General features: G+C 46.3%; 1 protein-coding gene across 5 annotated transcripts; it reads right to left on the bottom strand.

The window, feature by feature from the left end:
• Positions 1-55,885: 55,885 nt before the first annotated feature.
• LOC138503504 (embryonic protein UVS.2-like) lies at positions 55,886-331,053 on the bottom strand. Of its 5 annotated transcripts, XM_069623285.1 has the most exons (23): positions 330,847-331,053; positions 330,433-330,460; positions 293,373-293,426; positions 275,994-276,047; positions 261,948-262,001; positions 247,910-247,963; positions 246,666-246,719; positions 240,670-240,810; positions 239,356-239,470; positions 231,843-232,021; positions 228,442-228,526; positions 227,272-227,399; positions 208,709-208,824; positions 188,664-188,889; positions 183,871-183,989; positions 182,735-182,954; positions 177,798-177,916; positions 177,364-177,589; positions 162,317-162,432; positions 113,767-113,989; positions 96,987-97,105; positions 96,462-96,684; positions 55,886-57,526 (listed from the first exon to the last, which is right to left on the bottom strand). In XM_069623285.1, the coding sequence occupies exons 1-23, from the start codon at positions 330,913-330,915 to the stop codon at positions 57,513-57,515; spliced, it is 2,736 nt and encodes a 911-aa protein (XP_069479386.1). In that variant the 5' UTR covers positions 330,916-331,053; the 3' UTR covers positions 55,886-57,512. The 5 variants fall into 5 exon arrangements, with proteins under 5 accessions (XP_069479386.1, XP_069479389.1, XP_069479387.1 ...); XM_069623288.1 differs by lacking the exon at positions 293,373-293,426; XM_069623286.1 differs by lacking the exon at positions 261,948-262,001 and having other exon boundaries at positions 330,847-331,052.
• Between the last annotated feature and the right edge of the window lie 245,663 nt (positions 331,054-576,716).

Genomic DNA, 576,716 nt, shown 5'->3' on the forward strand with positions numbered 1-576,716 from the left:
CCCACTCATGCCACCTGGTCTTTATATATGCAGATATGAAGCTGGATCTCCAGTCAGAAATATCTTCTTTAGGTAATTCTACAGAAGATATTATGCCTACAAGGGCCTTTGCCTCCACATGGCCTTTGATGTTCCTCAAAGGTACAGCCTCTTGGTAACAGGTGCCATGATCTACTGCTACCAAGATGTACCGGTTCTCTCAGGAGATTTGGGGAATCAAAGAACCCACAATGTCAATACCTTTTCTATCAAAAGGCCTCACAATCACTGGCAGTGGTATTAAGGGGGGACTTTGTTGTTCTGATTGCTGGCTGCTTTGCAGATGTGGCAGGACTTAACAAATTCTCTTATTTTTACTCCCATCTGGGGCTATTAAAAATGGGCAGACAGCCTGTTGTCATGATTCTTCTGACTTCTACCACGCAGACATTTCCACCACCCCAATGACAGTGTCCTAGACCCTCCCACATTAGGAGCTGTGGTATGAATAGGGGTAGAGAAAAGCATTTACTTGTCACTACGCATCAGAGGAGAGAGTAAGCAACAAACCCCTGAAGTGGACTTCATCATCTACACAGGACTGATTTACTAATGTCACATATATTTTATTGATGGTCAACCACTCAAACCTTCAACTAACCCTTTTCTTATCAAAACATGCAGCATATACAGTATGACAACATACAGTACTTCATATAGATGCCCCACACTTATTAAATATGATCAAATACTTCTGACTTGATTCTCAGCAATCAATACTTAATAAAAACTCACTCTGCATAGTGTAATTATTTTTATTATGAGAAGCATTTTTTGTTATGAGAAATACGTCATAAAGAAATATTTCTAATATTATTGTAACTACACATAACACACTCAATATGCAAAACATTATAGATGAATATGCGGCTATCATTGTCTTGCCTTTAGGTCTACTCAAGACCATTCAACCATCTCCGAAGCATAATAGCCCTTTCAAAGGTAAATGACTATCTCATTAAGTCTCACTAGGCAACCTCATCAAATGAACTGCTTTCTCAATACCAATCAACAAAATGCTAAATAATGCATTAAAAGATGTATTGTCCATTAGAATTGGTCATGGTGAAAATAACAACAAATTATGAATAGAATATGTTCATAGGTGGTGAGCTGATTGCCATAGGTAGGAGTGCTTCTCTATGCAGCTCAGTCAAAAATAGTAGTTATTCTCAAAAATCAATAAGAAAAGTCATTTGAGTTTCAAAAATCCAAACATTCAATTTCAGATGCTTCAAAAACAAAACAGGAAAAAGAATGGATGATCCCTCTCCCCTCTTTATAAGCTTGCATGGAGAGAATGGCTCCAGCCTTCTTCTGGGTCCTCCAGCCTTATCTGCCTCCAGCCTTTCTTCGTCTAGCGTCCGGCTCCACCAACACATCTCTGACTCTGCCCCCACTAGAAGGCAGCTTTTTATAGCAATGGAGCATAGTTTACCTAGGCCTGGATGCAAATACTCCCCAACAGCACTATGCCAACAGCAAGAGGCTTCGAAGCAAAATTCTGATGGGTCGATGACAATGGCATGAAGCCAAATTATCTTCTACAACTCAATGCCAATGGCATCAAGCTGAATAATCTCTAAACCCCATCAGTCAACAATCTCCCTCATGTCTGGCATAGTCTGGAAGCAGCCCTGCAGTCCATTTTAGTCTTTCAGAACTTCTTTATAGTTAACAGGAACAATCAGAACTATTTGCATAGACGAAAGGAACAATTGGAACACATCCCAGACCACTGGAGTACAGCCCAGAAGCATTGTTATTGTTGTGCACCTATTTGTTCCAAAACAATAGATTAGTCTGGCTCACAGCCCAGGCCTTCAAACTAAATGAGAAACTCTTCATAATTGTTAATATATGCTAACTGCACCATGTACATGCCAGTATGTCTAACAACTGCATGGCTTGGGATATCGCTGAATCCCAGGAATGGCCAAAAAACATGTCACTGTCACCTGTCTTGGTAATTCTGAAATAAACCTCAAAATAAATGTCATGAGCCATGTCCATTAGGAATCTCCTGTGACATTGGTGGACATCCTACTGCCGGCTGGCCCCTGCCTCAAAATCCTTGCACATACTGTGCAGGAGACAATTCTCCCAGTAAACCTGGAATGTTCCAGTGTCTTCAGTGGGCCTGTTTCTCTGCTTGTCATGCAGATATGCCAGAGTTAGGCAGTTGAGCTGTGCTTGGCAAATGTCAGCCTGAGTGGGACCAACAGCTAAGGACAAGTCACCTGGTTCTGGTAGGCCCTTGAGGTCTGATCCCACTGTGTCCTCCACCCGTGTTGTAGTTTCATGCCTGTACGGAACCCTGGATAAATGAGTCGGGTGCCTCTGCAGTAGGCACTTCAATGGCCACTGGGCCTTTTCCATCAGGAGCAGGTGCTTCTGTGGACTCGGGATCATGATTAGGTAGTACCACAGTGCTGGTTTTTCATCACCATCATCAGCTGAGAGCACCCCACGGCCCATGATTGTGCAGGGGGCTAGCTGTGTTGCTTCCTTGGCTCTAGCTCTCACAATTGTGGCAATTATTTTTTTCATCAGGCTTGTCATTTCCTTAAGAATAAGTCCACCAGAATTGTGTCATTGAGAGCAACTCGGAGCTGAGAGGTTTTACCACTCTAACTGAACTCCATGATAGCCAGTGGGCACTTGGTAAGGTCATCAAACCTCCTAACTAGCTTGGGATGGCCATGTAGAATCTGGTTCTCTCGCACCCACCATTGTCAGACAGTGGAGATACTTGCAGCAGTACCACGATGTGCTCAGGCTCTGTTTCCAATTATGAACACATGGTCCAAGAATATCTCTAAATTAGCAGGGACTGGGGCCTCTGCTGGAGATCCAGTACCTATCCCACTCAGAGACACTAGTCTACATTTGGCCAGCCCCTGGTCTAGTGGGAATTAATCATCTAAGATGCCCACACTCGCAAACTTCTCTTCCTCCACCTCCATGAGGGAATCACTAATGACAGTCAGCTTGCATCTACGCTTGGAGACAGGATCTCCCTTTCTATGCCTCTGACCTCCACACATAAGGCAGCCCTGCCGGGATGTGAATGTGGATGCCCTAGTGCTAGGGGTGCACTCACTCTACCTTTCTGTGGGAGCAGAAGATGTAGATGACTGGAATGTACCCTCATATTGTTGTGGCACTTTCTTCGCAGGAGGGGTGGTCTTTTGTCTTGCCCCTCATTTGGTTTACTTTCATCCTTCCCTTTGTCATCTGGTTTGGATGTAGTGGCCAAAGCCTTTTCTGGACACAAGTAAGAACGTATCCATTAGCTGCCTTTGCCTAATGTTATAGGCTTGTCCATATAACGCTGGTGTAACTCCATATTACAATGTTTAAGGATACACTCATGTGCAATCAAATGAAACATGCCCTCAAAGGTGACAACTTTGTTACCTGTAACCCATCCACTCAGATATTTCAGAGCTTGATGCGTAAACTCCTCAAAGGTTTAACTTTCCTTTTTGGTGAGTTCTTTAATGCTCTTGATTGTTCTGGGGTCTTGCAGAGTCTCCTGAGAATGGCGACCTTCATCTTGGAATAGATTAACCTCTTCAAAAGAGCCAAACAAATAATATCAGTTCCAACCATTGGTAGACGGCTCTTAAGGGCTGCACCCAACAACTCCTCTTCCACCTTCTGGAGACGGAAAGCTAGCTTCAGCTTTTCAAACCAGTCAAAAATATATCTCCCCTCTTTATAAGGATTGACCAAGTCCTTTGGGGGTGGTGTCTTGGCTTCCTGGGGGGCCAGCACTGGACGCACTTCCCTCCTCACTGGAAGCTTTGCTGTCTTCCTTCTGGACCACAAGCTCCATCTTGCACAGCATAACACAATATCTGTGCTTCTGTTTTGCTAGAGCTTCTGCAGCCTTCTGCTTCCACTCTGCTAAAGTGGCAGCTTCCCTTTGCTTTCTCTCAGGCGCGGCTACCCTCCTTTCGTCCCTGAGTTACTTCCTATCAGTGATGTCATCCCCAGTGAGACTCACCTGGGATGTGACAGAAACTTGGGACCTTGCTGAAGTGCAGGATCTAACAGATGCTTGGGACTTGCGTGATGCCTGGGACCCTTGGATAACCACTACCCGCCGTCTAGGAGGAAGGCTGGGAAGTGCTATTGCTATAAGTATCACTCTACTAAGCTAATTCTATGCTCCCCAGATGCATGGGCAATCGGGATAGGGGATACAGCACACTTCTGCAGCTCTGGAAACCCTCCACACCACTAGCTTGCTCAAAATCTGTGAGGCATTTTAACAGTGTGGCTTTCTTAACTTTACTGCCATCAAGGAGTCCTATATCTGGACAGATTTTGCGCAAGAGGCTTGCTTTCAAATTCTGCACAGCACACATGTTGAGTTTCATTGTAGCAAAAATGCTTTTGTAGTAAACCTTACATTAACTGCACATTTTTATTTTGGCTAAGGGGAAGTCACAGTTTGTCACAAATCAAAACAGCTGCCACCATTGTGAAGAAATGAATTATGCTCTGCAGTAGTAGAGGGGCGAGTAGCAGTGAAACCACTTACTCAGCCCTCACACCTCTACAAACTAACAGTGAGATCAATCATAAAGATAAAACAAACAGAGTTAAGAGCTATACCTCCTTTGCCTTTTGAGGTAACGTGGGCCGAAGGAAGGCTATATGGGCTCCTGGAACTTAAACAATTATAAACATTTTCTTCTTAAACATTATCCTCAAAAACTGTTTTTGGGTTCAGTCTATTAAAGCAACCTTAGTTAATAACTTAAACATTGTCTATAGTCAATCAAACTGTGAAACCTCTTAAATATTTTCTTTTTTTTACAAAACTCACTTAAATGAACCAAAGCATGTTGCATTAGTCATTCATCCCATTTTGCAGTACTGAGCCCAACTTATCTATCCCAAAGTCCTCACATTGTTGCAAGAGACAAGGTACATATGCACAATGGTGATCTGGCCTAATCACTTCTAGGAGCTGGAACTTCATTTGAGAAATTTGGTGTCTGTGTTCCACGAAATGATGTACCACTGATGATATCATGTGTTGAGCGTGTAGATTTGAACGATGTTCGTTTCAGCGAATATTGTCTTTTCTGGGTGTACCCACATAATATTTGCCACATGGGCAACCAATATTAAAAACAATGCTAGTCGAATTACACTTGGCATAATCTCGTTGTTTGATTTGTTTGTCCTGAAATGTTGTCAGACCCTACATTGTTCCATCCCCTTACAATGAAATTCCTTCAGGGGAGTTTCGGGTGGAGCTGGTAGTATCTACTCTGAGGGCTCAGTGGACAGTCCATTAAGGTCTTTAGAGACTCCTTGGGCTAAGACACCCAGGTTCTGGTAACTAAATTACTGAGGTTTTTTTGTTTTCGAAACACGGGGAGTACCCAGGAATTCTTCAGAAGGGCTTGCCCGAGATGCTAAGGGAATTGCAAGCCCCCACCCTTTCAGCTCAGTTTATTAGTTGAAACATCTGACGGGAGAACTTTATTCTTGGTTGCAATTACTTGCGTGTAGGCTTCGGTACATTGGTGAATGGTTATTTTCAGCACCTTTTCGTTGAGGCACTTGAATTCTCATGTGTGACCCAACGCTCGGAAGGTGTGACAGGCAGGGAACACATGAGGAAATATTGCAAGTACGTGCTGGTTTGGAATATGTGACAAGGTCGCAGGTGTGTTTGCCAGCGAGAAACTCCACTGAGTTGAAGGTCTCGTGCTGTGGCGTTCATTTAGTCCTGGGAGTTAATCGCGGCACCTGCATTGCTCGTGAGGGGCTGTCGTTTTGTTAATTGGATGCATAGCTCTCAACTCATACGCGTTTGGCAGGTGTCACTCGTCCTGCAATCATTCGATTCTCCCACAAATCTCGCTCTACGCCCATTCACTTCAATGGGCTTTCAACCTCCCAAAATGAAATCGTATGAATAAAAATAAAAATCAGGTGTTTTCGCCTTCTTTGGAGACACACAAGGTTGGGAGCTATGTCAATGTTAGGATGGGAGGCTTCATATTATGCATTATCTTCTTTATTTGCTCGCCAAGCAACAAACAAAAATAACCTTTAAACCGCTTTTTGTGTAACATTTACAGTCCAGTTGGAGACATCTGCATTAGAAACTCTTTAAGGAGCTAGCGTTATGACCACCCAGAACAGCCAATCACAGAAAGACCCAGCACATAAAAGGGCCTACGAACACACCTTCTTCCTTCCTTCTTCGTTTGCTGCCTGTCAAAGCAGATGAGTACTGGCACATTTTGGTTCCTCATCACTTCGTGTGCGTTTTTGTGCTTTGGTAATTTAAGTTACTTTTATCCTTGAATATACAGTTTATTTTTCTGTCTTACTGCCCCCAGAGGGATGCAGAAGCGCCCTGGCACGTGCCTTTCCTTTGAATTTGAAGCAGGTGACCTCAGTTCAATCCCCGCACCTGGTCAACATTTATTTAACAAGCGTGAGCCTCCAGCTAAGTGAAGGTTTATGTTTGGTAGCGCAACAAATGAACGAGGCCAGTCCTCCTAGTGCTTTAGTCAGCAAGGTTCTGCTTTATACAACGCGTGCCGTTTCTGGTGAACCCTTCATGGGTTGAAAAAAACCGCTGCCCCCGCACTGAAATGGCATCTGGCTGTTTTTGTGTTTTGTTTTACCTCTGTTAAGCAGATGGTAATGTATGTTTATACTCCTTCTAAACGCATTTTGGAACTGCTTTATAGGCATAGAATGTATTTATTTGGTCATGAAATTAGGTTTATTTTTGTTATATCCTCACACCTGTAAAAGGGTGGGGGGATCGAAAGGATGACACCGAAGCAACATTATCTCTAACTGCCTTCTTTTCGCCCTCTCACGTCACTTCCTTTGTCCCCCCTTTCCCAATCTCCTCCCTCTTATCAGATGTTGTCCCTGCAAGAACACATCTTCCCCCCTCTTAAATGTTCAGTTCTATATCTCTTCTATAGGTCGGCGAATCACTCTTCCAGATCATACCTTTAGACCCTGTACATTCAGGGTTCCACTGGGATCCTCTTCCTCACCACCCAGCCTTTCTCCTCTGCTCTCAAGGTTTTTGGCTCGCGCTCTGCTTCACTCTTTACTTCCCCTTACCTTTTCAAAGGGTGAAAGTGTGATGCATTCCTTGTCACTTCTTTGTCCTCTAGTGCTACCGTCACCATGGACTCCTTCTATCCCACCACCTTGGCAGGGTCAGTCAGGTATCGGGGATCTATCTTTCTTATCTGTCTTTGCTGTACCAGCACCTCATCTCGGATCTCAATGTTTTTGAGGGTTGCCCCTCTTTGCTGACCTGTATATGTTTTGCCACCACCTTCTTCTGGTGATCCTTCTGCCTTATTTCATCATCACTCACATTTGTGGGTCTGATGCAACTTGGTAGCCTTGCTTTGAGAGGTCTTGCCATCATGAATTAAGCAATGTTTCTCTTGTTGATTTGTGTGGTGTCCTCCTGTATTGTCTCTGTACTTTGCAGTGAGCTTGTTGCAACATTACATTATCAACTTTCACCTCTTGGTCTGTCCTCTTAATTGTCCCCTTGAACCTCTCTGCCATTGCATTCGCTTGTGGCCACAGCGGCGTGATCATATGAGGTTGAAACCCCAGGTGTACTGCCAGCCTCGCAAACTCATGTCCCTGAAATGGGGACCCATTGTCTGACTTGATGATTACCGGGGTGCCCCACTCACTGAGCAACTCATCCATGGTTTGGGCTGTCAACTTAAATTTCGTAGATGACACCACTCTTGTGATGGGGAATCTGGAGTACTCATCGTTGAATTGCATGACATACAAGGCCTCTTGTGTCGGCCTGTAGAAATCAACTGCTACAGTGCGGCACATGCTGTCTGATAGGTCTCTTATTGCTAACAGCACTGGTGTATTTTGACCTTGTTGTCACCTGACAGGCTCTGCAACGTTAGATCATTGACTGCACCATTTCAGCAATGCCAGGGATCCAAAGGTGATGTCTTAGCAAACTCTCTGTGTTGACTATACCCCTATGGCCCTCATGTGCCATTTCAATGACTGCTTTGCTCGGTGCCACTGGGATGACCAACCGTGTGCCTTTCAGGAGTATTCAGACTGCAGACACACGTATCTCTGTGTAAGCTGCCACTAATTTTTTCAGATCTGCTCCATGAACCCCCTATAGTTGACAACTCTGTTGCTCATATCCTCTCCACTTGCCGTCCTTCATGAACAAAATTACTGCTTGTATGGTGGGTTCATTCCTGGATTCTATAGAGCCATCCTTCACCGACACAGCAGGCAGTAGGGCTTATTCCACTAGATGGCTGACGTACGCCTCCCCCACCCTGCCATTTTATGACATGGTATGGCTAATCAGGTTCCTGGAGATGTAACCCACAGGGTCGAGGTCTTTCCCCAGCCACTGTATGATGTCATAGTTGTACTCTTGGAGCCTTGTGCCCCACCATTCTATTTGAGGGGCATGCGTGTTCTGGGATTGCCAAACAGCGACATAATGCCTCATGGTCGGCGACAAGCCTAAATCTTTTGCCTATAAGGGAATGGTGAACATGCTCAAATTGAGTATTTGTATCTATTCAGCCCTTCATGAGTTGAAAAAGTAGTGATTTGCCTGGAAAATGGGTGGAAAGGGAGCTGGTGATACCCCTGATTGAGGTCTAGTTTGGTGAACATTTCCACACTTTTGAGCCAGATGATCATGTCTCTGATATTTTGGCCTCAATGACGTTTGCATTCAATGGCTGTGTTTGCACGTCGACAGAGTGTGATGTGCCACCCTCCTTGTTTACCACTACTACTGGTGAAGCCCACGGTGTGAGTCCCGTCACCCTTTTGATGATGTCATCTACTAGGAGGCGTCCTAATTCTTCTGACACCATGTGTTGTTAGTGAAATCCAACCGGCCTACGGTGTTGGCACTGGCCGTACGGCCTCATTGATATGTAGAATAATTGGAGGACCTTTGAGGAGTCCCAGAGTTGTCAGCAGTTTTGGGAACAACTTTTGGATAGTATCATTCGACAGTCCCTCAGGACATGTCAGTGTTGGCTGATGCTCTTCCATGTGGCATGTAATTTTGATGAGTCCTAGTCGTTTGACCATTTTGAAACACAGAAGGCACCTGCTGAGCCCAGGTGTTCGGGGGATATGGAATACCATATGGAGTTCCATATTTCCATGGTGAAGCACATGAGAGGATTGGCGCATGCATGGCAGTGGCTTTTGGGCGCCCCATTGAATGATGTGGGCAGTGGACGGAGTTAGGCTTTGCCCCACATTGAAGAGACAGAATTGTTGTTCATTGATAATATTAACAGTAGCTCCTGTGCCAATCACAAATTGAATATCTTTTACTAGCATCCATAGTGTTATTTTCGGGGAGGTTGTGAGGAATTCGACCATCTGCACGGGGTGAGTGCACTCGCCTGGGCTTTTTGATAAATGAAAATGAAAGATGGGAGATCAACCACCAAGGACTGTGTGGGCCATTCCTCATACAGTCCATGTTCTACCCACACAAAACGCATAGTCACATGTACTCTGGGAAGACACAGCCTACAGGTGCTGTCTTCCCCTGTCATATTCAGCTGGAATGTGACAGCCCCGGGTACATCCAAGCATCTCAAGGAGGGGGAAGGCACACCTTCCTCAAGCATGGGCAAATTAATTTAAATTTCAAAGGCTCCATGGATATCCTTTCCTTTTGCTGGAATAGGCAACGGGAAAGGCGGGGCTAACACCCCTTTGGTATGCAATGTGTCAACTTGAAGCTAATTCCCACCCCTCTGTATGAAAGACAGTGAAATGCATGTCTGGGTCCAATATTTACGGTAGGCAAACACCTGCAGAGCTGACCCCTTTCAGAGGGGAGATGGATGTGGTTTGGGGGCGACAGGAAGTCTACTCCCAGCACAAACTTCAAGGGAAACCTGCACTTTAATCAAGAGTCACAGAGGTGTCAGTTAGCCAGAGAGACACTTTGATCTACAACAGACAGGGAGATGGGTGGGACTTAGTTATATGTTGTCACCCCCTTTTCTGTCCTGTTGCAGAGCACTCTGGTCCTGACTTCATGCAGAACAGAAGATTTCTGTGGGGACGCAGGATTGGTTCATTAAGGTAGGCTTAGCCTGCACCAATCCCTGGGGCCCATTTGGCTTTAACAGAGGGCTGAACCCCTCACTTAGTGGATCATATGAAGACTTCGAAAAGAGTACAAAGAAGTATTTGGACCTGACCTGAAGGTACAGTCTACCTTACATCATCTGCCAGTAAAGGAAGGCCAGGAGTTCCAAGAGGGAAGCAATATCCCTCCCCTAAACATTTCCCAGGGAACAGAGGGAGATACTGGACTCAGAGGACCCATCCAGCAGCTCCAGAACCGCACCCAGCCAGCACACAGCGTGCCCTGCTAGGTTCTGCCAGCAACCTTCCTAGGTGGGAAGTGCCAGAGAGTCTCTGGACAAAGGACACGGTTGTTGTCTGCAATCACTCTCCTGAGCTTTGGGGTGTCTGCCTTGAAAGGACAAAAGCCCTGTGAAGGAGATAGGAGGAGTGCCACACAAGCATCATCCACCATCAATCTTTTAAGGACATTTTTGAGACAGTCGAGTCGTCGAACTGCATCTGGATGCACCGCTGACTGTTGTCACGCCACAGTCACAAGAGCCATCCGAGCAGCCTCGACCAGCATTCCAGATCCACCAACCAGCACAGAGACAGCGATTCTTTGCCCCAAGCCGGGCGCCGGACAGCCTGCAGGCTTCCGTCCAGCCTTGCTTGCCAAACTGCCTGCCGCCTGGTACCAGCAGCTGTCTTCTACCATTAACTCTGTCTCAAGGTCTGCAAAGTTCTCTGGAACCACTTTGATTCTGTTGCGCACCAATAACTTCTTCAGTACCAGGTACATTTTGGTTCTGCTCCTCTGGTCCTTCTCCAAAGGCCCCTAGAGACAGTGATCAACCTTTGCCCCCTTGGTGCTGGACCCGAATAACCTTGAACTGTAAGACTGATTACTTTACCAACTACCCTCCTCTTATTATCCAGAGTGCACCCCTTTCCTTTGTGAAACTGTCCTCTGTGTTCCTTTACAGGGTGGGTCATAACTGTAGTGTGCTAGAACTGTCTGTTGTAGTAATAATTAAGTAGATATGTGTATATAACCTTGACTGGACAGTCCCGTTTCTCATTGGGTAATAATTGTGTTTACGCTGTGTTGCAACTAACCAATGATCCATGAACTTGCTGTTCCATCCACCTTACCAACATTGGACAAGGATGTCTTATAATTCACTTGTATTCCAATCTGTTCAGATCCCTTCTTGTTTACCAGAGGTGTGGGGTTGATTGATGGTTTAGAAACTGATATTCATCCCTGGACCACTGGTGCACTGGAAGTTGATTTGTCACATTGGTGGCAAGCGATCAGAGTAGTTGAGCCTTGCGCACAGCTTAGTCACCCAACGATAAAAGTACTGTTGCAAGCAACGTTTAGTCACTGCTAGGTAAGAGTAATAGTCATGGAGCTTCACATGGAGACTATAAAAGGCATGACCAAGGATGTCTTGCATGTCTTATGGCAAGAGAGGGGTCTTCCCATAGCACTAAGGTTAATAAACCTGAGTTGCTGACCAGCCTCCAAGCTTGGGTAGAAGTGAGTGCGGTTGGGGAGAAGACCCCATGGGTCAGGCTATGCCCCATGTACCCGAACAGACAAGACCTTCCGGAGGGGGAAAATGACAAGGACGACTGCATGAGCACTGCCTCTCAACAATCATCCTGACTGGGGGCAAGTGTGCTTTCTCTACACTCGAGAGTGTCAGTGAGGACACGGGTTAGTGCGGCATCCTGCAGGTCCCAGGCCTCAGCACAGTCTCTAATTGGCCCAGTTATTATTCTGGCTGTAAATGAGGTAGTGCCTAGGAAGCTCCTGCTCGAGGAGAGGAGACAAGTGCTAGTGGAACAGAAACAGCAGGACAAGGCCACCATAGAGATGCGCAAGCTGGCGCTTGAAGAGCAGAAAGATGCCAACAGGTCTGCCTCTAGCAAGAACAGAAGTAGTGGCTCAAATCAGAGTGCCCGGGATAAGCCCCGACAGCACATCCGAAAGGATTTAGTACAGACTTGTGAGGTGGGGAAGGATATGTTCGACTGGTTTGAAGTGCTCAAGCTGGCATTCCAGCTGCAGGCAGTGGATGAGGTATTGTGGGGTGCAGCCCTGATGAGTCGCTTACCGACACCAGGGACTGATGCAATTCTTCAGTTAACTCCTGAGGACAGGTCTGTTTATGAGAGCATGAAGGCATCCCTCCCCAGGAAGTTCTGTAAAACCCCAGAACAGTATCCCAAGAGCTTCAGAGTGCTTGGATAGAAAAGTGGGCAGACATTTGAAGCATTCACACTCTTGTTGAATTTTCTGAGCGGGTGCGTGACAGGTAACAAAGTTGACACATTAAAAGGAATGTCCAATTTGATTGCGGGTGAGCATGTATTGAAAAATTGTGAGGTTGACCTACATCAGCATCTTGTGGACAAGACTATCACAAACCCTAGGGAGCTTGTAAAGGCTCCCGACAGGTTTGTGAGTACTCGAATCCAGAAAAAGGCTCAGGCCAGAACACCCAAACCGGAAGCGAAATCGACAGACAAAAAAGTAAACATGGGTGGGAAGAAAAAATGTCTGGCCCAATCCAGGTCCCCAAAAGAACAAAGGGAAACCCCCATACTCTAGTTCAGCTGTGCACACCAAAAAGAAGAGCGCAGGCGCCCCTAACACTGGGACACCTGCATTCTCACCACGCAAAGGTTATTTTGTGTGTAAAGAGCTGGGCCATAGGAAAGGGGATCCTGTTTGCAAGGGTTTACCCAAGCAAGCCATAGTGAATGTTGGACTCCTGGAGGAGGCCATCATTAGTGTGGGCCTCTCAGAGGGGGATTTCCCGCTATACCAGGGAGTGGCCGAATGTGGATTGGTTACACTGAGTGGGAACGTTACCGGATCTCCAGAAGGGACCCCAGTTCCCAATAATATTCAACTCTATCTAGAGTACATGTACATCAATGGACACCAAACTCCTGCGGTCCGAGACACTGCGGATAGCGTCACCTCTGTCACCCGGCAGTGGGTACAGCCAGTTCAATATATTGATGGGCCTGAGTTGTGCATAAGTGGATTTGATGGTAAACGTAAGTGCCCCTTGGCGATAGCAGAGTTCAGCAGATGAGCTGTAATGACCCAGCGCTGTGAAGCAGTGAAAGACTCCATCCCTGTCCCATGTTTGTTGGGTAATGAACTTCCTGATCTCAAAATAGTTGCAGCGGCTACACAATCCAGGGCCAAAGAGAACGCCAGACTGAATGCTCTGAAAGCCATAGGGCCTTCAGTGCTTCCAGAGGGCTTGTTGGAAGGACCGGCATTGATGAAGTCCCTAGTACAGTTCCTCCCACTACTGAGTTGCCTACTTCTGCGGGAGAGGGGCTAGTAGCCACGGAGAACCCTAGTTTGGTAGCACGGGACCCAATGACTTCAGAGTTGCCTGGCGCAGTGCAAGAACCTGAGGTGGAGGACCACGTGGGTGCAGATTTGAACGGTCTACCCAAGCTGGATGAGTTCGCATCAGCTGGGGGCCCAGATCAGACTGACTTCTACACGGCACAGAAAGAGTGTCGCACACTGGCAGGTCCATGGTAACAGGCGGAAAAACAGGCTGTAGGCGAGGCCCCTGGACTGTTCAAAGTGTACTGGGAGGATGGACTCCTGCACAGTGAGCAAAAGATACTGAGGGCGAGGACACCAGAAGGTTGGTGGTTCCCCAATGCCACAGAAAAGTCCTATTGGATTCGGCTCACTAAAATCCTTTAGCGGGTCACTTGGGAGTGACTAAGACATCGGACCGGTTGTCTGTGCACTTTTACTGGCCGCAGTTTGGCATAAAAGTTAAGGAATTTGTCCGGTGCTGCCTGACTTGTCAAGCTTCTGGCAAATCAGGAGGTGCCACAAAGGCCCCCTTAATTCCACTACCCATGGTTGGGCAGCCTTTAGAGAGACAAGGCGTGGATATTGTGGATCCTTTGTATCCTCAAACCAGCTCAGGGAACCGATATATGTTAGTGGTGGTGGATCACACCACAAGATACTCTGAGGCTGTCCCTCTGAGGAGCATCAAAGCCCCTGTGGTTGCAAAGTCTCTGAATGGGATATTCTTCCGTGTTGGATGCCCAAAGAAAGTTGTTTCTAACAAGGGATCAATCTTCATATCGGCGTATATGAAAGCTATGTGGCAAGAGTGTGGACTCACCTGCCGGTTCTCTGCCTTCTTCCATCCACAAACCAATGGGCTTGTTGAGTGGTCAATAAGACCCTGAAAGGCATAATAATTGGCTTGGAAGAGCACCTGAGGAGAAAATGGTATATTCTCCTGCCATGCCTACAGTTCGCATTCAGGGAGGTGTCACAGAAAGGAGTATGGTTTAGCCCCTTTGAACTTCTGTTTGGACACATTGTACGAGGTCCCCTCAGTCTAGTGAAGGAGGATGGGAAAGCAAACCCTCATCCCCGTCACGAGATGTGGTGGACTATGTACTCGGCCTTCGGTTTAGAGTGGCAAAGTACATGGAACAGTCAACAAAGAAGCTAAAAGCCAATCAGAAGCTGATGAGGCACTGGCACGACCAGAAGGCCACAGTGACAGTCTATTCTCCAGACCAGTGGGTGTGGATCATGGAGCCTGCCAAACCCAGTGCCCTTCAGAACAAGTGGACTGGGCCTTACTGTGTGCTGGAAAATGTCAGTGAAGTGAATTATCTAAGTGACATGAAAGGACCTAAACAGATGTGCACGGGCAGGGTCTTTCACGTCAACTGACTAAAACCCCATTATAACCCGGGATGACTTGGTCATAGCGTTAGTGGCTGACAGAGAGACTGAGGAGGAGACTGATCACCTCCCAGTCCTCCTGCACACTGAAGTCACAGATGGGTGAGTTGAAGGTGTAAACCTTGCAGCAGACCTGTCAGAAGAGCAACTGACCGACTGTCGCTGGTTACTGGGACAGTTTGCTGGTCTGTTTTTTCTGACTCCTGGTCATGCAGACTGGTGCACCCGTAATGTGGACACTAGAGACAGTAAGCCAGTGAAACGTAGAATTCACTGGATGTCCGATAAGGTCAGGGACACCATTAAGGAGGAAGTTTCCAAAATGTTGTTTCCAAGATGTTGTCCCTAGGAGTGATGGAGCCATCCCACAGCCCCTGGGCTGGCCAGTGGTTGGAAGACTGAAGTTCGCTTTTGTGTGGACTAAAGGGGGCTCAATTCTATCACGAAGACAGATGCTCACCCCCTTCCTCGGGCAAATGAGCTCATTGACATGCTTGGCGCTGCCAAGTACATGAGTACTTTTGACCTCACAGCAGGGTATTGGCAGGTTGGTTTGACAGTTTGAGCGAAAGGGAGGTCAGCATTCTCAACACTGGTACGACATTATTAGCACACTGTGATGCCCTTTGGATTGAAGAATGCCCCAGCCACGTTTCAGAGGATGGTTAGCCAGGTTTTGTCTGGACTGTAAAAATTCAGGGTCATCTATTTAGACGACATTGCTATGTTCAGCCAAACTAGGAGGATTCTGTATCTCACCTGAAACAAGTGTTTCAGGCACTGCAGAATGCAGCCTGACTATCAATACCACGGAGTGGCAGATAGTGCAGGGTACAGTGACTTACCAAGGACACCTGGTTGGTGGAGGTAAGAAACAACCTCTCAAAGTGAAGGTACATGCTGTGAAGGATTGGGACATACCCACCACGCAGACGCAGTTGATTGCCTTTCCAGGTCTCACCGGGTATTACCAGTCATTCATCAGAGGGAATGGGATCATTGTCATGCTCCTGAAAGATGTAACATCCAAAAAGATGCCAAAGACGGTAACTTGGACCCCTGCCTGTCAAACCTCATTTCAGGATTTAAAGGATGGATTGTGCAGCACCCCAGTTCTGAAAGTGCCAGACTATGGTCAGGAGTTCATTATCCAGATGGACACCTGTGATTTTGGGATTGGAGCAGTGTTAGCGCAGCTGAACTCTGACGGGGTAGAGCAACCTTTTGTCTACATTAGCAGGTGGTTGACAAAAAGGGAAAGGAACTGGGCTGTTTTAGAAAAAGAGGCATATGTGGTTGTGTGGGCCATAAAGAAGCTGAAACCCTACATCTTTGAGTCTCACTTTACGATCCAAATGGACCACAGGGCTCTGAGATGGTTAATGGCCATACAAGGGGAGAACACTAAGCCTTTGCGGTGGGCCATATCCCCACAGGGATTATATATGGACACCAAGCACATGCCGGCCTCCAAGCATGGAAATGCAGATGGCCTAAGCCAGTACTTTCACCTTGAGGTTGAACCTGACCCTCCGGACAAAGGACAAAGGCAAAGGATAAGGCCATTGCCTGCAATCACTCTCCTGATCTTTGGAGCCTTGAAACGACACAAGCCATGTGAAGAAGCTTGGAGGAATGCCACATAAGCATCATCCAGTGTCCATCTTTTAAGGACATTTTTGAGACAGTTGAGTCCTCGAACCGCATCCAGCTGCCCTGCTGACTGTTGTCATGGCACTGTCACAAGAGCCGCCCATGCCGCATTGACCAGCATTCTAGATCTGCCAACGAGTGCAAATACAATGATTCTTGGCCCCAAGCCACTGCGCCGGCCAGCCTGCAGACAGCCATCTAGCCTCGCTTACCGAACTGCCTACCGACTGGTACCTGCATTTGTCTCCCACCACTAACTCTGTCTCAAGGGCTGCAAAGCACCTTGGAACCACCTCAACACTGTCGAGCACCAAGAACCTCTTCAGTACCAGGTACATTGGGGTTTTGCCCTCCTGGTACTTCTCCGAAGGCCCATAGAGACAGTCATGACCCTTTGCCCCCTTGCTGCTGGAACCAAATAACCTTGAACTGTTAGAATGATTAATTTACCAACTACCCTTCTGTCAGTCTCCAGAGTGCACCCCTTTCCTTTGTGAAACTGTCTGTCCTCTGTGTTCGTTTACAGGGCGGGTCATAATTGTAGTATGCTAGAACTGTCTATTGTAGTAATAATAAAATAAATATTTGTATACAACCTTGACTGGACAGTCCTATTAATCATTGGGTAATAATTGTATTTTCGCTGTGCTGCAACTAACCAACGATCCACGACCTTGCAGAGATAAGCCTGCCGTTCCGTCCACGTTACCAAAATTGGACAAGGAGGTCTTACAATTCACTTTTTATTTTTTTTAATTGTTGCATTGTTAGTTTACATAAAACCTTATACAACATTTTGCACTCAATACAAATATACAATTCATTTTTATAAAACAGCATATAAGATTAAGAAGAAATGTCATCACAATCACAAGCATTATCATAACATTTTCCTAAAATATCTCTCCCAGCCCTTAATTAATAATGTAATAGTATTCCATTTCTTTTCCATTTTCTGTCCCTTCCTGTTATTCCTCTGTAGAGACCTTACATATAAAGTTCCTTTTTTCCAATTCCTCCATTATATTTTGAAGCAATACATTTAATGCAAGAATTAAAGAAATATTTACACCCCACATACAACGGCTCCAAAACAGATGGATAGACATTTCAAGATCCCTGTTAAATCTGTCTTTAATCCCCACAGGGATTATATATGGACACCAAGCACATGCCGGCCTCCAAGCATGGAAATGCAGATGGCCTAAGCCAGTACTTTCACCTTGAGGTTGAACCTGACCCTCCGGACAAAGGACAAAGGCAAAGGATAAGGCCATTGCCTGCAATCACTCTCCTGATCTTTGGAGCCTTGAAACGACACAAGCCATGTGAAGAAGCTTGGAGGAATGCCACATAAGCATCATCCAGTGTCCATCTTTTAAGGACATTTTTGAGACAGTTGAGTCCTCGAACCGCATCCAGCTGCCCTGCTGACTGTTGTCATGGCACTGTCACAAGAGCCGCCCATGCCGCATTGACCAGCATTCTAGATCTGCCAACGAGTGCAAATACAATGATTCTTGGCCCCAAGCCACTGCGCCGGCCAGCCTGCAGACAGCCATCTAGCCTCGCTTACCGAACTGCCTACCGACTGGTACCTGCATTTGTCTCCCACCACTAACTCTGTCTCAAGGGCTGCAAAGCACCTTGGAACCACCTCAACACTGTCGAGCACCAAGAACCTCTTCAGTACCAGGTACATTGGGGTTTTGCCCTCCTGGTACTTCTCCGAAGGCCCATAGAGACAGTCATGACCCTTTGCCCCCTTGCTGCTGGAACCAAATAACCTTGAACTGTTAGAATGATTAATTTACCAACTACCCTTCTGTCAGTCTCCAGAGTGCACCCCTTTCCTTTGTGAAACTGTCTGTCCTCTGTGTTCGTTTACAGGGCGGGTCATAATTGTAGTATGCTAGAACTGTCTATTGTAGTAATAATAAAATAAATATTTGTATACAACCTTGACTGGACAGTCCTATTAATCATTGGGTAATAATTGTATTTTCGCTGTGCTGCAACTAACCAACGATCCACGACCTTGCAGAGATAAGCCTGCCGTTCCGTCCACGTTACCAAAATTGGACAAGGAGGTCTTACAATTCACTTTTTATTTTTTTTAATTGTTGCATTGTTAGTTTACATAAAACCTTATACAACATTTTGCACTCAATACAAATATACAATTCATTTTTATAAAACAGCATATAAGATTAAGAAGAAATGTCATCACAATCACAAGCATTATCATAACATTTTCCTAAAATATCTCTCCCAGCCCTTAATTAATAATGTAATAGTATTCCATTTCTTTTCCATTTTCTGTCCCTTCCTGTTATTCCTCTGTAGAGACCTTACATATAAAGTTCCTTTTTTCCAATTCCTCCATTATATTTTGAAGCAATACATTTAATGCAAGAATTAAAGAAATATTTACACCCCACATACAACGGCTCCAAAACAGATGGATAGACATTTCAAGATCCCTGTTAAATCTGTCTTTAAGATAGAGCGCTTGTTTAGACTCAAAGTGGGTACAAGTTAAGACCAGGTGCTTAAGTGTTTCTAGCATGTCCGTTCCTCCACAGAAGCGACATGTGAAGCTGATTTGATCTTGATTAGGCACCTCTTCTTTATGTCCCCAGTGCCGAATCCTTTCTAAAGTCGCCATCTGATTGAGTCTAAAACGCATAAATGTTAATCTTGCCCTATAACAAGGGAATCTTTGTATATAAAGGGGAATACATTCCCTTGCATGTCCAAAGTTAGCAAACTCCTTATAGGAGGAGTAAGACTCTATGCCATTTACTGTGTCCACCCAATCTGCCTTAAATGGAAGTCTCTTGACTAATCCCGGTCGTTGTACCAGGTCTTCTAAACAAAGACCTAGGGTATCTAATAGAAGATTCATTTTATCACAGAATCCTCTAATAGATTTTACCGACCTGGATTTGATGACCTTATTTAGCAACTCATATAGGGTGGATCATTCATCTTTCTAAACAAAGATAATTGTCTCCACAGGAATCTTGCTTTCAGAGAGATAAGACATAACTCATTACGGATAATGGCGTTGGGGACTGCCATGGATAGGCCCAATACTTCTTTCCACATTTTCCCCTGAACCACATTCAGGTATGAGCTCATATCATGGGTACAAATGTCCAGACCATACAAAAGAACCGGCTCACATTTCGCAAGATAAAAGCGTCTGATCGGTAAGAGCGAAAATGTACATACCCTAACCTTCAAAAATTTCATTTGAATCTTTAGTTTAGACGCTTTTTCTACTAGGCTCAGTTTCCACATCTTGAGGCTAGATTTATTAGTAAAGTTATAGCCTAAATATGTTATTTTTTTATTTTTTATTTTTTTTATTTTATTGTTGTTTTGGTCATGAAAATTAATCAGACCTTTCAACATATTTATAGAAAAAAGCATTAAAAGGAGAAAAAGAATAGAAAACAGATTATTCTCATAAAAGTTGAATTATACATATAATAACTCCATTTCAATTATATATACATTCATTCAATTAATCTACAAGAAAGATTTATGTCCAGCAATATGAATCACCGTAGTATCACTGTCAACTTCTACATTATTGCCATGGACCTTAATTTTTAAATGATTCAAATAATTCACAACTGCATATCTCATGGACCTAAATTCCCATTAAACATTTTTGACCATAGTTCTTCAGTACATAACCATTGTTCAGCTTCAAACAGTGGCTTAAAATAAAAAATTTGCAAAGGCAAAAAAATGGACACTCCACCATAAGATGTTTCAAAGTCTCAAGCATTTGATTACAAAATCGACATGTATTATCATTTTCAGAGATTTTTCCCCATTTATACATTATTTCCTTAGTAGGCCATATGTTTAGTCTGAACCTCATAAAATCCTGACGATGACTCGAATTGGGAGATTGCTGTAAGTATTTTTCAACCTGTCCATAAACTTTATGTACAAACAGATTTCCATTGAATTTCTGTAGATTCATACATGCTGCTCTTGTCTTTATCCAATCCGATTGCCATAATTTGATTTTAGCCTTGTTTGGGTTTTGTATCAACAAAGATTCAGGTATGTCTGCACCTTTTAAACATTTTCTTGCAAACGCACACCAAGATTTTGCAAATGTTTCATTAGATGTTAGTAGATAATTGGATAGAATTAAGAGTAAGCCATTATTGTTTTCTCTCAGAATACATTTTCTATACAATGTACATATTTTCCATTTGTAAATTGCAAATACTGAGATGAGACCCAACTTGTGCCTAATTACCAGCATGGATTCAGACAATGGAAGTAGTAAAGACTTTTTCCAGTATTGATTTTCGTATTTCACCCAATAGGTATAATTTCGACATTTTTTCGATTCAGAACCATACAGGATAGTTGGAATGTACTTCTGTTTATAATATACAATTAGTGGTTCAATGGAGAATTTGCAATATTTGGCTCGAATAAGTCTCATTTGGGATAAAGCTGTATTCTGTTTCAGGTGAAGATAATCTTCATATGGCTTATTCAATTTGCAATTATTCACACATATTCCCAGATAGATATAAGAGTGAACTACTTGCAAATTGGTATTTTGCAATCTCCACTGATTGCATTTTTGTCTTTTTTTTAAATCAAATTGCAATACTTGTTTTTTTTTTAGATTAATGCTAATACAATTTTTAATGGCATACACATCCAATGCAGTCAGCATGTTCCGCAATCCAATTGGAGTTTTTGATATGAGAACCATATCATCTGCATAAAGAAGCCAATTAATTGCTGACCCTTTTAATTTAATTGCATCTGTTATGAGTTTATGAAAGCCAGGGCCAATGTCAGGAATGTTTAAGACCACGTGTGGTTTCAATCGGGTCTGTTAAATGTCCATCATTACTCAACCGAATTTGGATAGAAGTATTAGAATGAAATTCCGGAATCCATTTTAGAATGTGCCAGGGGCAAGCCAAATCAGTTAGTTTTTTTAAAAGGAGTTTCCTAGGGACCAGGTCAAACGCTGCTCTAAAATCAACAAAAGCCATGTATGTAGGTTTTTTAGTTTGTCTGCTCTGAGCAATAATCACATTCAGAGCAGTTAAATTGATCGCCGTACCCAGCCCTGGAATAAAACCCGTCTGAAACGGGTCACGATGATTTGATTTATTAAGCCAATTATTAAATTAATTTAGAATCAAACGTGCAAAGACCTTTCCCGGACAATCCAGGAGAGCGATAGGTCTATAAGATGTTGGATTGGCACGGTCCCCTTTCTTGAAAATCGGAAGAATCACAGATGTTTTCCAAGATTGAGGAAGTTTCCCAGATCTCATAATTTCAGAAAAAATGATACATAATATCTCTGCCCATAGAACTGAATTCTGCTTGATTAATGCATTATGAAGCCAATCCGGGCCAGAGGCGCGAGAGGTACTTAATTTAGCTATACAGTGAATGATGTCATCTAGATCAAAATTAAACATATGATCGGCAACAATACCATTCCAATCAAGGCTCAGATCTGGAAAAGGGGTGCGGTAGATGTTATCAAAGTGAATTATCCAATCGCGCTCCAAAACGGGATTAATCTGAACAGATGACTGATATTTGCAACATGCAGAATTCAAAAGCGCCCAGATGCCCCCTGATGATTTGGCAAGGATCTGTTTCAGCATGGCTTCACCAACACTCTGATATTGTAAGGCATGCCGAACCAAAAGCCATCTTTTGTATGTATACTTTAGCTGTTTTATCTGATCATAATTATCACTCAAATTCGTGGGATGCCTAGACAACATGTTTATATATTCCGTCTTAAATCACGCTTTTTACCTCCAAGTCAAAACAGTGAAGGTGATTAAGGCAACTACCAAGAGCTTTCATACCTCCAGAAGAAAACATTTGCATTGCATGTATATAGCAAGGGCTGTCAGAGAGATTGGCTCCCCCGTGGCGGCTATCACTCAAAATTTGCTTCTAACAGAGTAGTTTAGCCCTCGACCATTTTATACGATTACCCGCATTATTTACAATTAAGTTTGTTGAATGATAATTTACAGGTCTCGGTTGAGACAGGGGCCAATGACAGGTCAAAGTTACTTGACTGTGGTCACTCATTACTGTAGATTTTACATTAAAAGATAAAATCTTTGAGAAATAGTGGCTATTGACATAAATGTAGTCCAACGTGGAATGAAAGCCCTCGCTATGCCATGTACATCTAGGGGGAACATATCCCTGAATTGCCCCATTCAACATCACATAATCTCTGTTAACCATTAGCTTAATCCAGCGATGTTCGTCCATAGTTCTAGAAGACACAGATTCAGACAATAAATGTAGATTCAGGTCACCCATAATGAAGGAGTCCACAATAGTTTTGTCCAGTAAAAGCTGATCCAATATACCATTGAATTGATCAAAAAAGTAATCTGAGGTTAGATGTTTCTTACCCCAATAAACATTTTCAATGGCACAGCAAGTTACACCTCTTCGTATTTTTATAATTTGAAAACATGGCAATGGAGATTTATGGCAAACCACATCGAAATTTGTATCCTTGCGGAATGCCATCATTAGGCCTACCATTGGCCTCCCTATATAAGCTACGATGGCAGGAACTAAGTATATATCATAGGCATCCCATACTGGGGTAGTACGCAGTCACGTCTCCTGGAGGACTATAATATCATACTGTAGAAGATCTCTACTTTCGGTGTTAATAAGGTGTTTGAAGTCCCTAGTGTTCCAGGAGATGAGGCTGATAGAGGTAACTACCCGGGATTGTTACGAACTACCACCATAATTATGGTGCATCCAAGCATCGTTGCTGTTTGAACCAACATTTGAAAGTAAGCCATTTTTGTCCCCAAAAACTCTAGATTGAGATACCCTTGATTTTTCCACCAATTGTTCTGGCTCTTGCGCATCTTGACTTAAAATAAAGCCCAGATTGTAAAAAGCAGTATGCGCTAGCCATAATGTATTGATTATTACCCCAGATTGAATATACAATCTCACCTCAGATAAATCAGGTGGGTTAACAAATTCCACTAAGTCAATGTCCGTGGAGGTTAGATCTTCTAAGGCCGTTATTCCGGCACAGATGTTGAGCACAATAGCACGATTCATATAATATCTGGCAAAGGGGTGACCACGACATTTAATCAACAATCGATGATGCCTTTTATATTGTGTATGGCTCTTGATGGTGGAGGGAAAGGAACTAGGTTCCCTGTTTTGTGTTAGGATTGACCTACCTTCAGATTTTTGAAGAGCAGGTCTAGTAGAATTCATTGATGCCAAGGCGTCGTTATCACCACTAGGCAGCCCCGGTCCTTTCAAAAGCGAATTGACTTTCGGATTGGTGGTTTGGAGCATCTGACTGACTTCGTTGGATGTCTCTTTCTTAGAGAGCAACATCAACTGTTTATTTTTTCGTTCTCCTTGTTGTAATTTATAAAGGAGGCACGAATCTCATCACGTAACTCTTGTAGCATGCAGTCTTTAGATGTCACCGAACCTTCAACTATATGAAGACTCTGAGCACGCAAGTTACATTGCAATGGCTCAATTGCAGCCATGACCATAGGTATTGTTTGATTGACTGGGACCATTTGTACTTGTAGATATTTCATTAGGTTTGAGGCTAGAATACAGTCTAACGACTTTGACATAGGAACAGATTTTGCTAGCGATGTTGATGCTGCTGTCACTACTAGGTCATCAAGAGGTTGATATACTAAAGATGCCTTATTTTGAGACTGAGATTAATGATTTGAAGATAAACGCCTTTTTTTCTTTGCTGCTGTAAGTAGTCTGGTTGCTTTCTTTTTGGCATTAGACCTCTTGTTCACTTCACTAGAAAGATGATTTACAGTGATAGGGTCAGACTGACCTGGAACACCAAAAGAGGCTACTTTAATTTTAGTAAACAGCTGGGCTAAAGTTGTTACCGGATCTTTCTTAGGTGGTTCTTTGGTCATAGAAGAAGCCTCCATCGAACACACTTGTGGAACTACAGCAGCACCGTCATCAACAACAAGGTTAGAACAGGTAAATGATTTGGGCACATCTGAAGCAGGCTGAATAGAGATAACCTTATCAGATAAACAAGTCTGAGTCCCTTGACTAAAAGCATTAGTCAAGAGTTTAGGTTGTTGATAAAACTTTGTACTAATCTCATGCATGATGTTCGCATGGGATTGCTGAGTAATTTCAATCTGATTTTTTATTTTGTCGTCCAGCATCTCATATAACTTGGCCAAGGAAAGAAGCGCCATATTCATTGCTGCAAGCGTGTTATTAAGAGCCGGCGCTTCAGGAAAGAAAAATCTATTGTTATTAAATGTCGCCTGGGGGTCCCGAATGAAATATGGATGATTATCCATGGGTGCCTGAAATTGTGTATGCCTAGGTGTAGGTGCTACAAAAGAGAGGGACCTATTGGACATATTGGGTGAAGATTTGTCAAAAAGAACGGGCGATTTATACAGCTCTTGCTTATCTTGATCCTTGTGTTTGTGCTGTTGAGCAGAGGGGCCTTCACTAATTGGCAAACTCTGCCCCCTAGTTCCATCATTGAGGTGTATCAAATCGCCTGAGTTGGAGCAAATGTATTGTACCTCAGCGGCAATATGTTCATGATCACTTGATGAGTTCATGAACTCAATTGCTTTATCATCAATTTCACCCATCAATGTCAATTTGTCATGGGCCATTCTTAGCAAATGCTGAGCCTGAACTGAACATAAGGGCAGATTTCCAGGCTCTATGCCGTTTAAGCCTGACAGTAAGTCAATCGTGGCTTCAGGTATTTGAGTTATGCATATATCGCCTGATCCACAAGCTAAAGCAATAGAGGCATCAGCTATTTCTTTATTAAGAATGGTTGCTGGTGTTTTGTGCTGCTCTGGTGGGTTCCCCTTCACCCGAGCTTCTTGTGTCTGAGCGGCAACTGACAGAGAGCACAATAATTTTAAATCAGGCACACTGGTTGTATCCTTAATAGGACCATTTTTCATGTTGGAGCCGTCTACTTTACAAAAATTACGAATGTCAACATTTAAAGAAATAGAGCGTTGTTTTTTCTTTTCAAGATTCTCTTTAACTCTCTTTGCTAAGAATACCTTTCGAGATTCCAAAGGAGAAACATTATATAAATCAGCATTCATTTTTGGCGTACCAGCTATTAAAGACATACTGGATTTAGACATAATATGCAGTACTGCTTTATCAAAATGAAGAGAATAAGAGTCAGGTTATCAGTAATCAGACTAGAATGCCACCACTGAAGCGTTGATGAAGTAAATAACACTTTTACCTCTAGGCTTACCCGTGTACATCAACAGCAAGGGGCACGCTAAGAAGATTATTTTGCAGAGCACACCCCACTCCCCGTTCACCGTTAACAGTGTACTTAAATGTACTTCGATGTGCGCTCGCAGGTGCGCTGCACACTGGGTAAAAGTACACGATGGGAGGAGGGCCAGGGGGCGGGAATTACCCACACACCAATCAGTATGGCTCTACAAAAAGAAAAAGAGAAGGGAGTGTCAGTTTAAACACACTAGAGTCAAATATGCAAATTTCAATTAAAAAGACTACAGCTACGGAGTACACGATGGGAGGAGGGCCAGGGGGAGGGAATTACCCACACACCAATCAGTATGGCTCTACAAAAAGAAAAAGAGAAGGGAGTGTCAGTTTAAACACACGAGAGTCAAATATGCAAATTTCAATTAAAAAGACTACAGCTACGGAGTGCACGATGGGAGGAGGGCCAAGGGGCGGGAATTACCCACACACCAATCAGTATGGCTCTACAAAAAGAAAAAGAGAAGGGAGTGTCAGTTTAAACACACGAGAGTCAAATATGCAAATTTCAATTAAAAAGACTACAGCTACGGAGTAAGACATAAATAAGGCACACGTGGCCGTAATTAAAAAATGTCTGTGATGAGGAGGGTGCCGTAATGAGGAGTTAGTCACAATGAAAGAGTCTCCAGTTCAAAGTTTCCTAGGTCAGGAAAACACCGGTGCAGCACTTAATGACGTCCTCCTTCAGTGTAGCAGTCCTCTGCTTATTGCAGGTTCACGAGAAAACACACAGAAGTCCTCGCGCGGCGAAAATGCACAACGCGGTAAAGCAGCTCGAACACACTGTCCCCAGTGAATAGTGTACTTAAATGTACTTCGATGTGTGATGTTATAGCCTGGACCTGTTCCACCAAATCATCTCCCATCACCCATCTTCCAAATATATGATTTGCTAGTTCTTTTCTTAGTGACCACAATCGTTCGGGATTTAGAAGCATTAGGGAAGAGATTGTTCACCATTGCATATTGAAAGAAAATATCCATCTTTCTACGTAGGCCACGTGGAGTGCGGTCAAATAAAATAAAATCATCAGCAAAGGCCATCCAGTCAATAGTCAAACTCCCCAACCTAACCGGGGAAATGGAAGGACCCTGCCACATGTCCTCCACATCGCTAATGTATAGGTTGAAGAGCGTGGGTGCAAGTGAACAGCCCTGCTTGACCCCAACCTTAGTGTCAAAGGCATCGGAAAGCAAGCCTTCTTGAGTCAAGCGGACCCTGACCGAGGTGTTCGTGTGCAACAGAGCCAAGAGTTGGACAATCTTTCTCTGAAATTTAATTGCTAACATTTTAGTCCACAATCATGCTCTTACAATTCACTTGTATTACAATCGGTTCAGATCCCTTCTGGTGTACTAGATGTTTGGGGTTGATTGATGGTTTAAAAACTGATATTCACTGGCCACCAGGGTGTGCAAGGATGAGCAGCTCCTCCATGTGTGCTCCGTTCAGCAGCCCCGGAAGGCGGCTTGAGCCCTGTTAGGCAGAATCATATGCAGTACCCTTTGGGAACACTACACACAATTAAGATTACAAGTGTCAGTACAAATTCACCTTTGGTACAAGCCTGTACTACACAGTAATGAGCAGCCAGACTTATCTCAAGAGTAAATTGAGCCGTACAACAGGTTACACAAAAGATTAGAAATTACAGTGATTCAAACAAACAATCAAGGTTTCTTGGTAAAATAATATACATTTATTTACACAATCATTTGGAAAACATTCCACTAGCAAAAGCAGCTCAATATCACAATATGATACACTACAATACACAACCAATCAGTTTCTGAACATGTTCAGCTCCCCTGAAGTGGGAGCAAAATGGCACTTCAGTTACTTTAAAAAGTAGTAAAAAGACAAGGTTATAAGAATCAACAGCACAAATACTTTCATAGGCAGGGAAAAGGGGTGTCAGTTCACTACAACCAGCAATTCAATTCAATAGGCCTGTGCCAAAGTCATTGGTTCAGAGTCTTGTATAGGATAGCACAGTTCTGGTAGTAATCTTTGCCACAGATCTTAGAAGAATTTGGTCAGACAAAAGTTAGATGTTGGTTTAGGGGAGGACAAGCCTTCAAAGTCGGGAAAGTTTCACAAACCAGAGTTCTGCAACACGCTTGCACAGTACCTTGTAAGTGAAGAAAAGCTGTTGCTGAGGCAGTTGTTCCTGGCAGTTCCTGCAGATCTTGCTGTTCCTGAGCTTCAGTCGTGGGAACAAGAAGGATGACATCGGGAGGTTCCTGCACTGCTCAGGGAAGAGCCACAATCTTGGCAAAACTTCGGTTTAAGGTGCGAGTGTCTTAAAGACCACAAACTGGTATCCTTCCCACTGGCTATCTGGTTTTCCACAGCACTCTGCAGAAAAATCGACCAGTATGGGGATGGTGTCCAGGCGGCTTATGGGTTGGTTCTTCCCACCAAACTCAAGGGAAGAAGTTAAACTAGAAGGGCTTTTCTGTTGATGGAGTTTCAGGCAATTCGGATCTGCAGCAGGGCTTCACCAGTGGAGCAGGAGTTGCAGCAGTCATCTTCCTTCAGCTCTCCTTCCATTCTTTCGTTCCTATGGTCGACTCTGCTTTCCAAGTCCCAGAGGTCTGTTTTTAAACAGTTTTCCCCCATTCATTCCAGCCCGTCTGTCACTCACCCAGTAGGGTGGCTGTCCTTGGCGGACAGCCAGCCGGCCAATCATGCCAGAGTGCATTCAGGTCTCCTTGGAGACTAAGCACAGGGAGTTTTGGGCACCTCCCTCACATCCTTCCTGTCCACCCCAGACACTCAGGCACCAGATGAGGGCTTCAGCACTGAAGCCCACCAAAGGCCAATGAACAAAGGGTCCAAACCTGGTTTGGCACGCAGAGACAAACACAAGAAGGACCTTTCCAAAACGAAATGGCTAAAAAAGTTGACCGGAGTCTGTTTTTACAGATAGGTCTGGGGCGCCATATTGGAAAACATGGCTGACCTGATTTTTATCTACCGGTGTTCACGGTTGGGAAAAGAGGGCTGGGCCCAGTGACATCTGCATCCTGCGAGTACAATAGCCCCTCCTTCCAGACAGTGGGCAGCCTGGTGCACATCAGGGGCTCCTGCCTGTGCGGATCCCCTACTCATACGAGGCTAGAACCATCGAGGGTGGAGCGCCCTGGGGCCGTCCCATAATTGACTGATGTAAAACCTTGGACCCTCTAATATCTAACTGCCAGCTTTGCGGGACAACTGCCCATCTCACTGGACCCCCTCCGTTTGGCCACACCGACCAGGAAGGAACGAGCAGACCCCAGATGAAGGCACCCTGGCGAGGGGAGGTATATTAAAGGACACAAGACAACAAGCAGGTTTTTGCCCTCCGAGATTGCGCCTGCTCCCCCCCTGACTCATGAGGCTGCTCTCCACCCTGCAGCGAACAAGAACATTACGAGCTGAGGTTATTTCACGAGCCGGGAAAGTCAAAACACATGCTAATCTCACAGAGCTAAATTGAAAGTGAGGCAAAAGGTGCCTGTGAATCCCTGCATAAAGAGCACAACAGCAGAGGATGTGCTTACAGGAAACTACACGATGTGGCGATGAGTTGTTTCATCCAGCAACATAAGAGGTACCCACTGTGACATCCCTAAGTATCATATACCGGGCTCCTCATAAATAGAAAGAGGGGCCCCTGTGATGCATGAAGAAGTGGGATTGAACCCAGAAGGGAAAAAGGGAGGTTATCCTAAGATTGCCTTCTGACGAATTGAATGCTTCCAGCGAAAGAACACTAGAAGGACAGGCCTCTGCATAGCAAGCCTCATAGGACTAAGACCTCCTGGAGGGCAGAACACTTCCCATGCAACACTGACTGCTGTGCATCACCCTGGAGAAGGTTGGGCCCCCGATCCGGGCCGTGTGCCCTCTTCTCCAGCTGAAGGGACGGCACAAACCCCTTCACCGATGCAGGGTCCACAAGAAGGTAGTAATACAGGGGTATACTCGAATGAAAGAGCAGTTGCCGCGACTGTATGGACATCAGGGAGAGACTGGCCCCATACAGGTTCTCCCCACAAGACACCCACGTGGCCAACTCCCCTGGACTCCAGAATGTCGACTCAGGGAACAGAGGCAGCTGCAACCAAGGTGGATTTGGCAGATCTCCTGAACGAGATGAAAAGCATGAGAGCCAACATAGGAGGGAAAATCGACAAAATAACACAAAGAATAGATAAAATGGAGGAGAGACTCGAAGAGGTTGAGCACAATCAATCCGCATTGAGCACCCTGGAAAACCCAAATGGACCAGAGAATAGCAGACAGTGAGGCGTGAGAAGAGGAGTTCTGGCTGAAAATGGATGACCTGGAAAACCATGAGCAACAACATATGCATCTTCGGCATTCCAGAACGGGAAGAGGAGACCGACATCGACCTGAAAAGAATGCTACACACACTCATGGAGCACCTGTTCAAAGATGACCCCATTGCTGAGCCCAAAATAGACCGCATACATAGAGCGGAGGGGCTGCAGCTGGACCAAAGACAGTGTTGGCTCAGTTCCATAACTATGCGGACAAAGGCAGGGTCCTCGAGAAGGCCAAACACAACCAACAGATCACCCTGGACACGGCCAGGCTATCGATATATCAGGACCTGTCAGCACTGATGTTAGCCATGAGAAGAAAGTGCGGCCCACTCACCAGAAGGCTGAAGGAGAGGGGCATACGCTATCGTTGGAGATACCCCTTCCTGCTAACATTTGAATGGGAGGGGAGTGTGATCAGGCTCAAATCTGAAAGAGACATTCAGGGCTGTACGACCGACCGACGAGAAGAAGCGAGTCGGGAGGGAAAAGGGGCAGAAGATAGGGAATGGCGGATCAAAGGCCTGAGATGGAGGCGAATACATGGATCCAGAAAATTCAGGAGAATGAACGCTCCTCGGACATGGAACATTGAAATCTATAACGGCATGGACACCCAGACCATATGGATGCACATGCACAGATTGGAGTACGTGAAACACTGCATGTTCTTGAAGAAAAACTATGCGACACGCGAGGAAACCAAGATGTCAAAGTGCACGCTCCTCGAGCGAGAGACGATTGACAATGGACACTTGTGCCTCGTTAGATGCCCTTCAGAGATTGGGTCTTGGAGGAGGGAAGTGAGAGCGCTTCCGATCGGAAAATCTGGACGCGGAGATGTATGTGGACGGTGAGACATTTTTATAGCTGAGTGAATTGTTGGGAGATTGAAGTTGGGGGTAGGTGTAACTAGGGGCTCAAGGTTATGAGGTATATCATGGGGGTGCAAGAAGGGCGGACTCCTCTGGTGGTCCGAGATCTACCGGGCACAGATAACCAGGTGGGATCAGATGCTGATAGGGAAGGGAGGGGGGGCCTGAAGGAGGAGGGGGGTTTTGGAACACACCTTCTTAATACTAGCGGGTGCGCAGCGAGAACCATTGAACATGATAACAGCATGAGCGCAAGGTCTGAAGGGTATCGGAATCATATAAAGAATGGCGACAATATCAGAGCTCTTGGGTGATAGGCCTCTGAGGGTGAGGACACTCAACGTATAGCGCTGGTCTGCAGGGAGTTCAAGAGGGCTCAATTGGATGTGCTTTTTCTGCAAGAGACCAAATATATGTGAGGAGAAGAGCTTTGGGGCATGCACCCCTAGCCCTCTGAGGAAAGCGGGAGTGGGAATATTGGTGAGAAAGGGATTAAAGCTGTTTGTAGCAGCAGTGATTAGACATTGGTACTGTCATCTACGTTTTGCAGCAGCACTTCTGGGGAATGCCGACCAGTGCTTAAAGTGGGCCGGGGCCTGCCGGGGCCGGGCCCCGGCAGTCTCCAAAATGTGGGACTGAGCCTGGGCCCTGCCGGGGCCCCGTCCTACCACAACACTGGTGGGAAGCATTATCCCGTCGCGGCCGCAGCCGCGACGGGATGATGCGCCTGCAATGAAGTCAGGCAATCTGACAGAAGTGGCAGCCAGCCACAGCGACGCTGTGACTAGCTGCCACATCCGTCAGTCATAGTAACTGCATCTGGTGACCCCTCGCGAGAGAGGTCACCAGAGGCGGTTACTGTCCCTTTGTTTCCCCAGGTCGCTGAGGCGTCTTTAACCCTCGGCGAACCTGGGGATTCCTCGACATATTTCGAGGTTTATAAAAGATGGCTTTGAAAGTACACATTTCAAGCCATCTTTTATAAAGCTTTGCCGACGGACAATTTTGTCCGTAGTCAAAGCTTTATAAAAGATGGCTTGAATTGTGTACTTTCAAAGCCATCTTTTATAAACCTGAAATGTTTAAAAAAGATGGCCTGAAATATAGGCAAACCGTAGGGTATGCACACAAATATATATAAATGTTATATATTTGTGTGCGTACCTTACTATGGTGTGTGAACTATGCAAGCCATCTTTTATAAACAGAGAGATATGTTACATATTTCCATGTTTAGAAAAGATGGCTTGCATAGTACACAGATCATAGTAAGGTACGCACACAAATATATAACATGTATATATATTTGTGTGTATACCCGACGATTTGCGTACTTTTTAGGCCACGCCCCTCCCGCAAGCCACGCCCACACACAGGGCCCCCCTCGATTTCTTACCCCACTTAAAGCCCTGATGCCGACCGACCGATTTGAGGCCTTAGGGTGTAGCTTTGTTAATGGCTGTGCTCTGAGAAGGTACCCAGAAGACCTGCTTGCTACCCAATTTCCTGGCATGACAACTAATGCCATGGGAAGTGAAGATCGTGACTGACTTAAAATCGACACCTTGTAGCATTCTGTGCCAAGAGAGAGAAAGAGAGTTAAAGATGTTCAGAAAAAGGAGAAATCGTTTTGTGGGCTGTTTTGTAATCTGCAGCGAGAAGAGAATCCATTTGGAAGCCTTACCTTGTGAACCAGAACCAGACACAAGTTTGGGCCTGAGGAAAAGAGAGAAATGAGAATTAGCAGGAAGACGCGCTCTGAAAGCATGTGAATTCCTGGTGCTAACCACATTTGAAAAGCAGTGAAGCTTTGCCTCTTGTGAGAGAGAGAGATCATTGATCTGACACTATTGTGCTTTGAAATCTGCACTTGCATCCAACGTTGGCTGGTCCCTCATGAGAAGAGCAGGGACTAGCATGGCATGAACTGGAATACTGGCAACAACTGGCAACAGCATGAGCTGGCAAGGACGGAGTGAATTTGAATCTGGAGTTTAGCCTATGTGAAGAGCCTATGTGAAATTGCATGGTCTAGGGAGCATTATGTGTGTCATACTCTCTTAGAGTGTTCCCCTGAAAATGCATGTGTGTGCGTGCAAATTTATATGTTTTCATATATTGTTAAAAGACGGTAGAATATGTTTATTTTCTTGTTTTACCTCAGTCTGAGCCCTATTCTGGAATTGACGGCTGCTTGCAGCCTTGGAAATTTTAACATTTCCTGTTAAGTTTTATTTGAATTCCATTTACAGAAGCAATGGCTCAGGTGTGGACCTGCAACAAATCTACCTGGGGGTGGAGGAGGTGAATCACTATGCCCCCCCTGCTCTTATATCTCAGGTTCTTTGTGCACTGTGTTACTCCTAGATTACTCCTATGGACACACTAACATAAGACACAAAGAAAACACATGAATCGATTCAACAATAGAAACACTTTTATTCATACATAGCAATGCATGATGCAAATGCTACTATAATGAAAATCTCGAATTTGCACCTTTTATGCTTTTGGTGCAAATCTGCCAGTAATGAAATAACTATAAGCCTTATAGGCTTCTAATGCAAACAATCTAACAGCAACTCAATTCCAAACCATACTTCACACTCTCTCTCAAACACTGGGCCCCATTACAAGGTATGCCGGTAAGGGAAAAATGATGCCGGTATGTAAATACCGGCATCATTTAACATTCCGTAGCATTCTGACCCACAAACCCGGTATTAACGGCACTGTTATTTACTGTGTCGCAAATAGCAGCATAGGCGCGTACACGTGCCTCTTCAGGCAGGAAATATCGGCATGACGGTAATAGGTGCCAATTACAACCCACGCAAACATGCAAATACCGGCATCGCAAACCCGGTAATAACGGGCTGCATGATGCCGGCAAAACAGGCATCGCGGACCACCTGCAAACAGCAACCAAGATACAAGGCAGCTGCCACAGGTGCACACAATCCCCACAGGTGGAGTCAAAGGAGGCTGTGCCAGTATGAACTGAGCACAGCCACACACCACAACCCCCCCCCACAGGTGTAGGCAATGTAGAGTGGCCCAGTACAAAAGGAGCACACCTACACACCACACCCCTTCCTACACCAAAATGCTACCACTAGCATTTGCAATCATGGCGCAGGAGGACATGCCTATACTGCTACAACTACAGCAACAACAACAACAACTACAGCAGCAAGAACAGGCAGCACAGAGGAGACACAGGAGGAGAAGGAGGGTGAGACAGGCCCAGCAATTACCACCAGCACAGCCACCAGCGCCTCGTAGGCAGCCACCAATCCCTCGCACCAGACCCAGCCCATTCAACCTAACGCCTGAGCAGATCCACACCATGTACCGGTTGGACCGTGACACCATCACCACCATAGTGGACATGATACAGAACGACATTGCCAGACACATACAAATACGCACTTCCATCCCCCCACTACTAAAGGTGGTGTCTGTGCTACACTTCCTGGCCACAGGCACCTACCAACACACAGTGGGCCAGCTGCATGGCATTTCACAACCACTATTCCCACGCATGCTGAACCAAGTGCTGGATGCCCTCCTGAAGCACACAAGCACCCACATATCCCTACCACGGACTGCCCAGGAGATAGCCGAAACCAAAGTAAGCTTCCATGCACTGGCAGGCATGCCCAATTGTGTTGGTGCCATCGATTGCACCCATGTGGAATTGGTAGTCCCCCATGCCATAGAGACGGTGTACCGCAATCGCAAGTAATACCACTCCATCAATGTGCAAATGGTATGTGACACCAGCAAGATCATCACCAATTGCTGTGCCCGATTTCCTGGATCCACACATGATGCCATGGTACTGCGCAACTCCACGCTACCCCGTCACATGGAGCGACATGCTGGACCACGTTCCTGGCTGCTCGGTGAGTTGCACAACAGGCCCATGGCCATGCTGTGGGGTACTCATGTGTGCGGATGCAGAAGGGGGGGGCTACTGCACCCGGGTGGGAAAGGGGGGGTTAATAGTACACCTGGGTGGCAATAGCCAGTGAGTGGAGAATGAATGCAGAGCTAAACACTCCTCACCTGACCCAGCCAAACGGAAAATGACACATCACTGGGCCACATATCACAAATAATGCATATGGATGACAACAAGTAAGAGGCAGAACCGGGGCACCATGGTGATGGCAAGAAATGCATGACTGAATAGGATGGCAACTGTGGCAATGTGGCTAGTGTGACCATGCATAGTGAAGAGTATACAGCATGAATTGGAGGCTAAACATTGTCGCACTGCCACAGCACATCTGCCTCAGCATGCATGATTACACCCTGCATCATCTATTCAACCCCATCCAGTGTTCCGCACCTCTTTACAGTATACATTCCATATAGGTGACTATTTGGTACACATACAGGGACATGTGCATGCCCACGCCAAATAGCTGCTGCCATGACCGTGCTCCCTAAAGGTGGCAGTTCAGAGTGACACACACCTATTTGTATCTGCTTGCAGGTGATGGAGGATATCCCTTGAGGCCGTGGCTACTTACCCCTGTGCGGAACCCGCAGAACAGCCATGAAGAGGAGTAGAATCATGTGCACACTCGTACCCGTGTTGTGATTGAGCAGACATTTGGCCTGTTGAAGGCGCGGTTCCGCTGCCTAAGCAGGTCTGGTGGGGCACTCCTATATAGGCCTGAGAAGGTGGCAAAGATCACCATGGCCTGTGTCATGCTGCACAACATGTGCGTCCGAAGGAATGTACCACTGCCACCTGACATTGACATGCATGGGCCGGGTGAGGATGAAGGGGATGGAGGCGAAGGAGCCCCCCTGCCAGTACGTGATGCACGGGACGGCCATGCTGTACGCCAAGCACTAATTGATGAATACTTTTGAAACACAGGGACGATGAATGACTTGTGTCAGTCGGACACTGGGCCAATGTGAACATGCACAAAGGGAATGTTGGTAGTTGGGCACTGAACACCGTAACACATTAAATGGATGAACACGAAAAATAACAATGTCCAGCCATGGATTTTTCTCATCACAACTTATGTATTATTTGTAACAGCAAAACTGTGCCCACTCCCCCCTCCCAGAACCCCCAACAAACTCCCTCACCCACCCTACATACCCCAGTGAATAGGCCAGCAAACTCCCTCACCCACCCCACAGATCCCAAATGTCCCCATGTGTGCAACAAACAGTGTTGCCTTCACCATTGTAGTTCCTCACATTTTGTCATTTCCCATAATGTCATTTCTTTGCGACTTTTAGGTCTGGGGGTGCAATGGCCAAGCGCCGTGCGCTCCTGCACGTTAAGCGCACAGGGCTTGATTGCACTGAGGTGGAAGGGGTTGACGTGGTGGAGGTGTCTATTGTCAGTCCCCTGGCTGGGCCATGATGTGGCTGCTGCACTTGCGTGATGTTCGCAAGAAGGGCCTGGGTCAATGACCCCATGCACTCCCTGAATGCACACGTGGACCCCTCCACGGCAGCTGTATTGGCAGCAATGACCGTGGCTATGGCCTTCATGGCCTCATCACCAGCGACGACCTGTTGTTGCATTATCTGGAGCATTTCTTCTTGGGGGGGCCTCTACCCTTGCCAGACGGACCTCGAAGGGGGTTTCAGCTGCAGGTGTACTGGTGGCTGGCGGGGTGTTGGAAGGCAGGGTGATGGAAGGCAGGGTGGTGGCTGGCGGGGTGGTGGAAGGCACCTGTGTGGGGTCCTCGACCTGGGCACTGTCCTCCTCGAAGATGCCAATGTCCGAATCTCCAAGTCGGAGTCATGCAGACATGGGTCATCCTGGCTCTCAGTCTCCGCAGGTGGGGGGGTGCTGTCAATGGGCGTTGGGCTGGGCGTTCCGGATATTACCTCTGCCTCTTCAGCCACCTCTGTGGACAAGACATCCGTGGTGGCCGGCGGAACAGCTACCACTGTCGCAGCAGGTGCCCCCTGCAGGGTTGATGCCTTGTGTGGCTGCAGGCAATTTCTTGGACGAGGGGGTGGCGGTGGCCCTGGTCCCCTTGCGTGCACTGGATGTGCTTGCACCCCTGTCCTGTGTTCCACCTTCCTCATCAGTGCCTGGGAGATAGAAGAGATGCAGGTCATCAGCGATGTTGCCAAATGGCAGCTGTGATGTTTTGCGGTGTGATATTTTCATACATTCAGGCACAATTTAATTTCTGTTGTGTGGCATTTGGTGTACTGAGGGGACATGTTGGCAATCATTGCATGGCTGGTGGCATTGGATTGTTTTGGTGTCTGTAGGGGGGGCATGGGCATGGTTGGGTCATGTTGCACCTCTGTTGGGAGTGGAATTTTCACTCATCATGCGTGTGGTGCAGGGGGTGGCACTCATTATTCTATTGATATGTTGATGTCGCCTTGGGACATGCATTGGCGTGCCTAATCTGACTTCAACATCACTTGTGTCACATCATGTTTTGTTATACGTGCATGTGATGGTTCACTCACCTTCCTCTGTTGTAGTTGCTGCGCCAAACTCCTGGTCTCCTATCCCCTCTATGGATTTCGGGTCAATAAATCTACTTGCGGTCTCCTCCCATGCGGTGAGCTTTACAGGGGAGTGTGTGCCACCGCCTGTCGCCATTGCGGCCCTCCGGTTCTCCGCCTGGATCTTCCGGACCCGGAGGCGGAGGTCGTCCCAGCGCTTTTGGCAATCCCGTACACTCCTTGGGGTGCTCCCCACTGCCGACACCCTCGTAGCAACCTCCTGCCACACCTCTTTTTTCGGGTTTGGGCCGCGTGCTTAAGGTCTGTGCTTCTGATGATGTCAGCATGCTGTTCGAGGGTGTTTGCCAGCTTTGTCAGTTCAGCATCATAAAAACGCTGCTTCCTCTTCCTTTGGGTGCTTTTTCTGGTGGCCTTCGACATCCTGATTGAGTTGTGGCACTCAACAACACGGGTGTAGTGGTGGTTATGGAGGATGGCAATGGATTGTGTTTTTAAAGATGGCCGGCGGCCCATTTCCCGTTTTTGCGCGATGACGTTATTTCCAGATCCGTTTTTTACGTACATGGTGATACCGTGCCGGTATCACCGTACCGGTATTCAGGTGTTGGTATGAAGCGGTAACGCTATGGGCGGGCCGCGCGATGCCGGTATAAGGGGGTTGGTGGCACTTTACTGGCATGGCGGGATTGCCACTACCGGCATTGGGGAATGCGCATGCTCGCGCACTCATAATCACCCGCTGTTAGCGGGTTCATACGTGCACGGACACGCTCATTCCGGCATGCCGGAAATGGACCCGCTATTACCGGGCAACTCGTAATGAGGCCCCCTGTCTGATTACCCCATCTATCATGTCAGCCAAAGCTCTGTTTGAGAGTCTGTTCTAATTCCCCATGCACGTGTCTTATTCAGCAATACTCCCCTTTTCTCTGTTTTGCTCTGTCTCTCCTCTCCTGCTAACTCTGCAACCAGCCAGTCAGTCAGGGCCAGGCCTCTCTCTGCCAAATCCCTGCCAGATCAATCTCACCAGCTCAGCTCAGAATGTTTCCCCATCTGCATATCAGCCAAAACCGCTTCCGAAGTACATCCAATCACTCCCAAATGCCTTTCCAAGTCATCTCTCGATCTCTCAGAGTGTCAGTGTGCCATCTCCAACTCCAGCTAGCATCTCAAACTACCAACTCCCTCTCTCCTCAGAGAGCAGACCAGCAGAGAGCAGCAACTCAAATCTCAGAGAACAGCTCTATCCAAAACTCCATCTCCAACAACTAGAAACTCCCAAAAGCCTCACCTCTCATTATACTGGTCAAAGACGTACACATATTCATGGTTACATTCGTTCTCTAAGCTAAAATGCCTCTCTTTCTATCCGTCAGCATTTCTAAATGTGAGCAGTGCCTAAATGACTGTGATGCATGTCTTGTACTTTTCAATCACGGCATGTTCTGGTCATTGTGACATTTTCTACATATCTATGCAATATCTATCTTGTGTCTGCGGTCCATCTTACCATCTACTCATATTTCTCCATTCAAATCCCTCTCTCCTCATGCATGTCTCTGTCTACACAAGCTCTTCTCTCTCCATGGCGCTGCCTGCCCACCTTCTCTCTGTCTGCGAAGCACAACCCAGGCTGATAAACCCTCCTTCTCCGTGTCTCTACTAAGGGAAAGGTGACCTCTTATCAACCAAACTGTTTACACATTCGAATCTTTCACAGTGTACCATAACAACTTCTCCGTGGAACGAACAACTTCTGTGTGTGTCTCAATGGAATGGCTTCATGCTTTCTCTATTCTCAAATGTAGTGCCTAAAACATTAATTCATACCAGACACTATACTAAAGCTCAATGCATATTCTAAGTGCACACTCAATGCGTGTCTCTCTACATGCATACATAATACATAACAACATATCTCTACAAATATAACATGTGTCTCTACATGGCACTTCAAATATAACAGGCCTCATTCTATAGCAAATTGCAAATGCATACAAAGTGGCAGAATAATGTGGATAGTCTAATGTCACTACTTCATGTCACTACTAATCAGAATGTATAATGGATAACTGAACAGGATGCAATGATGGATAGCTAATCCCTAAATGTGTAATGATTCTCTAACAATGGGCAATGATTCTGTAATAATGGGTAATGATTCCATAATAATGGGTAATGATTCTATAATGATAACAAACCAGGCTTCTCCATACTATCAGGTTTCACACAGGGGGCTGCTTGCAACACTCTAATACATTTGAATATTTGCTTCACGCAAAGGGAAGGGAGAAGCTCCTTTCACTTGCAGAACACTGTTTTCTCTCTCTGCTCGGGCAAGGTTTATCTGTGCAACAAGGGATAATGACACCATTTCTTAAAAAGGAGGACCTCCTTCTATTTGCTGCTCACAAATGCTATTACTGGAGGGGCAGATGTCTCCTATTATGGTGTCAGAGGCGATATAGTAGTTAGGCATAGCCCAGGTCCAATACTCTGCTCAATCGTTTTTCTCTTGGAAATGTATATACTTCATATGCCTGGTAAAGATAGTTTTTTCCAATGGGGATTTGCCATTATAAAGTTCTTCCATTAATGTGCTTGTGGTTGGCTACAGAGAATGTGTCTGAGTATTAATACATTTCCTTTCCTACCCTTGACCACTCTCCTCTTATCCTGCTAGGGTTACAACCTGTGTTTACCTGTTGACTTCCCATTGGCTATGCTAGAAGTTGGGTTACTGAGGAGCTGTTCGTTTCCCATGAGTATGTGAATGTTGACAAATATCCCTTTGACCTCATAACGTTTTTAGTTTGTGCTATTAGGTGTCGCTTGTGACACCTATAAGCCAAAACTATTGCATTAAAGTACATTTAGGGAGAAATGGCAAGTGTGGAGGAACAGAGCTTGTAGGTGTATGGTTATTTGCCTACCCAATGACTGCCCAAGGCATGCTAATCCCTATGGGTATTCCCACCGAGTTCTTGCCCATCGCCGCTCAAAACAACTCCTCCTGGGAACTCAATGAGCTCAGTTTACAAACCTTACCATTACATTTTGTGCTCAAAGTGCCCACCAAAGTTTCTTCAAAGGAGTCTTCTGAGAGTAAATGTCTTAATTCGAGTTGTAAACCTGCTGCTGGTGTAATAACAATGTCTTAACCAGGTCTGCCCACAGCCACTCGATTTGTAAGCACTCTGAAGACCTGTTAACAATAAGAATTGGTAAAGCCAACAGATTTAGCTTGTGAATAAATATTAGACCTTTGCCAGGTGCTGCTATTAGATGCCCAGATATTTGCACCATTTTGCACCCGCTACCATCAGTGACCAGTTATTACCACTACGGCTGTGCCTGGCTAGTGCCATACCCATGCCTACAAAAGAGTCCAGATTATTGGCATTTGCAATTATTTTTTTCTTTTTACAAACAACGTTTACAGACCCATGTCCAGGACTATTTGGCTTTTACTTGTCATTGTTTGCCCGTGGTCTCTTTCCCATGCGGTAATGCTTCCACTGCACTAGTAACAGGTGCTTTATATATTGGGGTCAGGTTAATAATATCCACGGTGTAACCAGCCACTCAGATGTTGTCCTGGACCTTTTGGAATCCCTTCATGTTTAATTTTACAGATGCTATACCAGTTTACCAATACTCTTAGTGGCATTACTAACCCAATATTTTTTAAAGAACACAAACTACTAATAGTGAGTGTAAATGGAAAGCTTTACAAACAATACTCTTGTCCCTTTAATTCTTTCTAGGAGAGAAGTGCGTATGTGCTTTTTCCTTCAAATAGAGTAATGCATGTCCTCAGTGTGCAGGTAACAACTACAAGGAATGTCACCAACGGGGCCTAGTTGTCCAGTAGGAGTATTTAATTAATTTGTTCAAATAGTTCCCAGGAAGGATGTTGGCGGATGATTTGCCTTTGTTTTTCCTCTGAGAGGGGTTCTCTTACAGCCTGATTTTCCCTTGGCTCTGTTGTTGCCAAACATAAACAAATGTAGTTTTTCGCTATGCTCTCTTGGACAATGGTGAAGAGATGCATGCTGGAAAAAGAATAGTTTGTGGCCCCCTTTTGTAGTTTGGTCCTCAGTAGCAATCCAAAGGGCATAAGGCGTGTCAAAACCCATGGGTTTTTACTAATACACTTCACTCTCCTCAACCCGTCATTCCTCTCTATTCCCCTTCCTTTTAGATTGTTATTGAACAGAGGGTTTATAATCCGATAATGCATCTTGTCAAGATGGGCAGAAGAACATGAATGTTTTAGATATTACATTTGTGGTGTTTAGTTGTCTGATGTTGATGTTAACTTGGTTTCAAGCATGTCCTTTTAGTAGGCCACAATACACACTCCTCATGTGGCAGGTCAAAGTATTTTCCTATGTTTTAAACGTACATAAAATGAAGCCTCCGGTCTTGACACAGAATGGCTAATCCCCTTCACTATCGCGAGTGGCGGTTTAGATTCAGTTAACTACAAAGAGGTGAGTATTTTTTATCAATCACTCACTCCCTCCCAACCGCCTACTCATTCCATTAGGGATTGCTCCTGGGGAAGACGTGGTAATGTTATGATGGCTTCGAAGTCAAGAGCCTTGACAAAGTTGTGTTGAGGTTCTTTCTTCAGGGCTTCACATTTTCAAGTGAGCACGGCTGAGCTCATTTCAAAGTGTGTAAGTGTGGTCGAATTCCCTCCACCCCAGTGCTGTTCCTCTCCCAGATATCAGACATCATGTTTCCCTGTTCCTTACATTGCAAGGCTGGCAAATCCTCAGCATTTCTCAAAATGATTCTGTGGACTTTCCACCAGTGTGCCCTGATTCTGGGGTGTACCACACTAATGTCTGGCAGAGGGACTCCCTGGATCCTCTTGTTAATTTGCATATTTAAGTAACTTTGGGTCTCACCCTAAGTTACTAGGGGAATCCAGACGTGCACTCCTTGCTCATTATTCTTAGAGAGGCACAGCTCCACCCTACTGATGAGGTCTAACCAGACAAACACGTGTCTGTGGTTGCTGTTGGTACTCTTGTTCAGAGGAGAATTACCCAGCATTTCGGTGCTGCAATGCCCTAGGGCAGGATACAGACAGATATGTTTGGGATATTTCTTCTCTGTGAAAGATAGTGAGCTAAAGTCTCTGGGTAAGTCTCTTGTAACCAGGACTAATGTCTGGCAGAAGAACTCCCAGGACCCCCCTTGTTAATTTGCATATTTAAGTAACTTTGGGTCTCACCCTGAGTTACTAGGGGAATCCAGACGTGGGCCCCTTGCTCACTATTCTTAGAGAGGTACAGCTCCACCCTACTGAAGAGGTCCAACCAGACTGAAACACGTGTCTGGGGTTGTCATTGGTACTCTTGTTCAGAGGAGAATTGCCTAGCATTTTGGAGCTGGACTGCCCCAGGGCAGGACAAAGACTGAGATGTTTGGGATATTTGTTCTCTGTGAACGATAGTGAGCTAAAGACCCTGGGTAAGTCTCTCATAACCAGGACTAATGTCTGGCAGAGGGGCTCCCAGGACCCCCCTTTATATTTTGCATATTTAAGTTACTTCGGGTCTCACCCTAAATTACTAGGAAATCCAGACGTGGACCCCTTTCTCACTATTCTTAGAGAGGCACAGCTCCACCCTACTGAGGAGGTCCAACCACACCGAAACAGGTGTCTGGGGTTGCTGTTGGTACTCTTGTTCAGAGGAGAGTTGCCTAGCATTTCGTTGCTGGACTGCCCCAGGGCAGTACAAAGACTGATATGTTTGGGATATTTCTTCTCTGTGAAAGATCGTGAGCTAAAGACTCTGGGTAAGTCTCTTGTAACCAGGACTAATGTTTGGCAGACAGACTCCCAGTACCCCCCTTGTTAATTTGCATATTGAAGTAACTTTGGGTCTCACCCTGAGTTACTAGGGGAATCCAGACATGCACCCCTTGCTCACTATTCTTAGAGAGGCACAGCTACACCCTACTGATGAGGTTCAACCAGACTGAACCACTTGTCTGGGGTTGCTGTTCGTGCTCTTGTTCAGAGGAGAATAGCCTAGCATTTTGGTGCTGGACTGCCCCAGGGCTGGACAAAGACTGATATGTTTGCGATATTTCTTCTCTGTGAAAGATAGTGAGGTAAAGATTCTAGGTAAGTCTCTCATAACCAGGACTAATGGCTGTCATGAACCATGGACATAGCCCCTTCTGGTCTTCCTGGTCCTGGTCCAGACGGAGAGTGTGCTCCTTGATACTTCCAACATGGCCGTGCCCAGTGCAGTGTTCCGTACTAGCCTGTACGTCGGACACGGCACGTTCTATAAATGGGCCACACCCCCGTGCCTCCGCGCGTCTCAACGCTATCTCTAGGTAGTGTCTCGACGTGTGTGTGCTGCTCGGCGTTACCCTTCCAAGTTCCTGGCCAACTCCCTTATTCTTTCTTCCCTTTTCCCCTGTTTCCAGTATCTCTTACCTTTCTTCGATCCTCTTCCTGGACGTCCTGGAATACGCGACTTCCTGGAACTTTGAACATTCGCGCTGGAGTCAGACTCGACTCATGCGCACTTATACAAGTCCCGGTCCAGCCGGGAGAAGGAGTCCTCCGCGGAACGCCACAAGAAGAGAACTCAGGTGAGCCGGGGGGAAACCTTTGACAATGTCTGGCAGAGGGACTCCCAGGATCCCCCTTGTTAATTTGCATATTTAAGTAATTTTGGGTCTCACCCTAAGTTACTAGGGGAATCCAGACGTGGACCCCTTTCTCACTATTCTTAGCAAGGCACAGTTCCACCCTACTGATGAGGTCCAACCAGACGAAACATGTGTCTGGGGTTGCTGTTGGTGCTCTTGTTCAGAGGAGAATTGCCAGCATTTCGGTTCTGGACTGCCCCAGGGCAGGACAAAGACTGATATGTTTGGGAAATTTCTTCTCTGTGAAAGATAGTGAGCTAAATACTCTGGGTAAGTCTCTCGTAACAAGGACTAATGTCTGGCAGAGGGACTCCCAGGACCCTCATTGTTAATTTTCATATTTAAGTACTAGGGGAATCAAGACGTCAACCCCTTGCTCACTATTCTTAGAGAGGTACAGGTCTGCCCTACTGATGAGTTCCAACCAGCCAAAACATGTGTCTGAGGTTGCTGTTGGTAGTCTTGTTCAGAGGAGAATCGTCTAGCATTTCGTTGATGGACTGCCCCGGGCAGGACAAAGACTGATATGTTTGGGATATTTCTTCTCTGTGAAAGATAGTGAGCTAAAGACTCTGGGTAAGTCTCTCGTAACCAGGACTAATGTCTGGCAGAGGAACTCCCAGGGCCCCTCTTGTTAATTTTCATATTCAAGTAGCTTTGGGTCTCACCCTAAGTTACTAGGGGAATCCAGACGTGGATCCCTTGCTCACTATTCGTAGAGAGGCACAGCTCCACCCTACCAATGAGGTCCAACCAGACCAAAACATATGTCTGGTGTTCCTGTTGGTACTCTTGTTCAGAGGAGAATTGCCTAGCATTTCGGTGCTGGACTGCCTCAGGGCAGGACAAAGACTGATATGTTTGGGATATTTCTTCTCTGTGAAAGATAGTGAGCTAAAGACTCTGTGTAAGTCTCTCATAATCAGGACTGATGTCTGGCAGAGGGACTCCATGGACCCCCCTTATTAATTCACTTATGCATAAGAAACCCCACAGTACTAATGTACACTCACTTGTGTGAGGCTAAGACAATATAATTGCTTGTATCCTTTGAACCTCCCATTCACTTATCTTGTTTTTTCTTGTTTTCAGGTAACAGCAGATGAGATGGATCCAAGTCGTTGGGGACACTTCGAGGAATTCTTACAGGAGATTGTGATTTTTGTCCACCTGATCCCATTTTAATGGGAAGTTCAAGTTGTTTTCGAGCGCCACAGAACAGGAAGAAGGACTGTTTGTAGGACCTTTTATGTGCTGGGCCTTTCTGCGATTGGCTGTTCTGGAGGGTCATGACCCTAGCTCCTTATGGAGCTTCCATTGCAGATTTCTCCTAGCAGAATGTAAATACTGCTTGACAAGTAAATAATGAAGATAATGCATAATACTAACCTCTGTATCTTTATTAGAATCTAAACCCCCACTCATGATAGTGAGGGTGATTAGCCATTTGTTCTTACCTCTCTAGAGACATCGTTCAAATGGGGTAATATATATGTTTTAAACTTTTCCATGTGTTACGTAGTGTCATGAACAGAGGGTACACTTTGCAAATTGGGGGGGGAGCGGTTGTTCCTTTACTTTTTTTAAATTAAGTTTCACTGTTCCTATATTTTTATTTTAAAAAGAAACCATTCTGGAATGGATTAGTTTAAAAAATAAATTGTAGGAAGAAGTTGAAACTTGCACTTTCAGTTCACTGCAATGAACGTTCCCTTAAATAGCAGGCGCATGTGTTTGGGAGTTTGTATTGTGCGTGTGAGTGGGTATGAAAATGTGTTTTGTGGAGAGTGGGGGGAGGCGATTAGGAAAATAGTTCCTCTACTTCTTTTCTTACACTTCAACAACTGCCGATAACGTACGTGAGCAAGATTAGTCGTTCAGAATAACCATCATATTGTTTACCTACATCATACAAGACACTGAAGCGGTACTTCCACATTAGATTCAGAAGCAGGGGATTCGCCCACCAATTGAAAGCATTTTATGCTAAGGGGACTTCCAGGCTAGATACCCTATATATATGCTGCCAGCCCCTACACATAGGCTTGCTGTGGTTGCAGTTGCTGAGATCCTGCAAGGGGTACAGGGGGTGTGAGCTATCTGCTGCCCCTGAAATACTCTTTAAAATGCAATGGGTGATAGCTTGACTGAATAGTGTGGAATTCTGGTCTTTGGTCCTTTGATGCTGTATTTTGTGCTTTCAATTGAATATGGTCATTTATGGAAATGCATATGATTGCTTCATTGATTTAATTTGGATTAGAATATGTTTGAATGCCTATACATTGTATTGCTTTTTAGAGACTTGAGCATTGTGATTTTCCTTTAGAAATGTGATGACACTTTATACAATATTGCTCTAGTGAATTTAGTGTGATTTTGACTTTAGCAGAGTTGTAACTTTTCCTTGAGAGAAAGGCTAAGACTGGACAGCATTTGTTTTCGAAATGTGAATTATGCCCCACACTGGGAGGCTGGACAGGGCTTTTGGTATTGGAAACGTGAATGAAGCCCCATGAAGAGGGTATTGATATTAATTGGTGTGGTTAATGAAAGGTGACTTGTTACTTGCCAAAAAGATGAGTTTGACCATTATGTTGAACAATTAGCGAGATTACTTGAGGATTCATGAATGTAATTATACACTTGTTTTACACATCAGTGGTCATTCTTAACTCTGAGATGTATTGCTACAGTGAAATACTTATAAACAGAACTGCGTTTAGTGTTGCATTTATTGGCTCTCTCCGAAGTCTATCTGTTTGGCATCTCTCTATCTCTATGTGTGCATTAGAGAGCGGCACTAGAATTGATGTGGAACGGTTTCAGAACCCGTGAGTAAGCTATCAGGTTTGAGGGTTGTAAGTAAATGACTGACAGTGAGTTGGGATGGGAAAAATCATTTGAGACCTGAATACTCTAAATATAATCATTGTACCAAGAGCACTAAATCAGCTTTGTACTCGTCCTATGTGATCAGTCCAGTTGCTGATAGCTTCGTTCATTGATTTAGAAGAAAACAAGACTTTTCTATGAGCTGGGCTCAGAGAAATGGCAGAGTTTTTACTGGCCAGGTGTGATTGTTAAATATGACACGTGACACGTCTGGTCAGCACCAGGAGCTGGAGCTCCGTCCATGACTCAGTATGGCCTTACCCGACAGTGCTAGAAAAATCTTTGGAGAGGCAACTAAATTAATAGCATATATCTGTGCGATAGCAATGCACTGCGCTTTAGGTCCATGCAGTTTGTTTCCCTTGTATAGTGATACATGAGCTTTCCATAAAAGCATTGAAACTGGCAGAAAACTTGTCATGTAAAAAGCTGCTTAGCTGGCGAGCCCAGTATGTGTAGGAATGCAATGCACTACGAATAGTTCCAAAGCTGCTGTAATATTATTTTAGAATGTAATCCTCCTTTTACTATTACGTGTATCCAAAAAGCAGATATCACTTTGCACTGCCCTCTGCTCTGAACCTGTGTGTAAATGTACCCAGGAAAATAATAAAGCTGTCGTATTTACAAGATTTTCATGCGTAAAAAGACCTGTTACCCACCTTATCTGGAGGCCTGGGTGGACAGGCACCTGGTGCAGGCCTGGAATGGGGTCAAATAGGTGATTGCTTTGAAAATGGTGTCGACTCCTCGCGTGAATTTTGTTCTGAGTATGATCCCTTTAGATATTGAAAAGCATTTTTGGCGTGAGTTAGATAGCCTCATGCAGGAATTTTTGTGGGATAATAAACCTCCTCGCCTGAAGATTAGCAAATTGCAATTGCCTTTGTCTAAGGGTGGTCTGGGGGTCCCTAATTTTAAGGCATACCATCTGGCGTTTATGTCGCGGAATATTTTTGATTTTCTAAAATCGGAACATGAGGACTGGATGTGTGCAGAGTCTAGCCATGTCGGCCCTTTGTCGCCTAGGGCCATTTTGACCAGTAAGCCATCGCGAACAAGCGTGGAAGGCCTGCTAACTAGGAGTTTACGGAACTCTTGGGCGGCCTTGTGTGAGTGTCTGGGTTTCAATGCTTTGAGAGATCCGAGTGCTTCAATTTGGATGAATCCATGTATTACGCTTGAAGGGAAAACTTTGTTCTGGCAGGATTGGTATCTAGCCGGGGTGCATTGGATTAGTGATTTGTTCAATGGTTTACGTTGGATGACGGCTAGGGAATTTCGGTTGAAGTTTGAAATTCCTACTTTTTGTTTGTCGGACTATCGGAAGATCAGGAGGGCGGTGGGGGAGGTGGACTTGGAAAAGAGAATCAACATAGACATGCTTGGATGGATACCTGGAGTGAGTGGATGTGGCCTGGTTAGTTATGTCTATAGACTGGTTGTGTCGAACTATCGGGCTAATGATGCTTTGAGATTGGATTGGAATCGGAGAATTGGTAAGGATATTACTGAGGAGGATTGGACAAGTATTTGTGAGAATGTGAAATTGTGTTCTTTGAATCTTGCTGATAGGTCGCGTCAAATACAGATTTTGAATAGAACATACTGGACACCTGAGAGAATGATGAAAAGAGGGATGAGTGACAGCTCGGAATGTTGGGCGTGTTCACATGAGGAGGGCACCTTGGAGCATATGTTGTGGGGATGTTCGAGGGTGAGAGGTTTGTGGTTCGAGTTTGATCAGATCTGTGAAAAGATTTTGGAGGAGACGGTTCATATGGATTTTAAGACAATTGTACTAGGCTGTGGGGATTTATTGGACGACCTGACTACTTCCCAGAAGAAATGGATCTTTCGTGGGGCAATGGTGGGGAAGAAACTAATTTTGAGACATTGGAAAACGTCTAACCCTATTACTATTGAGGAATGGATTTCAGAAATGCATTCTCTAGCGGATATGGAGAGAGTGTTATATCAGAGAGAGAAGAAAACTACATTATTTAACAAGATTTGGGGTAAATTTCTGCTATTATATTAGACCAGTTCATTGAATGTTTTGTGACTCCTGGGGGGGAGGGGGTTTTTCAGCGGTATATAGTTTTGTTTGCTTTGTTGTCATTACTTTATGATGTAATTTTGTGTACATATTATTTCTATGTTGTAGTATTCTTGAAAATAAATAATTAAAAAAAAAAAAATAGGTGATTGAGCATCTGACACATGTGGAGTAGATCTGGAAAGGAATGGGTGCCTGGGTGATGGAGTGACATTGGAGGACATGTCGCTCCAAGCTTACCCTAAGGTACACCCTGGCATAGCAGGGTAAGTTTTTTTTATGGGGCTGGTCTGGACAGACTGATTCACACCAGTGATGTGCTTGCATAACAGGCTAGTCGGAGAGTGCTGGTGGATGGTGCGGGCTGGAGATGGGACCATGCTTGCCATCTTGGGCAGCTGACCCGGTAGGTCTGGGGGAGCAGTCCATGGGGGAGTGGGGCAATGGAGTGGCACCATGGGCCAAGTCATGCTGGACTAACTCCGGAGTACACCCTGGTGAGCAGGAACAGGGATGTTTTGGTGTTTGGTCTGGCACACCAGTGGTTGATGTCCACCAGGGAGGTTGCAATATGGTGTGGTGCAGTGGGCTCCGGGGGGCATGCCGATGGTTGGTGTGGGCTGGGAAGGTGACCAGGCCAGTGTTCCTTGGCAACTGACCTTGTAGTTGTACTGGAGCGCACCATGTTGGGGGATTGGGACTGGGCGTCATGAGTAGCATCATGGGTTATGTCACGCAGGATAACCCCCAAGGCAATCCCACAGAAGAGGTTTGCTGGTGCTGTTTGGAGCTTTCTTTGGCACAACAGTGTTTGGTGTGGGCCAGAGAGGTCATCATGAGGGCTGTCATCCTTTGGGCTTCTAGTTGCATGTCGGTGGTTGGTTCGAGCAGGTGATATGGCCTCTCTGGCAGCTGACTTGGTAGGTGCGTGGGAGCAGTCCATGGGTGGGTGGGGACCGGGCGATTGAGTGGCATCATGGGCCAAGTCATGCAGGACCCCCTTGTGCCTCCCAGAGTACACCTGGATGAGCAGGTACAGGATGTTTGGTCAGTCACACCATTGGTTGGTGTGGGCCAGTAGGTCGTCATAAGGCTTGGAGCGGTGGGCTCCTTCTTTCATAGAGGTGGTTGGTGCAGGCTGGTGAGGAGTCCATAACGGTGCTCTTTGGCAACTGTATATGGTAGGTATAGTAGAGCACACTATTGGGGGGGCTGTGCCTGCATGATAAGAATAGCATCAGGAAAATTTCCCTAGTTACAGACGAGAGAACTCAAAATGTTGTATCTCTGAGCATTGCTGCTATTCACAAATATTTGCCTTTTATGTTAAATTCTTCAACAGTGCTTCATAAGAATCCTCAGTAAGGCTCTTGTTTATTTTTGTGTAGGCTGTGGCGAGGAATGGTGGGTAAAACTATAGGCTGTATTATGTCCCCTTGTATTTCACTTCCTATGTCATGATTACAAGCAGGGCCTTGATAAGGTTTTACCCCCTACTTGGAATCAAATGATTTTTGATGGAGTAAAAAAGTTATTATCTTTACCAATAGGAATACTTTATGCTTGTTAAAAGATGTTCGTTCTCCTTAAAATTCCTATTGAGATCAAGCAGTAATATTATTAGAGTTCCTTCCTATGCCACTGCTCTGCTGGTCACTGATTCAGAAATATCAATGGAAAATTGTGGATAGAAACGGGTGGTGTTCTTATATGTTCATTGTTTCTCATATTTTTTGGGTACATGTTCCTATTTTATGGAGCACACATGGTTGGCGTGTATGCCTCTTAGCTGAAAGGCCGGTTTTGAGTTAGTGTTGTCATAGCTCTGTTCGCAGGACAATGTAATGTGGATATTAAGTAGAGACATGGAAATTCTGACCATCACATTCTTTCGTGCAGTCATTCTGATGCAATTATCATGCTTACACACATTAAGAGGCATGTTCTCCAGGCCTTGAATTACTTCATTAAAGTGGCAGTTTTCTGACATACTCCTTTTAGTTGCCATTATTCCATACGCAAATATTGCATCCTGTCAGAATTTGTTGCCAGCCACATCATTTATGATAAATGATATTTGACTACCCACAACTAAACCTTTTGTTTATACTAAGCATGCAATGCTTCTTTGAAAATACAGGTATTTTTCTCTGCACAGAAGTGCTTGTGCTAGATACTGTGGTAGATCTTGGCGTCTTGGATTGGTTGACGAGTTCTCTTTATAATCACATATCTTTTGTAGCCTTTATCTTTCGAAAAAGTGCTGTAGGAAGCACCATTTACACTGATTTGTAAATAATTTCATTGGTTGGGAAAAGAGAAGTTGCCTACCAAACTATTTTGGGGATGATAGCTCACTAAATATGCATGCTCACAAAGTGGCTAACTTTGTTAGTCAGTTGTGCACTTAGATTTTTTTTTAGAGGGAACATAAGTAAGTGTGAGGTGGAGTAGTTGAGGACTGTGATGAAAAAGAGTGAGGTGGAACTAATGGGGACTGAAGTGGAAGAGTGAGGAGGGTGTGGTGGGAGACTGTGATGAAGGAAAGTCAGGTGGGAGAAGTGGGGAATTGTGATAAAGAAGAGTGAGTGCGGGTAATGGGGTTTGTGACAAGGAATAATAAGGTGAGAGTAATGTGGGATTGTGTTGCGGAAGAGTGAAGTGGGGGGAGTGGGGGACTGTGATGAGGAAGAGTGTGTTGGGAGAAATGAGAAACTGTGATGAGGAAGAGTGAGGTGGGAGTAGTGGGCAACTGTGACCACAAAGAGTGATGTGGGAGTAGTGGAGGTCTGTGATCATGGATGAGTGAGCAGGGGTTAATGGGGGCTATGAACAGGAACAGTGAGGAGGGGTAGTGAGGGACTATGACAAGGATGGGTGAGGTGGAAGTAATGGGGACTGAAGTGGAAGAGTGAGGAGGGTGTGGTGGGAGACTCTGATGAGGAAAAGTCACGTGGCAGTAGTGGTGAATTGTGATTAAAAAAACAGTGAGTGCGGGTAATGGGGTCTGTGAGGAGGAAGAGTAAGGTGAGAGCAGTGAGGGACTGTGTTGAGGAAGAGTGAGGTGGGAGAAGAGAGGAAATATGATGAGGAGGGGTGTGGTGGGTTATTTGGGGACTGTGATTAGGATGAGTGGAGTGGGAGTAAGTGGGGGTTGTGATGAGGAAGAATGAGCTGGGAATAATGGGGGACTATGATGAAGATGTGTGAGGTAGGAGCAATGGGAGACTGTGGCAAGGAAGACTGTGATGGCGATAGGGTGGTGCTGTGACCAGGCAGAATAAGATGGGAGTAGTGGGGGACTGTGATGAGGAAGAGTGATGTGGGGTTTGTGGGAATTGTGATGCGAAAGAGTGATGTGGGCTAGTGGGGGACTATGCCAAGGAAGCATCAGGTAGGGTTAGTGGGAGGCTGTGATGAAGAAGAGTGATGTGGGAATAGTGGGGTACTGTGATGAGAAAGAGAGAGGTGGGTTTGTGGGTGGCTGTGACAAGGAAGAGTGAGGTGGGGGACTGTGATGCAGAAGAGTGAGGTGGGGATAGTGGGGTATTTTTTTGAGTAAATGTGAATTGTTTAGTTGGGTACTGTGACAATGAAGGAGGTGTGAGCAGTGGTAGAGTGTGATGAGCAAGAGTCAGGTGGGGGAGTGGGAGACTGACATTGAAAAGTGAATTGGTGGTGGTAGTAGGTGACTGTGATGAGAGAGTGAGGTGGTAGTAATTATGGGCTGTGGCTAGGAAGTGTGAGTTGGGAATAGTGGGGGATGTAATGAGGAAGAATGGGTTGGGAGAAATGAGGAACTGTGATGAGGAAGAGTGATGTGAGAGTAGTGGGGGTTTGTGATCATGGAAGAGTGAGGAGGGGTTAATGGGGGCTATGAACAGGAACAGTGAGGAGGGGTAGTGAGGAACTGTGAAGGTGAAGAGTGAGATGGGGTAATGAGGGACTGTGATGAGCAAACATGAGGTGGGGTTAGTGGGAGAGTGTGACAAGGAAGAGTGAGGTGGGGAACAGTGACAAGGATGTGTGAGGTGGGGATAGTGGCAGATTGTGACGAGGAAGAGTGATGTGTGGGCAGTGGGAGACTGTAATGAAGAAGAATGAGGTTGGGGTAGTTAGGTACTTGATTGTGACAAGTAAGATGAAGGTGTGGGTAGTGTAGGCCTATGAAAAGGAAGAGTGAGGGGGGGTCAATAAGGGACTTTGAGGTGGATGAGTGATGTGTTGTAGTGGGGGACTGTGATGTGGAAGAATTAGGTGGTGGTAGTGGGGGTACAGTGATGAGGAAGAGTGAGGTGGGGTAATGGGGGACTGTGATGAGGAAGAGTAAGGTGGGAGTAGTTGGAGACTGTCACAAGGAAAAGTGAGGTCTGGGTAGTGGGGGACTGTCACAAGGAAGAGTGAGCTGGGGCTGTGTGGGACTGTCATGAGAAAATCTCAGGTGCAATAGAAGGACTCTGATGAGGATGAATCAGAAGGGGTTTGTGGGGACTGTGATGAGGAAGAGTATGGTGGGTATAGTGGGAAATTGTCATGAGGAAGAGTGAATTCTAGGTTTATGGGGACTGTTGTGTAAAACGGGGGTTGTGACAGTGGTAGCGTGTGACATGGAAGAGTCTGGTTGGATAATCTGCGACTGCGAAGAATAATATGGAGATTGTGGAAGACTGTGATGAGGAAGCGTGTTATGCAAATAGTGAAGGATTGTGACTTGAATAGTGAGGTGGGGTAGTGTGGGATTTGGATGAGAGAGTTATGTGGGGGTAGTAATGGACTGTAAGGAGGATGAGGGAAATGGGGGTTAAGGTCAGATTATCATTAGGTATCAGGGCAAGGAAATGGAAGGTGGGGGAACAGGTAAGATTACCATTGTGTACAGGAACGAGGAAGAGGGATGGGGCGGTAAAAGTAAGATTACTATTGGGTACTGGCACAAGGAAGATGGATGTAGAGAAAAAGGTGAGATTACTATTGGTTACTTTGATGAGGATGAGGGATGTGGGGGTATAGTTAAGAATACTATTGAGTAATGGGATGGGTAAGAGGGATGTAGTAGTTAGGGTAAGATTACTAATTAGGTATCTTGATGAGGAAGAGCGATGTATGGGCTAAGGTAGGATTGCTAGATAGTTACTGTGACAAAGAAGAGGGATGTTGGGAATGTAATAATGTTGCCTAATGACGTATGGTGAAGATCGAGATCTTCAATTTTAAATCACATGACAAGCTTATCCAATCCAAACAAAGTCTAATGTAAACCTACATCGGCACCACTCATGTTTCAGTTTTGCACTTTTATTAAATTTAATTAGGCTTATTAAAGTTTTTAAGTCCCCCAAACACTAATAGCCCTCTAATACCCCCTCCAATACATTTTAGGTTAATTTAAGAAGTGATTCCTGTAATATATTTTATATTAAAAACAGATTGCTTCCTAAATTAACTTAAAATACTCCTCGTCCCTTAACTAGCAATTCCTGTGTATTGCTACATCTGAATATATCCGTTTTGAAGTATTTACTGTTTCTTTTTGCCACTCGATTTTCAGATCTCAATCTCAGCAGAACACTAGAGCAAAGAAAAAGAAACAACACTATCCCCAAGCCTAAACCTTCACAAATCATCTATTTTCGTATCCTGTGCTTATGCTCCCCAGCCTCAAAACTGCCCTACTTACACCCCTTATATCATTATAGGGCAGTTAACGAATTTCAAACTGCATAATGACAGAATTTCAGAAATGAAAAGCCTTGGCACCAGCAATGCATCGTGGGAGATAAAGATAACTTTTTGGGTACAGGGGCACCCTGTTCTATGCCAATTTAAAAACAGTACTGGGCGACTTTATGGCAAAATAACAGAGGGTACCTCTGAGTGCTTTGTGCCCAACTTGTTTCTTATTTGGCACAAATCCATCCAGCGTTTTTGGGTTTGGGCTGTGCATTAGAGCATAGAGTGGACATTTTCCTTATGGGAAAAAGAATGGAAAAGTGAAAAACACCATTATTTGGCCATTTAAATCTTTTGAAACTTTACACAGATTTGCACAAACATTTGCCTGGACTGCAAATCTTGTTTGTAAAATGTTGTGCTGGTCGGTTCAATGGGCCAAAAGTTATTAGATGTAGAATGGATGAAAGGCTCCACCTTAATTATAGGGTGACTAGAATCACCTTTTAATATGGTGTGTGTGTGTGTGTGTGTGTGTGTTTGTTGCGTGTGTTTATCAATTGCTTTAGAAATGTTTACTTTACAATGCTTAGAGCTTACAGGCCTAATATAGTGTTTATTGTACTTCTGTGTTGCTTGACATATGTAAGCGCTGTATGTGTGCACTATTATACTACTCTCATATCTTCTAACGTCTGCTTTACTGCTCAGTCCACATTTACCTTGATATCGTTTGTCTAGACCTAAGTGTCAATTACGCTGTTCATTGACTAGTGTGGCCACTATGAACCTTCGATAGAGCTGGTTCTGAAAATGTATCTAAACAGCCACTGTTATCAGCTTCAATGTTCTAAAATTATTCCCAGTATTAACACCGTACCCTTCTTCTGGTAGAATTTGCAAAAACATTCAAAGTGCTTTAAGTAAATTTTATTTTTTAGTAAAAGGTTTATTACAAAATGCAGTAAACGTGCACAGGACAAAAATAAAATAAATGTGGGTCTAGTTTACCCTTATAAATACATATAGTACAATCACTAGGCATTTCATCACTCTCCATTAGCGCGTGCGCGCACACACACACAGAGACACACACGCACACATGCGATTACCTGTTAAAACTGCATGTTAACGTGTAGATGAACTCTTACTGCCTATGGGCCTCATTCCGAGTACGGCGCTAACCAATGGCGCTATTAACGCCTTGGTTGACGCCGTACCCGGACCGGCAGCGCCTTGGTGGTTGGCGGAATTACCGCCCCATTCCAAGGTTGGCGGGGCGGTAATTCCCCAATCCCCATTTACCCTTCCCCATTCCCATTCTTGCCCCATAGGGCATAATGGGAGTGGGGAAGGCGTCAATTACGCCACCGTAAATTACGGTGGCGTAATTAACATCAAGGTCCCTTAGCACCATGGTATTTAACGCCTGCTAAAAGCAGGTGTTAAAAGCACCATGGCGCTAAGGGAACTCGGAGTATGGCGGTAAGGGATTACCGCCACCGCTCTCGTTAGCGGTGGCCGCTATCCCTTACCGCCATACTCGGAATGAGGCCCTATGTGTTTACTTTATAATGACTGATATCTTAATTCTCACTGTGGTAGCATGCATCATTTCTAAATTAATCCATGATATGGGGGTCACAATTGACCAGCTGTAAGATTTCCTTTAACATTTTCATTGTAATTTGGGCCTTGTAGCATTCCTATACATCAAGTGAAACAATTTGGAAACACTACAAGATTGCAATGCTTTACAAAGGGAAACTTTGGGCCTCATTACCAGTATGCAGGTAGCCATGCCCTTAATAAGGGCATGGCTGTCTCCATACCGGGTTCCAGTACCAGGTTCTGTGAATGAGGAATTACCGGGTCATTCCGACCTTGGAGGTCCCGGCAATTCCCCATGCATAAAACCATTCCCCATTCCCATTTGAGCCCCCATAGGGCTCAATGGGAATGGGGATGGATCTAATAACTGGCCCTATAATAACAGGCACGTTATTAGCTCCTTGGTTTTACCAGATGTCTGTTCCGCGTCCCGCTAGGGGACCTCGCAATCAGGCATCCCGTAATGAGCGGTGCCGGTCCTGTATCAGCACCCTTCATTACGGGAGCGCCTGCCTCGTAATGTGACCCTTTGTAATTAGATCATCAAATCCCTGGTTTATGAAATCCTATGTTCTTCAGGTTGTAACTTCCTTTTGATACCTTAAGTGACAGAATTTAAGTATATGTACCAGGAGCGTAGTATGAAATGCTCTCCTGAACAGGATTTGACAGTAACCTAGAAAGTCATATCCATGACCTGTACGCAGCACAGAGATAGATAAGTAATACTGTCATCTTTAAGTACTACAGCATGGAGCTGGGCAAGGTCATTTCTCATAACATCCATTTTAAATGTAAAATGTAGGAGTCTTCACGTTAAGTCCATTCCTGAATGATATACTGAGTCCTCCAGAGTCAGTGTTTCTTGGAATCATTGCACATTTTTTCACATGTGGGATTTCATGTCTGTTTTCATTCATTGTGGCTCATATCAGGATGCTAACACTGAAAAAAGTCAAAATAGAATAATTAAGAAGACAAATTGTAACAGTACATTTTCATAAAATAATGTATACTTTACTTAACGAGAACAAAGGTAGGATTTCTTGGGTTTATTAAACTCATTGACAGTTAGAACGCACATGTTATGTAATGCTATTGTGATTCATACCACGCACCGATGCCATTTTCTTGGTCACCAGGTGCTTTGGCGGATTTGAAAAGCAAGTGGGTTGGTAGGGGGTAGTGGGAATGAGAGGGAAAGCGCTAGAGAGCTTTCTGATGTGTGCTGTTGGTAGCTTCAGTTTGTGTGGTTTGTTCAGTGTTTGAGGGTGAGCATGCAGACTATTAGAGAGATTTTAGTAGGGTTAGTGGTCAATTGTCTGAGTCATTTTCTGCAGGTTAGGTTGATCCATCGAGTTAAAATCATTCTACAGTGATTTGCAGAAGTTTGCTTTTTTCTTATCTTTCGATGGCCCTGTTTCGGCAATTAGTTTTTCGTTGTTTCGCTGTTTCTGTTATGCTGGGTTGGCGGTTTCCTTCAATATTTCCCATTTAGCTTGGTGAGTTAAACAACCTTGTTTTTAACAATTTATTAAACTATCACATAATGAAGATGATCTCTATGCAGCATTTTAGATTGTGGTACAACTTTAAAGCAGACATGGTAAACAATAACTTTATTGCAGACATGCTGTTTGGTGAATCAGGGGCAGAATAGGTGGATTATTTCTGCTATGTGTACTATTAAAGCAGGTCAGACAAAACCTCAAATCAAAATGAGTGAAGAAGCAAGCATTTTGACCACTCTAGCACATCCCTTAACTTCTCCCTAAACTACGTACTGTGGCAGATTCTCAAAACCTTTTGGTGCAAATGAGATGTGTAATCACTGCTCATCATTTGCACCAAAAAAGATGCTCCTCCAGCCTCATGGACATTTGAAAGTGCAGAGGGAAACGGCTGACGATCAGAGACAGGAGTGTGACCCGACAGATAGAGTGGTGGACAGCCTGAGGAAAGCAGCCGTCTAAACTCCAGACAAGGCGGCAAGGGCATCCCATGTAAAGAACACACTATACAGAGTTGTGGTTTTCCCCTTGTGAAAAGGAAGAAGACTGATTCCAAAAGAAGTGCCACACGTCATAAGCAAATGAAGATATAAAACAGAAATTCGCCAAACTACTAAAGAACGCCTCCCAGTGATCCTAGTGATTTCCATCTGTTTGAGAGTCATGCAACTCCACTATTAGAGGGCCTTGGAAATTGAATTTTAAAATCAGAAGGACCCCAAAAAGAAGACACACTATAAGAAGGCAGCTAATTAAAGCTTTTCCATTGTGAAGGTTGGACCCTAAAGAAAAGCTTGATGGAATCCTATAGAAAGCGGTTTCCCACAGAAGATATAGGGGCCAATTCATAGAATTCGGCGCACAAGTGGCGCACGCGGCTGGCGCACAGTGTGCGCGTGCGGTAGTCTGCGCCAGCCGCGTGCGCCGAAACACATTCAGGCGCACATCGTATTCATGGATTCCAACATCCACAACCAGCCGTGGCGCAGAGTGGCGCAGCGACCCTGCAGCAGCGTCAGTTACGCCCCCAAGAACGCCCCTCGCGCAGGGAAAAGCCATCAAAATCCCCAATCCAGCGCAAAGGGCAGCAGCAAACGCAGAGCGGGGAGCGTGTATTTCAGGGGTGTGCGGGTGTCCCCACACGCGATAGGCCTGGGTACGTGTATGACAGGGGTGCGCGAGAAAATCTACACGCGATTGGCCTGGGTACGTGGATTTCTGGGGTGCGCGAGAAATTCTACACGCGATTGGCCTGGGTACGTGGATTACAGGGGTGCGCGAGAAATTCTACACGCGATTGGCCTGGGTACGTGTATTACAGGGGTGCGCGAGAAAATCTACACGCGATTGGCCTGGGTACGTGGATTTCAGGGGTGCGCGAGAAAATCTACACGCGATTGGCCTGGGTACGTGTAGTACAGGGGTGCGCGAGAAAATCTACACGTGATTGGCCTGGGTACGTGGATTTCAGGGGTGCGCGAGAAATTCTACACGCGATTGGCCTGGGTACGTGTATTACAGGGGTGCGCGAGAAAATCTACACGCGATTGGGCTGGGTATGTGGATTTCAGGGTGCGCGAGAAATTCTACACGCGATTGGCCTGGGTACGTGGATTTCAGGGGTGCGTGAGAAAATCTACACGCGATTGGGCTGGGTACGTGGATTTCAGGGGTGCGCGAGAAATTCTACACGCGATTGGCCTGGGTACGTGGATTTCAGGGGTGCGCGAGAAAATCTACACGCGATTGGGATGGGTACGTGGATTTCAGGGGTGCGCAAGAAATTCTACACGCGATTGGCCTGGGTACGTGGATTTCAGGGGTGCGCGAGAAAATCTACACGCGATTGGCCTGGGTACGTGTATTACAGGGGTGCGCGAGAAATCCTACATGCGATTGGGCCTGTGCGAGTGGGGCAGTGTATTACGTGGGTGTGCGGGAAGTTGAAGAGGTGAATTGCCAGTGTGGATCCTCCCAGGTCTCCCCTCTACCCCCTCCACGACCTCTGCAGGCAGCCCACACCACAGGGGACTACCCTGCACCCCTGGTCATGTCCCACAGGCAGCCCATCCACCATGGGCATGCCCCCCAGCCAAGCCACATGTCCTCTTGCACCCCCACCCCCCAGCACCGTGGGGCACCTGCCAGCAGGCCCCAACCATGTCCCACTCATGTCCCCTTGCACCCCCACCCCCCAGTCACCAGGGGCAGCCTCCACCAGGCCCCCACCCATGTCTCCCACCACCCCCACCCCTCCAGTCACCAGGGGCAGCCTCCACCAGGCCCCCACCCATGTCTCCCACCACCCCCGCCCCTCCAGTCACCAGGGGCAGCCTCCACCAGGCCCCCACCCATGTCTCCAACCACCCCCACCCCTCCAGTCACCAGGGGCAGCCTCCACAAGGCCCCCACCCATGTCTCCCACCACCCCCACCCCCCAGTCACCAGGGGCAGCCTCCACAAGGCCCCCACCCATGTCTCACACCACCCCCACCCCCCAGTCACCAGGGGCAGCCTCCACCAGGCCCCCACCCATGTCTCACACCACCCCCACCCCTCCAGTCACCAGGGGCAGCCTCCACCAGGCCCCCACCCATGTCTCCCACCACCCCCACCCCTCCAGTCACCAGGGGCAGCCTCCACAAGGCCCCCACCCATGTCTCCCACCACCCCCACCACCCAGTCACCAGGGGCAGCCTCCACAAGGCCCCCACCCATGTCTCACACCACCCCCACCCCTCCAGTCACCAGGGGCAGCCTCCACCAGGCCCCCACCCATGTCTCCCACCACCCCCACCCCTCCAGTCACCAGGGGCAGCCTCCACCAGGCCCCCACCCATGTCTCCCACCACCCCCCACCCCTCCAGTCACCAGGGGCAGCCTCCACCAGGCCCCCACCCATGTCTCCCACCACCCCCACCCCTCCAGTCACCAGGGGCAGCCTCCACAAGGCCCCCACCCATGTCTCCCACCACCCCCACCACCCAGTCACCAGGGGCAGCCTCCACAAGGCCCCCACCCATGTCTCCCACCACCCAGTCACCAGGGGCAGCCTCCACAAGGCCCCCACCCATGTCTCACACCACCCCCACCCCTCCAGTCACCAGGGGCAGTCTCCACCAGGCCCCCACCCATGTCTCCCACCACCCCCACCCCTCCAGTCACCAGGGGCAGCCTCCACCAGGCCCCCAACCATGTCTCCCACCACCCCCACCCCCCAGCAGGCCCCCACTCATGTCCCCTTGCACCCCCACCCCCCAGCACTGTGGGGCACCTGCCAGCAGGCCCCCAACCATGTCCCACTCATGTCCCCTTGCACCCCCACCCCCCAGCACTGTGGGGCACCTGCCAGCAGGCCCCCAACCATGTCCCCTTGCACCCACACCCCCCAGCAGGCCCCCACTCATGTCCCCCTGCACCCCCACCCCCCAGCACTGTGGGGCACCTGCCAGCAGGCCCCCAACCATGTCCCACTCATGTCCCCTTGCACCCCCACCCCCCAGCACTGTGGGGCACCTGCCAGCAGGCCCCCAACCATGTCCCCTTGCACCCCCACCCCCCAGCAGGCCCCCACTCATGTCCCCCTGCACCCCCACCCCCCAGCACTGTGGGGCACCTGCCAGCAGGCCCCCAACCATGTCCCCTTGCACCCCCACCCCCCAGCAGGCCCCCACTCATGTCCCCCTGCACCCCCACCCCCCAGCACTGTGGGGCACCTGCCAGCATGCCCCCAACCATGTCTCCCACCACCCCCACCCCTCCAGTCACCAGGGGCAGCCTCCACAAGGCCCCCACCCATGTCTCCCACCACCCCCGCCCCCCAGTCACCAGGGGCAGCCTCCACAAGGCCCCCACCCATGTCTCACACCACCCCCACCCCCCAGTCACCAGGGGCAGCCCCACAAGGCCCCCACCCATGTCTCACACCACCCCCACCCCTCCAGTCACCAGGGGCAGCCTCCACCAGGCCCCCACCCATGTCTCCCACCACCCCCACCCCTCCAGTCACCAGGGGCAGCCTCCACCAGGCCCCCACCCATGTCTCCCACCACCCCCACCCCCCAGCAGGCCCCCACTCATGTCCCCTTGCACCCCCACCCCCCAGCAGGCCCCCACTCATGTCCCCTTGCACCCCCACCCCCCAGCAGGCCCCCACTCATGTCCCCCTGCACCCCCACCCCCAGCACTGTGGGGCACCTGCCACCAGGCCCCCAACCATGTCTCCCACCCCCCCACCCCCCAGCAGGCCCCCACTAATGTCCCCTTGCACCCCCACCCCCCTGCAGGCCTCCACTCTTGTCCCCCTGACCCCAGGTCCTGACGAAACGCAATCATGGCAGTAATGGGCAGCATACCCAGCACAAACACCCAGCCAAGGATTGCATCCACCCACATAGTAGATGCAATTACATGATACAACCCCAATGGCAAGTATGTAAATGAACACATGTCCGTCACACACACATACACAATGGGTGCAAGTGAATGTCAAAACCCATATCATGACATGCATGAAACCAATGAGAAAATACCACAAATGTAAGTAATAAATATATGTATTAAAGATGAAAATGAAGTAAAGAAATAAAACACACAACAATGGGGATGACAAAACAAATGGTCCATGTCCGAGAACTAATAGAAAAAATCAAAAAACAAAGGAATCCAAAAACTAATGTAGTCCAAAGCAAAATAATGGGGGGAAAAAATAAGGAAAAACCATTGCCTCATGGTGAACACAAATATAAATCCAACAAATGTTTTCCAAACATCAAACTATGTACAAGAATAACCCAGGGTCCATGAGCCGAACACCATAAATGAAACCTACTACTACTAACTAATAAAAAATATATATACAGAAAAGTGGCCATTGTCCGAGCGGTCCAAAAAAAACTTAAAAAATAAAGGAAACCTAACACTAACTAAAGAACTATATACAATGGCAGCGGGCAAGTCCTGCGGCTCACTCTGTGATGTTGCTGGCCAGGGCTTCATCGAACTCCATGTCGATGTCCCGGAGGCGGGACTCTGTCCTGGCCCCGAGGTCTCGCAGGGACAACCCCGTGTCCACCTCAAACTCCCTGCGAGCTTCCTCGAGGCACTCAGCCCGCCTCAACGCCCGACGCATGGAGAACTCCGCCCTGACCATGGTGAGCCGCTCCTCTTCCGCCCGCTGCCGCTCCGCACCTATCCGCTGGACCAACTACTCCCACACGGAAGACACTGCCATCCCAGGGTTCTCCTGCCCTCCGGCCGATGCCTGCCCCTCTGATCTTGATGGCCCCGAGCCATGATGCCTCCCACGTCGAGCCTGCTGCTGCCTCCGACGCCACTGCCTCTGCCAGCACGACGGCATCCAGGCTGATGGAATCCACCGATGCCGTCGTGCACGTGCCCTGCCAGATGATGCCGGCACATCCTCCATCTGCAGGGGGACAGTTGCTGGTGTGTCCACCCCAGCTGGACCTTCGACTCCCGACTGTGGCAGGAATGGGGTCCCCACCGAGCTGGCTGCGTTGGTCGGGGCAGGTCCACAGGGGGCCCTGGTGGCATCTGGGCCGGAAGACGGCATGGAGCACGACTGGCGCATAGCCTCCACAGAGGAGGAGAGGGTCGCCAGAAGGCCACACACATGTAGGAAACCCCCGACCATGGCGGCTCCCAAATGGTTCACGTACGCACGGTGCTCTTCGTGATGATGTGCATGCTCCTCCCGGGAAGCATGCACCTCATCACGAATGCCAGCCGTGCGCAACGCGACACCAATCAGGACCCTCTCCACACGGCCAGGGGTCCCCTCGTCCGCAGGTAGAGGAGTGTCAGATGACATGGACATCTCCCCTACCTGCGGACGGGCCTGGGATGGGGCATCCCTGCTGGTGCATGGTGGTGCAGTCACAGTGTCAGGGACAGTGACATGCACAGGCACCTCCACGGCGACCTGTGCTGCCTCCTGCCCCTGGCCCTGGACTGCACCACTTGCACGAGCGGGGTTGCCCCCACCAGGCCCCATGTGTGGCTCAGTAGCGGCCTCCTCCCCCTCTGTGGAAACCACCAACCTGGATGTCTCCACGCCGTCTTCCGCCGGTGCAAGCCCCTGTGGGGGCTCACCCACCCCTTCCGCTGCAGCCGTGGCGGCATCCCCGCCGCTCTGCTCCACAGCGCCTTCTCCGCCCTCTTCTTCACTTGCCACTGTGTAGAGGGAGACATAGAACACAAGCATCAGGGTACTGTACAATGGTCCCCTAGACAGGAAGCAACAGCAGATGAGTGGCACTGTCATACATCACTTCCATCATGTCCCTCCACAACACATGGGTCAGTGCAGGCAAAACACATACAGTAACAGGCATGGCGCATGCCATGGACATTGGCATACATGACCAAGGGACTCATGATTCATGCAATGTTGGTTTTAAACTCACATGCATCATGGGTCTTGCCATCACATGCACACACCTCACCGTAGTTCCATCCATCTGGCCTCGTACACCACAGACGCAGTGGATACAAGGATGACTAGGCTGCATCAGTGAATCTGAACATTGTCACAAACATGTGTCATGCATCCATGGCAGTTACAAGTCACAGACACGCAGGTCAGACACACACACATGGACACCATACGTGTACATGGGACCAGCACCCATCCCTCACAACCAGGTATCAGACAACCAGCACACTGCAACATGCCCTGTCTCACACAGTAATGCTTGGCCGCTTACCGGCCAACTCCAGATGGGTCTGCCTCCAAAGGATCTGGGCGTGGAGCGCTGGGTCTACGCGTTCCAGGACCCTCATCTGGATGTCACTCAGGCGTGCCCGGCCCCCCTCCGCGAGGCGCCGGGCCTTATTGAGGGTCCTGGACCTCAAGTCCTCCCAGCGCTTCTTGATGTGCTTGATGTCGCGGGTTGCCACCCCCTCCGCGTTGATGGCAACCACTACATCGTCCCAGATCCTCTCCCGTCCTTCCTTGTTGGCGCGTGGTCTTCCGAAGAGGGCATCATAATGCCCCAGGACATGCTCCACCAGGACACCAACTTCCTTCTCACTGAAGCTGGTGGCCCTCTGCCTCTCTGGCTGGGGGTCGCCACTGGTCTCAGATGGTGCTTGCCCCGACATGGCGACCCCCGAGGCAGGCGTGGGTGGGCAACTGGGTCCTGGGGCTGGGCTGTGGAGCGATGGTATCCCAGTCGGGAGTCTACTGTTCCAGCAGGGGTGGACACAGCAACTGGACCCCTGCAGATGGCTGATGTGCAGGCACCAAATGGCAGGGCACGGTGGCAGCAGGCAGGCAGGCAGGCAGGCAGCAGCAGATGGCACGTGGGAGGCTGCTCAGGGCACTGGGGGGCAGTGATTCGGCCTTCTGGGCAGGAGCGTGGTCTTCCGTGTGTATTCGCGTGGCCAGCTTGATACGGAGTGATTTGGCACGTGAAAAATCTGCACGTCAGCGTGTAATTCGAGGAAAGGCCCTTAGCGCGTAAGCGCGTCTGCACGCATACGCATTTTCATTGGACCAAAGGCCCTCAGCGCGTGAGCGCGTCTGTGACGTGTCGTGCGAGGGTGTATCCCTCATTGCACGTGATGACAGAACACACGTGGATTTCAACCAATCGCGTGTGAAAGTTCACGGCACCCCGGAACACACGTACCCAGGCCAATCGCGTGTAGATTTTCTCGCGCACCCCTGAAATCCACGTACCCAGACCAATCGCGTGTAGCATTTCTCGCGTACCCCTGTAATACACGTACCCAGGCCAATCGCGTGTAGATTTTCTCGCGCACCCCTGTAATACACGTACCCAGGCCAATCGCGTGTGGAACTACCCGCGCACCCGGAAACACACGTACCCAGGCCAATCGCGTGTACGCTCGCTCCCCTCCGATCACACGCGATGACACCCGAATACGGGAAACACGTGCACGGCAAAAGACGTGCACAGGCGTCAACGAGTCCGCCCACACGGAGCGCGGACAGCATAAAAGTGCGCGCAAACAACAAACGCATATATAAAGCGACGATGAATGCCCCATTTGTTGCTGCACTGATCGTGGGACACCGCAGGAGGAGGAGAATAGCCAGGGCACGCATTTTTGCACCATGGACAAGCCTTTTTGGGATGCCTGACGACCAGGTCTACGGCAGGTATAGGTTTCCACCCCATATCATCCTAGACCTGGTCAGGGAGTGGGAAGATGACCTCACATCCCCCACCCTTTGCTCCCAAGCATTGAGCCCCTTGGAGAAGATGCTCAATGTCTTGCATTTTTTGGCCACTGGGTCGTTTCAGCGGACCACTGCCATAGTGGGGGGGGTCTCACAGGCCACGCAGTCACGCTGCCTACACCAGGTACTGGCAATCATGACAGCGCGCCCCTCAGTCCGCAGGCACATATACATGCCCAGAACACCCGCAGAAAGGCAGGCGGTTGTCCTGGATTTTTTCAGGGTGGCACACTTCCCCAAAGTGCTCGGTGCCATAGATTGCACCCATGTGGCCCTACGTCCACCTAGGGCCACTGAGCACATCTACCGAAACCGCAAGCACTGGCATTCCATCAATGTACAGGTGGTATGCGATGCAAAGGGAATCATCACCTCTGTCTATGCAAACTACCCTGGCTCCACCCATGACAGTTTCATATACAGAATGTCCGCCCTGAGCCGGGCCCTGGAAGCTGGGCAGCATGGCGACACATGGCTCCTAGGTCAGTACAAATGCCCTTGCACATGCTTGCAAGTCACACACAGACAAACATCCCAACCCTAATAATCTCAATTATTATTGCCTCCCCAGGGGACAGTGCCTACCCTCTGAGCAACCACATGATGACGCCAATCCGGAACCCCACCACACCACCCCAGGTAAGATACAACGCCGCCCATATTGCAACCAGGGGCATAGTGGAGCGCACATTCGGAGTGCTCAAGTCACGTTTCCGCTCCCTTGACCGCTCTGGTGGGCAACTACTCTATGCACCACCAGTAGTGTGCAGGATCATTGTGGCAGCATGTGTCCTGCACAATGTTGCAACACGGCAGGGTGTCCCGGTGGACATGGTGGTGCCCCCACATCCCCAACCACAGGCACAGGCGCTGCCCATGGGAGGGGACAGGGCACGTGGCGAGGAAGCCCGGACCCAGCTTGTGGCCACATTTTTCACCTAAACTCCCACCCCTGCGGAGTGCACACAGGCCTGGCACATACCAGGTGACAATCGATGATGACAAAGTGACAGTCAACTGTCACAACCCTACCACCCTGAGATAGTTGCCATGGAAGTGCCAAAATGGTCTGCATCCCTAGCTACTTAAACACAAGCTATCCTGTGCAACCAAAATGCACACATATGACATGTGACATGACATGGGCCATACACAAGTATTCCAAGGTGCAATGAGGCAGGGGGGGGGGAATAAGGGAACACAGAGAACGGTACTACTAGGCCAGGTGTCATTGAGATTGTGCAAGTGCAGGGGTAGGGGGAAGGGAAAAGGGGAAGGGTGGGGGGCAGTCCAGTACAGGGGAAGTAGGCCAAAAGAATAATACATAGGTCGCCTGGTGGCAACTGCAAAGGTAAGTGCAGACAAGTGCTGGGAAGGGAGGGCTGTAGGGATAGAGAGACAGTACTGCAGTGCAGGGGTTGCCAGGGTGGCAGTGCAAGTGGACAGTGGCTGGGCCAGGGACCGAGGTTGGTGAGAGTGTCCCAGTAGCAGCTCCTGTGCAGTTCCAGTGAAGAATTCTGCAAGGGAGAGGCAGAGAGTAAGCAGAAGCAAAGAGGAAGGTCTTGAGGTGCTTCCAGAACTGGAGATGGTTCCCCTCAAGTTCAAGTCAGGCAGGAAGTCTGTTCCAGGGGGAGGGCCCTGCTGCGGAGAGAAACCTACCCCCAGCTAGTTGCTCTGAGAAGCGGATGACCTGGACATGCAAGGTGTGCATCACACACACCTGCAAAACAGGCCATGGCCATCACTGTCATGTCAGTCAAACCCTCCCAAACATCAACATGACATGGCAAGCAATACCCATACACTGACGCAGTAACAATAAGGTACACATTGCCATGTCCTAAATGTACAGTGGCATCGGACAATGATGCCTGACCCGGAATCAGATGAAATGACAGACCAACAAAATGTCCCACCCAAAATAAGTCGTTTCCAAATGCATTGCAACAGTCGTAGACGTAACATCACAATGAATGCCTGTCTATATGCACATTATGCATTGCAAAATCAACACTGCAGCTCATGTGTGCAGTGTCCCACTCCTGCATCACACTGCTCAGCGCACAGCACAGTGAACAGCCATTGCGTGTGATGCACACCCTGAGCATCACATCTAAGTGACAGACTACATCAAACATCAAATTTGGCATGTACTGGAACCATAATCGGTCACAGAACATGTGCTGCCGGGACACAGTGGGCACCAGAAGGCAAACAGTGTACACGTGGATATGCAAGGGTGGGAGTACATGGAGTGCATCCGAGTGCAAGTGTGTGGTTCTGCAGGGACATGCACTCCACATATGCATGTGCACTCAAGTGACCATTAGTGTTCCCTACACATCACATGTGAACATCCACCATGTGTACACCCCAGCATGTCAAACCACAACTATCCCCTCGCACCTGAAAGGAAAACACAACACATGAACAGGCACTGATCAGCAGAACACAACATGTACATAGGACAACAACATTACAATGTCAGAGTTCCCATCACACTGCAGGGCAATGCAACTATCAACAACAACCCCCCCCCCCCACGCAAATGACCATGACCCACTGAACAACTGCACCTGGGTCATGGAGCCTCCAACCCTCATTTCCACCTGGCCACAGGATCACCTTTACCCTTCGTGTCCATCTCCCACCTTGTGTGTAAAAAGATGCCTGAACCCTCAGTATCCACACTCATTTCCAAAATCACAAAATCCAAGGCATGAAAACGAACCCAAACACCCTCCAGTAGATGGCTTGACGTAGCAGTACCTCACAAACGCCAAGTACTACCACAATGATGCAACAACCAAGGTAGCACAGCAGAACAATGTCACGACAGGATGTGAGACATGTGTGGTACATGACATAGGATGATGCACCATGAATGGATGTGTACTGTCACAGGTCCCCTGTACAGGCGCGGGAGTCTCATGAAACAACCACCCACACCATGTCCCGGGTGCCTGCAAGGTCAAACTCACACAGGCCCCTGAGATCATGGTGGGGAATGAGGTTCAGGGATATGCAGTCGGGACAGGTGTAGACACACTGGATGACTGGAATGAGTGGCAGGTGAGGGGAGGAGGAATGACACATGAAACTAGGGAATGCACGAAAATGTACAACCTGCATGAACACATACACAATCCAAACAAACTTGGACATCATTGTCATGGCCTTCTGTAGTCCAGGCTCAGGAGTGGTACGAACCAACCACCCCCTCTAGGGTTTTGGCGCCTGCAAGTTCGGGGCTTACACAGGCATCCGCAACCCCAGTGGGGAAAGAGGGTCAGGGAACGTTGCTTGGATAGGCACGGGAAGCAGGAACACCGGGTAGAGGGTACAGGTTTCATAATTGCATAGGATCACGGGTGATTAGGGAAAAAAACATACCAAATAGGACCACACATACATCCATGCATCAGTACACTCCCCAGCAAGCCTATGCAGGGCAGTTTGTAAGGAAAACAACAAGACACTTAGCTCTGGTTTTGAGTGCTGGCCTCCTGCCTGCGCACTCTCAGGGCCGGTTACAGGAGCACTCCAATGCTGCAAAGAGAGACACAGTCAACAACCTGTATGTGCCAATTACACGAAAACACAACACAAAACATGCCCCATAGCAACAAACTACTCTACAAACAGACAATCAGTGCTCGATGCTTCGTACCCATATATAACATCACCCCTGTGACGGGTCATACACAGTCAATGCAGTAAGTCAGGCGCTGGTGGGTGCGTGGCAAATGGAACACCAATGCGTCACAATTCACACAACATGCAATGTTCCCTGGGTAAGCAGACAGACCCATATGGCAAGCCATGACTACAGAGCAAGTTGCGTACCACCATGACCAAAACAAAGTTGGCAGTGCATTTATCATGAAGTACGTGGAATAGACATGCACTGCACCCAAGTATGTCCCTTGCTGTATGTCCCTGTGAGCTGCCCCTTTCCATGTCTCGGAAGGCTACATGGTTGATACAAGTGCCTCAATGAACCTTGGTGTACCGCAGGGTATGTGCCACTGCCCCTGCATGTGTCCCAGACAACCCTACTATCAACAGCCATCAGTCCACAAACACATCTGAGCTGCATTGTGTGCTTCAACACCAATATTCGTCTAAGCTCACCCTCAGTGCTGTGACTAAGCCTGCATGTGCAACTCGCCTGGTGCAAGCTTTGCTGTGTCGTGGCCCCCCTGTGATGCTCACCTTGCCTGGAGTTCCTTGGAACATGTCAGCAGTTCTAGGATGTGGGTCTGCAATCACTGTGGCTCTGCTCGTGCACACATGTGCATGTGGGCACCAACAAACGGGTCAGGAATTCCGTCGTCCAATGGGCCATGTCTGCTGGCAAAGGTGCTCTGGTGCCTCATCAAATGATTAATGCATCAAAGTGATCTGTGTGTGTCTCATCAGGCATCTCATTACTTGACCATGTCAGAGAGTCACATCACAAATCACACCATCAGTCCGTCTTTGACTTCCAAAGTGTGGAACACTATCTACAGCATGAATTGCAACAGGCACGTGTACAGGAAAGAAATGAGACATAATACACAATGCATAGCAATCAATGTCCACATTAATCATGACACACCCCATCTAGCAAAAGCTGAACAGTGGACAATTACACCTAAATCATACCCACTAGGGGTGTCAACACAAGTCACAAAGCACCAGACATGCCACAGATATGACAGTCCAAAGCCCTTGTGTAAAATTCTGTAACACCGAACCATCCTTGCGAGCCCATGGATAAGGGAGGCAGGAGTGGCATATGTGAGTCAAGGAACCCAAGCAGCAAACACATACACAAGACAACCATGAAGGGCCCAGCTGGAACAGACAGTGGATGCCTTCAAAAACCACAAGGCACCGCACTGTCACATGAAAGCACAATAGACTACAAATTTTAAACTAACTCAACTATTAACTAATTACACTAACTATGGAAAACCTACATTACCTATTTAAACTAACTATCAAACAGAAACTTAACTAACTAAACTAAATGAAAAATCAAAAATGGCCACATACGACCCGGGGGGGAGGGGAGGCACCCAGGAGGGGGGAGGTACAGGGTGCTGCTCAACATCCACATGCGATGATGCTGAGCCAAAAAAAAATACCTCCATGGGCTCAACGCCTGCACAGCACGACCTATGTGGGAGATAGATGGTCGTCCGAGTCTGGCTCATCCCGGAAAGGAGGACGTGGCACAGTAGCCTGGCCACGCCTAGCCGCAGCTTGCCCCTCGTCGGCAGCAAGTCTGCCGGACAGGTGAGCCTGGTTCTGTGTGGCGATGTTACATAGGTCTGCATGCAGAACCTCACGTGATACACGTGCTTCCTCTTGCAAGGTAGCACGTGTAACACGGAGTTCCTCCTGCAAGGCCTGGCTGGACAACCGCTGCACCTCCCGGCAAGCCTGTAGCTCAGCCGAGATGGTGCGCTCAAGCTGTGCAAACCTCTCCTCTGCCTGCTGCCTCTGGGACATCATAAGGACACCCAGAGTAGATCTGAGGGAGGCATACTCCTCCCTCAGGGCATCCATGTGCGCCTCTGCGTGAGCAGCAATTGCTTGACGCAGAGACGACATTTCAGCCTGGCGTGCCCTGTCTGAGGCCGCCATGCCCAGCCTGAGCGAGCGGGCCGTGGACCGTGCCGCCTGCTGCTGGAGAAGCACCTGCCTAGCAGGGGGGAGCACAGATCGGGCCACACGCTCCATGCTGTCAGCGATGTTCTCCATTGCTGCCCCCTGCCGTTCGGAATTGGCAGTCATGTCTTGCTCCCACTCAGTATACAGCGGTTGCGCGCGGCAACCGCGTTGCCGGGCTTGACCCCTGCGGGACCCAAGGACCGGAGGTCCTCGCTGTGTTGGCACCGCCTGCGGCTGCACGACTACATGCCCCCGTCGACGTGATGTCCCAGGCACATCAGTGACTGGTGTGGAGGGTGACCCTGCGTCCCGATCCACCACGGGCGGAGGAACCAAGACTGTCTGATCCCTCAGTGCAGGTGTCGCAGACAGAGGAGTGTCCACATCAGAATCACTCACCCCTGACACATGGACTTGATGCTCATCCAACTCAACATGGACGTCAGAGTCGTCATCAAGGCTGGACTCATAGGCAGCCAGAGACAGGATGGACTGCAGCACTTGGGGGTTTTCGTGGCCTACCACCCCACGACCCCCACTAGTGCCGGGTTGATGTGGTCTTACCAACCCTGTGTCTGGCATGACAACACCATCCTCTGCATCCATTGCGTCATCACCTGAAAAATAGAGAGGAAAAGGTCACTACACATGTCAGAAGCACACAACACACACACACCGACAGCAAAGGCATCCGGCAGACATGTGACACACAACATATGACCTGGCATGCATGCTGGGTCTACTTTGAATAGCTACTGTGATCAGACCTGTTGAAAGGTGGCAGTTTGCATGGAAGTGGGTCTATGCAGTGCTGAAAATGTGTACGCCACTCACTACCTACATATACAAGCACTCCATGGTGTGTGCCAGGAAATGTGAAGGCAGTGCAATGTCAAATTCAGACATCACGTGCATTGTGTATTCAATGTGTACCATGTCTAGCAGCCAAGCACCCCTCCACCCCAGTACCAAAGCAGGGATGCCTAGCATGGTATCAAAAGGCTGCCCATACACCTGTGTATTGACAAGCAGTGTTGACTGGCATCAACAGCTTAATTTGATTCAAATTACAACACTGCAAATGATGCTGGGACAGTGGGCAGGACACATGATGGAAGATCCGGAGGCCAGCCACGTGTGAAGAAGACACGACAAGAGTTGGACAGAGTCATTGGCCATTGAACAGGCTGAGGCCTGTGAGCCACACAGATTGTCAGAGCCTAAACATGTGTGCAACGCAGGACTGAGCCACAGTTGACATGGGGAGGCCGATAATATGGCAGGCAATGTATGTAACCAAGGACTTGTATTACAGTGATCATCCAGTCAAGGACACATAGGGGCATGTGTGCAATGCACATGGAGCATGAATGGGCACTCATGTCCCTGCGGGACATCTGACCCATGCACAGTACAAGTGGGATACCCTGCATCGAGTACTAAGGCTGTACCACACGGCATATGTCTGGCAGTTTCTAAGCTGGAAGTTAGCATCTACACAGGACACATGAACAAGAAACTACACATTGGCAAGAATGTAGCAGACCAGTGCAAAGGTGGAACTGGGGTGCAGAGTGGCGGAGGAGGGGCAAGGGAGCATGCCCACATGGAGTCCCGCATGCAGGCAGAGGAGACATGCATGACGGTAGCATTGCATTACTTACACATCAGAACCATGTACACGTCACATGTAGCAGCAATCATGCACAACACATCCCACAAGTGAAACACACACGTCCTCAACAACTACGCATCAACACTCACTGGACTGGGCATCAAAGTCCAGCATCTCTCCCACACTTTCGACCAATTCTGGTGGTATGAACTCCGCAACGAGAGCCTCATGCGGAGTGAGTTCTTCCTCCTCTGGTGCAGGCCCACCGCCAGTCACCAGAGTCAAGTTGTAATTTGAGGCACGCTTAGCCTTAGTGCTGAGCTTGATGTCATTCCAGCGCTTTTTGCACTCCTGCGCCGTGCGCACCTCATGGCCGAATGAACTGACATGTTCCGCAACATGCTTCCAGTGGGTGTCACGTTGGGCAGCCGTAGTCTGACTATTGGCACCCACTAGCATGTCACGGCTGTGTCCCCGCACGTAGTCCACGAGGAAGTCCAGTTCCTGCTTACAGAAAGGCTTCTTCCTCGACGTGCAGGAGGTCGTGGCTGTGTGTGGGGTCCCAGCCTGTGCTGCAGGTGCAACCTTCCTCCTCTTGGACTGTGGCGCAGACCCTGGCTGGCTAATGCCGCCCTGACCAGTATGGCCAGTGGGTTCGGTGGATTGAGCCGAGGGAGTGGCAGGTGGAGGGATGACCAAAGGCCTGACTTGTGTCAGTGGCAGCTGGGTGCCCACTAATGGACCCTGCGCAGCAACATCAGCTGTGGCAGGGTCATTGACCGCAACGGTCCTGGTTGGCAGACTCACAACCGGGGTGCTGTTGGGTGCATCTGCCCCTGCACTTGCCAACACCCGGCTGTTCGGGGCAGCAGATGACATGACTGCCCCAGGGACACGTGTCTTGGTCTGAGCAGCCCGGCGTGCCCCTATGGTTTCCCCCCTGGCCTGTTGGAGATCTACCAAGGGCTCTTCAAGTGCCAACGCAGCCTGCGCTGGCAGACCCTGAGCCTGGGTGGCGGTGTCCACAGCTGCACCTGCAGCTACCGCTACCCTTGGGCCCGTGGCAGTCGATGGAACGGACTGCCGGGTCATACGGGTGCCAGTGCCAGATGCAGGAGCTGCATCCCCCGGAACCACAGGGGGTGGTGGCATGGCTGCACCAACACATGGCACAACATTGTGCTCAAGTGGCGCACCCCTGCCTCTTCCCCCTCTGTGGCTGCCCTGGACACCCTGGAGTCCCCCTACTCCCTGGTCACCACGGCCACGTCCCCGACCACGCCTACCATGAGGAGTACGCCCAGCTGAGGCGCCCCTCACCTTTGGTGGCCTCCCAACCATGGCACAGATGTAATAGTGCTGGCACAGATGGAGTGGTGCCAATGGGAGGTGTACAGCACAATTGACCTGGGCAATTGGGGTGAAGGGGGTGGGAAGCAAGATGTTAACAGCCCCCCTGCACCTGCAAGGCTGTATGTGACCCCGGTGATGTGGTGACGGGTCACGCAACGCTCAGGCACCCCAAGACTGCAGTAAAACCGTGCACGCAACCCTGCAGCCTACGTGCGTGGATTTAACCTCCCGCAGTACGCGGTGGCACCCAGTAACACGAATAACGCGTACGCGTGGGACACGCAGGCTACGATGACATCGAAAATGGGTGCAATACACAGGGGCACCCGCAGTGGGAAAAGGAGCGTTTGCGACTCACCGTCTGACTAGCGCGATGCAGAAAAACACGCGTAGCCAATACCCCCGCCAAAAGAAGAGATACGTCCTTGAGAGCTGTGAAGTAGATGGCGCGCGAAACAACTGAAAGCAGCAACACACGTCGGTCTCCACGGAAGGCACGTACAGCGAACTGCTGGGCCCGCTCACCTTTAACCCGTGCTGAGGGAAACGCACGCGCGCGTCACGTCACATGCGGACGTGCAGTTTTTCACACGCGATTACGCGCATTACACGCGGACGTGCAGTTTTTCACGCGCGATTACGCGCATTACACACGGACGTGCAGTTTTCCACACGCGATTAGCCTGGGTACGTGTGTTTCCGGGTGCGCGGGTAGTTCCACACGCGATTGGCCTGGGTACGTGTATTACAGGGGTGCGCGAGAAAATCTACATGCGATTGGCCTGGGTACGTGTGTTCCGGGGTGCCGTGAACTTTCACACGCGATTGGTTGAAATCCACGTGTGTTCTGTCATCACGTGCAATGAGGGATACACCCTCGCACGACAAGTCACAGACGCGCTCACGCGCTGAGGGCCTTTGGTCCAATGAAAATGCGTATGCGTGCAGACGCGCTTACGCGCTAAGGGCCTTTCCTCGAATTACACGCTGACGTGCAGATTTTTCACGTGCCAAATCACTCCGTATCAAGCTGGCCACGCGAATACACACGGAAGACCACGCTCCTGCCCAGAAGGCCGAATCACTGCCCCCCAGTGCCCCGAGCAGCCTCCCACGTGCCATCTGCTGCTGCCTGCTTGCCTGCCTGCCTGCCTGCTGCCACCGTGCCCTGCCATTTGGTGCCTGCACATCAGCCATCTGCAGGGGTCCAGTTGTTGTGTCCACCCCTGCTGGAACAGTAGACTCCCGACTGGGATACCATCGCTCCACAGCCCAGCCCCAGGACCCAGTTGCCCACCCACGCCTGCCTCGGGGGTCGCCATGTCGGGGCAAGCACCATCTGAGACCAGTGGCGACCCCCAGCCAGAGAGGCAGAGGGCCACCAGCTTCAGTGAGAAGGAAGTTGGTGTCCTGGTGGAGCATGTCCTGGGGCATTATGATGCCCTCTTCGGAAGACCACGCGCCAACAAGGAAGGACGGGAGAGGATCTGGGACGATGTAGTGGTTGCCATCAACGCGGAGGGGGTGGCAACCCGCGACATCAAGCACATCAAGAAGCGCTGGGAGGACTTGAGGTCCAGGACCCTCAATAAGGCCCGGCGCCTCGCGGAGGGGGGCCGGGCACGCCTGAGTGACAACCAGATGAGGGTCCTGGAACGCGTAGACCCAGCGCTCCACGCCCAGATCCTTCAGAGGCAGACCCATCTGGAGTTGGCCGGTAAGTGGCCAAGCATTACTGTGTGAGACAGGGCATGTTGCAGTGTGCTGGTTGTCTGATACCTGCCTGTATGTGTACATAGGCCATGTACGTATGTGTGTGTGCAGGGACATCATGGTCAGGCATGTGAGTACAGTGATGTGTGAACCACATGGTTGGTGCATGTGTTCTATTGCAACATGGGGGGCTCTGTGCGGAATGGACACATGGAAGCATGGCAGTCTCTGTTCCTGGACATGGGTGGGGGTGAGGGATGGGTGCTGGTCCCATGTACACGTATGGTGTCCATGTGTGTGTGTCTGACCTGCGTGTCTGTGACTTGTAACTGCCATGGATGCATGACACATGTCTGTGACAATGTTCAGATTGACTGATGCAGCCTAGTCATCCTTGTATCCACTGCGTCTGTGGTGTACGAGGCCAGATGGATGGAACTACGGTGAGGTGTGTGCATGTGATGGCAAGACCCATGATGCATGTGAGTTTAAAACCAACATTGCATGAATCATGAGTCCCTTGGTCATGTATGCCAATGTCCATGGCATGCGCCATGCCTGTTACTGTATGTGTTTTGCCTGCACTGACCCATGTGTTGTGGTGGGACATGATGGAAGTGATGTATGACAGTGCCACTCATCTGCTGTTGCTTCCTGTCTAGGGGACCATTGTACTGTACCCTGATGCTTGTGTTCTATGTCTCCCTCTACACAGTGGCAAGTGAAGAAGAGGGCGGAGAAGGCGCTGTGGAGCAGAGCGGCGGGGATGCCGCCACGGCTGCAGCGGAAGGGGTGGGTGAGCCCCCACAGGGGCTTGCACCGGCAGAAGACGGCGTGGAGACATCCAGGTTGGTGGTTTCCACAGAGGGGGAGGAGGCCGCTACTGAGCCACACATGGGGCCTGGTGGGGGCAACCCCGCTGGTGCAAGTGGTGCAGTCCAGGGCCAGGGGCAGGAGGCAGCACAGGTCGCCGTGGAGGTGCCTGTGCATGTCACTGTCCCTGACACTGTGACTGCACCACCATGCACCAGCAGGGATGCCCCATCCCAGGCCCGTCCGCAGGTAGGGGAGATGTCCATGTCATCTGACACTCCTCTACCTGCGGACGAGGGGACCCCTGGCCGTGTGGAGAGGGTCCTGATTGGTGTCGCGTTGCGCACGGCTGGCATTCGTGATGAGGTGCATGCTTCCCGGGAGGAGCATGCACATCATCACGAAGAGCACCGTGCGTACGTGAACCATTTGGGAGCCGCCATGGTCAGGGGTTTCCTACATGTGTGTGGCCTTCTGGCGACCCTCTCCTCCTCTGTGGAGGCTATGCGCCAGTCGTGCTCCATGCCGTCTTCCGGCCCAGATGCCACCAGTGCCCCCTGTGGACCTGCCCCGACCAACGCAGCCAGCTCGGTGGGGACCCCATCCCTGCCACAGTCGGGAGTCGAAGGTCCAGCAGGGGTGGACACACCAGCAACTGTCCCCCTGCAGATGGAGGATGTGCCGGCATCATCTGGCAGGGCACGTGCACGACGGCATCGGTGGATTCCATCAGCCTGGATGCCGTCGTGCTGGCAGAGGCAGTGGCGTCGGAGGCAGCAGCAGGCTCGACGTGGGAGGCATCATGGCTCGGGGCCATCAAGATCAGAGGGGCAGGCATCGGCCGGAGGGCAGGAGAACCCTGGGATGGCAGTGTCTTCCGTGTGGGAGCAGTTGGTCCAGCGGATAGGTGCGGAGCGGCAGCGGGCGGAAGAGGAGCGGCTCACCATGGTCAGGGTGGAGTTCTCCATGCGTCGGGCGTTGAGGCGGGCTGAGTGCCTCGAGGAAGCTCGCAGGGAGTTTGAGGTGGACACGGGGTTGTCCCTGCGAGACCTCGGGGCCAGGACAGAGTCCCGCCTCCGGGACATCGACATGGAGTTCGATGATGCCCTGGCCGGCAACATGACAGAGTGAGCCGCAGGACTTGCCCGCTGCAATTGTATATAGTTTTTTAGTTAGTTAGTGTTAGGTTTCCTTTATTTTTTAAGTTTTTTTTGGACCGCTCGGACAATGGCCACTTTTCTGTATATATATTTTTTATTAGTTAGTAGTAGTAGGTTTCATTTATGGTGTTGGGCTCATGGACCCTGGGATATTCTTGTACATAGTTTGATGTTTGGAAAACATTTGTTGGATTTATATTTGTGTTCACCATGAGGCAATGGTTTTTCCTTATTTTTTCCCCCCATTATTTTGCTTTGGACTACATTAGTTTTTGGATTCCTTTGTTTTTTGATTTTTTCTATTAGTTCTCGGACATGGACCATTTGTTTTGTCATCCCCATTGTTGTGTGTTTTATTTCTTTACTTCATTTTCATCTTTAATATTATATATTATTATATATTATATATTATTATATATATTATATTATTATATATTATATATTAAATATATCTTAATAATTATGGTCGCCAACGGACCACTTTAACTGTGTTGCGCCCTATGGTCGCTAACGGACCACTTGAACTGTGTTGTGCCTTATGGTCGCTAACGGACCACTTTAACTGTGTTGTGCCCTATGGTCGCCAACGGACCACTCGAACTGTGTTGTGCCTTATGGTCGCCAACGGACCACTTTAACTGTGTTGTGCCCTATGGTCGCCAACGGACCACTTTAACTGTGTTGTGCCCTATGGTCGCCAACGGACCACTTGAACTGTGCTGCGCCTTATGGTCGCTAACGGACCACTTGAACTGTGTTGTGCCTTATGGTCGCTAACGGACCACTTTAACTGTGTTGTGCCCTATGGTCGCTAACGGACCACCTTGATTGTGTTGTGCCCCATCATCATTAACAGACCATGCACTCTAGCCCACACTGCGCTTCGTGAATATCACGCCCTCTACCACTAGGCGTAGCCCCAGCTTCAACCAGCCACCTGCACTATACTTTTTGTGCCACCCTAGCCAGACATCTCAACCAAACAAGGAAAGTAAAGTGCATCTGCGGACCACACTAACTACCATGTGTAGAAATTTGACCTCCTCGACCCTCCTAGCTACAATCATGACCTTTGCTACCCTCAGCTCTCGCCCCCCCATTGATAGAAACCTGAGACTCAGGGCAAGGCTACCTTGCATTTACGAACCTAAAAGAAACAGTACGAACAATACTGCTAGATTTCCATCTTTACAGACACACATGGATAAGCAAACTCTAGCTACGACACCTTTAATTCCAACCCTAACTCCTACTCACCCCTACCAAAAGATACGCCAGAGTCAAAATAAGCACACAAAAAGACTCGCAAGTCATCCCATTCCCAACAACACCCTAACTCTTACTGGATCCCTTATCAATGCCAGATCCATGGTAGCACATGCAATTGAAATTGCTGACATACTGAACAACAGTAGCATTGACTTCCTTGCCGTAACAGAAACCTGGCTCCATGAGGCAGCAGGACCCTCACTGATGTTAGCCATACCTGACAACTACCAGATCCACAGAGTAGACAGACCTAATGCTAAAGGCGGTGGCCTAGCAATCATCGCAAAAACCACCTTGCCTATCTGACTCACCACCTCACACCCCTGCGCTTCCTGCGAAGTACTTTCAGCAAAAATGCAACTCTCCAATAACCGCACGCTAGCCATTCACCTGATCTACAGGCCCCCAGGTCCCCTGGGAACCTTTGAAGATGACCTTACTACCCTCATAGCGAACAATACCCAAAAACACTCGCAAATGTTGCTGATGGGTGACTTCAACATCGGCTTCAATGAATCAGGCAATAAAAATGCCCTTTCTATAACAGCTATCCTAAACGACCAAGGCCTTACCCAAAAAATTCTCTCCCCTACACTTGCTAAAGGCAGAACCCTTGACTGGGTCTCAGAACTCAACTGTAACATAGTCATCACCTCCATCACCCCTCAACTATGGACCGACCACTTTCTAATAAATTTCACTGCCACACTTGACCTCCCCAGTCCCAAGACTATCAAAATGATACCACCACTCCCCACCAGAAATAAAAAAGATACTACTACAGAAAAACTTATCCCCCTCCTCCTCCCCACTATTAACGGTCTGAAGGACAACACTGACCCAGATACACTAGTAGACACCTTTAACAAAGCTATGTCTCACGCACTAGACACCATTGCACCTGCAAAATTACGCAAAGCTAAGCAAGAAGCCCACCTCAACGCCTGGTTCACCCCCCACCTTAAGGACCTTAGAAAGCAGAAACGAAAACTCCAAACCATCTGGCGTAATTCGCCCACTAACAACAACAAAGCCAAGTTAACCCAAGCTACAAAACACTACAAGTCTGAAATCATCAACACCAAAAGAAATGTATTCAATGACAGAATTACCAATGCCAAATCGAATACCAAGGAACTATTTGCCATCCTCCGGGAAATGGAATCCCCTATCCAACCATCTGACACGGTCCCAAAGGACAAGATATGGTGCACTAATATACAGAATGCCCTATCTAACAAAATCTCCACCCTTCAACTTAAAATAACGAACAAAAAAGACGCCCTCTCTCTCACTGATCAACAACTGCCTCCAGTAACTGAACCTACCACTATCCCCCCTTTTAGCTTTAAACCGATCTCCATCATCGACACTGAAAAGGCCATCCTCTCACTGAAGCCCTCTAACTGTAAGGGCGACAGCTGCCCAGCTCAAATAATAAAGGACGCTGCCAGAGACTTAGCCCCTTTCATCTCAAAGCTCATTAACTCATCCTTCAAATCTAACACAGTGCCAGCCAACCTAAAAGAATCCTGGGTCCTCCCCCTTCTCAAAAAACAAACCCTCGATCCTTCTATCCCGACTAACTATAGGCCCATTACCACAGTGCCCTTCCTACTAAAAATTATCGACAGAGTAGCCTATCTCCAAATTCAAGAGTACCTAGAAGCTTATCATCTACTAGGCTCGCGCCAATCGGGCTTCCGCCCGCTCCATGGCACGGAAACTGCCCTGATAGACCTCAAAACCAAAATTGAGGAATTTAAGGATAATGGGAAAACAGCGCTGCTACTCTTACTGGACTTGTCAGCAGCTTTTGATTTGGTGGACCATGCAGTCTTATGCAACCACCTCAAGCTGGCTGCCAACTTCACAGGAGACGCTATAGCTTGGGTCCAATCCTTTCTAGCCAACCGGACTATGAGAGTGTTCTCCTCCACTACCTGTGCTGACCCCATCCAAATCACATGTGGAGTCCCACAGGGTTCCTGTGTCTCACCCACTATGTACAATATCTTCACCAAGCCATTGTTCGACAAGTTGGACAGTCTGGGCGTCACCTACACTAATTACGCAGATGACACCCAGATCCTCATACCCCTTTCGGGCAACTACGAAGTGGACCTGGCTCTGGTGAACAAAATTTACATCCTCATTCAAGCATGGATGGCCACACATGGCCTCTGCCTGAACGACGATAAAACTGAAATCCTGCTCCTCGGTTCAGACCACAAACTATCCAAACTCACCCCGGACTACACCTCATTTAACATTGATAACAATACTATCAAGGTTATGCGCGAGGTCAAAACGTTGGGTTTTTACCTTGACTCAGCCCTCACCCTCAAAAAGCAAGTGAACTCCCTCGCCTCCTCAACCACCTACACGTGTAAACTCATCCGTGCCGCCAGACCCTTCCTGTCCAGTGCCAGCTGCCTCACCTTGGCCAATGCCCTTGTCATGTCTAGACTCGACTATTGCAACACCTTATACTCAGGTGCCAACAAGTCGGTCACTGACAAACTCCAGAGATTGCAAAATAACGCTCTTAGAGCAGCTCTGAACATCCCACGCAGAGACCATATCTCCAAACATCGGATTGAAGCCCATTGGCTAAAGATAAAGGACAGAATCCTTCTTAAAACTATCTCCCTCACCTCTAAATGCCTCAACAATCAAGCACCCCCCTACCTAGCGGAAAGAATGAACTGGAGACCCTCCAACCGACTGACGAGATCTGCCAATTCCTTCCTACTGGAAGTCCCCAGATTCAAACTTACCACAGCGGGCGGCGCAAGTTTCCCAGTTAGAGATGCACAATCATGGAACACACTCCCACCCGACTTTAGATGCCCTTTACCCTACACAAGATTCAGATCCTACGCTCTCAAATGGCTGCACAACAACGACATGCAACGTCCCTCACCCTAGTGGTAACGGCACAACCTGTTATAATGCTGCTCTCTTTGCGTTTAAACTTGATATTCTATATGCATTGTATCACCTACTGTAACCAACCACTGTTCTTCTGTAACAGCCTGTGTCAGGCTTTGTAACTAAGTTTCGAGCCCTCTTGTACTGCTGCGCCCAGATGCCCACGGGCTCGGAGCGCATTACCAAATAAATAAACAAACAAACAAACAAATACATATATTTATTACTTACATTTGTGGTATTTTCTCATTGGTTTCATGCCTGTCATGATATGGGTTTTGACATTCACTTGCACCCATTGTGTATGTGTGTGTGACGGACATGTGTTCATTTACATACTTGCCATTGGGGTTGTATCATGTAATTGCATCTACTATGTGGGTGGATGCAATCCTTGGCTGGGTGTTTGTGCTGGGTATGCTGCCCATTACTGCCATGATTGCGTTTCGTCAGGACCTGGGGGCAGGGGGACATGAGTGGGGGCCTGCAGGGTGGTGGGGGTGCAAGGGGACATGAGTGGGGGCCTGCTGGGGGGTGGGGGGGTGGGAGACATGGTTGGGGGCCTGGTGGAGGCTGCCCCTGGTGACTGGAGGGGTGGGGGTGGTGTGAGACATGGGTGGGGGCCTGGTGGAGGCTGCCCCTGGTGACTGGGTGGTGGGGGTGGTGGGAGACATGGGTGGGGGCCTTGTGGAGGCTGCCCCTGGTGACTGGGTGGTGGGGGTGGTGGGAGACATGGGTGGGGGCCTTGTGGAGGCTGCCCCCGGTGACTGGAGGGGTGGGGGTGGTGGGAGACATGGGTGGGGGCCTGGTGGAGGCTGCCCCTGGTGACTGGAGGGGTGGGGGTGGTGGGAGACATGGGTGGGGGCCTTGTGGAGGCTGCCCCTGGTGACTGGAGGGGTGGGGGTGGTGGGAGACATGGGTGGGGGCCTGGTGGAGGCTGCCCCTGGTGACTGGAGGGGTGGCGGTGGTGGGAGACATGGGTGGGGGCCTGGTGGAGGCTGCCCCTGGTGACTGGAGGGGTGGGGGTGGTGGGAGACATGGGTGGGGGCCTGGTGGAGGCTGCCCCTGGTGACTGGAGGGGTGGGGGTGGTGGGAGACATGGGTGGGGGCCTGGTGGAGGCTGCCCCTGGTGACTGGAGGGGTGGGGGTGGTGGGAGACATGGGTGGGGGCCTTGTGGAGGCTGCCCCTGGTGACTGGGTGGTGGGGGTGGTGTGAGACATGGGTGGGGGCCTTGTGGAGGCTGCCCCTGGTGACTGGAGGGGTGGGGGTGCAAGGGGACATGAGTGGGACATGGTTGGGGGCCTGCTGGCAGGTGCCGCACAGTGCTGGGGGGTGGGGGTGCAAGGGGACATGAGTGGGGGCCTGCTGGGGGGTGGGGGTGGTGGGAGACATGGTTGGGGGCCTGGTGGAGGCTGCCCCTGGTGACTGGAGGGGTGGGGTGGTGGGAGACATGGTTGGGGGCCTGGTGGAGGCTTCCCCTGGTGACTGGGTGGTGGGGGTGGTGGGAGACATGGGTGGGGGCCTTGTGGAGGCTGCCACTGGTGACTGGAGGGGTGGGGGTGGTGGGAGACATGGGTGGGGGCCTGGTGGAGGCTGCCCCTGGTGACTGGAGGGGTGGGGGTGGTGTGAGACATGGGTGGGGGCCTTGTGGAGGCTGCCCCTGGTGACTGGGGGGTGGGGGTAGTGGGAGACATGGGTGGGGGCCTTGTGGAGGCTGCCCCTGGTGACTGGAGGGGTGGGGGTGGTGGGAGACATGGGTGGGGGCCTGGTGGAGGCTGCCCCTGGTGACTGGGGGTGGGGGTGCAAGGGGACATGAGTGGGGGCCTGCTGGGGGGTGGGGGTGGTGGGAGACATGGTTGGGGGCCTGGTGGAGGCTGCCCCTGGTGACTGGGTGGTGGGGGTGGTGGGAGACATGGGTGGGGGCCTGGTGGAGGCTGCCCCTGGTGACTGGAGGGGTGGGGGTGGTGTGAGACATGGGTGGGGGCCTTGTGGAGGCTGCCCCTGGTGACTGGAGGGGTGGGGGTGGTGGGAGACATGGTTGGGGGCCTGGTGGAGGCTGCCCCTGGTGATTGGGTGGTGGGGGTGGTGGGAGACATGGGTGGGGGCCTGGTGGAGGCTGCCCCTGGTGACTGGAGGGGTGGGGGTGGTGTGAGACATGGGTGGGGGCCTTGTGGAGGCTGCCCCTGGTGACTGGAGGGGTGGGGGTGGTGGGAGACATGGTTGGGGGCCTGCTGGGGGGTGGGGGTGCAAGGGGACATGGTTGGGGGCCTGCTGGGGGGTGGGGGTGCAAGGGGGCATGGTTGGGGGCCTGCTGGCAGGTGCCCCACAGTGCTGGGGGGTGGGGGTGCAGGGGGACATGAGTGGGGGCCTGCTGGGGGGTGGGGGTGCAAGGGGACATGGTTGGGGGCCTGCTGGCAGGTGCCCCACAGTGCTGGGGGGTGGGGGTGCAAGGGGACATGAGTGGGACATGGTTGGGGGCCTGCTGGCAGGTGCCCCACAGTGCTGGGGGGTGGTGGTGCAAGGGGACATGAGTGGGGGCCTGCTGGGGGGTGGGGGTGCAAGGGGACATGAGTGGGACATGGTTGGGGGCCTGCTGGCAGGTGCCCCACAGTGCTGGGGGGTGGGGGTGCAAGGGGACATGAGTGGGGGCCTGCTTGGGGGTGGGGGTGCAAGGGGACATGAGTGGGGGCCTGCTGGGGGGTGGGGTGGTGGGAGACATGGTTGGGGGCCTGGTGGAGGCTGCCCCTGGTGACTGGAGGGGTGGGGGTGGTGGGAGACATGGGTGGGGGCCTGGTGGAGGCTGCCCCTGGTGACTGGAGGGGTGGGGGTGGTGGGAGACATGGTTGGGGGCCTGCTGGCAGGTGTCCCACAGTGCTGGGGGGTGGGGGTGCAGGGGGACATGAGTGGGGGCCTGCTGGGGGGTGGGGGTGCAAGGGGACATGGTTGGGGGCCTGCTGGCAGGTGCCCCACAGTGCTGGGGGGTGGGGGTGCAGGGGGACATGAGTGGGGGCCTGGTGGAGGCTGCCCCTTGTGACTGGAGGGGTGGGGGTGGTGGGAGACATGGGTGGGGGCCTGGTGGAGGCTGCCCCTGGTGACTGGGGGGTGGGGATGCAAGGGGACATGAGTGGGACATGGTTGGGGGCCTGCTGGCAGGTGCCCCACGGTGCTGGGGGGTGGGGGTGCAAGGGGACATGTGGCTTGGCTGGGGGGCATGCCCATGGTGGATGGGCTGCCTGCGGGACATGACCAGGGGTGCAGGGTAGTCCCCTGTGGTGTGGGCTGCCTGCAGAGGTCGTGGAGGGGGTAGAGGGGAGACCTGGGAGGACCCACACTGGCAATTCACCTCTTCAACTTCCCGCACACCCACGTAATACACTGCCCCACCCGCACAGGCCCAATCGCGTGTAGGATTTCTCGCGCACCCCTGTAATACACGTACCCAGGCCAATCGCGTGTAGATTTTCTCGCGCACCCCTGAAATCCACGTACCCAGGCCAATCGCGTGTAGCATTTCTCGCGCACCCCTGAAATCCACGTACCCAGGCCAATCGCGTGTAGATTTTCTCGTGCATCCCTGTAATACACGTACCCAGGCCAATCGCGTGTAGATTTTCTCGCGCACCCCTGAAATCCACGTACCCAGGCCAATCGCGTGTAGATTTTCTCGCGCACCCCTGAAATCCACGTACCCAGGCCAATCGCGTGTAGATTTTCTCGCGCACCCCTGTAATACACGTACCCAGGCCAATCGCGTATTAAACTTCCCGCGCGCCACTTTTTTGATGCGCTGGGACTCTACCGCCTGCCTTCGTGTGGCGGCCGTGTTTCAGCTTGTGCGTGTCTTTGGCTGTGCGTGGTTTTGCCCTATTCGATTCCATGAATACGTGTGGTTCGAGTGCGTGTGGGCGTTCCGTCTGCTTCCCTGCAGTACATCCCCAGTTACGCCCTTATTTTCGCGTGTTGTTCCCCATTCCGCGCGTTACGCCCCATGTCCCGCCCACTTTCTGGTGTGTGCGCTGAGGTTGTGCGCTTTCACTGTGCGCGTCGCGCACGCCTTTCGCGATGTTGCAGTGACGTGTGCGCCATGCACGGGTTTGGCGCACATCCCGAGGAAGATACGCGCAGGGACTTCCATGAATCGCACGCGTGCGCGTGCGCCTCTTTTTTTCCGCTTGCGCCTGCTTGCGCCGGCTTGCGCGTAGATTTTCGGCGCACGTTTGTTCCATGAATCGGCCCCTAAGTCTATAAGAAGACTATTATGATTGTACATTTAATTGAATGTTGTTTAAATTTTTACCCCTGAAGAATTTCCTTGTGATTAGTGTGGAAGTGTGGAAGGAATGAAACATGTCGGGTATGGTTTGAATGTGGTATGAAAGTAAGCATGGGTTTTATGAAGATGAAGTGAAAGGTTTTTACGGACTAAGCTGCTTGGCTCTATGATAGAGGTAAGCACCTTGAAGATCCAGGTTAAGAAATGAATTCTGTGAAATGTTAAATGGTCAAAAGATACATGAGATTAAATGTACACAGCGATATTGTTTCGCAATGTTGTAGATTTTGTGATTTTTTATAACACTTGAACAACTCTCCATAAAAATGGAGCTATGAAAAAAAGAAAAAAAGATAAAAAGCTTTTTTACTTGTTGAAATATGAAAAATAAATAACTATTTTTGATAAAATGTGGTGCAGTTTATGAGAATTTAATGGTGACTAATCTCATATAGTAGGGTTAAACTTTTCTATGGACTTGGGGAAGCAAGGGACCAAGTGAACATTGTGTATTGTTTAAAAGTTCTTGTTTTTTAGAGGGCTGTTCACTATTGGTCGTAGAAAATATTACCTCTAGTCTCTCTGAGTTGATTGTGCATTTGAAGGTGCGCATCATAGATGCTAAATCATAGATGCACACATTCAAATGCCCTAATGTATCCCCATTGCACATTTTAAAGCTCATCCAGTATCCTGAAAAGAGTTTCACTTTAAAATGCCTGGAAAATAGGACATCCTCCTGCGTCTGTTTGGAACATGCTTTGGGATGAACATTGTATGACATGATCAATCCTAACCTTGTTATGCATTTTCTAAGTGGCACAGTAGCGGGGTGAGCCCCTGCTGTCGCACTTTCATTTCCATCCCGTAAGCAGGGACAAAAATGCTTTTATTTTTTGTTTCAGTATCAAATCAGCCCCCACTCCCAATACCTGCCTATAATCACTCTCTCCATCCACCAAGAGTACTGCATTACTGCATAAAATGCAAATCCCAATTCTGGTGCAATCCTGTTGTAAAGCGCTTAGATGCTCTTGATCTAGGTTCACGCTATAAGCAGAAAAAATAAAAAAATATTTGCGCTGCTGCACAGCCCCCAAGCAATACACAGTTCACCATTATGAATAAGGTTATCTGCACATTTGTACAATGCTATGCATATAGGGGCCGATTCTCAAAAATAAATCAATTGAAAAAAGCACAGATGATGCACTTTTTACATTTGCATTCATTTTTGAGAATCAGCCCAGATATATATATATATATATTTCTCTAAGGCTTCATTTGCATACACATAGGCTGCCACATACAGACATCTTCATCGTAAGACCCAACACATCCTCTTCTAAAATTCTGCAAAGCTCCCAAAACCATACAAGAAGCTAGACGAGACCCCAATGGAGAGACAAATGACACAGCCATGTTATTCTCCCACCCAAATGCCAGTCTGCCTGAAAGAGTATACACATTTTATGGTTACAAAGATTATATTGTTTGGGTGAGTATTCTGGAAATGAAATGAGCACCAAGACCATAGTGCATTATATAAATAGTGGTTAAAGCGTATTGCAGACATATTTGTCAAATATAAAAATCTAGGGTCATTCTTATGTTGCCACAATGCTCATTGACTTTATGCAAAGTAGTCAGGATGTAACATTGATTCTGTTTGTTCCCTTCTCCTTTCCAATAGGGATATTCTCTAAAATTAAAAGTGAATTGTACTAGACTGTCCATCTTGGAATTATTGCCTTCTATCAGAAAATAATGTATATGTTTATCCTGGGATTTGCTAATGTGCTTTGCACACCAAGACAAGTGTAATGTTCTTAATATGACTACAATAAATACTGGAAGTGATCATTAGAAATTAACAATGTAATGTTTGAAAAAGTGCCAGTACACCATGTGACTGCAATCATCATTTTTATTAAAGCTTCATTTGCAGAGAATACACATCATTGTCTCCCAAAAGCTTTTGAAACGGTCATGCCTTTATTAAAATCATTGGACCTTTCCTAGAACGAGTGCCAAGGCATGTTCGTTTAATTCTAACAATAGTATATCAGCACTCTCCCTCTTTAAAGATCTCTGTGTTTTTCTTTATTAATTTGTTTATGACTCAACGAGTCTTTAAGAAAGCATAAAAATATCTACAAAACACAATATAAGTCAGTAAGAACAACATTTCAAACGTATCAAATTATAAACTACTTTTCTCTCAAATTGACAACTTTACACTTAACAAAATCTACCTTTTAATCCTCAACCCTTTTCCATTTTTATGGCTACAGATATTAGGCAATGATTTCACAGATTTTCAGACACACGTACCACCGCAGATATTAGTGCAGCATTAGAGCCCGATACCAATCTGTCCCAAAAAAATTCAGAGACAAGATTTTATTCATATCGCACAAACCTCCTGAAGAGTACTAGACGTGGGTTCCATGTCCCTTCACAATCCATCTGCAGGTCCCAGAGTGTTTGTTTTGCTGGGTTAGTGCAGACTATATAGAGCTGCTTTGCTCTATCTCCTTGTTTTCTCTTTTCCAGCACTTCTCCACAGTATACCAGGCTTAACCTTATTCTTAAGAAATCATTGCGTATTGAGCTCTCAGGAGATTTCATGAGATAACTAGAAAGGCAACCTAGTTTTTTCTCACCCTGTAAAAAGGGATTTGTGGGAGAGACCATTCTTACTTTCTCAACTGTTTCTATCCAATCAATGGATTCAAGCTTCTTCTTAATTTTTAAAGGGTTGCAAATGAGGGTGTCTATATCGAGGTCAATTTTAGAGAGGTATTCTCTGACCTTACTCTCTAATGATGCCAATATTGTGGATCTAGAATTTGACATATGACACCTAATGTCCCCGTAGAGAGTAGTCTTTTTTCCAGTAATGATCTCCCGATATAAGGTGATTAACCTCCAATTTGCCATACATCCCAGTGATTTTAGGCACAGTTCAAATCTAAGGCTCACACTGGGTGTGCAGGAAGGGAGACCTAGTACCCTCTTCCATAGCCTACCCTCGAATACACCCCAGTTAGTAAACCAAAGCCGGGGTCTAGCCTCCAGCCCATAAAGAATTAATGGAACTATTTTTGCCAAATAGTATCTGATCGACAGAGAGATAGAGAACTTGCAGAACTTGTGGTCCAGTTTGAGCATTTGTGCTGTGCCCTGCGCTATTTTCACTCTGAGCTTGGCCTCAACTTTGTATAGGACCATACTGAACAAGAGATTGATCCCGACACGGGTTTACATCCCAAATCATCCTTTATACCCACAGATAGACAAATAGCTGATGATCTACGCACGTTTGAGAAATGTGTGCTGAAAGACATCAGAAAACTAAAAAGGACCAAACATACAACCCAGCATAACCTAACCTCAGGTGAGAGACGAGCTCTGAAAGACCTATCTAACAATAGGGACATGATAATCAAACCGGCCGACAAGGGGGGTGGCATTGTCCTCATGACAAGTGACCAATATACTGACATGATCATGACTTTACTGAATGACAGAACCAGTTATCAAACACTCAAGAAGGACCCTTCTACAGATATGAAAACAGCAATTTCTGAAATGGTCTCCTACACTCGGGACAGAGATTGGATTACAGATAAAGAATCCAATTTCCTGACCACTTCTTTGAACCGCACACCTTGCCTGTACGCCCTCCCCAAAATTCACAAAAACGTACACAATCCTCCCATGGTCTCAGGGTGCGGCTCTATTTTGGAACCATTAGGACAATTCATCGATTATTTTCTCAAACCTTTAAGCAGCAAAACTAGATCATATCTCAGAGACACCATGCACACTATCCAGGTTTTTGAAAATTTGCCATTTAACAGTTCCCAACAGATCTTGGTAACGATGGACATCAAGGCACTATATACCTCCATACCACAAGACAGAGCCATAGATTGTGCATATGAACATCTCATTCGTGAATATGCCCAACCAGGATCCTACCGAGTCAATCCTGAATTCATTATTGAACTGCTGACTTTTGCCCTCAACAAAAACATTTTCACTTTTGACAATCAGTTCTTTCTTCAAATCAAAGGTACAGCTATGGGGGCCACTTTTGCTCCTAGTTTAGCTATTCTATTCATGGCCTCATTTGAGGACCAATACATCTACAACCAGATTAACCAATGGGAGGCCAATATCTCCCATTGGCATCGATATATAGACAACATCATCTTCATTTGGACAGGAGATAGCACATCCCTTCAAGGTTTCTTAACATGGCTCAACTCGTGTGATAACAACATTCAATTCACAATGGAGCATAGCACAATGTTGACACACTTTCTGGATCTTGAGATCTCATGCCTGTCAAACAAACTTGCTTGTAATCTCTTCAGAAAACCCACTGATCGCAATACCCTTCTGCACTATCAGAGTGATCACCCCTAACGCATAAAACAAAACCTTCCCTACGGTCAATTTTTGAGGATCCGACGGAACTGCACCCACCTTGAGGATTTTTATGCCAATGCAGACGCACTTGGTACCAGATTACGCTCACGCGGTTACCCTACAAGATTGGTGAACACCGCTTCCAAAAGAGCCAGATTCACTAACAGAGACTCTTTGTTAACACTGAGGCCAGAATCAGTCACACACAACAAGGAAAGACTCACCTGTGTGGTCACACATGGTCCAAACACCTTTAATCTCAAAAAAGTTATAAAAAAATACTGGGCAATAGTGAGATTGCAACTAATTGATGAACCCATACCTAGGTTCACCTTCAAGAGAGCAAAAAACATTAGGGAACACTTGGTTCATTCCCCTTTCTCCAAACCTTCACCGCGCACCGGTCTTTGGGATTTACGCAAAACCACAGGTCACTACCCCTGTGGTTCTTGCTCAGTTTGCAGATTTACAAAGAAGATCCTTACATTCAAGTTTGGCAACCAACAATGGACTTTGAACAACTTATCCAATTGCAAAAGCAATCAAGTTATTTACTGCATCGAATGCCCATGCGGCCTTCGTTACGTAGGACAGACCATGCACAAAATCGGTACTCGCATTTCGGAGCACTGCTCCCGAATTCGATGCAAAAATCTTACTTCCCCATTGGTCGCACACTACCTGGCCAACCACCACACCCCAGATGACATCCTGTGGTGGGTCCTGGACAGAATTCACACGGGTCAGAATATACCAATCAGACTCTCAGAGTTGGAAAGAAGATGGATCTACAGACTTGACTCACTGGAACACGGTCTCAATGAACAAACCCCCTTTTGAAGACCACCGAACCTATAGTGACCTCTTCCTCCACTCCCGCAGGAAACATGCATGATCTGGCTTTTTTCAGCCCTGGACCCTCCCTGACACTACCTCAGGGTCCTGCTTCCACTTCTGACGCATTTAGTCACATCTTCCATTTCTCCCCCACTGCAGGGGCCCCCACCCCTTAAACCCCAGCCATGACAGGACCTCACAGATCCCGTCTCCCCGGTATCCCTATGGCCCATAGGGAGTCAGTCACCACTGCATTTTTTATCATGCAGCTGATCTTTAGCAGTGTTTCACTTTCCAGGGGCATACCTGATCTCCTTTAGGCATACATCACAAGCGACACCAACACCTCTCTATGTGGTATCTCAGCCGATCCGACTTGAATTAGATCCCAGATCTATTTCCGCACGAAGTGTGCGTGAGGATGACGGGCTATCACTCGCCCTCAGGGCGCTGGCAACCTTTCTAGTCACGAACGAAGCACGGGTCCGTTACTCCCCGCCCCCTTCTTGCCACCATTGGTTGGCCCCAACCCATACCCACCTGCCAATCACCCTCTTGGGCGGGTCCTTATTGGGCCCCACGTGAGCCAAACTTTTGGCTCCGCCGCTCCACCAACCCACACCGCCATTGGCTAACACCAGCGCACACCCACCTGCCAATCATCTTGAAGGCAGTTCCCGATTGGGTGTAGCGCGAGCTTCCATTACGTCTTAGAGGCACACTTCCTACGGTTGCTAAGACAACCAGTCCTCTTCGGTACACCGTTGCCATAGCCCGCATTTCATACGGCAGCCGCCAGAAGAGCAAGACACCTCGCGGCTTTCATCCACACCTCTTGGCCACGTCCTACGAGCGTCGCCACTCATCAATTCAGGCAAGTCTTTCTGCAAAACCCCCAAACCCCCCCCTCTGTTTGCATCTTTCCATTTTACCCACTAATACATGGTGAGGACACTTCTCAACAGAATCAGTTCTCCTAACGTGCACCTAACACCAGATGTCTGTAGGGGCTCATAGCTATTAACTTTGCTCCTCCTTTTTCCTCATGTCAGCCACCTACGCGGCACCGTGCTCGGGGACAATTACCGCTACAAATACTTACCGACTACAGGGTCCATCCACAAGTACATTGACGTGGACCTAGACGTCTCCAGCCACGGATCAATTGGCGGTCCTCGTTCTTTCCTCTCTTCACTTCCTCCTGAGAAGACACTGCCCAGGTAATTTCCTTTCTTGACCAGATCGTGCCCAGCATTTTCCTTGGATTCCCCTGGTCCCAACAAACGGTTTTCCATTCATTGCTGGTTACTCCCCTCCCTCAGGTTCGAACTGCTCTGTCCAGTGTTGATGACCTATGGACCATTAAGAAATTCATATGGACCTTCCCATTTCCCTGCTTCAGCGACAAGCACCTGCTCTCTCAGCCTTCCACGGCTCCCATCCATTCTAGATAAGTTTATCATTACCCCTCTAGCCTGTCCTGCCTCACCCGCTTGGACCTTGGCTTTCTGACCGGCGGGCAGCAGCTAGTGACCCTTGCATTACTCTTCCAAAGGGGACCCAATGCCACAATCTGTTCTCTCTGCCCCCTGTTTGGGGGGAGATTCATCGGAACTTTTCCCGAGACTTCCCTCTCCACATAGGGGCTTGTTTGTATGTGGCTATGAGATACACCTCAGACTCGACTAGGATCGAAGTCTGTCTCCTTGACTAAATCCCTACTTTTGCATGCCAAGTAATTCTGTATAGATCCACCTCCATGTTTGATTTATTTTACGTTTTTATCTATTCTGGTGACTCATCCCCCCTTTTTTCTTTTTTCCATTTTCTTTTTCCTCTCTCCGCTTTTCACCTACGCAGGGTCCTGCTAATTATCGCCCTGATGAAGGCGGAATACATTCTCTTCGCATGAAAAGTACCTATTTACCAATTCTGTTCCACCGAAACGCTTTCTTATATCAGAGGGGAAACAAGGTCCTTCACAGCAACATTTGTGGATCACCAGGACCATCTTGCTCATGTGGCATTTTCCACTGATGGGATCATGTCACCTATGTAAAGCAACCACATTTCATGTTGCTTATCTATTCCCCCTGTAGCGTTGGCAGACCCTATCCCGACAATATCATCCTCAGCTTTGGGAATTGATTCTAATCACTGTAGAATACTGCTTATTTGCTCTATTTCTTATTATTTTGAATAGAGGTACAGTTGTACTCATCACTCTGTGTTTTTGCTTTCTGATTTAATCTAAGCATCCCAGTGATAAATAACTGTTTTTTTCAATATTGAAAATTGTGTTTCTATTTTGTTTGTGTATTCTTTTTTGATGTACTAATTCTCAAATTTTTCTGATTGTTTGAAAGTTTCAATACTCAATTTACTAATGGAAGATCTACATTTATGTTTTTGATTGTATATGTCCTTCCAAGTTGGATTTTATTATATGTACCATTTTTTGATATAAAGGTTTAACATCAATCTTTCTGAATATCTGTTCATTATCAAGGAGTGTTTCAGTACACATATTTGCATGCAAAATTGATATCCATTTAGGTTATGGGGGTCTAGACCGAGTGAACACTTCTAATTCATTTATACTTCACACTGGCTAACCCCAAGCATACCAGTACCCTTGTTTTGCTGAGATTCTCAACTTTGTATAGGGCAGGGGAGGCATGGATGTTATAGCCCAGATATTTGACCATCTCTACCCTTTGTATCCTTTGGCCATCTAAATCCCAGTTTGAATATTTGACCTTTTTTTTGAGGGGGCTTGAAAACCATGATGTTTGATTTAGCAGGATTTATAGGAAGCCTATTAGTTCCCGCGTACTCACTCAGCCTGGTTAACAAACGCTGGAGCCCAATTGGTATTCTATGTAGCAGTACCATATTGTCTGCATAGGCCAGCCAGAAGATTTTCCTTCCATTCAACATAGGGCTGGCCAATGCAGGCGATTACAACGATATGCCTATGTCTGCTAGGAAGAGAATGAAGAATAGTGGGGCCCCTAAACACCCTTGTCTTACCCCCCTTTCTACCTCAATGGTATCTGAGAGGTGCCCCAACTCATCTGTGTTTTTTTTGTAACTGTGCTTCTTTCAGGAATGGCTGAGGTGGCTCTACCAAACACGCACCTGACAACGCAATCGTCATCCACATCGAGGCAGAGGTATAGGTATAGGCAGAGCGAGACAGAAAGGGGGTGGCAGCTAGAAAAAGAGAATGAAGCGAGTGAGAGACAGAGAGAGATAGATTGTGAGATTGAAGTCATAGAGAGTGAGAGAGAGTAGAGAGAGAGAGAGAGAGAGAGAGAGAGAGAGAGAGAGAGAGAGAGAGAGAGAGCATTATCTCAGCTCATGATACCTGGGAACAGCTAGTAGACTGATATTTCTTTTGCAATCCATTACTATTAGTCAAAAAGCTGATTAGAAATGTAAGTTGGTCCTGCTATTGTGCTTAGAGGGATATATTGTATTGCAAAATGTCACACTTCATCCCTATGACTGTCTCCAAACAGATTGAAGCAGTGACGGGGTTCACACTATAGTGTAGAGAATCTGAGCCTCATCACCTTCCATTATCTTAAAATTACATAGGTCCTTCTAGCAAGGAGACAAACATCCATCTCCTGTAAACTACAAGACCTTGGTCATTGCATTATATTTTTCATTGTGAAAGACTATCTCCCTCCTTTTTTCTGAGCTCTAAAATCTGTTTTGAAAAAATGTGGTGTGTCTGGATGGGTCTCCTTTATTTGCAGGATATACACACAACCAGTGATGTATCAGGCTATAAGGAGTTTTGGCAAAGAGTGGTTTGGAGGATGTAGAGTTTGACAATAATCCACCGTACACATTAAGAAGGCCTCTTGAAGCAGGGAGGACCCCATAAGGAAGAGCCATCAAGAGGTGGACTGTGTGAGGGGGCTTTTTCCTTTTTACAATCTCACATCAGACTGATTACAATCTGTAAATAGTGTTGTGTGCACAATGTTTGCTACTATAGCTCACTCATGCCTTTCAATGATGTTTTCAGGGTGAGTGGTGTGAACAATGCTTACCGAATGAGTACTGGGCCATGAAGCCAGACAATGAAACGTTCAAATCGCTGTGGAACTGGATCATCAAGGTGCTCCCAGTGGATGTAAATGCAGCTATCTGGGTAGCTCCACAAAATTTCCCAATCAGGGGGGCGATGGACGATCCTCCATTGTATATCATCAAGTAGTCGTAGATACACATTGGATGGCCCTCCAGGTTGAAAGAAGTCATAGTGAAGTAAATCTGCAGAAGACCAGAAAATGATTACTTTTGGCCTCACCATTATATACTTTTGTGACTTTCAAGTGATTTTTCAAAATACATTTCTGCGAGTGTGTGCATAAATTGACAAAGCATGCTCAGATCTTGGAATTACTTTGCAATTAGCTTGGAATGCCCATCCAGATGTAGTCCATAATTGAAAGAGCGAAAACTAAATAATTGAAGCCGGAACTTGGAAAGTCATGCTTGTGAAAAACGGTGGTCTGAGGAGCCATAATCAGTGACTGGTGCGGTCTTGAGCCATCAGAACAGTTTATTCTTACCTTGTATCTGACCGGGGCTATGATCATCCAGGTACAGTCTGTAGAGGCGGGGTAATTGCCAGGAAAGCCTGGTGATGTCAGAGTGCCACTGGTACTGGTGAGTGTGGCACCACAAAGCACTAAAACACAAAAGAAAAACCTGTCAGTAGGTGAATATGGTGTGACCATTTAGCATCCTCATTAATTTTGCAGCATTTATTTTTAAAATTGTGTACATAGTTTATTACAAACATTACACAAAAAAGAAAACATAACATTTGAATCATTTACATCCCATATAACAATACAATATTCTACAATAAAATACATTTGACTCTAAAATCCTGATTTCATTTGGCACAACGTTTTGCGCCAATGTTATTGATGGAAGGACATACCTCTCTATTCCCTTATCCAGTGCCCAAAAAATTCCACTGCCTTTTAATCTATACATGAAGAGCATCACCGGTATTATGAGGTTTTTCTCTATGATTTACAATGTTTAGCCCCAGTACATTAAAATGAGATGTTAATGATTGTCCCTCTGATCACACTCATCCCCATATAACACAATCTTCTAAGCCCACAGCTTACAAATGCAGAGTGAAAACCCACTTCCCCCCTTTACCTCATCAATTCTGAATACCTGAAACTGAAGGGAGTCTGGGTGAGTGGGCAGTACATTGAAAGACAGTTGCCCTTATCATTCTGTTGCAATGAATGTCATTACATCCCTCTCACCCCCCTCCTCTCAGTCATTCAGTCCAAAAACATTTACTAGTAGGTGAAAGGTTGCCCATGTAACTATCCTTATTGAGTCGCAAACATGTCTTAGTGGACGGGCAAAGCCTACCCCTGTAAGTATCCTTGTTCAATCCCCAAGCCTTTTACTGGCAGATTAAAGCCTGTCACATATTCATCCTTATTCATTCTTAAAGCATTTTCCTAGCAGGTACAAGCATGCCTATGTAATATCTTTATAGAATCCCAAAGCCTTTTACTAACGGTTAAAGAAATCCATGTACTTATTCCAATTTAATCTCAAAGTGTTCAACTGGCAGGAGAAAGTTTGCTCCTCGGCCAAACCGAACTAATCACAATTCCTTTTCCTATAAATGCAATCCTATCTCTTATTTATTTTTTTACTGCATTTATATAGGCTTTTATAGAAAGCATTTCACAGACTAAAGGAACAGTACAACAATAGAGAATAGTCACAAAACTGAGTTACCAAAAGAGTTCCAAAACATTATTCAGGGAAAAAGAGGTGAAGGAGATGTATTTTTATACATGTTTTGTAGTGTGAGAGATTAGAACAAGAGCTGATGTCCAAAGGTAAAGAATTCCACAGATTGGGAGCAAGCAGTTGAAAAGAATGAAAGCGGGAAGCAGCACAAGGAGGATGGGCAACAGAAATAAGGAACCTAGATGCACAGCGAAGATTACGTGGTGAATGGTAAAGTGAAATCAAAGCTCACAGATAAGAGTAAGTACATGAATAGATTTAAAGACCAGACTGAGAAAATGAAATTCAGAGTACTGCTGAACCGGTAGACACTTAAGGTGAGCCAAAAATTCACAAATGTGGGAAGACTGGGGAAGAATAAAAATAATCCGAACCTCAGAGTGAAGAAGCAAGCGCAATTTGCAAAAGCAGATTTTGTGAGACCAACATAAAGTGAACAACAATAGTACAATGGGTCAAAGCAAAGGTTTGAAGCAGCGTTTTTGCAGAAGAAAAGGGACACATTTTCTTAATGTTAAATAAATGAAAATGACAAGAGCGATCGGAAAGAGAAGGATCAAATAAGACACCAAGATTACATACCTGAGACGATAAGGGAAGAGACAGAGGAAGAAATAATATCGCCAGAGGCAGAGAGATTTTAGAAGAGAGAAAACATAAGATTTCAGTTTTCTTTGAATTTAAACAAAGAAAATGTGAAGACATCCAGGAAGAAATGGCCGCAAGACAGAAAGACAGGTGAGAGTGGATAGTCATTAAATTAAGGAGAAGACAAGGAAATCTGGATATCGTCAACATGAAAAGTGCACTGGAAAACCGAAGTCAGTGATAAGAGAAAACAGTCATGCGATATTAAAGCGTGAATAAGACAGGGTACCAAACGGAACCTTCAGGAACACCATGAGAGAGAGAGAGAAAGAGGGAGAGAGAGAGAGAGAGGGAGGAAAAGTAAGAGGTTACACCCATCTAGAAAACAGAAAAAGAATGATTTGCACGATCGGAGGAAAACCATTTTAGAAAAAAATCAGCAACCAAAGGGAAGAAAGAGTTGATAGTAAAGTAGACTGATCCACAGTGTCAAATGTGCCACTGAAGTCAATCAGAATCAGAATGGAAGAGAGTTTACAGTGATGAGCATAAATAATGTAATCAGATACAGAAAGAATAGCAGTTTCAGTAGAATACTGAAAACAGAATGCAGATTGAGTAGAAGGAAGAAGATTAGGTAATGGAAAGGCATCATGAAGCACGACCCAGACAAAAGATTCAAGGTTCAAACAAGACACTGTTATTACTTGAATGTCAGGATGGAGTAAGTCATAACTGTCCCTATGATAGGGTGGGATTTACCTACCTAAAGAAACTAAGTATAGCCTGAGTCAGTAAGTTCAGCTTAAAAGTCTGTGTCGAAAACCTATACTTGCCCTCACAACTAAAGCTAAGCAATGTGTAGGGATGTCAGCAACAAAAGAAACAGTGTTCCAAATAAAGTTGTGAGCTTCCTCCAGCTCTGGGTTTACTTTTTAGCTCCTCTTTCCCAAGTTCAAAGCCGTTCCAAATAACCCTGGGGTTTCTAAGTGTCTCGTTGTTCCCTTCCCCAAAAAGACAACACAGTTCCGAAAAGGCCTCAGGGTTCCATTCCCTAAGGCAATAGCAAAACTCACATAGTCTTGGGTGTTTCCCTTACCAAGACGTCAGCTCTTCCACCTTGCAAACCCACAATCTGTTTGTCTCCTGATTCTCAAAACCAGTTCCAGGTCAACCTTTTTAATCCTGCAGGCTCTTCAATAGTTAATAAAGATTGCTATATTTCACATCTTCAGAAATCTAATTCACAAGTGGAGATTCTTTTTGTTTACTTCCTTGGCTTTTCCAGACAAGGTATTTGCAGTCTAGGTGTAGTTATCGGACCAAACTCTCCACCCATTACAGGTCATGCAACCAATAACATTAGGTTTTCTTGCCCACACAGGTTTCTTTCTCACTGCACCTGTGCTTTGGTTCACAGGCTCTGGATTCTCATTGCCAGTCTCTTGGCTTTGCCACAGTGTGTTATTCCACACAACTCACAATCTTTGTAAGTGCACATCATTCATTCTTTGTCTTTAAATGTTCATTACAAACATTTCACACATGCTTTCATTTCATGCGTAGGCTTATCAAAGTTTTCCGTTAGTTTGGTATTCAATAATGCTTGTAAATCTTTCCTTTAGTTCACCATCAAATACACACAAATTTCAGTTCATCTGGCGTTACCATATGCCCAGTTGTAGCCCTAGGAGTGCCCCAGTATGAGTGTTCCCTTCAATTCACTCACCTGTCCTTGGCTGCCCTTCTGGACATCCTCTCTTGTCTTGTTTCTGAGGTTCTTCGGCTCCTTGCACAATTCTCTGGAGTGCTGCGAGCAGCGCTCGCCTCTTGAGAACCTCACTGGTGGTTGCCGGTAGCTCCGCTCTTCACCCGCAGATGCTACCGGTGGCCTGAAGCACCTGGAAGTCTTCCGTGCCCCACAGCTCCGGATGTGGGCACAAGGCAGTGGAGACTCTGGCATTTCTGCACCTCTCACGTCCTGGTCATGCCCGGCCTCACAGTCTCTCTTCTGCAATCACTGGCTCCCTTGCCTCCAGGCACTACTCTCCTCAGAAGCCCCCTTCTGGGCAGGAATTGTCCCTTCCCAGGCCCCTCTCTCCCAGCCCGGCATCTCTCCTGCTGACTTCCCCTTCCTTACTGGTGGATCCACCTTGTATGCACCTGTGACCTGTTAACAGGTTGCAGGTGCAAGCCCTCAAGTTCAAGTTCAATTGCCTGACTACAATTACTGGTGTTTTCTGGACATGCTTGACCCTCACAATAGTTTCCAGGCATCCTCCTCATCCCAGTACCAGAGTGGTGTAACTGAATGTTAGTGTGTACCACTCCTAGTCGCCTCTTCCTCGTCCCAGTACTAGAGTTGTATGACTGAGGGGAAATAAGAGGGAATGGCTGTCAATAACCTATGAAGGTAGGGAGAGCATAGGGTTTATTATTACAAGGGAAGGGGGGTACCATGCCTCACCAAAATACATCCTATCCCCAGTACTCCACCCAGGTGACCCTTCCTCTCATCTAAACCCCTAGGCTCAGGATCCAAGAGTGATGGCCTTCCCCTGGCCACCTGAGAAGAGGATCCAAGTGGATCAGGTATGCAGATGCCCTCAGGATTCTCACATAACCTTCCCCTTTGCGGGATGGACTGGGAGGTTTCACATGGAAACTGGGAGAGAAAATCCATGTTACCTTGCTCTTGACCCTTCTGTTGTTCCGCTGTGAAGCAATAGGGTTGAAGGTCCAAGAACAACAGCATAACCCGTGGATTGGATTATTTTCTCTGACTAATCCACACTAATCAGAATTTGTCTGTGATTAGTCAAAATCTATGACCCAAGATGTAGTATTTGAGATTTATCATCACCCATTTAATTACCAGTGCCTCAAGTTCGATCACTGAGTAGTTCTTCTCCCTGGCAAACAACTTCTGACTGATGTGCAATATAGGGTGCACCAGTCCATCATGGTTTTGCGATAAGTCAGCCCCCAGTTTCATTAAGGAAGTGTCAGTTTTTAGGATGAACTCCTTAGAGAAGTCTGCTACTTTTAAAATGGGGCTCTGGCATAGGGCTTGTTTTAAAGTGGTGTAACAAATATCATCTGTCTCATCTCATCTGATCTTTTGAGGCTCAGCATTTTTCATTTTGTCTGTTAATCGAGAGGTTTTGCTTGAAAAGTTTGGAAGGAACCGACAGTAGTAGCCGATTAATCCCAGAAAGTCTCTCAGGACTTTTTTGGTTTTGTTTGTGTCGGGGTATTGAGGACAGCTCTAACCTTTTCCTGTTGTGGTTGAACAGTACCATTACCCACAAAAAACCCTTAAATATTAAACTGCCGATTGAGCCAGTTTGCATTTTCTGGGGCTTGGGGTTAGCCCTGCTTTTCTTAACCCTCTCATGACTGTGTAAAGGTGATGCAGATGATCTTCCCATGTTTGACTGTGTATCACAATATCATCTATATAACTTCAGCAAATGTTCAAGTAAGGATGTAAAATGTTATCTATCAATCTCTGAAATGTTGCAGGAGCTCCATGCCGATCAAATGACAATACTTTAAACAGAAACAATCCTATGGGAGTAGCAAACACAGTTTTTTCTTTGTCAGGTCAATACAGTGGCATCAGCCAATAGCCTTTGAGCCTTTGTTCACATCTATTGTTGACAGGTAGACAGCATTACCCAACCAGTGAATAAGATTGTCAATGCATGGCATTGGGTAGGCGTCAAAGGCAGAGATGGCATTTACCTTTTTAAAGTCAATTCAAAACCATCTTCAATCAGGTTTTGCCACTAACATGATAGAGGAGGACCAAGGACTATTATACAGTTCAATTATATTGGCCACAAGCATTTGCTTAACTTCCTGGATAATGGTATCTTTTCGGGACTCGGTTGTTAGTAAGGTTTTAAATGTACCACTTTGCCTTCCAGAGTGCGTATGTGATGGTAAATATCCTACAGTTTTCCAAGCGCTTCTTTAAACACATCAGTGAACTGTCTTATACGATCTTGCTTCTGGTTAGTACTAAGATCAGGGGAAATAAAGTCAATATTATCCAAATCCTCTGGTAACAGACAAGATAATTACATGGCATTGAACTCTGACAGGTTTTCCCTTCACTCCTTTGAAAGGTTTATATGATAGACCTGTGTTTTTAGGTGACGATCACGCTGGGAATTGTATAGTTACACAGTCCCATTTGTTCCAACACCTCATATGGTCCATGCCACTTAAATATAAGTTTGTACTCAGATGTGGGCAATACCACTAATACTTTCTGACTTATGGAAAAAGATCTCAGAGACTTTTCTGTCATAAGAGGTTTTCTGTTGTTCTTGTGCTTTGGCCATATGGGTTTGTGCCAAAGATCTAACAGCCGACCAGTGTTCATTAAGCCTAGTTGCAGTTTGGGAGACTGGTATTGAGGCTTCTTCTCTCTCCTTCCAAGTTTCCCTCAACATATCCAGTACATCCTGGAGTTCCCCCCCCCCATAGAGTAATTCAAATGGAGAGAATCCTGTGGAGGCCTCAGGGTGTTTTCTAACTTCAAATAAAGCCCAGAGAATCATTTGATTCTAATTTCTGGCATCTTGTTCCACCCATTTTCGCAGGATGGTTTTCAGTGTCTTATTAAATCTTTCTACAAGGTCACCTGTGTGTGGATGATAAACTGATGTTTGGAGTGTGATAATATGCAACAGTTTTTTAACCCCCCCATGAGTTTGCTCATAAAAATGCAGCCTTGGTCGGTCAATATTTTGGAGGGACTTTTCCTTTTTAATGGATACTGTAGCAGCCAGATCCTGTATAAAAGAAGGAGGGTCCCATTATCCAACAAAAAATTGGACATGCAAGTCTTTTCGGGGGACCATCTAAGCGGTTCTTCTAGCAAATGAATGACCACTGACAATAGGGACGCAACATATTGTAGTGTCATAATTGTATTAAAAAGACACACCTATTAATATATTAGGAAGAGATTTGTTAAACAAATTGAATGCCACAACTTAATTTTCATAGAAAGGGATGGTATGCACCACACCTTGGATGTACCAGCCAGGGAGGCAGTGTTGATAGAAGCTTACTATGCACACAGAACTTTGAGAGGGATACCCACGCACACAGAGATGTTCTTCCATGGAGTGCAAGTACTGCTAGGATGGGTCCCAGGAAAACAGGGAAAGGTCTTGGGACTGTCAAATGAATTTGTATTCAGAACATGGTGCCCCTCAACCATCACACCAGGCACACACACACATACACATACTGCTATACCTAGAGGAAGTAGTAGTGAGAAAAGATATGGTTATACTGGTTGCTACAGATGACAATAACATGGCGTGGTGATCAATACTATGCATCGATCCTATACTAACACTGACAGGAGTAACAGCCACAGATTTGTTTGCTACAAAAGATGAAGAGAAGGTGGAGATAGTGTTTCAGTTGAGCATGCCCTGTCCAGTACAGATAAAGGAAAGAGCAGTGCCCCAGATGACACAATTGGTGAAATAAGAGACATAAAACACACAGGAGGATTTTCCAAAGAATTTATGGACCAAAGGACCCCATGAGGTGGGAATATTTAAGGGGGCAGCAGGAGCAGTGCACGTTAAGATAAAGGAGGGAGAACTGCTGCAGTGAGTGTAGAAATACCCCCTTTTACGAGAAGCAGATGAGGCACTGCAGCCCTTATGGCAGAAAGGTATCATACAGGAATCTACAGCACCATACAATATGGCGATCTCTCAGAAGGACAGGTGGTAAATATATTTTCAGATTCTGCGTACGTAACATCTCCAGTACATTGATGACTAGCAAGATGGGAAAGGATATTGATATTTTATTTGTATTTCGCTCATACACAAGTGTTTCAGAGCGCGACGAGGCAACAGAGCGGAACAAGGGAGAACAAAAACAATGATCTTACTAGGCCCAGTGACATTGAGAATGCGCAAGTGCAGGGGAGAGGGAAGGGGGAAAGTGCAGGGGTGAGAAGTGGAAAGTGCTGAGCAAAGGATTGAAAAAGAAATGGTAGTGCAGCCAGCAAGTGGCAAGTGTTAGGTTTAAGGCACAGACTGATAAGTGCAGAACAAGGGTGAGACTGTAGGGTTACAGATACAGACCCAAGTGCAAGGGTTGCCAGGAGGCAGTGCCGGTGCGTGGCAGGGTGGGAAAGTACCTGGGCCCAAAATCAGAGGGTAACCAGGAGCATGATGCTGAAGCAGAACAGATCAGCAGGGAAGAGGAGGAGAGAAGGCAGAAGCAAAGAGGGAGGTCTTGAAGTGCTTCCGGAATCGGAGATGGTTCTCCTCAAGTTTCAGAGTGGAAGGGAGTTTGTTCTAGAGGGAAGTCCCAGCCAAAGACAGAGATCTACCCCCAGCTTGTTTCTTTGAGAATGACTGACCCTGAGGGAGTTGGAGGTGGAGGAGTGAAGAGCTCAAGAGGGAAGGTATTTACGGAGGGAGGGTTGAAGGTATTTTAGACCCAGGCCCCAGAAAGCCTTGTGGACAATGGAAAGGGTCTTGAATTGAATCCTTGTAGCCACTGGGAGCCAATGAAGAGATTTCAGGGCTGGAGAGATACAATCCCAGGGCTTGAGGCCAAAGATAAGTCTCGCAGTCAGTTCTGGATGAGTTGCAAAGGGTGAAGAGCAGAAGCAGGTAGATTTAGAAAGAGGCTGTCGCAATAATCCAACCTAGAGAGAACGAGGGCTTGAGAGACAGTGAACTTCTGGGGGAAGGAGAGGGAAGGCAGAATACCTCTGAGGAGGTGCAGTTGGAAGATTGACTTTTTAGAGACATCAGAGATGTGGGCAGAAAAACAAAGCGTGGAGTCAAAGATGACCCCAAGGTTCTTAGCCTCGCAGGTGGGGGTAGGAGGAGGGTGAAGGGAGGCCAGCCAGAGAGTGACAGGAGAGGAGGGTGAAGGTGTGCCAATGAGGAGGTTCTCTGCCTTGCTGGTATTAAGGCAGAGATCATTAAACACACCACTCCTGAATAGCAGACAGGCAATCAGAGATGATAGAAGGAGAAGAGGTGGCCGAGGGAAGCCTCAAAATGAGTTGAGTGTCATCCGCATAGCAGTGAAAATTAGAGCAGAGAGCATTAATGTGAAAGGCGTGAGTTGCCAGGTATTGGTTGAAGAATCAGGGTGAGAGGTTAGAACCCTAGGGAACACTGCAGGTAGAGAGGGAGATAGAGTAAAGGACAGACCCAAGTTAGACCTGGGAGGGTCAATCAGAGAGGAAAGAAGTCAGCCAGGCCAGATCCTGATCAGTGATACCCAGGTTGTCACAGAGACGGTTGAGCAGGATGGTATGGTTGACTGTGTCGAAAGGCAGAATAGAGATCGAGTAGGATAAGGACAGAAGGGATGTTAGAGTCAAGGTAGGAGAGCAGGTCTTCATGGATGTTCATCAGAACAGGTTCCATGCTTCTGGCAGATATAAAGCCAGACAGATGGTCGAGGGTTCAGGATAAGTGATGGCACTAGGTACAACATTCAGCATTTCTGAGTAAATTATTAGAAATGCTACCACACCCAGTAGAATTGGCAATAATAAAGTGTATGACCCATACTGGGGGGGAAATATTTTATTTTATTTCATTGGGCAATGAAAGGGCAGACAGAGCAGCAAAAGAAGCAGCATATTTGCCAGAAGGAACACATGTGCTGTTCTCTGGGGAGAAGAAAGAAATACCACTAATAGCATTGATGAAAACAACTAAAGAACCAAATGCACCACCAGATGGCTTCAATGCAACTCCAATAGTGCAGACTAATAGAATTACAGGGAGAAGCACTGAATGATGAGAAAGAGCTTTTGAAGAAAAGGTGGTGCTGTCTGTCTCCAACAGATTTGATTTGGCGGCAAGACAGCACCGGCAAGGTTGTAATGCCAAGAAAGCTGTTGAATGTGGCTCTGGAACAGCTTCACTACCCTGCCCGCATATCCAAAGAGCATGTGGCCAGAGGGATAAGCGAGGATTGGTTTTTGCCAAATTTACATGAATGTGTGTCTGAATTTGTGAAAAATTGTATAATTTGTTAAAAAAAAAATTTCTTGTCACACTTTAAGAGTGATACCAGGAACATTACTGTGGCTGGAAAGGCACTTCCGGCACTTCCATATCAACTATATCGATATGCAAGATAGATGTACCTCTTATAGACACATGCTTACTGTAGTATGTCCGTTTTCACGTTGACTTGAGGCTGGTCCCTGTGCCCGTAATGACTCCTGATCAGTGGCAACATTTTTAGTGAGAGAAGTATATCCGAGGTGGGGGATCCCAGACGAAATTTGCTCCGACAATGATCAGCATTTTGCAAATGATTTGATTGAGGAAATAAGTTCCCTTCTGGGAATATGGCACAATCTACTTGTACCATTAACTGCCCACAGGCCAATGGTAGGACTGAGAGAATGAATGGCTTTCTTAAAGAGTGCTTTGCTAAGCTAGTAAATTGTTACTGGTCAGAGAATGCATGCGCCTATTTCACTGGCACGTACAATTTCTGATGCTAACTCTTCTCACATCTTAGGGGAGGAGTTTCATATGTACCTCACAGAACTTACAAGATTGCTTGCCTATATATCCGAACAGACAAATTCAAGAGTATGGATAGAGCAAGCAGGTGAAATAAACAGTAGCGAGCAGGCAAGGGAATTACCGCAAGCAGCACTTCTCTATCCAGGAGAGAAGATTTGTTTATAAAAAAAATACATCAGAAAGTGGAAAGAAGAACATTTTACTGGTCCACATACATTGATATACTCAACACCAAGGTTGAAGGTCGCTGAGGATGGGTTCATCTCACAAATGTGTGCAGGGACAAGAGCACTAGCTCCCCCGGAGAAGAGGGGCAGAGCGCAACATGATGGGGAGCATACACTAGCTCTCATTAACTTTTTCCTCAGTAACGTATAAGTCTTCCAGATTTCCCCAAGGTTTAAATACCTTCTCTTGGATAAACTACTGTTTCCAAGAGCAGTAAAGTGAAATTGACTTTACTTACCTTTGTAACTTTCAAGACCCAGCACATATTATCTTACAATAGGGTGCTGGAGTGGTTACTTAGTATCCCCTTTGTCTAGTTTCTCATGTAACAATTTTATGTTACCCTTTCCTCACAGAATAGTTGGTGGCAGTGGTTTATTTTTTACTACCATTATGGGATTTTACTGCGGGCTGCGTTCGCAGTCACGGTAAAGCACCCATGGGAGCCATTTCTGTCAAAATGGCCCGGTCTTCTTTTTTTTCCATTGCCTTGTGGATTGGTCCTTCTTGAGATTTACTCTGCACGTCAAACCAGTTTTGGTCCCTTTGTTCATTTTGTCTTTGGTGGGATTCACGAGTGAAACCCGCCTCTGGCTCCAGGGTGTCTGGCAGGGGCAGGAAGCGAGGGAGGTGCTCGAAACTCCATGTGCTTAGTCTCCTAGGAGACAGGAATGTACTCTTAGGTGATTGGCTGACTTGCTCTCCGGTAAGGACAGCCACCCTGCTGGGTGACTGACAGCTACGCTGGAATGAATGGAAGCAAGCTGCATAAAATGCAAGTTTTTATTGGCTTTGAAGGCAGAGTCGACCACTGGATGAAGGAATCTGAAGAAGAACTCGAAGAAGACACCTGTTGCAACTCCTGGACTGTTGGTTTGCCCGGTGAAGCCCTGCTGCTGTGCTGAAACTCCAAATTCGTATCGACAGAGAATCTCCTGCAGGGATGACGTCTCCCTTTGAGTTGGTGGGATCAATCAACTCCAAAGAAAGCCACCTGGACATCCTCTCAACGCTAGTCGAGTATCCACTGCAGTCACTGCTGGAACAGGATCGCCATGGAGAGGAACACCAGTTCGTGTGCATTGCTTTTAAGTTGGCCAAGAGCTCCAGGAAGATCCTCCGGACTCCTAGGAAGCAGGACTGGCCGAGACTGAGCCCCCTCAACAGAGTGTTGGACGCAAGAAGCAAGGAAAGCCCATCTCAACAGCCAGGAACCGCAGTGGTGCTATTTGCAGTAGATGCAAGGAGCTGAAACAACAGCCACTTGTTTGAAGATAGCCTGTTGCGAGCAGCGACCATCCCATTGTAGTGCAGGAGTCCCCAGGCATCCTCCCTCTTGTCCCCAAGACAAAGGTCCAGGAACAACGAGACCTCTAGAGCTGCACAGGAACAGAAGTCATCTGCTGCACTTATTCTTTAACCTAAAGGTACTGTACAGTCAAAGAGAACTTACCTCTTGTTGTGTAACCACTTGTCCTCATTGGAGACTTGCTTGGTTGCATTTGTATAGTTGCTGCCAGCTTCTTTACCTCATAAGCCTAATCAGTGTGTGGCCCTACTTTGATTTTCTTCTATCCTACAAGACTTTTAAAACATTGTGAAAGACTTTCTACTTACCTGCAAGAAGTGCTTCAGTTCACCTAACTTTTGCTAACTTAACATTGGCTGGCCTGCCTCCCTGAATGACTTTTTTCTCCTCTGTTTAAGTATTTTCTGCCTTCCTCCCAGGAAAGGGTTCACTAACTTTGCATTAGGGGGTTATTGAAAGTACTTACCTGATTGAGAATAACTGTGTGGATATTTGCTTTATTCTAACCCCTCTTTTCTTTGACACTTCCCCTGAGAGCATTCTAAATACAAACAGTGATATATTAATGTCAACAGCACCCTAGCTATTGAAGTCACCTATGGGCGTAGGTAGTGCTTGTATGCCATTCCGAATGGGTATTTGCTGATTTAGAAAGTTAAGAGTGTGTATCTGTGAAGTGTATTTGTGTGGTGTTTTACAGTGTTCCCTTCTGAAGATGGCTTTCATTAACTGACTAGTAAATAAATTAATAATTGTTTTATTAAGAAACCCTGTGCGTAAGTGTTTACTTGAATACTTGTCACTGTGAATCTCTGTCTAACTCCCCTACAGCTCACATTAACCCCTCTTGAGATAAGCCTGGCTACTCGTCCACACTACCAACCTGTGTAATACAGACTTATACCAAAGGTTAGATTGCTATTGCCAGGAGGTCAGGATTGTTGTAGTGCACCCAAAGGGTACTGCAAACAGAAAAAGTGGTGCAGCAAATCAAGGAGCAAACAATGCAAGGAGTGCTAAACAGAAAAAGGAGAGCAAATACCTATTGATCTGAGAAAAGTATAGAAAATCTAGCAGCAATTCCTGCTGAGTTTCAACTATTTTTCAAGGAAGCCACTTTTTTCATTTCTTTACTGCTTCCAGGTGTGCAAACTGCAGCTAATGCCAAGTGGCTACAACTCACCAGGTACGAGTTACACCAGTCTGGCCAATTCAACAGCAAATGGCCTAAACACAGTAAAGGAAGAGCTGAGGGCACTACATTTGTTGACACTCTAGAATAGGTACATGTTGGACCTTCTCACTTCCATAGAGGGAGGAGTTTGTGCCAAGATAGGGAGCAGCTGTTGTACCATAAGGTTCGATGGAGAGGCATCAAATGGAACATTGGGTGCAGCCATCAATGAAATACAGATACTCCATGAGAAGATGACAAACAAAGCTAATGGAGTGCAATCGAACAATTGGCTGGACACCCTTTTAGCATGGGTGCCTGCTTGGCTCTCAGAAGTATTTCAAGTTACTGTCCTCACATTGGTCCTCTTGCTTGTCACCTTCTGCATTGGAAAAACTATTTTGAGACTCTGTAACAAAGGGACAGGACAATTTATGTTGCCCCTGAATGTTGACAGGGTAAATGATAAAAATAAGCCCAATAACAAACTAAGGGTGTAAAATGTATGATGAAGTTGACTGGGTTACAATACCACCAGGAGATATAGAGAATTATGATGCCTATTGGATTTCATGTGGCAAATACCTCCCCTCTCGAGCTCTTCGCTCCTCTACCTCCAACTCACTCAGGGTCAGTCGTTTTTCTAAGAAACAAGCCGGGGGTAGATCTCTGTCTTCGGCTGGGGCCTCCCTCTGGAACAGCCTCCCTGCCACTCTAAAACTTGAGGAGAACCATCTCCGGTTCCGGAAGCACCTCAAGACCCTCCTTTTTTCTTCTGCCTTCGCTCCCCCTCTCCTCTGCTGATCTGTTCTCTCTTGGCACTGTGCACCTTTCCACCCTCTGTCTTTTGGGCCCAGGCACCTGCTCATCCCGTCAATCTCCCGCACTGCCTCCGGGCCACCCCTTGCACTGCGGTCTGTATCTGTACCTATACAGCCCCCCTTTTTCTTCCTGCACTTATCGGACCTACCCTGTCTGCTGCCTTAAACCTACCACTTGCAAATTGCTGGCTGCATTACCACTGTTTGTCGCCTTTATTATTTATTTATTGTTATTCATCTGTTTCTCCGCTGCTTCGCACTTTCCACCTCTCCCCCCTTCCATGCACTTTTCCTCTCCCCCTTCTCTCATGCACTTGCACGTTCTCAATGTCACTGGGCCTAGTAAGATTGCTGTTTGTTCTCCCCTGTTCCCCTCCCTTGCCTTGTCGCGATCTGAAACACTTGTGTACGAGCGCGATAGAAATAAAATATCAATCAATCAAAAAGGATGGGTAGGGGCGTGTACTGATAGAGGGATCATTGGAAGACTAGGAAGAAGATGGAGGTGACATGAGTAGACTAAAAAGAATATGGATCCCTAAAAAGAAAGCAGCAGAGTGGGGACTGGGAGAAGGAAAAGAGTTAGTTATTGATGGATCAATACAATGGCAGAATAATGTGGTAAAAATGCAAGTTTAGTGTGGTATAAAGTCACAAACATATCAGCTGTGGGATTAGCCCACTAAGATGGGAGAGGGCTTCATTGATAGCCACACGGTTCTATGTACTAGTCTGGAAAATGCTTTAAATAAGCCTCAGAGCATGCTTTTCACTAGAAACAAATTCACATTATAATAACTTGTTTAGTAGCCTGAGAGGCTGGCAACACATTGCAAATTATACATTACCAGGATCATAGGGTAAGAAATTAAAAGCCTTTGATCATTTCAACTTCAAGAAGCGAAGCTCATGGGTGCTGCAGAAAGGCAGCAAATGCACTACCATTTTATAATTTGGCATATTATTTATGAAACTGGTTTGCTGATGGTTTTAAAATGTCCCATGGCAGTTTCAAATTGCCCCTTTGCACATGTGTATCTGCAAAGAGGTTTGAAGAGTTCCTAAAATGCAACATTGAAATGGTAACTTGTCAATGGCTCACAGCTCCTCCAGTGTCATGATCAATTGTATTCCCATGAGAAATGGATGGAAATGACCGGCAGCAGATGAATGAAGATCCGCTGGTCATCTCAAATGTCTCAATGTTTGCTACTAAGATGTGGGAATTAGCGGTTTTGACGTCACAGAAGTGGTCGAGGGTGGTGTGGCAAGGTTTGCAGGACCCAATCATTTCAGGATAATGTATGTCCCACTATAGGGGAATGACGTAGCTCTACCAACTAGCCTCACATGAAGGACTAACCAAATGTTTCAATGTGGTTTGATGCTAATTAGTTTGTATGATTATACAAGCTCTTTTCTTAGGGGCGTATCTTTGACAGCACCGTTCATGCAGTTCTGTTCTGCATTCTGTGTGAATTTTGCTTTCCCAGCTGTGCCTGGGCCCAGAATAAATTATGTTACTACTTGCTTGGTGTACACTCCTTTTTGGATTACTTTTGTAATTTGTATTGGTGAGTTCTGAGGCAATCTGCAGTACACTTTTGTCACTGAAGAAAAAAATATGGAATGATCTACCCCTACCATACATTAAAGGTCACAGAACTCCAAGGCGTCTTGCAATATCCTTCATATGTATGTTGGGAGATATTCTATTTCTTATAATACATGACCACACACTGTCATTCCATTTAACACCTTGTCTCTTGCTTAATATAATGTAAGAGATTTTCTATTTGTTGATATAATCAATATAGAATCTGTTTGGATTTAAAAAAGCAAAAATGCAGCTCCTAATGTGCTGCAGAAAAATAGTTCAAGCAGTTTAATAAAGGAAGTGACAAAATGTTAATTTTGTGCTTTAAATTAAGTAATAACATGAAGTTTCTTGTTCACATGAGTAAAACTACAACAGTCCTTAAATTAAACATTCTACCATAAACAGTTCTTTGTCAATTACTGGCTGACATGTGTCACAGAAAATTGCTCATTCAGCAAGGAATGTGAAAAAGCTTTTCAAGGCTTTAATAATGTGCTTCATATATGTGCTGGCATTCTCTCTGCTGGCTCAAGAAGGAGGCATGGTGACATCAAAACGAAGCGTGATAATTGATTACAGAGCAATTGTGATGTCATTTTCTTATTTCAGGTCAGTTGTGATGTCACAACTAGCCTGTAACAAGAACATTATTTGTAGGTTTGTATACAGATATTGCAGGCTGCCATGAATTATGAAATAAATACTTCTTACTCTTTTCATTCAATCCCAGAGATTTTCACACAAAAGAGGAGATAGTGCGACCACACCCACTTTACCCAAACACCTTCACTGAGATGTGGCAAGGTCTCCTTCTCACTCTTAACAGTTAATCCTAGTAGTTTTCACTGGCAGGTGGCAATAATGTATCCTGCCCTCACCAATCAATCTCAGGGACTATCACTTAGTTTTCAATTTCAGTGCTTGTTATTCAATGTTTTAGAATGTTTTCTCTCATCCTTCTCCACGTTGTACAGAATTTAAATGTTTTCTCAATGTCATGGTCTTTACTAAATCTATGCCTAAAACAACAGGCAGCAAATATGGGTTAAATATCTATGCCTAAAACAACAGGTAGCAAATATGGGTTAAATAGAAACAAAAGCTTAAAAGTGAAAGCAATACTCTTAGGTATTTTCAATAATTATGCATAGTACTTCTCTGCTGAGGAATCATGGGGTATGAGATATAGAAAGTACAATCCTAAAAGATAAACATTAACACTGTGAAGCTCCATGGGTGGAATGGCATGGGTGGCACCGAAGAGGGTTCAGACGTACCTGTGCTGTAGCGAGGACTGAAGCCGAGGGGAAGGATTGGCCCTCTGTTGTTGAACTGCACCAGCATTGAATTCCCAGAAGACACCACTGAGGGGAGCTGTCCAGAGGCACAGGTCATGTCCAATAAAACGGGTGAAAATGTGCTGCTCCCATCATACACTTTGATGGACTCGGAGATACACGTTAAGGTGGACAGGACACCAACACTGAAATCTAGGAGTACCTGTAAGAGGCAAATAACAAGTTGCATCTCAGTGAACTCAAACATCTGAAATGTAAGACTTAGAATTTACATAACCTTGCTTCGGCACACTTCACGAAATTCAGAGGCCGATTCATGGAATAATTAGCGCGGCGCAAGTGGGCAAAAACGTGCGAATCGCAGTGGAATAGCGAAAATCGCAGTGCAAGTGCGAAAATCGCACGAAAAGCAGCGCACATCGATTCATGGAAGGCCGTGCGCGAGAAAACCCGCGGATGTGCGATAAAAAAGTGCGCGGCGCACGTTGACGCACAGGCCATCTAACAGCGTGCGCCAGGTCACAGCGAAAATCGCACAGGCCACAGCGAAAATCGCACATAGCGCGGCGCACGCAACAAAAGTAGGCGGAACACGGGCGTAACACTCGGAATGGGGAACAACTTGCCAAAACGTGGGCGTCACGGGGGAAGTACAGGGCACAAGTGCGCGGAACGCCCACACGCTCGCCTACAACACGTATTCATGGAATAGAATAGGGCAAAAAAGCGCACGGTCAAACCAGCGCACAGGCACTAACACGACCGCCACAAGAAAGCAGGCGGTAGCGTCTCTGCGGCTGTAAGAAATGTGCGCCAAAAGGTGCGCCAACAAATAGCACCTATATACTGCCATGATGAATGTCCTATACTGTGGCCCTCCAGGACAAATGACGTGCAAAGGGTGTGGGATGTATTTACCCATGCATCCGAGCCCTACCTCAAAACTGTGCAGTACTGACATGAAAACATCATGATGGCCAGAGCTTCCCAGAAAATGCACAGGGAAATGCATGAAGAATAGGCTGCCACCCATTTTTGCCGATGTTATGGGCACAGAAGGACACTGCCTAAAACCCCCATTGGACTACCCACCCAGTAGTCTGAAACCATTGGGAATGGCAATGCTGATTGCCAAAAGCAAACCCATAACTGTTGGGAATTCATTTTCTTAAATCCCAAAAAGGGGTGCAGTACCAGTACTCACCACTATCCAAAAGCCGGCGTTTTAAAACAACTCCAGATTTTACTTTTTTGTAGAAAACTGAATAAATGAACCCAAAACATGCCAAAGAAAGACATTTTAAGAGGTGGATCCAATGTAAAGTTATATTCTGAAGTGACTTGAAGGTTTATAACAAGACTGGCTGAGCTGTGGATTTCAGCAGTTTAAGTAAATTTGGACTGAAAGACACTAAAAATCTAAGTGTTTAAATTGACTGAGTGACCTACTTTGAGTGTCACATAGGTTGCAATTGTTTAAATGTCATAGTTTTAAACTTAGAATCAGCATTTTAGCTGCATATGTAAACATTGTCTTGACTTAAACTGGGTAACAAAAAGTGACATTTTATCTGAAACCTGGCTTAAGGAACTGAATTCTGCCTGGCAACTACCCCCCATCAGGAGTGAAACTTGAGTCACAGCTGTGTTCCCAGGCCTATCTGCCTTTTGCTGGCCACACTAAGGATATGCCATCTCTCTGATAATTGAATTAAGGGGAGCCCCACAGAATACAGGAGCTCTGAACAAAGCCCTCTCCTGACTCAGGCAGATGGTTTATTGCAGATGTCGTAAAAGTAGCTTCCTCCTGAAGCAAAGGGGAGGAGCACTGCCTGTGAGAGCAAGCTGGCTTGGCAGAACTGGAAAAACCAGAAATTCAACCTTGTGCTGGGGGAAAACCACACCCCTTTGGGGCCAGAACATAACTCTAAAAAGATGAATAACTCGTAGTACGGACTTGTGAAAATTCTTTAAATGACACCATAATTCTTGTGATTTTTCTGCCCACATTTTAAGAGGTTTTTAGAACCGGTGGCATGTTCAGGGGGGTTTTAGCGGAAAAGAGGATATTACTCAAAATGTGTGCATGTGAAAAATCTGACACTTCATCAACTAATGTCCATACTCCTTGCGCACATGTGTGTAAATTTGGGGTAATGTCCGGTATTGCAAACCAGTTAAAAAGTGCAAAATATTGCCATTTCTGAATGCAAGCTCCCAGGAAGAGCAGAGTTTGGACAGGGTATACCTCCTGTGATATGTGATGGGTGCGTGTAATTTTAAAACAATATGTACCTCTGCAAATATGTATTTGGTTCAAATCTAGATTTGTGTGTAAGTTGACAGGAGGAGTGGACTTTCTGCAGGCTGTAAAATGACATCACTCTGACACAACTTAGCTCCCCCAATCAGGGGAGAAATGAAAGCTTGGCCAATGATAAGTGGAGAGGGGCTGGCTAGTGATGCTGCTCACACACACCCATTTTGAAAACACATAAAAGCAGACAGACAGGACAGATAGGGACCTCCAAATCCATTTGCAGCTGGAAGCTCTGTCGGAAAATCCATACTTTACCTCCATCAACCTTCAGAGAGCAGACATAGAGACTTCAAATCTATCAAATATCCAGAACCAGAGAGAGCTGACCCAGATCACTGTGAAGTGCAGAGACCAGAGTCCAGTTTAAAACCTGACCAGATCCATGGCGAGGCCCATTTAACTCAAGAATATAGTGTGAGTACCTAGAAAACTGTGCAGAACCAATCTCTTAGTTAAAATAATATAATCCAAGCTATTTTAATCTAAGTAGAACTGCCTCCTAACTGTCACCTGTCATTTGTAAAGCTGTCACTTGTCATTTTCTAGTTGCAAGCTGCACTTGTCTTTTTTAACTTTAAAATTTCAAATCTGAAAAACGACCTTCACAAAATCGCTCATATCTCCGCCACCGTTTGTCAGTAACTTTCATCTGGAAGCTGAGATCCTAGGCTGTCTTAGGACCCCAAAACGATAGTGATAGTCCTTGTAGTTCCTCTGTAATCGCGCTCGGCGCATTCGCAAATTTAGCCGCGATTTGACATTTTACCGCGATTTGCAAATTTCTTCACGTGTAAAAATCTGCTGCTGCTTGCCTTTCAGTTGCCAAAAATTCGTTTAACCTGCTAGTTACTCCTAGGTCCTTGCTAAAGTGAGCCTGGACTAATATTAACTTGATTTCACTCACCCTGAACCTCCTAGAGGGAATTAAAAGCATTTTAGTATATTTTTCTCTTCATTTCCAGCACATTTAAAAGCATTTGGGCCTGTGTTTTCAACTTCTGTAGTCTAAGCTGCTGGGGTGAACTGAATCACATTTGATTGCATATCTGAGAACTGTGTGCCTTCCTTCCATTTCCTTGCATTGCATAAGGGGGGGGGGTGAATTGTCCAAGAAAGTGATTACATTGTTTTGTTGAAATCATATTGAGTATTTTCTGTACTGCATTTCATTCCACATTGCATCCATTTGAAACCATAAAAGTATTGTTGCTATCTTATCCATTTCATATCAACTCCTTAGTGATTATCAAGAAGTGTGCTAGTGCCAGATTCTCCGTTGTTAATCTTTATCATACCAGATTAAGTGTGATATCCAATTATTAATTTATTATAAAGCGTGATATAATATATATTGTTTAAGTTATCAAATAAACCTTTAAACTTGCAAAACAGAACTACTTCTTGGCTCAGTGGGGTCAGGGGGATTCCAAGGGAGGGGTGTTATATAGGGGTAGTCATCCAGAACGCATGAACTGGACATAAAGATATATCAATAAGGGTTTTCATTCAGTATTCTAGACTAGGCGTTGACTTGGCTGTAGTGCTGAATTGAATCCTCTTACAAATTGGGGGCTCGTGCCGGACGTTTGGGTTAGATCTACCATTTGTGCAGATTAATACAGCGTGCCAGCTGACCAGATACACATATCCGGTCGGATCACCACGCTGTGTTACGCTGTAAAGCACTCCTCATAGGAACACTCTAAGAAAAAGGTCTGTTTTGCAAAAATAAAATACTAATTTCTGTAAGTCAGGACAGAGACCAATCTCTAGAATGACGACCTTAGTAGACATGAAAATAGCCAGAGAGCACCTCTTACATGAACTATTTGTGAGAGGTGAATGGACTGAACAGGGCCAGGATGCCTGGTTGCAGGCCATCACGCGACAGGTCACTGAAACTGGGTCAGACCTATGGAGAGATCAGGGTCCATTACATGTGGCCCTGAGTGAACTATATATGGCTCCTAAAGCCAAAGATGAACACAATAAGATTGCCAGGGTAGCGGCATATTTATATTTACATATGGGAGCCATGCAGGACAAATGTGCTGAAGGCCAAGATCTGGCGAGTAGGCAACTGCTGGCATTACAGAAGGCCCAATCTGAGCTGGACTCTTCTGAGCAGAGGCTGCTCAGGAGCCAGGAGTCAGAAAATGATAGTAGGCAATATATCATTAAAATAAAAGAGGATATGGGCATCCTACAACAGGAAAAGACAGACCAGGATACCAGATTTCTGGCCCTGCAGAAGGAGCACCAAGACAGTTTGGACTCCTTACTGCAGAACCAGAAAAAGTTGGAGCAACAGATCAATTTCAACCGGGCATGCGCGGAGCAGGTAGTCACCCTGCAAAGCCAGTTAGATAGAGAGAAAGAGGAGAGAAATAAACTGATTCTGAAAGACCTGGATACCCAGGCCGAGTTTGATGAGGAGCGCCAAAAAGCTGGTGCCTTTCAACGACAGAGGGACGACCTGGCAGCACAGATGCAGGATCTCAGTCAGGAAAGAGACACTTTAGGCCAGGAAGTCTGCCACTTAAAAAAGGAAATTGAAGAAAATCACCTGGCCCTCCAGGGGCTGGGTGACCTCCAAAAAGAAAACCAGAACTTGGTAGAGCACACCAGAAGGGTGGAAGATGCTCTGGCAAGAAAGGAGCAGGCCAGTAGGGATGGGACTCAGGAGGTAAACCTCCTGCAGCAAAGACTGGCCCAGTGCTCCAGGACCAATCAGGAAACGCAGAGAGAGAATGAGGCTCTCTGCCAGCACAATGATAGGCTCCAACAACAGGTAGCGATGCAGGAGAGACTGATAGAGTCTAGTAAGGCCTTAACTGAGGAACTGAAGGCGCAGGCTCTTGCATTGCAACAGGGAGCAGGGGCGGATAGAGATGAGGTTCGCTGGGAAAGAGAAACTCCTGAGCATAACCCCAGGAGCCCTAGTACCAGAGGCCTTTATCTCTCTCAGTCCCTGGACTCTGCCACCCCCATGTCCCCTGGCGCACATGAGCACAGGGCCACAGGGATGGCAGATTACTATCCAGCTAAAAGTATGGGGCTCATAGGCCAGTACCACTCAGGAATGGAGGGGTGGGCATCCGGGTATGGGCACCCAAGTACAGTACAGTTCAGTGGGGAACCCCAGGAGAGTAGGCCCCTTAAGGGCATCCTGAAAACCTCTGCCCAGTTAGGTCAGTGGGGGGGGTACCCAGCAAATCCTGGCAGCAAGGAGGGATCTGAGGACTCCTCTGAGCACCACAGGAAACAGGAGACCAGGTCCTCACATTCTGCCAGCCATTCCCAGGCTCGCAGAATCCGGGAAAACCTGGAAGATCTGACGGGAACCTCTGGGAGCAGTGCCTCTGAGTCAGAGGATGGATGGACCAGGGTTACCCGAACCAAAAAGGCCAATAAGGCAAAAAGGGCCTTGCTTAAGGACCCCTTAAAGCAGATTAAGGCGATCAGGAGCGTCATCACGCCTTACCATAAGAACGCTAAGTATTCTGTTTGGGAGCACTTAGAGTTGTTTGAGCAAATGATGGAGACTTTCCATTTGAAGGACAGCCAAAGCTGTATTCAATATGTAAAGTGGACCTTCTCCCCGGAATACTCCAGTTTCTTTGCGGGGCTGGAGGACCAAAATCATTTAAGATGGTCCACCTATAAGGCGGCCATCTTGAAATATTTTTCCATTCATAGAAATCCTCAAGAGGCTCGCAAGGCAGCCTACAATTTGCAATGTGGGGAGGATCAGGCCCCACAAGAATTTGTGCAAGAACTGAAACGTGCTTTTGCGCAGACCACCAGAAGGGTGCGCACAGACAGTAGAGAATTCATCAATACATTTTTTCATGCCTTGCCCAAATATATAATGACCCAGCTTGTGAGGGATTTTCACGAGAAAAGATCTTTAGACTGGGTCATTGAACAGGCTACCCGGATCTATGAGGTGCAGAAACCGGTAGATAGCAAAAGTAATGCCCAGAAAAACCCCAAAGCCAACAGCACCCCTGCTGCTGCCAAGGTGGCAGAGGTAAAGGTCACCCCCGCTTTGGATTTGGAGATGGGGGGTCCTAAAAACCTACCTGCACTTAATAATGCTAGGCCCAGGAGGCCCTTGGGTCAGTCACAGACAGGGAGCCAGTGAGGCAGCCCCACAAATGGGGTCCCTCGCTCTCCTGATTATCTAAGTCCCCGTTACAAGGGAAATCGACCCATCCTGGGTTATGTGTGGACTCCTCCAGCCCAAGGGGGGGGATCCAGCCAAGCACCTAACCCAGGGAACTTCCCTCCCAACTTCCCACAGGAGGGCAGAAATTCTCCAAATCCTGGGCAGAACTTTTTCCCCAGGTATCCACCCAATTTCCAACCCCAAAATCATCCATCCTTCTTTCCCCAATTCCCTGAGCCCAGACAACCTAATCCGGGAGAGGGGAGGCCAAGGGTGGAGGGGTACCCAAATCTTCCCAACCCGGGGTATTACCAGAGGAGGGACAGCTACCCTTCCCGGGATCAGCCCAGGGGAGAAAACAGGGCCCCGTATCAGCCTGAGCGGGTTTCCCAGTTAGAGCGCCAGGTTCAAAACATGGCGCGGGATCTGGGTCACATACTGAGGGCTCAGCAGAACCCTCAGATCGGCATGCCGGCGCAGAACGCACCCAACTCTGGACCTGGTGCCCCAGAACAATGACGGGGGCAGCACCCCGATAACTCACCGGTTCCCAGGGAGGAGGCACAAAGGGAAGGGGGGTGTAAAGCCTTGGAGGAAGCTTCCTTCCTCACTTGTAAACAGCCCCTGGAAACCCAGGAACCGGAAACAAAATCTCTTGCCCCTGAAAGTCTGCCTCCTAAGGAGCAGAGGGGGGGTAGGAGAAACAAAAGACCCAAACAGACTCAGTTTGAGGAGGAGGTACAGGTCTTCCAATTTGAGGGAGAGGGATCCTCAGAGGACCCTGGGAAAAGGATCTTCCCCTTCAGAGAGGGGGGAACTCCTCCCAAAGAAAAATGGGTCCCTAGGGATGCAAATCCAGACTGGGGAGATGTGGAGACTGAGCTACCGCCGCCCACCATCTCATCCCAGAACCAACAGCAAGAAAATCCCCTGGTTCAAACCCATCCTGGTGACTGCCTCCAAAAAGGGGGGGGGGGGCGGCCCGGAACCGGAGCCAGGGGAACCCACAATGGCTCTGATCTCCAGTTGCCAACTTTTTCTTTCAGATTCCCAAGGCTCTCCACAGAATTCTGCCCAAATCTCTTCCCTAGCGATGTCCAAAACCAGAAAGTTAGCCCACCAGTTGTCCAAAAATGTGCATTATCTGTGCCCCCTTGAGGAGAAGGAGGGAAGATACTATGCCCCGGTACAAGTACAGGGGCAGGGTACAATTTCAGCGCTGGTGGACACGGGATCTCAAGCTACCCTTCTGTCCAGAAGGGCCTTTGATGAACTGAATGCAGGAAGGGGAGGGAATTACCAAATTCCTCTCACCTCACTTCCTGGACAACTCCAGAACTTTGACGGGAAGGAAGTTCCTGTAGAGGGGACGACAGACTTGGACATTAAAATTGGGCGACACAAGTTGAAACACCCGGTCATAATAGTGACCCCAGAGGGCACCCCTTGTTTACTAGGGAATGACCTCCTGAGAAGGTTGTCACCCCTAATAGATTGTGTAAACAAGGTCCTCTGGACCCAGACTAGCCGACCAATAAAATTAAAACAGAGTGTCAACCATGTTAGTTTAAACGGCACCTGCCACATGGTTGAACAAAAATCTGACCAAGTAGAATTCCACTTCCAGAATAGCCAAATTCCAGACGTGACAGTAATAGCAGTAGGACAAAAGACTGGTGATGGAGGGTCCTCTCTATTTCTGAAAATCAACCTTCCTTCCAGTCTAAAGTGGTACTCCACGCTGGAAGGAAACACTCTGAGATTCTATACTAATCCACAATCAGATATTACCACTCCTATAGTCCAGAAAGATGTGAAATCAGCTCAGAGCCTGGCTGATATTCAGCAAATTGGAGAGCAGTTGTTCATCCCTGTTCAGTTAAATGATGGGAAGGACTCTGTTCTCGCTCGAGTGTGTGTGAACAACGGTAAGAGCTTCATCAGCGAAGCCATGTTTCGCCAACTCCCAAAAGATCCAGCCATTCCCACATTCAAACTGATAGACAAATGGGAAATGGACCTGGAAGCACCCAATTCCAAACATCTCCTGCCAAGCAGGTGTATGCTCAAAATCTCCATTGGCAACAAGAGCATAGTCCATAATTGTTGGGTCGTGCGAGATGTCCCTGCCGCCTTTTACTTAGGCAGTGACATTCTCAATCGCTTTGCCATTAGTTTGGACCTAATAAACTTCAGAGCTTGGTCTCGATTAGCGGATAATCCCATGGGCTTTGATGATCCAGAAAAAGCATTTAGGTCAGCTCAATTGCTACCTTATGCAGTTGAAATTCAGGTTAAAGAGGAAGTCACCATCCCAGAAAGGACCCGACAATTCTCCCTGGAAGTGAAAGTTAAAAGGGGACAAGAGTTGAAAAACCCTGATGCTTACATACATCTAAACGCTTCTCTCCAACAGCAAGGGTTGGGGGTAAACCCAACTCCATTAGTCAACATAGAACATGACACCATTCTAATAGAGGTGGATAACAGCGACTTAAAGAGTAGCCGCAGGCACCATTATTGGAATGGCGGTTGATGACCGACATTTTTCCATCGACTTAGTAAATGAACTGTTAGGACCAATCCCCAAGGATTGTTTTGACAGTGACAGTGAGGACAATACAACACCAGACAGGATTTTTACCCGGCATGGGGGGAACTTCCTGGTGTACACTTCCTGCCCCTATGGTAAGGAAGATGTGACTTGTGACTTCAGGAGGGATGAGGTGATTTTCCAGGTCCATGAGGGCTGCCTTTCCCACCTGAAGCCTCCAGTCCAAATCAGCACTCTGACCAGGGACTTCTCCACCCAGCTGGAGGAGGCCGCTGAAATAGCCAAACCAGAAGTCTTTACAGGCTTCAGGCAGATGGTGGAAGAGAGAGTCAACCTAGCTGACGCCTGTGTGACTCTGGAACAGAAGCAAAAGTTGAAACAAGTTTTCTTGGATTTCCAAGATCTCTTTGCGGTAGACTCATATGACTGTGGTCACACTGACATCCACACAACAACAATCCCCACGGACCCTGGCATGACTCCTGTGTTTGTGAAGCAATATCGCTTGCCTCTCACATCAATGGAGTCCCTTACTGAAATAATTAAGAACCTTGAGTCCCGGGGAATAATCCGTCCAGTCCACAGCACCTTCAATAATCCGGTGCTGGGAATATTGAAGCCAAACGGCCAGTGGAGACTCTGCGCCGACCTCAGGGAGCTCAACAAACGGGTCCATACTTCCCGATGGCCTCTGCCCTACATTGACCAAGGGCTGGTCCAGATCCAGGGGTCACAGGTATTCACTGCAATAGACCTGACCAATGGATACTGGACCGTGCCTGTCAGTAGGGAGGACCAATACAAACTGGCTTTTACCTTTGGGGGCCAGCAGTACACATGGACCCGGACTCCCTTCGGATACCTTAACTCCGGTAATGAGTTCAATATTTTCCTACATAAGGCCATGCCCGACCTGGGTGCGAGGGGTAACCTGGCTTATGTAGATGATGTCCTCATCAAAAGTTCATCTGTGGAGGAACACATAGCGGAGATCCGTTATGTTCTGACCCAGTTGAGGGCCGCCGGAGCAAAACTTTCCTTTCAGAAAGCACAGTGGTGTAGAACCCGTGTTAATTTCTTGGGGCATGAGATTACTCCTCAGGGTCTCTGTCCCCAGGAAAAGAAAGTGGAAGCCCTCCAAAAACTGAAAGACCCCACAACTCTGCGGGAACTAAGGAGCCTCCTTGGACTGACTAATTACAGCAGAAAGTTCATTGAGGGCTACGCAGAGATCACCAGACCCCTGATTCATCTCTTGAAGGGGGGGGTCAAGTGGGAATGGGGTCCAGAACAAGCCGAGGCAGTAAAACAACTCAAAAGAAGCCTCTCACAAGCGCCTTGCCTAGCTTACCCTGTCAGAAACAAGGAGTTCTTCCTGGAGACGGGGTTCTCTAATATGTGCTTGACGGCAGTATTATACCAAAAGCATGACAAGGTCAATAAAGTAATCTCCTATGCGAGCAAAACTTTATCCTCTGTGGAGGAAAAATTCAACGATTGTGAGAAGGCACTCCTGGCAACGGTGTGGGCATTGGAGAATTACTGCCCGTTTATCCAGGGGGAACACATCATAGTGGAGACTCCACACCAGCCTCTGCAATATCTCCAAAGTGATAGAATCCGGGCCGGAAATGTGAGTAATTCCAGAATTACTTCCTGGATTCTGTCAATGCAAGGCTTTCCTGTGGAGGTCAGATATGGCCAAAACAAGAAGAGTCCCCTCGCGCAAGGTCTGGCTGACTTGCATGATTGTGCCAGAGAAAACTGTCTCGAGGACGAAAGTCTAAAAATAAAGGACAACATGGAGGCATACCTTAATTCCCCCCACAAAGTCTTTGAAGAAGACAAGTGTGAGGGAATGCCCACTGTGTATGTGGATGGATGCTCTTACCATGTTGACAACAACGGGGAGAAAGAACTGGTGGCTGGCGTAGGGAATGCATGGGTGAATGAGTCCCCAGAACCCTCCGCTGGATACAAAATTGGTCCCCGAAGTAGTCAGGTGGCAGAATTGATGGCTGTGCATCAGGCCATCCTCACTGCTGTCCAGCATCAACTCCACGAACTGGTCATAATCACAGATTCGGATTATGTATGGAACGGGTTCGTGGAGCACCTGGTTAATTGGAAAACCAGAGGCATGTTATGTGCTAACAACAAACCCTTGAAACATGGGAAGTTGATCCAAAACATTGATAATCTGGTCACCTCGAATGAGATGACCATCTATTGGAAAGAGATCAAGGGTCATTCCAAAGTAGAGGGACCAGACAAAACTGGAAACGACTTAGCTGATCAGCTGGCCAAAACCGGGGCCATCCAAGGGGATCTAATTGAGATTGAGTCCCTGTTGGGGGAAATCCAGGTCACTGCTATCACTAGGTCCCAGACAAATGCTCACAACGATCTTTCAATTGCACAATGGAGTAAGGAGACCCCTGATGCTGATTTGATTACAGCTCAGAAGGGGGATCCAGTTATTGGTAAGTTTTACCAACACCTTGAGGACCCTGAGAACTTTCCCCTGACGGATACCGATTACATTGGGAAAGAGGACCTAAGAGTGTTGATGAAATGTCCAAAAATGTTCCGGATCCAAGACGGTTTGCTGGTAAGGAAATCCAAAGCTGGCCATGACCAGTGGGTGGTTCCTACCTCATTCCGAAGCCTGATGTTAAGTCACGCCCATGATGCGGCCACCGCCGGTCATAGGGGGTTTCACACAACACTGGAAATCTTAAGAGAGGTTGCATACTGGCCACACATGGGGCAGGAACTCGACCAATACTTGAAGGGGTGTCTTGTGTGTGCACAATTTCAGCCATCATCCCTCACGCACCGTGCGCCTCTCCAAAAGCGGGGGATGACACTGCCATGGTCAGATTTACAAATTGACTTTGTAGGCCCTGTGATTCGCTTGTCTAGGGGGAATAATTACATGTTGACCGTCACATGCTTGTTTACCAAGTGGGTGGAATGTCTCCCAGCCACAAATTGCAAGGCAGAAACCGCAGCTGCCCTGATGATTAACCACATCTTTTCCCGTTTTGGTCTACCTCAAAGGATTGAGTCAGACAGGGGTAGCCACTTCACCAGTGAAGTAATGACAAAGATGTGGGAGATACTGGGGGTCAGAAGGAAGTTGCATATTGCTTATAGACCAGCTTCTTCTGGGGCAGTAGAGAGATATAACCGGACAATTGTGAGCATATTAAAGAAGTTTGTGGCAGATTCTGGGCCAAGTTGGGATATCCGATTACCTCTGGTCCTAATGGCCATCAGATCTACCCCTTCATCTGCAACCAGAATGTCACCATTTGAATACCACATCTAGTCTCTAAAATATTGTGATTTGCATGAAACTGTCTCGTAGTTATACTGTTTTTTTTTCAAAATAAGAATGTAATGTTTCGTTATGATGAAATGCATATGCTGCCCCACTATCTCAACAGTGGTGGAAATGTCCATGAATAGGTATTGCCGCTCTTCCTTTGTCGTCCTAGGAGAAAGAAAACCTGGAGACGGGACAAGGAGGATGATCCGGAGACTGGGAGGATGACGCAAGGGGGCCCAGTGTACCGCCCAATATTCCCATCAGGACCGGCGAGGAGAACCGATCGATCCGACCGGATGGAGGAAAAGATGCTGAACTGTGCCATCTATTGGAAGAAGATGAGGAAACATCCCAGGTCTTGCGAGACCCATTCGTGAAATAGAATGGCCATCGCAAGAGGGGGGCTTGTGGGATGTATTTACCCATGCATCCGAGCCCTACCTCAAAACTGTGCAGTACTGACATGAAAACATCATGATGGCCAGAGCTTCCCAGAAAATGCACAGGGAAATGCATGAAGAATAGGCTGCCACCCATTTTTGCCGATGTTATGGGCACAGAAGGACACTGCCTAAAACCCCCATTGGACTACCCACCCAGTAGTCTGAAACCATTGGGAATGGCAATGCTGATTGCCAAAAGCAAACCCATAACTGTTGGGAATTCATTTTCTTAAATCCCAAAAAGGGGTGCAGTACCAGTACTCACCACTATCCAAAAGCCGGCGTTTTAAAACAACACCAGATTTTACTTTTTTGTAGAAAACTGAATAAATGAACCCAAAACATGCCAAAGAAAGACATTTTAAGAGGTGGATCCAATGTAAAGTTATATTCTGAAGTGACTTGAAGGTTTATAACAAGACTGGCTGAGCTGTGGATTTCAGCAGTTTAAGTAAATTTGGACTGAAAGACACTAAAAATCTAAGTGTTTAAATTGACTGAGTGACCTACTTTGAGTGTCACATAGGTTGCAATTGTTTAAATGTCATAGTTTTAAACTTAGAATCAGCATTTTAGCTGCATATGTAAACATTGTCTTGACTTAAACTGGGTAACAAAAAGTGACATTTTATCTGAAACCTGGCTTAAGGAACTGAATTCTGCCTGGCAACTACCCCCCATCAGGAGTGAAACTTGAGTCACAGCTGTGTTCCCAGGCCTATCTGCCTTTTGCTGGCCACACTAAGGATATGCCATCTCTCTGATAATTGAATTAAGGGGAGCCCCACAGAATACAGGAGCTCTGAACAAAGCCCTCTCCTGACTCAGGCAGATGGTTTATTGCAGATGTCGTAAAAGTAGCTTCCTCCTGAAGCAAAGGGGAGGAGCACTGCCTGTGAGAGCAAGCTGGCTTGGCAGATCTGGAAAAACCAGAAATTCAACCTTGTGCTGGGGGAAAACCACACCCCTTTGGGGCCAGAACATAACTCTAAAAAGATGAATAACTCGTAGTACGGACTTGTGAAAATTATTTAAATGACACCATAATTCTTGTGATTTTTCTGCCCACATTTTAAGAGGTTTTTAGAACCGGTGGCATGTTCAGGGGGGTTTTAGCGGAAAAGAGGATATTACTCAAAATGTGTGTATGTGAAAAATCTGACACTTCATCAACTAATGTCCATACTCCTTGCGCACATGTGTGTAAATTTGGGGTAATGTCCGGTATTGCAAACCAGTTAAAAAGTGCAAAATATTGCCATTTCTGAATGCAAGCTCCCAGGAAGAGCAGAGTTTGGACAGGGTATACCTCCTGTGATATGTGATGGGTGCGTGTAATTTTAAAACAATATGTACCTCTGCAAATATGTATTTGGTTCAAATCTAGATTTGTGTGTAAGTTGACAGGAGGAGTGGACTTTCTGCAGGCTGTAAAATGACATCACTCTGACACAACTTAGCTCCCCCAATCAGGGGAGAAATGAAAGCTTGGCCAATGATAAGTGGAGAGGGGCTGGCTAGTGATGCTGCTCACACACACCCATTTTGAAAACACATAAAAGCGCAGACAGACAGGACAGATAGGGACCTCCAAATCCATTTGCAGCTGGAAACTCTGCCGGAAAATCCATACTTTACCTCCATCAACCTTCAGAGAGCAGACATAGAGACTTCAAATCTATCAAATATCCAGAACCAGAGAGAGCTGACCCAGATCACTGTGAAGTGCAGAGACCAGAGTCCAGTTTAAAACCTGACCAGATCCATGGCGAGGCCCATTTAACTCAAGAATATAGTGTGAGTACCTAGAAAACTGTGCAGAACCAATCTCTTAGTTAAAATAATATAATCCAAGCTATTTTAATCTAAGTAGAACTGCCTCCTAACTGTCACCTGTCATTTGTAAAGCTGTCACTTGTCATTTTCTAGTTGCAAGCTGCACTTGTCTTTTTTAACTTTAAAATTTCAAATCTGAAAAACGACCTTCACAAAATCGCTCATATCTCCGCCACCGTTTGTCTTAGAGACTTGCAGTAACTTTCATCTGGAAGCTGAGATCCTAGGCTGTTTTAGGACCCCAAAACGATAGTGATAGTCCTTGTAGTTCCTCTGTAATCGCGCTCGGCGCATTCGCAAATTTAGCCGCGATTTGACATTTTACCGCGATTTGCAAATTTCTTCACGTGTAAAAATCTGCTGCTGCTTGCCTTTCAGTTGCCAAAAATTCGTTTAACCTGCTAGTTACTCCTAGGTCCTTGCTAAAGTGAGCCTGGACTAATATTAACTTGATTTCACTCACCCTGAACCTCCTAGAGGGAATTAAAAGCATTTTAGTATATTTTTCTCTTCATTTCCAGCACATTTAAAAGCATTTGGGCCTGTGTTTTCAACTTCTGTAGTCTAAGCTGCTGGGGTGAACTGAATCACATTTGATTGCATATCTGAGAACTGTGTGCCTTCCTTCCATTTCCTTGCATTGCATAAGGGGGGGGGGTGAATTGTCCAAGAAAGTGATTACATTGTTTTGTTGAAATCATATTGAGTATTTTCTGTACTGCATTTCATTCCACATTGCATCCATTTGAAACCATAAAAGTATTGTTGCTATCTTATCCATTTCATATCAACTCCTTAGTGATTATCAAGAAGTGTGCTAGTGCCAGATTCTCCGTTGTTAATCTTTATCATACCAGATTAAGTGTGATATCCAATTATTAATTTATTATAAAGCGTGATATAATATATATTGTTTAAGTTATCAAATAAACCTTTAAACTTGCAAAACAGAACTACTTCTTGGCTCAGTGGGGTCAGGGGGATTCCAAGGGAGGGGTGTTATATAGGGGTAGTCATCCAGAACGCATGAACTAGACATAAAGATATATCAATAAGGGTTTTCATTCAGTATTCTAGACTAGGCGTTGACTTGGCTGTAGTGCTGAATTGAATCCTCTTACAAGGGGTACCCACAAACACGGACACCCTGACAAAATAATACGTGTGCGTGCATACCGGGGTGCGCGGGAAGTCTCACACGCGATTTATCCGGGTACGTGTATTTCAGGGGTGCGCGGGAAGTTCCACACGCGATTTCAGCAAGGTATGTGTATTTCAGGGGTGCGCGGGAAGTTCCACACGCGATTTCATCAGGGTACGTGTATTTCAGGGGTGCGCAGGAAGTTCCACACGCGATTGGCCCAGTGCGAGCAGGGTACGTGTATTTCAGGGGTGCGCGGGAAGTTCCACACGCGATTGGCCCAGTGCGAGCAGGGTACGTGTATTTCAGGGGTGCGCGGGAAGTTCCACACGCGATTGGCCCAGTGCGAGCAGGGTACGTGTATTTCAGGGGTGCGCGGGAAGTTCCACACGCGATTGGCCCAGTGCGAGCAGGGTACGTGTATTTCAGGGGTGCGCGGGAATTCCCACACGCGATTTCAGCAAGGTATGTGTATTTCAGGGGTGCGCGGGAAGTTCCACACACGATTACAGCAGGGTATGTGATTTTCAGGGGTTCTGGGGAGTACCACACGTGAATTGGCCGTGTGGGCCCTCCCAGGTGTACGCTCCACAACCTCCACGGACCCTGCAGGCAGCCCACACCACGGGGGACTACCCTGCACCCATGCTCATGTCCCGCAGGCAGCCCATCCACCATGGGCATGCCCCCCAGCCAACCCACATGTCACCTTGCACTACTGATCAATAATGCATGTCTCCCACCACCCCCACCCCCCAGCCACCAGGGGCAGCCCCCACCAGGCCCCCACCCATGTCTCCCACCACCCCCACCCCCCTGCCACCATGGGCAGCCTCCACCAGGCCCCCACTCATGTCTCCTACCACCCCCACCCCCCAGCCACCAGGGTCACCCTCCACCAGGCCCCCACTCATGTCTCCCACCACCCCCACCCCCCAGCAGTGCAGGGGCAGCCTCCACCAGGCCCCCACTCATGTCTCCCACCACCCCCACCCCCCAGCCACCAGGGTCACCCTCCACCAGGCCCCCACTCATGTCTCCCACCACCCCCACCCCCCAGCAGTGCAGTGGCAGCCTCCACCAGGCCCCCACTCATGTCTCCTACCACCCCCACCCCCCAGCAGTGCAGGGGCAGCCTCCAGCAGGCCCCCACTCATGTCTCCCACCCCCCCCCACCCCCCAGCAGTGCAGGGGCAGCCTCCACCAGGCCCCCACTCATGTCTCCCACCACCCCCACCCCCCAGCAGTGCAGGGGCAGAATCCACCAGACCCCCACTCATGTCTCCCACCACCCCCACCCCCCAGCAGTGCAGGGGCAGCCTCCACCAGGCCCCCACTCATGTCTCCCACCACCCCCACCCCCCAGCAGTGCAGGGGCAGCCTCCACCAGGCCCCCACTCATGTCTCCCACCACCCCCACCCCCCAGCCACCAGGGGCAGCCTCCAGCAGGCCCCCACTCATGTCCCCCTGCACCCCCACCCCCCAGCATCCAGGGGCAGCCTCCACCAGGCCCCCACTCATGTCTCCCACCACCCCCACCCCCCTGCCACCATGGGCAGACCCCACCAGGCCCCCACTCATGTCTCTAACCAGCCCACCCCCCTGCCACCATGGGCAGCCCCCATCAGGCCCCCACTCATGTCTCCCACCACCCCCACCCCCCAGCCACCAGGGTCACCCTCCACCAGGCCCCCACTAATGTCTCCCACCACCCCCACCCCCCAGCAGTGCAGGGGCAGCCCCCACCAGGCCCCCACTCATGTCTCCCACCACCCCCCAGGGTCACCCTCCACCAGGCCCCCACTCATGTCTCCCACCACCCCCACCCCCCAGCAGTGCAGGGGCAGCCTCAACCAGGCCCCCACTCATGTCTCCCACCACCCCCACCCCCCAGCCACCAGGGTCACCCTCCACCAGGCCCCCACTCATGTCTCCCACCACCCCCACCCCCCAGCAGTGCAGGGGCAGCCTCCAGCAGGCCCCCACTCATGTCCCCCTGCACCCCCACCCCCCAGCATCCAGGGTCACCCTCCACCAGGCCCCCACTCATGTCTCCCACCACCCCCACCCCCCAGCAGTGCAGGGGCAGCCTCCACCAGGCCCCCACTCATGTCTCCCACCACCCCCACCCCCCAGCAGTGCAGGGGCAGCCTCCAGCAGGCCCCCACTCATGTCTCCCACCCCCCCCACCCCCCAGCAGTGCAGGGGCAGCCTCCACCAGGCCCCCACTCATGTCTCCCACCACCCCACCCCCCAGCAGTGCAGGGGCAGAATCCACCAGGCCCCCACTCATGTCTCCCACCACCCCCACCCCCCAGCAGTGCAGGGGCAGCCTCCACCAGGCCCCCACTCATGTCTCCCACCACCCCCACCCCCCAGCAGTGCAGGGGCAGCCTCCACCAGGCCCCCACTCATGTCTCCCACCACCCCCACCCCCCAGCCACCAGGGGCAGCCTCCAGCAGGCCCCCACTCATGTCCCCCTGCACCCCCACCCCCCAGCATCCAGGGGCAGCCTCCACCAGGCCCCCACTCATGTCTCCCACCACCCCCACCCCCCTGCCACCATGGGCAGCCCCCACCAGGCCCCCACTCATGTCTCTCACCAGCCCACCCCCCTGCCACCATGGGCAGCCCCCATCAGGCCCCCACTCATGTCTCCCACCACCCCCACCCCCCAGCCACCAGGGTCACCCTCCACCAGGCCCCCACTAATGTCTCCCACCACCCCCACCCCCCAGCAGTGCAGGGGCAGCCCCCACCAGGCCCCCACTCATGTCTCCCACCACCCCCCAGGGTCACCCTCCACCAGGCCCCCACTCATGTCTCCCACCACCCCCCCACCCCCCAGCAGTGCAGGGGCAGCCTCCACCAGGCCCCCACTCATGTCTCCCACCACCCCCACCCCCCAGCCACCAGGGTCACCCTCCACCAGGCCCCCACTCATGTCTCCCACCACCCCCACCCCCCAGCAGTGCAGGGGCAGCCTCCAGCAGGCCCCCACTCATGTCCCCCTGCACCCCCACCCCCCAGCATCCAGGGTCACCCTCCACCAGGCCCCCACTCATGTCTCCCACCACCCCCACCCCCCAGCAGTGCAGGGGCAGCCTCCACCAGGCCCCCACTCATGTCTCCCACCACCCCCACCCCCCAGCCACCAGGGTCACCCTCCACCAGGCCCCCACTCATGTCTCCCACCACCCCCACCCCCCAGCAGTGCAGGGGCAGCCTCCACCAGGCCCCCACTCATGTCTCCCACCACCCCCACCCCCCAGCAGTGCAGGGGCAGCCTCCACCAGGCCCCCACTCATGTCTCCCACCACCCCCACCCCCCAGCAGTGCAGGGGCAGCCTCCACCAGGCCCCCACTCATGTCTCCCACCACCCCCACCCCCCAGCAGTGCAGGGGCAGCCTCAACCAGGCCCCCACTCATGTCTCCCACCACCCCCACCCCAAGCAGTGCAGGGGCAGCCTCCACCAGGCCCCCACTCATGTCTCCCATCACCCCCACCCCCCAGCCACCAGGGGCAGCCTCCAGCAGGCCCCCACTCATGTCCCCCTGCACCCCCACCCCCCAGCATCCAGGGGCAGCCTCCACCAGGCCCCCACTCATGTCTCCCACCACCCCACCCCCCTGCCACCATGGGCAGCCCCCACCAGGCCCCCACTCATGTCTCCCACCACCCCCACCCCCCTGCCACCATGGGCAGCCCCCATCAGGCCCCCACTCATGTCTCCCACCACCCCCACCCCCCAGCCACCAGAGTCACCCTCCACCAGGCCCCCACTAATGTCTCCCACTACCCCCACCCCCCAGCAGTGCAGGGGCAGCCCCCACCAGGCCCCCACTCATGTCTCCCACCACCCCCCAGCCACCAGGGTCACCCTCCACCAGGCCCCCACTCATGTCTCCCAGCACACCCACCCCCCAGCAGTGCAGGGGCAGCCTCCACCAGGCCCCCACTCATGTCTCCCACCACCCCCACCCCCCAGCCACCAGGGTCACACTCCACCAGGCCCCCACTCATGTCTCCCACCACCCCCACCCCCCAGCAGTGCAGGGGCAGCCTCCACCAGGCCCCCACTCATGTCCCCCTGCACCCCCACCCCCCAGCATCCAGGGTCACCCTCCACCAGGCCCCCACTCATGTCTCCCACCACCCCCACCTCCCAGCCACCAGGGGCAGCCTCCACAGCCAAAAAGCCCTACCAAGTAACCCATTCACCCACATGGAAAAGGAAATCACATGTTACACCCCCAATGTTAATGAAGCTAATGAACCCATGTCCGTCACACACAATGGTTGCAATTGAATGGGAAAACACCCAACATGACATGCATGAAACCAATGAGATGATACCACACATTGAAGTATGGAAACCAAAATTGTATTTAAACAAATAAAGAATGCCAAAGAAAGGAAACAAACTACAATGGGGATGAAAAAAAAAAAGCTGCATGTCTGTATAAAAAAAAATAAAATGCAAATCAGAATCCAAACAAATGTCGTCCAAAGTCAAATGTAAAAAAATCTCCATGCAACAAATAACTATGTAAGAAACTACCAAGGGTCCATGAGCCCAACTGAACAAAGGAAACCTACTAATAAACCTACCAAAAAATCAACTATATACAAAAAGTGGAGCAGTGTCCGTCGACTCCAAATCATAATAAGAAAGAAAGGAAACCTAAAACTAAAGAACTATATACAAAGGCGGCGGGCAAGTCCAGCGGCTCACTCCGTGCTGTCCCGGGCCAGGGCATCATCGAACTCCTGTTCGATGTCCCGGAGGCGGTCCAGTTCCATGGCCCTGAGGGTCCGCAGGGACGACGCCGTGTCCTCCTTCAACCCCCTGCGGATTGCCTCGAGGCACTCGGCCCGCCTCAGGGCCCTCCGCATGGAGTTCTCCGCCCTGACCATTGTGAGCCGCGCCTCTTCCGCCCGCCGCCGCTCCGCACCTATGGCGTGGCCCAACCGCTGCCACACGGAAGACACTCTCTATCCTGGGTCCCCCTGCCCTCCGGCTGATGCCTGCCCCTCCGATGTCGAAAGCCCTTAGCCTTCATGTCTCCCACCATGTTGCTGCTGCTGCTGCTCTGCCTCTGCCCGTGCACTGCCTCCTGCTGCCTGCACATCCTCCGCCGGCTGGGGTGCAGTTGTTGATGTGGCCACCCCTGCTGGACCTCCGACTCCCGACTGTGGCAGGGATGCCTCCTCCACCAGCCTGGCCGCACCGTCAGAGGCAGCTCCACAGGGCACCCAGGTGACTGATGGGTGGGAAGATGGCACAGAGGACGACTGGCGCGTAGGGGGTCAGTTGAGGAGGGGGTCGGAGCAAGCCCCATCAGACGGAGGAATCCGGCCTGGGTGACCTGTCCCAGCAGGGTGACGTGGTCAACGAGCCATTCGAGATGACGTGCAGTCTCTCCATGAAAAGACTGCAGGTCACCTCGCATGGCCCGTTGACGCAACGCCACACCAGCCAGGACAGGCTCAACCCGGACTTGGATGGCCACGTCCGCAGGCAGAGGAAGGCCAGTTGACGTCAGCTCATCCCCTGCCTGAAAACCGGTCTGGACGTAGGCATCCCTGCTGGTGCAAGATGATGCAGGGACAGGATCGGGGACAGGATTGCACACAGGCACCTCCGCGGCGGCCTGTGCTGCCTCCTGTCCCTGGTCCTGCACTGCACCACTAGCACCAGTGGGATCCCCACCTCCAGACCCCGTCTCTGGTGCTTGCACGGCCTCCTCCTCCACCAAACCCCCCACCAACCTGGATGACTCTGTGCCATCTTCCCCTGTTGGGCCCTGTGGGGTCCCAGCTGCCCCTTCTGCTGCCGAGGAGTCCAACTGCAACCTCCGCCTCTTGGACCTCCCCCCGGCAGCTGCGGCCTGGGACGCGGCACCGGACTCCTCACTCCCCGACGAGATGACCACACGGGAGGGGAGCCAGGCCTTGCGTCTCCGGCTGGCGGTCGGATCCCCGCCGCTGTGCTCCACAGCACCTTCTCCGCCCTCTTCATCAGTTGACGCTGCAGACAGGGAGAAACAAAACACAGGCATCAGGGCACTGTACAATGGACACATACACACATGACAGTTGCACATGAGTGGCATTGTCAAACCTCAGACATGGCATCACAATCCCCAACACACATGTCATTGCAACTCGCACACATGAGCCATACCACAGCCATATCGCAACTGCCACCACCATCCCTACACATACAACAGCATCAGCAGCCAAAGGGGAGCCAGACATCATATGCAACACAGGAAGTGCACCACACATGTACACACACCACCACACTTGCATGCATGTCTACACCTCTGCCAAGTGTCGCACTGTTCAGACAGGCATCCATGTCACATCTGCCAATCAGGCTTCCACATACCGCTGTCACATGCATCCATGTTGCATCACTGTTGCACCCTTGTCAAATACACACACATGCACATGTACACAGTGCACATACATGCAGCCGAAAAAAACATACATGCCTGACATCACGGACATGTCTACTTACATACACATTCATCCAAACATGTGTGCACGCACAACTGCATTTGCAATGCAAGCCCACACACACAAGCACCATCCATGTCTCACACATTACAGCCCTCACATGTGTCAGCCCCACGGCCCTGTACACCCCCACCCATACTCAACCCGATACAAACAGATGTGCAACCTGCACAATACCGAATAATCACCACACGCACTGCTCACAATCAGGATGCATGTACACTCACCGCTCGACTCCAGACGGGTCTGCTTCTCTAGGACCTGGACGTGGAGCGCTGGGGATATGCGTTCCAGGACCCCCATCTGTTCTTCCGACAAGTGGCCCCGGCGCCCCTTGGCATCCGCTGCCTTCAAGAGGCGCCGGGCCTTGTTCAGGGTCCTGGACCTGAAGTCCTCCCAGCGCTTCCTGACATGTTGTAAGTCCCGGACTGCCACCCCCTCCGCGTTGATGGCAGTCACGATGTCAGTCCAGATCCGAGTCCGTCCTTCCTTGTCGGCGCGTGAACTTCCGAAGAGGGCATCATACTGCCCCAGGACTTGCTCCACCAGGACACCAACTTCGGTGGCACTGAAGCTGGTGCCCCTCTGCCTCTCTGGCCGGGGGTTGTCAGTGGTCACAGATGGTGTTTGCCCCGACATGACAACCCCAGAGGCAGGAGTGGGTGGGCAACTGGGTCCTGGGGCTGGGCTGTGGAGCGATGGAATTCCAGTCGGGAGTCTTCGGTTCCAGCAGGGGTGGTCACAGCAACAGCACCCCTGGCTGATGTGCAGGCAGCAAATGGCAGTGCACGTGGGCAGCAGGCAGTCAGGCAGCTGCAGATGGCAGGTGGGAGCGTGCTCGGGGCTCTGGGGGGCAGTAGTTCGGCCTTCTGGGCAGGAGCGTGGTCTTCCGTGTGCTTACGCGTGGCCAGCTTGGTACGGAGTGATTTGGCACGTGAAAATCCTGCACGTCAGCGTGAAAATCGAGGAAAGGGCCTTAGCGCGTAAGCGCGTCAGCACGCATACGCGAATCTATTGGACTAAAGGCCCTCAGCGCGTAAGCGCGTCTGTGACGTGACCCGCACGGGTGTTTCCCACACAGCACGTGATGACAGAGCACACGTGGAAAGACTGCACGTCAGAGTGTCATCGCGTGTAATTGGACAGCAGGTCAGAGTCTCATCGCGTGTCATTGGACAGCTCGTCAGTGTGTCATCGCGTGTAATAGGACAAAAGTGCGCGTACACGCGATTGGCCTATGTACGTGTATATCAGGGGTGCGCGGACACTTACACACGCAAGTACGTCAGGGCACCTGTATCCCGGGGTGCGCGGAAATTTCCACACGCTATTGGACTGGGTACTGGATTTCAGGGGTGCGCGGGACACACGCTCGCCTACAACACGCGCAACGCATTGATTTGCGCGCTAACAAAATAACTAGCTCAGACCCAGGATGAACATACCGTTCCTAGCAGCAGTGGGCGTGGCCTACCAAAGGAGGAGGAGGAGGTTAGTCAGGGCCAGAATATTCCCACCCAGAACCAGCCTTTTCGGGATACCTGATGACCAGGTGCATGGGAGGTACAGGTTTCCACCACACATCATACTGGACCTGGTGAGTGAGTGGGAGGATGACCTCACATCACCCACCCTGTGCTCCCAAGCACTCAGCCCCCTGGAGAAGGTCCTCAATGTACTGCACTTCTTAGCCACTGGATCATTTCAGCGGACAAGTGCCATTGTGGGTGGTGTATCACCCAGTCACGCTGCCTACACCAGGTCTTGAACATCATCACTGCACGCCCATCAGTCCGCAGGCACATATACCTGACCAGAACCCCTGCAGAAAGGCATGCTGCCGCCCTGGATTTTTACGCTGTGGCACGATTCCCCAAAGTGCTAGGTGCCATCGACTGCACCCATGTGGCTCTACGTCCCCCCAGGGCATCTGAGCATATCTATAGGAACCGCAAGCACTGGCATTCCATCAATGTGCAGGTAGTATGTAATGCCAAGGGAATCATCACCTCAGTATATGCCAACTATCCCGGGTCAACCCACGACAGCTTCATTTACCGAATGTCCACCCTAAGCCGGGACCTAGAAGCTGGGCGGCATGGCGATACATGGCTGCTTGGTGAGTATGAATGCCACTGCACATGCATGCATGTCAGATACTGAGCAAGGTCACAACCCCACCAATGATACCAATCACCACCTCCACAGGGGACAGTGCCTACCCTCTCAGCCCCCACATGATGACGCCAATTCGGAACCCCACCACGCCACCCCAGGTAAGATATAACGCAGCCCACATTACAACCCGGGGCATAGTGGAGCGCACATTCGGAGTGCTGAAGTCACGCTTTCGCTCCCTTGACCGTTCTGGCGGGCAGCTGTTGTACGCTCCCCCAGTAGTGTGCAGGATCATAGTGGCAGCATGTGTCCTGCACAACGTTGCAACACGCCGGGGCCAGGCCGTGGACATGGTGGTGGCACCACATCCCCAACCACATGCACAGCCGCTGCGCATGGGAGGGGAAAGGGCACGGGGGGAGGCAACCCGTACACAGCTAGTGGCTAATTACTTCACATAGAAATCACACCCCTGTGGAGTGCACACTGCCCTGGCACATTCCATCTGACAATCAATGATGACTCAACCTGACACTGATCCTGAATGTCTGGAGAATGAACCGTCAAAACCATATCAGCCTGAGATTGTTCACCTGGAAGTGTCACAATGTGTGCATCCCTACCCACACAGACACCACCAATGCAGTTTTGTGAAGTTACACATTCAAGCAGCTAAAATGAATACCCACTTGCAAAATGCAACAAGAGGACAGTGCCATGTCAGCCAACCCAACCCCAGCACCGCCACACGACACACCGTGCCATGTCATGCTATTTGCAGGTAAACAAAGTAATCCCCACAACATGACACTAGTGTCACAATGTACAGTGTCCCTATTAGAAACTTGCAACACCTGAAATGCTCACAGTAATGCCGGACCAACAACAAACTTGAGCACGTACTACCATTAACATGACATCACAAATGTAAAATATTAGTAGTCTCACCACCTGGAAATGCCTGCACTCCCACCACTACCAACTGTGCAGTGTTGGCACCATGTAGAGTTGTAGGTGCACTGCTGCCAACATGTACCCCATCTCCAGACTAGAGGTCCTTGTGTAGACATGAGGAAGGGACCTGCAAATTGGGAGGTAGACACAGAAGATGAGTTACACATCAATGCAACATGCAGTGTACAACACAACAGCAATATGCACTAGGAATGTATACACAGTATTGACTACAGACTGCCCACACAGCTCATGGGAGTCCAACGTCACTGTGTAATTCACTGTCACTTGGGCACACCCTTTGCAAGCCCATGGAAACGGGAAGCAGGAGGGGTGTGTGTGACTCAAACCCAAGCATCTGAACCAAATACAATACAAGCCTGCATGTGCCCAGCCACAATGCAGCGTATGCAAACACAGGAACCACGGAAGCCAACAAATCGTCCCAAAAAAATTGGGAATAAAATAAATAAAAATAAAAATAAAAATAAAAATAAATCAAAAATGGCCATTGATGGGCTCGGGGGGGGGGTTGGGGAGGCCACCCAGGAGGTCCGAGGACAGGATGCACACCAGAACCCACCTGCGTGGATCCTGGGAAAATAAAACACCTCCATGGGCTCATGGCCCACACGGCTACCCTATTGTGGGAGTATCACTGCTGTCGCTATTATCACCCTGTGCAGCTGCATCCGGAGGTGGTTGCACTATGGGAGGCAGCCCACGCAAGGCCCTAGTCTGCTCCTCCATGGCTGCAAGCATGCGGGTGTGGTAGGTCTGGTTCTGGAGGATGAGTGTGCGGAGGTCCACATGCAACAACTCACGGGATGCCCGGACCTCCGCCCTCGTTGCCTGCATCTCAGCTGAGAGCGTACGGGTGAGACGCTCCAGCTGCTGTTCTGTCCTTTGGTGCGTTGAAGCCTCAAGCTCAACAAGAGTCGTCCTGAGGTGAAGGAGCTCCTGCCTCAGGGCTTCCCTGTGGCCCTGGGACTCAATGGAGATGGCCTCCTGCAGAGTCGCCAGTGCCGCCCGCCTGTCCCTGTTGGACCCCAACATGTCCTCCCTGTGTGACTGGCAGATGGAGTCGGTTGCCTGCTCTAGTCGCTCCATCAGCCTTTCAGGGGGGACAATGGAAGTGGCCACCCTATCCATGGCCTGAGCCATCATCTCGGATGATGCTGCCTGTTGGGTTGCCATACCGTAAATGGATTGCTCCCATGCGGTATTGCCAGGTGGCGTACGGCCACCACGTCGGCGGGCACCACACCTGTCTGGGGCAAGGCGAACTGCGCCTTGCTGTGCCGGCACTGCCTGAGGTTGCAGGACTGCATTCCCCCTCTGATCTGCTGGCCCAGGAACAGGATCAGATGTCGCGGAGTGTGACCCTGCATCCGTAACCACCAAAGGCGTAGCTGCCAACACTGACATCCCCATTGAGGGTTCTGACCCTGGTGCAGGTGGGTGGGACAGAACAGAATCCCTCCCTGGAACACTCACCTGCGACGGCACGTAGGTCTCATCCGAATCAACACCTGAGTACAGCTCGGGGAGGTGCAGCCAGAGACACCCCTTGAGAGCACGACCTGCAGCACTTGTGGGTTCTCACCCACCACCACACCACGTCCCTCACTGGTGGTTGGTCGGCCCTCGGACCCCTCCTGGGTCTGCACCATCTCCACAACCCCAGCAGTATCAGGTGCGTCTTCCCCTGCAAAGACATAAAAACAAAGAAATGGAAACAGGCATTAGCACCATGGCACACAATGAGGGCTGAGAAGCAAGAGAACCAATACTTGTTTGACACATGTCCCACATGACTAAAACCCTCCCAATCATGCACCCTCACTTCGTATGAAGGGCAGGCAAATGGCACACACTGATGACACTAAGATGGAAGATGAACACATTTTCTGCATGCTGCCTGGCAGTGGCATCACACATTGGCCTGTGATTGCCAGGTGAAACACACATGCCATCACACAGATGGCATGTACCATTGCTATTGAGTGAAGATGTAGAGGAGGGCAGCACCTATTCATTCAGTCCAGTTCCCGCATGTAATAGCTTTTCTAATTCAAACAGGTCAGATTCTTCACCTGGAGCTGCCAGTCCGAAATGGTCCAATTGCACAGGGACATGTTTGAACAAATGATATCCAGGTAACAAAGTCACTCCACTTTACCATAGCCATGTCAGACATGTGACTAGAGGACTGCGACATGCCTAGTAAAAGCGGTGGAATGCAAACAATCTGACTAAATGAACAGTGAAAAATTAAGCAACAATGTTGTGGCAAGGTGACACTTCAAGGGCAACTGGCGTGCAGTTGGGCTAGATGCCTACTGTTGGCAGGAGGGATACTGCTCTGGCCAAATGCAGCTGCGCAGGATGTATTGCATGAAGCACATGGCTGACCCATACGACTCAGGCGCACACACTCTCACCTGGCACACAAACAGAAGCCCTCACACACACCATGCACATGGATGACACACACATGCATGTGCACTCACCGGACAATGCCTCGTAATCAGCCAAATCTCCCACGCCTTGGATCTGTTCCTCCGTGACGTAGGTCCCAGCGACTGACTCATGTGGAGTGAGTTCCATGTCTTCTACTGGAGACCCACCTCCAGTCACTAGAGTTGCGGCATGACTTGAGGCCAGCCTTCTCTTTGCCCTGCGCTTTAGGTCATTCCAGCGCTTATAGCAATCATTGGCTGTGCGCCTCACGATTCCAAGGGCACTTACGATGTCCGCAACGGTCTGCCAGTGTGCCTGGCGTTGTGCAGGTGTGGTCTTGGATCCTGCAACAATGACCATCTCGTTGTCATGTGCGGACACATACTCGACAAGTGCATTCAGTTCGTCATCCGTGAAGCTGGGCTTCCTGGACGGGCCGGACTGTGTAGCCGTGTCTGGGGCATCAGCCTGTGCCGGACGAGCACTCTTCCTCTTCCGCTTGGAAGGTGGTGGTGGTCCTGAGTGTCCTGCGCCGCTCTGGACACTAGGGGCAGGAGCCCTGGTGGACTCTGTATCAGGAGTGTGGGATTGCACACTCAGCATGGGAGTTGGTGCAGGCATTGGCTCTAGTGTGATGGTGTCAGGGGGAATGTCAGCAGCATGGACTAGGACCGACACTGTCCGGGCTGGGTGTGTGAGTGCTGGGGTGGATGGAGCCGCAGCTGCCCCTGCAGCCTCTCCGCCCTGCCTACTTGGTGCAGCAGATGACCTTGCTGCCCCAGATGCACGTGGCATGGTGACATCAATGTGCACCAGCGCACGTGTCATAGGCCTGCTGACCTGGAAGTCAGCCATGGAGTCAGCCAGGTCTGGTGCCACAATGGGCTGGTCCAACAAGGGCTGAGCATGGATGGTGTCAGCCACATCAGCCTCAACGGGAGGGGGGGGGGGATTATGGGTGCCCTTGACTGGTCCTCCACACATGGGGGGACAGGCTCACCCTGCAAGTAACGACCACGTCCCCTACCGGATCCACCACGGCCACCACTTGTGGCTCTTCCACCTTTGCCTCCCTTACGGAATCCTCGCCTCTCAGCCATGGCACTGATGTTAATGTGCGTATGGGAGTGGCTGTAAACTATTTTCCTGGGCAATTGGGGGTCAAAGGGGTAGGGTACCAGATGGTAATTGTACCCTAGTGCTCTAGCAAGGCTGAATGTAACCCCTGGGGAAAGATGACGGGTCACGCTACGCACAGGAGCCCCAAAAGAGGGAGATGACGTGCACGCAACCCCTCCTAGACCACGTGTGCAGAAAGAAAAACCTGCACTACGCTGTGGCACCCAGTAACACAAGAATGAACGTATGCGTGTCACACGCAGCCTAGAATGACCTATGAAGGGGTAGGCTACACATGGGGCAAGCACAGATGTTAGATACGTGCGTGACTCACCGTCTGCCAGGTAAAAGAGCGTGAAAAAGGAGCGCGTTTGGTTGGAAACACCCCCGCCAAAAGAAGATTTGTACGCTGTCTGAGGAGACAGGACAACAGTAGAAGGGAACACTGTTTGAGGGAACAGGCCCAGGTAAACCAGTAAAAGAGAAAAAAAAGAAAAAGCTGTCAGAGGTAACAGGGAATACGAACTTGAAACGCCGTGAAGTAAATCGCGTGTGAAACGACAAGAAGTACAGAATTCACCCACTCGCTCTCCACGAAAAGCACGTACAAGGAAATGGTGTTCTACGCGTACCTTTTATACAGGCCCACACGTCCAGCGTCACTTACGCGGCGTGTACGCGCTAGGGCCATTTCCACCAATTACACGCTTTGTCACTTCTGCGTGTAGGGCCATTTCCACCAATTACACGCTTTGTCACTTCTGCGTGTAGGGCCATTTCCACCAATTACACGCTTTGTCACTTCTGCGTGTAGGGCCATTTCCACCAATCACACGCGTTGACACTCTGACGTGCAGTCTTTCCACGTGTGCTCTGTCATCACGTGCTGTGTGGGAAACACCCGTGCGGGTCACGTCACAGACGCGCTTACGCGCTGAGGGCCTTTGGTCCAATAGATTCGCGTATGCGTGCTGACGCGCTTACGCGCTAAGGCCCTTTCCTCGATTTTCACGCTGACGTGCAGGATTTTCACGTGCCAAATCACTCCGTACCAAGCTGGCCACACGTAAGCACACGGAAGACCACGCTCCTGCCCAGAAGGCCGAACTACTGCCCCCCAGAGCCCCGAGCACGCTCCCACCTGCCATCTGCTGCTGCCTGACTGCCTGCTGCCCACGTGCACTGCCATTTGCTGCCTGCACATCAGCCAGGGGTGCTGTTGCTGTGACCACCCCTGCTGGAACCGAAGACTCCCGACTGGAATTCCATCGCTCCACAGCCCAGCCCCAGGACCCAGTTGCCCACCCACTCCTGCCTCTGGGGTTGTCATGTCGGGGCAAACACCATCTGTGACCACTGACAACCCCCGGCCAGAGAGGCAGAGGGGCACCAGCTTCAGTGCCACCGAAGTTGGTGTCCTGGTGGAGCAAGTCCTGGGGCAGTATGATGCCCTCTTCGGAAGTTCACGCGCCGACAAGGAAGGACGGACTCGGATCTGGACTGACATCGTGACTGCCATCAACACGGAGGGGGTGGCAGTCCGGGACTTACAACATGTCAGGAAGCGCTGGGAGGACTTCAGGTCCAGGACCCAGAACAAGACCCGGCGCCTCTTGAAGGCAGCGGATGCCAAGGGGCGCCGGGGCCACTTGTCGGAAGAACAGATGGGGGTCCTGGAACGCATATCCCCAGCGCTCCACGTCCAGGTCCTAGAGAAGCAGACCAGTCTGGAGTCGAGCGGTGAGTGTACATGCATCCTGATTGTGAGCAGTGCGTGTGGTGATTATTCGGTATTGTGCAGGTTGCACATCTGTTTGTATGGGGTCGAGTATGGGTGGGGGTGTACAGGGCCGTGGGGCTGACACATGCGAGGGCTGTAATGTGTGAGACATGGATGGTGCTTGTGTGTGTGGGCTTGCATGGCTAATGCAGTTGTGCGTGCACACATGTTTGGATGTATGTGTATGTAAGTAGACATGTCCGTGATGTCAGGCATGTATGTTTTTTTCGGCTGCATGTATGTGCACTGTGTACATGTGCATGTGTGTGTATTTGACAAGGGTGCTACAGTGATGCAACATGGATGCATGTGACAGCGGTATGTGGAAGCCTGATTGGCAGATGTGACATGGATGCCCGTCTGAACAGTGCGACACTTGGCAGAGGTGTAGACATGCATGCAAGTGTGGTGGTGTGTGTACATGTGTGGTGCACTTCCTGAGTTGCATGTGATGTCTGGCTCCCCTTTGGCTGCTGATGCTGTTGTATGTGTAGGGATGGTGGTGGCAGTTGCGATATGGCTGTGGTATGGCTCATGTGTGCGAGTTGCAATGACATGTGTGTTGGGGATTGTGATGCCATGTCTGAGGTTTGACAATGCCACTCATGTGCAACTGTCATGTGTGTATGTGTCCATTGTACAGTGCCCTGATGCCTGTGTTTTGTTTCTCCCTGTCTGCAGCGTCAACTGATGAAGAGGGCGGAGAAGGTGCTGTGGAGCACAGCGGCGGGGATCCGACCGCCAGCCGGAGACGCAAGGCCCGGCTCCCCTCCCGTGTGGTCATCTCGTCGGGGAGTGAGGAGTCCGGTGCCGCGTCCCAGTGCGCAGCTGCCGGGGGGAGGTCCAAGAGGCGGAGGTTGCAGTTGGACTCCTCGGCAGCAGAAGGGGCAGCTGGGACCCCACAGGGTCCAACAGGGGAAGATGGCACAGAGTCATCCAGGTTGGTGGGGGGTTTGGTGGAGCAGGAGGCCGTGCAAGCACCAGAGACGGGGTCTGGAGGTGGGGATCCCACTGGTGCTAGTGGTGCAGTGCAGGACCAGGGACAGGAGGCAGCACAGGCCGCCGCGGAGGTGCCTGTGTGCAATCCTGTCCCCGATCCTGTCCCTGCATCATCTTGCACCAGCAGGGATGCCTACGTCCAGACCCGTTTTCAGGCAGGGGATGAGCTGACGTCAACTGGCCTTCCTCTGCCTGCGGACGTGGCCATCCAGGTCCGGGTTGAGCCTGTCCTGGCTGGTGTGGCGTTGCGTCAACGGGCCATGCGAGGTGACCTGCAGTCTTTTCATGGAGAGACTGCACGTCATCTCGAATGGCTCGTTGACCACGTCAGCCTGCTGGGACAGGTCACCCAGGCCGGATTCCGCTGTCTGATGGGGCTTGCTCCGACCCCCTCCTCAACTGGACCCCCTACGCGCCAGTCGTCCTCTGTGCCATCTTCCCACCCATCAGTCACCTGGGTGCCCTGTGGAGCTCCCTCTGACGGTTCGGCCAGGCTGGTGGAGGAGGCATCCCTGCCACAGTCGGGAGTCGGAGGTCCAGCAGGGGTGGCCACATCAACAACTGCACCCCAGCCGGCGGAGGATGTGCAGGCAGCAGGAGGCAGTGCACGGGCAGAGGCAGAGCAGCAGCAGCAGCAACATGGTGGGAGAGATGAAGGCTCGGGGCTTTCGAAATCGGAGGGGCAGGCATCGGCCGGAGGGCAGGGGGACCCAGGACAGAGAGTGTCTTCCGTGTGGCAGCGGTTGGGCCACGCCATAGGTGCGGAGCGGCGGCGGGCCGAAGAGGCGCGGCTCACAATGGTCAGGGCGGAGAACTCCATGCGGAGGGCCCTGAGGCGGGCCGAGTGCCTCGAGGCAATCCGCAGGGGGTTGGAGGAGGACACGACGTCGTCCCTGCGGACCCTCGGGGCCATGGAACTGGACCGCCTCCAGGACATCGAACAGGAGTTCGATGATGCCCTGGCCCGGGACAGCACGGAGTGAGCCGCTGGACTTGCCCGCCGCCTTTGTATATAGTTCTTTAGTTTTAGGTTTCCTTTCTTTCTTATTATGATTTGGAGTCGACGGACACTGCTCCACTTTTTGTATATAGTTGAATTTTTAGGTAGGTTTTTTAGTAGGTTTCCTTTGTTCAGTTGGGCTCATGGACCCTTGGTATTTTTTCACATAGTTATTTATTGCATGACGATTTTTTTACATTTGACTTTGGACACATTTTTTTTGAATTCTGATTTGCAGTTTTGTGTTTTTATACGGACATGCAGCTTTTTTTTCTCATTCACATTGTAGTTTGTTTTCTTTCTTTAGCATTCTTTATTTTTTTCAATACAATTTTGTTTCCATACTTCACTGTGTGGTATCATCTCATTGGTTTTATGCATGTCATGTTGGGTGTTTTCCCATTCAATTGCAACCATTGTGTGTGACGGACATGGGTTCATTAGCTTCATGAACATTGGGGGTGTAACATGTGATTTCCATTTCCATGTGGGTGAATGGGTTACTTGGTAGGGCTTTTTGGCTGTGGAGGCTGACCATTACGCACATGATTGGGGATTGTGAGGACCTGGTGGGGGCTGCCCCTGCACTGCTGGGGGGTGGGGGTGCAGGGGGACATGAGTGGGGGCCTGGTGGAGGGTGGCCATGGTGGCAGGGGGTGGGGGTGGTGGGAGACATGAGTGGGGGCCTGGTGGGGGCTGCCCATGGTGGCAGGGGGGTGGGGGTGGTGGGAGACATGAGTGGGGGCCTGGTGGAGGCTGCCCCTGCACTGCTGGAGGGTGGGGGTGGTGGGAGACATGAGTGGGGGCCTGGTGGAGGGTGACCCTGGATGCTGGGGGTGGGGGTGCAGGGGGACATGAGTGGGGGCCTGCTGGAGGCTGCCCCTGGATGCTGGGGGGTGGGGGTGCAGGGGGACATGAGTGGGGGCCAGCTGGAGGCTGCCCCTGGTGGCTGGGGGGTGGGGGTGGTGGGAGACATGAGTGGGGGCCTGGTGGAGGGTGACCCTGGATGCTGGGGGGTGGTGGGAGACATGAGTGGGGGCCTGGTGGAGGGTGACCCTGGATGCTGGGGGGTGGGGGTGCAGGGGGACATGAGTGGGGGCCTGGTGGAGGCTGCCCCTGCACTGCTGGGGGGTGGGGGTGGTGGGAGACATGAGTGGGGGCCTGGTGGAGGCTGCCCCTGCACTGCTGGGGGGTGGGGGTGGTGGGAGACATGAGTGGGGGCCTGGTGGAGGGTGACCCAGCACTGCTGGGGGGTGGGGGTGGTGGGAGACATGAGTGGGGGCCTGGTGGAGGGTGACCCTGCACTGCTGGGGGGTGGGGGTGGTGGGAGACATGAGTGGGGGCCTGGTGGAGGGTGACCCTGGATGCTGGGGGGTGGGGGTGCAGGGGGACATGAGTGGGGGCCTGGTGGAGGGTGGCCATGGTGGCAGGGGGGTGGGGGTGGTGGGAGACATGAGTGGGGGCCTGGTGGAGGCTGCCCCTGCACTGCTGGGGGGTGGGGGTGGTGGGAGACATGAGTGGGGGCCTGGTGGAGGCTGCCCCTGCACTGCTGGGGGGTGGGGGTGGTGGGAGACATGAGTGGGGGCCTGGTGGAGGGTGACCCTGGATGCTGGGGGGTGGGGGTGCAGGGGGACATGAGTGGGGGCCTGCTGGAGGCTGCCCCTGGTGGCTGGGGGGTGGGGGTGGTGGGAGACATGAGTGGGGGCCTGGTGGAGGGTGACCCTGGATGCTGGGGGGTGGGGGTGGTGGGAGACATGAGTGGGGGCCTGGTGGAGGGTGATCCTGGATGCTGGGGGGTGGGGGTGCAGGGGGACATGAGTGGGGGCCTGGTGGAGGCTGCCCCTGCACTGCTGGGGGTGGGGGTGGTGGGAGACATGAGTGGGGGCCTGGTGGAGGCTGCCCCTGCACTGCTGGGGGGTGGGGGTGGTGGGAGACATGAGTGGGGGCCTGGTGGAGGGTGACCCTGCACTGCTGGGGGGTGGGGGTGGTGGGAGACATGAGTGGGGGCCTGGTGGAGGGTGACCCTGGATGCTGGGGGGTGGGGGTGCAGGGGGACATGAGTGGGGGCCTGGTGGAGGGTGGCCATGGTGGCAGGGGGGTGGGGGTGGTGGGAGACATGAGTGGGGGCCTGGTGGAGGCTGCCCCTGCACTGCTGGGGGGTGGGGGTGGTGGGAGACATGAGTGGGGGCCTGGTGGAGGCTGCCCCTGCACTGCTGGGGGGTGGGGGTGGTGGGAGACATGAGTGGGGGCCTGGTGGAGGGTGACCCTGGATGCTGGGGGTTGGGGGTGCAGGGGGACATGAGTGGGGGCCTGCTGGAGGCTGCCCCTGGTGGCTGGGGGGTGGGGGTGGTGGGAGACATGAGTGGGGGCCTGGTGGAGGGTGACCCTGGATGCTGGGGGGTGGGGGTGGTGGGAGACATGAGTGGGGGCCTGGTGGAGGGTGATCCTGGATGCTGGGGGGTGGGGGTGCAGGGGGACATGAGTGGGGGCCTGGTGGAGGCTGCCCCTGCACTGCTGGGGGTGGGGGTGGTGGGAGACATGAGTGGGGGCCTGGTGGAGGCTGCCCCTGCACTGCTGGGGGGTGGGGGTGGTGGGAGACATGAGTGGGGGCCTGGTGGAGGGTGACCCTGCACTGCTGGGGGGTGGGGGTGGTGGGAGACATGAGTGGGGGCCTGGTGGAGGGTGACCCTGGATGCTGGGGGGTGGGGGTGCAGGGGGACATGAGTGGGGGCCTGGTGGAGGGTGGCCATGGTGGCAGGGGGGTGGGGGTGGTGGGAGACATGAGTGGGGGCCTGGTGGAGGCTGCCCCTGCACTGCTGGGGGGTGGGGGTGGTGGGAGACATGAGTGGGGGCCTGGTGGAGGCTGCCCCTGCACTGCTGGGGGGTGGGGGTGGTGGGAGACATGAGTGGGGGCCTGGTGGAGGGTGACCCTGGATGCTGGGGGGTGGGGGTGCAGGGGGACATGAGTGGGGGCCTGCTGGAGGCTGCCCCTGGTGGCTGGGGGGTGGGGGTGGTGGGAGACATGAGTGGGGGCCTGGTGGAAGGTGACCCTGGATGCTGGGGGGTGGGGGTGGTGGGAGACATGAGTGGGGGCCTGGTGGAGGGTGACCCTGGATGCTGGGGGGTGGGGGTGCAGGGGGAAATGAGTGGGGGCCTGGTGGAGGGTGGCCATGGTGGCAGGGGGGTGGGGGTGGTGGGAGACATGAGTGGGGGCCTGGTGGGGGCTGCCCATGGTGGCAGGGGGGTGTGGGTGGTGGGAGACATGAGTGGGGGCCTGGTGGAGGGTGGCCATGGTGGCAGGGGGGTGGGGGTGGTGGGAGACATGAGTGGGGGCCTGGTGGAGGCTGCCCCTGCACTGCTGGGGGATGGGGGTGGTGGGAGACATGAGTGGGGGCCTGGTGGAGGGTGGCCATGGTGGCAGGGGGGTGGGGTGGTGGGAGACATGAGTGAGGGCCTGCTGGAGGCTGCCCCTGGTGGCTGGGGGGTGGGGGTGGTGGGAGACATGAGTGGGGGCCTGGTGGAGGGTGGCCATGGTGGCAGGGGGGTGGGGGTGGTGGGAGACATGAGTGGGGGCCTGCTGGAAGCTGCCCCTGGTGGCTGGGGGGTGGGGGTGGTGGGAGACATGAGTGGGGGCCTGGTGGAGGGTGACCCTGGATGCTGGGGGGTGGGGGTGCAGGGGGACATGAGTGGGGGCCTGCTGGAGGCTGCCCCTGGTGGCTGGGGGGTGGGGGTGGTGGGAGACATGAGTGGGGGCCTGGTGGAAGGTGACCCTGGATGCTGGGGGGTGGGGGTGGTGGGAGACATGAGTGGGGGCCTGGTGGAGGGTGACCCTGGATGCTGGGGGGTGGGGGTGCAGGGGGACATGAGTGGGGGCCTGGTGGAGGGTGGCCATGGTGGCAGGGGGGTGGGGGTGGTGGGAGACATGAGTGGGTGCCTGGTGGGGGCTGCCCATGGTGGCAGGGGGGTGGGGGTGGTGGGAGACATGAGTGGGGGCCTGGTGGAGGGTGGCCATGGTGGCAGGGGGGTGGGGGTGGTGGGAGACATGAGTGGGGGCCTGCTGGAGGCTGCCCCTGGTGGCTGGGGGGTGGGGGTGGTGGGAGACATGAGTGGGGGCCTGGTGGAGGGTGGCCATGGTGGCAGGGGGGTGGGGGTGGTGGGAGACATGAGTGGGGGCCTGTTGGAGGCTGCCCCTGGTGGCTGGGGGTGGGGGTGGTGGGACACATGAGTGGGGGCCTGATGGAGGGTGGCCATGGTGGCAGGGGGGTGGGGGTGGTGGGAGACATGAGTGGGGGCCTGCTGGAGGCTGCCCCTGCACTGCTGGGGTTTGGGGGTGGTGGGAGACATGAGTGGGGGACTGGTGGAGGCTGCCCCTGCACTGCTGGGGGGTGGGGGTGGTGGGAGACATGAGTGGGGGCCTGCTGGAGGCTGCCCCTGCACTGCTGGGGGGTGGGGGTGGTGGGAGACATGAGTGGGGGCCTGGTGGAGGCTGCCCCTGCACTGCTGGGGGGTGGGGGTGGTGGGAGACATGTGTGGGGGCCTGGTGGAAGGTGACCCTGGATGCTGGGGGGTGGGGGTGCAGGGGGACATGAGTGGGGGCCTGCTGGAGGCTGCCCCTGGTGGCTGGGGGGTGGGGGTGGTGGGAGATATGAGTGGGGGCCTGGTGGAGGGTGACCCTGGATGCTGGGGGGTGGGGGTGGTGGGAGACATGAGTGGGGGCCTGGTGGAGGGTGACCCTGGATGCTGGGGGGTGGGGGTGCAGGGGGACATGAGTGGGGGCCTGGTGGAGGGTGGCCATGGTGGCAGGGGGGTGGGGGTGGTGGGAGACATGAGTGGGGGCTTGGTGGGGGCTGCCCATGGTGGCAGGGGGGTGGGGGTGGTGGGAGACATGAGTGGGGGCCTGGTGGAGGGTGGCCATGGTGGCAGGGGGATGGGGGTGGTGGGAGACATGAGTGGGGGCCTGGTGGAGGCTTCCCCTGCACTGCTGGGGGGTGGGGGTAGTGGGAGACATGAGTGGGGGCCTGGTGGAGGGTGACCCTGGATGCTGGGGGGTGGGGGTGCAGGGGGACATGAGTGGGGGCCTGCTGGAGGCTGCCCCTGGTGGCTGGGGGGTGGGGGTGGTGGGAGACATGCATTGTTGATCAGTAGTGCAAGGTGACATGTGGGTTGGCTGGGGGGCATGCCCATGGTGGATAGGCTGCCTACGGGACATGAGCAGGGGTGCAGGGTAGTCCCCCGTGGTGTGGGCTGCCTGCAGGGGCCGTGGAGGTTGTGGAGCGTACACCTGGGAGGACCCACACGGCCAATTCACGTGTAGTACTCCCCAGAACCCCTGAAATACACATTCCCTGATGAAATCGCGTGTGCAACTTCCCGCGCACCCCTGAAATACACGTACCCTGCTCGCACTGGGACAATCGCGTGTGGAACTTCCCGCGCACCCCTGAAATACACGTACCCTGCTCGCACTGGGACTATCGCGTGTGGAACTTCCCGCGCACCCTGAAATACACGTACCCTGCTTGCACTGGGCCAATCGCATGTGGGACTTCCCGCGCACCCCTGAAATACACGTACCCTGATGAAATTGCGTGTGGAACTTCCCGCGCACCCCTGAGATACGCGTACCCTGCTCGCACGGGCCCAATCGCGTGTGGAAATTCCCGCGCACCCCTGAAATACACATACCCTGATGAAATCGCGTGTGGAACTTCCCGCGCACCCATGGAATACACGTACCCTGCTCGCACTGGCCCATTCGGGTGTGTGACTTCCCGCGCACCCCTGAAATACACGTACCCTGATGGAATCGCGTGTGGAACTTCCCCCGCACCCATGTAATACACGTAACCTGCTCGCACGGGGCCAGTCGCGTGTGGAACTTCCCACGCACCCCTGCAATGCACGTTCCCCGATTGGCGTTTGCTGTTTGCCAGCCCGGTGAACTGGTCCAGGGTTAGCGCAGCCCTTTGCGATGATTTAGCGATTTTGATGGCTTTTCCTTGCGCGAGGGCGTTCTTGGGGGCGTTACTGGCGCTGCTGCAGGGTCGCTGCGATTCTCTGCGCCACGGCTGGGTTGGAAGCCTAAAATCCATGAATACGCTGTGCGCGGAAATCGGTTTTATCGCACGTGCCTGGCGCAGTCAATCGCACGCGGACACTCTGCGCCAACCGCTTGCGACACTTTTCTGCGAGATTCTATGAATTACCCTGTCAATGTATATCTTCACAGCATTTAATTTGCAGATAAATTCCTTTAGGAAGTTGTTTTTGTGACACAAACAAAGGAATGCACTGTGCCACTGTCTTCAATTGAGTATGAAATGATGTGAACATTCACAAATGTCTTCTGAATGTGCACATCACAGATGCACGCATTCCGATTAATCCAGTCTATTGGAATGCATACAACCCATGTGGTATAAGGGGACGTTTCTATGATTCACAAACAGACTGCACTTTAAAATGCATAACAATAGAAAGCATTTGGAAGAGGCACAGAGGGGATGCTTGATGCAAAGCACTCTTTTTTTTACCCTTCTCTGCACTCGTTTTTAACCAGGGGGGCAGCCGAAAGAATCACTGCTGTCCAGCTAGCAGTTGTATCTCTAAAACAGGATAAGAAACAATGTTTTCTTTGTTTGATATTTCATGATCCTAGACCCTCTAAAAGCATGCCTCTAATTGTGTAAAGTGCTTGAAACACCCATGTGGGTGTCTCAGACCCTTTAATACATTAAAGTCGGGCACCTTTGATCAGTGCTGGAGCAAAGTGCCCAAGAAAAATGGTGGTCACCTTTTTGCATACAGTGACCTGCTCATTTCTCACAACAAACCAAACCACTCATTGTGAATAGTGTTAGCCATAGCTAGCAAATGTAGAATCAAATGTGTCTGATTAGGAACCATCAACTACCCTCCCTTTGCGTTGCTCACAATATTGTGCCAAGAAGATTATAGGTAATTTCAGATTTTTTTCTACATTGGTGAAGGCGGTAGAAGACATTGGGACTTGTTCCAAGTTTGGCAGTATTTCAGTGGTAAATCTGACAAAATACCGCTGTACAGAATTACTGTCACTGCGACTTGTTCCCAGAGTGTAAGTCCCCATTTCTGGAGTCTATAGGACTCCATGGAGATTTTGGCCGAATTTCTGATGGCAGTACTTTCCTGGTTTTTGCTATTTTTGGTGGTTCGGTGGAGGATTTACCTCCAGCATTTTGCAGGAGGAAAAACTTCCACCTAACCACCAAAGTTGTTGAACGGAGATCTGGTAATGCAGTGGTAACAGGATTGCTGCTGCATTACCACTGTTTTTTCCTGCACCCCCATACTCGTAATGAGGTCCAAGGAGTGGCAGTGTGGGCGACAAAAATATCTTTTGTGTACCCAAACTTGGGCCTGATTTACAAAGCGTTTTTTCAGTGCGATGTTCCCATTGAAAAACGCTTTTGTAATCAGTCCCCATATGACATACATGTGTATAAGTAAACATCTACATTTGTGCCTAAAGTGAAAGTCCAGCCCTATAGATGCATGTTTTGGGAAGATTTCAAAATACACAAAACATTGGGTGCTTCACAGCTACTGGTATAATTTACTGCAGGCATTTCTGGCTTCAGTTTAATTCAAATGAATTGCTGCAATAAAGTTTGCCAGCAAATTTGATTCGTTGCAGATGCAACCCATTGAAAAGTTGGAGTAAGAAAGAAAACATTGGTCTTGGTGCAAATTGATAACACAGTCATGAAACTTTGTAGTTTTACAAAGTAGGGATCAGGAATTAAGCATATATGTAGTAAATCTGTAAGTAAATCAATCTGATATTACTTTTTCGCAACAGTTTACTATGGGCCTCATTACACGGATGGCGGTGAACCATGGCGCTATTAGAGCCATGGTCATGCCGGTAAAATACCGGCACCGCCTGGGTGGAAAGGGGAATTACCACCCTATTCCAAGGTTGGCGGGGCGGTAATTCCCCCTTCCACCATTGCCCTTCCCCATTCCCATTGTTTCCCCATAGGGCTCTATGGGAATGGGGAAGGCGCTAATTGCGGTCCCGTAATTAGCTCCCTGGTCCATTTGCGGGTTGGTTTTTACCGCCTGCAAAAAGCAGGCGTCAAATTCCCCAACCCGCAAAGGGACCTCGTAGTAAGTCGGTAAGGATTTACCGGTAAAATACTGGTACCGGTAAACCCTTACCGCCATCCGTGTAATGAGGCCCTATGTCTTTAACAATGATTACAGTTGGTCTCTATTTCATAATCAGTTTATAAAAAATATTTTCAATGAATAATTCTTAATTGTAGACATAATAGCCTAAAAACACTGGAACGGTCTGCTTGCTGCGTTTTCACGCAAAGGGCTGTGCACCGGCATCCATGCTTCACAAAGGGATGGGCTCAGAGATGCAGCAGGCCATCCGGCTGTTCTTCATAGAGCATGTTCTACCCCAGAGTAGGTCAGCTGAAGGGGAAAGCGGATGATGGCTGAGTCTCCACTGAAAATGATGAACCTGGAGATCGTCCCCTAGTACCGTGTGCTCACCAATGGATCAACCAGATCCCTTAAACAATATTTTAAGAATTGTTCCTGGTATTGCATTAAGAGAATTATTTGTGAACATTTAGTCAAAAAGAATAAATCCCACATAATACCCATGATGATTCAATCATTTAATTCAAAAGCACAGCAAGGACACAGATTGAAAACACAGCCTACCAGTGCATTTCTGACAATGTCCATCATCAGGGCTGAATCTGTGTCAGCATGCACCATGCTTATGAATCATCAAATATGTAATATGGTGAGATACCTGTATCACCAGTGAATACTACTGAAGTACTCTCAACTGGTTAAGTCGGGCAAACAGCTCAAATGGCATCCGGTTTGGCCGTCTGGTTGGTTCCCAAACCACATTAAATGAAGGATGGCAATGGCATCCTCCATTTCTTTGTGAGCTTCTATCTTCACAAATAATTCTCTTAATTCAATACCAAAAATAATTCTTAAAATATTGTTCAGAGGGTCTGTTTGACCCAACAGAACTTGGGGGGTGGGGGGATCCCAGGGTTCATCATATTCTGATAGGTTCATGTCCTGGTGCCGAGGGCGTTTTCACTGCAGTTTGTTGAGTATGGTGCCCAACCAGTCTCTTAATATATGCGTTGCAACTGACACATTGTTTTTGCATTGCTGCACCTGAAACAGGGGGGAAAGTGTCAATGTGCATTTGCAAGCATGGCTCATTCCAAGTCCCTCACTGAAAATACACTCACTGAACATGCATGAAGGTGTCTAGCTGATGGTGCCTGGCACATGCAACCAACCTCTCCCACTGCACGCAAGTGCCTTCTGGGAATCAGGAGAATTGCATGCAGGGAATTGCAACTGTACAATGCAAATGTTGCTTTGTACCTCACCAAATCGATGCCAAATGTGTTTTGTGAATTGGCCCCATTGAGCTCAATGTTCAATTGAGGAAAATGTTCTGTGAACCTGCCCTCTCTCCCGCTCCCTGGTAAACCAGAAACGAAAAGGTCACCTTCTGAAAACATCTAAAATGTAAAAATGTAAAATTATGTAGAGATTTATAATTAGCTGAAAATATGCCAAGCTTCAGCACTATTAAGTGCATTGTGGTGTCATATGTTAGGCACAAACCTCTTATCCGCTGTCTAACCTCATTTTTATGAATATTCAAATTTGTTGCTTGAAACCATATTCCCGTCCTGACGTGAGCAATTTTTTCTTCAGCATACAATCATCAATTAACAGAGTAAGCACAAGTCAACCTATTTATCATCACATACGGATATATTTGACACCACAGAAAGGCTTAATGAGCACAACCTGCACCTAACCTATCCCCTACATATTCATCATTCAGAATACACTCTATAGGTCATGCCACTCTCCTTTATTGGAAATTCCCATTCCCTTCCCTTCCCATTGTTCCCCTGCTCTCTTATCCAGCTATCTCCCTCCTAGACCTTGACACATTGTCTCCGCCCTCAGTCCTCGTTTTCATTCTCTCTATTTATTGAAGCATATTGACTCTCTTCAGTTTTATTGATGCTGTCTTTATCACTATTCACTTACTTCAGCCCATTGTATGGGCCTGATCCCAACTATATTAGTGTTAGCGCCCATCGGTCTGGCAGTATTAGATCACGGGTTGGGCGCTAACTGTTAATCCCCATCCCCCATTGGGTCTATAGGAATGAAATGGGGAATTTTTAAGGAGATTTACCGCATGGTAATACCGCTGGCAGGAATTGCACCGGAAATGGGCATTTCTATGGCAAATTTACACCCAGCTCAGAGCTGGGGTAAATAAGCCAGACTCGTGATAGGGCCAGCCCTTAAATACGGCGTTAATAACATTACCTCCACATTTAAGGGCTACCGCCCAACTCGCGATGAGGCTCTATGTCTCTTATCTTGTACCTCCCTTTTAATTTTGGAGCCGCTTGTGTGCTATGCTTATTTCACATTATGATGGACCTTGAGGTTGTAAATGTTGTCTATATTATGTACCTTCATTTCTGCAATGTATCCTAATTGTGTACACCTGTATTGTTTGTCCTTCATTAATTACAGCACCGTGAGGGGGGGGGGAGTGAAGCGGGTGCAGAATTGGCAGGTGCTTCGCCCATATCTGAGGTAGGGCCCTGAGCTCTTCTCCCACTCACTCTGCAATCTGCAGAATTCCATGTGAAAGCGCCCCCTCGATCGCGCACGAATATTCTGCCTGCAACATTAAGCAATCAGCTGTTTCAAAGCCCGCAATCGTGTGTAATCACCTTGCCGTGTGTGTGATTACAGCATTCTACTACGATCCGCGGCCACCATTCCAAGATGGCCGACCGATTCTAATGGACCTGCCTACTTCCTGGAACAGGCACATCCGAGCCTGAGACCTGCCTATTGGCCCATCCACCTTAATAAGCAGCCTATCGGCAAGCCGGGAGGCATAGCCGGCCACAGCACCAAGGCCTGCACTAAGGTCTCTGACCTGTCCCTACCTGTCCACTTCATAAGGTACATTTTTCTGAGAAATGCTGTGTGCACCACGACCGGCCCTGCCCCATCATGCACACTGCACTATTCCTGCACACTAAGTCGCGATTGTAATCGTTGAGGGAATTGCCCCGTGTCTATCGCCACGTACCTGGCGCCTATGCTAATTTCATCATATGCTCATGCTACCTTGATCCATATGCTTGCATTACTTAGGCGTAGTACCCATGAATGTCTTTCTCTTTCAACCTGCCTGCATTGAAAACGAATTTAGCTAGCTTTGAGAAGGTTCTAGCGATAAGCTTTTTTGGCAGACTGTACCAAATTCGAATCTAGATGGTTGCACTACATAGGCCTAGTACCCATGAATGTCTTTCTCTTTCAACCTGCCTGCATTGAAAACGAATTTAGCTAGCTTTGAGAAGGTTCTAGCGATAAGCTTTTTTGACAGACTGTACCAAATTCGAATCTAGATGGTTGCACTACTTAGGCCTAGTACCCATGAATGTCTTTCTCTTTCAACCTGCCTGCATTGAAACGAATTTAGCCAGCTTTGAGAATGTTCTAGCGATAAGCTTTTTTGCAAGAGTGTACCAAATTCGAATCTAGAGGGTTGTATTTTGCAAATGTATACTAGCCTGTTACTGCACCATACTAGCTAAAATGATTTCAGCCTACTTCTTGCACTGCTTTAACAAAATGAAACCTGCCTATCTGTGCATGCCACTTGTACACCAGAAGTAGTTACTTGTTAGAGCACTAGTATAACTTAATCTGTCCACCCTGTTAAAAACATAGACTAAGCTGTACACGTATATGCCGAATCGCCTGTAACTGACCATGGTGCTTACATGCATGAACCCAGCCAACAGCATTTAGCACCCCCTTAGCTTCATGACCCAACTAACATTGCCTCTCAACTATGCCCGCCTGGCTCATCCTCATCATGTTCCCCTTCTGTGTCATGCCCAACTTCACGCCATGCAGTAGAAACCGCTACATCCTGCTCAGTAATGGTCTAGCCAAGCTCGGCTGCCCTAGACACAACCCCATCCCCTGCCCCACACCCTTCCTGCCCACCTTGCCTCCATTCTCCCACAGTGCCCCTTCATACCACACCGCTAAAATTAGCGTCACTTCAGACAACCTTCCACCCAACCCCCTTGACCTTACTAAAGATGTCTACACCGACATCAACCAGAACTCCCCCAAAGTACCAGAACATCGCCTCACAGCCAACCCTAACCTCACCACCCACAACAAAAAACTAGGCTGCAGACTTCACACTCTACCCAGCAAAGCACCTACAATTCCTATGACTAAAGCCACCAACAAGAACACCAATGTGAATACCTTGTCACTAAAAGGAGCCTTACTTAATGTCAGATCCCTTGTTGCTCACCCCACCGAAATTGCCGACATCATCCGCTCAGCAGATCTTGACTTCCTTGCCACCACAAAAACATGGCTTCATGCTCAGCAGGTCCTTATCTAACTCTTGTGGTTCCTGACAATGACTCCATCCTCAGGGCCGACAGACCTAATGCTCGTGGAGGAAGTGTAGCTTTCATTTTCAAATCCTCGCTTGACATTAGATCTGTTACCTCCCTTCCACTAAAATCAAGCGAGCACCTTTCCATTATAATACAAACCACCCCTAAGAATACTATCACCCTGGAACTAATATACAGACCCCCAGGTCCCAAAGGTACCTTCGAGGAAGACATTACCTCCCTCATAGTAGAGAAATCCAAACCTCTTTCACAAAATATTATTCTAGGCGACTTTAACCTGGGATATAATGATCCTCACGACATTCCTGCATCCTCCCTTGCTAACGCCCTCTCTGAACACAACTACACTCAACTTAACACTCTACCTACCCATCAGAAAGGCAGAACTATAGACTGGCTCACTGCCCACAACTGCAACATCATCTGCAAAGACCCCCAACCTTTTGTATGGACTGACCATCTCCTCTTATCATTTGACATTAGCATTAACAACCCGAACCACAAACAGTGCCCCCCTGCACCAGCATGTCTGACCAGAAAAAAGTGTAACATTACCGCGGAGCCCTCACTCCACTGGTTCTCCCCCATCCTAAATACGATCCCCGACACTTCGGACCTTAACTTACAAGTAGACACCTACAATGACGCCATGACCAAAGCCATTGACGCCGTTGCCCACTAAAATTATGTATAGGTAAACCCAGAGCCCATCTTAACTTCTGGTACACACCTGAACTCAAAATACTCAGAAATAAGAAAACCAAGATGGAAACCCTATGGAAAACGACTCCATCAGTGGAAAATAAAATCAATCTTACAAATGCCTCCTCCCTTTATAAAAAATAAATAATCTGCACTAAGAAGGAAGCCTACAATGTAAGAATAAATAATGCAGGCTCCAGTGCTAAAGAACTCTTTACCATCCTGAAGGAGTTAGAAAACCCTAACCCACCGACGGACATGCCCGTGAAAGACCAACCATGGTGCACGAGCATCCAAGAAGCCCTTGCTAATAAAATCACTGGCCTGCAAACGAAAACTGAGAACAAAAGACTACAACTATCCAGTAGTAACTCCCCTAACCCTAGCTTACCCACTACCCCTAACACCAACCCCGGCTTCACATTCAAAAAGGTCACTATACCAGAAGTACAAAAAATCATAACTTCCCTCAAACCGTCAAACTGCAAATGTTATCAAAGATGCAGCAAGAGACCTCTCCCCATTCATCTACAAGCTAATAAATCTATCATTCTCCACCAACTCAGTACCCAACAATTTGAAACAATCATGGGTCCTCCCTCTTCTAAAAACAGCCCCTTGACCCAGCCATTCCTACTAATTACAGGCCTATCACCACTGTTCCCTTCCTGCTAAAAATCCTTGACAGAGTTGCTTACCTGCAAATTCAGGATTACTTAGAGTCCAACCAATTACTAGGATTGTGTCAATCTGGCTTTCGACCTCAACATGGAACAGAAACCGCCCTTGTTGACCTCAAAAGTCAGATTGATGACATTAAAGATAAGGGTAAGGCTGCCATTCTACTTCTCCTAGACCTCTCAGCAGCCTTCGACCTGGTCGACCATAAAATACTCTGTAACCACCTCTCCTCTGCTGCCCATTTCTCCTCCTCTGCTGTCACGTGGATACAGTCCTTCTTGGCCAACAGAACCATGAGGGTTTTTTCCTCCGTGGCAGCAGCAGACCCCATCCCCATCACCTGCGGTCTCCCACAAGGCTCATGTGTTTCCCCCACTCTATACAATATCTTTACAAAGCCTCTCTTTGACAAACTGGACCGTCTGGGTGTCACCTACACAAACTACGCGGATGACACCCAGATACTCATCACCATCTCTGGCAACTACAATGCTGATGTCACTAGGATCAACTAAATCTTCTCCGTCATTCAGGCTTGGATGGCCACACATGGCCTCTGCCTGAATGACGAGAAGACTGAACTGCTCCTTGTTGGATCACCTAATAACCTACAAAAACTGAGCCCCGACTACTCCAACATCATCATCGATGGCAACACTATCACTGTCGCTAAAAATGTGAAAACCCTCGGCTTTTATCTCGATGCCAATATTAATCTCACCAAACAAGTCAACTCGACCGCCTCAGCTACCGCTTACACAGGGAAATTAATTAGAGCCTGCAGACCCTTTCTATCCACTAATAGCTGCCTCACGCTAGCTAGAGCTCTCATACAATCTAAGCTAGACTATTGCAACAGCCTCTACCTAGGTGCCAAGGTTCTCCAAAACAATGAGCTACGAGCTGCACTAAACATTCCTAGGCGGGAGCATATATCCACCACCAGAATCACATGCATATGGCTCTCCATTCAACAAAAAATCGATTTAAAAACTCTCTGCCTCACTTACAAAGCCCTCAACCACTTAGCCACTCCCTACCTTACTAACAAATTCACCATGAAACCGGCCTGCCCTTGAACATCAAATCGTCCAAATCCTTCCAGTTATTCAGGAAACTTGTCATTGGGTGGCTACTGACAAAAAAATCAACCTTAAGCTAGACCTAGCTACAATCTGTATATATTGTACATGCCTCACCTATGCCATTACTGTAAGCACTAACTACGACTGTCTGTATACACTGTACATAACATTGCTAATGTACTACTGCAAATTACTATGTACTGTGCCTTGTAACCTGTCCTAAGCGCCCTTTTACTCCCGGGTCCGGAGCGCTATATAAATAAAATAAACAAACAAACAAACAAACTGAAATGCTTGTGAGGAAGGTGTGTGCTATACAAAAGCCAAAAATATGTTCTCTACGAATAATAAATGCAAAGTCAATTAACAGTCTAACGGGAAGACCAAGCAAAGATGTTCTGCCACACAGAGCAATACAGCAATATAGCGATGGCTAGACTTAGGGGAAACTGATTTTCAGACCCACCACAGTATTTGGAAGGGCAGACATGTAAAGATTGAAAAGCAGTGAGACAATGTGGCTCAAAAACCTATTTATTCACTCTTCAGTACGGATAAATGTTGCACTGCCTATGTTTGCCCAATCCTTTGCAACGTTCTCAATTCAATAGATACATCAGAGAAATTGCAATAATTTTAAAACAAAATCATAATTCAGTTTGAGTAGTCACAAATCTGCTAGCCCTTCCTTGAGGAATCTTTGTCAGACACTAAGATTCGATCACAGCGCCAGAGTTATTCTGGATGGAGGAGTGGCTGCTCACCTTATTTGATGGCACTCGGATCATCCAGAGTGAGCCATTGTTGTTCGGGTACAAAATTCGGTAGTTGGCTGGGAAAATGTATCCAGTGGCATCAGAAAGTGTAATCCAGGGAACGGCTGAAAGGGAAAATGTATACTTTTGAGATTGGGAATGCAATGGAGAGGCACAAGGGGTGCAGGCCTTCATCAACCTGGTTCTGCTCAATGGCCCAGATCACTTTGCCAGTTTAGGTTCAGAAGTAGCTGTCTCTGTAATTTCCGTCTCAAATGGAGTGAGATAAGGAGTGATTAAGTGAGTAAACAAGGGAATGGAAAAAGAGAGACATAACGTGATGAGAGAGAGATAAAAGTGAGCCAAAGAAGAAGGCTGATTAGACTTATAGTACCATCAACTTCAATGCACTTTGGTTTGGTCCTAAGCGTATGCCCAATCAATTGATCTGTCTACATGTAATAACTGATTCCTATTGCACAGTAATAATAATGGGTTAAATAACCCACATAAAAGAATACAATTGAAGAGATCTGGGTAATCCCTGAAAATGTGACTCCTGTGAGCAGGATCTTTCTTGGAGAATGGTGAGGGTTTTCTTTCGATAGGAAGTAATGTGAAATTAATTTCTACAACTTTTCAATAACAATGCTAATTGTATTGAACTTGAACATATCTTCACTCCTATTCTGATTTGAAGGCTCCGTTTGCAATGACATTTAAACAATTGGGGTTTGTTTTAATGGTATAAAGCTAGTAAGAAGTGTGAAAAATGTTGAAAATGCTAAACCGCCCCTGCGTGCCCGATGAATATTTTCAAGTAATTACGGGGATGGCCTTCAACCCTGTACCTCATTCTTAACCATATGCACCCCAAAACATCCTCATCCTCTGGAACACCCCAGCCACTGCTCCACATCGCCAGAAGCACTGTGGTCATGCCCCCCCCCCATTCTGTTACTCCGAATCTCGTGCTTGGGGCCAGGTGTCAAGCATGCCATGTCTATGATAAAACTCAAAGGTTTCTTATAATAGCACGTACAAGTAGTGATAGCAATATCAAATATGTGTTTCTATTTCTAGTGAAGTAGATTTGCATGCGCTGAAAATACAAAAACACATTTCTAGTGCCAGTGCAGGTGTCCCTGTTCACACACTAAATGGGAGAAGTGTTTTCTATGTTCTGGTATTATTAAATGTTTGTTTGTGGAAAAAGAAAACACAAGGCCCTCGGTAGGATGTCATCAAGCTCTCTTCCTCAGGTCCTCTGTCTGCTTGAGCATTCAAACCATATCACCTGTAATGTTTCACATTTTCAGAAGTTTGAATAATTAGTTAACAGAAGGCTAGACATGTGTAACAGGGTTTCCAACTTTTAAAGAGGAACTTTTTAACATTTGTATTGTTTGCTTAAGGACAAAAACTTGTTTGCCTGCACATATCCAAAAGACAACTTTCAATATTAGTGATATTAGTAATTGTGAGAATGTTTTGGTTTGGCGATTCTCTAAACTAAGATTTCTTCATGGTGGAAATTACAACCCATATTTTGTATGACATTTGAATGAAGCCTATATATAAAGCTTTAGGCAATGAGCCACAACGCCTAAAACGATGCCAAATATGAATAATAGATTTTAAAATAAAACTCTAGGTGTCTGTGAAAAATCAACTTTCAGTGCACCAGAAGTCTAGGGATGAATAATGGTTTCTAAACATCAATCCGCCCCACACCTCTAGTAAATCAGAAGGGATCCGAAAACATTGGAACACAAGTGAATTATAAACCTCCTTGTCCAATTTTTGGTAACGTGGACGGAACCGCAGGCTTATCTCTGAAAGGTTTTAGATCATTGGTTTGTTGCAAAACAGCGAAAATACAAATATTTCCCAATGATAAAAAAGAACTGTCCAGTCAAGTTTGTATTAAAAATATCTACTTTATTATTATTACAACAGATAGTTATAGCAAACTACAAATTATAACCCACACTGTAGAGGAACACAGAGGACAGAAGTTTCATGAAGGAAAGGGATGCACATTGGAAACTGACAGGAGGATAGTCGGTAAGGTAATCAGTCTTACTGTTCAAGGTTATTTGGTTTCAGCAGCAAGGGGCAGAGGGTTGTAACTGTGTCTAGGGAACTTCAGATGTACCTGGTGCTTAAGAGGTGCTTGATTCCCGACATCGGCAAAGCGGCTCCAGGGTACCTGGCAGCTTCTGAGACAGAGTTCGAGGCGGGAGACAGCTGCGGGGATCAGGCGGCAGGCAGTTCAGCAAGCGAGGCTGGATGGATGGACGGCTTCGGGCTGTCCTACACAGTGGCTTGGGGCAAAGAATTGTTGTCTCTGTACTGGTTTGCAGATCAGGACTGCTGGTTGAGTTGTCTCGGATGGCTCTGGTTACTGCAGCATTACAACAGTCAGCGGGGCAGCCAGTTGTAGTTTGAAGACTTTACTGTCTCAAAACTGTCCTTAAAAGGCAGACACTGGTTGATGATTGTGTGGCACTCCGAGCTTCTTCACAGGGCTCCTGTTGTCCTTTCAAGATGGACAGCCAAAAGCTTAGGAGACTGTTTGCAGGCAATGGCCTTGTCCTTAGTTCAGATACTCTCCGGCACTTCCCACCTAGGATGCTTTCTGTTAGAACCTAGCAGAGTATGTTACGTCCTGGCTGGGTACGGTATTGGAACTTGTGGAACTTCCTTCACTGGCAATAGATGTAAGGTACACTGTACCTTCAGCCCAGGTCCAAATGAGTCCTTCTTAATACCTTTGAAGTCATTGGATAATCTGGTATGAGAGGGGTTCAGCCCTCTTTTAAAGTCAAATGGGCCCTAGTGATTGGTGCAAGATAAGCCTACCTTAATGAACCAAAACTGGGTCCCCACCAACAATCTTCTGTTATGCCTGAGGTCAGGACCAGAGTGCTCTGCAACAGGAGAGGTAAGTGGGGACAACATATACCTAAATCCCACCCATCTTCCTGTCTTTTGTGGATCAAAGTGTCTCTCTGGTTAACCCTCTGTGACTCTTAATTAAAACACAGGTCTCCCTTTAAGTTTGTGACAAGAGCAGACTTCCTGTCTCTCTCAAATCACATATGTCTCCCCTCTGAAAGGGGTCCACTCTGCAGGGGTCCCTACGGTAACTGATGGACCCAGACATGTCATTCAATGCCTTTCATACAGAGGGGTGGGAACTAGTTTCAAGATGATACATTGCACACCAAAGGGGTGTTAGCCCCGCTTTCCTGTTGTTTGTCTGGCAACCAAGCCCCTTCCAGGCTTGCCTCAGTTATCTCTCATTAGCATGCACTGCCACCAGCCAAACTAAACCATACGAAAGCTGAACCATGGAGCCTTTGATATTTTAATTAGACTGCCCATGGCCGGAGGAAGGTGTGCCTTCCCCCTTCATGAGATACTTTGATGTACCCATGGCTGTCACATTCCATCTGACCATGACATGGGAGGATGGTGCCTATAGGCTGTGTCCTCCCAGATTACACATGACTATGCATTTTGTGCGGTGAGCGAAATATATGTGTGCGTAATGGCCTTACACATTTTCAGAGGTTGATCTCCCACCAATCATTTTCATTATCAAAAAAACTAAAAAAAAAGCTGAGGCAAGCACACACTCCCAGTGTGGATGGTCAAATTCCTCACAGCAACCCAGTACTTGCGCTGATGTGAGAACATTGACAGTAAGCTGGAAACCCACCATTAGCGATAAACAGACCAGTGAACAGCATCAGTCAAAAAATATAGACTTCTCTCTTAGCAAATAGAGATTATTATTGACCTCCTCTCAACCAATCAGAATGCTCAGAATGCAGTCAATAGCTACTTGTAGTGGCTGTATTCTGACTTTAAAAGGAGGCAGGGAACAACAGCGACATTTTCCCGGGAAGACTTCTTTCCTTTCTAAGAGGAGGTTTTACTTTACTGTAATATCCTATTTGACACACTAACGAGAAGGCTAAAAACATGTTAACATGTTTTCACTTTCTAATAGAGAAACTGTATACTTTGAATCCTAATGCATGCCCATGTTAAACTCACTCCAGTTTAACCAAGTTTGCAATTAAAATGCTTAACTTTTCAAGACAACCTTGTGTTAAGAAGGATTTCTGAACTCTGTCCAGGAGGGGCAGAGGTTCAGAAAGCCAACCTAGTTTCTTGGAACAGGGTAACCTCTGGACAAGCCAGACCAATCAGGGTAGCTATGGCAGGCGGTCAAGACTAAGGTCCTCATTACGACCCAGGCGGTAAGTTACCGCCTGGGCCGTGACTTTACCACCATGGCGTAAACTATGTTTACGCCATGGTGGTTGGCGGACTTACCGCCCCATTCCGACCTTGGCGGGGCGGTAAGTCCCCAATACCCATTTACCCTTCCCCATTCCCATTTCTGCCCCATAGGGCATAATGGGAGTGGGGAAGGCGTTAATTACGCCACCGTAAATTACGGTGGCGTAATTAACTCCATGGTCCCTTAGCGCCATGGATTTTAACACCTGCTAAAAGCAGGTGTTAAATCCGCCATGGCGCTAAGGGACCTCGTACTCAGGCGGTAAGGGTCGGCGCTGTTTACGGCGCCGTAAACCCCTTACCGCCTGGGTCGTAATGAGGCCCTAAGTCTCAGGAAGGGTAAGGGTGACTGAAGGACCTCAATGAGCACACAGAGCAAGGATACTTACAAATTACTCCAGACAGGTGTTATATTAAAAATATAGACACATTTATTACAAGGCCTTTGTAACATAGACCATAGCTAAGAATCACAGTAACACTAAGTAAACAAATACATCACACTCAATACAATGTATATACAAGACCAGTGGGGTCTAAAAGGGTGACTGCACGAAATATGTTGACAATTTAGATGGTAAGGAAACAGGCGTTGCAGTTAAACTTTAGGCCCAGTTCAACATCAGTTATTCACCTAACTAAGAGGCAGTCCACACCCTAAGAAGAGGGGAGCCTTGTGCTCAATAGTAAATGTATGCAAACGCACGCGGTTGTTCCAATGGGCAAAGCAGGGTCTCTTCAAAGGGTCTCTAGCAGATCGGGAAGGTGGATGAGGCGATGAAGAATAGGTTCTCACTATTGAAGAGGGACCTCCACTTGAAGGCAGAGGCAGTTCGAGAGTTCGGGATGGAGTTGCCATTGTGTAATAGCTGTGGACAGGAGAGGGGCCCGCAGGGGCCACTCATGAGTAAAAATGGGCTCATGTGCTAGGGTCCACCGGTTGGGGTATTGATTACTCACTGGTCCCTGATGCAAGGAGACCCAAACTTCAGCAGGTTAGTCCAATTCAGTTGCAGGTTCGAATGCGGCAAAAAGGACGTCTCAGCACCTTTTAGTTCCTGAGATCCAGCGATGATTTCCAAATGGGACAGGGGCGATTTTTCCACTCTGGGTGGATGAATCATCCCAGTTTCACTGCAGCAGGCTTCAGTGGCAAGAGGGTCACAAACGCAGCAGACTTGCAAAGGACATCGCTGCAGCAGGGCAACACGGTAACTGCGTTTACTCCGGTCCAGGCACACTCATCTCACTTCAGACCTGGGAAGGCCAAGTATACAAAATTTGGTGTGAGGGTGCCGTGGAAACAGAGCTAGCAGTATACCAAGTTTCTAGGGACTCCTAAAAACGACGTCAGAAACAGAGCAAAGGTCCTGCATAAGCTGGCCAGCCCATTGGTTGGCCCACGGACACTACCGAGAAAGCTTACTTGCAGGTTTTGGTGAAGGTGCCGAGAATAGTTGGTCCAACTATTCCAATCGGTCGAAGCATCTTTGCAGACCTTCTAGGATGACCAGATGCAGAGGGGTCCCACAGGACGACAGCGGGCTCAGGGTGCCAAACCTTCCAGCGGGTCACCAGCTGTTCCTCGACTCAGCTTCGTAGTTGCAGGATACTTGGATCCTATCCTTTGTTCGGTGAGAACTCAGGAGATCGACCTGGTAGTGGTGTTTCCAGCCTCCTCTTATCCAAAGTTTCCTTCACGCCAAAATGGAGAGGACCCAATGGGAGATCTGCTCACAAACACTCACTCCATACGTGCACCAATCACAGACCACAGTGGTCTCAAGCATTCAGGACACTCCAGACTCTCTGGTACCCAGGATGTGTATTGGGACCAGACATCCCAGCCCACATCCTGAAGGCACACACACAAGGCACGCAGAAGCCCACAAAATTGGGATTCGCTGGAAAATGCATGACCAAATAAGGACTGGCCCGGATTGACTCGACCTGGGGAAGGTGAAGGGGCAAAATGGCCAAAGTACAGGAAAAAGAACCTCGTGGCATGGCCATTTTGGAGCCACGCCACCTATTTGTGCCAAACGCGGTTAACACTATTAACATGGCAGGAAAGGGTTAAAAAATAATGTGATACAATAGCTGCCACCAGTCCTGTCCATGACATATCTGTGCAGTTCATAAAAGGTCCAGCAAGAGTATCTAGGGCCTTTGGAAATGACTATTGACCCATGTGTGCTGTATGGTTTGTTTGTTTGTTTGTTTGTTTGTTTGTTTTATTCACTTATAATGCGCACCAGACCCGAAGGTAACCGGGCGCAGCAGTACAGAAAATGCAAAGCTTAGGTTGCAGGGTGGGTTCATGGGATACATACACTGTACAAATACAAAATACAAATATAGAATGCAAAATATCACGGTAAAGCAGCAATTGCGGTTTACATGCAGAATAAATACAAAATATGATCAAGACAGTCTATGTACAGGTACTGTGTGGGCGAAAGCTCAACGGTCAGGTGGGCAAAGTGGGTGGGACCATAAGATCATGATGAAATGTATGTTCTAGGGTGGGGTGAAGGATAAGTGGGTGCCAGTAGGCTATTCATTGGCAGTCCTTAGCAGATTGATGTAGTTATTTCTGAATTTAGGGAAGGGCTGTGCCTCGCGTAGAGGATTAGGCAATGAGTTCCATAATTGAGCTGCTTGCACCGGGAAGCTACTACCCCCCGCCTTAGATAACCTGAATCTCGGAATGATGAGGCTGTTGGCATTTGCAGTTCTGGCAGGGCGCGAGTGATGTCTTATTGTGAGTTTATTGCGGAGATAGCTTGGTGCTGCATTGTTCAGGGCTTTATGAACTAGGGATGCAACTTTAAGGTGGATTTTGTTTTGGGAGGACAACCAGTTGTTTTGACGACTGATGTTTGAAATATGTGATCTTTTAGGTACACCAAGGGCGGCTCGTAGGGCATTGTTTTGAAGAATTTGCAGTCGGTGGATAATGGATTTATTTGCTCCAATGTAGAGGGCATTACAATAATCAAGCCTCGAAAGGATTAATGGTAATGGTAATGGTAAGATACATTGCACACTTGTTATATGTTGCACAAAAGCTGCAACATGAGAAAAGGACTAAGGGAAACAAAGTCTCCCAGTACTGACTGTCTTAAGGGCATGTCAGTTTCCCCATAAAAGAAAAAAAGAAAAAGTGAGCGAAAGCCCAGAGGAGTGCAGCTGAAGGCTGTGCTTCTCTAGCAAAGTCAGTCAATGGTGTCTAAACAGCAACAAAAAGTTTGGGGGTTGACACATGGAGGGAAAATTACATACACATGTGAAATCTTTCCCAAGACACTTGCCCCGCCCAGACTAAGGACAGGGGGAACTAATCCATCCCTGGATGACTTTCTTGTTCAGGTCGGTTAAACATTTTGGACAACCCATCAGCATTGCTATGTTGGACACCTGGCCTATGCTCAATAGTGAAGTTAAAGCCCTGCAGACTTATGGACCACCTAAGCAACTTTGGATTATCTACCTTCATGTTCATTAGCCACTTTTAGAGCTTATGGTCAGTTTGCACAGTGAAGTGGGTCCCATACAGGTAGGGCCTCAGCTTCCTTAGGGCCCACACCACAGAGAAACATTCTTTCTCTACTGTGGACCATCTGAGCTCTCTGTCATTAAGCTGGCGACTAATAAAGCCAATAGGGTGTTCCTTACCCTTCTCCTCTACTTGTGATGGTCCCACTCCTATCCCAGTGTCAGAGGCATCTCTCTGCACAATGAAAGGTCTCTAGTAATCAGAGGCCCTGAGAACAGGGGCCTGGCACAAGGAGTCTTTTAAGCCATTGAAGGCCTTCTCACACTCTTCAGACCTAGTTACCTTCTTGGGTTTCTTTGGAGTAGTGAGAGCAGTCAGAGGGGCAGCTATGGTACCATAGACTTCCATGAAATTTCTGTAGTACCCAGTGAGTCCCAAAAAGGATCAAACTTGGGTCTATGTAGTGGGGGTAGGCCAGTCGTGTACTGCTTGTACTTTAATGGGTAGAGGCTGTATCCTCCCTCCAACTACCTCATGTCCAAGGTAGACCACTGATCCTTGTCCAATCTGGCACTTACTGGCCTTTATGGTCAAGTGGGCTTTCTTAAGAGCCTGTAACACAATCCCAAGGTGTTTCACATGGTCTTCCCAGGTGGCACTGAAAACTGCTATATCATCCAGATATGCAAGACAGAATTCATCCAACCCATTCAACACATGCTTCACAAGCTCTGGAAAGTGGCAGGGGCATTCTTCAACCCAAAAGGCATTACCCTGAACTGGTAAAGACCTTCTGGTGTTGAGAAAGCTGTCTTCTCTTTGGCTGCTCTGCAAGGGCTATTTGCCAATAGCCTGCAGTGAGGTCAAAAGTGCTGAGGTACTTGGAGGCACCCAAAGTATCCACCAGCTCATCTGTTGTAGTCAAGGGGTGTGCACCTGTCTTGGTGACAGCATTCAAAGCCCTGTAATCCACACAGAACTCAGTTTAGAAGTACCTGCCTTTGGAACCAAAACCGCTGTGCTGGACCAAGGACTACTGGAGGGTTCAATCAACCCAAGATCCAACATTTTGCTGACCTCTGTCTTCATGTAAGACCTTACTTTGTCTGACATTCTGTATCCCCTACATTTGGTAGGTACACTGTCTCCTGTGTCAATGTTATGTTTGCACCAAGGTGTCAAACCAGGGGACTGTCAAAACAAGGGGGAACACTGTCTAGCAAAGTTTTCACCTCAGCCTGTTGATTAGAAGTCAGGTGAGGGCCACATGGACCCCCTCAATGGAGCTGTCTGAAGGACTGCTTTGGAACAGGTCAGGAAGAGGTTCAGACTCCTCTACTTCAACATCTGAAGCCAACAGTAGTGCTGCGATTTCAACTCTTAGGATGAAAGCCTTCAGCCTATTTACATGGAACACTTTTGGACCCTGACCAGCCCTTCCAACGTCCACTAAATAATTGACCTCACCCAGTGACTCTACCACTGTGTAAAGGCCTGACCACTTGTCCTTCAAAGCTCTAGGCCTTATAGGATTCATGATCAGGACTTGCTGACCAGGGCTGAAATTGATGAGGGAAGCCTTCTGGTCATACCAGTGTTTCATCAGAGCTTGCCCTGCCTTCAACTTTTCTCTAGCCAGACCCATCAGGAGTACCATCCTTTTTCTGAGCCCTAGCACATAGTCCACTTCATTGGTAGTTATGGGGGGAGTGGGCATCTCCCATTCTTCCTTGACTATGGCTAAGGGTCCCCTTACAGGGTGACCAAACAGAAGTTCAAAGGGGCTGAAGCCAACACCCTATTGTGGTACCTCTCTGTAGGCAAACAGTAAGCATGGTAACAGAAGATCCCATTTTCTTCTTTGGGGTTCTTACAGAGCCCCAATCATGCTCTTCAAGGTCATGTTAAACAGTTCAACTAGGCCATTGGTTTATGGGTGATATTCAGAGGAAACCTTATATGTGGCCCCACATTCCTTCCACATGGCCTGCATATACTTGGACATAAAGTTGCTGCCTCTGTCAGACACAACTTCTTTAGGGAAGCCAATCCTAGTAAATAGGCCAGGCAAAGCTTTTGCAACTGACTTGGCAGTCACAGTTTTCAATGGGATGTCCTCTGGATACCTGGTGGCATGGTCGACCAGCACCAGGATAAACCTATTGTCTGAGGATGTTTGGCGGTCAAGGGGACCAACAATGTCAGTCCCTACCTTCTCAAATGGTACCCCCACAACTGGGAGTAGTACCAATGGAGCTTGGATTGTTGAGCCACTCTTACCAGATAACTGGCAGGAGACACAACTCATGCAGTGACTTTCTACTTGCAATCCCATCTTGGGCCAGTAGAAGTGCATGGATAGCCTTTGCTTGGTTCTCTTGATTCTAGGGTGACCAGCAAGGGTCACTTCATATGCCAGCTGCAGGAGGAAGGGATTTACAGCCAGGGGAACCACCAACCTCCTATGGTCTCCTTCTGTAGACTCTGTAGGCTCACTATACAGGAGCCCACCTTCCCAATAAATCCTGTGCTTCCCAGGAGGTTCACCCGCAAGCTGGGAGCATGCCTGTCTCCTTAGGCCTTCCAGAGATGGGTACTCATGTTGGCCCTTACTAAATTCTTCCCTATAAGGACCACCTTCTACTAACAAGTCATTTAGTTCAGGATGGTCATGTGGGTCAATTATTTCAGGTATCACCACCTCCTCGTCGGGTCCTGGTGTTTGACCAACTACCTCCACCTCAGTGGTAGGTGAGTAGGAGGGATGTTTTCTTTCCTCTTTTGGATTTTCTTACTCCTTTAGCCTTGGGTTTCCCCTTTGGCTGGGGCATGGCATTGGTTTTGGCCAGTGCTGGCCTTGTTTGAGACCTTGTGCATGGTCTTTCAGCTGTATCTCCCACAAGCCCTAAAGCCCTAAGAGCATTTCCCAGCAAGACCTTTCCTGGGACATTCCTCTGTATGCTCACTGGAATTCTGACTGTTGTACCATTGATAGTAAGAGTAACAGGTATTACTGGGAACATGAGAGGTGGGCCATCAGGCATCTTAGTGGGGGCCAGAGGAGCTCTGGGAACTTCCTCTGCGTCTACCAAGGTAGAATCCACTACAGTGCGACTGCAACCACTATCCCTAAGAGCTGGAGTATATATTCCATTGATCAGTACAATGTCTTTAAATTAGTGCTTGGTATTATCTGGAATCCTAGCGTAAGCCTCTGAGACTTTAGGCTCCCAGGAACCCAGGGAAACTAAACCTACCCCAGCTTCTATCCCACTGGGGAAGGAGTCTGAGGAGTAGGATGCCCCTGTAATCTCTTCCTCCTCGTAGGAGGAGAATGCCAGATTAGCAGAGTGGACCCCCAAGGTTTCGACCTTACATCTGGGATCCCGCTTCACATAGTCAGTTGCTCCACAAGCAAAACAAGATCCACTGGGACTGTTTACCTAGGGAAGCTTACTATAACCAGAGTTCTGTTTTGGAGGCTGACCCCCACTACCCTTTTCAGTTCTCTTGTGTCTTACCCTTATTGTTTCTTTTGTGGCCTTTATCGGAGGAAGCTTTATCAGTTTCTCCACCCTCCTCATCTTTGGACTTTTTCCCCTCCTCCTGCTTACCAACGTCTTGTCCTTATGGGACACTCTATGTGACACCCACAAGTCTGCTGCTATAGCAGGTTTCTTAGGATCTATCTCCTTTGAATCTGCCAAGTGCTGCTTAAGCTCAGGGGAAGAAGATGCACAAATGTGTTCAAGCATGAAAAGACATAACATGTCTTCAAAATTAGAGACCTTATAACCTTCAACCAAGCCAGTCAAGTTCTTTGAGGATTCAGTTACATAAGATACCCAAGTACCACCTTCTTTATTTTTGTACTCTCTGAATCTTTTTAAGTATTGGGCAGGAGTCTTTCCAAACTTTAAGATAAGAGTTTGCTTAAACATTGCAAAATCTGCTCTCTCAGCTTTTGACATTTCCATAATGGCACTACAGCCAGAATGGGGCAGTCTGCTAAGTAACCCTGCAATTTTATCAGCATTGTCAACTTGTTGAACTTCACATGCATACTCAAATGTATTCAGCCAGTTCATAATGTCATTCTTTTCCTCATAAACACTGAGCAGATCCTTAGAAAACCTGGGATGAGAGGAGACCCCAGACCCATGTCCAGGACCCTTGGATCCATTGGCAACCTGGAGCTTGGCGAGTTCCAACTGGTGATCCCTATCTTTCAGTTTTTCTGCCTGCTCTATTCTCACTTTGGTCATGTTACATTCAAGCTCCTTCTGCCTAAACAGCAGTTCTTTCTTCTTGAATTCAAGCATGACCTCACCTTCAGTACTGGCAGAGGAAACACTAGACATTACATCCTCCAAATCCTCATGGGTCCCATGAACAAGTGCAGTGACAGAACTGTCAGTTCTGCCAGTGGGAGCAGACCCACCTCCTTATGTACTGTCCACAGGAGCTATGGCAATAAGCTGAGCTTCTTGCCAGTCCATGATTCTTTGGATCATTTCCATTGTTGTGCCTTGAGCAGAGACACATCTCTCAGCACATATCTTTCTCAATGTTTCAGATTTAGAAGCATTTAAAGTTAACAAGGTACTTGTTTCCATACTGTTTGATAGGACTGTGGCCTTTTTCAGTTATACTACAATTCACTATGTGTCCTGGTAGGAATAACTTGAAATGCCTTCACTAGTATGCAACACTGGATACCTTCAGTCCTATCCCACCGCTGTACACCAATTTGTTAAGAAGGATTTCTGAACTCTGTCCAGGAGGGGCAGAGGTTCAGAAGGCCAACCTAGTTTCTTGGAACAGGGTAACCTCTGGACAAGCCAGACCAATCAGGGTAGCTATGGCAGACGGTCAAGACTAAGTCTCAGGAGGGTGAGGGTGACTGAAGGACCTCAATGAGCTCACAGAGCAAGGACACTTACACATTACTCCAGACAGGTGTTATATTAAGGCCTTAGTAACATAGACCATAGCAAAGAATCACAGTAACACTAATTAAACCAATACGTCACACTCAATACAATATATATAGGGGGGATCTAAAAGGGTGACTGCACGAAATATGTTAACATATTGTTAACGACGGCGGAGACAGAGCAAAAGTCCTGCATAAGCTGGTCAGCCCACTGGTTGCCCCAGGGAACCTTCCGAGAAAGCTTACTTACAGGTTTTGGTGAAGGTGCCGAGCATAGTTGGTCCCACTATTCCAATGGGTCGAAGCATCTTTGCAGACCTTCTAGGTCGACCAGATGCAGAGGGGTCCCACGGGATGACAGCGGGCTCGGGTGCCAAACCTTCCAGCGGGTCACCAGCAGTTCCTCGACTCCACTTTGTAGTTGCAGGATACTTGGATCCTATCCTTTGTTCAGTGAGAACTCAGGAGATCGACCTGGTAGTGGTGTTTCCAGCCTCCTCTTATCCAAAGTTCCCCTTGTACCAAAACGGAGAGGACCCAATGGGAGAACTGCTCACAAACACTCACTCCATACGTGGACCAATCACAGACCACGGTGGTCTCAGGCATTCAGGACACTCTAGACTCTCTGGCACCCAGGATGTGTATTGAGACCAGACATCCCAGCCCACATCCTGGAGGCACACATATAAGGCATGCAGAAGGCCGCAAAAGCATTGGGATTCGCGGGAAAATGCATGACCAAATAAGGACTGGCCTGGATCGACTCGACCTGGGGAAGGTGAAGGGGCAAAATGGCCAAAGTACAGGACAAAGAACCTTGTGGCATGGCCATTTTGGAGCCTGGCCACCTATTTGTGCCAAATGCGGTTAACGCATTTAACATGGTAGGAAAGGGTTCAAAAATAATGCCAAACGATAGCTACCACGAGTCCTGTCCATGACACATCTGCACAGTTTATAAAAAGTCCACCGAGAGTATCTAGGGCCTTTGGAAATGACTATAGACCCAAGTGTGCTGTATGGTAAGATACATTGCACACTTGTTACATGTTGCACAAAAGTTGCAACATTAGAAAAGGACTAAGGTAAACAAAGTCTCCCAGTACTGACTGTCTTAAGGGCATGTCAGTTTCCCCATAAAAAGTGAGCGAATGCCCAGAGGAGTGCAGCTGAAGGCTGTGCTTCTCTGGCAAAGTCAGTCAATGGTGTCTAAACAGCAGCAAAAAGTTTGGGGGTTGACACATGGAGGGAAAATTACATACACATGTGACATCTTTCCTAACACCTTGTTATATAAACATTGTAAAATTAAACACTTTTCATTTACTAACTCTGTCTCTCTATTTAATATACTACTATTAAATGTGCATGTTTTACTTCACCGAACCTCCAATACAATATCGATTGGGATAATGATCCTTCCCCAACAAATTATTTTCAAATCAGGGGACTCAAAATAGTAAAATATGCTGCATTTCAAGACAATCAATTTGTAAATTAAATCCATGGCACAAGGTCTTGTCACTCAAGTCAAGTAGAGGGACAATATTAATGTAATGTAATCAGAAAAGGAGTCCTAATATAGCCTGGTAGTATTTATTTAACGTTGTGTGTAATGTTGAGTTACTAAACAAACTAAATACTCCAATAAACCCAAAGATCAAAGTGTGAGGCCTACATCCATTCATATACAAAGAAAAAGGAACATTAAAAACAATCATCAGCATGCGTTTACATATTGGGCCTCATCACGAGTTCGGCGGTAACTAATAGCCCTACCGCCAAACCCCCCGGCGCTATTAGCGCCTGATCACGGGTTTGGCAGAAGGGTTATTGCCCATTCCCCATTGGGCCCATTCGGGAATTCCTCATTCCCCATTGGGCCCAATGGGGAAAATTTGCGCTTTTACCACCGGCAGATTTCCCGCTGCCAGTTATCACGCCGAAAATCAGCAATTTTACCGCAGATTTCCACCCAGCTCAGAGCTGGGGGGAAATCCGCCAGAGCCATGATCTGGCAGACCCTTAAATGCGGCGGTAATAGCACTACCACCGAATTTAAGGTTTACCGCCAGACTCGTGATAAGGCCCATTATTTCCTCTGTGAAAATAGGAAGTAGCTAGAATTTTTTTATTTAATAAAGTTTGCACTTTTTAAATTGCTCTTTGTGCAGAGAGATCATTAATAACGGAATGGATAAGTTAAGGATCATATCATTTGCTAAATAGTTACTTTAAAAGGCACACTTCTTACAAGAGGTGAATCTATAGAATGAAATAATGAACGAGAAATATAATTACCGTTGCCATAAGAAGCCTGGAAACCATTTCCTGCAACAAATGAATTGGCGACAAACTCCACCAGCATCTGATTGGATGAGGATGTTATTGCAAGGGGGATGATTTGTCCACAAGTTTTATCCATAAGGACGGGGGCAGTCTGACTGCTTCCATCATAAACCTTGACATAATTTCTGGTGCATCCTGCTGAGGCCTGGATATTAAAGATATTGAACCACAGTGAAACCTGAAAGAGAAGAGTGCATAGAGAGCTTAGTTTCCAAATACAACTCTTTCCCATCATGCGTTTACAATTGTTTTTATAATGAATAAGTATATAGAACATTTTCTTCAATGTCTCAAAATGGGCTTTCCAATAGGGAGTACACTCATGCATTAAAGTGAGTAAGCAACCATTGTGCCCACATAAATAAACTTGTCACCACCATGGTCACCTTGTTATTAGCTGGAAGTTGAATTTGCCAGAGGGAGGGTGCGTTGTTGTCATACGGGGTCGGGTAGCTGGGAGTGGCAATGCTCCCTGTCAGGCTATTCAGTAGGATCGGAAAACGAACTGTAAGGTAATGAAGAACACAATTATACGGGGTGTCACATCATTTGCGACATTGGAGCAGTGAGAAGATTAAATAACCCTGCACAGACATGAGCAAAACAGAGATTTGTAACAAACCACTGAGCATTACATGTGCCAGTTCCAAGAGATGTGAGAAGGAACAATGAATTACGTCTGCAAGTTTCAAGAGAAAGATAAAGGAACAATTCCTTACACCAGTTGCTGGTACCCAAAGGATCTGACAGAACTCTAAATAGTACAGCATCTTGCAGTCCCAACAGATGTGTAAAGGCACATTGACCTACCTAGCATCTAACAGGTCCAAGACCTATGAGAGACCAAGAACGTTCATTATTTAAAGTGCTTTGTTAGGTCTCAGGTGCTTCAACAAGGCTGGGACAAAGAATGATTGAATATTGTGGTGGGGGTCCATGTGCTGTAACCTTATCTCCTGTCTGGAAAGTCTGATGTCTGTGAGTTGTGAAAAGAGAGGTGTGGTGTAATAAGTGTGTGGTGTGTGGATGTGAGGAAAAAGGGAAGGGGAACTGGGAGTGAAGGCAGTATGGGAGGGTGGGGAAATCAGTACTACTTGATCGGTTTTTAGGAAACAAAAGATTATTGAGTGCATAACTAGACGTAACCATGAGTAGCCTTACCCAACTCAAATACATGTGTATCATGCTTCTACGGTCATAGGAAAAGATAGTGGGTCACTGACATGATTTGAGGGATGTATGAGCCTTGGAACGAAGAAGATGAATAATAATCAAGGGTTGGGTCATATGTATACACATTTAGGCACAAAATATAAGCGGAAATAGTTGAAGAATAGGCTGAGCATTTTCGAGTTTTGAAGGATCGTTGAGGATTTGGTTAATGTCCCTGATGACCCTTAAGGAAGAGAAAATGTAATTCCAACACCCTGTGTCACCACCTCATTTTATGTTAGCCTGCATTTAAACCAATCCCGACTATGTGCTCCTTGCAGCACTGCAACAGGGAGCCTCCGCCATGTATGAAAACATCCCAGAGGGCCCATCACTGAATATAACGTGCGCCCCATTAGTGATGGAGACAGAGTACAGGGTGTTGAGGGAATTAGAAAGAGCGCTTCGAAGGACAGAGGCAGAGCTTGTGTGAGTAATGTTGAAACAGGGACGGAGGCGAGGAATGCCAATAGGTACCGATAAATGGAGAGCAGGTGATATTTTATTTCGGATTGATAGTAGAGTGGTTGAGGATGTACACGTCCAAGTGAGGGATGATGGGCACAAAGATGAAGGGCATAGAGGAGGTTACTGTGTGCTGACTGTTTAGACTATGAGTCCATTAGAACAGACACAGAAGTGGGAGCAGCAGAGGGAGAGGAATCGACAACAGAGGAGGAGCAGGGGGGAGAGATGCCACCTTGGGTGACACCAAGAATAGAGAGTTTATGATGTCCAAGACTTTGCATGCGTCCAGGATTTATGGCGGTGGCGAAAGGGGAGAAATGGGGGAGAACGTTAGACATGGATAAAAACAATTTTGTGATGCTGTACGAAGACCCTGCCAAATAGTGCAACAATGATGGTGTTGATAAGAACGGTTAGAGTTCCTCCTATCAAAAAACAAATGTATACCCAGACTGATAAATGGGATGGGGTTGTAAAACCAAGAATGGCGAAAGTAGAGCAGGATTTCACACCACCAGGGACCTTTACCTTCCCTCTACCTGACCCTGAGAATTATGTGGAGCACTAGGTTGACTTAGCAGGAAATGGGAGGTGTTGTTTAATGATGGGCTCTCCGGATAAATATGCTTGAGGATAGGGGAGTTTATGCCATTTGTGTAGGGCACTAAGACTGCAAGTGTAAACTGTGGATGATTTTTAAAAAAAACGTACTGCTAGAAAACACTGTGGGGCACTAATACAATATTTTTCCATGGCTGTAAAACACAAGCATCCATGCTGGTGAAGACTCAGACTTAGAGGCTCACATGGAATTTCTTTTTTACAGTAAGCAAGTCATTATCAGTCTAGCAAATATAACATTGCCAGCTGAATATATGTAGGCAATGAGAGTGATAATGGGGGTCATTACGAGTTTGGAAGTAGCCATGGTGCTATTAGCACCATGGCTGCCTCCAAACCCAGGTCTGGTCTGACTGAATGGAGACTTACCAGGTCATTCCGACCTTGGAGGACCCGGTAAGTCCCCATTCAGTAAACCATTACCCATTCCCATTTGAGCCCCCATAGGGCTCAATGGGAATAGGGAGGGCGCTAATAACGGGCCCGCAAATTGCGGGCCCGTTATTAGCTCCAAGGTCCCTTAACGGAAACCGCAGGAAACGGCTGGTCAGACCAGCCGTTCCTGCTGGGACCCTTTAAGGGACCTCGGAATAGGGTGGTAAGGATTTACCGGCACCGGCATCCTTACCGGTGCCCGTAAACCCTTACCGCCCAACTCGGAATGATCCCCAATATATTTGTTTGAAATTACCTTACAGGCAATAGACTGCTCTTGGAATGCTGCAGTGAAGTGAAATGCATGCAGTAATTTGATAAGAAGTACCTCTCTCAATACATTTATTTATGTGTAGCTAAAAAAGTTGTATACTCCATTAGACAGACATATTGAGTCTGTGCACTGTCATGTCGATAGAATACATCTGTGTGGAGAGAGAAAACCCATTGAAAACTATATTCAGCTGTGCAAAACACTAGGTGAGGAAGCACATTCTATTTTTGCCATTGATGGTTTTCAAATAAATGATCAACATATTAATTATGATTTACATTCATTTGGAGAGACCTAATATTAATCTTTCGATTCTGTCTGGTCTATAGATCCTTGAAGCACAGGAAGCCATATGTGTCAGACAAACAAAATGACATTTGTCCTGATGGAGGCCGTGGGAGTGAGACCACTCTACTAATTCATGAGGCCAAAACACATCTTTGTCAACATAGTTTGATAATAACAGTGTCAATATTCATACACTGCACAACGAGCCAAGTGATAAGGCGTAGAAAATTAAGTCAATCCTTTGATCAGTAGGAAGGGTTACAGTCATGGATGAGGAAAATGTTCAATAAGCGATATGTACAATGGTAAGCACTTTAGTCCTGTGTCTATGTCAATGTTAAATATCTGTACTGTATATTGACCTGTTTAATGATTAAAAGGTTCTTGAAATGTGAATTGAATGAAATAAAAGATGAGTTTTGTACTCAGACAAGTACAGTGGTTCCAGGTCTCTCCAAAATCACCCTGATCAATTTGCTATTGTATGGATGATAAAATGGCCATCATATGACCAACCAGATTTCTATCTAAACCCTAAGGTACACACCTATTCTTTTTGCTTTATCTTCCCTTTGTACTAGCAATTATCAAGCCGTAGACATTTTATTTCACTAACTGTCTGCAAAATGCAGTTGCTCAAGCAAGGTTTATTAATATTATTTCCAGACTGTTTGCTTTTGTGTTTGAGTGTACCATTTCTTTTAAATGATGCATTCATCTTTAGGTGGTTCTTTACAGAGTAGAGTTTAATACAGTTAATGTGCAGTGTAGGTCAGTAGGCATCCAATCCAATAGTATTATATCGTCAGCATAAGAAACCGTTTGTATCAGATGATCATAAAATTTGAGGGGGAATGTGACCTGCATATGTGTGCAGTGGCACAAAGACTGTACCTTTTGTTATCCAGCCGAATCGTGATAGGTGTGCTGCGGTGGAGATTACTAAAACATTTCAAGAAGTTTTTGGGAATAAAGAAATGCTGTAGTTTAATCAGGAGACTGTGTCAGAAGGTCAGGAAAATTCAATGACTGCAACAACATATAAAGACAAGGAGCTCTTACTGCAAGGCATTTAATGTCAATAAACTATGCGTCATGGATCATGCTTTTCTTCAGCCTATCTGGGCATCTGTTAGTATATCATTTGATTTAATGCATTGATTCATTCTTCATAGTAGGATTTTGCAAAATACTTTTCCCAAGTTGTCTAGTAAAGCTATGTATCGATATGACACAGGGTCATCTCTATTTCCTTTTGTAAGATCAGAACACCCTCTTTCCATGACGCCGGTATATATCCTGTACTCAACCTTTTGATAAATACGGAATCTGTATAATCAGCCCAAATACATTGTCACTGAATTCTACTTTCAACCATCATGAAATGTCCCAAAACATCAAAAGGTTTTAACTAGCACACGATTTGAGACCTACCTTCCTAGCATATGATGTGTTCCTTGCAATGGCATTGTCCTAACTATATGTCAAGTGATAGTGTCAAGCCGCAGACAAGCCAGAGACTCCACTGAGCCATGTAAAAGGCTATTCACCTCAATTTGACTGTCAGAACTATGCAGCCCCAAATTCCTCTGTGCCCAGAGCACTATCATCATTTTCCACCTGTCGTCCAGTGACTCTCCACCAATTGCCCAAGCCTTATATTGTGCCCAGACCTTCCATGGTGAGTTTGTTATAGCTGGCACTGTCCCTTCAATTGCAGACACACCAGTGGATGGGGGATTCTTCATATACCTTGCTTGTCAGCAGCCCAAATTAGAGATTTATTATAAAAATGTAATTGCTTGTGATGTTTAATGAATAAACAGAATCTCTCTTTAGAATATATATATATATATATATATATATATATATATATATATATATATATATATATTTATACAGTTAAGTTCCATTTAGTCATAGAATTGTACTGTATATACTGCGCATGGGCCCAATCCATATATACATACACAGAAACAGCCATAGAGCTAGCTATATGTTCTATATCATTATGAATATACTTACAGAATGAGTATGTCACTAGGAAGCCAGTGTTCTCCCTGGGGTAAGGACTGATAAACACAAGACGTAGCATGTTTCCATAAGAGATCAGGGTCCCGGTAAACTGCCTACAGTATTTTCCCAAAAGACTTGAATCTGGTTTTGCATCATCGTAGATGCTGAGAGAGTCATCCATACAATTCAACTGTGGTGTAAATCTAAGGGTAACCATATTCAGTGCTATCTGTGTGGGAAAAAAGAACATAGACAGGTTGGTCAGAATGTTTAACCCTAAAACAAGTTGTGTGAAGGTTGTTCAAATAGTTTAAATAAAACACATTTTGCGTACGAGGTATACATTATTTAAATACACCAAAAAACAAATTCTTCTATTGAAAGTGTGCTCTTACACTAGGCCACGCTAGTGGAAGATGTGCACTGTACCAAGGGCAATTAGCACAACATTTGCTGGGGTACACCCAAGTCATCAGGTTGCTGAAGGGGACACGCCACATGGGGCAGATAACAGCCCAAGCTGCAAAATGATGGTCAAATGATAATGAGGAGCTGCTTTAAACACTAAAATCAGAAAAGGGGGCTTTCTTGGGAGTGTCCACGGAAGGATTCACCAGGAATTCTATATCTACCTTTAAACACAGACCTAACATAGCTCAAGGCGTATTTTAAGGTCATTCTGAGAGGAGGATGCTTTCCAGTGGTAGGCCGGAAAAAACTGAAGAAATTCCTTTTTATAATTTTCATTGCCTTTCTAGTAACTATTGGTTTGTACAAGTGATGCTAGCAAGTTATGCATAGTTTCTTCTGCACCACCTTTCTTGCAAAGATAGAAAGAGGTTGTCAGAAACTACTTATGTGCAACATCTAAATTACAATCTAAATGAAAACCTGTCACAAATTACAAAGTGTCAATGGGTGATCATACTGAAGAAGTGCTTATACTATTAACATAGACAGACAAAAAGATAACAATGAGGGCTACATATGTCACTTGCTGCAAATGTGTTACCACAATTAAAACAACCAGTAATCACAAACACAGCCGGTTGTGGAAAAGGTAAGTGAAGACAGCCAACAAAGTATGATATGGGGTGATAGGAAGCTAACATGGATACATTTGTTCTGCTGTAATGCATCCTAACCTTGAATCCTGCAGGTGCTAGAATGTTCCAAGTGCAGTCAGTTAACATGGGATAATCAAAGGGATAGTTTGGTGAAGTCAAAGTTCCACTTGTTCCGTCAAAGTTTCCTCCACAATTTCCTAGACAAAAAAGAAAGAACAAAGGTAATGTCTTCACAACCACCAAACTTGAGGCCATCAGTGATTCCTTCAGCACCAGCAAATCCACGAATTCCCCCAACCCCAACAACACTGTCACATCTCACCCCTCTCTTAATGTTGATAATGTCTATTCCTACCACACCCATTTTAGCTGTCTACCACTGGCCATGCTTTCAGCCTGCCCACAACACACCTTTTATTGTAACAACCAGCACCACCACAAAAATAAAAACACAAACTATGTTTTTGTTTCCTCACATACAAAGATGCTTATCCCACTGAGAACTATTCAAAACAACATACTAGTCTGAATGCATTACGTTTAGTTTTGTATTATTATTTTGAATCTAAGCTCTGTCAAGATGATTGACCATCAGGATAACATGCACACTTCTATTTTGACCCTTAAAACTATCAGGACAATGACGGTTGGTTCTGTAAACACTTAAGAAATCTGTTGATTCTGTCAGATACAGCATACATTCAAAGATTTTACAATGAATTGACTCCATTTCACAAATATTTGGCAGCTGCTCTGGCCAGGTGAAAACCAAGCAATACATTGCAAGTCCACAAATGGGCACACAGTATCAGTCATTTTGCTTGTGATTCAGAAGCAAACATGCAAAGCATCCAGGTGCAAGCAAACCAAAAGCAAATGCAATGTGTACTTTGTTAGTTCGAAAGGGATCATTATCAGTTGGGATAATGACCCTTTCCCAACGTATGGCCCAAGGCGAATATATGGCTATATATTAGTACGCCTGTTCGGGTAGTCTGTAAGGATATCCAGGTTAGTACTGTTTATGAGCTTAGTCTTGTCACATTAAAGAAACCTTTTCCACACTAACAGCTCAGAGACTGTTGTCGTCAATAGCGCTAACTTCTCAATTAGGGGTCGAGGGAGGTTATGAAATGAAAGTCAACTGTTTATGAATGGGAATGGAGTACAGAGGTTCTCCCCATTACAACGATTTTAAACTACAATGAGGGTAAGGAAAAGTGAAGGGAGTGAATGGACACATTTCTACCACCAATCTTTAAATTAAAAAAAGAAGGAAGGTGGATGAAGGAGCCTGTAGGTTGACATTGTAGTTGGGCCACTCAACGTGGTTGACATTAGGGCAAAACTATAGATTCTCTAGGAGGTCGATTGTGGTCAATCACAGTTTGTGCATTCTCATGTCAAAAGATGGACACGTGGACATGAGTAGAATATGAGGTCTTATGCCCTGTGTATTACTTATTTGCTTATTCTTGCATGCTAGTCAAGGTTCTGTTGACAGTGACTCACTTCGACTGTCTTCCGTGTGCTTGCTATGGTGCCTTTCTGTGTTGTCCCATCATCAGCCTGGCCAAAGTCACATTAATAAGCAGTTAACAATGTACAGATGCATCTGGAGACTTGATACATCCATGTGGTGTGCATAGGTCCAAGCTGTATATTGCTGCTATACTTTCGGTTACCCAAAGAAACAGAAACAGAAAATGTTTCATTGAGTCTGCCCCAACCTCACTTGGGTTATTTCTAAATGACTGAATGCATCATCACTTTTTCTGATGCACAAGATAATTAATATAGCATTATAGACGGAGGAAAGCAGGGAAGTTAACTATCTCAAGCAATATGGACCCTTTCTAATGCCTTTAAGGCTATTCACAAATGGCGCTAAAAGGTTTTGCAATTGTGGTGCTCAAGTAAATACATGGGTGTAACAGCGAGTTAAGTAAATAGAAAAATGCTTTGGTGAATTAAATGGCTTGTTTTACTAATAAAATAACAAGTTCTGGAATTAAGTTGAAATAATGGATGACACCTTTTTCATTGCTGTTACTGCTGATTCATGTTTTGTATCTATGTTCTTCTTCCCCTTCTTCTTCTGAGGATAATATGAAGAGAAATCATTTATTTTGTTTCCTATCATGTTTAGTTTATCAGGATGCTTGCAATGAAATTAATTATCAGTAGTTATTGCGACTGGATTCCAAGCATTCTGATTGGCTCTGAGGAGGCCAATAATGGCATTCTTGTGATAATTCGTGTGATAATTCAATCAGTGACATTCTCATGCATAGCATAACTTTATACATTTATTTGCAAATTGTAAACTAACCAGTTTAAATTATTCTTATTTTGGGATGCATGTGATATTATATCACTATTAGCACCATGGCTGCCTCCAAACCGGGCTCCATTACCGGGTTCCTGCAATGAGGACTTACCGAGTCATTCCGACATGGAAGGACTCGGTAATTCCTCCATGCAGAAACCATTCCCCATTCCCATTTGAGCCACCATAGGGCTCAATGTCAATGAGGAGGGAGGTAATAACGGGCACTTTACAACTGGCCCGTTATTACCTAACTCTTCCATTCGTGGGACCCGCAAAGGATGCCTGGTTTTACGAGGCATCCTTACAGGGTCCCGCAAAGGGAACCTTGTAATCAGCGCTCCCGTAATGAAGGGTGCCGGTCCCGTACCGGCACCCTTCATTACGGGAGCGCCACCCTTGTAATTAGGCACTATCAGTCACAAGAAGCAGATGCTAAAAGGATGCAATTAAACAATGGGTTGTACATGTCCTAATCTGAAGTTGCTTGTACAAACAAATGGCAAACTTCCATGTTTGTTAATGAGAATTAAAATTGAACAGGTACATACAGGGTTTGAGATAAGCTGAAAAATATTTTTTTTCTGGGAAAAGCTGTTGTTCTGTTCTCTTTGGTCAAGGGCAATTGCTTCCATTTTCTCAGATGAATGCAAGACTATATTTACCCAGCTGACAAAGTTATATTGGCTTCAATCTGACAGCAACTAAGAGGACGTTCAGTGGAATGATTAACTGAATGACACCAATTTGTTAGGATTGGATTGGCTAACAGGGAAACACTGGTGGAACAAATTACCTGAATGGGAGGCCCTAATCCTTTATACTTCTTTTGAAACCAGCTGTCTCAGAGGGCAAAGCTCCACTTTTCAGAAGAGGGCGGAGTCTACATAACTTCAGATCTGAGGGGGCCTAAATTGGTAAATGACCAATTTTCCAAATTCTCATTTGTAATGCTTACTTCAATAATTGGGAGGCAAATCTAAATTTCAAAGTTGAATGCTATGGAAATAAGAAGCAAACAGCATTCAGAGGTAGTGAGTCTATTGCTTGACCAAAGAAATCTGCTTTTTTAGTTTGCTCATTTTTTTGATCGAATTTTAGCACCAAAATGTAGATGGTGGGTTGAGGTAAGGCAATATTGGTGGGGTTAGGGGTAGGAAGTGGTTATGGGGGCATGGTATAACGGGTCTCATCCTTCATTCTTCATTAAAATATTCGAGCAAAGAAATGAGCAAGAAAATGTAAGCAGTTTCTTTTCAAGCAATAGCCATGCCTTGATCAGATGCCTGCACCCTGAGCCAGTAAACTGCTAATGTTGGTAAAACCTTGCACTTTGTACATTTTTCCAAATTCTGATTTTTTTTGTGATTGTTTCAACTTATTGGGGCTCAATTAAGCAATTTTTACCCATTTTTGAAACATACAACTTTCTTTTCCATGGTTAGAACAGAAAGACGCATAGTAGAATCTTTGTTAGGTAAGCTTTTCAACTTTCCCTGTGCTAGTGAATCACTGAGTTTAGCATGGTACACATATTGGCACATCATCCCAAGATAGCCTGTGCTGCCCCTCATAGTTCTTTAGCCAGGATAAGTGGCTCCATCAAAGCAAAGAGGAACCATACGAGGAATACTTGCAGAGTGTTTTAACCATTTCCACTTAATGTGTTATTCAGGGAATTGTCTGTAAATGTCAACTGTTCCCTGGCCTGCCACTCCACAGCATCACAATTGTAAGTATGATTTTGGTTTTACTGTGTCACAAAGGCTACACGCACATTGTTGATGAGTTGTAGATAGTTTTAACATTGTAGAGGTAAATAGAATAGTTGGATGCTGGATATTTACTCAAATACTGTATTGCTAATATTAGCAAATGCATATTGTTTGGCAATACCATTGTTAATGCCTATATATTATCTCTAAAGAGAATATATGCATAGATGCTAATCAAGAGAGTGAGAGCATCCTTTCTTAATGTGTTTCTATTCATAAATGTAAAATACACTCTATTGCCAGTTTAAATACATGTTGGTTTAGAGATAACACTTTGTAGGGAAACAATTGATAGCATCTACTATTTATCATACACGCAATAAGCACTGGTCATAGATACTCTAGAGGTAGATTCACAACAATTTTGCTGTCCAATAGTAAGTTAGGAACTCAGGTGTAATAGGTCCTCTTTCACTAAGCACACAGAACCAACTTTCCTTCGATCCATGCTTTAGCTACAGCAGTATTCTCTGCCCCAAAATGTGGGCAGCCCCATGTGGGCATTTAAAATGCCTTTCAGGTGGAGGCTAGGCCCTGGCTTGGGGGATATGATGGAAATCATGACAATGATATGGAGATGTTGGGTAGGGGTGGGGGTTGACGTCAAGTTATAGAATGGAAAAGACTTCTCTTCTGTGATTCCAGATTAACAATATGTGCACAAAGGAGCTCCCTTTCCTGGGTGTCTACTTCTAAGCATATAAGTGACAATATTATTTTGGAGGAAATTTGCCAAAATGACACATAAGGAGATACACTAGTCCCACCTGAATTGTATTTTGCATTAAATCTGTTTGATGTGCTTGGGTTACTGTAGACAAACTCTACCAGCATGGTACTATCACTGGCCAACAGTGAGATGCCAAGGCCCTGCCCACAGGTCCTGTCCAATATGATAGGTGAACTCCTGCTGTTGCCATCAAAAACTCTCAGGTAATTGGACTGACAGCTTGTGGAGGACTGGATGTTATAATCATTGATCCACAGGAAAACCTAAATGGAAGAATAGGAAACATGTCATTTCTATTTTGCCTGTTTTAGAACATTGCATTTTAATTTGGATATTTGTAAATTCACATTAATATTGCACAAATTGTCTACAAGAAATACACAAATCAGAATACAATGCCTACAAATTGGTTTCCTTTCTAATCAGAGAGCTCATACAATGTTGATCTGTGTTTTAGAAAGGCTTGGACACAACCTAAAGTACATGTAGGTAGACATTTACATAGGCAAACTCACAGTTACCAGTAGGGGCACTGGAGGTATACATTTTTGGAGTTGTCTCTTAAAACTTGTTTTAAAAATGGATAGCGACGACTCCAGCAGCCTTTAGATAAATTAGATTTTGGATCCAAATATAACCTTGACAAAATATGCTATAAGAAAGAATTGGTGACCCAGGGAAACATGAATCTCACCCTGAAACTATGAAAACCCAAATAAATGTATGCCAAGCCGCGCCATGAGAATTCTAATTTTCAGGCAGGATGCAGTGTTCTCTTGTTATAAAATCTGCTTTACCCTACTGCCCTGTCCTTATAATCTCTTCCCTGCTTTGCTTAACGTGCTGTTAATAAGTCCAAACTATATATTGATGCTACACTTTCCACTACTCAAAAAGAATGTTGGAAAGTGGGACAACCTTTACGGAAGAGTAAGTGTAAAAGCGAAGGACATGTTACAACTCGTGGGTGCCCATTTTTTCCTGTATTTTCTGTGTCATTTGTATGGGGTGCAAGCCACAATAGCCCCGTCTACATCCCTCCACCCCTTCCCCAAGCCCTAAAATTAAAAAGAATATACTCATTCCCTGCACTCCCCCGAATATTATTGCATGAATAAATGCAGCAAAACAGTAGCGATGAGTTGGCCCCTCTGAGTTGGATCTGTACAGAAGAAGAGTGCATACTAGTTGGAAAGGCAAGAGATAGCAAAAACTTCTTTCATCAATTCCCCTCATGAAGATATCTTTCTGCAGGAACCTGGAGAAGCCGGCTTGGAACAAATGTTCCCCCAAGAAATGAGAGTGGTGTGTGTTCTATGCAACTGTATAAGCCATTCTAACTAGGGGTAGGCCAAGCTGCAGGACTTCACTTTTGCACACTTTGCAAACTGAAGTCTCATAGTTTCGAGACTGAACCCTACAATCTGTATAGGAGATCCATGTAACTCACTGTTAATCAAACGATGCATAGATGTAAGCACACCCATGATAAACCAGATTAACAGCCTTTTTCGGTCATCTACTATCCCAGACACTTTAAAAGAGGTATGAGTAACCCCTCTCCTTAAAAAGCATTTATGAATCCCAAAACTTTACAGAACTACAGAGCTATCTTAAGTGTCCTTTTTATATTGAAACTGTTGAATGGGCTGCCAAAATTCAACTTCGAGATTACTTGGAAAACGACATGAGACCTGGAGACAGGCAGTCAAGTTTCAGGCCAAATTGATGAACTGAAATGGCCTTAATGGTTGTTAAAGATAGTCTTCAAAGATATCCGATAAAAGACATACAGGCATCTTTATGCTTATGGATCTCGCAGCCACGTTTGACATTTTAGAGCATACAATCGCCCATTATTAGAGTCCACATTGATATGGTTTACATCCTTCATGTCTGATCAAACATGTAGAGTAACGCTAAACGACTGTTCCTCGGACCCAGAGGTGCAGAGGTGTCTCGCCATTGCTTTTTAATATCTACAGCAAGTTGTTTCACAATCTCTTGACTGACCGTGCTTTCAAATTAGGTCAATGATATTGAGATCGTTTTTAAGCAATCAGGTTCATATGACAATACCATTAATTTATTCAGGAGATATTCCGAGACAGTTGAGATAGCTTATTGGCTAGGTCTGAACCAATCAAAAACACACATGTTGTTCACTCTATCCTCTTATGCATTATTTAATAGGCTTCCCAGGTAAATAGTCCTACAAGAATCTGGATGTACAGTTCAGGTTCTTGGTCAGGCAAAGGCTTTAGGTGTAATTTTGGACTATTCACTTTCTTTAGCTTTTGATATAAGGTGTCTATCAAGCTCTGTACATTACCATCTAATTAACTTGTGACAGATTAGGCCCCTGATCTCTGAAGACAGTTGTGCTATCCTAGCTAGAGCCATAAAAGGCGCAGAATTGGACTACTGCACCAGTCTATATGCAGCTTTGTCAAAGCAGTCGACCAGCCAGCTAGAGATTCTTCAAAATGCTGTTGCCCGTGTTGTTACAAACACCAACAAGAGGGCACACATGGCCCCTGTTTTGAGGACGTTACATCAGTGCCCGATCCAAGCCATGGTCAAGTTCAAACTTCCATTCCTCATTGTCTTCCAAGGCTGCGAAGGCAGGTATTTCTTCCGATGGATTGGATTTTATTTACAAAGCGCAACGTTTGCCCAGCATCTTGGTGCTCCCTGTAGGACAGTGAAAGAAAAAAGCCTTAAAGAGGAGCATTTTAAGAGATTGGCAAAATGTGCGGTGAACAGGGGTGGCTCTAAGCGAGAGACCGAGAGAGTTCCAGAGAGTTGCAGCAACCACTGAAAAGGGCTGTACCTGACCGGAGGGACAGTCAGCAGACAGGCATTAGCTGACCGCAAAGCTCGGCTTGGGATGTAAGGCAAGAATGTATCACTGAGATATTGTTCCCCCTGGTCATGGAAGGGCCAGTGGACCAAACAGAGTGCCTTGAACTGAATACGTTTAGTCACTGGTAGTCATTGAAGTTTGCGAAGGACAGGGGAAATATGCCAGCCCTGTGGAGTAGAAGTCGCCAGCCGAGCTGCAGAGTTCTGAATAACTTGCAAGCAATGGAGTACATACGTAGGCTGGCCTAAATACAGTGCATTACAATAGTCCAACGACGATGAGACCAATGCCGAGATATCAGAGGCAAGCAGGTGAACCGGAATGAAGAGAGTGACCAGTTGCAACAGCCTAAGCTGGAAATGGCGCCGCTGACAGAGCTCACCTGCGGCTCCATGGACAGGTTGATGTGAGTTTAACCCCCAGGTCCTTAACTGTGGAGACTGACTGAGGAAAAGGGCCCAGGGAGGCCAGCCGGAAAGCAGGTGTCCAGATAGAAGCAACTGCAGGGGGGCCCACCACTAAGACCTCAGTCTTATCTCTGTTCAGTTTAAGCCAATTATCAAGCATCCACTCCCCCACGGCCTACAGACAGGCACGAAATCTGGCAGCTGAACCACAATGTGTATGTTGTCAGCATATGAATAGCAGAGGAAGCCGTGGGAGACTATCAACTTGGTCAGAGGCTGAACATAGGTATTAAATATTGAGATGGCAATCCCTTCAGGAATACCACAAGTGAGAGCCATAGTCGTAGAAAAGAAAGGAGGAAGAGAGAGGATCTGGTGACGATCAGCAAGAAAAGAGTAGAACCAGGCCGGAACAGTGCCCGAGAGACCAGCCCCAGCCAGCCGACCCAGCAGGACATTGTGATCGATGGTATCAAAGGCGGCTGATAGGTTCAACAGGATCAGAGCACTGATTTTGCCCTGGTCATGAGTCAGCATGTGGGATGTTTTTATCCACGCATCCAAGCCCTACCTCAAAACTGTGCAGTACTGACATGGAAAACATCATGATGGCCAGAGCTTCCCAGAAAATGCACAGGGAAATGCATGAAGAATATGCTGCCACTCATTTTTGCCGATGTTATGGGCACAGAAGGACACTGCCTAAAACCACCATTGGACTACCCACACAGTAGTCTGAAACCATTGGGAATGGCAATGCTGATTGCCAAAAGCAAACCCATAACTGTTGGGAATTCATTTTCTTAAATCCCAAAAAGGGGTGCAGTACCAGTACTCACCACTATCCAAAAGCCGGCGTTTTAAAACAACACCAGATTTTACTTTTTTGTAGAAAACTGAATAAATGAACCCAAAACATGCCAAAGAAAGACTTACTGAGAGGTGGATACAATGTAAAGTTATATTCTGAAGTGACTGAAAGACACTAAAAATCTAAATGTTTAAATTGACTGAGTGACCTACTTTTGAGTGTCACAGGGGTTTCAATTGTTTAAATGTCATAGTTTTAAACTTAGAATCAGCATTCTAGCTGCATATGTAAAAATGTTTAGTTTTATTTGAATGCAGAAAACTGGGGAACAGAAATGACATGTAGCTAAAAACTGGCTTAAAGAGATTCCAATTTTGCCTGGCAACTACCCCCCATCAGGAGTGAAACTTGAGTCACAGCTGTGTTCGCAGGCCTATCTGCCTTTTGCTGGCCACACTAAGGATATGCCATCTCTCTGATAATTGAATTAAGGGGAGCCCCCACGGAATACAGGAGCTCTGAACACAGCCCTGTCCTGACTCAGGCAAATGTTTTATTGGCGGGAGTCGTAAATGGAGATTACTCCTGGAAGGACAGGGGAGGGGCACTGCCTGTGAGAGCAAGCTGGCTTGGCAGAACTGGAAAAAACAGAAATTCAACCTTGTGCTGGGGGGAAACCACACCCCTTTGGGGGCCAGAACATAACTCTAAAAAAGATGAATAACTCATAGTACGGACTTGTGAAAATTATTTAAATGACACCATAATTCTTGTGATTTTTCTGCCCACATTTTAAGACGTGTTAGGACCCGGTGGTATGTTCAGGGGGGTTTTAGCGGAAAAGAGGATATTACTCAAAATGTGTGCATGTGAAAAATCTGACACTTCATCAACTAATGTCCATACTCCTTGCGCACATGTGTGTAAATTTGGGTTAATGTCTGAAATTGCAAAATCAGTTAAAAAGTGCAAATATTGCCATTTCTGAATGCAAGCCCCCAGGAAGAGCAGATTTGGACAAGGGTATACCTCCTGTGATATGTGAAGGGCGCATGTAATTTTAAACAAATGTGTACCTGTGCAAATATGTTTTTTGAGAAAATATAGATTGTGTGTAATTTGACAGGGGTGGGTTCTCTGTACCATAAACAGACCTCATCAGGATGACACGTCATTTCATTCCCCCAATCAAGTGGAAGCGGATGAAGTGGCCAATGACAAGGGGAGAGGGGTAGGGCCTAGGAAGCTAGCCTCTCCACCCATTTTCAAAACACATAAAAGCAGACAGACAGGACAGATAGGGACCTTCAAATCCATTTGCAGCTGGAAGCTCTGCCGGGAAAATCCATACTTTACCTCCCTCAACCTTCAGAGAGCAGACATAGAGACTTCAAATCTATCAAATTTCCAGAACCAGAGAGAGAGCAGAGCTGACCCAGATCACTGTTAGCAGAACCAGAGACCCAGACCAGACCAGCAGAGCAGAGCTGACCCAGATCACCGTGGAGTGAAGAAAACCTGACCAGATCCGTGGCGAGGCCCATTCTAATTCAAGAATATATTGTGAGTACATAGCAGAACTGTGCAGAACCAATCTCTTAGTTAAAATAATATAATTCAATCTATTTTAATCTAAGTAGAACTGCCTCCTAACTGTCACCTGTCATTTGTAAAGCTGTCACCTGTCATTTTCTAGTTGCAAGCTGCACTTGTCTTTTTGAACTTTAAAAGTCCTTGTAGTTCCTCTGTAATCGCGCCCGGCGCACTCAGACAAATCTGCCGCGATTTGACATTTTGCCGCGATTTGCAAATTTCTCAACATGTGAAAACAGCAGTTTTCTTGCTTTCATTTGCCAAAAATTAGTTTAACCTACCAATTACGCCTAGATCCTTGCTAAAGTGAGCCTGAACTCATCCCAAGTATATTTCACTCACCTTGAACTCCTAGAGGGAATTAAAAGCATTTTAGTATATTTTTCACTTCATTGCCAGCACATATAAAAGCATTTTGGGCCTGTGTTTAAAACTCCGATCTGTAATCTAAGCTTGCTGGGGTGAACTGAATTACAGTTGATTGCATTTCTGAGAACTGTGTGCTTTCCTTCCATTTCCTTGCATTGCATAAAGGGGGGAGGGGATTGCCAGAGAAAAGTGATTACATTGTTTTGTTGAAATCATATTGAGTATTTTCTGTACTGCATTTCATTCCACATTGCATCCATTTGAAACCATAAAAGTATTGTTGCTATCTTATCCATCCTATAACCACTCATCATTGATTATAAAGAAGTGTGCTAGTGCCAGACTATCCATTATTGATTACATATCAGATTAAGTGTGATATCCAATTATTAATTTATTATAAAGTGTGATATATATCTATATTGTTTAAATTCTCAAATAAACCTTTTAACTTGCAAAACAGAACTACTTCTTGGCTCAGTGGGGTCAGGGTTATTCAAAAAGAGGGGTGTTATATAGGGGTAGTCATCCAGAACGCATGAACTGGACATAAAGATATATCAATAAGGGTTTCCATTCAGTATCCCAGAATAGGCATTGACTTAGCTGTAGTGTTGAATTGACAAATTGGGGGCTCGCGCCGGACGTTTGGATTAGATCTATCACTTGTGCAGATTAATACAGCGTGCCAGCTGACCAGATACACATATCCGGTCGGAGCACACGCTGTGTTACGCTGTAAAGCACTCCTCAAAGGAACGCTCTAAGAAAAAGGTCTGTTTTGCAAAAATAAAATACTAATTTCTGTAAGTCAGGACAGAGACCAATCTCTAGAATGACGACCTTAGTAGACATGAAAATAGCCAGAGAGCACTTCTTACATAAGTTATTTGTGAGAGGTGAGTGGACTCACCAGGACCAGACGGTCTGGTTGCAAGCAATCGCACCCCAGATCACGGAAACAGGGTCAGATATATGGAGAGATCAGGGTCCCTTACATGTGGCCCTGAGTGAACTATATTTGGCCCCGAAGGCTAAGGATGAACAAGACAAGATGGTTAGGATAGCGGCATACCTGTACCTATATATATGAGACATGCAGGATAAATGTACTGAAAGCCAAGATCTGGCGAATAAGCGACAGATGGCGTTAGAGAAGGTCCAATCTGACCTGGTCTCTTCTGAGCAGAGGCTGCAGGGGAGCCAGGAGTCAGAAAATGAGAGTAGACAGCACATCATTAAAATAAAGAGGGATATGGACATCCTGCAACAGGAAAAGGCTGACCAGGATACCAGATTTCTGGCCTTGCAGAAGGAGTACCAAGAAGGTTTGGACTCCCTACTGCAGAGCCAGAAAAAGCTGGAGCAACAGTTAGACTTCAATAGGGCATGTGCTGAGCAGGTAGTCACCCTGCAAAGCCACCTAGATAGGGAGAAGGCAGAGAGCAATAAACTGATTTTGAAAGACCTGGATACCCAGGCAGAATTTGACCAGGAGCCCAGAAAGCTGGTGCCTTCCAAAGGCAAAGGGACGACCTGGCGGCACAGATGCAGGCTCTTAGTCAGGAAAGGGATACCTTAGGCCAGGAAGTCTGCCACTTAAAAAGGAAATTGGAAGAAAATCACCTGGCCCACCAGGGACTGGGTGACCTCCAAAAAGAACACCAGGACTTGCTAGAGCACACCAGGAGGGTGGAGGAGGCTCTGGCAAGACAGGAGCAGGCCAATAGGGACACAGCTCAGGAGGTAACCCTCCTGCAGCAAAGACTGGCCCAGTGCTCAAGGACCAATCAGGAAACGCAGAGAGAGAATGAGGCTCTCTGCCAGCACAATGATAGGCTCCAACAACAGGTAGCGATGCAGGAGAGACTGATAGAGTCTATTAAGGCCTTAACTGAGGAACTGAAGGCGCAGGCTCTTGCATTGCAACAGGGAGCAGGGGCGGATAGAGATGAGGTTCGCTGGGAAAGAGAAACTCCTGAGCATAACCCCAGGAGCCCTAGTACCAGAGGCCTTTATTTCTCTCAGTCCCTGGACTCTGCCACCCCCATGTCCCCTGGCGCACATGAGCACAGGGCCACAGGGATGGCAGATTACTATCCAGCCAGAAGCATGGGGCTCATAGGCCAGTACCACCCAGGAATGGAGGGGCGGGCAGCCGGGTATGGGCACCCAAGCACGGTGCAATTTGATGGGGAACCCCAGGTGAGTAGGCCCATTAAGGGCATCCTGAAAACCTCTGCCCAGTTAGGTCAGTGGGGGGGGTACCCATCAAATCCTGGCAGCAAGGAGGGATCTGAAGACTCCTCTGAGCGGTACAGGACACAGGAGACCAGGTCCCCACATTCTGCCAGCCATTCCCAGGCTCGCAGAATCCGGGAAAACCTGGAAGAACAGACGGGAACCTCTGGGAGCAGTGCCTCTGAGTCAGAAGATGAATGGACCAGGGTTACCCGGACCAAAAGGGCCAATAAGACAAAAAGGGCCTTGCTTAAGGACCCCTTAAAGCAGATTAAGGCAATCAGGAGCTTCATCACGCCGTATCATAAGAATGCCAAGTATTCTGTTTGGGAGCACTTAGAGTTGTTTGAGCAAATGATGGAGACTTTCCATTTGAAGGACAGCCAAAGCTGTATCCAATATGTAAAGTGGACATTCTCCCCAGAGTACTCCAGTTTCTTTGCAGGGCTGGAGGACCAAAATCATTCCAGGTGGTCCACCTATAGGGCGGCCATATTAAAACATTTTTCTGTTCATAGAAATCCTCAAGAGGCTCGCAAGGCAGCCTACAATTTACAATGTGGGGAGGATCAGGCCCCACAAGAATTTGTGCAGGAGTTAAAGCGTGCTTTTGCACAGACCACAAGAAGGGTGCGCACGGATAGCAGAGAATTTATTAATACGTTTTTCCATGCCTTGCCCAAATACATAATGACCCAGCTCGTGAGGGATTTTCACGAGAAAAGATCTTTAGACTGGGTCATTGAACAGGCGACCCGGATCTATGAGGTGTAGAAGCCAATAGAAAAGAAAAATAATGCGCCCAAAAACCCCAAAGTCAACAACACCCCTGCTGCTGCCAAGGTGGCAGAGGTAAAGGTCACCCCCGTTTTAGAGTTGGAGATGGGGGGGCCTAAAAACCTACCTGCACCTAATAATGCTAGGCCCAGAAGGTCCTCGGGCCAGTCACAGACAGGGAGCCAGGGAGGTAGTCCCACAAATGGGGTCCCTCGCTCTCCTGACTATGTAAGTCCCCGTTACAAGGGTAATCGACCCATCCTGGGTTATGTGTGGACTCCTCCAGCCCAAGGGGGGGGATCCAGCCAAGCACCTAACCCAGGGAACTTCCCTCCCAACTTCTCACAGGAGGGCAGAAATTCTCCAAATCCTGGGCAGAACTTTTTCCCCAGGTATCCACCCAATTTCCAGCCCCAAAATCCTCCACCCTTCTTTCCCCAATTCCCTGAGCCCAGACAACCGAATCCGGGAGAGGGGAGGCCAAGGGCGGAGGGGTATCCAAATCTTCCCAACCAGGGGTACTACCAAAGAAGGGATAGCTACCCTTCCCGGGATCAGCCCAGGGGAGAAAACAGGGCCCCGTATCAGCCTGAGCGGGTTTCCTAGTTAGAGCGCCAGGTTCAAAACATGGCGCGGGATCTGGGTCACATACTGAGGGCTCAGCAGAACCCTCAGATCGGAATGCCGGCGCAGAACGCACCCAACTCTGGACCTGGTGCTCCAGAACAATGACGGGGGCAGCACCCCGATAACTCACCGGTTCCCAGGGAGGAGGCACAAAGGGAAGGGGGGTGTAAAGCCTTGGAGGAAGCTTCCTTCCTCACTTGTAAACAGCCCCTGGAAACCCAGGAACCGGAAACAAAATCTCTTGCCCCTGAAAGCCTGCCTCCTAAGGAGCAGAGGGGGGGAAGGAGAAACAAAAGACCCAAACAGACTCAGTTTGAGGAGGAGGTACAGATCTTCCAATTTGAGGGAGAGGGATCCTCAGAGGATCCTGGGAAAAGGATCTTCTCCTTCAGAGAGGGGGGAACTCCTCCCAAAGATAAATGGGTATCAAGGGATGCAAATCCAGACTGGGGAGAGGTGGAGACTGAGCTACCGCCGCCCACCATCTCATCCCAGAACCAACAGCAAGAAAATCCCCTGGTTCAAACCCATCCTGGTGACTGCCTCCAAAAAGGGGGGGGCGGCCCAGGACCAGAGCCAGGGGAACCCACAATGGCTCTGATCTCCAGTTGCCAAATTTTTCTTTCAGATTCCCAAGGCTCTCCACAGAATTCTGCCCAAATTTCTTCTCTTGCAATGTCCAAAACCAGAAAATTAGCCCACCAGTTGTCCAAAAATGTACATTATCTGTGCCCCCTTGAGGGGAAGGAGGGAAGATATTATGCCCCGGTACAAGTACAGGGGCAGGGTACAATTTTGGCACTGGTGGACACTGGATCTCAAGCTACCCTTCTGTCCAGAAGGGCCTTTGACGAACTGAATGCAGGAAGGGGAGAGAATTACCAAATTCCTCTCACCTCACTTCCTGGACAACTGCAGAACTTTGACGGGAAGGAAATTCCCGTCGAGGGGACGGCAGACTTGGACATTAAAATTGGGCGACACAAGTTGAAACACCCAGTCATAGTTGTGACTCCAGAGGGCACCCCTTGTTTACTGGGGAATGACCTCCTGAGGAGCTTGTCACCCTTAATAGATTGCGTAAACAAGGTCCTCTGGACCCAGACTAGCCGACCAATAAAATTAAAACAGAGTGTCAACCATGTTAGTTTAAACGGCACCTGCCACATGGTTGAACAAAAACCTGACCAAGTAGAATTTCACTTCCAGAATAGCCAAATTCCAGACGTGACAGTAATAGCAGTAGGACAACAGACTGGTGATGGAGGGTCCTCTCTATTTCTGAAAATCAACCTTCCTTCCAGTCTAAAGTGGTACTCCACGCTGGAAGGAAACACTCTGAAATTCTTTACAAATCCACAATCAGATATTACCACTCCTATAGTCCAGAAAGATGTGAAATCAGCTCAGAGCCTGGCTGATATTCAGCAAATTGGAGAGCAGTTGTTCATCCCTGTCCAGTTAAATGATGGGAAGGACTCTGTTCTCGCTCGAGTGTGTGTGAACAACGGTAAGAGCTTCATCAGCGAAGCCATGTTCCGCCAACTCCCGAAAGATCCAGCCATTCCCACCTTCAAACTGATAGGCAAATGGGAAATGGATCTGGAAGCACCTAATTCCAAACATCTCCTGCCAAGCAGGTATATGCTCAAAATCTCCATTGGCAACAAGAGCATAGTCCACAATTGTTGGGTCGTGCGAGACGTCCCTGCCGCCTTTTACTTAGGCAGTGACATTCTCAATCGCTTCGCCATTAGTTTGGACCTAATAAACTTCAAAGCTTGGTCCCGATTAGCGCATAATCCCATGGGCTTTGATGATCCAGAAAGAGCATTTAGGTAAGCTCAATTGCTACCTTATGCAGTTGAAATTCAGATCAAAGAGGAAGTCACCATCCCAGAAAGGACCCGACAATTATCCCTGGAAGTGAAAGCTAAAAGAGGACAATAATTGCAAAACCCTGATGCTTATATACATCTAAACGCTTCTCTCCAAAAGCAAGGGTTGGGGGTAAACCCAACTCCATTAGTCAACATAGAACATGACACCATTCCAATAGAGGTGGATAACAGCGACTTAAAGAGTATTACTCTAGCCGCAGGCACCATTATTGAAATGGCGGTTGATGACCGACATTTTTCCATAGATTTAGGTAATGAACTGTTAGGGCCAATCCCCAAGGACTGCTTTGACAGTGACAGTGATGACAATACAACACCAGACAGGATTTTTACCCGGCATGGGGGGAACTTCCTGGTGTACACTTCCTGCCCCTATGGTAAGGAAGATGTGAGTTGTGACTTCAGGAGGGATGAGGTGATTTTCCAGGTCCATGAGGGCTGCCTGTCCCACCTGAAGCCTCCAGTCCAAATCAGCACTCTGACCAGGGACTTCTCCACCCAGCTGGAGGAGGCCGCTGAAATAGCCAAACCAGAAGTCTTTCCAGGCTTCAGGCAGATGGTGGAAGAGAGAGTCAACCTAGCTGACGCCTGTGTGACTCTGGAACAGAAGCAAAAGTTGAAACAAGTTTTCTTGGATTTCCAAGATCTCTTTGCGGTAGACTCATATGACTGTGGTCGCACTGACATCCACACAACAACAATCCCCACGGACCCTGGCATGACTCCTGTGTTTGTGAAGCAATATCGCTTGCCTCTCGCATCAATGGAGTCCCTTACTGAAATAATTAAGAACCTTGAGTCCCGGGGAATAATCCGTCCAGTTCACAGCACCTTCAATAATCCGGTGCTGGGAATATTGAAGCCAAACGGCCAGTGGAGATTCTGCGCCGACCTCAGGGAGCTCAACAAACGGGTCCATACTTCCCGATGGCCTCTGCCCTACATTGACCAAGGGCTGGCCCAGATCCAGGGGTCACAGGTATTCACTGCAATAGACCTGACCAATGGATACTGGACCGTGCCTGTCAGCAGGGAGGACCAATACAAACTGGCTTTTACCTTTGGGGGCCAGCAGTACACATGGACCCGGACTCCCTTTGGATACCTTAACTCCGGTAATGAGTTCAACATTTTCCTACATAAGGCCATGCCCGACCTGGGTGCGAGGGGTAACCTGGCTTATGTAGATGATGTCCTCATCAAAAGCTCAACTGTGGAGGAACACATAGCGGAGATCCGTTATGTTCTGACACAGTTGAGGGCCGCCGGAGCAAAACTTTCCTTTCAGAAAGCACAGTGGTGTAGAACCCGTGTTAATTTCTTGGGGCATGAGATTACTCCGCAGGGTCTCTGTCCCCAGGAAAAGAAAGTGGAAGCACTTCAGAAACTGAAAGACCCCACAACTCTGCGGGAACTAAGGAGCCTCCTTGGACTGACTAATTACAGCAGAAAGTTCATTGAGGGCTACGCAGAGATCACCAGACCCCTGATTCATCTCCTGAAGGAGGGGGTCAAGTGGGAATGGGGTCCAGAACAATCCGAGGCAGTAAGACAACTCAAAAGAAGCCTCTCACAAGCGCCTTGCCTAGCTTACCCTGTCAGAAACAAGGAGTTTCGCGCCTTGAAACACCTGTGTATAGGCGCGTTACAAATACCATATCATATCATATCATATCAGTTCTTCCTGGAGACAGGGTTCTCTAATACGTGCTTGACGGCAGTATTATACCAAAAGCATGACAAGGTCAATAAAGTAATCTCCTATGCGAGCAAAACTTTATCCTCTGTGGAGGAAAAATTCAACGATTGTGAGAAGGCACTCCTGGCAACGGTGTGGGCATTGAAGAATTACCGCCCGTTTATCCAGGGGGAACACATCATAGTGGAGACTCCACACCAGCCTCTGCAATATCTCCAAAGTGACAGAATCCGGGCCGGAAATGTGAGTAATTCCCGAATTACTTCCTGGATTCTGTCAATGCAAGGCTTTCCTGTGGAGGTCAGATATGGCCAAAACAAGAAGAGTCCCCTCGCGCAAGGTCTGGCTGACTTGCATGATTGTGCCAGAGAAAACTGTCTCGAGGACGAAAGTCTGAAAATCAAGGACAACACGGAGGCATACCTTAATTCCTCACACAAAGTCTTTGAAGAAGACAAGTGTGAGGGAATGCCCACTGTGTATGTGGATGGATGCTCTTACCATGTTGGCAACGACGGGGAGAAAGAACTGGTGGCCGGCGTAGGGAATGCATGGGTGAATGAGTCCCCAGAACCCTCCGCTGGATACAAAATTGGTCCCCGAAGTAGTCAGGTGGCAGAATTGATAGCTGTGCATCAGGCCATCCTCACTGCTGTCCAGCATCAACTCCACGAACTGGTCATAATCACAGATTCGGATTATGTACGGAACGGGTTCGTGGAGCACCTGGTTAATTGGAAAACCAGAGGCATGTGATGTGCTAACAACAAACCCTTGAAACATGGGAAGTTGATCCAAAACATTGATGATCTGGTCACCTCGAAAGGAATGACCATCTATTGGAAGAAGATCAAGGGTCATTCCAAAATAGAGGGACCAGACAAAACTGGAAATGACTTAGCTGATCAGCTGGCCAAAACCGGGGCCATCCAAGGGGATCTAAATGAGATTGAGTCCCTGTTGGGGGAAATCCAAGTCCCTGCTATCACTAGGTCCCAGACAAATGCTCACAACGACCTTTCAATTGCACAATGGAGTAAGGAGACCCCTGATGCTGATTTGATTACCGCTCAGAAGGGGGATCCAATAATTGGTAAGTTTTACCAACACCTTGAGGACCCTGAGAACTTTCCCTTGACGGATACCGATTATATTGGGAAAGAGGACCTAAGAGTGTTGATGAAATGTCCAAAAATGTTCCGAATCCAAGACGGTTTGCTGGTAAGGAAATCCAAAGCTGGCCACGATCAGTGGGTGGTTCCTACCTCATTCCGAAGCCTGATGTTAAGTCACGCCCATGATGCGGCCACCACCGGTCATAGGGGGTTTCACACAACACTGGAAATCTTAAGAGAGGTTGCATACTGGCCACACATGGGGCAGGACCTCGACCAATACTTGAAGGGGTGTCTTGTGTGTGCACAATTTCAGCCATCATCCCTCACGCACCGTGCGCCTCTCCAAAAGAGGGGGATGACACTGCCATGGTCAGATTTACAAATCGACTTTGTAGGCCCTGTGATTCGCTCTGCTAGGGGGAATAAGTACATGTTGACTGTGACATGCTTGTTTACCAAGTGGGTGGAATGTCTCCCAGCCCCAAATTGCAAGGCAGAAACTGCAGCTGCCCTGATGATTAACCACATCTTTTCCCGTTTTGGTCTACCTCAAAGGATTGAGTCAGACAGAGGTAGCCACTTCACCAGTAAAGTAATGACAAAGATGTGGGAGATACTGGGGGTCAAAAGGAAGTTGCATATTGCTTACCGGCCAGCTTCTTCTGGGGCAGTAGAGAGATATAACCGAACCATTGTGAGCATATTAAAAAAGTTTGTGGCAGATTCTGGGCCAAGTTGGGATATCCGATTACCTCTGGTCCTAATGGCGATCAGATCTACCCCTTCATCTGCAACCAAAATCTCACCATTCGAGTTGATGACTGGACGCAAGATGGTGCTTCCTCAGCATTTGCTCTACAGGACCCAAGAGCAGACACTGATAAATGCCTCCACTACTCATGAGTATGTGGAGAATTTAAGGAAACACCTCCAACATGCTTTTGCTTACGCTCAGCGGAATCTAGAAAGATCGGCTGATAGCATGAAGACCCACTATGACCTAAAGACTTCCAGGAAGGAATATCAGGTGGGGGACCGGGTCTATCTATACAACTTCCAAAGAAACCAGGCAAAACAGCGGAAATTCTTGCCTACATGGAAGGGACCCTTTGAGATCATCGACAAGATCTCCCATGTGGCCTACAAAATCCACATCCCCAAAGGTCATTTGGCAGAGGGGGAAGACAAGTGGGTCCACATTAACCAGTTGAAATGTTGCCATCCCAGGCACACTCTGCAACAACTGGAGGAATCCTCTGGAATCCTAGCGGGTACTGTCTCAGACTAATTCAGTTCCAACCATAAAACATACCACATCTAGTCTCTAAAATATTGTGATTTGCATGAAACTGTCTCTTAGTTATACTGTTTTTTTTTTCAAAATAAGAATGTAATGTTTCGTTATGATGAAATGCATATGCTGCCCCACTATCTCAACAGTGGTGGAAAAATGTCTATGAATAGGTATTGCCGCTCTTCCTTTGTCGTCCTAGGAGAAAGAAAACCTGGGGACGGGCCAAGGAGGACGATCCGGAGACCGGGAGCAGAGACGCAACAGGCCCGGGGTACCGCCCAATCTTCCCATCAGGACCGGCGAGGAGAACCGATCATTCCGACCGGATGGAGAAAAAGATGCTGAACTGTGCCATCTATTGGAAGAAGATGAGGAAACATCCGAGGTCTTGCGAGTCCCATTAGTGAAATAGAATGGCCATCGCAAGAGGGGGGCTTGTGGGATGTTTTTATCCACGCATCCAAGCCCTACCTCAAAACTGTGCAGTACTGACATGGAAAACATCATGATGGCCAGAGCTTCCCAGAAAATGCACAGGGAAATGCATGAAGAATAGGCTGCCACTCATTTTTGCCGATGTTATGGGCACAGAAGGACACTGCCTAAAACCACCATTGGACTACCCACACAGTAGTCTGAAACCATTGGGAATGGCAATGCTGATTGCCAAAAGCAACCTAGAACTGTGGGGAATTCATTTTCTTAAATCCCAAAAAGGGGTGCAGTACCAGTACTCACCACTATCCAAAAGCCGGCGTTTTAAAACAACACCAGACATTTGTGTAAAACTGAATAAATGAACCCAAAGCAGGCCAAAGAAAGACTTACTAAGAGGTGGATACAATTTAAAGTTATATTCTGAAGTGACTTGAAGGTTTATAACAAGACTGGCTGAGCTCTGCAGGTCTGCAGCGGCTTAAACTGAAACTGGATTTAAAATTACCAAAAATCGAAATGTGTAAATAAACTGAGGGACAGACTTGTGACTGCCACATAGTTTGTCACTGTTAAAATGTCATAGTTTTTAACTTAGAATCAGCATTCCAGCTGCATGTGTAAAAATTGTTAGTTTTATTTGAATGCAGAAAACTGGGTAACTAAAAGTGACATTAGCTGGGGCCTGGCTTAAGGAACTGGATTCTGCCCGACAACTTCCCCCCAATTGGAGTGAAACTGGATCCACAGCAGTTCTCAGGCCTGGCTGCATTCTGAGGGGAGGTTACCCCTCTCTGATTGAATTACCAAGGGACTGCTAGAGACTAAACAAAGGACCCAGGCAGAGGGTTTATTGGGGGGAGGCCATAAATGGCTTCCTCTTGAACAATGGGCCTTCCAGGGCCCAGGCAGATGGTTTATTGGGGGGACCGTAAAATAGCTTCCTCTTGGCAGAAGCTGGGAGGGGCAGGGTCTCTGAGCTTGGCAGAAACTGGATAAACTGGTTTTTACACCATGTGACCTGAAAAGACACACCCCTGTTGGCCAGAATATGATTCTAAGAAAGATGTATAACTCACAGTGCGGACTTGTCAAAATTATTTAAATGATACCATAATTCTTGTGAATTTTCTGTGCACGTTTTAAGACGCGTTGGGAATTTGTGTGATGTTCTGGGGCAAAACCCCGCTATTTATGGATACTACAGACTCTGTGTTTAAGCTAGAGACATGGGAATTTACTGGAGTATGTAAGGACAGGCCGTGTATATGTGTATAATTTTTAATGAAGAACCTAGGTTGCATAACCCACTAAAATCGAAAATAAGTTGCCATTTTTGAATGCAAGCCCTCAGGAAGAGCAGAGTTTGAACAGAGTATACCTCATGTGATAGGTAATATGTACATGCAATGACAAACCACTATGTATTTGAGAAATGTGTATTTTGATCAAATATAGATTTGTGTGCAATTTGACTGGGGAGTGTCCTTTCTGCAAGCCATTAAATGACATCATTCTGACACACAATCCTGCTCTCCAGTGAGAACGCAAAGAATTCTCCAACCTATCAGAACTCTGAAGGGGTTGGGCCTAGAAAGCTAGCCTCTCCACCCACTTTCAAAACACATAAAAAGAGACTGCTGGGACAGGTAGTATATATATATATATATTGTTTACATTCGCAAATAAACCGTTTAAACTTGCAAAACAGAACTACTTCTTGGCTCAGTGGGGTCAGGGGGGTTCCAAGAGAGGGGTGTTATATAGGGGTAGTCATCCAGAACTCATGAACTGGACATAAAGATATATCAATAAGGGTTTCCATTCAGTATCCCAGACTAGGCATTGACTTAGCTGTAGTGCTGGATTGAATCCTCTTACAATGCCTCAGCTGTAAATATGCTGCAAGATCAAGGAAAGCATCCACAAATAGGGGTTGCCGAGCCAGGGGGCCAGTAAACCACCAATAAGTGGACACAGAGTTTCGATGGGAGGGAGAGACGTACCAGCATAGCTTCCATGTTGGCATGGTGACTAATAGTAAGAAAGGAGCCACTATAGCAGAACTTAAAAATAATGGCTTTGCCCACCCCCTTTCGGGGAAGCCAGTCTACATGCAGTATACTGTACTCAGGCGGCAGTAAATGCACAAGGACCGAGCCTGATGTATCATCAAGCCACGTCTCAGTGACGCACGCAAAGTCAGGGGGAAATCATCAACCGACTCATAGCAATGCGTACATTGTGCCACCAAGGAATGAGCGTTCAGTAATAGACGTCCCCCACATAAGGGAACCTTACTCGCGTAGTAAATCCAGTGGAAAGCACAGTAGATGAAAGTGCTAGTTTCAGCAGTTGGCTTTACGTGAAGACTAACAGTGTTGGTGACCCAGACCACGTCCATGGAAAGGAGCCCCCTGAGCCGACCATGGCCCGTACAGGCACAGACAGGCTTAACTTTGGCGTGACTTTGGTGTACATGTTGCGAGCCCGCTGCTCCTGCCCACTGCGTTTCCGGTCAACCCACTGTTTACATGTACACATGTTAGCGCAGAGGCCAATCCCCCAGGAGCCAGGTAGCAGCCACTGAAGAGAAACTGCTGCCTGGTGTGTGCAGGCAAGAAATGAATGAAAGACTGACCGCCGGAACGAGCCCTGGGGTGAAGTGAAGGGCAGGCAATCTTTCCCTGTAGTCACGGCATACAAGGAAAACAAAAATGTCATTCAAATAAGCAAGTTGAAAAAAATAACATTGCTTAAATGTAAAATGTTGCTAAAGTGAAAATAAAAGGCGTCCAGTCAAGTGCCACGGTCAAAGACCATTAAAGGAACCAAGCAAACAGTTTAACTAAAGAAGAAAAGGAAAACGGATAGCAGATGCGCTAACTATCCACAATATCAGGAGCACCTCAGTGCCAACGCTAAGCATACAACATTGAGCAGAGGCGAACAAACACTGTACCTTCAGGGAGAAAGCCATGTGTGGAACATTAAGGGATTAGCTTTCACCATGCATTAAAAGGCCTTAAACACTCCCGTTTCTCCTCTTTGCACCATTGATCATGCAATAATAATTTGATTCATACCTCTGGTATTATATGGTCAATTGTGCATCTTAAATTCAGCTCATCTGTACGTTCTGTGCCCACCTTGGTACCCTTCAGAGTTCCTAATTCTGCTCTTACAAGCCATATATTGTTTGAAATAAAAATAGCAGTGATTCCAGCTGGGGTGAATGAGACCTCAACAGCAAGAAATTGTTCTGAGTGACCCCAACATGTATGAGTTAGATGTGGGATCCTCACAGCCACCAGCCACTTAAACAACATGCGCCAAATTACAGAGTTTTTTCACTGGTGCAATTGCAAAGTTGCACGGTATTAGCATTAGGTCAAAGTTTGACTTATTTCTAAAAAACAGTGGAACATATTAGTAAACCATTGCACCATGACACGTGCAGTTTGGCATGTTATTAATATCAGGTCAAAAATTGCCCTAGTACAAAAAATATATATTTTTGATGCATTTTTGCACCAGGGTAATATTTGTCCTAGTGCTAGTACCGTTCTGTATTATCGCTTGGGTACATATTACGCGGGTGCAAAAATGCTGTGAAAATGTATCGTTTTTGCAGGAAAAAGGTTTCTGTAATTTGCCAACTCGTGCGTTTTATGAGGCTTGTTCGCCCTTTTTACATTATCCCTTCCAACCTCTTTAAGAAATATTAGAAGTTATTATTTCACTGTTTACATTTGCAGCTATGAATGAATCAATGAAAAGGCTTGTTTTGTGTAAAACTTTATATAGAATTGCATTGGTACATACGTTTGTTTCATTCAGGTTCTGTCTCATTGCTAAGCACGGTCATGCTAGTAAAATGTGAGAGGAGGACTTCTTTCCACACACAGGCAATACAACTCAATACATTCATTAATGTGTTTTACCTGACCAGCCGTGATGCGGATTAACCAAAGGCAGCTGCCGCCAGTCGCAGGTAACACTGTCCTTGAGTTGACAGTGATAGTTCCACTCGGCTCATTGAGCAAAGTTCTGCAGAGATCTGTAAGAAAAAATGATTGCATTGAGTAGAACTTCCAAGGAATGCATCTACTCTTCCGGAAGCGCATGGGGGATTTCCGTGTGTCTCTGGTAGTAAAGAGCAGGTCTTTAAATAAAGAAGAACGACATAAGGGGACACATCTGAACTGGAACTAGTGAGCATTTATGCTTGGAAAGAACACTTTCATGGGAGAGGGTTTGTATCATTGCTAAAGATATTTGACACTTTGTCAAAGATTATGCAATAACTATGTGAATGTGTGATGTTTGAAGGCATGTACTGCAGAATATCAAAAGTGTAGCTATTTCCACCCGACAAACCAATTTATTTCAATGCTAGAGACCTTCTGTCAGAAGGTGATGAATCCACAATACAAGACAAGGAATGGCAATGACCCCATATTATTTAATACAAAGTCTATTTATCCAGATTTGTATTCTGTCAATTTGGTAATTTGGGATATCATTTACAGTTAATGGTGAAATACTGGTAAGAATTTAAATATTAGCAATTAATTCCAAAAACAGAGAAGTTATAGTTAACCTGCTGGCAACTTATGAAAATAATGCTTCCATTGGCTGACCTCAATCTTTGGTTACAACAAAAATAACAAACCTGATCAGGAATTCTTATCTAACAAGTTAAACAGAGCCTTCATCCAATGACAGGAGAACAACAACTCACAAGGGAAGTCACTCCCTAAACATTGTCTAGACAATGAATGCCACTATAGATCTACCAATCACACCCTTTTTATTTTTCTCATATCATATGCTGATCTCCTCAAAACAGATACCCCTCTTCCACATGACCACAATCTTTCCAAGCAGTTTCCTTATGTGGTTGTTACAGGAAGCTATTTCACCCCCCACTTGACAATATCCTTACTCCCAAACAAATTATTTTGGAAAGAGTTATGAAAATCCCTCCACCAGAAATGCCTACAAACCTAACCTAAAAAAAAAAAAAAAAAAACTTGAATAGCAAAGACTCAAACTAGCCCTACGCGTCATGGAAATGGGAAGGACATTAGAAAGCAAATGTCAACGCTAGATCATTGCCCACCAGCAGATTCCTTTCGTTTTCCCAAAGCATGCTTGTGCCTTCAAACCGACCTTTGACCTTGCACATGCAATGCATGTGGTTCATTTTCCTTTACCACATGCTCATTTGGCCTACTTGTTCTGTGATTCATGATGCTTCTAGGCCGTTTCAAAGAATTTCAAGTGGGAATGATCACAAGCTTCCATTAAATCAAAAATCTATTTGTAGGAATAGTGCACATTTAAAAAAAGGAAGCCTACAAGGCCATGCATACCAGGATTTTTCAGATGATTCCGGATATACTTGCATGGCCTGGAGCTCTGGTTCTGCTTTTCCCATGGAAAATACAATAGTACAAAACGTAGAATGCAAAGAAAAAAAAACCTACTCTATGGTGCTCTCTGTCTCTCCTATCTTTTCTATATGCTTCTCTATCGACTATTATGCTCTCTTCACTAAATCTGGTAGGACCAAGTTTGAAAGGATATACTGGTCTTGAACTCAAGCCTCTCTATCGCTGAAACCTATACCAGTGCTTCCTCCAGGCAAACCCTCACCAACATCCTCTTTGTCATTCCCTCGCCAGACCTTTGGACTCAACATATGGTCTCTGTGCTTTCTCCTTTCTCTTCTTCTCCCATTAAAGGTGGCACGCCGTGGGAGGCTCTCCTGGCCTCCTTCCATTCCTCTAAGGTCATCATTAATGTTTACTTGAATGGTACCATCTTGGTCCAAGGCCCTCAGGCCAACCTTCTCCTCTTTGATAGAAGCTTCCTGTGCCTCATCAATTTCCTTTCTTCTCCTGCTGTTCCCTCTCTTCCCTCCATGGCTTTCTTGCCTCCTCCTGCTGTCTCCTCCCAGGCTACTTTGCCCTCTCCTCCTTCCTCCTCCTCTCCCTCAGGCTTCTTCTATACCTCTGCAGGGTGTACCTCTGATGTGTACCCCTCCTTTGAAGTCTTTCAAGGACGGCAACCGTCTCCATATTGCCACTCTTGCTCAGCTGTCAAACACTCCTCTGATATCTGCCGCCTCCTCGAAGAACTTGACCTCAATGTTCTCTGTCTCACCGAGACATGGTTCACTGCCAGCTCTGTCACAAGCTTTGACACTCTCCTCCCTGATGGCTACAAGATCCTCTGCGTGCCCAGACCCAACCATTCCGGAAGGGGTATAGCCCTGATCTTCCCTGAGTGGATTCCTGCCTCTGTCATTCCTATGCAGGCCTACTCCTCTTTTGAATGCCTCGTCTGCAGGCTCTCTCTCTCGCCTAGCCATTCCCTTACTGTGGCTACCATCTATCAGTCACCTGGTCAAATCTCCTCCTTCCTCTCTGAGTGGGCAGACCTCTCCTCTTCCCTCCTGGCCTTGACCACTCAACTCCTCCTTCTTTGAGTCTTTAACATCCACCTCAATGCCTCCTGTTCTTCCTCTGGACTCGTTCACGACCTCTACAACTTTCTCACTCTGGATGTTATGATCTCTGCAGACCTTCGCCTTTCTGTCCCTCTCACCACTCCTCTCTCCTGTAGTGATTATTTTCTCCTTTCCTCCCAGCTCACTCTCACCACCCCTCAGGCCAAGCCAACTCCAGTACTTCCACCTACCTTCTCAGTTATCCGACCCATGAAGTGTTTGTCAGATGAGGAATTCGCCAACAATTTCTCATCCTCCCCTCTGCCCCCCTTCGGCTGACTCACACCCTGACACAGCCCCTTCTCTTCTCAATTTAGCTGTATCTGATACTCTTGATGGTCTTGCCCCTGTCATGAGGATCTGCTTGAAGCCGTACGAATCAGACCACGTCACCCTTAAACGTGAGTGCAGGGTGGCTGAAAACAAAAATGCCGTGCTTCCTGTACATCTTCTGACAAACTGGCTTGCCGCCTGTTTCAAAGGTAATACCGGCTCTCTGTCCGCACCAAGAAGAGAGCCCTCATCCAAGCCCGCATCTCTGAGGCATCCAACAACTCGGCCGAACTCTTTCAAATCTGCAAGGAGCTGGCCAATCCTGCTGCAATCTATACCTCTCCTGTCCCCTCCCAGGCCCTCTGCATGGCCCTGGCTTCTCATTTCATCTGAAAAACTCATGACATCCTGTGCTCTCTCTCTTCCTCTCCTCCTCCTCCCTCTACTCCCCGCTCTTCCTCTGGCCCTTCTGTGGTGACCTCCCCTCCCTCCTTCTCTGCCTTTCCCCTGTTCTCCCCAGACAAGGTTTCTAGACATGTCCGATCTATGAAAGTCTCATCAAAACATGTTCTCCCCTGTTCCTCTAAAACCATCAAGGAACACATTGACACCCTGCTCTTGCTTTGGCTGACTTCTGCAACCACTCCTTCAACACTGGAGTCTTCCCTTCCCCCTGAAGCACTCCCTTGTGAACCCTCTTCTTAAGAAACCCTCAGCCGACCCCTCCTGCCCGGCTAACTACCATCTAATCTCTATCACTCCTTTCCTCGGCAAACTCCTGGAAAAGCTGCCCATCTCCCAGCTTAATCTGCACACTAAATCAGTTGGTTGTCTCCATGACCATCAGTCTGGCTTCAGAGCTGCCAGAAGCACGGAAACTGCTCTCCTGTACATCTGTGAAGACCTGCTCTCCAACCTTGATTCCAATACCCCCTGTGTCCTCATCTTACTTGATCACTCTTCTGCCATTGATACCGTCAACCATGCCATCCTTCTCAGTCATCTCCATGATAACCTGGGTATCACCGATCAAGCCATGGCTTGGCTGACCTCTTTCCTCTCCGATCGACCCTCCGAGGTCCAACTTGGGACCTTCCTTTCCTCTATCTCTCGCTCTACCTGTCGTGTTCCCCAAGGGTCTAACCTCTCTCCCTGGCTGTTCAACCAATGCCTGCCACTTCTTGACCACCAAATTTCCACTCACTGCCCCAACTTTCGGTGCTATGCGGATGACAGTCAGCTCATTTTCAGGCTCCCTTCTGCCATCTCCTCTCCTTCTCTCATCTCTGACGGTCTGTCTGCTATCCAGGAGTGGTGTGCCGTCAACAATCTCTGCCTTAATGCCAGTAAGACAGAGATTCTCCTTATCGGCACATCTGCTCCCTCCTTTCCTGTCGCTCTCTGGCCTTCCTCTCTTGGCCCTCTTCCTGCTCCCATGTGTGAAGCTAAAAACCTCAGGGTCACTTTGACTTCACACTCTCTTTCTCTCCTTATATCTATGGCATCTCTAAGAAGTCACACTACCAGCTGCACCTGCTCAGGGTTATTCTTCCTTTCCTCTCCTTCGCCCAGAAGCTCACTGTCTCCAGAGCTCTGCTTCTACTTTCTGCCCTCTGCAACTCATCCAGAACAGGACTGCGAGACTTGTCCTTGGCCTCAAACCCAGGGATCGTATGTCTCCAGGACTGAAATCTCTTCACTGGCTCCCAGTGGCTGTGAGGATTAAGTTCAAAACCCATGCATTGTCCAAGAGGCCTTCTGGGGCCTCAATACCTTCAACTCTGTTCCTAAATATCTTACATCTCGAGCCATCGCTCATCCGCCTCCAACTCCCTCAGGGTCAGTCGCTTCTCCAAGCAATGAGTTTGTGGTAGATCTCTTTCTTCAACTGGGGCCTCCCTCTGGAACAGCCTTCCTGCCTGCCTGAAACTTGAATCATCTCCGGTTCCGGAAGCACCTCAAGACCTTCTGCTTTCACTCCTCTCCCCTGCTGAACTCCTGACTGAAACTGCACTGGTCACATGGTTACCCCCTGATCTCGGGCCCAGGTCCCCTCCCCCACCAGCTGCACTGCCTCCCTGGCATCACCTGCACTTGGGTGCTGTTTCCGTATACCTACAGTCCCCTACCAGATTTTGACACTTGATGTATGCACTTACCCCTGCACTTGCCACAAGCTGGCCACACATTTCACCTATTCTTATTTATTAAATGTATTTTACTGTTGATCCTAAGTATTGCATTTCCCCGTCCCCCTTTACCCCTCTCACTTTTCCCTTTCCCCTTCCCCTGCACTTGCGCAATCTCAATGTCACCTAGTAAGATTGTTGTCTTTGTATTCTCTCTGTTCCCCCTCCCTTGCCGCATCTCGCCTTGAAACACGTGTGTGTATAGGCACGTTACTAATGCCATATCATATCATAACAGTTTGGGCTTTTGTGTAGGCACAGATAAGGCAGAGTTGTATTAACTGGCCATTGATGATAGCAGGTGCAAAATGGTGCGAGTACCTGCACATGTAATAGCAGTGCCTGGCAAATACCAACACTGTTGGCTTTACCAATGCTGGTTTTTAACAGGATTTCAGTGAAGGACACACACAGTGCTTATAAATCGAGTGGCTGAAGGTAGACCTGGTTAAGGCATTTTTATTACATCCGTAGTGTATTCACAGCTCCAGTTAAGTCATTAACTCTCAGAAAACTGCTTCGAAAAAACACTGGCAGGCACTTTGAGTGCAATGTTTGTTCATAAGGCTTGATTAAAACGAGCTCAAGAGTTCCCACGCGGAGGTGTTTTGGGCAGAAACTGGGTGGGAATGGCCATAGGGATTTTCATGGCCATGGCCAGTCAATGGATGGGCAAATACCCAAACAACATCTACAAGTTTTGTTCCCCTCCTCATATGCCAGTTATCTCTATATGTACTGTAGTGTAATACTTTGGGTGTAAAAGTATCAAAAGAGCCTCATAATAACCAAAATGAAAATAGGTACCTTCACCCGAGCCAGCAGTGGTTTAAGTGGGTGGGAAATACATGGTAAAACTAAGTTGTTTTAACTACAGAGAGCGGCAGATATATTTAACAAAGTGCTGCACTCGTTTCACATTGTGGAGGGTGTTTCGCGCTAGACATAGATGGAGACCTGGCGCTGTGGAGGGGCAGCGGCAGGAACATTCTTCTATAGAACTTGTAGACTTGAACTAATGACCATATCAAAAACAAAATGAAATGAAAAGAAAACGTTATCAACATTGAGGCAGCCCCAATAGACAGCCTTGTTGAGCTGCCACCTCATAATTATTACTTGCACAAATAGACAAATCAGAGTCACATTTTCACAAACTATCTACGGAACCACATACGTACAATTAGTCTTGCGCACTCAGATGTTTATGTTTCTTTCAATTATAAAACACACTGAAGAACCAACTGCGTCTAAGTAGCACCAAAGTAAAGAACGTGCAAAAAACAAAAAAAATACCTCTTTGTTCTTTATGAAGAGTTAGGATTTGAGTTAATCGACTGGTTACTAGGGGTAAAGCATTCTAAAGCCCAGGGGAAACAACTGAAACTCTCTGACCCTCCTAGTTTGGCACAGCTCCTCTTGGAATTCACAAGATCCACCACCAATCTTGCATGATCTTCCTCTGGAGGAAGCCATGGGTGCAGCGACACTGGCACAACCTAATGGATGCGCAAATAATAGCGCCTCTCATCAACAGCACTGTATACAAATCGAGTTGTTATTCCTCGGCAACTGCAGTGCCACTTTTTGAACGCCTCGCTGGGAGATGCTGCAACACAGCACACACAGGGTGTGAAAGGACAATATTTGCCTGCTCAAGCCACCAACATAAAGTGTAGGCATGGGAATGGCCCTTGCCAGTCACAGCCCCAGTGGTGTTAGCTGACCATTGTTGGGAGCAGGTGCAAAATAGTGAGAGTACCTGTACATCTAATAACAGTGCCTGGCAAAGGATTAAAACGAATGCCACAGCAAAAGAATGCTGGCTTTGCCAATGCTTGCTTTAAAATGGACTTCAGTGGCTGAAAGCAGGCCTGGTTGACATGTTTATTACAACAGTAGCTTTAGATCTCCAATTAAGTAATTAACTCTCAGAAGACTGATTTGAAAAAACATTGGCAGGCACTTCAAATGCAAAGTTTGATGGTAAGGCTTGAATAAAGCAAGTTCAAAGAGTTCCCACGAGGATGTGTTTTGGGGAGGCAGAGGCATGAATGGGTGGGAATGGCCACAGGAATTAGGAAAGCCGTGGGCAACCAATTTGTGGGCACATAACCAAACAACACCTACAGACTCTGTGTCCCTCCTCATATGCCATTCCTCCCTTTCTGTATTCCAATGCAGTAGTTTTGTCTTATGCACCTAATATTCCTAATAGTCCAAACTAACAACAATGGACAACCACATCCTAATTGACTGGGAAACATTGGATGCATGCAAGGTTGCTACAAGGCCCAACCCAAACAAACAATGCAAAGTACGTAAAAACTATATCAAACAAGTGGAAACTGTTTAACAACCTGACTGATGTATTTATAAAGTGTAAAGAAATTGTGTTTAGGGGGCTCTGTGAATTTCTTCCAATATTCTCATGCATTACCGGGGGTCAACTCCAAGTGGATAGTATGAAGGGGTGGGTTTTTCTCGATAAACATTTAACAACATAGGTTATTTGGTTGTAAGGTTTCTGATAAGAGAGAAAGTACCTGTATTGTGTGGCTAACACACCCTACCTTGCAACAATATTATAGGTATAGCATTCGTATTGCTTCAAATTCTGTTCCATGGGATCTCTTTCCACACAAGAAACACATTTCTATCTCGCATCAGAAATATTCAGGCATGGCAAAAACAAGAACAGAGGGACAATACATGCAAATCATGTACAACAAGAATGGTTCATTGAAACATCACTTGCTCTAATCCTCCAAACACACATTAAAACAACGTATTCTTTTTTACAGCATCCCTCCTGAATCTTATGAAAATGCAAGTCAGGTTTCACACGGACCTTACACAACAAACACAGAAAGGCTGGTCATGTAAGGAGAAAGACTCATTTCAAATCAAGACTTCATGAATCTTACCCAAAATGACATGCTGGTGCTAACGAAAACAAATACCCTAGAGTGACGCCAAGGAAAGCCAATACAAAAAGCCTAACACATGTCATGGGGCAATCCAGGAGTGAGGTGACGAAGGGGATATTCAACAGTTAGCGTTTACTACACTCTCAATAGCGCAAGATTATGATATGAGTGGCTGCTTTCATGAAACGATTCTCCAGGGTAAATATCAGAGATGAATGAATGATCACTATTGATCATAGACTTGACCTCAAAAGAAATGACAGAATGCCAAAACATAATAGTCAGGATTATATGGTCAATCATGGTACCATCACGTAAACCGTTGTATGTGGCTTTGCCTAGTATATCTGGTGGCACTCTGCCACTACATTACATGGAGGCCATTTTCACATTGTACTTTGTGCATATATGGGCCTAGTTTATCCTTTCTAGGATCGCTTAGGATAGGTGTAGTGATGCCATATGCTACCTATTTGGTCGTCAAGTAGTTATTTTTTAGGGCCCTTCACTAGTTTTAGGTTGAAGTCACGCCCCATTATATGCAGCGGAGTGTTCCTGTGGTAAAGTACAAAACAAGCTCAATAGATTGAATGTAAGCCAAGAAACGCCCCCTTTCCTTGTAATTTGGAGCCCAATAAAAATTGATTAACCACAGTGATGGAAAGTTGGTATGATGTTTGACTTCAATGTGGAGATACTCTGTATTACTATGCACTTTGGTTTGAAGACAGATAGGGATATCATGCATCACAACCCTGCAGCATTTCTGCCATGTCAGCTGGGGATTGCTGAGCTGGCAAATGAAAAAACGACATCTCTGGTGAAGATGGCTGTGGACCAGGTTTCTCGCATTAAAATTATGTGAATAGAGTCGACTGAGTTGAGAATATCAGCTTCACACATTTTGTTGTTAAAACCAGTCACGTTCCAAGAGACATTTCTAGTTTTGTCTTGGCCATAATTTGATGTTACCAAGTGTTGCACGTCATAGACCATGAGCCTCATTAGATGTTTGGCGGTAGCCTTGCCAGTAAAACCAGCAGGCTTTGCCAAACTTCTGGAAATGTCTGGCGCCTGCGAATGCGCATTTACCGGGTCATTACGGACCTGCTGGACCTGGTAATTGCCCATTTGCGGGTGCCGAAAAAAGATGCTCCCCATTCCCATTCGGCCCTATAGGGCTGAATAGGAATGGGGAGGTTGGATGCACCGGCACCGTTAATAATGGTGCCGGTGCATCCGACATGCTCGCAGGTGCCGTTCTGCCGACCTTGCAGGCAAAAAGGGACCCGCAAGCACAACTCATAGTTGGCCTTTCTGGGAACTACGGTACCGGCATGCGTTCCGGTACCATAGTTCCCGGACCGGCAAATTTATAATGAGGCCCCATGTCTCGCACATGGGGGTGTGGGCTTGGGTTCACAGACGTTGCAACAGCCAACGCTTGGAGTCCGGCCTACTCGCACGAGTTGTCGATGGGTAACAGCTTTTGGAAGCAGGGGTAGAAAAAGCTACCAGAACAATAAAATGTCTGAGTTGGCAGCGATTCTTCGTTAGATTGGAATTGTTAAAATAGTTAAATATTCCAGATCACTTTAGAGTAATAATTATACAGTCAGCATTTAGCTATTTGTTCGTTTTTCCAATTCATCCAATTCTTCTTACAATTTGGCGACCAATGGCTGGTCCTATGATGGAGGTATTTATCCACTGAGCCACTTTATTAATCAAAGAGATAGATGGTCCTCGATCAGTGGAGTGTTGTGCTGGTTCATGCTCAATAATAAATGATACAGGAGCAGACACAAGAAACATATCAAACGTGGCAGCCATTTTTGTTTCATCTAAATGTGGGTAGCAATATGGTGGAAAATTCATTATTTTCTTGTTCTCTGTAATGGAAGCGTCAAACAGGCATCCTGTGTTGTTGCAGCAATCTACTACCAAAGCTACACAGGCATCCTGTGTTGTTGAAGCAATCTACTACCAAAGCCACAGGTAGTTCTGTTGTACACTCGCTGGCCTTATGAAGAGTGGAGATCTACTTGCCCTTTCTGCTCTCACTAGCTATAGGGGTGTTGTGGCAAGCAAGGGAACTTGCAATATTGGGCTTGTAAGCCTCTTCTTTGTGCTGTTCACTTGATAGTACCCCCATCTTGCTATGCCTTAATTTTCTCTCCACTGCGTTTGTTGGAGCCTCTAGTTCACCCACGACTTGCCTTAGGTATACATTACGCGTACCTAAATGGTGTGTTTTACCTGGAACTGCTTTCAGAGGCAGAGAGGCAGTTGCCTTTCTCTTTCCCATATTCAAAGGCCACTGGAACATTCTGGTGAATGATAGTGCTATAGTCTGGTGGTGACAGCAGATGTCCCGTCTCCTTGAACTTGTCTTGTGACTTTTATCGATCGTGGCTGGTCAGCCCCTTCTCGCCTATCTTATGGACTTTGCAGGCCTTGGACACTCTATGGTCTTGCAGGCATTGAGGACATTCAAATAAAACACTCAGGAGTCTGTTATGGCTGAGAAGACGCATTGCCAAGTAATGCAAGCAATGCATTTGCACTGCCCGTTTCTCCAAAGTAAACAATCAAACATTACACAGGCTGCTACGTGAGCTACTACACAGCCTTAAGACTGTGCCTGAAGATTTAAATTTAAAATGGACAATTTACCCTTTTCATTTTAGAGCACAACGGATGAGGGTTGAGGTCGTAGTTTTAAAAATGATTAATACCAGAGACCCAGAGCTATTCACAGGACCATGGGGAACCTGGGTCTTGGGGCTAAGTGATGTGTTCGAGCCCGAGCTCGGCATAGCTCCAGAATTCATCCAAAGGTCCCCTACTCGGGTACACATCACACCAGCAAAACTACCCATGTCAATTTACCACTGCGCTGCTCTCCCTTGTCACTTTCCTTGACGCAATTGATGAATGGGTCTTCCAATGCAAAAGCCAGTAGTGGCAATAGTAGAGATGGGGATATGCCCAAACCACTTAAATAGATCTTTATGTATATGTCAATGCTATTCTCTCCTCTCTAAACATAATTCATTCTACACCATTACTTTTCACACACACCAATTTGTTAATGTTAATCTCAAAGGTATTTGTATCGTGCACCGTCACCACTGGAGTGGTGCCCCGGCACTCTGGCAGATCTGAAAAGGATGGGGGGGTTTAGTACGGTGCAGTTGGAATAGGAAAGTGAGAGTTGTAATTTACTGTTGGCAGCTTCAGTTCGGTTTGCATCATTCACTGAGCTTAAGTGTGATTTTCGGTTCAGTGTGACTTCCCATGTGCGGTTGATAGGGGTTATGTGTTAGTCTGTTGTTGCAGTGTGGTGAAGTAGGTGCGTATTGCTGTGCAGAGATGTGGTTGTATGGGTTTCTGTATGGGAAGTGTATGCGGAAAGTTAAGGTTTTACAGTTGGGTTAGCAGGTTTTGTCTTTGTGTTTGTGTGCTTAACATGTATGATTACCCTGTGTGTTTGGTATTGTGGTTTGTCTGTTTAGTTGGCAGGCATGTTGAGGGGTGGTAGTTTCCTCTGTGTTACTCTAGTGGTAGGTCTACCTGGCTGATGCTGGCGTGTTCTCGCCCCGGGTTGGTGATGATTGGGATGGAGGGTTCTGGTCACTCTCTGCCTGTCCTTTGCAGGTTCCTTACCTACCTAAGTTTCCTAGGTGGACATGGGTTGTTGTGATGCCCTCCCCCCATCCTCTGGTTAGAGAAAATTAAGTTAGGGTCATGGGTTACACCTTAGGTTCTTGTTTTCCGTTGGGTGCATGATTCCTAATAGTGTCTTCTGGTTCTGGAGAAACAAGCCAAGTTTTCAGCAGTTTCCTGAATTCCAGGTGATCCCTTGTGCTGCATATGTTTTTTGGTAGGTCATTCCAGGTGCTTGCTGCCAGGTGAGAGAAAGATGATCTTCTGAATTTTCTTTCATTTTAAGGTTTTGGTTTTAAGCGAATGTTGTTGCTTGATCTGAGTGGTCTTGTCAGACAGTAGATGGTTATTCTCTCATTTAGGAAGTCTGCTCCTTGGCCATGGATTGTTCTGTGCGCTATACAAATTGTTTAGAACTTTATTCGCTGTTTTATTGGTAACCAAATTAGCATTTTCAGTACTGGGGTAATGTGTTCTCTTCATGGTAGTTTGAGCAGGAGTCTGGCCGCTGCGTTTTGGATGTGCTGAAGTTTCTTTAACAGTTGCTCTGGCATTCCTAAGGATAGGCTGTTGGCGTAGTCTACTCTGGACATGATGAGTGCGATGATGGTGAGTGTTTTGTGGGTAAAAGAAAGGAATGGTAGGGTCCTTTTTACCATGTTTAGGGGGAAGAAACATTTCTTGATTATGGCGTTTAATTGTGGCTTGAGTGTCAGTTCATTGTCCATCAAGACTCCCAATTTTTTCACTATTGTTGATAGAGTTGGTGTTCCAAGTTCCGTTGGCCATGGGATGTAGTGATTGTTTTCCCCGCTTTTGGATATGATAATTATTTATGTTTTGCCCGGGTTGAGTTTGAGGCTGTTGGTGTTCATCCAGCCGGAGAGTTCTTGTAGGCAGTCTTCCAGCGTTGTTTCCTTCCTCTGTATCTTGTATTTTGTAGATGCTTTGTGTGTCATCAGCATAGTTGTAACATGCGAGGCCATGTTTTTTTAATGAGCTTGATTAATAGTGCCAGGTATATGTTGAAAAGCAATGGGGATAAGGAGGATCCTTGTGGTACTCCGCAGGTGCATACTCTTTGGGTGGATTTGAAAGGTTTGATCCATACAGTTTCTGTTCTGCTTGTTATCCATAGTGGGGCTAGTTCAGTGATTCCTATTCCTTCCAATCACCCAATTAGAATATCGTGGTTGACTGTGTCAAATGCTGTGGAGAGATCTCAGATTGAGAGCAGTGCCGTTTCCATTCCTATCATTGTTCTGAAGCCTACTTGTGCTTGATCCAGCAGTAGGTTTTCTTTTATGAATTCTTGTGTTATTCTGTAGATGTATGTTTCAAGTAGTTTTGCTGGGCACGGGATGTTTGTGATAGGTCTGTAGTTGGAGAGGTCCTCCATGTTTCCTGCTGTGTCTTTGAGTAGTGGCTTGATGTATGCTGATTGGAATGAGCTCTGTACTTTTCCTGTTGAAATTGATTGGTTGAAAAGGTTTCTGTAGTATTCCATGGGTGTTCCTTGAGTGAGGAGTGATTTGTGTATATCTGGTAGGCAGGGATCCATGGGGAAGCCTGCTTTGTTGCTATTGTTTACAAGCTTGCCGAATGTCTCAGCTGATATTTGGGGGACACTTCGGAGTTTGTTCGGGTGATCCTCGGATGGCTGGGTAGGTTGCCTGTTGTAGTTGCTTGGTCTGCTTTGTATGATATGTTGGATGGTGGCAATTTTGTTTTTGAAGTAGTCTGCAAGGTCGTTGCATAATTTCAGTGAAGGTGTTGGTGTGTCGCTGTAGCCAGGGGGCTTTCTCATTTTGTTTATGATTTTAAACAGTTCTTTTTGGGTGTTGGCGCTTTGGTGATTCGTTTTCGTAGTATTTCTTCTTGGCCTTATGGATTTCCCTTTTGTAGGAGTGGATATGTTGTTGGAATTGTAATAGGTATTTTTTTTCCTTTGTTCTAGTTCAAGCTTCCTGTTTTTTCTTTTCATCGCGCTGAGTAGCGGTGTAAACCATTTTGCTGTTGCTCTTTTGCACGATGGGGTAAAAGGATTTTCCTTGGCGAGCTCGTCTATTGTTCTGGTGATCTACTTATGCAGTAGTTCTGTTTTTCTGTCAAGGTGAGGTTCATCCAGAGTCATTGCCGGTGGTTTGTTCATTTCCAGTAGTTCTACTAGATTGCTATTTTAACGGTCCTCCAGTTTCTTTTCATGATAGTCGCCAGTTTGTCGGGTTTTTTAGTTGTTGATGTGGCAAGCATGATTACGAAGAGGATGATGAGGTGGTCGTTCCAGAGGATCTGTATTGGTGGCACCATGGTGATGAGGTTTTTGTTTGTGAATATTGCATCTAGTGTATGTCCCACTGCATAAGTTGTTCCTTTGACTAGCTGATGTAGTTTCATTGTCCTCAGTTGTTTGGCTAGTAATTTCTGTGTGTTAGTGGTTTCTTTGTCATACCAGATGTAGAAGTCTCCAAGGATTATCAGGTGTTCCTGTTCTATGGCTAGGTTGAAGATGGCTTCAGTGAAAGAATCCACAAAGTTGCATTAAATGTCAGTGGTCTGCATCGCAGGAGGAATTTGAGGTTTGTCTTTGGGTTTGCTGTTAGGCGAAGGCTTAGGGATTTGCAGTTTTTTGATGGTTAGTTGTTCTTCCGTTTCAATTCTCAGGTGTTCCTTGTGCCAGTCCTCTTTTGTTTTTCCTCTTTGCTTGTGAGCACTTGAAGTTGCCAGGGAGGCAGTCATGGAAAGTAATTTTGTAGTTGTCATCTAGCCATGTTTCGATTATGAATAAGATGTAGATACCTTTATCGCACAGAAGGTCATAGATCTCTGTGGCTTTCTTGGACATTGATCTGGCCTTGATTAGGTTGCAATGGATCGTTTTGATGAGGTTAGGTTTGTTTTTTGATCATTTGGTTCTTTAGTTGGGGTGCTTCTGTGTTGTCATAGTTCAGTTGGTGATCCGCTGAGTCTGCTTCATTGTTGAGACAGTCTGTTAGGTTGATGGTTGGGTTGATGAATTCTTCTGTTTCATCGTCTTCTATGTTTTGATAGGCTTGCTGGTGGTGACCTAGTGTTTTTGTGATGTAAGGAATGAGGACTTTGGTTTCATACCTTTCTATTCTGGAGAACTCTCTTCTTTTTGCGGGGTTCAAATTGGTGTCGGCATGTCTGGATCTGTTGGTGGCATTGGAGTGTCGAGGTGATGCGGGTGTTGTGAGGTACGGTGTGAGATATAGGGATTTTTCTCCTCTCATGTTCTTTGTTCTGTTGGTTGTAGTATTTGTTGGGGAGTGTTCTGTATTTGCGGTGGTTTCTCCTGGGGGGGGTGAGGGTGTGGATCTGTTCTGTTTGTTCCTTGTTCAGATTCTCTTTGGTGGCGTCCAGATCTGTTTCGGGGCATTTTGTGGTCCTTGGTAGTAGGGTTGTTAAGGTATTGTGGTTACCAGGGTGGTAGCCCACCTGTAAGGCCTTGTGTGGCTTGGCTGGATTTGATTCATATCCTCTTGTGATGTGGTAGCTCGGTGTCCTCTATGGGTGGTTCTCCAATTAGTGGGTTAGGTTTTGGTGTTCCTCTAACTATGGGTGGCCTGTCTAGGTGGGTTTCTGGCAGGGTACTATGTGTTGGAAGTGGGCGGTGCAGTTGGATATGTGCACAGGGTGACTGGTTCCTAGTTAACTTGGGGAGTGATCTGGCTACAGGTACTTGCTTTCAATGGTTTTGGGTGTTCCTGGGTGAAATGCAGGCCTAGGTTTCGCAGATGGCAGGCAGTGGGAGAGCACTCCTAGATTTGAGATCACTAGATAGTGGGAGAAAAGGTCTAGGTGTCACTTTATGGCAGTTAATTGAGATGAAAAACACACCCAGATTCAAGACTCTTAGATAGTGGGAGAAAAGGCCTAGGTTTCTCAAAATGGCAGTCAGTTGAGAAATAACACACCTAGATTTGAGATACAGAGACAGTGGGAGAAAAGGCCTAGGTGTCACAAAATGGCAGATAATGGAGACGAAAACACACTTAGATTTGAGACTCATAGATAGTGGGAGAAAAGGACTTGGTTTCACTATGCAATGGACGCTTCAATGTGTGCCTGTAAGTTGGGTGTACACTGGGCTCTTCAGAGTGTGTTCTAGCTGTATATGTTTAGTGGGTGAAGTACTTACTGCAGTGGTGGTGGTTTAAGATGGGCAGAGCGTAAATGTGTCAATCACTACCAGTAGTTCTCCCTACATTGTCCATTGAGGCAGGGTGACGGCTGTCTGGTCCTCTTTGTCAACTTGTGGGTGCTATCTGATGCTGCTTATGCTGTTCATGGGTGGAATTGCAACCACCCAAGAGAGTCGATTTGGGAGCAAGCAAGCTTGTTGGCAGCTGCTTGATGAATAGGTGGGGCTTGTCACTGCAGCTGGATATAAGCTGCTGAGTACTGCCTTACGTGTTGCTTGAGGTCAGCGTGGGGTGGGTTCAGGCCAGGGTATAAGGGCCCAGTGGGCTCTTCTGTTTGAGTATGTGTGCAGGACTTGGGACCGGTGGCAGTGATTTTCGATAATACTTATTGGTGGGTGGTGGCCTGCTTTCCCTGCTGACACCTGCAGACACTTCTCTGGGTTGATTCTTGGCAATTGCCCTTTGACTTGGGGACCTTGGCGCAAGGGCTGCACCGGCAGAAGGCTGCCCTAGCACTCTCGGTCTTGAGAAGATGTTGGACCAATCAGGGCAGGGGGGAGCAGTAACACATAGGAAGCCACAGGGGAGACTGAGGTGACCAGGGAGCAAAATACAATTTCAAATGCAAAGAAAAAAAAGTCACAGAAATGCAAAATAATTACCTTTTCTTTCCTTAAAAAAAGGATGCATGGCTAAGGCCACCAGGGACAACACTTATCCCAAGCACCTACAGCTGAAAAATGCTGTTGGTGCTGCAGAGACGTTCCTACACCCTCTCACAGGACTAACCCCTTGTTCTGCTGGCCAATGGGGCTACAGTGTGTGGGGAGGCAGGAGGGGGACGGGGGAGCAGGAAGTAGGGAAAGGGGACGGTGGATTCAGGTGCGCTAGTGCACACAAATGCAAAAAAAAACCCTTCTCTTTCACTTAAAAAAGGATGTGTCTCTAAGGCCACCAGGGACAACACTTACCCCAAGCACCTGCAGTTGTAAAACGCTGCTGGGGCTGCAGAGAGGGTCCTACACCCTCGCTCAGTACTAAACACTCGGCCTGCTGGCCAATGGGGTTATGCTGGGTGGGGAGTGAGGAGGGGTGCGGGAAAGCAGGAAGTGGGGATATGGGGCAGTGGATACAGGTGCACTAGTGTGCACAGATGCAAAAAAAAAACCTTTTCTTTCCCTTAAAAAAAGGATGCGTGGTTAAGGCCTCCATGGACAAAACTTACCCCAAGCACGTGCTGCTGAAAAACGGTGTTGGCTGGAGAGAGGGTCCTACAACCTCGCTCAGGACTAAATCCTCGGCCTACTGACCAATGGCGCTACAGTGGGTGGAGAGGGAGGAGGGAGACGATGGATTCAGTTGAGCTAGTGCACACAAATGAACAAAATTGCTTTTCTTTGACTTAAAAAAATGATGCGTGGCTAGCAGCCAGGGACAACACTTACCCCCAGCACCTGCAGCTGAAATTACGCTGCTAAGGCTGCAGAGAGGATCCTACACCCTCGTTCAGGACTAAACACTTGGCCTGCTGGCCAATGGGGCTACGGTGGGTGCGGAGGGAGGAGAATTTACGTAATTCATTCTATACCATTACTTTTCACCCACACTCATTTGTGTTGAAGCACCACCTATATGCCAAAACTAAACTGGACATAGCTATAACAATGTAGTAATGTCAGGCTGTGATACAAAATATGCTTTGAAAAAACAAAGTCGCCTGCGTTGGTGAAAGGCAACCTATTGCAAAACATGCTTTAGGTGGTAACTTGGGGCATAGATAAGAGTACATTTGCAGCAAATGCTGTTTTGTGAAGCAACTAATCCAGAAACATTTGTCAAAGCAGTTATGACTTAAATACTGCCAAACTCAAATACCATTACGGAATTTGGTAAGACCCCAGTGACAGTAATGGTATGCATGATTTAGAATTAGGCGGTCCCTTCAGTTTCAGAATTTGGAGTCTCATTAGACGCCACTGGCGATTGCATATTAGCATCAGTTTTCCCCAATTTCGAGCCTCCTTGGACTCCACTGGGGTTTCCATATTAGCACACACAGTAATGGAGTTGTGTTGTGGAAATACATTCCACACAAAACCATCTGGATTTGTCGAGTTTCAAGATTGGAACCCTGAATTTGATGGTGCAGTAAAAGTGTGAGTAATCACATTACCAGCGCTTTCTCTTTTACCACACTGTCAACCACATACTGAGGCCCTCTGAGTAGAGTTCGGAAGAACATGTACAACAGTTTTATGGTGAGAAGGGAGTTGTGTGACATAAACTATGGACGTTTGGTTTGCTGAAGTGTTGTCATGGAATGTGCAGGGAGGTTATGCCATCAGTGAAGGTATTGAAGGGGGTCAGTTGATGGGGATATAAAGGATTAGCAGAGCTCATATGGTTTGAGACCTATCGAGTTAAGAATACATGCTGCGTACTCTTTCAGCATGGGACTATCATTACAGAGAGCTTACGTGATTAATCGATAAAGGATTATGAAAGAATGAACTATCAAATGACCGAATGCATGATTGACAGTACAAACAAAACAATTTCTTAACATTTTTTAATCTTGAACCCATTGTGTGAAATATGTTGGCAGACCAATGCTTGGATTCTTAACATCCCATGGGCGCTTTAGATGCCAAGGGCCTAGGATGCAGAGTGGATGCATAACAGTTCTAACAGTTTAAGGATGGCAGTAAGGATGATCTAGCTGAACCCTCAATTAGTGGCACCGGGCCAGAAAAGGGCACTTACTGCAGTTGTAGAGCTTGTTGATCTTGGCTATATCCAGGTTGCTCATTCCAAACCTTTGACCGATGGGGACATTAGGGTCAGGTTTTGGGATGATTGTGTCTTGTCCAGCCGTATTAGTCAAGGCATTTCTATTGCAAAGAAGGAAGATCAATAAGAAAATGCATAACCCTTAAGTGATTAATACCAGTTTGTACAAAAAGCTTGGATTGTGTAACATTTTATAACTATTAGCATTCTGAGCTATGTCAAGACGAGCAGTAAGGCTGTCTACTTCACTATCATCTATACTGCCATACCCCCCAGTGTGACGTCATGAAGCCCAGTAGATTTGAGGAAGAGTGACACTTCTAAGGAATATTACCCTGCTTCTATTAGGACAACACACTTAAAATGCAACATCAACCCCAAAACCAGATACAGTGGAACTGTGTGAATGTGCTAACAGGATTATTTCTAGTTGTTTTAGATGATCTCTTGCTAATAAACGGAAGCTTACATCATTGATACGCCAACTGTTGACATTATATCTGAGAGAGTTCTAGGATATCTGCCTATGCATAAGATAAATTACTGTAAAAAGTGCCAGGATCTGAGGGCTCTCCTAAAGCTCATGTGATCACTGATGGGTCGTAGATGGATGAATAGGTTGCACAGGCCTGCACCCTGGAAAGGGAAGAAATGAGCACCAGACATGGCCTTACCACACGTAAGAGAATGGCATAGAGGTCTACCAGGACCAAAGAGTGTGCTGTGGCTGTTACAGTGGAACTCCAATTTCCAGAAGAGGGGGCCAGTGCCATAGCACGAGGGCTGGGCCTAGGATTATCATTCCAGCCTCTATACATTCTACTTCCCTTTCACTAAATGTCTAACATATGCCTCTTCTCTATCACTCTGTCTACACAGTGACCCCACCCCGTAAATGCCCCGTGTATTTTCTCCTTTGCTAAAAGCCAACTTTTATTTTTATAGAGAAACGTTGGTTCCTTGAGTTTGCTCCCTTCGTCACTACTGCCCGAGATGAGAAAGAAAAAGAAACATGCGTCCATCCCTCAAAAATCAGCCAGGACATCAGAATGCTTGTACTCTCTGTATCAGCATAAGGACCCACCCTGTGATATCTTGCTACACAGTTTTGCGTATTTCACATATTATGCCTTCCATCATTACCTGCCATAGTGCATCACTGAGCCGTAGTCATAAGCAAGATCCAGAGTGTTGGCGTTCATCTCCTTGTTAAAGTTGGGCTGATCACCTGAAAGGAACAGTGACAGTGACTGTGATAAACAATTGGAACTCAATGTCTGGCTGCATATATACTCTACTCGTTGTTCAGAGATGATTTCATGTTTTCCAAATAAAGAACAGCATTGCCGGCCCACCACCTTGACACATACGGGTTTTACTTTTACAAATACTTAGTATCAGTGGCTTAACCTTTTGGAGGACATGCCCTTAGAGCAAAGTAATTGAAAATGATGCCCCGGTTACATGGAATCAACTGATCAGTTTGTGCTTCCGCCTATTTTTTCAAAATGAGGCCGTTTCCTAGTCATCCCATAAATGTAATTATAGGATCTTTTAAAAAGCATGTCCTCCCATTTTAGCACTGTTCTTGTTGGTGATGTTGAGCAACCCATGATACTGCAGTGAGCATCTTTTCATGTACCCTTATTTCTGTTTTAGTGAATCCTATGTTTTCAGACAGAGGCACTCATAGCCAGTGTGGTATCCCTTTAAGTGAGACACAAGGCAGAGTGATGTAACTCTGCAATGTATACTGTATAATAAATGGGTCCGCATCAAGTGCGCTCGTCAGAGCATGCATGGATCCCGGACGGCAATCAGTGTCCTCTTTGTCATCTGTGGGGGCTGGTGGGACTCAAGGTGCAGTAGGCCTCACACGAGGGGGCCATTCTTACAGCCATTACAAAAATGGGCAGTTTGCATCTGTGTTGTAAACCCTGAAAGGGTGCACAGGCATGTCGAACATTCTTTTGTGGTGTGGACTGCCCACAACACAATGTGAGTGAGCTTTACATGAAAACGTACACCACCATAAACAAAGTGCTGTGTAATAAAATAGACATTGATTAATACCAGGAGGAGTTTTTGAGGAAAGGAAGGCTGCACAAGATGAGTCAGATGGCAGGACCGGCAGAAAGAATAAAGAAGACTATGCAGGAAGTGGGAAAGCATTCCACAGGATGGGGTCATTAAGCTCTCAACAGAGCACAACTAGCTTGAGGCGTGGAGAGGGAGAATGGAGGGAGCAATTCAGCAGAGGGAAAGATCCGAGAGACGACAAAAAGTGGGTTGAAGATATTTTAAAATAAAAAAGGAGAAAATAAAACGGAAAACATAACTAATAGGGAAGCCAGCAAAGACTGAAGGCAAATTGCAAGTGATGAGAGGAGCAGGTAAAAGATAAGGGTGAGACTTTTAGGTGACTGAAAATTACAGTGGAATTGCTAAATATTATAGTTAAGTTAGAATCAACAAGAGTGGGCAGGAGTGGATAGATAGAATATGATAGATAGTCAAGATGGAGGGACTGAGGCGACAAGTTTGATTTGACAAACACTTCAGGCAAATATGGCATCAAGGAGACATTGAGTGAATAAAGATGAAGAGACAACGATCTGCGAGTCATTTGCACGATAGGAAGACGAAAGGTGTGCTGAGAGAAACATATATTTGGAAAACAATAAGGGGACATGCATGAATCCCAAAGAGATCGTGGCGTGTAAACAAAGGCTCCAAATCAACAGAACTGAAGGGCCCACTGGAAAAATGACCTGCCAGCTTTCATACAAAAAAAACTTCACACTGAAAATGGGCCAATTTAGGCAGACTGTGGGAGTTCTTATCTGTCTTTACAAAAGAAAAAGCAGCCTTTTAATTCATGGTGTTGGAAGAAAATCAAAGGCCCTTTTCACATGAAAAGCAGGATTAGCAAATACTGAGACGAAAATGGCTTTACATGTGTGTATTGATGCATGTAATCCGTTGCCCCTTTTAGATGTTAACAACATCCACCACTCGAACATGAGGTTAAATTAAATTTCCTTAGAGTGAGTAAAATATGATAGAAAATCCCATGGTTATTTAAATGCTCATGCATGCTTTTTTAGCTGTGTCAGACAGTGATCTAATAACCGGCCCTGTCGCACCAGGAAACATAGGAGTTGTATGCTGTTGTTGTTGGTTGCTCTATTTTAGAAAAAGTTGTTCATTTTTGTTAAATAAGCACCAATGAAGGTTGAGGCCTCCATACATTTGGTGGATTGAGGGACAGCTTCTCTCCCAGCCTATCCCTATTAGATTGGTGTTGCACCATACACTGCCTAGGGATAGGCACCCCTGTGTAGGGACAGGGTGTTCTTCCAACAGGATTAGATAGTAACACAGTGTTGGTTTCCCTTACCTGCATTCGTCCCAACCATTGCTTTAAGATATTAGCCTGTATTATTATTTCTCCTAAAGAATCATTTGTATTGTGATACAACACTGTTGATATAACGGTTATGGAATGAAAAATGCCTATTCTTACTTTTGAATTGCCCTGATGTTTCATCTTGGATGAAAAGACTGAACAGAAGAACGAGAGGAGGGTGGAGCAGGGGATACATACTGGGAATGCAAGTGGAGTTTAGAGGATCAGCGGGATTGACAGTAGAACTGGCTCACCATTAGTAAACAAAGAGAGAGAGAAAGGCTGAACAGAAATAGAGGAGATAGAGGAGCCATGATAGTAGGCGTCAAAGTGGGTGAAGGTGGCCAATTAAAAAAGACAAATGTACAACGCATCTTGCGAAATACAGTAGCATTGTGCAGACTTTCTTACAGACTTTCGTGAAAACAGGCCCAACTATTGATATAGGTCATCTGACATAACACAGGCATCCATGTTGCCAAATTCTACTCATTTCTAGGAATAGGTTAACTAAAATGTACCCTTTTGTACTTTTTCTGTTACCAAACCTACCATAACAAATTGAAAAGGTGTCCATAATTTTTAATTGAGGAAAATGAATCTACCCAATATAGAAGAAATTAAATCTCTGTCCAGAAACCTCTTGATAAAATTAATCCAGACTGAAACAGTTATGTATAGTAACAGTTGACTCTTATTGATTGGTTTTCAGTGGACAAAATCAATAACGATCCCCAAACAGCGGAGAATCTGCAGGAAAGCCATGTAAAGGGAACTATATGTGAATATCTAAGTATACAAGTGGGGTGTCCGGCAAGCACTTTCCAATCTCTGTTTTTATTCACCAGAGTAAGATGGTCTCATTCATTCTACAATTATGCTGATATACATTATTCTATTGTGTCTAATCCCCATACTCCCTGCTTCCAATCGCTCATTTCATCCTGACTTTACTTAATTGGGTAGACCATTGAGGTGGGGGCAAAGAACTGGGCTTGGATGTCGCTGGGAGTTGAGGAATGCATCCTCAACATAAAACCCCATGTTTTCCCGCTTCAGATACAACTTTTATCTGTGGTCACCTACCGATAATATGAGCCTTCCCAGAGTAGACTGTTAACCCCTGGGGTTTTACCTCGGTTGATGTACCGCCACCTAATGTCGATATAGTTGTCACGATCTTTGCGGCTATGCTCATGGTACAGGCCCAGGTTGTGCATTAGTTCGTGCTCAATGACGCCAATAGAAAGACAGCCGTTCTTAGACAAGGACAATATCTGACTTCCACCGCCTCTTCCTACCGTTGAATAACATCTAGAAATAGAGGAATCATAAAGAAATAAGCTCTAAAATATACTGAGACCACTGGTGAAGAGAATTGACAATGGCTTTACAACAGTTTAAATGACTTTAGATCTAACAATTATGTGCATGTTTATTTGGTTTTTACAATTCACAATTTGTGATTTTAACAAAAGTTGGTATTTTTATTTGGTCAACTTAATTCTATACAGTGATATTAACAACATGCCTCAAAAATATTTCTCCTTCCAAAGTTCATTAAAATGTTGCCTTTAGTCCCATCTAGATTGCATCATTTCTCACGTGTTACTAGTTTTCTGAAAGTTTACTTGAAAGCTGCTGTTGGCAATTTTCAACCAACAATGGCAACTAAAAGCACAGGACACTTGCATCTTGTTAGCCAATGATCAGGGGTTGAGTCTCTTTACTGAATGACCAACGTTGATTGAGTCTACTGCAAAACCTTAGGCAAGCATCATGCGTTTTTTTTAAAACCTGCTTGTGATATGTTTGAATTTTTGACTTTTGTTTATTAGTAGATCCATCTGATCTGTGTTTGTTTAGTGCGTTCTTCCTGTGTTCAAACGTTGGAAGTATCGTAAACGAGAACCCAAATTTGCTGATGCACTGTGAGTCAACATGAGATTTAGAGACCTTGGTGAATTTAACAATCTCTGACAGGATTTATATAGTCCTATTTGCTCAAAGCGTCATTAGTGCATGGTAGCATGGTTGGCTGAACATGCTTGGAGTTCTTGTATGGACTGTTTTTGGTAGCAGTAGAGCACCCTGCACATATTCCCAGGTTCTCTGTGTCTGGCATTAGGCACCATGTGTGATGTGAGCGGCCAAGACCTGAGAAGGGCAATGGCGATGAATACCAGGATGTTAATCCATCATCTACCTTTAAACCACGGATCTTAAAATCCTTAAAGTACATCACAATGCCCTCAAGAATGTCAGAGGTCCTAAAGGCAATGTGCAAAAGGCTGAATTCCAAGGAGGTGTTCAATTATGCCTACCAGCCTGCAAAACTGGCCTGACAGAGATCACATAAAGCAGATGTTTGGGACGATAGAACACCCCCTCTAGACGACTGGACACATGAGCCAGAGTAGGGACATGAGAGCCGAAGTGAAAGGGGAACATTACGCATCAATATTAGTCACAGATCCTTTCACTACCCCAACCCCAGGTATTATATAGAAACAGAGGTAAGATACCCTTTCATTCAAGATACCTCAGGCAAACTGGTATTGACATTCACCTCTGGTAACATGGATTTTAAACTGAGTGCCTGAATTTCATAGAAGCAAAGTAAGGGTTCATCTTGGAAGATCTTAATATTTGAAGTCAAATGGGATGGGAACCAGGAACACGTCCAATAGGCTGGGCAATGGTAACACTTACTTGCACTTTGGGACATGAGTAAAAGTTTTAAGAAGGGTGAGGGTGTAAAACCAGATATTATGGTTGCCTGTTATGTTATCATTAGTAATTCATTTAATTCCTATTAGTGACATTAGTTATCCATTATCCATATTATTCTGCCACTTTGACTATGCATTTTGCTAGAGAAATAGGCCTTGTTATATGAAGGACCTTGTTTAGACATGTTTACACATATGTTATTATGTATGCATTTAGACACACGCATGAATGTGCACTTACTACACATTGGGTCCATTATGTAGCGCTTGGTTTGAGTGAGTGAATGTTGTTAAGCACTATAGAGAATGCATGTAGCTGGCTCTGGAGCCATTCAGAAGCTGTTTGTTCTGCGGAGACATTGTTTTGAGTTACACTGGTACATGAAATGTAAACAGTTTCTTGGCAGGAAGGTCGTAACTTTTCCCAAGTAGAAGGGAGTGAGAGGGCCTGGCTTATCAGGCCCTGGGCCTGCTCGCAGACAGACAGAAAGGTGGGAGGCAGTGAGTGGGCACACAGACATAGAGCGTTGTGGAGAGAGAAAGGGATTTTTAGCTTGCAAAGAGCTGACAATGGATGGGAGCATGGTTTTGTAACACAGAGGAGAAGGTCATAGGACATGTACAAGATATGCTCTGAAATGTCACGATGACGAGAACACACTGAACTAGGGAGTACAAGACTGATGTTAACAGACCTTTAGGCACTGTCCGCTTTTAGAAATGCTGGTTTGACAGAAAGAGTGAATACTTGATGTTACCATCGAGATATATGACGTGATTTGAAACTATAACTGGGAGCCTGAAATGAGCAGTAGAGAGAAGCTTTTGGAGAAGCGTTTCGGATGCAGTTTGGCAGACCAGCTTAGGAGATCAGAAGCATTCTGGGAAGCAGAGGGGAGAGAAGAGTCAAGATCAATCTGGCAGAGTGACCAGCAGATGCAGATCGGTGGGGGCTGCCTACAGTTGTTGCAAATGGGGAGTTTGAGGCCTAACTGATAAGACACGTGCAAATGGGGAATTAGGACATACACTCACACAGAGCTTTTGGTTTGATGAAAGGGGAGATCAGACAGGGATTGTCTTATGAGAGGGAGTGTGAGGTGTGGTGGGGATTGGAGAGGAATGCTGGCACTTGCCATATGTATTTTGCTGTTAGCGGTTGTTGTTATTAGGCTGCAATGCATTATAGATCCACAACTCTCAGAAATGAAGCATCTTACACCATCTTTCGCATATGTTCTTAAAACCAAACTGTTGAATTAATTTGCATAAGAATTTCATAAACCTGGTTTCTGTTCCAATGTAACCAAGGGACGTACTGTATACCTCGCTTCCTGAAACTGAACTATACTTTGTATTGTACCCTGCACTCAAATGTCTGCATTGTCATTTCTCTGTATTACCTCTGCAACTAAGTATGTTTTCTGCAACAAACAGAAAACGGCCTAAGGGCCGATGTGCGCTTTACAAATGGAAATAAATAAATAAATTGCAGGTTTTCGCAATTTCAGTGTGCAAAGTAGGTGAATTTGCAATTCTTCCCTCTGCAGTTGTGTTTGCTCCGTTCAACAAAATCCAGATGCCAGTATATGCAGCTCTACTCAGGGTGTGGGGAGGATTATTCACCTGGAGAAGTGTTTCAAAAGCAATAGACTTGCTCCAAGATCCAACATTTCTGGTGAAATGAGAGAATCCAGTGCTGTCTCCAGTTCATCCCATGCAATTTCTAGAATTTAATCGGGGCACAGTTTATGCATTTCTAATGTTTGAAATCCAGAAAGGTTACCTGATCAGAAGGGTGTTCTGTGAAGTCATGGGAAACAGTTGTATCTTTGTATGGAAGACAGTGAGACTGGTCAAACCTTTGTCTTCTTTTTCACGTCATGCAGTTAAAGAATGAAGATGAGCCACCTCGGTGTGTTGGCCCTTATGTCAGATGCAAGGACATAAGAACAGAGACGGTCAAGCCATATGTCAGCTTAAAAGGGGACAGCTACTTTGCAAATGCTCCCTATCTCGTCATAGAGTGTGACACAAGCAGGTGCAGATGGGGAGCCACATGTGGGCTCTATCTGCTGGGTGCAAGCGGTCATCAGAGAAGCTAATGATGCTGTGTTGATTGGAACTTCCGGCGGATTACTTGTTAATTAAAAGGTTGATATGGCACTGAATGTGTTGCTGCATGCTCCTGCATTTAGAAAGAATGCCCACATTGCAGCACATTAATCATTTTGGATTTGGCATCTAAGATTCTGCTGCAACTGGCAATGGAATTCTGGCTCTGCTGCTTAGGCGGGGGATCGGGGTGCAGGCTGTCTATCTCCCACAGCTGAACGGTAACACTGAATCTGACTGTGGCTCTAAGAAGGTGTAGTTATCACTGCTGATTAATCATTCAGACTCTAGTTTTCATTCATGCCCCTCGTTGGTCTGATTCTTCTGAACATTTCATAACGTTGGTTGTTAAAGTAGTTCCTGGAGATTTCAGTTTTCGTCCATGGTGAATTAGCACTAAAGTCCTGTTTCACAAAAGTATTGATTTTTCATTTTTCGCCCACCTAAACCTCCATGGGACTGAATTTCAAGTGCATAACTATGAAACAGCCCAAAGGACGTTTTCCTTATTTGGCGAGCACCCAGAACCTACTCCGTGCTGTGGCTTTAGAGAAACTATTCCAAAAGAGACATGGGTAGTGAGCATGTGTGAGTTGGAGAAAATGAAACTATTTTGTTAGAAAATGTAAACTTTGCATTTGATTGGTCAAAAGCTGCTGACATTTTATTTTAAAGAAGACATCAGCTTTTGCCAGAACATCACATTCAGAGATAGTGAGAGAGGGGTATATGCAAACAGAGATTGGTAACATGGACAGTGAGTTACTGAGAAGCACACACAGAGAGAAACAGGAAGACACAAAGGAGGCTGAGAAACATATATAAAAAGAAATGATACACCATATGCAGATAGAGAATAGGACACATGTAATATTGTAGGCAACACATATGGACAGAAAACGTGAGACACGGACATGGAGAGAGTGAGAAACAAATGCAAATGGAAACTGTACAACACATGCATAAAAAGACTGGAGCCACGTTCAGAGTTACTGGAAACGACATACAGAGAGAAGCTGGGAGATACATAGAGAGAGACTGAGAAACACATACAGTGACTGTAAAGCACATGCAGACAGATAACACATACAGATAGGTGCTGGGAGACATACAGCGAGAGACTGAGGAATACTGACAGAGACTGTAAAATACAAATAGACAGAACATATGTAGAGTGAAGCTGGGAGACCCAAATAGTGAGATACTGTGAAACATGCAGACAGAGAACATATATGGGGAGAAGCAGCGAGACACATAGCTAGAGAATAAGAAATGCTTACAGAGACTAAAACACACAAAGAAAGAGAACACATGCAATGAGAAGCGGACGATAAGTATAGCTGGAGAGTGAGAAACACATACAGACAGATAACACAAACAGATAGGTGCTGGGAGACATACAGAGAGAGACTCAGAAAAACAGACAAATAGAGACTGTACAACATGTACAGATAGCGAGCAGTTGCAGAGAGAAACTGGGAAACACATATAGCGAGAAACTGAGACACATGCAAACAGAGATTGTGCAACACGTGCATATAGAGGATGCCGGCACATGCACAGTTACTGCAATCCACATACAGACAGAAGCTCAGAGACAAATGCAGATAGAGAAGGGGATCCATACCATGACTTTAAAACACATGCAGACATAGAGCACATAGCGAGAGACGCTGGGAGATGAATATAGCGAGAGACTGAGAAACACGTACAGAGACTGTAACACATACAGACAGAGAACACATACAGAAAGAAATGGGGATATACATATAGCTAGAGCCTTAGAAACACGTACAGAGACTGTAAAACACATGCAGACAGATAGTACATGCAGATAGGTGCTGAGAGACTGAGAAATACTGACACACAGAGACTGCAAAACAAAAAGAGAGGACATGCAGAGAGAAGCTAAAAGACACATATAGGGAGAGTCTGCAAAAAACAGACAGAGACTAAAACACATACAAACATAGAAAACATGCAGAGAGAAGCTGGGAGACATAAGTAGCGAGAGACTGAGACACACATGCAAACAGAGATTATGTAACACCTGCATATAGAGAATGAAGGTACATGCACAGTTACTGCAAACCACATGCAGACAGAAGCTGGCGGGGAGACGCGTACAGATAGAGAATGAGAAACACACAGGGACTGTAAAACACATGCAAACAGAGAAAACATACACAGACTCCGAGAAAAAGAAAACACATCCTGAGAGTAATTGGGAAACACCTACAGATCGAACTAAGAGACATATAGAGGGACTGTAAAACACATACAGACTGATACTGGGGCACACGTGGAGAGAGAAAGACTGTAAAAAACTGGGAACACATATAGAGAGTAGGGCTGTACCGAATAGCATATTTAGTATTCAGCCGAATACTGAATAGTTTTTCATCTATTCGGCCAAAGCCGAATATGAAGCCAAATAGTACCTTTATTTAATAAATCATGTTACAAACTTCAAAAAACACACTTGTTAAATAAACAAATAAAGCAACATTTTAAATGCATTCCATACTTTTATTTCTCTTCATTGTAATTAATGTAGCATCTTTATTTAAAGCATAAAAGCCAGAAATAAAGAAGATTTAACTGAAATGAAGTGACCAAATGTACAGATGATTGTTGCATATTCAGTGCCAGTTAAGGTAGGAGGCTTCACAAATGCAAAAGGACTGCCTTTGTGAATCAGATGCATTGCATTCTCTATCCAGTTGCAAAGTCGATGCGGTCGAGTTTCGAAACTTCTTTGCAGCTCACATATAAATGTATAAAATGGTTCATGTCGGCTCGTGCAGGACACAAGTCAAGTGGAAATCTGAAATGCGTGATCTCCTCCTCACAACTATTCACCCCACCCAAACAAATGCTGCTCACTTTTCACTTATCTTAGCCACTCCTTCTTGCCAATACACAAACATATGCAACTTATCATTCCTGATACATTATCAGATAATGTTAAAATCAGGACTCAAGTCCTTAAAAAACAATAGGGGGACTATGTTGTACGCAATGGGAAATGACATGACAGGAACTGAAAGTATCTATACACATTTCTTTCAGTTTGACTTTTCCAACTGAAAAAAAGTGCACATTGCATATGAACATTTGCCAAAAGAAATGATTTTCCTGTATTGTTGCAGGCTACGTATAAAAGATGAGCACTTTTTATGTCTAAGAATCTGTAACAAAACATGCCCTAAAGAGCAGATAACAATATAAGATATTTTTCAGTTGTGTGATAGCAATTTGTCTGGTCTAATTCTATTTAGTTTTGCAAACTGAAATATATATTTGCCTTTCTGAGTTCATGTTGCATTGTATTCAAATGAGAATGTCAAAGTATTCGGCAAGAGCCGAATAGCAAGAAACTATTCGGCCGTAGCCGAATAGGTTTTTTTCAGCCGGAATTCGGCCGAATACTTACTCGAACCCAAAGTTCGGTACACCACTAATAGAGAGTAACCGGGAAGCACATACACATACAAATTGTGACACACATAACGCAGACTGGAAAGCATACAGTAGGAAAATGTAAATCGCAATCAGGCAGAAACTGATAAGCACATACAGAGAGTCTGGGAAACAAATCTAGAAATCAAATGAGGGAAAAATGCAGGGAAGGTCTGGGAACCACCATCACAAAAATGATACAAGTGTTGTAAACACATGCATGATGTGCACTGTTTATCGATTTCAGTAGTGATTGCATTCAGTTCAGAGGTATTTTATCCGTTGTATTTCCAAAAAAAGAACAGTGCCTTTGTAATGAAAATGATATGTGAGACCTACCCACTCCCTAAGGCGATGTTCACGTAGTCGGTTTCGCGTGTGCGGGGTACAAAATTCACACAGGTCATTGTTTTAAACTCCTCCATTGCAGCAGAGAATAAAAAATTGTAGTCACCTGGGGGAGAAAGGAAGTTAAGACTTTCATTTGAAGCAGCTTTTTGATAACACCTGTAGATTCAACCTTTCGCTCCCAAATTGCCCCAGAAATGACCAGTCAATACAAATGATAAACTACTTGGAGTTTAGTGAACCGTTACAAAATAATTCTGAGATATTTGTGTACACAAATTTAGTTAAAATGATGTGAGAACAAATCGTCTGTGTATAATTCTCTATGGAGTGAAGCATTGAATTATATAGAGCACAACCCTTAACTAAATGTCCTCTTACTAATGTCTGTTCATTGAGACTGGACATCTGCACAGACATCCTTACCTGGAGAACCAGCTTCCCCTCTCAGCCCCACCTCTTCGAACACTTTGCAATTCTCCCACTTTTGGGGAGGTGAACCCCAGTTCCCGGAAAAACACGGCAGTTGTCCCTCACTAGAGTGACAGACGTTGCAGCCGTTATATCTTGGCATCTGAATTGGAGACTGTCCAAATGATTACATACGGTTCATGATAACACTTTCATATCCGTGCGAGCGTTGTAAAAAATGTTTTAATGGGAACGAAGCCCAGCCTGCATTATACATTTAGTGATCCAAGCACGCAAGTCTTTTATCACAGACATGTTTGTGAAATATAAAGATATAAAGATATGGGAAGTCATGTCCATAGTGTGATGGCAACAACCCCGCAGGATAAACTCAATAACAATCTATGACCCGAAATACAAGGCAGTCCCACACTGAGGGGTTCCTCTGTTTCAATTATTCTGAGTCTACTTGTTTACAATTAGAAAACAAGGCCCCACTAAACAAACAGGAGCTTTGGGGTGGCTGTAATCCCAGGGGCAGCATGGTAATGAAGACTGAGGAGCTCTGTTTGTGCCCCACCTAGTGGTAACCATTGCCAAAGAGCTACATTGCCACCCATCTTGTGAACCAGCCCAGGATCATGGGATTTTTGTCAGACCACAACTGGTCCCTTCTTCTTCTTCACCACCCTGCATGCCCAAGCCCCTTTGATGGAAGCCAGAGAGGAAACTCCATGAAAACAGCAGGACACGGCAGCCAACATCGCTTCAGGGGACACTTCCGGTATGGATCGAGGAGCTCATTTGTAAGTGAAAAGACCATCATTCCTGGCAAGTTATCCCCAGAAGAGGAGAGAACATGTATTATAGTCTTGATAAAAGTATTGCACTTACCAAAATCAGGAGAGAGGACGTAGGGAACCAGAACTTGACCACCACTGGATTTGGGCCACAGGCAGTTGTTATTTGGACAGGCAATGGCATTGCGGGGATTTATGAGAAGAATATCCACATCCATCAGTGGGACCCTGGCACCTAAAGAGATTAAAAAGGGTGATTAGTCTTTTATCTGAAATATTGAGATGATTTTTGGTACAGTTCTTTTAACCACCTTTGCATGAAACACAATGGAAATTAAGCACTGATAAAGCCAACAGTTGTGGCTTTTGCATAGGCATGGGATAGGCATTTGCTTAGTACTGCCATAATGATATGAGATGGCAACAGCTGGAAAATGGTGCGAGTATCTGGACATATGATGGCAGCCCTTGGTAAATGTTTATCTTATACCAAAACACAAGACAACACTGTAGACTTTAGCAATGCATGTTTTAACAGGATTTAACTGGGAGTAGACACATATTATCTATATATAAAGTGGTTGAAGGCACACCAGGTTAAGACATTTGTAATCCAGTAGGCGCTCAGTTATAGCAGCAATTAAGACATATTGGGCCTGATTCTTGGATTATTTGGCCAAAAAATGGGATTCGTGTGCCATTCTGCCTGCAAATCCCTGTTTTACTAATGGGGATTTGCGGGCATAATGGCGCACAAATCCCGTTTTTTTTGGAGCAAATAATCCATGAATCAGGGGCTAACTCTCAGAAGACTTCTTTGAAGTATCACTGGCAGAAATATACAGCACACCTTTTGATTGTATTGCATGATAGAGCTAGAACCTAGGGGAGGAGCAGGTAATGGAGGGTAAATGTAGGGATTAGCATGGCCATGTGCGGTTAGTGTGTGGGTACATAGCCAAACAACACCAACAGGCTACGTGTCCATCCTCAGATCCTACGTCCCTCCTATCTGTACTCCAATACAATCCTTTGACATCAAGGGTGCATCTAAAGTGCGATTCAAGACCCATATCGAAAAAACATAAATAAGGCACCTCTACTATTATGGTGACTAAGTAGTGGAACTCACTATTCATAAGAATCTGGTCCTTGTATGACATGACATTTCAATGAGCCTACGTAACTCAAAGAAGAAATCATGGCACATAGCTCTGAAATGGTGATACTAACAAAAACGTATCAACCAAATGCAATAGGCACCTGCCCCAAATTAAGAAATGCTCATGGGTAGCTCTAGAATCCAAAATGGTGGCAGGCCATATAATAACCTCAAACAATGTGGGCGACACTCTCACATCCCTCCATTCTCTCCATACCCCACTCTTATTTTGTCCACCACATCCAACTGCCTCGACTGACAAATGAGTACCCATCGTTAGCATCACCAAACCACCTTGCACTCCAACCAACCAGTTTTCTTCTAAAACCGACAAAGTCTTACCCGAATCACCTGCCAGAATAAAATGGCAGGATGGTCGGTCAGTGGTTAGGGTGTAACATGAGTGAAGGGCCAGTGTGGTTCTGAGGGAAATGTTCAAAGAAACGACCTCCCTCTCTTATTCGAAATGGGTTCAGCAACAAGGTGCTATGCGATCCAAAGTGCAACAAATCCCAGAGTCTGGTAGCAAGTGCAAAGGTCTGCAGAATGAGTGTGGGGGAGGAAAAAAAGGGACACAGGGATTTCCCCAAAAGTGAGGGGAGATCCATAGCATCGCTGGCTGCAGAGAGACCCTCCAGTATTTTGCCATGAAGCAACGTGGAGCATTCCATTAGACTGCCAGCGGAACTCCATCAGCATTGAGGGACACTGGAGTCGCTCCACCGTAGTTCTCATCTAAGAACCATCTCCTTATCCACTCCCTCCGGTCAGTGAGTCCCAGGGAGCAAGAACACAATAGTGAGATGAGATATAACGCAGAGGAGATTGAAGGTTAATCAAAGTCACGAATTCCAAACCTTTCAAGTTTAACCCAACCACCATGGAAGCACACAACGGGCAGGTAGGGAAGCTACACAAGGGGGCAGTTTGATCTCTTTCCCAACAACCATTTTTTTTTTTACAACAGTTTGTGCCTTTTAACCACCCCCCACCCCACAATGGGTGTGCATTTTTTTAAACTTGCGTCAATTTAGGAAATGTGCAGACCACTTTATTCACAAAGGTGACATGTGCATTTCTTGGGGGCTGTATGACAGTGCAAAACTGTCCAGCTCCAGGCATACATTAGAGTCGGAAGCACATTACAAACACTAACGTATAACAGGGTCCCAGCACACCACATTCCACAGTGGCAAGCCCTTAAAAAGCCTGCAATTGTGAAATGTAGTTAAACAAATAAAATCATCTCAATCCTTGTTTTTGGGATGTTAATGCAAGTGTGACAGCAGCATGTCAAACCACTGCTGTCTCACAAAAACCAGCCACAACCATGAGAGAGTCACAAATGTCCCTGTCATGTGTTGCACTCTTGTCCGTGTTCCCAGCAGGCACATGGGACTGTGTTTGTTTTCTGCACATTTCAATGTGAATCCCATTTATGAATTTAAATTGTGCATTGAAATGCCCTGAAAAATGCTCACTTATTGGGGCAATTGCACAAAGGAGGTGAACATGGCATTTGAATGTGTGGCACATCTTTTGTTGGCGCGTGTGATAAGATGCACTAGAGATTCTCTTGCAGCAAGTGCTCTCTCTATTTGCACCGAAAATAGTTTGGAGAATCCGACCCTCTGTCGAATGGGACTGGGGAGTTGCTTTAAAAAATGAAAAAATGCTTGGAGTTCTGTGTGGTGCTTAACATTCCGTTCTGGAGTTTCAACAGAATTATTTAGGTGCTAATAAACATTTATTTTAAATATTGCTTGCGGTAGTACAATTAAGGGAAATAGTGTTTTCCATCCTTTTTCTAAGTTCTTGTTGCATAAAGGGACAGGGAAGGTCTTTCAAGAAATGTAAAAACCATACATGTCTTAAGCCTATGCACTGCACAGTAATTTTTCGAATGCTGATAAGCATTTATTGCATATTCTGCTCATACAAGTAGCAACAGTGTTTTTTGCTATTTCTATGAGAACGACCAAACAGTCAAATACCTGTTATCAGCGCTTCTGAGGTTATTTTGTGGCTTGTGCATGAAAGAAGGACCTCGTGGGCACTAGGCATTTTCGGGCTGTGCTATTACGAGGCGCTTATGCGTCACCTACAATCTGACACTAATGCACTGGGGTGATGGTAAGATGGAGATGGCATATTAGGAGGGATACAGCTGGTTGGTGTTTGGTTATTTACCCACCCATTGACTGCCCATGGTCATGCAAATCGCTATGGTCATTTCGACCCACTATGAGCCCCCCACTGCCCAAAACACATCCCCCTGCGATCTCTTTGAGCTTGCTCTTTCAAGCAGTAACAGCAAACGTTAGCCTTCCAGCATTATTTCTAAGCAGTCTGTTGAGAGTTAATTGCTTAATTGCAGCTGTAGATGGCTTCTGGTGCACTAGAAATGCCTTTATTCCAAGTGCGCGTTTAGTCACTTGATTTATTTCTCTTCCATGCACTGAAGTCCTGTTAAAAACAAGCAGCCACAAAGCCAACAGGTTTGGCGTGATCCATTAGGCATTTGCACGATACTGCCATGATATACCCACGTAATCACTCCATTTTTCAGCTGGTACGATCTAATGGCTAGGTAGTGCCCTCATCCTGGTGCCTGGCAAATGCATGTTTCATACCTTTGCCAAAAGCCCAAACTGTTGACTTTGCCAATGCTTGTTTCATTTTCTTTATGAACTGTCACAGTCCCGTTAAATATAGAAAACATAACAATGTGCAACGGGGCATGGAATGTCCTTGAATAAATGTTTTACATTGCCTCAATCACTGTCTAGAACTTCTTCCTGTGCAGAAGCATCCTAATTACTTAAAATAGCATTAAAATAGCAGTTTGGCAGGAAGTCACGAATCTTCAATTAGCGATATTGTGTCATCGTCCTGTAATCAATCATCCACTGATGCCATTTAAAAGTCCTGTAATATGGGCGGGTATTATTAAAAGTGCAGGTGATGGCATCATTTAGGCATTTGAGGCAACACCTGTCGTATTATAACAGCACCTGCACAGGAGGGCACATACAGTGTTGGTGATTATACCAGCAATATGATGGATTATTGGGGCATTTGAGGGTGCACTTGGTATATTGAGTCCAACTTGTTTCTATCTGTGAGGTCGATCCGTTCGGTTCGGTCCGGCATACCCATCCAGACTTCCGGTGCTGGGAGTGATGGAGAGTGCAACGCATGTCTTTGTGATCATTCTAGAGAAGTGTGTCTTTCCGTGACATATGTGAGAGTGTGTTTCTTTGTGTCTGATCAATTCTGAGGGAAATACTGCACCTTATTTGTAAATATGCATGAGGATACGACTGGCCAAAGTGTATATTTATTGATCTCCCAAAGCCGCATCCACACCCATTCTCATGTAGTTACCCAAACAACCATGCCACAGCCTCCACTGGCACAATGTGTGATCTTATGCATGTGGCACGTGAGACTCTACTAGTTTTAGAATATCCTTAGATGCGCCGAAATGCACCTGGATTGACCTAGCATTTTTACAGGTGTCTTTGCACATAGCCGGACCATATCCCCCTTCTGCTAAGGTTTCTCCCCTTACATCTCTCCCTCTTCCCTCACCCACTACCAGTTGAAAATATTGCTCACACGCAGTTTTAATTTGGAATGTTTACACCAGTTCAGCCCTGCCGCAAAGACGAATCTGCGCCCCCCCCCACCCGTATTACAGGACTTTTAAATGGCATCAGTGGATGATTGATTACAGGACGATGACACAATATCGCTAATTGAAGATTCGTGACTTCCTGCCAAACTCTATTTTAATGTGTCAGACAAGCAGAGGGGGCCGAAGATGCACGAGGGTCCACTTCAACGTGGTGTTTGGAATCCTCTCGTCTATGGCTAGAAAAACCTGCCTGTCCTGCATAAATTAACAACAAAAATGCACTGATCTGGTGCAGCTGAAGGTTTCCACATGTAAAGGGGCTGCGGAAAATGGTCAATATTTTTTTAAGCATCGGCAGGCTTAGTCCGGAGCACATATCTGATCAAAGCGTAATATACTACAAGAAATGGGGAGACTGCATTCAGTGTAACCTAGGTACATGAGTTCAGTTTGGGGAAGCAGCCGTGTGGGCCGTGCATCGAAGTGGCATAACGTGATCCACACCTAGCACTTCATTAATCTCTAAAATGATTCACATCCCCACAGCAAAAAGCAGAAGGAGAGTAAATCATTTCCTTGCTAACAACATTTTTGGAGAGGTCGGTCTTTGACCAGCAAATGCACGCTTAAAATGACACAGCCCTTACTTTGTGAGACTGACAGGAATATGTGCCCACCAAAGCCCCCCCCGCCCCCTTTATGGTTTCTTTCTGTGGTAAAAGTCCAGCTAAAGTGGCAGTGGTGTAGGTTGTTAATAGCTGCAGATTATCACGGGCAGGCGTGTGGGTCTCTGCACAGCAAAATAAAGGAAGTCAGCGAAGGGGGTTGTGGGTGGAGCCAAAACCCCAAATTGCTACTTAAAAGTTACTGAGCTTTCTTTTTCAGAGTCACAAAGCCCCCCTGCCCCAAGTAGCACGAGTCTATTTTAACTGAAAAAATTAAGGACCCTAATACTGGGCCTGCAAATTGCTTTTGTGGGTGCCAGGTCTCCTTGCAACATGGAGGTCTCAGTTCATAGTATCCCAGCCATGAGCACATCAGCCGGTAATGTCGTCATATGCCCTGTGCTCCATGATTGGGGCAGAGGCTTCACTCACAGGAGGCGCAGGTATGACGACATGTACACCTGGTTCTGAATCACTCTCCTTAGTACCTTTTGCAGGGATCATGATGAGCCTACTGCACAAGTCACACTCGCTGGATGAAATGTAATACACAGTCCTAGTATCCCACTCCTTCCCACATGTGTTTCTGGTTTGTATTGGGGTCTTAACCACAACTTCCTCACCTCTATTTGCTGCTATAATCCTAGCGAGGACGTCCTCAGTTTCATGTCCAGCTCCTGAAAGAGAAAACAAAGGGTTACATTCCTGACACATTTACGTTGCAGAGATGGGCTTAGCCCCCTTGAAGAAAGCAGCCAGGCTTGGCACTTACAAGTATGGGAATACGCAGGGCTTTGTGTGGGCCGGGGCTAATCAGGGGTGAGCCCTGACATTCTTAAAAAACTGCCCTTGAGCTGGGTTTCCTTCACTCTGCCATGCATATTACCCAGCATGATGTTCTCTGAATAAGTCCCCCACACACTGTGCAACTGAGTGTATGGTAGGGAGGCCACACTGGGAAAGAAGTGTGTTCAGGGTACCCGCCTGGCTGCTAAAGCAGAAAATCTGGCACCTGACTGTCAAGTACAACTCTCTCCAAATGTGTATCCATGATCCGTAGTTTGCTGTCCCTTTACTGGTAGAGTGTTATAATAATTTAAATAAGCAGAAAGGCCTGTGTTTGTTATGTGCTCAGAAAGGGTGAAGGCTTGAATCACTGTCACTGATTTGTCATATATAAATATATCTGTGCTCCTTATGTTCCCAAAATGTTCTTGGATTTTATGCAAAGGACCAAGTAGTTTACGTTGGCGATACTTATTCTTCTCCCCTTTCTCACAGGTGCCCCTTGGATATTTCAGGGCCGGCTGAAGATGTCTGGGATAGGTTAGCACCTTGAGGCCAGCATAACCGCCACGTTTAAGTAACACAACTTTAATTTGAGAAGACAGGTTCCTCCCTGGGGAATATGTGCACATTATTAGGCCTTATTTGCAGGGGGTTAATAGTTAATGGGGGCACTCGCACAGTGCTCCTGTAATGGGAGCATGGGCGGCGCTCATGGGAGGGGCAGGAGGGGACATGGGCACCTGTCTTTACGCCACATTCATTAGTGCCTTTAATGGGCAGCAGTGTATTGGCCTATAGGGAACGCTAGATATTTCCCGGGAGGCCTCTGCACTCTGTGCCTCTTGTGTAGTAACCTGTTTTACTTCCAAATGTTCCAACAGGAAAGGGGTTGGGCTTGCTGAAAATGTGTAATATGGGGTCACTTTGAAAGTTATTTCCAGGGCCTCTTTTTTGATATGTGGCTACTCAAAAGTCACGCTCACTGGAAAAATGAAAGGTAATAAGCAGCTCCAGTATTCACCCCAAATGCCACATTCCTCTCTAGCAGGTACTGGGGTCTGCAGCACACCCTCCTCACCTGTGTCCACTGCTACAGTTGCAGTGAGGAAGTCCTCGGTTTCATTCCCAGCTCCTGAAAGAGAAAACAAATGGTTACATTCAGGGCTGGCCTTAGAAGTCCCAGAGCCACGGGCAGCAAAACAAAAACGTGGCACCCCTACCTTCCCCCACCTGCCCTGAGAGCGGAGCACATTTAATTTCAATAGGGCGCCTCCCGTTCCTGTCCCACTGTGCCAGCTAGGGGTAGCCCGTGAAATATTCCGCCGACCTGGTGTGGCCGGGGTTAATGGCAGGACGCCTGGGAAGTCGCCCTCCGGCCCAGCCATAAGATTACCTTCCTGGGAAATGTACTCTGGAGAGTTCAGTTCAGTGCGCCTTGAAGACAACAGCCAAGAATTGCAATTACAAGTATGGGAACGTGTAATCACAACTCCATACCACGACCACACACAAGGCCCATTAATCCAGATCCTGCCTGGTCTCCAGCTCTACCATCAGTGCTTTAAGTCTTCAGAAAGTGGGGCTGAGCCGGTGCCCTGCCGGGGCCCCCCCAGTCCCACACAACATTGGCGGGACACATTATTCTGCCACAGGAGATGCACCTGCCTGTGGGATGTTTTTATCCACGCATCCAAGCCCTACCTCAAAACTGTGCAGTACTGACATGGAAAACATCATGATGGCCAGAGCTTCCCAGACAATGCACAGGGAAATGCATGAAGAATAGGCTGCCACTCATTTTTGCCGATGTTATGGGCACAGAAGGACACTGCCTAAAACCACCATTGGACTACCCACACAGTAGTCTGAAACCATTGGGAATGGCAATGCTGATTGCCAAAAGCAAACCCATAACTGTTGGGAATTCATTTTCTTAAATCCCAAAAAGGGGTGCAGTACCAGTACTCACCACTATCAGAAAGCCGGCGTTTTAAAACCACCAGATTTTGTGTAAAACTGAATAAATGAACCCAAGGCAAGCCAAAGAAAGACTTACTGAGAGGTGGATCCAATGTAAAGTTATATTCTGAAGTGACTTGAAGGTTTATAACAAGACTGGCTGAGCTGTGGATTTCAGCAGTTTAAGTAAATTTGGACTGAAAGACACTAAAAATCTAAGTGTTTAAATTGACTGAGTGACCTACTTTTGAGTGTCACATAGGTTTCAATTGTTTAAATGTCATAGTTTTAAACTTAGAATCAGCATTCTAGCTGCATATGTAAAAATGTTTCGTTTTATTTGAATGCAGAAAACTGGGGAACAGAAATGACATGTAGCTAAAAAATGGCTTAAAGAGATTCCAATTTTGCCTGGCAACTACCCCCCATCAGGAGTGAAACTTGAGTTACAGCTGTGTTCCCAGGCCTATCTGCCTTTTGCTGGCCACACTAAGGATATGCCATCTCTCTGATAATTGAATTAAAGGGAGCCCCCACAGAATACAGGAGCTCTGAACAAAGCCCTGTCCTGACTCAGGCAAATGTTTTATTGGCGGGAGTCGTAAATGGAGCTTCCTCCTGGAAGGACAGGGGAGGGGCACTGCCTGTGAGAGCAAGCTCGCTTGGCAGAACTGGAAAAACCAGAAATTCAACCTTGTGCTGGGGGGAAACCACATCCCTTTGGGGCCGGAACATAACTCTAAAAAGATGAATAACTCATAGTACGGACTTGTGAAAATTATTTAAATGACACCATAATTCTTGTGATTTTTCTGCCCACATTTTAAGACGTGTTAGGACCCGGTGGTATGTTCAGGGGGGTTTTAGCGGAAAAGAGGATATTACTCAAAATGTGTGCATGTGAAAAATCTGACACTTCATCAACTAATGTCCATACTCCTTGCGCACATGTGTGTAAATTTGGGGTAATGTCCGATATTGCAAAATCAGTTAAAAAGTGCAAATATTGCCATTTCTGAATGCAAGCCCCCAGGAAGAGCAGATTTGGACAGGGTATACCTCCTGTGATATGTGAAGGGTGCATGTAATTTTAAACAAATGTGTACCTGTGCAAATATGTTTTTTGAGCAAATATAGATTGTGTGTAAAGTTGACAGGGGTGGGTTCTCTGTATCATAAACAGACCTCATCATGATGACACTTCATTTCATTCCCCCAATCAAGTGGAAGCGGATGAAGTGGCCAATGACAAGTGGAGAGGGGTAGGGGCTAGTGATGCTGCACACACACCCATTTTAAAAACAGATAAAAGCAGACAGACAGGACAGATAGGGACCTTCAAATCCATTTGCAGCTGGAAGCTCTGCCGGGAAAATCCATACTTTACCTCCATCAACCTTCAGAGAGCCAACATAGAGACTTCAAATCTATCAATATCCAGAACCAGAGAGAGAGCAGACCCAGACCAGACCGCTGTTAGCAGAACCAGAGAGAGCTGACCCAGATCACTGTGAAGTGCAGAGACCAGAGTCCAGTCTAAAACCTGACCAGATCCGTGGCGAGGCCCATTTAATTCAAGAATATAGTGTGAGTACCTAGCAAACTGTGCAGAACCAATCTCTTAGTTAAAGTAATATAATTCAATCTATTTAATCTAAGTAGAACTGCCTCCTAACTGTCACCTGTCATTTGTAAAGCTGTCACCTGTCATTTTCTAGTTGCAAGCTGCACTTGTCTTTTTGAACTTTAAAATTTCAAATCTGAAAAACGACCTTTATTTAATCGCTCATATCTCTGTGACCGTTTGTGCTAGAGACTTGCAGTAACTTTCATCTGGAAGCTGAGATCCTAGGCTGTCCTAGGACCCCAAAACGATAGTGCTAGTCCCTATAGTTTTGCCGCAATCGCGAAAAACGCACTCACGAATTTGCCACGATTTGCAAATTTCTCAACGTGTGAAAACAGCAGTTTTCTTGCATTCATTTGCCAAACATTCGTTTAACCTGCTAGTTACTCCTAGATCCTTGCTAAAGTGAGCCTGAACTCATCCCAAGTATATTTCACTCACCTAGAACCTCTAGAGGGAATTAAAGGCAATTTAGCATATTTTTCACTTCAACACACATAAAAGCATTTTGGGCCTGTGTTTAAAACTCCGATCTGTAGTCTAAGCTTGCTGGGGTGAACTGAATCACATTTGATTGCATTTCTGAGAACTGTGTGCCTTCCTTCCATATCCTTACATTGCAAAAAAGGGGGGGTGAATTGTCCAAGAAAGTGATTACATTGTCTTTTGCTGAAATCCTATCAAGTTATTTTCCGTACTGCATTTCATTCCACATTGCATCCATTTGAGACCATAAAAGTATTGTTGCTACCTTATCCATTTCATGTCAACTCCTTAGTGATTATAAAGAGGTGTGCTAGTGCCAGATTCTCCGTTGTTAATCTTTATCATATCAGATTAAGTGTGATATCCAATTATTAATTTATTATAAAGCGTGATATATATATATATATATATATATATATATATATATATATATATATATATTGTTTAAATTATCAAATAAACCTTTTAACTTGCAAAACAGAACTACTTCTTGGCTCAGTGGGGTCAGGGGGATTCCAAGAGAGGGGTGTTATATAGGGGTAGTCATCCAGAACGCATGAACTGGACATAAAGATATATCAATAAGGGTTTCCATTCAGTATCCCAGACTAGGCATTGATTTAGCTGTAGTGTTGAATTGAATCCTCTTACAAATTGGGGGCTCGTGCCGGACGTTTGGATTAGATCTATCACTTGTGCAGACTAATACAGCGTGCCATCTGACCAGATACACATATCCGGTCAGATCACCACGCTGTGTTACGCTGTAAAGCACTCCTCAAAGGAACGCTCTAAGAAAAAGGTCTGTTTTGCAAAAATAAAATACTAATTTAGTCAGGACAGAGACCAATCTCTAGAATGACGACCTTAGTAGACATGAAAATAGCCAGAGAGCACTTCTTACATAAGTTATTTGTGAGAGGTGAGTGGACTCACCAGGACCGCATGGTCTGGTTGCAGGCCATCACGCAACAGGTCACTGAAACAGGGTCAGATATATGGGGAGATCAGGGTCCCCTACATGTGGCCCTGAGTGAACTATACATGGCTCCTAAAGCTAAGGATGAACAAGACAAGATGGTTAGGATAGCGGCATACCTGTACCTATATATGGGAGACATGCAGGATAAATGTACTGAAAGCCAAGATCTGGCGAATAAGCGACAGATGGCGTTAGAGAAGGTCTAATCTGACCTGGTCTCTTCTGAGCAGAGGCTGCAGGGGAGCCAGGAGTCAGAAAATGAGAGTAGACAGCACATCATTAAAATAAAGAGGGATATGGACATCCTGCAACAGGAAAAGGCTGACCAGGATACCAGATTTCAGGCCTTGCAGAAGGAATACCAAGAAGGTTTGGACTCCCTACTGCAGAGCCAGAAAAAGCTGGAGCAACAGTTAGACTTCAATAGGGCATGTGCTGAGCAGGTAGTCACCCTGCAAAGCCACCTAGATAGGGAGAAGGCAGAGAGCAATAAACTGATTTTGAAAGACCTGGATACCCAGGCAGAGTTTGACCAGGAGCGCCAGAAAGCTGGTGCCTTCCAAAGGCAAAGGGACGACCTGGCGGCACAGATGCAGGCTCTTAGTCACTGCCACTTAAAAAGGAAATTGGAAGAAAATCACCTGGCCCACCAGGGACTGGGTGACCTCCAAAAAGAACACCAGGACTTGCTAGAGCACACCAGGAGGGTGGAGGATGCTCTGGCAAGACAGGAGCAGGCCAATAGGGACACAGCTCAGGAGGTAACCCTCCTGCAGCAAAGACTGGCCCAGTGCTCCAGGACCAATCAGGAAACGCAGAGAGAGAATGAGGCTCTCTGCCAGCACAATGATAGGCTCCAACAACAGGTAGCGATGCAGGAGAGACTGATAGAGTCTAGTAAGGCCTTAACTGAGGAACTGAAGGCGCAGGCTCTTGCATTGCAACACGGAGCAGGGGCGGATAGAGACCAAGTTCGCTGGGAAAGGGAAACTCCTGAGCATAACCTCAGGAGCCCTAGCACCAGAGGCCTTTATCTCTCTCAGTCCCTGGACTCTACCACCCCCATGTCCCCTGGCGCACATGAGCACCGGGCCACAGGGATGGCAGATTACTATTCAGCCAGAAGCATGGGGCTCATAGGCCAGTACCACCCAGGAATGGAGGGGCGGGCATCCGGGTATGGGCACCCAAGCACAGTGCAATTTGATGGGGAACCCCAGGAGAGTAGGCCCATTAAAGGCATCCTGAAAACCTCTGCCCAGTTAGGTCAGTGGGGGGGGTACCCATCAAATCCTGGCAGCAAGGAGGGATCTGAAGACTCCTCTGAGCGGTGCAGGACACAGGAGACCAGGTCCCCACATTCTGCCAGCCATTCCCAGGCTCGCAGAATCCGGGAAAACCTGGAAGATCAGACAGGAACCTCGGGGAGCAGTGCCTCTGAGTCAGAGGATGAATGGACCAGGGTTACCCGGACCAAAAAGGCCAATAAGGCAAAAAGGGCCTTGCTTAAGGACCCATTGAAGCAGATTAAGGCAATCAGGAGTGTCATCACGCCTTATCATAAGAACGCCAAGTACTCTGTTTGGGAACACTTGGAGCTCTATGAGCAAATGATGGAGACTTTCCATTTGAAGGACAGCAGTAGCTGCATCCAGTACGCCAAATGGACATTCTCCCCAGAATACTTCAGTTTCTTTGCGGGGCTGGAGGACCAAAATCATTTAAGATGGTCCACCTATAAGGCGGCCATCTTGAAACATTTCTCTGTGCACCGAAATCCTCAAGAGGCTCGCAAGGCAGCCTACAATTTGCAGTGTGGGGAGGATCAGGCCCCACAAGAGTTTGTGCAAGAACTGAAACGTGCCTTTGCGCAGACCACCAGAAGGGTGCGCACAGACAGCAGAGAAATTATTAATACGTTTTTCCATGCCTTGCCCAAATATATAATGACCCAGCTCGTGAGAGATTTTCATGAGAAAAGATCTTTAGAATGGGTCATTGAACAAGCCACCCGCATCTACGAGGTGCAGAAACCGGTGGAAAACAAAAACCAGCCCAAAAAACCCAAAACTAACAGCACCCCTGCTGCTGCCAAGGTGGCAGAGGTAAAGGTCACCCCGTTTTAGAGTTGGAGATGGGGGGGCCTAAAAACCTACCTGCACCTAATAATGCTAGGCCCAGAAGGTCCTCGGGCCAGTCACAGACAGGGAGCCAGGGAGGCAGCCCCACAAATGGGGTCCCTCGCTCTCCTGATTATGTAAGCCCCCGTTACAAGGGAAACAGACCCATCCTGGGTTATGTGTGGACTCCTCCAGCCCAAGGGGGGGGATCCAGCCAAGCACCTAACCCAGGGAACTTCCCTCCTAACTTCCCACAGGAGGGCAGAAATTCTCCAAATCCTGGGCAGAACTTTTTCCCCAGGTATCCACCCAATTTCCAGCCCCAAAATCCTCCACCCTTCTTTCCCCAATTCCCTGAGCCCAGACAACCGAATCCGGGAGAGGGGAGGCCAAGGGTGGAGGGGTATCCAAATCTTCCCAACCAGGGGTACTACCATAGAAGGGATAGCTACCCTTCCCGGGATCAGCCCAGGGGAGAAAACAGGGCCCCGTATCAGCCTGAGCGGGTCTCCCAGTTAGAGCGCCAGGTTCAAAACATGGCGCGGGATCTGGGTCACATACTGAGGGCTCAGCAGAACCCTCAGATCGGCATGCCGGCGCAGAACGCACCCAACTCTGGACCTGGTGCTCCAGAACAATGACGGGGGCAGCACCCCGATAGCTCACCGGTTCCCAGGGAGGAGGCACAAAGGGAAGGGGGGTGTAAAGCCTTGGAGGAAGCTTCCTTCCTCACTTGTAAACAGCCCCTGGAAACCCAGGAACCGGAAACAAAATCTCTTGCCCCTGAAAGTCTGCCTCCTAAGGAGCAGAGGGGGGGTAGGAGAAACAAAAGACCCAAACAGACTCAGTTTGAGGAGGAGGTACAGATCTTCCAATTTGAGGGAGAGGGATCCTCAGAGGATCCTGGGAAAAGGATCTTCTCCTTCAGAGAGGGGGGAACTCCTCCCAAAGAAAAATGGGTCCCTAGGGATGCAAATCCAGACTGGGGAGATGTGGAGACTGAGCTACCGCCGCCCACCATCTCATCCCAGAACCAACAGCAAGAAAATCCCCTGGTTCAAACCCATCCTGGTGACTGCCTCCAAAAAGGGGGGGCGGCCCGGAACCGGAGCCAGGGGAACCCACAATGGCTCTGATCTCCAGTTGCCAAATTTTTCTTTCAGATTCCCAAGGCTCTCCACAGAAGTCTGCCCAAATTTCTTCTCTTGAAATGTCCAAAACCAGAAAGTTAGCCCGCCAGTTGTCCAAAAATGTGCATTATCTGTGCCTCCTTGAGGAGAAGAAGGAAAGATATTATGCCCCGGTACAAGTACAGGGGCAGGGTACAATTTTGGCACTGGTGGACACTGGATCTCAAGCTACCCTTCTGTCCAGAAGGGCCTTTGATGAACTGAATGCAGGAAGGGGAGGGAATTACCAAATTCCTCTCACCTCACTTCCTGGACAACTCCAGAACTTTGACGGGAAGGAAATTCCCGTCGAGGGGACGGCAGACTTGGACATTAAGATCGGGCGACACAAGTTGAAACACCCGGTCATAGTAGTGACTCCAGAGAGCACCCCTTGTTTACTGGGGAATGACCTCCTGAGAAGGTTGTCACCCCTAATAGATTGTGTAAACAAGGTCCTCTGGACCCAGACTAGCCGACCAATAAAATTAAAAGAGAGTGTCAACCATGTTAGTTTAAACGGCACCTTCCACATGGTTGAACAAAAACCTGACCAAGTAGAATTTCACTTCCAGAATAGCCAAATTCCAGACGTGACAGTAATAGCAGTAGGACAACAGACTGGTGATGGAGGGTCCTCTCTATTTCTGAAAATCAACCTTCTTTCCAGTCTAAAGTGGTACTCCACGCTGGAAGGAAACACTCTGAGACTCTATACTAATCCACAAGCAGAAACTCCCACTCCTATAGTCCAGAAAGATGTGAAATCAGCTCAGAGCCTGGCTGATATTCAGCAAATTGGAGAGCAGTTGTTCATCCCTGTTCAGTTAAATGATGGGAAGGACTCTGTTCTCGCTCAAGTGTGCGTGAACAATGGTAAGAGCTTCATCAGCGAAGCCATGTTTCGCCAACTCCCAAAAGATCCAGCCATTCCCACATTCAAACTGATAGACAAATGGGAAATGGACCTGGAAGCACCCAATTCCAAACATCTCCTGCCAAGCAGGTGTATGCTCAAAATCTCCATTGGCAACAAGAGCATAGTCCATAATTGTTGGGTCGTGCGAGACATCACTGCCGCCTTTTACTTAGGCAGTGACATTCTCAATCGCTTTGCCATTAGTTTGGACCTAATAAACTTCAAAGCTTGGTCCCGATTAGTGGATAATCCCATGGGCTTTGATGTTCCAGAAAAAGCATTTAGGTCAGCTCAATTGCTACTTATGCAGTTGAAATCCAGATCAAAGAGGAAGTCACCATCCCAGAAAGGACCCGACAATTCTCCCTGGAAGTGAAAGTTAAAAGAGGACAATATTTGAAAAACCCTGATGCTTACATACATCTAAACGCTTTTCTCCAACAGCAAGGGTTGGGGGTAAACCCAACTCCATTAGTCAACATAGAACATGACACCATTCCAATGGAGGTGGATAACAGCGACTTAAAGAGTATTATTCTAGCCGCAGGCACCATTATTGGAATGGCGGTTGATGACCGACATTTTTCCATAGATTTAGGTAATGAACTGTTAGGGCCAATCCCCAAGGACTGCTTTGACAGTGACAGTGATGACAATCCAACACCAGACAGGATTTTTACCCGCCATGGGGGGAACTTCCTGGTGTACACTTCTTGCCCTTATGGTAAGGAAGATGTGACTTGTGACTTCAGGAGGGATGAGGTGATTTTCCAGGTCCATGAGGGCTGCCTTTCCCACCTGAAGCCTCCAGTCCAAATCAGCACTCTGAACAGGGACTTCTCCACCCAGCTGGAGGAGGTCGCAGAAATAGCCAAACCAGAAGTCTTTCCAGGCTTCAGGCAGATGGTGGAAGAGAGAGTCAACCTAGCTGATGCCTGTGTGACTCTGGAACAAAAGCAAAAGTTGAAACAAGTTTTCTTGGATTTCCAAGATCTCTTTGCGGTAGACTCATATGACTGCGGTCGCACTGACATCCACACAACAACAATCCCCACGGACCCTGGCATGACTCCAGTGTTTGTGAAGCAATATCGCTTGCCCCTCGCATCCATGGAGTCCCTTACTGAAATAATTAAGAACCTTGAGTCCCGGGGAATAATCCGTCCAGTCCACAGCACCTTCAATAATCCGGTGCTGGGAATATTGAAGCCAAACGGCCAGTGGAGACTCTGCGCCGACCTCAGGGAGCTCAACAAACGGGTCCATACTTCCCGATGGCCTCTTCCCTACATTGACCAAGGGCTGGCCCAGATTCAGGGGTCACAGGTATTCACTGCAATAGACCTGACCAATGGATACTGGACCGTGCCGGTCAGTAGGGAGGACCAATACAAGCTGGCTTTTACCTTTGGGGGACAGCAGTATACATGGACCCGGACTCCCTTCGGATACCTCAACTCCGGCAATGAATTTAACATTTTCCTACATAAGGCCATGCCCGACCTGGGTGCGAGGGGTAACCTGACTTATGTAGATGATGTCCTCATCAAAAGTTCATCTGTGGAGGAACACATAGCGGAGATCCGTTATGTTCTGACCCAGTTGAGGGCCGCCGGAGCAAAACTTTCCTTTCAGAAAGCACAGTGGTGTAGAACCCGTGTTAATTTCTTGGGGCATGAGATTACTCCTCAGGGTCTCTGTCCCCAGGAAAAGAAAGTGGAAGCACTTCAGAAACTGAAAGACCCCACAACTCTGCGGGAACTAAGGTGCCTCCTTGGACTGACTAATTACAGCAGAAAATTCATTGAGGGCTACGCAGAGATCACCAGACCCCTGATTCATCTCCTGAAGGGGGGGGTCAAGTGGGAATGGGGTCCAGAACAAGCCGAGGCAGTAAGACAACTCAAAAGAAGCCTCTCACAAGCGCCTTGCCTAGCTTACCCTGTCAGAAACAAGGAGTTCTTCCTGGAGACGGGGTTCTCTAATACGTGCTTGACGGCAGTATTATACCAAAAGCATGACAAGGTCAATAAAGTAATCTCCTATGCGAGCAAAACTTTATCCTCTGTGGAGGAAAAATTCAATGATTGTGAGAAGGCACTCCTGGCAACGGTGTGGGCATTGAAGAATTACCGCCCGTTTATCCAGGGGGAACACATCATAGTGGAGACTCCACACCAGCCTCTGCAATATCTCCAAAGTGACAGAATCCGGACCGGAAATGTGAGTAATTCCCGAATTACTTCCTGGATTCTGTCAATGCAAGGCTTTCCTGTGGAGGTCAGATATGGCCAAAACAAGAAGAGTCCCCTCGCGCAAGGTCTGGCTGACTTGCATGATTGTGCCAGAGAAAACTGTCTCGAGGACGAAAGTCTAAAAATCAAGGACAACACGGAGGCATACCTTAATTCCCCACACAAAGTCTTTGAAGAAGACAAGTGTGAGGGAATGCCCACTGTGTATGTGGATGGATGCTCTTACCATGTTGACAACAACGGGGAGAAAGAACTGGTGGCCGGCGTAGGGAATGCATGGTTGAATGAGTCCCCAGAACCCTCCGCTGGATACAAAATTGGTCCCCGAAGTAGTCAGGTGGCAGAATTGATGGCTGTGCATCAGGCCATCCTCACTGCTGTCCAGCATCAACTCCACAAACTGGTCATAATCACAGATTCGGATTATGTACGGAACGGGTTCGTGGAGCACCTGGTTAATTGGAAAACCAGAGGCATGTTATGTTCTAACAACAAACCCTTGAAACATGGGAAGTTGATCCAAAACATTGATGATCTGGTCACCTCGAATGAGATGACCATCTATTGGAAAAAGATCAAGGGTCATTCCAAAGTAGAGGGACCAGACAAAACTGGAAATGACTTAGCTGATCAGCTGGCCAAAACCGGGGCCATCCAAGGGGATCTAATTGAGATTGAGTCCCTATTGGGGGAAATCCAGGTCACTGCTATCACTAGGTCCCAGACAAATGCTCACAACGACCTTTCAATTGCCCAATGGAGTAAGGAGACCCCTGATGCTGATTTGATTACCGCTCAGAAGGGGGATCCAATAATTGGTAAATTTTACCAACACCTTGAGGACCCTGAGAACTTTCCCCTGACGGGTACCGATTACATTGGGAAAGAGGACCTAAGAGTGTTGATGAAATGTCCAGAAATGTTCCGGATCCAAGACGGTTTGTTGGTAAGGAAATCCAAAGCTGGCCACGATCAATGGGTGGTTCCTACCTCATTCCGAATCCTGATGTTAAGTCACGCCCATGATGCGGCCACCGCCGGTCATAGGGGGTTTCACACAACATTGGAAATCTTAAGAGAGGTTGCATACTGGCCACACATGGGGCAGGACCTCGACCAATACTTGAAGGGGTGTCTTGTGTGTGCGCAATTTCAGCCATCATCCCTCACGCACCGTGCGCCTCTCCAAAAGAGGGGGATGACCCTGCCATGGTCAGATTTACAAATCGACTTTGTAGGCCCCGTGATTCGCTCGGCTAGGGGGAATAAGTACATGTTGACTGTGACATGCTTGTTTACCAAGTGGGTGGAATGTCTCCCAGCCCCAAATTGCAAGGCAGAAACTGCAGCTGCCCTGATGATTAACCACATCTTTTCCCGTTTCGGTCTACCTCAAAGGATTGAGTCAGACAGAGGTAGCCACTTCACCAGTGAAGTAATGACAAAGATGTGGGAGATACTGGGGGTCAAAAGGAAGTTGCATATTGCTTACAGGCCAGCTTCTTCTGGGGCAGTAGAGAGATATAACCGAACCATTGTGAGCATACTAAAAAAGTTTGTGGCAGATTCTGGGCCAAGTTGGGATATCCGATTACCTCTGGTCCTAATGGCCATCAGATCTACCCCTTCATCTGCAACCAAAATGTCACCATTTGAGTTGATGACTGGGCGCAAGATGGTGCTTCCGCAGCATTTGCTCTATAGGACCCAAGAGCAGACACTGATAAATGCCTCCACTACTCATGAGTATGTGGAGAATTTAAGGAAACACCTCCAACATGCTTTTGCTTATGCTCAGCGGAATCTAGAAAGATCGGCTGATAGCATGAAGACCCACTATGACCTGAAGACTTCCAGGAAGGAATATCAGGTGGGGGACCGGGTCTATCTATACAACTTCCAAAGAAACCAGGCAAAACAGCGAAAATTTTTGCCTACATGGAAGGGACCCTTTGAGATTATAGACAAAATCTCCCCTGTGGCCTACAAAATCCACATCCCCAAAGGTCCTTTGGCAGCGGGGGAAGACAAGTGGGTCCACATAAACCAGTTGAAATGTTGCCATCCCAGGCACACTCTGCAACGACTAGAGGAATCCTCTGGAATCCTAGCGGGTACTGTCTCAGACTAATTCAGTTCCAACCATAAAACATACCACATCTAGTCTCTAAAATATTGTGATTTGCATGAAACTGTCTCTTAGTTATACTGTTTTTTTTTTCAAAATAAGAATGTAATGTTTCGTTATGATGAAATGCATATGCTGCCCCACTATCTCAACAGTGGTGGAAAAATGTCTATGAATAGGTATTGCCGCTCTTCCTTTGTCGTCCTAGGAGAAAGAAAACCGGGAGACGGGCCAAGGAGGATGATCCGGAGACCGGGAGCAGAGACGCAACGGGCCCGGGGTACCGCCCAATCTTCCCATCAGGACCGGCGAGGAGAACCGATCGATCCGACCGGATGCAGAAAAAGATGCTGAACTGTCCCATCTATTGGAAGAAGATGAGGAAACATCCCAGGTCTTGCGAGTCCCATTAGTGAAATAGAATGGCCATCGCAAGAGGGGGGCTTGTGGGATGTTTTTATCCACGCATCCAAGCCCTACCTCAAAACTGTGCAGTACTGACATGGAAAACATCATGATGGCCAGAGCTTCCCAGAAAATGCACAGGGAAATGCATGAAGTTTAGGCTGCCACTCATTTTTGCCGATGTTATGGGCACAGAAGGACACTGCCTAAAACCACCATTGGACAACCCCCCAGTAGTCTGAAACCAATGGGAATGGCAATGCTGATTGCCAAAAGCAAACCCATAACTGTTGGGAATTCATTTTCTTAAATCCCAAAAAGGGGTGCAGTACCAGTACTCACCACTATCAGAAAGCCGGCGTTTTAAAACCACCAGATTTTGTGTAAAACTGAATAAATGAACCCAAGGCAAGCCAAATAAAGACTTACTGAGAGGTGGATCCAATGTAAAGTTATATTCTGAAGTGACTTGAAGGTTTATAACAAGACTGGCTGAGCTGTGGATTTCAGCAGTTTAAGTAAATTTGGACTGAAAGACACTAAAAATCTAAGTGTTTAAATTGACTGAGTGACCTACTTTTGAGTGTCACATAGGTTTCAATTGTTTAAATGTCATAGTTTTAAACTTAGAATCAGCATTCTAGCTGCATATGTAAAAATGTTTAGTTTTATTTGAATGCAGAAAACTGGGCGGCGCTCATGGGAGGGGCAGGAGGGGACATGGGCACCTGTCTTTACGTCACATTCATTAGTGCCTTTAATGGGCAGCAGTGTATTGGCCTATAGGGAACGCTAGATATTTCCCGGGAGGCCTCTGCACTCTGGGCCTCTTGTGTAGTAACCTGTTTTACTTCCAAATGTTCCAACAGGAAAGGGATTGGGCTTGCTGAAAATGTGTAATATGGGGTCACTTTGAAAGTTATTTCCAGGGCCTCTTTTTTGATATGTGGCTACTCAAAAGTCACGCTCACTGGAAAAATGAAAGGTAATAAGCAGCCCCAGTATTCACCCCAATTGCCACATTCCTCTCTAGCAGGTACTGGGGTCTGCAGCACACCCTCCTCACCTGTGTCCACTGCTACAGTTGCAGTGAGGAAGTCCTCGGTTTCATTCCCAGCTCCTGAAAGAGAAAACAAATGGTTACATTCAGGGCTGGCCTTAGAAGTCCCAGAGCCACGGGCAGCAAAACAAAAACGTTGCACCCCTACCTTCCCCCACCTGCCCTGAGAGCGGAGCACATTTAATTTCAATAGGGCGCCTCCCGTTCCTGTCCCACTGTGCCAGCTAGGGGTAGCCCGTGAAATATTCTGCCGACCTGGTGTGGCCGGGGTTAATGGCAGGACGCCTGGGAAGTCGCCCTCCGGCCCTGCCATAAGATTACCTTCCTGGGAAATGTACTCTGGAGAGTTCAGTTCAGTGCGCCTTGAAGACAACAGCCAAGAATTGCAATTACAAGTATGGGAACGAGTAATCACAACTCCATACCACGACCACACACAAGGCCCATTAATCCAGATCCTGCCTGGTCTCCAGCTCTACCATCAGTGCTTTAAGTCTTCAGAAAGTGGGGCTGAGCCGGTGCCCTGCCGGGGCCCCCCCAGTCCCACACAACATTGGCGGGACACATTATTCCGCCACAGGAGATGCACCTGCCTGTGGGATGTTTTTATCCACGCATCCAAGCCCTACCTCAAAACTGTGCAGTACTGACATGGAAAACATCATGATGGCCAGAGCTTCCCAGAAAATGCACAGGGAAATGCATGAAGAATAGGCTGCCACTCATTTTTGCCGATGTTATGGGCACAGAAGGACACTGCCTAAAACCACCATTGGACTACCCACACAGTAGTCTGAAACCATTGGGAATGGCAATGCTGATTGCCAAAAGCAAACCCATAACTGTTGGGAATTCATTTTCTTAAATCCCAAAAAGGGGTGCAGTACCAGTACTCACCACTATCAGAAAGCCGGCGTTTTAAAACCACCAGATTTTGTGTAAAACTGAATAAATGAACCCAAGGCAAGCCAAAGAAAGACTTACTGAGAGGTGGATCCAATGTAAAGTTATATTCTGAAGTGACTTGAAGGTTTATAACAAGACTGGCTGAGCTGTGGATTTCAGCAGTTTAAGTAAATTTGGACTGAAAGACACTAAAAATCTAAGTGTTTAAATTGACTGAGTGACCTACTTTTGAGTGTCACATAGGTTTCAATTGTTTAAATGTCATAGTTTTAAACTTAGAATCAGCATTCTAGCTGCATATGTAAAAATGTTTAGTTTTATTTGAATGCAGAAAACTGGGGAACAGAAATGACATGTAGCTAAAAACTGGCTTAAAGAGATTCCAATTTTGCCTGGCAACTACCCCCCATCAGGAGTGAAACTTGAGTCACAGCTGTGTTCCCAGGCCTATCTGCCTTTTGCTGGCCACACTAAGGATATGCCATCTCTCTGATAATTGAATTAAGGGGAGCCCCCACAGAATACAGGAGCTCTGAACAAAGCCCTGTCCTGACTCAGGCAAATGTTTTATTGGCGGGAGTCGTAAATGGAGCTTCCTCCTGGAAGGACAGGGGAGGGGCACTGCCTGTGAGAGCAAGCTCGCTTGGCAGAACTGGAAAAACCAGAAATTCAACCTTGTGCTGGGGGGAAACCACATCCCTTTGGGGCCGGAACATAACTCTAAAAAGATGAATAACTCATAGTACGGACTTGTGAAAATTATTTAAATGACACCATAATTCTTGTGATTTTTCTGCCCACATTTTAAGACGTGTTAGGACCCGGTGGTATGTTCAGGGGGGTTTTAGCGGAAAAGAGGATGTTACTCAAAATGTGTGCATGTGAAAAATCTGACACTTCATCAACTAATGTCCATACTCCTTGCGCACATGTGTGTAAATTTGGGGTAATGTCCGATATTGCAAAATCAGTTAAAAAGTGCAAATATTGCCATTTCTGAATGCAAGCCCCCAGGAAGAGCAGATTTGGACAGGGTATACCTCCTGTGATATGTGAAGGGTGCATGTAATTTTAAACAAATGTGTACCTGTGCAAATATGTTTTTTGAGCAAATATAGATTGTGTGTAAAGTTGACAGGGGTGGGTTCTCTGTATCATAAACAGACCTCATCATGATGACACTTCATTTCATTCCCCCAATCAAGTGGAAGCGGATGAAGTGGCCAATGACAAGTGGAGAGAGGTAGGGGCTAGTGATGCTGCACACACACCCATTTTAAAAACAGATAAAAGCAGACAGACAGGACAGATAGGGACCTTCAAATCCATTTGCAGCTGGAAGCTCTGCCGGGAAAATCCATACTTTACCTCCATCAACCTTCAGAGAGCCAACATAGAGACTTCAAATCTATCAATATCCAGAACCAGAGAGAGAGCAGACCCAGACCAGAACGCTGTTAGCAGAACCAGAGAGAGCTGACCCAGATCACTGTGAAGTGCAGAGACCAGAGTCCAGTCTAAAACCTGACCAGATCCGTGGCGAGGCCCATTTAATTCAAGAATATAGTGTGAGTACCTAGCAAACTGTGCAGAACCAATCTCTTAGTTAAAGTAATATAATTCAATCTATTTAATCTAAGTAGAACTGCCTCCTAACTGTCACCTGTCATTTGTAAAGCTGTCACCTGTCATTTTCTAGTTGCAAGCTGCACTTGTCTTTTTGAACTTTAAAATTTCAAATCTGAAAAACGACCTTTATTTAATCGCTCATATCTCTGTGACCGTTTGTGCTAGAGACTTGCAGTAACTTTCATCTGGAAGCTGAGATCCTAGGCTGTCCTAGGACCCCAAAACGATAGTGCTAGTCCCTATAGTTTTGCCGCAATCGCGAAAAACGCACTCACGAATTTGCCACGATTTGCAAATTTCTCAACGTGTGAAAACAGCAGTTTTCTTGCATTCATTTGCCAAACATTCGTTTAACCTGCTAGTTACTCCTAGATCCTTGCTAAAGTGAGCCTGAACTCATCCCAAGTATATTTCACTCACCTAGAACCTCTAGAGGGAATTAAAGGCAATTTAGCATATTTTTCACTTCATTGCCAGCACACATAAAAGCATTTTGGGCCTGTGTTTAAAACTCCGATCTGTAGTCTAAGCTTGCTGGGGTGAACTGAATCACATTTGATTGCATTTCTGAGAACTGTGTGCCTTCCTTCCATATCCTTACATTGCAAAAAAGGGGGGGTGAATTGTCCAAGAAAGTGATTACATTGTCTTTTGCTGAAATCCTATCAAGTTATTTTCCGTACTGCATTTCATTCCACATTGCATCCATTTGAGACCATAAAAGTATTGTTGCTACCTTATCCATTTCATGTCAACTCCTTAGTGATTATAAAGAGGTGTGCTAGTGCCAGATTCTCTGTTGTTAATCTTTATCATATCAGATTAAGTGTGATATCCAATTATTAATTTATTATAAAGCGTGATATACATATATATATATATATATATATATATATATATATATATATATATATTGTTTAAATTATCAAATAAACCTTTTAACTTGCAAAACAGAACTACTTCTTGGCTCAGTGGGGTCAGGGGGATTCCAAGAGAGGGGTGTTATATAGGGGTAGTCATCCAGAACGCATGAACTGGACATAAAGATATATCAATAAGGGTTTCCATTCAGTATCCCAGACTAGGCATTGATTTAGCTGTAGTGTTGAATTGAATCCTCTTACAAATTGGGGGCTCGTGCCGGACGTTTGGATTAGATCTATCACTTGTGCAGACTAATACAGCGTGCCAGCTGACCAGATACACATATCCGGTCAGATCACCACGCTGTGTTACGCTGTAAAGCACTCCTCAAAGGAACGCTCTAAGAAAAAGGTCTGTTTTGCAAAAATAAAATACTAATTTAGTCAGGACAGAGACCAATCTCTAGAATGACGACCTTAGTAGACATGAAAATAGCCAGAGAGCACTTCTTACATAAGTTATTTGTGAGAGGTGAGTGGACTCACCAGGACCGCATGGTCTGGTTGCAGGCCATCACGCAACAGGTCACTGAAACAGGGTCAGATACATGGGGAGATCAGGGTCCCCTACATGTGGCCCTGAGTGAACTATACATGGCTCCTAAAGCTAAGGATGAACAAGACAAGATGGTTAGGATAGCGGCATACCTGTACCTATATATGGGAGACATGCAGGATAAATGTACTGAAAGCCAAGATCTGGCGAATAAGCGACAGATGGCGTTAGAGAAGGTCTAATCTGACCTGGTCTCTTCTGAGCAGAGGCTGCAGGGGAGCCAGGAGTCAGAAAATGAGAGTAGACAGCACATCATTAAAATAAAGAGGGATATGGACATCCTGCAACAGGAAAAGGCTGACCAGGATACCAGATTTCAGGCCTTGCAGAAGGAATACCAAGAAGGTTTGGACTCCCTACTGCAGAGCCAGAAAAAGCTGGAGCAACAGTTAGACTTCAATAGGGCATGTGCTGAGCAGGTAGTCACCCTGCAAAGCCACCTAGATAGGGAGAAGGCAGAGAGCAATAAACTGATTTTGAAAGACCTGGATACCCAGGCAGAGTTTGACCAGGAGCGCCAGAAAGCTGGTGCCTTCCAAAGGCAAAGGGACGACCTGGCGGCACAGATGCAGGCTCTTAGTCACTGCCACTTAAAAAGGAAATTGGAAGAAAATCACCTGGCCCACCAGGGACTGGGTGACCTCCAAAAAGAACACCAGGACTTGCTAGAGCACACCAGGAGGGTGGAGGATGCTCTGGCAAGACAGGAGCAGGCCAATAGGGACACAGCTCAGGAGGTAACCCTCCTGCAGCAAAGACTGGCCCAGTGCTCCAGGACCAATCAGGAAACGCAGAGAGAGAATGAGGCTCTCTGCCAGCACAATGATAGGCTCCAACAACAGGTAGCGATGCAGGAGAGACTGATAGAGTCTAGTAAGGCCTTAACTGAGGAACTGAAGGCGCAGGCTCTTGCATTGCAACACGGAGCAGGGGCGGATAGAGACCAAGTTCGCTGGGAAAGGGAAACTCCTGAGCATAACCTCAGGAGCCCTAGCACCAGAGGCCTTTATCTCTCTCAGTCCCTGGACTCTACCACCCCCATGTCCCCTGGCGCACATGAGCACCGGGCCACAGGGATGGCAGATTACTATTCAGCCAGAAGCATGGGGCTCATAGGCCAGTACCACCCAGGAATGGAGGGGCGGGCATCCGGGTATGGGCACCCAAGCACAGTGCAATTTGATGGGGAACCCCAGGAGAGTAGGCCCATTAAAGGCATCCTGAAAACCTCTGCCCAGTTAGGTCAGTGGGGGGGGTACCCATCAAATCCTGGCAGCAAGGAGGGATCTGAAGACTCCTCTGAGCGGTGCAGGACACAGGAGACCAGGTCCCCACATTCTGCCAGCCATTCCCAGGCTCGCAGAATCCGGGAAAACCTGGAAGATCAGACAGGAACCTCGGGGAGCAGTGCCTCTGAGTCAGAGGATGAATGGACCAGGGTTACCCGGACCAAAAAGGCCAATAAGGCAAAAAGGGCCTTGCTTAAGGACCCATTGAAGCAGATTAAGGCAATCAGGAGTGTCATCACGCCTTATCATAAGAACGCCAAGTACTCTGTTTGGGAACACTTGGAGCTCTATGAGCAAATGATGGAGACTTTCCATTTGAAGGACAGCAGTAGCTGCATCCAGTACGCCAAATGGACATTCTCCCCAGAATACTTCAGTTTCTTTGCGGGGCTGGAGGACCAAAATCATTTAAGATGGTCCACCTATAAGGCGGCCATCTTGAAACATTTCTCTGTGCACCAAAATCCTCAAGAGGCTCGCAAGGCAGCCTACAATTTGCAGTGTGGGGAGGATCAGGCCCCACAAGAGTTTGTGCAAGAACTGTAACGTGCCTTTGCGCAGACCACCAGAAGGGTGCGCACAGACAGCAGAGAATTTATTAATACGTTTTTCCATGCCTTGCCCAAATATATAATGACCCAGCTCGTGAGAGATTTTCATGAGAAAAGATCTTTAGAATGGGTCATTGAACAAGCCACCCGCATCTACGAGGTGCAGAAACCGGTGGAAAACAAAAACCAGCCCAAAAAACCCAAAACTAACAGCACCCCTGCTGCTGCCAAGGTGGCAGAGGTAAAGGTCACCCCCGTTTTAGAGTTGGAGATGGGGGGGCCTAAAAACCTACCTGCACCTAATAATGCTAGGCCCAGAAGGTCCTCGGGCCAGTCACAGACAGGGAGCCAGGGAGGCAGCCCCACAAATGGGGTCCCTCGCTCTCCTGATTATGTAAGCCCCCGTTACAAGGGAAACAGACCCATCCTGGGTTATGTGTGGACTCCTCCAGCCCAAGGGGGGGGATCCAGCCAAGCACCTAACCCAGGGAACTTCCCTCCTAACTTCCCACAGGAGGGCAGAAATTCTCCAAATCCTGGGCAGAACTTTTTCCCCAGGTATCCACCCAATTTCCAGCCCCAAAATCCTCCACCCTTCTTTCCCCAATTCCCTGAGCCCAGACAACCGAATCCGGGAGAGGGGAGGCCAAGGGTGGAGGGGTATCCAAATCTTCCCAACCAGGGGTACTACCAAAGAAGGGATAGCTACCCTTCCCGGGATCAGCCCAGGGGAGAAAACAGGGCCCCGTATCAGCCTGAGCGGGTCTCCCAGTTAGAGCGCCAGGTTCAAAACATGGCGCGGGATCTGGGTCACATACTGAGGGCTCAGCAGAACCCTCAGATCGGCATGCCGGCGCAGAACGCACCCAACTCTGGACCTGGTGCTCCAGAACAATGACGGGGGCAGCACCCCGATAGCTCACCGGTTCCCAGGGAGGAGGCACAAAGGGAAGGGGGGTGTAAAGCCTTGGAGGAAGCTTCCTTCCTCACTTGTAAACAGCCCCTGGAAACCCAGGAACCGGAAACAAAATCTCTTGCCCCTGAAAGTCTGCCTCCTAAGGAGCAGAGGGGGGGTAGGAGAAACAAAAGACCCAAACAGACTCAGTTTGAGGAGGAGGTACAGATCTTCCAATTTGAGGGAGAGGGATCCTCAGAGGATCCTGGGAAAAGGATCTTCTCCTTCAGAGAGGGGGGAACTCCTCCCAAAGAAAAATGGGTCCCTAGGGATGCAAATCCAGACTGGGGAGATGTGGAGACTGAGCTACCGCCGCCCACCATCTCATCCCAGAACCAACAGCAAGAAAATCCCCTGGTTCAAACCCATCCTGGTGACTGCCTCCAAAAAGGGGGGGCGGCCCGGAACCGGAGCCAGGGGAACCCACAATGGCTCTGATCTCCAGTTGCCAAATTTTTCTTTCAGATTCCCAAGGCTCTCCACAGAAGTCTGCCCAAATTTCTTCTCTTGAAATGTCCAAAACCAGAAAGTTAGCCCGCCAGTTGTCCAAAAATGTGCATTATCTGTGCCTCCTTGAGGAGAAGAAGGAAAGATATTATGCCCCGGTACAAGTACAGGGGCAGGGTACAATTTTGGCACTGGTGGACACTGGATCTCAAGCTACCCTTCTGTCCAGAAGGGCCTTTGATGAACTGAATGCAGGAAGGGGAGGGAATTACCAAATTCCTCTCACCTCACTTCCTGGATAACTCCAGAACTTTGACGGGAAGGAAATTCCCGTCGAGGGGACGGCAGACTTGGACATTAAGATCGGGCGACACAAGTTGAAACACCCGGTCATAGTAGTGACTCCAGAGGGCACCCCTTGTTTACTGGGGAATGACCTCCTGAGAAGGTTGTCACCCCTAATAGATTGTGTAAACAAGGTCCTCTGGACCCAGACTAGCCGACCAATAAAATTAAAAGAGAGTGTCAACCATGTTAGTTTAAACGGCACCTTCCACATGGTTGAACAAAAACCTGACCAAGTAGAATTTCACTTCCAGAATAGCCAAATTCCAGACGTGACAGTAATAGCAGTAGGACAACAGACTGGTGATGGAGGGTCCTCTCTATTTCTGAAAATCAACCTTCTTTCCAGTCTAAAGTGGTACTCCACGCTGGAAGGAAACACTCTGAGACTCTATACTAATCCACAATCAGAAACTCCCACTCCTATAGTCCAGAAAGATGTGAAATCAGCTCAGAGCCTGGCTGATATTCAGCAAATTGGAGAGCAGTTGTTCATCCCTGTTCAGTTAAATGATGGGAAGGACTCTGTTCTCGCTCGAGTGTGCGTGAACAATGGTAAGAGCTTCATCAGCGAAGCCATGTTTCGCCAACTCCCAAAAGATCCAGCCATTCCCACATTCAAACTGATAGACAAATGGGAAATGGACCTGGAAGCACCCAATTCCAAACATCTCCTGCCAAGCAGGTGTATGCTCAAAATCTCCATTGGCAACAAGAGCATAGTCCATAATTGTTGGGTCGTGCGAGACATCACTGCCGCCTTTTACTTAGGCAGTGACATTCTCAATCGCTTTGCCATTAGTTTGGACCTAATAAACTTCAAAGCTTGGTCCCGATTAGTGGATAATCCCATGGGCTTTGATGTTCCAGAAAAAGCATTTAGGTCAGCTCAATTGCTACTTATGCAGTTGAAATCCAGATCAAAGAGGAAGTCACCATCCCAGAAAGGACCCGACAATTCTCCCTGGAAGTGAAAGTTAAAAGAGGACAATATTTGAAAAACCCTGATGCTTACATACATCTAAACGCTTTTCTCCAACAGCAAGGGTTGGGGGTAAACCCAACTCCATTAGTCAACATAGAACATGACACCATTCCAATAGAGGTGGATAACAGCGACTTAAAGAGTATTATTCTAGCCGCAGGCACCATTATTGGAATGGCGGTTGATGACCGACATTTTTCCATAGATTTAGGTAATGAACTGTTAGGGCCAATCCCCAAGGACTGCTTTGACAGTGACAGTGATGACAATCCAACACCAGACAGGATTTTTACCCGCCATGGGGGGAACCTCCTGGTGTACACTTCTTGCCCTTATGGTAAGGAAGATGTGACTTGTGACTTCAGGAGGGATGAGGTGATTTTCCAGGTCCATGAGGGCTGCCTTTCCCACCTGAAGCCTCCAGTCCAAATCAGCACTCTGAACAGGGACTTCTCCACCCAGCTGGAGGAGGTCGCAGAAATAGCCAAACCAGAAGTCTTTCCAGGCTTCAGGCAGATGGTGGAAGAGAGAGTCAACCTAGCTGATGCCTGTGTGACTCTGGAACAAAAGCAAAAGTTGAAACAAGTTTTCTTGGATTTCCAAGATCTCTTTGCGGTAGACTCATATGACTGCGGTCGCACTGACATCCACACAACAACAATCCCCACGGACCCTGGCATGACTCCAGTGTTTGTGAAGCAATATCGCTTGCCCCTCGCATCAATGGAGTCCCTTACTGAAATAATTAAGAACCTTGAGTCCCGGGGAATAATCCGTCCAGTCCACAGCACCTTCAATAATCCGGTGCTGGGAATATTGAAGCCAAACGGCCAGTGGAGACTCTGCGCCGACCTCAGGGAGCTCAACAAACGGGTCCATGCTTCCCGATGGCCTCTTCCCTACATTGACCAAGGGCTGGCCCAGATTCAGGGGTCACAGGTATTCACTGCAATAGACCTGACCAATGGATACTGGACCGTGCCGGTCAGTAGGGAGGACCAATACAAGCTGGCTTTTACCTTTGGGGGCGAGCAGTATACATGGACCCGGACTCCCTTCGGATACCTCAACTCCGGCAATGAATTTAACATTTTCCTACATAAGGCCATGCCCGACCTGGGTGCGAGGGGTAACCTGGCTTATGTAGATGATGTCCTCATCAAAAGTTCATCTGTGGAGGAACACATAGCGGAGATCCGTTATGTTCTGACCCAGTTGAGGGCCGCCGGAGCAAAACTTTCCTTTCAGAAAGCACAGTGGTGTAGAACCCGTGTTAATTTCTTGGGGCATGAGATTACTCCTCAGGGTCTCTGTCCCCAGGAAAAGAAAGTGGAAGCACTTCAGAAACTGAAAGACCCCACAACTCTGCGGGAACTAAGGTGCCTCCTTGGACTAACTAATTACAGCAGAAAATTCATTGAGGGCTACGCAGAGATCACCAGACCCCTGATTCATCTCCTGAAGGGGGGGGTCAAGTGGGAATGGGGTCCAGAACAAGCCGAGGCAGTAAGACAACTCAAAAGAAGCCTCTCACAAGCGCCTTGCCTAGCTTACCCTGTCAGAAACAAGGAGTTCTTCCTGGAGACGGGGTTCTCTAATACGTGCTTGACGGCAGTATTATACCAAAAGCATGACAAGGTCAATAAAGTAATCTCCTATGCGAGCAAAACTTTATCCTCTGTGGAGGAAAAATTCAATGATTGTGAGAAGGCACTCCTGGCAACGGTGTGGGCATTGAAGAATTACCGCCCGTTTATCCAGGGGGAACACATCATAGTGGAGACTCCACACCAGCCTCTGCAATATCTCCAAAGTGACAGAATCCGGACCGGAAATGTGAGTAATTCCCGAATTACTTCCTGGATTCTGTCAATGCAAGGCTTTCCTGTGGAGGTCAGATATGGCCAAAACAAGAAGAGTCCCCTCGCGCAAGGTCTGGCTGACTTGCATGATTGTGCCAGAGAAAACTGTCTCGAGGTCGAAAGTCTAAAAATCAAGGACAACACGGAGGCATACCTTAATTCCCCACACAAAGTCTTTGAAGAAGACAAGTGTGAGGGAATGCCCACTGTGTATGTGGATGGATGCTCTTACCATGTTGACAACAACGGGGAGAAAGAACTGGTGGCCGGCGTAGGGAATGCATGGGTGAATGAGTCCCCAGAACCCTCCGCTGGATACAAAATTGGTCCCCGAAGTAGTCAGGTGGCAGAATTGATGGCTGTGCATCAGGCCATCCTCACTGCTGTCCAGCATCAACTCCACAAACTGGTCATAATCACAGATTCGGATTATGTACGGAACGGGTTCGTGGAGCACCTGGTTAATTGGAAAACCAGAGGCATGTTATGTGCTAACAACAAACCCTTGAAACATGGGAAGTTGATCCAAAACATTGATGAACTGGTCACCTCGAATGAGATGACCATCTATTGGAAAAAGATCAAGGGTCATTCCAAAGTAGAGGGACCAGACAAAACTGGAAATGACTTAGCTGATCAGCTGGCCAAAACCGGGGCCATCCAAGGGGATCTAATTGAGATTGAGTCCCTATTGGGGGAAATCCAGGTCACTGCTATCACTAGGTCCCAGACAAATGCTCACAACGACCTTTCAATTGCCCAATGGAGTAAGGAGACCCCTGATGCTGATTTGATTACCGCTCAGAAGGGGGATCCAATAATTGGTAAATTTTACCAACACCTTGAGGACCCTGAGAACTTTCCCCTGACGGGTACCGATTACATTGGGAAAGAGGACCTAAGAGTGTTGATGAAATGTCCAGAAATGTTCCGGATCCAAGACGGTTTGTTGGTAAGGAAATCCAAAGCTGGCCACGATCAATGGGTGGTTCCTACCTCATTCCGAAGCCTGATGTTAAGTCACGCCCATGATGCGGCCACCGCCGGTCATAGGGGGTTTCACACAACATTGGAAATCTTAAGAGAGGTTGCATACTGGCCACACATGGGGCAGGACCTCGACCAATACTTGAAGGGGTGTCTTGTGTGTGCGCAATTTCAGCCATCATCCCTCACGCACCGTGCGCCTCTCCAAAAGAGGGGGATGACCCTGCCATGGTCAGATTTACAAATCGACTTTGTAGGCCCCGTGATTCGCTCGGCTAGGGGGAATAAGTACATGTTGACTGTGACATGCTTGTTTACCAAGTGGGTGGAATGTCTCCCAGCCCCAAATTGCAAGGCAGAAACTGCAGCTGCCCTGATGATTAACCACATCTTTTCCCGTTTCGGTCTACCTCAAAGGATTGAGTCAGACAGAGGTAGCCACTTCACCAGTGAAGTAATGACAAAGATGTGGGAGATACTGGGGGTCAAAAGGAAGTTGCATATTGCTTACAGGCCAGCTTCTTCTGGGGCAGTAGAGAGATATAACCGAACCATTGTGAGCATACTAAAAAAGTTTGTGGCAGATTCTGGGCCAAGTTGGGATATCCGATTACCTCTGGTCCTAATGGCCATCAGATCTACCCCTTCATCTGCAACCAAAATGTCACCATTTGAGTTGATGACTGGGCGCAAGATGGTGCTTCCGCAGCATTTGCTCTATAGGACCCAAGAGCAGACACTGATAAATGCCTCCACTACTCATGAGTATGTGGAGAATTTAAGGAAACACCTCCAACATGCTTTTGCTTATGCTCAGCGGAATCTAGAAAGATCGGCTGATAGCATGAAGACCCACTATGACCTGAAGACTTCCAGGAAGGAATATCAGGTGGGGGACCGGGTCTATCTATACAACTTCCAAAGAAACCAGGCAAAACAGCGAAAATTTTTGCCTACATGGAAGGGACCCTTTGAGATTATAGACAAAATCTCCCCTGTGGCCTACAAAATCCACATCCCCAAAGGTCCTTTGGCAGCAGGGGAAGACAAGTGGGTCCACATAAACCAGTTGAAATGTTGCCATCCCAGGCACACTCTGCAACGACTAGAGGAATCCTCTGGAATCCTAGCGGGTACTGTCTCAGACTAATTCAGTTCCAACCATAAAACATACCACATCTAGTCTCTAAAATATTGTGATTTGCATGAAACTGTCTCTTAGTTATACTGTTTTTTTTTCAAAATAAGAATGTAATGTTTCGTTATGATGAAATGCATATGCTGCCCCACTATCTCAACAGTGGTGGAAAAATGTCTATGAATAGGTATTGCCGCTCTTCCTTTGTCGTCCTAGGAGAAAGAAAACCGGGAGACGGGCCAAGGAGGACGATCCGGAGACCGGGAGCAGAGACGCAACGGGCCCGGGGTACCGCCCAATCTTCCCATCAGGACCAGCGAGGAGAACCGATCGATCCGACCGGATGCAGAAAAAGATGCTGAACTGTCCCATCTATTGGAAGAAGATGAGGAAACATCCCAGGTCTTGCGAGTCCCATTAGTGAAATAGAATGGCCATCGCAAGAGGGGGGCTCGTGGGATGTTTTTATCCACGCATCCAAGCCCTACCTCAAAACTGTGCAGTACTGACATGGAAAACATCATGATGGCCAGAGCTTCCCAGAAAATGCACAGGGAAATGCATGAAGTTTAGGCTGCCACTCATTTTTGCCGATGTTATGGGCACAGAAGGACACTGCCTAAAACCACCATTGGACAACCCCCCAGTAGTCTGAAACCAATGGGAATGGCAATGCTGATTGCCAAAAGCAAACCCATAACTGTTGGGAATTCATTTTCTTAAATCCCAAAAAGGGGTGCAGTACCAGTACTCACCACTATCAGAAAGCCGGCGTTTTAAAACCACCAGATTTTGTGTAAAACTGAATAAATGAACCCAAGGCAAGCCAAATAAAGACTTACTGAGATGTGGATCCAATGTAAAGTTATATTCTGAAGTGACTTGAAGGTTTATAACAAGACTGGCTGAGCTGTGGATTTCAGCAGTTTAAGTAAATTTGGACTGAAAGACACTAAAAATCTAAGTGTTTAAATTGACTGAGTGACCTACTTTTGAGTGTCACATAGGTTTCAATTGTTTAAATGTCATAGTTTTAAACTTAGAATCAGCATTCTAGCTGCATATGTAAAAATGTTTAGTTTTATTTGAATGCAGAAAACTGGGCGGCGCTCATGGGAGGGGCAGGAGGGGACATGGGCACCTGTCTTTACGTCACATTCATTAGTGCCTTTAATGGGCAGCAGTGTATTGGCCTATAGGGAACGCTAGATATTTCCCGGGAGGCCTCTGCACTCTGGGCCTCTTGTGTAGTAACCTGTTTTACTTCCAAATGTTCCAACAGGAAAGGGATTGGGCTTGCTGAAAATGTGTAATATGGGGTCACTTTGAAAGTTATTTCCAGGGCCTCTTTTTTGATATGTGGCTACTCAAAAGTCACGCTCACTGGAAAAATGAAAGGTAATAAGCAGCCCCAGTATTCACCCCAATTGCCACATTCCTCTCTAGCAGGTACTGGGGTCTGCAGCACACCCTCCTCACCTGTGTCCACTGCTACAGTTGCAGTGAGGAAGTCCTCGGTTTCATTCCCAGCTCCTGAAAGAGAAAACAAATGGTTACATTCAGGGCTGGCCTTAGAAGTCCCAGAGCCACGGGCAGCAAAACAAAAACGTGGCACCCCTACCTTCCCCCACCTGCCCTGAGAGCGGAGCACATTTAATTTCAATAGGGCGCCTCCCGTTCCTGTCCCACTGTGCCAGCTAGGGGTAGCCCGTGAAATATTCTGCCGACCTGGTGTGGCCGGGGTTAATGGCAGGACGCCTGGGAAGTCGCCCTCCGGCCCTGCCATAAGATTACCTTCCTGGGAAATGTACTCTGGAGAGTTCAGTTCAGTGCGCCTTGAAGACAACAGCCAAGAATTGCAATTACAAGTATGGGAACGAGTAATCACAACTCCATACCACGACCACACACAAGGCCCATTAATCCAGATCCTGCCTGGTCTCCAGCTCTACCATCAGTGCTTTAAGTCTTCAGAAAGTGGGGCTGAGCCGGTGCCCTGCCGGGGCCCCCCCAGTCCCACACAACATTGGCGGGACACATTATTCCGCCACAGGAGATGCACCTGCCTGTGGGATGTTTTTATCCACGCATCCAAGCCCTACCTCAAAACTGTGCAGTACTGACATGGAAAACATCATGATGGCCAGAGCTTCCCAGAAAATGCACAGGGAAATGCATGAAGAATAGGCTGCCACTCATTTTTGCCGATGTTATGGGCACAGAAGGACACTGCCTAAAACCACCATTGGACTACCCACACAGTAGTCTGAAACCATTGGGAATGGCAATGCTGATTGCCAAAAGCAAACCCATAACTGTTGGGAATTCATTTTCTTAAATCCCAAAAAGGGGTGCAGTACCAGTACTCACCACTATCAGAAAGCCGGCGTTTTAAAACCACCAGATTTTGTGTAAAACTGAATAAATGAACCCAAGGCAAGCCAAAGAAAGACTTACTGAGAGGTGGATCCAATGTAAAGTTATATTCTGAAGTGACTTGAAGGTTTATAACAAGACTGGCTGAGCTGTGGATTTCAGCAGTTTAAGTAAATTTGGACTGAAAGACACTAAAAATCTAAGTGTTTAAATTGACTGAGTGACCTACTTTTGAGTGTCACATAGGTTTCAATTGTTTAAATGTCATAGTTTTAAACTTAGAATCAGCATTCTAGCTGCATATGTAAAAATGTTTAGTTTTATTTGAATGCAGAAAACTGGGGAACAGAAATGACATGTAGCTAAAAACTGGCTTAAAGAGATTCCAATTTTGCCTGGCAACTACCCCGCATCAGGAGTGAAACTTGAGTCACAGCTGTGTTCCCAGGCCTATCTGCCTTTTGCTGGCCACACTAAGGATATGCCATCTCTCTGATAATTGAATTAAGGGGAGCCCCCACAGAATACAGGAGCTCTGAACAAAGCCCTGTCCTGACTCAGGCAAATGTTTTATTGGCGGGAGTCGTAAATGGAGCTTCCTCCTGGAAGGACAGGGGAGGGGCACTGCCTGTGAGAGCAAGCTGGCTTGGCAGAACTGGAAAAACCAGAAATTCAACCTTGTGCTTGGGGGAAACCACACCCCTTTGGGGCCGGAACATAACTCTAAAAAGATGAATAACTCATAGTACGGACTTGTGAAAATTATTTAAATGACACCATAATTCTTGTGATTTTTCTGCCCACATTTTAAGACGTGTTAGGACCCGGTGGTATGTTCAGGGGGGTTTTAGCGGAAAAGAGGATATTACTCAAAATGTGTGCATGTGAAAAATCTGACACTTCATCAACTAATGTCCATACTCCTTGCGCACATGTGTGTAAATTTGGGGTAATGTCCGATATTGCAAAATCAGTTAAAAAGTGCAAATATTGCCATTTCTGAATGCAAGCCCCCAGGAAGAGCAGATTTGGACAGGGTATACCTCCTGTGATATGTGAGGGGTGCATGTAATTTTAAACAAATGTGTACCTGTGCAAATATGTTTTTTGAGCAAATATAGATTGTGTGTAAAGTTGACAGGGGTGGGTGACCTCATCATGATGACACTTCATTTCATTCCCCCAATCAAGTGGAAGCGGATGAAGTGGCCAATGACAAGTGGAGAGGGGTAGGGGCTAGTGATGCTGCACACACACCCATTTTAAAAACAGATAAAAGCAGACAGACAGGACAGATAGGGACCTTCAAATCCATTTGCAGCTGGAAGCTCTGCCGGGAAAATCCATACTTTACCTCCATCAACCTTCAGAGAGCCAACATAGAGACTTCAAATCTATCAATATCCAGAACCAGAGAGAGAGCAGACCCAGACCAGAACGCTGTTAGCAGAACCAGAGAGAGCTGACCCAGATCACTGTGAAGTGCAGAGACCAGAGTCCAGTCTAAAACCTGACCAGATCCGTGGCGAGGCCCATTTAATTCAAGAATATAGTGTGAGTACCTAGCAAACTGTGCAGAACCAATCTCTTAGTTAAAATAATATAATTCAATCTATTTAATCTAAGTAGAACTGCCTCCTAACTGTCACCTGTCATTTGTAAAGCTGTCACCTGTCATTTTCTAGTTGCAAGCTGCACTTGTCTTTTTGAACTTTAAAATTTAAAATCTGAAAAACTACCTTTATTTAATTGCTCATATCTCCGTGACCGTTTGTGCTAGAGACTTGCAGTAACTTTCATCTGGAAGCTGGGATCCTAGGCTGTCCTAGGACCCCAAAACGATAGTGCTAGTCCCTATAGTTTTGCCGCAATCGCGAAAAACGCACTCGCGAATTTGCCGCGATTTGCAAATTTCTCAACGTGTGAAAACAGCAGTTTTCTTGCTTTCATTTGCCAAAAATTCGTTTAACCTGCTAGTTACTCCTAGATCCTTGCTAAAGTGAGCCTGAACTCATCCCAAGTATATTTCACTCACCTAGAACCTCTAGAGGGAATTAAAGGCAATTTAGCATATTTTTCACTTCATTGCCAGCACACATAAAAGCATTTTGGGCCTGTGTTTAAAACTCCGATCTGTAGTCTAAGCTTGCTGGGGTGAACTGAATCACATTTGATTGCATTTCTGAGAACTGTGTGCCTTCCTTCCATATCCTTGCATTGCATAAAAGGGGGGGGTGAATTGTCCAAGAAAGTGATTACATTGTCTTTTGCTGAAATCCTATCAAGTTATTTTCCGTACTGCATTTCATTCCACATTGCATCCATTTGAGACCATAAAAGCATTGTTGCTACCTTATCCATTTCATGTCAACTCCTTAGTGATTATAAAGAGGTGTGCTAGTGCCAGATTCTCCGTTGTTAATCTTTATCATATCAGATTAAGTGTGATATCCAATTATTAATTTATTATAAAGCGTGATATATATATATATATATATATATATATATATTGTTTAAATTATCAAATAAACCTTTTAACTTGCAAAATAGAACTACTTCTTGGCTCAGTGGGGTCAGGGGGATTCCAAGAGAGGGGTGTTATATAGGGGTAGTCATCCAGAACGCATGAACTGGACATAAAGATATATCAACAAGGGTTTCCATTCAGTATCCCAGACTAGGCATTGACTTAGCTGTAGTGTTGAATTGAATCCTCTTACAAATTGGGGGCTCGTGCCGGACGTTTGGATTAGATCTATCACTTGTGCAGACTAATACAGCATGCCAGCTGACCAGATACACATATCCGGTCAGATCACCACTCTGTGTTACGCTGTAAAGCACTCCTCAAAGGAACGCTCTAAGAAAAAGGTCTGTTTTGCAAAAATAAAATACTAATTTAGTCAGGACAGAGACCAATCTCTAGAATGACGACCTTAGTAGACATGAAAATAGCCAGAGAGCACTTCTTACATAAGTTATTTGTGAGAGGTGAGTGGACTCACCAGGACCGCATGGTCTGGTTGCAGGCCATCACGCAACAGGTCACTGAAACAGGGTCAGATATATGGGGAGATCAGGGTCCCCTACATGTGGCCCTGAGTGAACTATACATGGCTCCTAAAGCTAAGGATGAACAAGACAAGATGGTTAGGATAGCGGCATACCTGTACCTATATATGGGAGACATGCAGGATAAATGTACTGAAAGCCAAGATCTGGCGAATAAGCGACAGATGGCGTTAGAGAAGGTCCAATCTGACCTGGTCTCTTCTGAGCAGAGGCTGCAGGGGAGCCAGGAGTCAGAAAATGAGAGTAGACAGCACATCATTAAAATAAAGAGGGATATGGACATCCTGCAACAGGAAAAGGCTGACCAGGATACCAGATTTCAGGCCTTGCAGAAGGAATACCAAGAAGGTTTGGACTCCCTACTGCAGAGCCAGAAAAAGCTGGAGCAACAGTTAGACTTCAATAGGGCATGTGCTGAGCAGGTAGTCACCCTGCAAAGCCACCTAGATAGGGAGAAGGCAGAGAGCAATAAACTGATTTTGAAAGACCTGGATTCCCAGGCAGAGTTTGACCAGGAGCGCCAGAAAGCTGGTGCCTTCCAAAGGCAAAGGGACGACCTGGCGGCACAGATGCAGGCTCTTAGTCAGGAAAGGGATACCTTAGGCCAGGAACTCTGCCACTTAAAAAGGAAATTGGAAGAAAATCACCTGGCCCACCAGGGACTGGGTGACCTCCAAAAAGAACACCAGGACTTGCTAGAGCACACCAGGAGGGTGGAGGATGCTCTGGCAAGACAGGAGCAGGCCAATAGGGACACAGCTCAGGAGGTAACCCTCCTGCAGCAAAGACTGGCCCAGTGCTCCAGGACCAATCAGGAAACGCAGAGAGAGAATGAGGCTCTCTGCCAGCACAATGATAGGCTCCAACAACAGGTAGCGATGGAGAGACTGATAGAGTCTAGTAAGGCCTTAACTGAGGAACTGAAGGCGCAGGCTCTTGCATTGCAACAGGGAGCAGGGGCGGATAGAGACCAGGTTCGCTGGGAAAGGGAAACTCCTGAGCATAACCTCAGGAGCCCTAGCACCAGAGGCCTTTATCTCTCTCAGTCCCTGGACTCTGCCACCCCCATGTCCCCTGGCGCACATGAGCACCGGGCCACAGGGATGGCAGATTACTATTCAGCCAGAAGCATGGGGCTCATAGGCCAGTACCACCCAGGAATGGAGGGGCGGGCATCCGGGTATGGGCACCCAAGCACAGTGCAATTTGATGGGGAACCCCAGGAGAGTAGGCCCATTAAGGGCATCCTGAAAACCTCTGCCCAGTTAGGTCAGTGGGGGGGGTGCCCATCAAATCCTGGCAGCAAGGAGGGATCTGAAGACTCCTCTGAGTGGTGCAGGACACAGGAGACCAGGTCCCCACATTCTGCCAGCCATTCCCAGGCTCGCAGAATCCGGGAAAACCTGGAAGATCAGACAGGAACCTCGGGGAGCAGTGCCTCTGAGTCAGAGGATGAATGGACCAGGGTTACCCGGACCAAAAAGGCCAATAAGGCAAAAAGGGCCTTGCTTAAGGACCCATTGAAGCATATTAAGGCAATCAGGAGTGTCATCACGTGCTTATCATAAGAACGCCAAGTACTCTGTTTGGGAACACTTGGAGCTCTATGAGCAAATGATGGAGACTTTCCATTTGAAGGACAGCAGTAGCTGCATCCAGTACGCCAAATGGACATTCTCCCCAGAATACTCCAGTTTCTTTGCGGGGCTGGAGGACCAAAATCATTTAAGATGGTCCACCTATAAGGCGGCCATCTTGAAACATTTCTCTGTGCACCGAAATCCTCAAGAGGCTCGCAAGGCAGCCTACAATTTGCAGTGTGGGGAGGATCAGGCCCCACAAGAGTTTGTGCAAGAACTGAAACGTGCCTTTGCGCAGACCACCAGAAGGGTGCGCACAGACAGCAGAGAATTTATTAATACGTTTTTCCATGCCTTGCCCAAATATATAATGACCCAGCTCTTGAGAGATTTTCATGAGAAAAGATCTTTAGAATGGGTCATTGAACAAGCCACCCGCATCTACGAGGTGCAGAAACCGGTGGAAAACAAAAACCAGCCCAAAAACCCCAAAACTAACAGCACCCCTGCTGCTGCCAAGGTGGCAGAGGTAAAGGTCACCCCTGTTTTAGAGTTGGAGATGGGGGGGCCTAAAAACCTACCTGCACCTAATAATGCTAGGCCCAGAAGGTCCTCGGGCCAGTCACAGACAGGGAGCCAGGGAGGCAGCCCCACAAATGGGGTCCCTCGCTCTCCTGATTATGTAAGCCCCCGTTACAAGGGAAACAGACCCATCCTGGGTTATGCGTGGACTCCTCCAGCCCAAGGGGGGGATCCAGCCAAGCACCTAACCCAGGGAACTTCCCTCCTAACTTCCCACAGGAGGGCAGAAATTCTCCAAATCCTGGGCAGAACTTTTTCCCCAGGTATCCACCAATTTCCAGCCCCAAAATCCTCCACCCTTCTTTCCCCAATTCCCTGAGCCCAGACAACCGAATCCGGGAGAGGGGAGGCCAAGGGTGGAGGGGTATCCAAATCTTCCCAACCACGGGTACTACCAAAGAAGGGATAGCTACCCTTCCCGGGATCAGCCCAGGGGAGAAAACAGGGCCCCGTATCAGCCTGAGCGGGTCTCCCAGTTAGAGCGCCAGGTTCAAAACATGGCGCGGGATCTGGGTCACATACTGAGGGCTCAGCAGAACCCTCAGATCGGCATGCCGGCGCAGAACGCACCCAACTCTGGACCTGGTGCTCCAGAACAATGACGTGGGCAGCACCCCGATAGCTCACCGGTTCCCAGGGAGGAGGCACAAAGGGAAGGGGGGTGTAAAGCCTTGGAGGAAGCTTCCTTCCTCACTTGTAAACAGCTCCTGGAAACCCAGGAACCGGAAACAAAATCTCTTGCCCCTGAAATACTGCCTCCTAAGGAGCAGAGGGGGGGTAGGAGAAACAAAAGACCCAAACAGACTCAGTTTGAGGAGGAGGTGCAGATCTTCCAATTTGAGGGAGAGGGATCCTCAGAGGATCCTGGGAAAAGGATCTTCTCCTTCAGAGAGGGGGGAACTCCTCCCAAAGAAAAATGGGTCCCTAGGGATGCAAATCCAGACTGGGGAGATGTGGAGACTGAGCTACCGCCGCCCACCATCTCATCCCAGAACCAACAGCAAGAAAATCCCCTGGTTCAAACCCATCCTGGTGACTGCCTCCAAAAAGGGGGGGCGGCCCGGAACCGGAGCCAGGGGAACCCACAATGGCTCTGATCTCCAGTTGCCAAATTTTTCTTTCAGATTCCCAAGGCTCTCCACAGAAGTCTGCCCAAATTTCTTCTCTTGAAATGTCCAAAACCAGAAAGTTAGCCCGCCAGTTGTCCAAAAATGTGCATTATCTGTGCCTCCTTGAGGAGAAGGAGGAAAGATATTATGCCCCGGTACAAGTACAGGGGCAGGGTACAATTTTGGCACTGGTGGACACTGGATCTCAAGCTACCCTTCTGTCCAGAAGGGCCTTTGATGAACTGAATGCAGGAAGGGGAGGGAATTACCAAATTCCTCTCACCTCACTTCCTGGACAACTCCAGAACTTTGACGGGAAGGAAATTCCCGTCGAGGGGACGGCAGACTTGGACATTAAGATCGGGCGACACAAGTTGAAACACCCGGTCATAGTAGTGACTCCAGAGGGCACCCCTTGTTTACTGGGGAATGACCTCCTGAGAAGGTTGTCACCCCTAATAGATTGTGTAAACAAGGTCCTCTGGACCCAGACTAGCCGACCAATAAAATTAAAAGAGAGTGTCAACCATGTTAGTTTAAACGGCACCTGCCACATGGTTGAACAAAAACCTGTCCAAGTAGAATTTCACTTCCAGAATAGCCAAATTCCAGACGTGACAGTAATAGCAGTAGGACAACAGACTGGTGATGGAGGGTCCTCTCTATTTCTGAAAATCAACCTTCCTTCCAGTCTAAAGTGGTACTCCACGCTGGAAGGAAACACTCTGAGACTCTACACTAATCCACAATCAGAAACTCTGACTCCTATAGTCCAGAAAGATGTGAAATCAGCTCAGAGCCTGGCTGATATTCAGCAAATTGGAGAGCAGTTGTTCATCCCTGTTCAGTTAAATGATGGGAAGGACTCTGTTCTCGCTCGAGTGTGCGTGAACAATGGTAAGAGCTTCATCAGCGAAGCCATGTTTCGCCAACTCCCAAAAGATCCAGCCATTCCCACATTCAAACTGATAGACAAATGGGAAATGGACCTGGAAGCACCCAATTCCAAACATCTCCTGCCAAGCAGGGGTATGCTCAAAATCTCCATTGGCAACAAGAGCATAGTCCATAATTGTTGGGTCGTGCGAGACATCACTGCCGCCTTTTACTTAGGCAGTGACATTCTCAATCGCTTTGCCATTAGTTTGGACCTAATAAACTTCAAAGCTTGGTCCCGATTAGCGGATAATCCCATGGGCTTTGATGTTCCAGAAAAAGCATTTAGGTCAGCTCAATTGCTACCTTATGCAGTTGAAATCCAGATCAAAGAGGAAGTCACCATCCCAGAAAGGACCCGACAATTCTCCCTGGAAGTGAAAGTTAAAAGAGGACAATATTTGAAAAACCCTGATGCTTACATACATCTAAACGCTTTTCTCCAACAGCAAGGGTTGGGGGTAAACCCAACTCCATTAGTCAACATAGAACATGACACCATTCCAATAGAGGTGGATAACAGCGACTTAAAGAGTATTATTCTAGCCGCAGGCACCATTATTGGAATGGCGGTTGATGAACGACATTTTTCCATAGATTTAGGTAATGAACTGTTAGGGCCAATCCCCAAGGACTGCTTTGACAGTGACAGTGATGACAATCCAACACCAGACAGGATTTTTACCCGCCATGGGGGGAACTTCCTGGTGTACACTTCTTGCCCTTATGGTAAGGAAGATGTGACTTGTGACTTCAGGAGGGATGAGGTGATTTTCCAGGTCCATGAGGGCTGCCTTTCCCACCTGAAGCCTCCAGTCCAAATCAGCACTCTGAACAGGGACTTCTCCACCCAGCTGGAGGAGGTCGCAGAAATAGCCAAACCAGAAGTCTTTCCAGGCTTCAGGCAGATGGTGTGGTGGAAGAGAGAGTCAACCTAGCTGATGCCTGTGTGACTCTGGAACAAAAGCAAAAGTTGAAACAAGTTTTCTTGGATTTCCAAGATCTCTTTGCGGTAGACTCATATGACTGCGGTCGCACTGACATCCACACAACAACAATCCCCACGGACCCTGGCATGACTCCAGTGTTTGTGAAGCAATATCGCTTGCCTCTCGCATCAATGGAGACCCTTACTGAAATAATTAAGAACCTTGAGTCCCGGGGAATAATCCGTCCAGTCCACAGCACCTTCAATAATCCGGTGCTGGGAATATTGAAGCCAAACGGCCAGTGGAGACTCTGCGCCGACCTGAGGGAGCTCAACAAACGGGTCCATACTTCCCGATGGCCTCTTCCCTACATTGACCAAGGGCTGGCCCAGATTCAGGGGTCACAGGTATTCACTGCAATAGACCTTACCAATGGATACTGGACCGTGCCGGTCAGTAGGGAGGACCAATACAAGCTGGCTTTTACCTCTGGGGGCCAGCAGTATACATGGACCCGGACTCCCTTCGGATACCTCAACTCCGGCAATGAATTTAACATTTTCCTACATAAGGCCATGCCCGACCTGGGTGCGAGGGGTAACCTGGCTTATGTAGATGATGTCCTCATCAAAAGTTCATCTGTGGAGGAACACATAGCGGAGATCCGTTATGTTCTGACCCAGTTGAGGGCCGCCGGAGCAAAACTTTCCTTTCAGAAAGCACAGTGGTGTAGAACCCGTGTTAATTTCTTGGGGCATGAGATTACTCCTCAGGGTCTCTGTCCCCAGGAAAAGAAAGTGGAAGCACTTCAGAAACTGAAAGACCCCACAACTCTGCGGGAACTAAGGAGCCTCCTTGGACTGACTAATTACAGCAGAAAATTCATTGAGGGCTACGCAGAGATCACCAGACCCCTGATTCATCTCCTGAAGGGGGGGGTCAAGTGGGAATGGGGTCCAGAACAAGCCGAGGCAGTAAGACAACTCAAAAGAAGCCTCTCACAAGCGCCTTGCCTAGCTTACCCTGTCAGAAACAAGGAGTTCTTCCTGGAGACGGGGTTCTCTAATACGTGCTTGACGGCAGTATTATACCAAAAGCATGACAAGGTCAATAAAGTAATCTCCTATGCGAGCAAAACTTTATCCTCTGTGGAGGAAAAATTCAATGATTGTGAGAAGGCACTCCTGGCAACGGTGTGGGCATTGAAGAATTACCACCCGTTTATCCAGGGGGAACACATCATAGTGGAGACTCCACACCAGCCTCTGCAATATCTCCAAAGTGACAGAATCCGGACCGGAAATGTGAGTAATTCCCGAATTACTTCCTGGATTCTGTCAATGCAAGGCTTTCCTGTGGAGGTCAGATATGGCCAAAACAAGAAGAGTCCCCTCGCGCAAGGTCTGGCTGACTTGCATGATTGTGCCAGAGAAAACTGTCTCGAGGACGAAAGTCTAAAAATCAAGGACAACACGGAGGCATACCTTAATTCCCCACACAAAGTCTTTGAAGAAGACAAGTGTGAGGGAATGCCCACTGTGTATGTGGATGGATGCTCTTACCATGTTGACAACAACGGGGAGAAAGAACTGGTGGCCGGCGTAGAGAATGCATGGGTGAATGAGTCCCCAGAACCCTCCGCTGGATACAAAATTGGTCCCCGAAGTAGTCAGGTGGCAGAATTGATGGCTGTGCATCAGGCCATCCTCACTGCTGTCCAGCATCAACTCCACGAACTGGTCATAATCACAGATTCGGATTATGTACGGAACGGGTTCGTGGAGCACCTGGTTAATTGGAAAACCAGAGGCATGTTATGTGCTAACAACAAACCCTTGAAACATGGGAAGTTGATCCAAAACATTGATGATCTGGTCACCTCGAATGAGATGACCATCTATTGGAAAAAGATCAAGGGTCATTCCAAAGTAGAGGGACCAGACAAAACTGGAAATGACTTAGCTGATCAGCTGGCCAAAACCAGGGCCATCCAAGGGGATCTAATTGAGATTGAGTCCCTATTGGGGGAAATCCAGGTCACTGCTATCACTAGGTCCCAGACAAATGCTCACAACGACCTTTCAATTGCCCAATGGAGTAAGGAGACCCCTGATGCTGATTTGATTACCGCTCAGAAGGGGGATCCAATAATTGGTAAATTTTACCAACACCTTGAGGACCCTGAGAACTTTCCCCTGACGGGTACCGATTACATTGGGAAAGAGGACCTAAGAGTGTTGATGAAATGTCCAAAAATGTTCCGGATCCAAGACGGTTTGTTGGTAAGGAAATCCAAAGCTGGCCACGATCAATGGGTGGTTCCTACCTCATTCCAAAGCCTGATGTTAAGTCACGGCCATGATGCGGCCACCGCCGGTCATAGGGGGTTTCACACAACATTGGAAATCTTAAGAGAGGTTGCATACTGGCCACACATGGGGCAGGACCTCGACCAATACTTGAAGGGGTGTCTTGTGTGTGCGCAATTTCAGCCATCATCCCTCACGCACCGTGCGCCTCTCCAAAAGAGGGGGATGACCCTGCCATGGGCAGATTTACAAATCGACTTCGTAGGCCCCGTGATTCGCTCGGCTAGGGGGAATAAGTACATGTTGACTGTGATATGCTTGTTTACCAAGTGGGTGGAATGTCTCCCAGCCCCAAATTGCAAGGCAGAAACTGCAGCTGCCCTGATGATTAACCACATCTTTTCCCGTTTCGGTCTACCTCAAAGGATTGAGTCAGACAGAGGTAGCCACTTCACCAGTGAAGTAATGACAAAGATGTGGGAGATACTGGGGGTCAAAAGGAAGTTGCATATTGCTTACAGGCCAGCTTCTTCTGGGGCAGTAGAGAGATATAACCGAACCATTGTGAGCATACTAAAAAAGTTTGTGGCAGATTCTGGGCCAAGTTGGGATATCCGATTACCTCTGGTCCTAATGGCCATCAGATCTACCCCTTCATCTGCAACCAAAATGTCACCATTTGAGTTGATGACTGGGCGCAAGATGGTGCTTCCGCAGCATTTGCTCTATAGGACCCAAGAGCAGACACTGATAAATGCCTCCACTACTCATGAGTATGTGGAGAATTTAAGGAAACACCTCCAACATGCTTTTGCTTACGCTCAGCGGAATCTAGAAAGATCGGCTGATAGCATGAAGACCCACTATGACCTGAAGACTTCCAGGAAGGAATATCAGGTGGGGGACCGGGTCTATCTATACAACTTCCAAAGAAACCAGGCAAAACAGCGAAAAATTTTGCCTACATGGAAGGGACCCTTTGAGATTATAGACAAAATCTCCCCTGTGGCCTACAAAATCTACATCCCCAAAGTCCTTTGGCAGCGGGGGAAGACAAGTGGGTCCACATAAACCAGTTGAAATGTTGCCATCCCAGGCACACTCTGCAACGACTGGAGGAATCCTCTGGAATCCTAGCGGGTACTGTCTCAGACTAATTCAGTTCCAACCATAAAACATACCACATCTAGTCTCTAAAATATTGTGATTTCCATGAAACTGTCTCTTAGTTATACTGTTTTTTTTTCAAAATAAGAATGTAATGTTTCGTTATGATGAAATGCATATGCTGCCCCACTATCTCAACAGTGGTGGAAAAATGTCTATGAATAGGTATTGCCGCTCTTCCTTTGTCGTCCTAGGAGAAAGAAAACCGGGAGACGGGCCAAGGAGGACGATCCGGAGACCGGGAGCAGAGATGCAACGGGCCCGGGGTACCGCCCAATCTTCCCATCAGGACCGGCGAGGAGAACCGATCGATCCAACCGGATGGAGAAAAAGATGCTGAACTGTCCCATCTATTGGAAGAAGATGAGGAAACATCCCAGGTCTTGCGAGTCCCATTAGTGAAATAGAATGGCCATCGCAAGAGGGGGGCTTGTGGGATGTTTTTATCCACGCATCCAAGCCCTACCTCAAAACTGTGCAGTACTGACATGGAAAACATCATGATGGCCAGAGCTTCCCAGAAAATGCACAGGGAAATGCATGAAGAATAGGCTGCCACTCATTTTTGCCGATGTTATGGGCACAGATGGACACTGCCTAAAACCACCATTGTACTACCCACACAGTAGTCTGAAACCATTGGGAATGGCAATGCTGATTGCCAAAAGCAAACCCATAACTGTTGGGAATTCATTTTCTTAAATCCCAAGTAAATTTGGACTGAAAGACACTAAAAATCTAAGTGTTTAAATTGACTGAGTGACCTACTTTTGAGTGTCACATAGGTTTCAATTGTTTAAATGTCATAGTTTTAAACTTAGAATCAGCATTCTAGCTGCATATGTAAAAATGTTTAGTTTTATTTGAATGCAGAAAACTGGGGAACAGAAATGACATGTAGCTAAAAACTGGCTTAAAGAGATTCCAATTTTGCCTGGCAACTACCCCCCATCAGGAGTGAAACTTGAGTCACAGCTGTGTTCCCAGGCCTATCTGCCTTTTGCTGGCCACACTAAGGATATGCCATCTCTCTGATAATTGAATTAAGGGGAGCCCCCACAGAATACAGGAGCTCTGAACAAAGCCCTGTCCTGACTCAGGCAAATGTTTTATTGGCGGGAGTCGTAAATGGAGCTTCCTCCTGGAAGGACAGGGGAGGGGCACTGCCTGTGAGAGCAAGCTGGCTTGGCAGAACTGGAAAAACCAGAAATTCAACCTTGTGCTGGGGGAAACCACACCCCTTTGGGGCCGGAACATAACTCTAAAAAGATGAATAACTCATAGTACGGACTTGTGAAAATTATTTAAATGACACCATAATTCTTGTGATTTTTCTGCCCACATTTTAAGACGTGTTAGGACCCGGTGGTATGTTCAGGGGGGTTTTAGCGGAAAAGAGGATATTACTCAAAATGTGTGCATGTGAAAAATCTGACACTTCATCAACTAATGTCCATACTCCTTGCGCATATGTGTGTAAATTTGGGGTAATGTCCGATATTGCAAAATCAGTTAAAAAGTGCAAATATTGCCATTTCTGAATGCAAGCCCCCAGGAAGAGCAGATTTGGACAGGGTATGCCTCCTGTGATATGTGAAGGGTGCATGTAATTTTAAACAAATGTGTACCTGTGCAAATATGTTTTTTGAGCAAATATAGATTGTGTGTAAAGTTGACAGGGGTGGGTTCTCTGTATCATAAACAGACCTCATCATGATGACACGTCATTTCATTCCCCCAATCAAGTGGAAGCGGATGAAGTGGCCAATGACAAGTGGAGAGGGGTAGGGGCTAGTGATGCTGCACACACACCCATTTTAAAAACAGATAAAAGCAGACAGACAGGACAGATAGGGACCTTCAAATCCATTTGCAGCTGGAAGCTCTGCCGGGAAAATCCATACTTTACCTCCATCAACCTTCAGAGTGCCAACATAGAGACTTCAAATCTATCAATATCCAGAACCAGAGAGAGAGCAGACCCAGACCAGACCGCTGTTAGCAGAACCAGAGAGAGCTGACCCAGATCACTGTGAAGTGCAGAGACCAGAGTCCAGTCTAAAACCTGACCAGATCCGTGGCGAGGCCCATTTAATTCAAGAATATAGTGTGAGTACCTAGCAAACTGTGCAGAACCAATCTCTTAGTTAAAATAATATAATTCAATCTATTTAATCTAAGTAGAACTGCCTCCTAACTGTCACCTGTCATTTGTAAAGCTGTCACCTGTCATTTTCTAGTTGCAAGCTGCACTTGTCTTTTTGAACTTTAAAATTTCAAATCTGAAAAACGACCTTTATTTAATCGCTCATATCTCCGTGACCGTTTGTGCTAGAGACTTGCAGTAACTTTCATCTGGAAGCTGAGAACCTAGGCTGTCCCTATAGTTTTGCCGCAATCGCGAAAAACGCACTCACGAATTTGCCGCGATTTGCAAATTTCTCAACGTGTGAAAACAGCAGTTTTCTTGCTTTCATTTGCCAAAAATTCGTTTAACCTGCTAGTTACTCCTAGATCCTTGCTAAAGTGAGCCTGAACTCATCCCAAGTATATTTCACTCACCTAGAACCTCTAGAGGGAATTAAAGGCAATTTAGCATATTTTTCACTTCGTTGCCAGCACACATAAAAGCATTTTGGGCCTGTGTTTAAAACTCCGATCTGTAGTCTAAGCTTGCTGGGGTGAACTGAATCACATTTGATTGCATTTCTGAGAACGGTGTGCCTACCTTCCATATCCTTGCATTGCATAAAAGGGGGGGGTGAATTGTCCAAGAAAGTGATTACATTGTCTTTTGCTGAAATCCTATCAAGTTATTTTCCGTACTGCATTTCATTCCACATTGCATCCATTTGAAACCATAAAAGTATTGTTGCTACCTTATCCATTTCATGTCAACTCCTTAGTGATTATAAAGAGGTGTGCTAGTGCCAGATTCTCCGTTGTTAATCTTTATCATATCAGATTAAGTGTGATATCCAATTATTAATTTATTATAAAGCGTGATATATATATATATATATATATATATATATTGTTTAAATTATCAAATAAAACTTTTAACTTGCAAAATAGAACTACTTCTTGGCTCAGTGGGGTCAGGGGGATTCCAAGAGAGGGGTGTTATATAGGGGTAGTCATCCAGAACGCATGAACTGGACATAAAGATATATCAATAAGGGTTTCCATTCAGTATCCCAGACTAGGCATTGACTTAGCTGTAGTGTTGAATTGAATCCTCTTACATGCCATTATGTCAGGCAAGCTGACAGAAGTTCCAGACAGCCACAGCAACGCTGAGGCTGGCTGGCACTTCTGTCAGTCAGTGTAACATCCTCTGACGACCCCTCATCAGGGTCATCAGAGGAAGTTACTGTCCCTTTATTTGCCCTTCCCAGGTCACTGACCCCCGAGGGCTCTGTGATCTAATATGCAGATTAGATCACTAAGCCCGCGGGTTCGCAGAGGGTGAAAGGCGCCTCGGGCTCAGTGATCTCTGCTCAGAGCTGATAGATCACAGAGCCCGAGCCCACTATCTCCGCTGGCAAAGCTTTATAAAAGATGCCTTGAATTATGTACGTTTCAAGCCATCTTTTATAAACGTAGAAATATTTCTATGTTTATAAAAGACGGCTTGAAACGTACACAATTCAAGGCATATTTTATAAAGCTTTGTCGATGGACAAAGCCACCTTGAGTTTTGTCCTTCATCAACGCTTTATAACAGATGCCTTGAATTGTTTACGTGTCAAGCCATCTTTTAGAAACATATAATTATGTTACAAATGTCTGTTTATAAAAGGTGGCTTGAAAAGTACACAAAACATAGTAAGGTAAGCACCCAAGTGTGTGTAACTTTTTATGGTTTGTGCACTTTTCAAGCCACCCTTTATAAACATAGAAATATGTAACATTGCTACGTTTATAAACGATGGCTTGAAAAGTACACAAACCATAGTAGTACACATACAAACATATAAATGCTCACATACATTTATATGTCTGTTTGCGCACCTTACTATGAGTTGTGCACTTTTAGGCCACACCCACAATGAAAGCCACGCCCTCAATTGAGCCCCCCCCCTCAATTTCTTATCCCACTTAAAGCACTGTCTATCATCCTGCACTTTAGGAGTCGCACATGCCACATTCAAAAGGTGTTGGAACTCGGGAGCCAAAGTAAGGGCAATAGATCGGAAAAACACCACAGAACCCTGAGTCCAGCATTTGTACAATTTTCTTTGCACATAATAAGAGCAGTGTCCCCTCCCGTCTTGGTTTCCCCCTCTTTACAGCTTACACTTTCACCCCTCTCCCTTTCCTCATCAACATCGGTCTTAGAACCTGACCAAACACCAGCTACTTTGAATGCATGTAACTGATCTCCTAATAATCTATTTGCCTATTGGTTAGGTTTGCTCATTACAAATGCTCACATAAAGTGACACCAAGGGCTGATTTGCAAACCTGAAATCCCATTGAGAAAGACTTCATAAATCAGGTCCACAGCATAATATATAACAGACCTGGTGCCCTCTTTATTTTTGGGAAGCACTGTCAGAAAGCCCCCCTCTGCTTCCCGCCCTGTGTCTCTGATCACAGGACTTTTAGGTGGTATCAGTGAATGATTGATCACAGGACCTTGACGAAATATCGCTGGTTGCAGCTTCGTTTTCTTCACAGCCTTTCAGGGCCAGGCCGTCAAAAGAAGGGTGTCCCCCCAATTTCCATATGTAATGACATCACAGAAAATAACGTCTTCTCTGGATGGCACTGGAGTTTTGACCACCCTCCTCACCTGTGTCCACTGCTGCAGTTGCAGCAAAGAAGTCCTCGGTTTCATTCCAAGCGCCTGAAAGAGTAAACACGGGGTTAAATTGATGACACAGTTACTCCGGAGAGATGGGTTTAGCGCACCTGGGGGACGCCGAGCTTGGTAATCATTGGCACGGGAATGAGTAACTGTTAACCCTATCGCGACGACCCTACACAAAGCCCACTGACCCAGATCCCGTGGGTTGTATTTCATAGTAAAGGTGCTGGAACTCAGTGCTGAGGCAGCCAAGTGAAGAGTATTAGGAAGTCGCTGGCAGAGCCCTACGTCTGTGTGTGCTTGACATAGGCGTCCCTCGAGGGGGTGGCTGCTCAACCCCACACCTCCCCTCTCTCATTGGTGACCTGTCCCCCACTTCCTCTCTGGCAAATAACTATTTTCTATAGTGATAAAGGTGGTCCTTTGCACAGCCGTCATTCGCGCGTTTGCAGGCTCTTTGCTTTACAGCCTTGCATGGCCCTTTGGGGTTACTGGCTATGGCTACCACCTGCCTGGTTTCAGTCCGGACACCCTGTATTTTGAGAGCTTTGTCCGGTTAACAGACAATACATCTGGATTTTATCTGTGTCCTGAGACTGCATTCAGACTTTGAGAGCACAGAAGCCTGTGCAAGCGGCTGGCGTTTTAAGGTGTGTCAGCTAGAACTGAAAGGGCTTCCTGCAGTGTTCCTTCGAGCTATGATTTACATCTCCGTTGTTACATAAAGGCTGCCCAGTAAACATCAATTAATGTAAAATGGGTCATTTGGCGAGTTTACTTTAAGTGACGCTTTCATGTGCAAAGCTCCAACACTTCATGCAAAACGGTAATGTTGGGGTTGTTATTTTTGATAGTCCATATGCAGACAACAGGACTCCCAAGCTATTTGGTTCATTTGTGAAAGAAAAGATCCACTTTAAATTTAAAGAAATCCATAAAGCTGCCTGCTTGTTGCGAAGCAAAACAACCGTTTTTTTCCTTCTTAGAACCGTATACATTTTATGTACAGATATGCAAGACAATATGCTGGATGGCTTTTTTCAATAATGCAAAAAGAAAGCAACATTTATTAAAATACATTTCTGCTTCACAAGCACCATATAGATTAAGGAGGCAGTGTAGGGAAAGAAGCTGACAAGTGGACAGTGTTTGCTTTCAGTCCAATACCAAGTTGCATTTGATTTGTGGTACAAACATTTACGAAAAGCGAATCTACAAGTCCCGGAATGCAAAATGAAGTTTAATGAACAGCCGGTAATAGGTGTCTGCCACGTCATGGGAACACTTCTCAATGCTTTAGGCTTTCTTGGAATGTAGTCCCCTCTCTGCAGATCTATAAAGCTAATCAAGTGAGAGTTACACCATTATACTTTACAGTTTATAAGTTGCTAGCTAGGAAGTGGGTTATTTATTATTCTGCTTTCACCAAAGCGCTTTACACAGAACATATTCACATACAATATCGTCCATCTGAAGTTGGTACTCGTATCGATCTCAGAATCATGAAATGCTGGGTTGGCCTTTCAGGGCTTCAAACCTGCAGTTCACACACAGATCGGAGCAGTGAGCACTGAACCTGCTGAGCTATTTTACCAGCATTCATGGCTTAAATGCCTGCATCCAACTTCAAGTCTGCTACTTGTGGATATGCATTTCATTGGGAAACTTTAATCTTCACTGTTGTGTAAGGGAGTGAGATGTTGATAATATTGCTCTATCATATGCCTAACAAGTTCCATAACAAAGATAAAATGAGGATATTTAATAACAGACCAGTTTCTACAAAAGGCTAGAAGGAACTGGAAAAATCAGTCATAAGTCAGTGTAACTGGCTATACCTCTAAAAATGGCAAATTATTGGTGTGCGCTTTATAAAACTGTCAGAGACATTTTAGCCATGTGACTTCATTTCGGAATGTCTGCTTGGTGGGTTAATGTGCCAGTTGCAGTGATTTATGTGAAACCTGCAGCTAGATTTGTGCTGCAAGTTCTTAACCCACTTCCAATGATTCAATAGCATTCAAAGATTAAAATAAAGCTTCTAGCAAGGTTTTTACAGCTGTTTTTAAAACTAATAACATTTTTAAAAATTAAATTATCATTGTAATGTATTCATCTGCCAAGAAGGACAAAGCTGGTTAATTTACATGCTGTTAAAATATGAGCAATAGCACAGTCACTGGATCCAATTTTTTCAGAATAATTATTTGAGTGATAATAAACATGTATTTGAAATGCTGTTTGTGCAAGTACAAATAAAGGAACAAGTGTTTTTTGTGACTTTTTTTCTGAGTTCTTGTTGCATAAAGGAAAAGGAAAGGTCTTTCAAAAAAATGTAAAAACGATGTCTTAAACCTGCAAGGGCCTTCATAGCATTTATTACATATTTTGCTCATATTAGTAGCAACAGTTATTCGGCTATTTCTATGAGAATGAGGAAACAGTATATTATGAGGCACTCATGCGTCACCTACAATCTGACACTAATGCATTTGGGTAACGGTAAGGTAGAGATGGCATAGTAGGAGGGACACACAGCTTGTTGCTGTTGTTTGGACATTTAACCACCTATTGACTACCCATGGTCATGCAAATCCCTATAGCCATTCCCCCCACTATGAGCCCCTCCCAAAACACATCCCCTGCAATCTCTTTGAGTTTGCTTTATCAAGCAGTAACAACACACATTAGCATGTCACCGTTATTTGTAAACAGTCTGTTGAGAGTTAATTTCTTAATTGCAGCTGTAGGTGGCTACTGGTGCACTAGAAATGCCTTTATTCTAAGTGCGCTTTTAGCCACTTGATTTATTTCTCATCCATGCACTGAAGTCGTGTTAAAAACAGGCAACCACAAATGCAATCATTTTTGCTTGATGAATTAGACATTTGCCAATTAATGCAATCATACGCCCAGGTAATCACTCACTTTTCCAGCTGTTACGATCTAATGACCAGGTAGTACCATTATCTTAGTGCCTAAGAAATGCAGTTTCCATACCTGCACCAAAATCCCAAACTGTTGGCTTTCCAATGCTTGTTTCATTTTGCTTTATGCGCTGTCACAGCCCCGTTAAATATAGAAAAATAACAATGTGTAAAGGGGCATGGAAGGTCCTTCAAAAAATGTTTTCAAATGGCTTAATCTCTGTCTAGAACTTCTCCCCGTGCAGAAGCATCATAATTATTTAAACATTTTGAAAGTGCAAATGATGGCATTGTTGTTTTTTTTTTTTGTTTGAGGCTACACATGTCATATTATAACAGCACGTGCACAGGAGGGCACATATATGCTTGGTGATTATACCAGCCATATGTTATGTTATGTTGATTTGCACCGCGCACTGTTACCACCCAGGCGCAGTCTCCATGGACCTACTGGGGCATTTGAGGATGCACTTGGCATATGGAGGTAATATTTGTGTAGCCGAACTGCCCTTAGCCCTGCCACTTTCCCCTCCCTTTCCCTCATCCCAGCCAAGTCCAGAGTCCAACTTTTTTCTTTTCTTTTTTCTTTTTTTTTGTTAGGTATATATTCCGAATGTGATATAAAATATTTAAACAAAACTCTAAAAGTAAAACCTTGTTGGAGCAATAAGTCCGATATCAGAATGAAATGTCCTAATATCTTGCATCCAGCAAGACATTACTTTATTACTATTCTCCAGGGAAAGAATCAGGTCTAATTTGTAATAAATTGATCCATGGCACTTACTTTGATCCATCATCTGAAATAACAGAGGCTGCAGCGAGTTTTCCATCGAGTGATAACGGTGGTAAAGCCCAGCTCGAGACATATAGCTTCAATAGGGGTAGATGGTGACAATCCCAATACACCTCCCAATATTTTTTCTTCAATCTTTAACCAGTTAATTTCCCTATCTGTCAATATTTCTAGCCCACTTAGGGTGCACAGGATTATTGCAGCATTATAGATTTTAATCAACCCTTCCATTGAATACCCACCACTGTCTGATATAAAAGCTGGAATGGCATTAAACTTCCTGTTTACCTTATTTTTAACACCATTAGCTAAAAGTTTCATATCTAAGGTGTCAAAAATCGGAAATCCTCAAATAAGTGTAATTCTTAACTATTTCAATAGTCTTGTCTTCTAGTTTCCATGTATACTTTTTGTATTTATTCTTTTTGCCATTGAGCACCACAATCTTTGTTTTTTCCAGATTCAGACAAAGATCAGTACTTCTGGAATACTGATAAGGGGAGGTCAAACTATATTTGAACCCAATCAGTGTATGGTCAAAAATGATCTTATTGTCGGCATAGGATAGCCATCCTATAGTTTTCCACCTCATCTTTGGAGGATTATTCTTGCAGTTACTCAAAGCATCTTCTAAGCCTGCTATATATATGTTAAACAGTACAGAGGCCACAGTGCACCCCTGCTTCAAGCTGTAATTAGTATGAATGAGTTCACTCAACTCACCTTCCATAGTCATTCTCGCTTGGGAAGATACAGTGCCTTGATAAAGTGCAAAGTGACTGAATGTAACCCCCATCAGTGTAACTTACTCCACAACCTTTGCCTATTCATAATATAAACAGCTTTGGAGTAATCATTGAGCAAATATATAAAGCTTCCTTCTTGTGGTATTAGGTGGAGCATATTAAATAGCTTAAACAACATAAATTAGCCAATGTGTACCTGAATCCTGTTTTTGTTTTTTCTGGATCCTGTTTCCTTTTGTGTTTCCTTTTAACCAATTGATAATTCTATTTAATAAGAAATGGCAAAATATTTTAGCCAGTGAATCAATCATGGCGGGCAACCTATAGTTATCTGGAAGTTCACATGGGCCTTTTTTATGTATTGGAACCAGAATCAATCTCCAGCAGCTATGAGGAATTTCACCTGTTTTAATTATCTGTTTAAAAAAGGTTTCAATAATTACAGCCCATGCTAGAGGATTTCTTTTGAGTACTATATCAGCAATTTTGTAGGATGCAGCAGCTCTCAAATATCTTAATTTTAGAATTACTTCCATGATATCTTCAATGGAAATGTTGAATCCCTCCCCATTATACTTTCAGCACCATTTATCTATTCAAACAATCTCTTGCATACATCATTTTGGTATATTTCAACCAACAATCTGCTGAAAGAGGCTCAATTTCTTTTTTAACAATTAACTGAGAGGTATGTTGCTTATACATAGACCAAAATCATTGTTACATTGAAGCAGTGCATAGCATTATATATCATTTGCCATTGGGCAGTGGTTATAGAGTTTTCCTGTTGCTGGAGTTTATTTTTGTAGGCGGTTCTTAATTAAATAATTGCTTGTGTTTCTTTATCAATCTCTATTTGGGGAAATATTTCATACATTAGATCTAAATTGTCTCTTCATATGTGCTATGACTACATCAATATTCTTCCAGTGCTCGGAGCATCAACATATTTTTAGTAGCATTCTTAGCCATAGTGTCAAGTATAATATCCATCTGTTCATAATATACTCCAAGAATAAAATCATCATTACTTTCAATATTTACAAATGTAATCATGGCAGCCTCATTTATCATTAGCACCTTTTTCTCCATCCAAGTTAACCTGTTAGTAGCGGCATTGACTGAAAAGTTCCCTGCCAAATAACCCCCCACCCTATTGTTGGTGGATTGAATCATAAATGTGATAGTGCCATGGTCAGTACATGTGTTATGGTCAAGCTCAGATTTTCCAATATTATTAAATAGCTGGCTCGGAATTAATATATAATCTATCAAGGATTCAAGGATACTATTTGTTCAAGTAAAAGGGAGAGGGTGATCAATCTTAACTTCTGGATACAATTACATAAGATCCTGGCTGGATATAATAGCCTCCCAATCATTCAACTTAACAATTCCTGTGTTACCTTCTGCTTCAAACTCTAATGCATTAACACAATAGCAATTTTTTTCGAATTTTAAGGCAGTCATCGTTGTCCATATTCACCAGTCTGGGTGGATATCTTTGGAAGTTTAAATCCCCCATGACGATATATAGCCATAAGGGATTACACAGTAGTCATTGATTAGTCAGAAATTCCACATATTGAACAGCATGAACAGTTTCTAGGCCTCTCGGGTTTCTAGGCCTCTCGGGTGGGAGGTGGGTCATAGATTGTAATTATGAGCAGTTCTTGTGACCTGCCTCCCAATTGGATTGTTAAGATTGTGGCCAGTCTGTTACAAATGGCATCATTTGGCACATATTCCACCATGCCTAATGAAGAGCTAGCTTCTTTAAATAATCCTCCCGAAGGTCTACCAACCACTCTATATCTCGCCAATCTCAGGACAACCTGATAGACAGCCAGACTATATTTAATGGTGAGCCAGTTTTCTTGCATTACAAAGACATTGGCCTCTATCAATATTCTGAGGGCAATAGGGTTATTAATAAATTAATGACATCCCCTAGAATTTCACATGACTATAGATAACCTCACTGCACCATCATTTACTGGTCAGTCCATGTAATTCTCTTTGCCCTCCGGCTGATTTCATTACTTTGCGGCCAGGGTCAATGTATTTTCCCAGTGCTGTTGCCAAGTTGCCAATAATGGTTTTTAATTCTTTTAAGGCGTGATTGTCCTGTGCACCCTTGGGAGCCTTATTTGCCTGAAAGATATTATGTTCTTGATTACCTAATACCTGTCTCAGGAATTCACAATTATCTAAGTATACAAGGTCTAATACTAAGGGTGAGGCAAATTGGACAATCCACCAATGTTCCTCAGATAAACCCTGAAGTAAGTCAAGTTCCAAATCCTTTGACAAAATAAGATGCAATTGTGGTATACAGTGGTATACAGTGCAGTATTTCTAATATTCTCGTGCGATTAATAAAAGGACTAGTGTCAGTAGGTGTAAAGATGGGAGGGGGAATCTGTATTTCTGCTTTCTATATGGTAGGTTAAAGGCACAGAACACCCCTGCCAGTGCTCTCAATTTGGAAGCAATGGACGAGAAGCCAAGCTAAGGCTTTCAGGAGGCGATGCAGGCTATTTCTTAATTACAGTGAATCCCCAAAGCCCCCACAAAGGAATGTCCACACACTATGTTAGGTGATAACACAGCTTCTTATAAAAAAGATTATATATGTATGTACCACACAATACATGCATTCAGTAATAGATGCACTAACTGCAGACAGTTTGAAATATTCATGTGAATTCTTAAGTGAGGTGTATCAGCATAGAATAGGGAAGAAAGTCAGGTTAATTGTGAACAGTGGCAGAATGCTTTCTTTCAATGAGATATACATGAGATATACAATTCTGTGTGAAGAACCCCCACCTGGGCAACCTGTAATGGAAAAGTTAGGGAGTAACAATGACTTTCTGCTTTCTTTAAAAGGTTCTACCTCCCCAAGGTACCTAAGAGGCCACAGGAGAACAGGATACAAGATGAATCTGGGACCCCTGGACTACTCCTGAGGCTAGAAGATGCTCTTCCACGTCACAGTACCTTTGGTGCCTTGGCAGGCAAAGTTGCAGAGTTTCCCGGTGTCACTCAATGATTCACTCCGAGGATGGACCCCCCTTGGAAGAAGGAGCCACTAGGAAGCTGAGTCCAAGAAGAAAAATTGAACCAAAGTCTTTCTGAAGTGCAGCCGTTTTACTCTTTGCGGTGCTCTCCTTTGGTCGACGATTTCTCCGACTGTAGAATTTTTGTCCTGTGAAGATGAACTTGCTGTGGGCGCCTTAAAGGCTTGGCAGATTAGAGTAAGAACCCTGGGACCTTTATGTCACTTTTGGTGTCAGGTTTTGGAATATCATGGTTTTTCGACTTTCAGTTCTTTGGTGCTGCAGCCGCAGCATGGACCTGTGGACGGCTTCTGGAAACCTGGACTTGACCACTGTAGTGGACCACAGACCCTCACCAAGATCCTCTGGACATCTTTGTTAAGCTTATGGTGGTGGGAAACCCACTGAGAGACCTTCCTCTTTATTCAGCCACTCTAGACACTCACCGGTGGGAAAATGTGGGCAGTATTGATGGAAAGGATGTCCCTTGAAATGTTCTTAGGCAGTTTGGAACTTTCACAGCTCCAGGTAAACCAGCAGCAGTATGCCAGAGTACCCCATCTTCTGGGCGGTAGACAGAATCAGCTTTCAGTAGTCATAAACGCACCTCCGGACCCTGGGTGACACCAATGGACTTCTTTGACCCGAGTTGTCCGGTCACTCATCTTCAGCACGCACAAAGACCCCTTCTCCAGACAAAAGACACACAGGACTGGCTGCCAGGGTACTTCTGATGAAGAGTAGCAGGTGCACGATGGTCCCTCGTAGCTCGGTGAAAGGTCTCCTTTGCAAGTCCTCTCTAGATCAGTCCTTGGAAGAACACAGCAGCTTTTGGATTACGTGAAGAAAATGCAGCAGCTGACTTCTCATCCAGCTGGGCTTCAAGGAACAGCTATTTCTTGCTTCAGCTTTGACTTCAGCTTCTGAAAAACTTCAAGATCAGCTTCTGAACGAATTGGTAAGTGAGAGGTCCCAGATATACACATATGTTCCCCGTTCACACAGGCGGAGTCAAGTTCAGTCATCCAATCATGCAGAAAGGCATTCAGGCAGGCAGCCAATCAGGCTCATAGGCATTCAGGCCATTCACTCCACCCAGACACCCATAACAAAGAATATGGATTGGGACAAGTAGCCAGCCTTTCAGCACACTACACCGTATTCATGTCAGTTTCAGTCAGGGCTGTCTCGTTCATTGTGTCACACACACAGAAACCAGACACCCAGAACAGAGAATGTGAGTTCACTTCAGACTTCATTCATACAGGTCCCAACACTAGGGTGTACCCACAACACAAAGCTCCTGGGAATGCTCCAGTCAGACTGACAGGAGTCACCCCAGAGCCATATATGGGATTTCCACCCAACAGCCAATTAGGAGGAAAATAAACAGAAACATATATGGTGTTTCAACCCAACAGCCATTCAGGTGGAAGGGACCGTGTCAGGGCTTCCTAGGACTTTAGGAAACAAGGTAACAGGCAATAGAAACCAAGAGGCCACAGTAGCCATCTTGCCTTTGCGTAGGAATCTATTTTCTTTTTTTTTTTTTTTTATTGGTTTATTTACAAACCTTTAAAAAGAAAAGCAAGAAGGATGAGACCATACATCGCTCTTCGTTACATTCACGTTATCTACATTGGTTTTTGAGCAACCACATTAATCCATTAAACAATTCTCAATTAATGCTAGCAAAGTTGTCAGTGGTAGTATCAATTTTTGATCCGTTCCTCTAAACATGTGAGACCACCACTCCTCAGCATTGAGGGATGGGTGACTCTCGCTCCAATTACCCAGCAGTCGGGTTCTTTCTGTACGTAGGTTTGTACAAAATAGCACTAAGTGTTTTAAAGTTTCTGGTTCTTGATCGCAGAGTCGGCACATTGGATTCATATTCTTGTTAACTATCCATGTTCTCAGGCGTTCTTTTGTTTTGAACATGTTAAGCCGAAAACGCATGTACAGTCTTCTTGCGTTCGGATCAGGAAATAATTCAATGTATTTTTGCAAGCTATTAAAGGCACAAGCCTCAGGTGGCACTTCGCTCAATAATTTCAAGGCTCCTCTTTCAGAGCAAGTCAGCTCCCAGTCTAGGCGCCATAGTTTTAATTTTGCTGCATCAGGATTTCCTTCTAACAGGGCTGGTTTGATGTCGTATTCCGACATTAAGCTTTCACAGCGCTTTAGCCACATTTCTAATACTCCTGAAGTTGATGTGCTTTCATTGTTGAAAATGGCAAATTGCGGAATTCCTTCTCCGACCTTTGTTTTCCGATATAGAGACAACAAATTCCAACAGACACGTGCGTGCATGGAGATCAGTGATAGTTCGTACCTAATTGATGCTGTTGCAGTCCCTTTGGGTAATCCCAGGACTTTTACCCAGAAGATGTTCTCGAGCGTGGACCAGATTTTCCAAGAGCACCCCAAGGCGTTTTCTGCTCCATATGTTAAGGATGGGATTACTTTTTGTTGATAGAATTTTAGCACCACTATGAGTGAAAACCTGCCAAATCTTTTCTTTAGGACTAGAGCTTGGTTTGCTAATTGTTTACATTTACGTTTTGTCTCTGTTACCCAAGGATTGTCATTAAGACAGGAACTGACGATCATTCCAAGGTATTTTACACTCAGCGATATCAGAAGTTTTTCCGTTCCTATGAACCAAGATTGGTTTTTTCGCGTTCTTTTCTGACCACTCTGCAAATTGTTTAACATAAGAATTTCACATTTTTTTGTGTTAATGAGAAGATGATTTTCAAGCACGTACTGCTGTACTGCGTTGATTTTCCTTTGCAGACCAATCGGTGTCCGATCCAATAGTATGAGGTCATCCGCGTACAGAAGCCAATTCAGGGGAGACCCATGAATCTTCGGCGGAAAAGATCTTACTGCCTCTATTGGAATTCCAATGTCAGAAATAAACAGGGAAAATATAGCTGCCGCCAGGGGGCAACCCTGTTTAACCCCCTTAAATGTTTCGATTGGTGCAGACAATGTTCCAGTTTGGTCCAGTCTTACTCTCACAGTGGTGCCAGTATGTAAGTCTTTTATTGCGTCTACGAGGTCGATTGGGCACCCCCATTTGTTCAGTTTTTCCCATAGCAATTCTCGATCTACCATGTCGAAAGCATTGGAAAAATCAATAAATGCGAGGTATACAGCTGTATTAGATCTAATGGCCTCCATCTTCAATAGATTCAGTAGCAATAAATTCAAAGAACATCCCACACGTTTGACAAAGCCAGTTTGACGCGTATCAACATGGTTAGATTGGTTGGCCCACGTCACTAACTTTGTTTGTAACACGGTTGCATAAATTTTTCCTAATACGTCGAGTAACGCAATTGGTCGGTAGTTTTTTGGGCAGGTTCTATCACCTTTTTTGTAAATGGGTACAATTACTGCTGATTTCCATGATCTTGGTGTTTGCCTTTGATCATTTATTCTCTGAAATAATATCATGCAAAAGTCGGCCCACAACTCTGGTTGTTGCTTGATTGTGAAGTTTGTAAGGCCATCCGGGCCGGGAGCTCGCGAGTTGTTGGCTTTCTTAATTATGTTTATGATGTCATCTTTATTGAATACCAAATCCCATTTGTTTGAGATTGTGACACACGGATTAGGTATTTCAAAGTTCTTTTTGTATAAGTCGCTGAAGTGGGCAATCCATACTGACTCAGGCACCATCACGGCTTGCATGCCACACTGGGAGGCTTCTGAATCGTTAATGATGTTCCAGAAGTCTCTGGTATTTTTATTTCCGAGACTTATTAACATTCGTTCTGAGTCACTTTGTAACATTGACCTTTTGTGAGATTTAATCCAGTTTTTGTACCGCTGTCTGGCATCTTTGGTCAAAATTACACGTGTAGCGTTATCGCGGTTCCGGGCTAGTCGGATAGTGCGCCTCATCAAACGTTTTTGTTGCAATACATTGAGATCAAAGCAATTAAGGCGTTTTATGCTAGGTCGTTTTAGCCCACCTTTGTTTGTTTGAAATTTTACTAATAGACCTGCATAGTCAGGGGTTGGTTCTCCTGTACAGTATTGGTCTAATATATGAACGACTTCTTCGGCGTCAAGCCTTAACCTCACTCTGTTTGGTCCAACTTTGATCCTCTGTGACCATTTCGACTTGACATTTTGCGTCTGAATAGTAAATTTCATTATTAACATGTCATGGTCACTCATTTCCTTTGAGATCACTTTTAGTGTGGTTACTCGTTTGTGAAGATCTGCTGAGACAAATATATAATCGATTATTGAGCCGTGGCAACCACTTTTCCATGTGTGCGCTGGTGGTATGTCGCCTTGAGTGTGACCATTTAGCATTTGCAAATTTCGAGCGCCTAGTTCTTTCTTCATTTTTGACCCCAGATTTTTTGTTGAAGATTTTCTTGCATGAAAGAAATCAATGTTCAAGTCGCCACAAAGTATTATATTGGAGCTCCTTTGGTTCACAAGTAGACGATCTATGATGGTCGAGATTGCGTCGATGAAATCGTCATTCCCCGCACTGACATGGTTCCAATAAACGTTAATAATCGTCATTTGTTCAGGTGCTAGGTTGTCGCGGTCTGGTCTGGTCAAGGTTGATTCTTGAATAAAGGGAGAATGATTCACAGAGTTTGTAATCCTGAACCCAGATATACTCCTTACCATCGTTAGCAGACCAGCCATTGGGCGCCCCTTGCCAGATTGTATAGCAGGGTTTACGGCGATCTGAAAGCCCGTCGCTACAGGAGCTTCAGTTAACCATGTTTCTTGTAAACAAGCAATTGTCAAATCACCCAACCACTCACTGTAGAACAAATGGTTGAAACCCCGTGTGTTCCACGATCCTAGTGAACATGTCTGGGGTGGGGGCTCGGCCTGGCATTATTGTGGTTGATTGATGTTCAGTGTTGCTGCTACCCAGTTCCAGTTTTGTTCCACCCCAAGAGGAAGAGAAGTAATGTGAGTATTTGTTGCTTCATCGTTTGTTTTCCCATACCCTTGAATTGTTATGGAAAACTGTTTTATGGGTACATTTTCATCTTGACAGCAACCGTTATCAAATGAGACGTGTTTCTTACCAATAGGCAGAAACTTTTTGTTTGTTATTTTTGCTTTTGAACTCTCATCATTTGAGTTCTGATGCGGGGGCTTTAACCGTCCCGCAAAGTCGTTTGACGCTGCCTCGGACAGGCTCTCTGTTGCTTTTTGAGTGTCCCAGACACGTCCTAAAGACTTAAGTTGGGGGCTAAGGTTGCATGTTACTACAGTAGATGATTCATCTTGCAACTTATAGACATCAAAGCCCATAGAAAGAAGAGACACGTTTTCCTCCAAGATGGAGGAAGCGATCAAGGGAGAGATTATATGAAGCACCACTTTGTCGTTCCGTGACTCTTCTGGGAATTCGACTAAGAGCAGGTCGTCTGAGTTGATGGCACGTAATCTCGGGACGTGATGTAATAATGTTACGATATTCCTGCGATTTAGAATCAAGTTATCATGAGGCTGCAATCGCTCGACAAGTATTCTGACTAAGGGATGATGATGGGATCCCCTGGATGTTAGAATCTCTTTCGTTGTTTTAGTTGTGTTTATAGATCTTGTTATGTAATCATTATTGTTCCTCTCTGGTAGTAATGAGCGTTGGAACTCGACTCTTTCATTACGAGCTCCTACTTGACTCTTTCTCTGATCCGAGGGTAGATGAACTTGATCAATACACTTTTCTAATTGGTAAATTCTGTTTTGCTCTTGCCGTTTGTCTTGCATGGTCAGAAAATTGTTGCTCTTATTCGGTAGGGCGACTCCCTTGTCGTTTATTTGGAAGTTTCGCACAGGTGGACACTCAATGTCAGCCTTGGATGACGTGGTAGGAGCACTCGCTTTGGCGTCGTTCCCAATGGAAATCGCTCTGCCCATCGCGGATGCTTCTATCTTTAAGCACTCCGTTTTCGGCTCGTTACCAGTATATGGTTTTTCACAAAGTACAGCACTGGATTCCAAGTCCTCATATACACTGTCATCATAAGTTGACATATTTAATAAGTCAATTGAGGGTTCTTTCTCTGTGCTTACTTTATTGGATTCCTTAGGGACACTCTCAGTGTCAGATAGACTGGCAGAAGCCTGTTTTTGAGTTTGCTTAACAGACTGCTTTATTATTCCCGGGGCTAACGTGTGGACCACCTTGATGTTACGTAAAAATTTGCGTGCTCCATTTTGTTTGTTGCCTCTCTTGACAGGTAGATTTTTGGATTTTTTTTTTAATTGTTGTCCGGACAGATGTTTACCCACACTTTTTTTTGATGATATCTCGTCTTCTTTGTTGAAAATGGAGAATAATGGTCGATTTGAGTCTTCAATGGGGCCCTGCTCGGTCCAGTTTGGTTCCGCACACTGCGGCTGTGTGGTAGAAGTTGATTCAACTTGTGAATCTCTCAAAGCTAAATTTTCAGAGTTTTTAGCTTGTTCGAATGCAGTGTGGAAGGATACGTCAGTGATTTCAATAATTGGAATAGCTTCAGGACTTGAAGTTGCTATACTTGCTGAGGCACAGAGTCTTATTGGCTGTAGTCTGAGTTTTTTTTGATGTGATAATAGGGGCCGTAGAGGAATCCACAGGTGGAGTCTGATCAAGTGTCTTCTCAGACAAGACTCCAGAGTTCGCCTGTGTTAGGCTAGATTTAATAATTGGACAAAGGCCCAGCGAATTTGCGGTGACACCACAGTGATCTGTTCCTTGCGTAGAATCTTCAGGTGCCAGTTGTGATAGGTCATGGGGTCCCTTTTGTCCTGATACTGAATGTGGTCGTTTTCCTTCCCATTTGAATAGGGCTAATGCTTCCTTGGCTACTTCAGCGAGTAGTCTTTTGTCAGTTGCCTCATTATTCCTTTGTTTAGTCACAAGCTTATGTAGGTCGTCTAGTTTTCCTACGCCCACCAGCTGTGTTTTATTAGTTAATCCACATATTTGTTCTACATTCACTACTTTTGAATTAAGTAGAGCCACTACCGTGGTCAAATCTCGGGTGGCCTCATGTAAATGTTCGTACAATTTTATGAACGGGGCAAGAGAGATGGTTAATGTGGATAAGACTAGTTCTTGCAGGCATGTGGTCGTCATAGCGGTGTTATCTAAGGAGCTGTGAGTGGGTGCTTTCGACTGGTTGAGGCTTCTGGCAGTATTAGTTCTGTTTCTTCTAATTTTCAGGAATGGTCGTTCAATGAAGGAAGACTCAGTGGTCTCATCACTGTCTGAGTCGAGGTCAGAGTTTTTACTACTCAGCGACAGTGTCTTTTTTTTGTGTGCAGAAGTCATGGACAATTGACGTTTTGTTGTATTATTTGATCTTTTTTGTGACAGAGGTGGTAAACTGTGCGAATCCGGGCTGAAATCCACCCGCTCTCTTGTTGTCGACATTTTTGCTCGCTTGTGTGGAATGTTTACGGCTCCTTCATCTTTTGAGCCGCCCCCACAGGCTAATCTCGAAATGTCGCGTTTTAATAAATGTTTAACCCCTTCGTTGTTAGGGGTGACTATGGTTGTTACTGTGTCAGCTACAGTATCTTTTTTTTGTGCATTATTTAATGTACTTAATTTTTGTAGCACGTTTGTTACGGGATCTGACAGTTCTCGCCGTGCTTTCTGAGTGGTTTGCATGTCCGTCATCGTTGCGCAAACCCGCGAGCCCACGCAGAAGTCAGTGGGCGGGCCGATCCTCTCCTCATCCGCGAGTGCGAGTGCGTCCGTGCCAGAGCCGCCAGAACAACCCTTCCCGCCAAAGGCCGGCCCGTCCTCCGTCCAAGGCGAGGGCGGGCCAGGTCGCCGGGCGCCAACAGACAGGCAACCTACAGGAGGCAGCGAGACACGGGCGCCCGCATCGACTGTTCGCCGGTCCTCCACTCCAGCCTCCCACTCTCCGCACAACAGCCCCTCGCATCGCGCTGCATTCGCGGACAAATCAGCCGAGGCACCCACCATCACCTCCGGTGCCATCGACAACACGGCCCCCCACTCGGCCTCCGCCAAGGAACAACACACCATAGGTAAATTAGTGTGAGTTCCTGTGACTCTCTTGGCTTTGTTTACTGTCCGTGTCTCCAGTACATCATATGGGGGTTGAGCTACTTGATCTGCCACAGCGCTGTGTGGCTCAGGTGCAGAATATAGGGGCGGAGATTGCACTTGTCCCTCCGGTGAGTCAATCAAATAGGGAGTTTTTGTCCCCCCCGCTGAGTCTGTATATTACAAGTGCTTCCTTCGCAAAATACATCATCATTTAGAGTGCCAGAGTTTAATAATACGGCAGAATTTGCAAGCATGTTTGTATGCGTGTGTGTTTTCCATGTCTTCCGGATCTTCGCTTGTTGATACACATGAATGATAGTTACTTACTTGGATTTGCCGACTGCTTTGCGGTCTTCGATGAATTGCTGCTGAGTCCCCATGTTTCTTCTGAGCACGAGTTTTGGGCGAGGACATCTTGTCAAAAGTACTTTAATGAAGTTTTGCGTGCCTTTGTCCCTCAACTCCCAACTCGCCAAACAGCTAAACAGCAGAGAGAGAAATCCTCAGCCCTTTTCTCCTCAGGGCTTAGCGCCACAAGGGCGCAAGAGGCGGCCTTTTGTACCCTGTGACCTTACTGGTTGTTGTAATTAAAGGTACAGGTACCGGCACACGCACCTCTTTGTCCTTTGTCCTCTTTGTCGGCAGCAGGTTGAGTGCACGGAAGAGAAAGTAGAGTATCTCGATATTGCCACTCGCACTCACCACAGCTAAACAGCAGAGAGAGAAATCCTCAGCCCTTTTCTCCTCAGGGCTTAGCCTAGGACTTTAGGAAACAAGGTAACAGGCAATAGAAACCAAGAGGCCACAGTAGCCATCTTGCCTTTGCGTAGGAATCTATTGATTCCTATGGCAGGGCCTGGGTGTCCCAAAATGGAGGATACTCAGAGCCATTGGCAAGTCATCATGTAGCTGCCACCAGCCCATACCCTGCTCTATAGGCAACACACAGGTGCCCAAAACACATACATAGGAGTTATGAGGGTGTATGCCCACCCATGGTTGCCATAAGGGTATCCCATGGGTGTTGTTCACCAAAAGATAAAAGGAAGAGCTGCCCTGCCAGAGGTCCAGGCTGTACCTCAGTGGCGGAAATCATAGAGAAACACACACAGAGGAGTGGTAGGACAAGGACGGGAGGCCATGTCCCCCCATTAGGCATTTCCAGCATCACAGTAGGATACAGTTCTATATGTCTAATTTTGTCACAAACTAAACTTTTATCTATCTTCAAATTTCTTGATTTTTGAGTTAAGCTTTCAAGCCCTTTGTTTTTGATTTCCCATGATAGACTGGTAAAGATGTGGAAGTCAATTTCACAATGTCCTGCTCCCTCTCCACCCAGTTTTCCTGGGCAGGTTCATTTAATAGTGGAGCTTCCAAGTTAGTGTGTTTAACCCAATTGTCGTGTGTTCCCGGTTGATTCTTTTTTATCGGGACATTGCTTATAGGTTTAGATATTGATGAGTCCAATCAATTAGTAGTTTCTAAACTGACCAAATTAGATTTAATCACACCATTCGTCAGCAATAATTGGTATTTTAAACTCATCTGAATACTGTTAGATTCCGACGCATAAGCACAAGCTTTTTCTTTCCTAGTTAATGCTCTGTGCATCTTAAGTCAAGATTGTTTTGATTGGCCATTATTTAAGTAAACTCCATGGTTTGGACGATGGGCTTTAGTCAATCGTATGGTAGCTGCTACTGCAATTTCACCAACATCATTAATTTCACAGTCTCTAAATCAACAATCTGTGGGGGAGTGTTCATCATGTCTATGAACTCATTACTCTGATCACCTGGTTCTACTTTGGGATCCTCTCCCATTGATGTCTGCCGATTATTAAGCAAACCTTGATCCTCAGTATGTGCAAACAGAACTACAACTACCTATTTGATTATGCCCATTTTTAGAACCTGATGATCTTTGTATAGGTTCTTGCACAAAGTGAATTGCGCTTTCAGAATAGTTAGTGTCTCCAAATCGGATTGTATATTTTCCTCTAAAGATACTGATTAACTGCAGGAGTCATCAAAAGCAGGCGAGGAGGCATATAAGATTTCCCCTATTTGCTCGAGATCCAGAGATTTCGACATATTCATCCCGCTCATGGCTGCAATACTAATTATATTTCCCAAGGTATGGTCATCATTGATGTTTCTAGGGTTATTTACCTGAACAAAATCATTTAGTGAATTACGCTGCAAACTTAGACCCATGTTTAGATTCAAATTATTATGAACTGGTTACTGGTGCCAAAATCAATGAGTCCTCAGTTATTGGTGCAAACTGCTCCACCGATTGCACCGTAACATATGTATCAATAGCCAGGTTTGTTGGAGTCGATAGAACGTTGGTTTGAGAAATGTTGCTATTTCACTGTGTTCCATTCGGTAAGTTGTTCTGCACATGTTTTTCCTCAAACACTGTCACTATTCGTTGAGTAGATGAGTTAGCATGCAGTTTACTAGGAACACGTTTTTTAAAGTTTCTGCTCATATCTGTGACGTGTTTCTTTCCAGTACTGCTGCGCTTCTCAATTGGTACAATTTACGAGTTGCCGGCATGATTAAACTTGTATATAATTGTTCGACTACTCACACAGAGCACTCTTTTCCAACTGCCACAGCTGCCCTCCAAGCGTCTAACAGTTTTTAAGGTGAGCCATGCCTCCAGCTTAGTAGAAACAATGAAAAGACTTCCCAGCTCTGAATACCATGTTGCAGCATCTCCTGCCGCATTTGCCCTTGCACTCTGGGCACTCACAACTCCAATTTATTTCTATCTGTGTTGTCAATCTGTTTGGTTCGGTCCCGCATACCCATCGAGACTTCTTGTGCTGGGAGTGATGGAGTGTGAAACGCACGTCTTTGGTGATAGGATGAACAACTAATACTTGAGAAGTGTGTCTTTCTGTGACATATGTGACATATGTGAGTGTGAGTGTGTCTTTGTGTCTGATCAATTCTGAGACAAATACTGCACCTTATTTGTAAATATGCATGAGGATACGATTGGCCAAAGTGTATATTTATTGATCTCCCAAAGCCCCAGTCACATCCATGTGCATATAGTTAATCAAACAAACATGCTGTAGCCTCGACCGGTACAATGTGTGATCTTGTGCATGTGGCATGTAAGTACTAGTTCTAAAATACCCGTGGATGCACCGAAATGCATCTGAATTGACCTCCTAGCATTTTTACAGGTTTCTTTGCACAAAGCCGGACCATATTACCCTCCTGCTTTGGTTTCTCCCGCTTACATTTTCTCTTCTCCCTCTTCCCACTCCCACAAGCCAGTATTTCCAGTTTGAATGTACACAGGTTCAGCCCTCCCAGAAAGACACCTCAGCTTCCAACTTCCCTAGCCCCAATCACACTAGTAAGTGGTATCAGTGAATGATTGATTACAGGATCTTGACACAATATCGCTAATTGAAGACTAGTAACTACCTGCCAAACTTTATTTTAATGTGACAGACAAGTAGAGCTGTCAGAAGTTGCACGAGGGCCCCCTTCAAAGCGATGTTTGGAATCCTCTTGTCTATGGCTAGAAAAAACTGCCTGGCCCGCATAAGTTAACAACAAAAATGCATTGATCTGGTGCAGTTGAAGGTTTACAGATGTAAAGGGGCTGCGGTAAAAGGCAAACACTTTTTTGAGGCACCAGCAGTTTTAGTTAACGAACCAGAGACGTATTTACAACAAAGACGACTAGGCCCAGGCCTAGGTAGGCAAATTATCAGAGGAGCAATATTTTATTGTAGTTTGTTTTCAATTTTCCCGAGTCTGACTGATCCACAACACTGCCAAAGTAATTTTGAGCTGTTAGCAGTCATTCCACTCTGGCATCAAAAGTCTTTGGGTAACAGAAAATAACTTTTAAAGAAACAATAATAATGAAAAAGATCAAATGATTGTTTACAATGTAAATGGGGTGGGGTAGTTGTTAAAACGGGTGGGGAGAGTATGGGGGTGGGTTTAAAAGCATAGAGAAACAGAGGGTTTGGGGGGACACCAAAATAAAAAAGAAATAATAAAAATTAAACATTTTTGTTATAAGGTTTTTGTTATTAAAGCATTCTCTGTAATTTAATTTGTTATATTCACATGTAACCCTGATGTACTTATCTCTGTGTAGAACTAGAGGATTGTTTCAGAGACACACTGTGGAAGTGCAATGGACAGACCAAGGGGAAGAGGTTTATATGTATAACTATATTCAGCTCGAAAGCATGACCCGGGGAGAAGCTACTAAGCATATGATACTGGAATATCACACCAAGAGTACTGAGAGGGCAAAACAGTTGGCTACCACCCACAAGAGGATTAAGTATAAAAATTCAACAGGACACAATATTCTGTGATGGCACACCAGATCCCTGATGCAGTGCTGCGCAGAAGGGCTTGTGGGATATGAAGAGAGGGTAGTGAAGAAAATAAATAGTGAATGCAAAGGGATTTGGGATGGTAATATACATGTGTTGACATGGATAGATGAAAGTCACTGCCCAATATATAGAAAACCACTCACACAGCATCCTTTGTGTTTCAGAGCAACAGGGACAATTGTGCTGGGGGTGAACGCTGGCTGCGAGTAGACGATGAGCATCTCGGCTTTGCAGAAAGGGACAGCCGCGGTAATGGGTATCTGGTGGGCCTGCGGGTCCCAAGCATATGCCCAGTTGCCACCAGACTGGGGAGGTATTTGCACACTCGTGGCCCTCCATAGTCCTGCCTTGGTCATGTCGCAGGCTGATTTTCTGCCTTTCAATGAACTTTCAACCCAGAGAGAGAAGAATACGCAAAGGAAGCAGACAGAGGAAAAAGACCAGCCGAAGCAAATAATAAGGAGGAGTAGAGAAATCAATTACATCTCATATGAATCTACACAAAGCTTGAATACAATCCTGCAGCATTTACGACTTTTCAGTAAAGTATTTGTATCCTTTGCATCCTGGGGTGAAAATGGCCACCAACACCAAATGGATTCAGATCACGCAGTGTGAAGTGCTCCAGTTGGCTAACGCAACTGAAAAGGGACTGAACACAGTGCGAGAAGAGCTCCAAGCACTGCGCCCAATGACCCTGCAAAATCGATTTATTTTAGACCTCATGACTGCAATGGAAGATGGCGTTTGCCCAAGATATAAAGTAGCTGATTTACCACAATTCCTGCTAGCAATACCGTCAATGGAACACTCAAAGAAGCTGTCGAGAAGATACATACCCTACATGAAAAGATGGTGAAAGAAACGCATGACACCACACCAAACAATTGGCTCGACTCACTTTTTGCCTTGGTACCGGGATGGCTGGGCACTGTTTTCAAAATAACTGTCTCAGTGCTCGCCGTGATGCTTGTTGTGGTCTGGGTTGGCCAGTGTCGAGGAAAGTAATGACCTTAAAGAACAGCATCCCAGGATGAGTGAGGGAGAGGACGGAGTACATGTGGTTTTCATAGCACCCCCACCAAATATAGAAGATTATGGTGTTTTTTGGGTAGCCTGCTCCTCAGATGGGCAGGATTGTTCGATAATTGGAGACACACTCGAAGGATACAAACAGGAAGGAAGCAGATGAGCAGCGTAACTAGGTTATGGATGCCCAAGGAACAATGTTGGGAAATGATGGGAAAGGAAGTATCGATCAAAAGATCGAATGAAGGGGGGAATGTAATGAAGGTGCTGATTCAATTCCAGACAGGGGGGCACACCTACCAACTGAGGGAATAAAGGGGGCAAGCAGAGACACCTGGTGGAGAAAACGTCAGAACTCTGGGGGCTGTAATTATTGGTTTCGGACGAAAAGTCAGAATAAAAATTACAGACCCCACCAAAAGACGTAAAACACACACCACCAAAAGTTCTACCTACCAAAAGTTCAAACTTCTCGTGGTATGTGTTTAGGTGTTTCGGTGGGGCCAGTACAAAAAAAAAGCCAGGGGCTGCGGGGGGTGTCCCCCGGATCTCCCACCCACAATACTGTATAGTATAGTGAGTGGGGTGTTGCGGGCGACACCCCTGCAGCTCACCCAAAGTTTTTAAAAAAAGAAGAAAAAAAATGAAAAGAAAAGGACCCTGCGGTGCTGGTTTCCGATCACGGAAGTGAAAGGGAACGGGCACTGCAGAGACACAGTGTGTCTGAAGGGAAGGTAAGTAGGGGGTTGGGGGTGTGGTGAGGTGTGTTGGGGGTGTGAGTGGGGGAGTGTGTGGGGGTGAGTTTGAATCTGTGTGATTTTAATGGATGTCTGCATGGGAAATGTACAAACATTTCTGTGTTGCGTGCATTTCCCATGCGGACATTTCCGACGCGGACCATTCCGGGACGGTAAAATCACGCAGATCCGTAATTATCTGTCTCTCTCACTTTCCCTTTTACACTCACTCACACTCTCCCTCTCTCTCTGCATTCAACCTAGAGAGGGTTCCTCTTTTTATAGCAATGACATGAGGGCCCTTGTAGATACCAGCATGAGGGAAGGGAAACAACAGGTAAACACACACTGCAGAGGACTCACGGTTGGGTATTGTGCTGAAGGCCTGAATCATACATATGACCTGTGAACTGCAGCCAAAGGATGGGGGAAGCTGGACCCAATCTACTCATTTACAGCAGACCAGAGTCACTGAGATAGAACTGGGGAACGTGATAAAGTCCGGCAAACCATTCTCACGGTTGCTAACCCAAGCTGGGGAAGCTGGCGTGATTCATACACACAACACCACCACTGTCTTAATTGCCCATTAGCCAGTGGGCATGGGAACGGGGAGGTGGACTGGAGCTGTATGCCTCGAATAACCAATCAGACAGTAAGTTTGGATGTCCCAGCGAAGTAACTAGCCCTCACAGAGTAAATTACAATGTTTATAAAGGTTGCTATCTTGCAGGTGGAGTGTGAATGTCTCCCTTCCCACTAGTTCAGGGTGTCTTGTGTTCCATTCACTGTGATGCTGACCAATGGCAGGTTAATCAAGAACCAGAGGTGAGCATAAATGTTTCTTACTTATTGCAAACGGTTTGCTTTGCGGGAATAGTGTGAAAGCAATGTGGGAGGAAATGAACCAAGCGAGGGCAGAACTATTTGCTCCAATCATATTTCACTAACATATGTTTAGTTATAAGGGAATGACGTAACTCAGCCAATAGTGTTCGTGGGAACTGTAAAACACAAAGCTTGAAGTGCAACAGTTCCAAACACTATAAACATTGTATTTCGTGAATAAAAATTATGTTCATTATATGGCAGTTTGTACGCTGTCATCCTTCCATTCTGGTCAACTATTCTGTTTGATTTGTGCTCATCCAGCTGTAATAAACAGTGTTACATCTTGCCCGGTGTGTGCTCCTTTTTGGACTACCTGTGGTAATTATTTATTAGGAGGTTCGGAGGACCCCTGGTACATTATCGAGAACAGGGAACTGAGAAGGAAGTTGTGTGGGGTGTGGTCTGGGGGCAAGTGGTTGCAGACTGGCAGTGCCAGCAAAGGACCCAGACTGAGTGACCGGAGAGCATCGGAGAGATACATACCCCACATGAAAAGATGGTGAAAGAAACGCATGACACCACACCAAGCAATTGGCTCGACTCACTTTTTGCCTTGGTACCGGGATGGCTGGGCACTGTTTTCAAAATAATTGTCTCAGTGCTCGCCGTGATGCTTGTTGTGGTCTGGGTTGGCCAGTGTCGAGGAAAGTAATGAACTTAAAGAACAGCATCCCAGGATGAGTGAGGTAGAGGACGGAGTACATGTGGTTTTCATAGCACCCCCAACAAATATAGAAGATTATGGTGTTTTTTGGGTAGCCTGCTCCTCAGATGGGCAGGATTGTTCGATAATTGGAGACACACTCGAAGGATACAAACAGGAAGGAAGCATATGAGCAGAGTAACTAGGTTATGGATGCCCAAGGAACAATGTTGGGAAATGATGGGAAAGGAAGTATTGATCAAAAGATCGAATGAAGGGGGGAATGTAATGAAGGTGCTGATTCAGCTCCAGACAGGGGGGCACACCTACCAACGGAGGGAGTAAAGGGGGCAAGCAGAGACACCTCCTAGTGTGGAGAAAACGACAGAACTCTGGGGGCTGTAATTATCGGTTTAGGACGAAAAGTCCGAATAAAAATTACGGACCCCACCAAAAGACCTAAAACACACACCACCAAAAGTTCTACCTACCAAAAGTTCAAACTTCTCGTGGTATGTGTTTAGGTGTTTCGGTGGGGCCAGTACAAAAAAAAAGCCAGGGACTGTGGGGGGTGTCCCCCGGATCCCCCACCCACTATACTGTATAGTATAGTGAGTGGGGTGTTGCGGGCGACACCCCTGCAGCTCACCCAAAGTTTTTAAAAAAAGAAGAAAAAAAATGAAAAGAAAAGGACCCTGCGGTGCCAGTTTCCGATCACGGAAGTGAAAGGGAACGGGCACTGCAGAGACACAGTGTGTCTGAAGGGAAGGTAAGTAGGGGGGTGGGGGTGTGGTGGGGGTGTGTTGGGGGTGTGAGTGGGGGAGTGTGTGTGTGTGAGTTTGAATCTGTGTGATTTTAATGGATGTCTGCATGGGAAATGTACGAACATTTATGTGTTGCGTGCATTTCCCATGCGGACATTTCCGACGCGGACCATTCCGCGATGGTAAAATCACGCAGATCCGTAATTATCTGTCTCTCTCACTCTCCCTTTTACACTCACTCACACTCTCCCTCTCTCTCTGCATTCAACCTAGAGAGGGATCCTCTTTTATAGCAATGACATGAGGGCCCTTGCAGATACCAGCATGAGGGAAGGGAAACAACAGGTAAACACACACTGCAGAGGACTCACGGTTGGGTATTGTCCTGAAGGCCTGAATCATACATATGTCCTGTGAACTGCAGCCAAGGGATGGGGAAGCTGGACCCAATCTGCTCATTTACAGCAGACCAGAGTCACTGAGATAGAACTGGGTGACGTGATAAAGGCCGGCAAACCATTCTCATGGTTGCTAACCCAAGCTGGGGAAGCTGGCGTGATTCATACACACAACACCACCACTGTCTTAATTGCCCATTAGCTAGTGGGCATGGGAACAGGGAGGTGGACTGGAGCTGTATGCCTCGAATAACCAATCAGACAGTAAGTTTGGATGTCCCTGCGAAGTAACTAGCCCTCACAGAGTAAATTACAATGTTTATAAAGGTTGCTATCTTGCAGGTGGAGTGTGAATGGTCTCACTTCCCACTAGTTCAGGGTGTCTTGTGTTCCATTCACTGTGATGCTGACCAATGGCAGGTTAATCAAGAACCAGAGGTGAGCATAAATGTTTCTTACTTATTGCAAACGGTTTGCTTTGTGGGAATAGTGTGAAAGCAATGTGGGAGGAAATGAACCAAGCGAGGGCAGAACTATTTGCTCCAATCATATTTCACTAACATATGTTTAGCTATAAGGGAATGACGTAACTCAGCCAATAGTGTTCGTGGGAACTGTAAAACACAAACTTGAGGTGCAACAGTTCCAAACAGTACAAACATTGTATTTCGTGAATAAAAATGATGTTCACTATATGGCAGTTTGTACGCTGTCATCCTTCCATTCTGGTCAACTCTTCTGTTTGATTTGTGCTCATCCAGCTGTAATAAACAGTGTTACGTCTTGCCCGGTGTGTGCTCCTTTTTGGACTACCTGTGGTTATTATTTATTAGGAGGTTCGGAGGACCCCTGGTACATTATCGAGAACAGGGAACTGAGAAGGGAGTTGTGTGGGGTGTGGTCTGGGGGGCAAGTGGTTGCAGACTGGCAGCGCCAGCATAGGACCCAGACTGAGTGACCGGAAAGCATCGGTCACATATTCTCTTCGGATTGAATTGTGACGTCTGTTGTTGCTATTTTGTTTGATATGGGTCTCGGCCCAGGGAGGCCATTCTGGAAGTGTCCTAGTTGTGACAGGCCGTACTGGCAGGCTCAAAATAGATGGCATGAGCTAGCCTGGACGAGCTGGCCCCAGACTGACATCCTGGCAAAGAAGCAGTGGACATGGAAAAGGGGGCTGATGGCAAGGATGTGCAATTGGTGTGACTCGTGAGATTCAGAGTAACACTGTATCTGCAAGAGAACACTATAGGTCCTTGATGAGAGTATGCAATCTGTCCGTAGGCATATGCAGTTATGCTGACGGTTGCCACAAACATGATGGTCTATTGGGTATGGTCCTCATGTTGAAGCAAATTTTTACTCTGTCAAGGATTTGATCCCTAGTGTCACTGCGCTGAAAGGCATAGGTTTATGTTTTGTTCACACACAGCTGCATGATTTTTCCGTATGATTAGTGCAGGCCCACTGATCAAATATATTCAGACAGGGTCCTTGATTCAAGAACCATTTGACACCTGTAACTTTATTAAATATGGGTATCAATTCACCAGGATGTCCAACTGCTTCTATTGCATGCCCTACCTCGCACATGCTCCAGTTTAAAGGCCATGCATGATTATATTCTTACAGCAAACAGTTGAGGGGCAGAGGAGGTGACAGAGAAAGGGGTAAAAGAGAGAAGAGCGAGAGACAGAGTGACCCATCGGAAGGGTTATAGAAGGTAAAGAAGGGTTGAAAAAATGAACAACACAATGCAACAGAACAAAGAGGAGGTGTAAGCAGGGCTTTAAGTGGGCCGGGGCCTACCGGGGCTGGGCCCCGGCAGTCTCCGAAATTTCGTTTTGAGGCGGGGCCCTGCCGGGGCCCACTAATCTCCCCTGTCAGCCCCGGCCACTACAGGAAAAAGCATTTTTTTCTACAGCCTGAAGCTCTTGCTATTATGCGAGAGCTTCGGGCTTCAGAAAAAAATGCCTTTCAGCCATAATGGTGGCGCCGCACCTGCGAGGCATCCCTTTAATCAAGGGATGCACGTGGGCCGGCGCCACCATTATGGAGAAAACGTGAGGCCGCTGGAAGCAGAGGCCTTGCTTTCTAAATACTGAAGCTCCCGTGGATTCTCGGGAGTTTCAGTCTTTAGGAAAAAGGCCTCTGCTTCCAGTGGCCTCACCCTTTCAGCCTTAATGGTGACGCTGCCCCTCCCCAGCTGGCGAGGGGCAGCGCCACCATTAAGGCTGAATAGGAGAGGCGCTGTCCCCTGCCAGGCAAGCCTATAGAATAGAAATGCAGAGATCAGCACTCTCTCCCCCAAAGGGGAGAGGGTGCTAATCTCTACAAAAGGCTGCCTGGCAGGGGTGCCAGTAGCCCATTGAGCCGGCGCTCGTCAAGGGGGCGTGGCCTAACGGCCCATCAAGACCCCCGTTGTTAGGCCACGCCCCCTCGATGGGCCCCGGCTCGATTTGTAGTGCCACTTAAGGCACTGGGTGTAAGCGTGGTTACACAAGAGGATGGAGAACATTGGGGAATGAAAGGATGAAGTAGGACGGATTCATCCATAGAAGGCTGACAGGCAGGAGCAATCAAAGAGGGAGAGGTATGGGACACCATGGCGGGAAAAGGCGGACAAGATGATATGCAGGAAAATGGGAATTGAAGGCGCCCAGAAACTGAGGCAAGGGGAGCCGTGAAGAAGGAAATTAAGGAGTAGAGCAGAAAACAGCGTGACTATATAAGAACGAGACATGGGAATCAATGAAGGAGAACATAGGAAGTTGAACAGAGAAAGCAAGTACAAGGAACAAACGAATGATGTAGCCAGTGGCAGCCCATTGTTTGTAGTCGCTCTGCTGCCTGTGTTCCTCTTCCCCTTTCTAAGGAATTTGGAGCCTTGACTGCAACGCAGTTAGTGCCTTGTTTCAGGAACAGGAAATTGTCAGGCCAGGGATACATGCAGTGTTTCGCGCCTTGAAACACTTGTATATAGGCGCGTTATAAATGCCATATCATGTCATGTTCCACCCGACTTAATTTTACAAGTGGCCGAGGCTCTGCTATACCTACGGCCTGGCTGCTCCCTGATGGTAATCAGGTTGTGTACTATATGTGTTTGCAGTGCTGAGTAACACCCTGAGTTTTACGCATGGCGTTTCGTTGTGCTAAACTAATTCCTGTTCCCGAGTCCCTTGCCGCTCCTTGTTAACTACCAGAAAAAGAAACTCACCAGGGACCTTACAGACTATCTATCATTTATGATTACAGCTGGTTACTGATTACTGGTGACGTGTTTACCCTTCCGTTTCTTACCCCTGCGTTGTGTACGTGTTTCTCCAAAGTCCCGCCCTTCTCCTTCCTCTGGAAAAGATACGTAACGATTTCAGACTCGTTCGTGGCCAGCGCTCCCCCCCCCCCCCCCCCCCCGCGGGCAAATGTACACTACTCGACCCTGCTGTAATGTGCATGAACGAAGATTGTGCACTGCAGGACAGCAAGCAGCACTGCACCTCACCATGCCACTGTTGACAGCCTCACCGAGTGTGCATTACAATAACACGTGTTTTAAATAGCTCATTTTGAACACAGTAATGCACCTTTGATACATACTAGGTAACAGGTGTCATCATTGACTTTACTCGGCACGCTCATTTTATTGTCAATAGAGAAAAGACAAGAAGTTGCGTTGGGATGTGTGCCTGAAAATGTCAGGCTGCACATATATCTAAACAGCAGGCACTCAACCGACTGGGCTAGCTTGTGGAGAGCTGCCACATAACATAAGCTTCAGGTTTTGTTTTTGTAAGCCGAGGCCCAGTCACCCAAGCTCTGAGTGTCGGCCCTTTCGCCATTTTACAATCTCAACATAGAGCAGCGCTATCGGCTCACTCTGAGTGCATGCTCGGCCTGGGTAATAGCATTCTGAAAGTTGCTTCTCTGTCACTGTGTGTGTGTTGAATATTAAAACGTTGTGCCTCATTTTGATGAGTGTCTGAAAGACTCAAATTGCACTTTGAATACAGGACACTTTTCATGTGTTTCACTGCAATGACATTTGTTCATGTGGTTTGAAAATGCTGCATGAATGTGATGGCATTGCAGCATGAAGAAAACACGGGGTCAGGAGCAGGATTTACAAAGCATTTTTCAATGAGATGTGTCATCGGGCCCTCAGTATTATTTGGGAAAGATCTGAGCGTAATGATTGCATGGCTTTGTTTTACATTCTGGCTGTGGGTACATAAAAAAGGAAGTGTGAGGAGGCTCGGTTTTTCTTCCTGGTACTGAACACGTCTGCACTCTGCAGCTAGTCCAAACATCACAGAAAGGCCACCAGCACTTACTTGCCCCTTTATCAGGCCCTACATTAAAACTACCCAGCTCTGTCATACTTCGTGTTCCTATATTTAGCCACCCGCTTCTTAACGTTACCTTTCTTTATCTGACCCTGCCTCCCCCTCTCTGACTATTGGCTGCTGTGAGGGTGCCCCCCTGGCTCTGGCAGTCACACTGCACTCATGGTGCGCTTGTTGTCTTTCTCTTTTAAACACGTGTACGGGTTAACATGCAAATCCAGGCGTAACGATCTCCATTAGAGAGAATACATGGCCATTTTCTTTTGACGTCCTGGGTGGAAATGAGGAATTATGTTATGTTGGCTTTCAAATCAAATTCTTTAATGTGATACAGTATGAAATAAATTCAAACTTTACACATATAATTTACATATTACAATTACATATAATACAAACATTACATTATATTCAATTCGAACCGTATACACATATGTACTAATAGAATCATACTTGCAATATAACATCAACATTAAAAAAGTAAAATTGAAAGCTAAAACTAACAGTCTTACATGGGGTCATACCAGTCTACATGCAACCTTTATATAGTTCTATTTGCCCACTTAATTACTGTTGCCACAGGGATTCTCTATGCACTCCCTTAGGCATCATCCATCCTGTGGTAATTCCAGTTCACATTTTAGCTCCAATTCAACTTGTTGCCAGATGTTATATAATGCAACAAATAGGTGCATATTACTGGTATTGGTACAGTATAGCCAGAAGGGCATTTCAGGTATGGTCGCATGGTCATGTACAAAGTCCCCCAGATGACGTACAATCGTGGCTCTCAGTACCAAGCATCCAGTGAGTACATGTCTAGCTGTCTCCAAACATTCTGTGATTTTACAGAGGCGACATATACGTTTATCAACCGGGATTTTTTCCCAGGCGCCTCGCTTATACAGGGTCGGTAGTTGCTCAAATCTAAATAGGATGATAAAACGTCTGAGTCTACTGGAGGGAGACAGAGATAAGTAGGCTTGTGGCTTTATGTAACTAAACAGGCGATATTTAATAAATTGGTAGGACCTAAGAGTACTTAAATGAGCAAAGTTCTCAAGCCAATCCCATAGATCCACTTTTTTACCAAGTGCATGAAGGATTTCCCTGGAGACCATATCCCCTCTTTGGGTCCATCCAATATCAGTGAGAAATGTAGACATGTCTTTATGTAGGGGTGACGTAGAGTATTTTTTGGTCACCTCCTGATGGATTACAAAGAGTAGGGGATTAGCAGGGCCATTTGTCATCTTGAGATGGAAGCCAGCTCTTTTCTTCAATACCATGGCTTTGAGAGACGATAGGCCCAATTCTAATCTAATCAGGGCCATCGGCACCCCTGGGGATAAACCCAGAATCCGCCTCCAGAACTTGCCCTCCAGTATTTGTAACCATCCAAGATCCATAGTATGCAGAGAATCAAGGCCATATATAATCATGGGTGCCATTACTTGAATATAGAGCTGCCGCGTTCCCCAGAGAGTAAAGCCGCCCTGTTTTTTAGTAAACGAGGCGATAAGCGAGGTAACTTGCAAAGCTCTTATACTCCGCCCTTGTCTACAAAGTGAGTAATCACCGAGGGGCTCAATGTCGATACCCAAGTAACGATACGATGGAGCATAGGGTATGATGCTTCCATGTACTATCAGATTTACCCGTGTTGCTTTTTTCCTAGTAAATCTTAGGACCTTTGTTTTATCTAGATTAATCTTCAGGCCATTTAATTTCGCATAGTCCCACAGGGCAGAAGCAGAGCGTCTCAAACCGCCTATGGTATTGTCGAAGATCACCAGGTCATCTGCATAAGCTAACACTATGCAAGGTATCTTGCCAACTTTGGGGGGACAGTTGTTAACCTCGCTCAGAGCTACAGGGATGTCATATACATAGAGGTTATAAACTAGGGGTGCGGTAACACATCCCTGCTTTACCCCACTATCTTGATTCACCTTACGTGTTAAATTGCCTTCCTGATCAAGTCTAAGGCAAGCCAAAGTATTATGATGTAGTAATTTTAGATAGTAGAGCAAGCCGGACGGGCATCCCAATTTCTCTAGTTTCGCCCATAGTCTCATTCGGGGGATGGTATCGAAGCACACTGAGTACTTTCTATAGAGGAAAATACATAAGTGATTGGCAGGAATGGTCCAAAGCTGCAGGTAGCAGCCCCTCACTTTTATTGCAGCCCTGGAAAGGGTAGCATGGTACTAAGGCTAGACATGTGTGTTGCCATCACTGGTTTTCTCAAGTGTTTTTCACAAAACATTGCATGCAACAAACACCGTTATCCCTCCATATGTAGCATTTTCTGTAAAGTCCTGAATTGGTGCAATTCATGGATGAGGTTTGAGGGTCACTTTTCTGCACTGAGGACCTCTTTTTTTATGTGCCAGGGACTATTTTTGTCCCATGTGCAGGGCACTACGTCTGTGTGTGCTTGACAGAGGCACCCGACGAGAGGGCGGCTGCATTGCCCCCCTAATTGTTGACATGTGCCCCCCTCCTCTCTGGCAGAGAACTCTTTTCAATAGTCATAAAGGTGCTCATTTGCACAGCTGTCATTCGCGCGTTTGCCGGAGCTTTGCTTCGCCCACATTCTTTCTGGAATCAATAGGCTAGGAATATCACTGGGGTGGGGGCCATCACTGCTAGGAGTAGGCGTCCTACATGCTGGGCACGCCATTGTTTTCCAAATGTGCAGCTTATACTTTCACAGAAAAAACTAAAAAGACATTTCCAAACTGAAACTTGCATCTGAAACTTACATCCACTAGTTTTCTTTAAACTGTGCTTTGTTTTTTTGTTTGACTATAACGCAAATATCCTGTGATGTTTGTTTCCCTTCCTTTGTGTTTTATCGCGTTACATTGCAAAATATGTTCTATGCTTTTCAAACTGCTTAATCACAAATAAATGCTTCTATTGTGCTGACAGCAGTTATTAGGAAACTACACTGTGTGCTCATGGGTGCCAGCATTTGATTTTCACTACTGGGGCAGTATACACCCACCCGGGCAGTAAATATAAGCAAGCAACCAAACCAACCCATCCCTTGGACACTTCATAGTACTTGTTTTTTTATACGGAATTGCAAAAAGTCATAAGATTCACAGCCACTTTTAAATATATAATGTATCTCAGCAACAGGTCCTCAACCTACTGATCTACCCCTGTAGCCTTCCACAGTAAGGCGTGTCTCTGGATCCCTTAATGTACTCAAAATCACTTCATTACCAGCACTGCTGTTCATGTAAATGACTTCATAGTCAACAGTACTTCATCTCCAGCCAAACTGACCTTGGGCATACATTAATTGAGGATATGCCAGTGGCTGCTTGTCCATAATGGGTGAGTATGCGCTGACCCACAGGCACCCTCGCCCATTATGGAGGAGCCAAGGAGCCAGCCAGTGAAAACAATGAGTGCTCTCTCAGCTATTTTTTGCAGCTGAAGGAGCACTCATGGGCTCGCTTCAACTGTCAAAGGGAAACCCGGTTTCCGACAGTTCTGGTCCCCAATCACACATGTCCAATAGGCCATGCAAAGACGGGGGTATTTTTTTTCTACAGCCTTGTATGGCCCTTTGGGGATGCTGGTTAGGTTTGCCACCTTCTCGGGTTCATTCCGGACACCCCATATTTTGAGAGCTTTGTCCGGTTATCCGGTTAACAGACAATACGCCTGTATTTTATCTGTGTCCTGGGCATTCAGAGTTTGAAGGCACATAAGCCTGTGCAAGCGACTGGGGTTTTAAGGTGTGTCAGCCAGAGCTGAAAGGACTTTCTGCAGTGTTCCTTCGAGCTATGATTTACAGCTCTGTTAGATAAAGGCCGCCCAGTAGACATTAACTAATGTAAAATTGGGTATTTTGGGAAGTTTACCTTAAGTGACGCTTTCATGCGCAAAGCTCCAACTCTTCATGCAAAGCAGTAACGTTGGGGCTGTTATTTTTCACAGCCCATATGTAGACACCAGGTCTCCCAAGCTATTTGATTCATTTGTGAAATAGAAGGCCCGCTTTATATGTAAAGCAATTTACAAAGATGTCTGCTTGTTGGAAAGCAAAACCACTGTGTTTTTCTTCTTCAGAACTGCACAATGTATTTACAGATATGCAAGACAATGTGCTGGATGCCTTTTTTCAATAATGCAAAAAGCAAACAACGCTCATTAAAATACATTTCTGCTTCACAAGCACCATGTAAAGGAGGCAGTGAAGGGAAAGAAGCCGACAAGTGGACAGGGTTTGCTTTTAGTCCAATATCAATATGAATTTGATTTGTGGTACAAACATTTACGAAAAGCTAATCTACAAGTCCCAGAATGCAAACCGAAGTTAAATTAACAGCCAGTGCGTGGTGAGAGATGTCAGCCACGTTATGGGACCACTTCTCAATGCTTTAGGCTTTCTTGGAATGTAGTCTCTTCTCTGCAGATCTATAAAGCTAATCAACAGCAACTGAGAGTGGCACCATTATTATTCACAGTTTATAGGTTGCTAGCTAGGAAATGGGTTATGTATTATTGCGCTTTCACTAAAGCACTTTTCATAGAACATGCACATACAATATCATCCATCTGGGGCCAGATTACAGAAACTGTGCACTGGTGCAAGTGCAAAGTTGCCAGAATTAGCACTAGGGCAACGTTTGACCTATTTTTAAAAACACAGGGAAACATTAGAAAACCATTGCACCACAAGTAAAGTTTGGCTTATTAAAAACACCAGGGCTAAAATTGTCCTCGTGCAAAAAAGATGCATTTTCACTGCAATTTTGCACCCTGACAAAATTTTCCCTAGTGCTATTACTACTCTGCAACTTTGCACTTGCACCAGTGCAATGTTTCTGTAATCTGGCCCCTGAAGTTGGTACTCATTTATCGATCTCATGAAAGTCTGGGCTGGCCTTGCCGGGTTTTGTACCTGCCACCTACAGATCACACAAAGATGGCAGCAGAGAGCAGAGAACAATGAACCTGCCTAACTGTCTTACCGTCAAAATATATGTAATATAATTTATATAATTTAGTGAAATGTAATTTTCAGCCTTACTTAATTCATTTTTATTTCAATAATGTAGATTGCTTTTAAAAACTAATTTAGTATGTTAAAAAAATACAAGCATATTTCTTTCACTCCCATTGCGATTGCACTATAGATTTCAAATCTATAAAAGGGGCCTGCAAAGGGAGCGTGGCTTCTAAAAGTGTAGGCAGGGCTCCAAGTATGGTTTATGCTTCAAACAAAGGTGGGTCACCCTAATGCTTGCTGTGGAACTGCATGTTTCCATGTGTGAGGGGGTGCTCCTGCACCTCGCCGCACATACAAACGGAGCGGGGCTCTTCATCATCAGCGCTCTGGCCCTTGCTCATGTGCAGCAACCAGGAAGCACTCTTTGCTTTGCTTTCCTGTTCGTCCTACATGGGAGCTAGAGCCCTGGGAGGAATCTTCAGGACTGGGTCAGAAGGTACATTAATTTAAATGTTTGTGCATGCGTGCATGCTTGTGTTGTGTGGAATCAGTCTCGGGTGGATAGCTCAGTGGCAATGTACTCGTCTTGAAAGCAAGAAGATGAGGGGCAACACAGGCTCAATCCCCGGGTCCACGCTTAGCAACCTCTGGGTAGTAAGCGAGTTATAAATAACCCATTACAATGAGTAACTGGATGATGATGGGTGTGTCTGTACATGAGCAAGTCTATGTTGTGTGAATGTGTTTGTGGTGGGCTTCAGCTGTTTATGACCGGTGCAGGGTCGGGGGGTTATGCAAATATGCAAATGCCATTGTTCCACAACATCCCTCTCCACTGGCCAGTCAGCACCTCTTTTGAGGCACTGTGGGCATTAGGTGGCAGGCACAGCATGTTTCTACTGGGCATAGATGATCCAGTAGAATATACCATGATTGTATATTGATTGTGTGTGTGTGCGAGGTGCTGAGGGGCTACGGGGTGGCATGTCATTTTCTACTGGGCATCTATAAAAAAGCATGCATGATAAGTTTTATTTTGTAGCTAAACTGACATTTTCATGCAGCCAGTCTATCCATTTCTAACTGTAGCATGGCATTTTGTATTGGGCATCTTTGATAAAGAAAGCATGAGTATTATTACTTGGCTAGACTGGCATTTTGGTGCAAGCAGTCTAGCCATTTCTTACTGTGACATGATCATTTGTATTGGGCAACTTTGATAAAGCAAGCATGATATGTGTTATTAAGTGGCTAGACTGTCGTGTTGATGCAGCCAGTTTGCACATGGTTTTAAACTGTGGCATGGAATTTTTAACAGTAAAACCAACTGGATTATGTTCTTATGTGGGATACAGCATATACTGGCAGAACAAGCATGGGCATGTTTTCTTATACTATCATTACTGGCATTATGTGCAAAGCAAATAGGAGTATGTTCTTATATGGGAATACTGACATATATTGGTGCAGCCAGCATGGAAATGTATGGGAACAGCCAGGTTGAAAATGTTTTTATACTGGCATATATTGTGGGCAAAGACATCATGAAAATGTGTTGGGGAAATGTTCCTGTGCACTGTCAGTGACTTGCATCTATTGGATTTTTTAATGAGTTACCCTACAAAACAAATTGCAAACTGTTTGGCTTTTTAGCCAGTTTTTCATTAAAAAAAATGTGCTCTAAAATGCACAATTTGAAGCCATAATATAAAAAAATTCTCAGGTGTGGGGGAGGAATCCCACTCAACACCTCTTGAATGGTTTTCACTTCATCGCTTCACTTAGTCGCTCTGGCATTTTTGGGGGAAATATTTACACCACTCCAATCAAAAAATGTACCTGCTGCCACTGGGATGTATAGCCAGAAACTGAAAACTGTAAACAATTCTAAAGAGCAATATAAGATTCCGGCAACCATTGCTAAAGAAGAAAGGGAGCAGTTGCCTCATTCCCAGGGTTGGCTTTAGCGGCGACAGCACCCTTGGTGGTTTAAGAAAAATGTGTCTGCCTACCCCGTGCTCCCCTGTTCAATGCAGGGGAGAGGGGTCTCATTTCTTTAAAACTCCCTGCTCCTGAGCCTCAGCAGGGAGTTAATCACTGGAATAGGGCTCTCATGCTAACGCATGAGCGCCCTATTCTAATGGAAACGGCCTCGCTCCCTCGTCGGATTGGGGAGGTAATCATCTCAATAGGGTGCTGATGCTTTTGCCTTCTCCCACCACACCAGTTTTGGAGAGCACTTGAAAGACTCCCCTAAGCTGGTGGCGGGGGGGGCTAACGGTGCTGGGGTGGTCGCCCGGCCCGCCCTGCCCTAAGGCCGGCCCTGCTCCTTTCCTCCTGTAGTAGGAGACTGTAAATGATATTTCATCTGTTAAAGAGACTGTTGTTTACTATCATTTAAAACTGAGATATGAGTGATATCTCTTGTGTTTAAATTGCTCTTTTTGACTGGCTATTATTTAAAGCGGAGCTGTGCTGGAGCGATGTCTGCTTGACTTAAAGAGTGGAGTTTCTCGCTGAGTGGATTGTATGTTTTTGCAACTGTTAAACATGAGTTAACTTTTTAGGATGTATGCTAACTTGATGCAACACTTTTACTATCTTAACCCTACTATGAGCATACTTAATGTCAACATATAGGTAAGCCACTAGTGCTTCATAGTGATAATTGTACAGTGTATGCGCCGATTGTAAGCGTTGGAGAAAGAATTATGAAAATAAAAAATAAGACAGAAACAGGAACAGGAAGGAAGGGGAGAGAGAGGGACAGTAGCAGAAAGAGTACATGAGAGAGCAAAGAAAGAAAAGTGAAAAAATAGGACTAGGAAGGGAGAATAACTGAAGAGGGGTAAGGGCGGGGAAAGAAATAAACAAGGAAAGAAGGAAAGAAATGCTAGGCAAATGAAGAGAAAAGGATGCTGAGTGGGGGAACCAGTGGAAGAACTAGAAGAAGAAGAGAGACGGAGACAGGCAGGGGTGGCGCGCGTGTGAGGGTGTGCTTGATGGGGCGTGAGTGAGACATATTATAAAATGGGAGTAGCGAAGCTTTGCATTGCGCTCCCCAAGTCCCTTTAGCTAAAGGTGGCATCAGCTGCCCCGCACCAACAGGTGCCACTTGCAAAAGCTAAAGCCAGCTGCACACACCTGAGTATCCGAAAGAATCACACGAGCACATACATGCAGAAATTCGTACTTGGAGTCATGATGCAGGCAAATCCAGCATGGCCCCAACCTAACGATAGCCGTGTATAATAACAAAAACGTCGCACAAACCTGTTGTGTTGCTGGCTGTCTCGGTGACCTGTAAAAGAAACACAGAACAGCCCGTGTTATTTCTAAACCTTACAGTGATATGAAGGTGGCACACCGGAAAAAAACACCCCCTCCCCCACACGCTTGCATTGCGTACTTAACTGCAGGTCCCCATTCCCCGCACTTGCGATATGAATAACACAAGGCCTAGTTAGAAAGATCGTTATTTTGTCCTCCCCTGTTTTCCCCTCCTTGTCTTGTCGCGCCTAGAAACAAGACAAAGGCAAGAGCGCTTCATAAATGCCACATCATATTATATCATTCATCTTCGTCCCGCTCCAGACCCGAGAGACGGCGCAAGTGCTGGCAAGAAGGTCGCAGGCGGGTTAGTTTTTCTGAAGAAAGGTGAAGCGGTTAAGCAGCCCAGACACTCACCGATAGTGGAAAGGCCAAGGCACAGCCCAGCAGGCAGGCGAAGGCCACGAGTCCCGTCCCCAGCTCCATGGTTGGAAGATGTGTGTGTTTTGTTAATGCATTGAGTTCGCTCGCCCCTTTATATTTTCGGAGGGAAGAGGGTGGGCCCAGTCTGTCCAGTGACCGCCCACCCAAACAAAGAGACAGAAAGTCACGACTACAACGAGAAGTGCCGGCGGCTGAAAGATGTCAGAGTGGACATTCCGGCCGCAAGCGACACTAATTAGTGTTTTGGGTCAGGGCTCTCGTCAGCTGGAAAGTCCCGCTCAAGGGAGCAAATGACTCAGGCATTACGTTTACGAGGCAGCAGGGGATGCCGTTGGCGGCAGAGGGCTCAATGGTCAGGAGGTCGAACGCACTAACCTTGTTTATGCAGAAACAGTAATGTGCCTTCTAGGCGGCAGCAGGAGGCCTTGTTCATATGGCAGAAGGGAGCACCCTTGTCTGCACGTACCTGTAAAGAACACACTTCTGTGAAGTTTTCATCGTTTGCTTAGGCATTGTCGGATTTTCAAATCTTGAAATTAGAACACTCATGGAGGTTCAAAATCAGAACAATATGTGTAGATGTGAATATTACAATAACACTAAACACTATTTAAACAGTAGACAGCACCAACTGAGTGGCTCTTGGGCGATTTAGGCAACAGGGCCAGTGAGTGACACAATGTTCATTGTTGGAAGGCATAGGTCACATTTATAATATATCTTACATTACCAAAATGCGACAAGGCCATTCATAAATTGCATCATCAGACAGGTATTTCATCAATTGCATCATCATTACATCATCAATTACGTTATCATTACATAACAGAGAGTGGGGGAATGTCTGTGGCCATCGCCCCCCACGCTCCAGGATGGGCCTTAATGAAATATGGGAGCCCTTACACCGACCAGACCCCCAGACCCACTCTCCGCTTGCAGGGACCATTGAGGATTGCTCTAAAAGCCCCTGGCCTGACACCTCACTGTTCCGCCCCGAACCAAGGACCCTAACATAAATCATCAAGACATCTCCCTTCCAATGACCCAAAACGTTGAGCCCCTGCTCAATCCAATGCAATGTGCTCCAACCTACTGCAACACATTCTTTACCTGCTGATCAAAATGGTATGTGGGAAAAGAAAAATACTGCCTAAGCAGCACACCGGTCCCTGGCGGATAAAAGAGAGGGAGGGCGCAATCTAGCGGGTGCAGAATAATCACATCGACCACCTGCACAGTCTTCCTGGAGTACCATGTTGACAAGCCAGCACTTCCTCTCGCTGCACCTCTTTGTGCCATCGCTAGAGAAGCCCAGGGCGATAAACAGTCACGCTACATCCTGTGCACATGAGCACGCACCAATGTCATACTTCTTCGTCCCAGTACACAAAACAAACCGTAGGTCGTTCGTAAAAGGAATTATTTTGGAGGGTGAATGCCTTAAACTATCCAAATTTGATTTCAAATGACCTGCTGGCTAGTTGGGCATCTGACTAACCCATTGTACTTGAAAGGCGGAGAGAGAGCCCTACCTTGTTATAATAGCCCATTCCATGTCCGACTCCAGCCTTAACTGAAATGCACGGCCAATTGATAGTCAGCTTCGCTTCCATGTGTTAATATCCCCACAAAAATATCACCATACAAAAATATCGCCATATGTTTGCAGCAATATTAAGGCATGGAACCTGCGGAGGACACCCCTGCATTATTTTTAAAGGACCGGAGGACACCCCCACAACACCCACTTCCAAATACCCCAAAAATGATCCCCCCCAAAAATATCACCTATGGCCATTCCAGACGACCATATATACGGCGATATTTTTGGTGGGGATAATATGTAGTGATACCTCAGCTTCTACACTCTTTAACTGCTAAACCGAACATATCTACCCTAAAACAGAACAAAACTATGTTTGGGACCCTTTTCTTCTCATAGACATTATGTTATGCTGATTTATAGCGCATGCTGCTACCACTCAAGGGCAGTCTCCAGGCACTCGCATGGCTCTGCAAGAGGGGTGTGTGGAGGTTAGTGAAAAAATGGTTAGAGGCTAGGTTCAGAACCAGGAGAAACTGGCGTCTGTAAGTCTTGTTTTGCATGTGAGAGTTTGTGCGGAGGCCACGTGTGTTGTAACGGTATGGGCAAAATTCAGTGCCTCGGCTGTGTGATAGTGTTTTGTGTTGGTGTTAGTGTGTTGAGTGGGGTTGTGATGGATTTGGTTGTGCGCACTGGGTAGATAGTGTCCATAAGGGATACAGAGTCACGGGTGGTCGTGGCTGTATGATTATACTGTGTCTTTGTGAGTAATTGTGTTGTTGATGGTTTTATGGACTATATGGGTGAATCACTCTAGGTGTGTTTCAGCACCTATAGATGCTGCGTGTGAACATAGAATGGGCAATACTGCAGGGCCTCCCAAAGCGAGGCAGGGTAACCAGTGTCCCATGGCTGGCTAGGCAGGGGAGAGGGGGAGCAGCAGCCCAACAAATGGGCCAGCACTTCCCCCTCTCTACCATAATACTACAAAGGCGAGCACAGTCGCTGCACCAGGAAACACAGAGGGAAGGGCAGAGTGTTAATCAACACCCTGCCCTACCCACACAGGGATGAAAAACATCAGGGCCCACCAAAGGTAGGAAGTGGGCAGGGGAGCTAGGCTCAGGCACCATAAGGTGTAATTAGCTGTCAGCAGATGCTGGCTGGGGCTGGCACCACAGCCCCCACCACACAGAATGACCAAAGGGACAGCCCCTGGGTCCTATATAATGGCTGCTGCAGCCAAAGACAAATCAGTTTGTGGACCCTGCACGGGGACCCAAACCAAAGAGTACTCGGTTCACTCAGAGTCTCTTCTTCTTTTTTATTGGTCAGGAGGCTCGCTGTCCACTCAGCGCCCTCCACTCTTCTTCTTCTGCTTTACTCTGAAACCAAAGTCCACTGCAACCGCAGCAGAGCCTTTGTGGAAACAGAAAAATAATATGAGGCCGGGAAGCCCAGAAAGAAACACACCAACACAGGTTACAAAGGACATACAAGTGCTTTATTTAAAAGCTACAACAGTTACCAAGTCAATTGACAAACGGATAGCTACTCGGCTCTCAGAGTAACATAAAGAACTTCAACGAGGGTTCGATGTGTTAGTGAGAGACCGTACATTGGAATACCTGGGCCTTTTATACAGTTTGTCCAGCCCTTGGCCAACCCTCTCGCGGGTTAACCATTCTATGAGCCGGGCCTATGGGTTCCTTGCCAGGTCAATCCTGTAATATATGCATTTCGATTAGTTTCACTGATATAGTTGTACATTTACATATAGGTCAACGGTAGGACAAGGTCTCAGCTCGCGACCCCAACAGGTGGCCTGCAGGCATATTCATGTGTACGGAGGTCACAACGGCCAGAATCTTACTCAGAATGTCATTCGGCCTCCATTTTGATATTCAGGGTGACTTCCATATAACAAGAGAACCTAAAATGGCGGCTTAATCCAGGATGGCGACTTACATTGCTTTCTCTAAGGTCAAGACCTTGCTGTGGAGTTTGTTCGCATATGATGTTTAGACAACTTGGCGTAGGCCAATACACATACAATTGTTACGATAGGAGGCATAATATTGTTTCAATTCCGACAAACCCTCCTTTTGGCCTATGCCAAGTGCTAATATCATTTCTAATATATTTGTAAATAACTCCATGCATTGTCGTCCATACATCCTGAATCATTATCCGTAATATCTATAGCCATTAGAACCTCTTGTAACACAAACTCTTTAGATGCTGTATCTGGGGCATACATTTTGTGCCCTACTGTGCTCACTGCCTGAGCACAACATCCCCCTAGCATTGCACATATACTAGGTAGACATTGGAAACAGCAACAAAGGAATAGCAGGATTCCCAAAATAACCAGTATAACAGAAAGCACCTTCCAACCCCAGAATCGTAGAGAATCCCAGAACCAAGCACTAATACTCCAACCTCCCACAGGAACATGCACTTCTGAACTAAGGATGTGCAAGTTCTGAATTGCTTTGAAAATTGTCGGTGAGGAATCTGGTACAAAAACACAGCAAGCGGACTCCACTAATTTGCATACTCCACCACGTTCTGCCAGGATGACATCTAATGCCATCTGATTTTGGAGTGCTACCAATCTTATTGCTTTCTGTTCTAGTGTCATATTGTAGAGTGTATCCATGGTCCGGTTGATGGTTCTCTCCAGTACCCTTGCTAGCCCCCTAATATTTTCAGAATTTGCTATCTGTCCCCAAAATGGCACAACTGATTTTGCTATATCTCCCAATACTTGCACAGGGGTATCTCCGTTCTCGTCCCGCCATCGGCGAGCCTTAGAAACTTCCAATGTACTAGCTATAAATACCCCAGGTAACAGGATTCCTAAATAACAGGTTCCCTGCCAATCCTTGGGCAGCCAGGGAAATGCTGAACGACCACAAACGAAATAGACAGGCCCCCCTACATACAGAGGCCTGTTCTCCCCGGTCAAATTTACAATGTTCACACAACCTTCAAAATCTCCCATTGACCGAGTGCCATTTCTTTGTACACAAAAGGGAACTGAATCGGGGCTATGATTAATAGAGTAGGAAGGAGGCACAGCGTCCTTATTGCCTATCGGAGCCATTTTAAAGGAAATTAGAGTTTGAAAAGGAAGAGATAGTTTATCAGATGGCCTAATAGAAGCAACATTAGGTTTACTTCTATTTGCAAAAAGCGAGCATCCCAGGGGAGTCAATTCACGTTTCTCAAAATCATTTAAATTAGTTCCATCAAAGTTCCCTGAGATGCTATCATTCCAACGGCCAAAGAATAGTGCTCTAAGAGAGGCATAGCAAGCAGTCGTTAAAGGTAAAGGGTGAATATACCATCCTAGCCCCTTGTTCCCATGTTGCGGTAAATGGTGCAAATCCAGCAATTACTCTTATTAAAAATGGCATGTGTTGAATTCATTATTATTATTAAAGTGTTATTATGGTACTTTCGTCTATGCTGGGAGTGTCTAGGTGACAAAGTGTGAAGGTGTACAGAGGGAGTCAAAGCAGTAGGTACAATCTCAATTGGCAGTAGAGGTTTTAGAGAGTACATTTCTTCGAAGTACCAAAGTCCCACAGCAGTAACTATTATTATTAACACAACACAGCAATACGTTTTCGGGGCCCAGGCACATTGTTCGTTGTCCGAGTTGGTCACCCCTTATTTACAAGTCCAATGCGAGCAGCAGTGGTGGAGGTGGCAGGCATCGTAGTTTCTCAATCGACGACCCCAATGTTCGTTGCTGGCAACACTACGGTCGCGCGACTTCTTAGTCCTTCCCCAACCCTAGCCAGCAGAATCCCTTTTTTCCTTTTTTTCAAAAAACTTCCTTTTGCAAGAGAAAAAACTCTCAATAACTTTTTCTTTCCAGATGCACAGGCAAAACCCGTGCCGTAGTTCTATTTTCTTCGTTGAAGGTCGTACCTGGTGGTACCCAGTACTGTTTGATCCGGAAATAGGGTAATGTCACTTCCTGAGGGAAGCAACGTATCGGAGGCCGCGGAAGTCGCAGAACTTGAAACAGTGTTTTCCGGAAGTGACCTTTTCAAAGAGTGCAGAGACGAAATGGACTGTTCCCCAAGCTCCACGGGCTCAGAGAAATTCTCTGACACACTCACAGCTCTGTTTGCTACTCCAGGATCAGAGATTGTAGCATCAGCGAGGGGTTCTGCTTCTTCTGTAACGTGTGGCGTCGGGTGAGGAAGTTTCTTGACATGCGTCACGTGGATCCAATGCTTCTTTCCAGCCACCCGCACTGCTGTCTGGGTGACCAACAGCACCTAGTAGGGTTCCCGCCAGCGAGGCGCAAGACAGGAAGACCTTTCGTAGGCCTTCACTGGGACCCAACTTCCAGGCTGAATGTTGTGTCCTGGGCCCGTAAACCATACAGGTAAAGCTGATTGGACCTGATGATAAACGAGATACAGATTTTTAGTCAACTGGTTACAGTAGTCTACAAGCAATACATTTTCGACCTCCCTCAGAGTTTTGGGCTTCGGAAGGCCCCAAATGTTAGCAGGTCTCCCCATCACTACCTCAAATGGAGAGAGCCCAGTCTTAGTTTGAGGTGTGGTACGCATGGCTAACAATACAATAGGTAAGGCATCTGGCCATTTCAGTTTGGTGCCGGCACATGTTTTTGCAAGCTTATTCTTTAGGATACCATTATGTCTCTCTACCAAGCCAGCACTTTGAGGATGTCTAGCCAAGTGAAATCGCTTTTCAATGTGTAACGCTGTGCATATCTGCAAAATTACTGCTGCAACAACATGGGGACCGTTGTCCGACCAAATTACCCTAGGTAGCCCAAATCGTGGAAAGAATTCCTTTACCATAGTCTTTGCAGTGGTCATGGCAGTAGCATCCTTAACGGGGAAAGCCTCATCCCATTTATTAAAGGCACAAATAATCACAAGAACATATTTTAGATTGTTACACCGTTCCATCTCAATAAAATGAAAGTGGATGACCTCGAAGAGAACAGAAGGGGGCCCAAAGCTACCCCTTGGAGTTACTGTCCCCTTCCCCACATTGTGTTGTAAGCAAATCATACAATTCTGAACATGTCGCTGCGCAATCTTCAAAATGTTATCATTCACCCAGACTTGTTCTAACATTTTCGTGATCTGTTGAGCACACACATGCGTAGGACCGTGTGCCATCGTAACCATTGCCAGCACATATGAATCAGGGAGCAACCATTTCCCTTCAGATGTATCCACCCAACACCCATCGTCATCCAGTTTCCCCATCCCTTCGGCCCACCTTTTAGATTCTTCTATTGTGGCATCAGTTTGGATATCTCGCACAGACCCAATACCCTCATCCTTTACATAGGCATCTTTTGTTTCCCTTAGAGCATACATGTCTGTGCTAAGGTCTGTGGCCGTTTGCCTGGCTATCTGGTCAGCAAAAGCGTTCCCTTTTCCCACATCATCTACAACCTTACGATGTGCTGCACATTTCATGATTGCTAACTGCCTAGGGAGTGAGAGTGCCGAGAGCAATTGCACTATCAGGGGACCATGCTGAATCTTGGTCCCATGTGAGGTTAGGAACCCTCTTTCCGACCAGAGCCTCCCAAAGTTGTGAGCCACCCCAAAGGCGTACTGGCTATCAGTATATATGTTTACTGTATGCCCTTCAGAGAGTTCACAAGCTCGGGTCAACGCTATAATCTCTGCGGCCTGCGCGGAGTTATGCGGAATTCTCTTAGTTTCAACAACCGTACTCAACATAGTAACTGCGTAGGCAGCTGTAGATGTACCATCTGGGAGTTTGAAGCAGGAGCCATCACAAAACAGCTCCCCTTCCGCATTACCCAAAGGAGTATCTATAAGGTCTATCCTGCCCTTCGTTTCCTGTTCAGTAGTATACAGGCAGTCATGTAATTCTTCGTCACCGCAAACAGTATTTTGCGGGAGAGGTAGGAGTTCAGCCGGATTAAGAACACAACACCTCTTAATTTGAATGTGAGGGGCAAACAGAATTAATTCATACCTTGTCAGCCGTGCAGAGGTGAGGTGTTGCATTTGGGTTTATTCAATAGGACATCTACAGAGTGAGGTACCATCAAAATTAAATCATGGCCTAGGACCATTCCCTCACTCTTTTTTACAGACCTGGCAGCAGCAGCGACAGCTCGCAAACATCTTGGCAAAGCGCATGCGACAGGATCAAGGGTGGAAGAGTAGTAGCCGCAAGGCCTATTCTTCCCTCCGTGTTCCTGAGTTAACACAGCCAAAGCACATCCATCACATTCATGCACAAACAACACAAAGACCTTGTCATAATTTGGAGTACCCAGAACCGGTGCAGAGCATAACGCGGTTTTGAGAAGCTCAAATGATCGTTGACGTTCCGATTTCCATGGCAGCGGCAAAGAAATGCCCTTCTTTGTCAAAGCCAACATCGGTTTTATCACTAGTGAAAAGTTCGGGATCCACAACCTACAGTAAGAAGCCATACCTATTAAGGCTCTGACTTCCTTCTATGTATTTGGAACAGACATGCCAGAAATGTGTTTTATTCTTTCGGGTGTCAATCTTCTCCCCTCCTTTGACAGGAGGTAGCCTAAATAGGCGACCTCCTGACAACAATATTGAAATTTTTTGAGCGAAGCTTTATGACCGTTTTCAGCCAGATGAATAAGCAACAATACAGTGCCTTCTTTACAAGCACTTTCAGAATCTGCAGCTAAAAGTAAGTCATCGACATACTGAAGCAATGTACAAGTAGGTGGCAATTCAAGGGTATCAAGCTGCTCTTTCAAAGCCCTACTATAAATGCTTGGACTTTCAGTATACCCTTGAGGTGCATGAGTAAATGTGAATGAACGTCCTCCCAAGGTGAACGCGAACAAATATCTACTCTCCTTGTGTATAGGAATACTAAAGAAAGCATTCTTTAGATCCACAACACTAAAGTGCGTAGCTGTAGCAGGGATCATTGTTAGTATCGTTGTTACATCAGGCACAATTGGAAATTGTGGGGCAACAACTTTGTTAATAGCACGAAGATCAATTATGAAACGGTATGGGATTGCATTGTCGCCTTTCTTGTATACAGGCAAAATCGGGCTGTTACATAAACTACCTGCAATCTCTTCAATCACTCCTCGATGCACAAAATCGGAGACAATGCACTTCAAAGCACGTTCGCCCTCAACTGATATTTTATATTGCAGAATGCGTGGTAGTTTAACTCCATGTTTCAAAGCTATTTTAACGGGTTCCATCTGTAGCACCCCGACATCATTGTCGTCAACCGCCCACAAACATTCCGGAACAACGCTAAACTCAGGAGGCAATGGTCGAGTCAGAAACTGAGAATTGGGAAGTTGCTGTGGTGAAACCGTCAGTCGCACTCCGTCAGAGGAACAATGAATTACTGCATTCAGTTTCTTCCACAAATTTAACCCCAGCTAATTCTCTCCACAGTTCGAAGTCAGGAGGAAGGGACAATGGTCCGTGAAGGGACCCAGAGAAACAGACACCGGTGAAGAAACCGGCAAGCAATTGGTATGCCAGAAAACCCTACAGAAACATTTGTTTGCCCTGACAGTGGAATGTTTGGAACCCGGGAATGATCAATGGAGCACTTCTGTGCTCCAGTGTCTATCAAAAACTGATGTTTCCTATTCCCCACTAACAATTCAACGTAGGGACCTTTCTGATTAACGGGAATAGGTGAAGGTTCCAAACCCTGCTTCGGGCAGTCCTAACGAAATAAAATGTCGTCGGAAGGAAGCTCTTCAGAAAGGTAGGCAGCAGAAGGGTGACCAAATATGTTTCTCGTGTCCACACTCGAAGTCTGATTTTCCCGTGAAAAAGGTTGCTGAGGATCTTGTGAGAACTGACCTCTATCAGGGCCCCCCGCTCTGGGGCGACCTCTAGGTCGTCTACCCATACTCCCAAATGTATTGTTTGACCTTGGGCGAAGGACGGGGCACTGTGCTCGCCAATGACCTTCCTGGCGGCAATAAGCACATTGATTAACATTCACAGGACCCAAAGGAGCATTTCCTTTTGGGACATACTGACCTCTGGTCTGTGAAGTACCTCCTCTGGGATTTCTAACAATGTGTTGTAACAATACTTTAGTCTTCAAATCTCCTTTCCTCTTCTCTATTTTTTTCTTTTTCATTATTAACACGGTTCTCATAATACTGAGCCATGTGCAAAACTTCAGATTGGGATTTTCGCCTGCCAAGCGCTCTCAGAGGACATAATCTGTCACTGGATGTCGGGCAACAATCCACGTACAAATTTGTCCACAAACAACCTTTTCCCAGACTCTGTGCCCAAGTCCTGTCCACTGAAGTCAGAGAATACCTGTTTGAATCTATTAAAGAACTCGGTGGCACCTTCAGTTTTTCCTTGAACACAGGCCGTAAGCTTGTCCCAAATAATTATTTTCTCAGGAATTATGGTTTTCAATTTTGCGACAATTCTATCAGGCAAAGTAAGTATTACCTGAGGTGGTTTCTCACCAGCTGGACTTTCCCCATCAAACCTAGTCATGTTAGCCCACGTATCTCCCAACCCTGGCACATCGTCTATTGTTCGAACCTGCTTCCATAAATCTACGGGCAGGAGTACAGGGAATAGCAAGTCAATATCACTTAAGGTGAACACAGAGGACTGCAAAACGGACTCTATCTCTTTGTAGAATCCTGTTGGGTTTTTTCTAATATCGGGAATTGATTGTCTAATAGTGTTCACTTCCTGTCGGGAAAACGGGACGTGAACAAATTGCGATACATAATGTGCAGGGATGTCCACAGCGGGTGCACCAGTCCCAACGTTAGCGGGAATCTCAACCTTTGGGACAAATGTCGGAGGAACCTCTCTCATAGGCAACTGAGATATAGGTAACTCTGACCGCTTACTAAGCAACAGAGCCAGGTCGAGCGCTAAGGCAGCTGAAGAAGTGTCGGGCGAAAAAGCCCTCTTACAAATACCCAATAACTCTATAGGACAACTAACCTTCTTCCTTGCACATTCATCCTGTAGGTACTGTACCATTACCTGAATCACCTTCCTCTGCATTCCTACTGTATGCTGACTATACGTGTCATATACTTCATCCGGCGGTATCTATGAATCCGAGATCCATCGAATCGCATCTTTGGTACAAATTCGTACTTCCTCAGATGCCAATCTATGACACGGAAGGAACCGTTTCTGTACATACATACTGTCGTCTTCACCATCCTCATCCCGTAATTTTTCAAAGTCCCTCCTATACTCAAACAATCTCTCAACATGACCATGTACTTTCTCCTCTGTGTCCCTCGAAAGTGCTAAAGTATTTAGATCCCTCACCCCTTGTGGGAGATCCGTATTATCTAATCTACCCCACATTACACATAAATGAGTCCCCAAACCTTCGATAAAAACATTTTTCTCGGGAAAATTGCCCATATTTGATAATGTGGAAAAAACGTTAACTTGATCACTTGTTTCTATACAGTGCTTAGCCCATGCAAAAAATTCCTGTTTCTTGTCTGCAGAAAGAGTATTTCGAGTGACAATCTTTGACCTCGCACCCCGATCAACTTCAGTCAATACAGAACCACTCGGGAGCAGAGGTGTGGGCAAATTCAATGAGGGTGCAACTATCGGCGCAAGAGGAAGGGGTGGTAGGATAGGTGGAGGAACAACAACTAGAGAATAGGAACAGTAGGTTGTACAGGGGGAACAGGAATAACATCAGAAATAACAACAGAAATGGGCAGAGCACCAGGGAGAGGATCATACGGAGGTGGCGCAGAGGCACCAGGCCTGCGTTCGTTTAACAATTTTTCAATAAATTCTTCAGAAGCATGAAAATCTTTAGAGGGATACATTTTCTGGATACCGAGTGAGAAAGTCCTATCCATATTTTTGACTGACTCCGAATGTTTTTCCTTATCATATAACAACGCCTTTTCGGCATTTGTTTTATGACGGCGTGCATGTTTATCCCTACTTTTAAGCTGCTGCAACGCTTCTTTTTTACAATTCTGCAAAACATCAACTGCTGCAGGTCTGGCCTTCTTTTTTAGCAAGACTGATTCTAGGTATTCAATTCGGGGGATCTCGAAACTACCATTGATTGGCCACTGAAATTCGGAGGCATGTCTGGTTTGTCTGTGCCAAATATCATTAAATACTATACTTCGAATGCCATACTTACAGTACATAGTACATGCCGGCGACCCCTCCTGTGGTGCCGGGTGGCTAAATTCCAAAGATTGTCGATCGCTGCGGAACAGAGCCCTAAGGCAGCTAGACAATTTCCCAGGCATTTCACAAAAAATTGGTGTTACCTGGTCAATAATTGTGTCTGCAGATACAATACGCCAAATTCAAATTGTCAGGGTTAAATTAAGAGTCGTGTCACGACTGCACCTGACCAAACCTAAGGAGGACCGTACGGTTTACCAAAGAACTTACCTAATGAATATTACCTTGTGTTTGGCGGTTTCGACAAATCTGCCCGCCTCAAAAATGGACCCTCGTCAAGATGCCGTGTCAGACCACACGACTATCGTCCAAGGATCGGATCGTGCAGCGCTGCCGAGGTATCGCGTCTCGTTCGGTCGGGCCCGCAGTATCACACCGTCCGATCCCGGTTCGATAGTCTGCGTCAACATCAATGATCCGGCATCAATCTTGAGGGTCCCTATTCGGGCGCCAACTGTGGAAACAGAAAAATAATATGAGGCCGGGAAGCCCAGAAAGAAACACACCAACACAGGTTACAAAGACCATACAAGTGCTTTATTTAAAAGCTACAACAGTTACCAAGTCAATTGACAAACGGATAGCTATTCGGCTCTCAGAGTAACATAAAGAACTTCAACGAGGGTTCGATGTGTTAGTGAGAGACCGTACATTGGAATACCTGGGCCTTTTATACAGTTTGTCCAGCCCTTGGCCAACCCTCTCGCGGGTTAACCATTGTATGAGCCGGGCCTATGGGTTCCTTGCCAGGTCAATCCTGTAATATATGCATTTTGATTAGTTTCACTGATATAGTTGTACATTTACATATAGGTCAACAGTAGGACAAGGTCTCAGTTCGCGACCCGACAGGTGGCCTGCCGGCATATTAATTATTCATGTGTACGGAGGTCACAAAGGCCAGAATCTTACTCAGAATGTCATTCGGCCTCCATTTTGATATTCAGGGTGACTTCCATATAACAAGAGAACCTAAAATGGCGGCTTAATCCATGATGGCGACTTACATTGCTTTCTCTAAGGTCAAGACCTTGCCGTGGAGTTTGTTTGCATATGATGTTTAGACAACTTGGCGTAGGCCAATACACATACAATTGTTACGATAGGAGGCATAATATTGTTTCCATTCCGACACCTTTGCTAACTTTCCTTGAGCATTGTACTGTTCGAAAATTAATCTGTCCCTGGACACAAGAACGGCAAAATTGACGAACAAAGAGAGTCTCAGAGGAACTCAGGGCACATGTGCAGCCGTGGGGTACGGCTTAACGAGCGGAAGAAATCGAAGCATCCCCGACGCAGGCGGCGTTTTCTGTTTCACCTTATCAAGTGAGTGAGCTCCCGCATCGGGCTGCGAGGCAAAGGGAAATGCTTTCAGGCCAGTGTGTTTTAAATAAACATCACATTGGCAGCCGACCAAAACAAAGAATGAGCGACAGAAAAGCAACCTCGCGTTTCAATTTCCAGCACTCGTAAAATGTGTACTTGGGGATTTAAGGATTCGTAAAAGACACCTTCAAGCTAATCTTAAAAATCCATCGGCATTATGTTAACATGCAGTTGAAACCAATTTTGAAAAAATACATGATTAAATTGAAATGACCTGTTTTGTTCGAGCGCTCCTCATGCAAGGCGGTCGAAGTAAAATGCACGCATGGAAATTACCTGCTTGTTTTTCGATCGTTTCCCTCGTCCTGCTCGAAAGCGCAATTATGTTATATTAGCATGCCCTAAGAAAACTCTCCCACACAAAAAGCACACCTCAGTGCACGTGCAAAGCAGGCAATCAGAGGCTGAGAACATTTTTAAGAAAATAAATTAACTTTTTAGACTTTAAGTCATTTAAAATTACTGTGCTGTAAGTTAATGAGCATGCAAAAGCACAGTCAAAACAATATAAACAAACATTTGCGCAAAGAACATAGAGGCAAGCTATACATGAAGCATCGACAGAATACATTGCACGTGCGAGGCAAATGAAAGGTTTCTTAAACATCCCGAGGGCTGCCTCACAAAAGCATTAAGCTCTGCAGCCGCTGAACCCGCTCTGGCTTTTCCAGCTACAAGGGACGAAAGTAGCACTTGTTTAGTTAAAGTCAATGTAGCCGGTCAAGTGGCACAGCGAGTCGAGCGCTTGCTTTAACATCCGTGCAGAACTTGCTAACGCAGTTTCGAATCCCATCAGGGCCAAACTCAGCATTTCATCCTTCCAAGGTCGATAAGTGAGCACCACACACTGTGGGTAATCATAAGCAGCGCTCAGATACCTGAAGGTTTATACCGCTATATAAATGCCAAATTATTATTGAGTGGAACTAAACGGTACATCGTCTATTTTGGAAGCTGCCACCACAAAACGGATCGACAATTACATCAGAACACATACTTTACGGACACGACTGGTGTTTATTTAAATAGTGTCGGTATAGAACTAATAAGCAAATAACAGAGGGCAGCATATTTTCACAATGCCATGTATCATGAGCCCAGGCACCAACAAATTAGTTTACACAAACTAGAGATGACAAAGAACCGTGCGGGTAGCTCAGCAGCCAGGCTGACAGCACAGTGAGTAGAGCGCCGGCAGGGACATCGGAGCTGGGCCTGCTGAAGGAGGTTCAAATCCCGGCAGGGCCAAACCCACCCCCCCCCTGGGAATAAGACAAATGCAGGAACAATAGCTTCCAAATACCACAACCGCACAGTGCAAACATTAAAAATATAAATCCCGGATTATGTGGGACAGCCAAGGCGCCCAAACTGAATGGTCATTTTCTTTTTCCCGTTAGGCAGAGCGAAACAAGGGGCAAATAAAATTGACAAAGCAGTCATACCTTGCCAGGCTACGGGGTAACAAAGATGAAGCTCATGTAAATACAATTTTAACACTCTGCACAAAGAACAGAAACCCCAAAGCTCCCCAGGTACAACATCAACCAGTTGCCCAAAACAGGCAACAACATAACAATTCTACCCACACACTGTGGGTAATAATAAGCAGCGCTCGGATATCAGATGGTTCGTAGCGCTATATAAATGCCAAATCAGTGTAACCAGTCATGAGACAAAGGGTAGCAAGAACTCAGTAACCGGATACGGGGTACAACAAGGCGTGGAACATGCCACCCAAAACAGGGGCAGGCCACAAACACCACGCAACAAGTCAAATTACCACAAAAACTTGCACATGCACTACAAATCAAGGTAAACAGCCAGGGGTCAAGTTATAGCTCCAGCACAGTACCCTGACACGGGACACAACAGGCGTGGAGCATGCCACCCAACAACAGGGGCAGACCAAGGACAGAACCCAACAAACCAGATTACCAACAAACAAAGCAGTTTCTCCTCCAACTAAAAACAGCTACCCAAAATGGAGCGGGCCAAATATTTCTGTATACGCAGAATAAACATGGAACCCTGAAACAGGGTCAGCTTGAAACAAAGGCCACAAGAAGGAGAACCCGTTGAAAGGGATCGCCAGCTAAATACAGTTATCCAAAAATGGAGCTGGCCAAATATTTCTGTATACGCAGAATAAACACAGAACCCTGAAACAGGATCAGCCTGAAGCAAAGGCCACAAGAAAGAGAACCCGATGAAAGGGATCTCCAACTAAATACGGCTATCCAAAAAATGGAGCTGCCCAAATATTTCTGTATATGCAGAATAAACACAGAACCCTGAAACGGGGTCCAACAACAACACACAACTAAGGAAAACCTGTACTCAGGGGACCCAGTTGCAACAGCACTACTGAAGTAGTGCAACAGATCCAGAACACAGGCACGGAAGGGGGCAACGACAATACAACAAAAGAACACGGAAGCATCCAGGACATCAGGGGTCAGCGGTGAGATGCCAGGTGAAGAAGGGGCTACGACACCAAAGCCAAACGGTAAGGTAAGTAATATAGCACCCACACAAGGCACCATACAACACAGATCCCACACACCTTCCAATGATACAATCAGCCAGGGCCCCGAAAGTCACACACATGCAGGCAAACGAACGTCGAGCCAGCCCCACACACAGTTCAAAGAACTGAAACAAACAGCTAGGACAGGGCAGACAACCTAACAGTCAGGTATCACAGCAAGCAGAGCGCCTTGCAGCCACAACTCGCATAGAGGGTGGTCCCAGAGTCCAGTCCAGTTCATACCAAACACAGCCCAACAGACCCCAAACATCAAAAGATGTACGGTCTAACATGAAAAACCCACTCAGAAAAGCAGAGCCGGGCCAGTTAGCACAACCACCGGAACACCTCAGGGGCAATAATAAATATGCAGAGCGATAGTGAGAGCCGAACGATTATGTCAAAATCCAGAAACCATGGCAACAACAAGCGAGAAGTGTTCCAGACCAACAAGACCCCCGCAACATGCAGGTAGTACCCAAGCGGATGACCAGTTTCGCCAGTGGTTCGAGGTGGCCGAGATTGGAACAGAGCAGCATCAACACAGGTGACAGAACAGACAAACACAAATCAGGGGCCAGAATAAAAACCCCAGGCTTGTGGCTAAGGGCAGCCAAAGTAACAGATAGAAGATATATCCCCAAAACATAGCCGCACCTTCCAACATGGTACAGCGAGTCAGATAGCACAACAAACAGAGCGTGCACCCTGACATCAAGGCTGGGCCTGCTGAAACAGGGCCGAACCCCGGCAGGGCCGAACTCAGCCTTTCAATTTTCTCTCAGGTCGAGAAAAGAGCACCACACACCACGGAAAATTAGCAGCTCTCAGATACCTGAGGGTCTGTAGGGCCACATAAGTAACAAAAACAAAACATGTGATGCCCAGGTGTCCAGAACAGAATAGAGAAGGAAATCAAAAGAGGTAGCGGGACATACAAAAAAATATGGTATATTTGGTCAAAGAAAGGCCATTAACACATGACAAGTCAGGTTGACAGTACACCAAGATGTTTGAGAACTGGGTCACAGCCTACTAGGCAGCAAAAATAAGCGGAGGAAAATACAAGCAAGAAACAGAAGAAGACAAAAAACCAAAAACCGAAGCCGGGGGCTTGAAAAATGCAAGTAGCACTGAACCCAAAAACGGGGTCTACAGAAATAAAAAGCAGTGAGGTTTAAACACAGCACAACACAACCGGCCAACGCCAGAAGGCCGGGGCCAGGGTGCTACAAACAGCACCAAACCTGAAACCAGGTTCAACAAAATTAAGATGCAGCGGGGAACAAACACCACATAGCACAACAGGCCAATGCCAGAAGGCCGGGGCCTTGTTGCTACAAACAGCACCGAACCTGAAACCAGGTTCAGCAAAATTAAGATGCAGTGGGGAACAAACATCCCATAGCACAACATGCCAACGCCAGAAGGCCGGGTCCAGGCTGCTACAAACAGCACTGAACCTGAAAACAGGTTCAACAAAATGAAGATGCAGTGGGGTACAAACATCACATAGCACAACAGGCCAACGCCACAAGGGCGGGGCAGGGGCGCTACCAACAGCACCAAACCTGAAACTGGTTTCCAAAATTAAGATGCGGTGGGGTACAAACATCACATAGCACAACAGGCCAACGCCAGATGGTCGGGCCAGGGTTCGACAAACAGCACCGAACCTGAAACAGGTTCAACATAAGCAGTGCAGAATGATCACCGCTCAGCACAACAGGTCAACGCCAGAAGGCCGGGGCCAGGGTATTACAAACAGCAGCGAACCCGCTAATAGGTTCAACATAATTAATAAGCAGTGCGAAATAAACACTGCACAGCACAACAGGCCAAACGCCCGGTGTGGGGGCTAGTGTGCTACAATGTAGCACGGAACCGGGAAACAGGTTCAACAAATATTAATAAGCAGTGGGGGGGGGGAAGGTGCCTTGGTGGACAAACACCACACAGCACAGACGAGCAGGCCAACCCTGCAAAGGGCCAGGGCCTGCGCTTCTAAAAAGTATAAATAACTCAATAATGTTCTAAGATTAATAATCAGGCCAACGCCACAAAGGGCCTCAAACTACAAAGTTTGTTAAAAATAGACAAACAGGCCAACGCCACAAGGGCCCGGGCCAGAATGCAGCTAAACTACAGATTAATTTAAACTGTTAGATTTTATGAACTAACACTGGAAAACCGGGGAACCTAGCCTTGATTGTTCCACTAAAAAGAGAAACAAACTTAGAGCAGCCGTACAAAGGGAAACCAGAGGCCAGCACACAATGCCGGCCCACACAAGCCAAAACCCCTACAGGGGTCAGCGCCAGGTGCGTCAAAAGAAAATAGCCTGAATTAAATGGGAACAGAAAATGCAGCTGGGAAAAAACAACCAACAACTTTTGGGGGAAACCTGGACAGCCGGTAACCCAGCCAGGTTGTGGCGGCACGGGCCAGAGGGGGTAACATCGGGACCCGATGCCCAAAAGTACTACATATTATGGTTACTGTAATTATGATTATGTTCTGTTATGACCATAACTGTGCAATAAAATCCCACTGCCTTTTATTGCCAACACCTACACAATGTCTTGCGTACTACCTGGGGGGCAGGGAATAAGCATGGGGACTGGGCTCAGTGTCACCCAGGACATATTACCTCCCTGAAGGCATATGGGTCCACTGGTTTAGGGCAATGCTGCAGGGCCTCCCAAAGCGAGGCAGGGTAACCAGTGCCCCATGGCTGGCTAGGCAGGGGAGAGGGGGAGCAGCAGCCCAACAAATGGGCCAGCACTTCCCCTCTTCCCCATAATAATATAAAGGCGAGCACAGTCGCTGCACCAGGAAACACAGAGGGAGGGGCAGGGTGTTAATCAACACCCTGCCCTACCCACACAGGGATGCAAAACATCAGGGCCCACCAAAGGCAGGAAGTGGGCGGGGGAGCTAGGCTCAGGCACCATAAGGTGCAATTATCTGTCAGCAGATGCTGACCGGGTGCTGGCACCACAGCCCCCACCACACAGAACAACCCAAGGGACAGCCCCGGGGTCCTATATAATGGCTGCTGCAGCCAAAGACAAATCAGTTTGTGGACCCTGCATGGGGACCCAAACCAAAGAGTACTCTGTTCACTCAGAGTTTCTTCTTCTTTTTCCCAGAACCCCTCCGACCCCAAGAAAAAGGATGAGAAGAAGGAGAAAGAAGACAGGTCACCGTACGGTGACCACACTGTTGTGGTACAAGAATGGCGGCATGGGCCAGAGGGGTTAACCTCGGGACCCGATGCCCAAAAGTACTACATATTATGGTTACTGTAATTATGATTATGTTCTGTTATGACCATAACTGTTCAATAAAATCCCACGGCCTTTTATTGCCAACACCGACCCAATGTCTTGCGTATTACCTGGGGGCAGGGAATAAGCATGGGGACCGGGCTCAGTGTCACCCAGGACATGTTACCTTCCTGACGGCATATGGGTCCACTGTTTATTGATTCTCGGTTTGCTTATGTGTAGTGTGGCTAGTCCAAGGTCTGGTAAGGAGTCAGTTAGTTCAGAGGAGCAGGAAGGGGACAATGGGTTAGTATATTTGTCCGTTTGTTGGAGCCTATGGCACAGCAGTTATGTAAACTAATACTGGGGAAAATCACTGTTTAAACCTCAAGCAATATATACATTTAAGTTGACAATAAAGTACTTCTATTGCAGCTACAAAACGCCTCTTGGAGCATCCCAATGTGACAGAATGCAGCGGAAATGGAAAGGCAGCCAGGGAGCACTGCCCTAAAATGGAAACCCCCCAGGCAACTAACAACCCAATGTCAAGCAAAACGTTTGATGACGCAGCTGCCAAAGAAGCTGCTCGGATAGGGTCGGCATCTGCCGTACACGACCCCACCAATCCCATCATCCCTCATGCCAGCGGTGAACTAGAGCAAAATCAAACTTCTCCCAAAGTGCCCAGACGGAAAAAACAACAATATCCTTCACATTTGTAATTGCATGCAATGCCAATCCCATGTCAAAGGCTTCCCACAGAAAACATACATTTCTTCCGATTTTAAATCACTTGCAAAGCCACTCTCCCCTGAACACCGGGTTAGTCTCCCGACCAACACAGCAACAATCACCTCGCTGCTCGTCACCCTACCCTCTTCTGCTTCACTCTTAGCCATCCCTGGCATAGGGAGGTTGCATCAAAACAGAAGCTAAGCTAACAATACATAAAACGGCATAACCATAATAGGTCAATTTCAACAATTCATAACACATATATTTACAGTGGTTCCTCCTTGTGACAGGCAGTTCCAGGTGGAACCGCCAACTCTGCCCCCTTTCGGCATTGTAAGCGGTGACGTCCCCCCTATGTTGGGGGGGGTGATCCCAGGAGGTACTCTTCACTTGTGCGGCACCTTCTGTCTCCTGGCCCCACCCCCCATTTATCTGTCCACCTTCCCACCAGACCCCCCTGCCAGGCCGAAGCCATCCCAGTGAGAGGCAGACCATTCCCTCGCCACTGCACCTAACCAGCCTCAGGGAGTGGCAAATCACTGACCACATTGTCCACCCCCGCCTGCCATTCGACCAACCAGTCTGGGGTACACTCCCTCGCTTGGGCTGTGTGTATCACAGCCAAAATGTTTTCAAAGAGCAAGAGAGCAAGTCTGTTCCTTAGTCTGACAAATGCACTCCATCATGAAGTACATTTTCTGTCCCTCTCACCAATCCATTGGCCACTATTCATAGTCACCCTCCTGCTAGACTAGCTATCTCATTGTTCAATTTCCTTGCCAAGATGTTTAGGGGCCTGGCTGACCCAGGAAATCCCCCACCTTGTTCTTGGGATGATTTGAGACCAGGCATCACCGCCCGAGGGCAAAAGTTGCCAACCATCTGAACAGGGAGACCAGTGCCAGTCTAGGTCCTTAACCCAATAGGCACTAGGTCATTCCCGCCAATGTGCAGGACAACCAAATCCAGCTCAGGCAGCCAAAGTTTCGCCTTGTGCTCTACCATGAGGCTGTGCACCTGGCCTATTTGCATGCCCCCTTTTACAATCCAGTGTATTGCTGCCTCTGTGGGTCTGATCACCCTATGCCGATCTCTTACTCTCCTCTCCATCAGTCTAATGAAGTTTTGGCTGATCACCCATACCACCTGCGTCTGTGGCATCCTCTATGAATAATAGAAGAGTTGGGCACGTTATACACGGTACAACAGTAAATGTCTTTTTGTCCACGTTATTGATGATTCCTTTCCCCCTCAACCCCATTCCCCCTTCTTGTTCCCCTTCATCTCTTCCTTGACTATGCCCTAGCCTGGCCCCTAGCAGACCAACTGGTGGCTTATGTATCACTTGTAGGCCCGAACGTCCCGTCCATCTTCCTAGTTTCATGATATCCCCCTCTTGCATACAGAGCAGCAGTAGTGGCTGCCCATATTCGGAAGGAATGAGATGTAAACCCTACCCCCCCCAAACCTGCTGCCACAATGCACCTCTGAAAGATCACCCTGAATTAAAATTTTGAGGTACAGGAACCATCCTGGTGTCTGAACTATGGTCCTCTGAGTCCCCTCTGAATGTGATAAAATACCTCAATCCTGCTACCGGACAAATTATTCTGTTCCCATTGTAAGTGATTTCAACCAGGCACTCCACCTAAGCCAATGCTTAGTGTGTAATGCACAGCTGGAACCCTTAATTATTTATTTATGTCTATAAGTTCTTTTATTTCTGAATGATATACCCTTAGGATTTGTTTTATGTATTTCACAATATATATGTATCACACTATTTAATATTTATGCAATGATCACCAATGGGGTGATGTCACAATAAAGCTCTTTAATCACACAGAGTATTGGTAGGAAAAATAATGCAGCATAGAATAATACTTTTGTGTGGGTTCAATCAAAATGCAAGTGATCACTCTTTACCCTTGCGCACTACTCAATCCCCCTAATATGCAGTATAAAGAGATTGAAGGAGAGAAAACAGGTTTCAGGAATACACACTCAACAAATACAGTATCAATCCAAATTTTCCCCCAGCAAACACAGAGAAAAACAGGAATGATTGCAACTTGTCAAAATGGTTTTGAATGTGGCATTGAATGGAACGGTAAAAACACTAAAAATGGATTTCATTCATGAAAATGGATTCAATACTAGTGGGAGCCGCTTTGTATAGTTTCAGATAAACACTGCCAATGATTATTGAGTAACCAGCAGGTTGTAAACTTAATTCTGAGGTCGGATGTAATGTACAGCTGTTTCACATGTGATAGATTTGAGCCAAACGAAAAATGTGCTGCAAACCTTTCCGTGTGCGGTAAGCGGGATTGCGGAATAACTATAAGGAGACGGAATGCAGTTTTAGGTTCGTTGGAAAGCTGAGAATGTTAGCTTCAAGTGCAATTTCGTTTCTAGCATAAACGGTGAAGAAGTTATGAAGGTTTTTGTAGAGGTCGGGCTTTTTCAGAAAAAGTCAAAATTTGTAAAACAAAGTTGCGCTTTTTAAAATTACAAACAAGGTTTCTTACACTAGGGAGTCTATGAAGCCAAAAACTACACGACAGCACAGCCACCAGTCCAGCGACGCCTCTGGCTGTTTTTTTCCCGCCAAGATGCTTGTCTTTCTTCAGCAAATATATTAGCGCAAAGATGATTTTAACACTACTATTACCAAAGGACTATAGGGATGAGAGAAAGATTCAGGTAAGACAAAAGATTTTCTACAATGCAGTTCTGGATATAAGAGAGTGGGTTTGGATAGGGATGACTTGTGGATAATACATATGCTAGAGACAATCCTATGCTATGGATACTCACTACCACTGTTTGGAATGGACACGTCAGGGATCTGGTCAAAGATTTCTGGACTGGAATTCTGCTAACACACTGGACTGGATTCAAGGCGCTCTGGTTCTGCACTCAGCACGACACTCTGGACACTGCACAGCGGAATTGGACTGGATCTGACGGGTTGGTTCTGGTTCGCTGCTATCTGGTCACAGCTCTGCTCTACTGGGTCTGATCTCTGGATTCTGGCAAGAACTCTTAATGAGAAAGCAGCACAGCTCAGCCAGATTGTTCTTTTTGTTGTTCCCCTTGGAGGTCTGGGGTAAAATCTGGTTTCAGGATTTTAAAAGGCCAAGCTGAGAATGGTTCAGCTTTGGAAATGGGCCTTTCTGCTTTCAAAGTTCTGGAGTCTGGAATATTGCCTTCTCTTGCAAAGTGCTTCACCAGCAATCAAATGTTGGGTGAATGTGTCTGTGTTGGTCCTAAGCAGCCTCTATTTATGTATTTTCTAAAAGGGTGGGTATGCTGACTTCTACTAGGTACACCCACTGGTATTCTATTGGTTAGGGTCTTTCCTCTCCCCTGATTTGAGAAGAAAACATGGTGTCATGATGACGCTGTATTTTGTAATCCAGGGAGTACCTCCCCTTTGTTTCTGCACATGAAATCTATTTTTCATACAAGACATATTGATATTTTTTTTTTATTAAAAGTTTTATTTGTTTTGAGTCGAGATGTAAAATCAAAAGAAGAAACATCAAGACCTTTACAAATCATGACTAATTACATTTCTGAGTATAAAAAGAACTTACATATAAATTCATATATTATATAAGGTAAAAAGAACAGCTACAAGTGCATGTTACATTTATAGCTCCATGACAGTCAGCATAAAGATATAATTACAAAAATCGTCAGAGACAAGATCCACGGTCTTGCCGTTTATCCCCCCCTAAGTAGCTTGGGCCGTAAATCGAAGCTAAAATCTCCTGATCCAGGCGTATAAACACTTCATCAACAGTAATTGTCCATCAAGTATGAAACTAATTACCTATCAGCAACTCTAACTCAATGGTCTTTACTAAGCGTGTAGTTCGAATTATCGAGGCATTTGTCGCCCCCCACATACTACTAGTCCAGATCCATTCCCTCGATTCAATAGTATTTGCCTCCACAAATGATTCTATCATTCTACAGCGTGCCTTTTCGAAGTAAGTGCAATACAGAAACAGATGTTTAAGGGATTCGGGCGTCTGCTTACAAAAGCGACAGATTATACATATATCAGCTACATCTTTCTTGAACCAATGCTTCTGTCTAACCCGTGTGTGTAGCAAGTCGAACCTAAACAACATAAAAGTTTGCCGCACCTTGGGGCTAGGGCATAGAGTTAGGTACGTCATGCGAGGTGTTTGATTATGCACGAATTTGTTGTATTCTAAATAAGAGGAGTAATTAGCTATTCAATCAGTTTGATACAGTTTTTTTTTACTCTTTTCCTGATAGAGCTCCAAGTCATCACCTGTTAAATTAATCCTTTCCATAATTCCTATCATACGTTTTTTGTATTGAACTATGGAGAGAGGATTCTTGTTCAACATCATAGTATGAAGATCTAAATATAGTGAATTTTTTGGCGGGTATAACATTTTCGCAAAGTTCACTAGTAATCTCCAATTGTATTTAGCGGATAGAGAATTCAGGCCTAATTCATGTATAACAATCGCATTAGGCAAGGAAGGGGGCAAATCAAGAGTGTATTTCCACATCTGCCCCTGTAGTTGGTCAAAAAGTGGGCCCAAGTCACTAAGATATAATTCCACTCCGTAGAGTAATATTGCCTCTACTTTTTTTAGATAAAATTCTAAGAGAGGAATTAATGAGAATTTGCAGATCTTATTTCGGAGCACTTTCATTTGATATTTTAGAGTAGTCGCCTTTATAGTAAGTATTTCCTTGATTTTTCGAAACAACATATTCTTTGTCAAAATGAGGCCAAGATAAGGAAGTTCCATAACTGTCTTAATCAAGTCATCATCAAATCTCCATGAAAAATGACGGATTTTTTTCCTATTCGCAAGTACTATTATATTGGATTTTTGGGGATTTACCCTCAAATTATTAGATCTGCAATAGCTCAAAAAGTTTTCTAATTTATGTTGCAATCCAGCCTGTGTACGGTCAAAAAGCAGAATATCGTCTGCATATGCCAACCATGATATGGTCAGTGCTCCTATGCGAATCGGAAAAGATTTCTCCTTGTCCCAAATTTCGTCGATTCCGGCCAGATAAAGATTGAATAACATTGCTGCAAGGTTGCAGCCTTGTTTAACCCCTATTCGTGAAGGTATTTTCTCTGTAAGGGAACCTAACCGATCTAATCTTACTTTAAAGTTTGTTTGATAATGCAGCATTTCTATCAATATGATGAGATATTGTGGTATCTTAGCTCTATGAAGTTTTTCCCATAACTTTCCTCGTATTACAGAATCAAACGCTGCTTTTAAGTCTATCGATGCCACAAATACAGGGGTGTTGTTAGGACTAGTAGCATGGGCAATAATATGCGCCAAAATACACGCATTAAGCGGTGTTCCCATCCCTTTACGGAAGCCAACCTGCGAGGGACTCAGAATACTATTTATAGCAACAAAACTTTCAAGCTCTACAAGAATTAAAGCAGCAAAGATTTTAGCCGCTACATCAATGATTGCTACTGGTCTGAAGTTATTGGGATCTGAAATACTACCCTTTTTGTGTATCGGAATAATGATAGACGTAAGCCATGAGCTTGGAATTGCCTTGGTTCGAAATATCTCCTGATAGGTGCCATAAAAGATATAAACCCAGAACAGTGGGTCGTCTTTAATTAGGCAAGGTGGAAGGCCATCCGGCCCAGGACATTTGGAGCTTTTTAGCCTATAAATTGCGGCACAAATGTCGTTCTTGTTCCAAGGACAACTATCAGGAATTAATTGCGATGCAGGTGCATCATCATACTCCATAAATTCAACAGGTAAAGCAAATTTTTTAAGAAAAAACGAGTACCATGCTGTGCTGTCTATGCAAGATTCGAAACCTCGAGGAGTCTCTTTTTCAAAAGATCTTATCGTTTTCCAAATATCTTTGTTTTTCCTGTTACATAATAGGTTAACCATTCGTTGATTTTGTTGAATTTTTTTTAACATACGTAGCTCTTTAAGGTTCTTTTTGTACTGCCACAATATTTTTTTTTTCTCGAAGCGATATTCACTCTGAGTCATAGTGAGCCTGGAATTCGTTATTTTGCGTAGCTCACGAGTTTTCTTTATTTTTAGTTCAGCAGTGGCATGACAATACAAAACACTCCCTTCTACTCTCCTTTCCTTCGAGGAATCGTCCGTAGACAACTATGCAAGGTGCGCCGCTATTGTCTTACCGTTCCAATTTGAGATTATTGCATTATCAATATTGTTAACAGTATGAGTTTTCCAAAGGTCTCTGTTTATCAGAGCCGTAATCCTCCGACATGTGGAACGAGACCAGTTAATAGACAACGTAGGTCTATCACATTGAATAAGACCTAAGTGAGTCAAGGGTACGCAGCGTGCAAAGTAGTTTACTATAGCAGAAGAAATCACAGCATGATCCCCAAACACTATTTTCAAAGATTTAACTGGCGCTAATCTGCCTGAAAGCTCTTTGGATGCAAACATATGATCGATCCATGATTGACTATGTCCTCGTTTCCATGTAAATTGACAATGCAGTGCAGAATTTAAAACAAGAAATATGTTCCAATCTTTAAGAAGCCTAATCCACTTGTCTCCTTTATTAAGTGAGGCTTGCAGATAGGGGGAACTGACGTTCCTATTATAGTTATCATCAGTGCATAATGCATTAAAGTCACCTCCGATAAATATTTCCGCATTAGGTGCTTTGGCTAGCGCAGTGGTGAGAGTCTCACCGAAAAGCTCAGAGGCTTGTTCTATGGAAAGTTGTGATGGATTCCAGTAAAGAGAAATCAAGAGTAGATGGCCATGTAAGTCCACATCAAAGCAAATGTCGCACATAATAAGCAAATCATTGTGATATATGTTATTAATAGTGAATTTTAACGTGGTATCAATCAAAATCATTAGCCCCCCTGAGGGTCTTCCTTCACCACCTTTCTTTGCGTGGTGAAAACATACCGCAAATCCCTCAATTTCAATGGTTGTAAGCGCCATCGTTTCCTGAACAAGCAGAATGTTTGGAGCATGTTCTAATTGAAGCTTATCTTTCCATTTTAGAAGATTACCAATGCCACAACAGTTCCATGACATGATAACTAAATCATTATTTTATAATGTATTTATAGGTGGAGTTACATTAACAACTGTTTTCACCAAAGGTTCCAACCATTTTAGATTGTTAAGGGCGTTCGTAAGAGCTGACAGATGTTCTATCATGTTGTTGTGTGATTTCTTATCACCCAAGTTCAAGGTATTAAGCTGAGAGCCCACCATCAGCGGGGGCTGTATGAACTCCATAAACTCCATGGCTGTCTTTATGTGGTCGAACCCCATCATTTCAAGTCCCAGAGACCGAAGATCACTTGGATGTTCCCATATCAGTTTTGCAATAATGGGTGAAATCATATTGGATAACATTCTGTTGTTGTTTGACGCAGGTAAGCGAATCCACTCTATATCATTGAAATGAACGATTAATTCGTGCCGTACCGTTAATCTGCAGGTCACTTTTCCACCCCACAATAGTTTGCATTTCTGGGGGTATCTTATGAAATTGCAGCATGATCTGGGAATCTTTATCTTCACTAAGTATATCTTGTATTTTATTTTCAGTCTCGGCATTTCCTTTTTTTTTAGTGGCTTCAGCTTCCTCCCAATGATGGCTAGACGGCCCAGTCCGTACTTCCGTTTGGATATTTGTATTACTTGGTTTTTGCGATGCATGTATCGATTCTTCTAGCGTTGAGGTGCCTATGATAGCTAACGGCTGCTCATGCATGATCTTCTGAGAATATGACATTTGAGTCTCTGATTTGTTGGATTCAGTTTTAGTAACTACCTCCGTTATTGCGTTAATTTTATCTGTCACCGGAGAGTCACACGTGTTTATTGTCTCTGTACCATCGCATGCTTCGGTTGGTATCACACAAGGTACGCAGCCGTTGCTACATTTATTTTGCGTATTCCGCACCAAGCTGTCAGATTTTTTCGAAGACAGGTCTTTGAAAAAAGCTGTTACCTGTGATTGAATCATATTTTCAATGCTAGGATGTAGCCCGTCTTCCTTCATGTTTAGTTTTTCTTCCACTTTATATTTTTGAATGGGAGATTGCAACAGAGACTTTTTTTCCGTTATTAACGTATCACTTCTCTGGCATGTTGTAGATTTAATTTGTAATGCAAACTTGCTTTCATCATCTAATTCATTCAAGTTCAGATTTTGATCAGTCAGCTCTGAGGATGTTTTAGTAGGTGATAAATTTATTCCATTCTCAATTTCAAGTTCAGAGGCTAAATCATTTATCTTTTTTGCAGTGTTAGCACAATGACCTTTGTTTTTATGTCTTCTTTTGAATGCTTTTAAATGATTTCTTTTAGCACGTCGCGATATAAAATAAATCTTATCTTGAGCATTGAGGGTGTCATGCCCACCTTCTTTAAGGTTTCCATTAGTAATCAGCTCCACCAATTCCGAAGGACTGTCAGGTGACTTGACAGGTAGGCTTGCATTTAGTGCAGTATCTTCATGTTCCGCAAGCGTTTTGTCAGGCTCTTCGTTTGTTTTAGGCTGCATCACAATTGATTCGATTTGACAGAGTCTGTCATGCTGGAGCTTAGCAATTTCCAAGTAATTCATGTTATTAATAGCTGAGAAGTTGGCTTTTTGATTTTCATTGGTCTCTTTGTATTGAAGGATTTGAGCAAAGGTTATCGGGATTCCGTTGGCAAAAAATTGTTCATCTGAAGTCTGTGAAGCAGCATTTTTTTTCTCAAGAAGATAAGTGGAATTAGCCATCTCATTATTTACCAAAGCGGCTGCTCGGATGTGACACTCGGAGTGGTATACATGACACGAATCTTGTGCTAGCATATAGCCTTCAATTTTTGAGAGTTGGGCCTTATTACTTGCAAGCTCGTTTTTCATCTCTTGTAATAAGAGATGTGAATATTCGTGTCCACGATCGAGTAGATTTAGGATTCTCGTGAAAATAGGTAGGTCATTAAGTTTTTGCTCTAAGCCTTCTTCTTCGTTTATATCATTGAGTAAGGTCGCTTCAGGGACGTTTGAAAAGTTGAATATGGGGATAGACGTTGTGACCAGTTTTTGTTCTCCTAAACCTTCCTGCATGTTACTAGTGTCTGTAAGGTTCTTGAGGGGTGAGCTGGTTATAGGCGTTTGACTGGCTAGATTTATCGTGTGTTTCTTGTCAGATTTATTTAATCCCGCCAGCAGCTCATTGGGTTTATGAAAATGTACGTGTTCTCGCCAAGGGCCATTAATGGAGACCGGTGTTGAGGGGCCTAAGGAAAGTCTGGCTCTTTTGTCAAGATCGGACATGATCACCGGTGCCAGCATTGACATATCCGAAATAGGCTGGTATTTATTTGCCTGTATATCCACAATTATTTTTTGCACTTCACTAGTTTGCTCCGCAGCCGCAAAAGGATCATTCGTAATGTTTTCATTTGCTGTTTTTATGGAACAGACTTCTATATTGGCTAAATTCTCCAAATATATTTCTGATGGCCGATTCGTATCCAGAGTATCCCTCAAATCATCCGAATGCATAGATATCGACAGAAGTGATGTCTTCCCATGCAACAAGGAAATGGGGCTAGACACCTCATTTTTTTTGTTGGTTTTGTTTTTTTTTTAGATTTTTTGAAGATTCTAACATGGGGATCGTTTTTGAAGGGCATTCCGTCCGCTTTTTCCCATTTCTCAAAATAGAATCCATAATTTCCCCTGGAATACCACCTAGAGTTCAAATAACGGTAATTTATGGGCGGTCCTAAAGACAGGATTCGATCTCCCTATTAAGGTGAAAATAGACAACTTAATAGGTCTCAACACAAATTTCATAAATTGTATTAAATCCGGAACCCTAAGGGTAATTACCCACACCGCACCCCTCTCCCCCAAGAAGAGAGGCTCCAAACGCCCAGGCGCTCGCAGCGAACAGCAAACAGCACTTCGCTGTACTTCCCGGTGCGCGCGCAGGTGCGCTGGCGCCACAGATTTTAAAGACGTGCCAGCCACGTCACGAAACTGGAGGGGAGGGGCTAAGTGCACTCGTAACACCCTACAAAAAATGAAATAATAAGGGTTGGTGAGGGGCTAATAGCTGCAGTATTATCCAATACGAGGCCCCCACCACATAGAGAGTCAAGGCAGTCAATCAATACATAGGACTACTGAACTACATTTACGTGTACACGTGTACCTTTACGTGTGCATTTACATGTGCATGTCCAAACACGAGTTAGCCCTTCACGCCCGTGGACTGCCTACCACTATGCCTACAACACAGCGTGCATGCTATAGATCAGCCCAAAGTCACCTCGGTTTCCTACTTCCGAGTCAGGCAAGGAGTGTCCCACAGAAAGACGTCCTCCAGGCGTATCGTCGAGCAGAAATCCCACGGCAGTCTCGGCGAAGTCGAGGCACAATTCCAGCAGGGCAGAGCGTCCTCCCAGCAAACAGCACTTCGCTGTACTTCCCGGTGCGCGCGCAGGTGCGCTGGCGCCACAGATTTTAAAGACGTGCCAGCCACGTCACGAAACTGGAGGGGAGGGGCTAAGTGCACTCGTAACACCCTACAAAAAATGAAATAATAAGGGTTGGTGAGGGACTAATAGCTGCAGTATTATCCAATACGAGGCCCCCACCACATAGAGAGTCAAGGCAGTCAATCAATATATAGGACTACTGAACTACATTTACGTGTACACGTGTACCTTTACGTGTGCATTTACATGTGCATGTCCAAACACGAGTTAGCCCTTCACGCCCGTGGACTGCCTACCACTATGCCTACAACACAGCGTGCATGCTATAGATCAGCCCAAAGTCACCTCGGTTTCCTACTTCCGAGTCAGGCAAGGAGTGTCCCACAGAAAGACGTCCTCCAGGCGTATCGTCGAGCAGAAATCCCACGGCAGTCTCGGCGAAGTCGAGGCACAATTCCAGCAGGGCAGAGCGTCCTCCCAGCAAACAGCACTTCGCTGTACTTCCCGGTGCGCGCGCAGGTGCGCTGGCGCCACAGATTTTAAAGACGTGCCAGCCACGTCACGAAACTGGAGGGGAGGGGCTAAGTGCACTCGTAACACCCTCGGTTTCCTACTTCCGAGTCAGGCAAGGAGTGTCCCACAGAAAGACGTCCTCCAGGCGTATCGTCGAGCAGAAATCCCACGGCAGTCTCGGCGAAGTCGAGGCACAATTCCAGCAGGGCAGAGCGTCCTCCCAGCAAACAGCACTTCGCTGTACTTCCCGGTCCAGTCATACAAGACATATTTACAATTTTACAAACTTGCTAGCAACAGCATATTGATATCACAGATTTGGTGGAGCAAGTATTCATCTGAGCCCCATCACTGTGAGAGCTTGGGTCTAGATTTGGCAATTATTCACACTTTTGGTCTGGCACCCAATGTCAGATTTGTCCACATTTTTAGACATATGTGCGCATGACATCTGGGCATAATCATGTGAAAACTCATGTTTCTGGCATCACCACAATCGCTACAAAACCACAAAGTCTGTAGTTATGTCCCTGAACCCAGCACAGAGTTCTGAGTAGTTTTAAAACGTGACCAGAATTTTCATATTAACAATACTGTTTTTTTACAAATTTTTACAATTTTGCACAGTCCTCTGTGAGTCCTTTTCAAAAGTATACTTTCTTGTGCTTTAAGAATACACATAACTGTCTGCCCTGCCTCCGAAGTTTTGGTGGGTCAAGAGCAATCCCCTCCTCTGTCCTTGGGCAGGAGTTTCTGTTGACAGTTGCATCTGCATATCTTTTCAGTCAAGGGAGTCTTTTGTCTCTCCCCAGAGCAGCCTAGCAAAATCTCCGCCCCTCTCAATCAACACCTGAATGTGAGCTCCTATCCTTTTGGTGGGAAGCAGAAGGGTGGGGTGTTTCCCAGTGGGGGAAGTTTCTTTGAAGTTTTACTGAATCAGGTTACTTTAAAGTAAATTATTACATTGTTCTTTTATTGAAATTAAAGTTACAATTTTTAAAGCAGGCAAACATATCTCCAATTCCAGTCTTTTTAAACATAGAAATTAAACAGTGGCAACCTATATTGCATTTGATAGCAAGTCACTTCATTTCATCCATTAGATTTTACTATACAAGTTTAAGCTTCCAGTGTAATTAAATGACAGCTTTCATACAGGCGGCAAGCGGTACGGAGCCCATATCTGACAGATTTTCCCAGGCAAGCACCTTTTTTAATGTGGATATTCTCGTGATGAAATCTGCTTCTCCTGACATTGTGTGCTTATGTCGATTCTTTAAATAAAGTGACGGGTAACAACCAGCAAGGATGTTGGATCTTTTCTGATGTCTGGGAACCATTATTTTGTAATTTCAGCAACTAAGGACAAACGGATTTCAGAGCACTTCTGGGTTTCCTTGCAATGAAGCACTGCCTTTCATTTACTTTCCCTTTTCACTCTGTGGTCAGCCCAATGACAGGTTTTAGCAGTGTGGTCTCCTGTTCCACTACTGACACAGGCAAAGTAGATTGGCAGCCAACTTTCTGGTTTCACTGCGCAATTCTCAGAGGTATAGCGTGCATAGGGCTTTTTGCGGCCATTTTGTTGGTTCTGGTGCCACCAGCACACAGTGATGTCACAGGGCAGAGCCAGTGGGTCAGGACATCCCACAAGCTCCCACTCGCTATTTGGCTTTTGACCGTCCGTAAAGGGAAATCGCGAGATTGGGATGATCAGTTTCTTTTCTTTCTGGTTCAAATGTCATAATTCATCAGCATCTCCCATCAGTGGTGGATCGACCGGTTCTCCTTGCCAATTCCTGATGAGAGTATGGAGCGATACCCCGGCCCCTTGATCTTTCCTTCTGGTCCCTGGGTGGTCCTCCCTGGTTTTAGTCTCCATGGTTTCCAATTCTAGGATGACAAAGCAAAAGCATATTTGTAGACATGTCCCCACCACTATTTATGTAGTGGGGCGGACACATACATGTTTACAAATCAGGACACTTTTTTCTATTGGCAATTTATTGATTATATAGATGGAATATTTTTATAGTTGGAATTCTAGGGAGCTGGAGTGACCCCCTCTGAGGTCTCAGAAGAATTCTCTAGTTGCTGCAGAGTGTGCCTAGGATGGCAACACTTCAGTTGGTTGATATGGACCCACTTATCTTCCCCCTCTGCCAAACTGCCTTTGGGGATACAGATTTTGTAGGCGACTGGTGAGATTTTGTCTACAATTTCAAAAGGACCCCTCCAGCTAGGCAGAAATGTGCACTGTTTGGCCTAGTTCCTTTGGAAATTGTATAAGTAGACCCGGTCTCCTACATGGTGTTCTTTTGTAGTAGTCTTTAAGCATAGTGGGTCTTCATGCTGTCTGTAGATCTCTCTAGATTTCTCTGAGCATAGGCAAAAGCATGTTGAAGGTGTTTTCTCAGTTTTTCAACATTCTCATGAGTTGTGGAGGCATTGATCAATGTCTGCTCTTGGGTTCTGTAGAGCAGATGCTGGGGAACCACCATCCTTTTTCTACTCATCAGCTCAAATGGTGACATTTTAGTTGCAGATGAAGGGGTAGATCTGATGGCCATCAGGACAAGAGGTAATTGAATATCCCAACTTGGCCCAGAATCTGCCACAAACTTTTTTAATATGCTCACAATCGTCTTGTTGTATCTCTCCATTGCACCACTAGAGGCAGCCGGTAGGCAATGTGTAATTTCCTTTTGACCCCAAGTATATTTGTCATTACTTCGCTAGTGAAGTGGCTACCTTGGTCTGACTCGATCTTTTGGGGTAGTCCAAAACACGAGAATATGTGGTTGATCATCAGGGCCGCTGCTGTTTCTGCCTTGCAATTTGGGGCCGGGCGACATTCCGCCCATTTAGTGAACAAGCATGTCACGGTCAACATGTACTTGTTCCCCCTAGAGGAGCGAATCACGGGCCCCATAAAATCGACTTGCAAATCTGACCATGGCAGTGTCATCCCCCTCTTTTGGAGAGGTGCACCGTGTGTGAGGGATGTTGGCTGAAATTGTGCACACACAAGACACCCCTTCAAGTACTGGAAGAGGTCCTGCCCCATGTGTGGCCAGTATTCAACCTCTCTTAAGATTTCAAGTGTTGTATGAAACCCCCTATGACCGGCTGTGGCTGCATCATGGGTGTGACTTAACATCAGGCTTCGGAATGAGGTAGGGACCACCCACTGATCATGGCCAGCTAGGGATCTCCTTACCAACAAACTGTCTTGGATTCTGAACATTTTTGAACATTTCATCAACACTCTGAGGTCCTCATTCCCTATGTAATCAGTATCCGTCATGGGAAAGTTCTCAGGGTCCTCAATGTGTTGATAAAACTTACCAATTATTGGATCCCCTTTTTGAGCTGTAATCAAATCAGCATCTGGGGTCTCCTCACTCCGTTGTGCAGTTGAGAGTTCATTGTGAACATTTGTCTGGGACCTAGTGATAGCAGTGACCTGGATTTCCCCCAACAGGGACTCGATCTCAAGTAGATCCCCTTGGATGGCTGCAGGTTTTGGCCAGCTGATCAGCTAGGTCATTTCCAGTTTTGTCTGGTCCCACTACCTTAGAATGACCCTTTATCTTTTTCCAGTAGATGGTCATCCCATTCGTGGTGACCAGATCATCCGTGTTTTGAATTAATTTCCCATGTTTCAATGGTTTGTTGTTAGCACATAGCATGCCTCCGGTTTTCTAGTTAACCAGGTGCTCCACGAACCCGTTCCGTACATAATCCGAATCTGTGATTATGACCAGTTCGTGGAGTTGATGTTGGACAGCAGTGAGGATTGCTTGATGCGTAGCCATCAACTCTGCCACTTGACTACTTCAGGGACAAATCTTGTACCCAGCAGAGGGTTCTGGGGCATCGTTCACCCATGCATTCCCCACGCCAGCTACAAGTTCTTTTTCCCCGTTGTTTTCAACATGGTAGGAGCATCCATCCACATAGACAGTGGGCATTCCCTCACACTTGTCTTCTTCAAAGACTTTGTGTGGGGAATTAAGGTATGCCTCCATGTTGTCCTTGATTTTTAGACTTACATCCTCAAGACAGTTTTCTCTGGCAGAATCATGCAAGTCAGCCAGACCGGAGCAAGGGGACTCTTCTTGTTTTGGCCATAACTGACCTCCACAGGAAAGCCTTACATTGACAGAATCCAGGAAGTAATTCCGGAATTACTCACGTTTCCGGCATGGATTCTGTCACTTTGGAGATATTGCAGAGGCTGGTGTGGAGTCTCCACTATGATGTGTTCCCCCTGGATAAACGGGCGGTAATTCTTCAATGCCCACACCATTGCCAGGAGTGCCTTCTAACAATCGTTGAATTTTTCCTCCACAGAGGATAAAGTTTTACTCGCATAGGAGATTACTTTATTGACTTTGTCATGCTTTTGGTATAATACTGCAGTCAAGCATGTATTTGAGAACCCTATCTCCAAGAAGAACTCCTTGTTTTTGACAGTGTAAGCTAGTCAAGGCGCTTGTGAGAGGCTTCTTTTGAGTTGTCTTATTGCCTCGGCTTGTTCTGGGCCCCACTCCCACTTGACCCCCCCCTTCAACAGATGAATCAGGGGTCTTGTGATCTCTACGTAGCCCTCAATGAACTTTCTACTGTAATTAGTTAGTCCAAGGAGGCGCCTTAGTTCCCGCAGAGGTGTGGGGTCTTTTCATTTCTGGAGTGCTTCCACTTTCTTTTCCTGGGGACAGAGACCCTGAGGAGTAATCTCATGCCCCAAGAAATTGGCACAGGTTCAACACCACTGTGCCTTTTGAAAGGAAAGTTTTGCTCCGGCAGCCCTCAACTGTGTCAGAACATAACAGATCTCTGCCATGTGTTCCTTCACAGTTGAGCTTTTGACTAAAACATCATCTACATAGGCCAGGTTGCCCCTTTCACCCATGTCGGGCATGGCCTTATGTAGAAAAATGTTAAATTCATTGCCGGAGTTGATGTATCCGAAGGGAGTCCGGGTCCATGTGCACTGCTGCCCCCCGAAGTTAAAGGCCAGCTTATATTGGTCCTCCCTACTGACAGGAACAGTCCAGTACCCATTGGTGAGGTCTATTGCAGTGAATACCTGTAACCCCTGGATCTGGGCCAGCCCTTGGTCTATGTAAGGAAGAGGCCATCGGGAAGTATGGACCCGTTTGTTGAGCTCCCTAAGGTCGGCAAAGATTCTCCACTGGCCGTTTGGCTTCAAAATCCCCAGCACCGGATTATTGAAGGTGCTGTGAACTGGACGGATTATCCCACAGGACTCAAGGTTCTTAATTATCTCAGTAAGGGACTCCATTGATGTGAGAGGCAAGCGATATTGTGTTCCAAACACTGGAGTCATGCCAGGGTCCATGGAAATTGTTGTTGTGTGGATGTCAGTGCGACCACAGTCATATGAGTCCACCGCAAAGAGATCTTGAAAATCCAAGAAAACCTGTTTCAATGTTTGCTTCTGCTCCACAGTCTCAAAGGCATCAGCTAGGTTGACTCTCTCTTCAACCATCTGCCTGTAGCCTGGAAAGACATTCGGTTTTGCTATCTCAGCGGCCTCCTCCAGCTGGGTGGAGAAGTCCCTGGTCAAAGTGCTGATTTGGACTGATTGCTTCAGGTGGGGAGGGCAGTCCTCGCGGACTTGGAAAATCACCTCATCCCTCCTGAAGTCACAGGTCACATCTTCCTTACCATAAGGGCAGGGAGTGTACACCAGGAAGTTCACCCCTTGCCGGGTAAAGGTCCTGTCTGGTGTTGTGTTGTCATCGCTATCACTGTCAAAACAATCCTTGGAGATTGGTCGTAACAGTTCATTGCCTAAATCTATGGAAAAATGTCGGTCATCAACTGCCATTCCAATAATGGTTCCTGTGGCTAGAGTGATACTCTTTAAGTCGCTGTTATCTACCTCTATTGGAATGGTGTCATGTTCTATGTTAACTAGTGGTGTTGAGTTTACCTCCAACCCTTGCTGTTGGAAATAAGTATTAAGATGAATATAGGCGTCAGGGTTTTTCATTTTTGTCCTCTTTTAACTTTCACTTCCAGTGAGAATTGTCGGGTCCTTTCTGGGATGGTGACTTCCTCTCCAATCTGAATTTCAACTGCATAAGGCAGCAGTTGAGCTGACCTAAATGCTTTCTCTGGGTCATCAAAACCCATGGGATTATCCGCTAATCGGGACCAAGCTTTGAAGTTTATTAGGTCCAAACTAATGGCAAAGTGTTTGAGAATGTCACTGCCTAAGTAAAAGGCGGCAGTGATGTCGCGCACGGCCCAACAATTATGGACTATGCTCTTGTTGCCTATGGAGATTTTGAGCATAAACCAGCTTGGCAGGAGATGTTTGGAATTGGGCGTTTCCTGGTCCATTTCCCATTTGTCTATCCATTTAAATGTGGGAATGGCTGGATCTTTTGGGAGTTGTCGGAACATGGCTTCGCTGATGAAGGTCTAACCGTTGTTCACACACACTCGGGCGAGAACAGAGTCCTTCCCTTCAATTAACTGAATAGGGATGAACAACTGCTCTCCAATTTGCTGAATATCAGCCAGGCTTTCAGCTGATTTCTCATCTTTCTGGACTATACGAGTGGGAAGTTCTGATTGTGAATTTGTAAAGAATTTCAGAGTATTTCCTTCCAGTGTGGAATGCCACCTTAGACTGAAAGGAAGTTTGATTTTCAGAAATAGAGAGGACCCCCATTACCAGTTTGTTTTTCTTACTGCTATAACTGTCACGTCTGGGTTTTGGTTGTTCTGGAAGTGAAATTCTACTTGGTCAGATTTTTGTTCAACCATGTGGGATGTGCTGTTTAAACTAACATGGTTGACACTCTGTTTCAATTTTATTGGTCGGCTAGTCTGGGTCCAGAGGACCTTGTTTACACAGTCCATGAGGGGTGACAACCTACGCAGAAGGTAATTCCCTAGTAAACAAAGGGTGCCCTTTGGAGTGACAACTATGACCGGGTGCTTCACCTTGTATCGCCCAATTTTAATGTCCAAATCCGCAGTCCCCTCGACGGGAATTTCCTTCCCGTTGAAGTTCTGAAGTTGTCCAGGAAGAGAGGTGAGAGGAATTTGGTAATTCTCCCCCCTTCCCGAATTAAGTTTATCAAAGGCCCTTTTTGACAGAAGGCTAGCTTGGGATCCAGTGTCCACCAGTGCCAAAATTGTACACTGCCCCTGTATTTGACTGGGGCATAGAATCTTTCCTCCTCCTCCTCCTCAAGGGGGCACAGATAATGTACATTTTTGGACAACTGGTGGGTTAGTTTCTTGGTTTTGGATACGGATAGAGAGGTGATTTGGGCAGAATCCTGTGTGGAGTCTTGGGAATCTGAAAAGAAAAGGTGGCAACTAGATATGGGAGAAGTTCTGGGTTCCCCTGGTTCTGGTTCTGGGCGGCCCCCCCCTTTTCAGAGGTAGTCACCAGGATGGGTTTGAACCAGGGGATTTCCATGCTGATGATTCTGGGTTTGGATGATGGGCGGTGCTAACTCAGTCCCCACATCTACCCAGTCTGGATTTGGATCATTTGGGACCCATTCTTCTTTGTAAGGAGTTCCCCCATCTCTGAAGGAGCAGATCCTTTCCCCAGGATCCTCTGAGGATCCCTCTCCTTCAGATTTTTGGGTTCTTTATTTACTCTTACCCCCCCCTCTGCTCCTTGGGTGGCAGACTTTCAGGGGCAGGAGATTTGGGTTCTGGTTCCTGGGTTTCCAGAGGCTTTTTACAAGTGGGGAAGGAAGCTTCCTCCAAGGCTTTACACCCCTCCTCCCCTTGTGCCTCCTCCCTGAGAACCGTTGGGTTGTCGGGGTTCTTCCCCCGTAATTGCTCTGGAGCACCAGGTCCGGAGTTTGAGGCATTCTGTGCCGGCATGCTCATCTGAGGGTTCTGTTGAGCCCTCAGCATGCGACCCAGATCCTGTGCCATGTTTTGGACCTGGCGCTCTAGTTGTGACACCCGCTCAGGCTGATACAGAGTTCTGTTGTCTCCCCTGGGCTGATCCCAGGAAGAGTAGCTATCCCTTCTCCCAAAATACCCCGGGTTTGGAAAGTTTGGGTACCCCTCCACCCTTGGCCTCCCCTCTCCCGTATTGGATTGTCTGGGCTCAGGAAAATGGGGAAAGAAGGATGGATTGTTTTGTGGTTGAAAGGTTTGCGGGTACCTGGGGAAGAAATTCTTCCAGTATTTGGGGGATTACTGCCCTCCTGTGGGAAATGAGGAGGGAAGTTCCCTGGGTTAGCTGCTGTTTGGTTGGATCTCCCCCTTGGGCTGGAGGAGTCCACACATAACCCAGGATGGGTCTATTCCCCTTCTAGCGGGGGCTGATGTAGTCAGGGGAGTTAGAGGTCCCATTTGTGGGGTTGCCTCCCTGGCTCCCTGACTGTGATTGACCCGAGGGCCTTCTGGGCTTGGGGCTGCTTTGATTCTGTGCAGGCAGGTTTTTAGGCCCCCCATCTCTAAATCTAAATTGGGAGCAACCTTCACCTCTGCCACCTTAGCAGCAGCAGGGGTGTTGGTTGGTTTGGGGCTTTTGGGATTATTTTTGTTTTCTGTGGGCTTTTGCACCTCATGAATTCATGTGGCCTGTTCAATGACCCAGTCTAGTGATCTTTTCACATGAAAATGTCTCACTAGCTGGGTCATGATGTACTTGGGGAGAGCGTGGAAGAAAGTATTCACAAACACTTTGCTGTCAGTGCACACCCTTCTGGTGGTCTGCGCAAAGGCATGCTTTAATTCCTGAACAAATTTTTGTGGGGCCTGATCTTCCCCACATTGCAAGTTGTAGGCTGCCTTGCGCGCCTCCTGAGGATTTCTGTGCACAGATTTGTTTTTCAAGATGGCCGCCCTATAGGTGGACCGTCTAGAATGATTTTGGTCCTCCAGCCCCGCAAAGAAGCTGGATTACTCTGGAGAGAAGGTCCATTTCACATACTGAATACAGCTTTTGCTGTCCTTCAAATGGAAAGTTTCCATCATCTGTTCAAAGAGCTCTAGGTGCTCCCAAACTGAATACTTTGCATTCTTATGATAGGACGTGACGACGCTCCTTATTGCTTTGATTTGCTTTAGGAGATCCATGAGCAAGGCCCTTTTTACCTTATTGGCCTTTTCTATTCGAGTGACCCTGTTCCACTCCTTCTCTAACTCAGAGGCACTGCTACCAGAGGTGCCCGTCTGGACTTCTAGGCTCTCCTGGATTCTGCGAGACTGGGAATGGCTGGCAGAATGTGGGTCCCTAGTTTCCTGTGTCCTGGGGCACTCAGAGGAGTCTTCTGATTACTCCTTACTCCCAGGAATGATGAGTACCCCCCACTGTCCTAGCTGGGCAGAGGTTTTCAGGATGCCCTTAGTGGGCCTATTCTCATGGAGTTCCCCACTAAATTTGACAGTACTTGGGAACCCATACCCAGATGACCGCCCATCCATTCCTGGGAGGTGCTGGTCTATGAGCCCCATATTCCTCATTGGATTGAAGTCTACCATCCCCGTGGCCCTTGGCTCATGTGCGCCAGTGGATATGGGGATGGCAGAGTCCAGGGATTGGACATATGAAGGCCTCTGGTACTAGGATTCCTGAGGTTATGCTCAGGTGTTTCCCTTTCCAGCGAACCTCATCTCTCTCAGCCCCTTTTCCCTGTTGCCATGCAAGAACCTGAGCTTTCTGTTCATCTATCAAGGCCTTGCTAGGTTCTATCAATTGCTCTTGCATAGCTACCTGTCTATGGAGCCTGTCATTTTTCTCACAGAGAGCTTCATTGGGCCTCATTACGACCCAGGCGGTAAGTTACCGCCTGGGCCGTGACTTTACCACCATGGCGTAAACTACGTTTACGCCATGGTGGTTGGCGGACTTACCGCCCCATTCCGACCTTGGTGGGGCGGTAAGTCCCCAATCCCCATTTACCCTTCCCCATTCCCATTTTTGCCCCATAGGGCATAATGGGAGTGGGGAAGGCGTTAATTACGCCACCGTAAATTACGGTGGCGTAATTAACTCCATGGTCCCTTAGCGCCATGGATTTTAACACCTGCTAAAAGCAGGTGTTAAATCCGCCATGGCGCTAAGGGACCTCGTACTCAGGCGGTAAGGGTCGGCGCTGTTTACGCTGCCGTAAACCCCTTACCGCCTGGGTCGTAATGAGGCCCATTGTCTATCTGCGCTTCCTATGTCATTTTAGTGTGCTGGGCCAGTTTTTGCTGCAGGAGGGTTACCTCCTGAGTCCTGTCCATAATGGCCTGGTCCTTCCTTGCTAGAGCATCTTCCACCCTCCTGGTGTTGTCTAACAAATTTTCATGGTCTTTTTGGAGGTCACCCAGTCCCTGAAGGGCCAGGTGATTTTCTTCTATCTTCTCTTTTAAATAACAGACTTCCTGGCCTAAGGTGTCTCTTTCCAGAACAAGAGACTGCCTCTGTGCAGCCAGGTCATCCCTCTGTCTTCGGAGCGCACCAGCTATCTGGCGCTCTTCATCAAATTCTGTCTAAGTGTCCAGGTCTTTGAGAATTCGTTTATTATTCTCTTCTTTTTCTTGGCGTAGGCAGTTTGTCAGGGTGACTACCTGCTCTGCGCATGCCGTGTTGAAATTTATTTGCTGTTCCAGCTTTGTCTGGCTCTGCAGTAGAGAGTCCAAACTTTCTTCGTACTCCTTCTGCAAGGCCAGCATTCTGGTATCCTGTTCTACCTTCTCCTGCTGCAGGATACCCATATCTTCTTTTGTTTTGGTTAGATACTGCCTAATTTCATTTTCTGATTCATGGCTCCTCTGCAGCCTCAGCTCCACAGAGTCCAGATCAGTTCGGGCTTTTTCTAATGCCTGCAGTTGCTTGTTTGCCAGATCTTGGCCCTCGGCATATTTGTCCTGTATTGCTCCAATATGGAGGTACAGATATGCCGCTATTTTGGCAATCTTGCTTTGCTCTTCCTTTGCCTTAGGGGCCATATACAGTTTACTCAGGGCCACATGTAATGGACCCTGATCTTGCCATATGTCTAATCCTGTTGCAGTGGTCTGTTCCGTGATTGCCTGCAACCACACATTCTGATCCTGCTCTGTCCATTCACCCCTTACAAATAATGTATGCAGTAGATGTTCTTTAGCCATATTGATCTCTACCAAGGTCGCCATTCTGGAAATATTGATATCCTGTCTGACCTACAGGAGTTTATTTTATTTTTGCAAAACAGACCAATTCCTTAGAGCGTTCCTATTGAGGGGTGCTTTTCACAGTGTAACACAGCGTGGTAGCCCAACAGGGATTATGTACCCCGTTAGTTAGCACAATGTATTAGACTGTCACAAGTGGTATATCTAATTCAGAAATCCCGGACAAGCCCCCAATCTTGTAAGTGATTTCAACCCTGCACTCCACCTAAGTCAATGCCTTGCGTGTGATGCACAGCTGGAACCCTTAATTATTTATTTATATCTATAAGTTCTTTTATTTCTAAATGATATACCCTTATATCACGCCCCTCTCTTTGAATACCCCCATTCACACTGAACCAGGAAGCAGGCTGTTTTGCAAAGTTAAAAGGATTTATTTTATGTATTTCACAATATATATGGATCACACTATTCAATATTTATACAATGATCACCAATGGGGTGATTTCACAATAAAGCTCTTTAATCACACAGAGTATTGGTAGGAAAAATAATGCAGCATAGAATAATACTTTTGTGTGGGTTCAATCAAAATGCAAGTGATCACTCCTTCCCCCTGCACACTACTCAATCACCCCAATATGCAGTATAAAGAGATGGAAGGAGAGAAAACAGGTTTCAGGAATACACACTCAACAAATACAGTATCAATCCTGATTTTCCCCCAGCAAACACAGAGAAAAACAGGAATGATTGCAACTTGTCAAAATGGTTTTGAATGTGGCTTTGAATGGTACGGTAAAAACACTAAAAATGGATTTAATTCACGAAAATGGATTCGCTACTAGAGGGAGCCACTTTGTATAGTTTCAGATAAAAACTGCCAATGATTATTGAGTAACTAGCAGGTTGAAAACTTAATTCTGAGGTCGGATGCAATGTACAGCTGTTTCATCCCTGATAGATTTGCGCCAAACAAAAAATTTGCAGCAAACATATCCCCGTGCGGTAAGCGCAATTGCGGAATAACTATAAGGAGTTGGAAACAGAGGATGTTAGCTTCAAGTGCACACTTAAATCTCGTTTCTAACATAAAGGGTGAAGAAGCTATGAAGGTTTTTGTAGAGGTCGGGGTTTTTCAGAAAGAGTCAAAATTTGTAAAACAAGGTTGCGCTTTTTAAAATTACAAACAAGGTTTCTTACACTAGGGAGACTATGAAGCCACAAACTACACAACAGCACAGCCACCAGTCCAGCGACACCTCTGGCTGGTTTTTGCCCGCTGAGACGCTTGTCTTTCTTCAGTAAATACATTAGCACAAAGATGATTTTAATACTAATATTTCCAAAGGACTATAGGGATGAGAGAAAGATTCAGATAAGACAAAAGATTTTCTACAATGCAGTTCTGGATATATGAGAGTGGGTTTGGATAGGGATGACTTATGGATAATACATATGCTAGAGACAATCCTATGCTATGGATACACACTACCACTGTTTGGAATGGACCCGTCAGGGATCTGGTCAAAGATTTCTGGACTGGAATTCTGCTAGCACACCAGACTGGACTCTGGTTTGCTGCTATCTGGTCACAGCTCTGCTATACTGGGTCGGGTCTCTGGATTCTGGCAAGCATTCTTAGCGAGAAAGCAGCACAGCTCAGCCAGGCTGTTCTTTTCGTTGTTCCCCTTGGAGGTCTGGGGTAAAATCTGGTTTTAGGATTTTAAAAGGCCAAGCTGAGAAGGGTTCAGCTTTGGAAATGGACCTTTCTGCTTTCAAAGCTCTGGAGTCTGGAATATGGACTTCTCTTGCAAAGTGCTTTGCCAGCAATCAAATGGTGGGTGAATGTGTCTGTGTAGGTCCTAAGCTGTCTCTATTTATGTACTTTCTAAAAGGGTGGGTATGCTGACTTCTGCTAGGCACAACCCCTGGTATTCTATTGGTTAGGGTCTTTCCTCTCCTCTGATTTGAGAAGAAAACATGGTGTCATAATGACACTGTATTTTGTAATCCAGGGAGTACCTCCCTTTGTTTCGGCACATGAAATCTATTTTTCATACAAGACATATTTACAATTTTACAAACTTGCTAGCAACAGCATATTGATATCACAGATTTGGTGGAGCAAGTATTCATCCAAGCCCCATCACGGTGCTTGGGTCTAGATTTGGCAATTTTTCACACTTTTGGTCCTGTACCCAATGTCAGATTTGTCCACATTTTTACACATATGTGCGCATGACATCTGGGCATAATCATGTGAAGTTTCATGTTTCTGGCATCACCACAATTGATACAAAACCACACATTCTGTAGTCATGTCCCTGAACTTAGCACAGAGTTCTGAGTAGTTTTAAAACGAGACCCGAATTTTCATATTAACAATACTGTTTTTTACAACTTTTTACAATTTTGCACAGTCCTATGTGAGTCCTTTTCAAAAATATACTTTCTTGTACTTTAAGAATACACACAACTGTCTGTCCCGCCTCCAAAGTTTTGGTGGGTCAAGAGCAATCCCCTCCTCTGTCCTTTGGCAGGAGTTTCTGTTGGCAGTTGCATCTGCATATCTTTTCAATCAAGGGAGTCTTTTGTCTCTCACCAGAGCAGCATAGCAAACTCTCCTCCCCTCTCAATCAACACCTGAATGTGAGCTCCTGTCTTTTTGGTGGGAAGCAGAAGGGTGGTGTGTTTCCCAGTGGGGGAAGCTTCTTTGAAGTTTTGCTGAATCAGGTTACTTTAAAGTAAATTGTTACATTGTTCTTTGTTGAAATTAAAGTTACAATTTTTAAAACAGGCAAACATATCTCCAATTCCAGTCTTTTTAAACATAGAAATTACATAGTGGCAGCCTATATTGCTTTTGATAGCAAGTCACTTCATTTCAACCATTTGATTTTACTGTACAAGTTTAAGCTTCCAGTGTAATTAAATGACAGCTTTCATACATGCGGCCAGCGGTACTGCGCCCATATCTGATAGATTTTCCCAGGCAAGCACCTTTTTTAATGTGGATATTCTTGTGATGAAATCTGCTTCTCCTGACATTGTGTGCTTATGTGGATTCTTTAAATAAAGTGACGGGTAACAACCAGCAAGGATGTTGGATCTTTTCTGATGTCTGGGAACCATTATTTTGTAATTGCAGCAACCAAGGATACACGGATTTCAGAGCACTTCTGGGTTTCCTTGCAATGGAGCACTGCCTTTCATGTAGTTTCCCTTTTCACTCTGTGGGCAGCCCAATGGCAGGTTTAAGCAGTGTGGTCTCCTGTTCCACTACTGACACATGCAAAGTAGATTGACAGCCAACTTTCTGGTTTCACTGCGCAATTCTCAGAGGTTTAGCGCGCATAGGGCTTTTTGCGGCCATTTTGTTGGTTCTGGTGCCACCAGCACACAGTGATGTCGCAGGGCAGAGCCAGTGGGCCAGGAAATCCTACACCATTGCTGGCTAGATCAACTACTGCCCCTTTTCCCTCTTGGTCTGTCTTAGATTTTCTCACTAATATTTGCACACCAAAAAGTCCCATAAACTGAATGTCAGAGAATGCTGGTCCCCCTGAAGTGTCTGTCCTGAAACCACCTGCCAGTTCCCCAAATCTGAATGCCCCAAAGAAAGCTGACATGAATGCAGCCCTAAACAGTGCGCCCTCATATCTGTCTGTGCATATCCCTCCTAGTGACAACACAATTCTCTCCAATTTCTGAGGGTCCAATGGATGCTTGAGTCCATTCGCCTGACCCCCATCCTCCATCAACCTGCTAAGGCCTTCTTTACTGTGAAGTCATAGGTGGGACTTACCACTCCGTGCAATCCCACCACAAACCTGATGGCCGCTACCTTCCCTTTGGCTATCATTGCAGACACCTGTATCATATGTAACTGTCCCAGGTACGCAATCAAGGTGTCCCTGTGGAATATCTCCCCTCTCCTTTTTTCCCAGCAAAACTCCCAATGTTCCTGAAATGCTTTTTCATATGCTGTCTTGATCTTCCTGGTCAGTATTCAAATGATCAGGGGTGCTAACCCAGGGCACCAAAACTCCATAGTTTGTCGGGGAAAGGGGTCATCATTAATTCTGCCTGTGGTAGCCATCTGCAGAATTCCTGTGAGATAATGCATCAGCAGCGTTATTGAGAACCCCTCATACGTGTTTCGATTGAAAACCCCCAGCACTCACTTTCCGGCTGGTTGGGTTGGTCAGTTGGATGTTAGCCCGAATACCATCAATTCATTACCTACCTTGCAGTCACCAGCTACAGGTGATCTTAGAATGCTGCTCATTAATACATGCTCCCTTCCGGCTCATGCAGACAACATTTACCATGTACTGTCTGATCACCTCCCTGGTCTGTTCTTTTTAACTGAAACTTGTGGCAACGGGGCTGGCATTCTGTCGATCTCCCAAATCTGATATCTACTATCATTAGTCAAGGTGGTGAGGCATCTGTATCCACATTATCCACACTATCCGGGCTTACAAATGAGTTACATGCTACTGCGGATTCAGTATCCCCATTATGGCTTATTCAGCCTCAGAGGCTCCCTTCAGAGCCTTGGTTCACGGAGAATCTTAAACTTCTCTGTCTGACTATGAGGCAAGCTGTGCACAAATGGCGGTTGTCATATGACCCTAGCTCAAAGTACACTATAAATCCTGTGCATCTGTTTACTCCGCAGCTATTTTAGCAGCAAAAAAAAGCTTTTTTCACTCAGAAAGTTGGATCTGCCATCTGTCAGTTTAAATCACTTTTCACTGTGGTGAGATCCCTGTCATCAGCAGCTTCATTAATTCCGGAAGCTGCGCCTACGCAAAACTTCTGTGATCTCTTGGCTCAATCTTTTATCACCAAGATTAATACGATACGTACTAATATAGCACAGGCCATTATGCCTACTGCTATTGACCAAGATATTGTGCCTACAATATGTGCTCCTATGAGCCAGACACTATCTGAAGGCTTGTCTTCTTTTTCTTTGTTTTCAGAATCAGAATCAGATGTTCTGTTTGCTATCCATCGTATTAAGTCTGGCTCTCCCTCTGACCCTATTCCTTTGGCTATCATGAAGGACATCTCCTCTGAACTACTTACAGAGATTACCTGCGCAGTTAATAATTTTTGCCAAACTGGTACTATTCCCACTGAACTTAAGTTGCCACGGTGATCCCTCTGTTTAAGAAAACCTCTCTTGAGCCTCTGGTGCTCTCTAACTAACATCCTATTTCACTTCTTCCCTTTCTTATGAAACCTTTGGAGTCTCTCTTCTCTCCTATGTTGTTATCATATATGGAATCCATGTGGGTCTTTGTCTCTGCCCAATCTGGCTTCAGGCCAGGTTGTGGGACTGAGAATGTCCCTGTCTCGGTTCTTGATGATATGGCCAAGTTGGTTGATGCAGGAGTGGTGGGTGCCCTGATCCTTCTGGATTTGTCTGTGGCTTTTGACAATGTGGACCACCACATCCTGCTTGACCGCTTAGCCCAAGTCGGAATTTCGTGCCAGGTTCACTCTTGGTTCTCCTCTTTCCTGGCAGAGAGAACTCAGACTCTTTCACTACCTCTGTTTCTTTCTTCCATTTTCTCATTTCTATGTGGCGTTCCCCAGGGCTCTGCCTTGTCCCTGAATCTCTTTAATATTTACGTCAGGTGCTAATCGTATGCCGATGACACTCAGATCCTAATTTGTCTTGATCTTGATCAGGCTGAGATGTCGTTGCGCCTGCGGCAGTGCCTCGCCGCCTTGGGGGAGTGGATGAACCGCAATTGGCTTAAGTTGAACGGGGAAAAGACGGAGGTGCTGATGGTGGTTTCTCCCCCGATCCTTCACTTTGGGTGTCTTCTTTCTGGCCTTCTTCTCTTGGCTCCCTTCCTGTGCCGGCTGACAAGGTGAGGAATTTGAGGGTTATAATCTCGGCCTCTCTCTAGATGGAACAATAAGTTTGCTGCTGTTTGTAAAGCAGGACACTTCCATCTTCATATCTTGAGGAAGGTGCTGCCTTTGTTACCTCATCATCTGCACTCCCCAGTAGTGGCGGCCCTTGTGCTTAGCTGGCTCCACTACTGTAATTCTCTCTATCTCTCTCAGCCTAGGGGTCTTATTCAGTGGCTTCAACGTCTTCAAAATATGGCTGCTCGGGTTGCTACCGGCTCCCCTATGGTGCACATATATCTCTGGTGTTGCGCTCACTACAATGCTTGTCGGTTGCCCAGCATATTGTTTTCAAATCTTTATGCCTGGTCTATCGCGCACTGCATGCTCAAGGTGCCAAATATCTTTGTGAAAAGTTCTTTCGCTACCTTCCCTCTCTGTACTCGGCCATTGCCGGCCTCCTTGTTGTACTTCATTTTTGCCGCTGCCATATTGTTGGTTAGGCTTTTTCTGTTTCCACAGCCCGGCTTTGGAATGGTCTTCCAAAGGTTTGTTTACATTTTGAAAACGACCTCAGTTTTAGAGAGGCCTTGAAAACTTGTTTCTTTTAGTAGCTAACTCTAGGCTAGGCTGTCCTCTCTCCTCCACCAGAACCATGGTACCCACGGGTGAACGTGCGCTTAATAAATACTCCTAACATAACATAACAAAATGCACTCCTTTATTTAAGCAAATCAACACCATATGCTTTAACAGTCTCGGTACAATGGGGCATGATGCCCTTTGATTGTAGATTGCCATCACCACCGACATACTGTCTGACCAAAATACCACTTGTTTCCCCCACTGGCCCCCACCCCAAATTGTCAAGGCTACTATGGTAGGGAATAGTCCCAAAAAAGTAATGTTCCTTGCCAACCTCCCGCTGGCCCATTCTTTTAGCCACCTTTCCCTGCACCACTTGTCCCCCCATATGGCTCCAAACCCCACACTTCCTGCGGCATTCTTGTATAGCTTGATCTCATTGTTCGGTTGTGTTTTTTCTGGCCATACCTGTATCCCAGGAAACAGCTTTAATAGAAGCAGATAGTGTGTGAGACTGGGCATTGCTCCAGCTCTGGCACGCAGGAATGGGCGCCCCATCCGGATAATTCTCAGAACTAAGTTGAGCCGACACACTAGGCACTGCAACTGTGCCAAGGTCACCTTCTTAGACTGTAGGCATATGTATACTGATCCTCTGAATTCAGCCACCTTCCCAGCCGGAAGGTGACATGTTCCCTGTCCTGAATTAATTTCGCTACCCAAAAATGTGATGATGGTCACTGGACCTTCTGTTTTCTCCATCGGCAGCGGTACCCGCAATGTGGCTGTGCATTGTCTAGATTGGGGAGGACCCAGAAAAAGGAAGTTGTCTAGGTAGTGCACTGCCCTCGCCCTCTTCCATTGCCTCTCCATGCTCCATTCTAAGAATGGGCTAAATGCCTCAAAGTAGCTGAATGAATTAGAGCATCACATTGGCATGCATCTGCCGAAGTAAAACTTCCCCTCCACCTGAAAACCCAGTTGCGGGTAGTCATCCGGGTGTACAAGCAGCAGTCTAAATGCTGACTCAATATCTCATTTGGATAGCATTGCTCTCTTTCCCAGCTCCCTAAGCTGCCCAGCCTATCATCAAATGATGCATACCTTACTGAACATATGCTCTTTTCAATTGCATCATTTACCGAGGCCCCCTTTAGGAAAAGACAGATTGTTTAATGATCCTGAACTTCCCTTCCCTTTTTTTGGGCACAATGCCCACCGGAGAGCAAACGAACGAAGGGAACGGGGGTGTTCAAATGCTGAGACTGTACTACCTCCAATGGAGGCCCCCGATGCCCCTTGCTCCTGTGCCTGCAGCTGGTCTCTGTTAGGTGCTACTACTTCCTCCCTGGTCATCTTAGTGCCTCTGCTTTTCTTTGCTGGTGGGAATGCCTCCCTTGGGGCTACATTCTGTCTCCTAGATCTGTCCCCCCCACCATGACCCTCTGTTCTAAGAGGTTGCACTATCATGCTTCCAGAATCACCACCATTTAGCTGTGACATGACAGAGTCAATCCCTTTATCCTGTAACATAGCAAATAATGCTGCCACTTTGGTAGGGTCCCTTCTGTCTTTTCTTCATTCTGATTCCTTCCCTGAGTATCCCTATTGCCTCCTTCAGCCCTTCCATCCAACAGTCTGAGCTATGTGCCTTCAATCCTATTTCCCTTCGTTGCCTGGCCTGTTTGCTTTAGGCCTTCTTGTTTCTTGCTTTTCTTTTATACCTGTTGTCCAATTCCCGGCATTACCCTTCTCCCCGTTTGCTTTTCCACCTCAATTTAGCCCAGTTCTTTCACTCAGGCAACCAGCTACCGAGATGCTATACACTCCCTATTTCCTGCTGCATCCCTGAAAGTTGGGAGCGGAACGTCACCGGGCAGCGCCACCACGCTTATTGCTCCCTACTGCCGTGCTTTAAAGGGATGGTCTAGTAAAAATTTTTATTTAAAAAATAGATAGGCCACATAAAAAAAAATACTAGCATCCTCCGTTTTAAAACTTCCTATGTAAAATTTTGAGCTATTCAAGCTCAAAATTCGAAAAAGCAAGCACAGGGGCGCAGCCATTTTGTGAAATGGAGGCCCTCCTGTGCTGGCTTTTGCTTTTGCGGCACTAATGAAGGAAAAGCCAGCCAGCTGTAGTAAACAAAGGCTACCACTGGGTGGCTTTCCCTTCATTAGTGCTGTAGGCGGAGGACGGGGACCGTAGACCAGAGCAGGAGAGCTGCAGCTGAATCTCGGTAAGTGCTATTTATTTTTTTTGCAAAAACCCCGGAAAACTTAGAAATAAAACCGCAGCTTTAAAAACGTTGTATTTATGTTTGCGGTCGCTTTTGAAGCGACCGCAAACATAAATACAACGTTATTGTGTTGGAAAACGCTGCGGTTTTTCTTTCCAAGTTTCTCAGGCTCCTCCTCGGAGGAGCCTGAGAAACTTGGAAAGAAAAACCGCAGCGTTTTCCAACACAACCGCGTTGTGTCTGCCTGAATCTGCTTTACCATTTGGGGCTCTCGGGCCGAGAGCCCCAAATGGTAAAGCAGATTCAGGCAGAAACAACGCGGCATTGCGGAAAACAACCGCGTTGTTTCTGCCTGAATCTGCTTTTCCATTTGGGGCTCTCGGGCTCCCCACGGGGAGCCCGAGAGCCCCAAATGGAAAAGCAGATTCTGGCAGAAACAACGATGCATTGCGGAAAACAACCGCGTTGTGTCTGCCTGAATCTGCTTTCCCATTTGGGGCTCTCGGGCTCCCCACGGGGAGCCCGAGAGCCCCAAATGGAAAAGCAGATTCTGGCAGAAACAACGATGCATTGCGGAAAACAACCGCGTTGTGTCTGCCTGAATCTGCTTTCCCATTTGGGGCTCTCGGGCTCCCCACGGGGAGCCCGAGAGCCCCAAATGGGAAAGCAGATTTAGGCAGACAACGCAGCATTTAGCATTTCCTATTTGGGGCTCTCGGGCTCCCCGCGGGGAGCCCGAGAGCCCCAAATGGGAAATCAGCTGCAGGTAGAAACACTACGCGGCATGTAAACATAACCGCGTGTGTTTCTGCCTGCTGTACTTTCACTTTGGGTCTCCGGTGCTCCCCTGGGAGTCACTGCATCCTTCGTCGTTCTCTGCCACCCCCAGCCCTCCTGTGCTCTGGGGAAAACCATGCCAGCCCTCTCCCACTCTTTGTTCGACCCTGCTTGTGTCACCCCCACCCCCGACCCAGCATGGATGCACTAAAACCTCAGAGAGAACTCACCCCACAAAACCCTCCTTCTTACCTGCACTTAGAAGAGTCCAACGAGTCAGAGGCCAAGAAACCAGAGTTTTGGTAAGCCCAGCCGCTCTGCCCACAGCCCGCAGGAAACCCGGATGCAGATGAGGCAGGCCCTCTCTCAGCAGCACACCCCATGGCAGATCCACGGTGAAGACAGCAGACCAGAAAACACAAAGAGGAGTTCAGCGGAGGTTTCCCAGATGGCCTTGGCAGCAGAGGTTCCAGGAAGGTCCAGGAGGCGTCGGGCAGCGGAAGAAGAACTGCTGCTCTTACCTCACTCAGCTAGACCCTTTTAATGGCACCATATGGCGCTGTTGCCAAGGCCCCTGTTGTGGTTTCTATTGTTCTGGATGAGGGCGTGTCACCACACCCTCAGCCAGTTTCAGGCAGCGGTTAATGCAGCAGCCCTGTTACCCAGTCTTCTTGGCACCTCCCGCCTGCCTATCCTGAAGCCCCTCCACCAGGAGAGGTGACCCGCCTTCAAAAGAGTTGGTCCTACTTGGGCAGGGACCATGGCCTTGGCTGATTGTGACTTCTTGTTCCCCCAGCAACTCCACCTGCTGGTGAGTGGCGGGGTTGGACTGCTCCCATCTCTAAATTCCACTTGGACTTTCTTTCTTGGCATACCCTATTTAAACCTCTTAAACACACTTTAAGGACTTGATTTCCTTCTGTACAGTAAATATTTCTATTATAGTACCATTGTGATTGGCAGATAAGGGCCTTCAGCAGCGCAGCCGGCAGGGACGGTGAAGTTCTCCAGACACAAATGTTCTGTTTGGAAGGCATTAGGTCGCATTTATTATATTTCATAAATTACAGAAATGCGTCAAATCTATACATGCATATTATCATGAATTCCATTATCTACGTCACTGTTGCATCATTAATTTCCTAGCATGGGGGTGGCAATGAATATCATTGTAAAAAAAATGCAAGTGCAGCACGGTAAAAAGGTACGCACTTATCATTTGCGACAGTAGCACTGTAAAAGGGAAGGGGGCTCCTTTTAATCATATACAGTCAATCCTAAAATAAAATTAATTTACATTTAAAAATAAATACAGGGGCACATGTGAGTATAACCAAACTTAGGGGTAGGTTGAAACACAGTAAATAGGCCTTAAAGCATGCTTTTGCAGAAAACGTGTGTTAGATTTTTTATGGTCTACATCAAAGTGGCTGGTAACACATTGCAGGTCCCGCAAACCCAGGCTTGTATAGTAAGAAGCAAACAATAATTATTTTTTTAAGGACGCAGATTAAAACACATGGGTCCGACCGATAGGCAAGGAGGGCATAACCAATTTATAATTCAAAATGATTTGCAAAACGCGATCTTTAGATGGTATCAAAAGAACAACAAAGGTTTCAAATTTCGCTTTAGTACGCTTTGCCTGGGAAGAAGGTCAAAGAGTTCTTATTATGCAACATTTGTAAGGCAGTATGTCCGTGGTTCAAGGCTCTGACAGTGCCATGGTAGAAAGCGCTTCTCATGAGAACATAGATGAGGTGACCGGGACAGATGAATAAAGCTCTGCCGGTCATCTCAAATGGTCATTACAATGTGGGAAGTGGGGGTTGGATTGTGACATCACAAATTACAAATCAGGGCGTTGTGTCGAGGATTGTGGTCCCAATTAAAGAACAAAATGTATGTTTTTCTATAAGGGTTCAATGTGCAAACACCAATCAGCTTTTTGTGGGGAGATTTTTTAATTTTGCAAAAGTTACTAATGTTAATTAGCTAGAGATGTATACAAGTTTTAGATTTTGGAGCGTTCCATTGACAGCCCCTTTTCGCACAGTTCTGTTCCGCGATCTGTTTGAATATAGTTGTCCTACCTGTGTTTGGGCTCTGAATAAACCTGCGTTATTTCTTGCCTGCATACAATCCTTTTTGACTACTTTTGCAATTTTTTACTGGTGAGTCCTGTGGTGATGACCAAGACATTTTTGGAGGCCCCAACGAGATATCTCAGCCTTCCGACCAGGTGTGGGGTTTCCAGCCGTGCACCCGGAGGAGTCAGGGACAGTGTCCGTTGGCCAGTACTAAGAGCTCAAACAACAAAGAGGTCTGTGGACACTGAGTTCCTGAAGGTCTGCCTGGTCCGGCGCTGCCTTCACTCTGATGGGGTACAGGTCTTTGAAGGTAGACTCTGAGGTTGAGGGAAGTGACGAACCTCTTAAAAGGATACGTGAGTGTACCCCTGCATGAAAGTGCAAGGGGTGGGAGGGATTATTTTATGGTGTATAGAGAAGCACCCTCAGGAGTTTTGGAGGGCGATTGACCATAGTAGTCTTAGATTTTAGGGGTGTCGGTCCGATAGGGAGCAGGTGGACAGTGGCACATCTGTGTTAGAGCAGAGGGTTGCGTAGTAAGTGGTGGACCTTGTTAGACAAGAAATGTGCGGACTGCAGGCAATTAGAATAGTTGCACCATTTTATTTTTGGGGAAGAACTTTTAGGGAGACCTACGTGCACTTGTTTTGTGAGTAGCAGCAGTTTATTTTTTAGTGTTGTAGAATCTGGTTGTAGTATTTGTTTAATGTGGCTGTGAAGTTGACAGAAAGGCCAGAGCCGAAATAACGTGTACATATTTACAGAGCTGCGTAGCATGAGTTAAAGGTGCAGTTTATTGAAGGGAGGAGTAACTGCTCTTTTAACGTACTAACATAGGGCATTTTTATTAAGGTGTTGGGCCTCGGGAGAAGGCTATTTGTGTACTAATACAACATAACAAGACAGGCCTCCGTATGAGGCCAGTGTATATAAGTGTGGAGTGCGAGGTCTGAAAGGGCGGGCCTGTGCACAAGGCCAGAGTGAATGAAATTAGGGTGGACCAGTCAGTGGTAAGTATAAAACTGAGTAAGTGGGATTGATTGAATATGGTTTGAGAGTTTAAAGGTTTAAATTATAAACAAAAGAGGAAAAGAGGGATGATTATTGCAACAATAAGGATTATGGTGGTTGGATGGATGTACCGCTTTGGTTGGATGGATGTACCGCTTAATCACATGTGTAGGAAATTGCCTCAATATTGTGACAAGATAACGAAGTATCATTTTGAGTGGGTACATGACACAGTGGGGAAATGTTATGAAGAATGACCTCGAGAGGGAATGTTCGATACAATTATTATCGACAGTATGTATTCATATTTGTTGGCTACTTAAAAAGGTGCCAAGCTTAAAGGGGGGCAGGACATTTTAGGGCTTAGGAGGTTGTACGAAGAAAAGGAAAAAGAGATGGAGACGGGGAAGGAAGAGGAGGAGCAGGGAAGTGCACCGCCCCCTTCCATATACGATATACCCATTACTAAAACCAGCTGCAAGATATACAGATCCTAAACGAGTGTCTCAAGATAAGGAAGGCAAACATAAAAGGAAAGATGAGGATGAAGCGAGTGCCATTAGTAAGGATGAGAAGGGGAGGCAGAAATATTTAATCAAAATTAAAAAGAGCACCCAGCAGCAACTCGACTCTGTGTTCTGGGAAGCTGAGAAAACCATGGAAAGGGAGATAGAGAAAAAAAGCAAAATAACGTGTAAAGGCAGCTGATAAACTGGTGTGGACAGCAGGATGCGTACAATTTAAAATCAACAACTGGGGACAGGACTCAGACTATGGTGAAGATGACATGACAGAAGGTGTGCACACTGCATCAGATTGGAAGGCCAATGGTTACAGCAATCATGAGGATGACGAATTAGACATGTGCAATTTGACAGACATGAGCAGGTGAAGGAGAAGAAATGAGAGAGAAGAGAAGGAAAGAGAAGAGTCATTGCGAAATTGGGGAAATAGGCTTCAGAGGAGAAAAACAAGAATAGCAGTCACAAAAAGACCACAACATGATAACATGGTAACAAACACTGAGCTTGCACACAAATGACCCTTTTGCAGAAAGTGAGGGATGAGGTTCACTACATACCATGGCAGACAATGGATAGGGACAGTTTGGTTTACAGTTTACCATCATTATTGGTGGGGGCGAGCAAATGGATTTATGTATTTGATAAAGAGACACCAGGAATCCCATTGGCCTTAAGAGATGTAAAGAGTTTATTGGCAGTGTTGTTTGGGGAGAGAAGTGACAAAATATAGCAACAGGCCAGATATGCCGGGCTAAAATTAAGCTCTAACATACATGATGGAGCACCCTTTAATAACAATCGAGCACATTTTTGGAAGGCTCTAAGGGAGCTGTATCCAGATACATCAAATATGGGGTCAATGTTGGCTCTCAAAATGAAGCCTGATGCAGATCCCTCAGAATATATACAGTCCATTCAAAATATGTGGACACAGGAAAATAAACAGTCTTGGGATGACAAAATACCTTTCTTTTTACCACATCCTAGTGAGGTGGCTCCCCGCAGATGTGCAGACATCTCTGGAGAACATAGTGGGAATTGAGGCAAAAGGGTGACTGAGATACAGGCAACAATCATACATTATTGAAAAAGAAAGCAGCAGAAGGATATGCAGACAGTTGATAATGCAACAAGAGCAGAAAACAAACAAGTTCAGAAAAAAACTAGCTAAAATAAACATGGAAGGAGCAGTGCTCACAGAGCCCGTTGTTCCACAGGTGCAGCAAGGGGGACTCCCAGTGACAAAGGTAATGCAACCAGAGGGGTACACTCTAGAACCAGCCAATCAGCAGTGGGGAATGCTGCAGATGCTGCAACAACCTGAATTTATAAATGTGCAGCAACAGCCAGGGTTTGTGCAGACAGGAGGAATAAACAGTTACGTGGGACTGTATCAGACAGGGAAAGGATATTACACATGAAGAAGGGGAATGCGTTACAGGGGCATGGGGCCACGGTTTGGGGGACAGTGCTATGCATGTGAACATTTTGGTCACTTTGCATAGACATGCCCACTAATATCACAAGCAGGGCAACAGCAGCAACCTTGTATACAGACACCTCAACAAATACAGATGATTCCACTGCAGCAACTACAGATACAGCCCACACAACGACAGGGTATATCCACCCAATACACAGCAGTGACAGTGGTGGGCGGTAATCCATTTACATCATCCACCCATTCATTTTCCCAATAGTGGTTCCCATGCAGAGTGCTAGTGTGTCCTGTTCTAGCAGTAACTGAGGACCCAGAGGAGGAACCAGAGGTAGCTGTCCAGATTGGACAGAAGGGATTTTCCTTTCTTATAGATACTGGAGCAACCAGATTATGCGTAAAGGAAGAAGGATTTCCATTATCTAACAAAGTTTGGGCAATCAAGGCTTGCGGGGGACAATTTTGAAAGTTCCTCTGACAAATGTTTTACCCTTGACAATAGGGACACAGAATATTGAAGCACCATTATTGTAGTTGGAAGATACTCCCTTCAACATTCTGGGAAGGGACTTACCCAGCAAATTGAATTCCACAATTTCATTTTCAGAGAAAGGGATGGTTTGCACCACACCCGGAATGTCTCCAGCTAGGGTCCAGTATTGATTCAGGCATACTACGCACACAGCACGCTGAGAGGGGTGCCCACATACATGGGGGTGTTTTTGTAAGGGGTGCACGTGATTTTGGGATGGTTACCAGGAGTTGAAGGAAAGGTGTTTCAGCTGTCAGGCCACCGTGTCCCTCTTCTGTTAGTTAAGGCACACACACACACACTGCTGTACCTAGATGAAGTACTGGTACGGAAGGACATGATCATATTGGTTGTCACTAATGAAGACAACATGGAATGGCATTCAATGTTATTTATTGAGCCCACACTGACATTAAAAGGAGTAAGTGACACAGAGGTGTTCACAACAAAAGACAATGAAGAAGGAGAGGTAGTGTTTGTATTGAGAATACCTTGTCCAGTACACATAACAGAGAGGGCAGTTCCCTAGATGACTCATATAACAAAAAAGAATAGAAAATATTTGCAGGAAGATTTTGAAAAAGTGCCTAAAAGCGTATGGACAACAGGATCTCATGATGTAGGGATACTAAAAGGGGTTTGGCAGTACATATCAAATTAAAAGAAGGAGCACTATTGCCAAGAGTAAAGCAGTGCCCCCTTTCTCGATAAGCAGATGAAAGCATTTATGAGACACTTCCTGCTCTATGGCAGCAAGGCATAATACAGGAGAGCACATCACCTTGCAACATGGCTTTCTATCTGATCAAGAAAGCAAAGGCAGGATTTGTTGAGGCACAGTATAAATTGGTCCCAAGTGCTGCAACGATTTTTTGCTGCATTCCAGTGGAGGGACACTATATCACCATGGTAGATTTGAAGATTGTATTTTTCTCCATCTCCATACACCCAGACTCCGGGTATCTCAGTGCGTTTTCATATCACAGGACCAGGTCTGAACACACTAGAATGGCCCAAGGGTACTGTGAAGGACCTAGCATCTTTAACAGAGTTTTACAAATGGATCTGAGCAATTTACAGGTTGCAAGCACAGTAATACAGTATGTTGACTACTTATTGGTTTGTAGCTCGACAGAAGAGGAAGCTAGAAATGACTCAGTGACACTACTGACTTTGCTAGCTGACAAAGGATGCAAAGTGGACACACAGACATTGCAGTACTGCCAGAATGAAGTACTGTACTTGGGTCAGATTGTGTCAGCATACTGGAGAAACATAACACCAGAAAGAGTAGAGGCCATACATAAAACTCTGTGACTAAAAACAGTGAAATAGATGCAGCAGTTCTTGGGCCTATGCAACTACAGCAGAGCATGGGTTTTTGATTACTCCACTTACACCAGGCCAATGCTGCAAGCATTACAATAGGATCAGAAACACAAAAGAAACATAAAATGTACAATGGGCAAGAGCTTTGATGAACTAAAATATGAGTTAACAAATGCGCCTGTACTGGCTACACCCAATTACATAGAGAAGTTTCACCTGTTTTCTCATTCAGATGGATAAGTAATGACAGCTGTGCTGACACAGAAGAGGGGACAGGGATACAAACCACTTGAATATTACAGTGGATCTCTAGATGTAGTGATGCAGGGACATTTCCCATGTGAGCACGAACTTGCTCTTACTGTATTTGCAATTGAGAAGGCTTCCACAATAACTATTGGGTGCCCCGTAATTTTATACATGGAGCATGCATTATTTGCAATACTGGAAACAAAATAAACATTGACAACTCAGAGATCTACACGGTATGAGGTAATAGTGACAAACGCAGGAATAGAAGTGCTGAGATGCAGAACTATAAATCCAGCAGAGTTGATTGCAGAAAAAAATAGAAGAATGAGATAACATACATGACTGCATAGTGTGCATAGACAGGAGCAAAGGTAAACCCCTGGTTAAAGAAGAAGTGATTGAAGGGAAGGACATGATTTTCATTGATGGAAGGTTCAGTATTGATCAGACCACAGGACACAGGCATTCAGGTTTCGCAGTGAAAGGGCACAGCCATAGATTAGACAAAGGGGAAGAGTTGATAGTGTACTCAAAGACGTGACTACCAGACCACTACCCTGCACAGGCAGAACTGGTGGCCTTGATTGAGATACTGAACATGTCAGAGGGCCAGGTAGTGAAAACATTCTCTGATTCGGCTTACGTTACTTCCACGGTGCACTTAGGACTAGCAAGAAGGGAAAGGAGAGGGTTCATAAGAAGTGATGATACACCTGTTCAGTATTTACTGAATACATTATTAGAAATGTTACCACTCCCAGTATAACTAGCTTTAATAAAGTGCAAGGCCCACACAGGAGGGGAAGATTTTATTTTATTAGGAAACGAAAGAGCAGACAGAGCAGCAAAAGAAGCAGCATATCTACCTGAAGGAACAGATGTGCTGTTCTCTGGCGGAAAGAAAAAAATACCCATACTAGCAGTGCTGAAAGTAAGCAAAGAAAAAGATGCTTTACCACAAAACTTTAATTCAACTCCAATGAAGCAGATAATTGAGTTGCGGGGAGGCGCATCAGATGATGAGAACGATTTAGGGAAGAGGAGAGGATATTCTTTGTCTCCAACTGATTTGTTATGGTGGCATGATAGTAGAGGAAAAGTGATAATGTCAAAGGAATTCTTGTGGGTGGCATTGGAACAGCTTCACTACCCTGCCCATGTATCGAAAGAGCATGTAGATTCAGGGATAAGTGAAGACTGGCTTGTACCAAATTTGTATGAGAATGTTGCAGAGCTTGCGAATGTCTGCATGATATGTGAGAAGTATTTGCCAGGACACACATTGACAATTGTGCAGGGAACATTGCTGTGACCGGACGCGCCTCCGGCACTTGCATATTGACTATGTTGATATGCAAGAGAGATGTACTTCTTACAAGTACATGTGTGTAGCAGTGCATCCAATCTCACGTTGGCTTGAGGTTGGTCACTGTGCCCATAATGACATCCGCTATGCATGCATTTTTGCTACAGTTGCTCTTGTCAATGTTACCATATTGCTCCCCACGGCCCCCCTGTCCATCCTTCTTTGGTGTACACCTTTCCATATATTACTATCAGCGGTCTTTCCCAGCACCCTAGTATTCCAGGAACTTCTCTTGCATGCCATTCACATGGTAGGTAATTCAATGTAACTTCCTTTGTTGCCCCTTTGTCTGGTCCATCTGTCACATATTGGAGCCCTTGTGTATGTTGCCAGTAGTTATTGTACATGGGAAGTGTTTTGATGAATTTATTTTCATACGGGTATGTGTTCCTTGTCTTCCACTGCAGTATTGCTAGTCTCCCTTGGAATCATCCTCTTGTTTGGAACAGAGCCAGGTATACTGATGCTGCACGTACCTCAGTAGCCACAAATGTTCTGGATGCGCTCATGGCGTATGGGATCAATGAGCACACATAGCAATTGTCCTTAGTTGTCCCCTTACCAATTTTGGACATGTGTTGGTACCACATGTTGTTTGAGACGTGTGCAGATTCTGTAAGGTATGTGTCTACCCCGTTGTTATCAATAGATGTACTATGTTTAATCCTTTTCCCGTATACTCTTGGGTTACTTGTACCACCTGACACCGTACCTGTTGCAGCCGTGGTGGGGGGTACATTAGCAGGAGGTGCAGCCATGACATAGGAAGCATAGTGTGCCTGCCAGACAGTGGCAGCAAGTAGACCAGTGATAAACAACAGGCCTATAATTTTTATTACAGTAGCTAATATCACTGGCATGTTTCTCTTACCTTTGCTGCGGTCCTGCAGCTTTTTATTTTTGATGATATAGATGCCGCCTGAAAATTTCTAAAAATAAGCATTCATTTTGTTAGTTTTGTTTATTCAAGCACTCCCTATCATGTAGTCGTTTAATGCCCAGGCAAAAAACTGCTCCCACGCTTTCCTTAGCGTCCTTTCTCTTAGGGCTGGTAAGTGCTCGTGGAGATGTGGGAAGGATTGTTCCATTATCAAAAAGAAGGTGTTGCAATACACACATATTTTTGTTTCTTTAAGTATTTTGGCCGTTTTATAGCATACACAAATTGGTGTGACAGTGCTTCTGGGGTATTGTCATCCGTGGGCAGCATTTACCCCTGGGCAAAACATATGTGCTAGTACCTTTATTCAACTTCTTCTATGTAAAACAGTACTGCGCGGTTCCTGCATGTGCGAGACAAAAAGAGAAAGAGAACATGCATGTGTCTACACAGTGTTGTGTAAAATTGCAGATATTTTGACAATGTTCTTTATTTAGGTAGTGGCTGGGACGGGGCTTGTCTGGTCGGGGCTTATTGGGGTGGTGGGTTTCTTACTTTAGGATCTCGTTACCATGGGGTGGGCTATGGGCAATTGTTCACTTGAGTCCTTGGGGTTGTTTGGTGTTTGGGAGGGGTCAGAGGCTGTGTTGCCATTATCATTGGTTGCTGCTGCTGCTGCGTTGGCTCTGTCGTCGACGCAAAGGCGGGTCTGATCTTTGTAGGGCTTGATGTCATGCAAATGCATCCACACGTTCTTGTCTCGGAGCTTCACGGCTCTAGGAGCTGTTTTTTCCACCAGCTGGGGCACGGTGAAACGAGGGCTGTTCCACCGGTGGTTAAAGTTGCACAGGAGGACGTGGTCCCCCTCACTTACTGTCCACTCTGCTGCTTGTTCCTGCTCTTCCTTTTGTCTCTCTTCTTGTTGTTATTCTTCGACTCGCCCCGCGTTTGCTCGAACTGTTGAGAGATAAAGGCCACACTAGTAACCAAGGAAGAGACGTATTCGTACACATTCTTCACCAAAGATAGTCTGAGATGCATGACAATCTGTTATAGCCCTTGATGGTGGTGTCAGAGGAGGTGCATTTGTCATCCGGTCACCACCTCATGGGTTGTGAGGTGGTGGTCCCACCCTGGCCTGTTTCGTAACTCAAATAGGGCTAAGGGGAGGCAGTTGAGCCAGCTTTTCTTAGTTGATTGCTGTATTTTTGCTATCTCTTCTTTTAGGAGGCCGTTGAGGCGTTCACAAACGCCATTCGCCCATGGGGTACGTGCATGCAAACCTGTGCTTGATACCAAGGAGAGCAGTGATGTGTTTGAACATTTCATTGGCAAAGTGTGGGCCATTGTCAGACCGCAACACTTCACACACCCCCCACCTCGGGAACACCTCCCTCACCAGGAATTTGCCGCTCTGAAGGCGTCAGCATGGGAGCATGGACCAGCCTTGATCCACCTTGAAAATGGGCACACTACCACAATCATGTATCTTTACCCTTGACATACATTGATCATGTCAACGTAGTCAATATGAAGGTGCAGGAAGGGTCCTTCCGGCCGGGGTATAATACCTTGGATCACTTGTAGCGTGTGACCGGCCGTGAATTGTTGACAAGTGAGACAATTGCTAATGAATTTGCAACATGTGAATTTACCTCGGGACAGAACCACCCCTCTTTTATTCGTGATGCGATCACCTCTTTCCCTGTGTGTGCGGGATGATGTAGTTGGGCCAGGGCTGTTTTCAATAGGGCAAGAGGCATCACTATTTTGCCTGTATTGTTCTGTCGCCATAATGCGTCTGTGGGGGACATTGTTCATCCTCTTTTGACCCATAGCTCCTTCTCTGCCATGGGTGTTGCTGCCTGTAATTCCATTATTTGATTTTCAGGGATGTGGTTGCACACATCCTTCATCAACATTTGTCTTGCCCCCGCCCTCCCCTTATCTTTTTCTGTGGCAGTCCAGATCTCACCGAAATATGCAGCATGTTTAGTATGTGCGTCTGCTGATTCATTACTTTTGGAAATGTGATCATCCCCGTTTGTATGGGCCTGACACTTCACCAAGGCTATTTCTTTGGGGTCTTCAATTACTGGGGGTGCCGTCTGCTCTTATGAATCCTCTTCGCGGCCACTTAATTAATCCAGAATGTACAGTTGATGTGACGTATACACTATCGGAATATATGGAAACTCTTTTGCCATTGCTTTCTTTCAGTGCTAAAATTAGGGGCACTAATTCTGCTGCTTAGGCAGAGAAATGGTGTGGTAACTGGACGAATTCACTGGGACATAGGTCCAATCCTCTGTCAGTCTCACCACTGCTGCTCCTGTTCTGCGTACCCCATCACTCTGGTCAATTGTTGAGGACCCATCAATGTACATTATTTCTCCCCCCTCTAGGGCATTTTCCTCAACCTTTCTTGTGCTAGAGTAGGTGTCAATGGACTGTGTGCAATCATAAGTGTAGTTGCCTTCTTCTAGTACCTCTGCTATAAACCTCGCTGGGTTCACGTTGCTGCACCTTACAATTGTTAACTCTGGCCTGGACAAATTTACTTCATACCCTGATGCCCTTTGAGTAGTCAAAGTTGATTTTGGTTTGTTCAGTATTGCAAAAAGGGCATGTTCCACGTACAGTGTGGTTGGGCATCCCATTTTTATTGAGGATGATTTTTCTACCACAAAAGCTGCAGCGGCCAAGCTCTGTTCACACGGGAAGTGGCCTAACATTACAGGGTCCAGGTGTCCACTGTAGAATGCTACTGGTTTGTGTCCATGCTAGTTTTTTGTGTCAGCACTGTCCTCATTGCTGCTGAGCTACAATGTGAAAAGATGAAAAATTATGCTTCATAATTTGGGGTGGCCAGTACTGCTGCTGTGGATATGGCATGTTTTAGTTCCTGAAAGCCTCTGTCATTTCTGTGGTCCACCTCAACTTCTTCTCCCCCCACTGTGCTTCTCTGAGGGCCTCAAGCAGTGGTCCTATGAATGAGCTGTAATAAAAAGCCCAGGCCCTGCAGTAGTTGCACAGGCCCAAGAGCTGCTGCAGTTCTCTCACTGTCTGTGACTGTGGCGTGTTGGTTATGGCATGTGCCCTTTTTGGTGCAATGTTCCTTCCATTTTGTGAAATGAGCTGGCCTATTTAGAGCACTTTTTCTTGGCAGTACTGCAGCTTTTCCTTGTCTACCTTGTACCCTTTTTCTGCTAACACTGCGAGCATTTTGATGGAGTCTCTCCTGTACTTCTCTTCTGTGGTGCTACAGATGATGATGTCATCTACATATTGCAGCACCGTGCTTTCCATCTCAATGTTACCCAAATCCATTTGTATCACCCTGTTTAAGATGGATGGTGACTCGCAGTACCCTTAGGGCAGCCTGGTGTGTTTCCATTTTGTGTTGCGATCTGTGAAACTTGTCAAGCCTTGTGAGGCTGGGTGCAAAGGTATTGAGAAAAATGCGTGTTTCATGTCAATCACAGTAAATCGTGACACCTCTGCTGGTATTCCACACAGTATAGTGGCTGGATGAGCCGCTTTAGGGTATTCTGCTTCTACAATGTGGTTGAGGGGTCTTAAATCCTGGATGAAACGCCAAGACCCTGCCTTCGCCTTGCGCACAGGGTACACAGCAGTGTTGCATGGAGACTCTGATGGTACTAGTATACAGTTGTCTATGAGTGCTGTTATTGTTTCATATATCCCCTCATCTGCCTCTTTTGATAGTGGGTATTGCTTCACTCTTGGCAGTATTGCTCCTTTTTTCAACTTTATTTTCACACCTCCAATGCTTTTGATGCAGCCGACGTCATATGGACTGGTGGTCCATAGAGATGCAGGTACTGCTGCCAGATCCTCCTCGTAAAATGGCACAGCTGTAGTGGCGGGTGCCTCTAGCGCCAGTGCCATCTTCTGTGCTATGTCTCTGTATGTCACTGTCACCCAGATGTGAACGCTCATCTCAAACACCATCTCCCCCTCATCATTATCGTCCGAGAAGAGCTCCTCATCAGATACCTGTGTTAGTCGGCACCCCTCTGCTAGTGCTATTACTGCTCTCCAAGCTCTCCCTTCCCTGTCTTGGGCATGTACTGCAATGTAGTCTGATGTTGCTACAATACTCTCAATGCTCAGTAATATCCTTGTCCCTTCCTTCTCGCTGGCTGTTGTTTTGGGTCTAAAAAGGTAAGCTGCTGGCCTCCTCCAAATGTTGATGCCTGGTGTGGAGCATATTATTCCCTTTTCAGTAAAGGAGATGGTCATATTCAATCTACTCATGATGCCTCTACCTAGTAAGTTTACTGGTGACTGTTTTGAGTATAGCAGTGGAAGAGACATATCGTGATCTCCTACAGATAAGGAGATGTTATCAGTGAAGGGAACCAACCCTTGAGCCCAGAGAATCCTTGAGTGTTCATAGATTTGCCTGACAGTTTAAACTTCCCCTCCCTTAAGCATGACCTAGTGGCCCCTGTGTCAACTAGGAAGGAAAATTTGTTGTCACCTATCGTCACCTGTATGCGTGGTTCCTCCGCAGGGTTAGGTGTTACTGATAGGATGGGACACATCAAAGACATCTGTGGGCTGTCCTATTGTGGGTATAGTGACTGTCCACTTCCCGTGTAGGGGTTGTGGCCCAACATTGTTACCTTCCCCAGCTGTGTCTGTTGTATAGGTGAGTCAGATGTTGACACTTTCTTGCCCTGTATTTGTGTGAGCTGTTGTATTGTTTGTGCTTGTTGTGGTTGTTGTGTTGTGTTGCCTGTTGCTGTGGAGAGTGTGGTATCTGTTGTTGAGGTGTGTATGTTTGTGTCTGTAGTCGTTGTTGTAGTGTTGCCAGTTGTTGCATTTGTGGTGGTTGTGTGTACACTTGTGTTTGTAGCTGAGGTTGTTGTTGTTGTTGCGGTGCTTGTTGCTGTGTTCCTTGCTGTTGGTAAACTTGTTGTTCCCCCATAGGCCCTTGCTGTCCTTGCACCCCCCAAACTGCCTGTGCTGGTCTCATTATGCATGTGCGTGACATGTGTCCCACCATCCCACATATCCAGCATGTCGTTGGTTCCCGTGCTTGCCATTGAAGTCCCCCCATGCTGTCTTGGTATCCCTGCTGTCCTTGTTGATTGTAACCCCGGAACCCTCCCCCTCATTGTTGTGTGGGTGGGCCATATCCTATCCCTCTCATTTGCCCGCCCCTCCCTCTGTAGTTATTCCAGTACCCGTTTCCCATTTGCTTATAACCCCCTCCCGCGTGTGCTGTGTACGGTGGGGGTGGAGGCATTTGTTGTGTTAATACCTGTGCTAGCTGCATTGGCAATACCTGCTGTTGTGATGTGTCTTGTGTCACTGTAGTCTGTGTGGGTGTGGGTGCTGTTATCAGTGCTCCCTCCATGGCATATTTTGATAACTTCTTTTGGACCAATTTCGCTTCCTCTGTCTTTCTATCTTCCTCCTTTTGTTTCATCTTTTCCTGCCACATCCTGCAGTAGTGCACTATTGTCAGTTGTATTTCTGGACATGCTTTTGCTTCCATCTCCACTAGCTTCTTCAACTGTCTTTGTACTTGCTCCGGGAGCCCTTTTATTAGTATGTGATAGAAAATTGCTAGTGTTTTGTCCCACGGTTCCCGCGTTTCCAAGCGCCACTTCTCCTGAATCTCCTGGATGTAATCAACAGGATCTTCATTCTCACGCATCTTGCATGATGTTATTGCTCTTATGTCTGATGTCTGGGTATTGGACTCTCAATGCCTGCCAGAGCGCAAGTCTGCAGTTGGTGAATGGTGCTCCATCATGGGACGTGTCGTTTATTGTTACCCCTGGGAATCCCGCTCTCTTCCAGATGTCATCAGCGGCATCCCCCAGTATGGAAATTAGGAGCCCCTTCACGTCTCCTACCGCTAATGTTTGCCCCGCAGTTTGTTTTTCCATCTCATATATCCACTTCACAGCTCCTCCACTTAGGGATGGAAGTCTGCATTTTATATTTTCCTTATCAGCATGTTTCCAGCGGATATATTGTGGTCTGGCTCCTCCACCTCTCTATAGTGGCATTAGATTGTACTCCCTCTCCTCCCCCTTGTCCACCTGTGTGTGGTCATGTTAGTATATTCATCATCTTCCTCCATATCTGGTAACTCTTCAATATTCTTAATGTTACAGGAGGTTATCCTTTCACTTCCTACATCCTTCCTCCCCCTCTTATTACCTTCTTGTCCTATCGTTGGCGTGTTTGCTCGTTCTTCCTGCCTGCATCCTGGGAGGTCCCTAAGTCTGCCAACATATGGGGTGTGCACGGGGGTTGGTGTAAGTGGGCGTACTTCCCTTACCCTTCTTTCTCCTGCATTTTGCTCTCCCCGTCTCTCACATGCCCATGGGGACTCGCAGTTAGTATGCGTTATGTATAGTTTGTCTAAACTCTCCCTTATGCCATCTCTTCCACTGGTGCTTGAACCTTCCTCTTCCTCACTGCAAAATCCATCTGGAAATGTCAATCCCCACTCTGTGCGTCCCCCTACACTGTCACTGTCCTTAAATCTATTAAGTCCACATCTGTGTACTCACCTCCTTTAACCGCAGCCGCCTGTGTTGATGTTAATGCCACCTCCTTGTCTTGGTGTGTGTACTTTTTTGCTCCATGTTCCACCCTCCTATCTCCTCTCTCCTCTTGCTTCCCCTCCAATACTTCGCCACCTATTTCTGCACGTTTCGTGTACAGTTCTTCCAATACCTCTGCACTCAACTTTGCTAATATCCTCTCCTCATCTTAATTTCTTCCCCATATTCCCCCTTCCCTCTTTAGTATGCTTTCAATAACCTTCCCTTCTTCATACTTCCGGGCGCTTTCAGATATATCTTCTTTTTCCACAGTCCCATTTCCCTATCATTCTCTTCCATCTCTTCCTGCTTCCTTCTCATCTCTCTGTTTTCTGCACGTGCCATTCTTTCTGCTATTGCCCTTATGCGCTCTTCTTCCTTCTTCCTTTCTTCTGCCTGTTACTTCATTTTTCGCCATCTCTTCCTTATGTGCCTTCTTTTCCTCCTGTCTCTTCCGTGTTTCCTTCTCGAACTGCCTAATCAGCGCGCTTCGCACGTTCCTCAATTCCGCCAACCTTTCCTCCAATATCTCTTCCTCCTCTTGTGAAAGTCGCCCTTCTCTCCTTTTACTTGCCTTGTGCCCTCTTTGTGTGCTATCCATCTCTTCCTTATTTACCTTTCTCACTGCGTCCTCCTCTTCCTCTGTTAGTGTTTCCCAGAGCTTCAGAAGCACCTGTGCTGCTACCCACTCATCTGGCCCTACGTTTGCAAAATTTCCCAGGGCCCTCCTGTCACCCCCCCCTTTCCTGTCAGTGTTGTGGTTGAATCTACTGTACCTGCCACCCCCATCCTTTTTTGACAATCGTCTGAGGTGCGTATGGTGGGGTTGGAGTATCCCTCAGCAGCTGTTATTTGTTGTTTTGCAGCTTCTCTAAGTTCTGTTACTGGATACAACCCCCCTTCCTCCTCTTTCAGTACCTTAGCCATCGGCATGTCCTCTGCCCCTTCTTTTTCAACCTTTGCCTCTGCTACCGCAAATGATCCTTCTGCCTCCTCCTCACTTTCTTCAGTGCTGGGCGAATTCTTGGTGGTTTTACCCCCATCCCCTCCTTTCTCCTTCTCTTCTTTTACCAGTGAACATACCTGGGTCTCCTGGTTTAGTTCCCTGGAACATCTTCCAAAGATCAAAAACTTCTAATTGGTTTGCTAACTTGTTCCCCTTGTATGTATTGTGAAGATATGTTAGCAGATAGTGTTGAGTAAACGTATCGAAGCTGACATTGGGCGGCCACGGTACCCTTATTTTATTGTCGGTTCCGTGTGTACATTCAATACTATACTTTATTATTTTCTCCTTGTGTGGTGACAATGTTGTGCAGATGTGCTGGAGTGGTGTAGTTAAAGCGCTTCCCATGTATCTCCACCCTGCTCCTGCCCCCGATCCATAATACGTGGCCATGTTACAATTTTATTTTTCTCAACGTCAGTCAACCTTTTACCTGGCCTCTTAAGCTGGGGACATTCGACTTTCTGCTGAAAGGGAAAGCAATTTTTATTTTACACTACAACTATGGCCCCCTTCAGCCGTGGCGCACAAAGCCCCCTGCGGCTGTGTGTCCTGTGCGGCATGCTTCTGGGCTGCCTCACCTTCTCCTGTGCAGCCTGTACTTGGCACACCTTCAACATATTTCCCCCTCCTCCCCCTCCCCGCTGTCTGCTCAGCCTGCTTCCTCTTCTTGTGCATACTCCTTGTCAAGCGTGGCCGGTGTTCTCCGTGCGTGGTTGTCTCTCCCCCCTTGGCTCCTCCCCCTTCAAGCCTGGCTGGCGTTCTCCGTTCACGGCCGCCTTTCCCCCTTTGCCCCTACCCTTTCGTACCCCCGGGCCCGATCACCCCTGTATTGACGCGAGATGGTCGCGGTGTCCTATACAAGCCCTATGGGTGACGTCACCAACCTCTACAAGATACTGTAAGTACGTACAATTTTAGAACCTTATGAACGAACGCTATATTTTTACACTTTTAACCCCACAGCTGTCTTCCCACTTCGTCTGGAGTGGAGAAATCAACAATCAATTTACTTAGTATAATCGGAGTGCGCACACTGCGTCACCTCGCGTGTGACACGCTCCCTCTCCAGAGGAGCTTAACCAGCCAATTATCTTCCACACTCGGTAAACAATCTAGCTACCCCCTGCGGGAAAACGTCATCTACTTAACGAGCTTCAACACTCAATTAGTAGGGATCCTACTCTACTCACTGATCTACAACGTCAACTCATAGGAAAGCCACACCCCCTTCTTATATAGGTGTCCGCAATCTTGAACCAATCCGCGCCCTCTAATTGTCATGATTCCTGCCCCTCATGTCCCCAGCCCTCCAAGATGTCAGGCTGGAGCCAGGCCACGATCACCTACATGACACTCAAGGGCCTCTCCATCCCTCCAAAGACCCGCTTGGAGTCAGACTTGGCGCTTGTGGCACCAGACTCACTCACTCCCATAGGATAACATAGGGGATTGGACTTGTAGTGCATTGATGGGGACAAGATGGATGCCCCCACATATTTCGGTTCCCAGAACTGCATGTGCAGTCTAGTCTTTTGGGTGTGGTTCAGCCCAGAGACACCTGGGATACCCAGAGACTATTTAAGCCACGCCCAGGCTGAGAAACATGCTTTGTGTTTTCTGCACCTGCAGCGTGACACTCACTGTGTTCGGATCGGTCTCCAGTAGGCCTGCATCTTTCTTCTGTGCTCAGCTCCTGAAAGAACAAGAACACCGTTAGGAACAGCCTTACCTTGCGGCGCTTCTGCCCATCATTCATCGCTCCTTCTGTTCTGCGGGCATCATCGGCGGTGTCATTCCCATCCCGGCACGCCGCTTCCTAAGGAAAAGGGAAAAGAACAGAAAAAAGGCATTAGTAAGTATTCTGCAAATCTTTGCTTATTTTTAAATACTGTACGAGCTTCAAACCCTTACCTGAATCCCAGCCGCTCTGTGGGAACTCTGTCTCCGGAACTTCTCATCCATCTGCAAGAGGGAAAAGACACTGCAGGTTAGCGTGGAAACATCTAGAGCCGCCGCATACCGCACTTACTCATCGCCTTTGTTCTTCATAACTGGCATCCACGCTGAAAACGTCGTGGCACCTAAAAGACACAGATAAAGAACTCAGTTCAATACAAATACGAAAGGGGTGCATCGCGCATCGCGCTCTCACTCACCTTCATCGCTACTCATCTCAGCAGCACGCCACCATCCCCGGACGCCAGCCATCATCTAAGGAAGGAAAAGAACGAAGTTAGAGAACTGTTCAAAAGACTCATTATACTTACCTGTCGGACTCTTGCCAGTGAAGTAACTAGGCAGCAACGAGCCTGCATCAATCAAGGCGCCCCTGCGCTGAAAGCAGGATAGAGAGCACACTATCCAAGAAAACAAGGTGAGCTGTGGATCAAAGGGAAGGGTTGGACCCCGGGGAAGAAGGGGTTCAAGCACACAGAGACAATAGGGAGTTAAACTCTACCAATCCTGTGTTTCACGCCCAGTCTCCAGTCGAATAGCCTCCAGGAAAGGTTTCGAGGTCACAAGAGGTCAGAACAGGCTGAGTGACGTCCCCGTGGATACCAGGTGAGCGTTACAATAATAGTCATATGTGGGTGCCCGGAGCCCCACCCAATTCACCTCGTGACGCTGTAGGGGATGGCCCTCGGGCCTGTCCCGCTTCACCTCACACCTCTATCGCCGCTGATCAATTTCCACACACTGCAAAAACCGCCCACCTCCCTCTTTACAATTCCTCCCCCCTCCCATACAATATTACGTTGCTGGTTGGGTGTGCCATACTCACCAAGACCTCATTGAGCCGGGGCCGCTCGACCACAGGCACCCCTCCAAAGCAGCTCGCCACCTCCCCTCGTCTGGACCACATCTGGACACTCGCCAACCGCGGGTGGGATACTTCTCAAGTCGGCTCCCGATGGCCAATGTCTGTATTGCTCTGTCTCGTCTTCTCGCAGTTCCGCGATGTTCTTGTAGTCCTCAAACGGGGGCAACGGCAGAGCGGGCCGCGCTGCCAGGTTGCCTGATTGCAACAGGCCTGGTAGTGATGCCCTTAGGTTAGGTAGACCTCAAGCAGATCTCAGCAGTGCCTCCAACTTGTTGGGGTGATTTCCCGAGGGCCGGCAGAGCCGTCTGCAGACCTCTGGGGCTGAGGAGGCCCCAACTCCTCCTGCGTCCCAAAAAGGAGTATTAGGCACACACAAGAGCAAAGTAATTCTGCTGTTTATTATAGTACTAGCAGGGATTGTTCTTGCCCCGTATGCATCCGGGGAGACGCTCTCGCTGTTCGTGGGGCTCTCAGGCCCTTTTTACCATAGTATGACGTGCTATTCGCGTCACCTGGGAAAATTGTCACAAACCTAACGCCAGCTCGGGTGGGCTCCCCGAGTGGTAGGGTTAGTATAGTTACCTATAGGAGGGAATATTAGTGGATGAGGACGGGTCAGGTGGTACACTTGGGCTGTCCCTAACACTTGCTACAACAAATTAGTTACAAGGGGACATTTGTGATTGGCTAGCTGAAATGGCATCAGTGAGGAGCCCCTCGTATTCTGATTGGTTCACTCGTGAGGCCCCAAGCCTGGGACCATCGCCGTTCCCAGCTCACGATGTACCTGTTGCTGGCAACAATGTGCAACTATGTGTTAGTGGTGGACAATGGACAGGTCTTGCTAGTGTCTGATGATGATGCCTTTCCCATCGTTGTAGGTGTCCGACTTGTCACTTCGTTGTTGCAACCTGTGTCCCAGACGTGGGACCCGGCGACTTCTGTCTCATGAGCTTGGCATTTTGTCAGTTCGGCTTGGTCACTTGTGGAGAGACCGTAGCTGGAGCAGAATTATGAGTATTTGATTTGTATTTCGGCTCTGAGGGGCTCTTGGCGGTGGCAGTTGTAACCTTGGCGCTGGGAGCATGGCATGTGGGTTGCAACATCACGGCCCTGGCTGTGGGCTCTCGTTGGGGCTCATTCTGCGTGGTCAGCACTTTGCTTTTTTGTCTTGGGAGGATTTTCGTCTGAGAGGCTCCTGCTTGGGGACTCTTGCTTGTGGCCTACTTGGGCCTAGTTTCTGGGTGGCAGTACATAATCCATAATATGGGTGTCGCGGGACGACAGAGTGTCACAAGCAGCAGTATATATATATGATGACATCTCTATAGGGATAGGGTAGCGAGAAAGCATCTGCAAGCGTATACATGAGCTCTTCAGGCATCTTGTATTTCTGCAGTGCTGTGGAAGGTCTATGTGAAAAATAACAACGATGTATGTCCGTGGGTGTGCCAGTCGTTACGTCATAGCACTGAGTATGTTCTTCGTGTGGGTTGATGTTTGAGTGACCAGTGTGCATGCTGGCACGTGTGTTCTTGTCAGTTGGCTATGTCGTCATGGCATCTCTAACGATGATGGGTTTCGTGGTTGCTGTTTAATCGAGCTGGTCCATGAGGCAGGTGTCGGCTTGACCAGGACGTTCTAGTGGGCAGGCCCCTCAGGGGTGTGGGCCGTGGACACAGGGGACCTGGGCATCCGATGAGGGGATGAATTGGTCGAACTCCTCTAGCGGGGGGTGCTTGGGCTGTTATCTCCTGGGCCATGGTTTGGATGAGAATGGGGGAGGGTGTTCTCCCATTTTCGCACTGCAGACCCCGCTCTGGTCGACTTGTCGACCACAAAATTATCCACTCTCTTCTCTCTGAGTACTCTCCATACCTTTGTTATTCCAGCTAGATGTCCATACTGGTTCACATGGTCTTCAAATGACCAGTACATGTACATGCATCCACCACCGGGTTTGCAATATACCCACTTTCCAACATAATTCTTTGGGTTCCTTGGGTTCTCTACCTTCACTGATGGCGGGTGTAGGTCTGCTTCTAATATTTGCTTGGCAACCTCTCTCGTTCTTTTATGATATCTGTGTGTTTGTCGTCTTCAGCTGGCATTAGGGCGTGCATGCCGATCATTTCCAACATTTAATCAGTTGTGCGTGCTGTTCTTGCTTTCCATAATCTCAGCCCTAACAGGGTGGCCATCCCCAATATTATGCATGCAGCTATTATTTTAAGACCGCCTGACAGCCACGATGGCATCCATGACCATAGATAAGAAAACCAGCTGCCATCTCTCTTCACTCCCTTTGTTTCTTCTTCCATATTGGCGTGCATCTTGGAAAGTTGTGATACTGCCTCAGAAAGCATGCCATTGTCAGTGTCGTTGGCAGGGCTAAACGTGCAACACGAACGTCCAATTTTTGCACAAACTCCTCCTTCCATTACTGTTCGGAGATCCAACACATATCTATTCTGGAGTGACACCATTCGTACTGCCCTTAGTTCTTCTTTTATCGCGTTGAATCCATTGACGGTGGAGTTTATTATCATCATCAGCTCCCATCTCGTTATTTGGAGCCACTTCGCATTTGCATAAGTCTGCATTCCTGGATGTATTATAGAGGAAAAGAACATTGCCGCTGTGCTAAATAGTCTGTGTGCTGGTGGGATGTCACTAAGGGCTGTTTCCGATCTTCCCTACAGATAGTTCCCCGTCAGTGGTTCTCCTTGTCTTTTTACTCTTCACAATGTTGCCGTGCTGTCCTTTTCCTGCCCTCCTCCTGTCGCCACTGATCTTTTCTTCCTTTTATTCCCTTCGTCCATTTTAGGGAAGTTCCCCAGGTTGACATGTTTCTGTGGCACTACTAGGGATGGTACATTGATGTGTACCATAGTGTATATTCCGTTCCAAGATGGCAGTAAGCTGTGGTATGCCTTTCCTCTTCATGCCCAATAGTGGTCCATTAGAACTGCTGTACCGGCACCCTCCTCATTTATCATTACTGTTCTTTTGCAGTTGCTGTTCCTTCCAACATCAACGTCTCTGTCGTGTTGATAACAAAGTGTAGGTACAGTTAGTGGGAGTATTGTTATTGGATCCTCGTCCTTCTCTAGCCATGTTACCAGTGCTGCGCTCCTTATCCATCTGTTGTAACACTTATTGTTCTCTTCATCCATTTTTGCCACAGTTGCTCTTGTCAATGTTACCATATTGCTCCCCACAACCCCATCTGTCCATCCTTATTTGGTGTACACCTTTCCATATATTACTAACAGCGTTCTTTCCCAGCAGCCTAGTATTCCAGGAATTTCTCTTGCACGACATTCACATAGTAGGTAATTCAATGTTACTTCCTTTGTTTCCCCTTTGTCTGGTCCATCCGTCACATATTGGAGCCCTTGTGTATGTTGCCAGTAGTTATTGTACATGGGAAGTGTTTTGATGAAGTTATTTTCATACGGGCATGTGTTCCTTGTCTTCCACTGCAGTATTGCTAGTCTCCCTTGGAATCGTCCTTTTGTTTTGTACAGAGCCAGGTATATCAGGTACTCTACTGATGCTGCAGGTACCTTAGTAGCCACAAATGTCCTGGATACGCTCATGGCGTATGGGATCAATGAGCACACATAGCAATTGTCCTTAGTTGTCCCCTTACCAATTTTGGACATGTGTTGGTACCACATGTTGTTTGAGACGTGTGCAGATTCTGTAAGGTATGTGTCTACCCCATTGTTATCAATAGATGTACTCCCTTTAATCCTTTTCCCATATAATCTTGGGTTACTTGTACCACCTGACACCGTACCTGTTGCAGCCGTGGTGGGGGGTACATTAGTAGGAGGTGCAGCCACGACATAGGAAGCATAGTGTGCCTGCCAGACAGTGGCAGCAAGTAGACCAGTGATAAACAACAGGCCTATAATTTGTATTACAATAGCTAATATCACTTGCATGTTTCTCTTACCTTTGCTGCGATCCTGCAGCTTTTTATTTTTGATGATATAGATGCCCGCCTGAACATTTCTCAAAATAAGCATTAATTGTGTTAATTTTTTTTATTCAGGCTCTCCCTATCATGTGGTCGTTTAATGCCAAGGCAAAAAGCTGTTCCCACGCTTTCCTTAGCGTCCTATCTTTTAGGGCTGGTAAGTGCTTGTGGAGATGTGGGAAGGATTGTTCTATTATCAAAAAGAACGTGTTGTAATGCACACATATTTTTCTTTTCTTTAAAAGGGGTTTCTTACTTTGGGATCTCGTTACCATGGGGTGGGCTATGGGCAATTGTTCACTTGAGTCCTTGCGGTTGTTTGGTGTTTGGGAGGGGTCAGGGGCTGTGTTGCCGCTGTCATTGGTTGCTGTTGCTGCTGCGTTGGCTCTGTCGTCGATGCAAGGGCGGGTCTGATCTTTGTAGGGCTTGATGTCGTGCAAATGCATCCACACGTTCTTGTCTCAGAGCTTCACGGGTCTAGGAGCTGTTTTTTCCACCAGGTGGGGCCCGGTGAAATGAGGGCTGTTCCACCGGCGGTTAAAGTTGCGCAGGAGGACGTGGTCCCCCTCACTTACTGCCACTGTGCTGCTTGTTCCTGATCTTCGTTTGGTCTTTCTTCTTGTTCGGTGTTCTTCGACCCGCCCCGTGTTCGCTCGATCTGTTGAGAGATAAAGGCGACACCAGTAACCAAGGAAGAGACGTATTCATACATTTCTTCACCAAAGATAGTCTGAGATGCATGACAATCTGTTATAGCGCTTGATGGTGGTGTCAGTGGGAGGTGCATTTGGCATCCGGTCACCACCTCATGGGGTGTGAGGTGGTGGTCCGACCCTGGCCTGATTCTTAACTCAAATAGGGCTAACGGGAGGCAGTAGAGCCAGCTTTTCTTAGTTGATTGCTGTATTTTTGCTATCTCTTCTTTTAGGAGGCCGTTGAGGCGTTCACAAAAGCCATTCGCCTGTGGGTGGTACACACATGTTAATTTGAGCTTGATACCAAGGAGAGCAGTGATGTGTTGGAACATTTAATTGGCTAAGTGTCGGCCATTGTCAGACCGCAACACTTCGCACACCCGCCATCTCGGGAACACCTCCCTCACCAGGAACATTGCTGCTCTGAAGGCGTCAGCATGGGAGCATGGACCGGCCTCGATCCACCTTGAAAATGGGCACACTGCCACAATCATGTATCTGTACCCTTGACATACATTGATCATGTCAACGTAGTCAATATAAAGGTGCAGGATGGGTCCTTCCGGCCGGGGTATAATACCTTTGATCATTTGCAGCATGTGACCGACTGAATTGTTGACAAGTGAGACAATTGCTAAAGAAGTTTGCAACATGTGAATTTAGCTCGGGACAGAACCACCCCTCTTTTATTCGTGCTGCAATCAGCTCTTTCCCTGTGTGTGCGGGATGATGTAGTTGGGCCAGGGCTGTTTTCAATAGGGCCAGGCGCATCACTATATTGCCTGTATTGTTCTGTTGCCATAATGCATCTGTGGGGGACATTGTGCATCCTCTTTTGACCCATAGCTCCTCTCTGCCATGGGTGCTGCTGCCTGTAATTCCATAATTTGATTTTCAGGGATGTGGGTGTACCCATCCTTCATCAACATTTGTCTTGCCCCCGCCCTCCCGTTATCTTTTTCTTTTTCTGTGGGGGTCCAGATCTCACTGAAATACGCAGCATGTTTAGCATGTGCGTCTGCTGTTTCGTTACCTTTGGAAATGTGATCATCCCCATTTGTATTGGCCTGACACTTCACCAAGGCTATTTCTTTGGGGTCTTCAATTACTTCAATTAGTTTAGCAAGTAGTAGGGCATGTTGCACTGGGGTGCTGTCTGCTCTTCTGAATCCTCTTTGCTGCCACTTAATTAATCCAGAATGTACAGTTGATGTGACGTATGCACTATCAGAATATATGGTTACTCTTTTGCCATTGCTTTCTTTCAGTGCTAAAATTAGGGCCACTAATTCTGTTGCTTGGGCAGAGTTGTGGTGTGGTAACTGGATGCATTTCACTGGGATATAGGTCCAATCCTCTGTCAGTCTCACCACTGCTGCTCCTGTTCTGCGTACCCCATCACTCTGGTTAATTGTTGAGGACCCCTCAATGTACATTATTTCTCCCTCCTCTAGGGCGTTTTCCTCAACCTTTCTTGTGCTAGAGTAGGTGTCAATGGCCTGTGTGCAATTATGAGTGTAGTTGCCTACTTCTACTACCTCTGCTATAAACCTTGCTGGGTTCACGTTGCTGCACCTTAAAATTGTTAACTCTGGCCTGGACAAAATTACTTCGTACCCTGATGGCCTTTGAGTTGTCAAAGTTGATTTTGGTTTGTTCAGTATTGCAAAAAGGGCATGTTCCACGTACAGTGTGGTTGGGCAGCCCATTGCTATTGAGGATGATTTTTGTACCGCAAAAGCTGCTGAGGCCAAGCTCTGTTCGCACGGGAAGTTTCCTAACATTACAGGGTCCAGGTGTCCACTGTAGAATGCTACTGGCTTGTGTCCCATGCTAGTTTTTTGTATCAGCACTGCCCTCATTACTGCTGAGCTACAATGTGAAAAGATGAAAAATTGTGCTTCATAATTTGGGGTGGCCAGTACTGCTGCTGTGGATATGGCATGTTTTAGTTCCTGAAATGCCTCTGTCAAATCTGTGGTCCACCTCAACTTCTTCTCCCCCCTTTGCGCTTCTCTGAGGGCCTCAAGCAGTGGTCCTATGTCGGAGCTGTAATCAAAACCCAGGCCCTGCAGTAGTTGCACAGGCCCAAGAACTGCTGCAGTTCTCTCACTGTCCGTGGCAGTGGCGTGTTGGTTATGGCCTGTGCCCTTTGTGGTGCAATGTTCCTTCCATTTTGTGAAGTGAGCTGGCCTATGTAGAGCACTTGTTCTTGGCAGTACTGCAGCTTTTCCTTGTCTACCATGTACCCTTTTTCTCTCCTGCACTTCTCTTCTGTGGTGCTACAGATGAAGATGTCATCTACATATTGCAGCACCGTGCTTTCCATCTCAATGAAACCCAAATCCATTTGTATCACCCTGTTAAACATGGATGGTGACTCGCAGTACCCTTGGGGTAGCCTGGTGTGTTTCCATTTTGTGTTGCGATCTGTGAAACTTGTCAAGTCTTGTGAGTCTGTGAGTTTGTTTTTGAGGTCAATCAGTAAATCGTAACGCCTCTGCTGGTATTCCACATAGTATAGTGGCTGGATTAGCTGCTATAGGGTATTCTGCTTCTACAATGTGGTTGAGGGGTCTTAAATCCTGGATGAAACGCCAAGACCCTCCCTTAGCCTTGCGCACAGGGTACACAGCAGTGTTGCATGGAGACACTGATGGTACTAGTATACCTCTGTCTATTAGTGCTGTTATTGTTTCATATACCCCCTAATCTGCCTCTTTTGATAGTGGGTATTGCTTCACTCTTGGCAGTATAGCTCTTTTTTTCAACTTTATTTTCACGCCTCCAATGCTTTTGATGCAGCCCACGTCATATGGACTTGTGGTCCATAGAAATGCAGGTACTGCTGCCAGTTCCTTCTTGTAAAAAGGTACAGCTGTATTGGCTGGTTCCTCTAGCGCCAGTGCCATCTTCTGTGATACGTCTCTGTATGTCACTGTCACCCAGATGTGAACGCTCATCTCAAACACCATCTCCCACTCACCATTATCGTCCAAGAAGAGCTCCTCATCAGATACCTGGGTTAGTCGGCACCCCTCTGCTAGTGCTATTACTGCTCTCCAAGCTCTCCCTTCCCTGTCTTGAGCATGTACTGCAATGTAGTCTGGTGTTGCTACAATACTCTCAATGCTCAGTGATATCCTTGTCCCTTCCTTCTCGCTGGCTGGTGTTTCGGGTCTAAAAAGGTAAGCTGCTGGCCTCCTCCAAATTTTCCCTTCAATTCCTGGTAGCCATGCTATTGCCATGCCTGGCCCATATTGGAAGAGTTGTCCATCTACTGGTTCTGCTCTGGCTACTGTTTTGCCACAATAAGCTTGTAGCATTTGACGTCCTGTGAGCATGTTGATGCCTGGTGTGGAGCATATTATTCCCTTTTCAGTAAAGGAGATGGTCATATTCAATCTACTCATGATGTCTCTACCTAGTATGTTTACTGGTGACTGTTTTGAGTATTGTGACTAGGGGGTTGTCCTTCCCTCTATAGTTCGAAAAAGTTGCATCAATGATTTAAGTGCAAACCGGTTTTTAGACCCTTTAAAGTACCCATATAGTTGGGGCAGCCATTGTTTGAAACAATAACCTTATTGGTGAAAAACACATATTTCTTACTCATATGTAAAATTTTTCAGCATAATTTTAATGCAAAATATATTTTTTAGTGAAAATGTTTAGAGTGATTACAGCAAAACAAAAACCATTTGTAATTTCAACATGCAGTTTGTTATTCAATAAAACGTGCCAATGCATCAAACCACGAATGTAGAAATACAGTTAGGGGAGACATTAGGCATAGGTCTCAGGTGCCCGGCTGGAGTCTGACCTCATATATGGTCTACGTCTAGGTAGGATGTTAGGGGTATAGGTGCAGCGTAATGAACAGTCCATACAAGTTTTGGGTCTGTGTGCTGCAGACGTTTCGGCAGAATAAGTGAACGCCTTCTTCTGGGACCAAGAGAGTCAGAGAACACTGCAAAGGTGAAAAGAAAAAAGTGGAGTTAGAAATGGCAGCAAGATTTGAAAAAGGGTCATAGTGGTCTAGCTAATAGCATCAGCGTAATCTGTATAGTTCCAAAACAAAGCAAGACTCACCGCTGGGAATGCTTTGAGTGTAGGTGGATGAACCGGGGAGGTGTCATCCTTATTCCGTATGGGAAGAAGAACTGGCCGCTTGGGGCATTTGGGTGCAGGTGCGGACGATATAGAGATGAGGCCCAGGTTCAAATGGTGCTCTGATTCAGGCGGGCCTGTGGTGCACGCAAGAAAATATAAATATGAATGAGTGTCGATGTATTGGTGATTAGAATTAGGTGAAAAAAGAATTAAGGAAAATAAGTGGAGAAGAAGCAACTTGATAGGAGGTTATAAATATACCTGGTGGTGTTTTGTAGTGCTCAGCGTTGTGAATTGGGTGAGTGGCAGCTGGCAGGGAAGTCGTCGAGGCTCGACTGCATGGATGCAGTCCATGAAGAGCACCCAGGGACACTGTGCAGAAGGGTCAAAAAGAAGAAACAAGGGATTGCATGTGAGGGGGGCTTAAAAAGGTGGAGGCAAATACTAATATGAAATAACATGTCCTCTGGAAAACGGGACGTATCAAGAATACCTGCAGAAGTCAGTGCAGGCTGTGGCAGGGACGGCGTCTGGAAATGGCGCTTGTGCTGCCTCTAACGAATCAAAGCTGTATATATGCACAGTGGTGCTCGGAAATAGCGCGCATGCGTTTGGTAATAGTGTCTCGTAAATAATGGGAGACCGATATCCCGGGGTGTAGTGGCGTCTGCTCAAAGGAGTAGTGGCTTAAGGGAGTAGCGGCTCCACTAGCCCAAGGGAACTGAAAATGCGACTAGGAAACACGTTGGACGGTCGTGTGTCAGTGGGAAAGTTCGTACGTTCAGAGGCGTGTGTTTGGCTATTTAGTTAACGTGTAAGTGCCTGGGGTAGAGCACTGAAAAGGTGGTTGGTATGGGTGGGAAAATCTGACGGCCTGAAAAAATAAACCGGTGGGTAAGCGTATGTTTATATGTATAGTGGGGGAACCAACAGGAGTGGGTAAAGGACAGTCTGTCGCTTGCATGAGTTTAAATCGTCACATTCATGGAGATCAAGGGGTGTAGTTCAATACACTTGTAAAAGACAATCTGGACATGGATTGTTTCTAATTACAATGATGGACATAGGTAATGTAGAGATACATGTCAAGAAAAACATTGCAGGGCTGGATGGAGCATCAAGAAAAAAACAACATACAGGGATACGTGCATATGTATACAGGCCATGGCTTACATACAAACAAAACAGAATGGTGCATTGCATTTAGAAATAATGTAGACTTGATGCATTCCAATTTATCAGTTTTGTCAAATGATGTGGAAGCATACAGGGAAAAAAAAACCCAATGTAGAAGTTCAGGCATGCATACAATATGCAGAGCACGCACAGTAGGTTTGCGAGAATGCTATGGTTTGTTAGGTGACATGATAGAGACACATTAGGTGTACAACAAAGACAACCAATGCAAGAGAATATCCAACCGAGTAAACATGTATACGCACGGTCAGTACGATTAATAGGCCATTTACAATTCAATCTTAGTGTTTGGTGGGTTGGGAGCCGGCAGATATGTGGGAACGTGCCCCTAATAGAGCGGAGTGAGAGACTGTAGCATGGGTCTAGATGGCACAGGAGCAACTAGAAGTGGAACCTAATGTGTGGAAATCTACACAGGCCCCTCGGGGGAACTAGAGGATATTCATAGTGGAGATGAGGGAGGGTATAAATCAGTAGCATGGGTAAAGAGATTAGATAAAGAAAGGACCTGGTTGGGCCTCATTGAGGCCAGTCGTGGTGGATTCAAGTTTCTGCATCCACCATGCTTCTTTGAAGTTTAAAGCGTTGGTGATGTTTGTTTTGGTTTGTACTTTGTCCACTACCCACCAAACAAAGGAGTCTGGATCATGATGATGTTCATTGAAATGGTGGACCAAAGGGGCAGTGAGGGTTTTGCATCGTATCTTTGATCTATGTTCACCGATGCATTTGGTCTCGAGGTTTGTCCTACATATTGTAGGCCGCACGGACATTGGATCACATAGATGACATTGGTGGATTTGCAACTGGAAAAATGCCTGAATTTCCATTCTTTACCCTCAATGGTAAAGGAATTGACTTTTTTTGTCTGTTTACATGCTGTGCATTGACCGCATGGGTGGTGTCCGATGATCTCTCTCATGTCCCACAAGGTGGAGCGGGCCTCGGTTTTGTTGGTTTTGGCACTGGTAAGTAGTTCTTTCAGATTTTTAGACCTTTTGAGTGCCATGCGTGGTTTGGGTTCCGCGGTAGGTTTAGTTGAACAAGAGGCCAAAATGTTTTGATTAGTGCTTTAAGTTTGGAAGTGGTAGGGCAGAAGGTGGTGACACAAGTCAAAATGTTCTCTGAAGAGGTTGGGTGAATTCTGGGTGTCAGGAGGGCCTCTCTCGGTGTGTATCTTGCTCTTTTGTGAGTATTCTTAATGAGTTTTTTGGGGTATCCTCTTGATGTTAACTTTTGCTGTAGTTCATTTGAATGTTTTTGAAAATCGTCCAGCTCGGTGCAGTTCCAACAAATACTTAAAAGTTGCCTGTATGGGAGGTTGCCTCGCAAGCTCTTAGGGTGATGACTGTTGTAGTGCAGAACCGTATTGCGATCTGTGTTTTTTTTTAAAATGGAGCATTGCAGTTTATTGTTTCTGGGTACGATGGTGATATCCAGGAAGTCCATTTTTTGGTTACTCTTGACGATGGTGAATTGAATTTCTGTAGTACATTGATTCAACCATTGAAAAAATTGCATAAGGTTATTGTCTTCCCCTTTCCAGATGAAAATGATGTCGTCAATGTACCGAGACCACAGGGTCACTGAGTCAAGGTACGGGTTGGCGATGTTGGGGACATATGTCAATTCAAATTCGGACATGAAAATAATGGCCATGCTCTGGGCAAACCTTGCTCCTATCGCTGTCCCACAGGTTTGGAGATAAAAGGTGTTATTGTACTCGAAGAAATTGTTGGTAAGGGCTATTTCCAGTAATTCGATGATGAAATTTATAGGCACCCGTCTTTGTGTCATATGTTGGGTTAGAGGATGTCTTATACAATCCAGTGCCTGTTGTTGCGGGATAGAAGTGTACAGGCTCTTGATGTCTAAAGATACCAGGACATCTTCTGAGGGGTTGAATGGTTGGTTCTCAAATTTGGTGATTGTGTCCATAGTGTCTCTCAAGTAGGTGAGAGTACGTTGGCTGAGGGGTTTTAGAAAATGGTCAATGAATGTACCAATAGGTTCAAGAATAGAACCACAGCCTGATATGATGGGTCTGCCTGGTGGAGTCTGGCTAGTCTTGTGGATTTTGGGAAGGGCATACATTCGGGGAGTTCTTCCTTCAGATGTATTGAGGAAGGCTTCGTCCTTATCAGTGATCCAGTTGTACTCCAGTGCATAACTGGTGGCTTCTTGGATCTTCTTTTTTATTTCTGTAGTTTTTTTTTCAATTTCTTGTAGTTACCTTCCTCATTGAGGAGGGACATAACCATAGCATCGTACTGGGTGTTATTTTGTATCACGATGCCACCACCCTTGTCGGCTGGTTTGATGACCAGGGTTTTGTTGGCGCTCAAGGTGGTTAGGGCTTTTTTTTCCCCTGCGGACAGGTTCTGTCTGTGTCGGTCTGGCATAGCTTATAATTTCCCAATTTCTTGTTGAATGCATTTTTCAAAGGAGATGATCGAAGCAGGAGTTTCGGAGTCTCTGGGACAAAAGTCAGATTTTGGTCTCAGGCCGGTGTCCTCTGGTCCAGTTTGTGTGTCTTTATCAAGAAAAAAGACCTTTCTCCTTATAGTTCGAAAAAAATTGGAGAGTTCAAGGTTTAGTTTGAACCAATCAGTATGATTGACGAATGATAGTCCTTTAGCTAATAATGAAGTCTCTTCTTTGGTCAACGGAACACCGGAAAGGGTAAAGATGGGGGTTGTAGTTAACGCCTCCTGTTCCTGCGATGTCTGCTCGGTTGGCCCCATTGTGGGAAGATGTAGAGGGGAAATTGTGGGAGATGGGGTGGGCCCCAGTACCCTCCTTTGGGGGCTCCTTGGCCTAAAAAAGGCATATTCGGGGGTTGCAGAAATGGTTGATTTGGGCCAAAATTAGCCTGACGGCCTCTGGCTTATGATTGATCATCGGTGGACGAATCAGAACTGGCTGTGTCGGAAAAGGACACTCCCCTTTGTCTGGTCCTTGAGGCCCCGCCTTGTGTAGCCATGCGTTCTTTATCCTTAACTTCTTTGTAATCTGCGGCAAGATATGGGTAGGTGTGTTCTATCTTCAAGTTCTTAATATCTTTGGCAAGTTTTTTACGCCTTTTTTCTAAGGTAGATGCCATAAAAGTGTCTAGTTCTTTGTCGATTTCTTTAAGTTTCTCGCGGGCATTGATTAGAGTTTCATCGGTTAGAAATTTTGTTTCTTCCGTCTTAAGTTCTTTGAGAATGTTAGCGTGAACCCTTTGAGCAGTGGTAATTGTGAGAGCCATCAGATAAGGAGACGTTATCAGTGAAGGGAACCAACCCTCGAGCCCCAGAGGATCCTTGAGTGTTCATAGCTTCGCCTGACAGTTTAAACTTTCCCTCCCTTATGCATGACCTAGTGGCCCCTGTGTCAACTAGGAAGGAAAATTATTTGTCACCTATCGTCACCTGTATGCGTGGTTCCTCCGCAGGGTTAGGTGTTACTGATAGGATGGGACACATCAAAGACATCGGAGGCTGTCCTATTGTGGGTATAGTGACTGTCCACTTCCCGTGTAGGGGTTGTGGCCCAAAATTGTTACCTTCCCCAGCTCCGTCTGTTGTATAAGGGAGTCAGATTTTGACACTTCCTTGCCCTGTATTTGTGTGAGATGTTGTATTGTTTGTGCTTGTTGTTGTTGTGTTGCTGTTGACTGTTGCTGTGGTGAGTGTAGTATCTGTTGTTGAGGTGTGTATGTTTGTGTCTGTAGTTGTTGTAGTTTTGCCGGTTAATGCATTTGTGTTGTTTGTGTGTACACTTGTGTTTGTAGCTGGGGTTGTTGTGCAGTGCTTGTTGCTGTGTTCCTTGCTGTTGGTAAACTTGCTGTTCCCCCATAGGCCCTTGCTGTCCTTGCTCCCCCCAAGCTGCCTGTGCTGGTCGCATTCTACATGTGCGTGACATGTGTCCCACCATCCCACATATCCAGCATTTCGGAGGTTCCCGTGCTTGCCATTGAAGTCCTCCTATGCTGTCTTGGTATCCCTGCTGTCCTTGTTGTTTGTAACCCCGGACCCCTCCCCCTTGTTGTGTGGGTGGGCCATATCCTCTCCCTCTCATTTGTCCGCCCCTCCCTCTGTAGTTATTCCAGTACCCGTTTCCCATTTGCATATAACCCCCTCCCGCGTGTGCTGTGTACGGTGGGGGTGGAGGCATTTTAATGTGTTAACACTTTTGCTTGCTGCATTGGCAATACCTGTTGTTGTGTTGTGTCTTGTGTCACTGTGGTCTGTGTGGGTGTGGGTGCTGTTATCAGTGCTCCCTCCATGGCATATTTTGATAACTTCTTTTGGACCAATTTCGCTTCCTCTGTCTTTCTATCTTCCTCCTTTTGTTTCATCTTTTCCTGCCACATCCTGCAGTAGTGCACTATTGTCAGTTGTATTTCTGGCCATGCTTTGCTTCCATCTCCACTAGCTTCTTCAACTGTCTTTGTACTTGCTCTGGGAGCCCTTGTATTAGTATGTGGCAGAAAATTGCTAGTGTTTTGTCCCACAGTTCCCGCGTTTCCAAGCGCCACTTCTCCTGAATCTCCTGGATGTAATCAACAGGATCTTCATTCTCACGCATCTCGTGTGATGTTATTGCTCCTATGTCTGATGTGTCTGTGTATTGGACTCTCAATGCCTGCCAGAGCGCATGTCTGCAGTTGGCGATTGGTGCTCCATCATGGGACGTGTCGTTTATTGTTACCCCTGGGAATCCCGCCCTCTTCCAGATGTCATCAGCGGCATCCCCCAGTATGGAAATTAGGAGCCCCTTCACGTCTCCTACCGCTAATGTTTGCCCCGCAGTTTGTTTTTCCATCTCATATATCCACTTCACAGCTCCTCCACTTAGGGATGGAAGTCTGCATTTTATATTTTCCTTATCGGCATGTTTCCAGGGGATATATTGTGGTCTGGCTCCTCCCCTCTCTATAGTGGCATTAGATTGTACTCCCTCTCCTCCCTCTTGTCCACGTGTGTGGTTATGTTAGTATATTCATCATCTTCCTCCATATCTGGTAACTCTTCAATACTGTCAATGTTACAGGAGGTTATCCTTTCACTTCCTACATCCTTCCTCCCCCTCTTGGTACCTTCTTGTCCTATCATTGGCGTGTTTGTTCGTTCTTCCTGCCTGCGTCCTGGGAGGTCCCTAAGTCTGCCAACATATGGGGTGTGCCTGGGGGTTGGTGTCAGTGGGCGTGCTTCCCTTACCATTGTTTCTCCTGCATTTTGCTCTCTCCATCTCTCTCATGCCCATGGTGACTGGCAGTTAGTACGCATTATGTATAGTTTGTCTAAACTCTCCCTATTGCCATCTCTTCCACTGGTGCTCGAACCTTCCTCTTCCTCACTGCAAAATCCATCTGGAAATGTCAATACCCACTCTGTGCATTTCCCACCCACTGTCACTGTCCTTAAATCTATTAAGTCCACATCTGTGTACTCACCTCCTTTAACCGCAGTCCCCTGTGTTGATGTTGATGCCACCTCCTTGTCTTGGCGTGTGTACTTTTTTGCTCCATGTTCCACTCTCCTATCTCCTCTCTCCTCTTGCTTCGCCACCTATTTCTGCACGTTTTCTGTACAGTTCTTGCAATACCTCTGCACTCACCTTTGCTAATATCCTTTCCTCATCTTCCTTTCTTCCCCATATTCCCCCTTCCCTCTTTAGTATGCTTTCTGTAACCTTCCCTTCTTCATACTTCCGGGCGCTTTCAGATATAATCTTTTTTTTCCATATCCCCATTTCCCTATCATTCTCTTCCCTCTCTTCCTCCTTCCTTCTCATCTCTCTGTTTTCTGCATGTGCCATTCTTTCTGCTATTGCCCTTATGCGCTCTTCTTCCTTCTTCCTTTCTTCCGCCTGTTCCTTCATCCTCGCCATCTCTTCCTTATGTGCCTTCTTTTCCTCCTGTCTCTTCTGTGTTTCCTTCTCGAACTGCCTAATCAACACGCTTCGCACGTTCCTCAATTCTGCCAACCTTTCCTCCAATATCTCTCCCTCCTCTTGTGAAAGTCGCCCTTCTCTCCTTTTACTTGCCCCGTGACTCTTTGTGTGCTATCCATCTGTTCCTTATTTACCTTTCTCACTGCGTCCTCCTCTTCCTCTATTAGTGTTCCCCAGAGCTTCAGAAGCACATGTGCTGCTACCCACTCATCTGGCCCTACGTTTGCAAAATTCCCCAGGGCCGCCTGTCACCCCCCTTTCCTGTCGCTTTTGTGGTTGAATCTACCGTACCTGCTGCCCCCATACTTTTTTGACAATCGTCTGGGAGTGATTGTGGTGGGGGGCTGTTTGTGGGGTTGGAGTATCCCTCAGCAGCTGTTAGTTGTTGTCGGGCAGCTTCTCTAAATTCTGTTAATGGATACAACCACCCTTCCTCCTCTTTCAGTACCTTAGCCATCGGCATGTCCTCTGCCCCTTCTTTTTTCACCTTTGCCTCTGCTACCGCAAATGATCCTTCTGCCTCCTCCTCACTTTCTTCAGTGCTGGGCGAGTTCTTGGTTGTCTTACCACAATCCCCCCTTTCTCCTTCTCTTCTTTTACCTGTTTTTCCTCCCCTATCCCCTTCTCCTCCTTTAACCCCTGTACTGTGCACATACCTGGGTCTCCTGGTTTAGTTCCCTGGAACATCATCCAAAGATCAAAAACTTCTAAGTGGTTTGCTAAGTTGTTCCCCTTTTATGTATTGTGAAGATATGTTAGCAGATAGTGTTGAGTAAACCTATCTAAGCTGCCGTTGGGTCGCCACGGTACCCTTATTTTATTGTCTGTTCCTTGTGTTCATTCAATACTATAATTTATTATTTTCTCCTTGTGTGGTGACAATGTCGTGCAGATGTGCTGGAGTGGTGTAGTTGAAGCGCTTCCCATGTATCTCCACTCTGCTTCTGCCCCCGATCCATAGTACGTGGCCATGTTACAATTTTACTTTTCTCAACGTCAACCTTTTACCTGGCCCTGTAAGCTGGGGACTTTCGACTGTCCGCTGAAAGGGAAAGCAATTTTTTTTATTTTACACTATTACTTAGTTTTGTTAGTTTTGTTATTTCCCGATGCTACAACTATGGCCCCCTTTGGCCATGGTGCACAAAGCCCCCTGCGGCTGTGTGTCCTGTGCGGCATGCCTCTGGGCTGCCTCACCTTCTCCTGTTCCGCCTGTACTTGGCACACCTTCAACTTAGTTCCTCTTCATCCCCGTACCTGCTGTCTGCTCATCCCGCTTCCTCTTCTTGTGCAACCCCTTTCTCAAGTGCAGCCGGCGTCCGCGGCCGCCTCACCCCCTTGGCTCCTCCCTCTTCGAACGCGGACATCGTTCTCCGTGCACGGCCGCCTTTCCCTCTTTGCCCCTAATTTTTCGTACCCCCTGTCCTCAACCACCCCTGTATTGACGCGAGATGGTCGCGGTGTCCTATACAAGCCCTATGGGTGACGTCACCAACCTCTACAAGATACTGTAAGTACATACAATTTTAGAACCTTATTAACGCGCGCTATCTTTTTACACTTTTAACCCCACTGCTGTCTTCCCACTTCATCTGGAGTGGAGAAATCAACAATCAATTTACTTAGTATAATCGGACTGCGCACGCTGCATCGCCTCGCGTGTGACACGCCCCCACTCCAGAGGAGCTTAACCAGCCAATTATCTTCTGCACTCGGTAAACAATTTGGCTACCCCCTGCGGGAAAACGTCATCTACTCAACAAGCTTCAACACTCAATTAGTAGGGATCCTCATCTACTCATTGATCTACAATGTCAACTCATAGGAAAGCCACAACCACTTCTTATACAGGTGACTGCGATCTTGAACCAATCCGTGCCCTCTAATAGTCATACGTGGGTGCCCGGGGCACCACACAATTCACCCCGTGACGCTGTAGGGGACGGCCCTCATGCCTGTCCTGCTACACCTCACACCTCTATCGCCGCTGATCAGTCAAAATCAATTTCCACACACTGCTACAACCGCCCGCCTCCCTCATTATAATTCCCCCCCTCCCATACAACATGATGTTGCTGGTTGGGTGTGCCATACTCATCAAGTCCTCGTCAGCCAGGCCCGCTGAAACACGTGCGCAACCCTGAACAAAGCGGCTCGCCACCTCCCCTCGTCTGGACCACGTCTGGACACTCACCAACCACGGGCGGGATACTTCTCAAGTCGGCCCCCGATGGCCAAAGTCTGGATTGCGCTGTCCGGTCTTCTCGCAGTTCCGTGATGGTCCTGTTGTCCACAAAAGGGGGCAACGGCAGAGGGGGCCGCACTGCCGGGTTACCTCGTTGCAAGAGGCCTCGTAGTGATTCCCTTAGGTTAAGTAGACCTCAAACAGATCTCAGCAGTGCATCCAACTTGTCGGGGTGATTTCCCGGGTGCCGGCAGAGCCGTCCGCGAACCTCCGGGGCTGGGGAGGCCCCAACTCCTCCCGCGTCCCATAAAGGAGTGTTAGGCACACACAAGAGCAAAGTAATTCTGCTGTTTATTATAGTAACGGCAGGGATTGTTCTCGGCCCATATGCATCCGGGGAGTCGCTCTCGCTGTTCATGGGGCTCACAGCCCCTTTTTACCGTAGTATGACACGCTATTTGCATCACCTGGGAAAATTGTCACAAAACCTAATACCAGCTCGGTTTGGCTCCCCGAGTGGTAGGGTTAGTATAGTTACCTATAGGAGGGAATATTAGTGGTTGAGGACGGGTCAGGTGGTACACTTGGGCTGTCCCTAACAGTTGCTACAACAAATTAGTTACAAGGGGACACTTGGTGATTGGCTAGCTGAAATGGCGTCAGTGAGGAGCCCCTTGTGTTCTGACTGGTTCCCTCGCAAGCCCCCAAGCCTGGGACCATCGCCGTTCCCAGCTCGCGATGTACCTGGTGCTGGCAACAATGTGCAACTATGTGTTAGTGGTGGACAATGGACAGGTCTTGCTAGTGGCTGATGATCATGCCTTTCTCATAGTCGTAGGTGTCCGACTTGTTGCTTCGTTGTTGCAACCTGTGTCCCAGACGTGGGACCTCTGCGACTTCTGTCTCATGAGTTTGGCATTTTGTCAGTTCGGCTTGGTCACGTGTGGAGAGACCGTAGCTGCAGCAGAATTATCAGCATTTGATTTTTATTTCGGCTCTGAGGGGCGCTTGGCGGTGGCAGGTGTAACCTTGGCGCAGGGAGCGTGGCATGTGGGTTGCAACATCGCGGCCTTGGCTGTGGGCTCTCGTTGGGGCTCGTTCTGCGTGGTCAGCGCTTTGCTTTTTCGTCTTGGGAGGATTTTCGTCTGAAAGGCTCCTGCTTGGGGACTCTTGCTTGCGGCCTACTTGGGCCTAGTTTCTGGGTGGCGGTACATAATCCATAATATGGGTGTCGCGGGACGACAGAGTGTCACAAGAAGCAGTATATATATATGATGACATCTCTTTAGGGATAGGGTAGTGAGAAAGCATCTGCAAACCTGTACACAAGCTCTTCAGGCATCGTGCGTTTCTGCGGTGCTGTAAAAGGCCTAAGTGAAAAATAACAACAATGTATGTTCGTGAGTGTGCCAGTCCGCTACGTCATAGCACTGAGTATGTTCTTCGTGTGGGTTGATGTGTGAGTGACCAGTGTGCATGGTGGCACATGTGTTCTTGTCGGTTGGCTTTGTTGTCATGGTATCTCTAACGATGATGGGTTTCGTGGTTGCTGTCTAATCGAGCTGGTCCATGAGGCAGGCGTCGGCTTGACCAGGACGTGCTAGTGGGCAGGCTCCTCGGGCGTGTTGACCGTGAACACAGGGGACTTGGGCATCTGGTGTGGGGAGGAATTGGTTGAACTCCTCTTGCGGGGGGTGCTTGGGCCGTGATCCCCTGGGCCATGGTTTGGATGAGAATGGTGGAGAGTGTTCTCCCATTTTCCCACTTCAAGCTTGCACAAAAACCTGGAAAATCCTTGTTGCACTGCTTGCCTCTTGCTTTGTTTGCACTGCCCTATATGCCTGGAGGAGAACATCACTTGGCTCATGAGATTGTTACAGGGCAGAGAATACATGCGCCTATTCTGCCATCGCATACAATTTCTGATGCACACTCTTCTTCTTGCGGGTGGGGGAGGGGATTTGTTACATATCTCAAAGAACTTACGAAATCCCTTCGATACATATCCTTGCAGACGAGGCCAAACTCAAACCGTACAATCAGGACAATTTCTACAAGCAGCACGTCCTTACCCGGGGCTAAAGATATTCGTCAAGAATCACGTTCACAAATTGAAGGAGGAGCTCTTCACCAGCCCACATACTGTGATCTATTCAACACCCACAGCATTGAAAATCGAAGGGCGGCGAGGATGGGTCCACATCATAGATGTGCACAAAGACAAGAGCTCTGCTTCCCCATGGACAATATGATGGACAGTATATGGGAGATTTAAGTTTTTCTCAGCCTTTATACTATACAGAAAAGCAGCAAAAGAAAATTATGAAGATGTCTTTAAAGAAAATATTTTAATGAAGAAATAAAGGAAGTGTTCAGTGTTTTGGAGTGTGATGATAGTAATATGTTTTAGTGTAGGGTTAATACTTTTGGTCTATTTGGTATTAAGAGAGAAAAGTGGAACACAATTGAATTCAAATATAAATAAGGAAAAAAGGAGTTTAATGAATGAGGAAGATTTTTATCATGGCACTGGAGGAGACCCAGATTCGACAACTGGAAATGTTTGGTACAATGAGATGTTACTTGTGGGTAGAGAGAGTGTGAATGGCACTTGCTACGTCTGCTCTCCTTCCGCACGTAATAGTAATGGCCAAACTCTTTCTACCCCAAGCTGTGTCGTATGAGGAAGCAGGATGCCTGATGCATAAGCCACTCGGCAAAACTAGAATTTTATTCCAGGGAAAAAAGGTAACGGTTCAGTGGGTGGATGAAGGGGAAAATATTTATGAAGATAGTTTAGTAAAATTAACAAAAATTGTTGAATATGAGGAAACACGGCATAAGGTAGTAGAATATGTTACAGAAGGTCATAAAAAGGGGGAATTACAAATAAGAGATTATGGTGCACAGGTGAGTAAGGCAAAGCAGAACCTGGTGTTATACAAGGCCATTGATAAGGGTAGAAGGAGCAGTGGAGTATGGGGACAAATGGGAGGGGGGAATTATGCAATGTTGTGCTGAGGGATTGGTAGGTTTTGAACAAAACGTGGCTGCCATGGTGAATGACATTTGCAGGGCAATTTGGAGAAGATATGTACATGTATTAACGTGGTTACATGACAAGTATCAACCAGTTGACATCAAGAGCTTTACAAGACTCCCTTTGAGTTTCAGGTCAAGTGTGTCTATCTACCAGGGCACAAACTCTGGATGCACCAAGGTGATGTGGAATGCAGTGCTGATGCAGGGGATTGCTGTTGTGATGGACGCATGGTGGGCCTCTGGAGTGGTGTTTGTGCTCTTGTCACTTTGCAAAGTCCTGCACTGGCGGTGCCTCGAAATAGCACTACCATGAAGATTGTGTTGCAGGGAAAAATGGCACAGCAAGAGTGGGAATGAAAATCAATAAGAAGGAAGAAGCCGGCAAATATTTATTTTCTGGAGAAAATCACAGAAAACATGGCCACGATCCCTGATGAATTCAGAGTGTTCTCCATGGCTGCAACATTTTTTACCTCACTACTGCTCCCAGGTGTCCAGTTCACCAATAATGCAAAGTGGCTGCAGCTCACTCGATATGAGATGCTGTAGTTGGCAAATTCAACAGCAAAAGTTTTTATTGCAATTAAGGAGGAGATGAGGGTGCTACGCATGGTGGCCCTCTAGAGCAGTGCGTGCTGGACCTTCTAATGGCTATCGAGGGAGGGTAGCAGACAAAGTTTGGGAGCAGCCGTTGCACAATGTTAGCCATTGGCGAGGTTTCAAATGCAAGATTGAAAAGAGCAATAACAGAGATACAGCCACTACATGAAAAAATGACCAGCAAAGTTAATGGAGTTGTTGGGCATTTTGTGTAGATTTGGAGCCTAGCGATATTTTCTTACCGCCAAAAATAAAAGTAATTCAGCAATAATCAGATTGGGTTTGGTATTATAGTAATATAGTGGATATGCATTATTTCAGTACACAGATTTATTTAGCTGGTATAGATTTGGTTGGTGGTATTTTTTTTGGTGAGCATAATTCCTTTGTTTTATTTGTGGCCCCAATATCCAGGACCCCTTATTTTTGTTTAGATTGTTCGTGTGATCACTAGAGAGACCTCAGGCCTACATTTCACAAACACCACATTTTCATATGGAGTGCCACCTACGGCTGTTATCAACAACAGCGAACTAACATGTGGTTTTATCACTAATTTATTTACATTAGTGAACTATTCCAGAGGCCTCTCTCTCTGCTGACACACAAACATATACGCTGAGTGGAACCGTGCATACAGCTATTTTACTGCCAAGTCTTATTTTTAGCTACCTTATTCTTTCTGTTGTTTTATCTACATGAAAAATGACAAATGCACTGCCTAAAAATCTTCCCCAGATTACCAGTGCTATAATGGTAGATGTACTAAGAAAAGAGAAAAACAAAAACACACTACACGTCAGCTTTCATATATTTCTGTGTATTATAAACAATTGCATTTCAACACCATCTTACCCCTTTTACAGAAATAAATGGAAATTGCACAGCAGCAGAGATATTCACTTTACATTGTCTGTAACAAAATGAAAAGAAATACGGCAAGAGAACATTCAATTTGCAACAGTACAGCATGTTAATTAAACACAGGAATTCCCTCTTCTACTCTGCCAGAATAGATTTCTCACACACACACACCGCCCCCTCACTCTGCAGGATAATTACCAGCAAATTGTAGCTTGTTCAGCACGCGAAGTCTCCGGGCTGGTCGCTTTCATGAAATGGCTCAGGGCTCCCTCTTAAGGCACCCCAGCGAGGACATGCAGTTCTGATCTGCAATCTCTCAAGCCGGTGCTTATTGACTGGAATCTCCAGTTTGTGCAGCAGTGCACTGGAACCTGCTTCTCAATCAGGAAACTCCCCAGCCAATCCAGCCAAGTCTTCACCCAAGCTATGCAAAATGTCCACTAACTCTCTCCTTCCCCGAGATTCTACAGGAAAGCTCTGTTACAACCCCTAGGGTAACGTGCACCCAATAAGATTCTATCATGTCATATCCTCCTTCTCTAAACAATGGCTTACTTTTACCGTAAGCAACTGTAACAAAACTGATTTCCTGCTTATTTGAGTTTTGTTTCCTGAGCAAGGACCGTGAAAAGCACAGAGAAAATAGAGAAAAATCTGGATGCACACTTAAAATGAGCCTGTCTTTTCTACCTCATTTTGCACTGAAGAACACATTATGATGTTATTTGATTATTATTAGTGATTAGTATTTGTTAGGTTTATTAGTTCATTAATTATCAAATGTGGCTCCTGCAACAGAGGCATTTCAGGCGAGAAAAAAGAGAAAAAGAAATTGTGCTTTTAAATGAGAAAATGGTTTGTTTTTGACCTGTGTATTCTGTCTCCATTTACATGTCCATATGTTACACTGGCAACACATGGCTTGAAGCAATTGCATCATAGCAATACCTTGATCCCATGCAGTGGCGCTGCACTCTCAAAAAACACGCTAAATAATCCTACATATCCCCTCCTTTTTCTGAGAATTTTGGCCCTTGTCCAAGCCACAATTGGAAGAAATTAAACTTGTTCCCTTCCTTTTTTTAAAATGCATGCGTGTTGGGATATCTTTCTCTCCCCTTTGTATCCACCAACATGAGCAACATCTTCATTTTTACTGATAAAACAATCAACCATCCTCCCATAATTAGCACCAGGACAGCCAAACCCACTATAGATCGTTCCCCCCAGGTTCCCCAATTAAATCTTTCCACTTCTATTATACCCAGATTACTAACCGTAATATTGTTCTTTCTTAGATTCATTTTCACTACATTTTTCTCTTTATGATTCAATAAGAATTCTAGGTCCGGGTCTATTGGAAATGTATCCCTTTGAAAAAATTCAATATTTTCTACTTGGCTTTCCCAAATGTCATTTGTCACGTGAAATAATGTTAACCCTCCAATTGACACAATTGTATCCTTTGGAACCTGTAAGTAAAAGACATTATATTTCACCTGTTCCATGATTTATGTGTACTACTGTCAGGTTTTTCAAACATGTGCTGAGCAACCATTTACCTTTGACCATCTTAGCCTGTGCCAATTCTTCACTCCCCATATTGCTAATGATTACTTCACATCCTTCTGATATACTTCGGTCAGATTTCAAACCACAAATGGCGTCTGTAGCATCAGGAACAAACGGTTTACCTGGGCACATATCATTTTTTTCTTTAAATTTGACACACATTTCCAAGTTTGGCATCAAGTAAACCTCAGGCTCCCATGACTGAAATGCCACCACTTCTGGAGTCTTAATCTTAATAAATGTGTCCTCTTGCCATAATCCCACATTGTGTACCCACTTGGTTTGATAAATAAGTTCAGGAGGTACATATGGGATGCATAGTAAAAACCCAATTTCCAACCTCTCCAAGTCCACATATAATGGCATTGCATTACCCATTTCAAATGCAATTTTACCTGTACCACATCAATCTCCCTCCTGGTCAACCTTTCTATCATTTGATGAATAATATGCTGTGAAACAAAATACAATGGTATACGTCCTTGAATCAATTGTGAAATTGCAGTTTGAACTTCTCTCATATAATTCGTTAATAGTCTATCCACAGGACTCATTATATTCAAAATCTCACTAAGTGTTCTGTCATGGCTTAATTATTAGCTTAGTCGCCTGTTGCATCACATCCGCTTGTTCATTCAATATGATCGCAGTTTCATTTATGAACCTTACTTGTTCATCCAATCCTCCTCTAATTCCATCTAATGTTTTTTGTATTATTTCTAGGTCAACACTCAGTTGTTGTGCTTTTTATTACAGTGCATAATGACAGAGTTTTTACCGCGGCTAGGGTCTTAACTGTCTTATGGTTCTCGTTAATTCCTTCTAGTTCAGTCAACTAACTTTGTTTCCACCGCTTCAGCATCAAAAGACTGCTTTTGACGCAGTTCACACTTCTTCATCTCCGACACATTGTTATTAGTTTCTGTATGATTTCCATTCCTTTCTTATTGGGATTTTAGCAGAGCCTCTAGAGATTGTACAAAGTTGGTCAGCCCATATATGTCTTTTTCGCGCGGACTGTAGAATTTTCGCCAGAGTTCGTCGCCGCATAGAGTAGAATATTGTCGCATCAGGTCTCCCAAATGCACAGATCTCATATCTTTCAAGCCTTCGCAATATAGAGTTAAGTGTTTGAGAGTCTCTTGCTGTCTGTTGCAGAAGCGACAGCTCAAGGTCGCTGTCATTTTTCGTGCCCTGATTGCTTGACTCACCCTGGTGTTAAAGAGATTTAGTCGAAATTTCATATAGATAGCTCGATGTTTTCCATTAGCTGACTTCATCAGGTATTGCAGCGGTTTCTTACGATCTTTAGCCTCAATTGCTGCATCTTCCATGAGCTTGTGATGATTCCGATCATCAATCGTGGTGCACCAGTCGAGCTCCCATAGCTTTTTTTTTACATAGTTTGGGTTATTTTTCAAAGTGACTTGATCTGTACCCAGGAGTGTTAATTGATTGCCACATTCAGTAGCCCATTTACAAAAAAGCGCTTCTTGGTTGCCTTGCAGTGCATCTTGTAAGATCTTAAATTGAGAAGTGCAGTTTGTTGGGATGATTTTCCTGTATATGGATAACATATTCCATAACACTCGGGCTTGCATAGATATTAGATTGAGTTCATATCGTACGCAAGCACTCGAGATTCCTTTTTGTAGGTGTAGTACTCGCCTTCAGTACTGGTTTTCTAGTTCTGGCCACAACGTTGCTGACACTCCTAGGGCACTTTCAGCGCCATAGATCAATGTTGGTGTCGCTTTTTGATTATAATGGGCTAACACAGGTAACAGGGAGAATTTTCCAAATTTTTTGTTTATAATTACTCCTTGACATGCAAGTTGTTTACATTTTTGTTTAGCATTTTCGACCGATGGTGCATCCGTTATGTTACTGTTGATCCAAGTACCTAGGTACTTTGCCTTACTTACGCATTTCAGATTTTCGTTAGATAATCTCCATTTTGGTGTACATTTCATGTTTCTCTTGTTGGTTCGAGATAGATCTTGGAGTATTATTATTTCCGACTTTGCAGGGTTGATTTTTAGTTTGTTTTTTCTTACATACCCTTCAAGAACAGATAGTTTTCGTGTTAGACCAATGGGGGTTAGATCCAACAATGCGATGTCGTCCGCATAGAGCATCCAGTTTACAATCATCCCGTTGATTTTTGGTGGTAAAGAGTTGACAGCTTCAAGATCTTCTCCAATATCTGACAAAAATAGGCCAAATAGCGTGGCTGCCAATGGCCAGCCTTGTTTCACGCCTTGATTTGTTCTTATTGATTTACTTAAGGTTCCGCAGGCGTCTAATATGACCTTAATTTCCGTGTCTGTATGGAGCGCTTTTATAGGTTGAAGTAGGTTATCCGGACATTTCCATTTCATTTACTTGTTCCAGAGCATCTCTCGGTCAATGGTGTCGAAAGCGCTGGACAAATCGACAAAAGCCACGTAGATTTTCCTATTTTGGCGAATAGCTTCCATCTTTATGAAATTTAGGATTGTTAAATTCAGCCCACAGCCAACCCCCTTCACAAATCCGGATTGGCGTGGATCGTATCTCTTGGAATCCTGGATCCACTTTGACAGTTGGTTTTGAAGCTGGGTGGCAAAAACTTTCACCACCACATCTAGCAGGGCTATTGGCCGATAATTCTTTGGATCTGTGCGATCTCCCTTTTTGAAGATGGGTACGACAATAGCACTTCGCCAGGACGATGGAATCATTCGGTTCTGTAAGATCGATTTAAACAATGAGTGGCATAAATCTGCCCAGAGTTCCGGATGTTGTTTTAAGAGATGATTTGTTAAACCATCCGGCCCAGGGGCTCTTGATGTACTCAGATTTTTGATGTTGCAATATATATCTTCTTTCTTTATTTCGATTGACCACTCAGACTCTGCAGTGGATGGTACAATTCCTTTGGCGGTGTCATTGTAGAAAATTTCAGTGTAATGTTTTATCCATATTTCTTCCGAAATTATGGATTTTATAATTGCTCCTTGGGGACTTGAGATGTTATTCAGGTATGCCCAAAAGTCCCTTATATTTCGATTAGCAAGCGTTGTCATCATGCTTTCTGCGTCTCTTTGCAACATTATGTGTTTATGGCTGATTAGCCAGTTCTTATACATTTGTTTCAGTTGTTTTATTTTGCTTTTGCTGGTTGGATCAGTTTTATTCTTTATCAATCTTAGGTCTTTGTTCAATTTTTTTTTCCTTAGATTAAGCTCAGCATCCCATATATGACGTTGTGAAAAATCAGATCTATTTTTGTGGATTTTCTTCTCTCGATAAGTTTCCAAGAGAGTAGTGTATTCAATTTTATCTGGATCTTGTTTTGCTTCTAATGATGTCCGCAGTGAGATTATTTGGGTCGCGTTTAGTCGTAGTCTATTGCGGCCTGGTCCCACTTCAAGAGCAGTTTTAACTGCATCGCTTGTTCTCCCGCATTGTTGTGGTTTCACATACAGCTTAACTAGGCTGTGATCACTAGATTTCATTTCAATGATTTTTAGCCATTTTACTTCACTTCTTAGCTTTCCATTTACGAACATATAGTCAATTGTTGAGCTTGACTCATTTCTTCGCCATGTTGGTTGGGCGGGGATATCTCCTGTTGTCTGTCCGTTTAGCATCTGTAGATTCCATGCGTTCATTTCTAGCATCCAGAGTGCTGCCGCATGTCCATCTTTGGTTTTTTTCTCATCGTGCTCATTATGGTTTTTATCTTGGAAACAATTTATGTTGAGATCGCCACATATTAAAATGTGTACATCTTTTTCATGTCTTTTAATTTCGCAGATGATTTCCGAAATTGTTTCAATGAAATTTTCCACTTGTATGGCAGCATGTTGCCAGTAGATGTTTACCAGTATTAGCACGTTCTCCTCTGTGCCATGTCTCACCGGGAATTTGATTTTGCATACTTGTACATACGATGATACATTAGTTGATGATAAAATATGTATGCCACTTTTGATTTTTGCAAGGATCGCAATCCCTGACATGGGGCGTCCTTTATTCCCTTTGATCGCTGGGTTAAACGCAATTTCAAATCCTTCTGCAATGGGTGGTTCCATTAACCAGGTCTCTTGCAGGCAAAGTAAATCTACGTCCCGCAGTTCCTTGGGTATGTTTCCAAATAGATGCGTATGCCCTCGCGTGTTCCATGAGGCTACTCATGTATTGCCAGGATCCTTGGGATTTAGACATTAGCTGTTTTTAGTGATGTTGATCGTTTTAGCGACCCAGGTCCAGTCAAGATCTTCGTTTTGTAAACTGGTATTCTTCTGTATTTCAGTGTTTATGTTCACATCTGTTACTATATTGCAGTCGATGATCTGATTTTGTGTTTCATCACTGTTTGTTCTCGTGACGGAGGCAAATTTGCTCTCTAAGCTACTATTTTCGCCTTGGTGTCGAGGCCCATAGTTAGATCTTGTTTCATATTTTGGAGGAGATTCTAAGTCTCTCGGTCGCTCTTTCTCTTTTTGGTTCCAGATTTCATTTATGTCAAATCCCAATGAGTTCAAGATCGTACCCACGTTTAATAATGAGTCACAAATGATTTTTGAGGCTATGTGTAATATCACACAGTCGTTAATTTTTTCCTTTTCAAATTCTACCACTTGGATGTCTTCAGAGACCACAGTTCTTAATTGTGGTATGTGGTGTAATAGGTTCATCACATTTTTCCTGTTTATTAAGAGTCCATCTCTTTCTCTTACTATTCGCTCAAGTCGCAAAAGATATTTCCCTTTTGTTTTGTTATTTCTCACTTGACGATATTGACGGTCAGAGTCGTTGTAGATATCAGAGTTCTTTTTTGAGTGATTATGCCTAGTCTCTGACAATGGTTGCGGATGGTCACATGGTCTCTTTGATTGCGAGAATAGATCTTTAGACAGCTTCTGAGAGTGGCATTCAGATTTCTTCATGTACAGAGCTCCACATCTTTCTTCAATCTTTGGTAGAGCTTTGGTTAAGCCAACATCCATTAAAGCCATTTTTGCCTCAAGTGCTCCAAATTCCTGCTCATATTTCCACAAATTCGTATTTCGAGTAGTGGACTTCATGTCAGATTGATCTCGTTTCATCGAGGTCAATAGTAATATTCTTTTAGCTTCAAGTGTGATGAATTTTTTAGATGAGTCTACTGCTAAGAGTGGCGAATAATCATCATGTTTCGATGGATCTATAGTTACACCTCTTTGCGGATTTACAAGTTTCACGCTCGGGATACAGCTTAAGTTGGAGTTAGTTCCATTTCCAGAAACAATTGGTGGCATATTTGGCATATTCTCTTTTGCAGATGTGATAACTTCATCTAATGGAGCAGTGAGGTCGATGTTAATTAGGCCATCAGTAGGTGCACGTTCTTCATTCAGTACTAAATCAGGGATCTCGGTCAGGCTGCCTTTGTCTGTTTCACATTCATCATACGTTGAGAAATTTAATAGATCTTCGGTAGAGCTCTCAACGGCCATTGGCTCATCATTTGATGCCTCGATGTTATCCCTTTGGTTGACATTTGCAGAAGCTATTTGAGTGGCAATAATGGCCTTTACCAAAGGACCCGCTGCATGCTTAGATGAAGTTGTGAAGCTAAAGCTTTTGATGTTCCTTAGAAACGAACGCACACTTGCTCTAGTTCGCATTTTCCTTTTCTTCATGGTTTTCATTTGTTTCTCATCTTTTGATCCCACTATTTTAAGATTTTTTTCTGGCTCTGTTCTCTTTGGGTCAAAAATTGAGAACACTTCTTTTGAAGTCGCTTTTGCTTTCTTTGACATAACATCCTCTACCTCGTTCTCTTTACAGTTTTCCAGGTTATGATTATCTTTAGACTTGGTAGCCAGATTGGCTTCCAATTGATCAGCATCTAGGACAGCTTCACTCTCCGCACTTTTATTCTGATTAGTCACTGAACCTCCATTTCCAGGTGGCAGCGGTGTTGGAACAGCCGTACTTTTAGGATACATCACTTGTGATCGAGGTAAATTCAACTTTTCTTTCTTTCCAGTACTTGCAAGAGCGCCACTTATTACACCAGGTTTCTCACTCGGTCGGATGGCCTTGTTGTTACTAGTTGGATCATTTAATCGTTTCAGTTTTTGTTTGCATTTAGTTGGTCTGTCGTTCATACGATCTTCTCCATTGCTTAATTCTTGTTGGTTCGTCTTTACAGCTTTTCCCGTCTTCGGGACTGCGGATTCCATATTAGGATCAGTTGAATTAGTAATCGATGTTATTTTCACACTGTCGTCCAGTTGCTCTCTGTTCTCATTTAGTTCCATCTCGGTGGATGTGGGATTCAACTTCTGTTGTTTTAACAGGGCGATCGCTTCTCTTGCTACTTCTGCAAATAGTCGTTTGTCGAGAGCACAGTTTTTGGTGTGTTCCAGTATGATTTTCACATTTGTTTCAGCTCTTAAGTGGTCATCTTGCCGTGCTTGTTTTGTAGTTTTCAGATCTTGTTCTACGTTGATAATTTTTGTGTTCATCATAGCTAAAAGTGTTGTTTGATCTCTTAAGGTCTCATTCAGTTGTTCATATAGTTTCATATACGGCACCATGGATATGGTATGTGCGGACATTATAAGTGCATTCAGATCTCTGGAGATTTCTTTCGATAGGCGTTCTGCCATATTTTGTGTTTGGAAGTTTGATTTGTTGTTGCGTATCATCCTTAGTTTGGTTGTTTTTGACATTTCTTTCCGACGCTTCTTTTTCTTTGTGGAGAAATTTTGTATAAGGGGATCAGCAGAAAGCGGCACAAAGTATGACTCAAGTCCAGGACAATCCAGACCCGCTGCTTCTCGCATCTCGGCATGTCTTTTTTGCGATGTGAACAGCTGGTCTCTATGGTCATCACCTAAGGAATCAAGTCTTTTCCTTTTAGGCATGGGTTTAAGCCACGGGTTCTGTTTTTCATGGGATTCTTGGATTTCAGATCGTAAGTTCACAATATTCTTTGTATTTTCCACTCGGAGCTCCATTTGGGGCTCGACTTCGTGTTCTTTTTGTAATTCAGTGGAGTTTGCTTCCGCTTTGTTTTGAGCGGTATACTTACTTCCCATTCTAGTATTTATTTGAATTAGATCTTTTAGTTCTTTGTCCACAGCAGCGATCGAACTGCGTCGATTCGGGCTTCTAATGATACAAGCTAGTTGGTCAGATAGACAAGCAGGGTTAGACCACATCACATTGTTTTGCAAGCCAGTTGTGCCGGCTGCTAACAGTTCACTTCTGGGATTAAGTAAATTGTCATTTATGCACCTTTCGCTTTGCGTTTGGACACGGTGGGTTGATGTAATAGAGTCTTTACAGCCTAATTCAGTGTCCTCATCAGGATCCTCGTCAAACGATCGATTAGGGCTCTCTTCACTTTCACTCTCTCTCTCACTCTCCCCAGATCTGACTTTACAGTCACTTAAAAAGTGAACCCTTGACTGGAAAGTTGTGATAGATAGAGTCTCATAGGCTCCAGTTTTATTAAGGGCAGTGATGGTCTGATGAGTTTGTGTGTCACTAAGAATTTCTTTGTTTCCTACATTATCGTCAGTAGCAAGGTCAATAACAACCTCTGAGAATACTTCAGGCATAACAGGGCTCTTGTTTACTCTCTCGTCATTTGTCTCGTTGTTTATATCAGTTATGTCACTCGCTGTATGTATTGTTGAGAGAGCCTGAGATGTAGAGGGGGTGAAGGGAGTAGGGGGCGCTATAGCCATAGCAAGTAAGGGAGAGCTACTGGCTCGACAGTAAAAAAAAGTTTCAGAGTTAGTTGAAGGAATAGAAGCACCGGTCCTTTTGCGGGACCTGCTACAGCTTACCGGCGGTACCACTCTCAGTTCCATTGGCGTGCTTCCAACAGGCAGCGGCAGCCAAGCAGCGGCGTTGCTGTCTCGTAAGCGGATGCACTCCTCCATCGTCTCCCGGTAGTACTGGGGCCGCTTCAGTCAGGAAGAGACCCGAGGGCCCTGGCTCATTCATTCGTCTTTCAGAAAACGCACAATCGATGTTCGGTTTTGAGAGGACGGTAGTTTTGGAGATTCGGAGGGTGAGTGCAGTATGTGCAGGCAACACTCAACTTCACTCAATAGCACAAGTGTTGGCAGGATACCATATGGGGATCAAAGAGGTGATTCCTCCGCAGTCTCCCCCAGGCTCTGCCAGTGCCGAACAGCCGCACAACAGCCGCACAACAGCCGCACAACAGCCGCACAACAGCCGGTGGACTTCACTCCTAACGGGCTTAACGCCGCAAGGGTGCGCTCGCCCTGATTTCAATGGCAGGCAGTGTCACGTGAGCAGTCACGTGAGTGTCACGATGCTCCTCCCCCTCCAGGAAGTGGGTGTCGGTGTCGGTGAGGCGCGAGTTAAGGAAACTCCCAGCGCTATTCTCCCACAGCCAGCACAGGTACAAATGTTCGTTTGCCTTTCACATCAGGTTCAGTCACCACGTGCTCAGATAAAACCGTGCGCATGTGCAGTATGGTTGTCGTCTCGTCTAGCGCCCCACCGGGGAGAGATGCATCTTTTTTCTCTCTTGTTGTGCTTTAGTACTCAGCGTCCCTACTGAAATGGCATTGGCTGTTGATATCGTGGTACCTATTATGGCTCCAACTATAGACATTACCAATGAGATCACAAGCATCACTGCTCCTCTCTTTCCTCTCCTCTTCTTAATGTCTGCTGAATTCACAAATGTTTTTTCCAATTGCATCAATATATCTCTTATTGACTGCTTAGCGTCCTCTTTTCTTATTTCCAGCCACTCTTTAGTTTGCTCAGCTTTAATTCCAGTATTGTTAAAATGTTTTTCTACCAAAATATCAGGATTCAATGGTATATAAATGTTCTGGAAAATCATCCTTCTATCACTCATGATGAATCCTGGTGCTTCTTCTACCGCAATACCAGATGCTTGTCCAAGTTCAATGACAACCTGTGCTTCTGAATTTTTGAAGTTCCCTCCGAATAACATCATAATCATCCATATTGTTGGCATCATCTTCAATGCTGATTGCTTTGCAGCCTTGGTCTTCGCCCCCTTCCGGGGCTTCTACGGAATCCGTCCACGTGGGCTCCAGGATTCCATCGTCTCCCGTGGCCTCCGGTCCCGGAACCTCCGACTAAATTATGTTAATATTCTAAATTAAATAGAAAAAAAACAAATTAAGTACATAGCACAATACTAACTTCACCCTTTTGCCAAAAATAAAACATGCTTTGTAAAACATTTCGCCTTTATTTTGTTTGCCTTCGGAAATTAAGCACAGGTTAAAGAGAAAACAACATACATAAAACAGCATCCAATATTTAATACATTGTCATTTTGTACACCAATTCCATAAACTTCAGCTTCCACTTTTTTATTTTAATTTTTTTAATTTTTTTTATATTATAAATATATATAATATACATATTTACATATATCACAGTGTTTATGTGCCACTATAATAATCAACCATCTTTATTTAACTTCTCTGCCACTGCCTCCTGACTAGACCCATTTACTTTACCTTTTTATGTTCAAGGGACTTTATCTGTTTCTACACGCTCAAGCTGTTTGATCTCGTGTCTGGGGTGGCATGGCTTAATCTGATTCACATGAACAAACTGCTCTGTTGCTGTTTCACCTTCAGTCTTCAAAATTTTATAAACTACAGGAGAGACCTTATCTATAATTCGAAATGGCCCCTGCCAGGCTGCTAGAAATTTGGAATTTTTCTGTTGACTTTTTCCAAAATTAAATTTATACACCTGATCCCCCACACAATACTCTTTCACTGATGTCTTTTTATCATAGTATGATTTTGCACTGTCAGCAGCTCTTTCTAGATTTCGCTGTACAAAAGCAAATACATGTTGTAAATGCTTCCTCAGTTCATCAATGTACTCATGAACAAGTGTCTGTCCATGTGTTCTGTATAGCAGGTGTTGTGGTAACACCATTTTCCTACCTGTCAAGACCTCATGGGGGCTAATACCTGTTGCTTTGACAGGAGTTGATCTGATTGCCATCAGAACCAAAGGTAAGCGTAAATCCCAGCTGGAACCTGCTTCTGCCACGAATTTCTTTAAAATGTCCACAACAGACCTATTGGCTTCGTTCAATTCCACCTGAAGAAGCCGCCCGATATGCGATATGTAGCTTTCTCTGCACACCCAGTATTTGCCATACCTTACTCATTAGAGCACTTGTGAAATGACTTCCTCTGTCTGATTCTATACCCAAACCTTGAAAACACATGGTTCACCAGCAATGTGGCTGCTGTTTGCGCACTACAATCTGGTGCAGGAATACACTCAATCCACTTCGACATCAAACATACCACCCTTAAAATATACCGGTTCCCCCTGCTCAACCTTTTTACAGGCCCAACATAGTCTATTTGCAAATCTCACCATGGAAGAGTTAGGCCTCTTTTCATTAATGGAGCTCTATGCATTGGTGAAGCAGGTTTAAATTGGGCACATACTAGATATCCTCTAGTATATAATTCCACATCTTGGGACATATGTGGCCAGTATGCATAATCTTTCAGTATTTCCAATGTTTTCTGTGAACCTCTGTGGCATGCAGTTATTGCATCATGTGCATGGTGTAGCATTAGCCCTCTGAATGAAAGGGGAACCACCCACTGTATCTGTTCTTACTTTATTCTTTAATAGCACCCTCAACTCTTCTTTTCCCATACAATCATTTTCTGTTAAAGGGTTTTGTTCAGAATTTATCAAATGGTTATAATAGATTCCCAAAATTCGATCATTCTTTTGTGCCTCAATCAGATCTTGGTCTGGTGTATCATAACTCCACTGTACCACTGGTTGCTCTGTCTCCTTTGGTGCTTTAGAACGTGTTACTACATCAATTTGTATTTCACCCAGTAAATGTTCAATAGGTAGCAATTCTCCCATCACAGCCCCAATTTTAGCCAGGTGGTCTGCCTTATCATTCCCCTCTTTATCCTCTCCTGGTGTTTTTAAATGCCCACGAATTTTCCTCCAGTATATTGTTAAGTCATTCTCTGACACCAAATTGTCTATGGCTTGTATCATTTTTCCATGTTTAAGTGGCTTTTTGTTGTATGTAATCATGCCTCTCACTTTCCAGCCAGGTAAATATTCCCCAAAAGCTATTTCGTGCATAGTCAGAATCAGTCACCAGAACAATTTCACTGAATTTATTATCAACTGCAGTAGCAATTGCTTTATAAATGGCTGCCAATTCCGCTACTTGACTGCTCCTAGCTCCAATCCTCATCCCTATGCTGGGGACACCTTCACATTTCAACCAGACATTTCCTATTCTTGACACTAATTGTTTATTACTGTCATTTTCAATGTGAAAAGCACAACCATCAACATATACAGTTGGCAAGTCCTTGCATGTTTTCTCATCAAAAGCTTGGCTTGGTGATTGTTCAAATTCCTGTAAATTAGGTTCCACTTCTATTTCGTTTGATACTTGTTCAGCTGCACAGTCATGTAAATCTACTAAACCTTGAGCAATTGGGCTCTTTTTATTTTGTCCATATCTCATTTCTACAGGAAAACCCTGTAATGCCAGCGTCCATGAAGTGATTCTGGACTGCGCTAGATTACCTGACCTAATTCTTTTACTCTCCAAAAACTGCAAAGGTTGATGATTTGTTTCAATAATCACCTTTTCTCCCTGAACAATGGGGCAGAAATGTTGTAGCGCCCACACAGTGGTTAATAGGGCCTTTTCACATTCATTGAATTTCATTTCAACTTGGGAAAACGCCTTACTTGCATAGGCAATGGTTTTGTGATTCAAATCATGTTTTTGTGATAACACTGCTGACATACAATGTTCAGAGAAACCTATTTCTATAAAGAAATCCCTGTCCTTTATGGGATATGCTAAACATGGTGCCTTTACAAGACATTCCTTTAATTTAGCCACTGCCTCAGACTGCTCTTTTTCCCATTTCCAGGGCGTATTTAGTTTTAGCAGTTTAGTCAATGGTTGAGTGATTTCAGCATAATTTTCAATGAACTTTCTGTTATAGCCTGTCATTCCTAATAAACTTATCACCCCTTTCACATTTTTAGGGTCCTTTAATTTTTGTATGGCCTCTATTTTCTTCTTTTGTGGATCTAGCCCATGTTCAGTCACTTCATGGCCTAGGAAATTCACCTTTTTCTTGCACCATTGTGCTTTTTGTAAAGATACTTTGGCGCCTGCTTTCTGCAATTGGCCAAGCACATGTCTTATTTCATCAAAATGGTTTTTCAAGCTTTCATTTTTTATAAGGACATCATCCACATAAACTATGGTTCCTCTTTCCGCTGCATCAGGCATGGCCTTCCTCAAAAATATTCCAAATTCCCTCCCACTATTGGCGTACCCGAATGGAGTTCTAACCCATGCGTATTGAGTCTTATCAAATGAAAAGGAAAATAAATTCTGTATCTTCTCTGCCAATGGCACGCACCAATATCCAAAGGTGAGATCTAATGTGGTAAACACTTTTGAACCATGTACCTAAGCTAGGCCCTGATCAATGAATGGCAGTGGCCATCTGGATACTGGTACTCTTTTATTTAACTCCCTCAAGTCTGCACATTGACCTTTTGGCTTTAACACACCTAAAATGGACGTGTTGGATGTGCTATGGATAGGCCTGATGATTCCCAGAGATTCCACATTTTTTATAATCTCTTCCAATGACTCTATACACGCCAATGGTAATCTATACTGGCGTACAAATACTGGACTTCTACTACACCCTTCTGGTAGCGTGGCCACATGTAAATCAGTTAGACCGCAATCATATGCATCTTTTGCAAATACATCTTTAAACTCAGTTCGTTTCTATCCTCATCGTTGTCACATGCATCCGCTAATAAAATCTGCTCCTCAACCATTTTGGAGAATTCTGGAAAATCTTCTGGTAGGGGAATCTCGGCGCTTTCCTCTAACTGTGTGGCTGTGTCTCTCTGTAAAGCTGCCACTTTTAAATATTTTGGCATATCAGCTTCCACTTCAATGGGCTGATTTTCTGTTTCATTTTCATTTAAATTAAATATTATGCAATCCTCTTGATGGCAGCACACTGTCTCATTTGAATCATAAGGGTACACAGAATGAATTTTAAATATTCCTTTGGGCTGAGAATTCAGGTATTCTGGCAACTCACCCTTGGCATCTACATACTTTTCAGGTATATTCCCAATCACCATGTTATTTAGATCTGCAGCATAATGTGATTTTTGTATAGCCATTCTTAATGGGGAGTTTTCCTCTAAGTGAATATCTTGACAATGTCATGATGCCTACCTCCAAGGAGCCAGGTCCGACCCAGCAACCCCAGAGGCAGGCATCATTTCCCCCAGGGGAGTGCCAGCGGGCCCAAGCTGGGGCCCTTTGGACGCAGTCCTGGTGCCTTAGGCGCCAGGCTGATGTTGGACCTCTGTCCTGGCGCCTTAGGCGCCAGGCTCATAAAGCTAGACATGTGTTCAAGTGTTTTAATGTGCACTTATCTGATGCAGACCATGCTGCCACATCCAGGCCCTCTTGAGGCCTGAATGGAACTACTTTACCTCTGGGACTACTTTCCACCCGGGTGTGGTCGGGGAAGGATACATACCTGATCGGTGGAAGGATACACACTTGGAACTTCTTCCAAAGCTATTTAAACCACACCCGATCAGCAACTCACGCTTCGCGTTGTTCTGCTCCTCGCAGCTGGACGCTCACCGTGTCAGCTCCTGCATCTGGGCCTCAGCTCGCCTGTCAGTATCCTGGGTCACCTGCAAAGGGAGACAAAAGACCTTACCTGCTAAACCAGCACCACGGAGACATCACACCAACGATCCTGAAAAGGAAGACATCATTTTTAAAAGCATTTCGCTCCGATCGCTGCAGCGCTGCATTTCACTCACCTATCCTGGACGCTTTCATCTTCAGCAGCGATCATCCGGATCCACAGCCACTTCCCAGAGCCTAGAGAGAAAAAGACAAGAACAAGGTGAGAGAAGGAAGGGAATAGGAAAAGCTCAGTTTCCTGCTAAGACTTACCTGTTGGGTCATTCCCATTTCATTTCGGGTCTTGCCGCTTCCAGGCATTTTCCAGACCCCGGCCCCTATGGGGAAAAAAGACAAAGACATTGAATGAGCGAATGCAAAGACATTACCCGAGCGCTCATCCAGAACTTACCTGTCATTTACTGGAACTGCACGTTTCACTTCGGGTCGGCGCCATATCTCCGGCATTCCGAACCCCGGCCCCTAAGGGGAAAAAGACAATGAACATTATTATTAAGCTTGGACTTTTGAACTTGCAACAGAACTTTTACAGAGCCTTACCTGAATAGTCAAGCTTACCTGAACTCCCATCAATCCTCAATCCAGTGAAGTAACTGGGTTTCAACGCGCCCCTGCATCTGAAGCAGGATGGAGAGCTCATCCTTCCTGACCCTAAGGTGAGACTTCACGGGGAATCGTGGAAGGGTATCGTGGAGGGTTGGAAGAGAGTGGGAGGCTTGAGCATAACTCAGTCAGTAGGTAATACTCCCTTTTCACGCACAGGGGAATATTCCTGCGAGCCAGAGTAGAGGGGCCCTTCCTGTCCATCTTCAGAGTCCTGCGCTTCGCCATTGAAGAAGCATCAGCACTCGAAGCCAGACCTGCGCCTCCATGGGAATCAGGTGAGCGTTACAGAACACGAAGCCTACCCACAATTTCCCACCCGGGCGCTATGGAGACTTCCGAGACTGACCAGCTGGCCCAGCTTTTGGGGGAATTACGGGCAGAGGTGCACTCAGCCCGCCAGGAGACTAACGCTCTCAAAAGAGAACTGATCCTATCCAAGGAAAGAACAGATGACCTAGCCAAAAGGTTATTACAGGCCCAGGCAGGGCACACTCCTTTACCTACTTCCGGAGACATTTCCACATCAATGGGTTTGAATAACCCGGTACAAATTAATCTACCTGGACACATGCCTTTGTCCCCGCCTGAACGTTTTGCGGGGGATCCCAAGAAATATGCCGTCTTTATGAACCAATGTCGTTTACACTTTCTATGCAGACCCGAAGCCTTCCCTAACGACCAGACCAAGGTAGCCTTTATACTATCTTACCTCAGTGGCAGTGCTGCCGATTGGTCTATTCCATTGGTAAATTAGGATGATCCCATTCCTAAGAATTTTCAGGGCTTCCAGGCTAGCATGGAAAGATTGTTCGCTTGACACTCTCAAGGACAGGCCCTTGATAACGAACTGCTATCCTTACGACAAGGTAATCAGGATCTTCTGCCCTACATTGCCACCTTTAACAGACTGGTTTTGGAAACTGGATGGCCAGAAAACAAAAGGATCACATTGTTTCATCGAGACCTGCGCGGAGAGCTTAAGGATGTTCTAGCTCAGATAGTAAACCCACCCCAGGTCTGCGCAGACTACATAGACTTGGTGGTTCAACTTGATCACAGGCTTCAAAATAGAAAAGCAGATCGGTTCAAGTATGAAACCCGAGTACCGATCAAAACCCACGCTAACTCCAAGAGTACCGACGTATCCGAACCTATGCAAATCGGTGGTGTTAAAGGACCATTAACGCAGAAAGAACGAGAGAGAAGGCGGCAAATGCAACTTTGTCTGTATTGCGGGACTTCCGGTCACTTTCTTCGAAATTGTCCAGTTAAACCACCTAAGAAGGTGGTTGGAGCTACTGATAACGAATTATTGACACCTGATTCGGGAAACGACCTAGCCCGACAAGCGTAGGGGTCCGCTTGCCGAGCTTGAAAACTAACTCTTTGACCTCGCATTTTGTCATGCCAATGGTGCTCGTGGACCCAAAACAGCCTCAACAGTTGCATGCTATAAAAGCATACATCGACAGTGGAGCTATTGGAAATTACATAGACCGTGAATTGGCTTCCAGGATTAAGCTTCCTCTCCGCCCGAAAGTAACCCAAGATGTCATTACTACAGTAGATGGAACCGAAATAGCCTCAGGGCCTGTAACGCATTCCACTGTTGAAGTGACACTGGTGGGTCAGGATGGACATCGGGAAGCAATCGTGTTTGATGTGATCAAGGCCCCACAATTTCAGGTAATTCTTGGAATTCCTTGGTTAGAAACACATAATCCCAGAATTGACTGGCGAGCAAAGAAGATAAGTTTTCCTGATTGTGAACCAACTTGTTATCCAAGAAATCCAGCTATGGGTCTAGCCTCAGCAACTTCCACCCCTGTACAGCTGCCGTCAGAATACCAAGAATTCCAAGACGTTTTTCAGAAAGAACAGGCTAACTCGTTACCTCCCCATCGGTCTTATGATTGCCAAATCGATCTGGTACCCAATGCTCAACTACCTTGTAGTAGCATTTATGCTCTTACGGAACCTGAGAACCTGCATTTGCGTCAGTATTTAGATCAGTACCTAGCCAATGGTTTTATTCGCCCGTCCAAGTCTCCTGTCTCTTCAGCTCTGTTCTTCGTGCCGAAAAAAGAGGGCGACCTTAGAACGTGTATAGACTATCGCGCCCTAAATCAAATAACGATTAAGAATCGTTATCCTCTGCCCCTGATCCCTGAGCTTAACGACCAGGTGAAAGACGCTTGTGTGTACACCAAGTTAGATCTCCGAGGAGCTTATCACCTGGTGCGTATAAAAGAAGGCGACAAATGGAAGACTGCATTCCGCACCAAATTTGGGCTCTTCGAATATCAGGTGATGCCCTTCGGTTTGTGCAATGCACCTGCCGCCTTTCAGTACTTTATGAATGATGTTCTTCGGGAACTTATCGATGTCTGTGTCATTGTTTACATTGACGACATCCTAGTGTACTCTTCTTCAGAATCTGATCACAGAAAACATGTTAGGGCAGTTCTTGAGAAATTGCGCCAGCACAGTCTATTTGCAAAACTCGAAAAATGTGTTTTTCATACCACAGAAGTTGAGTTTCTCGGATTCATCCTGACACCTCAAGGAGTCCGAATGGACTCACGAAAGGTGGACGCCATCCTCAAATGGCCATCTCCTAGCTCGGTGAAGGGAGTTCAGAGCATGCTCGGCTTTGCCAATTTCTATCGAAGATTCATCCCGGAATTTTCCCGAACAGTCCAACCCATCACAGCTCTCCTAAAGAAAAACAAACGCTTCGAATGGACTCTTGAGGCCGAACAAGCCTTCCAGGACCTGAAAACCAAATTCACCTCTGCACCTGTATTGAAGCACCCGCACCCAGATCTCCCGTACATTGTGGAAACCGACGCATCCAGTTCGGCCATGGGAGCTGTCCTGTCGCAAAGAGACCCAAAAACTAACCAACTACACCCAGTGGCCTTTTGGTCCAGAAAATGTTCTCCTCCTGAAATCAACTACGCAATTACCGATAAAGAGTTACTGGCCATCAAATCTGCTTTCAAGGCTTGGCGTCACTACCTTCTCGGGGCAAGACACACCATCACCGTAATTACGGACCACAGAAACTTACAGTATTTAAAGACGGCCAAAGCTCAATCTTCACGACAACTTCGATGGGTTCTATTCTTTGCGGAATTTGATTTTGTAATTACCTATCGCCCTGGCTGCAAGAATGGAAAAGTGGACGCCTTATCCCGGATTGGCATGGAAGAACCTAATTCGAGCTTAGAACCTGTGCCCATAATACCTGAGCAAAGAATCTTAGGCTTAACTTCATTGCAAACTATTGAGGACATCCAAACGCAAGTAAACAACTTCTAGACTCTTCAACCTTACTGGAATGGAGTTAACAGGGTCCTCATTACACCGTTAAGGATGACTTATCCTACTTCCAGGAGCGGTTGTTTCTGCCAAGTAAAGAATTGCAAGAACTTGTTATTGCCCATCATCATGAATCTTTAATGGAAGGACACCCTGGTATCGCTAAAACAGAGGAAAAAATCAAACGCCACTTCTGGTGGCCTTCTTGGAGAAAAGACATAAAGTCTTTTGTTCTGTCTTGCGGAATTTGCGCCCAAAACAAGGCTCAAAAGAAAAGGCCAGCCAGCCTACTTCAACCCTTGGATATTCCACCGGCACCATGGCACACCCTGTCAATGGACTTTATAACCGACCTGCCTCCTTGTGCTGGTTACAACACATTCCTTGTAATTGTGGACCTATTCTCCAAAATGGCCCACTTTATCCCTTTAAAAGGTTTGCCTTCAGCTTCCCCCTTGGCCAAGGAATTCCTGGAGAATATAGTTCGCATACATGGTTTCCCTTCCGTATTAGTCTCGGATCGTGGAAGTCAATTTATCTCCCATTTTTGGAAGAAGTGTTTTGCCGATTAGCACAAATAGATGTGCGGTTATCCACCAGCCACCACCCCCAGACCGACGGACAAACCGAGAGAACCAATCAGACTCTCGAGCAATATCTTCGGTGCATGTTACACCAATCTGAGTTGAATTGGAAAGACATTCTTTGGATCGCAGAATATGCATACAACAACTCAGTGCATTCTGGAACCGGACAAACCCCTTTTTATACTTTGTATGGTTACCATCCTCGGACCTCTGACCTAGATCCACCTCTGACCCTGGAAATGCCCGCAGTAAATCATCTGCATTCCACAATAACCCAAGCCTTCAAAGAAGCTGCAATTCATTTAAAGCAAGCCAAGAAAAAGTATAAAGGAAACGCTGATTTGCACCGAAGTAAAACTCCTCCTTACCAAGTAGGACACCAGGTATGGCTAGCAACTAAACATTTACCCCTCAAGGGCCCACGAACCTTCAATCCCAGATTCATAGGACCTTATCCCATCAAGGCTATAATCAACCCAGTGGCCTTTAAACTGGATCTACCGTCCAACATGCGTATTCATCCAGTTTTTCATGCATCACTTTTGAAGCCAGTACAACCAGGAACCTGATTGTCCAAGCCTCCAGATCCACTTCAAATTGAAGGGGAATTAGAATTCGAAGTTAAAGACATTTTAGACTCCAAGGTGGTAAAGTCGAAACTCTTCTATCTTGTTGACTGGAAGGGATATGGACCTCAGGAGAGATCGTGGGAGCCTAGTAACCATGTCCACGCACCTCGATTAGTACAAAGGTTTCACCGGAGATTTCCGAACAAGCCAAAACCCCCGGAGGAAAGAACCTTGGGAGGGGCCTTGAGGGGGGGTACTGTCATGATGCCTACCTCCAAGGAGCCAGGTCCGACCCAGCAACCCCAGAGGCAGGCATCATTTCCCCCAGGGGAGTGCCAACGGGCCCAAGCTGGGGCCCTTTGGACGCAGTCCTGGCACCTTAGGCGCCAGGCTCATGTTGGACCTCTGTCCTGGCGCCTTAGGCGCCAGGCTCATAAAGCTAGACATGTGTTCAAGTGTTTTAATGTGCACTTACCTGATGCAGACCATGCTGCCACATCCAGGCCCTCTTGAGGCCTGAATGGAACTACTTTACCTGTGGGACTACTTTCCACCCGGGTGTGGTCGGGGAAGGATACATACCTGATCGGTGGAAGGATACACACTTGGAACTTCTTCCAAAGCTATTTAAACCACACCCGATCAGCAACTCACGCTTCACGTTGTTCTGCTCCTCGCAGCTGGATGCTCACCGTGTCAGCTCCTGCATCTGGACCTCAGCCTCGCCTGTCAGTTTCCTGGGTCACCTGCAAAGGGAGACAAAAGACCTTACCTGCTAAACCAGCACCACGGAGACATCACACAGACGATCCTGAAAAGGAAGACATCATTTTTAAAAGCATTTCGCTCCGATCGCTGCAGCGCTGCATTTCACTCACCTATCCTGGACGCCTCCATCTTCAGCAGCGATCATCCGGATCCACAGCCACTTCCCAGAGCCTAGAGAGAAAAAGACAAGAACAAGGTGAGAGAAGGAAGGGAATAGGAAAAGCTCAGTTTCCTGCTAAGACTTACCTGTTGGGTCATTCCCATTTCATTTCGGGTCTTGCCGCTTCCAGGCATTTTCCGGACCCCGGCCCCTATGGGGAAAAAAGACAAAGACATTGAATGAGCGAATGCAAAGACATTACCCGAGCGCTCATCCAGAACTTACCTGTCATTTACTGGAACTGCACGTTTCACTTCGGGTCGGCGCCATATCTCCGGCATTCCGAACCCCGGCTCCTAAGGGGAAAAAGACAATGAACATTATTATTAAGCTTGGACTTTTGAACTTGCAACAGAACTTTTACAGAGCCTTACCTGAATAGTCAAGCTTACCTGAACTCCCATCAATCCTCAATCCAGTGAAGTAACTGGGTTTCAACGCGCCCCTGCATCTGAAGCAGGATGGAGAGCTCATCCTTCCTGACCCTGAGGTGAGACTTCACGGGGAATCGTGGAAGGGTATCGTGGAGGGTTGGAAGAGAGTGGGAGGCTTGAGCATAACTCAGTCAGTAGGTAATACTCCCTTTTCACGCACAGGGGAATATTCCTGCGAGCCAGAGAAGCCAGAGTAGAGGGGCCCTTCCTGTCCATCTTCAGAGTCCTGCGCTTCGCCATTGAAGAAGCATCAGCACTCGAAGCCAGACCTGCGCCTACGTGGGAATCAGGTGAGCGTTACAGACAACCTTTATTATTCAACATAATTTTTACAGACCCTTCACCAATATCCACCAATGGAATGCATTCATAATCCAGGCCTTGCTGTTTTATGGATTCATTTAGGCACACAAATGCATCAGAATCTTTCATCTGCTGTCCATTTTTGCACGTCAGTGTTATTGCAACCTGTTTGGTGAATGCAGGGATAATAGTATCCTTCCTCATCTGTAATTCAACTGCATATGGGACCAGCTGCGCGCAATGATAAGCCCTTCTTTTGTCTTCAAATTCGGGTGCAGGCCCACCTAGGCGTGAACATATTTTTTGATTAAGGAAGTCTAACACCATACACATTCTGTGCATGATGTCATTGCCCATGTAAAAGTCATTTTGGGTCCCACTCACAATCCAAACATTATGGTGAATTTTTTTTTGTCCAATACTAATTTTCAGCATGCATCTGCTTGCAATTCGATTTTCAAAGTCTTGACTGTCCAAACCAGAGACATATTGGTTTTTAATCCTAAATTTCAGGATCTCCTCCCTCTCCATTATTTTTTGCAACAATTTCTCATTAATGAAACTCCTTTCCTGTTCAAGCGCTAAAGTGGATTTTATTGTTTTAAAACAGTAATTTATACCAACATGAACCCATGGTTGCTCTTCTTCCATGTGTATTTCAGCAAGAGTGGTAATGTGTTTTTCTGAATCTGTTTTAGGAGCAATATTCTGTTTGCATGTTTTCTCTTTTAAATAAAAACATAATGTGTGCTCATCTATGTCGGTTTTCCATTTTTTCCTTGGGTCCAAGTATATTTGTACAGGTCGTTTTTCATTTTCGCTCTGCATTTTGTCTTGACACATTAATATAACAGTGACACTAGGTATGCAACTATTCTGGAGATATACCTCCACTGCATCATTTGTTTTGGCAACGGTGTGACATTCATTTATATTGCTGTTTTGTGATTTTAGTTTCTTGGGTCTCAATGGTTTTTTGGTTAAGGAACACAGTACTCCATTTACCCCATCTATGAGAGGAGACAATCTTTTCAGGCAATCTGTCCCCATCAGAAATGGAATTTCACAAATAGATGTGATCAATACCTCTTGTTTCATTCTGTGCTTTCCTATTTTTATGTCAACCTCAGTGACACCTATAATGGGCACCTCCTCCCTGTTAAAATTATGCACTGGACCTTGATTTTCCTTCACTGTGATCTGATTTTGTGGGGATCTCCCTTCATTGATACTCTTTACCAATTCTTTAGACATGATTGTGGCCTGTGTGCCAGTGTCAATTATTGCAAATGTTTGGCATTTTTCTTCTACAGTGATGGGAGCATAATACCTGTCTTCAACTTCCTCTAACACACATAAGAAATGTGAATTCTTACTGATTTCAGGGCTCACCTTCCTCAGGCCTTTTTCACTTTTGGCTAAGCACATTGGTAAATGGAAAGACATTTTTCCCTCCTTTTTGCCCATTTCTGCGCAAGAGACTTTATTCATTTCTCCATGTTCAGAGGTTTTTTGGAGTGTGGCCACTGTTTGCCTATCCATCCAGGTATCATCAGGGACCGCATTACAACCTTCCAACTGAACATGTGTAACAACATAATTCAGCAATTTGTCATTGTTTAATTCTGTGCATTTGTGATCATTTAGTGTGGTACCAGCCCTTTCAGCCTCTTCAAAAATATGTGGCTCAAAGAATTCTTCAGGTGAATGACCTGTACCCTTCTTTTGAGTATTTCCTTTTTCTGCCTGTGTTTGGTCATTGTTTTGACTGTCCAGGGAAGTAATTATAGCATCCCCACTTACCCCCTGTTCACTGGTATTCCCCATGCATGAGTCATTTTTCTGAAATCTGTCTCTTTGTTCTTTTGGAATTTCAGGTGTTTCTTTTTCCTTTGTACAAATCTTCAATGTTTGATTTAGCTCTAGGTTAAACCGTACCTCTCTTGTAGAAGTATTTGCACTTTCTGTTACATGTTCATTTACTGGTACTTTCACTTTTAAATCATTAGGCATCTCAGAGTCGTTATGCAAAATTACATCAGAGCAATCTGTCTTTTCGGCACTGCAGGTATCATGAGTACTTAGTCACTTTTCTGAAGCCCCCCTGGCCATTGCTATGGCCATCAGCCCCCTCTTTGGATGGTTGTTTTTGCACTGTATAGAGCTTTCCTATTTGCTCAGCTAACATTTTCACTTGGGCCTCGAGACATTGGAACCTTTCCATCTCTCTAGAATCCTCTTTCTGTGGCCTAGATCGATATTGGTTGTTTTCCCCCTGATTGGATCTATTCTGATACCTCTCAGGTGAGTGATTTCTATTGGGATGGTTCCTGAACTCTTGATTCATTCCTGTAGGGGAGCGGGGTGCGCCCATCCTTTGATTATAGTCCCCTGGTGGGGAATCATTGTACTGACGTGGAGTGTAGTTCATGTTCTGCCTCATGTCCTGTCTCTCAGGTTGTGGGTACTGGCTGCCCCTATGTTGATTCCCATTATCAGCAAATCGATCCACATATCGGGATCTATCCTGATTACCATATATCATGATATTGGGGTCGAATCTGCTCTGTGTCCCCAATGTCTGGTAGGGACCATCATTTCTTTGATCTTGATTGGGTCTCTGGTTATTGTTCATATTGGACATATCAAGCCGATAGCCTGCCCGGGGCCTGTCTCCATAGTCCCTAGGGCTAATGTAACTCTCCCTATTACTAGGATCATGTGATTGAAACATTGGTGCAGGGTGTGGTGACCTTTGTTGATTAACCCTTTGTTCAGGTGTCACATTATTTTTACCTGGACTCTGAGCAGACTCAAGGGACATTTTGGCTGACCTGATTTCCATCACTGTTGCTGAGGGTTCTTTAGATTTAGGTCTAGTATCTTTCATTTGATCACTTTCTCTATCCTGACAATAGAGTACCTCATATAGTTTTGTGTTTTGATGTACAATCCATTAAAGGGACTTGTCACGGTCAAATTCACGGACCAATAGTGATATAATGGGGGTCATTCCGAGCATGGAGGTAAGGTAAAAACCATGCCGGTAATGATTTACCGGCATGGTTTTCCGCTCCATGCTATTCTGACCCCTCAGACCTTTAATTACCGCACCGTAAACTACAATGCCGTAATTATCGGTCTTGGGTGGCGCGCGCGCCCCACCATGCTGAAATTAACGGCATGGCGTAAACCGGAGCTGATCACAAGTAAGGAGCACATGTAAATTACGGCCTCCTCAAGCCCGTAAAGTACCTTACCGGCATGGAGTACATACAGGCATCTCAGAGGAGCAAAGAACCCTGAGCAGTGGGTCCCAGAGCCACAGGTGCACACATGCAACACAGATGGAGGCCAGGAGTCTGCCACAGCAGAAAAGGAACATACCCACACACCACCCCCATCCCACACCAAGATGACACCAATAAAACAAGAAAGGCCACAACCACACAAACCCCTGCAACAACACCACACCCCCCCACTGAGGAGACACAGGGGTGGAAGGAGGGGGAAACAGGCCCTGCATGCAGCACCAGTGCAGCCTCCGTTACCACCCCAGCAGCCCCCATGCACACGCAGCATGTCGGCCACTCAAGGAGAAGTCCTACCAGATAGACACCCCTGACCACCTAGACTGTGACACCGTCACCACCATATTGCGCCACAGACACAAGAAAAGCGAGCACCATACAAATGTACAGTGCCAACCTAGCACAAGTGACGGTGTTGCCTCTGCCCCACACCCATGCCACAGGCACCTACCAGCACACAGTGGCATGTCACAACCGTCCATTAGGCGGCCACATATACAAGTGCCGTTACACCTCCCCAAGCACACAAGGGCCTACCAATCCCCAACATGGACCACCCATGAGATACACAACAGTAAAGCTGGACCTAATGCAAATGGAGGCATGCCAAATGACAATGGTGCCCCTGACAGCACCCACAGGTCATATGTGGACCAGCATGGCATGCTGGTGGCGGACAGCAACTGCAAACAATACCACTCCCCCTACGTGCAGATGGAATCCAACGCTACCAAGAACCGTACACATGGGTTGGCCCGACACCAAACAACTACACATGACTCAAAGGGCCAGCAGTTCAACACGCTACCTCGCCATATGGTCCAACATGCAGGATGACCTGCCTGGCTGGCGGTTGAGTCGTCTGACTGTGTCATGCAAGTGCACTGGTGCCATGGGGTGGGTGCCTGCATGAACCAACTGGGTGGAAACGATGAAGCCACCGTACAGTGTTCACCCCGACAACAAACCTGCCACAGAACCAGTGCAATGGCACATACGAACAGATTCCCACTTTGCTAGAATAAGGCACTCACAACACACTACATCTCCACCAACTGACAAGGGCTAATCACACTACACCAGCACCACAGCGCATATCGGAAGACACACTGCACATGCACAATGTGGCATCCCCCAGCTTGGCACCACATTGGAGACCCATCCCTGGGAGTGGAATTAACGGAGGGCAGCAGGGGTACAACATCACGTCACCGGCATGGCACACCCATAGGAGTGTTGGGAATCACCATAGAATGGATCAGAGCAGGATGATGACCATGATCCACAGACTACAGCCATCACACCCAAATACGATTCTACACAGTACACAGCACCACATTGATCCGACATCAGGACAGCAGCATGCAACAAAGGAACATGTACCCCAAGATGGCCACACCATCGTTCACGGACCATCATGTAGACGCAACCCCCCACTGCATTCCATTGCATCAGACACATATTTGTGTCCATGATCGTGCGCAATACATCTATGGACATCATTGAAACCCTGCCATGACAGCCAAGTACTGTTCTCCACCATGACAGTCCACACACTCACCTCATTTGGCTACACATGCAGCTGTTGTTGGCTGTCCCTTGACAACAAGCCACATGACCCCTGTCATTAACCCCCTGAACAGGCCCATGGGGCAACCAGATAATGTCCATACCCGTGCATGCGTGTAGATGAAGCAGTCACCTGGCTTGCGTGAAGCACATATGTGCCGGCGAAGCAGGACTGGTGGTTGACCCATCCACTGTTATCTGGTGTCGAATGAGCCCATGTCATATGTGCAGATGGACAAAAAGTGCATCCCTACATGAGCGGCTATCACCCCTGACATGGTACTGCTACAACCACAGGACGATGCGGTGAAGGCGGAGGGTGAAGTGGCAACAAAGGTTCATTGAGGCAGTGCACTTGAGGGACATGTAATGCTCTGTACTTACAGTGGACAAGATCTCCAGGACAGAGGCCAGTAGAGGGTGTCATGACATAGGCACACAGGGCACTGGACGTGTGTATACTTGAACACCATGCACTGGCAGTAGTCAATGAACAAATGTGCAATGATGAATGTCCACAACGGTTGAAGTTTGCAACACCAATTGTGTATTGTGAGGAAAAGAAAATAGTGCATACATCAGCAGCAGCCCCTCCCGCCCTCCCCCCAACTCCAGAACAAACCATCACCCCCCTCCCCCTCCCCCAACTCCATAACAAACCATCACCCTCCTCCCCCCTCCCCCCAACTCCAGAACAAACCATCACCCCCCTCCCCCTCCCCCCAACTCCAGAACAAACCATCACCCCCCTCCCTCCTCCCCCCAACTCCAGAACAAACCATCACCCCCCTCCCCCCTCCCCCCAACTCCAGAGCAGTCATCTCATGTAGGATGTGAAGCCCACATGTGGCAGGAATGCCTAATGTTTCTTGCTCCCCTTGTCTGGGGGAGGCATATCCCGCTGACGCATGGAACGCCGAGTGCGTCTCTCCGTGCTGCCTTGCGTGGCCTGACTGGTTGTGGCCGTGTCCTCCTGCTGTGGCTCGGAATTTGAATGGCCTGCCTCAAGGGCATTCGCTATGCGGCCAAGGACATGACATAGCCGGGTCGTGCTGTCTGTCAAAGAGTCACACAATTTGGTGGTGCACTCGGTGAGGGACTGCCACATTTGACTGAGTTCTTCATGCAATTCTGCCCTGGCCTGGCGGTTGTCCTCAATGTAGTTTTGTATGAGGTCCGTCAACTGATGCATTCGCTGCCAGCCAAAAGATGGGAAACCATCGGAAGATCCACTTGGTCCAGCATGCTCTGCAGGGGGCGGTGTGGGTGGACTGGGGAGATCAGCGTCATACCCCTGCGGGTCGAGTTCCGGACTGTGCACAGGTGAAGGGGCATCCCCAGAGTCACTGCATGAGGCCAGTGTTACGATGCATGGCTCCGGGCTGTGCACTGTGTCTTGGCCGTCCTCCAACAAGGCCCCCCAGATGGGTGACGGGCTGTGCTCACACTCATCAGGCGCGGTAGCAGCAGCCTCCCCTGAGATGCTCGACTGTGCCGACCTAGGGGTTGGCATGGTTGCTGCCGCCGATGCTGTGTGGGATGGTGGTCCGGCAGCTTCCAGTGGACTTTCCGTAGGCAGGGGGGTGGTTGTTTTTTGTGCTGGCTTTGGCCTGACCCTGCCGCTACCCATGGAGGTGCTTGGCCGGCTGGATTGGGGCTCTGTGCTGTCATGGTACGTGTCTGTGGGGGTAGAAGAGAGGGACAACATTAGTGAATGTGCAATGTCCTATTTGCATACATGGCTGCATGGACATTTCGGTCATTTTAGGTTTGTTCTGTTTTGGGGGTAGCTATGGCAGTGGTACATGTGCATGGTAATGACATATACGCATGTTTGGGAGTGACTCATTGTGCCCTGGTTATATACATTTTGGCTAGTACAATGCCTAACACGCTGGACAGTGTGCATGATGGGCTGTGCAAGTCAATGCACTATGGTTGAGGTGCGTTATGTACTCGCACTTGGACCATCGTTATGCGGCACTTGCCTCAGCATTTGTTGGATGGGGGGATGCGTTGGATGGGGGGAGGGCAACACGAGAGGGTGCCTTCGATGGCCCCTGGGTCAGTTTTCATCATGCAATGGACATTTCCAGTGTACACTGTGGACACTCACCTCATTCTGCAGAAGTCGTTCCCCGCACTCCATGGTCCCCACGCCCTCAATGGATTCAGTGCCAATGAGAGCCGCACAGGTCTCCTCCCATGGCTCAAGTTGGACTGCGGTACTTGGTCCACCTCCCGTCTGCAGGGCCTGGCTGCGGTTGCTGGAGAGGAGGCCCCGCACCCGAAGGTCATCCCACCGCTTGCGGCAGTCCCTGGGAGTGCGGGGGGTGTTGCCTACAGCGCTCACCCTCGGTGCAAGTTGCTGCTGAAGACAACATCGGCATGCTCTGCCAGGAAGTCGACCATGGCCTGGAGTTCCTCGGGGCAGAATCGCTGCTTGCGAATGCAATCCGCCGCCCTTTTGGGTGCTTTGGGCATGATGTGAGGTGCCTGGTCCTGTTCCCGACTTTAGTTACCTCACAAGGGTGCTGGCGGCTGAGGATGGCAATGGATTGTGTTTTAAAAGATGCCCGCCGCTCTCCTTCCCGTTCCTGTGCGATGTCGTAATTTCCGTTTCCTTTTCTTTATTGCGGTGACCGTAATTTACGGTCTCCGTAAATTACAGTCATCGTTATGCACTGACGCTACAGCTTACAGGACGGTGTTGTTGTTTACGTGTCGCAGCATGCCGGTAGGGGTTTTTCGGGGCGTTTTGCGGCAGGCCGCTCGGTCCTTTTCCGGCATGGCGCAAAGCGCGTGTCCGCGAGCTCGGAATGGGCCGAAATTTGCGGTCTTGCACCAGCCCAGTGTCGTACTTTACGCCATGCCGGAAAGTACCGATACTTACCGGCATGGCTCGGAATGAGGCCCAATGTCTTTCTGTAGCCCATAGAAGTAGGCAGTTTTAAACTCATTGGAATTGGGGTCAAAAGATACATCAAAGCGAGAAAATGCTCTTTTTAAGTCTTGTAAAAACTGGCGAGGGGATGTATTAGGCCCAGAAGTGATTGTGTAAGCGAATTTCTTTGCCTCCTGCAATGACTGAAAAGGAGAAAAATGACGCCTAATCTCTTTTTCAAACTCTGCCCATGTCATATTTTGCTGTTCATTTAATCCTCTTATGATACTGGCCGTCGGAGCATCTAAAGTTAAATGAAAATACTGCCTGTACTGTTCCTTAGGAATCTGGAGGGCTTTAAAAATGTCATGCACCGCTTCTAAGTGATCCTCTATGCAGCATTCACCTCCCTTTTTAAATGGTTTGATCAGGCTTTAATGGATTTCACTATCTTTATGGGGCTACTTATTTCATTGCATGGAATTGCACCACTTTGTGATTCAATCCTGGTTTCAGGTGTATGGGATTGGTGGCGGCCCCCACTGGGTGTGTCAAATCCCCCAAGGGCGCTGCAACCAAGTTCAGTCACCGGCCCAGTCACTGGGGCACTAGCTTTTTGGGTAGAAATAGAATTCACCTCAACTCCATTGAATGTAGTGCCTTGCCATTTATCCTGGGACCTGGGAAGGCACATTTGCTGTTCTAAGTCCTTACATTTTTTAAGGAGCCTGTTTGCTTCGTTTTGCAAATAGTTGTTTTCATCACCCATTTTATTAATTACCTCCTGCATGTCGAACATTTGCATTTGGCATTCGTTGAATTCTTTGTTCCTCTTGTCTCTTTCTTGAATCATTTTAACCATTTCTTGTTCTGCGCTTTGGAGATCACTTTCTTTTTCACAATGTTCTTTTTGTAAAATCTGCATTTCTGAAACAATCTCATCTTTATCTTGTCTAATGTGGTCCACCAAGGCTTTTAAGTGTACCAATTCTTGTTCACTGTCCTCAAACTGTTTCTTGCTTTTGGACAATTGAATATCAAAATCTCTGTATTTTAATTGCATGTCTTTCTGACATCCTTCTAATTCTGTTCTTAACATCTCCTCCTTTTTACTTGCCCCATCTAGGTCAGCTTTTAACCTGTTAATCAGCTTGGTATTATTTTCTTGAATTCGTAGGGACTTGTTCAAAATAAACCAGATCTTGGCGCATAACCGTATCAGACAATCTTTCTCTGCATGTTTATCAGCTGCATTTAATAATCTCAGAAGGCAAACCTGAAATATGCTGCCTTCTGTAAAAATATTGTCTAGTTTTTCTTTCTGCACTTCACCATGAATGCGGTCATACCATTCTGTGGCATTGTTCGATGACCACGTCCCATGTGCATATAATTTTGCCTCTAAATATTGCACTAGCTCTGGGAATGTGGCTTCCATTTGAGACATTCTGAAATTCGTTTTTAGTAACACACTGCTATTATGAAATGGGTTCCCTTTAATGTACAGATGGCAGTGTGAGACACACTTGCCATGTCCAGTAGGTACTCTATGATCACTTTCCCGGCCAACGCACCATAAATATGTTGGGTATTTTGTGTAGATTTGGGGCCTAGCAGTATTTTCTTACCGCCAAAAATAAAAGTAATTCAGCAATAATCACTCCTTGCATTTAGATTGGGTTTGGTATTATAGTAATATAGTGGATATGCATTATTTCAGTACACAGATATATTTAGCTGGTATACATTTGGTTGGTGGTATTTTTTTTGGTGAGCATAATTCCTTTGTTTTATTTGTGGCCCCAATATCCAGAACCCCTTATTTTTGTTTGGATTGTTCATGTGATCACTAGAGAGACCTAAGGCCTACATTTCAGAATCACCACATTTTCATATGGATTGCCATCTAGGGCTGTTATCACTGATTTATCTACAACAGCCAACTAACATGTGGTTTTATCACTAATTTATTTACATTAGTGAACTATTCCAGAGGCCTCTCTCTCTGCTGACTCATGTACCTCCAGCAGGCTATTTCATTATGTCCCATTCAGAAGCCACACACACATATACGCTGAGTGGAACCGTGCACACAGCTATTTTACTGCCAAGTCTTATTTTTAGCTACCTTATTCTTTCTGTTGTTTTATCTACATGAAAAATGACAAATGCCCTGCCTAAAAATCTTCCCCAGATTACCAGTGCTATAATGGTAGATGTACTAAGAAAAGAGAAAAACAAAAACACACTACATGTCTGCTTTCATATATTTCTGTGTATTATAAACAATTGCATTTCAACACCATCTTACCCCTTTTACAGAAATAAATGGAAATTGCACAGCAGCAGAGATATTCACTTTACATTATCTGTAACAAAATGAAAAGAAATACGACAAGAGAACATTCAATTTGCAACAGTACAGCATGTTAATTAAACACAGGAATGCCCTCTTCTACTCTGCCAAAATAGATTTCTCACACACACACCGCCCCCTCACTCTGCAGGATAATTACCGGCAAATTGTAGCTTGTTCAGCACGCAAAGTCTCCGGGCTGGTCGCTTTCTTGAAATGGATCAGGGCTTCCTCTTAAAGCACCCCAGCGAGGACATGCAGTTCTGATCTGCAATCTCTCAAGCCGGTGCTTATTGACTGGAATCTCCAGTCTGTGCAGCAGTGCACTGGAACCTGCTTCTCAATCAGGAAACTCCCCAGCCAATCCAGCCAAGTCTTCACCCAAGCTATGCAAAATGTCCACTAACTCTCTCCTTCCCCGAGATTCTACAGGAAAGCTCTGTTAGAACCCCTAGGGTGACGTGCACCCAATAAGATTCTATCATGTCATATCCTCCTTCTCTAAACAATGGCTTACCTTTACAGTAAGCAACTGTAACAAAACTGATTTCCTGCTTATTCGAGTTTTGTTTCCTGAGCAAGGACTGGAAAAGCACAGAGAAAATAGAGAAAAATCTGGATGCACACTTAAAATGAGCCTGTCTTTTCTACCTCATTTTGCCCTGAAGAAAACATTATGATGTTATTTGATTATTATTAGTGATTAGTATTTGTTAGGTGTATTAGTTCATTAATTATCTAATGTGTCTCCTGCAACAGAGGAATTTCAGGCGAGAAAAAAGAGAAAAAAATGGTGCTTTTAAATGAGAAAATGGTTTGTTTTTGACCTGTGTATTCTGTCTCCATTTACATGTCCATATGTTACACTGGCAACACATAGCTTGAAACAATTGCATCATAGCAATACCTTGATCCCATGCAGTGGCGCTGCACTCCAAAAACACGCTAAATAATCCTACAGAGGGCAATCAAATAACTGGTTGGACAGCATTTTCACATGGGTACCCAACTGATTTTCCGGACTGTTTCGAGTGAATGTCCCTGCATTGGTGCTCATTCTTGTCACCTTCTGCATCATTAGGAACATTGTTAGATTACATTCTAACTAGAAAAAAGGGAATCTGATATTACCATAAAGTGTTGTCAAAAAAGCTACTGAAAGGAAGGGTGGTAATAAAGTAATTGGGAAAAATGAGGAAGTGGATCCTGATGTGCGGTTCTATCTTTACACAGTTCAAAAGAAAAGGGTGGAAGTGGACCCCCTTCTTCACATTGTAGGCAACGCCATCAAGAAATAGTCAACACAGAGTAAATTTCAAGGTGAGTTTATAATTGATGTGCCCTATAGTGAGACACGTGTTTCGGCAAAATCCTTGCCTTTTTCAATCAGGGCTAGTCAAGTTACCAACATATAGTAAAACAACAAGTGCATGAAAAAATCTAAATGGTAAATAAGGTTTAGACAGTTTTTAAATATATATGGTAAATGCAACATCACAGAGAGAATGGAGGGGGATAAGGGAGGAGATTGTCTGGTAAAACAAAGAAAAGACATAAAATCAGGAGAGAAAACAAAAACATGTATTGTGAATATATTTTATTTTTTGTATAGTTAATGAATAGTTTAGACAGGATTATTTTGCATAATACTTGTAAAAAAGTGGTGAATTGCTTGCCTAATTAATGTGTCACAGTCTGATGCTTTTAGAAAGGTTTCTGGTTGCCCTGTCAATAGATTAAATCCCGCCTGCAAGAGGTAGAGTTTTTCAGCATTTTTGGTCATATTGAATATATTAGATCTAGAAGAAAACTCTAGTGAAGGAGAGGAGCCCAGGGTTTCCATTTGATGATTCACTAAGTGTTGAGAGATTCTAAAGCATTGCATGTTTTGAAGAGCGAGATTAGATGAAATATATTTAAGATAAGTTTCCTAACCGTGTAATAGTACTGGAGATGTCTGCGATTAAAGTAATCCAAGTACAGCTAGTTAATTGAGTTTAATATAATACCCAAATTGTTATTGTTCACTCCCTGCATGAATTGGTCTAATTCTTCAAGTGGACCATGCCAAATTAGAAGAACATTGTCTATGTAGAGGGTCCACATAACCACATTTTTGTCAAATGAAGTGCCAGGGTAGATATATATGTCCTCGTACATCCCCATAAAGAGGTTTGCCAATGCGGGGGCATACTTAACCCCCATTGCTACCCCAATATTTTGTCTGAAGAAATTGTCATTGAACATGAAGATGTTATTTTCCAAAGTTAATGATAACATTTCTTTGAGCATTTCCACATAGTGGTAGTAAAATGCTGATTCTTCCTTGAATGTATATTTTAAGGTTTGAATTGCTGCCTCATGTTTGATAGATGTATAGAGTGCCTTTACATCTGATGTTGCAAGGATGTAATCTGATTGCCATGTAATTTGATTTAATCTATTGATGGTATCTGTTGAATCCTTAAGATTTGCCTTTACGGGTTTAGATGATAATACACATTGCACAGGTTTTAAATCTGGTTAGAAATCGCTAACCCGCGATCTCAATGCCCAAAACATGGCACCCATCCGGCATTGATGACCATGACAAGTGAAGAAGGACTACGATCACCTACGTAACCGTAGTACTAAACAAAACTGAAGTGCGGCCTCTCAGCAATTGTTGCCGACACTTGGAGCCTGAGTAGACTCTTGCCAGGTAAGCCCTAAGCCCAATGCGGCTCACATGTGTACACCACAGTGAGTTGACAGTCAGGTTACCCCCATTACCTGACTGTCAACTCACAGTAAGAAGCGGCGCATCTCACACTTAATCGTCTTGACAAACTACTATTTGTATCCGTGTACTCGGATGCTGAATTTAAATGACACAGACTTTTGTACTGTTATGAGCTGTAAATTTATAAATGCTGTTTTCCATATAAATTTCTTTACACCGAATGTTCCAATGCCGGCTCAGAATATGTAAACTCAATTAACTAGCTATACTTGGTTTACTTTAATCGCAGACGTCTCCGGTACTACTACACGGTTAGGAAACTTATCTTAAATATATTTCATTTAATCTCGCTCTTCAAAACATGCAATGCTTTAGAATCTCTCAACACTTAGTGATTCATCAAATGGAAAACCGCGGGCTCCTCTCCTTCGCTAGAGTTTTCTTCTAGATCTAATATATTTAATATGACCAAAAATGCTGAAAAACTCTACCTCTTGCAGGCGGGATTTAACCTATTGACAGGGCAACCAGAAACCTTTCCAAAAGCATCAGACTGTGGTACATTAATTAGGTAAGCAATTCACCACTTTTTCACAAGTATTATGCGAAATAATCCTGTCTAAACTATTCATCAACTATAACATTTTTGAAATATATTCACAAGACATGTTTTTGTTTTCTCTCCCGATGTTATGTCTTTTCTTTGTTTTACCCTACAATCTCCTCCCTTATCCCCTTCCATTCTCTCTGTGACTTTGCATTTATCATATATGTTTAAAAACTGTCTAAACTTTATTTACCATTTTGATTTTTTCTTGCACTTGTTGTTTTAATATATGTTGGTAACTTGACTAGCCCTGATTGAAAAAGGCAAGGATTTTGCCGAAACACGTGTCTCACTATAGGGCACATACATTATAAACTCACCTTGAACTTTACTCTGTGTTGACTATTTCTTGATGGCGCTGCCAACAATGTGAAGGAGGGGGTCCACTCCCCCCCTTTTCTTTTGAAACTACAAAACAGAGCAAGGGGTGTTCTCCTTTCCTTCATTAGGCAGACGACACTCCCCCATGCGCAGGACCTAAACAAGTTGATATGCCAGAAGATTTAGAAAACTAACAACAATTTTGAATTTCACTCCTAAAGGATGGATGGGGGAAACTCTGGTTGGAAAAAAATGTTGATTCACAAAGGTGAAGTAGCAGAAAGGTAACGGGAGACACAAAAAGAGTTAATTATGGATAGATCAATAAAAGGGGGAATAATGTAATAAAAAATGCAAGTTCAGCGCAGTAAAATGGTACACACTTATCAAATGCGAGAGTAGCACTGTAAAAGGGGGGGCTCCTTTTAATCAATGTACAGTCAAGCCCAAAACAAAAGTTAATTACATTTAAAAAGAAATCCAGCAGCACAAGTAAGTATAACCACATTTAGAGGTCGGCTGATATGCGGTAAATAGGGCTTAAAGCATGCTTTTGCAGAAAACCTTTGTTAGCATTTTATCAGCCTGCAACAACGCCGCAGTAGCTGGTAACACATTGCAGGTATCGTGATGCCAGGCTGGCATGGTAAGAAGCAAACAAAAGTTGTCATTCTTTCGAGGTCACAGATTAAAACACATGGGAACATATCTGTTTTATAATTCAAAACATAATTTTTAGGTGTTAAAAGAACCACAGCAGTTTCAAATTGCCCCTTACTACGTTTCGCCTGGGAAGAAGGTTCAGAGTTCTTAATATGCAACATGTGTACAGCAGTATGTCCGTGGTTCAAGGCTCTGACAGTGCCATGGTAGAGAATGTTTCTCATGAGAACATATATAAGGTGACAGGTACAGATGAATAAAGTTCAGCTGGTCATCTCAAATCTTTCAATGAATTTTCATTACAATATGGGAAGTGGGGGTTTTATTGTGATGTCACAAATTATAATTAAGAGCAGTGTGGGAAGGATCGTGGACCCAATTACAGAGCATAATGTATGTTTTCCTATAAGGGTTCAATGTGTGAACACCAATCACCTTTGTGTTGGGAGATTAGTTAATGTTGCAAAAGTTACTAATGTTAATGAGTTACAGTGGTATAAAAGTTTTAGAATTAGGGGTGTTTCGTTGACAGCACCTTTTCACACAGTTCTGTTCCACGATCTGTTTGACTATAGCTTCTTTGCTGCACCTGGTCCCTTAAAAAACTTTGCTACTTCTTGCCTGCATGCACTCCTTTTTGACTACTTTTGCAATTTTGTATTGGTGAGTCCCGAGGCGACCTCTAACACATCAGCATCAACTGTTTCATCATCACTTCCATCATCTACGTCATTGTTGCATCATTAATTACCTAGCAGTGGGGGGGTGTCACTGCACCATCCCGCTCATGCTCCGGGAATGTTTCTGCTGGAATAATGTGAGAAGTATCAGATCACGTACTTTACACATCCGGCCCCGGGCGTTGCCTGCCAGTGATGTCACTCTCACGCCTGGCACCGGGGAGGTGCGTTCCCCTAAAAAAGGTGCCCCCCCCCCCAGTTGGCCCACCTCCACGTCTTTCCATCCCACTGGCCTGGCAAAATGCCAGGGCCGCTTTTGTGAACAGCAGATGTCATAATATCAAGTGTAAATGAATATACACTATGTATATATACTATACATATATACAATATGTCATAATACATGGGATAACCAACACCCCATATGTTATTATGATATTACAGGTTAGAGTAGTTTTGTGACCAAAGCCAAGTTCCTTGATGAGGTCAAGGAACTCCGAGGAGAATTGCAATATTCGTTCTACCCAGGGAAGTATTTATACCGGAGCAAGACAGAGCTGTGCTCCTGCAAAAATTGTCTTGTCCGAATGCGGTTCCGGGTAGACTGGAGGACCATTATGCACATTTCCAGTATGGATTCTAATTTACGGTTTTGGGCATTGTATTCCTTATAATTTGGTGCACAAAATAAACATACTACTATAACGTGTTCCCTATCAATTCATATCTGTAAAGTGTCATAGAGAGCTGTTTTAAAAGACAGGGATCTGAAAAGCTATTCATGGCTTTATTTAAGAGGTCTGGAAGCAGCTGAAATTCACAAACACTGGCACAAGCAGCAGGTATTGTGGTGGCACAACCTAACTTTAATAAGCTGTTACAGTAGTGGTGTATTTTTATAATTACATGTGAATAGTGATGGCTCTACTATATTAGCACCCTCGTGGGTGTGGCAGCCAATCAGGTTGCTACAAACCAGGCCTGAATCTACCGATGCAAGCCTGCTTTTGGAGCTATCTGAGTGGTCGCCACATAGAGCGATGCTGTTTTTCCCTCCTCCCCTGCCTCCCTCCTCCAAATCCAGCCCCTCCACCCCACCAACTTCATCCCCCATCCAAATCTCCTTACCTCAGAAGGGCTCCTCTGCCTGGGCAGCACAGCTTCCTGTTGAAGCCCTGCCTTCCATTTCCATGTCAACTTTGACTCTCCCTAACCAATGCTGCAAGCAAAGCAGTGCAGGCATTTCTTTTCCTATTGCTATTAGCACCTCAAGGGATTTCCTTGCAGTGCTAATAGCAATAATCCCATGTTCTTCATGCTTCAACGGCCCGGTAACGGCACTGTGGCCCAGTGTTAAGGCCCTTGCTTTGCTTGGGCCTGTAAATTGTGCCGTGGGCAATTTCCAACCAGTGGAGCCCACAGAATGCACGATTATTGTTTAAATAAGGACACTATTTACAGGCTTTACTATGGGTATATCATGTTGACATAGTGTTATAATATATTAAAGCCCACAAAACCAATTTAAAACATGTTAATAAAATAATGATCTTATTACAGGCTAGCTTTGACATCACTACTGACCTGTAATAAATAAAATGACATCACGACTGCACTTTAATGTTATTATGCTTCAGTTATTCAATTGAGTCCACACAAAGCAGAATTCCATCTCTCACAGCAGCATTTAGTTGTGACATGCTTTTCAAATTCCTTTATTGCAAAATATCTTTTGTGACAATTTACAGTCATGAATTGATAAGGAATTGTTTATGGTAGTATGTTTATTTTGTGCACTGCTGGATTTCCACACATGGGAGCAAGAATATATCTGCACATTAGAACTTATTTTAAAGCTCAAAAAGTTTTTAATATGCATTTCATTAAACGGCTTAGACTGTATTTCTTCAAGACATTAGGTAAAGATTATTTTTTTTTATTCCATCCCTATCCCGTACTGATTAACTGTATGAACAACTTGAAGACCTTTTACAACAGATTAAGCGGGAAGTATAGGTATTAAAGGGGATGTCAGTGTGCACCTTCTACCATACCTAAAACGTAGATTGCAAGTCAACTTGGAGTTCTTTGACCTTATAAAAGAACTTGGCTTTTGGGTTTGCTCTCTATTTGGTCACAAAGCTGCTTGGTGTCTTGCAATATTCTTATAACATATTGTAAGGGGTACTTTATTTCATATATAATACATGGCAGCCTGCAATATTCGTATAAAAGCATGGAAATAATGTTCTTATTACAGGCTGGTTGTGATGTCACAACTGACCTGTAAAGAAATTGATGCCAGACCTACCCTGTAATCAGTTATTACACTTCGGTTGTAACTTCACACTACCTGCTGCTTGAGCCAACAAAAGTCAGAATTCCAGCTGTCACTAAAGTCGTTGCAAGCTTGTCAAAATCCTTGCTTGTTAAATAGTTTTCTGTGACACTTTACAGCGATGAATTGCTAAGGAACTGTTTATGGTAGAATGTTTAATTTGTCTATTTATCTATTTATAACAAATGTACATTGCGCCACTTGTCCAAAGGCCTCAGGGCACTCACAAGACAGACACAAAACATGAAGCAGAGAGAGTGTTGAGGGAACACACGCAGGGAAAGTGATATGAGCCACATCCGAACCTGTAGTCATCTAGTTAGCCTAGACCAGCTTCTTATCAAAGAGGAATGTTTTTAGATGTTTTATAAGAAGTAGAGTGGAAACACAGCCTTTAAGATCCAGTGGGAGCGATTTCCATAAGGAATGAGCCCAAGCATTACAGCTTGCTACGCCGATCATTTTCAAGGTTACACGTGACTGATCTAAGGTTACCCTGTTGTTAGAGGCCCATCAAACAGGGGTTCCTTTCACTCTAGAAGAAAGATATTGTGGTGCTTCTCCCACCAAAGATTTGAACACCATAACAGTGCCTTTAAACTGAATTCGCTGTTCAACCGAGAGCCAGCGCAATTTATTGTGGGATTCCGAGACCCGAGTTTCTTAATATTGCCTTAAGATGTACCTAACAGAAGACTGTTACAATAATCCGGTTTCGTGTTCACTATGGCTGCATTCTACATCATCATTGTACACCCCAGAAAGCTTGAATGCTATCTGGGTATCGTCCACGTAGTTTACAAACTTCACTCCGAAGGATGTGAGAATGTCATAGAAGCATTTGACATATATGTTAAAAAGCAATGGGGTTAGGCATGATCCCCGAGGGACACCACATGCTAAGGGTGTCCTCTGGAATTGGGCCTCACTGCCAACAACGCAGGCCGTTCTTGGTCCTAGAAAGGATTTAAACCAAGATACCACCAAAGGGGTGCATTTCCCGACGTGTGCCAGCCTATCTGCTAACAGGCCATGATCAACCAAATCAAAAGCTGATGAGAGATCTAGTAGCAATAACAGAGCTACATTTCCATCTTCAAAAGTTCTGAGATATTGGCTTTAAAATCTAATAGTGCAGTCTCCATTCCGCGGTTAGCCCTGAAACCTGACTGCTCATTAGCTAGGATATTTTGTAGTTCCATGAAGGACTAGTATTGAGAGCATGCTACCTTATCAATTATTTTCAGGATGAAAGGCACGTTCGTAATGGGTCGATAATTTCCAGGAATGAAAGGGTCAAGATTTTCCTTCTTCAATAAAGGAGTAATTCATGCCTCCTTAATGTTCTCAGGTACATGAGCCTCTAAAGAGGGATGATTAATATACTTTGCACCTATATTGATCCCGTGGGTCACAAAGTCTTTGAAAAGTGTTGCTGGAAAGAGGTCACCTTTACAGGACATAGGTTTCATTTTTTGAATAGTCTCTAAGACCTCTCGCTCTGAGACTTCCTGGAAAGAAAAGAGGCTAGTGCCCTGAGTATGTTCTTCAAGAGACAGTATGGTAGAGTCATTTACATATTGAAGAGTCTCAACATGGTTCTGGATATGTTTCTGATGTTTTAAAGTCTTCTGACAAAACCTATCTAGAATTCACTGACATCAGTTATCATCCATTGCAGGAGGGGATTCGGCAATCAACCCTTTTAATTGCTGAAGGACTGAAAAGAGTTCTTTTGACTTAGATGATGCCCCTTCTATCCTAGCATTAAAACAATGTCTTTTTTCTTCAAATACTGCGATTTTGTGAAGTCTAACAGCATATTTATAATCTGAGACTGAAGTATCTGACGGGTGGCTTCTCCAATAACGTTCTGCTTTACTGTTCACCCCTCTAGCTAATAAGACATCTGGGGCGAAACATAGATTACGTCCGGCCAGTTTTAAAAGCTTGGTTTGTAGCTGATCTAAAAGAATACGTACATTCTTCTAAGGTTAAATTCTCTACCAATGATGGCAGTAATGGCACCACTGCTGATTCAAATGTTTTGAAAGTAACTTTCTTACAATTATGGATCGAACCAAGCAATCTTGTTAGTTTAGGAATATTACGAAAAGAAAGAGGGACCTAAAATGAAGTAAAACATTATCAGACCAGATACATCTCTCAACCAGATTTAATGTTAGTTGCTGTTTTTTTGATAGCATCCAATCTAAGGTATTACCTCTAACATGAGTGGCGGTATTAACAGCCCGATCAAAGCCCATGGATTTAACAATTTGTAAAAGGGACACATTTGTGCACTGCTGAAGTTGTACACATGTGAGCAAGACACTTGATGTTATTACGTATCGTAAAGTAGAAAAGTAAAATTTTTATTCAATGCATTTTATTAAACTAAAGTGAAAACACCACCAAGGTCTGTCTAAACAATGAGGGGAGATTGTCTGCCCCCATCCGCATAAATAGAGGTTTAAAGCAGGGATGTGTGGCAGCCCCCATGCTCTACAACCTCTACATCGCGGATCTCCTCCCGTGCATGACATCTAAAACAAACTGCCCCCCGAAGCTTGGAGATCAGCCTATTATTGGCATGCTTGTGCCGATGATCTAATACTATTCGATCAAACTACGTCTGGCATTAAAAGCATGCTAAATGAGCTGGCAATTTACGCAGCCCAGTTAGGCTTAACCATCAACCTTAATAAAACAAAGATCATTGCCATTGCTAGAAAGGGGCCAAGTCGATCGGGCATCAATACTGCCTTGGGCTCCATTGCTATTACAGGACCCTATCCCTACTTGGGTCTGAACTTTGATGCATCATCCAACTACGAGGCGATAATCACCCACATAAAACAGCGAGAGAAATTGCTCACCCTTCAGGCTAGTAAGTTTGCCAAGAGCACGGCAGGTTTTAGCTTCTCAGGTATCTTAAAGCTCTATCTACAGTGCTTTGTTCCCTCCATCCTGTATGGTCTTGAAGCCCTAGCCATGCAGGACTTAAGGTGGTTAAAAATCCTCGAGGGCCATTACTGGCGCACTGTTTTGGGACTGGGCCTGTCTTGTCCTGTGCAGTACTTATGGCCTTATTTCCCTTAGAGGCATTGCCCTGCGTGCAAGAGGCACTTTTTATCTAAAAGCCTGCTCGGCGCTGAGATGTAAACTGTTGGCTGAGGTGATCATCAGTTTAGATACGGAGAAGCATCCCCGAGGACATAACTTTAAACAGCTAAACGAATTACTCTTCTCTGAGATTGATTGTCCCTATGCCAAAAAGAAAGATATCCCCTTTATCTACCTAAAAATATCTTTTGAACATAAGTTGATGTTAGGGAGAATTCTCTGTTTAGGCTGAATTTGCTAACCTAGTGAGTCCCCCAGCAGCTTTGCTGGATTTTTTGAGGTTTATTTTTTTCTCCTGCCAAGAGTGAGACTCTTTTACCCTCACTCTTGGACATGATTTGAGAGTGTTACTGTGACTTGCTATGTGCTTATGGGCTAGGGGGTATTTTTTCCCCATAGGCTATCATTAGTTTTTGAATGTGTGTTACACAGCACCCTCAGTGCAGTAACACAGGGGTGTCATAGAGACCCCCAAACATAGACTCCACACCCTGGGACTGACTACTGTCTCCCTGGGTCTGTAAAGTTCCCATTGACTTTACTAGTCTTAACTTAGGAACTTAACCAGTACAAACCATCTTACTGTGGAAGTACTGGTAGGGGCAATTAGATTGCCCCTGGTCTGTTGTCGAGGGGGTACTGTCCCGTCCCCCCTCGCCGAGTTTCTGGCTGGTGGCAGTGGATACCACAGAAATATTCCACCGGAATATTTCCCAATGGGATTTCCCATTGATTTTAATGCACCACTTTTTGGTGCAATGTTAAAGATACCGCCGGTTTATTTATTTAATATAAATTCACCGGTTGGGATTTTTTGCCAGAACTCGCAGCCAAAATGGCGTCTAGGTTCACTTCAGTAACCCTGAACCCGAGTCGAGCCTTTGTTCCACTTTTGGCGGGCTTCTGCACAGAAGCCCTCCAAAGTGGTGCCATTCTGTCTGGGTACCACAGGGGGTGTGGGAGGGGGTTTAGGCACCCTGGACTGAGTTGCCTTGCCAACTCATGTCGCACTCTAGTGTGATTGGCCCAAGTGGTGAGCCACCCCGCTCACCACTTAGCATGTCTGAGTGACAGCTAGGCTGTATGAATGGGGGTTTGCTGCATAAAAGCAGGGGTTTTGGGACTGGTTCTTCAGAAGTCGCCACAGGACCTAAGAAGCCGAAGAGGGAGAAGCCGAGACGACCTGCCAAGACGACACCACCGGTGAAGCCCTGCGGAACCGTCTCACCACTTTTTCCGACGACAGAGGAGATCTCCCTCCAGAGAGTCTCCTTCCCTTAACTGGTGGGGACAACCAGTTGCTGCCTTCTTTTCGCCGTCCCGAAGCATCTCGTGGCCGCCTTGCCTGTGCCAAGCACCCCGGCAACCGGGATACCACTTTTTACCTCAACCGCGAAAGAGGGGTAAACTCCTTTGTGACCGGAAAACTCCACGGCTGGCCTCATCCCTGGTAGTGCAACGACCTGCAGCTTTCCTCCACGTCGAGTTCACCTCTTCCCCTGGACGACGCCGCAACTTGCACCCACTACCAGGAACGACTACCACCGCTGGAGGATCCTTTCCACTTTTAAAGGTACTGTGTTCCGCCCGGCCTCCCTTGCCACTGATTGTACGGGGTAGATTTAGCCCTCGGCTCTCGAACCTGGGTAGGTCAGGGACACCCTAACTAAACTTTTCAGAACCGTAGTAAAACCTTTTCTACTTACCTGCAAAGACTTGCGACATTGTGTGATCTTGGGCATATTTTTACCTGGCTCTCTCTGAAGCTGGCCCCGAACAAATTCTCCTTGTTCCACCATTGACTGTCTTTGCTAACCTTCTGTGAAAAGTGTTTTACCTTACTGCTCTCATCATTTCTACTTTTCCCTCCCTTGTCTAATAACTTGTTGGAGTGCCATCTGACGTTAAGCGCTCACCTCTGTTTGGAAATAAGTGGTGTTAACTTAGACTTGTCCAACAAATGACTAGGGATATACATATAAGTAATAGTGACTGTGTTTTGACTTACTTACCTTTTTCTGTGCTAGTGTAATTTTCTGAGTGTGCCTTGAAAATAAATAAGTATATACTTTTACACCTAGCTCTGGTCAGTGTTTGTTTGTACTACTGTGACTCTGTACCTATCCTGTATCCTCTATATACTGCCTAACTCTTCTTGAGGGAAGTCTGACTGCTCAGCCACAGCTACCACAGTGAATCTGTGTGGTGCAGACTGCTACCAAGTGGGTTTACTGCCAACACCTGTAATCTTAAATCTTTTGCAGTGGTCCCAGAGGGAACTGCACAGGTTTCTGCTTAACAGTTGAACAGATGGGATTGGAATTTGAACTGCAACTTGGAGGGTTATGGGGCAGTATCTCACGTTATCCACAGGTATCGGAAGCCACAATGTTACTTGCTGTTATGCCTTCACCTGGAAGTGAGGCAGTTCATCTTAAGGCTGCGGACAAATCAGCTGCCGGTATTAGCTGTTACTGGATCTTGCCAGGGGATGACATTGGAACATAGGATCTGACGTATTTGTGAGAGCCCTGGCGCCCTGGAATTAACAAGACATGTTTTGACTTTATGCCCTAAATTAGGACCACATTACTTGACCTCTTTTGGGAAATGGGTTAATAGATATGAGGCTAGAACTGGTGAACCTTTCTGGGACTTATGTTTGAACTCTGAATCATTGGCATTCAGCTTGCCCTATACAGGCTGTGGACATATAGTAAGTCTCTTCTTCTCCCTGATTTAAATGGCTAAGGCTTGAGTTGAGCTGTTTGTATGCCTGTTTGGCATTTTGGTTCTTACTCATTCAGCGCTACGTCACATGGGCTATTCATCACATTGTCTTATGATATACTTTATTACTATGGGCCTCATTACGACCCAGGCGGTAAGTTACCGCCTGGGTCGTACCTTTACCACCATGGCGTAAACTATGTTTACGCCATGGTGGTTGGCGGACTTACCGCCCCATTCCGAGGTGAGTGGGGCGGTAAGTCCCCATTAACTCATTTACCCTTCCCCATTCCCATTTTTGCCCCATAGGGCACAATGGGAGTGGGGAAGGCGTTAATTACGCCACCGTAAACTACGGTGGCGTAATTAACAACAAGGTCCCTTAGCGCCATGGATTTTAACACAAAACCTCCATGGCGCTAAGGGACCTCGGAATCAGGCGGTAAGGGTCGGCGCTGTTTACGCCGCCGTAAACCCCTTACCGTCTGGGTCCTAATGAGGCCCTATGTCTGTTACCTCTTATGTTCTTACATTTTTATGTTTTTATGTTTTAATGTGTTTTATGCTTATATTTGTGTAAAGTCCTCATTTTGGTTTATACCACAAAAAAGTAATTATTATTATTATTATTATTATTATTATTATTAATATTAATAATAAACTAAAAACATCCCTTTACATTCCTAATCCAGTGAACACGTGTATTCAGCAATGAGTCCACCTTTCTCTTGCCTTGCAGGTTCATTTTAACCACAACATTGCTTTATTGATACCACCCTCTCATATTCCGATTCAAAATATGAGAGCTATAATTTCTCTTTTTTTATGACCCATTCCACTGATATTTCTACCCTCCTTATATTTGCCAATAATGGTGATGTGGGTATTGCACATTGATCAATAACCTTAATTAACTTACTGAAATCTGAGATCAAACTGAATTAAAGATTTGCTCCTACTTGGGGAGGGTCCATAGCCCTGGCTGATTGTGACTTCTTGTTCCCCCAGCACCTCCATATGCTGGGGGGTGGAGGTGTTGGACAGCTCCCATATCTAAATTCCACTTGGACTTTCTTTCTTGGCATACCCAATTTAAACCTCTCAAATAGACTTTAAGGACCCGATTTCCTTCTGTACAGTAAATATTTCTATTATAGAACCATTTTGATTGGCAGATAAGGGCCTTGAGCGGTGCAGCCGGCAGTGCCAGTGAGGTACACCAGACACAAATTTTCTCTTTTGGAAGGCATTAGGTTACATTTATTATACTTCACACATCACAAAAATGCAACAAATCTATACGTGCATATCTCATCAACTGTTTCATCATCTACATCACTGTTGCGTCATTATTTACCTAGCGTGGGGGGTGGCACTGCACCATCCCCGCTCATGCTCCGGGAATGGTCCTGCTGGAAATATGTGACCCCCAAGACCGACCAGACCCCCCCCCCTTGGAGGGACCAGTGAGATCTGCAGAATGTGCCCCTGCCCTGACACCTCACTGTTCCGCGCACGAACCTTGGACGCCACCATAGATCAGCAATCAATCTCCCCTCCTGTGACCCGAAATGTTGAGCCTTTAAATCAATTCAATGTAATGTGCCCCAACCTACAGCAACACCTCCACATACCCTTTAATCTGTAGGGTGGGATGGTGGGAACATTCTTCTACCTGAACTGCCTCTGCGGCAGCACGTTCACGGGTGGGAAGGAGACACAACAGAGGGAGAGCACCGAGTGCACCTTTCCTTTATAGCCCCCACCCAAGACCCCACTTCAATCTGCTTCAGCGCCTGGTTGCGGCATACAACCATGATGTTGTCCCGCCCCTGGCACCAAGAAGACCCTGCTTTATCTGTTGTCTATCACTTATTGTCCCGCTACCGGACCTCTCAATCCGCTTCCTGGCTACGCTCCAAGCCTGCTATTGTGAGTGGCGCAGACGGCAGGGACAGGGACGGACACTAGACACAAATATTCTCTTTTGGAAGACATTAGGCTTAATTTATCATATTTCATACATCACAGAAATTCAACAAATCCATTAATGCATATCATCATCAACTGTTTCATCATCAATTCCATCATCATCTCCAACATCGTTGTGTCATTAATTAACTAGCGTGGGGGGTGTCACTGTACTATCGCTCCCCATGCTCCGGGAATCATCCTGCTGGAAACATGTGACCCGCAAGACCGCCCAGACCCCCAGACCCGATTCCCCCTAGTGAGGTCTGCAGAATGAGCCCCTGGCCTGATACCTCACCATTCTGCGCTGAACCTTGGACCCTACCATAGATTATCAATCAATCTCCCCTCCTGTGATCCAAAAAGTTGAGCCCATAACTCTGTTCAATGTAATGTGCCCCAACCTACTGCCACGGGGGCCTCTGAGCTACCGGTTAGGGCCCTCACCCCCGTAAATCCTAACGGTTCCCTCCCTTCTCTGTTGAGACCCACTATGGATATATGAAATGACCTTTTCTCCTTTCGCGCACTTGTTCACCCTCAGTACCCTATCATACATATTTAGTAACACACAACTTCTGAAAAGAAAGCCAATGATCCCGTGGCCGACACCATCGGGTAATTTCTTAACTGCTCCCTGTCGAGTTGCTTCGGCCATCATAGGGTGTCCTCTGAAGGTAAGAGAGAGGAAATGTTAATACATATCACAAGATATACCTGTTGTGCACCCCGCAGTGGCCAGACTTGACCGCCAGTACCCAGGAGGCCCAAGGCCGAGGTCATAACCCACACTCCCGTCCGACACCCAAACGGGGCTGCCCTCAGAATAAGAGCCCTGCTGTTTTGCCACACTGGCCTACCCACCACCAGGAGCAAACACCCCTCTGATGGTCCCTTCTAACACCCCGGCTCTGAAAAATTCTCCACTGACAATGGGGCAAAAGCCCCCCTCGAGGCCCAATTTTCCATCCACCGAGGGGCCAGTGCACCTGACCGACCAACCCCCACCTCAGCAGCCTCCACTGACACACTTGTCTTCAATAAAGGCACTTTCCACCCGACAGGTGAGACCCCTCACCCGCCCCACTCCTTCAGAAGCAAGGCCTGGGGAGACCACTGGACCTCAGCCTGCTTCTGATGCCTGCTCCTTGGTCCTGATCTTCCACCCCCACAGCCCCTGCATGCTCAACGCTCTCCAGTCCCACCTGAAGTAGGACCCGCCACCAACGAAAACTCTGGTTACCAGGACTAACATCAGGGGGCAACCACCTAATACCTCTTTATCAAAAATGCCCGAGGAGCCCACAGCCCCTCGGTCTGTGTCCAGCACCCCCAGATCATGAGCTCCTGGCCACCTGATGGCCTCACCACCAATGAGGGCTCCGGCCACCAGGACTGCCACCAAGGGGCAACCATCTAATACACCTTGAGCGACGAAACCCAGGGAGCCCGCAGCACCTGGTCTGTGCCCAGCACCTCAGATCCCGAGCACCCGGTCCCCTGCTTGACTGACCATCAACAAGGGCTCCAGCCACCAGGACTGCCGCCAGGGGGTAACCATCTAATACTCCTTGAGCAACGATACCCTGGGAGCCCACAGCCCCTCGTCTGTGTCCAGCACCCAAGACGTGAGTCCCAGCCTTGTAAATGCTATACCTTACTGGCCCAAAGCCCCCAACAGGAGCTACCTTCTCATTCCACATGGTGGCCCCCACGGTCCATAACCACCTTGGGGGCATGTCCCCTAGGTCACCACCTCCCAATGGGGACTGCCCCACCCGACATATCCCCTCCCCATCAGTGACAACCCGCAGAGCTTCCCATCAGCTCACTTGCCATACCATGGCCACCATGGCCTCCTTGCGCCCCATCACCAGTGAGCCAGGCCCTGAGATACAGTACCAGGGAGGGCCAAAGACCCTTGGCCTGCAGCTAGTGCCCCCTGATCCTGATCCCACGGGGCCCACTAAAGCCAGAAGTTCAGCTACATGGCTCCATGGCACCATGACTGCCGCCACAGAGCATGCCTCCAAAATGCTAACACATGCACCACCCCAAGGCCCATAACTGAAAACCTCTCACTTGGAATGGGCCCCTGCCCATCAGGGTCCCCCCACGCCACCTTTTCACAATGAACCCCCCACTGAAGAAACCCCAAGCTACATGGCCTGCAGATGGTGCTCATATGGCCCCCCGGCTGACCCTGCCTGCCTGAACCCAGCACCGAGATAACCTGTCTCTCAGGGAGGGCACCAGGCAACGCGTCAGTGAGACCCCTCACTCGTCACACCGCCCTGCTAATGATACCCGGGGTGCCCACAGACCTTTGGACCACATTAGGTATCCATGGCTCTTACCCCCTCGTGCAACCCGACCTCCCCGAGGTCCCTGAGCACTGCTCAATGTGGGCCCCTCCACACACTGAAGGGATAGTCCCCTCACCCACTTTGTCCCTTGCAAAGCTATATCTGTGGGAGTCCTCAACATGCCACCCTCACCGGCTCAGGACCCCCCGACTGCCGCCAGTGGGGGAGCTACGACGGCACCCGCCCCTCGCAATCTGCCCTGAAAAGTGTCTATCTTTAGCCTGAGGCCTACTACTACATCCCTTGGGAATGGTACCCAAATGTCTGACATCCCCCACATCTCCCTAACAAGGACCCTCACTGCAACATTAAGACAACTTTCTGCCATTGCTGCCCACCAAGAATGGAGGGTGACAAGTAATCTAGTTAACTTCTTGAAATGGAACACAGCCACTACCGGAATGCAAACCGGCCAAAGGCAACCCTGTGCTTATCCTTCCCCACCCCACCCCCCGTTGACTATGGGGTTGAGGCCCCACCAAAGCCCCCCTACAGAGAGGGGCAGTCTGTCCCTCTCCCCTGCCAAAACACCCTACCCTGTATTGGCATCAAACCAATACCAAATACTATGTCCCCCGCCACAAACCATACCCTGCTGTGCAATTGCCGCCAAGGCTTCCAGTTAGTATCCTTTCGTAAGACAATCCAATGTGCTAGTCAACTACACCTCAATGGAATACCTCCCTTGTCATATCCCCTTATTCCAGAGCCACGTATCATGCACTGTGCCCATGAACTCAATGGCCCTCATTACGACCCTGGCGGAAAGTAACTGACCGGACCGCCATAGCGTAAATAGCGTTTCCGCCATTGCACGACGGAGTAAAGTGCGGCTAATTCTGACCCATCGGGCACGAGCACTACGCCATGGCGGAAGTGCAAAGTCCGCGATGGCGGAAATGTCCCCAAAACGCCCCTCACCGCCGTCGTACGGCGCCCTAGGTGCAATTCCGCCACCCATCATAGCGGTCACCGTAATGAGCGGTAATCGCAAAATACGGTGACCGTAAATATACGGAAACGGAAGTAAAAACATGGGCCCGGAACGGGAAACAGCCCGCCGTACACCTATAAAATCAGAATCCCAACACAACCAGCAAAAATCCTACCCTGAGACACATCCCAACCCGTTAGCCACCCTAGTGAAAACAAGAAAAATGGGAAAAGTTGCGAAAAAAGCGTGCGACCGCAAGCGGCAGGTCCACTTCTCCCATGAGGAACTCACCGTGCTCACAGAGACCCTCCAGGAGAATGCTGCTGTCGTCTTCTCGACGCAAATGACCAGGACGGCACTTGCGAACAAGAAGGCCATATGGGCCCTGGTGGCACAGCGGGTAAGTGCGGTGGGGACCGCACCCCGCAACCCACAGCAATGCAGAAAGCGATGGGACGACTTGCGGATACGCGTACGGAGCATACTATCTGCCAACCGTAACATTGCCACAGCTACCGGGGGAGGATCAGAATCACCCATCAAGTTGACCCCCTGGGAAGAAATATGTGCATCCACCATTGGAATGGAGAGTATAGAGGGAGTCGGAGGGATGGAGAAAGGAGTGCAGACATCCGAAGAATCAGGTAGGTGGGCCAAATAAAACAATGCTAAATCCACAATGTCCAATCATGTGAAGTACCATGTGTCCACATAGTGCAACAGAAACACATGTCCAGGAGAACGGCCACATACATTGGCCTGATAGCGCACTTTAAAACTCACATTAAATACATAAATAATTAAAAATCCTAAAAACACCCTCTACCCGTGCAGCATGCACACCCTAACTGCAGGCTGCAAAACAACTGCATCCTCAATCCACACAAAAATGAAACCACCTCCAAGGCCCTGACCCAAATCACCCTCAGGTACCACCCCAATGCATGTGATACATTGCCATTCCAATTTCCACAGACCCATAAATAACGCTCGCCCTCCTTTACTCCACCACAGGGTCCGATTCAAACGACGAGCTCCAGGACACCCCTACCAGCACACCTGCAAAGAGGGCCAAGACCAACGGCCAAAGACCCTCCACCTCAGCTGCACGGATCAAGACACGGCAGCAGCACAAATCAAGTGGCAGCACACAGGAGGGGACTTCAACAGGCACCCCAGCAGCCAGCATGCCCACAACAGCAGCACCACAGGTCCCCCCAATGGATGCCACAGAAGGCACTGCTTCTGGTGGCAGCAGCACCATAGGTGACACTGCATTAATGGCAGCATGCTCCGACACAGAAAACGGTGCTGTCGATGTAGGATCCATCCATGACCTGTCTCAATCCCCCTGTTTGTTTCATCCCGTACACCATGAGGATACCACGCAGGGGCACCCACAAGACGACGACTGGCCATCCCCCACAAGCCCTGTGGCAAGGCAACATGAGGTGATCAGACCCTCTGTGACACCACCGCAAATGGCCATGGCCCAGCAGAGGCAACAGTCCCTCGACCAGGTGATCGTGCAACAGCAGCAACTGGCCACGCTCCTCAAGGAGCATGCTGATGAATGTGGGGGTACTAAGGCAGCCATAGAAACATCAACTGAGACACTTAGGTCAGAAATGGAGAGAAGCACAGAGACACTAAGGGCACAAATGGAGAGAAGCACCGAGAGCCTGAGGGAACAAATGGAGAGAAGCACCGAGAGCCTGAGGGGGGAACTGCATGCGACGTCCAAAGACGTATGTGCTGAACTTGCCGCTGTGCGCCGTGTGCTCACTGAGCTCTCACAAACCCTTAGGGACATGCATGGACGTGAGCAGGCAGAGACATCATCCGTTGCAAGTTCCGTCCAGGGCAGCCCCCAACGTAGATCGGGGAGGAACCTGCGCTCCACAGGCAGGGGTGCCCCTGATACCCGGAGAGGGGGCTTGCAATAGCGTCTGCCCACTGACAATGAGCATCTTTGGACACTGGTGTTCGGGGGGGAGGTAGGAGGGTGGAGGGGGTGTGTTGGGCATTCTTGGGTGGCGGGTCGATGGGGTGTGTAACATAATTTCACATATGCTATAAACAATTCACAATCATCCAATGAGATGTGTGGACATTGATCTTTGTGTACGAGCCTTTATAGGCGTACAGTCCATATTGTGCATGTTCCAGACACACACAGTGCCACAAATCCCGTGTCCATGTATCAGCCACCAGGCGTGAGTGCTAGAAGCATGAATCTATGAGAATCTGACGAATTTCACGGCCCTCCTGTGCCTCGCGGACTCCTTGAGGTGCTGCCCCATCCCCACCCTCATCATGACCATTTTCAGGTGCTTGCAGTCCTGCGTCAGGGGGCATGGGCACATTTCTACGTACGCACATGTTGTGTATCATGACACATGCCATGACCATCTTTGCAACCTTCTCATGGCGGTACAGGAGTGCCCCGCCAGACCTGCTGAGGCAGCGGAAACGAGTCTTCAGTAGGCCGAATGCCTGTTCTATGACTACACGGGTACGTGAGTGGGCATGGTTGTAGTCCTCCTCATGCTGGTTCTGTGGGTTCCGGAGTGGTGTAAGGAGCCATCTCTTCAGTGGATACCCGGCATCACCTGTATGTGGACAATAAAGGATGTTTCTGGAATGACATAGCTACGTACGCATCCCCCCCCCTTCCTGCCAGGTCATTGCCGCATCACATACCCCACATTATCATGCATGAAATGAGACTCACCGAGTAGCCAGGATCTGTTCCCTGCGTGTCGCTCCATGTAGCGTGGTATTGTAGAGTTCCTCAAGACCATGGAATCATGGGTTGACCCAGGAAATCGGGCACAACAATGTGTAATGATCCTGTTGGAGTCACACACCATTTGTACATTAAGAGAATGATATTGTTTTCGGTTGCGGTACTGGGCCTCCATGGCATGTGGCACAACCAATTCCACATGGGTGCAGTCGATGGCACCAATGCAACCCGGTATGCCGGCAAGTGCATGGAATCCCACTTTCGTGTTCGTAATTTCCTGCTCCGAGCGTGGTAGAGAGATGTAGTCGTCTGCGTGCTTCAGGAGGGCATCGAGCACTTGCAATAGTGTCCGTGACAACAGTGGCTGTGAAATGCCATGCAACTGTCCGACTGTGTGCTGGTAGGTGCCTGTGGCCAGGAAGTGTAGTACAGACACCACCTTCAGTAGGGGTGGGATGGCGGTTGGGCTATCTATCATGCTGGCAAGGTCATCGTGTGTCATGTCCACAATGGCGGTTATGGTGTCCCGGTCCAAACGGTAGAGGGTGTGGATCTGCTCATCGGTGAGGTTGAACGGATGAGCTCGGAGGCGTGGGATAGCGGGCTGCCTGCGTGGTGGTAGTGGCTGTGCTGGTGGGCCTTGCTGGCCCTGCCTTGCCCTCCTCCTCCTCCTCCTCCGTCTCCTCTGTGCGGCCGGTTGTTGTAGTAGTTGGTGTTCGTCTTCTTCTTGAAGTTGGAGTACTTGCAGTGCTATCAGGTCCCCCAGGGCCAACATCGCTAGTCCTGCCGGTAGCATTTTGGAGTGGGTGTGGTTGTGGGAGGGGGTTGGGTGTGCAATTTATGTGTTTTCAGGCTGTATGGCCTCCACCTGTGGTGATTCATTCCACCTGTGCAAGCTGCAATCCCCTTTGGGCGAGCACGTCCCGCACACAACGCTGCAATTCGACGCATGGCATCTTGCTATTACAATCATGTATTTAATCCCGATGGCAGTGGAATATTTGTTCATATGTTCATTCTGCAATTGTCCCATTGTTTCACATACTATCTTTACAGTCGCGAACAAACTTGTGAAGGGTCAGTGGAATGTAGTACTCGATTAACGGTGGACCCTCATGCAGCACTGTACCGAGGTTCACCGACGGGCGGGGCGTCCCATTTGTGAGTGAAGCCAGTTGCCATTTTCACACACTGCCGCACTACAGGGATGATTTTGTGATTTCAAGCGTTCACAGATGCCTTTTCGACGTGATGTTGCAAATGTGGAATTCGAGGACAGCGCTTTCGGTTTTCAGCTAGCGGCGAGGAGACGCCCACAGGTCTGACTGCAGATATAAAGTTCTATTGTTTAATGTCCTTGGGACAGGGGCCATGGCGAGAATGCAATGATTGATATGAATAGTATGGGATGCGCAATAGCGTAGTGGACGATAAGGCAGGACGTTCCCAAATACATGTTACTTCACAACACTAGAATTCCGGCCTGGAGCACAGTGGATTTTGCAGACTGCATTACGCACAGAGTCAAGGGAAATTTCACATGTTATGTGAGTAAATAATCAGGCGTTTTCATACGGGGATGAGGGTATGATGTATGGATGCATGGACAGATGATTTAATTGAGAGTTTACCATGTACATGGCTTTTTGGAATCTATCCACTTCCCCTGCGCTATGTGATGCAGAGCTGCCATAGTGGGACCATCGTCTATCTGCCCTTGTTGAACCCTCCCTGTCTCGACGCGCCTTCAAACACTTGTGTCTATGCACGTTACTGATCCCATCTAATGGATTCTGTCTTAACAGACGCATGCACACAAACACTCGTTTGTAATAGTGTATTCACCTCGATTTATATAGTTATGATTCGCAATTGATTTTTGGGTGTGAATAATCGTTTTGAGTGGGCTAACATGCATATGGCTGTAGATTTGGTGTGATCATTGAAGTGAGTAATTCAAATTAAGTTCTGATGCCCATGCCATTCTTTTTCATTTCATTTGGGTGACAGGTATCTCCTCCCCTTTTGCCGCTGCCATCTGTATGCCACTCCTGCAGATGGCTTTTACTCCCGACACCTGCTGCTTCGTGTTAATCAGTGGAGCACCATTACGATCTTATGGGACGATCGCCAATGGGCCACATGCCCTTACGCAGTACTAGTGTGTAGGAGCAACATATCGACCTTTCAGCTGGACTAGTGCCTACCTAATGGGACGGCCCTGCGGTTCTAGGCGCTTCCATGTTGCCTTTTTGAACGTGTATGTAGCCCCTGTGTACCATGAAAGAACAGGGCATCACACAAGCAGAGGCTGGTCATTTATTGCGGATGCAGCCCACAATACTGAAATGTATTTTGGAGTTCATGACCTAATGGCTGTATGGGCTTGGTGATTTTGTAGTGCATTAAATTTCTATTCTGATATTAACCGTGTAGCGTTATTCTTTGCAAGTAATGTAGCATATTCCTATTTGTGGAGCGATGGATTGTGAGTAGATCTGCATTGGGTTCCGGCTTCTGGTTATAGTTGCGTGGTACTGTACTGGGCGGGTTTGCCTACGAAGCCCAGTGAGGTCAGGGATAGGGGCTGCCATTATGACTGTTTTAATGATGTCATGCTCAGGGGCGGGGGATTAGCTTTTGTGTGACAGATGCCGGTCAGCCAGGTGGATTGGTGGAATGATGTGATTATCAGAAAATGGCTGGTCACAGGTGCCTGTGTTTGCGTGCGTTTCTTGGAGGGAGACTGAGGTCATGTCCATTGGAATAGCTTCTGTATTCGTGCCATCTGTGCCCTGCAGCTCCCATTGGCCCCTCTTGAGATGGGCCTGGCTGCTCAGTCACTCTGCCAACTTGTGTGGTACATGCTTATGCTGATGGTTGGTTTGTTTACTGGCAAGAGTACAGGGCTGGTGCAGTCTCCCTCAGGATACTGCTTTGAATGTTGCCTTACACTGGTGTCAAGCGATGGGGGCCTGTTGTTGTTTTGTCTCATATTTCAGTTCATGTTGCTGTACTTGACCCTTCACGTGCCTGTGCTGCATCAGTACGGCAATGGTGACATGGCAAATATGGATGGCCACTCACAAGGCACTTGGAGCCCCTACATTCATTTGTTCGTTGGCATGCATGGGTGACGTGTACATTTCACTGGTTGCATTGTGTGACTTAATTGCACCTACGAGGAGTTGTGCAATGTGGCCAGGGAGTGGTGTACAGGCACTCAGTAGGGCCATTTACGGTTGGTTCGCGTTGCCGTTCTTCTCACCATGGCGGAATGGTACTTTCCGCCATGCTTGATGGCGTTAGGTACATGTCCGCTAGGGTCAGAATTCGCGTACCGTTGCGCCATGGTGGTAATTACGGTTTCGCATGGCGCGCGTGCGCGTACTTGGTGCAGTTAGCGTTGGCGTTCACTACGGTGTCGCTAATGGCATCGTACTTTACGGTGACGGGTCATAATCGCACCGAGCGCTATTCGATGGCGGTATTGCATTTCCGCCATCGTTTTTCGATTTCCGCCAGGGTCGTAATGAGGGCCAATGTGTATTACTCAAAATTCCTAAACGGTCTGCACCCCCCAATTCCAGGCTTGTCTGCCGAAGTGACAAGGCCATGTAGAGCTGGCAGCAAACCCAAAGCAGCCAGAACACGCAAGGCCACATGCCGAGACGACGCGTACAACCAATTAAGCACCAGCATTTACATACCCCTGGTCTCAACCCGCAGGAAACTCGGAATCTACCTACTGCAAGTCACTCATATCCAATGGATCATGATGTTTTGCCGTGCAGGCACACCAAAAATTTTAATAAAGCTCCACAATGCAAACTATACATTTTAAGAATAGTCTCCTATGCAGTACCTTTCCAGCTAGCGGAGGCACAAGCCATGAACGACATGGAGACCCACCATCTAGGTGACATGGGGACCCAATAACGTGCTACCTCATCAAATCATTATCACTTTACCTGCTCGACGTGGCAGTGCTGTGCATGACCTGCGCTACTTAACTGCCAATGACCTACCCATAAACACTGTTTCTCCCCTTTTATTGGCATAAATCCCCACGTTTGAACATATTTGGGGGGGTTTTAGCAAAAATGACTCCATGAAACTGCATTGCTACAACCACAGGCGAAAAGATGCAAGGAAGGGCCAGAGGAAGAAGAATAGCAATTATCTATGAGACCTAGGGCCTCATTACACGGACGGCGGTAACCATGGCGCTATTAGCACCATGGTTGCTGCCGGTATTTTACGGAGTTCACCATGATGAATGGCGGAATTACTGCCCTATTCCAAGGTGTGTGGGGGCGGTAATTCCCCATTCACCATGGCCCTTCCCCATTCCCATTTTTGCCCCCATAGGGCTCAATGGGAATGGTGAAGGCAGTAATTACGGTACCGCAAATTGCGGTACCGTAATTACCTCCAAGGTCCCTTTCCGGGTCCCGTCCTTAATGGCTGGTAAAACCTCGTAGTAAGGCAGTAAGGGTTTACCGGCACTGGTACCTTTACCGGTACCGGTAAACCCTTACCGCCATCCGTGTAATGAGACCCCTAGAGTGCCAACGAACATTGAGGATTGGACACCTGCTTTCCTCATATATGCCAGCATATACTTTGAAACGTGGCCTGAGCAGAGCGTGGAGCTATTAAAATACATAGGGCCTCATTACACGGAATGCGGTAAACCATGGTGCTATTAGCACCATGGTTGCCACCGGTACCATACCGGTACCACCATGGAGGAAAGGGGAATTACCACCCCATTCCAAGGTTGGCGGGGCGGTAATTCCCCCTTTCTCCATGGCCCTTCCCCATTCCCATTTTTGCCCCAAAGGGCTCAATGGGAATGGGGAAGGGGCTAATTACGGTACCGCAAATTGCGGTACCGTAATTAGCACCAATGGTCTACACCAGCCGTTAAGGTCAGGTCCCGCAAAGGGACCTAGTAGTAAGGTGGTAAGGGTTTACCGGTACCGGTGCCCTTACCGGTACCGGTAAACCCATACCACCTACCGTGTAATGAGGCCCATAGATGTGGTTAGGAAGGTGCAGATACGTTTTGGAGGGTTTGCTTGGTTAAAATCCAATGAGGAGTTCAGGTGGTCATAGACGGCAGAGGATGAAGATGAAGATTGGGGAGAAATTGATGCAGAGCCGTGGATGGCTCCCACAAGGCCAGTGGTGGGCACACACACAGCAAGTGGGTTGCCGCTGCTGTTTTTGCCCTTTCAAGGAAAGCTCACCCATAGAGGGTTGGGCAATCAGAGAGGGGAATATGGTGGTGGGGGAGCATGCTGGGTACAACAGAAGGGCATGTTCCAGAGCAGCTTGCAAGTAGAAGCACAAATGCACAAAATGCACCGGACGGCATCCCCTCACACAATGCTGGGGGAGAGGAAATAAGGGAGGAGCTAGGGGCTCCAGGAATTACAGGGGGGTTCTGGGAAAAGGGGCATACTTTGGTTAATGTAAAAAGATTACAATTTTACCAGACTGGGAGGCAGCAAAGTTAAGAGCAGAGGGATTTGAGAATGGCTTCAGAATACTGTATAAGTGTCCAAGAGTGGGAAGATGGGCAGATAATTTAAAATCTATAAAAGAACATATAGTTTTAGTGGCAGACAAGTTAAAGAAAGAAGTGCTTGAAGGAAGAATGGCTGGTCCATTTGAATATAGTCCATTGTCAAATTTGATTGTTTCGCCTATGGGCATAGTTCCTTAAAAAGCAAAAGGTGAGTTTCGGATGATTCATCACCTGCCATGGCCAGAGGGGGAGTCTTTTAATGTTTTCATCAACCCGTTAGACTGCACAGTGACTAATGCTAGATTTGATGATGCAATTGCATTACTTAAAACATAAGACATGTGGGGTTATGGCTCAAATGGCAAAATGTGACGTGAATTCAGCACTCAGGATGTTAACAGTACACCCAGAGGAGTTACAGCTATTAGGTATTCAGTTTGAGGGTGGTATATATGTGGAAAAAGCATTGCCTATGGGATGCAGAGCAGCGTGCACACTATTTGAGTGTTTCAGCACTTTTATAGAATGGGCATTTACAAAACCAAATCTGGATCAAATAATATTGTGCGTTACCTGACGACTTTTAATGGTGGGAAAAAATACAGAGGAATATGAACCGGGTAATAAGGGAATTTCAAAGATTAACAGAGTAGCTGAGCATTCCACTGGCATAAGAAAAAACTGAAGGTCCCGTGTCAGTGCTGACATTTCTGGGCATTGAATTGGATGCAAAAAGAATGGAATCTAGACTACCATTTTAGTACATTGGAAAATTGAGAGAGACATTGTACGAGGTGGCGTCAAAAGAAAAGTGTGAGGTGAGGACAATACAACAGCTTTTGGGACAGCTGAATTTTGCTTGCAGGGTGGTAGCGCCAGGAAGGGAAATTTGTAGGCAGGTGGCGTTGGCAATTGCAGGTGCAAAAAGACTGCATCATAGGGTAAGGGTGAACGTTCGGATGAGACAGGACCTAGAGTTGTGGAGGTGTTTTTTATCGGTATAAAATGGAATATCAATGTGGCTCGACGACTGGTGAGATATTGGAATGTGGAAATATTTTCTGACACGGCTGGGGCAATGGGATTTGGACTGTACTCAGAAGGGAAGTGGTGTGCGTTGGAATGGCTGGCAGAAGAGAAGCACAGAATTGCATTTTTGGAGATTTTTCCAGTGATAGTGGCTTTGGAACTGTGGCAGAGATTTTTGAAAAACAAAAGAGCAATGTTCAGGGTGGATAACGGGAGTATTGTGGCAGTGATCAATAGGCAGTCTACCAAAGATGTGTGGGAACTGAAGTTACTGTGAAGGATGGTGCAGATCTGTTTGAAACAGAATGTAATTTTCAGGACAAATCATATTGCATATCTCATTCACAGTGGTTGAGATTCCGTGGGCTGGTAGCAGCGGCAGACGAATGGCTGATAGAGATGCCCCCGAACATTGGAACTTAGGGATCAAGAAGTGATGTAACTGGTGGAAGAGTGTTTGGGTGGTGGTGGAACTGGGGAGGTCTGAAGCAAGGAAATATGCCCAGTGAGGGCGCTGAAGATATTTGGAGAACAAAAAAGCCCAGGGCAATGGGGTGTGTTTTTTTGTACATGACAATGGGGAATGGGTAAAAGGAGGACAGGTGTTAGCAGTGCTGAGGAAAGGTTTAAAAAGAGTGGGGTTGACTCAAAGGAGTTTGGTACACACTCGCTCCGTATTGGAGCTGCATCGGAAGGGGTTGCTTTGGGACTGGGCGAAAAGGAGGTCAAATTGTTGGGGAGGTGGAAGTGGCGCAAGTTTAGATTGTATGTAAGGGATCTGAAGAACATGTAGTGGAATGTGGTGTATGGTGATGCTGCTCCGCTTTTGTTGTTTATCTAGTGCCAACGATGCTGAAGGAAGTGTGGATTTGTGGGCACTCCATTGTTAAATGGGCCGGGAAACAAGCAGAGACAAGGACTTATAGAAAACAGCTGGGAAGAGCCTACAGTGAGGTGTTACTCGTATGGTCCAGGGAGGGGGGCATAAGATGGGGACAGTTGATGCTGATGGTGTTTGAATTAAGGGATAGAAGAAGAATGGCACATTTGTTGATCATTCATTTGAGGGAAATGACTTAATACAATGCACCAGGCTAGAAATAATAAATATTTTGAAAAAAGAACTGGGCATTATTAAGAAATTATGGAATGGTACAGAAGTGGAATGTACAAAATTGTTGCCACAAAGAGTATGGAGGGGTGGAGGGGTGCTCAGAAACCTGTGGCCATTGACAAAGCAAGAAAATAAAGTAACAGAAAAGGGTCTGGTTTTTGCAGAGCTACAGGAATAGTTTTAGAACATGATGACATTAAGTTTGGGGTGCCAGTATACTTTAGACAGGATGGGGTGCACTTGTCATTTTTAGGATCTGAAATATATTTGATGAATGTGGTGGATGGGTTTCTAAAAAAAGGGAAGTGGGGGCAGTGGGACACCATCTGGGGAGGGTCACATTGAGTGTCAGAACAGAGTATCGAGAGGAGAAAAACAATTGGAAAGGATAATAGCTGAACTGTTTTTAAAGGACACAATAAGAGAACAGAAGGGGAGGAAAATAAAAGAAAAGAGAACACATACTTGGTCCTAGTGCGGACAGGTATAAACAAGAGAAAAAAAGAAAAAAGCAGAAAGAAGAGAGAAAGAGCAAGGAGAGATAAAAAGTGGGGAGTAAGAAGGAAGAGCAGAAGGAAAGAAACAAAGTAGAAGGACAAATAGGGCAGGGGAAGACAAAGATAATAACAATGAAGACGGGGATTTGTTGTAAAGAAAATTATAATGAAGTTAGAGTTTTTATTCAGTACCCACTCTCACACAAAGAGGGCCCTGTGGGCGGGAAGGAACGAGTCCACCCACAGGGACAATGTGCGAGCAAGGGACAGGAGAATAGGATGACGTGCGACGCCGGTCCTCATTGATTGGAGGGTGGGACTGCGTCACACGTCATCCAGATGAAAAACTCCTTTCTGAAGAGAATTCAAAAGGGAAAGACGCAATGGCCTGCCCACCCAACCCTGGGGGAATTTGGATGAGGGGTGGCTTGATTTTAGGCAGGGACAGTTATTCAATATGTGATAAATGTTTTTGGACATGAGATTTATGGTGTTAGCGTTCATAATGCATGTTTATTATATAAAATAAATATATTTTTAAAAAGTTGGGTAGATGGCGCTAAGGCAAGGTTCTGGAACAGAGTATCGAGAGCAGGAAAACAATAGGTAAGGTTAAGAATAGCTGAAGTGGTTTTAAAGTTTACAATAAAAGAACAGAAGGGGGATGAAAAATAAATGAAAATAGAAAACATATACTTGGTCCTAGAGCAGGAAGGTATGAACATAAGAAAGAAAGAAAAAAGCAGAGAGGAGAGATAAAAAGTGGGGAATTAGAAGGAAGAGCAGAAGGAAAGAAACAAGAGTACGAGGAAAGCTGCGGGAGGAGAAGAGAAAGATGATAAACATGAAGGAGATTTGTTGTAAAGAAAGTTCATATGTTAATGATTGTAAGCGGACCTGCCTTGAATAAAAGTAGCTTTTCATCTAAAAGAAATTAAGTTAGAGTTTTTATTCAGTGACCACTCTTGCACAATTGATTCCACCAATCTACTCAATTCAGCATCCTCTGGTTTCAGAGCAGTCAAAGTTACTAGCACATTTGCTAGCTCTAGCTCATCAGGTTCACTGGGGTCTGAATTTAGAGGTAGATTTAGTAATAAACTGGAAACTACATCTGATTTCATGTCGGCCTCCTTAGAGGATAGTATCTCTTCTGGGGATCAGGTACTGGGTCTCTTGCCTTCTATTGGGTTCCCTTTATTTAATAACTGTTTTGTATGGTTGGGAACAGACCAATCTTCCCTAATATTTCCAAAATATCATTACTATAAGTCAACAGAAAAAATCTGTTACTTAGGTGAATCTTTTCATCAATGATTTTTACAGGTTCATTCAACTTTTCATCACCAGTGACTTCTAATGGTAAATTGCCATGGATGAAATCTGTTCAACAACATGGTTGTGTGCAATCCTGTAGTCCTCCAATACTGGTATATATAATTGCAGGGAAATTATGGGTGTATGCCTCAACAGGGATCTAATACACCTTCCCATCCTCCTGGTGTGCCTCCCACTGATGTTCATAACAGGCTCAATGGCCCTCATCCATCATGTTTGCAGCCCCCTTTGACATGCTCCCAGTCCACCAGACTGAGTTGCAGCAGTAGACTTCATTGGCGGGCACTCATATACTTCAATGTCAGAATCGCTCTGTGCTTCAGCTATTTTTTTTACAGGGGTTCACAATTGTTCCAATAAGCCGAGGGGCAGTAAAGTCCGACAACAGCGATTCTATTTCAAAGATTAATTCATTAGCATGTTCTTAATGGTGTCAGGCTCCATACTGATTCTAAATCTCTGGCTTAAGAAATGACGATGGTGCACTACTTGCTTTGCACTTCAACATAATCTGATGCTAAACTTTAAAATAAGGCGGGCAGTCTATTACCCTTACACTCCATGTGGACCCAAGCTCTAAAAGGCCCCATGTTTCCAGTGTATTTCTGTGCAATCAAATGACTCCCAAATTAATTCTGTAAAACATGCAATGAGATGAATGTCAAAATGAGCAGGCACAGCATAAAATACATTTCCAAACAGACCAAAGTTAGATTTAAAGAAGAATATAACAAATCTATGAGGAAAGTTTGATAGTTTTATTAATAAAGAAAGGGGGCCAGTCCATTCTAGGTCCTTTAAGATCCTCAATCATTTACTGCCGACTCTTCAGCGACTGCAAAAGGACCCTAAAAAAACATACTCTGTAAATTAGCAGTAGTAAAGGGCAGAAACACATGGAGGGCAGAGTCGTATTTCAGAGGGAGAGTGTCTCTTTAATGAAGGGGCAAATTGCAGTTACTTCTCGGTTGCAGAGAAACTAGCCCGGTAATTCCCTGCTCCAGGATTCTCACTTATCCATTCATCGGAGAGCCGCCGGTAGACACCTGCTGGTCGATCGCCAATAATACTACTCTTCACTCCTAAAGCATAATATCCGTCATTGATTCTTTTATTATGATTCTCCTCCCCACCCCTTTGTTTTTGGTCTTCAGATTCCTTTCCAGGAATTTATCCCTGGCTCGCCATCTCATTGCTATTGCACTTGTTATATTAAATCCAACAGAAAAACCTCTCCAAGCCTCTACTTGGCACGTGATATTACTGTCTAGTCTAGCAGAGTATAAAGCAACCTTCCTAAAACCCCATCAGCCGGTTTTCCTTAAGTGTCCCCCTTTCCCTAGTATGTCTAGAGGGAGTGGACTTTCTAAAGCTGATACCTATGGTGTTGGCGTCACTGGTGACATTACTGGCAGTCTGGCGCATGGGGCCATGAACCTTTTGGGGAGGGTGCTGGTGTGCTTGTTTAATCTTTTTTTGGTAAAGACAGGAGGCAGTCCTGGTGCTACCACTGGCCTCCTGGGTTACGCTAATCTTGAGCTTGTGGGGCATATTGCCTAGTCTCTGGAAACTTTGACTCAACTGGTAGAATCGATTCAGCCAACCTTACTGGTGCATTACCTGCTCCAGTTCAGAAATGAACTGAATAAGAAACCGAGGTGCTCTGATGGGTCCTGCCCCAGACCTTGTTTGTTGTTATTGCACAGTTAGAGTGACATTCATACATATTCGTACCCAGCGGGGGCATGGTCTTTGCTTCCCACCCAACAAGGAGGCTCAGAACAGGGGCTTTAACACACAGTAAAGCCCCAGCTCTGAGCTTCCTCAGTGCAGAAGGCTGCCATCTTCCCTTACTGCAGTAGACAGGAATGCAGTAAATGCTCCTCTGCATTCCTGTCCTCATCTCCCCTCCCCCTCTCCACACCTTTAGCCCCTCCTACCACTGCCCCACTTTGTGGGATACTTTGACCCACTCAGCATAATCCTCATAACCAAGGTGCGCTTCTGCAGTCAACAGCAAAATGGCTGTGCTGGCTCCTTGGAGCACCATTGCATCAAAACTGTGTTTTGCAGCGACAAAAGGATGGCTGCCCCATCTTGCCAAACACCATTGGGCGAGTTGGTACAGGGGGCACACTGAGAAATGTGCCAGTGTGTTCGTGGGTGCACCCAGAAGAAGCGAATCAAAGCAGCGCTGCTCTGCTGCTTGCAAAAAGTTCCCATTGAAAGGGGAATATTTTACACTGAAAAGGATGCTGCCCTGATGCTATTTTCATCCATTCCACATCAAATTGCTTTTATCCATAAGGCCCTGCCATGCCCATCCATATCCAGATTGTGCTCTAGCAGAAGAGAGCTTTATCCCTGCATAACAGGCTGTGCCAGCGAAATCTGAAAAATCAAAAGAAACTTCACTTTCAGCTGCAGAAAACACTTGATATTTGAGTCAGAAAATGTCAAAAAGATCAATGCTTCAAAGAAATCCTAGCTCTCTGGGCCTATGTCAATTTCAGTGCATCTGTGTTTCAAGCAAATTGCTCCGGTAATTATTATTGGCGGACCTGGTAATTGCCCTTTTCTTGGACCCGGTAAAAATCACAGGCCCATTGTTAGCATCCTGGCCTTCTAGCGGGTCCCGCTTTTCACATCTGGTCAGACCAGACGTGAAAAGCGGGACCTGCTAGCAGGCCTCATAATAGGGCATCCCTTAATGAACAGTGCCGGTCCTGTACTGGCACTGTTCATTACGGGACCGACAGGGTCCTACTGAGGCCCATTGGCTGGATTTGGCAAGTTCCAGAACAGGTCTTTCTGCTGCCTAAATGGAGGCCTTCCCCCACAAAAAGAAGCCACCACAATCTTATAGGACACAGGCATGCTATTGCCACCTTGAGAACTTTGAATGGACCAAGAACACTAAAACATCCCCTGCCCAGTAGACTTTTGTCTGTGCTCCAGGCTGAGATATACCCGGGACACCAACCTGTGAAGTGAGGAAGTGGCAATAAACATTCAATTAAACTGGGAAACCCCCATGGCCAATCTGGGCTGAACTGTCAGTTGGTGGTAGCTGAAGAAAAAAATGGTCCCAGTTGAAGGACAAAGGCTGACCATTTGGCTCAAAATACTAGTTGATGAATAAACTTTTAAGACTGTTAATTCTGTAACCAGACACTGAAATGTAAAAGTTGTACAGTTTAAATATGATTTTCGTGGCTTTCAAATAAGATATCTTAGCTGTCAATAGCATGTATGGGACACAAACGCCAGAAAAATGTGAATCATAGGGAAATGACATAGGATGGAACGCTAAATTTTAACAGAGATATGCCCTATGATAATATGTACACACACCTAAAATTACAGACATTTAAGTAATATATTTCTCACTAAAAAGTGTGAGGCAAAACAAAGTCTGATAAACTGTAGAGTTGGATTGCCATGCTCAGCGTGAAATATGTAATCTGCCTAGGTAATTTGTAAAGATGCCAAAATTGCGTAAATGTGTGATTTATGTGAAGAATTATTTTAGCTAAAGTAACTGTGGGATGATCCTATGCATTGTAAACCCACCTCATAAAGCTGATGTCAGGTTTCTAAAAGTCCAATCAATTGACAGGAAGGCGGTAACAATCACCCCTGACCAATCCAGTTGATTAGGGGCATACTCAGCCTAAGCCTGCCCTACCATATAACTCTATGATGTCACCATGCTTTATATAAAGGGTGGCTGACAGAACTCTAGACAGACTCTCTCTTGAATTTCCAGCGCCTGCGTTCCTGATCTTCTAGATTCATCTTGCCAGATTACAATTTCCACTGCAATGCCAAGCATAGCTGACCCATCCCATCAATGCCTAGATTCAGAAAATCCCACTCAAATCCCAGTAACCAGGGCAAAAACTGTGGTACCCTTTTTGGGGGGCATCCTGAGACCAGACCGGCTTGTTGCCCACTAATTGCATGCCCGCCATACCCCTGTCATTCAGCTGTACTTGCTATCCAGTGACCCGAATTGCCCAGCTGTTTGCTACCATTGTGACCCGAGCTGTGCAGTGACCAGAACCTAGTTGACTGTTCCAAAATTCCAAACACAAGCGTGGACTGTGAGTATTTCCCATCCCATAGAACACATAGCCTACCTAACCTTGACCCTTTTGTCTTTATTCCACTATCTAAGCAATCCTATCCATGCCTTGGTAATTTGTCCTTCTGTCCGAAATTTTTGTGCATCTTGTCTGTGATTTCCTAGTGTTAATGCCATTCTTTCATTCACCCCATTTTGTAACTCCTTAGCAATATTTTGAATAGTTGAATTAATTTCCACGCTAAGAGAAACGCAGCGTGGAGCAGGTTAATGTGGCTGACTTAACCTTTTTTATGGGCAGCGCTATCTAGCCTTGATAATCTAGCTTAAGTAAAACTTGTCTTTCTTTCCCAGCCAATTTTCTCTCTTTCATGGCTTCATTTTGCTAAAATCTAACCTCCTTTTACCTTGCAAATCTCATCCAAATCTTCAGCTACAACCCTCCTTTCACTTTTATATTGTCCCTGTGATGTGCATATATCCCCCAGCCCAAAAACTGCATTCCAAATCACCCGTTTTTCATAAAAAACGTTTGTGTCATTTAAAACGGCAATTGAGAAAAAAAAACTTTCCAATGTCTGATTCGGCTGCATCGTGTTCTTACTTTTAACTTATTTTTGGACTGTGTGCCTTTTGTTGAGAACTTGCTTTGTGATTGCTAGTGTTTATATGTTACTGCCATTGTGAGAAATCATATTTGCCTCATAGATTTAACCGTACATTAATTATTTATTTGTCAATTTCCGAGAGTCATTTAATGCCATTGCAGGGACTTTTTGCCTTTTATTTTATGAGGGAAGATCGGATTTTGATTCTGTTTGCTGCACAATATCCCTTACTCCCTGCTTATTCTTTCTGTCCATTCCACATTCGATTCATAGGGGTTTGGTAGGACATTGCAGGGGGAATTCTTAACTCAGGTGCTATCTACCCAAAGAGAAAAAGTGTTCCTATTCATTTGTGTTTTTAGATATGTTCTTGTAAAAGGTTAACCAAGAGTATTTCTTCAATCTACATTGTAATTATCAACCCATTGGTGATTGCTGCCCAATATTAAAATTTGTATGATTTTCTTTGAAATTTAAAAATAAATAAATATTGCATTCCCACAAACCGGCCTGGTTCATGGTCCACTGTGACCCGGGGTATTCGAAAAAGGCAGTGTGAGACGGGTTGTGTGCCATCTCAAATTGGATTTGCATAAAATAAAGAGAAAGCATTCCAATTGTACGCTACAACCTAGGCTAAGACCAAGGTGTGCGTTGCCCGATTGAAATCCTTAACAACTTACTTTCTGCTTCCATGTCCCTCGCCATTGACGGGAACAGTAGTGTTCCCGGCGCGTCCCTATGCTCGACTTGCCACCATGGAAAGAGAGAAGGGACTACATAGTGCCTTCTGTCCTGATCCATGGTGAGCATTTAAAAAAAATGTTTTTTAAAGCTACGTCAACTTTCAAAAACACTATTAGTAACCCAGTACAATGTGCCGGGGTACTAATAGCAATATTAACTGAGCAGGGGGGAATGACCGGACCTGGTAATGCCCCCTCGCTCAAGTAATATTTCGTAAACAACTTCACAAGCATGTGTAAAACAAACCACCTTTCAACTCCAACTGCTCAATGAAAGGAAGCACTCATATTACTCCAAATACAATTTCAATCCTCTTTTTCATCAGTCTACCCCAGCCTTATATCATCTCCATCTCTTCATTTGACTTTATTGTCACCATATCTTGTTCCTGCTCTACAGTCTGGTGATGTTGCTCAGTTTATGCAGCAATTTTGCTGTCCCGACCATGGGCACCAAGTACAGGGGGAGAAAGGGCGTAACTGCCCCTTACATTGGCAACAACCGGGAAAGAATCACACTTTGTCCCCATAGAGATGTTTATCCTCTTCAGCTGCCATTTGTACTTCCCAAATGAGACTCCACACATTGACATGCTGCAGGAGATTTATTTACTTTGATTGTTCATTTATAGTGGCTTCTAAGCACAGGATCGGCATTCGAACCTGTGGTGCCGGTTGTCCTGCTTCCAAGACAAACAGGTTTGCCCCTGAGCTATCCTACATCCCCAGTACATGATTGGATTTTAAGCCATGTACCTGTCTGCACTGTTGCCAATGCAGTGACTTTGAACAGTGTCAGGGATCAACCTGCATTGCTGACTTCTATAAAGTTGAGTGACAGACCATAAGTAGAAAGCTGCACGCTGCAAAATAGCACAGCATGTTAGGTGGCCGTTGCTGCAACATTATATGTTGAGTTCAACCTATGAATCCGTAAAGTTATTTTTTCATATGACTTCTGCAAAATGGGCTTTAAATTGCTCCATTTCCACCCATGGAAGGGTCGAGGTCTGTTGATTGCTCATATTCACCAGGTGGAGGGTGGACAGGGGAAGCGGTCATATTTGTCCCATTGGTGAAAATCAAAAGTAGACACTCACGCCCCCAGGAAAGAAGAACCACCCACAAACACTCCCTTCAACAGCAAAAACAATAGGTCACTGGGTAGCAACAGCTCGTCCCATCCAGAGTCCAACGGGGAAGCCCTGCAACACGTATGTCACCTTTTAAAGCACCTACTAGTCTAAAAATTGTTTTAAAAAAAAGTAACTCCTGCCAGGTAGCTGTGCCCAATACCAACAGACCATGCTGTGAAACCGGAAAGGAAATATCCCATCAATTCTAAGTGTGTGGATGTCACTTTTCCTTGTTTGCCCCTTGATGTATCTTGGAGTGGTAATAACTTAGGCAGGACACACAGAAACCACTCCAGAGCCAGGCATGTAGAAAAGGTAAGCTTCTTTAATGTTGCAGTTCACAGTAGGAAGGTAAGACAGGAGATTGGGTAATGTGCTTCTAGCTCCTCTGGCTGTCTCCCTGTCAGTCCCTAACTGTCATTCCTGGAACCCGCATGCTCCCTCTGTTCCAGGTCACACACCAACACTCCAAGCTCCACTACTCTCACACAAAGACACAGAGCTCATCTAGCCTGATGTAAACCTAAGCGCTAGAGTAAGGTTAAGTGCTAGGCTACAACACCCCTCTGCACATATAGGGAATAATAACGACCTCAGGGTACCACATCTCCTTATAGCTCAGACCAGCCCCACCCAGGAAGGATGCATTGAGGACTCTTTCCATTCCCAGCATACTCCAAACCCTTCACAAAATCATTTGGGGCAAATCAATGACAATCCTTGGAAACTGACCAGCTATTTGGGTAGGTTCAGACAAAAACGAATTTCGTTCTTCCCCACCTCCAAGCAGTGCCACAAAAGGTGAATGCATGTGTCAAACATAGACAACCCTCTTGTCCAAACCACAAACAGCAGCAGTTGTCACCCCTATTCTGATTGACGGAGAGGAACATCCTTTTGCATTTACCCAGCTGCCACATGGTAGCAGTAAATATGTTGAGAAATTGAAATTGTGGGAGAGAGAAACTATTCGGATGAATAAACAATGCCCTCCTACATTCACCAGCCTGAATGACAAATACTTGTGAAAAGACTGAACTGGACAGCAGGGCAACCCAGATCTGCCTCAATGGACTAATTTCCTATACCCTCCTGATCAATTTTGACTTTGACATTCTGATACATAGCAAGCCACTCATAATAAGCACACCCACTAACTGAATCCTACCTTCTTTGTCATTTTTGGAACCGCAGACCATTTCACTAAATATCCCATAGAAGGCCTCAGAAATTGTGCAAATAGTTGTGGCTCGAACTCAGAACTGGGTGATTATGTGCCAGCCACCTGAAATTCAGACACATCCAGGGAGCCTTATTTTCTCAGTGTTCTGAGCTTGTCCATAATGGAGAAATCCCTGGTTTGTTCTCCACTTACTTTGTAGTAGCAGCTTCAAGCCAGGTACTACAGGAGATACATAAAGATGGGAAGATTGCATACGAGATGGACGTGGGAATTTGGAATGGACTCCGGCCGCATGGTCTTTTTAATGCATACCGGTCTAGCAATTAGAACATACCCATTATTTATGGGGCCCACTGCTCTTAGTCAACTCTAATGTTTCTGTCTGCTCTTATAAAATATCACATTTTTATTCATATGTATTTAATCTGAACCCGTGTGCTTATGTCGGTATTCACTGCAGCTGCTGTGCATTACTTTGCGTGACTGCTGACTCTGTATGCGGTTCAGCAGAAGAGGTGCTCTTTGGGTAATTAATACCTTGAGGCCAGAAGGGAAAAGAGGGCATTCATGTCTTGTTAATCACTTCAGGCATTCTTTTTTCGTGTTCAACACCTTGTAATCAGGCCCCTGCACTTTGATCCATTTAGATACCCTGATTTGAAGTCAAGGAACCTTTAATGTATCCTGCAGTGTAGTAATGTGCTTGTGCCAGTTAATGCAGGGTTGCCATTTTATAGGGTGCTATCATTTAAGAGGAGCGTTTCTCATCGATTCTGATAACAAACTGCTTACTGTCGTCTTTTCTGTTTCTTTGAGTTTGTTATTGTGTGTTTAAATAACCCAATGCCTTTTTCAAACACCACAGCAGTATGTAATAAGCACAGACTCCATCTGTTGTGGTGAGCAGTGAGGTGTTGTTACAAGTAGGAGCAACTGTAGTGAACCACAAATTCTCCATAGTGAATGCGGGGACATCAGGTGGAGTGAAATCAATGCCCACACATTGAAAGTGTGATGAATGGTCACATTGTAAACACTTTGCATTAAACCTCAAAATGTTGATCTTAAAAAAAAAGAAGTAAAGGCTTTAACATGGGGATGCGCAGCAGTGAATGCAGGACATGAAGCAGAGCAGAGCGGAGCGAAGCAAACGCTCACACATTCATAGTGATGAAAGGTCACATTTATTGGAGTACATTTTATCAGTATATATATCTCGAGACACATATAAACCTGAAACCATTTTCAGCTGTACGCTGAGCCCTAAGACTCTCGTGAAGTTCACAGGTTGTGCAGGAGACACTCTGCTGCAGGAGAAGCTTCTCCTTAGCATTCCGCAATCACTTCCGCCACAGTGACTGTCACACTTGGGTTATTGCATGTGTTGTGGGAGAAGCAGCTTCTGTGTTTGGATCGGGGATGGAGGGACATGACACCTCTAGGGCCTGATTCACAGAAGTGTTTTTTAATAATGCAATCCCATAGTAAAATACTCTGTGAATCAGGCCCTTGTTCTTTGCCAGTTTACACAGCGCAGGCGGGCAGGTGCTTCCGGCTGATTCTCTGCTTGGCTCATACCACTGCTGCCGAAAAGGGCCTTAGCATACTCACAAAATGGTGTCCATTGGTATTGCTATGAGCTGCCACAAAACAGGGTTTTAGAAAGATTATTTCAACTTCACATATGACTTTTTGAAAATGATTGTTCCCTCTGGTGCAAAGAATTCTATGAATAGGTAAATACATCAAGCACATTGTAAGTCAATAAAAATAATACAATTTTCTGCTGAAGTTCAGGACACATTTTTTTAATATAGCAGAATTCTTGTGAGATAATCTTCATTATTATCGCCAATACTGGAAACAAATAACTATGTAATGTGGGGTGAAATAGCCCTGAATGCCATAAGTAAAGGCCAGAGTCAACATGAGGGCTCCCCAAATTGAAAGGCCTGCCTTGAATTAACATGGAAATAAGGCCCTGCAATTTCAAAGTGAAAAGGAGTAGAATTAAGCATCAAAACACGGAGATGCCTAAAAATGTTAATTGCCTTGCATAAGGGAAAGACATGAGACAACATTTGCAAAAAGTCTTGGAGAGCTGAAGTCATATTGTCAGAAACAGCAGTGTCTAGAATGTTAAATGACAATGGCCCTCATTACGACCCTGGCGGAAATCGCGGTGCAAAATGCACCATGGAGCACGGCGGAAAGCTGCCGATAGCGCCATGGGGGTTGGCGGATTTTCCGCCCCGTTCCGACCTTGGCGGGGCGGTAAATCCCCATCCCCCATTTTACCCTTCCCCATTCCCATTTTTGCCCCATAGGGTATAATGGGAGTGGGGAAGGCGTTAATTACGCCACCGTAAAATACGGTGGCGTAATTAACAACAAGGTCCCGTAGCGCCATGGATTTCTCCGCCCGGAAAAACCAGGCGGAAAACGCTCCATGGCGCTACGGGAACTCGTAGTAGGGCGGACGGGTCCGCCGCGAATAACGCTGGCGTAAACCCACTCCGCCAGGGTCGTAATGAGGCCCAATGCCAAGATTGTGTGCAAGCCTGTGCAGCAGAATGGAGCCTTTTACTGTGACAGAAACTATTGCATGTAAAAACAGTTTTTCCCTTTCAGTTAAAGATATGCTCCTTAAAATGTGTGCAAGAGTTGTAATGAATGAACTGGAGTTCTCGCCATCAGGAGCCCATCACAGAGGAAACCATGAGTCACAGAATCTACAAGGATATGTGAATTGCAGCAGAAACACGGTTTCATGGCTGAAACTTCATCCAGTGGCATTGCAATTGTGCCTTTAAAATTAACATTTTAAACATTCAGATGTAGCGCTAAAGTCTCTAAATATATAATTATGTTGCCCTTCTGTAACCACTGAGGGCAGGAAACTACTTTTTCAAGGGTTTATATGTTTGGTTTGTGTGCATTTTCAAGGGCGTGATAAAGTATTGTCCTGCCACCCTGCATTTATGACTCACACCACTTAGGCCGCCATTAAACTGGCCTCAGATGGCCATTAGCCCTTGAAGCCTTGGGCTAATCTACACACATGAACCCCTCTTGACGTCACAGCCAGTAAAAGATCCATCCCAAGGGTGGGGACTAGAGCTAAGGAGTGGTTTCACTCCCATTGTAGAAAATGGGAGATATGCTGTTTATGGGATAAGTTTGACAGTACTTATTCCACCCTATTCATGTTCGTATTTCTGAAAAGCTGTCAGCAAGCCGCTTCTGGTGAACTAAAAACTATTGGTGACAACAACACACCAAACTTTATAAAGAAAAACATAATGTGACTCTCTGTATGAATGTGACCATTCAAATTTGAGTAAATATGTAAAATGTGATCCATATTCTGCCCTCCGAGTGCCATATTTTTCTTTTATACATTTTGGGAGTAAATGAGAAAAAACTGTATCTTCACACCAGTAGGTCACAGAGACACCTGACAAAGTTTAGGTGATTCACTGAAAAATATAGGATTCAGAAATGCTGTCATATGTGTCCAAATATGAAGAGAAAGGGCATTTGTCATACAGTGAGATTTCAATGTGCCAAAACCAGACCCAGCCCCCTGTCCAAGTCAGATGATGTATTGGGTTTCTTCCTTTGGTTTCCCAAAACACTCCCACCTTCTATGGACCTATCGGCCCACGGATGGTAGGGAACCTCTGAACACTGCCCAGTCCATTCTGTGAGAACTATGGCACATCTGTGATGTCACTTGCCTTATAAATAAGTCGCTCCACCTCAAATCAGGGCTCTCCCTACTAAATCTTAAGGTGTGCAGCTGACAAAATCTGGAATCATACTTGCAGAGTGAGGCTTACATCTTGGATTGGAGCCAGGATCTGTAGTAGCTGGATTGGGACCCTTTTGGAAGACAGAGAGAATCCTGACTGGCCCATTGATTGTCCCAGCAGTGATGCTCTGATGCCCCCCTGATGTCCATCTAAGTATAGACATCCCCAGCCATAGATTAAATAAGCCCTATCCTCCTCAGCATTGCCATAGTGATTCCCCCATGGAAAGATTCCCTATCTTATTTATTGGTGTAATTCAGTCATTTTCCTATTGAAAAATCCTTTACTTGTTGATTAATTGTAGTAATTTTCCAAATGAAAAATCCTTTGTTTGCCTGTGCATTTCAGTCATTTCCCATTGAAGAATCTCCAGTTGCTTGTGTAGATCCTTAGTATATTTTTCTCAGTAAAGTAATGTATTACCATAGTTATTTCACAGGATTGGGATAGTTGGAAATCAAAACCAACTATCTCTTCCCAGTGCATTGTGAGTCATTATAGTTATAAAGTATTCCCCAAAGTAAGTATGATACTGTACAGCAATGTAACCTAAGCTGAACAACCCTCTGGATGCCTATTGCGCCCTGATACCCCTGGGTCAGGCGCGCATTACAACCATTAAAAATGACAAATTACAAAAGAATTAATTTCATTGTGAGCTGAAAAACAAATTCGTCCATGTGTCTATATTGTGTCCTACCAAACAAATGTCCTGTCTGCATCTGTATTTTCCCCTGGCTCTGCCATCCAAACCCAAAACCTGATTTTCTGTAGTGAGCTATCCCTTTGCCCGGAGCCTACCTGTTATTTGCATCTATCATTTTAAACCCAAACCGATTTTCCTATTGTGTGCTATCCCTTTGCCCAGAGCCTACCTGTTATTTGCCTCTGTCATTACGACTAAAAACTGATTTTCCTATTGTGAGTTCCCTATTGCCTAGAGCTTGCCTGTCATTAGCAGCCGTATTAAAAATGAATTTCATTTGCATTTTCTTTTCTGTTGAAATTGAGCTTAACCTTTTAAGAAATGTTTTTCCTGGTCTGTTCCTCTTCCCCTACTGTGTTGTGTGAACAAATTTCCAATTGCATTCCCTTTCCATTCGCACAGGTTTTGCATATTCTAAAATTGATTTCCCTCTTGTGTGCTGGCTAGTAGGTTCTAAAGCTCTAATTGTCTTCTAAGTATAAGCAGCAGGAAGTACCTTTTGTGCTGTCCCATAGCAATTGTCCTAAATAGTTAAAATACAATTTTTCCCACAAATTGTCTCATTCATTGCTGGCTCCCCATATTGTTTCTGAAAGCCCCACTCAAAATTCGATTTTAACCTTATGTTCCCATCCCTTGCCACTGCCTTGCATTCAAATCTGACAAGCTTATTGGGGAATTGGGGGGGGGGGGGGGTGAGGGTTGCTGGGACTCAAGAATCCTTTGTGTGCGCATGCACTTTCCTGTGGGTTGCATTCATTGTCATGCTGTTTTGAACTGTTTTGATGGTAGTGGTGAGAGAAGTAAAAAGTAAATCCTTGTGCTATACATGTTTGAGTTGTTTCAGTGTGCCGCTTGACCCAAAAAGGACTCTGAAATTTGTGTTGCCACATCTTGGTGGCAGTTGTAACTGTTATTCTATTTTCCCATTAATTCATAAATAAATAAAATGTTCATTGATAACACACCACCCTGGTTCCTAGTCTACTGTGACACAGGGTGCTTGTGGAGGTTGGGTGCGAGATGGGTTGGAGGCCTCCTTAAAAAGAATCTAGATTGTAAAAATAAAAAGCAGTTTTATTGTGCGCCACATTCATTGTAGGGGAAAAAGATCCCTGACTTGCTTGTGCTGTATAATATATCGTAAAAGTAACGAGCTGCACAGTAGTTACCATGCAGTGTGCATGTGTGAACTTTATCCAACATGGCCCCCACCATGGAAGAGCTCAGAGCTCAACGAGTTCCGGGATGGGCAGGAACAGGTGGGATTAGCCGTTGGGATTAGCCTGGCTAGGGGCAGGCAATGAGAGGGATCAATAACCAAACAACACCTCGCACACTGTGTGTCCCTCCTCAAATGTCATTCTTGTGTGCCCTTTTGCTTTTGTAAACATGATTCAGTATGTGAATACAATAGGTTGGGCTTTTATAGGTGTCGCAGATTACACCTAACAGTCCAAACTAAAAATTAGATGTCCACCTATATGTTTACAGGCAGGTCAATGATAACCCATCCTTTCTTAATTGTGACAGCAATGCTGCTGCTGATTCCAAATTCAACGTTGCACGATGCTTTCTTTTGGAAAAACATAAATAGGTAGCAAATGCTCCCTCATAATCTCGATTTTGCTACAAGCGAGGCAACAATCAGGAATTAAGGCTGGAGACATTTCACTTCTACAAATTGTCTGTGATCGTGATCATTGATGCTCGGGTTTTTGTGTGGTGCCCCTAAATTCCTGAATCTTAAAAAGAGACAAGGCATGAATTAGAATAATAAGGATATGTTTTATATTGCCTGATGCTGCCTGGTTGTTTATGGCCTCAACCACAGCTGTGTTATCCGAACACAATATCTCATGGCTCTTGTGAAGTGTATCAGTGAAGATATGCCAATTCCAAAAAGGTCATGTTCCTCACCTAACCATAACTGCTCCACGCCACAGGCCATTTCAACATTCAACTTTTCGTTCCTATCAAATGTTCCCAAATTTGTCACTCCCAAACACACCAGTATACAGGCCAACTTCCCGCCATTGAACACATTCAAGAACTCACCCTGAGCCAAAAATCCAGCTAATTATCTGCAGAGAGTCTGATTCTTTTAATGCTTATACTTCAGCGCTGACACTGACTTGACAATAAGTCTTGAAAAGGGGTGTTCCAAGGGAATTATATAAAGTGAAAATGCAACTGCTCCAATGATACCTGCAGCTTAAAAAAAGTGACCTTAGCAGAAAGCCACCCTTTAAAAGATGCCTTACACTTTGTCCAGGGGCGGCCTAAAGCACCCTGTTTCAGAGTCCATGGCAATGCAATTGTTGTGCTATGGACAAGTGGAAAAGCTGACTTGGAGGGCCCTTTTATGGTGCCCTTCAACTCTGGGCTGCTCAGCAGCAAGCGGCTGAGGATTCTGGAAAAGGTGGTAACTTTCAGCTTCCCCTCTTGGGTGTGACCACTAAAAGTCAGTGGACATTGAAACAGTTCTCAATTAACTAAGCACACCATATAACTCAATGTCACCTAGACACCGCTTTTTGGTTAACTTTAGTTAACTTGAATACATCGGATTTATGTGCCTGATCACAGTGATTTCCAAAGTAAAGTCCAGAAGTGGGAAAGTGTGGACCAGTATTAAGGATAGTCATATGGCAGACTCAGAGGTTGTCACACCAGGAGAGGTTCGCACCAGAAGAGCCAACACAAAAATGTGAATTTTCTCCATCGCCCCAAATAATCACATGTCCATGTTCCACAATAAGGGACACAAAAAGGGTTGCTGCCATATCACAATGGTCGTGCACCAAACGTGCCCACTGCACCCAATGTCCCATGACGTGGCCAGGTCCTCTGTTATGCACAGGGCCTCTTAGTATTAAAAGGGTGTCTGTTTCGACTGTTGGAGTATGTCAGAAGAGCCAGTGCACTAGAAGGTTTTAATCAACTGTTTTTTCCCCCTGAGGGCGTATTCATAAATAATTGCATTCTGCATTTTTCTGAACACTGAGGCTGCAGTTGTTGTACTGCAGTTGTAGTATCCAGGTGTTGGTTGTAGACCAGGTACGTTCCATATCGACGTTCCCCAAACACAGGGACTGGGGGACAGGCATTGTGGTAAAACATGGCCAATGCGCTATGTTATACCACATCCCCAGGCAACCCAGGGCATAACACGCCACATGATGTAGCCGGTCCTGTGTTGCCTCTTTGTGCTGCAATCTCTCTCCTCTCTTTATTGCAGGTAGAAGTCACAACCTATCTGCCTGATGTAACAAAGACTCTGTGCAGAGCTCTCCGCCCACAGTGACCTCCTAGAGAGGATGAACTCATGTGAACTGCAACCTGCTCGGTCTCCTTGCAGCAGAATATCCCGCCGCACATTCCAATGCTTTGACTACTGGGAGTCCCGCAGCGGCGTACTATGTACGTGCTTCAAGCCCCTCTCCCACCCCAATGCTTAAAATGAACCACTTAGCAGGGAATGCTAACTATCTGGGAATTTCCCCAAAGAGCGTACGCCTACATAATTGCATACTGAGTCCTTCAATGGGCATCTTTCTGCACACCGGGGCTGCAGGCATGATATGCAAATGTTCTTATTAAGATCGACCTCAGGCTCTGATGGTTGATTCCAGGCTTAGAAGTTCCTTTGCAATTCAGGGTTGCTAGTTCCAGCTACTGGATGGTTAAAGACAAAAGTTGCAAAGAAAAGAAGTCCTTCTCTCCTCAAATCTCTGACGTCTCTAAGAAGTCACACTACCCGCTACACCTCCTCACAGGTATCCTTCCTTTTCTCTCCTTCCCCCAGAAGCTCACTGTCTCCAGAGCTCTGGTTCTCTCTAGGCTGGACTACTGTAACTGCCTCTATCTAAATCTTCCTGTCTCTACTCTCCGCCCTTTGCAACTCATCCAGAACAGGACTGCGAGACTTGTCCTTGGCATCAAGCCCAGGGACCGTATCTCTCCAGGACTGAAATCACTACACTGGCTCCCAGTGGCTGCAAGGATTAAGTTCAAAACCCTCTGCATTGTCCACAAGGCCTTCTGGGGCCTTGGGCCAAAATACCTGCAACTCTCTCTTCCTAAATATCTTCCTTCTCGAGCCCTTCGCTCATCCACCTCCAACTACCTCAGGGTCAGCCGCTTCTCCAAGCAACGAGCTGGGGATAGATCTCTCGCCGCAGCAGGGGCCTCCCTCTGGAACAGCCTTCCTGCCTCCCTCAAACTTGAGGAGAACCATCTCCGGTTCCGGAAGCACCTCAAAACCTTCCTCTTTGCCTCCGCTTTCTCTCCCTCTCTCCCCTGCTAAAATCACTGAACCTGCACTGAATCTGCAACTGGGCCACTCACCGATCTCATGTCCTGGCCCAGCCACTCTTCCTTGCCCTGCCTACATGCACTACGGGACTGTCTCTGTATCCTACATCCACTTCTCCTGGCACTTATCTTTGCACTTGCCACCAGCTGGCTCTATTATTTATCTCGTATTCGATTAACCATGTACCGCACTTTCCTTGCACTTGCCACCAGCTGGCCCTATTATTTATCTTGTATTCTACTAACCATGTACTGCACTTCCCCTCTCCCCTTCCCCTGCACTTTTCCCAGTCCCCCTACCCTTGCACTTGCGCGATCTGAATGACACCTGGCCTAGTAGGATCGTTGTCTGTCTCCCTTTGTTCCCCCCCGCCTCGTTGCGCCTTGAAACACTTGTGTATAGGCGCGTTACAAATGCCATATCAAATCATATCAAGTTGCACAAACTCTTTCACCCGTTCATTCAGAACACCTAGACGAGGGCCCCACCAAATGTACAGTCCCAAGTAACAGCGCACAGCCAAGTGCAGCTATAAGGGCACCAAGAGTGCACAACCAACAGCCCTGAACACAGATACAAAGACGTTGCAGCCTTTTACACCCACATTAATATGCACAACACGTTTCCGCACCACTAAGGCTTCTCAGCTATCTGTATCCAGTGCTTTAAGGGGGTAAGAAACTGAAGGTGGCCTCATTTGGGGAGGTGGATTGCATGAGGGGCATGTTCTAAGACTTAATGGGCGTGGCCTAAAGAAGCACACATAATAATGCACAGGGGTGGTCTGGCCTACATAACATTGTTACATAGTGGCATTGTGTGTGAACGATCAGCTACACTCTAGCCAAACTGTAATCAAGAAACAGTGCAACTGGCTGGGCAAAAGACGACAGCTTGTTATTCTATACTGTGACTAGCGCAACCAGTCCCTTGGCCTGCAAACTCGAGCCAGGGCTCATAGGGGGTCGTGGCTTGGCAGGGCGTCAGAGCTGCAATTAAATGCAAGCAACACTTACCTGACCTGAATGCTGCCTGTTAAGCCACGCCCTCATAAAAGCCCTGTCTCGATTTTGCAAAAGGACCGGCTGGGGCCGTGGCCTAACTGCCAGCATTTATGTCAGGTAAGTGTTGCCTTGGCTTTTAATTGCGGCGCTGACCCCATGCCAGGCACCCATTTCGCTAGAGATGTGGGATAATCATCCTCTCACCTGTGGTGCAAGGGTGAAGATCCCTGCATCTCTAATTAAAGGACAGAAAGGCTAGACCGTTGGGGAACACCACAAGTAGAGAGAGAGCTAGACGAGAGGAAAGACCCCAGTTGGACCTGAGAGGGCCAGTTGGTGAGAAAGGAGGTCAACCAGGCCACGGCCTGACCAGTAATACTGAGGTTGTCCCGGAGACAATTGTGCAGTATGGCATGGTTGAACGTGTCAAAAGCAGAGGATAGATCAAGGAGAGGAGGACAGAAGAGAGATTAGAGTCAAGATTAAAGAGCAAGTCTTCTTGGGTGTTCAGGAGAGCAGTTTCCATGCTTCTGGCAGTTCTGAATCCAGACTGGTGGTCATGGAGGCAACCAGCAGATTCAGAATGTATATTAAGGTGGGTGATGGCCAGCTTTTCCAAGAGTTTGCCCAGGATAGGCATGATGGAGATTGGACAATAGTTAGCCGGAGAGAAAGGGTCAGCCAAGGGCTTCTTTAGAAGGGGCTGCACAAGAGAGTGCTTAAGGAGGAAAGAGAAAGTTGCAGTGGCAAAGGTTTGTCTTTATTACTTTATTTTTATTTACATGCATATGGCTAATTTATCTAGCCTTTTGAACACTGAAAAAAACAAAATTTAAAAAACATAACTTCAAAACACAAATTACAAACATACATGTACAATCATTGCTCAGTCATCACATAAAATATGTATATGAAGATATAAGAAAGCAATTCAACATACCTCAGAAAAAACAATAGCGCTTGTTAAAATCTTGTGTCATACTAGGGATTAGGAAAGATCTGCTCCCAAACATGTAGTTCAGCTGCTGTGATGACAAGTGATTCAGCCAAAAGATAGCGGCCCAAAATTGGTCAGTACTAATGGTCTTGAGCGTAGAACAGAAGTTTCCATATAATTTTAAGTACAATTCATTAAAGCGAGTGCAACTGGTCAGTATGTGTCTGGCAGACTCAACAAATCCCATGCAAAATGACATAATCTTTGCTCACGGGGGATTTTGGCCCATGCACCAGTATACTTTAAAACCGGTAGCAGATTCTAGCGCCGGTATAATATAGATCATCTCAAGGTGGCACTACACATTTTCACTAAATAACTGCATTGCTGCATGGGACAAAATCCCTGCATAGCATAGTCTGACTCAGTGTGAGTACTGAATTTTTGCTGATAGGCTGTCATTAGAGAACATGTGGTCCCAGTCTAGAGATTTGCATTTTAGTTTAAGGAGAAAATTACCAGTGTCCGCCATGTCACTAATTTGTAAGCCATTGGCAGTCAAAAGTGTTTTCACTGTATTAACCAGGTCCACATGCGGAAGATTGCTAGTCTGGTGACGTGGATGTTCAGCGAATAATGTTAATATGAAGCCTGCAGTGTCACCCGCCAAGAGTATTTTAGCCCGAAGTTTACAACATGCCATCTTCCAATAATCAGCAAAGAAGGCAGCCCCAACTGAAGTCGGAGATCCTCGACAGGGGCCGTGGTGGCAAGACCAAGAAGAGATCACAATAATGTACACTCAATGCTGCTTAACCAGTTGACAGGCTTCCCAGTGAGTGTCTCTAATCTTTACAAAATGCTTAGAATAATGGCCTTTTTATAGACCTGAAAGAAGTCTTCCATTGAACCACCACCAACATTATTGATGAATCTTCTAATCACCTACCTCTTACGAGTGGCTTTGAGAAATAAGGTGGTCTTAGAGTATAGTGCAGTAGGAGCACTCAGGAAGGGTAATCATAATTATATATATTGATCCAATATAGTAAATGTTACCCCCTGGCCCAAGTGCCAGTAGAAAGAAGAGGCCCAATGCCTTTTTCCATGGATCTTCATGATCTTCATCTTGTTCTGATTGACTATAAGTTTATTCTCGGTCTCATATTGGAAAAGCGCCTCCATTGTGCACTGTAACCACAAAAGGGGTCTGGTCTAACAACACAGTGCATCCGCATATGATATCCAGGAGATTCTCATTCCTCCTATTTTAGGTGGATAATTGTGGCACTTGTTCAGAGCAGAGTCCATTTCAGCCATGTATAGGTTAAACAAGAGGGGGACAAACATGCACCCCAGCTTGAGACTTTTATTTGTGGAAGTTGGAGCAGTGATGGAGCCATCTTGTGAGAGCCTAACCATTAAAAAATTGTCAGTGTACAGCAAATTGATATAATGTAGTAAATCTGAGTTAATACCCCAACGTTGTAATTTACTTCATGATTGGGGGCAGGATACACAATCAAATGCTGCTGAATAGTCTATAAAACAGAGGTATAAGCCACTGTCAGCACCACGCTGGACATCAGCAGCCAGAAGTTGTAATTTCCAATTGAGTAAACAGTGCTGCAGCCCCTTCTAAAACCTAACTGTTGTGTCTTAAGTAGTTTCCTAATCTCAGCCCAGCTACAAAGGAGCCGCAGCAATATTGTTAAAAAAATCTTGCTGCTGGAGTCCAACATGGCGAGTAGCTGGACATTTGCTGGGCTCTACGTATATACCCTTTTTGTGAGCCAGAATGAGGGTCAACCACCGGAAGCAATTTGGTATAATACGGCTATCTATATTCTTAGTAAACATAATTGCTAGCACTTTAGCGCAGTGGGTCAGGTTCATCTTCAGTACTATGTAGGATAGCCCATTTAGGCTGGGAGCCCTAGAGGCATTTAGGTTGGCTGTAATGTTTAGAATGTCAGTAACATCAACATCCACATCCCCACAGCTGTATGTCAGTTTAACCTTGTCAGGTTCATCCCTAACCAATTCAGGATCCCAATTTAATTCCTTGACATAGGCGGTCCAAACAGACTCATTGATTCCACATAGCTCCTTAGGGGATTGTGCAGAAATATGGCTGTGCTATAAGTGCCAGAACATTCTGGCGTCATGGATTTTAATTAATCTGAATATCATCTTCCAGTTGGAAGAGAAAACACTATGTTTGTGCAGTTGCAACCAATGTTTATGCTGGATGCCTAATGTTCCATTCTCTTGTTTCCTTATGGTCGGAATAATAATTATCTCTGTGTGACTTTCCTCCTATGTGTGGAAATATTACAAATCTGACCCAAGTACACCACCTCTTTTTGACAGTATTGCAATTTCTCCCTGTCCACCTTGTATCCTTTGTCTGCTAGCAGTGTCAGTAGTGACACTGAGTCCTTTCTACACTCCTCTTCTGACGTGCTGCACACTAACAAGTCATCAACATACTGCATCACTGTGCTAGCAACCTGCACATTTCTCAAGTCCATTTGTATTACTCTGTTGAAAATTCTAAGTCCTTCGCAGTACCCCTGAGGCATTCTAGTATGTTCGAACTGTGTCCCACGATATGTAAAGGTGGTGAGATACCTGGAGTCTGGGTGTAGCGCAATGGAGAAAAGGGCGTTCTTCAAGTCAACTACAGTGAAATAGTGTGCCTCAGCGGGAATGTTACAAAACATTGTCACAGGGTTGGGAACCAATGGAGATTATGCCTCAACAATGTCATTCAGAAGGCTTAAATCCTGTATAAAATGCCACGCCCCTTCATTTGCCTTCTTAATCAGATAGATAGCAGTGTTGCAAAGTGATGAGCTCATCTGTATTATGCCTTGTTGCCATAGGGCATGCAGTGTCTCATATATGCCCTTATCTGCTTCTCGTGAAAGTGGGTACTGCTTTACTCATGGCAATAGTGCTACCTCTTTTAACTTGATTTGTACTGCCCCTGCCCCTTTGTGTGTTCCTACATCATGGTCCTGTTGACCTCAAATCTGTGGGCACCTTCTCCAAATCTTCCTATAAATATTGTGCTTTCTGTTTCGTTATCTGGGTCATCTGGGGCACTGCCCTTTCTGTTATGTGTACTAGGCAAGGTAGGCTCAGTTTGTACACTACCTCTCCTTCTTCATTGTCTTTTGTTGCAAACAACTCTGTGTGACTTACTCATGTCAATGTCAGTGTGGGATCAATACATAACAATAATCGCCATTCCATATTATTCTCATCAGTTGCAACCAATATAATCATGTCTTTCCCTACTACTACTTCCTCCAGGTGAAGTAGAGTGTGTGTGCCTGAGTTGAGGAGGGACACTGAGGCCTGAACAAAAACTTGTTGGACAGTCGAAACACCTTCCCTTCAATCCCTGGCAACCATCCCAACAACATGTGTACCCCATACACAAACACCTCTATGTGTGTGGTATTCCCTCTCATTGTGCTTTGTGCATAGTATGCCTGAGTCAATACTGCCACCCGAGCTGGATACATCCAGGGTGTGGTGCACACCATCTCTTTCTCCAAAAATGAAATTGTGGCATTCACTTTGCTTTGTAAGTCCCTCCCTAGAATGTTGATAGGAGTGTGCTTTGTATACAGCAAATATGCTACAATGTGCTGCATCCCTATTGTCAAGGGTAAATAATTTGTCAGAGCAATTTTCGAAATTGTGCCCGAAAAGCCTTGTGTGTCCAAACCTTCATTATATAATGGAAATCCTTCTTCCTTGATGCGTGATCTAGTTGTCCAGCATCTAAAAGAAAGGAAAATCAACTCTGTCCTATTGAACCCCTACCCCCGGTTCCTCCTCAGGGTCTTCAGTTACTGCTAGAACAGGACATGCTCGCACTCCCCGTGGGCACCCCCATTGGGAAAAAGTGTTCACGGATGATGCAAAGGGGTTACCGCCTGCTATTGTCACTCCTGTGTATTGGGGTATGGTATTCTGTCCCAGTATTGTTACCCCTTATGGTATCTGTTCCTGTGCTGGTGCCTGAAGTATGCTCAATGTACCTTGAGTTCCTGTCATTTCCCCATTTTGTACCTGCACTTGTCCATGGGTAGTAATACCCTGTGTCTGTGCGGTGCGGACTGTATCTGTAATTGCTGTTTCTGCGGCATTACCTACACCTGCTGTGGAGATTTCTATTTGTATGTCTGTGTTGTGGTATGACCTGCACCTGTTGAGGAGTCTGCTGCATGTATGTCTTCTATGGCTGCCCTGCCTGTGCAATGGGCTGGCATGTACGTGCAAAATGTCATAAATTCCCACATGCGAAACACTGTACTCCGAAACGAGGAGTCGTTCCCCTGTATCCCATTCCTCTACCATATGCATAGTACCCTCTCCCATTCTGGTACTGTCTCATGTATGCACTTCTTCCACCTGTCTGCATAACCCTTGGCTGCTGCTGCTGCATGTTCATGAATGTGGGTTTCTGCTGCATCTGTATCTTTCCCTACTGCTGGTCGGGTGGCACCTGAGTGTAACCTCCTGGCTGCACTACCATGGCCACTGGAAGCCCCCCTGTCTGAGCTTGTGGAACGTTGACTGGCCCTGTGAGTACTGCTCCCTCCATCTGTATTTTCACCAGTTTTTTTCTGAACCAATTCGTTTTTTGCCTTATCAGCATTATTGACTGTCTCCTTATCCTTCTTCTGCTTTCTTTTGCATAGAGTACAATTGTCCCCTGTATCTCAGGCCACTCCTTTGCCTCTATTCCCACTATTGTTTCCAAAGAGACCTGTACATCTGCGGGGAACCCCCTCAGTGGAATGTGGTAAAATAAAGGAATGTTCTCAACCCATGACTGTTCATTTTCCTGTATCCACATTTCTTGTATGGATCATAGGTATTCCGTGGGGTCATCATCAGGCTTCATTTTGCTAGCCATTATAGAAACCATGTCTGACATGTTTGGATACAGCTCCCTTAGAGCCTTCCAAACATGTGCTTGATAGTTGTTGAAGGGTGCTTCAGTGTGTACATTAGAGCTTAACTTTACCCCTGAATATCCAGATTGTTGCCATATTTTGTCACTTTTTCAAAAACATCAATCCACTTGCTAACCCCTGCCATCAACGAAGGTATAGTAAATTGTCCCTGTCCATTGTCTGCCATGTTATGTAAAGAACCTCACCCTTCGCTTTCTGTAAAAGGGTCATTTTGTACACGCTGTGTGCTTATTTATTTCTTTATTTTATTCAGATTTGTAGAGCGCACGTCAGCCCGGGGGCATCGTGGCGCTTGTTACAGACAATATCTTAGTTACATAGGATACAGTATTTACATGCAAGATACAATATTTACAGTAGACATGTACACATTAGCAATGCAGTATATTTACATGGATTCCTGAGAGTTTCCTATTATTTTGCAAGGAATGAGGTTTTCAGTTTCCTGCGAAAAATGGGGAGTGAGTTTTCCGCTCTAATGTCTGCAGGAAGAGCGTTCCAGGTCTTGGCTGCAATGTAGGGGAAACTTAGACCTACGGCTTTGGCTTTTTTGATGCGTGGGATGCAGAGTAGATTGGAGTATTGCGTCCTGGTGGGACGGGAGGAGGATGGTTTGAGGATGGTTTCTGATAGATAGGACGGGGCGGAGAGAGAGAGGCATTTGTGAGTGAGGGTGAGGATTTTGAGAGTGATCCGCTCTTTGACCGGGAGCCATTGGACTGAGTGCCTGGCATGGGTGATATGCTCTCTTCTTGGGATACTAAGAGCGGCCCGGAGAGCATTGTTCTGCGTGATTTGTAATCTGTTTAGGTTTTGGCTGATGTGCTTGCTAGTAGCGCATTATTGCTACACTGTTGTCTTTTCGCTACTGCTATTCTGGTTTTCCTGCTTTGAAGCCTGCTTCCCCAGTCACCCAGTGATTCTTCTCTTTCCTCCTCGTCTCTCTCATCTCTTCTCCTTTCCTGTCTCCTGTTTGTCAAATGGTGGTGTCTTTTTCGTCACCCCCCTGATCCCTATTACCACAGTCTTCCCAGTCTGTTATGGTGTGCCCTTCTAAGTCTGTGTCAGTTAAGCTGTTTTCCTCGTCCTGTCCCCACTTGTCCATTATAAATTGTATGGGTCCTGCTGTCAAACCCTGTTCATTGACTCCCTTTTTATGTTCCTTTCCTTTTTCCTCTATTTCCCTTTGCATTGCTTTTTCTGCTTCTTGAACACACTGTCAAGTTGTTGCAGCATGCTCTTTTTTATGTCATTAAAATATTTCCTTCTCTCCTTCTCGTGTGTGTTAATAATGCTTGTCTCTCTATCCACTTTCGTTTAGGATTTGTATAGCCTGCAGCTGGTTCTGGATATAGCATATAGGGGGTTGGTGGTGTACTTCCCTGCTCCTTCTCCTCTTTCCCAATCTCTGTTTCTTTCACCTTTTCTTTGTACAGTTTCCTAAGCCCTAGGATAGCCTGTCTCTTTTTAAGCTTCACCCCTTTGAGTGTAGCTGCAAAGTACGAGTACATACTTTCTATAATAGCTTTATCGAAGGTTCCCTCTACAGGTCATTCTTTATAACACTTGTCCACTGTGTCATGTACCCAGTCAAAATGGTACTTTGATATTTTATCACAGTACTGGGGCAGTTTCCTACACTTATGGTTAAACGCAGAATCCATCCAGTAGGTTGTCATTGTCTACGCCGGATTACTTTCTATTACAATATTCTTGTCTCCCTACTTCTTCCTTCCCTTTATTAATTGAAAACTTTTAAAATGTCACTCTCTCTTCAAGCAATCCCACTCACTCAGCACTTACACATACCACTTTGCTCGATCGCCCTAATTTCATTTACTCCGGCATTCTCCGCACACCCCACCTTTTCACACCTCGCACTCAATGCTTTCAAACCCATGCCTTCTCCACAGGCCCGTCTTGTTATATCGTATTAGTACAGAAATGGCCTTCTCTACAGGCACACCACTTTAACAACAAGGCCCCATATTAGTGCGTTAGAAAAAGCGGTTACTCCTCTCCTTGCTCAACTGTATCAGCAAATCACACTACACGGCTATGTGCTGCTTACAAGTTAATTTGGCTCTGGCTCTTCCGTTCCTTCCACAGCCACATTGATTGAACACTATGACCACTCTCCAGGACACTGAAACAAAACTGCTGCTAGTCACAAACACATGTGTGCATATACCCCAAATAAACTCTTCCCCAAAAAAAGAACATGATGCAACTATACCAATTGCCTGCACTACATGCAACTCTTATCTAACAAGTTCTGCCACTTATTTTGCAACCCTCTGCTGTAGTGCAGATGTGCCACCATCCACCTGCTCCCTATCGGAACGGCCAACAGAATATCTAATACTACATCGGTCAATCGCCTTCTTCACCACTAATGAGTGTGCATCCTATAAACCATAAAAGAGTCCCTCCCGCCCCTAGCATTTTTCATGCATGGGCTCACTGACGTATCCTTTTAGGAGAGTCTTCACTTCTTTGAACCTTAGAATCTCCCTTTAAAGTCCTTCACTTTCGGTCGGAGTGAAGGCAGCGCTGTACCTGACTGACCTTTTGAAGTTGGCTTGAGCTCCTTGTACTGGCCAACGGATGCTGTGCCGCACTCCTCCGGGAGCACGGCTGGAATTCTTGTGCCTCTGTCAAACGGCAGAGATATCTCGCTGGAGACTCCAAAAATGTATTGGCGGTCTTCTCCAAAAATTACAAAAGTAGTCTAAAGGAGTGTATGCCGATGCAAGAAGTAACACAGTTTTATTCAGGGCCCCAGATGCACGTGGGACAGCAATTTCAAACAGGTCTACATGAAAAGGCGCTGTCAAAGAAACGCTCTGTCACGACCCTCGCCCAAAACTCCCTCTGGCAAACCCATTGGCCAGGTGGAGTCAGGACTCGGGCCTCTAGAGCCTGGCATCCTCTTCAAAAGCCCTCATGGGGTCAGTCCTGGCGCCTATGGTGCCAGGCTCATACACCATGAAAGACAATGTGCTTGGGAACTACTTTAGTGTATTGTCAGCCAACATGGAGGCATCCACATAGCTCGGTTCCTAAGAACCAAGCTATGCGGTCTAGTGTTTTGGGTGTGGTAGCCTAGGGACTACTTTACCTGGACTATTTTGTTGGGGCTATTTAAACCACACCCGAGCAAGACAATACTCTTTGCATTACTTTGCAGATTGCAACGTGACGCTCACCGTGTCCAGCTATTCCCTCGAACCTCGGAGAAGCAGAACCTGAAAGGAGACAAAAGGAACATCATTAGCAGCAGAATCGTACTTGCAGTCTACATCTTTAAACACTCTCAGCTACTGAGAACAGCTTCTTCGAATCTGCACGCCTCCCAGACAGAACAACCTGAAATAGGAAGATAGAGGCAACATTAAAGAAAGCAGTAGAGACATTTACAAATTACAAACTGCTCAAAAGGCTTACCTGGCTGGTCGCCTCTCGGCTGGCACCACTCCGGACATTCCACTCGCGCTGAAGAACACCGCGACATACAAGGAAGGAAAACACAGGTTAGCAAAGGCAAGACTTTGCAGCTCTGCGCATAGCGCTTACTTACCGCATCATAGCACTCTTAATGCACCATCATTTACCAGCGGGGCTCAACCAAGCCAGTTGGCCGCGCTGAAGCTCTGCATACCTAAGGGAGAAAAAAGAGACATTTTAAACAAAGAAAGGCATGCAGGATAGCAACAAAACTAAAGAACAGCAATAAGACCTACCTGAACAATATCAAACGGGCCGGTGTCAGTGAAGTAACTGGACCGCACTCGCACATGAAAGACAACGTGCCCCTGCAAAGAAGGCAGGATGGAGAGCACGCCTAATCCTACCACAAGGCAGAACCTTCCCTGCAGACCACATCAGGGCAAAGCTGAGAAGCATACCAGCGAGTAACCCGGCTGGGTGGCGTCCCTGTGGATACCAGGTGAGCGTAACACGCCCCTAATATAAATACTTTTATACAAAGCTAAATTATTAGCATTTGCAAACGTGCAACATGAAAAAATCTCCCCGCATAGAAGTGATTGGACTTCGAACTTTGGACCCTTATAGAAAAACATACATTGCAATCAGCTATTACGTCAATGAACATTCCCACACCACCCTCAGTTATACCTTGTGACATCACAATGTACCCCAAATCTCACAACACAAAGTTAAGTAATTGAAACATTTGAGACAACCAGCAACACTTTATTTTTTCTTATTTTTTTTGTGTTTAATTGTTTTACAATTTTTACAAAATCGTTCCCTTGGCTGAAGATTTGAAGGTGAAGAATGTCATATGTTTCTTGTTTGTTTTATGTCATTTAAAATTCTCTTCTATCTGTGCTTTCTTCTTTAAAATCATTGTTTTTCTGTTTATTCCCAACTGACTTGTCTTCCAGCGCTAGGCTTTCAAGAAACTTGGCTGTTGCCACGGTCAGAGTTGTGCATTCTCCACTCATTAACCTGTTCCACCATTCTTCTTCACTTGAGATGAGATGTTTTAATCTATGTGGTCGCAGGTAGGTTGTTCTGAGTTTATCTGTACCCGGAGACAGTGAAGGAGTAGATGTCGCACTGTTTCGGTTTCCAAACTATTACAATATCGACAGTTTTTGTCTTGCACCTGCTTTCTGAGGAATAATATTTGTTTCGTCTTCAAGACATTCAAGCGAGCTCTTAGGAAAGTTGTGCATAGCCGTTGATCCAGGAATATTCTTAGGTAATTTCTTGTCTCGTCAATCCTTTGTGTGTTGATTGTACGGTGGGTCAGGGACGTGTGGTTCTCTGCTTTTTCTAGGGTCTCAATCCAATCATAGGTTTTTAGCTTTTTCTCTATCTTTCCTGGAATGCGTTCTATATCCCAATCTGAGCATCCAATTTTCTCTGATTGTTCTAGTAGGTTCTTATACCACGTTGTCATCATTTCTTTATAGATGATGTCCAAAATTATGGGACGTGGACTTCTTAAGATTTTTCCCAGGAATAGTAGACCATTTCTCACTACCACTGATTCCAATGATTGGAGACTTAGTTCTCTTCGGATGACTACTGTAGGGGTGGAGTTCGGTAGTCGTAATACTTTACGCCAAAAGACGCCTTCCAATTTTGTCCACAGTGTCATTGGAAGATGTGGCATTGCTTCTGCCCCGTAGGTTATTGCTGGGGTGGCTTTAGCTTTGAAAAATTTTATTATTCGAAGGATTGTAAATTTGCCAAATTTTCTTTCCAAAAGCGATGCTTGTGCTGCTAGTGTTTTTGTCTTGAGGATGAGATGCTCTTGCATTGATATTTCTATTTGGCTTCGAGATATTTTCACTCCCAGGTATGTAACATTTTTCACCGTCTCCAATTTTTCCGAATTTGCATACGATTGAGATCTTTTAGTTGGTTTTGACGATTTTTCCAAAATCATAATTTTGTTTTTTGTTGTATTCAAGTCTAAATCGTTCTTCTTCAACACTTTATTCAACTGCATTGGTCACCTCATCCTGATTCCCATGAGAATGGCTCTTTAACATGTCACCATAAGAGCCTTGAACCACGGACATACTACTGCACAAATGTTGCATATCAGGGACACGCTAGCCCTTCTCCCAGGGAAAATGTTCTACGGGGCAATTTGAAACTGCTGTGGTTCTTGCCGGCTCCATTAGAAAATCGAATTTCCTAAATGATTTTGAATTATAAAATGGTCATGCGGAAGCTGTGAGATCAATCTGTTGACCTTGAAAAATAACAACCATTGTGTACTTCACTTAATGCTGGCCTGGGATCACAGACTCTGCACTAATAATACCTGCACATGTTTAAAGCAGAAGCAACCTTTTAGGGCCCATTTACCACATTTCATTCTACCACCAAGTTTGATTATACTTACCTATGCTCCTGTATTTATGAATTAATTTTATTAAGAACTTTATGTGACAGGTTTGAGAAAGAGCCCCTACCCTTTTACAATGCTACTCTCGCAGCTGATACGTGCATTCCTATATACCGCACTGAACTTGCATTTTCATTGCAGTGGGATAGGTCATGGTGTTGGTTTACGATCTTATATGTACCTAACATGGCCTGTTTTGTATCTCTAGTTAACACCCAATGATGGGGAGAATAATTCCAGCTATGCTGGCTGGGGAATTGCCTTCTGTGTTAATAGGGGTTCTGTTTTTGTGGTAGTAAAAATATCTACAGGCCTTACTACAGCTAGAGAAGAGTGCAGTGGTCGGCCCAACACAGAAAAAAGAGTTCAAGAATTTCTGGATTGCTCATGCCTTGGACACATTTTTTGTGATATTTATGTATGATTGAAGGGCTGCTCGTCAAGGTGAGCTATCACCTGCAGGGGGTGACCAGTAGTGGGCGGGGCGCATCAGCATTGAAATGGTTGTTTTTCTGGGGGTTTCTGGGGTCCAGTGGGGTTGGAGGGGATGACATCCAGCTGTATTCGGTCCCATGTGACCAGAATAAGTAAAGGCAGGAAGTGGTGGGGAGTGCCTCAGGCCAGTAGACCAGTGGCCCTGTCGTGGTGGGTTGGAGTACATTGCATTGAATTGAGCAAGAGGATCAACTTTTTGGGTCATTGGAAGGGAGATTGATTGCTGATTTACGTTAGAGTCCTAGGTTTGGAACGTTGAGGTGGGTAGCCAGGTGCTCTTAGAATGGTCATCATTGGTCTGTGCATGGGGTTAGCAGGTCTGGTCAGTGGTTTAGGGGGTCACACATTTCCCTTAGGCAAATCCCAGGGTGTAGGGGGAGTTGGACTTGGTCACTCCCCCAAGCTAGAGTATGTAATGATGAGGTAATTGATGATGTGATGATGGTGCTGTTATGACTTAACAATGACGTAACTATTGGAGAATGTCATTCATGTATGGTCTTGGCTGCATTTTGGTGATGTAAGACATGTAATGAATGCAGCCTTTTTTCCAAATGGACATGTGTTGTGTCCCTCTCTGGCCCTGCCTCCTGCATCACCCAAGGCTGTTTGGGCCTTTTTGCTGATATGTTGTTGGAAGGAGAGAGTGAACCCAAGTGATATGGCAGTTGGAGTCAGGTGAGGTGGCAAGCTATAAAGTTGCATGTCAATTAGCCACCCTTGAATGGTATTCTGCTTTGATGGGTGACTGTGTAAAACAAATTCCATTTTATGGGGATTGAACTTCAGGTAGCTGCTTGTCCTCCAGGCTTAGATAGATGTGAGGCCATTCCTGAAGCGTATGAAATATGGGTACTACTGACTGTTAAGTATATTTGGGTTCCACCTGCATGTTAGTGTGGGAACACATATAACTGAAAGCAATTAGACTTCCTGATGTATTGTGAATGGGAGCACACTGTGTGGGTGATAGGAGTATAAGGTGCAATGGTCTGATGCATGGAACGTGGTCACGTTAGGTGATTGAGTGCTTCAGCAGTAAGAGTTGCAGCTGAAGAAGAAGACGAGATAAAAGACCAATTGATGTAGAGTTATGTTTCTTACTGCATGAACCCTGGTTATATAATACCGTATGATTGGAGCATAAGCCTATAGTTCTACTTGAGACTTAGTTCTCGTATCCTCTCTTTGTGCAAGAGACTGTCATAATTTCTCCTGTAACTGATGGGCCTGGAGGACCTCTTCCAGTGGTGGCAGCTCCTTTTCTAAAAGAATGTTAATAACAACCTTTAGGCTCTCCCCCTGCAACCCGAAAGGACATGCACTGCTACATTCATTAACAACATTTCTCAGAAAGTACCCAAGCAAACTCACTCCCACAACTATTACAGCCATTGCTTCACACACCACCTACTTCCCAAGATGGAACCAAATGACACACCGCCTGCTGTTAGATATATTCCCTGCCAATTTCCTCTTTCAATGATTTTACCACAGGCTAGGCTAGACACCAGCAGACTTTATACTACACTAGGCATACCATTTTATTATAAAACTGGAAATCATGAACTGAACAGGCCACACATCAACAATTCACTACACAGGCTCGCATTTGTATACTTTATATGACCATTTTTAGATCTTTTAGCAAAACCATAAACACTTCCACAGGCATTGGTTATAGGTGAGAAAACAACATATGTCAACAAATTTCACTGGTGAATAGTAGAAATGAAGCACATCTCAAAATGCATGAAACTCCTGTTTGTTCTAACAAACCCTACTGACATACATTAATAATGAGTGTCACACGGCATGAAACAAGTTCACCCTTAGTTGTCCCCCCACCCTGCTTACTATTAAGTTAGGGAGATTAGGAGACACCCTAGCACTTTGGCTATGAAGACAAGTGCACTACAGATACGGCTTCAATTCCCATGTACCCCCTGTTCTCAACTAAAGTTTGGTTAGTATGAAATTAGATATCATGGACTGTCCTGCATAGCTGAACAAAATCAAAAACCAACTGTGACTCAGGCAACTAACTTTATCCCTGGGTAATGTGTGTATGCAAAGCGCTGCACATTCATACAGCGATCACTATCATTCACACGAGCATCCATCACCATACACTCACTCATAACATGCGCATACACATGTTTAAATAAAAACAATGAACATAAATGTACCTTCTGCATTGGCCTGCGTGTAAGTGCTGAAACGCCCTGCTCCAGGCTGCCTGTCCGTATGTGCAAGGAGGCGCAGGAGCTCCCCCTCGGACATACAGACATGCAGTGCCCCAGCCAGCATTTCCAATGAGTTATGGAATGCTGGCGAAGCAAAACGCCCTAGCACTTGCATGGCTCAGTGAGCATGTGCGGCTGGGGAACTAAACTGAACTGTCAAAGGGAAACAGCATTTCCCTTTGACAGTTCACCCAGCCCAGGAGCACTCCATCAGCTGGAAAAAGCAGCTGAGGGAGTGCTCACTGTTACACTGGGCTGGCCCCTTAGCTCCTCCATAATGGATGAGGGGCCACTGGGTGGGCGCCCCCTCGCCATTATGGATGAGCCGCCAGGCTCGGACTGGCCTATAGGACAATGCCTGTATCAAAAATGTAAAATGCTAGTGTGGGCCAGTTAAAATGGGCCACCATTTTGGCCAATGTGGACCAGTTTGATGAGTTAGGACCAGTTTGATGAGTTACTTAACTATGCAGTTATTAATTCTGACCATTGCTGCTGAATATATCACAATTTACTTACATTTTAACAAAAAGCACCCCCTTGGGTACTATTGAAAGAGTGGGCCTCATTACAACCCTGGTGGTAAAACCGTCACGGCTGCCGCCGGAGTTGCATCCGGGTCCCGCACCCGCGAATGGGCAATTACCGGGTCATGCCGAGTTAGGCGGACCTGATAATTGCCCTTTCACGGGTGCCGGTACGGTAGATCCCCATTCCCATTTGAGCCCCATAGGGCTCAATGGAATGGGGAGCTCGCATGCACCGGCACCGTTAATAACGGTGCCGGTGCATCAGACGGGCTGTGCTTGCGGGTGCCGCACGGCCTGCCAGGTCAGACCTGGCAGGCTGTCAGGCACCCGCGAACACAACTATTACTATGGCGGTACGGTAGCAATGGTGCCGGTAGCCTACCGGCACCGTTGTTACCGTACTGCCATAGTTGTAATGAGGCCCAGTCTGTGACTAAAGGAATGAATATCCATTTACAACTGCGGGCCACTTTTTCCATTGTTGCCTGAGACAGTTTCATGCTTCAGCCCGACCATTTGAGCCACGCCTGCCCATTTCTTCCAATCTAAAAAAAATAAAAAAAAGTTTTTATATTTCACGCTGAGCTCTCAGGGCCCCCCAGGGATGCACCCGTGGACCCCTGGGGGGTTGCGCCCCACAGTTTGAATACCGCTGATCTAAGGGCTCTTTTTCAACAGGGTAAACCCTGGAAACTGTTTAACACATGGTTTTCATTAGAATTAGCAGCAAAAAGGAGACATTGGAGATCACTGGAAAAGAAACAGAGGAAGAGCAAAACCTATAATAAGTAATTGATCAAGATTACCCAAAAACTATAGAAAGGCCATCTTTGAAGCCAAATCCAAATTTCTCATGGATAAGATAGAGAAAGCCACTAGTAGACCGAGAGAACTTTACTCAGTCATTTCAGAATTTGTGGAACCAAGTTGTGCCTCAGCAGCTCTAGAAGCTTCACAAACACAGGCAGATGCATTCAATAATAATTTTAGAAAAAAATATTATTGGAAAAAAAATAGAATTAATCAGAAGATTGCTCAATCAATGTTGATTGAAGCAGAGGAGCACTTGAATGTTGGCAATACTGTTAAATTAGATGGTTTAGCTATTCAAAAACCGTTTATATTTACAAAGGTTTCAGAGGAAGCTAAAATCTTTACTCTCAAACTTAAAACCTAGGAACGACAACTTATTCGTGATGCCATCATTAGTAGCAAAATGACTGGCGTCGATATTTCTCCCTTGATTGCAGATTTTGTGAACAAATCTCATGACAGGCATTCTGAAAAGGGCAGTTGTTACTCCATTGCTGAAAAAGGCAAAATTAGACCCCACAAACTTGCAAAATTACAGACCAGTGGCAGGTTGGCCATGACCTGGAATTTTTTTTAGAAAAGACTGTTACATTACAATTACAGGAGTACGTAGAAAAGGAGAATTTACTGGACCCGCCACAATCTGGTTTCCCACCACGGTTCGGTACGGAGACTACATTGCTGACAGTCTGGGACGAGCTTCTCGAGACGGTGGATCAGGGGGGGACATATCGCTTTTGATTATGTTGGACCTATCCGCTGCATTTGATAGCGTAGACCACAAAGATCTTGCTGAGGCGTGTCAAGGAGGTGGGAAAGTTTCTACTCAAGCTCTACAATGGTTTGAATCATTTTAGACCGGTAGAGAAAAAAAGGTTAACATTTTGAGGATTCCTGTCAGATTCCCTTATGCAGATTTGTGGTGTCCCCCAGGGTTCCTCATTCTTCCCTCTCATTTTTAATCTATATATAAAAACACTTATGGATATCCTGAGGGGACACCACTCTTACGCTGAAGATACTCAGGTATTTTTGAGAGTAGAGATCAGAGGATATTTTTAAAATAGGGGAAGACTGCCTAAAGGAAAGCTTGGAAGTGTGCGAATCAGTTATTATTGAATGCCAAAAAGATTAACGTTGCATTGTTAGTTTCAAAACATCAATTGCAACACAACAAGCTGGCACAGTCTCAATGTTTCCTAGGATCACAACTGGAATTTTCTACCAAAATAAAAGATGTGGGATGTATTTGAGAAGACAATATGGGGTGTGGGGCAAAGGTTAATGCGAAAGTACAATCTGTTTTCTACTCCCTACGACAGATTCTACCATTCATAGCAGAAAAGGACCGGTCAACAGTCGTGGGTACTCTGATTAATTCGCAGTTGGACTGTGGGACTGGGGGACTTTGCTGACTGGAATATCAGTAACACAACTACAGAGACTACAATTAGCCCAAAATGTGCCAGTTAGATTCAAGGTGGCTAAATACCTAAGGCGGTCATTACATTGGCTAGCAGTGAAGGAACGAATAGATTTTAAAATTCTTTGCCCCATCTTCAAATGCGTCAATCAGCGAAGATTTGTCGGATAAGATCAAGACATATCCCTGGCCGTCAATTACGCTCCTGAGATAAGTTGCTGCTGCAGGAGCCACGGTCAAATTACCAGAGCAAATGAGACCGTATGTTTGGAGTTTATGGTCCAAAACTCTGGAACAGTTTCCCTAGAGCTATTCGAGAACTTAAAACGCTCATTGCATTCTGAAAGGCTCTGAAGACTTAGCTATTTTGTTAGGACAGCAGTGATGTTTAGTCACTTGCTTGCAAAATCTTTGAACTGATGGTACTGGCAAAGATGGTTGATTTACACCATGTGATACACCTGTGCCCAAATACGGTTATTTTATTCAGGCGTGCATTTATAAATAAATCTTGTTGTTATGGCTACTGATCTATATTTTGCATCTATGTTACAGAAAATTGAGGAGCCCATTATTAAAGTGTGCCCTATGCCAAGTATCCATATAGTGGACTGCTAATGTTGCCTTTCAAATGCCACGTGTTTATTATTTAGATACAAATGAGAGAAGGGGTTGACGTGGCCTTCAAGGGAGTGCCTGCGCCTATTTTAACATTTGCACAGGGAGCATATCAAATTATGGGTTGTGATCGTAAAGAAGTGGTAACGCAAACAGGAAAATATTCGATCCCTTCATTTACTTTGTTACAGTGCCAGCCCCAGGTCTGCCAGCGCACTGTGTGAGATGTGTGCTCCTGCCCACCACAAATGCAGAACAGCAGATGGCTCAGTTTTGTAACCACGGAACAAAATAAGCCCCCCCCTGCTGTTTATAAAGTGTGTTTAAGGGCGCCTTGCCTCCAGTTCAATGTCATGCACACAGCGCCTATTAAAAAGAGTCACACCAACCACAGGCGTTGCTGCGGGGGGCTAAGAGGGCTATAGCCCCTGGTCTTTTGGTTGTAGCCCCGGATAGAATCTCAGCAGCTACAAACAAAAGGCTAGCTGGCCCCCAGTACCGACAGTTCTGACATCAGCGTAGCCCCGGGTCTTTTCCAGACCTAGCAATACCCCTGACGCCAACACAGAGTTGGAGGCAAGGCCCCTGAGCCATGGGGGCGCCCCTGTGCGGTCGCACCCTCCGAGCGTACCTTGAGCAATTACTGTTTGGTTATGGTAAACCAGAGGCGTTGCTAGGGGGGGGCTGAGGGGGCTATAGCCCCTGGTCTTTTGGTCGTAGCCCCGGATAGAAACTCAGGAGTTACAACCAAAAGGCTAGCTAGCCCCCAATCCCGACCGTTCCGACATCAGCTTAGCCCCGGGTCTCTTCCAGACCTAGCAACACCCCTGTGGTAAACCCCTGCCGTTTCTGTTGCCTAGGACTCGAAAACCCTTAATTTGGCCCTGACAAAGCGAGTATCATTGGTGTAAAACTAGCGAGCACTATGGCTTCGGGAGACACAGCCCACCCAATGCCAGCATTAACACTTCGCCAAATTCTGTTATTCCGAGCAAAACATTTCCTTCACTGTACCTCACCCTTATTTGACAAAATTCGGAGCTCAGAGAAGCGGTTCAGTTGACAGGGAGCGCTATCATGAAAAGCCTCATTCGCAATCAGTAATTAAACTGTGTTGCCACATTTTTAACGTGGATAGTTCACATGGGCCCCAGGAGGTGGAAGGCACAAAGTGGGAGGTGGGCTTGCAGGAGAAATGGGCAACACCTACTGGGCGCATTTCCCATGGTAGCTAGGTGTGCAGGGAGGGTTCTAGGACTAGCAAAACAAAAGGGACCCAGACTACTGTTCCCCCAGGCATGCTGGAGGGGGGCATGCTGGAGGGTGGTCCCCCGGGCATGCTGGAGGGGGGCATGCTGGAGGGTGGCCGGGTAAATTAACAGTCACCTGCCAAACAAGTGGTCACTGCCCAGGACAGCCAGATCAAAGGCCCCCCTCCCATCCGGACGGAAGGGAGGACACCGGGCGTTTGATGTGACAAAAACGTTTTTGGCCTATATCTGTGGAGGGCAGGGAAGCCCCTCTCAGTGCTCCACCACTCCCCTGCACTACACTTCCAGACTAATAAGTATATTAGCGCAGATGCAGATGTCTTCTGTATTTCTAAACGTGATTTGTTTAATTAAAAATGTGAATGCGAACAGAACGTTTTAACAGTTTTTCGCTGCATATATGGTAGTCGGTCAGACGCCGTGAGTTTGGGAACCCAGCGCACCACTTTGGTCCTACTCCCATAGCTAGAAACCCTTCACCCTGCCCAGATCAACCCCTCCCGCCGCTGATGGAACAGGTGCTTTAAAGACCAATGCACAATTTGATTTGTACTGCAATCACTACCGGCTGATGGTTTTACTTCTTCACTAAACAAGTGAAATGCATGATATACGTAGTCGTTTACAGGTGTATAGTATACTAGAACAGAAGACTCAGCACTATACACATTCTGACCACGAGAGGGTGCAACCGAGCTACAGCAAGCGAAGTTATCTAGAGTGTAAGGCACGCGCGATTACACGGCATTAGATCGGGGGTGCTTATTATTCATAGATTACTCAGAGGCTTAAATAACTGGGAATTGCTACCAATTGTAATGGCACTCTCTGTATAGACATTGGCAGTTTATGCTGAGCCTGGGACCAGTGCTGGAAATTGAAAACATTTATTGGGGCAATGTCACATCTAGGGAGAGGGTGGTGGAGAGTGGGGGGAGGGGGGGCGAGTATGCTTTGGGAAGGAGGGGGCGGGGCAACAGTATGTGTATATAGAACCCAATCCTTGTGATTTGCATAAAAGCAGAGCATTATGGGAACAACAGAATGTCCACAATTTTAAATGTTAAACATGCCTTTTTAGTGATTAATTAAGAAAACCTTTCAAGCGAATACTGGACTCTTCTCTTTTGATTGGTCACACTACTCACCCTAAGAAAGAGATGTCTGTAGAATATAGGACATATATATCCGGTTCACCTGCGTGGGTCTCCCAGGGTCCCCCAGGCCTCCGATAATTGAGAAGAAGAAGAAGATTTGTATTATACTCAGGCTTTGTAGTTTGTGTTGTTTTGAATGCACTTCGGAAAATGGGTTGTTTAGCAAAACTAAACAAGCTGGATGAAGCACAGGATCTGTGAGAGTTGTCTGTGGAAGCTGTCCCGCCTTGTTCAGGCCCATTTCTTGCTCTGAACCTGGCCCCTTCTGAGTGCTTATGATCACAAGGTCAGGGCTTTCAGCTAGCTATTTCAGTTGAACAGAGCCTCCTGCTTCACCATTTTGCCATTCTAATATATTCCTTTCTCTATGACTTTCGTTCTGGGCATTGGTGTACCACTACGTTTGTAGTCCCCTGGCGAGCTATTTTGAGCCCCCCCCCCATACCTAACTTCATTAACAAAGCACTGTACATGGTAGACTTCGGGCAGGCACTGATCTGTGTGCAATGCCCATGTTGATGCCACTGCATGGGCACTCACTCCTCCAGAAGAAATATGTAAGTATACTTTTAAATCAAAACTTAAATGTTTTTCTAGCATAGAAAAAAGGGGGTGGTGCTTCGTCCCCAAAGAGTTTTATTGGAGGGTGTAAGTATTTGCCACAAGTATGCGATTGCGACCAAGCATAGCAAGGGAGTTCGAGCAACGAAAAAAAGTGTTTGGGGGCCTGGGGTATCCTTACCCTCTCCCCCAGAGAAACTGCTTTGAATGATGGATTAAAATGGTGCATTATTCATCACACTTACGTGGGAAAATTGGGTAAAAGACGAGACAGTTTGCAATCAGTTTTAAGGGTAACTCATTAAATAATACAAGTCCCCAAAAGTGCACAGAAGCATTTCCCAATGCATTTTCATGACTTTCCCCTCACTATATGCCAGTATAAAAAACATGTTCAAGCTGGCTGTGCCCATACATTTCCATGCTGGCTCCACCAAAATATGCCAGTAGGCCCCAAAAAAATATACTCATAGTCAATTGGGGCATAATACAAGTATTGGTACTATAAAAAATATGTCAAAGCTGGCTCTGCCAATATATATCAGTACCCCTTTGTAAGAATATATACTCTTTTTGGATTGGCCATTAAAAGTGCCATGCCACAATAAGAAAACATGCCCAAGCTGCTTCCAGTGTAGACCACTGTAGACACGTAAGAAGACTTATCATGCTTGCTTTATCATAGATGCTCAGTAAAAAAAAAGTCATGCCATAGTAAGCAATGGCTAGACTGGCTGTACCAAAACGCCACTCTAGCCACAAAATAACACATGAAGTTGGAGTTGTCAGAAAATGACAGTAAAACATGCCATATCATCGAAGGAAATGTCAAAAAATGCTACATAAACACACACACACACACTTCAGTCACATCCGCTCACACATCATTCTCCACAGAGATACCCACCAACCCAGAACATTCAAAAACACACACAATCACATTCATACTCATTCACCCACCAGCCATTCACCCATATACCTTCTCTCACATTCACTCACACTGCATTCTACATACAGGCACCCAGCATGAACATTAAAACACCCTCATAATCTTTGACCATTCACCCACCAGTAACTCACCCATAAACCTTCTCTCACATCCACTCACACTGCATTCTCCATACAGGCATGCATCTACTACCCACTCAGAACATTCAAACATACACTATGACACTCATATCCATTCATCCACCAGTCACACTCATGCATACGCCTTCTTTCACATCCACTCACATTGCATCCTCCACACAGACAGGCAGCCACCAAACCAGAACATTCAAACACACACTATCACATTCCTATTTATTCCACCACCTGTCACTCACCGATAAACCTTCTCTCACATCCACTGACACTGCATTCTCCACACAGGCATGCACCCACCCACCCATAACATTAAAACACACACTATCACATTCATACTCCTTCAACCACCAGTCACGGACACATACCACATACAAACATCTGACACACACGTCACATATGCAAAATACACATTCAAATAAAAAAAGCTTTAGCTTTGGTCCACCGTCGTGTCACTCCGAGACTCTGGCTCCTGCGCGCTGCTCACAGACCAGAACCAGGAAGCTGGTAGAGCTTCCAGTTTCCTGTATATGATGCAGCACGATGAAGCCAGAGGAGAAGGGGTGGGAGGAGCTGAATATTGCATGTAACTCATGCCACTTGTCACGTTCGGCTCCTTCCCACGCTGCGTCCCCCGGCCCATCCTTCACCTTGATGAGTGAGGACTGGGCGAGGGTCCCCCTCTAATCCTGGTGTGGTGGGGGCCCACACCACAGGGTCTCTGGCGGATCAGCTACGCTGGTGATTCTGGGGCTTTAAATGTGCACTTTGCAGCACTCGCCTTACAAGCTGCGTTTACTGGAGCTCTTTCTGCCGTCAATTACCCTGGGTTATACAGAACGGTTATCATCTCATTGCCTTTTAACACTACTTTCTCCACATCAGCCCCTTGATGATAAGCAATTTCTTTCAAAGGTAGCGGCTTCTTCAGTAAGTGTTTGCGAAATATTGACGACAGACATCCTTCTATGACTCTCAGGCGGATGGCTTTGTCGTCATTAAAGTTAGCGAAATCGTAATACGTGATTTTTCTTTGCAGGCATAATATGAACTGGCCAACTGTTTCCTGGGGTAATTGGGTGCACGGATTGAAGATGTATCGCTCATAGTCTCTGTTCGGGACGATTACTAGGCAACTGTTAATGGCTTCTATGAGTTTCAGGTATGTATTTCTTTCTGCTGTCGGGATGGTTTTGATGACGCTCTGATGTCTTTCCCCACCAGATTTGTGAATATGTCCAGTTTGTTGGGGGCATCTTGGTTTCCTACTGCCCTCATGAATTCTTCAAACTCGTCCATCCACCCTTGCCATCTTTGTCCTTGGTTTTCCTGAGGTTCTAGCGAGAATTGGTTTGGGCGGCGCAAGAAGGAGACTGGGTTGGTAGGTGTCACGCCGGGTGTGGCGGGTGCTGTGGTGTCTACTGCTGCGTCCCCAGCCTGCGACATGACGTGTTTTCAAGTGGTTTGACACAGATATGCGTGTGTGGTACCTCGTTTTCAAGTGATGCAGCACCGGGTGCGCCGATGAGTCCTCGCTTTCAAGTGGCCTGGCACTGTTGTGCGCATGTGATTCCTCGTTTTCAAGTGGTTTGGCACCGTTGTGTGTTTATGGTTCCTCGTTTTCACATGGTTTGGCACTGCTGTGTGCCTATGCTTCCTCGCTTTCAAGTGGTCTGGCACTGTTGTGTGTCTACGCTTCCTCGCTTTCAAGTGATGTGGCGCTGTTGTGCACGTGTGATTCCTCACTTTCAAGTGGTCTGGCACTGTTGTGTGCCTATGCTTCCTCGCTTTCAAGTGGTGTGGCGCTGTTGTGCACATGTGATTTCTTCGCTTTGAAGTGGTTTGACACTGTTGTGTGCCTATTGTTCCTCGCTTTCAAGTGGTTTGGCACTGTTGTGTGCCTATTGTTCCTCGCTTTCAAGTGACTTGTCGCTGTTGTGCGCTTAAGATTCCTCGTGTTCAAGTGGTATAGTACTGTGGAGTGCCTATCATTCCTCGCTTTCAAGTGGTTTATGCTGGTCGCCGGCGCGTGCTTTGGTCTCCCTTCGCTGGGCGTGTAACATGTGGGCCGTTGCGTTTCCCTTTCCTTACCGTGCTGTACCTTCTGTGCTGGCATGCTTCTGTCCTCCCTCCGTTCGCCCTGTTAACGGTGTAATCCGGCTTCACGCTGGGGCCCCTCCTCACCTCCAGTGACTCGCTGCGTGTCTCCGCTGGCTCGGGCCTGTCGCGGGTGGCGCTGGGTCGTTCTCCTCCTCTGCTCCGTCGGATCTCCCCTCTGGTGTTGGTACAGCAATGCGGAGTCCCACTGTGTTTCGCAGCTGGACTCCCCTCCGTCTCCTTTCTGCCGCTTGTGGCGTGTGCCGTCGGACTCTCCTCACCGACCTCTCCTTCAGCCTGCCGCGGACATTGCCGGGTCCCTCCTTGACTCCTCGGTTGCGTCACGGGTTCCTTCCTCGCTCGTTGTGGGTTTCTTCCCTTCGTCGCCAGTTATTATGGGGCAAGTCGGCCCCTAAATAAGACGCGGACTGCGGGGTGCGTCTGAACCTCCACTTTATTAATTCACAACTGCCGCTTGTAACTTTTCCCGCTCCCCTCATCCTCCCGCCCGCCCCGCCCTCCTCCCGCTTTCCCTTTCCTTTTCATTTAAAGGGCCCATGTCCTTATTTACTCCACAACAGAAGGATCTATAGATTCACAGTGGGCATTTATTGCTTCAGCTACCTACTGGCTAACCGTCTCATGATAATCAGCAGCTATTAACCCCTGTCTGTACTTCTTTGTCTCCATTATAATGCATGCACCTCACAGGTTCCTCAGACTGTTTTCAGTTCTAAGCTGGGGGGAGGGGCCAATCATCATGTTGAAATGGGCACCCACACATATTCAGCCGGGCCTGTTTATGATGGTAAATTAAGACCCCTAACTTTAGAGTGATTCAGGTGCCATTTAGCTATGGTGCCAGCTCTGTTATAGGAACCCCAACCTATAAAAATGCTCAGCATTGATCATGCAGACACCCTGGGATGCTGCTGCTAGGACAGTCCAATCCTAGATGGGCTAGTCCTTTTCCAGTAAACAGAGTTAATCTGCCAGTGGTGACCTTGGATACATAAGTTCATGCTGCATCAACAAGTTCTATGGTTGAATATGCAGTCAAGTTTTTTGTGAGGTATTGATCTGTTTTTTTTTTGCCACTGTTGAGGTCATTTCACAGGGTCAGTGATTTAATGGGTCCTAGAGATAGATCTAGGGTGCACAGGTTAAGGCTGCCTGTGAGTGGCCCATACAGCCATGATTCTCCATTGTCATTCTCGCATGTGTGTTCCATTAATGTGCTGATATGGATCGAATAGCCCCCAGTACCAGGACGCAGGGGAAAACAACGACTGAATGCATTACCCACAAGGCTATGTTTGTTTGTTTATTATTTTATAAAGCGCACCAAACCTGGGCACGTTACAGGTGGTTTCAAAGTTTCCATTACACGTTTGGGTACAGACAATATATAAACTAATCTGTTTTCCAATTTACAGATAGGAATATTGTTAATGTTAATGTTAAAGGATATTTTTACCGTACACTATCACCACCAGAGTGGTCCCCTGGTGCTCTGGCGGCTCTGAAAGAGGAGGGGAGGTTGAGTTAGTGGGAGGAAGCAGGAAAAGTGCAAGAGGGCAGTGATTTGCTGTTGGCGGCCTCCGCCCGGTGGGTCCGTTGGCTGGGCCTGGGGTGTTTGCGGCCGGTGGTCATCGTGTACTGTTGTGCAAGACTAGGTGTGTTTTTGTTTTGTTGTTGCAATGTAGTGAAGTTTGTGCGGTTTGTTGCGCTGTAGGGTTTGGTTGTGTTTGGTTTGGAGTTTGATATTGCAGAAATTATATATGAAAAGTTTGAAGACATTGTATACAAAAGTTCTAAAGGTGTAAACATAGTTTGCTTTACATCAACAATAAACATTGCCCACGCTATCAGCTCAGGAAGTCTTCATTCTATTAAAGACAAGGAGGCGAGCATTATGCTTTACTTTCTTTATTTGCTGCCACACCAGCACTTTAAAACTTAACTTTAATACTGTACATTTATGTTCTTACAAAACCACAGTTATGGAAAACGAAAATGGACCAGTTTAAACGTTTGTTTCACAACTGCATGTGATCACTGTAATCACCAGGGAACTACTAGTCCCATGATACTCATAGTCTCTGGTAGTCCAATCCTCCCAGCTCTGCACCTATCAGAGGGCAGCCTCCTGTATAAGAACCCTTGAGCCCCGGTCCTTTCCTCTTTCTTTGTGTCTGGCCCTCAACTCAATAGTCTCTTTGCCAACGGAGCGATCCTCTCAGGATGAACTGTTAACAATCCTCGGAACTGAAGGCTTTAAGGTCAAACGCGACCAACTTGAAAGAAACTTTACTCAATTTCACGAGTTTCTTCATCCTGTAGTTTTCTGGTCATCTCCTAAAAGGAATGGAGAGTCATTATGAGGGTGGGAATGAGCAACGGTGATACAAAGTTAACCACATGCCAATGCAACTGATATGTTACTATTCTGGGTGGGATATAATACTCGCCTCCTTGTTTTTAATAGAATGAAGACTTCCTGAGCTGATAGCGTGGGCAATCTTTATTCTATGACAAAACAGGAGGCTCGCATTATGCTTGTTCAACGCTGTTCACCACCCTATTAGGTATTTCCGATACAGGCTTAAAATAGAATGTCTTGAAGGACGACTCAGAGGACCAATCTGCTGATTTTATAATGTCTTGCAGCGACAGCCCTGTATTAAAAGCTTTTGAAGCCATCGCCCCCTGGCTGAATGCGCGCCAAAAACAGACAAGTCAATCCCTGCCCAATGCATTATTTCTCTCACCCATCTAGCAATGGTCGCTGATGCTACTGCATGATAGGGCTTCCTGTGCGAAATGAGTAGCTGGGTCACTCCCTGTGGCCTAATATGCGCTGTTGCTTTCTCATAATCTTTGATACATTGCGCTACGCAAAGCTTTTTATTACTAGTGAAGTATGGGTAGTCAATCACTCTCGAATCTGTCTTAGTCCTTTTAGTAATGGTAAAAGATATGCCGTCCGGATAGAATATTTTCCTATCGATTTCCAGAGCTTTGACATCAGAAACTTGCCTACAGGCTGTAAGGCAAAGCAGCATGGCTAGCTTTCCCGATAATTGAGATCGGGACAAGTTCTCGTTATCGGGCCATGTAAGAAAGAGGCGAAAAACGTCTCTAACATCCCACAACACTTTGTACTTGGGCATAGGTGGTCTTTTGAGCTTCATCCCCCTGAGTAGACGTACAACTGCTGGGTGCTCACCTACCGCGGTACTGTCAATCTCATCGTGGCCTGCTGAAATGGCTGACCTATACACTCCCACTGTTCTGAAGGCGTAGCCTTCTTGAAAATTGAAAGCTAGGAAGTTGAGGACTTCTACTAAAGGGTCTGAAATGGGATCCAACTGGTACTCCGAACACCACCTGGACCACCCATTCCATGCCGCACTATAGCTCCGAAGGGTGGAAGGCGCCCAGGAGTCTCTGATACAATCTGCAGCGAGTTGTGAAATTCCTGGCAGGTCCCATCTTTTCCTGAAACCCTGCATGCTATCAAATGTAGCCAGCCCGTGATCACTAGCGGGTGAGGATGGCCGGATGGGTCGAGAACAAGATCCGGCAGCTGAGGCACTATCCTCGGGAAATCCGTAGAAAGTTCCATCGCTACTGGAAACCAAGGTTGTGCCTTCCATAGGGGGAGCACTATCACAATTTCTGCTTGGTCTCTGCGCACTTTCGCTAGAGCTCTCGTGATCATAATGAACGGCGGGAAGGCATAATGTACTGCCCCTGTCCAGGGTTGCACGAAGGCATCTGTGCCCGCTGCATCCAGGTCTATCCTCCAGCTGCAGTACCTTGATGTCTGGGCGTTCAGTCTGGACGCGAACAGATCTATGTGTAGGGGCCCCCATAGATTCTGCAATCGCTGGAAGACTTGGGGGTGTAGTTTCCAATCGCTGGAGTCCACAAGATAACGTGAATTCCAGTCTGCTACTTCGTTCTGCTTGCCTGGTAAGTATTCCGCCGATACGGAGATTCTGTTTTGAAGACAGTAATGCCAGAAATTCTTCACTAACTCGGCTAGCATTTTGGATTTTGTGCCTCCCAATTTGTTTATGTACCGCACTGCGGAGATCTTGTCCCTCTTGAGCAGTACGCAACATTTCACCTTGTCTTTCGTAAAAGCGCACACTGCGAAAGAGCCCGCTAATAACTCGAGACAATTTATATGGAGTTGTAACTCTTCCTCTGACCACTTCCCTCGTGTCTGCACATGTTCGCATCTGGCTCCCCAGCCTGACTTGCTTGCATCTGATTCTATTACTAGTTCTGGAGCGTCGGCAAAAATGGCGCGGCCGTTCCAGGCCTCCATATTTTCTAGCCACCAGTTGAGCTCTGTGAGGGCTTCGCGGTCCAAAGTCACTAATTGATGATATCGCAGACCTCCTTGGAGATGTTTTATTTTGAGCCTTTGCAGGGCTCGATAATGAAGAGAACCCGGAAATATCGCCTGAATGGAGGCTGCTAGAAGACCTACTACTCTGGCTAGTTTGCGAAGGGAAATAGTCCCTTTCCCTAGAACTGCTCTGAGTTCTTTCTTGATCGCTCTCATTTTGTGACCCGGGAGCTCGAGGGAGGCTTTCACTGAGTCTATTGTGAAGCCTAGAAAGTCTATCCTCTGGACCGGACGTAGTTGGGATTTGTCTAGGTTCACTAGGAATCCTAGCGAGGTGAGGAGAGAGAATACCCATTGAACGTTCTTTGCTAGAGTAGCTTTCTCTGATCCGCAGACGAGAATGGCGTCTAGATAGATGATGATCCGTATGCCTCTCTCTCTAATGGCTGCTGCCACCGGTTTCATGAGCTTGGTGAAGGCCCAAGGAGCGGAGGACAGACCGAACGGGAGACACGTGAATTGCCATACTTCTCCCTTCCATCGGAAGCGCAAATATTTCCGATAAGAAGTTGCTATCGGAATCGTTAGGTATGCGTCTTTGAGATCTAGACGAGCTAGCCAGTCTCCTGAGCGCAGAAGGTCTCGGAGAAGATGAATCCCCTCCATCTTGAAATGGTTGTATAATACCCATTCGTTCAAATCTTTCAGATTGATTACTGGTCTTATTTTGTCCCCTCTGTGAACTAGGAACATGTTGCTGAGGAAACCGGGATCTCTCTGCAGTTCACGCTCTATCGCATTTTTGCTTTCTAGTTTTCTGAGCTCGCTGTGCCGGAGCGCAGCTCCCTCTTGCGCCATAACTATGGGGCGGGGTTCTGTTCTCTGCAATGGCGTACCTATAAACTCTATCTGTAGGCCTGTTACTGCCTGTAGCACCCATGCATCGCTTGATAATGCTTGCCATTCCCGCAGGTAGTGGAGGGTTCTTCCTCCTACACTCCGACATGCTGTACTCACAGGCTGCTGCCCCTGGTTGTCTGTAAGATCCTCTTCCCCTGCAGCCTCTAGGGAACCTCGATCTATCCGGGAAGAAGGAGTCTTGTTGTCTGGAGTCCCAGTACTGGGCGCGCTGATTGTAGGGCCTTCATTGGGAGTTATAGCGGCCGGACGAGCGACCCCTATGTTGTCCGGTCCCGGCAAAAATCCGCCCTGGAAAGATTTTTCTGATTGAAGTCTGGGCCTTCTCTAAAGCGGAATAAGTTCCTACGAACTGCGCCATTTCTTTGGCGAACGCCTCGCCGAACAACAGACCTTTGGCGCCTTCGCCTGCTTCATTGGTGGCCAGGTCGCTCAACTTGTTGTCAATCTTCAATAAGATTCCTCTTCTTCTTTCCGAAGATAAGGCACAATTGGCGTTGCCCAATAGGCATGCTGCTCTTTGCGCCCAGTTGCCCAGGACGGTTGCGTCTATTGGCGCACCTGTTTCTTTTGACTTCTCAGCGAGGTCCATAATTTTTGCTAATGGACCCGAAATGTCCAGGAGCTTATCCTGACATCCTTTCCAGGCTCGGTCCACGCCTTTCCTGATGTCTCTAGCTGTTTTGGTCACAAACGTAACCATCTTAGGGTCTAAGTCAGGGGTTTCTGTTAGTTTATTCGGCAGCTCTGGTCTAGGACACTCAGATCTCATTCTCGATCTTACCTCTCTTTCTAGAGGTTTTCTGATATGCTGAGCCATGTAAAGTGCCACTGTAGGGGAAGCTACCCATTCTGAGGACTTAGGGTGTCGGATGGCTTTGGGGTCGAACATGTCTGCCGTATCTTCTATGATTTGGGGGTCTTCCACACCTTTACTGATATCTTCTTCTTCCTCGCCCCCTTCATCATCGGGTGAATAGCCCTCATCATCGTCCCCTAAATTGTACACCCCTGGGGTAGGGGGTCTATCCTGGCCGTCTCTGTTCTTTGCCAGGAAGGCTTCCTTAAGCCTGGCGACAGGGTCGCCTGTCAATTGGGGAACAGTGTTAACCCTTTCAGTGAGGCCCGGGGGGGTCAATGAGTGCTTGCTCTTCCGGGCTACTTTACACCCCTTCTTCTCAACCCCTTTTTGGGGGTGTCCTGCTGACGTTCCTTCATCAGGGCTACTAGCCCGTCTTTTCCTGGCTGTGATATGTTTCTGTTGTTCAGCCATTATCATTTCCAGAGTCTCCAATCTCTTCGTAATGGGCTGCACCCCTTGAGAGACCGCCTGCTGCAAGGAGTCTCTGAGTACCTTCTTAAAACTCTGTGTCAAGTCTGATTCTTGCTGGGAAGGATCCTCTTCCCACTCTTCTTGACTCCACTCTGGAGAAGTGGAAGGGGTGTTGGTGGGGGTGACAAACTGAGCCATAATCGAGGTGTTGGCAGGGCCAACTGCGTGGAAGTCAGCAGATGGAGGCTCTTCAGGCTCTACACACGTTTCTGAGGAGTAATGTAGTGTGTGCCTGTAAACCGCTTCTTGCGTTTTATAACGTAATCAAAAGGTATATATATATATATATATATTTTTTTTTCGAAATAGATCTGGAGCTCTGGTTGACTACTTCCCTCGTACGCGACTGCAAGCGCAATGTGAGCGGAAGCTAGAATCCCTAGGGAAGCTGGGAAAAACCTGAGGGGGTTCCCGCTCTCACAGGTCCTAACAGCCGCCGAGTTCGCCGGCGCCGATTATTACAGAGCGCGGGGCTCGGCAGCCTGAAGCGAGCGGAATTGCTCGCGGCTCCGGCCCTCGCTCGCTCTTCACAACACTCGAACTTTCGTGAAAGAAGTATAACGCGCGCTTACTGAATGTAATACGCTGCACCACGCTCGTGCTACGCGTTCAGGTAAACTCTTTTGAGGAGAATGAAACTAATTCCATGCGCGCTACGATGTAATGCCATACTGATATACACATATTACATGAATTATAGAAATATATACGTGACTAACAATCCTTCTATAAGCAAAGATAGAGAAAAATGCCACTTATCTTATGGCAGCAAAAAGAAAGAGGAAAGGACCTGGGCTCAAGGGTTCTTATACAGGAGGCTGCCCGCTGATAGGTGCAGAGCTGGGAGGATTGGACTACCAGAGACTATGAGTATCATGGGACTAGTAGTTCCCGGGTGATTACAGTGATCACATGCAGATGTGAAACAAACGTTTAAACTGGTCCATTTTCGTTTTCCATAACTGTGGTTTTGTAAGAACATAAATGTACAGTATTAAAGTTAAGTTTTAAAGTGCTGGTGTGGCAGCAAATAAAGAAAGTAAAGCATAATGCGAGCCTCCTGTCTTGTCATAGAATTTACAAAACTGGAGACTGAATTGTGTTCTGAGAGATGACCTAGAATATCCATCAACACTTCATGAGTCCTTGTTGAGAAGCCAGTTTTTAGTATTTTTCCTAAAACTGAAAAATGAATGGTCTGTTCTCAGGGCAGTAGGAAGCGAGTTCTACAGTTGGGCAGCCATGACGGGGAAGCTACTGCCTCATGCTTTTTTCAAGATAAATCTTGGGAATGTAAGGCAGAAATAATTGGCTGACCTAATTGGATGTGTAGATGTTTTATTGGTAAAGTTATCCGTTAAATAGAGTGGGGCTGAGTTATTCAGATATTTGTAGGTAAGCAAAACAGTTTTGAACTGAATTCATTAATAGTGAGCCATTTAATGTTCCGTCTAGCCTCTGAGATATGTTGTCTGCTAGGTATGCTGAGGGCAGTTCTAAGGGCATTTTTTTGAAGAATTGGAAGTTTATCTACAATGTATTTACTCGCCCCCCCAAGTAAAAGGCATTTCAATAATCAATTTTGGATAGAATTAAGGCTCTCGTTAATGTAATGCAACTTTCAGTGCAGAGGAATGGTTTGCAAGCCTGTATCAGCTTACAGGTGTAGGCTGTTGCTGAGGCAGTGGCCTTAACTTGTTTGCCTAGGCTGAGAGTAGAATCTAGGTAAAAGCCTAAGGTTTTAAGATCCTGGGCCACAATAATGTTGATGCCATCAATGTTGAAGGCTGAGTATTTGCTACTTAGTTTGTTGATGTTCGCTGAAGTTCCTAGGATTAGGAGCTCCGTCTTCTCATCATTCAGGCAGGGGCCATGTGTCGCCATCCATGCCTGAATGATTAGATAGATTTTGTTCACCAAGGCCAAGTCTGTATCGTAGTCTCCAGTAAGAGGGATTAGGATCTGGGTGTCATCTGCATAGTTCATGTAGTTGACACCCAGATGGTCAAGATCGTCAAACAGTGGTTTGGTGAAGACATTGTACATGGTAGGTGATACGCAGGAGCCTTGGGGTACACCACATGTTATCGTTGTGGTATCCCTGAAGCTGAAGGTGAGAACACTCTCATTGACCTATTGTTAAGAAATTAATGGATCCACGCTGTAGCTTCCTGGGAGAAATGGTCTGCTGTGGACAGTTGTTTGCAAAGCACTTTGTGGTCTACCAAATCAAAAGCGGCAGACAAGTCCAATAAAAGTAGGAGGGAAAGTTTCCTATTGTGTTTGAATAGGTCAATTTGGGTCTTCAGATTAATCAGAGCCTTTTCAGTGCTATGTAGCAGTCTGAAACCAGATTGGCGAAGCCCTAAGAGATTATTAGTCTCCAAGTAAATTTGTATCTGGAAATAGACTGTCTTGTCTATTATCCTAAGCAAAAACGGGACTGTAGTTATCGGTCTGTAGTTTGTGGGGATGGATGGGTGCAAGGAAGGTTTTTTTCAGGAGAGGCATGATCCAGGCATCCTTAAAATTAGTGGGGACATTGCAAGATACAAAAGAAGCGTTAATTAGTTTGGTAATGAAGGGGGCCAACTCCCTGGCCGCTTCTTTGATAATCTGGGGAGGGCAAATATCACCCTGACACCTTGAAGGTTTAAGCGAGGAAACAATATTTACCACTTCTCGGGTGGTGACTGGTGAAAATTTGAAGCGCAGAATGGGTTTAAGAGTATTATCTGAATTTTCCTGATAAGAACCTGATGTAGTCAGGTTCAGATTTTTTTCTGAGATTTTTCTTTGGAGGAGGGAGATTTTGTTAGAAAGTGCATTCTGGATGTTAGTACACCATACTTGATCCTTAATGCAGGTGTCCACAGGAGAAATTGGGGCTTCCAAATCTCTGAGGATAATAAAGAGTCCTGTCATAGTAGATTTCTCATTTAGTGAATAGTATTTCAGCTTTATATTTTGCAGAGATTTTCAACAAGTTACATTTGTTCTCGTTAGTTGGGCGGTTTTTTCGACTGGACTTTAATTTTCCTTTTATCTGCTCTAAGTGCTTTTAGTTGTGGTGTAAACCATGAGTTCAGGTAAGTGCTTGGTATACACTTTCACAATTTGAGCGGGGCAATAATATCTAAGGCATGTGAGCTAGTGGAGTTGTACAAGTCCAGTAAGGTAGGTGGGTCAGAAGTAGCTGGCAACAGGTTAAGGATAGGCAACAGATGTGGCATTATCCTGTCCACAGTGATCCTCCGCCTGTTCCTAGGGAGGAGTTAGGGGGGGATATTTGCAAGGTCTTGCGAGGTGGTGTATAAGCTTGTAAATTGAAAGAAACTAAGTAGTGGTCAGTCCACGACTGTGGTAGAATTGAAGTAATTGAAGCCTCGCAGTTGCTGTCAGCCACCCAATCTAAAGTTCTGCCTTTTTCATGGATAGGCTGCTTGACTCTATTTGTGAGGCCAAATTCAGTAAGGGTGTTGGAAAGCGCCAGTGCGTGTTGGTCGTTAGGGCCGTTAAGACCAAGGTTAAGGTAACCTAACACCAGTATTTGCAAGGTAGGTTTAGCATTGGCAGATATTATGGTAGTGATGTCTTCCTCGAAGGAACCAATGGGACCTGGAGCTCTATAAATTAGGTGCACTGTAACAGTCAGAGACTCCGATATAGGGATTTTCATGGAGAGCAGTTCTCAAGACTGGACATGGGGTGATGAGGAGACTCTCAGTCCTAGGTTTGATTTGGCAATAAAAGCCATGCTGCCCCCTCTAGAGGCTTCTCTATCTGCCCTCAAGATGGTGTAGTTCTCCGGTATCGCAAGTAAGAGAGGAGGGCCAGCAGCTGCATGGAGCCACGTCTCTGTAATAGCTAAGAAGTCTAGTTTATTAGAAGTGATCAGATCCGCTATGTTTAAGGCATGCGCAAGCAGGGATCTCGCATTAATTAGGGCCCCTTGATGAAAGTAGTGCCCGTTTTGATGGGGTTTGTGGCGGCGTTACTCTATTTTTACTTTATTTTTAATGTTGTTAAACTTCATGGCCAGGTTGTTAAGCACAGAACTGGGTTTAGTAAACAGGCTAGCCTGCGGACAGTCCGTTTTTGTAAATCTTGAGCGCAGCCTGACATTTCTAGCTCCATTGGAACATGGTATGTTCAATGCCGGTCTGGGGGCAGGGCTTTTAGGCTCCTGGTTGGGAGAGAAGGTCCCTTCTACACCAGTAGAGGTGGCATCATCTATAATGTGATGCTTGCCTGTTAGTTTACGCTCTGGTAGGAAGGTTGTAGGTTTAATGGAGGTTGGCTGGAGGCAAAACTTGAGGTGAGGTAGGAATTTAGTTGGCTTTATCCATGATGGTGGTGAGGGAGGAGTAGACATGGTGGAGAGGCAGGCAAGGAGTGTTGAATAGGGTTGCTGCCATACAATGGGATGAACTTGAGCACACAGAGAAATAAGGCCTCCAATTACTTTGCAGCCAATCAGGAGGTCGAGGTAAGTAGTTCAAGGCTAACCCAGTATTGTAGTATATTTATACAGTGTGAAAATTATGAGCTTTCAGCAATGGCAGGGCCCTAACAGGTAAACACAAGGATAACACTTTTACACACAGTCAATATCAAAAGTAAATGAGAACGAGCCTTAAGTAGCTGCAAGTGCATATAGATGAAGTACTATGGATGGTCTGGTGCAGTTTATGAAAATAAATAGTATGGCAATAGCATTTGGTTGTTCCCCTGCAGTATGTCAAATTTCTGTACACGTGCTTTAACACGCGGAGAATATATTGCGAAGTATCAATAGTTACAGAAAGAGGGGTTTGCAGTTAAGGAAGACCTCTCGAAACGAGCGTTGGGTACCAGTAAGGAGCATAACTGTAGGTTCAAGACTGGACTGAAAGTCTCAAGGTTCAACAAGCAGGGATACCAAAAGCACATATACTTCAGGCATTCATTGCCTAGTTACATCGAGGCGAATAGTTTAGTGTGCGAAAGCCGGTTCCATAACGTGAGTCGAGGCATTCAAAGGTGTTACATTTGTAGTGTGGCTCTGACACAACTGTGAAGTAGTGCATGCTTACCTCAGGCTAGGGTGGAAAACAGCGGTCACAACCATCTTAGATGGATAACGGGAAACCTCAGCACGGCCCTAGTGCGGTCAAAGCCCAGACAAGACCTTCTTCGCCTGACCGGCTTCCGCCTGCCGACACAGCGGATTGGTGGCTTAAAGGGCTATGTTGCTAGCTGACCGCATGCATGTTGCCTGGGATCGGCCGTAATAAGGACACGCAGCCGATGGTATTAATCAACCGTACTTTATTTTTCCTACGTAGTAACTGGCCTTCCCTGAACTTGCCCCCAACTATGTGTCACCAGTCCAACCCTCTCGGTGGGCGGGGCCACTTCTTAAAGGTGTATTGGCCGGTAACACCAGCCCCGGACAAATGTCCAAACATCAGGTTAACATTCTTCCACCAGTCGTGTTGGCCTCTTGATTATCTGCTGTGGTCTTTCGTGTCGGGTCACTGATTTGTCAACTCTAGGAAGGTCTCCATTGTGTTCTGATGTATCGCCAACTCCCCTGGAGGGGATCCACTCATCGTCACGTGTTTCTCGTGGGATCGGGCCAGAGGCCCTTGGTGGCGGCTAGCTCTCTTCCCTTTTGAGGTAGTGTTTGAATTGTAGGCAATTCCTTGTGACGGCCTTGTTGTGATCCTGGGCTGTCACCCTTGTCCCTTTTACAGCTGTAATTCTGATGGGGCTCGGAGCAAACAGTGGGTCTGTCTTTCTGACCACAGGCTGCTGCACCAGAACTTAATCCCCAACTTTAAAGTCCTTTGGCATTGCCTTGCGCCATGTGTCAGTGTCCCGTTTCGCCCTTTCTTTCGATTCGGCATCACGTTGTGTTACATTGGCGTCCGTGTCCTCGGTGGTCGATGGATTTTGTAAGATGCGGGTATGCACTTCATACCGGACCATGAGTTCTGCCGGAGTTTTGTTCGTGGCCTCATGGGGTGTGTTCGGTAGTCTCAAAGAAGTCGGCATAACGCTTGATGTGGGTTCTTTGGATCATCTTCTTTATGGACGCCATGAATCGGTCTGCCATTCCATTTGCCTGTGGGTGTCGAGGAGTTATTTTCATGTGTTTGAATCCCAGGTGTCTCGCCAGGGCCGCAAACTCGTATCTACAAAAGGGTGGACCGTTGTCCGACTCTATTACTCTGTGAATGCCCCATTGACTGAGCACTTTGTGAAGTACTGCAGCTACCTGGGGGAAAGCTGTGGTAGGTAGTTTCTTGACTATGGGGAACCGCGAGTATTCATCGATCAGGAGAAGGAGATAATCGCCTGATTCCATAGGTCCATAAAAGTCACCAGCTACTCTTTCCCAGGGGTGGTCTGGTATTTGTGTGTGTTGTAGAGAAGCGGGAGGTTTGGCTGGCGCCGTGCACTGGCAGGCATGACAGTTCTTTGTCCATTCGTCTACTGCCGCTTCCAGGAATGGGAACCAGATGTTGCACTGCAGTTGTTTCTTTGTGTTCTCTGCTCCTCAATGTCTTTCATGGGCGGTGCGGACGATGTCTGCTCTCAGGGCGGCTGGGATGACGATGCAGCAGCCTCTGAGTAGTATGTTGTGGTCTTTTGCGGCCAGCTCGTTGTGTATTCAGGCTAGTGTTTCAATTTCTTCTTTGCACTCCCCCAGGTGAGCTAGCATTGCTCGTTGGTGGTCTTTCCATTTGTTGGTAGACGTTAGGCTGATGGCGAGTGAGGTCGTGGGATCCGCTGCTGAGGCCGTGGTGAACATCTCCATCGATAGTGCGGGTGGTAGTGAGTTCGCAATGACGTCGTTGCTTCTGGGGTGGACAGTGCTCTGCTTGCGTAAGCAACAACGTGTCTGGGGTTGATGTCTGCGCCGCTCATCTGTGCTAGGATCGCTCCCAGCCCAACAGGACTGGCGTCTACTATTACTTCCATGTGCCAGGTCGGGTTGAAATAGGCTAGACCGTGCGCTTCTGTGAGGACTTGGTTGATTGCATCAAATGCTCGTTGGCACGCCAGGGACCAGTCAAAAGCCATCTCCTTCCATAGGAGTTTCCGGAGTGGTTCAGTGAGTGAGGCATAGTGTGGTATGTACGTGGCGCAGTACCCTGCCATGCCTAGGAACTGGAACTGGAGCGGACGTCGGCTGTTTGTTGTGGTTCTTTCAGCTTTATAACAGTGTCTACTTTCTCAGGGTCAGGCATCATCCCTTCACTCGAGAAGATGTGGCCGAAAAACATGAGCTTTGACTTGCTGAATTGGCATTTTTTGATGTTTAGCGCGAGGCCGGCAGTTTGTATTGCTTCGCACGTGGTGAGGAGGGTGGTATCATGGACTTCTTTTGACAAGCCAAAGATGAGAATGTCATCGCTGTAATTTAAGGCTCCCCGAATCGATCTGATGATCTGTCGCACCGCTTCCTAAAAATTTCAGCGGCGGATGAAATGCCGAAAGTTTAGTCTGCGGTATCTGAACAGTCCGTCATGTGTTGCAAAGGGTGTTGTTCCCCTGGAGTCAGGGTGTAATTCCAGTTGGTGGTATCCCTGGATTAAATCAAGTTTTGAGAACATGCAGGCGTTGTTCAGTTGTACTATCATGTCCTCAATGCATGGTCCTGGGTGTCTTTCACGTTGGATGGCGATGTTAGCCACTCTCATGTCGATGCACAGGCGTAGTCTGCGTCCCTCCTTGGGTACGATGACAAGGGGGGAGACCCATGGTGTTAGTACTGTGGCCGGTTCGATATTGCCATCAGAGAGTAGCTGTTCAAGTTATCTCGAGACCGCCTCCTGGAGGTGGAAACCAACCCTCTTTGGGTGTTGCGGTACGCGTCTCACCGTGGGGTTTTTGTGCAGTTTGATTGGGGGACCTTTGAGTTTTCCAAGGCCCGTGCACAATTTGGGAAATTTTTGCACAATCTCACCCTTGGTAATGAGGTTTTGGGGTTGTCCGTGGAGAATCGTACGGATCTGTTCCTTGAAATCCTGTTGGGTCGTGGTTGAGGTGATCGTGTCTCCTGGTTTTATGTGGATCTCGATTAGGCCTAAGCATGAGGCGGTGTAGTAGCTGAGAAGGCACTTCGCTTTGGTGAGGGATCGTATCACATGGATGGTGGTATCTACCTGTCGTCCATTTAAGAGAAGGTGGCATGTAAAGTGTCCGATGGGCTGCAAGGGTGTGGCTGCCCCCCATTGGAAAATTCTTGATTGCGACGGTTCTAGCGCCGGTGGACTTGGGATTCTGGAGTATTCCTGCTCACCCATGATGTTTAGGGTGGTGCCCGAGTCCACCATGAAGTGAAATAAGGTGTTTCCCAAATTGATTGGTATTTTTGGGGCTCCTCTGGCTTCTTCACTGTCGATGATGAGGTTGACGTACTTGTCTTGGTTATGCGGGTCGTAGTACATTGTGGGTGTGGTTGATGTGGGGTTGTGGTAGTATGTGTCCTCTCCGTACCCCTCTGGTGGGTTGTTGTATTCGTCGGCGAGGTATTGTGGTTGTTCTGTGTAGTCCTGGGCTTGCGGGTATTCGTAGTTCTGATATTCATCAACTGCTCTCACGTATCGCCGTGGGTTCGGTTGATAGTACCTTTGTGGTCCATATTGGGGAAATGGCAGGCGGAAGGCATCCTGACGGGTGCTTGGGGTCGTAACATGGGGAAAGGTTTTCCTCCTCTACATACCGACTGGAAGTGTCCTTCCCTTCCGCAGTTTTTACATCTTTGTGATGGTGCTGGGCAAGTCCCTTAGTGTGGGAATGCCCTTCCACAGCGGTAACATTGTCTTTGTTGACGTGGTACATGGTGGGCTTGTGGCTTATATGGGTATGGACCTTTGTCGTCCTGGTGGGGTGACTGGATCGCTGCAATGAGGTCCGTGGAATCTTGTTTTGGGTTGTTGGTACCAGTCATGGACACGGCTTGGGCGTCAATTCTTTCACAAATGCGAGCAAGTTCACTGACTTCTGGGATAGTGAGGGGTTTCTTCAATAGCTGATTCTTGAGTGCAGGTGATAGGCAGCCTTCGATGACTATTAGACGTATCGCTTCATCTAGAGAATGCGTCAAATTGACAGTGTGCACCTTTTACGCTTAGGCGGGTAATGTATTCATCCACTGTCTCTTGTGGTTTCTGGGAGCACTCATTGAACAGATATCTTTCATAATAGGGGTTAGGTTCGATTATGAGCAGTTTGTCCAGAGCTTTGATTAGGGCTTCAAAGTCATTTTGTTCTGCTGTTGGGATGGTTTTCACAATGGTTTTTATCTCTCCGCCCCACCAGGTTGAGGAAAATATCCCTGATGTGGGGAGAATCGCCACCTCCTGAGCCCCTTACAAAGTGATGGAAATCCTCCATCCATTCAGTCCACCTCGGACCTTTCGTGGCTTGAGGCCGCGTGGTGAATGGTGGTGGCATCCTCAGCTGGATTGATTTCGCCGCCCGGGCTGGCTGGGGTGATGAGGGGTTGCTCATCTTGTGTGGGTGATGTGTTTTTCCCAGTACCGGCAACCAGTGGTGGAGTTTGGGTGGTGCCGGTTTGCAAACGCGGGGATGTTGACAAATCTCCCTTCACTTGTTCCTCTCCTTGGCTTGTGTCCAAATCCAGATGGTGGCGTGAGCGGGTAGGTGTTCTCGTGCCCACTGTGCTCGTTGTGTGAGGGTACGTGGGCCGGTGTCCGTAGGCCACGTGGTCTGCCTTGCTAGGCTGTGGCTTGGGGCTGTGCGTCCTGTCAGGGGAGCAAGTGTCTTTTGGTGGTTGAGTTTAGACACAGCGTGTGCAGGGGCAGAAGGGTCCACTCACTGTTGTTATGCGTGTGATCCTTCTTGGCAGGTGGATGCCTCGGGCCTCGTGAGATGTGGAGCAGCTGGGCACTCTACACGTGGGTGGCGCATGTGGCTGCTTCAGTGTGGCCACTTGTACGGCGTAAGCTGTTGGGCTCCTGGCAGGGAGGAGCAGAGCGTGGTCGCGCTGGAGGATCCCAGCTGTGTCAGGACGAGAAAGCTTGGCGGATTGCCAGGAGGTCGTAGTTTGAGTGTGGCAGGATCGCCGTCTGCGTTGGGAGGAGGAGGCTTGGCCTGACAGATGACTCCGGGGCGTGAGGGAGAGATCCTCATCGCCAATGTTGCCCGGGATCGGGCCGTAATAAGGGCACACAGCCGGAGGTATTATCAACCATACTTTATTTCTCCTACGTAGTAACTGGCGCCCAACGCGCCTTCCCTGAACTACCCCCCAGCCATGCGTCACCAGTCCAACCCTCTCGGTGGGCGGGGCCACTTCTTAAAGGTGTATTGGCCGGTAACAATGCACAGCCTCGGCGTGGTGCTGTGTGCCACCGACCATTTAAGGATCTGGCAGCAATGAGGAAGGATAGCAGTGCGAGGGATAAAATGCACAAAAGTGCTTTTTGGCTCCAATCAGATGGGGGCTAGGGTGCCCTCACCCACCTGGGATTCACCACATCGTTGTAGGTCGGAAGGAGTTTGAGGAGTTGAATCCTGGCGTCAGTCGAGCAGCGGGCCTTGGATGTTGCAGCTGGACGCTCCTGCGTCAGCTGAGGGCGTAGGAAGGGGCTCCTGCCCTCTACACTATGGACGATGCAACAATGCCATGGTCAGGGGGAACCTTCCCAGCTTTCACTGTGGTACTGCAGAATGGGCCACTTCTCAGGAAATTGCCGTTATGTGACACTGCTGTTCATACACTGCAGTAGATCCATGCTGCTATTTTTAACTTGAATGTTTCAATTTATGACCTGCCAATGTTTTACGTTGCAATGTGTGTATGTAATAAATGCAACCACGTTTTTCTTCCACGAAATGGTATGTATGTGTTTTTTGCCTGCGCTTACTGACCTCTGCTCAGCCCACTCTCGCTTCTAGGCTTCGAGGTGCACCAGTGTTTAAATCCCTTCTCCAGAGACCCAACGCATTAGCTAGTTGGCAAAGTGGGAAGGTGGAAGACTCTCCCAAGGTCCCTGCTGAGAAAGGGGACTAGGGGCAAAGGTAGTCCATATACACCGGAATGGCTCAGCAGGGCAGGCGCAGAGGAAGCTGCATGAAGCATCACAGACCAGGACAGAGTATTGCTCCGCACCCGGAAACCTGTGAGGCCTGTGAGAAATATAAATGGGGCCCAAAGATGACTCCCCTTTTCAGCTAATAAAGGTTCAATGTGAGCACACTGTTTTCGTTTCGGTGAGCTGTACAAGCATAGGGAAGCAAGATAGTGCTCTGCATTGATCAGGTATTACAGGACCCACAGCACGCCCATTTCGTAAAGCTCTGTGCAGCTCAGTTTGAAAAGATTGCTGACAGCAAGGGTTGCTAGGATAAAGTCAAGCGGCACTTTGCCACTTTGTATTGGGAAGTGCAGTGCAGAGTCTTAGCATGTGCATTGGAAATAGTAAAGTATCAGCACCCACTCAGAAATCAAGAATGGCACCAGACTGTATTAAGACATTGACTTGAGTTTTAATGTTTTGCCCTTAGTAATAATATTACATGGCCACGGTAGTGGCCATGTAGTTATGGTTAAGTTGCTGTTTCCATAGGAAGAGCACTTTTTGGGTGGCTTATAACTTCGCTCTCCCTGGACGGATCCTCACCAGACTTTGCAAAAAAAGTAGTTGGGTCACTCTGAATGTTTTTGCAAAGTTTGGTGAGGATTCGTCCAGGGGGGGAAAAGTTATAGGGGGGGTCCCAAAACTTTTTTTTTTCCCATAGACTGAATGGGAAAAAACTTTGCGCACAGCTACAGCCCGAACCGCTGGACGGATTTACACCAAATTTGCGGCAGGAGCGGCGGCATGGTCCCAAAAGCGTGCTTTTGTAAATTTGGTGTAAATCTGTCCAGTAGTTTTTTAAAAAATGACCAAAATGTAAGGCAGAAAAATTAGCGATATCTGTGTTCGCTTCGCAGGCGGACTTCCCTGTTCGCTCCACGGACAGCACCCCGATTGGCCCATGGCCTTGCGTCATGTCCGCGGACATGCGATGTGTTCGCTGTTTGGACGGCGAGGGGCATGGAGCGCGTCAGATTTTCTGTGGCGCCCGCCATCTTGTATTTGCAGTCAACCGCGTACAGCGCAGTGAAACATGGATAAAAAATTTTATTTAGTGCTGTGTGTTGGTGTGTAAGAGTGTTTGGGGAGGGTGGGGGAGTATGAGATAGGTTCAATGTTTTGTTTTTTTATGTGCTAGACGTTTTTGTTGCGTTCGATTTGTCCGCGGAGAACACGGCTGTTCTGACATTTTGTAAATAAACTAAATGGTGGGGTGTTTAGAGGACGGAGTATGTGTCATTTTTGTTCGCAAGGAAGGTAAAAATGAGCTATGAACACTCGCGGTGTACTTAATTGTTCGTAAATACACAAACTGGGGGTGTCCTCAGGACGCTGTCCGTATTGTAATCTGTCTAGTTGAATGTGTTCTAAGAACACTCGCAGTGTCCCGAAATGGTTGCAATTACACAAAATGGGGGTGTTCTGAGAACGTTGTTTGTATTGTTCGTTGTCAGGGTGAAAGTGTTTTAAGACCACTCCTTTTGTCCGCTAATAGTACAATTTCCTAGGGGCGTCAACCGACTTTTTGTCCACTAAAGAAACGATAAATCCGGCTGGTGTGCGCCGACATTATGTGATAATCCTATGACTGGCGCTATTGACCTGGCTGACTTGCTTTTGCGACACTAAATCATATCTCCCGCCCCTAAGCCTGATATTATCAAAACATTCATATTCCCCGCCTCTCTCCGTGACGTTACAGGGTGCGTAATCAAACATGCCCAGTCGTCTCCAGTCCTACGCGACTTTACACAGAACCCGGAAGACAACACACATTATGTCACAACACAGCGCGCCACAATTCGGAATATGAAACAGTGATTTAAAAGCAAACAGCAAGATTGTAAATGTTGTAAAGTACATTTATTTGACATCAAATGTTTAGAGAATATTCAGCAATTTGCATTTGTCTTTGTTGTCGATCCGCAAAAGTTCATGTTGAGGCACGCGATGTTCCTTTGCGGTACAGAGGGTGTTAGATCAGCTTACAACTCAGTGCGCCACAATTTGGAATATGAAACTGTGGTTTAAAAGTAAACAGCAGGATTATACATTTGGTAAAGTACATTTATTTCACATGAAATGTTTAGTGAATATTCAGCGATTTGCTATTGTCTCTGCTGTCGATCAGCAAAAGTTTATTTGGAGCCACGCGTTGTTCCTTTGCGGTAGATAGGCTGTTGGTTTATGATAAAAGCAGTAAATGGTCGCTCTGATAATTGGAAGGTTGCTCCAACAACGAGCCATTAGACCACCCTATTGGTTGGTATGTTGTTTGTAGCCGCTAGTACTGCGTAAGGGCATATTGGTCTTGTGATGTCATCTTTGATGTCCTGGGTGTTAGTCTTAGCAGTGCACGGTGGTGGCGCGAGTTATGGTTGCTTAGCTTACCATAACTGGTGAATTTCAAGGGTTTTTCGGTTTTACTTGGAACCATAACGTCCCTTTAACAAAGTTTTTTTCACTGAATTTCATAGGTTTTTAGTAGCGCAACTTAACCATAACGTCCCTTTAACAAAGTTTTTTCACTGAATTTCATAGGTTTTTAGTAGCGCAACTTAACCATAACGTCCCTTTAAAAAAGTTTTTTCACTGATGTATATATATATATGCATAAGGACAAGTCAAAGGATGGATGTTTCCACTACGCATTATGAGCAGTTCTGAATATTAAGCAAGAAGTGCTCATTTCAGTGTGTTGCAGTTAAAAAGCAAATTGAATTACAAATGAATCTCAGCAGAAGGAGTTGGATGAGCCAAGAAGCCAAGGTCTTTTCAAACTGGAATTGGCTGACATTGGATACAAATCGTGTGAAAGAACAGAGACTCCTGTTCGGAAGGAATGAGCAAAACAAAAGACGTAAGAGGACTATTAGAAAATAATATTAAATACACTAAAGGGCTCAATTCCATGGTCTCCATTCAAGTGGAAGAATGAAGTTGGCCGATCGAGGTGGTCACACCTACGCACAAGGGCAGGATGTGCCCACACTCCTTAAATTTCTCAGAGGACAGTACAAACTCAAGGGCAAACTTCAAAGCACTAATTGACACTGGACCATTGAGGTGATGATGGATTGATACATTAATTGGTGGGTAGCTGATGTTAAGACAAGCTCACCAGCACATGGATGTTCAGTCTGCATGCTGCTAGATGTAGGTGGAAAAGTACTGACAGAGGTTAGAAGCCAACCAATTGTAGAGAACAGCGTAAGTAAGGGTCCTATAGTTTGTGTAGCCAATGGAACGTTGTGTATTTAGTTATGTTCATAGTGGCCATTTTAAGGGGAGGGCTTAGTTGCCCCATCTGATGTTAAGTACCCTATCACTTTCCTTCACTGTTCTATACTGATATGGAAGTTATGCCTAGATATTCACTTCGAGCCTATCACTCCCCCAATAGGTTTTGTAGTTTGCCACGCAGGATGACGTGGATAAGTGACGGAGGTCAGCATGTCACTGATGATGATTTTGCATGATATAACCTCAGTTTTTACTAAAATAAGTTGAGTAAGAGGATCGAGCGAGTGCTGATGTTCGTTGTTCTCCCTGTTTTAGATATTTGACATTAAAACAGACTCCCTTTTGCCAAACTACCTGAGTCATCTTGATTATTGATGCATGAATAAAATCTGCATCCCCATTCATCTCCAGGGTATTGCTAGTCATCTTAAAGGGCTGGGCAACCCAGTTCACAACACTAACCTGCAGACAGTTTTTGAAGTCTGTACTGGTTCTGTAGGCCACAGGTATTGACTGCATTCTGGCCTAGATAGGTAAAATACAATAAAGACATACAATCGCCAAAACTATTGGCTTTACCAATGCTTGTTTATAGATGTGGTAACAAGGGATACGCTTATGGGCTGTGAAACTGCTCGCATTAGGAGGTCATATGAGGTCAAAGCTCTATAATTAACAGTAACAGACCTCAGTAAAGCCATTGTAGGGTGGTGAAAGGCCGTTTTGCGTGTAAAAGGATAATCCCTTTAGTAAACAATGACCTTTTTTTCTCAGCCTGCTCTGCTCTCTGGTTTCCTGACATGTTTGCGGCCTACAAGCAATTTATGACAAGGAGAAGCAGAGTAAATGTAGTACGGTGGCGGCCATGAATTCGGGAGAGGGGTAAAGAGGAAGGTGAGTCCTGTAGGTTGTGGGGTCTTCCCTCACATTCAGCACTCAGCTGGGTGTCATCTGAAACCTGCCACAGCTCTGCCTCTAAGTCATCAGTACAGCCATAGCCAACATAATTGCCATTCCTACAACAGTTGGGTGGCCTGGGTGACCTGATGGTGACTAACATTTGGGTGGGTCCCATTGCATGCTATTGGGCTATGTGAACTGAAATGCAAAAAAGGTGCGGAATGCTGAAGCAGAAATCAGTAATATGGTTCCCCTGTTTTCCTCTCCCTGATGAAAACATTGGGCCTCATTACGAGTCCGGCGGTAACCCTGCTAGTGCTTCTGGTGGGATGTCGCCGGATTCATAAGATTTTATCTTCACCTAGCTTCCGGGTGCCACCGGACATTACAAGTCCTGGCGGACCGGGAAACTGGGGTGCCGGAAAATGTTAGTCCCCAGTCCTGTGGAGTCTGGGGAATGGGTTCACGGAAGCACCGCCACCGTTGCTAACGGTGCCGGTGCTGCTGTAATGGCTCTGCCTACCGTGGCCGATGCGCCCAGCAGGGTCAAACTGGTCGGGCGTAGTGTCACCTGCAGGCAGATTCATTGTGTGGCGGTCCGTAAACAAGGGTGCCGGTGAGCTTAGCGGCACCCTTGTTTCCGGACTGCCACTATTGTAATGAGGCCCATTGTTTCTTCAACGTGCATCTTTGTTCTCGGATGAGTACCAGTAATGAGCCAGCCAGTATTTCTCCATGGAATGGGGAATGTCTGGTGTTCCTGCTGCCTGTAATATCCCGGTAATTCCAAGATATCAGGCCGTGGGAACGGTAACACTGTTTGGCGGGATACCACCAAATGTCTAATGACCCCAAATGTGTTTGGGCTTAGTAAAAGAATGAAGCTGGACACAACAGCAGAGCTAATGAGCCTGGAATTTCCATCCCACAAGCGAAGATTCACACTATGCTGGTTACAGTCATAACCTCGAGGACAGAAGCTGACGGATTGCTTTTGTTTGGATAAGCTTTGATTCCCCCACGCAATCCACACCCATTTGAGGACTGCCGGTACCTTGTGCCCGGCCAAGCGGTCCATCTGAAACCCTCCCTGTAGGAATGCAGAAAGCTGATTTGCGTTGCTATGTGTGCCCTTGATGCCGCACCCTGATATGTACAGTGGACTGCAAACTCCCCAGCCACACTCAGGAGCCCCTTCAGAGGCCACAATGGAATGGGTTTCGTGAATGGAAGCATGACAAAGGCAATAACTTTGCCTTTTGACAGCAAAATGCTTTTGCGTACCTCAGTTCAGTGCTTTAAGTTGGCCTGCACTTCAAATGAGGATATATGGCTAAATGTTTCATATAAACGCAGTAAGCTGTCACCCTGTGGTGCAAAAGGGAAGACAAATATGGCTTCTTCAGACGACTCGCCCTTTAATCAAATGAACTCGCAAAAGAAGGTTGTCAACACAAAACACCTACATTTGAACAAAACGCTCATGAGTGTGCGTAACTCACAATCCGCTGGCATGGTCACATCGGACATTGGTGACCTGTCTGATTCTTCTTTTATAGAACGTCCGTTCCCGAAAGTAAGGAGAGGAAGAGTTCATAGGCCCAGAAAGGTGAGGAAGCGCACCTCGGAGGTCAGAAATTTGGTGGCAAAGGAACTTAGATTGACTGTTGAGCTACAAACAGTAATCCTGTCTTCTCTAGCAATTTCCTTGGCCCCATTCATGAAACTATATGAAAATTTGAATGATACAATGAAGGACCTCACAACGTTGACTGCCTTGATGAATACTAAGGTAGCCCACTTGGAGCATATATGCAGTCAGCACTCCAGCAACGTAAACGAAACCTTGAAAAACCTGGACGCCTCATTGAAATCTCTAGGCGACCAGAGAAGAAACGACTCTACTGACAAAAAGCTCTTAGCCGAAGTAGCTCGTGAAGCGCTGGCATTGTTTAAATACGAAGGACTGGCCCTAGTAGGTTCCAATAGATCAAGTGAACCTAACAGTAACAACACACGGCAAAGAAGTTCAAAACTGCCCTTGGGGGCATGTCGAGAACCCACAATACAATCTGTCGACGGTGATTCAGAGACTGTTCTAAGAGAAGCCGTAATTGCCTCTGGAGGGCCTGCGATAGCTGCCCCAACACGGCTTGATAAGACACCTGATCTCACTGTAAACATGGGTACGGATTTGGTCATCAACTCACAATCAATTAGTGCTCGAGCAGTGCCCACTATATTGGACCAAGCAGCTATCAACCCTCTTGCGTGTGAGCAAATCTTGAACATTTCATTTAACACGGCCTTCGAGCAGGCTAGAGCTAGTAAGGAACAGCTAGGTATTGAAGATCAAACGCCAACAACTTCTAATATAGTACCACAACAAAGTACAGAAAAAAGTGGGTTATCTAGCATACAAGGAGTTGAGAAACTCAATGTATTCTCGATCTTTAGTGGCATCTCAAATACTTGACCAGAATCGGCGAAGCCAAAAAGTAGGCTTACTAAACCCGCAAAAAAATCGGTGAAGAAGAACAACAAAAATACGGGAGCAAGAAAACTCTTGAGGAACATAAAGTTTGTCTAAATAGTGACAAATGAATCAAGTAAACTAGACTCAAAGGAAAGCACTAAGCAATCAAAGTTGTCAAACAAAGTTGCCACCCAACAGGCACAGAAAGAGACAGAATTACCGCCTATCAACATTTCAGCGACCCTTCTAAATATGTCAACATATGACGGGTCGGAAGAAGTTGTGACCTCATCAGTTGCACCTCCCAAGATTTGTGGTGAAACTACTAGTACTAAATCAACCCTTGTAAACACACCCAGACCCGTTCAAATGGAAATTCAAGTCGACAAGGAGGAAGGCGACTCTGTAGTCGAAGTTCCGATTCCCAACTGCACTGTGGCTGTGCAGAATGCAGGAATCAAGATGACCCGAATATGTCACATTGTAACGGCAACAATACCTTCTGCGTCAGGTCAAACTGCCCCAGTAAGTCCACTGTTTGTGACAATGCAAGAAGGAAGGCGGAAATTATGCAAAGAACAAGAACAAGCTTATCGGAATTACTTGTTTAGAAAAGAGGACTCACATGCCACTCGCATTCGAGGCATTGTCCGAAGCGTTGGCATCATGCGCAGAAATCACACAAAAGATAACTCAACAAGCATCAAGCCAGATGCATGCAGAAGTGCCCTCGAAAGAAATAGAAATGAAAGAAAAAGAGAGAAAGACACAACGCCAACCTTCAAAGTGATGATTGAGAGGATGGATTCAAAGGATAAGATGATCCTAAATCGAGCAAACATCATTCGATTATTCGACCTAATTCCAAGCTTACGCGCCATTAAGTCTAACGACTTAAAAATTGTCGAATTTCCAAACGAAAGAAAGCACAACAAAGTAATTCTTCATGTGATCTCGTCATTTATAGCTAACACAATTATTGAAGCTAACGTTGCATTATTTTCACTTGGATTCGAGGTCTATGCGCTGGATATCTCTAATAGGAGCCTTATTGATACAGATATACGTGGCTCCCAGGACGATCTAAGCTGTCTACAACAGAGCACAGTATTACGCTCTCAGTCTAAAGAAGACATCGTTCACCATTTGGGTGAAGGTGCATGGAAGACGGTTAGGGACAGGCCAGCGAGCCCCTCGCGTAAAATAATAAAAGTCAAGGGTAAAACCTTTCTTCAGATGCCAAAAGAGAATGTGGGGACAATGGAACCATCTAAAATGGACATAAGGATTACAATATGTGGAAATCAAGATTCGGAATTGTCACCTGAGAATACTAACAGTGGTCTAAACACAGATGGGGCTATCCGTGACTGGGGTTGGGTTGCTGCAACGCTCAACACAAATGCCCAGCAATAATTCCAGGAAGCGATCACTGGGAGTGAGTGTTTGGTGGCCTCTTGGAACACTCAAGGCTTTATCCACCTCCTTAAAACAAACTGGTTGGAGGGTTTAACAATTGTTTGCTTACAGGAAACATGGCTCCAAGAATCCCCAATCTGAAGTGCTTATGAGGTGGCCTTGAACCCTGCGATAAAATTGGAAAAAGGGCACCTGGTTGCGGGTCTATTAACGATGGTAAACAGGGCCTCGGGCTTTAGGATCCGAAAATCCACCAACCATTCGCCTTACATTTAGGAAACCTCAATAATAAAACAGGCGAAGGGCTTGGGCCACACTGATGAAATAACAATTATAAACGTACACTGGAATCATTTGAGGGCAGGTAAAACAGAATTTATAGAACACATTGCGGAAATTCTAGATGCCCTCTACGATTCTATGACAAGCCCGAATATTATGATATGTGGAGACCTGAACATTGACCTTTTTAATCATGTGACAAAGGGTAAAAAGGCACTGGCACATGAATGGCTAGAAGAAATGGAAGTGAGGCAACTGCTGGTACACCATTGGGGACTTGCCTGCAGCAAAAACTTGGCAACGTGAAGATTCATCATCAACAATTGACTACATGTTCGTGTCTATCGATTTGCATGCTCGAATAAAATCCTTTAGGATCAGGAAAGAATCCAGTAGCGACCACAACATGTTAATAACAAATTTCACAACATCGACACAGGAAGGTTTGCCTAGGTGGCAATATCCTGTCTCGGTTGCAGCGAAAAGGGTTAGACTTCGACTCGAGGATCACGAAGTTGCCCAGCTGTCAATGGCTTATGGTGATTATAACTCCGACTTGGAATATGAACAGCTATTGCAGCAATTCAAGACCAAGAACGTTGGGCTGAAGAACCTAAATATGGTCCGCAAACACTGGTTCGACCCTGAAATCCAGAAACGCAAACGGAAGATGAGGCAGGCGATGCGACAGGCCCAGAAATGGGACCTGACACTGCGAAAGAACAAAATTAGAGTTGTAAAACAGAGGTTCAAGAACTGGATGAAATCACACATGCATTTGACCATCCAAAAGGACGCCGAAACAATGCTATCTGCCCTAAGGAACAAAAACACAAGTGAGTTCTGGAGGATCATTAATAACACACAGGCCCCACAAAAGGCTTTACAAACTTGCCTGGTGACGGAATTAACCTGGATTTCTTATTTTGAGAAATTATACAAGGGGTATAGGATTTCGGGCATCGAGAGTGCATTGACTTTTCCACCGCGTGCACTCAAGTATTGTAAAAATGACATTGTGTCAATTATTATGAAGGCCAATAATCCAAGAGCTCCTAGCCCGGATGGTTTAACCAACTACACCATCAAGCAATGCCCCGAGATTTGGGCTGAGTTTTGTATAACCCTTTTCGACAGAATAAATAAATCGGGTCACTCTCCTAAGTCTTGGAAATCGGCAATCATCGTACCGATATTCAAAAAAGGAGACAGATCAAACCCTAGAAATTATCAGCCGGTGGCTTTATTAGATGTCCTGGGCAAGGTCTATGCTACCACTCTGCAAAGAAAACTAGTAGAGTGGGCTGTAGAAACGGCCCATGTAGACGCACGGCAGTCTGGGTTTGTGAAACAAGTGGGGTGCTCCCTAAATGTACTACTACTTAACCTGGCAAAAATGGAGGCCCTGAAATCTAACACAGCAATTTACCTGGCGTTCATTGACTTTTCGAGCGCATTCGATACTGTTGACCGGGACCTATTATGATCAAAATTGCGTCGATGGGGATGTCCAGAAGAGCTAGTGGCTACAATTCAGGAGCTACACACCAATACAACTATAAGGATCCGCCTAGATCAATCTGGCACACTGTCTACAGTGATTACCACACATAAGGGGGTAAAACAAGGCTGCCCGCTTGCTGCAGCCATCTTCAGCTTGTTTATATCGGACATAGGAGATTCGATAGAAGCTGTAACTTCTTTCCCGCCGAAAATAAACAAGGCTCACGTAAGCTGGCTCCTATATGCCGACGATCTTGTTGTAATGGATTTAACACCTGTCGGCTTACAAAGAAAACTTGACGCCCTTCAGAGTTACGTAACCGAGAACCGGTTGCAGATCAATGCTAAAAAAAGTGAAATCTTAATATTTAAGAACTTGAGAGGATCCACTTCAAAAAAAGCAAAAAAAATTAAAATGGCATCTAGGAGGTGCACCGGTGACGTTATCCCAAAATGTCAAATACTTAGGCATGGTTCTAAGCTCTTGTATCAACGATGCTCCCTGGGTAGCTGACACAAAAAGGAAATGCACTCAGTTGGCGTGTCAAGCGCTTTGTATGAAAAAGAAATTCGGGAAATTTCACCCTCACAACTCTTTTATCTACAAAAAGTAATTCCTGTTTTGACCTATGGGGCTGAGAATGCACTGGGATGTTCTTACGAAGTATGGTCTTCTCTGGAGAACCAGTTTTGGACTAAAGTGTTGGGTCTCCCAAGAGGGACTATGACCTCGTGCATCAGATATGTGTTATCGTTCATTTCACTACAGGCAAGGATTACCTGGAATTTGTTATCCTTGTTCCGAAAGACAGAGCTCGAGAAAACATCTTGCAGTTTGAAATTTTCCACAGCGCCACGGCCAAAGGACAAAACGTAATGGCTTTGTGGATACAGCGGTGCGAAAGCCTACTAGACAAATATAACATCAATATTACCTTGCTTCATGAAAATCCAGATGCAGCAAAACTGAAAATTTGGCGCCTGGACTGGGAGAGAACTTGCTCCCAAAGAGCCTTTGCAGAATTGATGATATACGTGCCAGCTGAAGCACGTGCTTTCAATACGGCTCACCTTACATTAGCCTTTTTCCTGACCCTCAGGCAGGGAGGCGCTTCATGTTGTTTCGCATGAACTTGTTCAAAACAAAGGAACGCCTGCAAACGTGGAGCTGCAATAAGACCATAAACCTCCTGTGCAGATTCTGTGCAAAAGACTTGGAAACATTGAAACACTTGGTCCTATTTTGTAGCATTTCCATAATGAAAGAACATTGCAGTTGAGCCTGTGGAACAGGACTCACCCCTCATTATGTGCAGACGAATGGTGGGGTCATATGTTCAATGGAACGGATCCTAAACTGTTAATCCCACTGACGCATTTTTTAAAGATAATGGAACTTCGACTAGACACAGTCCCTGTAGTTTTGGAATTGAGCCCTGGATGATATGAAATCTTTGAGGTTTAATGGACGGGGACGGACCTGGTCTGTGATGGTGGTGGTAGTAACGCAAGGCTTGTTACTTTGTTGTTGTTTTCACTTTTGTTCTGGCATTTGTTTTTGTGATTATTGATGTGTGTGAATATATTTTAAAGGTTTGTATAAACCATATAAAATAAAAAAAATAAAAAGCACTCAGTTGCTTCTCGAAGCTAGGTCCATGCTCAACAAATACCATAATCATAATTATAATATAATAATAATAATAACAAACCATTTTTTCTTTATTCACATTCTAATGGTCAGGTGATGACGGTCTGAGGAGGGGGAGTTTATGGTAATGGTAAAAATGAGACTTCCATTACACTATTAAGCAGCAGAGCCTGTGGCATTCATAACAGTGGTAAAAGTATCAGAAGGATGTTGTGCCACCATGTATTCAGATTCAGCATATGTCATATCAACAGTACACTCAGGGTTGTCCAGATGGAAGAGGAGGGGGGTTTAAAAAATCTGATGGCACACCTGAGCAGCAGGCAGATTTTTTTTCCAGATTAATAGAAGCACTGCCACTTCCTTCAGCATTTGCAGTATTAAAGTGCGCAGACCATACAAAAGGTACAGATTTCGCATCTCAGGGCAATGATTTAGCAGACACAGTGATAAAAGAAGCATATTTACCACATGTTTCTGAAAACATTACCACACCTCCACAAGCGACTCGACCGCAAGTAATTGTTACTGAACCCTGCAATGCCCTACCCTGTGTCACAAATAATAGAGTTACAGGGGTGTGCCCCTCAGAAGTAGGGAACATAATGGACACAGAGAGGGTGTTTGTTATCCCCCACAGATTTAATATGGAGGCAATATTTTTCAGGGAAACCCATCATGCCAGGAATTACTTAAAATTGCCTTTGAACAATTGCATGACCCAGCACACACCTCCAAATATTCCATTGCAGCAGATATATGGGATCTGGATATTTATTAGTATATTGAAAATGTTTCGTTTTTCCTTGTTATGTTGTAAGTTAGTTGTCTTTGTCATGGCGCTCTGATGCCTGCGGGTTTTCAGCGCCTAATAAATAAATACATAAATAAATAACTATACATGAGGAGTGTTCCATATCAAATTTGCAGGAACATGTGGCAGAGTTCATTATCAATTGCGTGACTTGCCAATATTACACCTGCAGTCACACACTGAAGACACAGCAACCTTACCCTGCCTTTTGGGTCCTTTTTGACATCTCATTATAGACATTGTGGATATGATTAACAGTGCAATAATTTTCACATTTTAATTTTCGTGGTATGCCCATTCTTCCGTTGGCTTGAAGAAGGACCCTGTGCCCACCTTGATGCCAAATCTGCAGCTAAATTCCTTGTGCGCAAGGTGTTCCCACGACAGGGTATTTGCGAGGTGTTGCGGTCCGACAATGGGCCACATTTTTTCAATGACCCCTTCAAAGAAATGACATCCCTATTAGGCATAAAACATAACTTATGTTCAGCTCACCACCCAGAAGCCAATGGTATAGTGGTGCATCTTAATGGCTTACTAAAAGAACATCTTGTGAAGATTTGTGAAATGCTTCACAAGAGATGGCTGCACTGCTTGCCTCTAGCTTTGTTCACCTTGAGGAACCAGCCCGGGGCCGACCACTACTTGATTCTGCACGAGATTGTCACAGGAAGGAGATGGCAATCATCGCTTCCGCAGGCCCGTATGACCATAACAGTTTAGCAGAGATATTGGGACATGAATTTCATGGCTATCTTAGGGAACTTTCCCATTCTCTTAAGTTTAAGAAGAGTCACTGCAACCTCTCCTTTATCCAGGCAATTGTATTTACCTCAGGAACTTCACCCATAAAAGGAATCAGCCCAGATGTATAGGTCCTTTCACAGACGCTACAACAACTGATGTCAAGATTGCTTTTCAATTACCATGGTACCAGCTCACCAACGTTTGGATGGACATAGGCAACACCCCCTTTCAGGAGAAGACAAGCGGGGAGAAATGAGGGAAGTTTTGGCCACTTAAGACTGACTTTTCTAATATCCTTTTGTGTTTTGAGGAGGTCACACCATCTTTTTTCAGCTTCACAGCAGAAGAGCACCAGCGAGATTCTAACATATATGCTATGATTAGTTGCTCTTTTCTTTCTTTTGTCTCTTCCTTTCCTTTCCCTTAAGCAGTGTGTCCTCCAAGCATTTGGCTCTGTCCTGTGCATGCCTCAATTTGTCTTGGCGGATACACTGGGAGAGGATGGCCAACACCAGGTTGCTTGTGGACTCTTGTAGAAGCATCTTCAATGCTATCAGGGATGGGTTTAGCTGGTGAATGATGTACTATAGATAGGTGTCCACAATTGAATGTTTCTGGGAGTGGGGGACCTGTGGGGTGGTGTGACATATAGTCAGCCGGATTCCTGTCTTTGTCTGGTCTGTGGCAGATAGAGAAATTGTAGTCCTGAAGACAAAGTCCCCATCTTTCTATCCTTGGTGGCATCCGAGCTTGAGGGTTGCCATAAATGGTGAGAAGGTCTTGATAGTCGGTAACCACTGTAAATGCGTTACCGAATAAAAATAGATGGAAGTGCTTGCAGGCCCAGACAACTGCTAGGCTGTCCTTTTCTGCCTGCAAATACTTCTGTTTGGTGGTGGACAGGTTGCAGCTTGTGTATGACACAACCTGTTTGATGTGAGGGGTTCTGGGGTCAAATTGTACAAGTATCACACCTAGTCCCACTGGAGTGGCATCCGCGGTCACTTCTGTGTCCTTGGCAGAGCTGAAATAAACCATGGCTGAGGCAGAGGCGATGTGAGCACGAATGTTGCCAAAAGCAGCCTTGCCATTCCAGTGTCCAGATGAAGTCCTGATTTTTCTTGGTCAGTTCTCTGAGTGGGGCGCTTACCATTGCAAAGTTTTCCAGGTAGCGCAAACAGTAGCTTGCGAGCCCCAGGAAAGACCTGAGGTCCGACACGTCCATTAGGTGGGGGGCATGTTTTAGTGCTTTGACTTTTTCTGGGTCCTGACGCATGACCTGATCCGACAATATGTGGCCAAAAAATGCAAAGGTTTGTTTACCGAACTCGCACTTGTGTCTGTTAGGTATGGCATTGGATGCTTCGAGGGCCGTGCAGACCTTGTGCAGATTGTCGTTGTGTTCCTGGGTTGATTTGCTGAACACCAAGATGCCTTCGCTGTAGTTCAGACACCCTGGGATGTGTTTGATTACCTGTTGGATCTCGTCCTGGAAAATCTCTGCTGCCGATGAAATGCCCAAGTTCAAATGCTTGTAGCGATATAGCCCCATGTGAGTCACAAAGGTGGTAATATATCTGGACTACTGGGCTAGCTTCTGCTGGTGGTAGCCCTTGTTGAGTTTACACTTTGAGAACACAGTTGCACCATTGAAGAGATGGATCATGTCTGTTATTCTCAGGGCTTGATGTCATTCTCGCTGGATGGCCATGTTTGGGCAGCGCATAACTACGCAGAGACGGAACCTTCTGCCTATTTCATGGGGACTGGCATGGTGTGGGATAGCCATGGGGTGCATTCCACTGCTGGCTCGATGATATGGAGGTCTAGTAGACATCTTAACTCTTCCTCCACCTGTTTTTGAATGGTTATCGGGATGCCCCTGTAGTGCTGGGCTATGGACTTGACTTTCTTGTTGATGTGAAGCCTCACTTTGCAGTTGTGCAGTTTGCCCAGACTCTTGAAAGGGTTTGGATATGCTTTGGTGACATCCCCTTCTGGGGCCAAGTATTTGTGGGCCATCATGCGGTATAAAATATGGATGAGTCCCATGTCCATGGCCGTTTTGAAACTTGGAAACAACCACTGTTTGGTTCAGTGGAGAGAACATGTAGCTCGATGCGGCCCATGTGTGATTTGTGCAGACAGACTGTGGTAAACGTACCCTTGCACAGCAGGGCTGTGTTTGAGCTGTAAGGAAACATGTCAACCTGCGAGGTCCGCAGTCTAGGTGGGTAAGGGAGGCAGTTGTAGGCCTCCTCACTCAGAACAGATAGTTGCGGCCCTGTCGATGTGCAATTCAGTCTGTATGTTGTAGACCTGGAGGGTTAGGATGGGGCTGTGTTCCTTCGCTGTCTCATTCCTTAGTGCCCACACGTACCCTGTCATGTTAGGATGACGTCTCACTCCTGAGGGAGAGCGTATTTCCACATAGCAGATGCTTCAACAGGGTCTGTGAGAGGTCCTCCTGTCAGCAGAAAGTAATAAGCATCTTGGTTGTTGCTGACTGCCCTCGCCGTATGCAGGGCAGTACCTTCTATATTCGTGGCTCGTCCCCTTGTCATCTGCGGAGCGATCAGGATGGCACCTGCTGTTCCTCTGGGAGGCTGCTTAGGCGATTGGCACCAGAGCGTTCCCGCAGCCCGCTCGGAAGTGGTTGTCACCTGAACATACTGCACACTTCTGGCTAAGTGGCAGGCACGTTCCTTCATGTGGGAACTCATAGCTGCATCTGTAGATTTATTTTGTCAACTGGTTAGCCTTATCAGGTACCATTGGCGTCAACTTCTTGATGACCTCCTGATCTCTGGGGTCCGATTAAATCTTCACTTGACCCAGGCCAACCACTTGCTGCATGACTGCTGAATCAGTGTGGGCCATCGCTAGGATTTCGTCAAGGGTCTGCTGTTTTTGGAGCAGTTTTCTTTTGAAGTCTGTCGACTCTCACCCCATGATGACTTGGGAGCATATTGCTTCATCATTTGAGTAATGATGAAAAGTGCAGTGTTTCATGCGTGTTTCATGCGAATTTCCTGGTATGTCGCCTTTTCTTCATCAACAAGTTTGTAGAGGATGTCCCTCACGGTAGCACCCACTGCTAAGGTAAGTATATTTTTCTTTCTTTCCGCGTCCATGGGGCCCATCGCCCCCACGTACACTCCGAAGTCCTTCATCCATTGGAACCATCGGGGCCCTAGGTTACCTGTGTCTCGGAGGTCAAACGCTTAGGGCAGCTGCCCTGGCTGTAGGGAAAAGACTCAGAAAGCCTGGCATGGACTATGGCTCAGATGTCATCTTCTATTGCTGGCCTTTATGTGCTCCCAACCTATCTTAGCTTCTTTGAACTTTGCTTCTCCTCTGTAGCCCGTGTGTGGCTGGGCAAGCACCACCTCCGCCTGGAGGGACGAAGTTCTTCCCCTTGTGTTTTTGCTTGGCCACAATTTTCTTCTGTGTGGAGGCATGCAGCCACCAGGGGGCCTTGCGCATCAGAGTGTGTCTTTGATGGTTCACTGCCGCAGCCCGGCCTGGAATTCTGCCTCTTCAACTGCTTATTACTGCGTTCACGTTGGGGGAGGATTCACTGCCGCTCCCCCGGGTGCAATTACCTGGGTGGCCTGGGTCGGGAAAACAAGAGAGCGGCCAATGCGGACCTCACCTCCCGCTCACTGCAGGAATGAAATGTCACGCCTGCCAGGACCGTGCCGGGTCTGTGTCCCCTTCATCGCCAAGGTTGCACTGTCAGCCACGCTCTCTTACACGCGGCAGTATGTCCTGATACCAAGCACACGCACATGAATAAGGAGGCCCATGCAGAAGGTGTCCGGTCTCAACTCCTAACTTTATTAAACAAAACCTCACCCTTAGATTCCATCACTTCCCCTTCCACACGTCCCACACCACCCTAATCCTGCCTTTCACGTAACGACGTGGACTGCATTACAATTGAACATGACACACGCTAGGGCCCATTCAGTCTGCAACAAGTCAGGTGCTGGGTACAGCGACCCAGGCTCAGAGTCTCCATAGATACACTATCAAAGTAAAAAATGCGCAGGTGCAAAGTTCAGAGAAACCTAGCAATATAAAAAGACAATCAAACGTGCATGCAGAATGCATAATAAGGTATAAGTCAGAATATATGCCTAGGCACAAGGCCTCAGGGCCACAAAACCAAAAGTCTACAGGGACCGCTGCTCAGCAGAGCCCGGGAGCAAAGAACGCCTGTTCCGTTTGCAGGAAAAACCAACATCCGACTCCCCACCTTTGAACCCCCTTTGAACCTTTGGTGCCGGACCAAAACGTGAGTCCAATCTCAGTCTCAGTCAGTCCAGTGCTCCGGATTGCTTCAAGTTAAACGTACGTTAGACAACAAATATGATGGTCCAACATCAAACACTCTTGGGAGAGCAGTGGTTTGGTCCAAGTCCTGGTTTGGTCCTCCCAAGCGAAAGACTCCCAAAATCGAAGTTTCAAGTTGTCGACTAGTCATCTAATCAATTAGGCGAATAGCCGATGGGACCAATAACAAACAGCACATTAAAAACAAGGGAGCCATCATGACATGTTGTTTGGTTTTTCCGTAGGTGGTCAGCGCACCAATCCTGCACTGTCGTATGCAGAAAGGACAATCACAATAATTAGTTAAGCCACTCCAATACACTCCAAGCAACAAGCAGTCAAGGCCGAAGAGTCAGAGCAGTCAGAGCGTGAGACATAATGCAATGTTTAGCAGCAATTTCTACCTGGAAATGGAATTGGCCAAAAGTCCTCAAGCCCAACTGCTGCTCAAACTCCAGATACTCCTTCTCCGTCACCTTACATCGAACAGCCATGGCAGCAAACAGCAACCCGTAGGAAGCTTGCGAGATTGCGAACCGCCGTAGTCTTGCATGGTCCTTCATGGAAGTGCGCCGAGCCGCGCAAAGTGGCAAAAGCAGAGTACACAGCACCAGAGACACAGAGAAGACGTGCTCCTGGCGCTCCTCTGTATTGAGGAACGTAAGACTGCTACCAGGCCCCAGAACAGCCTTGGGGCTCCAGGCTCCACACCCCAACCCCAAGTAGCCCATGGACATTACATGGACTTGGATTAGTGTTACCTGCAAATCTTCATGTTAAAGCAAATAAAGCTGTTCCTACAATCCATTGATTACTTGATTATCATACAACATATTTGGTGACAAGGACTGGATTTGACGTCCACAATTCATCATGCAATGAGCACAACCCAACCCCTGCCATTCCTGCAAATGCCAGGAAGCATGCAATACCTTGGTCACAATGGAAACCACTGTTCACGACATACGTGGAGGCGCTAGGAGGTGAGGGGCATATGGCTGCGATGTGTAGAGTGATGTTATTGAATGCATTAGGAGTAGAAGGACAACAGGTCTACGCCAGCCTCATGACTGAAGCATCCATAGATGAGAATGACAATGTGTACAAGGAGGCTGTGAGGAGAATCGTGAAGCAAATTGCAAGTAAGTGCTGCACATACGATTCGATGGTCGCAAACAAGAAGCATCAGAACCCACAGACGATTATGTGACCAAGTTGCGAGAACTAGCCGCACTGTGCAACTTCAGCAATAATGCAAAAGGAATGATCTGCGACATGTTGACGGTCCACACCAAGAGCATGAAAGTGCAGGACAAGTTCATCCTAGAGAAGGAGCTTCAACTAGAAAATGCTGTAGAGATAATGAGGGCCATAGAGGAGAGCGCAGGGTGACGAAAAGAGTTTCCCGGAAGCTCCGGCCCAGCAGAGGTCCAAGCGATCACGTTCAGAAATAGAAAAGAAAAGAGAAGCAAGTGGCTGATGCAAGAGACGGGAAGTGGGGAAGAAAGGAACTGCAGAAGTGTCAGAGATGCACTCGTACGAAACACTTGGCCAATGACAGAGAATGTCAGTGAGGGACAAGGAGTGCTCGGTGTGCAAGAAAGTAGGTCATTTTGCATTGGTTGTAAGTGGTGCAACACAAAAGTGTTGACCTCCAATCCAGAACGCAGAAGCTGAATCCTCTTCAGAAGAAGAAAGTAGACCCACAGTGTTGATGGTGAACAGCTCAAGAGCTAGAAGGGAGAAACCCCATTGTATGATCAGAGTAAACAGAATGGGAACAAGAGTGATGGCTGACTCAGGCTCTGACTTGACCATATTACCCCTACACATCTACAAGGAAATGATGTAAGCTGACAGAGTTGAAATACTCAACACGTGCCATAAACACAGCGTATTTGGAGATGCATCAGTGAACCTGCTAGGGTACATTAAGGGAGTTGTGGAGTTCAAACGAAGAGAAACCACAACAAGAGTATACTTGTCCAAAAAAGGCCCAGTGGTCCTGGGATGGGACGACCAAGCCAAGCTCAAAATCAAACTAGATCCCAGCACTCAGGATCAGGTTTTAGCAGTCAATGAAGGAGGAGCGCCGGTGGTGAAAGAAGATTTCCCCAAATTGTTTTCAGAAGTGACAGGGAAAATCAAGAACTTTGTACATAGAATAATGCTCACGGCCAATGCTGTCCCTATCAAGCATAAAGTAAGGCCAGTACCAGCGACCTCCAGGGACATACTCAAAAGCAAACTCAACAAAATGGTGAAGAGGGCACCATTGAAGAAGAAGCCTACGAGTGGCTGAGCCCTGTTGTGCTCATCAACAAGCAAAACTGAGAGGACTTCAGAGTATGCATAGACCTTTACAGCCTCAACTTGGAGGTCATTTCTGATAGCTACCCTATCCCCTGCATTAATGAATTCATTCTCATGATGAAGGAAGCCAAAGTGTTTTCCAAGCTGGCTATGAGGGATGCATATCATCAAATTCATCTGCACAAAGAATCTAGGACCCCCACAGCGTTCATCACCCGGTTTGGCACGTACCAGTTTACCAAGATGTCTTTTGGTTTGTCATCCGTAGCCTCTGCATTTCAGCGAATGATGGACTCACTGCTGCGAGACATAGGAAACGTCTCCTATTTCCAGAATGATATACTAGTATACGCTGATGACGAGCATATGCATGATGTCACATTGAGAAAAGTTCTCACCAGATGAAGCTGAGATACGAGAAGTGCATCTTGAAAGCACAAGAAGTCGAAGTCTTCGGGTACAAGATTTCTTCCCGAGGGATCAGCCCCAAACAAAACCTGGTGCAAGCCATTGTCAAAGCTTCAGACCCTGTCAACAAGGATGAAGTAAGATCATTTCTGGGACTTGAGGAATATTATGCCAAGTTCATCCCCAATTTTTCAGAAGTCACTGCACCACTGAGAGACCTGCTCAAAAAGGGAGCAGTGTTTGCCCGGACCAAAGCTCAAAAGGAGTCTGTAGAAAGCATAAAAGGACAGGTAGTGGAAACACCGTGCCTACAGCTGTTCAATCCCGAGTGGAATACCACCATCACCACGGATGGGATTGGATTTCATTGGCCCGTTAGAAGCAATGGCTCCCGAACATCGGTACGGCATAGTGATGGTAGACTATCTGTCAAAATGGGTGGAGGCGGAATTTGTCCCCAACATAACCACTGCAGCAGTTACAGAAGTCCTAACAGCCATTTTTCGAAGGGAAGGCCTCCCCAAAGATATTGTCAGTGACAATGGGGTCCAACTAGTGTCACAGGAGATTGAGTCATTTATTCAGAGACAATATTTAAAGCAGAGGAAAGCTGCGTTGTATCACCTCCAGGCAAATGGACTAGTCGAGAGGGCGAATATGTTTATCAAGGGGGCGATCCAGTTAGCCATGGCATCAGGTATGGATCCCCTGAAAACCATTAAGGAGGTCTTACGGCTCACAGATGAACCCCCAATGGGGACACCCAAGTGTTGCCGTTTCGCATGCTGAGGGGGAGAAGAGTGGCATCCACACTCGGACCACCATGGTTAACCAGAGTAAAGGAAGATGATGAAGTCAACATGGAGGAGGTAGTGTGGAGGTTGGAAAATTGCCAAGCTTGAATGAAAAAATTGACTGACTGGAAAAGAGAAATCCAAACTCATGAAGTCGGGGAAGGAGACTGGATCAAAATCCGTTTAGCATGGAAAGACCAGACGAAAGTGTCGAAGTTCAGCAAACGCAGTAAAAGTGATATACACGGAGGGAGCAATCACGACCGCACAGAAGACGGTCGTACGTGGAGCATGGAATGGGTGGCAATGTTTGATGGGCATCAGACAACTGAGGGAGCACAATAGGTGTTTAATCCCTGCAACCGCCGAGACCGTGATGCCAAGCAGAGAGCAAGAACTTGAAGCACGGGCGAGGGACATCATAGAAAGTGAGATAAAAAAGGAGACGCTAGAAGTGTCTCAGGAAGAGATCCAAAACCCCGGACTCAGGGAGCGCGAAGGAGAGTCATCCGAGTAGAGAGCACAGAAGACTGGTGAAATATGATGACTTTGTTATGGAATAGTCTTCTTTGCTTTACCAAAGGGACGTGTGTAGGAACCTGGCGAGACATGGCACCACTGTAGTCTCGGAAGATCCTTCACGGGAAGCATGCCGAGCAGTGCAAATCGGCAAAAGCAGAGTACACGGCGCCAGAGACACGGAGCAGACATACTCCTGGTGCTCCTCCGTATTGAGGAACTTAAGACTGCTATGGGCCCCAGAACAGCCTTGGGGCTCTAGGCACCACACCCCAACCCCAAGCAGCTCATGGACATTATATGGAATTGGATTAGTGTTACCTGCAAATATTCCTGTTAAAGCAAATAAAGCTGTTACTACAATCAATTGATTACTTGATTATTATACAACACCACCCTTTGTCCAGCCAGGCTTTCACCAGTCCAGGCCACTTGAAAGGGAGAGGGCGGGTGTCACACAAACACAGGTGTTACTGCTGCAGCCACGGCAGCAAAAATAATATATTGTCAAAAGAGACACTCCATCCTATCACTCGTGGATAATCCAACTAACTTCCCAATATTGAATGCCCAAAAAAAGACGGTAACAAGGCAGCTATGAACAATGTGCTCTCATAATTATCACTGCACAATGTTCTTAATGCCATGACCACCATACAGCCTCTTCCGCTTGCAGTCTTGAATAAGGAAGTACAGATATCTACACCGGATTTATGTGGGTTCTGACCGCGCAGCCATCTTATTCGGGCTCTTGAACGCCCCCGCCCATTCTACCATTGACACCAGGGTGTGGAGCCCCACCCGCCACAGCCCATGTGCCGGATGCCGAGCCCCCGTGGCAGGACCACCAACCCACCTCTGGCACACTGACCAGGGGCATAAGAATACAGTCCCTAACAAGAGCACCACAAACAATAAACAACCTCGTGAACCACAATGCTGGATGCCACACACCTCACCTACCATGTCCCTGGTAATGATACCTAGAGGCCCCCCAAACCCACAACATCTTCAACACCCTAAGATGGCGTGCTCAGCCACACAATCCCTTCAAATGGCGCCTTTCGACCCACTGGCACTAGGCTCTCTGAAAAGGGGGAAGCTGGCCACCCCGAAGCAAGCACACCATGGCCACAGAAGAGTCAACTGTGCCAATCGACTTAACCTTGTGCTAGGTGTCCCGGACAGTAAAACCCTGCACGCTCTGGCCCTATGCAAACCATGTTGCGCCCATGAAAACCTGGCTCTCGTGAACACCCATATCCCAAACATCGCTGCCCAGGCTTGTGGACCTAGTTAGCACCTGCCCAGAGGGAGTTGTTTCCAGTCACCTGCCAGCAAAATCAAGTGCGAAAAATACAAGTACCAGAATCCTCAGAGCTAATTAACTTGTCACACCTGAAACAGAAATGCAGACCCGCCTGAAAAAACAAAGAAACTCAGCCTCCCTGAAAATTGATGAAGTCATGAAAACGTGCGTTAGGAGAAGCTAAAGACTGGTAACAGAGCGCCTGCCTTCACATCTTTAAAGTTAGCACCTGCCCGTACCCTACCTACACCCTGGCAGCCATTAGACCCTGCCTAAATGGGTCCCCGTCTGGCCAACAACTCCCCTCCACTGTGCCAGACCACCAACACCCCCTTTCAGTGCGCGCCCAGGGGAGATCCTGAATGACTTGACCCCCGCTGTCATTCCATCAACCACTTTGAAACTCTTGTGCATAGGCACATTATAAATGCCATATCATACCATATATCGTATCAGGCTCCCCAGCCCACTCCGCGGGACCATGTGCCACCACTAACCTACCAGGTCAACTGACGGGGAGACTGGTACAACCCACCTCTCCATCCCGTGCCTACCTATGTGACATGCTGCTATTGAAATCACCAAATCTTGGTCAGGAATCCATACTTTCTGCCAGTGCTGCCCATGCCTACCCAACGAGCTCAATCCTCAATTCAGAGGGGGCTTACCTCCGAAATGTTAGCAGTGGAGAACGTTAGATTTTTCAGGCTTGCATTACTTTACATTCTGTGACTTGTATTCTTCATCCAGGATGTAGAAATTAAATCTACGATACTCATTTGGCTTAAAATGTTTCTGCAGGGATTTATATATTGTCAGGTTGGCCTAGCATGTGATTTGCGCACTTTGAAAGTACGTTCTACTGGATTGTATTTCCTGAGAGCCAGAAAAACTTAAATACTTGTACCTTCGAGAGCTTGAAAGGTACGTGGTTACTTGTATAAACTGCACAGTGGGTTTAATTCCCAGCTTCACTGCTTCTCCAAATGGTGTTTGTTTGTTTGTTTGTTTGTTTGTTTGTTTATTTGGTAATGCGCTCCAAGCCCGTGGGCAGCTGGGCGCAAAAATACAAGTAGACTTGAAACTTAGTTACAGTGCCTGACACAGGCTGTTACAAAAACAGTGGTCACTTACAACAAATGATACAAGGTGTTACAATACATATAGGATAAGATGGGTTAAGCGCATAAGGAATATCGTCTAAACAGGTGTATAACGTTTTCCGCTAGGTAAGGGTGAAAATCGTTACATATCGTTGTTGTGCAGCCATTTGAGAGAGTGAGATCTAAATCTAGTGTAGGGTAGAGGGCGTCTAAGGTCAGAAGGGAGTGTGTTCCATGATTGTGCAGCTCTAACTGGGAAGCTAGATCCACCTGCCGTGGTAAGCTTGAATCTAGGGACTTCAAGTAAGAAGGTGTTGGCAGATCTCGTCAGTCGGTTAGAGGGTCTCCAATTGATTCTTTCTGCTAGGTAGGGGGTGCTTGATTGTTGAGGCATTTGGAAGTGAGGGAAATGGTTTTAAGGAGGATTCTGTCCTTTATCTTTAGCCAGTGGGCCTCGGTCCGGTGATTGGAGATATGCTCTCTGCGTGGGATGTTCAGAGCTGCTCTGAGAGCGTTATTTTGTAATCTCTGGAGTTTGTCAGTGACCAACTTATTTGCACCTGAGTATAAGGCGTTGCAATAGTCCAGTCTGGACATGACAAGGGCATTGGCCAAGGTAAGGCAGCTGGCGCTGGACAGGAAGGGTCTGGCAGCACGGATGAGTTTACATGTGTAAGTGGTAGTTGAGGCGAGGGAGTTGACTTGCTTTTTGAGGGTGAGAGCTGAGTCGAGGTAAAAACCTAGGGTTTTAACCTCTCGCATAACCTTGATAGTGTTATTATAAATGTTAAATGAGGCATAGTCCGGTGTGAGTTTAGATAGGTTATGGTCTGATCCGAGGAGCAAGATTTCAGTTTTATCGTCGTTCAGGCAGAGGCCATGGGTGGCCATCCATGCCTGAATGAGGATGTAGATTTTATTCACCAGAGCCAGGTCCACTCCATAGTTGCCCGAAAGGGGTATGAGGATCTGGGTGTCATCTGCGTAATTAGTGTAGGTGACGCCCAGTCTGTCCAACTTGTCGAACAATGGCTTGGTGAAAATGTTATACATGGTGGGTGAGACACAGGAGCCCTGTGGGACTCCAAATGTAATTTGGATGGGATCGGCACAGGTGGAGGTGGAAAACTCTCATGGTCCGGTTGGCTAGAAAGGATTGGACCTATGCTATAGCTTCTCCTGTGAAATTGGCAGCGAGCTTTAGAAGACTGCATGATCCACCAGATCAAAAACTGCTGACAAGTCCAGTAAAAGTAGCAGCGCTGTTTTCCCATTATCCTTGAATTCCTCCATTTTAGTTTTAAGATCTATCAGGGCTGTTTCAGTGCCATTGAGAGGGCGGAAGCCTGATTGGCGCGAGCCTAGTAGATGATTAGCTTCTAAATAATCTTGAATTTGGAGATAGGCTACTCTATCGATAATTTTTAGTAGGAAGGGTACCGTGGTGATAGGCCTATAGTTGGTTGGGATGGATGGATCGAGGGTTTGTTTTTTAAGAAGGGGGAGGACCCAGGATTCTTTTAGGTTAGCTGGCACTGTGTTGGATTTGAAGGATGAGTTAATGAGCTTCGAGATGAATGGGGCTAAATCTCTGGCAGCGTCCTTTATTATTTGAGCTGGGCAGCTGTCGCCCTTACAGTTGGAGGGCTTCAGTGAGAGGATAGCCTTTTCAGTGACGATGATGGAGATAGGTTTAAAGCTAAAAGGGGGATAGTATTGGGTTCAGTCACTAGAGGTGCTTGTTGATCGGTAGGGGAGAGGGTGTCTTTTTTTATTAATTATTTTAAGTTGGAGGGTGGAGATTTTGTTCGATAGGGCATTCTGTATATTAGTGCACCATGTCTTGTCCTTGGGGACCGTGTCAGTTGGTTGGATAGGGGATTCCATTTCCCGGAGGATGGCAAAAAGTTCCTTGGTATTAGATTTGGCATTGGTAATTCTATCATTGGATACGTTTTTTTTTGTATTGATAATTTCTGACTTGTAATGTTTGGTAAGTTGGGTGAGCTTAGCTTTGTTGTCGTTGGTAGGCGAATTGCGCCAGATAGTTTGGAGTTTTCGTTTCTGCTTTCTAAGGTCCTTAAGCTGGGGGGTGAACCAGGCATTGAGGTGGGCTTCTTGCTTAGCTTTGCATAGTTTTGTAGGTGCAATAGTATCTAGAGCATGAGACATAGCTTTATTAAAGGTGTCTACTAGTATGTCTGGGTCAGTGTTGTCCTTCAGGCCGTTGATAGTAGGCAGGAGGAGGGGGATGAGTTTTTCTGAAGTAATGTCTTTTTTACTTCTGGTGGGGAGTGGTGGTATCATTTTGATAATTTTAGGGCTGGGGAGGTCAAGTGTGGCAGTGAAATTTATTAGGTAGTGGTCAGTCCATGGTTGAGGGGTGATGTCAGTAATGACTATGTTGCAGTTAAGTTCAGATCCCCAGTCAAGGGTTCTGCCTTTAGCATGTGTGGGGGAGAGGACTTTTTGGGTAAGGCCTTGGTCATTTAGGATAGCTGTTATAGAGAGGGCATTTTTGTTGTCTGGCTCATTAAAGCCGATGTTAAAGTCGCCCAGCAACAGCGTTTGCGAATGATTTTGGGTATTGTTCGCTATGAGGGTGGTAAGGTCATCTTCAAAGGTTCCCAAGGGACCTGGGGGCCTGTAGATCAGGTGAATGGTTAGCGTGCGGTTATTGGAAAGTTGCAATTTTGCTGAGAGTACTTCACAGGAAGCACAGGGAGGTGAGGTGGTGAGTCTAATAGGCAAAGTGGTTTTCGCGATAATTGCTAGGCCACCACCTTTAGCATTGGGTCTGTCTACTCTATGGATCTGGTAATTGTCAGGTACGGCTAACATCAGTGCAGGTCCTGCTGCCTCATGAAGCCAGGTTTCTGTTACGGCAAGGAAGTCAATGCTACTGTTGTTTAGTATGTCAGCAATTTCAGTTGCATGGGCTACCATGGATCTGGCATTGATAAGGGATCCAGTAAGTGATAGGGTATTCTTAGGAGTAGGATGGCTTGCAAATTTATCTTTGTGCTTATTTTGACTCCGGCGTTTCTTTTTGTGAAGGTGAGTCTCAGGTTTCTGTCTGTGGGGGGACGAGTGCTGTAGGTAGCAAAGGCCATGATTGTAGCTAGGAGGGTCAGGGAGGTCAGGTTTCTGCACATGGTAGTTGGTGTGGTTAGCTGGTACAATTTACTTCCTTACTTCGCTGGATGTCTGGCTAGGGTGACGTAATGTAGAATGCGGGTGGCTAGTTGAAGCCAGGGATGCACCTAGTGATATAGGGCATGCTATTCAAGAAACACAATATAAGCTAGAATGCATGGTCTGTTAATGACAGTAGGGCACAACACAATCAAAGTGGTCTGTTAGCGACCATAAGACACAACACAAAGTAGTCCGTTATCGACCATAAGGCACAACATAATCAAAGTGGTCCGTTATCGACCATAAGACACAACACAATCGGGGTGGTCCGTTGGCGACCATAAGGCACAACACAGTCAGAGTGGTCCATTATCGACCATAAGACACAATACAATAAGCTTGCAGGTAGCCCAAGATGTTGGCTGGGCGAGGGGATAGCACGGTGTGACTCCCAATTGTAGTAAGGTACTATAGACAGCTATAGGTAGCTTAAGTGGAATTGATGTCTAGGTGCAGAAAGGAGGCAGATTCAACTTTGGCTATGAGTACACAGAATAGGCAGCCCCATAGGGGATTCATAAGGCATTGGTGCAGAGTGGACTGATAGTGCAGGAGTATAGGCTTAATGCAGCAGACTTCAGGGCACAGTAGGCACATCAGCGTAGAGAGGCAGAGAAGGCAAAGGCTTAGGATGTCAGGGTAAGGAGAACCATGAAGACCTGGGTATAGGTAGCACCAAGAGAAACTAAGGGCCTAATATGTGGACACAGCTATGGCACTTATCAGGGGTGCGAGTCTAGATCACATCTTGAGGTGGGAGGCATGAATCGATGCATTAAAAATGCACTGGGACACAAATTCAAATGCATGAATCATGGGTACCTAGATTCGAGTTTAGCAGGATGAGCCAAAAAGGCACTAAGTTAGAATGCAATGGGACACATGTTCAAAATGTATGAACAAAGAACACAACAATGTAATTTGCCAAAGGGCGAGAGGGCATGGTGAGCATAGTAAGGGTGCCCATCACGACGTGGAAGACATAGGGCAGATTAGGGTGGCGCACTGTTGTGGAAGTTTAAGCAGCCTTAACGTCCAGTGCAGTGACTGCAGCACAGGACCGGTGTGCCTCAAAACAAGCAGGGGGTATGGCCCTGGGCTCTGGCCAGCTCAGGACAGTCTCTGGACAGTTGTTGGGCCTTACTCTCAGGGCCTTCCGGCTCACGCCTGCCGGCTTCCGATAGGCTGTGGTAGGCAGGGCAGGGGCCAATCAGCAGGAGGCTCTTCTCTCCTGTGTATCAGCAAAGGCACATCGGGCCTGGGACACGGGCGGCCATCTTTGAAAAGTGAACACCTTGTGTGTTCAAATGGCGAATTCTGTGAAGGTTAGGCATCAGGTGGCCAGCACGGGTTGTCTGCTGGTTGCAAGCAAGGAGAGGCATGCAGAGAAGTTGAGAGGCAAAGTATGTGGCAATCGTGCATAAAGCACAAAAACGGCCGCGACTGGGGCACGACTGCCTATTTGTTGACAAAGGGCAGCATACCTCTGGGTGGGCTCCGCATTGAGGGAGGATGGATCAGCTGCTCCAGCAGCGATCCGGAGCTCCTGCTCAGGGAGAGCTGCACGGGAAGATCTGTGATCTGTGGTGTGATCCTGGACAAACAAAGTAATCTCAATGTGCCTACCTGCCAAAATTGGGTGCTGGGAGAATAAATCCTCCTTAAGAATGGATCATATTGAGGCAGTAATTTTCCAAACTCCCAGAATGGTAATTGAAGGGTAAAATCCATGTGTAAAAGGTTTCCGCATGGGTCTTGACCCAATTTGCCACTGCAGGGATTTTCAAGTTTTCGACATGTTCGGGTGGGGGTCCCAGAACTAAATTTACATTGCCTCCACCACATCCACTAGTTCTTTCACGAACAAAGTGCATACCCGCAGCTGCCAGCATCTGATCTGATGTCAGAATGCATTAGATTTATCTCGAATGTGTAGCTTTTAGCAACTGATAAAAGCTGGCGGATTCCATATATACCTACATGGCAGGAGGAATTTACGACTGCATTAGGGAGTGTACAAAATGCACAGAAACCAGAGTCCACATTAATTTCCATGCATTTTATCTTGGTGGTGCAAAGGATCAAAATCTAAAGTGTAAGAATGCCAACAGGCAAGTGTTATAGTGAGAGGTCCTCTCCATGCAGTTAGCAGAGGGAAGCAAATGACCAACTTCCCACAAAGCCACAGCATGGTATGTTGCCCTCAGTAAAAAGTTCAGAAGAACTATTTAGGATGAGTAAGTTTAAAGCTAAGTTATACACCTATCAATGTTTCATTGATGCAGCCTCAATGTGTCCCTTGACAGGTTCCAATAGGGATCGTGAGATATTATGGGCAGCCTTTCTCTTTGATCACCTTCCTTCATCCATAGATCATAGATATTCATTTAGTATTAGTTATCTTTTTGACCATCCTTTCTCTCATCCTGACCATTCTATCGATGATAGAATAACATTTTAATTGGATAATTTAAGAGTACAGCAGTAAACTGCTCTTTGGTTGGTAAGACTGACTGATGATTTTTGCAATGCTTCCAAGGCCAAAGTATGGTAAACGATCATTGGCAATAGCAACAGTTTTTGCGTTTTGTGTCGGCATAGTAA

The sequence above is a fragment of the Ambystoma mexicanum genome, chromosome 11 (assembly GCF_040938575.1).
Source record: "Ambystoma mexicanum isolate Mex_15411 chromosome 11, UKY_AmexF1_1, whole genome shotgun sequence".
Taxonomy (NCBI): domain Eukaryota; kingdom Metazoa; phylum Chordata; class Amphibia; order Caudata; family Ambystomatidae; genus Ambystoma; species Ambystoma mexicanum.

Excerpts from the sequence above, each read along its gene's own strand:
- LOC138503504 (XM_069623285.1), bottom strand. The coding sequence starts at position 330,915 with ATGGAGCTGGGGACGGGACTCGTGGCCTTCGCCTGCCTGCTGGGCTGT. Across the intron at positions 227,400-228,441 it reads TCAGTGATGCACTATGGCAG|AAATGCCTTGACTAATACGG; the intron begins GTAATGATGGAA and ends TCTTTGCAATAG. Across the intron at positions 182,955-183,870 it reads TAGCACCTGCAGGATTCAAG|ATAGCACTGAATATGGTTAC; the intron begins GTTAGGATGCAT and ends TTTCCCACACAG.